At 43.1% G+C, this 576,716-nt stretch overlaps 3 protein-coding genes, 3 long non-coding RNA genes and 1 pseudogene across 21 annotated transcripts in view; 1 reads left to right on the top strand and 6 right to left on the bottom strand.

Annotated features, from left to right (window-relative positions):
* Positions 1 to 47,698: 47,698 nt before the first annotated feature.
* MDGA1 (MAM domain containing glycosylphosphatidylinositol anchor 1) lies at positions 47,699 to 110,056 on the bottom strand. Of its 2 annotated transcripts, none has more exons than XM_077904184.1 (17): positions 109,929 to 110,056; positions 77,542 to 77,681; positions 72,654 to 72,828; positions 70,813 to 71,009; positions 69,693 to 69,825; positions 69,184 to 69,453; positions 66,646 to 66,975; positions 63,974 to 64,270; positions 62,827 to 63,108; positions 60,970 to 61,121; positions 59,970 to 60,147; positions 59,691 to 59,714; positions 58,514 to 58,666; positions 58,080 to 58,214; positions 53,437 to 53,567; positions 53,132 to 53,240; positions 47,699 to 52,406 (listed from the first exon to the last, which is right to left on the bottom strand). In XM_077904184.1, exons 2-17 carry the CDS (start codon positions 77,578 to 77,580, stop codon positions 52,315 to 52,317), a joined length of 2,697 nt encoding a protein of 898 aa, XP_077760310.1. In that variant the 5' UTR covers positions 77,581 to 77,681; positions 109,929 to 110,056; the 3' UTR covers positions 47,699 to 52,314. The 2 variants fall into 2 exon arrangements, with proteins under 2 accessions (XP_077760310.1, XP_077760309.1); XM_077904183.1 differs by lacking the exon at positions 109,929 to 110,056 and adding an exon at positions 107,560 to 107,836.
* Positions 110,057 to 137,339: 27,283 nt separating this feature from the next.
* LOC144316896 (uncharacterized) lies at positions 137,340 to 179,706 on the bottom strand. The gene is made up of 3 exons (XR_013382727.1): positions 179,632 to 179,706; positions 148,155 to 148,223; positions 137,340 to 137,525 (listed from the first exon to the last, which is right to left on the bottom strand). It is a non-coding gene; the product is annotated as an uncharacterized LOC144316896 (long non-coding RNA).
* A 29,624-nt stretch (positions 179,707 to 209,330) lies between these two features.
* LOC144317582 (uncharacterized) lies at positions 209,331 to 211,178 on the bottom strand. The gene is made up of 2 exons (XR_013383588.1): positions 210,661 to 211,178; positions 209,331 to 210,136 (listed from the first exon to the last, which is right to left on the bottom strand). It is a non-coding gene; the product is annotated as an uncharacterized LOC144317582 (long non-coding RNA).
* On the top strand, positions 210,366 to 541,905 carry ZFAND3 (zinc finger AN1-type containing 3). Of its 10 annotated transcripts, none has more exons than XM_077904173.1 (7): positions 211,409 to 211,539; positions 320,837 to 320,877; positions 349,712 to 349,741; positions 460,070 to 460,252; positions 482,392 to 482,457; positions 509,994 to 510,161; positions 539,521 to 541,905. In XM_077904173.1, exons 1-7 carry the CDS (start codon positions 211,469 to 211,471, stop codon positions 539,673 to 539,675), a joined length of 714 nt encoding a protein of 237 aa, XP_077760299.1. In that variant the 5' UTR covers positions 211,409 to 211,468; the 3' UTR covers positions 539,676 to 541,905. The 10 variants fall into 10 exon arrangements, with proteins under 10 accessions (XP_077760307.1, XP_077760299.1, XP_077760302.1 ...); XM_077904172.1 differs by lacking the exon at positions 211,409 to 211,539 and adding an exon at positions 213,267 to 213,313; XM_077904178.1 differs by lacking the exon at positions 211,409 to 211,539 and adding an exon at positions 243,294 to 243,319.
* Positions 212,688 to 213,323, bottom strand: LOC144317583 (uncharacterized). The gene is made up of 2 exons (XR_013383589.1): positions 213,113 to 213,323; positions 212,688 to 212,899 (listed from the first exon to the last, which is right to left on the bottom strand). It is a non-coding gene; the product is annotated as an uncharacterized LOC144317583 (long non-coding RNA).
* Positions 310,127 to 317,562, bottom strand: LOC144317885 (large ribosomal subunit protein eL43 pseudogene; annotated as a pseudogene).
* A 12,154-nt stretch (positions 541,906 to 554,059) lies between the features above and the next one.
* BTBD9 (BTB domain containing 9) overlaps positions 554,060 to 576,716 on the bottom strand; it is a 416,334-nt gene continuing 393,677 nt past the window's right edge. For 4 of the 6 annotated variants that reach the window (XM_077904166.1, XM_077904171.1, XM_077904168.1 and 1 more), the window contains 3 exons: positions 574,829 to 574,907; positions 557,355 to 557,578; positions 554,060 to 556,798 (listed from right to left, as the gene is read on the bottom strand). In XM_077904166.1, coding sequence (XP_077760292.1) covers positions 557,384 to 557,578; positions 574,829 to 574,907 — 274 coding nt within the window. In that variant the 3' untranslated portion in view covers positions 554,060 to 556,798; positions 557,355 to 557,383. Of the gene's footprint in view, positions 556,799 to 557,354; positions 557,579 to 572,570; positions 572,703 to 574,828; positions 574,908 to 576,716 lie in introns of those variants that run through there. The other 2 variants (XM_077904169.1, XR_013383586.1) reach the window with 2 other exon arrangements.

Genomic DNA, 576,716 nt, shown 5'->3' with positions numbered 1-576,716 from the left:
GAAAATAAAAACACTAACTCAAAAAGGTATCTGCACTCCCATGTTCATTGCGGTATTATATACAATAGCCAAGACATGGAAACAACCTAAGTGTCCATTGATAAATGGATGGGTGGGTAGATGGATGGATAGATGAATAAAGGAAATGCAGTATATGTATACAATGGAATATTATTCAGGCACAAAAAAGAAGGAAATCTTGCCATTTGCAACAAGATGGACTTCAAAGACATTATGCTAAGTGAAATGTCAGAGGAAGACAAATACCTTATGATCTTACTTATATGTGGAGTCTAAAAAAACAAAGACACAAACCAAAAAAAACCCCACCAAACACCCTGAATTTATACAAATGAAGAACAGATTGGTGGCTGCCAGAGGTAGGTGGTGGGGAATAGGTGAGATGGAAGAAGGGGATCAAAAGGTACAAACTTCCAGTTCTAAAGTAAATAAGTCATGGGGGTTGTAATGTACTGCATGGTGACTGTAGCTAATAACACTGTATTGCATATTTGTAAGTTGTTAACAGAGTACATCTTAAAAGTTTTCATCACAAGAAAAATTTTTTCTATTTATTTCTAATTAGTTTTTCTAATTAAATTTTTTTCTAATTATTAAATTTTTTAGAAAAAAATTTCTCTTTTTTTCTAAAATGTTTTTTCACAAGTTTTCTAACTACGGTGACAGATGTTAACTAGACTTACTATAGCGATCATTTTGCAATATATACACATATTGAGTCATTATGCTGTACACCTGAAACTCATATAATGTTATATGCCAGTTAGACCTTGATAAAACTGTTTTTTTTTTTTAAATAGATATTCTTCATGGATTATAACTGTGTAAATTACGCATTGGTGCAGACAACATGAGTGAGTGGGAAACCACCAATAGCAGTGTGATGGGCTTTTCTCTGTAAACCGGTTTAGTTGTTCAATCAGTCAGGAGGAGGTGGGTGGTGCTGAGGTGACCAGTAACTCCTAAATCAGAAGGGCTGAAGCAATCACTTTAACTCTGACTTGCATTGCATGTCAGCAGGAAGCTCTGCTCATTGTAGTCCTGGGGGATCAGGCTGAAGCCAAGCTACGCCAGAGCTCTGGAGGGTTTTGCACCAGTGATTAAATGGCCAGGTCTATAGTGCACTTCCACTCCTGCTCACCCCTCATTGGCCAGGACCAGACCTGGGAACCCATGGACCCACCCACCCACTTACCCACAATGAAATCTGCAAGTGCCAATTCAGCCATAAGCCCAAAAGGCAGAGAGCTGGAAAAACTTGGCAAATCACATTAATGACTATCACAGATGCATAATGAAGAAACTTTAACAGAATAAACATTTGTGAAATAATTTTTAGAAGCTGTCCTTCCAGAAACAAAGATTCTGCATTTCTACAAGCCTTTGTATTCCCAATTGGTTAAACTCCTCGAGGATGAGCCTGTCCCTTCCTTCTTGCGGAGCTCCCACCTGCCTATCCCAGGGCTGGGCCCATCAGAAGCACAATAGCAAGAATTGTAATAATAATGCTGACAGCTGACAGGTTCACCATGTGCTAGGCACATTCTGTTCAAAGCACTTATTAATGCACCAGGAACATTCTCTGCAACCTATATGGATTAATGCATTGCATCCTCACAAAGAGACCTTTGAGGCGAGTACTATTATTATTCCCATTTTACAGATAAAGACACTGAGGCACAGAGAGGTTAAGTGACTTGCTCAGGATCACCACAAGGAAGAGGCAGAGCCAGGGGCCCTTGGGACTCTGTGCTCCTGTACCAACTCTGGAGGGCAGGAACAGCAGAAGGAAACGACAGTCTCAGAGGCCTCCATCTAGTGCTGCAGCAGGATTCCCTCTGTGGAACCCCAGGCTGAATGATGGTGCCCAAAGATGTCCATGTCCCAATCTCTGGAACCTGGCAGTGTGATCTTATTTGGCCAAAGGGACTTTGCAGGCATGATTAAATTTAGGATCTTGAGTGGGAGATTATCCTGCATTCCTAAGGTGGGCCCAGAGCAATCACAGGGTCCTCACAAATGAAAGAGGCAGGAGGGTGAGCAATGTGATGACAGAAGCAGAAGTGGGAGCAATGTGGCCACAAGCCAAGGAGTGTTGGCAGCCTCCAGAAGCTGCAGGAGGCAAGAACAGATTCTCCCCTGGAGCCTCTAGAAGGAAGCAGCCCTGCGGTCACCTCGATTTTAGTCTCTTAAGACTCATCTTGGACTCTTGACCTCCAGAACCATAAGAGAATAAATATGCTGTCTCAAGCCATTACGTCGTGGCCATTTGTTAAGCAGCAGCAAGAAAACCAATCACCCTGCCTAGAAACTCCTGCACTCACTCCACCCCGAAGCCCAGCCTCCTTTGTTTCCTTGAAGTGGAGGCTGAGAAAGAGCTGGGAAAGAGCTGGGAAGCGTTGTCCAATTCCAGTTACCCTGTTCCAAGGGGCCTGGGTGAACCCTGGCTGTGTCTCGAGAACAGTACTCTCCACCACAGCCTTCCCCACCACCCTTCCCCAGGTGCTGGCATGGCCTTTCCATGCACCCAGGCTGGGCGCTCCATCACACCCCAGGCTGGTGCACTGCCCAACCCCCTGGCCGAGTTGTCTCCACCGAACCATCCCGGGAAAGGGAAGGTGTGCTGAGCAGAAGGGCACAGCCATAGAGAGGCCTGTCAGACACCAGCCGAGAGGCAGGCAAAAGCAGGGAGCAAGGGACAGGAAATAGGGGAGGGCAAGGGCTCCTAGGGGGCTCAGTTCAGTTAAGCAGTGTCTGCCTTGGGTCCCAGAGTCCTAGGATCAAGCCCCACATCTGCGGGGAGCATCTGCAGGAGCATCTCCCCGCTCAGCGGGGAGTCTGCTTCTCCCTCTGCTCCATGCCCCCAGCTCATGCTCTCTCTCTCTCTCTCTCTCTCTCAAATAAATAGCTAACATCATTGTTTTGTAAGTGTCAACAATAGGGAGGGCAGAGTCTCCGAGCCAGAGGCTGGGGAGCTGAGACACGTGTCCAGCACGTCTGTTTCCTTCATCCACAGCAAAAACGGTGGCCCGGAGCAGGCGGAGATGAGCGGGGCGCCGGACCCAATTCCTGCTCCAATCGGCTGTGGCGATGCGAGCGCACCACGTCACAGTCACAGGGTAAAACCCACGCGCCTTCCTGCGCCCCCGGCAGCTCAGACCTCATCTCCTAGCTCCCAATCCGCGCCACCCCGACCCCGGGCTGCACCCCATCTCCAGCGGCGTCTGCAGCTTCTGGTCCCTGTGTCCGGCATGCCCTTCCCCAGGCGCCCCTGGCGCCCCGCCTTCTCCCACTCAGGTCTCTGCACAGGTCGGGCCTTGGAGGGGCCTTTCCTGACCCCCTTTCCAGAACAACGGGCCCACCGCACCACTCTGTAACTCCGTTTTTCTCCAGAGCGTTGACTGCAGCCTGACACTAGACCACAGAGGTATTTGTTTCCTGTCCCCCAGCTGGAACGCCTGTCGCCTGTCGCACGGCCTAATCCAGGAGCCCGGAGGCCCAGGTGGCTAGTTAACTTTACATCTACCTTAATTAAAATTCAATGGAAGCGAAAGCCCGGCTCCTCCATCTCAGTGGCCACTGTTTCCAGGGCTCAGGGGCTCCACGTGGCCAGTGGCAACCAGACTGAACGTGCAGGTACAGAGCATTTCCATCATCCTAACTTCGCATCGAGAATCCACCAACACAAAGCGGGTGGAAGCGCTGTGTCAGGTGCTGTGTCAACACCAGGTGGCTTCATCCAGAGCAGGTCTCATTGTGACTCTCTCTCCCCCTCCCCTCCTCCCCGTGCTCCTCTCTCTCCCTTCCTGCCCCCCACCACCCCTGCATCTTCCCGGGGCTCCCGTCTCTGCGCCCTGGGCGCCCTCAGTGTGGCAGGTGTCCCTCCTGGATGCCCCCACCCCCACCCCCACCCCTTACCTTCCCTGACTGCATTGACCGGATTCTAATTACTTCTCTGTGAGCCTTCCCACCAGCCAGGAGCTTCTGAGGAACTGGGAGGTGCCTTTTATCTCAATTGCTAGAGATGGCACAAAAGCCTCAGTAAATGTTGGCTCCCAGTGGGGTTTTCATCTTTGTCCATTCTCCATTGCTCTGGTGTCCTCGGTTTCAGATTCCCCATCTCCACACCAGGTCAGAGGAGCCTCACCCCCTCCCTGAGCGAGTGGAGCCAGGTGGCTAAGCCCTAGGGTTATGGGAGGGGGAAGTGGGAGCAGGCCAGGAAAAGGCTGGCCCCCTTTGACAATGGGCTTTGTGTCTCTGGGTCTTATTGTCACATAGTTTTCTCATGCAGTCTTAACAACATGACAAATCAACACGTAACCTTTAAAATTGCAGAAAAGGCTCTGCTTTTTTGGCGCATGTGTTCAGGGGAAGCCCTATGCTGCCCCATGGCACACTCCTCCACCTGTGCCATTTAGGACAGGACCCTGGGAGAGCCCTTACTGCCCCTCCCTCCCTCCTCCCTCCTTGGGATCCTGGCCCAGGTAGCAGGGTTCCAGGTTGCGCAGGGGAGCAGGGAGAGAGCAGGTCCCAGGGCCATGTGAAGGTAAGAGAGGGCACCAGGTGGGCTAGGTATCTCCCACACCCCCCACCTCTCCCACCCTACCCCCACCCTAGCCTGCTGTATGAGGATTCTAGGCCATCTGGTCCAGCCTCAGACTGTGCAGGAAGCCCCTCTGTAGCTGTTCCCCTTGCCTTTAACCTCTCTAGACACTTTCCATTCTGAGCTAGATGGGGGCTCCTACTCGCATATGATGCCAGAAGGGGAGCCAGTCCCTCATAAAGCTCAAGGGCTGGGGGAGGGGCGAGGAACTTGGATGCACACTCATGACGTCCAAGCTTGAGAACCCCCACCCTTCCCACTGCTCCATGCTTGAGCTTAGGCAGCTGGGAATAGGCTTTGTCTGGGGAGGGAGTAGTCCATGAGCCTTCAGCAAGCTCCTGATTGGAAACCAGGTATAATTGGTGGGGGTTAGCGTGGGCCACGGGAGCACTGCTGGGGGAGTCTTTGAGGGGGGCTGCCCTCCTTGATTCCCTGAGATACTGAGAATTGGAGGGTGTGAAGCCCAGCGCTAGGCTGTCCTAAGCTTCTTAATAAAGACCCTTCATTACCCTCCACTACCCTTGAATGCTGGATCTCAAGGGACACAGGCTCCTGGGAAAGGCACTGCAATCACCGCCCCCTCCCAGTCTCCTGGAGAAGCATCAGAGCACAGGCTCATAGAACAGGCGCTGGTGGGGGGAGGGTGTCTTCCCTTTTACTGGCCTCCTTCTTTGGCAGAAAAATGTGCCAACTCAGGTGGGACCTGGGTGGGGGCTGTTTCTCTATGACATGCATCATTCACTACACCCCACTGTCTTCCAGGACAGTGGCAGGGGAGGGGGCCACCCAGAAACACAGGCTTCCTAGGTCCAGTTCCATTAATTCTGGGGCCTGGTCACTCAGCATTCGAGAGCTGAGGAGAAATCTGCATTCTGCAGAGGAAGTAATTTAGCCTAGAGGGGAGAATAATTTATCCAAGATCATGCAGTAAGTGAGGGCCAAAGTCTCCTGCTGACCAAACTAGTGATCTGAGGGCTTACAAACAGGTGTCGAAGCCTGAGTGTGTGTCCTTGCTCTGACATTTGCATGCAGGGTGTGTGTGCTTGTTCCAGTGGGTGACTAGGTTCTCTCTCGTCCTTTGGTTCAGAAACTTGCTGTCTTCCCTCTTTCAGACCTGTGGCTCTGACTAAAGTGGGAGGCCCTTCTTGGTGGTCACATTCCCTCGGAAGCTTCCAAATGCCCAAATGGTCCTATGGGAAATGGGACATCTGTCCAACTGCTGGCTGCCCAAGCACCCAAATTCCCTATTTCTTCCTCCCAGTGTGTGACTCTGGCTGGGCAGCAAAACCCCAGTTCAGCCTGTTCTGGAAGCCATAGGGCTACAGACAGACCCCCTCTCCCGGCCCCAGCAGCTGGCCTGGGGGTGTACAAGCCACCTTTGTCAAAGAATTTTTAAATTTTAAGTTCAAATTAATTAACATATGGTATATTATGGGTTTTTTGAGTTGTTTCTTCTCTCTCTCTCTCTTTTTTAAGATTTTATTTATTTATTCATGAGAGACACAGAGAGAGAGAGAGAGAGAAAGAGGCAGAGACACAGGCAGAGGGAGAAGCAGGCTCCATGCAGGGAGCCTGATGTGGGACTCGATCCCAGGTCTCCAGGATCACGCCCTGGGCTGAAGGTGGTACTAAACCGCTGAGCCACCCGGCCTGCCCCACTCTCTCTCTCTGTTTTGTTTTTGTTTTACCTAGGATCTTGTTTGTCTATTGACAAACAGTAATACTCTTTTTTTTTTTTTTTTTGGTATAGTTTTCTGAATTTTAGTACACACATGGAGACCACCACAATCAGGATACTGAACTGTCCAATTATCCAAACAACTCCCTCATACTATCTGTTTGCCCGGGATCTTGACCTGGAGAGAGCAGTGAGGAGAAGTGGGGACCATTAAAATTGTTCACCGTGTGCCAGTGTCTACAGGTGTCCAGTGTCCAGAGGCAGCAGTGTCCCCTGCCCTGGCTGGGCTGTCTCTGGGTGAGACTCTGGCTGCCTCGCTTTACCAGCCTTTCCCATCCAGTGGTTTCCTGAGCCTGCCCCTCCAGGCTTCTCATCAATTCAAGGAGCTATACATTCCTTCCTTACTTGAGTTGGACAGAGTTTTGGCTTGTTGTTGTTGTTGTGGGTTTTTTTAAAATTTTGTTTTGTTTTATTTACAGTTTGCAATGTGATCCCTGATGAATTCACATGGGACTGGGATCCGGGAAAGGAAATTCCTTAGAGATGTGCAGAGCCAGAGAGAAATGGGATATTTTGGGATTTCTAGGGAAGGAGAGGTCCTCCTCTTGGGCCCTTCCCTGGGGACTAGTCCCCTGGCCAGTCATTTCGGGGGATGATGACAGAAGATAGAGCTTGCCCATGCCACCACGAACTCCCCACCCTCCAGCAACCCCACTTCTCTCTTGCCTGGGCCTTAGGGTCCCCCTAGCTCAGCCTGAGCCGGGAGACAAAACCAGCAGCCTTCCCTCACTGAAGAAGTGGAGCCCCTGCTGAGAAAATCTGGAGGAGGGGGATTATTTTCAACCTGGGGCCCCCCTGCAGGCTGGAGCAGGGGCGGTGTGGGGGTGATGGGGGCGGAGGCGGCTGCCCAGCTCCTCCTTCCTGAGGTTGGTGGGGAAGGTTTCCATGGAAACAGCAGCTCTGGTATCTCCAGAGATTTGGGGGAAAACTGGTTCTAAAAAATCACCATCTTCGTTTCTAGGGGGGGAGTCAGCACAGCTCGGTGATGGAGAAGAGAGGAGCTTCAGGGCAAACAGGTCCTGGAAAAAGAGTTTGTGTCCTCATGGGGCCCTTGGGGCACCCTGTCTGTACCCCTCCCCTAGTCCACCCCCCAGTCCACTCCCTCTGCATCTTCTGGCCCAGAGAGAGGTCAGCTCCTTCCCTACCTGCTGCCTCCTCACACCACCTCCCCATTACCTCTCCATGCTTTCTCCCTCCACCTCCTCACCTTCTGCTGGGGGAGCAGACCCTATTCCCCGCTCCACCCTGCTCCTCAGTGCCCCTCACTTGCAGTCCCCCTCCCCTCCCCACCATTGTGGAGATGTCCCTGCCCAGCCCCCAGCACCCTGCCCCCCATCACAGCCTTGGGCAGACAACAAGACACATGTGTGGGGACTCTTGCTGGGGAGTTAATCAAGTGTCCACAGCTACTCCTGTTCCTGTCCCCTCCCTGGGGAGAGTTGGGAGGTGGGGGCCAGTCTGAGTGTGGCCAATGGAGGGGCAGCATCAAACATGCCAGCCTCCAGACGTGTACAGACATGAAATCAACTGGAACACTCGCTTTTAAAATGACTTTTCCTGCGGTTTCCTCCCTGGGCAGGGTCCCTATCTCTGCCAAGAATCTCCCCCAATTCCTGGTGCTGCAATAGCCCTTGCAAACCTGTTCCTGGAAAAGAAACTCACCCCTGTCTTTTCCACATTCAGGCCCCATCCCACACAAATGGTCATTCATTCATTCATTCATTGGTGAGTAACTCTGCACTTATTTTGTGCTAGGCACTGTTATAGGTACAGAAGATACAGATAGGGGGATATGGGGAAGAGGGGGCAGGGGAAGAAACAGACAAAAAAACCCTAGTCCTTATGGAGCCTATACTTTGGGGAGGGAGAGAGGGTGAGAGAGAGAGAATAAACAAATAAGTAAGCACATTGTATGTCAAGCATGATGAAATGCTCTGGGAAAAAATAGAGCAGGAAGAGAAAGAATGTTTGTATCATGGTAATTTTGTGGGGGCAGGTGGCAATTTACAATAAGGTGCTCAGGGAGGGTCTTATTGAGAGCTCATAGTAGATAATGACCTGCAGAGGGTGAGAGGGATGCAGATTGCTGGGGAAAGAGTACTGCAAGCAGAAGGAGCAGCTTGCACAAAGGCCCTGGGGCAGTGTGTGCCGGGCATTTGCAGGGTGACCAGTGTGGCTGCAGTGGAGTCCGCACAGTGGGATGAGGTGAAATGTTATGAGGCAGGGTGGGTGGAACAGATATTCTGAGCTTTTCAGAGTACTTGTAGGGGCTTTTAGCTAAAGAATCAAAGACCCTCTACTGTGCAACCATATTTTGTGCATCTCATGGGACTCCCAGGTTCAGATGGGAAGGACTATAAAGCCAGTCTCGGCTTTCCCATGTTCTGATCATCCTAGAGGCAGCCACAGGGGCCAGCCCCCATGGTTAATTCCCTGTATCCCCCTCCCCATGTGGAATTGGACTCTGAAAGATTAACATGGGTATGTGTGTTGATGACAAGCAGAGAGGCCCAGGGGCTGCCGGTAGACCTCACAGCCAGGCCTCCTGCCCACTAGGGGCCTGTGCCCTCTGGTCTCTCCCTGCCCCCACTGGCACCTGGGGCCGCTGTGATGTCGGGTGCGGCAGCAGAGTCTGTATAATTACGGAGACGATTTCACAACACGCGGCTTTCCCTTCTCTTATCACCTCCCAGTGCGAAATAAACCGTTCAATAATTAATTGACAAAGATGAACTTGTTGTCCTCAGCCGGGCTGGGAGGGGTGGCCACAGCCTCCGCAGACAAATGATGTGAGAAGTAATTGCCCTAGGAGAGGAGGCGAGAGGTATTAAGATCAGATTTGCAAGGTCCCTTCCAAGAGCCTGTGGGCACCAGGCACCGGCAACTGCTGGGATTTACGTTGCTAATTCATCACTAATTAATGTTCCAAATTGCACCTGACAGGAGGGGGAATAAACGCCAAAGCATCTGCAGAGACAGAGAGACAGAGGCTGGGAACAGGGAGAGACAAAATGCGGTGGAGGAAAACACACAATAAAGCATTGGAGAGCTGGGGAGAGGTGTCGGAGCAGGGTGGGGAGACCTGACTCCAGGTCTGAGTTCCCCATCGTGGGTGGACCGAGCTGGGCCACCTGTCCTCTCTGGGCCTCACTTTTACAGTCTATAAAAGGGGGCTGGGCAGTGATCTCTGAAATTCCTTCTAGAAGTGATAATGCTGTCAGTCCCAGCTTCAGGATAGATCCAAAATGATTCAGAGTGTGAGAGCGTGTGCGTGTGCATCTGTGTGTGTGTGTGTGTGTGTGTGTGTGTGTACATGTGCTCCACTGCCACCACTCTGGTCCAGGGCCCCAGTATCTCTTGCCTGCATCCCTGCATCTTCTTCTACCCTGGTCCCCGCTATGGTCTTCTCTCCACATAGCAGCCGGACAGATCTTTTAAGACAAGCCAGTTCAAGCCCCTCGTCTGTGCCTTTTCATCTCACTTAGAGTAAAAGCTAAAGCCGTGAGGAAGGCCCAACTGTACCTTGTGGCCAGTGTTACCTCCTCACCCGCTCCAGCCACACCAGCCTCTTGTTTCCAGAACATGTCAGCATCTCCTGCTTCAGGACCTTGGCACTTACCTTTCTCGTGGCCTGGAAAGTTCTTCCTCCACACGTCCTCTTTGTTCAGGTGTCTGCCCATCTCCTCAGAGAGGTCTTCCTGGGCCACCCTGTGTGAATGATCAGCCCTTCTCCTCCCAGTCCCATAGTGCTTAGCACCCAGTGTGTCACTTCTCTGTTTCTTTTTTAAAAAGCCGTGATTTATTTATTTGAGAGAGAGAGAGAGGGATGAGCAGGGGGAGGTGGAGGGGCAGAGGGAGAGGGAGAAGCAGGCTCCCCACTGAGCAGGAACCCTCCCCCCACCCCCACCCCCCAGCACAGGGCTTGATCCCAGGACCCTGAGATTTGACCTGAGCTGAAGGCAGACCTTAACCCACTGAGCCAGCCAGGCGCCCGTCACGTCTCTGCTTGCCATCTGTCTCTCTGTGCTGCAGTGTCAGCTCGCGAGCTGGGATGTGGTCTCTCGTTGGCGGCTGAATGAATCCCCAGCACCTGGATCAGCTCTGGGCACCAGGTAGGTGCTCAGCAACCATGACAGAAAGAATGGCAGGATTCTGTTTCAGAGAAGGGTAGGAAGATGTAAGACATGGAAAGGACAAGAGAGTGGGGGCTTAGAGCAGGATGGGATGGCGGTGGGGGTGGGGGAGGAGGCCGCCTGGGAGCTCTGTGCTTTGTGGCCATGAAGGGCCAGCAAAGGTGAGCAGGGATTGAGGACAGGACTCCAGGGTAACTGGGGACAGGAGGATGCCCACTGAGCCTCAGAGAGGCCCCATCCCGTCTCCAAGCCTCTCCCCAGCTTGGTGGCTGCTGCTAGCATCACAGGAATGTTCTTCCTAGGGTGGCTCCTTCAGAAGGCACCACTGCCGAAGCTCGGGCATCCCTCCTAAACTAGGGGATGAGAGACCATCCAATTGCTACACAGTAGGGGCCAGTTAAGTAAAATGGAGCCTGTCAATCGAGTGGAAAATTAGGCCAGCATTTAGCAAGCTGAGATGAGAATTCTGTCGATACTTGAGGTGTGTATGAAATGTTGTCATGAGGCCCAAGGAGGCGCCGCATCAGAGCCACACGTGGGTTCACTCTTCCCACCGCATTTTCTGGAGCACCTGCTGCACCCTTGGAGCCCAGGTGACCAGGACTGGCCCAGGCAGGGCACACACAGCTGGGCCGGGAGGCAGATGTGCTCACTGGCGTGGAACAGGGATGTGGTGTCTATTTGTAGGAGACAGCAGGTCCTACATCAGATCCTGGGCCTGCATCTTACTGGCCAGGAGCCTGGGCAAGTGCCTGGGGCTACTGGAAGATTTCCTCCTCCCTCGTGGTACTTGGGAGCTATCAGCGCTGAGTCCACAGCCTGTGGTGCTACTGTGGGTCTTCCTTCAGTACTCTCACTGATAACCACTGCTATAAAATGGATAAACTAGTGGTTCAAAACACAGGCTCTGGAGGCAGACAGCCTGAGCCCCTCTCCTCACTCTGCCATTTAAATGAGGGTGATAGCATCCCAGGAATGCCTTAGCTCATCGTCACAAGAGCCCGGTGAGTGCGGTAGTGTCCTAGGGCTGCCATGACACCTGTACCACCATGCCACCAGCTGGGTGGCTTGAACAGCAGAAATGCACTGTCCCACAGTTCTAGGGGCTTGGAGTCAAGTGAAGGTATCAGCAGGATGAGTTCCTCCTGAGGGCTGTGAGGGAGATCCATTCCAGGCTTCTCTCTACTGGGGGTTTGCTGGCCATCTTTGGCTTTCCTCAGAGCCAGAATTTTCTTTTCTTTCTGTTTTGTTTAAAGACTTGGTTTTTAAGTAATCTCTACTCCCACTGTGGGCTCATAACTCTGAGATCAAGAGTCGAATGCTCTACTGACTGAGCCGGCCAGGCTCCTCTGTCGATGGTATTTTCACATCATCCTTCCTTTGTACATGTCTCTCTTCTCATGGCATCTTTAATAAGGACACTAGATACGCTGGATTTGGGGTCCATTTGTCCAGTGTTACCATATCTTTTAACTCTATCTGCCATGACCCTATTTCCAAATAAGGTCATATTCTCAGGTACTAGGATTAGGATTTCAACATGGGAATTTGGGGGAGACATGATTCAACCCACAGCACAGAGTGTCAGTGGTGGTTATGGAGGTCTGTGGGAGGGGGAGCACACACCCCCTGGGAAGGTAGGGACAGGCTTCCTAAGGGAGACAGTGTCCGGGGGCTGGAGAATGAGAAGGATGAATGAAGGTGGAAGAGTAGAGGAGATGGGAAGGGCATTCGGGGCTGAAGACACAGATCAAAATCCAGCTGTCAGGGTCCAGATGTAAGCCAGAGCTGTTGTAAATGGTTGTAAAGGTGATTTGAGTGCACGAAGTTATTTTTGTGCAATCTCAAACTCAGGCAGCCATTTGAGTAGTTTGGGGAGAGGTTGCACATGGCTCTCATGTTAGTCTGAATTAGTTTCTCTCAGGCATCTGACAGCTTACAGAGCTCAAGGGGCAGGGGAAGGTCAGGCGAGAAGAGGGAGGCAGAGTCACATCAGGCCATCTGGGCCATCAGAGAAGGGCAGGGCCCTAACTGAGAGGTCTTGCAAACTCTGCCTTCCTCAGCTGCACCTCTGTGATCCGTATTTGTCCTCCAGTCCCTGGGTGGAGCCAGCATCTCAGCGTCCCTATGTCGGGCACAAACCAGGATGACCCTGCCTCTTGCTGTGCCAGCTATGCCATCTGGGGCAAGCAGACTCCTTACAGCCCAGCCTCCTTACCTGCAAAGTGTCAGATTGTCCTGACTGCTGGAAAATCCTACCTGACCATCGACACATCTACCGTCTTCTCATCTGGGTCAGGTGGAAGGGACAGTTACTGCACGCCAGCTGCGTACATATTCTTTTGTTCTGTCCTTTGCAAATACATTGACATCTACCCAAATTACAAGCACATTGGTCCTTCTATTCCCTAACTCGGAATTTCTCCTGCAAACAGACTTTCTATCTTTGATTGGGTTTCCTGGAAACAGTCTCTGAGGCAGAGATTCACACACAGGACATTAGCTGGGGAAAGTTCTTGGGCACCACACCTGCAAGTGAGTGAGGAAGTCATTCACTGCTGATGGGCAGTGGAAGGAGTTGAACGGCCATGCAGATCCCATGGCAGCTATGGGAGCAGAGATGTCCCAAACTGAGGCAGAGAGGGTCCCTTGAGGACCAGGGAGTAGATGTTTGTGCCTCCCGGAGGGGTGTAGCCTTGGGTGAGGGCCAGCAGAGGGCTGTGCCCGAAGAGGTTGGTGAGCTGATGGCAGCCAATGCTCCAGCAGCTGGGGGAATTAGTGCCCCATCCTACAGGAGTCTGCAATGCATCGGAATATCCACTCCACTCACCCACAGGAGAATGACTTTGCATGGGGACGTTCCCAGCAGAAGATTAGACAATGTCCATGAAGAGGGACCTAGTTGGATAAGTAATGGTGGAATTGTGGACTATTATGGAATAATATGGAATCTTATGCGGCCATAAAGGAAGCAGAAGAAGTACTCTACTAATAGAGTACTGATGTGGAACAATCCCCAAGATGCAGTCTGAAGTGACGGAAGAGACAAAATAAGGCATAGAGCAGTAGGAGGAGTATGCTAGCGGGGCACCTGGGGGGCTCAGTCGGCTAAGCATCTGGCCTTCGGCTCAGGTCATGATCCCAGGGTCCTCCCGCCTGAGCGGGGAGCCTGCTTCTCCCTCTCCTCCTGCTCTTGCTCTCTCTCTATCTCCGTTGCCTTCTCTATCTCTGTCTTTTTCTCTCTCTCTCTCAAATAAATATACTCTTTAAAAAGAGAGAGAGTATGCTATCATTTCCATAAAAATGGGAGGTGGGAAAACCATGGAAACATATTTTTGTGTAAGGATAAAATATCTCTGGGGAGAATCATAAATACTGGTAACAGGGAGGATTTCCAGGTTGGGGAACTATGTGGTGGGGTCAGCAGAGAGCAAGACCCAAACTGTGTTCCCTTTCCTGTCATCTGAATATTGAAATATGGCAATTGTATTATCTGTTTGAAGAAATGTAATTATATTACCTAATTAGATATGCTCAATTAAATACTATAAAAGAAATCCACTGAAGAGATTTAGAAGAAGGAGGGATGGGGCCTTTCAGAACCCAGGAGCTGTTTTAGAGGCCAGTGGAGGTGTTTGGGGGTATTTAGGAGGCCAGCGGAAGCTCTGTGGGGGAACTTTCCCTTGCAGGGAAGTAGGTAGGTCAGGAGGCCCAGTAAGAAGAGGATGAGCGCCTCTCTCTAAATCTGTGAAGGGAGAGATGCCTACTGTGAAGGTTCTGACCAAAGCCAGCCCCTTACTGGCTGTGTGACCTTGGGCAAGATCATCTAGGCTCTCTGAGCCTCCAGTACCTCACCTGGGAAGTGGGGACACCATGGAATGCCAAACTGTGGTGAGAGACAACAGGCAGACACCAGGATGTTAAAAGTGTAGTGTTGGGGCGCCTGGGTGGCTCAGTTGGTTGGGCATTTGCCTTCAGCTCAGGTCACAATCCCAGGGTCCAGGGTCCCAGGATCAAGCTCTGCATTGGGCTCCCTGCTCAGTGGGGAGTCTGCTTCTCCTTCTGCTGCTTCCCCTGCTTGTGCTCTCTCTCCCTCTTCCTCTCTCTCTTTCAAATAAATAAAATGTTTCTTTTTTTTATTTTTAAGTGTACTGTTGAGTCGGGGAAAAAACCCAGAATTCAGGTCCACAGCACAATATCATTTATGGAAATTAGAAACACGCTCTCAGGAAAACCAACACTACATATTTAACAGGAATAGACATCCATATTCAAGGACACATATTAAGTGCATCAGAATGTGTGCAGGTGTCAGAGAGAGAATGAGGGTGGGGGTGTGGGGGTGAGACAAAAAGTACACTGTGAGCTATTGGGGGCAGGGTTGGTTTTCTCGTGTCTTGGCCCCGGAGGTCCCTCCTCAGATTTTGAACGCTTCACAGGGAAGTCACAAGGGCTCCCTGAGGGAATGTATGAGGAATATCTGAGCACAGGGTCAGAACTTTAGTAAATCTTTTATTTTATTTTTTATTTTTTATTTTTTTTAGTAAATCTTTTAAAAATCAGAATCCTCAGGCACCTGGGTGGCTCGGTGGTTGAGTGTCTGCCTTCGGCTCAGGGCATGATCCTGGGGTCCTGGGATCCAGTCGTGCGTGGGGCTCCCCACAGGGAGCCTGCTTCTCCTCTGCCTGTGTCTCTGCCACTCTCTCTCTCTCTCTCTCTCTCTCTGTCTCTGTCTCTCTCTCTCTCTGTCTCTCATGAATAAATAAAATCTTTAAAAGAAAATCAGAATCCTCACCTGGGTGTTTTTGTTATCTGGCTCCTCATTTTTTTGAACTTCAAGAGCGGTGCACAAGCCAATGACTTAGGCGTGTGTATCAGCCCCAGGAAGAGAAAAGTGAGGCAGTGAGTAGCCGAGCTAGAGTTTATCACGGGGCCACGTGACTCCAAAGCCAGGACTCTTCCCCCCCATATGCAGCACATCCCTCAGCCTTTTACCAACGAAAAACCGGAGACTCAGAGGTTAATAACGTATCTGAGGGCTCGCAGATGACAGAGGCTTGGGCCTTAGGGGGCTTCTATCTGTCTGGAGGGCTTGGACATGCTCATCTGCAGGGAACTGACATTAGAAGGGGGCCTAAGAGGAGATCTGTCTTTCTTCTCTGGCTGCTTTTAGAATATTTTTCTGTCTGATGTTCTGCACAGTGAGTTTCTCTTAATAGCCAAGACCCTTCTTCACGAAGCTAGTTAGGGCCTGCTGGGCCCCGAACCCACAAAATTCAGGCAGCCTGGCCAGGTGGTCTGGATGAAGCCTTTTTTTTTTTAATTTATTTATCCTGCTTCCTGTCTCTATGAGTTCACGTGTTTAATCAAAAATGGGAAATTTTCAGCCCTTATAGTTTCAAACATTTCCTTTGCTCCATTTCCTCTCTTCTTCCAAGACCCCAATTAGTCTTCTTTTCACACCTCGCAAGCACTCTCTCATCTGCCGTTTCTTTGACTTGCTGTGCTGCCATCAAAGCAAGGTTTCCAGTGCTAGTCCTCACTTCACAAATTCTTCCTTCAGCTACGTCTCATCTCCTCTTTGACCTATCCCCTGAGTTTGCTTCAGTATGAGGTCTATTCAGTCCTTTAAAAAAAAATCTGTCTTGTCATGGCTCAGACTTTCATTGCACAATTGTCTTTGCCTTTCTACTTTGTTTCTATAAACATTTTTTTAAGTTTATTTACTTTTCTTTTAGTAATCTCTACACCCAATGTGGGGCTCGAACTCACGACCCTGAGATCAAGAGTCACATGCTCTCCTGGCTGAGCCAGTCCAGTGCCCCTTTGCCATTCTATTTTTAATGCAAAATATTTTATGCATAGTTATTTTGTAGCCAATGTCTAATTATCCTAGTATCTGAATTCCTTGGCAATTTAAATCTATTGCTCATGATTTATGCTGGTTCTCACTCATGGTGGCTCATTTTCATAAGTGGTGAACTGTGACCATGAGGGTTTTGTTTTCTGTTTTTTGTTTTTCTCTTTTGCTTACCCCTAATCTTTGGGTATCTCAGGACTAAGTTGGGATGCTTTCCTCCAAAAAAGATTTGGAATAGCTTTTGCTGGAAGCCAGAGGACATTGTCTATCTGAGTCTCTGCTTAAAGCAAGAGGGTCAGGAGAGTTTCTCTGCCTTTCCTGCAGCAACTCTATCATAGAACTGCTACCAGCATGTGCCTCAGAGCAGTCTTGAAGATGCCCCTTACATATGGCTTCTTACAATTTGTCCCCCTAACATCTCCCAAACTCCATGTCATTATATATGGCTTATTACGATGTGGGTGTTTTATAGTCAGAGGGCCCTTTGGAGTGTCCAGTCTATCATGTTCCTGCATGTGATATTTCTAGACAAGAGGTCCGTGTCCAAGTACTACAGAGTTTCAGAACAGGACAGCTAGTTACCAAGGGCTAGGGCAGTGAAGCATGATAGAGTAGCGGTGGGGATTGTTAAATAAGCAAAGTTTCAGACATCGTCTCCCATCAGGGAGCCTGGTCCACTAGATCTGGGGCAGGGCCTATGAATCAGCATTTTAACTCTCCCACCTCCATCTCCCATACATTTCATGTGATCTGATGCTAATGAGTCCCCTTCAAGAAACTCTGGATACAGCAACCAAAGAAGTCTTTATGGAGGAAGCTGAATTTGACTAGTCTTAAAAGAGGCTCAGTTGAAGGAGGCAGAGACAAGGACAGGGAATAGCCTGGTTTGTCCAAAGTTTAGAGTCTTGTCAGTGAGGCAGGGATGCAGGAAGGGCTCAAATAGTGGAGGTCCCAAAATCACAGACTTAGGATTTGGGGCTTTATCTTATATAATCTTGGGAGGAGAGGCAAGTCCTTGGGGGAGGAGATGCAGTGACAAGAGCAAAGGGGGATTTCGGGAAACCCAGTCAGGCAGCAGGGAGCTGGATGAATTGTATTCCTACAGTTACCCACTTACTATGGAGAATAATTAACTAAATCATGCTGTTATTTTAATAGAGTTGTGTTTTTTTAGAAAGAGAAACAGTGACTAGCTAATGCTCAGTGTTCTGGGCTGTTAGCTCCTGGGGCATGGGGGAGGGGGCACGACAGGCAGATTGACATGGCTTCCACAGGCCCTGCATTTACCTGGCAGGGCTGCCTGAATTTTATGGGTATGGGGCCCAGCAGGTCCTAACTGGCTTCCTGAAGATGGGCTTTGGCTATTAAGAGGAATCCGTACATTAAGGTCCGTGTTCTGCCTTAGATTCCGCAAACCCAGAGGGTAGTAGGCTGTCCCATGCCACCGTGGGACCCAGGATGCTATCACCACAGTAAGGTGCAAGATAACAGTTAACTGGGGTAACAGTCCATTGTGCTTATGGAATGACTCACCATCTGCCAACTGCTTTCACCAATGGCATCACTACAACAATCCCAGGTGGTGGGCTCTCTTCTCTCTGTGATGGATGAGACTCAGAGAGGTTCGCTGACTTGCCAGAGGCCATGCAGCAAACCAGAACAGAGCTAGGACTGGAACCCAGGCCTCCTGGTGACAGCCAGAGTTCTGGACATTGTGCTAGTGGTGGTGGAGGAAAATGAAGAGGGGGCTTCCAGTTAGGGTGCTGTTGCAGTCTCTGGAGCTGCTGGAGCAGTGTTCCTGCCGAGGGAGCTCCTCCCAGGGCGTGAGAGGAGGTCTGTAGGTCTGTTCCTCTTGATCACCGGGGCAGGGTTTTTTGCAAGGCCGTGTTTACTTTCAAAGACAGGTCTATCCCAGAGTAAAGAAGCTTGGAAGGTGGCCATGGCCATGCCCATGTGTCCATGCTGGATGGTGCCTGAGCCTCAGAGGATAAGTGTTCAACCAGGAGAGAGACCTGCTGCATGGGTGACAGAGAGGATGCAGATCCCTCCCTGAACCAAAGCCCACCTGTGCTAGTGACTTCCTTTCCCGTGGATGGAAGGTCCTCCCTGCTGTCTGCCTGCCTCCAATTCTCCTGCTGTTTCAGTCTGTTGCCAGCAAAAGCAGAAATCAATGACTTCTCACTTGCTACAATAATCTCCATAGATTCTAGGTCTAGAATCAGAAATCTTTCGTATCCTAGCATCTTCTGTCCTTACTTTGTGCGGAACTGACAGGCAACCAAACAGGGAACTCTCAGACTAATAGCAAGAGCTGTGCCTCCTTGCTTGTACCAGGAACTCCCCAGTAGTAGGGGACTCTACTTCCCCACCTTAAACCAGTGACTCCTTGAGAGCAGGGGTAGTGCCTCCTCCCTCAGACTGAGGGCTCCTCAGCATTCTCTCTTCAGTCCAGTCCACAAGAGCTGGGCAGACCCCAAATGCACTTGGAGCAGAAAACCCTCTTGGTACTGTTCTCAGCCCTGGGGGCCTGGGCTCTGTGAGTTTTTCCTATCTAAGCATTTGGGTTGTGACAGGGAAGCTGGGACAAGAGTGAGTAGTGGGAGGTTGCTCTTGTCCACAGGAGGCTGCTGGATGGTTTACCTATGGAGGTGTGTGTGTGCCTGCAACAGGTGGGCTGGGACTGGGATGGGACAGGCCTGTGGGGGCCAAGAGGCCACTTCTAGGACATTTCATCCCTGACTCCCTGCCTCAGATGGGGGCTCCAGTCCTCTGTGCAGACAGATCTCCCTCTCCCTGGAGGCCAGGAAATGTTCCCCAGCCCCAGTAATCACCCACCATTGGTCTGCACAACCAGCAAGTGGTCGCCTGCATTCTCAGCTCTACTGTCCACGGGCACTCTCAGCCTGTCTTCCTTGGTGAGGGCAGCTGGAAGGGAGTGCGGTGCCTGGCCTGGACTGTGTAGAGTGGGGGGTCACAACAAAGGCCTATGTTGTGATTCCCTGTGATGGGCTTTGAGCTATCGATTTGCCTCCCTGGCAATGACTAAGGGAGGGAGGCTTTTCTCCCTTCTCCCCTCCTCCTCCCTAATATCTTCTCTTGAGTTCTTGATAAAGTGGCAGGATCTGGACTGGGAAAGTGAATGGGAAAGGAGCTATGGGGGCAAGGCAAGAGTTTTGAGAGAGACGGAGATTCCCAGGAAGTATGACAAATACATCTAAAAGCTCCTTCCAATGGAGACAGATGGGAAGTACAAATGCTTATTTCAGTTACACAGACAAGGCTTGGTGACTCATGATCATTGTTGTTTGTTGTTAGGTTATGATTCTTCCTCCCCAACCCTAAGAAACACAGACACACAGACACACAGACACACACACACACACACACACACACACACACACTATACTCAGCTTGAATTGTGAGCGACTACTTCATTATGGACTCTGGGAAAAAAGAATCCAGAACCAGGATTAAACCAAACTTCTTCTCCCTCGAGAAATTCCGAGCCATTTACACACAGAAACGTGTACAGGAAGGTTCCCAGTGACACTCGGAAAGCACAAAAACAAAACAAACAAAACAAAAACGATAGATGTCACAAATGTAAGAATGGATAAATCAATTGTGGCAGGATCCTACAGTAGAATACATGACAGTAAGGATGAATGAACAAGATCTATACTATAACATGGATGAGTTGCAGTACAATATTAAGAGAAGAGTAAGTAGCAGAATATAATGTAGCATCACATATAAAATTTTAAGACATTTATATAATGGTTTGGTATGCATGTATCTGTATTTCACTTATTAAGTGAAAGCATAAAAAAAAAGAGGGGCACCTGGGTGGCTCAGTCAGTTGGGCATCTGCCTTCGACTCAGGTCATGATCTCAAGGTGCTGGAGTCAGGCCCCATGTCTGGTTCCCTGCTCACCGGGGAGTCTGCTTCTTCCTCTCCCTCTGCCCCTCCCTCCCATTCATGTTCTCTCTCTCTCCCTCTCTCACCCAAATTAAAAAAAAATTCATCTTTAAAAGTGTGAAAGTATAAAGGAAAGCATAGGACAGATAAATTATACATTCAAGTTAGTGGTTACCTAGTGGTTACCAAAGTATTTTCCCTGTGTGTGTGTGGTGGGGGGGGGGTGGCTGTGTGAGATGAGTGGGAGAAGAGATACAGGAGGAACAGAGAACTTGCTAAGATTAATTATCTATTGCTGAGTTTCAAATTATCACAAAACTCAGCAGCTTAAAACAGTTTGATATAATCATGTGGATTTTCTTCTTTGGTCTGTTAATATGATGGATTACATTGATTGATTTTTGAGTATTGAACCAGTCTGGCATTCTTGGGATAAATTCCACTTGGTTATGATGTGTTATTCTTTTCATATCCATTGTTGTATTCAATTTTCTAGTGTCTTCTTTAAGATTTTTGTTTATATGTTCACGAGAACTATTGGTCAGTAGTTTTCTTTTATTCTGTCTTCATCTGGTTTGGACATTAGGGTAATGCTAGCCTCCTAAAATGAGTTGTCAAGTCTTCTCTTCTGTCCTCTGGAAGAGATTGTGTAGAATTGGTGTTATTTCTTCTCTCAGTGTTTATTAGCATTCACTAGAGAAATCATCCAGACCAGAAGACTTGTTTTTTCTTTCTCTTTTCTTTCTTTCTTTATCTTTAAAGATTTATTTATTTATTTGAGGGGGAGGAGAGCATACATATGCTCGAGCAGGAGGAGGGGGAGAGTGAGAGGGAGAGAGAATCCTCAGGTGGACTCCTCACTGAGCCCAGAGCCAGAAGTGGGGCTTGATAGGGGGCCCAATGCAGGGCTCTGTCCCAGGACTTTGAGATCATGACCTGAGCTGAAATCAAGAGTCTGTCACTTAACAAACTGAGCCACCCAGGTGCCCCCTCTTTTTTCTTTTCAACGGAAGAAAACCAAACAAAAGTTTAATAATATATATGTAATGTGTATATGGCTCTATGTGTGTGTGTGTGTGTGTGTGTGTGTGTGTGTGTGAGAGAGAGAGAGAGAGAGAGAGAGAGAGAGAGAGAGAGAGATATCTAGGAAAACTCAATAACTTCCAGCCAATTTTTTGTTTTGCAAGTTTTTAAATTACAAATTCAAGCTGTTTAATAGATAGGATAAATCTGGTTATCTTTATTGGGTACATTTTGGTAGTTTGTGACTTTTTTTTTTTTAAAGATTTTATTTAGGGATCCCTGGGTGGCGCAGCGGTTTGGTGCCTGCCTTTGGCCCAGGACGCGATCCTGGAGACCCGGGATCGAATCCCACGTCGGGCTCCCGGTGCATGGAGCCTGCTTCTCCCTCTGCCTATGTCTCTGCCTCTCTCTCTCTCTCTCTCTCTCTCTCTGTGACTATCATAAATCAATAAAAAATGTTTAAAAAGATTTTATTTATTTATTCATGAGAGAGACACACACACACAGAGGCAGAGACACAGGCAGAAGGAGAAGCAGGCTCCATGTGGGGAGCCCGACATGGGACTCGATCCCGGGTCTCCAGGATCAGGTCCTAGGCTGAAGGCGGCGCTAAACTGCTGAGCCACCCGGGCTGCCCTAGTTTGTGACTTTTAAGGGCTTTGTCTATTTCATGTCCAGGGTCATTAAACTTTTTTTTTTTTTTTTGTAAAGGAACAGATAGAAAACAATGTAGACTTTTGGGGCCACACAGTCGTTGTTACAACTATTCAACTTTGCCATTTTAGTGTAAAAGCAGCCATAGACAGTAAATGAACAAGTAGGCATGTCTGTTGTGTTAGTTTTCTGGGGCTGCCACAACAAAATAGCCAAATTGGGTGATTTAAAACAACAGAAATGTATTCTCTCACAGTTCAGGAGGCTAGAAGCGCAAGAGCAAAATGTTAGCAGGGCCTTGCTCCTTGTGAAGGCTCGAGGGCAGAACGCTCTCATGCTTCCTCTGACTCCAAGCATTCCTTGGCTTGTGGCACCATAACTCCAATCTGTAGCTCAGTTTTCACATGGCCTCTCCTGTCTCCATCTCTCTGTACACTAATCTTCCACTCCTTTCCTTATAAAGACAACAGTCACTTTTGATTTAGGGCCCATCCTAATCCAATATGACTCATCTTAACTAGTTACACCTGCAAAAAACCTATTTCCAAATAAGGTCGAATTCTGAGGTTCTAGACATGAATTTGGCAGGGGGGTTATGCAAACCAGTACAGCCATGATCCCCAAAAACATCAGTGACAAAAATGGGTGGTGGGCCAGATTTGGTTCATGGGTCATAATTTGCCAACCTTTGAATCTAAATTGTTAAATGTATGGACATAGAGATATTTGCAGTATTCCCTTATTATCTTAATATCTGCATGTTGGTAGTGACATTACCTCATTCATTCCTGATACTAGTAATGTGTGCCTTTTCTCTTTTTTTCTTTGTCAATCTGCCTATAAGTTTGTCAATTTTATGGATTTTTTTGCAATGAACCAGATTTTAATTCAATTGATTCTTTTTTTAAAAGATGTTATGTATTTATTCATGAGAGACAGAGAGAGAGAGGCAGAGACACAGACAGAGGGAGAAGCAGCCTCCACGTAGGGAGCCCAATGCAGGACTTGATCCCTGGATCCAGGATCACACCCTGAGCCAAAGGCAGACACTCAACTACTGAGCCACCCAGGAGTCCCTCAATTACTCCTCCTTTATGGTTTTCTTGGTTTCAATTGCATTGACTTCTGCTCTGATCTTTATTATTTACTTCTTCTGCCTACTTTGAGTTTATTCTGCACTGTTTTTCTTGTTCCTTAAAGAAGAAGCTTAGATTGTTCAATTTGAGAACTTTCTTCTTTTTAATATAAGCAATTAATATTATAAATTTTCCTCTAAGCACTGCTTTAACTGCACACCATACATTTTGCTATATTTTGTTTTCATTTTCATTCAGTTCCAAACATTTTCTCTTTGAAACTCCTCTTTGTCCATGAATTATTTAGAAGTGTGTTGTTCAATTTCCAAATGTTTGGAAGCTTTCCAATTATCTTCCCATTATGGACTTTTAGTGTAATTCACTGTGGTCAGAAAACATCCTTTGAATTCCATTTTTAAAAATTTGTTAGTGCAAATGTTCGACTTTTGGTATTGCCCCCACAGATCCCTGAATTTCTGTTCAACTTTTCTAAGAAATCTTTTTTCTGTCTGTTGTTCAAACTGAGTAACTATTAAGCATCCAAGTTCACTCACTTTTCACTTTTCCTCTGTTATCTTCACTCTGCTATTGAGCCCATCCAGTGAGTTTCTTTCTTTCTTCCTTTTTTTTTTTTTTTTAAGATTTTATTTATCTGAGGGAGAGAGCACAAGCAGGGGCAAAGGGAGAGGGAGAAGCAAGCTCCCTGCTGAACAGGGAGCCCAACTCCAGGCTCAATCCTAGCACTCTGAAATCATGATCTGAGCTGATGGCAGAGGCTTAACTGACTAAGCCACCCAGACACCCCCATCCAGTGAATTTCTAACTCAATCATTGTATTTCTCTAAATTTTTGTTTGCTTCTTCTTTATAGTTTTTATTTCTTTGCTGAGACTCTCTAACTTTCCGTTCATTTCAAGAGTGCTCACCCTAACTTCTTGAGGCATGGTTATAATAGCTGCTTTAAAGTCTCTGTCTGATAATCCAACACCTGTATTATCTTGGGGTTGGTATCTGTTGCCTTTATTTTTCTCTTGTGAGTTTAGAGTTTCTTCGTTCTTCACATACCAAGAAATTTTGGATTTTATCCCAGATATTTTGGGTCATGTTTCAATCTTAAGAAGTATATTTGAGTCTTTTTGTTAGCAGTAACCAATCAAGTTAGGTTTAGGTTGCAAGTTCTGATCTGCCTTCTATGGGTTGTGGGCCCAATGTCAGTTTAGTTTTCAAAGCATTTGTATTTCTTTGAGGGACAGTCCCATGTGTGTAACACCCAGTGGTCAGTCTGGGGCCTGGTGGCAATCTGTGCTATAGCTTAGTCCTTAAAGCCTGGGATAAGGGGGAATCCCTGGGTGGTGCAGCAGTTTGGCGCCTGCCTTTGGCCCAGGGCGCGATCCTGGAGACCTGGGATCGAATCCCACGTCGGGCTCCCGGTGCATGGAGCCTGCTTCTCCCTCTGCCTATGTCTCTGCCTCTCTCTCTCTCTCTGTGACTATCATAAATAACTAAAAAATAAAAAAAAATAAAAATAAAAAAGCCTGGGATAAGCTGTTTGGGATCAGATCCAGACATATGTAGCTCAGAGGTAAGGCCTGGAATCTACACATAACTTTATGGGATTACTCTCTTGACCTCCTTCTTCTCCATGATCCATCTGACAATTTCCAGATCCCTGGAGCCTCCCTTCTCAGACCTCCAGAGAAAAATTTGGGGTTTTAGCTTTCCCTTCGGCTGCATTCTTTCCTCTACTGCCTCTGTCCTGGACCAAGTAGTGGGAAGACAAAGAGAAAGAAAATAATAATGGGGATTCACCTTGTGCTCTTGAAATCACAGCTACTTTGGTAAAAGATGAGAATTTTTCTCTCTCAGAGATTTAGGCACCTGCACTGCTAACTAAATCTGCCATCACTGTGCAGCCATCATCCCTGCTACCACAGTAGTACCTGGGAGCTGGGGCCAGGAGAAAGGATGAAAATTTTTTTAAAGACCCAGGGAATTTCTGGATTTCTCCTACTTTTGATAACCCATAGGGGTCCCATTTTCCACTCCTTTGTCCAGAAATAGAAAGGTTCTCATGGAGCTCTTTCTGTCCACACCCAACATGCATTTCTGAGTTTTCAGCTGCCTTTAAGTCCAGGGCAGGCAATTAGAGATAAAATTTCCAATTCTTCTTTAATCCACTGGCTACCATTTATTTTTCAGAATCCTCTGGTACCTGCTTCCTGAATTCAGAATTGATCGTTTCATGCCATGGAAGAGACAAGGTAAGATATGCTTACTCCATCTCCTCAGGACCAGAACCCAGATTTCTATAAAGGAAGAAAAATACAACTTCTGCTGGTGTCTGAAATTGCACCCCTAGGGAACTGATCACAATGGCAACCATCTTGTCAGTCTACGTCTAAGGACCACGTTGCCTATAAACTCACCCGACAACTACTCAAGGCACAAGCTGCCACAAACACATGCTGATACAAACACTCATGCCTCTCCCCTTCCCCGCTCAGCCCCTTACTCATCTTCTCGTGTATTCAGAGGGAAAGTTTCCTTTTCCTTGAGACAGAAATGGAGAACTCTCCCCTGCTACTGATTCTCTATCAACCTGGATGATGGCTGGCAGGGCCCTAATGGCAGGAGTGGCGGATCCAAGTCAGCACCGTGGAGAGCTCCCAACACTCTCCTGGGGAGGAGGAAGCAGAGGGCGCTGTACACCTGGCTGAACCACCAGGGCAGGGCTTTCCACCTTGTCATGATTTTATCGCCTGTTAACCTGATTGTCTCTATGGCTGTGGAACTTCTTCAAAGGGGCCAGAGCCTTGTTCCCTGCTTATCTTGAGAGTCCAGCAATATATCTGGCATGTCAATAAAGGGATGATGAGTGGGTACAAGAGCAAATTAATGAATGAATTAAATTAATATCTAATTCTTTCCCCTTGGCCCTTCTTCCCCACTCCGTTCTTGTCTCTCAGGGGCTAAATTAATTTACCATTCATTGAGCATCCTCTATGTGTCAGACATTTAGCATTCAGTATCTCATTTAATCTCCCTATGGGGGAGGTAGTATCATTCCTCTTTAATTAAAAAACTGAGGTTAACAAACTTGACTAAATCAACATAGCTAGTAAAATGGGGAACCTAGGATTTGAACCCAGGACTATTCCATTTGTTCATCATTCTTGTGCATTTCCTTGTTTCTCAAATCTCAGCACCACCCCTGAGGCCTAGGCACCACCAACATCATGGCAAAGACTGTTAATTATATCCTCCAAATTCATTCTCTCCTTATATTCCCAATTTCAGCTGGCACCTGGGGCTATTAGAATAAAGATCAAATTTTCCAGTCTCCTTTACAGCTACATGTGATGAATATGTAAGTAGAATTGGTACATGCAACTTCTATGGAGTGTACTTAGAGGAAGGGGGCACTCCCTTCCTTGCCCCTTCCTGCTTCCTATTGAGTAGTAGGTGGATATGATTCACTGCTGTCATTCAAGGAGCCATCTGGGACAATGACACAGAAGCCACCTACTGAAGATGGCAGAGCGGCAAGGTGGAAGGGGCCTGGGCATCAGTCTTAGACTGATACACTCAGACTCCATTTATGTGAGAGAAGTAAATATTCACCACTGATTGAGCCACTGTTATTTGGGGTTTTCTGTCAAACTGAACTTAATCCTATTTGATAGCATCCCTTACTTGGATGAGCACAATAGCCTCTAAATGGCCTCTCTGCTTCTTTCACTGCAACATAAGCTATCCTAGAAACCACTTCCTCCATTTTGAAAAAAGATTTATTTATTTGTTTGAGAGAAAGAGAGAGAGAGTAGGGGGAAAGGAAGCAGACTCCATTGAGCATAGAGCCAGATGTGGGGCTTGATCCTAGGACTCTAAGATCTTGACCTCAGCTAAAATTAACAGTTGGCTGATTAACAGAGTTTGCCATTCAGGCCTTCCAAAACCACTTACCATTTATTTATTTATATTTATTTATTTATTTAATATATTTTTAAGACTTTATTTATTTATTCATGAGACACACACACACACACACACATACACACAGAGGCAGAGACACAGGCAGAAGGAGAAGCAGGCTCAGGGATCCCTGGGTGGCTCAGCGGTTTAGCGCCTGCCTTTGGCCCAGGGCGCAATCCTGGAGTCCCGTGGTCGAGTCCCGCTTCAGGCTCCCCGCATGGAACCTGCTTCTCCCTCTGCCTGTGTCTCTGCCTCTCTCTCTCTCTCTCTTTTTTTATTTTTTTTAAATTTATTTATGATAGTCACAGAGAGAGAAGCAGGCTCCCTGTAGGGAGCCCGATGCAGGACTCGATCCCAGGACTCCAGGATCACGACCTGAGCACAAGGCAGATGCTCAACCACCAGCCATCCAGGTGTTCCACCACTTCCCCTTTGAGCATTACTTTTTTCATGTCTTTCCTCAACTCATAATCCTTGAGTGGCTCCCTACTTCCTGCTAGAAATAATTCCAGATTCTTTAGCTTGACTATTAAGGCCCTACATAAACTGGATTTATCTTGTCTCATGTGTCTCTACATAACCCTGTGCTAATCAGACTGGTTTTCTTGACATCTCCATCACATAATATCTTAGTCATGGTATGGCAGCTGCTATAATAACCCCCAAATCTCAGTGGCTTATCATAACCAAGGTTAATTGCTCACTCATGTCACAATCTGATGTGATTGGCAGTGGGTGGGGGAGGGGGTCCTGCCCCACACAGTCGTTCAGGGACACAGGTTCTCCAACACCTTCAAATTGCAGTCTCCAATTGGAAGGAAAGAAGGCGATTTATGGGAAGCCTAGAAGCAGGGTTCCTTATTCTCATCCATATTCTGTTGGTCAGGGCTCAATCACAGGGCCCAATTGATCTGCAAGGGAGTCTGGGAAATGTAGTTTTTCTGTGACCCAAGAGAAATGACACAGCTTTGTGGAATACAGAGCATTGCCTCTGTCACACATTCTTTATTTTTTTCAGCTGTGAGCCTTTTCATATATTCTCCATCCTACCTTGATGCTTCCCTTCAGTCTCTGCCAAATCCTCCCCATTCCAGGAAGCCATTCTTGATCTCTTCCTTGAAGTCCTGCTTGATTGCTCCCTGCTCTGAATGAATAGACCATGGAATTGCCCCAAACATGCAATTTAGTGCAGGGTTGCCTTGGCCTCTGTTTTATGTGTGCAGGGCTGGGCAGCATTTGTGGGACACTCTGGAGTCAAAGGCCATGACTTATTAACATATGTTCAAAAATGTTGGAAGTGAACATCATTAGAAATGGTACATACTGAGTGAAACCTGATAGGTTTGATTTTTTTTCTTGTCAAAGATACATAACTTGAGTCTGATCATGCAGAAACAGAAAAATTGACACTGGCCTGTAATCTTTAATGCATTGAAGTTATAAAAGTCGAGGAAAGAGCAGAGAACAGTTTTAGAGCGAAGGAAGCTTCACATGTCCTTAGAGATGTGACAACTAAAGGCAATGCATGACTCTGGACTGCATCTTTTTTTTACTCTAAAAGACATTACAGGGACAGTTGTGAAAACTTGAATAGGGTCTGAGGATCAGATGGTAGTAAAGTATCAATTTTAACTTCGTGATTTTGGAATGCAGGAGAATGCCCTTGTGTACATCAAATACTCACTAAACTATGTAGAAGATAGGACATTAGGTCTGCAACTCATTCTCAAATAACTCAGAAAATAAATAGTTCTTTGTAGAATACTTCTGTGAGTTTGTTGTTTGAAAATGAAAAATAATGTGCTTGTTGAAGGAAAATGTTGATACATCTCCAAGTATAGGCAAAAAGGCACGTTTCATAGGCAAGCCTCCTGTAGTTCCCTGTGCCTGTCCTATGGTCTCAGCAATAATTATCACCACTGCGGCTCTGGCTGTTGGTGGCCCACCCTACAACCATTTCCCCTCCTCTTCTGCTCAGAGAATCCCAATTTTATTGGGGCTCAGTAGCATAACCCAGCCTCAAGGGATGAGTCGCTGGTCCAGGCCACATATAACACCCTCCTCCTCTTTGTCAGGCACTTCTGTTCCCATTCCAGGTAATGATATGCTAGGTCTTTCAGATTAACCCTCCTTCTAAAAACAACCACAAATACTGGGCAAATATATTTTAAGAGGGCAGCCCGGGTGGCTCAGCGATTTAGTGCCACCTTCATCCCAGGGCGTGATCCTAGAGATCCAGGATCGAGTCCCATGTCAGGCTCCTTGCATGGAGCCTGCTTCTCCCTCTGCCTGTGTCTCTGCCTCTCTCTCTCTCTCTTTCTCTATCTCTCTCTGTGTGTCTCTCATAAATAAATAAAATCTTTAATATATATATATATATATATATATATATATATATATATATATATATTTAAGAAATTCACTTAAAAACTTCAAAAAAGACCAAAAGGTAGCAGGAAATCCAAAGCTAATTTTGAGATGAAAGCTTATAACCAGAGAGGTAAACACCAAATCTGCTTATCCTGAGGTTATTTGCAGATACTGCTCACTTGAGCTTCAGTTCAGGGGATGCTTGAGATGAGGAGCACACAAGTCAAGGTCAAGATCTTCCGGGGGACTCTCCCCACATCAAGCTGGTGCCCCAAAGGGTAGACCCTTGGGGTAACAGTGCCGGGAACTGGCTTTGCCAGTGCAGCTGGGGGGACGCTATGATTCAGTTCTTGCCAATGAGACATAGGGAAAATCTGTTGGGCAGTTTCTGGGAAAGCTTTTTCTCCTCAAAGAAAGGAAAGAGAGTGTGAGGGGGAGTCCCTTCTCTTCCCTTTCATGAAGCTCCAGATGCTGTCTTGGGATGCTGTGATGTAGTGCTCTGGCAGTCATCTTGTGCCCATGAGATTATGAACATGTTGAAGATGGCAGAACAGGGGGATCTGTAAAGAGCCCAGTCATTGGCCAACTCAGGAAGTACCCACTTCAGACTTTTAGCTGGAAAACTATTTAAGGCCACTTTGAGTTTCATATTCTATTCCTTCTAGTGGCATTCTCTTAACCGAGAAAAACACATGGAAACCACAACTGTATGGTAGGGGATTTGCCTACTTTCACCTCTATCACTCACCCACCCTCAGAGTCACAGGGGCAGCCCCTGTGTGAATTCACTGGGTTCATAGGCAGAACAAGGAAGTCAGGGAAGAGTAAGACCCAAGCCCCTCACCCCTATGAGCTCAGAAAGTTCACAGCTGTTTATACCCCTCCCTCCCTTGTCTCCTCTGTCACAGGTTGATGACTTTCAGGGTTAAGAAGGGGATCCCAGTCCCAGTTTCTGTTCCACCTCCCTGCAGGATTTGAACACATCTCCGGGCTTGTTTGCTCTTCTCTAGTGGGGAGACTGATTCCTGTTATACCTGTGCTGACATTACAATTCACTGAGAAAACCCTTTATCTTGCTTAAGCCTCTTACCCCTTGTTGGTGTCTTACATACCTCATCACCTTACTTAAATCCTCAGAACACCCATCTCCCAGGAGAGTAAGAATACCCATTTTACAGACAATTTACAGGTGGCAACTCAGATCTGTCCAACTCCAAATGATTGCCTTTTCCAAAGCCCCCACCCTCACTATGATGGGCAACTTCAGGCCTGTAGAAGTACATTTGGGCAGGGGCAATCTGGGAAGACTTCCTGGAAGAGGGCTGGGGAGGAATTAGCGACAGATGGAGTTTCAAACACCCTAGAGGGAACGGAGCTTGGAAGAGAGGGATTGTCAGGGAGATTGGGGCTGAGGGTATAGATCAGAGGCCAGTGGGCATAGTTGTGAAGGAGAGAGAATATAGCCTGGGGTTAAGTGCCTAAAATCAAGAGCCAGAGGGCTGGATTGCCTCCCAGCCCTGCTACTTATCAGATGTATGACTCAGGGCAAGTTTTTTTTTTTTTTTTTTTTACTTCTCTGTGTCTTAGTTTTCCCATCTGTAAAATGGGTATGATAACAGCACATCTCCTATTGGTCTTAGCTATGACAAGGTCCAGTACTCAATGAATATTATGATCATAGCCTTCCTTCTTTGTAGCTCTCCTCCCACTCACACCCTGCCACCTGCAGATTTGTTTGGCCATGCTGGGGTGCCCCCGGAGAGCTCCTGGGCATGCCCTATCCTTCAAAGCCTTGATCTTTCTGCTCAAGGTGCCCATCGCCCCTAGAACTCCACCAACGTGGGCTCCCTCTAACACAACCCTCCTCTTCCCTCCCCTCTTCTGTGTGGGGGAATGAGAGAGATAAGAACCAGCGGCTTCAATTAAAACCGAGTCGCTTGAACAATAATGGAAAAGTAATTGAGCTAAATTGAAATGTAATTGGAAAAAAAAATCATGACTTAACATGGAGTTATAAACCAGGCTGGGGGGCAGGGGCGTCTCTATTCTCGAGCCTCCAGACCTCCTTATCTTTTCTCCATCCTTCAGGGGGCCATCACCTCTCAGTCAGGGTCCCTGAAAGCTCCTCCCTGCATTCCTCTGGCTCCTCCCCCACCCAAGGATTTCCTAGACAGAGCTTCTCAATGGGGGGCAATTTTGCACACACACACCACACACACACACACACACACAAACACCAAGGGACAGTTGATAATGTCTGGAAACATTTTTGGTTATCACAACTAGCAGGGTGGGGGGCTACTGGCATCTGGTGGGTTAGAGACCCCAGGGATGCAATGCCCAGGATAGCCCCCCACTGCAAAGGTTGTCTAGCCCAAAAATGTTAATAGTACTAAGGCTGAAAAAGTCTGCCCTGCCCTATCAGCCCTCCGCTAAGGGATCTCTAGTTCCCTCTCCCCTCCTCATCATCAGGGAGACATCCCCTTTTATGTGTGTCCCCTGTAAACTCCAAAATCTCAACACTCAGCAGAGAGAAGGGCAGATGTCCTTGCTTCCTGGAGGCCAGCTACCTGACCTCTACTGGGGGAATTCACCCTCACTTCGTTCCTCTCCTCCTCCTTTCCCCTCTCTTCCTCCTCTCTGCTCCCTCGCTCTCTCTCCCTTGCACAGACCCATTTGGAGGCCAAGGAGTGGATAGGATGGCCTTTCAAAGCTTCTTGCCATCCCCATCACCCCAAAAGTCCTCCCGAGCCAGTCCTTGGAGTGAGCCAACACATGTGAGGATGTAGAAGTGTCCTTAAAGATCATCTTGACAAGTAGAAACAGGCCAGAAAGGGGAGGGTGGGTTCCTGGCTGGTGGGCACAGGCCTAGGGCCACCCCAACCCCCAGGCTTCCAGCCCATGCCCCAGTCACTGTGCCACTTGAGAATTGGGAGGGAGGAGCTCCGTCTGCACCTGAGAGTGGACCTGCCGCCCACAGAAGCCAGGCCTGGCCCCCCTCCGCCTCTCTCTTCACTCCCATCTCCCCCCAGCCCTTGAGCCTGCCTTCCTGCTCGGTATGTGACTCCAGTGCGGGGGGTGCGGCTGGGGGCGCCCGGAGGTGAGCGGGAGGTGTCTGTTTGGGCTCCCGATAAACTCAGGAGTCAGCCGGCGTGAAATGAAGAAATATGGCTCCCGGTAAATATTTATTTTCTATCAGAAATTAGCAAACCAAATGTAATTAAAAACAACTCTGTGTGTGCCTTCTCCACTCCCACCCCCAACCCCAAGTCTGGAAAATGACATCTCGGAATAGTGAATCACGAGCACCGTGCCCTAATTAGCAGGCCGCCCCTGCTGCGGAGGCCGCCTCCTCAGACTCCCCAGGCCGAGGCTGGTTCCCCACAGGGGCCCAAGCCATTGAGGCCTCTGCGGATCCCCTGGCTGCTCTGGCCCCCACCGAGGTCTGGAGGACACCAGTCCTGAGCAAGAGGGAATGAGGGTAGAGGGGGAGTGAAACAAACCCCTCTGCAGAGAGTCTGAGAGGGAGACGGAAGCCTGCTCCCCCGCCCCCCTGGTGCCTGGCTACCGTCCATGTGTGTGCAGAGGCAGCTGGGATTGCCAGTGGAGAAAATGGCTTTGGGCAATCAGCAGAACTTGGTTGCCTCACTTTCTAGCCTCGGACAAGTCGCTTTAATTCTTGGAGCCTCAGTTTCCCCAATTGTAAAATGGTGATTGCGAGGCTTACCTTGTAGATTCCCCAGATTTGTGATGAGCCCCCAGTATGTGCAGGGCACTGATACAGGCTGTGGGGACGGTGTGGTAGCCCAAAGAGTCTGCTCTCAGGACTCACCTTCTGCAGGAGTCGTAGAGGCACTGGCACACAGCAGGTGATCTGTCCAGAGTGTTCTCTCCCACAGACTCCATCGGACATCCCCTGGTAGAGGAGCCTGGCAGTGTTGTCACTGCCTAGGCTAAACGACTAAGCACTTACCATGTGCCTGGCACTGTGTTAGATGCTACTCCTCCAGGGTGGCTCAGCCAGAGAGAAGCCTCACTCCAAGTGTAGGCCCCGTGCTGCCTGGGGATCAGGTGCAGGGAGGGCAGAGACCCCAACTCCCACTGCTTTGTCCCTCCTTTTAGCCCAGGCTGTGGGTTGCTGTGCTCCATAAACATTTGAGACCCACCTTCCAGAAAGATTCACAATGTCACACATGAAAAGATGCTCGACATCACTAATCATCAGGGAAATGCAAAGCAAGACCACTCTTAGAATGGCTGGTATCAAAAAAAGACAAGAAACAGCAAGTGTTGGTGAGGTTGTGGAGAAAAAGGAACCCTCGTGCACTATTGGTCGGAACGTAAGTTGGTGCAGCCGCTGTGGAAAACAGAAATAGAGGAAAATAGAGGTCCCTCAGAAAATTGAAAATAGAACTACCATATGATCCAGTAACTCCACTACTGGGTATTTACCCAAAGAAAATGAAACACTAATTCAAAAAGATACTGCACCCCTATGTTCATTGCAGCATAATCTACAACAGCCAAAATATGGGAGCAGCCCAAGTGTCCATCAGTAGATGAATGGATAAAGAAGATGTGGTGAACAACACACACACACACACACACACACACACACACACACTCTGGAATATTACTCAGCCATAAAGAGGATGAGATCTTGCCATTTGTGACAACATGGCTGGACCTAGAGGGTACTATGCTGAGTGAAATAAGGCAGATAGAGAAAGACAAATACCATATGATTTTGTTCGTATGTGGAATCTAAGAAACAAGGCAAGCAAGCAAACAAACAACAAAAAAAGCAGAAACAGACTCACACATACAGAAAACAGATTGTTGCCAGAGCAGGGGATGGGGCTGAGCAAATGGGGGAAGGGGAGTGGGAGGAAAAAGGCTTCCACTTATGAACTGAATGTCGCGGGAATAAAAGGCACAGCCCAGGGAATAGAGTCAAGGGTCTTGCAGCAGGGCTGTATGGTGACGGATAGTAGCCACGCTTGTGATGAGCCCAGTGTGACAGACTTGTGGCATTGCTGTGTTGTACACCTGAAACTAATGTAACATTGTGTGTCAACTATGCTTCAGTTAAAAATTTTTAAATGAAGGACATTTTAACCTGAAAAAAAAAACTCGAAATATTCTCCTGCCAGTCCTGCTCAGGGGGTTTCTGCATCCCACATTTTGACCTGAGCCCCACGACTTGGCCAGTGAAAGAGATGCTGTTGAGTCCACCCATGTCACCTCACTCTTACCCACTTCCAACTGCCAGCACCTGTGCCTCTGCCGGCACCTCTCTCTTCGGAACAGTCCAAACCATCCTATTTTGCCAGCAAATGCCACCTCCTCCAAGAAGCCTACCTTCATTGCCAGTGCCTTACCCTTCATTGCTCAGCGCTGCCCCCAAATCTCTGCCCTTCTTCAGCCCTGTGTAAACTCTGCTTTGGACACTTGGCACAGCCCGGCTGGTATTACATATGGTCTCTGCTTCACATGTCCAAGCTTTAGCTTATATGGATTGGATCTCCCTCCCTCCCCTACTTGTGCCACCAAAAGTTTTGAGTTCAAGTTCTGCCTCTTTCACTTCACAGCTATGTGACTCGAGGCAAATTACCTAACTTCTCCGAGCTTCAGTTTCCTCATCTGTATGTCATGGATGATAGTACTAGAGCCTTACCTTGTGCTTGTTTCAAGAAATCAAGGAGACAAGATAAACTATCTGATGAGATGCTGGGTGGGAGAGAGCTGTGTCCCCGTAACTGATAACCATTATATGGCCTTCTCAGCCCTCGGTCTCCTTCTGGGATTGGCAACCCCCTTCTGGGGAACTGCCCACACCTGCCCGGCTCTGTGATCCTAGTAGTGTTTATCATGCCCCCAGCCTCCTTGGCCATTGATGATCAGTTGAGGAATGAGTCTGTGCTGAAAGCTGGGCCAGAATTCTTCCCTGGGATTCTTCAAACTGGAGCTGGGAGAGAGGTTCCACTCCTCCTGGGGGAAATGCTATGGGACATGAGGGAGAGCCATGGTGCCTGTCATGTGGAGGAGACTCAAGGAGACTCTGGTCAATAGGCAGAGGAGTCGAGACCAGAGGAAACGAGAGAATTTGTGGCAGTGAGTTTGAATCCTAGGTTCCATTTGTGCCCAAGACTTTCATCTGCCTATCCTTTATTACAAGAGATATTCCACATCTCCATATCCTTCCCCAAATCCCCTCACTCTCTCTCTCTCTTTTTTTTTTTTTTTTTTTTGCCTTAGTTCAATCATTGAAGCTAGGTTTCTGTCATGTGCTCCCCATCAAGTCCTGGCCAATGCAGAAGTCCCAGGAAACCATCTATCCTCCATCTGCAGATGACAGAAGGCACCGGACCTCCTGGCTGGTGAAGGGGAGGTGGGGGGCTTTTGAGCCTCTCCTAAGGGTGCTTCCTGTTTTCTTTCCCCACAAAGAATATAATGAAAAGAAACTGCAGCCCCAATTAGTGATTAAGAACTCTCCAGTGCCAGGAGCGTGAAGCTCTTAGAAGCTGGGAGTGTTTATACCCACGATGTGTTAAGTTAGTTGAGCACTGCATGGGGGAGGGGTTGGTCATGATGCCCTCTGGAGCCCTGAGGCCTCAGGTGGGGCTCAAATGCCCCTTTTTACCCACTAGCTACACCCAGATGGCTGGGCTGAGGGGACTCCTAGGAGGTCAGAGGGCAGGCAGAGCCAGCAGAGGTATGGGGGCCCCTGGCTTCCTGTCTGGTTGGGTATCGTTTTACTCCATCCTTCAGACTGCTCCAGGAAAATTGCTTTCCTAATTGGCTCTTCTTCCAAATAAGCTGTAATGAGGCTAAGCTTCATTCCAAGGGTGCTTAGCCACCCTCTGGCATGACTGGATGCCATCTGCGGCTCCTGCCATAGTCACTGCCACATCACCGGGGGCTGGGAGGCAAGGGAGGGACAGCCAGGAGTCTTGCCCTCCCCTGGTCTCAGCTGCCCAGACAGCTGCTCTGAGTCTGAGAAAGTGCAGGGAACAGGAAGCCTTGCCTTCAGGAGGTCCCAGTCTGAGGCCCATGGCCTAAGCCCTTTAGAAACCTCCAGAATTATAAAGGAAATACAACTCCTTCCCAGGTTCATTCATCTAATCAACAAATACTTAGTGAGCATCTATTATGTCAGGCTCTGTTTCCAGCCCTGGACTTGAGGCATTAGTTGTGAACAGAGAGAATGGATAAAAATCCTTGCTCTCAGGGAGCTCACAGTCTAGGAGGAAGAAACCACTACCCATCTCCCCCCAGCTGCAGCTCCCAGCCCTAAGCTTCCAGTCTGGAGATGACTCATGGGTTGCCATGCAGGAGAGGCTGGCTATAGTGAAGGTAAAACTAAACTCCTATAACGGAGAATCCAAAGGGTAAGCAAGAGGATTATAATTCTAAATGAATTCTAGGGTGGCAAGCTGCTCTTGATGATGCAGAGACTGGTTCCTCTCATTCCCCTAGGGAGAAAGACAGCCCCACTGCCCTCCAGGCTCTGGCCTGGAGTGGCCTCCATCACATCTTCCTGCCTCCCATTGAAGAAGCTTAGTCATGTGGCATAACTTGAAGCAGGAGGCAGAGCAACAAGGTGCTGAGAGGCAGCCATGTGCTGCTGAGCCGCAATCCCATTCCGGTGATGAAGGGAGAATGGATTTGAGTCATCAACCAGCAGTCAACTGCGGTGTGAGACTTCATTTCTCCCGCAATTCAATGAGGCAATCAGCTCTTAGAGCCAAGAATTCTGTTTTCGCATCCATCCCCACACCTGGCATGGAGGCAGGCACCCCAAATACCTCTCATTTCCGTATGTTAATTCAGAAATGGAAAGTTGGCATTATCAGTTATCTATTGATAAAACAAGAACCATTTTATTCACCCCCAATCCTGGGGGTCAGTGTATTAGGCTGGGTTCTTGCCTGGGACCCCTCGTGTGGCTGTGGTCAGGATGGGTTAAGGTGAATTCACACACATGTCTGGAGGCCAGTGCCAGCTAATGGCTGGAGCTCACATCTCCAGTGTCTAGGAGGAGAGCTCATTCTTCCACATGGCAGTCTTGGGGCAGCAAGAACATGCCAAAGGAAGTTGCAACACCCTTGAGGCGTAGGCATGGCAACTGTACAATGTTACTTCCACTCTATTTTGCTGGTCAAAGCCAGCCCAGAATTGAGGGCTGGAGAAGTAGGCTCCATCTCTTGGTGGGAAGAGTTGCAAAGAATGTGTGACCATTTAAAATCTACCATATGGGCAGCCTGGGTGGCTTAGCGGTTTGGCGCCGCCTTCAGCCCAGGGTGTGATCCTGGAGACCCAGGATCGAGTCCCGTGTCAGGCTCCCTGCATGGAGCCTGCTTCTCCCTCTGCCTGTGTCTCTGCCTCTCTCTCTGCGTCTCTCATGAATAAATAAATAAAATCTTAAAAAATAAAATAAAATAAAATCTACCATATTGGTAAGGTGATCCATCACTACATAACAAACTACCCCAAAACTTAGTGGCTTAAAACAACGACAACCTATCTTTTGCTCATGAATAGGCAGGATTTGGTGGGAACAGGTCATCTCTACTAGCCTCCCAGCCACTACTGGGGTGGCTTGAAGGATGGGGGCTGAAATTACCGGAAGCTCACTCACTCATATGTCTGGGAGCTGATGTTGGCTATTGGCTGAGGCCTCATGTAGGGCCACCATCCAGAACACCTACATGTAGTCCATCCACATGGCCCATGCTTTCCCCAAGCATCGAGATGGGTTCCTTGGGTGAGCATCCAAAAGAGACAGGCAGACCCAGGCAGAGCTATATCACGTTGTATTGAAAGAGGTGGTCACAAAGCTACCTGATTTTCATAAGAGAGAAGGTAGACCGACCTTTTAATGAGGAATGGCCAGGTTCTGGAAGGGTTAATATAGGACCAGAAATAGTATTGAGGCCAATTTTAGAAAACACAATCTACCACACACTTCTTGATTCTTCATCCATTTATCAAACTCTTGTGGCATACGCACTGTGTTCCAGGTATAGAGTGGGAACCATTCACACAGATTCTCTGCTTCCCAAAGGAAATAAGCCACCTCACTTCCCTGAGGGTGGGAGACTGACAGCCTTTCTTCAGAGACATCAGCAGGGGGCCCCAGGGGAGATGCCGGTACTGATGCCCATCACTCCCAAGAACAACAAGATTGTACATTTCAGCAGGCAGGATTCTCATTAGAACAGAAGAAGGATTTTTCTAAGCAAAGATTTGTTTTGAGGGACATGTCCTCACTTGCCACTGTCACTGTTCTCCCTTCTTCCTATAGGCCTGGACTCAGAAGAAGTTGAGGGAAGAGGTGGCAGGTGGGCCAACTTGCGGTGCACCAAATGTAATGTCATTGGTGCTCTTTGTTTTTCAGTTTGGATGTATGTCTGGGCAGAGCAGGTGCTCCCAAAAGTTCATTGGATATGAATATGTGGACTTACATGATTCTCCCCCTAGACTGTGAGCAGCCTGAAATGTGGGGCCTTGGCCTCTGGCACAGTCCTTTCCACTTAGTATGCATTTATACATGTTTAATGAATGAGTGAGTGAGTAACAAAATCAATAAGACTGCCAATTGCACCCCACATCTGTTCTCACTTTCTTGTATTATATATATAATTATGTATATACATTTACATACATTTATATATGTATAAATTTATAGCTGGGCACATTGCAATCTAGAATAGAGGACGCATTTTCCAGCCTCTTCTGTGGCTGGGAGTGGCTCTATAACTAAAGTTCTGGCCAATAAGATATGAATAGAAGTATGGAACATGTAATCTCCAGATAACATCTTTAAAAGTGAGAACTGGGTCCTCTTTTGCCTATTCCCCTTCCCTCCTGCTGAAATGTGATGTGATGAGGACATCTTGGAACATGTGGAAAAGAGAACAGCCCAGGGGTGGTGAAGCAAAAAGCTAGAAGGATCCTGGGCCCCTGACACTTTGGCACTGCCATCCTAGCCCTTGACCACTTACTTATAGTCAGACTGTTATATGAGAAAGAAATACATTTCTATTTAATTTAGCTGCTCTTGGGGTGCCTGGGTGGAGCAGTCAGTTAAGCATCTGATTTTGGCTCAGGTCATGATCCCAAGGTCCTGGGATTGAGCCCTGCATCTGGTTCCCACGGGGGAGTCTGCTTCTCTCTCTCCCTCTGTCCCTCCCTCTTGCTAGTGTGTGTTCTCTCTCTCTCTCTCAACTGCTCTCTCAAATAAATAAATAAATAAATAAAATCTTTAATAAAAAAATTAGCAACTGTTATGTGGGGTTTCTGTTAGAACATCTGAGCTTCTATCAATACAGCAAGAAGTTGAATATATACATGCGTGAGTAACTTCATGAGTAAGTGAATGATCAGTTGAGTGAATGTCTAAATTGTTGCTGTTACGGTGACAGCAAAAATACCCCCATAATACCTCACCAATAAAGCTTGAACTGTTTGTATGAAATGTATTAACTTGATGAGAAGTGTGGAGGGATGGTCTCAGGCTCGGTTCAACAGTCATCTAGGACCCCGGATTCACTCTACCATTTTTGTTCCACCATCTTTCAGAGTGCTGGTTTTTATCCTTGGGCTTGGTGCCTCATGGTCACAAGATGGCCACCACCATTCCAGGCATCACAACCTCATGTAATCATGTCCATGGGCAGGAAGCAGGGCAAAGGGCAGAGTGGTGAGGAAGGATTATCCTCCTGAGTTTCCTTTCAACTGGGAGGAAAAGCTTTCCTGAAAGCCCTCAGCTGACTTCCTCTTATATCTTATTGCCCAAAACTGGGTCACCTGTGGCCAATTCTAGCTGCAAGAGAGGCTAAGAAATGAGTGCCTCAGTTTTCCAAGCTCTATAGTGGGAGAGGAGCAAAGAAGAAGGGAATGACTGTGGCTACAGTAACCAGTAGTGTCTGCCACAGTGACTAAGTAGGTGAACCAATCAATGGAGGAACAAACACTCTATAGTAAAAATACAACTTATCCTCTGCAGCTCTGGAAGTTGGGAGAACTCCTGGGGTCAGGATCCAGGAAGGGAGAGGCAGACAATGAAGGGAGAGGGATGGTGATTTTCCTGGGGTTTAGAGGCAAGGAGATCAGAGTTGCTGGGGCCAAGGTGGGTGGTGAGAGAGGATGGGCCCAGGATGGAGAGGGTACCCAGAAACTGGACAGGAGTGACTGACAGGGCAATAGCAGAGAAAGAGAAATCCACCTTGGCCTACAGAGGATGTGATTTTTGGAAAAGGGAATAGGGCTCAGTCAAACCTAAGAACCTAGACAGGGCCTGTGGGGACAGGCAAGTGTGCTGGTCCCTCGTGTAGGCCGTGGCCCTTGGAATAAGTGTGTGTTACAGGACTCCATCTTCGGCTAACCCAGAGATAAAAACAACAACAACAACAAACCACCCCCCTTTTAAAAACAGATTTTATTTTATTTAATTTTAATTTTTTTTTATGATAGGCACACAGTGAGAGAGAGAGGCAGAGACATAGGCAGAGGGAGAAGCAGGCTCCATGCACCGGGAGCCCGACATGGGATTCGATCCTGGGTCCCCAGGATCGCGCCCTGGGCCAAAGGCAGGCGCCAAACCACTGCGCCACCCAGGGATCCCTAAAAACAGATTTTATTTATTTATTCATGAGAGATACAGAGAGAGTCAGAGGGAGAAGTCAGCTCCCCACAGGAAGCCTGATGTGGGACTAAATCCCAGGACCCCAGGATCATGACCTGAGCCAAAGGCAGATGCTCAACCACTGAGCCAGCCACTCAGGTGCCCCGTCAAAAAACAACTTTTGACTATTAGTGATGGTGCTTTCTGACCAATCCTTTACCCTAATAGCATGTAAAACACACAACACTGAAAGTTGGAGGTGAAGGGCCCTAAGGAAATCATTCAACCCAACGTCCTTCCATTTTGCAGATGAGAAGATCCAAGCCCATACATAGAACAAAAGAAAGTCTGTGGCAGAGGCTGGACCAGAGCCCAGACTCAGAGACCTCAGTGTCTGCCCTTCCCACGGGACATTTACACTATTTCTCACAGTATAGCCAGGCCTCCATGGAGTGGCTCAAGGGAGACAGCCTAGAGTTCCCAGCCCATTCTGAAATGTTGAGGGCGCAGAACAGAGCCCCTCACTCCTTCTGCCACAGCCTGCCCCACCACAATCACGCAGAGGGTCGGGTGAGAGTAACAGCTGGCCAAGGAGGAATGACCTGCCTGCAAAGGGCAGAGTTCCTGGTCACTGGCACCACCCAGGGAGGCTGGGGGATGTTGTAGGAAGGATTCAGGCTGTTGGAGAGGGCCACTTGGTGTTGAAACCCTTGACAACACCTCCAGGCTGATCCAGGCTGAAGGGCCCGGGCCCTGCTCAGGTCTGGAAGCGACAGACACCTCTGCCAGTCCTGGAGGCTGTTCCCAGGATGACAGGTAGGTGAGAGAAAGGCAGGAAGACAGATGTATGGAGGCCTCTAAAGGTGTGGCCCTGTGCCAAGCAGGCCCCAGGGGAAGGGGGCAGTCGAAGCCGGCAGATGAGCAGCCAATTCCTCAGAGCCTGGCCTGCTCGCCGGAGGTTGGAGAATCTGAACTGAGAGAGGAGACCGGGGACCCCCAGCCCCACTGGGGTGCACTGTCACCATTCCACAGGCCAGAAGTCACTAGAAGGCAGCACACACCTCCCACCAGAGTCCCCAGGGGAATAGCATGCAGAAACCACCTGCTCTTCGCATGTTACACAAAGAAAAAGGCCTCAAATTCCCATCACGGAGGGAGAGGATGTGGGCACTTGCCATCCCCACTGCACCTCATCTTGTCCCCATCTCTGGACCCAGGGTAAGGGAGCAGAGGGACATGTCTGAGACCACTCTTCCCACTGCCTCTACCCTTCACTCCTGGAGAGGACTAACACACACTTAGTCCAGTGCCCCTCTGGGACCCTTCTGGATTTACTGGGCTGCCCCCCACCCCCAACCTGGGCCAGACTGAACAGGAACTTTTGTGATGCCTCTGGGAGCCGTGGAGAGCAGGACTCTCCTGCCATCCTAGTAGCTGCCATTGCCACCATCCAGATGCTCTTGAGCCCTCCCAGGACCATGCAACCTCGGCCCTGCAGACTCTCATCCCCGTCTTTGACTCACTTCCAGGGATCTTGGCATCCAGCTGACCCTGCCAAGACCCCTCTGCTCTCACAGGCCCGCCATCTCCTGGGGCTGGTCAGTGCTGCTGGCACTCTGCAGGCAGCCACCCCTCCCACTCCCCCCCCCCCAGTCCGGTGCTCCCTCCCTGCCAGGCGGTCCCTCAGCCCCCAGGCTCCGGCCAGGACTCCCCGGACACCACCGGGGCTCCTTCCTGCCACCTGCCCGCCTCTGGGCGGGGATGGGGCCCAGTTCAGGGACTGGGGTGTGGAGAGGCCACAGACTGACCGGCTTTGGCCTGGGCCTGAGTGAAGGGGCTGGGGAGGCAGTGCTGGGGAGGAGGACGGAGACAGGTGCTCAGTCCCACAGACACAAATAGGGCTCTGTCTCTGAGGTTTCCGTTTCTTATATGAAGACCCCCTTTCTCTGCATTGCTGAGGAGCACCTCACCCCCTCCTTTCATTGAATCCCAGAACTGGAAGAACCTTTGAGTTCAAACCTCCCACTCCTCCCCCATTTTCCAGGGAAACTGAAGTCCAGATGTCACTGCTTATTCGAGGCCACAAGCCAGATTTGGGGTCCACGTGCCCCTTTCTCTCCTTAGAGGGCTCTTTTCACTGTGCTCCATCTCTGTGTCTTCCTACCTCTCTTCAGCCCCTCTCTCTCTGCCTCTTGCCAGTGGAAGCAGGACCCCTTCTCTGACCCTAGTCTTGAGGCAGGGAACAGCAGAGGCCCGGATACTTCTAGTCAAGAGTCTGAGTTCCCAAGGGCGTTGTCTGCTTGCTGGGGGTTAGGGAGTGGTGGGCGCAGAGGAGCCTGGGAAGGGCCCAACCAGAGACCTTGCCCCATCCCCTCCAGGCCCTCACTTGGCTGTGGAAGACAGCCCTCCCTCCTGCTTCCCACTGTGTGTGTTTGCCCACACACTCCTCTTAGCTGGAGTGAGGTCTCCTCAAAATCGTGAGAGGGAGGGAGACACCAGCACTGCATAGGGGCTGCCAATGACATAGGTGACCCAAAGAGGAATGCTCAAACACACACACACACACACACACACACCCAAGCCTCCACGAAGGCTTGCATGCCCTTGCACATGCACGAGTGTCAGGTGTCAGGCATATTTCAAATGCTAGTCTTTGTTGCTGGGTAGTGTTATTCTTTCTGGGATTTCTCTTGCTCACAGTTTGGCTTGACATCCCCACCTCCTCATCCTCAGTCAACACAAACCAACACTTCTCCTTCTCCCAATTGTCCAAGTATTTTTATTTGAATAAATCAGCAGGACAAGATTTCAAGGCCTAAGTTCAAAGCCCTTTCCCCAGCTCTGTAATGTATGGTTATAAAAAATAAGGCTAAGAACAGAAAATGATCCTTTTTTAAAAAAAGATTTTATTTATTTGAGAGAGAGAGAGAGAGAGCAGGGGGCGAGGGAGAAGCAGACTCCCCACTGAGCAGGGAGCTGGATGGGGGGCTCACACCCAGGACCCCAGGACTATGACCGCAACCCAAGGCAGCTGCTTAACAGACTGAGCCACCCAGATGCCCCCAGAAAATGATCTTTACTTCTAATCTGTTGTCCTTAATGACTTCAGGCTTTTCCCAAGAAAATATATTTTTTCCTGGTTATTAAAAATAATACATGTTCATGTAAAAATATTCAGACAGTACAGAAAAAGTCTAAAATGTGAATCAGGAGCTTCTGAAATTTCATCACTGAGGTAACTACAGATAATCCAGTGAATATTCTTCTAGACTTAAAAAAATGCACCCACTTATACACACAGATATTTTTATAAAAGAAATGAAATTGTACTAGGCATACTTGTTTCTTATCTGCCCTTCTGTCTCTCAGCAATGCATTATGGACATCTTTAAATGGCAACAGAGACACCCACTGTGTGGACATTTGGGACTCTCGGCCTCTCTGACTCATGTTTTACTCTACTTCTCACTGCCTCGTGGAGGAGAGTCGATTGGTAGGTGGCTCCTGGAAGAGATGGGGGTACCAAGAGCAGGATTCTACTTAGGGCAGCACGTGGAGATGGAATGAGGTCTTGCAAAGTGCTGAGTCCACTCAGCAGAGCTTTGGCTGGTCTCATGGGGCCTGAAGGAAATGGAAGCCTGAAAACATTTTTAAAGACCAAAACTGCTAAAGAGACAGAGTGGTGAGTTCAGTGGTAGGATTTGCATTTGGGGGGCTTGCCAAGTTGACCTCAGAGCAGGGACACATGCTGGGTGCTGACAGGGCCGCATGCTCGGGCAAGATGAATTCAGGAGCAGGGGGTTTGGGAAGCAGGATGGAGAGATGCTTCCACTCGGGGTTGGGGTGACTTCAAGGAGAAGAGTTTCGACTTTTTTCTTGGATTTATTTATACCCAACCTCTTTCTGAAAAGGTGTTATAGTAGCTTTCCACAAAGGACATATGCAAAAAGGTCAGGCAGCTAGAAATAGAAAATCAGGACCAGGAACAATTTTCATCTGAAGTGGAGGGCTTCACAGAAAAGAGCCCAGCTTCTTCCAGCCCCTGGGGATGAGCTGGTGAGAAAAGCAGAATGACCCCCAAAGGGGAGGAAGAAGAGGAAAGGACCTGGCTGACATCACTGGACCCAGCACCCGAAATCAAACATCAAGATTTGTCTCCAGGTTCTTCCTCTTCCTAATTTTATGAGATCGAGTAACCACAGCACCTCTCTGAGTCTTAGCTTCCTTAACATGAAAATAAATCATAGAGTTGAATACGAGACACTGTTCCTCTAAGTTACCTGACCTATCTGTACAGTTTCCACTGGGATTTACCCTTGGATGGAGTCACTTTCACGGTTGTACACACAGCACAACTGTGCCCCTGAGAACAGATGATCACTAGAGAAGTGATGAAAGAGGGGAAGAACCAGGGAAGTAAATTTATGGTGCCTTCCAGCCACTGCCTCTCCAAAGTAGGCCTACTCACAGCCTTTCTAGAAACAGCAGGCCACAGGCAGCCATGTTTTGTATGTGTCACCCCTTCCTCCCACCCAGCTGTGTGATACCTGAGGACCCAAGGTTGGCCAGTCAACAGGTTACCCAATGATGCATCTATGATTAGGGACAAAGCGGCGGGCCAGTCCAATCAGCCCCTTCTCTAGAGAGGCTAAATCAGTGAATGGGAGTGAATGGGAGCTGCCATCAGAAAGTCACGAGGGAGAGTGGGAGCCAGGAAGGGGGCAGACACCATAAGTCAGGAGAGGAACTGTATGGGCAAAGAGAGAAGTGAAACAGGGAAAGTGGCTGAATCACTCCAAGGTTTTACCTATTGCTGTTGTAGCAAACTATCCCCAACCTCAGGGGCTTTAAATAATAATAACTTTATTACATCCCTTGATTTTGTGAGGAATTTGGGCAATGCTTGGCTGGGCAAGTCTTCTGTTGCATATGGCATTTGGCCAAGGTATCCAGCCAGTGGGTGGGCTGATCTGGACAGTCCAAGGCAGCTCTACTTCCATATCTGGTGCTTTGCGGGGAGGGAGGGATGGTTGGAAGTCTGAGCTCAGCTGAAGCAGTCCACTAGAGCCCTTCACATGGCCTCTCCAGTGTGTCGGTCTCAGAGCAGGTGGACATCCTACGCAGTAGTTCAGGGCTCCCAGAGAGAATGTCCCATGGAGCCTTAGCTGAAGCTTCAGGGCATCTTCATCTCAGAATGTCATATTCTACTGGCCAAATAAGTCACTAAGACTAATCCAGATTCAAGGAGAAGAAGGAATTAGATTTCCTTTCGATAGGTAGGATAACAAAGGATTTTTGGCCATTGTTTCAGGTGATGGACCATGAGCTCCTAGAGCTACCTTAAATCCAGAATGCTATCTGCTTCAAGAATCCCATCCCTGTTACACCTGTTTGGATTTCTGAGCGTGGCTGTCCCCATCACTACCTATATCCTTAGGATAATATTCCTGTATTTGAGTGAGTGAGTGGGTGAGCTTGGGTGGGTCTCTCTTCCTTGTACAAAATGAACGGACCTAACGAAGTGATGGTCCTAACCTCTTAGAAGAAAAACCCCAAGCATGGCAGCAAAAAGTTAGCCAAGATGTGAACTGATAAAACTGGGGTAGGAAACCCCTAGTCTTGTCACCTTCCTGAGCCTCAGCTTCACCATCTGGAGCACGGAAATGAAACTATCTGCTCTACCTACCTAAGTCATTGTAACCAAGTAATGTGAGACTCTTCCTGTCATTTGCTTGATCTCCCCCTAGTTTGCATCATGACACCCATGCCCTTGATTTGGGGTCACTGCACAAATGTGCACAGGAGGGTGAACTTTCCTCATTACTGCCCACCCCCATGATCTTGGCAAGCTGTTTCTTCTAAGGAAAACAGTAGTAGATGTTTGAAATAAGTGATCTTTACCTTGCAGCTCTGAAGCTCTAGGATTCTGGGAGGGTCTGGGAAAAAGTAAAACATTGGTACAAAATGATTTGAGGGTAAGTGGGCAGCTCATTGACAGTAAATGATGGAGGCAGCCCCAGTTGGAGTGCATAGTGAGGTTTATGGGGCCAGGAAGGAACCCAGAGCTCATAAGAGGAGTAGGGGAGTGGAGGAAGGATGGGAATCTGGGGGGCTGTGAAGGGAAAGGTCAAGTTGGTATGGTGGTTAACCAACTTTATTCCTCTGTCTTTGCCTTTCCCCCTTTCCTTGAGCCTTCTATGTTTTTTTGTCCCTTTAGGCCTTTGTATGTTCTGTTCCCTCTACTTGGAAGAGTCCCTCTGCCCTGGTAGGCTAACCCCAATTATCCTTTAGGTCTCTCCTAAATGCCTCTCCTTTAGACAAGTCATCCCTGAATCTCCAACTTAAATAGGAACCAGCTCTTACCTTCCTTCTCAGCCCTAATAGTATTCATAATGATGTGCTTCCTGTGTAATTATCAGCTTAGTGTCCACCTCTCCCACTAAAGCAGGAGCTTCCATAAAGGCAGTATTTGGCTAATATTTATTGAAGGAACAAATGAATGAGGACACCAGATTCATTGGGTTGGAGACCAGAACGCAGGTCCCCACTGCCTGGGAGGCAGAGCAGGACCTGTGATAGCAGGTGCCAAAAGAGAAGGGCTCTCCCCAGGGGCCTGAAAAGACCCCCACCCCAACCACAGACACTCACCCAGGCCCCCTTCTGGCCCACCTGGTGCCCACACACACAGCCGGACCCAGAGCACTAGAACACTGCAGCTTTATTGATTGAAACAACCGCGTCCGCAACTAGAGGTTACATTTGGGGGGGTCTTGGGGGTGAAAGAGGGACAAAGAGGGGACAGAGGCTGGGGTGGAGACAGAGAGCAAGGCAAAGGGGTGAGGATGGGGTCGTGTGACTAAAACAACCCCAATACCTTTCACCCATTAATGAGGGTCTCCTGTTGTGCTTTTACCTTGGTGGTGGGGTGGGCCTGGGCATGGAGGGGTTGGCTTTTCTCTCAAGTCTGTGAGGCCTCAGGGCTGGAGCTGTCCCCTCCTTCCCCTGCCCCGTCTCCTGGGTTGGGGATAAAGGCCTTGGTGAGCTGGCCACCTGGGGCAGGAAGGATGCTTGGAGACCACAGAGACAGAGTTGAGCTGAGATGATGATTATGGGGGTAGCTGGGAGGAGGTGAGGAGGTAATGGGAGGGAGGGCACTTCTAGTGGGGCCTCTGGGAAATGAATGCAGGTGACATGAAGGACGGGTGATGGTGGGCAAATGCCATCTCTCTGACCTCAGCTTTCTCACCTGTACAGTGAGGACACTGGATTAGATGGTCTCGAAAGTCCCTTCCAGCTCTAAGGGTCAAGGGATCCCTAGGAAGGGGTGGTCCTTCTGCCCCAGCACACACCCTCACACATGTACACACACCTCATACACACACACACACACACACACACACACACACACATACACAGAGATACACACCCCCACCCTTACCATCACAGACACACTCTCACACACAGCACTGATTCGACAGAGAGGGGCATGCTATCTTGCCTTTGGAAGTGGGCAGGGCTCCCCAGAACCCAGAACCTCAACCGGTGGCCCTACAGGGACCCTCCAGAGCAGATTCATCTATCCCATTCCTTGGGACAGACCTTGAAAATATCCCCAAGCCCTCTGAGTCCAGGGAGAGGAAAACACAAGACTTTGTACCCTCTCACCCCAGCCCTCTTGGTCCTTAGGGGGAAGCCCACCATGACACACTGACTTTCATTTCAAGCCCAGGCTCATATGAAGACAGACGGCCGAGGAGGCCAAACAGTCCCTTGTATCTGGGAGCCTGCACAGCAGCTAAAACCAGTGTGGGCAGGGGGAGGCAGCATCCACATGGCCCCCAGGCCTGATCTGGGGTGGGAGGAGTAGTGGCCTGGGATGAGAGGCCAGAATTTGGGGCAGGGAGACAGTACCTCTCCTAGAGCAGGTGCCCAGTAACATCTGTAACATCTGTGCCAGCGCCCAGAGACAGGGCAGTTTGACCAAGCTCCTCGTTGCTGCCAGGCAGGCGGCAGTGGCCAGCAATGTGACACCCTTGGGTGCTGTAGTATGGGGCTTCCAGGGCTGGCTCCATTCCAACTGGCTGTGTGACGTTGGGCCAATCCGTCCCCCCACCCCTGTGCCTTTCTCATTTACGGAAGGACCTCTGAGGCCCATCCTGGCAGTGAGAGCCTGAGCCAGGGGCTTCCACCAAGGGAGAAGGGAGAATGAATGGGAAAGAGGAGGCAGGGTATCCCAGAGAAGGCAAGCTGGGCGGAGCATCCCAGGGCTGAGGGGTGGCCTGCAGGCTTAGCTCGGCGCCCTAGGTGGCTGTCTCTGGTCCCAAGGGCAAGACAGCCAAGCTGAGACTCCCCCACTTCTACCTGTACAGCACCTGGCCCCAGAGGTCTCCCCAAGACATCAAACTGGGGGCGACAGGGGTGAACCAACCCCAACACCTTGAGAGCTGACCCCGGACTCCCTGTTTTAAGGCCACAAAATGCCTCAGCCACCCTGACCCAGAGGGCGAGACTGCCACGGGGGAGATGCACTGGATCCAGCCAGCCTGGTCTCCCCTGGGCTGGGGGGCGGGGGGGTCTTCACGAACCACCTACTAGCACACAGACACTGACACCCACGGGCACTGAAAGACACACACGGCATAGGTGACACTGAGACAGAGGTGCCAACTCACAGGCAGACACACAAATGCTGACCTACAGTCACCACCCAGGGACACAAGAAGACGCTCTGTCTTGCAGACCGCATCCTCCCACACGCAGACAGGCACACACTAGACACTCACATCACACACTGTTATGCTAATACCCACTGACACCCACACTCCCTGCACACCTGCCTGCACACACAGACACACGTGCACCACCCTTGCCCATCCACACGTGAGGACCGAGGACCTCAGTGCCACGGGGAGGAAGGGCTCGGTGCTATTCCTCTCTGGAATCTCTGGATCCACCCCTGCAAGGGCACAGAGGAAGCACCTGGCTGGTGATAGGCCAGTGGTTCTCGTTCCTGGGTTCTTCTGAGGAGCCGTTACACATTTCTGATGCCAGGCTGCACACCAGTCCAATTAAATCAGAACCTCTGGGCATAGGACCCAAGCATCAGTGCTTTCTAAGACCCTCCAGTGGTTCTCTTCTGCAGCCAGGGCCGGGAAGCACTGATTTATATAATCCATTCCACTGGGCAAAGCCTGCTGTGATTTCCATAACAGGCCCACTTGTGCTGGGCAGGAGGTTGGGGCGGGGCGGGGGAGAAGGTTGGAAGGCTCAGAGGAGGAGCTCACAGTCTAGTTGGGGCAACAGACCCTGCACAGATGGGACAATTAAGGAACAATACTCAGCAGACGTGATGGAAGCGTGTCCTGGGAACCTGGAGCCACTCAATTGGAGACGCCTTGGCTGGGCCAAGGAGGCAGCCAGGCTGGTCGGGGATCGGAGGCCCCACTCCAGGCCTGGCCCAGCCACCCACCAGCTGTTGGTGATGATGACAGCGTGGGCCTGGCAAAGCCACGACGTGGGCAGCCTCCGCTCTGGTTCCCTGCCTGCCTCTTGGCATTGCCGGTGCTCCCTCTTCCCAGCAGCTGTCCCCACCGAATGCTCCAGGCCAAGCCCTGTAACACGCCCCACCAAAGCTTTTTGCATTTCAATAGGGTCATCTGTAAGCTCTTTGTCATCCAGAGGGGATAAAACATAGAGAATCGGGCAGCTTGAAGCTACAGAACAGGGCTGCGAGGGGTATATTTGGCCGGCACCCCACAAACATTCATGTCACTCGCGAAGGTGGACACGCATGCCGAAGCCGCAGACCCGGCCTCACAGATATGTGTAATTGCACGTACAGACTCATAATCTGCACATACTCCTGCCCAGAGACGTGCCCACAGTGCTATACTAGCACAGACGGGCGTGCACACATGCACCTATGTGCACACACACACTCACACACACACACACACACCCACACACACGGCCACACGTACGACACATACACGAAGACTCACTCTGGAAGGGGCTGGGCCTCTCTCTCCCATGGATAGTGTGGGGGGGGGGATTTCAGGGGTGACATTGAAAAGGAAAGGCCTAGATCCCAATGTGCCCATCTAGGCGCCCAACCCAGAACCCAAGACCAGGGAGCCTCTTCACAGTTCTGGATGGGAGCATGGCTCCCAGGCAACACAGGAGGCCAGCAATGGCCCTCTGCCCAGCTCCACAAACCCCTGGGCAGGGAGGGGAAGAGCCAGCTAGACGGTGCTTTGCAGTGGAGGGGGAACAGGGGCACCCCCTTTATACACGCTCCCATCCAGGGCACCCCTTCATGCCAAGTATATAGAAAACGAAGGCTCTGCACTACTCAAGAAAACAGGCCTTCCCTTCTGCTCCTCTCAAAGGGAAGCCTCATCCCAGAAAATGGCTGGCCACTACCCCCCTCCTCCCACCCCCCACCTCCTACCCCTTTGAGACACAGGTGGGCGCTGAGGTTAGGCCAGCAGACTAGGTTGGAGATTGTGCTCTCAGGAATCCAGCTCCTTGTGGGGTGGGAGTGGGGTCAGATGGGGCAGGAAGGAAGGCGGCAATCTTCAGACTGCCCAGGCCCAAGACTCTGTGCTGGGTCCCTTCAAACGGGCATAGTGCGGGGAGGATATGATATCTGAGGAACAGGTCAAGGGATCAAGGTGACCTGGGGTCTCCCCACCTTCCAGCCCTTGCCCTGAAAACTGAGGGCATGCAGCAGGTGCCCCACCCCTGTCGCCACTGCCTGCAGAGGGACATTCACAGAGCTCACAAAGTACCCCCCCCCCGCCCGGCCTCCTTCGACCCAGGCCTCCCCTATCCTGGGGAGTCACAGAGTCCAGCCCAGGGTAGGGCTCCCGAGTCTGCTCCCCTTCTGGCTCCCCTCTGGTAAAGCCACTGGGCTGAGTTAGGAACGAGAGAAAGTCAGAAACACACCACAGGTGCAGCCAGGACAAGGCCCACGTGGTGCCGAGGTCCCTGGGGTGGCGGACACCATTCAGGTGAGTCCCTTGTCTCCGCAGAAAAGAAGGTGCTGGCAGGTCGGATAGAAACTTGTGCTTTAATATATCTCTGTGTGTGTGAGTGTGAGTGTGTGCGTGTGTCAAACGACCGTCTCCGGGGCCTCAGCGCCAGGCCTCTGTCCTCGTTCTCTGCTCATCCTCTGCTCATCCTCGCAGCCAATGTAGGCCCCCTCCCTGGCGGGCCGGCCCTGCCCCTGGGCACCCCGGCTGGCGGGGGTCAGTCTTTGGTACGATGCGGACACTTTGGTGTGCCGGGGGCGGGGTGGGGGGCCATGCAGTTCTCATCATCTCTGCAATGCCAAGAGGAAGATGGCCATGGGCCCCCAGAGCTGTGGGTGGGGCTGGCGGGGGGCTCCACTGCCCGGCATCACCACCACTGCGACAGGAGAGAGAAGGGACACAGGCCAGGGCTCTGGTCAGCTTGGCAGGGCCAGGGAAGAGCAAGGTGCCCCCTCTCTCCGGGGGATCTAAAGGCAGACACTGCCCTCACTGCGCAGACACACTCGTAAGCACAGATGTAAAGTCGGGTGGTGTGTGGGTTCACTTAAGCCTGCCAGGTCCAAATGCTGGCTCTGCAGCTTGTTAAGACACAGAGCAATCACCTGACCTCCATGTGCCTCAGTTTCCTCATCTGTAAAATGAGTCTAGTGGTAAGTGCTACCCTGGGGGGCTATGAGATCATGCATATACAGGGTTTTGTACCCTGGCTGGTTCGTGCAATCTACTCAGTAAATTCCAGCTGTTATGATTGCAAACACCTGGCCCTGGGGGGTGGGGCACATGTTCACATCTGGACACACACACACATACCCAGAGGCAGGCACAGGAGACACTCAAGTACTGTGATGACTCAGTAAGTTCATGGGAGCACACAGGTTAGTCTCGTTGCCCTACAAATGCCCTATCACCTGAGGCAGGGTGGGGCCCGAGGTGCATACCAGACACACCAGCACCTGCCCCCATAGTCACGGACACATGCATCCCTCCACCCAGTCGCTCTGAACCCCCATACAGACACAAACTCCTTCTCCTGACACAGACAGGTACCTACCTACGCAGCCCCCCACAGATTCGGCTCCTCCCTCCCTCCCCATCCTGCACCTTTATTGGGATCCATCTGCTTCCGGGGACATTCTCCCTTCTTCAGTGTGACGTCATCTATGGCGATATCCCCCAGGTAGCCAGAGCCTCGAACCCCCTCAAAAATAATCTGGGGCAGGGTCAGAGAGCAGAGAGCAGGGATGAGGGGTTCTGTTAGAGAGAGCCCCCCAACCCCTTCCCCTCAGTCCACTTGGAAGGCCCCAGACCCTGCCTGAGTTTCTCCCCAGCTCCCGGGAGAAAGCACTGGCCCGAGGGCTGCGGGAGCCTGGGAGGGGCCTCTGGACTCACCTGGAAGGTGCACTCACCTGGAAGGGCCCGCTGGGGTTGATGGGCACATGCGCCTGCTGCCACACGTTGCCTTTATTGCCACTGAGGGACCACGCGTGCGTGTCCAGGGCCCCTTTGTTCCGGGACCGCACCAGGAGGTTGAGGGAGCCTGTGGCGTGTATGGGGAGAGAGGGGGGGCAGTGAGGTCCAGGCAAGGGTGCCCTTACCCCTCCACATTCTCCAGGCCCCCCTCTTCTGTCGCTGCCCACAGCACTAGCCCAGACTGGCTCACAATCCCCTCATCCTGGGAAGGTGGGCTGTGGGGGGTGGCCCTCAACATGGGACAGAGATACAGCAGCCGGGCTTCAACCCATCAGGACAACTTGCAACTTTTCTTTCATTCCTTGCCTTCCTTTTTTTTTTTTTTAATTTTTAATTTTTTAAATTTTTTCCTTGCCTTCCTTTTTAATCAGCTTATCCCTCCACCTAACCACCCCCCAACACACACACACACACACCATCCTTCTGCCTCTAACCAGTGGAGTGGTCCCTGGCAGTGGGGCCAGTGACTGAGCACAGAGCAGAATTCCCAAAGCACACAGAGCATAGCCCTGCCATGGGATGATTTCTGGAGGCACAGCAATGGACTTTAAAATTTTTAATGCTTAGGGTGCCTGGGCGGCTTCGTCAGTTAAGCATCTGCCTTCAGCTCAGGTCGTAATCCCAGGGTCCTGGGGTCGAGTCCGCACCGGGCTCCCTGCTTAGCGGGGAGTCTGCTTCTCCCTCTCCTTCTGCCCTTCCCCCTTGCTCATGATCTCTCTCTCTCCCTCTCTTTCTCAAATGAATAAATAAAATCTTTTTTAAAAAGCTTAATACTTAGATGTATGTTTTAAGAAATGAATAAAGCTAGTCCTTCAAACTCATGATTTCTCTAATTGATGCTTAGGACAAAGCTAAGAGAAAAAGGGTGAGTTGCTTTAAAGACAGATGTTGGTATTTGTGCTGCATAGCCATGGTAAAGAAACAGCGAAAGTGAAATGTTGAGGGCATCTGCCTGTGGGTGCTGAGCTCATTTGCCCACAGCCATGGGAGCCTGGAAATCTGGAGGTGCTGGGGCCTCTGGAAAAGAGATAAGGGACCATGGCTTGGCTAAGGGCACCCAGTCAATGTCATGCCCTTTCCTGGCTATTCCAGCCCACCTCAAGCCCCCAGTGATGTGAAAGACCTGGCTCAGAGGGAAGGGGAATCAATCTTAGCGCCCGGCGGCTGGCATTTCCATGGCACTGCCATAGACAAAGCCACACCATCTGTGACACCAGATAGACAGACCCCCGATGGGGAAGAGCCACCAAATGTTACCTGCCTGAGATGAAAGGAGTTGGCCGGAAAGACACAAGGTCTGGGGACAGCTGGTGCCCAGAGCTGCCAGGCGGGCAAGGAGGGGAGGGGAGAGGAGGGAACAGGGCAGCAGGAAACACCCCCTTCCCCAGCAGCAGAGCTAGGCTGGGGTGGGGACCCTCCCAGCAGGTGGGCCTGTCGGAGGGCTGCAGCCAGCTCCCCGTGGGCCGGGAGGTGCACAGGCTACAGCAAACCCAAGCCACGATACCTTTCAGACCCCTCACTGGCCGCAAAGGGATCTTCTCTCTTCCCCCTCCTGGAGCTCTTGTCCTACTTCCTATCTCCCTCAATTCCCATCTTTTCTTCCTCTTCAACCACCCTCCCCCAAGAATACCAATGGGGGAACCCCTCCTTTTCACTGCTTAAACAAAAATTGAATTTCTGTTCACTTCCCTGAGTAACCCCTCAGCTCCAGGATCTCCCCTGCTCAGCGGCTTCCTGACTGCCTTTCACAGGGGTCGGCCAGGGCCCAACCTCCCTTAAGGGTGGGCCTGTTCTCCCCCACCTTCCTTGCCACCCTGCAAAGCCAAGGGGAACTGCATGCTGGAGCCTGGACACACACTCCAGCTTTCCAGCCTCTGGGCTTTCCCCACTGTTTGAGACTCCCTCCCCACCTCAACCACATTCCCCTTGCCAAAACCTTCTTGTGATTCGAGGCCTCTTGGAAACGTCATCATTCCCAAGAAGTCTTCCTATGGCTTAAGTTGGGAGTCCTCCATATGCTTCCTGTGAACCCCGAGTCCTGACACGGCACCCTCCAGGCTCAGACCATTCTCTGCTCTGTGGTGGGACAGTTCATGGTATTCACATCTTCTCCCCCTCATTTGACATTTTGAGGGAAGGTCTGTAGCAAATTGTTATTGGTTCTCAATAATTAAATGCTGAATGAAGAACTGTTTGCGATGGTCCTCACAACGGAAAAAGGACTTTCAGAGAACCTCATGGTTAGAAGTTACTTTGGGGTTCATGAGCCTTAGATCTCCTTACCAATCATCCGTTCAAATAATTGAGCACCGCTATGTGCCAGGCACTGCTCTGGACACTAGAGGTATGTCAGGAAATACGGCAAAGACCCCTGCCCTCCTGGAGCTTACCTTCTATTGGTGACAAGCATTATAAAGATAATAATGCAGGGAAAAGAATGAAGAGGTATTTTAGATGGGGCTGTCAGGGACCTCTCTGAGGAGACCTGAATGAGGGGAGGGGGAAGAATGTTCCAGGCCAAGAAACATCATGAGCAAAGTCCTCTAAGGCAGGAACCCACTTCAAGTATTTCAAGAAAAGCAAGGAGACCAGTGTGCTCTCGAGCTGAGCAGGAGCCAAGGGGCAAGCGGCAGAAAATGTGGTCCTAGAAGGAGGCAGGGACCAGACACTGGAGGCCTAGAGAAGACGGTGATGAAGGGGGCAGAGCAGGGGAGTAACATGACATGGGACGCGGGGCCCCTCCGCAGCATCCCTGCTGGAAAGCCGTCCTGTCCAGAGCTGATGATGCTCACAGGGTCTTCCTCGGGTCCAATTCAAATCTGCTTCTGGGAAGCTTTCAGTGCCTGGTGTTTGCTTACTTGCTAGGGAAGGCTGCGCAAGCTCTGGAGCACGGACTGCTTCCTCAGGGCTCTCTCTGCTCTCAAGTCCCCAGATATCCCAGCTCCTAAGGCCTTTCTGGGGCCCTCCTCGTGGCAGCTGGGTCCCCAGGGCCCCTCCGGAGCTGAGGATAAAGTGACCAACTGTTCTGGTTTGCCTGGGATGTGGGACTTTTAGTGTTACAACTGGGAAAGGTAAAGGCAAACCGGAACCGGTTTGAATTGGTTGCCCTAGGTGGGGAAGCCAAATGGAAATGACTGGCCTGGGCTAGGGCAGGGCCGTCCTGGTCACCCAACCCACCAGCTCCACAGGAACCTTTTCACCAGGGCCAGAGACCCAGCTGCAGGTGCGATGGTCTGGGTGGATGGTCTGGAAGGCCGAGTAGATGCAGAACCTTCCATCCCATCCCCATCCTGGTTCATGAGTTCAGCCTGACCCACGACTTGAGCAGTGGAGACTTGTTCCCAAAGAGCCATTAGGTCTACTCTTGCCTAATGTCACTTCCTCTATCATGCAGCTGAGGAAAACAATGCAGCTTCCTGTGGCCTGGTAAGTCAGGATCGCCAAGATGTACAGTTTAGAGGGAGAAGCAAGACACGAACAGCGTGTGTAAAATGGGATGGGACCAAATAGAATATACATGTACTGGCTTCCATATGCATAGTGTTTCTGGAAACTTGCTCCCAAATCTAGTGCCGTGGTTGCCTTTGGGGAAGGGCTCTAGCTGGCAGGAGGTGTGGGATGGGAGGGGGACTCTCATCATGTGCCTTTTGTGCCTTTCGACCCATGGCCTGTCCCATAAAGAAATAAACAAAGAAATAAATAAAAAATGTAAAACCTTGTTACTTCCTCAGCAGAGTCTCCCATAACCAAGCCCCCAGCGTTCGTCCCTGTTACTAGCTGTCTTGGCTTCTGTCCTGCTGTAGACACGTGTCACAAAGGTCACTCAATCTTATCTGGTGCAATTAGCTGTTTAAAATCTGTCTCTCAAAAAAAAAAAAAAATCCGTCTCTCTCACTTGACTGTAGGTGAGAGGAAGACAGGGAACTGCTCTGCCCTGTTTATTGCAGCACCTGGTGCCTGGCACAGAGCAGAAGCTCTGGAAGGCATGGCTGAATGACGAGTTCATTGATTAATGCAACTCTCCTGCCATCTGTTCCCAAAGGGCAAAGGGATGCCCACACTTAGGAAGCAGGACTTCCCCTCACTGCTCACCAAGCAGCACCCTCCCAACCCTGTGTTTAGGGCTTGGGAGGGTCAGACAACTTGGGCTGCTGTGTGATCTTGGGGAAAATGCTTAACCTCTCTGATATACATGGTGACACTTCCCTCGCCTGATGCATGTGAGAGATAATGAGATTACAGGTGCAGAGCGCTCAGGATGTCACCTGGCACCTGGCAGGTGCTCAACATGGGCACCCTCTTGGCTGTTTTCGCCCTCTCCTCCAAGGCTTCCATCTTGTCCTGCTAGAGCCATTTTCTCTGCAGACCCAGGAAGGCTTCATCATTTCAAAACCTCAGAGAAGCTGGCTCTGGCTTCCTCCCTCGCCCAGATACTGCCCACACCCCCTCCAAGGATGTGTGATCCAGCCAAGTCGGGAAGCCCAGGCTTCTCACCGGCCAGGGCCCAGCCTCCCGTGGCCTCCCTCTCTCCTCCCAGCCCTGACAATACTTGGGCAGACTGTCTGGTCCCCCAACTCACCGATGTGCTTCCCGTACATGTGGTAGAAAAAGGAGACGCAGTAGAACTTAGCGCTGGCATTGTACAAGGGACTCACCAAACGGGCTCGGTCCCCCAGCTCCCGGGGCCTTGATGTCTCAATGAACATGTAGTAGCCTGTTGGGGAGGGAGAGATGTACCAAGAGCCCCCCTCTCACCCCGCACAGGCCTATTGCCATCTGATTCCTCTGCTGCCTTAACTTCATCTGACCCCAGGTGCCTCCATCTCCCTGCCTAGGTCAGGAGTTCCCAGCTCTACCACAGCTTCTCTTCTTCGGGATCCCCATGACAACAGAATTATGTCTCCCCCTCAGACTGGGGCTCCCTGGGGGCAGGGCTGTGTCTCCCCTCACACTGGGGCTCCCTGATGCTAGGCCCCTCCCTGAAGCTATCCTTGCAGCAGGCCATGTCCTCACCCTCAGGGGTGCCGCTGATGTCAGTGGGGGGACCAGTGTTGGGGGAGCGCTTGGGATTCTGCGTGAGGGCATTCTGACGTGTCCAGTCAAAGTTGTCGGTCAGGTCCTGGGTGTAGCCACAGATTTTCTCATCTTCAAAATGGCAGGTGTTGTCTGCGTTGGGGCAGGGGTGGGGAGGAGACAAAGAGGGTCAGGCTCCTCAGGCCCCTGGTCCAGCTCCGCCCTCCCTGGCCACCCCAGGGCAAGTACTGTGCATCTGAGCAGTGGGCCTTGGATCTCAGGGCTTGAGAGACCAGGCAACGGGGCCCCTGACAAGTTTGTTCCTAGAACAGGACTTCCTAACCTTTGTGCACCACAGACACCTGATGTCTAGTGAAGTCTAAGGACACCATCTCAGAAAAATAATTTTAGATGCATAAAATGAAATACATAAGGTCACAAAGGAAATCAATTATATTGAGATACAGCTGTCAAAATATTTAAAAAACACATTTGTGATATAATAATATGAGGGCTTCCTTATTATTTAATTAAATAACAGGATCTAGTGTTAGCTCTAATAATCATGGTGACTTCGAAGTCCTGATGAACGTAGGTGATATTTAGGAATGGCTGCAACAATTTTCAGGTGATGTGCAAACCTCAGGTTGGTCCTGATGACAAAGTCACAGGTAGTGACACTACTGTGGTCTGCTGCCTACATTCGTCACTGAAGGAGATGTTTAACTTCTAGAAGTTAGGGGAAGATGAAGATGTGCGCCCTTCCATGTTCCACGTTCATGGACTCCCTGAATTCTATACACAGAGCCCCTGGGGCAGAGAGGGCCTCATGGATCTCAGATTAAGGACCCCTGCCGCAGAGAGCAGGGGATGTGGACTAGTCTGGTCTCTCTATTTTTCTTTTAGGGATGCTGATTTTAGGGACAGGATCAGGGTGCCAACTCAAGAGGAAAGGCCCTGAGTTACAGATGCCCCCCACCTCTGCCCCCCTTTTAAGCCCCAGAATAAATCTTGGATGCACACATCTCCAGGCCTAATTCTGCTGCCTTTGGATTTTCTTTCCAGCTGTGAGCTTCCATGCCATTTTCTCTCTGGGTATCTCTGGGGGGGTCCTCCCCACCCCCAGGGAGTCTTTGTGTCCCCAGAGGGAAGGGGAAGTGGGAGGGAGGTGTCTCACCTGACAGGTTGGGAGAGTTGATGGCTGAGAAAGCAAGCAGGAAAAGTAAGTCAGAACAGACAAAGTGTGGGACCATACACAGGGTGCCCAGGCTTGGGTTGGGACCAGGGGACAGGGCTCCGGAAACCAGGCTTGGGGACCAGAGGGGCCTAGCCGGCTGTAATAAAGTAGGACACTGCACATTGGGGAGCCCCAAGTTCTGGAACCCTGTGGGGAGGTTGGAGGGGTCTCCTGGGTAGGAGGTGAGCCCCCCTCCCCCCACCCGCCCCCACCACCTACGCTCTGTGTAGTGGATGATGCGGGAGGCCATGTCACCAGCCCCGAAGGTGGTGTAGGGCGTGAGGCGGACCTCGTAGCTGTGGGGCACACGGAGGTCGGTCAGGACGTACTCCAGCAGCTGCCCCTTCTCCACGCGCCGCACCGGGATGGCCTTCACCGTGGCGCTGTGCTGATTCAGCTGCGGATACAGGGCGGTCCCAGATGCCCAGCAGGCCACACCCTCCACCAGCCACCAGCCCGGGGCCCTGGCACAGCTCGGAGGGTGCGGTGCGGGGCAGTATCAGGGAGCAGGAAGAATAAAGGACTAGGAAATCTGCCCCTCAGTTTCCCCATCTGTGAGCTAGGGCAATCACCCCTACCATGCCTGCCTCCTAGGGCTGTCTTAATAAGTGACAGCAGTGCGTATCGAACACCGAATATGTGCTGGCTGCTGCTCAAAGTGATCTGCCATTATTAACTCATTTGATCCTCAAATAACAATCCTATGAGGTGGAACATTATAAAATGACTCCCATTTTACAGATCAAAGAAACTGAGGCCAAGCAGATGTAGTTTGCCATAGCTCACACAGACCTGGATTCTAGCCTAGGCAGTCTGCTCCAGAGCCACACTTTTACCCTCCACACCTACTGCCCCTTGGACAGAACCACACGGAGTTAGATTGGACACAAGACCAGCATAGCCCTGGCCTCGCATTCCAGAGACCCTGTGGATGAGACTCCCCCCCTACCCCCACCTTAAGCTCCTGACACACAAGTAGATTCTATGTTTTGTGAGCAGAGTGGACTCCGCCCCCTTCCCCAGAGCATGGGGCCAGAAGGGACAGGTCCCTAGAACCTCCCGGCTTCTGCTGCTATGTCCAGAACACTTTCTCTCCGGCTCTGGAGAGTGGTCTCTAAGGGGGTCAGTGTGCTCAAGCCCTGCCTCCAACCCCTTCCCATGGCTTGACAGACATTCCGAGGGTCAGCCTGCACCTGGGCCCCTGTCCCCCTTGGCCCACCTGGCGGACACTGAGTCTGTAGTTGAGCAGGGGGTCGACAGCATCGGGCTCCCTCTGTGTCCACTGCAGCACATAGGAGTAGTTCTTGGACAGCTTGTGGCTGCGGGTGGGGTTGGGGGTGTCGAAGTAAAACTCCGGGCTGTAGGCTTTGGCTGAGAGGACGGGGAGGGGGGCGTGGGGCCATGAAGGGTGGGGGATGGGGACAGACACAGAGAGAGGAGGCACGGGAGAGGGCGACAGAAGAGGATGTCGAGGAACAGAGACACAGTATGGAGAGACAAAGAGAAAGGGCATATGGTGAAGAGAGGAGATGGTGGGAGAGGAGGAGAATGGGGGAATGAGGGTGGAGTAGGAGGGGAGGAGGACGTGGAGAAAAGGAAGATTGGGAATTCCAAGACGTGGTATTTGTGAGGATAGAGAGGAAAGGCAGAGGAAAAGCCAGAGGGAAGAAAAATTTGGGAAGACAGAGGAGGAGGAATATTAGAAAGGACACAGGAAAGAGGATGGGGAAAAAGACGCAAAGAAGGGTCAAGGACATGGAGGAAGAAGGAAGAGAAAGGAGAGAGATAGGGAGGCAAAAAGGTGGGGAGACAGGGAAAGTGTGGGAGAACAGGGGAGGGGGGAAGGAGGTGGGAAATGTCACAGGGGCCTCTGGCTGCAGGGCTGGGTGGGGTGGGGAAGGGCTGGGGAGTGACCTGTGGTCCTGGCCCCCTGCTTCTGAGTGAGGAGATCCAAACAAGAGCTAAAAGGGCACCCTGTCAGTCGGGGGTTGTTGGGAGAGCTGCAGGTGCAGTAGATGGGGACAGGCACACCTGGGGCTCTCCTCCAGGGGCGCTGCCACCAGCTCCGATAGGGAACCAGCTCTCCCCTCAATGAAGGGGGAAGAGAAGGGATCAGCAACCCCCTTGGCCCCTAGGAGTTCCCCTCAGCCCTCACCATGACCTCCACCCCTTCCGGACTCACCCATGCCCGCCTGCAGCCCCTAATAGCCCACCCGGGAATGACTTGATGATGAGATGGGGGATTTCTGGGCACCAAGGGGCCTGGAGTGACAGCTCAGGAAAGGTATGCTGGCTGGCCCAGAGCCAGCCACGGCGTTCCAGAGAGGCTGTTGAGCCCAGGGTCCTCTTCGCTCCTCTTAGCTACAGCTCAGGCCCCTCACATTGGGCCTGCAAGTCAGGAAAAGAGGGGGTCCTCCATCCGTAGCCTCTGGGGCCAAGGACGAAAGAGGAGGGGCTTGAAATATGCCGGCTGAGATGGAGGGGGTGGGGCAGGGCTTGAGTGGGCGGTCTTGAACCTGGTGTGGGCGGGGCTGGAGTGCACCTGCTACGGAGGAAGAAGGAAACGGAGAGCTTCGGGATGGACTGAAGCTGCAAGGGCTAGAGCCTAGGCCTTGTAGTTGGGGCCTAGGTGAGGTGTGAATGGGAAGGGCCCACACCTGGCGCTCGCGGGGCTAAAGGGGCGAAGCCTAAGTCCGGGGAAGCAGGGGTGAAGCAGGGGTTTGAAAGAGGCAGGGCAGTCCGAGGCCAAGGGGAAGGAGGCTGAGCTAAAATGGGCAGGACCTCGGGCACGTATAAGCGGCCTTGAGAAGACAAGGTCTACACGGAGTGGGCGCGAGCGAAGGGGTGTAGCCCGCCTAGAGGGGACCAGGCTGTAAAAGACGTCTCATTTGGTCTGAGCGGCGGAGGCGGGGCTTGGACCTGGCAGGGGCAGGTCTCGGAGAGGCAGGGGCCTAAACCAGGGCAGGCGGGCTGGAAGGGGCGGGGCCAGGCCGGCCGTGGGCGGGGCGGGGGGCGGGGCGGGGGGCGGGGCCTGGCCCAGGTGGGCGCGGTCGCGCGGGACCCACTGGACGCTCACCCGAGACCTGAAAGAGGCAGGTGGCCGAGCCCACGTCGTTGGAGATGCTGCACTCGTAGCTGCCGCTGCTGTCGCGGGTGACGGCGTCCAGGCGCAGTTCCGAGTGGTCGGGGGCCTCGGCGGCGGGGACAGCGGGCGGCGGGGGCAGCAGCTGCCCTTTGAAGCGCCACACGGCCGCGGCGATGCGCTGGGGGCTGCCCCGCAGCAGCGAGCAGCGCAGCAGCACGGGCCGGCCCAGCGCCTGGCGCACGTCCTGGGAGCTGGGCTCCACCTCGGGCGGGACTGGGGGCGGGGGCGGGGGCGGCGGTCAGCGGGGCCGCGTGGGCTTTGAGGACCGGCCCGTCCGAGGCGACGCGCCCGACCCGGCTCCCGCACCCCCAGCCTGCAGAGATCTCCGAGGATTCAATAGCCACGCTCATACCTCCGTGACCGGCAGATACCCACCCCCCCGGCCGATTCCTCCAGCCAGGCTTCCCATGCTGGGCCTCCCGTCTCGCCTCAAACCGTCCCCACACCCTCCCCTCCCCCCCTCCCCCGCCGCCCCGTAGTGAAAAGCAGTGTAGCATCAGGGTTCAGAGCACGATCCGCGGAGCTAGACGCCTTGGGTTCAAATCCCAGCCCTACCTCAAACTAGCTGGTGAGGCCTTAGGCAAGTTACTTATCCTGTGACTCGGTTTCTCTATTTGTAATAATAAGGGAATAACAGAGTCTACCTATAGGGCTGCGAAGGGTTAAAGGAGGTCATGCATTAAGATGCTTTCTGAACAGTGCTTGGCACGAGGTCAGTTAACTCATCACTCTCATCGTTCTACCATCAGACACGACGTGTTCCCTTGAAGGTCTTTCAAACTAACCATTTCTACCTGTCAAAATCAATGATTTCTTTGCTCACTGGGTCCGCGGGAATGAGGATGGTGGGGGCGGGGCGGGGCGGCGCTTGACGGTGGAAATGTGGCAGGGGTCACAGACCTCGCCCCCTAGAACTGGGGCGGGGGGCGGGATGACAAGGTTTTAGGGCTATCAGCAGCAGTGCGGGGAGGGAGGAGGGTTGGTTGGCCGGGAGCGAAGGGGCGAAGAGGGGGCAGGTGAGGCTGAGAACCGGGAGGGACAGCTCAGAAGTCAGTCCAGGTGGGGCGATGAGACTCACACTGCACGTTCAGCTGCACCTGGGCCTCGCGAGGGCGCACGTTGAAGCCATTATACCGAGCCGTCTGGCAGCGGTAGGTCCCGCTCATGTCGCGGCTCACGTGCTCCAGCCGCAGCTTCCCGTCGGGGGTCTCCTCCAGGGGCAGCCCCGAAGGCAGCATCGCAGCCTCCTTGTCCACGCGGGACCAGAGCACCGGCGGCCGCGGCTTGCCTCGGACCTCACACTGCAGCTCGGCGGGCGAGCCCTCCCGCACGGTCACCACGGCCCTGCCCTTGGGCACGCTGATGGTGGGAGGCACTGCGGTGGGGAGGCGCAGGGGCAGGGTTAGAGCTCCCCGCCGGCCCCAGCTTTGGGGCTTCTGCTGCCCTTGCCCTAGGCTTCCCATCCCAGGTGTCCCAAAGGATCCCTCAGGGTCTCCAAAACACAACGCACCTCCCCCAGGTCTCTCCACCTCCCGGGGTCTCTATCTCAGGGTCTCCCAACTCAGAAAGAGACCTGAGGTCGTCCTGGCCTATGCCTTCTTTCCCTTTAGCCCAACAAAGGGAGTTCCACCTTTTAAACAGTTCTACGAAATGACCTCTTCCCTCAACCCCCTCTCTCCTGCCCACTGGATCCCATAGAGTTAAAGCTTCCATCTTGTGTTCTGGAGTGTGATCACAGATCAATAGTCTGTCCACCAACATCTTTAGCCTTTCTTCCAAAGTAATAGAATATCTGGAGTTCAGCACTGTCCACAGTGGGAATAACCACCCTGCCTTACGGCTGGCTACAGCTACGTAAATTCTGGCCAATGGGATGTGACAGGAAATAAAGGTCTTTAAAAGAAGAGGCTATGGCCCTCCTCTCCTCCTCCTTCCTGCAGGCTGGAATGCAGATTGATGGCTGCCCCTGGAACTGCCATTGTGGACAAGGTGGCACACACTATGGTTAAGGTTAACGGAAGAGCGAGACAAGATGGAGCCTGGGACCCTGAGGACTTGGTGGAACGGAGCCATTATTCCAGCCTGGACTGCTCACTTTTATGAGAAAAAGAAACATACATTTAGCTCATTTAAGTCACTAGTAGTATTTTGGGATTTTCTGTTATACACAGACAAACCTAATTCAACCCAACACATCGCCCAACTGGAGGGTCTTTTAAAGACTTCCATGGGTCCCATCCCACATCTCATCAAACAAATTAAAATGTCCTACATTAAATATAAACTGTAAATAACTCTGCAAGGCAAGCTGAGGTCCAGTTATCCAGTTAGAATAATTCATACTCTATAAACATTTATACATGTATTGGTTTTAATTTTACAGTTTTCTCTTTGTATTTTTGGAGCCAATTAATTTATTTTTCCAGGGCTAAATTATTTCTATAGGCCCTTAAAAAGCTTCCATGCCCTAGGCATCAGGCTAATGAGCCAAATAGAGGAAATGGCCCTGTGCCCTGTTGATTTCTCTGGTTCTAAAACATCCCAGCTCCCAACCCTCCTGTGCCCCCATAGGCTAAAGGGCTGTCCTTCCTTTGAAGCTGCCCTGCCTTCCGGTTAAAGCTCCAGATCCTTGGCTCCGCAAACAAGACCCTCGTGCTCCAGCCTCTGCCACTCCCCAGACTCATCTTCCCTCTCCTATCCTGTGTCCCAGCTATGGGATCCACTTGTGAGGGACACACTCCCTAGATGCAAAGTCTTCTCCCTGTGTAGAAGTTAGGATGGAAGGAGCCTCCGAAGCCATCTGGTTCAGTGTCTCACAGAGGAGAAACTGAGGCCCAGAGAGTTAAAGAGGCTTAGTCAAAGTCAGCCAGCTCCTTAGTGCAAGGGGCTAGGGGCTGGAGATGAGATTCGAGAGACTCTCTCCAAAATCCTCCTCTCCAAACTCCTGTCATTCTTAAAATATAAACCCTTCAGGGGTGGCTCTAAAGTCAGACTGCCTGGGTTTGAATACCAGGCTCCACCACTTGTTTGTTAACTTAGGTGAGTTTCTTAAACTCTCTGAGCCTGTTTCTTCATCTTTAAAAACTGGTGATAAACTATCTCATAAGGTAAACCATGAAGGTGAATGAGAGAAATATGAAATCATCAGAACACAGAGTAAGCACTCAATAAATGTTAGTCATTATTTCATTGTTATTTATTATTATTGGAATAAAGACCCAAGTCCCTGCATAATCTGGCCCCCGCTGACCCCTCTGCTCTCTTCCATCTCACTCCATTTTTCCAGCTGCACTTTCCTTCCTTCAGGGCTCTAGATGGCCCACGTGCTTACCTACCTCGGCCTTTGCATGTGCTGATTCTTTGGCCTCCCTTGCTCTCTTCCACCTTGCAAAATCCCGCCCCTCCTTCAGATCTCAGATCAAACATTCTATCTTAGGAGACTCTTTCCTGACTCTTGTGTATCAAAGTTTGCAGTGATATATTTATTTGTGAGACTATGTGAAAAATGTTTGCCTTCCTGCTTCGTTCCATGCCAGCAGAGCTTATTTTGCCCACCCCTCTGCCCCAGAGCCTACCACAATGCCTGACATTTAACAGGTGCTTAATAAATGTGTGCAGAACACCAAGTAAACACAAACGGTGTTCCCCTCACTCTGGCCTCCTTTCCCCAAGCTTCTGTGCCCACCTTCTCTCTGTGGGCCTCTCCAGATCCCTCACACACACACCCACGCCACTTATTTGGCTGCCCACCTGTCTCAGAGGAGATGTTGACTTCGACGCTCAGGTCAGGCACTGGTGCCCCTGGGAAGGAAGCCACGCACAGGTAGGTGCCATAGTCGCTGAAGTGCAGGTCAATGAGCTCTAGGCTGCTCGTGACGGCAGGCAATTCAGGGTCATTTCGGGTCACCAGCAGCCTCTTAGACATGCGTGCTGGCTTGCCATTCTTGAACCACTGGTAAGTCACCTTCTCTTGGGGCACTGCATCCACATGGCATGACAGCTTCAGGTCCTGGCCCAACTGTATGTTCTCACTCTCTTTGATCACATCTGGGGTGATCTGGAATGTAGCATTCTTCATGGCTATAGGTGGATGGGGAGGGAAGGGTGGCTAGGACTGGCCAAAAGCCAAGGGTCTGTGTCCTACCTCCATCCCAACCCAGCTTCTCTTCTTGAACTGACCTTCCTGGAGATTGGGGGCTACCACCCTACCCCACCCCCAAGAGAAACCATTGCTTTGCTTGGAAATTGCTCTGCTTACTTAGATGGATTTTTAAAAGTTCAAAAAAGCTGGCTGTAGAAAAGTGGGTTTAGTCATTGTTACAGCCACTGTTGACTGAACACCCACTACGTGAGAGGCACTGTTCCAAGCACTTTACATGGGTTTACTCATCTCACCCATCCCACAATCTTCGAGTGAGGCACTTTGCTGTCCCCGTTTTACAAAGGAGAGAACTGAGGCTCAGACAGTTTAAGTAACTTGCCCAAAGTAGCCAACCTTGAATTCAGACTCAGCCTGCGCTCTTAACAGCTGCACTGCTTTATTTTTATTCTTGTTTTAAACCTTGAATATGCAAAGTACACATTTTGGAAAGATGCACCAGAATGTGATAGTGCTTCTATCTAGAGAGTGGGGCTGAGGGGAAATTTTAATTTGCACATTTCATCTTTTTGTACTGTTTGCTTCTTCTCAACAAGTTTGTGTGATTTTTATAATAAAAGCCTAATACAATTATTTTATGTGAAATTACATAAAACACAGAGCTTAGAAAAAAAGGGTCTAGCCCTCTTTGAAAAATCTGAATATTGTCTGACATAACTGAGAGTTAGAATTCTTCTTCTTCTGCTGCTGCTGCTGCTTCTTCTTCCTTTTTTAAGTAGGCTCCACACCCACAGTGGAGCCTAATGCAAGGCTTGAACTCATGACCCTGAGATGAAGACCTGAGCTGAGATCAAGAGTCAGATGCTTAACAGACTGAGCCGCCCAGGCCCGTCTAGACAGAATGCTCAGTAGTGGGTTGTTAATTCGACCGGACCCTGGTGCAACAGCCATGAACCAGGACTGGGCTGGGCAAAGCAGGCTGTACATGACCCTAAGAGATGACTGTAAGTATTTGATGCAAACTGCAATCTCATGAACCCAGGTGTTTTGTGGGGTTTTTTGTTTTGTTTTGTTTTGTTTTTTGAACCCAGGTTTTAAAGGCCAAGTGGAATTAGGTGAAGAAGAATAATTTGACAGGAGAAGTACCATCAAAGGAAAAAGTCAGCAGTGACAATCTGGTGAATGTTTCTTGCTCTGATTAAGTAAAAAAATCCCAGAGAGCTAGCTTCTTTTTTGTGAGAAGAGTCAGAGAGAGACTGGTTGGTGAGGGAAGAACAAAATGGAGAATCCATTTCATCAGAAGATTCTCCATTTAATCAGAAGATTTGACAGGAGCTATACCTGACTTTCAAGGGAGAAAGAGCTGCAAACAAGCCTAGATCTTTAAAATTTTCAAATAAGTAAACAATAAACAAACAACAACCTAAAGTGACTTCCAAGTCAAAAGAATTTAAAGTTTTCTCCTTAGGGGCGCTGGACCACTTCAGTCAGAAGAGCATGCAACTCTTGATCTCAGGGTCATGAGTTTGAGCCCTATGGTGGGTGTAGAGATTACTTTAATAAGTAAAACTTTTAAAAAAAGTTTTCTTCTTAAAGCACAGTAGCAAAATCAAGATCATACTGAGCAGCTAATAAGGCGGAGGTTAGTAAGGAGAGTGTCAATACTTTTTGTGTCCCAACTTTTGTTATCATTTTTACATTTAGTAATTACCTTCAGACTCACTGACATTCTTTGCTAATAAAGATTTGCATTTGAGGTATGTGCAAATGTATGTTATTTTCATTTTAATTCTGTGAAAAATGTAGAAATTATTATATAGGAAGAGAGTCAGGAAATTTCTCTTGCAGACTGGAGTGTCCACATTTAGCTTTTAGCAGCCTCAGTTTTCAGATCTAAGAAAAATGCAGGTAATCAACACCCACCCTTCCCACTTGGTCCATTGTCAGGATGACCTTTGGAAATGTGGATTGTAAATAAAACTCTGTACAAATTGTAGTCCTGCCACCTGCAGGCAGACATCAGAATTGCAGGGAAATCGAAGTGCCTGGAACATGCCTTCTCAGCAAATCCCATTGACCAAGAGGAAGCAGACAGGCCTCTCTCTTGGTTCACGGGTGGTTTCTGGAGGACAGGAGCCACCAGGCCACCTCCCGGGTCCCCCCACCCCCACCCCTCCCGACCCACGTACATCGCACCAGCAGGTTGACGGTCTTCTTGGCAGGGTTGCCCACGTTGTTGGTGGCGGTGCAGTTGTAATAGCCAGAGTCCCGTGCCTGCACTGAAGGGATGCTGAGGGTGCCACTCTGGGCCAGAGCACCCAGGGGCAGCGGGCCCGGCCCGTGGGACCACTGAAGCTGGGGTAAGGGATCGCCGCCTGTCAGCAGACACTGTACGGTCACATTCTCCCCAGGATTTACCACCAGAGTTTCATTCACAGACAGCTTCAGGGCTGGTGGTGCTACGAGGACAAGGAGGTGGGGTCTTAGGGACCATGAGGCAGGGCTGGGGGAGTCAAGGGGGCAAGGGAAGCCAGGGGGTTGAGGGAGGCCTGGAGGGGAAAGGAAGGGGAGAGGCAGGGAGTAGGCAGGGAGCAGGCAGAGAGGAGGAGGGGAGATGCCTAGAGTCCTGTGTGGGCTGGGCCCTGTGTCCTAGCTGGGGAGCCAGCCCAGGAGGGCGATGGGCAGGGGAGTCCTGTACCCGTGGTGTTTGTGAGCCGGAAGGTGATGGCCTTGTCTGGGATGCCGCACACATTGCGGACAGACACCTGGCAGGTGTAGCTGGCATAGTCCTGTGGCCGCAGGTTCTTCAGCTTCAGGACCTTGGTCTCCCCCTAGGCAGCAGCAGATCACTGGGGTGAGGGGCCTGCTTGGGTCTCTAGGGATCCCACACACGTTCACCCAGCGCCAGAGGCTGAAGCCAATGGCTACTTTAATTTCTATCTTTCTGGAACGCCTGGGTGGCTCAGTGGTTGAGCATCTGTCTTTGGCTCAGGTCATGATCCTGGGGTCCCTGGATGGAGTCCCACATCAGGCTCCCCACAGGGAGCCTGCTTCTCCCTTTGCCCGCATCTCTGCCTCTCTGTCTCTCTCATGAATAAATAAAATCTTTAAAAAAAATTCCTATCTTTCCAACCTCCACAGTTTATCCTCAGGGAGCCTGCACCTGGGGTGGAGACTGCAGTCTCCATACCTTGAGCTTCAGATCTGATGTTGTCCTGGCACACACCAGCCAGGACCAGGCCTCGGTTTTCACACTCTGGGAAATGGAGGATTAGGAAGGAATCCTGCTCTATCTTACAACATATACAAACATGGGGCTGGCCCACAAGCCATGTCCACACATGGAGCTTTGGCCACCACCTGGGATAGCCACCTCTGAAAGACTTCCCTGGCAGGCAGCTTCATCACCACCTCCTGGGACTGTGGGGGACCTCAATCAATACCCCCGACTGCTGCTGTGCCTGCCCAAGAGTCCCCAATACTCTGCTAGCCAGCAGCACACAGGGGTGACATGCCTGCCCCTGGGGGATCCTTTCCTAACTAGCAATGTTCCTGAAGGACATGTTGCCTTGGGGACTCTCCCGTCCTCACCACTGCTCCCTGACTTTTCTGTCCTGATTTCATTTGGCCCAGGTTGTCTGAAGCCCAATCAGATTGCACGCTTCCAACATCAGAGCAGAATTATTGGCATCAGGGCAGCCCCTGGAACCCCTTAGATCATGGGGCCTCGTCTCCACGTCTCCCTCCCTTGTTGGGTGCAGAAGGAAGAGTGCAGGGCGAGCCATGAGGAGACCAGGCCGGCTGCTTTCTGTCCTGACCTGGGTATAGAGGGGCTCATAGATGTCGACCCCATTGTCCTGGCTGTGAGATAGGGTGTCGGAACCCCGCTTCCAGATGAAGCGGGCCGGTGGGTTGGAGTTGACAGTACAGCGCAGGAACACCGTCTTCTCCTGGTAGAAGTTGCCTCGAACATCGCTCACCGTCTGGTGGACCGTCAGCACGGGCTCGTCCAGGTCTGCAAGGACACAGCCCCAGGGGAGTCACGGCCAGGTGGGGGGCTTGGTCTTCTGGCAACCCCAAGGAAAGCTAAGCCACCCTCAAGGGATGCTTCCAGAAAGCCAGATGGTCTCCCAGCCCACAAACTCGACCAACCTGTTGGAGGCAGGAGAATGGACCTAATGGCTTCCCAACTGTTCCTCCCCCAGCCCTGCATGGGGGTGTCTGTCTTTATCCTCCCATCATGGGATGGAGGAAGCAGCTGCAGATTGGAAATCAGGACACTGGTTCAAATCCCAGGTTAGCTGTTAATTTGCAGTGTGACCTGCCTAAGTCACTTCTCTTTCTGGGCATTTTGTCATGGGTCATGCAAATACCACTTTCTTTTTAATACCAATGCCCAGCAGAGCTCACTGATGGCTTCAGAAGTCAGAATGATTGCCTCTAAGGAGATTATTGACTGGGAGGGAGCATGAAGGAACTTTCTGGGGTCCGGGAAATGCTCTTGAACTGGATGGTGTTTACACATGCATTGACATAAGAATTCACGGAACTGTACATTTAAGATTGGTGCACTCTACTGGATATAGGTTAATCCTCAACAACAAAAAAGAATTTAAGAAAAAATCCTGATGCTGGGTTCCATGCCCAATTACATCAGAATCTCTGGAAGTGGGACCCAGGCATCAATAGTTTCTTCTAAAGATCCCCTAGACCTTCTAATGAAGAGTTGGCATTGTGAAACAAAGGCACCAACATTCCACAGCCTAACATTCTATGGTGGTGTTCCAGCATCCCATCATTCTGTCCTCACACAGCCCACCTGGACAGAAGTCATATCAAAGACCATGATGGGTAGAGGTGGGGCACTGGTGACATCCAGGCCATGCCTGCCAGCCCCTTCCAGCACCAATAATGCAAGAAATGATCCTCAGCCCCAGGCTTTGGCAGGCCCTTAGGTGACTGATGGGGGACAGAAGGGTCTGAGGTTCCATTGCTCACCACTTGGGGGTCTCACTTGGTGGGGTGTGGGACATATTTAATGAATAGGTTCATTGTGGACATTAAGATGGTGCCAGACAGGCTGCTTGGCTTGGCCCTATGGCTTCTGGGTAACTAGTGTCAGCCTGAGTGGGCACAGAGGGAGGTGGCAAGCAGTGAAATAGCCTCTTGGGGTTAAGGGGGTACCTCCATGGCAGGCAGGTAGGGACTAGGGGCTTCCCATTCAACCAGCAGCCAGGGCTAAGGGGTGCTTGGTCCTGTAGGTGCCCCCTTGGTGGGGGCAGGGAAGTTGCAGAGCTCCCCCTCGGACAGAAGCAAGAGACATGAGAGACTGTGGGAAGGGCATGGGCCAGAGTCAAGAGAACCTTTGTGGGCAAACAAGTCACAGACCTCCCCCCACTTCCATTTCATCTGTGAAAGGAGTAGAGTATAGTCCAAACTATCCCGCCCTCTCTGATCACTTTGGAGAGCTGTGCAAGGTTCCTATGGGTTAGGGAGGGACACGTGTGAATGGTATCGGGGGACACACATCGGAGGAACAGTGGTCCGGGAGAGATGAGGTCTCTACTGCCTTCTTCCACCGAAGTGTCTCTTCTCCAGCCTCCTCCCCGACCCCCCGCCTTCCCAGCCCGGCCCCCGGGGCACCCGGGCCCGCACTCACACTGCACGTCCACGCGGATGGACTTGATGGCGGGCACGCCCACGCCGTTCTCTGCCTTGCAGTAGTAGCGGCCGCCCTGCGTGCGCGCGATGCGCTCGATGCGCAGCGTCTCGTTGAACACTGACGTCTCCTGGAACTTGTCCGAGGCGCTGCCCGCCGTCTTGGTCCAGCGCACCTGGGCCCGCAGGGCGGGGGAGGGTGAGCGGGGCACGGAGAGGAGCGTGCTCCGGGCTGAAGGTCATGCAACGGGGCCTCTTCCCCCCGCACCCCACTCTTCTCCGTGCGTGCCCGTGGGGCCCCCCCCAGCCTGGGAAACTAATTCCCCCCAGGGAAATGCACGGATAGGGTAGGAGGATGCTTCAGCAAAGAGCCTGGGAAATCTGGGGTCAGAGGAAGGAGGCTTTAAATCAGGCAGTGTAGTGCAGTGGTTAAGAGGATGGATTGGGGCGAGTTGCCCCACCTTTCCTGCCTCCCTTTCCGCATTGGGAAAACAGAGAATACTACCTGGCCTAGGGCTTCTGGGAGGATTAAATGTGCCTTAGTGCCTGTATGGCTAAGAATTTGATAAAAATTTTTAGTGGCCTTGGGTAGGCCACTCTCTCCCAGCTTTAGACTTGTCATCTGCGAAAGAGGTCTCCGTGGTAGCCAGCCTCCAAGATGGTCCCTAGCTTCTGGTCCTTTTCTGTGGTGCCCTCCCACTTTGTGCCACAGATGGGCTGTGTGCCCAATATAACACAGCGGGCATGATGGTATGCCACTGCCAAGATCAGGTTTTGAAGGACTGTGATTTCCACCTTGGGGAAAGCCATCCGGCTGTCATGAGCAGCCCTCCGGAGGGAGGGGTCCCCGGGGGAAGAATGGAAACCTCCAGGTCTACAGCCACAGGAGGTAGCCTGCAAGTGGTCCTCCCACCCCAGTCAGTTCTCAAATGGCTTCAGCCTCCTAAGAGACCTTGCACGAGCCAGAACCAGTCAACAAAGCTGCTCCTGGATTGTGGTTCCATAGGAACTATGAGACAATAAGTGTGTGTTGTTCCGAGTCTCTTGAGTTTTAGAGTATGTGTTATGCAGCACTAGATTAACTATAACTATTACATAGCACAATACTCGCTTTGCAAAGAGGTTTAGAAACAAAGTGTGTAAAGCACCTAAGTGTAGTCCCTGGTATGTATTAGTCACTCAACAAATTTCCATTATTATCAACACTGCCCTAGACTGTAGGAAATGATCAAGGATCACACAAGAAACTGGAGCTACTACTCAGAGTAGGAGAGGTTTAAGAAAAATTGATCATTTCCAGGTGATTAAGTCTTAAGGATTAGAGGACAGGGTAGGGAAGCTTCCATCTAAAAGTTGGGGGGTGGGGATTGCTTATCACTATGATGGGGCAAGGCCCCGATCCCAGTGAAGAGGTCAGGCCATAGTCCCTAAAAACAACAAGGCTGGGGAGAAGGATGGCGAGAGGATGATGGTAGCAACATTGTGGCCTGCAGTGGCCACTCTCTGCATGAGAAACTTGCCCTTCACCCACTTCAGAGAGAAACCAAGGCCATGAAAATATTTTTTCTTTTGTATTTGACATTTTGCAGGTTTCCTGTGATTTATCTAGATGGAGTGTGTTTATAAACTGCTTTGGATTTGTTTTACTTTATCCATCTGAGGGTTTGTACCTTTCTTCAATTCCACAAAATTCTCAGCTTTTATCTCTTTAGATGTTGCCTTCTCTCAGTTTTCTCTAGTCCATCCTAAGTTAATGTTGTAGCTTGTCATTCTATCCTCCATGTCTCCTAACTTTCTTTTCACATTTTCCAGTCTCTTTGTCTTCCCTGGACTGCATTGTAGCTGGTTTTCTCAGATCTGTCATCCAATTCGTTAATTTTCTCTTTAGCTATCTCTATGGTATGGAGGTCAAATTTTTCAAAAGACTGTTGGATTTTTATTTCTAGGATTGCTATTTGGTTTTCCCCCCATATCTGAAGGATCAGGTTGTATAATCTCCTGACTTGTGGACTGTATGCCTTTCATTATCTCTTTAAACATTTTAACTATACTTATTTTCAAGATCCTTTCAAATTGCTCTGTTATCAGGACACCTGGGTGGCTCACTGGTTGAGAGTCTGCCTTTGGCTCAGGTCATGATCCTGGGGTCCTGGGATCAAGTCCCACATCAGGCGCCTGCAGGGAGCCTACTTCTCCCTCTGCCTATGTCTCTGCCTCTCTCTGTGTGTCTATCATGAATGAATGAATGAATGAACAAACAAAAGAACAAATTGCTCTGTTATCTCTGTTTCCTTTTATGTGAGAGATTATTCAATTCAATTATTTGAGTGTCTGGGCTGGCCCTCTTGGCATTGTATTTTTAAATGTGTTTTAAAATTTTACTCCACAAGCTTATATTCTGTGGGACTTTTCTTCCACAGAAATTTCTGCGGGAAAAAAAAAAAAAAAAGAAATTTCTGTGGGCCCTCACAGGCCTGTCTGTGGTGTAGCTTTATGGTTGCCTATGCCCAAGACACAAGGGTTCACAGGTTCCAACTAGTTTTATATTAGTTTCTCAGCTTCAGGTTTCCTCACCACTGCGACAGTAAGACACAGCCTAAAGGTTGTGCTCCTTCATAGGTGACTGTTCATATGCTCATCCTGAAGTGGAGTCGGCCTCTGGCTATGACTCTCGGATGTGGAATGGAGAACTTCTGGTCCCCATCCACAGGGGACACTCTTGTGTTTCCTGCTTTAGGTAGAGTGTTTATGTCTAGCCTCCAACCACAGATGGACCTGTGGCCTCAACTCATACCCCCCACCCCGTGTGTGTATTAATACTACTATCCCTGAGGTGAGTATGTAGTTCAAGCCCCTCCAAGGACCAGGTCCTTCACCTTCTGCTCACTGCCATGGCTACAGATTCTTTCTTCATTCTGGCCCTCAAGAGTCCTTCGGTCTTGCTATTTGTTTAGAGTGGGGAATTCCATGCCTACGCAGTCCCCTATCCTGACCTCAAAGTGGACCATGAGATGCTGATTCCTTGTGACTCTGCTAGATTGGATGCTCTGTGACAACAGGAACTGTATCTTCAGGGCCCATCACGGGGCTGGGCTCACAACAGGTGCTCAAGAAATATTTGTTTAATGACATAAGCAAGGAGATAGACGGCATTCCAGGAGAGGTGAGCAGCAGTGGCTAATGCAGGAATGAACAGGGCGTACTCGGGCAAGTGTGACTGGAGCACAGGGTATGAGGAGGGTGGCAGTGGAGGTGAGACAAGGAAGGCAGGTGGGGCCAGACTGGGTGGGGGATGGAGGGCTCTTCACTTCTACCTCTAGCAGCCTGAACTGGGTCTGGTAGGTAATAGGTAAACCATCAAAGGATTTTGAGCAGGGGAATGATATGAGAGAGGAGGTTTGAAGATGATGATTTTGGGAGCAGGGTACAGAAGTGAATCAAGGGGGAGATATCAAACATAGGGGGCCAGTTAGTCTACTGCAGTGGTCCAAGGGATAGGTCTGAAGGTCTGACCCACAGTGGTAATGAGGAAGAGAAACAGAAGACCCATGCAAGAGACATAAAGACAGAAGCCTCAGAGGCTGGCTAGAGGTGGGGAATGAGATGGCACAGAGCCAAATTTTAGCCCAAGGGTTTGAGCCTAGGTAGCAGGAAGGATAATGAAATCGTGGATGCAAGTAGAAAAAAGAGTGTTGTGTGTGCACACGCTGACCCACAGCCACAAACAACTTATAAATGCGATGCACAAGGGGACACACACAGATGGCCAGTACAGCCTTAGGGAGAGATGGCCCAGCTGCCTCCCTGGTGTTAGGGAGGACCATCCTGATGTCACACCTGATGCATATAACAATGTGAAGATTGGCAGCATTGTCATCACTTTGAAACAAAACTCTGAGAAGAAGCAAGCAGTGATAATGGTTTTAGGTTGAGTCCTTAGTGACTTCCTTATCATTTGCTTATCTCCAGGCCAAACCTACCAAAGTCATCCTTGTGCCCAAAATTATCCCAAAAAACTATTTTGCATTTATTATCCTCCTTAGATCCAGTGAAAAATTTTCTGCTGCTCTTAAATGCCACAGCAGCTCACCAGCAAATTCCACCCATCCTTCCAGCCCACCTCCTGTCTCTTCTCCTCAGCTTCGGTGATAACTGGCCAACCCTTCTGACTGAACATATCCTTGATCTGTGACTAAATTTACCTGGCATTTCCAGATACTCATCTTCTGTGGCTTTCTAACTGCTCTCAGTCTTTAAACCTTGAGAATGTGGGGCTTGCCTACCTGAAGCCTCCTGAAGAGGAGATCGCATCATCCTACATTGTGGGTAACCCCTGGAGCCCTCAACCCAAAGACAGGCACACTGGGAGGAAGTGTGCAAAGCTACAGAGAACACTGGTTCTGGATTCAAAATCTGCCTCCACCCTCACAGGAGCTGTGTGATCGTGGGAGTTTACTCAGCCTCCCTGAGCCTTGATTTTCTCAGCTGTGACATGGAAGCTCTAATGTCTTCCCCACAGCATGGTCCTGAGGCTCCCAAGAGAAGACACTGGAGGGAGCACCTCGCACAGTGTCAGCTGCCCTCAAACGGAGGTTGAAGGTGCATCTGAGGAAGTGTCTGCCCAGCAGATACAACAGGATAAAGTGGAATTGAACAGCTGACATTTCATTTTTCCCCTCAGCCATCAATGTTTTCAGCTGAATAAGCTCACGGCCTCCAGCCCTTCCCCACAGAGTTCATTTTCCAGCTATTTCCCAGACACGGGCTTCAGTCTCGTGTTTACTTGCCCACTTCCTCTGCCTCTGGTCCCCGGCTCCTGCTGCCTCATCCGCAGCTCTGATCCCAGGGCAGGGCGGCGAGTGAGGAGGTGAAGCCACGGAGGGGCTTACCTGGGGCCGTGGGTGCCCGGTGACAAGGCACTGCAGCATGAGGGTGTCCCCCTCCCGGATGGTGTAGACACGCTCACTGATGTTATCCTCCTTCACGACACATGCCTGGCCTGCGTGGACAATCTGAGCCTGGGCGGGAGCTGGCCGGAGAGGGGGCAGGTTTAGGCAAGAGGCACCAAGGCCTGAGGGAGGTCTAGGGCATCCTCTTCTGAGTATGTTAGCAGGAGGCATCAGCCCAGACCTCCCCAGGCCATTCCTTAGAGGCCTCACCTGTTGAGCTCTGGAAAGGAGACTCCCAGGGCCCCAGGCCAGAGTCGAGGACTCAGGAAGGGGGCAATTCCAACTCATCCCACTCTCGTTGCAAGAGATCTGTGCTTTCAATGAGCTGATGAGTCTGAGGGGCTTGGGATCCATACAGACTGGTTATCATCACTGAGTAAGCATCGCTGCCTTCGCAGCCCCCAGAGTGGAAGCTGCTGGTGCTCCTCCCAGCTCCCCAGACACTCCAGGTGCATCCGTTCCCCAGCTGCTATGAGAGCTAGCTGCTAGGTGCACAGAGCTCACCTTGCCTGCGATTGCCTTTCGCCAATGGCAGCTGCCTGGGCCAGATATGCCCACAAGATCACCCCTCTGCCCAATACACACACACACACACACACACACACACACAGTCGGTGACTAACAACCCCTTCCCTGCCCCACCCCATCTCCTGGTGGGATGGCACGGCTAAAGCCACTGAGCCACATTTTTGCCTGGCTCCCTCCTCTTCCAGTTTCTCCCGAGAGCACTTTCTCAGCAAATCACTTGCCTAAATTGCACCCCCTCAACCATCCCAGGCTTTCCTTTTAGAGAGCTTGACAGAGGTTTCTCCCAGCCCCACAGACTGTTCATTCCCCTCACCCAAAGGCCTGCTACTCTTCCCTCATCGCTCCCTGAGCCTAGCCCAGCATCTTCAAGGGAAAGAGGCTCTTTTCCAGGGGCCTGGAAGCTCCTCCTGACCTTTCTCACAGTAACCGGGGCTGGGGGGCCAGAGTTAGTATGTGGCTGGGACACCCAATGGGAAAAGCATACAGCCCCTCCCTGAGTGCTTAGCCCCCAGCCCAGCAATGGTGGGGCTCTGGAGAGGATGACAAGGCCCCTGTCTGCTCCCAGCTGAGGGTGGAGAAAGTGGAGGTGGGAGGGCTAATCCAGGGCACCAGGGGCTCAAGAGAGTGAAAAGAGTCCTGCCCTAAAGAGATGCACAAAGGTGAGATAAAACCTGTACATAAAATGTGTAGCTTCCTCCAGGAAGCATCCCATGACTGGCCTGCGCCCTCCCTCCTTCTGTACCCGGTCACTCTCCCAGTGCGACAACAGAACATCAATCTGTGTGTCTGCCAGATTCGGGGTTCTTGTCTTTCTGTCTACCAAACCATAGGTTTCACCTTTTATCCCCAGCACAAGGCCTTTGAAATATAGTGGGCACTCAGTGAACCTAAATGAATGAATTTACAAGAATATCCTATAGTGATGTTGCTGAGTGTTGTAAAGAGGTATAGAAGGCCCTAGGAGGTCGAGAGAGGGAGAGAGAGCTCTGTCTGCCAGAGGAAGAATCACAGAAGGCTCCATGGAAGAGGCAGCTTTCTCACCAGGCCTCAGAGAATCGGGGAGCTTTGTGCTGGTTGACAGAGTGGAGTCCTACATAATACATATTACCTGGAATAAGCCATGAGTCGTCTTTGGACCTTTGTTTTCTCATCTCTAAAACAGAGAGCATGCTGCCAGCCCTGAGAATTCACGAGGGTGGGTGTGACAGTAACACAGGCTAACTGAGAAATGCTGATTAGACTCTAATGTGTTCTACAGTTGCCACAAGTAGCGCCTTAACAGAGTTTCTCCAACCCGCATTGATGGGACAGTTATGAACCAGTTATAGAGGTGAGTCCACAGAGGTAGCCAGGCTGTAAGTCAAAAAGCTGTGGGGCAGCAATTGAGGCCACACGGGCCCTGTTTAACCACGAGAGTCTCTACAAACAGCAGCAGGTTCTGCAAACAGTGGCAGCTTCCACCAGCCCGGAGTCTTGAGTATCCAGACAATCGTCCTGCCTGCCTGGCTGCCATAGAGGAGTAAACCTAGGCTAGCTGTCAGGAAACAAGCTATGCAACCTTGGGCAAGTCAGACCTCATGGGCCTTAATTTCCCCTCCTAAAGCAGAGGAGTAGATTAGATGACCTCTGAGATCCTTCTCAGCTCACACTTTCTATAAATTTTATAATCAGTGCATAGTGCACATATAAGATGCAACCTCGAATCTGGGAAATGGGTCTGAAACTGTCACCCCCTGCAATGAAAATGCATGAACATCACCACACCATGGAAGAGAGAGCCATCTGTGGCCAAGGGCCCCAAGAAATCTCATCAGGAAACAGCCCATCAATGCATGACATGCATGCCAGTTGCTGATAAGACCAGAAGGTCGCATGAATGTCTACAAGAGGCCTGGGGTGCCTCTCCACAAGGAAGACATTGATTTAACAGGCTCCAGTGGAAGATAAGCTGTAATCTTGGACACTGTGGCTTGTCTGTAGCCAGGCAGTGTTGTAACAGAAGGTTTGGTGACTGATAGGGAATACTGAAAAGGAGCTGGAGAGCTGGACTTTCTCAGGGTCTGGATAGCACAGGCCAGAAAACACAGAGCCTGGCCAGCAGACACAGGGCCTCTGGCCACCTGCCACGTTTCCACACTGGAGACGAGGCATCATGGATGATGATATCATTAAGATGACCTAACTCCCTTTGATGACATTAAGTATTAAGAATATCAAACTCTAAAATGATAGAACCACTTCGGAAGAGATTTTGGCAATACCTGCTCCAGCTAGACGAGGGTAAACCCCATGACATAGCAATTCCCCTCCTGGGTAGTACCCAACAGAAATGAGTGGTTAAAACAACCAAACAATAGGTCCAACAATATTCATAGCAGCTTTACTTATTACAGCTAAAAATGAGAAACCACCCCTATATCCATCAAGACTAGCATGGGTAGGGATCCCTGGGTGGCGCAGTGGTTTAGCACCTGCCTTTGGCCCAGGGCGCGATCCTGGAGACCCAGGATCGAATCCCACGTCGGGCTCCCAGTGCATGGAGCCTGCTTCTCCCTCTGCCTGTGTCTCTGCCTCTCTCTCTCACTGTCTGCCTATCATAAATAAATAATAATTTTTATAAAAAAAAAAAGACGCATGGGTAAATAAATTCTGGTATAATTGTACAATGGGATATTACACAAAAGTAAAAAAAAAAAAAAAATCCTGATAGACACAGTGACACTGTTGAATGTCACATGGACAATCTGAGTGGAAGAACCCAGACACGAAAGCACAAATAGCATATGATTTCATGTATCTGAAATTCAAAACTGGAAAAATCCAATTTAAAGTAACAGTGGTTGCCCTTGGGTGGAGACAGGGATTAATTACTGGGAAGGGCACACAAGAAGTTTCTGGAGAGAAGGCGGGATCCCATCTGGTGGGATGGAAATGCTTACATCTTAATCTGAGTGCTTATATGAGCGGACATGTATGTAAAAATGCATCGAGTTGTTTGCTTAAGCTTTTACTGTACCTAAGTTACATTTCAATTTTTAAAAAATTTCCCCTTAAGTTTTTCCAGTTTCTTTGGTTGACACTAACCTTTCCAACTACCCATTCCCTTTACTCTGATTCCTATTTGATGAGCTGCTTCCCATGGCTGACTTTTGTCGAGGTATAGATTTTCCCTCTGGAGCAAGTGGTACCCAGGCCCTCTTGGCCTTGGCATTTCCATTTGCTCGTGGTCTCCCCCTGAGCTTTGTTAACATGAATCACCCCCCCCCCCCCAATCTGCTCACTCCTGGAATGGGTTTTGGACCTTGACCCACGTCAAAGGCTCTGTCCCACTTAGCCTCGGCCTCTGGCTCACACACCCTTGGAAGGCACTGCCAGCAGCAGCATCTTCTGTTCCAGAGGCAATCAGGCCAGAGGCACCATGACATCATCATCCCTTCATTCAGTCTGTCAAACAACAAATGCTTTGAGCTGGCTGCTGTATGGGTGCTGGAGAGACTACCAGGAAAAGCAAACAATGAAGGAGAACTGTCATAGCGAACAAGGGAACAGAAATGAGCAGGATGGTTTCAGAGTGTTGTAAATGCTAAGACTACTCTAAAACAGGGGATGCGTCAAGGAACAGTGAGCAGAGGAGAGATATGCTCTAGAGAAATGGGAAAAGCGGACAATCTGGGACTAATTCCTGGCTCTGCTAGCTGGGTGGCATTAGGCAAATTACTTAACCTCCCTCTCTGAGCCTCAGGCTTTCCATTTGTAAAATGGGAACAGTAACGCCTTCTCCCAGGACTGGCATGAGGGTTTAATACATCTGTAAAACATCTGGCCAAACAAACAAAATGTGCTCTCTCAATAAATGACAATTCCTGGGCAGCCCAGGTGGCTCAGCGGTTTAGTGCTGCCTTCAGCTTGTGGTGTGATCCTGGAGACCTGGGATCGAGTCCCGTGTTGGGGTCCCTGCATGGAGCCTGCTTCTCCCTCTGCCTGTGTCTCTGCCTCTCTCTCTTTCTGTCATGAATAAATAAATAAATAATCTTTTAAAAAATGACAATTCCTGAAATGATTAAGTAGGAACACGAGAAGGAGACAGGAGAGCACGCTTTGGGGCCACCTCAAAATCCCAGGGTGGAGACCCTCAAAGCAGACATTAAGCCTGTAGGGATGTTTCCCAAATATGTTAAAATCCATGTTGAAGGCAGTGCAGGGCTTCAGGGGAGATGAAAACAGAGGGGAGGGATGGGCCCCTTCTGAGCATCCCCTTAGCATCCCAGCACACTCAGTTCTCTGCAAGTTACTTTGTGATTTTAGCAAGTTACTTAATTTTCTCACTTGTAAAATGGGCTTGTTGTGAGGAATACATAAGTAAACTCACGTCAAGTGCTGAAAACAGCATCTGGTACACCGTAAGCCATCTAAACATGTAGCTAGCTTTATTATTCTATAAATGATCCCGCGCTCCTCTCAAGAACCCACCTCCCTGGGGGCCTGCAAGCCCTTTGCATGAAAGGACCCTGCCTCATCTGCCACAGATGGTGAGGAGTGACACCTTCCTGGGGTCCACTGTATATATTTCCAAGCTCCTCACCTCATTCTGAGGGGCAGAAAGAGCAAGTCCTATTTAGCTTCTTTTGGCAGAGAAGACAGTGGAGGCCCAGAGAAGGAAATGCCCTGTCTACCTCACTCACTGACACAAGACAGAGGCAGGGCAGAGACTTGAATGCAGGCCTTTCACCTGCTAGCTTGGAACTGTGTTCACCATCCCAGCCCTTCACAGACTCCCCTACCTCTGCCTCTGTCACCAGGGAGGCTGTTGCGATGCAGACTCCAGGCTGTCAAGGTTTGTATTTGTAACAAGCTCCTTGAGATTCTGGTAGGCTGGCTTTGATCATCTCCGCTTGACACCACATTAGTGGATGGAAGATAGGACAGGAGTTTGGAACCAAGTATGTCTCCCTGACTCTGGTCTATGAGACTTTTCCTATTTCATTCTCCTGCGATCTATCAATGAACCCCCGTAGAAAAGAAAAACAGTAACGCCCAACCCATGTGCCATAAAGTGTTCATTGAGAGTCCTCTGCCAAGTCAGGATGCTGATGCTGCGTCTTGTCTCTCCTTCCCGAATGTCTGGGAATCCAAGTGTGTGTTATTAAAGGCTCTGAAAAGTCCTGCAGTAAACACACCTATGTATCTTGGTTTAAGCCAGTGCTTTCCAAATATATTTGACCATAAAGCCCTTTCTTCACAGAGGATCTCTTAGCATCTTGAGAGATAGAAGCGTTGTGTAAAGCAAGAGGAGATATGCTGATCCAAGCGCAATATAAAACTAATGGCTGTCGAGTCAAGCATCACGGCCCTCCCCGGTCCTCTGGCTGAGCAGAGCTAAGCACTTACATGAGAGATGTCACCCACAGGGCAGCATCAGAAGGAGGACAACTGACAGAAATAGTGGGTCCCTGGAAGAATGCTTCTGGCCTATCAGCTCACTCCTTTTCCTCCCCCCAAAAGTATACACCCATAATTATAGGTAGGGCATAGGGACAGCCAGCACCCCACAAGCCCAGTGAGGAAGCCACAAACTCTCAAGGAAGCCACAAACTCTCATGTTAAGGCAAAGTCCAACTCAGCCACTGTGCTTCAGTAGAGAATTCTCACTGGAATCCAGAGGGGAAATTTCATCAAAGACCCCCGTCCCTCATAAGAGAATTTCCTCCCTGGCACTAGCTAAGGTGTAGGAGGTGCCATTAAATGCACAAGGATGTGACAGCAATAGAGCCAACTAAGGCAGGCAGACAGCAAAATGGAAACCCTTAATTTAAAGCTCCATCAGCTTTCCTTCGGGTTTCTTCCTCACCCCACATTTAAAAAGGTTAATCATCATCAAGTGGGGGCTGTTGCCCTGCTTCCTGCTCCTGACTCTTTCAGGGAAAATGTGTGGATCTGCAGGCCTGGGGAACTTCCAGAGGAGGGGGTGAGGAGAGAAGAGAAGGGGGCTACAGACTTCCCCACCTGGAGTTCTATCCACCCCGTTAGCAGGTGGCAGGGCGAGTGCCACCATCCTAACAGCCTCTCACAAGCATCACTCAGTGTTTCTGGGCTGGGTAATATGGAATCAGGATCTATGTTCTGGTCCTGACTTCCATCAGTCAACACATCCTCGTGAGCATGAAGTGCTGGGCTCGGTGCTGGGGGATGCCAGGAAAGGGCACAGTTGGGAAGAGCTGGGATCAGGACAATGCCCATAAAGGCCTTTCTGAGTGACAGAAAGGAAGCAGGGAAGGATCGGCTGTGAGCTGGAGTTAAAGCTTAGGGGTTCCCCCACCGACCCCCCTACATACAATTAACAGTTCACTCTGTGTCAGCACCATGCCAAATGTTTTATATCTATTAGCTATGTATTGCTCATAAGAAGCCCATCGCTCCCATTTGTCAGATCAGGAAGCCGAGGTCAGCGAGGATGAGTAAGTTGCCCAGGGACACCCTGCTGACTTAGAATCACACTTTCTGATTTTTGCCAAGCCCCATGCATTTCCAGTTCCCGAGTGCCTGGCACAGTGTTGAGGACTCAGAGCTCAGGATGCAGGACATAGTCTCAGAGTCACTATTGGGCCAGTCCCATACAGCATCCTTAGAAACCATCTTACCCTTGCCTGCCTAGCTCCTGGTACACACATGTTTATCGATCTTTTATGCACGTAATGCAAATGGATGCTTAATAATTTAGCAGAGTTAACAGTGCTGAAATATTAACAGGCTTTTCTCTTTTAATTAGCTACGCAGAGAATGGCAGCCAGGGTCTGCTCTTATGGGCAGGCACCTGGCCAGTTCCACCTGGGCATCCTTCTGCCAGGGATGATGCTACGCACCTCTCCAACAAACCATGGGCCATCAGACGTGGACCTCTTGGGAAGATTAACCCTTCTGTGCTCTCTGCAGTAAGGCTTTTCCCTGCCTCCCCATTATCCCTGGCTCTCTGTGGAACTAGCTAACACCTGTCCTCTGTTTACTACCCAGGATGGACCAGGTGACTTCTCTAAGTCTAAAGGAGGCTCCAATTCAGGGCTGGGAAAACAAGTCTGAAATAGTCTCTCCCATCCCATCCCATCTCCTCCAGTCTCACCTTAATCCTGGTTATCTTGAGAGGTACCTGGTGGCTTAGTTGGTTGAGCATCTGACCCTTGGTTTGGGCTCAGGTCATGATCTCAGGGTCACGGGATTAAACCCCAGTGCCAGGCTCCTCACTCAGCAGGGAGTCTGCTTGGGATTCCCTCTCTCCCTCTGCCCCTCCCTGCACTCACATGCACACTCCCTCTCTCTCAAATAAATAAATAATTTTTTTTTTTTTTTTTAATGCTGCTCATCTTGAGGGGAAGCACCATCACACTCTGCCCTGTACACCTCTGGTCATTCTCTTGGGTCATTAGACTTCCATGCAAGCTGAGTCCCTCTCCATCCTCTCTCCCACTCCCAGCCTCCCAGCCCTTCAGAGGACACACACAATTGCCTGTTTATTTGCCACTGATTCATCGATTTGGTCTGCACAGTTCCTAAGCACCTACTGTGTGCAACGTCCTGCCCTCGGTGCCAAATGCAGAGCCTAGCAAGGCATAGCCATCCTCAGTGAAGAACCTCTGTCCTCACTTTGCTGCAGATCCCACTAGAGATTGCTCTCCACCCCAGGGTCTTTTTTTTTTTTTTTTCTCTCATCAATACCAAACTCTTATTCGGCCAACCTCGTCTTTGACCACAAAAATCTCTTCCCAACCCAAGTGTATAGGGTCTGTGACCTCAAAGTACAAGGGCTATCACTGAATGTGAGACCAGCCATAGCAGAAAGGCCCAGCGCACACAGGCTGCCACACTATCACCACAACTAAGGACAAAAAGCTCTGCTTCTGTGGTCAGAGGCAGGGCCTGCTACTGCTCATAGAGCCCGATACCACTTGCAGGAGCTGATACTGTTTGCAGGGCCTAGCTCTGTTTGCAGAGCCTGATGCTTTTGGCAGAGCCTGGCCCTCTTGACAAATTTCCTCTGCCCAAAGTGGTGGCCAGTCTATCTGTGCCCCGAGCCCAGGGAATGTCTGGCACCCTTGCACCCACATCCTGGCCTCATCAGAAGGCACACAGGTATTGAGAGTGCCACATGATATTCCTAGATGCTTTGTTGTCTGTGGATCAACAGAAGTCTAATGGGCACCCTACTTGTGGAACTCTGGGATGTCTAGACAGGCCACCGGGAGGGACTCCTACATGGGGACTCTGAGGTGCTCTGGGGAAAGCTGTAAGAAACTTTCTTCCTGAGTCTCGGAAGACCAGGATCAAAGCTCTCAACAGTGAGGGGCCCTCTGGCAGCTCTAACCAGTGTAGGTGGGACACTCAGGGAAGACAGGGGGAAGGTACATGCCCTAAATTGGGCACTGCTTGATCTGAGGCTATAAACATAAGCCTGAGGGGCTGCCCAGATGGTGTGGTATGAGGGGCAGGAGGCAGGAATCTACCTCTCATCTCCTTACTATCAGACATGTTATTCAGTCTCCTGAGGTCTCAGTTTCCTCAATCTGCAAATGGAGAAAATACATCTCAGACAGTCGTGGAAGTAACTTCTGGGTTGTGAGAATTAAAGGAGATAGCATGCACTGGGTACCTAACACAAGGACTAGTATCTCAGTAGATACTTAATAAATTCTAATCCATTTTCCATTTGATAATGTAGCCCAGGACCCTGTGGGAACCCATTCAAAGAACCTGCAAGAAGAAAATGTAACACCAGATGAGGAAGCCTACTTTGCGGGGAACGCCATGAGCCCAAATCTTGAAAGACCAGAACAGCAAGGTGGGCTACAGGAGGTAATTGCAGGAAGGAAAGATCTCCCCAAGAAAACATACAGGATGATGGCAGGATAAAGAGGCTGCCACCCATCAGGACAGAGAATGGCTTCTAGAACATGGCACCTGAGCCTGCCTGGCCCGGGGATGTGAGGTCTGCAGACATGGGGTCACTCATGTAAGTTTTCCTGCTTGGATCCCAGCTACCCAGCCCTGCCAAGCCCTGCCAGTCCTGGGGACCCCATCACTGCACTTCCCTTGGCCCTGCAAGCTGGCGGCAGCCCAGACACTAGATATGACCAAGCCCCCTCAACACTGAAGCGTCACTATTGACCCAAACCCATGAGAGGAGTAGATGTGGCGTAGACATGGCTTGGACATGGACACAGCTTATCCAGGCAGTTGCAGCAATGCTCTGTGGCCTGGGGCAAATCTTTTTTTTTTTTTTTTTAAGATTTTTATTTATTTATTCGTGAGAGACACAGAGAGAGACAGAGAGAGAGAGAGAGAGAGGCAGAGACACAGGCAGAGGGAGAAGCAGGCTCCATGCAGGGAGCCTGACGTAGGACTCGATCCCGGGTCTCCAAGATCCGGCCCTGGGCTGAAGGTGATGCTAAACTGCTGAGCCACCCGGGCTGCCCTGGGGCAAATCTTTTAAATCTCTAGTCTATAACCTCAGTTTCCTGTCAAATGGGCATAACTGTAATCTCTATTGTGAGGGTTAAATACAATAGGAACCGAATCTGCACAGCCTGTGCTTCCTAGTTAACACTCAAGAAGTAGAGTTAGAAGAGCGCAGAATAAAACCTGCTAGGTCTAGGCCCCCCGACCCAGTAGAGCTTGGGCCAGGCCCAGGCCAGGGAATGGAAGGTGTCATAGCTTCGCTGAAGCAAAGAACCCCCAAGGCTCCACCAAACCCCCAAACCCAGTGGCTTCCTCCAAGCCCCTCAGAGCTGAGACCCAACCTAGAAGCACAGGCACAAGCTGGCTATGGGAGCTCAGGGGAGGTGACAAGACCAGGGCACTGAATTTGGGCTGAAATGGGCATCTGGGGACCCTGGGCCCACAGAAAGAATGGCAGATGGGTTGGAATCCTTTCTAATCAAACCTGCAAAAATTGGTTGGAGGCCTCACCCCACCACTTACCGTGACTAAACTCCCATTTTGCCATATAAAACAAAGGCCAAAATACTGTACCCCCAGGGCCTAAGCGAGATGACTATCAGAAGGCTCCATGTAAACTGCCAAGTTCTGCCCAGGTCAGGTACCTGTTAGGCACTGAAAGGCCCAAACGTGGCTTCGTGAAGTGAAAATTGGAAGTTATGAAATAAGCCATTATGTACCTATTAAACCAGGGAAAATAAATTAGGATGATAAAAGCCATTGTGGCTGGGCTGTGTGCAAAGCTGGCTCAAACTTTTTGTAGCACAACCCAGCAGCACAAAATGAGAACCATAAAACTGTTCCTATCCTATGACCTATTAGGCAATCTTACTTTGGGGAATAGGCCCCAAGGAAATAATGTAAAAGGAAAAAGTAATTCACATAAGGATATTCACGGCAGAGCTATTTAGGAGAAGGGGGAGCTGGCACCTGCCCAAATGCTCCACGACGGAGAAACCGAGAAACAGTGACCAAACTCCCACACATCGATGCAGGGGGTGCCCTGCAGCCATTAAAGTGACAGGGCTGAGGGCTCAGTCAATACCAAGAGACGTGTGTGGGAGATAAAGTCAGCCGACAGAGCAGAACAGACGACTGTTTACCGCTATGTAAAAATGTATTGACAGGTGTGGGCAGGGAATTCAGAATGAACGGTTAATGTTTGATGGTCATCGGGCTCCTTCTTTTTTTCCTACGAGGTTGTTTAAGTGGGTAATAATAACAATACCACCCTGAAAGCAAAATCAATCCTGCGGCTTGAGAGCAGGTGCAGCCTTGGACCCCAGGCCAGAAGAGCAGGGGAGGGAAGGACAGTGTTCCTGCTGAGCCCACCACTGGGCAACCCTCCGATGTCCCCACCCCCAGGCCACAGTGGGTTTCGGGGCCTTATCCACCCAACTGTGGGGTGAAATTATGGGTGCCATGACCTAACTGCTTGAAACATCTCAAAGCTACCTTTCCACAGCTCTCCCAGACCGGTCTTCACCCCACCCAGCTCAGGAGGCGGTAGGAGGATTAGCTCTGAGTTTTATAAATCAGGGAGCAGAGCTATAAGGGCCTGATTCACTTTATGCCTCTCTCCACATTCAGTGACCTCAGGAGGACAGCACTTACTGCCTCCCAGCACCCCAAGGCCTTAGAGCCATTCCTCACCCCCACCCTCATTAGAGAAAACACACTATCCCCTGCTGTCACCTGGAAACAGTTCTCCATGACTTCTCTCCTTCTCCTACACCCCACACCCAATCCACCAGCAAGCCCTCCCAGCTTCCCTCAAAAGTGCTCCCCAATCCAACCCCTGCGATACCACCCTTGTTTTAGCCACCACCATCTTCTGCCTAGATTTCTACAACAGCCTCCTGATAGGTCTATTCTGCTTCTTCCCTGGCCCAGCACAGTCTGTTCTCCACAAGAAGCCAGAAGGATCCCTTTACAACGCTATGTCATTTTTTAAAAAATATATATTTATTTATTCATGAGAGATACACAGAGAGAGGCAGAAGGCAGAGACACAGGCAGAGGGAGAAGCAGGCTCTTTGCAGGGAGACTGATGGGACTTGATCCTGGGACTTCATCCCAGGACTTCAGGATCACGCCCTGAGCCAAAGGCAGACTCTCAACCGCAGAGCCACCCAGGCGTCCCATTCAGGTCCTGCCCTTCCTCTGCTCAAAACCCTCCCATCTCACATGGAGTCAAAGCCAACTATTTTTAAATAGGCTGCCACACCAGCTGTCATCTGCTCCCATCCCCACCTATGTTCTACTGCCCCCTGCACTGTGGTCACACTGTTCTCTCTGTCGTTCTTCAAGCAGGCCAAACCCACTGCCTATCTCAGGGCCTTTGCACTTGCAGCTCCTACTGCCCGATTGCTCTTCCCCAGATTTCCAGAGCTTGCTCCCTCACTTCCTTCAGTTGTGTTTTGAGAGAGGCCCTCCCTGACCATCCTATTTAAGACAGCATGCCTGCCCCACTTCCACCACTTTCAATCCCTTCCCCTGCTTTGTGTGTTCTTCATAACACTCATCAACACCCTGCATATTAAACAGTCACTTGTTCATTCTTTTTCTGTGTCCTCGTCAAAAGACAAACACTCCTGGGAGGAAAAGCATGTTAAATCCCTGAAAAGGATGAACAATCTTTTTTTCTTTTTCCAAGAGTCAATTCAGGAAGCATCAAGTTGGGGAACAGGTTTTCTTTAGCATTAGGTACATTTATAAATCAAGAAATGCAATACCTGCCCTCCTGTTAAGTATTCTCATTATTTTTTTTTTCCTCCATCACTGAAGGGTTTCACTCCTTTTTTGGCTAAAACTTTAGAAACCACATAAGTGGCATGCACTGTAGGATCTGATTATAATGCTGAGCTGCCGAACAACTTGTAAATGATTTGGAACCCAGTAGGTCGGGGGAGAAAAGTGAAGGACCTGGGGAGTGGGGAGGCCAATTGGACCAGAGTTCAATCACAGCCAGAGACAGAAAAGTCATTGCCATTAGGAAGCTCCTAGGGGCTGAGAAGGTGGTGGGGGGAGGGCTGCCTCTTACAAGGAAAATGAGGTCTGGGATAGGCAGTGGTGCCTAAAGGGCTAGGTGCAAAACACATCTGTCTCCCAACCTACAGAGTGGCTCAGAGGGAACGTTCTGGCTATAAATTTCCCCAAGAGAGAAATGAGAGGAGGGCTGAAATTTTGCCCTCCCTGGGCCACAGTCCCACTCTTGCTCCCTCTTTCCCCTAATGGTCTGTTGCATGTCTGTACACAGAACCTCACTGCCACTTCCCTGGTGGCAGCCTCTGCGACTCACTCAGGAGCTTCCCGAGCCAGGCCCAGGCACTGGTGTCAGTCCCGTAGCAGGATGGCCTCTGAACAGCCCCAGTCACTTACTCCCCCTGTGCCAGGCACTAGGCTAAGAATGGCTTTTCATGTGCTCCCACCTCCTCTTCACCACAGTCCCCTCAGGAAGGTGCTGTGAGTGCCCCTCTTGTGCACAGGGCGGCTTGGCAGGAGGCACAGAGCTTAACCTGCCCGAGATCACACAGCCAAGGGCGCCTGGGTGGCTCAATGGTTGAGCGTCTGCCTTTGGCTCAGGGCGTGACCCCAGGGTCCTGGATCGAGTCCTGCATTAGGCTTCCCACGGGGAGCCTGCTTCTCCCTCTGCCTGTGTCTCTGCCTCTGTGTCTCTCATGAATAAATAAATTAAATCTTAACAACAAAAAATCCACAGCCAGTGAGTGGCCGGGGCAGAACCTGAACCCAGATCCATTTCAGAAGCCTCTGCGCCCTCACACCACATACTCCCACCTGAGACAGATGATTATTCATCAACTTTGATATATTTAGTTGCTGGCTTCTGAAATTAGACCTTGGTGTCATGGAGCCTGGCAAATCATGTGCAACAGCTGACCTCAGAGCTGCTAGTCACTGACACCTGGGTGTGCAGAATGTCTCTAGTTACTCCCCTCCCTGCGGGCACCGCCACAAGAAAGGAGGAAACAGTGGAGGGGGTGGGTAGCCAGAGGACCACTTGGCTGACCCTTCCCAGAATCCTCTTCTCCCGTTGCCATGGCGTCACCTCTGCAGAGGCCTGGGCCCTGGCGGTGAGGGTGAGGTGGGGCCAAAGGAAGCTACCTGGGAAAAAAGAAAAAAGGAGCTAGCCTTTGGAGTCCCTCTGGAAAACGGGGCCGCAGAGGCGTCAGCCCTGAGAACTTCAGTCACCAGGGCCACCCTCGGGTGGAAGAGGGAAGAGATTCTCAGGAGGAAGGGAGAAGGACCAAGCAGAGGTGGGAGAAGGAGGTGACAGAGGGTTCTGGAAGGGTCGGGAAACCGAGGCACCCCAAGGAGGCCTAGATCCTGCAAGGCCTGGATACTTGAGGGCACGAGCCCCATGCCCAGCAAACAGTAGGTCCTTAATGAATGTCAGTCAGAGCTGTCATTATTCTAAGTGCTCAAAAGAGACTTCCTGGGTAGGAGAGCAGCGAGCCTGAGCACTGAGCAGGGCGCCAGGAAGATGCGTTCGGGGGCTCCTGCCCTCGGGCTCTCCCCACGCACCGCAGCTTGTCCCCCGTGTCAGTGCCCCTCGGAGCCCGAGCAGCTCTGCGCCCGCCAGGCTGGCCGGGGAGGGCTTCAGGGGAAGAATGGGCCCTCCTGCCCCTCAGCCCAGCTGGGGCCACCGTCCACGGGCCCGGCCCAGCCCCCATCCTGGCGCGGGCGCAGCGGGTGAGCGCACGCCTGGCACAGGCCCCAGGGCCCGAGAGGGAGGCTCCGAGCCGGCAGCTTTGTATTTTGTGAAAACCACATCCACAACTGAGCTCTCCAGCCAAGCCGGGCCTGCTGGGAAGGCAGGCGGGCCCCTCTTCCCGTCCCCCTGCTGGGGCCCGCCCTCCCTCCTCGGCCCCCACCCAGGGACCGCGGGGAGCGCCAGCTGCCACCCCGGCTGGCATGGGGGGCTGAGGGGGACGGGCCTGGGCCCAGCTCTGGCGAGCCCGGGTTCACCTCCCCCCCACCCCTACCCCCTTCCTGCCTAGAATAAATTGGAATACAAATCAGAGGGAAACGCTTTCCTCTGTTTGAACAAATTGCTATGGATTCCTCCTGTCTCAGGTCAGGGCTCGCAATGGGGGATATTTTCACTCGCCGACTGCTAATAGACTCAGGAGAAGCTGCTGGATCGATGGAGGCCGGGGAAAATTAGCCAGGAGCTCCGGGCCAGCCTCGGCCTGCCCTGGCCCCACTGCAGGTCTCCTAGAAGTGGGGGGAGGGGCAGCCGTAACCCGGGCTGGGCCAAGCACCGGGCTGCTGGCTGCTGCCCACGGTGTGGCCCTGCCCCGTGCCTGGGAAGCAAGGGCTGCCTGGAGGGGCAGTGGGATAGAGGTGGACCCAGAGAAGGTCCCCCAAATGCACACACCGGGCTCCCTGCACGCACGCGCACATTCTCAGATGCATCACCATGCATTCCCACACCTTCAGGACGTGTACACCCTCGAATATTTACTGGCACATAAACAAACACAAATGAAGTACATATGCCCAGGATAGAGAGCGGGGGCAGGGGGATGTATTTCAGCTCCTATCGAGGTACCGAGTGGGAGCAGTTTACCTCATGCCAATGGTCCTCCGCATACACACTGAGCACCAGCAGCCAGAGCTCCCCACCCAATCACCTCCTTTGGCCTCTCAGTCTAGCTCTCTAGAGCCACTCCTTACACCTGTCCCAACTCCAAAAGAATGAGGGAGAAGAGACTGGGAGGGATGCAGCCCAGCCCTGCCCCCGATAGCCTCGCAGCCCCCAACTCCTTCAGCTCCCGAGAAGGTGAAGGAGTGAGCCAGATGGGGGTGTTGATGCTTCAGGCATGTCAGGGCATCCCTCAGTACTGAACCCCCCTGGCATTGCCTGAGGCCGCAGTGGCAGTGGCAGTGCCAGGGGCCATGGCTGTATGGGGGAGCCAGTGGAGGCCAGAGGGGAGGAGAGAGCTCACTGCAGCCTCTGAATGCCCTGGAAGGAGGTGGGAAGGCTGGATCACCAGAAAGCCACTCATGTCTCCTGCAGGCTGCCGTAGCCTACACGAAGCCACACACAGATGCAGGCAGGCACGCGTGTGCACACACACACACACACACACACAAACTCCCCTCAGTAAATCAGAGCCCAGATCTGGTTTGGGAGAGATGTAGGAGAGAAGGGTGTGACTCTTGCCTCTGGCCACTGGTTTCTGCCTCTAAAACTGAGCAGGTAGGGACAGGTGACCTCTTAGCCCATTATCTTTCAGATTCCATGATTCCAAGCTGGGCTCCCGATTTGCCCCGTGTCTAAGGACTTCTCTGGCCCCTCCTCAGCCTCAGGTTTCTCTTCGGAGGAATGATTAGATTTGCCCTAAGATCCCTCCTTGGTTCTGATTCCACAAGCCTGTAATTCTAGATTGTCTCTTTGTCTCGCTCTCTGCTGTATCCTCAGCTCCTAGAACAGTGTCTGGCACATAGGAGGGGTACTCAATAAATATTTGATTAATTAATTAATCTTAGTCAGATAACGATCTGGCACAAAAATTCACAATAGGATGGAGGTGCTCCGATCTGGATCCATAAGGCCCAGGGATATTCAGGGGTGTGGGCGAGCCTCCCATCACCCGTGGGAGGAGGTGGGTTCCTGGAGCAGAAAGTGACGGAATGCAATCAACTTTATTACCCATATGGAAACCTGCCTGCGGAGAGGTAGTCTGAGATGGTCCCCACCTCTTTCTTAGTTTTGAATTCACCAGGTGGGGAGCTAAAGATCATGCCTCTCCTGGCAACGCCTCAAAGACCTGTAAACTCTGAGTTTGCCCTCAGTGATCCCCTAACCCTGCGTTCGTTCCCCAAGTGTGAGGCCCCCTCCATCCCTCTGGGAGAGCCTGGATTCTATTGGGAAGATCTTGGGGAAGTTGACTTGCTGGGGTCTGGTCACAGAATCCAAGGAAGTAAATGAGCAGCTCACAGGTCTGATAGCCGCAAGGGAGAGTTTTCAGCCTGGAGTCAGAGCTTATACGTGCATCCAGAAGACAAGACCTAAGAACAAAGAGCTCAGCCAAACAGGCTGGATCTGAAAAAGCAAGACGGATGGCTTAGGCAGGATGTAGTACAAGCTGTCAGCGCCTGCCCCTCTCCCCCGCCCCGCCCCGCCCCACACTCTCCTCTAACCATCTGATTGCACATTGGCCAGAACGCTTTTCTCTGCCTGAGGCTGTCTCTGGCCACTAGGGCTTACACTTCATGTGTACCGGGCTAGCTAGACGTACCAGAAAATTAATAGCCTTCGGAGCAGCCCCCAACCAAGGACAGATAGGAGCTGGTATACACATGCCCCAGCTCCCTCACCATGGCAGGAGTGACCCAGAGGTCCCCAGTGGGACACGGTGGTGACTGGCTTGACAATACACCTTTCCTCAGTTCTCTTTGCTTCCCTGTCTTATGTCCCCATTTCCCTACCAGAGTTCCCCAGGCTCATCTGCCAAATAAACTATCTCACTCAGCTTCTTATCTCAGGCTCTGCTCCTGGGGAACCCAAAGACCATGAGTCCAAGCCAATTCTGGTCCTCATGATGTCCACTATTAAATCTCTCACATGGGGGGATCCCTGCGTGGCTCTGCGGTTTGGCGCCTGCCTTTGGCCCAGGGCACGATCCTGGAGTCCCGGGATCGAGTCCCGCATCGGGCTCCCGGCATGGAGCCTGCTTCTCCCTCCTCCTGTGTCTCTGCCTCTCTCTCTCTATCATAAATAAATAAATAAATATTAAAAAAAAAAATCTCTCACATGGCCACGACCCAGAGCCCACATAATGCTTAACAATCACACCTACAAACATCACATAACCAACCATGCTCCCCAACCTGGACCCATGACTTCCTTGGAAACTTCCTTGCCCGAGCATCAACATTTCAACATCCAACTCATCTGATCAAATAACCTGGGCACTGGCAAAAGGCCTAAGGGCTTCCAAGTATTCCCAGAGCAACCTTCTGGTAACAGTGTCTGTGTTTCTGCTGGCTACCTTTTTAATAACTCTAAGGAGGGACTCAGGCAGTACGATGGAGATGTTGGATGTGGTACGGATTGGCAGCAACCTCCAGTTGCCAAGCCAGCTGCCTCCTCCACCCACACCAGGGGCCTCCTTGAGATTTCCACTAAGGGCTTCTTTTTTTGTTGTTGTTTTAAAGACTTTTATTTATTCATGAGACACAGAGAGAGACAGGCAGAGACATAAAAGAAGGCTCCCTGTGGGGAGCCTAATGCAGGACTCAATCCCCAGACCCAGGATCATGCCCTGAGCCAAAGGCAGATGCTCAACCGCTGAGCCACCCAGGCGTCCCTCCGCTAAGGGCTTCTAATATCTAAGCTGGAGTTCTGAACCCAGAGTGAGCCCCAGATCCTATAGTTCAGATGCAATGAGGCCTGGGAATAAGAAATAGGGTTCAGAGGGGTGAGGGGAGAATTATAAGGGTGTGGGCATAAAGAGCTTATAAATGCCATGCAGACATGTCCTGGCTTCTCCTGAACCTATAAGGAGATACTGGAGAATGAGCGAGATCTAGCTATAGAGTCCCTGGGCGTGGCTTTTAACTTTAGCCTTGGCACCTAACTGCTGTGTGATCTTGACAAGCCACTTACCTTCACTGGTCTCAGTTTCTTCCTACAGTGAATCTCACGGCTCTGCTTCTGGATCACTTAAGGCCACTGGCTGGCAGCTGAGCTCACTCCTTGCCACACCCTCTGGCCCCATCTCATGGCCTTCCCTCTGTCTACCCTATGGCCTTATTCCAGAATGGAGAGTAGAGCCCAGGCCTTGCCACCTCCAGCTTGCCTTGTGGGCTTTATGTATTTTACTGGGAGTTAAACTGACCTCCCCAAGGTCTCCCTGCATTTCACTGAAACCCCAGAACCAAACACAGATGAGGCCACCGGAACTCAGCTCCCTACCTCTACATCTTCCTGATGTCCTTCTCAGAGTTTCTTAAGAATTACACAGGGAGTCTCAGGGCCAAAGAGATGTTCAAGTGTAGCTCAGGGGCCTCAGCTCCTCAGTCTTTCTGATAAATTATGTTATGGCAAGTTGAAATAAGGTCAGACAAGGAGAAGTTCCCAGAAACAAAGACCAGAGACACTGAGCAAACACCAGTGCAGTAGCCTGGTCTCCAGTGGGCGTGGGCCTGACAGGGAGAAAGGGAAGCTAGATCATCACTTCTGCAGTACTCTCTGGTCCCTGGCTTCCAGTGTGAACCTTCCGTTTCTGGTCTAAAAATCAAGAGGGTTGGGACATCTGGGTGGCTCAGTGGGTGAGCGTCTGCATCTGCCTTTGGCTCAGGGCGTGATCCCGGGGTCCTGGGATCGAGTCCCACATTGGACTCCCCATGGGGAGCCTGCTTCTCCCTCTGCCCGTGTCTCTGCCTCTCTCTGTGTCTCTCATAAATAAATAAATAAAATCTTTTTAAAAAATATATCAGGAGGGTCCACAGAGCTCTCCTGTGCCTATGACTCAAGGAGCCACCAGCTAGTGGAAAGAGGTACCAACCAGCAGAAATGAACAATGTTGGGCAAATGAGAGTGGGGTGGGAGGAGGGAATGAGAGTGCTGGCCGATGGGAAGCAGAACCCCTCATGAACATCTGCAGGACCCCAAACCAGTCTCTTCCTGTGCTTCTCTGTCTTCCCTGAGGTTCCTTCTGGGCATCCACAACGCAGCCAGAGCCTCCCACCCCACCTGAGCTAGACTGGCAGGGAGGGCTGAGAGCAGCATTCACGTCCATCTAAATCCTTTCTCATTTCAAGAAATGCCAACTGGCCCTGAGGTGGTAAAGACTACTCATTACCTACCCAATATGCATTCTCCCCTTCTAACCGAACCTGATGTTTTCTTAGGTTGAGAATGTGCCCATCTCAAAGATTACACTTCTCAGCCTCCCTTACAGCTAAGAACAGCCAATGAGATGTAAGCAGAAGTCATTGGGAAGGGACTTCTGGAAAAGTTCTTTAACAGAAGCTGACTCTGCTGGTAGGTCCATCCTTTTAAATGTTCTTCCCTTTCTCCTGCCTGGAATGTGTCATGATGGCTGGGCCCCAGCAGCCCTTTGGCAACTTTGAGGCAAAAAGGCTCCATGGCTGGAGTTCTTTAAAAAATAAATTTATATGCTGATGCCTGCTTCTCACTCCCAGATATTCTGATTTAATTAGCATGAGGTATGACGTAGGCATTGGGATTTTTAAACACTTGCGAGGTAATTCTAACAGGCTGCAGAGTTTGAGAAGCACCATTGTAAGAAAGAGAACAGAGCAATAAGACAAAGGAGCCTGGATTTCTAGTGACATAGCGGTCATGGAGAGCCTACCTCTTGACTTAAGAAGGTCAACTTTAATTTGTTGGAGGCTCTGTAGTTGGATCTTTGTTTCTGGCAACAAAATGAGATGTGTATCTGTTATAGGACAGAGGGTCCTCAGGTTGCTCCTATCAGCCAACCCATCCCGCACAACACAGGCTGGGGAACAAAAAATGATCAGATACCACCCTCGGGAACCTCACATGTGGGGCAGGAGGCAGACTCCAGACTTGGCTTTAGGCGGGCTTGAGATCAAATCATTACTCCACCACCTGCTAATGGCACAGTCTTGGGCAAATCACTCAAGCTTCTCTATCTGGAAAATGAAGGCTTTGGAAGAGACTTCATTCTCCCATTTCACGGTGAGCTCCTTGGTGGCAGGTGCCCTTCACCTCTGCAGCCACAGCACCCAACACCCTTCCAGACACTTAGCAGATGCTCATTAAATATTTGCTTGGTTTACCCTGAATTGCTGTGACGCGGTCCAGCTCTGAAATTTTCATTTTCTCTAAACCAAAAAGAGAAAAGAATAAACAAAAGGGCAACATTTCAAAATGGTAACAGAATTTACCTACTGAAAATCAATGAAAACAGTTTCTGGGCAGTGTCTTTCAGGCTCTCTAGGTTCAGGACTGGAAAGCCCCTGGTTGGAAGCAGAAGGAGGGGTCGGTCTCCTGCACCGTGACCTGGACTTGCCAGTTAGAACTGTTAAACTAGAATGCTTCCCTGCTCATCATTTACAAAATAATAAGCGTGGGGTGTTCCATTGTTTTGTTTTGTTTTTTGTTTTTTAAAGACCCCAGGGTCCAGATGAGCTTGGCTGAAACAAAGCTTGTGCTGTGACCTGGAAAGCCCAGAAATGCCCTCAGAAAGCCCCAGGGAAGAAGACATCTGTTTGGGCCTGACTCACTCGGATGCACAGTCTACACCAGCTGTGCCCAAGAATCAAATGGAGAGCTCTTTACAGCCACAGCTGCCTTGATGCCACCTGCAGAGTTTCTGATTTGGGAGGTCTGGGGGTGGAGCCAGGCATCTGCCATTGGAAAAGCTCTCCAGGTGGTTCTGACTTGCCCTGGGGTTGAGAACCACTTCTCTACACAGCTTCCAACCCTCCAGATAATCAAAGTCTATTTCAGCGGAGTTTCTGGGACTGGAAAGGAACCAACAAGAGCCTGGGGTAGAACCTCCAAGGCAGGCCAAGCAGCGCCCTCCCGCCTGCTCAAGTCATTCCCCACGACCCACCCCTGCAGCCCCACTCGCCACAGGCAGAGGGCTGGGGAGCAGGAGCTGCTGTTGGGGCCCTCCCTGGCCTGCCATGTTTCTCAAAAGCGCAGCCTGCACCTCCTGCTTCCACACGCCACCCACTCCCGGGGCTCCCTACCATCTGCCTGCCACCCCCTCTGCTCTCATGAACAGAGTCCCCAGAGTTCGCCTGAGAGTTTACAAAGCATTATCACTGTCGGGCTTCTCTGTAATCCTAAGAGCTGGACATGCCTAAGCCAGCCTTCCAGAAAGGGAAACTGAGTTCCAGACGTGAGGCTCCTGGGCCAGAGCCCCTCACAGGCAGCAAGCCACCCACTTGGCCCTCCAAGCCAAGTCTGCCATTTGAGTCTAACGTCTTTCCTGTGTGTCCTTGGTATTCAAAGAGTGACGCAGACCAGCAACACGGCAGCACCCAGGAGTTTGTTAGAAATGCCAACCCCCCAGCCCGGACGGCGCTTGCGGTCTCCTTCACCTCAGATGGCCTTTCCTCCCACAAACTCTGTCCCTTCTCCAGGCTTTCCGGGCCCTGTCCCCCTTGGGCCTCCTCCTACCTCCCTGATGCCAGCTACTCTGTCTCTTCTCACCGTCCCCCACCCAGGGTGCTGGTCTCAGCCCAGTGCCCCTCTCTCGACTCTCTCTTCCCTGGCAGTTTAAGTCAATGCATGATTCAACCCCCATCGTTCTATGCACATAAATCCAGATGTGCAAATCTGCCCTTCAGAATCCTCCTTCTTCTGAGCATGAACGCTTATGTCCAGTTCCCCCCGCCTACACCTCTCCCGGACCTCCCACACCGGAATCCCATGAAGTTCAAAACTGCATTGGCACTGTCGTTAAAGTAAAATGATTTATTGAGGTTTTGCGGAGGGCCGAGCACAGTGCTCAGGGCTTCCCAGGCACTGTCTCAATGCACGCTTATCACAAACCCGAGCAGTGGCTTCGACTATCTCTGTCCTAGAAGCAGAAAAGCCATGTCTTAGAAAACTGAAGGAATTTCTCAGACTCTCATGGCTGGTGCAGGGCAGAGCTGGGGTTCAGATCTGGCTTCCTACCCAGAAATCTCAGCTCTTAACTACATCACTCCATTGCCCAGAACCCGTCTGACTTCCACGGGCTTTGCTCACTGCTGTTGTGTGCCAAACCTCAAAGCCATTCTCAGCCTTAACTCTTGCCTGCGCTCTTCCTGGAGCCCTTTTGGAACCTAATGATTGTACAGTCTCATTTCTTGCTTTTTCCAACCATCTCTAAGTGGACCCCTTTCCCTATGCCCAACCCCCTGCAGTCTGTTCTCTATAAGGCAGCCAGAGGGATTCCATTAAAAAGGTATCAGTTCATATCCCTCTCCTGCTCAAAATCCTCCCATGGCTCCCCACATCTCTCAGAATTCAAGCCAACATCCCTACATAGCCCTCAAGACTGTGAACAACCTGGCCCCACTAACTCTTTAACCCCACATCCTACTCCCGCCCCCCCCCCCCCCCCCCCCCCCGCCCATTGCTCACTCTGCTCCAGCCAAGCTGGGCACCTCCTTGTTGCTAAACGGGCCAGGCATGCTTCTGCTGCAGAGCCTTTGCACTGGCTAATCTCTTGCCTGGACTATACTTCCCGCAGATATCCACCAGGCCTCCTCACTCCTCCCTGAGCATCTTCGGATCTCTCTTCAGGTGGCCTTCAGATCTCTACACAAGGAGGCCTCCTAGCCACTGTATTTGAACTTGGACCACAATCTACCACTCCTTGTTCCCTTGGCTCCTTTACCCTTTTTCATCGACCCCATCACCATATGATGCATTACATACTTATTCATTGTTTATTGTTTGTTTACAGTTTGAATGCAAACTCTCAGAGAGTAAGAGCTTGTTTCTCTCACCAGATACCTCAAGCATTCCACACAGAGCCTTCCCTCACGTGTTTCTGGGATGACCGCAGTTCTTGTACCCACTCCCTCCAGTCCATTCTCACAGCCACCACCCTGGATCAAGTTATCCGCATGACTTCCCTGGACAACTGCAGGACCTCCTGCCCAGCCTCCCTCCCCCTGACTATATCCTCTTTACAACACATAGCTGCACAGCAGCCTGAATATGGCTCACATCAGCCCCCTTCTCCACCCCAGACCTTCCTGAAAGCTTCTCCCATACCCAGGACTCTGGTCTCCTCCACCCAAGCACAGGCTCTGTAATTAGATCCGGGTTCGAGCCTGGCTCCGTCACTTGGACAAGCAGACTTCATTTTTCTAAACCCCCCATTTACTTTTTGGTAAAATGGGCTGACAATGACTCACTGGGGTGGCTGGGGGCGGGGGGGGGGGGTGGCGTTGGTGAAGTAGTGAGGATTAAAGACAATATGCATTTGTGATCTCGGCCTAGGAAGGAAACATGAGCAACTGGTCTTATCATTCCTTTGCTGTTCCAGAGCGCCCATTCCATTTCAGCCTCTGCTCCCACCCCGACTGACTGACTCACTACTCTCCCCACGCACCAGGGTCTCTATCATCCACATGCCTTTGCTGCTAGGAGCTCTCTGCCTGTGATGGCCTTCTCATCCTTACTTCTGTTTGTCAAAAGCCAGTTCAAATGCCCCTTCACAAGGCCTTGCAAGCAACTTCTCACTCCTTTGAGTCCCCAGTCCTTTATCTGCCCTTGCCAAGGTCTTCAGGACCCACTTTGTACGTGACTCCCTTCCCCTTCTCTTTGAGGACAGAACTGCCACCTTTCCCACCCCCAAATCAGAAGGTCCCCTGGGATGGAGTCTCTCGGAGCCACCTCTTATCAGCTGGGTAACCTTGAACAGGTCACTTAAAATCTTGGAGCCTCCATTTCCTCTTCTCTTAAATGGGGACAAGAGGACCTGCTGTGCTGACCTCTCTGAACTTTACGGGAAACAAAGGAAGCAGAGGCATAGAAACAGTGAAGAAGGCGCAGGACACTTACATGCCTATAAGGGATTGTTGTTACAACCAATGATTTTCCTTGAAAGATTCATTCCTCTCTGCACAGAAGGCTGCCCGAAAGAATGAACCATCACCAAATGCATGGCGGGGTGTCAAGTGAGTGTTACTTTCTTCCTTATAATTTTACATATTCTCTGACTGTTATGTGTTACTCACTGGGGGAAAGAGAGATTTCGTTGTTTAAAAAATATTCCTCTGTGTTAAGCATTGCTCTTGCCTCCTGCATCAGCATTTACATTCAATAGGGCCCTTTAATACCTCATTCCTGCCATGGGCAGACATGTGCCTGCAAAGTGGTCTTCTGAGCAGGGGAGAAAGATGAAGAACAGGAACCACACCCCAGATTCCCAAAGGCAGCTCTAAAGGGCAACTGTCCCTCCTCTGCACACAGCCTCACCTGGGCAGGAGCCCACAGAGCTGAGCCCCACCAAAAAGCTCTCCAGTGGCCTAGGGTGCAGGAAGTGTGGCTTTGGCCACATGCAAGTGCCACGGGACACTGGGGCGAGCATGTGGGAGGTGGAGTGGGGGCCCAGAGCTTCAGAAGGCCCTAGGGAGCCCCCATGGGCCCCAGGCTGAGGAATTGTACTAACTCATCCCACCCAGAGGCTTGAGGCCCAGGGAGCCCTGGAAAGGCAATGTGGTGGCCAAGCCCTCCCCCTGCTGGCCACATCTGGAGTGGCAGTGCCAGCAGCAGAGGTCAGCGTCCCCAGGCAGCTACACACATTCCCTGCACCTGGGGCGGAGTCAGGCTCAAGGGTCCAGAGGCGGGGTAGGGGGCGGGGCATGGCTCTGCCAGGACTGAGAGACCCAAGGTCCCATCTCCCAGGCCCCCTATCTCTGTGGGGGCATCTCCCCACCCAATATGGAGATGGGAGACAGGTGGGGGTGGGGGGAGGCAGAGTAGTCCATGGGGGAAGGATGGGGGAGAGGAGGAGGTGACAGAGAGAGATTCTCCACAGTGCAGCCTGTCCCACTCCTCCCAAGCCCACCCATGTCTCCTGGGCAGCCGGAGAAGCCGGAGAAGCCGGAGAAGCCGGGGCTGCTCCCGCTGCTGGGATTTCCACTCCTACCCCCAGATAATGATTTCCTGCATCATTCATTTGCAGGGCCCTGGCGGCTGTGATTAGCTCCCTCCATTCTCCCTCCGGAGCACCCCCCACAACACACCCTCGCCTGTTCCTCCCTGTTCTAGCAAAGCAGAGCTAATACCAGGCTCTAAAGGAGGCTTTGCCACCCGGCCCCGGGAACTCACAGCCAAACCTGGCCAGTTACAAGTGGCCCCTTGGCGTGTCCCCAGCACACTCCCTCAAGGGTGCATTCCCAGCTAATAACATTCTCTCTAACCACTCCATTGCCAGGGCCGCCACCCAGCCAGGAAACAGATTCCCCGCCTACAGTGTAGGACGGGACATCATGCAGATCTTGACCCGAGTGGGGCTCTCCAGCCTGCTGCTGGGCCTAGGAAGCTTTCAGGCTGTCTTAAGGGCCGACCTCAACTTCCACTGGGAAAGGTAGAAGGGGGTTGGGGAGATAGTGCCAGCCAGCGAGGCATACAAACCGGCCTGCTTTGTGGGCACAAGGCCCCGTCTTCCCCTCAAGCAGTTTCTAAAACCGGGAAGAAAGAAGGAACCGAATTTTGAACCTTCTTGAGGACATTTAGAAAACCCTGAGCCTTCTGTGAGCCCTAGGGGACCAGAGTTATCTGATGCCACGCCTTCTCCAGGGGAATCTTTCATCGTTTAAAAAAAGATTCCTCCGTGTTAAGCATTGCTCTTAAGGCACATGGTAGAAACTCTAGTAAAAAATCCCAAGAGTGCCCACACCTAGATGATGATGCCTACCTACCACACCTAGATGATGGTACTGGGAGACACACTTCCTGAAATTCCTTCTCTGCACCCCTCAGAGGAGGGAAAAACCTGACTTGGTGATAATTCTGTAAGCTATGTTGCTCTTGTCAAATTATTCAACATCTGTCTTCATGTTCCCACAAAAATTAGCATAGGATAGTAGTTTCTGATGACACCTTTGGTGAAATATTTTGACTTCCACCAGTAAGTTGCAAACAACCTGTCTTAAGGATAATGTCAATTCCTACTCCTGCATATTAAATAACCCAGAGGTTTGTTGTGTTTTTGTAAGGGAGAGGAATCCCACCGACCTGCCCTGGCTGGAAGTCCTGCAGCTACAGGAGGAGAGGAAGCCAGGGTGGAGGAGAGGGTGTTTTCTGATGAATCCACACGCAGGATACTCTTCCTCCATCACTTGGCTACTGCCTTTGCCCCAGAAGTAGGCCTCTGGGGCCAGCACCCCACCACCACCAGAAAACAATTACGGATCCACTACGGAGCACAATAAACTGGGCCAGGAGAATGGGAGGCAGGGAGGGAAGAGGGGATCGGCTCCAAAGGGACCATCTGGTCCAGTACTCGGCCGCTATAGCATCTGCGCCCCAAAGAAGAAGGGAAGCCACCTGGCCAGACTGAGAGCACCTCCCCAGCCCTACCGCAGACAGCAGTCCTCAGGGCCAGCAAGAGGATCCTCAGAGGGAAGCAGAGGATAGAGCTCTGGTTACTTGCCTCCTACCAGCCTCAACAGAGGCCCAGGGCCCAGGCTAGATCCTGCCGGCTTCGCCTCCACGTCCTGCTCTTCCTCCCCCTCCTCAATTGAGCTTCCACATTAACCTGCCCCTCCTTCACCACACAGGCCTGGGGCAGAGGGGAATGGGCTGGGGTTCCCACCCCAGGACACAGTTTTCTTTTGTGCCTGGGCTTTCAGTCTCTTCTCTCTTCTCCTCCCCAAAGTCCCCTCTGGCCCCGGACCTAGGATCTGTGACTCACCCTAAGTAGAGACCCTTAGAGGGTGCCCCACCACCCTGCTGGAATACAACCTAGACAGACTCCTTGGGGGGGGGGGGGGGAAGAATCGCAAAAAGCATTTCCTCAACCTCCCCCTGACCATGGCCCTTCATTCCTGCAGCAAATATTTGCCGAGCTTCTGTGTGCCCGGCACCATGTTGGATGCCAGGATATAAGGATGGACACAAGTGACCATCCCTCACTCCTACTCTTTCTCAAGCTGCTTTCCCTGCTTTGGGAGGAAAGGGAAACTGGGGGGTGGGGTGGGGGGGAGACCTATAGTCCTACAATAGTCCCCCCTTCTGCTGTCTCTGGCCAAAGCTAGCATCACAGAGCATCACAGCAGCCTTTTGCCGTCCTCATACTAGATCTTCACACCTCTCTCTATCCACCTCAACGAAGATGAAGCCGCCCCACTCTGCAATGCCCCTGAGGCCCCAGCCTTCTCCGGAGCTGACGCCCCAAAGGCACTGTAGTCACTCCAGAGCCAGGGGGTTGGTCACCCAGCTCACCTTGATTTGTTCAAGTGTAGAGCAAGAAAAAGGGAGACCCAAGCATGAGAGGAGAAACTATAGAAAACAGGGGACAGAGAAGTCAATGGCCAAGTCCTGTCCCCAAGTCCTCTGAGATCAGGGTCTGTAGGCACCATGGTTCCTATCCATACCCCCACACCTCACCCTGCCCTCATTGCTGGGGTTTTCAAGCTAGGCTCGGGGGAGTGCCCTGACCATGGGCCCTGTGCAGCCCTGGAGAAGGCTGGAAATGCTGGGAGGCGATGGAGAAGAGGGATGGCCAGGAAACAGGTTTACCAGATCTCCCAAGGGCACTTGGTGGGAGGGGCAGGTAGAGGACAGCAGGGAGTAGGGAGAAGTCTGGTCACTCTCAGAGCCCCCGGGGTGTGATGAGCAGGAGGCAAAGACCTGGGGGGGGGGGGGAGACATCCCTCCTTAGGCTACCTCTTAAGGAGGCAGTGAAGCTGGGAGGAAACTTGGGAATAAAGAAGAGGATCCGAATCCCCCAGACCACCCAGTGTCTTCCTCTGTCCTGGGGAGGCATCTGGGGCGGGCTCAGTGGCCTCCCCCCACAACCCGCCCTCTCACAGTCCCCGCTGCCCTCCTCCTTCCCCTTCCCTCTTCTGGCCTCTGTAAAGGGCCAGGCAGTAAGAGACACACAAACTAATTAAGAAGCAGAGTTTGGCCAGATGCCTGGGCCAGCCTCCCCCGGGGAATTAAGCCCAAGCCAGCTAACTGTGTAGGGCGGGGAGCATGTCACCTCCCAGACGCCCCTCAGGACACCGGGCCTCTCCAAAGGCACAGCAAGACCAGCAGCCCCCAGAAGGGAGCATTTAGCATCTGCACCTGAGGCTGGCGGCTGTGCGCCCTGTACCATGTTGGGGGGCAGCTGGGGGGGGCGGGCACAATGCCTCTGTCTCCGCGCCAACAGAACAGGTCAAACTCTCTTCTGATCCAAACATGAATAATCGGGCCCTGGGTCCAGCCAAAAAGGGACAGGGACCTCTCCCCACCCCAACTACACATGATTACGAAGTGACCGACCCAGACCACCCTGCAGTCAGGAGAAGGCAAAGTAAGAGCCCCTGGGCCGCAAGACTTTTTGTGCTGTAAGGTCAGGGTGCTGGAGCCTCCTAGAACTCGGAGGGAGGGCCCCCGAGAGGAGGGAACTCGGGGTGATCCTAAACAGGTGATGCCTACTGTCGGGACCTTTCCGCGGGGAACACCCTCTGGAGAGTCAGGAGAAGGGACGACCAGCCAGTGTCCCCTCAGCGCCGGAGCTCGAGGCGTGGGGACGCAGGAGCAGAGCTGCGCGGCAGGAGGCAGAGTTCGAACACGTCGCCCGATGGGTGCGTGCCGCCTTTGCGTTTCCTGGGGCCGGCGGCTGAACGTGTCCGCGTGTGCGCTCGGGGAGAAGGAAGGTGGGGCTGGGGTTTCGCAGCCGGGAACCGGGGGCGCGAAGAACTGGCGCAGGCTGGATCGAACACGGATGCCGCGGATGGGGCGCCGACCCCGGGCTGCGGGCATCCGCTCTGGCAGCCGCGCAGCGAGCAGAAGCGGCGCGAAGCCGCAGCGCCAGCGGGGGAAGGCGAGCCCGCCGCCCGGCCGCGGGCCGCGCGCAACTCCGGGTCGTGCGGCGCCGCCTCTCCTCCCGAGGCCGACCAGGGCAGCGCTCGGTTTCCGTGCCCGGCGCTGCCCCGGGCCGGGGTCTGGGCTCTGCCGGGTCTGCCGAGCCGCCGGGGGCTCTCAAGGGTCCCGAGGCACTCCTGCCCCTGGCGAGGTTTGAGGAGGTGGGCACCTCCCCCTGGCATCCCCGGCTTCACGCCAGACCCTGCGACCCGTCTCCGTGCTCCGGAACAGCTGGCTCGGTCTCCTGGCGCCCTGAGAAGGGCGGGGACCCAGGCATCCACTCCGGAGTCCGAGCCGGGGTCCCCACCGAACCCCGGCAGCGCGCACTTGGCGCCTCCTGCAAAGTTTCCGCGCGGCACGACGCCGGCGTGGAGCGGGACGCGGGCTCTTACCGTAGACTCCTTGTCCCCGGCAGTGGAAGGGGATCAGCGCCAGAAGTAGAAGGCAGGTCACCTCCATCTTCACGGCCGGTGCTTCATCCCCGCGAGGCGGCGCAGCCCGAGAGGTGGCGGGGGGCGCATCCGCCGGGGCCCCGCGATGCCCCCTGCGTGCCCCCTTCCCCCGAGAGGCGGCGGAGGGGGCGGCGGCCGAGGCCAGGAGACCGAGGAGGCGGCGGCGGCGGCGGCGGCGGCGACCCGGGTTTCTCCTCCGGCGGGGCCGCTGCCCGCGTGGGGACGCAGGGGGCGCTGGCCCGGCCCCGGGTGCCTCGGCGCGCCCCGCGCAGCAGCCAGCGCCCCGGCGCGAGGAGCCCGGCCGCCGATCCGCCCCGGGTCCCCAGGGCTGTGTGCTCCGTGCGCGGGGCGCCAGGGACCCCTCTGCGGCCGAGGGCGCGCCGCGATCCAACAGGCCGCCGGCCACCGGCAAACTTGCCGTCTCCCCGCCGGGGGACGCCCCTCGGTGCAGCGGGGGCGGGAGGGCCCGGGCTACGCTCAGGTTAATCCGCCGTCTCCGGTCCTGCGGCAGGCGCCGGGGGCCGCGGAGCCCGACCCGAGGGGGCCGGGTTGGGCGCGCTCCCCGAGGCGGAGGAGCCCCGGCCGCGGCCCTCCCGAGCGGGGAGCAGCGCCGCCTGGGCTCGCTCGAGGGGCGAGAGCCGCGGGTCCCCGGTCCGCGAAGTTGACCGAGCCACCGAGGAGCCCCGGGGAGGAATCGCGCCCCGGCAGCCCCGCGGGAATCAGGAGAGCAATTCCAGCCAACGGAGACCCCAGAAGGCGGGGAAACGAGGAAAGTTTGAGTCGTTTGAAAAATATTCGCGCTCTCGGCAAGGCCGGGGCTGCGGCGCGGGCGCCGCTCGCCGCCTCCGCCCGCCGAGCTGGGCTCCCGCCGTCTGGCCGCGGCCGCCGCGCTCCCGGGCGCGCTGCTCTCCGGAGAGCCGGGCTGCGCCGCGCCCCAAGTTGGTCGTCCCCGCCCCCGCCCGGCGGCCTCGGCCTGCGGGGGCCCCCAGCGGGCGGGGCCGGGCCGGGCTCCCGGGCGCGGCGGCCGCTGGGCTGGGGCCGCGGGAGCGCTCGGCTCGCTCGGCAACTTGGGCTTCGCTGTGCTGCTTCCCCCCTCGGAGCTTTTCATTCCGCGCTCCCCCCGCCTCCCGCCTCCCGCCCCCCGCCCCCCTCCTCCCTCCTCCCGCCTCCCTCCTCCTCGCGTCTCCTCGTTCGGTCTCTCGCTCTCCCACCCTTTGTCGCTCGCTCTCCTGTTTGATTCCCCTCCAGTTAAAAAAAGGAGCCAATTAAAGGCAGCCCAGCTCGCCCGGCCCAGCCTCTGTCCAATTTCCTCGCCTCCCCCAGGACCAATTAGAGAAAACAAAACAGGGCTGGGGGAAGCAGACCGCCGGCTTCCTTCTCTCAGTCTCTCTGTCTCTCCCTCTTCCTTTCGGCCCCTCCCTCCCTCTCCCTCTCTCCGCCGCCCCCCCCCCCCAACCCCCGGCAGGAAAATGTCAGAAAGCAGAAATGCATCCATCTATCCCGAGGACAGTGGCGGAGGGACGTGGGTTTCGGCGCGGGCTCTGCAGCCGCGCGCTCGCCGCTCGCTCCCCGCCCGCCCTGCACGCCCAGGCCGCCGCCGAGCCGGTGCACCGACTCCGTACTCGCGGGGCAGGCACGGCCGTTCGCCCCGGGGACCGCAGCCTGCGGGGCACCGCGCACTTTGCGAGTGTTTTGCACTCTCGGGGGTCGGAACTAGAGCGGGGGTCGGAGGGAAAGGCCACCGGGCCCGCGTCTTTTGGGGCCCTGCAGGCGCGGGAGCTGCCGGTCTGCGGGGCTGTCTGCGCGGCCCCGGAGTCCCCCCGCCCCCGGCCGAGCCCCCGCCCCTTCCAGGCGGCCTCGGCCTCTCCCGGCGTAGGGCGTGGGGGCCACGGCCACCGGCGCTGCTGGGGCCCGGGCGGGGAGCGCGCGCTCCGAGCCTGCCCTGTCCTCGGCCCACAGGTTGCCAACCGGTCTGCCCGCAGGACCCCGCTGCCGGAGCTCCCCTGGGCCTCCGCATGCTCCCCGGCTCGCCCCGGTCTCGCCCCCATCCGGCCTCTCCTTAGGACCTCAGGCGCCCCCAAGCGCCCCAGGGGCGCACTCTCCTCCGGCAGCCCAGCCCGCGGCCGGCTCCAGCTGCGGGGCGCAGGCACTCGGGACCTCCGCGACCTCACCCCGGCCCCCGGCCCCCGGCCCCCGGCCCCCGGAGCGGGGCTGGGAAGCGTGCGCCTCCCAGACGCCGGCGGGGACGGGGCGTGGGCCTCCGCTGCGCCTCGGTTGGCGTGTCCCCACGCCGGTCCTGCTAATCTCACCTGCTCCACCTGTCGCCGTTATCTATCTCGGCTTGTGGGGACGGTCTTAGGGCGGCCCGCGGGAGCGCGGACTACCGCAGCAGCTAACAAGCGAGACTGTTAACCCTTCTTCCCCGAACTGTTCAGTTCATCTTGGCTGTGATGGTGGTTCCACGACTCTATGCGTTTGCCAAAACTCAGAGAACTTACACCAAAAAATACTTCATTTTTCAATATGTAATTAAAACACAAATTTCAAAAATAATGACAATAAAATCCACCCCATCTCAGACCCTCTTTCTGCTAGGTTCCCCCCCCCCCCCAATCCTCAAGGGACTGACTTCTCACGGGAGAACGTGCCGGGCAGCAGTGAGAGATGCTGGCAGAAATGCCAGGCCGCCGTGGGGGGTATGCCACCTTTCTGTCCATCCTGGGAAGTCTGAAAACATCTGAAGAATCTTATTCTCCAGCCCACTTCCAACTGATTAGCTCCTTCTTTATCCCCTCCCCCTTGGTCTCTCCACTTCCTTTCCTGTGGATCCAAGGCTGAATAAGGGGACCCGTCTTAGTGCTGGGCACCCAGCAGAATCCAGCAGGACACTTGTTAAATGAATGGATGAATGATGCCCATCATAGGCCAGATGCCACAGACCTAGGATATCCTCAATGCAGCCACCCTTTCTACTCCCCACCCCGCAACCATTACCTGGAGGAGAAAAACCCATTTTCTGCTCCATTGGGCTACAGAGCTATCAGGCCTCTTCCCACCTACCTCCCCTACCCAGTCTAAACAGGAAGTGGCACCAATTGAGGGTGTGCTGATGACTATTTTCTTTTATTGTCATCTTTCCCTTGTTCAAAAATTCCTAGAAACCTTCACCACCTCCAGGAAGCTCTCAGGGAGTGATCATGGTGATTTCTGCTCTCCTTGGCTTTGCCCATTCTGGGTTAAATGAGCATGTATCCACGCCAGAGGAGACTGCCTTCCTATTTTCCAACCATCTGGTCCAAACCCCAAGACAGCAGTTAGTTGCTCCTCTTTGGCCTTGGGATGTTTTACCGGGGGACAGGGATTCCCCACTGACCCAGCTGACAAACTCAGCTCTTGAGTTTGCCCTCTCTGAACACATATAGTGGCCTGAAGGACAGAGAAGACTCATGGTCAAGGAGAGACCAGGAGGAGGGGGGAGCAGGGCTGGGATTGAACATTTGCAGTAGCGAATTCACTTGTGAATATTCTGCAGCTAATTGTATGCAGTGTAAGTATCCTGACAGCCAGTTGGTGTGTGCCTGTGAGTTCAGCCATCTCCTCCCCCAAGTGGGCCTGGCTTGCTGCCTCTGACAGAGCCCTGTATCTGACAAGGGAAGGCAACCAGAGGGCACCTGGGTGGCTCAGTGGTTGAACGTCTGCCTTTGATTCACCTCATGATCCCAGGGTCCTGGGATCAAGCCCCGCATTGGGCTCCCTGCGTGGAGCCTGCTTCTCCCTTGCCTATGTCTCTGTCTCTCTCTGTGTGTCTCTCATGAATAAATCAATAAAATCTTTAAAAAGTGGGGGGGAGGCAACCAGGAGAAGGAAAAAGCACTAGACTTGGGAGCCATCAATCCAACGTTCCAGTTGTAACCTCCGTAAGCCTCGGATTCCCCAGCTATAAAGTGGGCAGATCCCTATCTCACAGAGTGGTTGTGAGATGTGAGTAATAACAGCTGATACCACAGGCCTTCATGTGGATAGCTATTTAATCCTCATAACAACTATGGGAGATAGGGCCATTATTCTCCTAGAATAACATAGAACGATTTAGTGACTTCACATAGCGGTTACGTGGCTTTGACCTAGGTAGCTTGGCCCTTCCACCTTGTTCTTTCCCACTGCTCTATACTGAAGGAATGAAAGGGCCTAGGTGCCTAGTAAATGTTTTCACAGGAGTGTTCCCTATTCTTGTCACACACAGAGAACAATTCACCGGGCCCTCAAAACGGGCTTTTGAGGGGTGGCACATGAGCTCTCGACCACTGGACCTGAGGCCAATTGAGGCTGGGCTTCCTGGAGACTCAGTGGTCAGCACTGACTGCCAACTCCTGGGTTCCACCCGAGACACTCTAAGAAAAACACTATTCTTTTGCCCAGAGAAAGCCCAGCCCTTGGGCTCCAGGAAGTTTCTGGAACTAGCTGCTGATTGACGGGGTGTATGATGTGTGACACGCCAGGGAACCAGGAAACCCAGACCTTGGCCAAGCAGGGCAGCTTTTGTTGTGAGAGCTCCTTTCTAGAAATCTCCCCCATCTCCTCCTGCCTGAGGGAACTCAGAGCCTGGGAGAAGAGAGGAGAGGGAGTAAGAGGGAGAGAGAGACACACACAGAGAGAGGAAGTCTGCGGGAATGGTGCCGCCACTTGCAAGGGAAATTGTCTCTGAAAATCATACAGTGGCAGATATCGATTCAATCTCAAGGCAAAACACTTTCTGGTCAGGTGAGGTGAAGGCTGGCTGGGGTGTGTGTGGGGAGGTGAAGACCGAGGAGAGTTATGACCCCGCTGAAAGACCAGTTTATTAATTCAGTCTCTAACAAATAGCCAATTAATGGTTCCAGCTGCTAATTAGTAAGCAGTTAACTCCTGTTATAAAATGTGCTGCTCCAGACTAGTGACAATGCAATCCCACAGTGACAGCCTTGGTGAGGAGGGGTCCCGGAGACTTCTGATGCTCAGGTTCTGTAGCAATCCCCCCTCACCGCCCCCCCCCCTTATTCCAAACTGCCAGCAGACCCTCAGTTCTGGAATGCAGGCTTCCTGACAGCAGGGACCCTGGCTGGTCAGCATGTATTCACTTAACAAGTTATATCCTACTATGTGTCAGGCTCTACTTGAGCCACTGCCAAGTCATTGTGAGTAAAACAGCTAAGAACCTCTGCCCTCAGGGAGCTTATATCCTAGGGAAGAGACAGACTATGTAAATAAGGAAAATAGATAATTTTTTTAGACAGCAAAGAAAATGCTAGACGAGGAGTAGGCAATGACAGAGCATCCAGACCAGATTCCATTCACCTTGGTGTCATGACCTTAAGGAAGAGAGAGGCCAACTCATGCCAGTCTCTGTGGGGTGAGCACTGAAGGGAGAGGGGGCGGCAAGTGTAAAGGCCCTAGGATGATGAGGAGGACTTGATGCAACTGAAGAGGTGATGGGAGCATAGTAGATGCTGAGATCAGAGAGGTTGAGGGGATAGGTCCTTTGGGCCTTGGGGTCATTGCAGGAGGTTGGGTTTTACTCCGAGTAAATGGGACCTATTTTGGGTAGGGTTTTGATCAGAAGAGGGAGAGAGGGGCACCTGGGTTCTTCAGTGGTTGAGCATCCACCTTTGGCTCAGGTCGTGATGCCAGGGTCCTGGGATTGGGTCCCACATGGGCTTCCTGTGAGGAGCCTGGTTCTCCCTCTGCCTGTGTCTCTGCCTCTCTGTATGTGTCTCTCATGAGTAAATAAATAAAATCTTAAAAAAAAAAAAAAGAAGAAGAAGAAGAAGAAGAGGGAGAGGATATGACTTTAATTTAGCAGGCTCTGTTAAGGAACTGATTGAAGGGAGTGCCACAGTATCCCTAGCACCTGCTAGGCCCTTAGTGGGTGATCAATAAATGCCTAGCATATGAATTGGCACCTAAATATGGATGGGGCTAGATTTGTGAGACAGGGAAACATACTCATTTTTGAATGTTCTATTTAAATGGATCATCTTGTAAATTATTTTACAACCACCAAGGGTCCTCTCAACATTTCACCTTTCCAAGGAATTCCACACCCACTACCCTGCTTGGTCCTTCAAATGTTCCTTTCAGTTATGACACCTCCACCATTTTACAGATGTGAACACTGAGCCAAAGAGACATTTGCCAACTGGCTTAACAATTACTTATTGAAAATACCAGTCCTAGAACGATGATGGTGGAGATACAAGAGACAGGAGTCCCTCCCCCTGTCTGGCCACCTTTCCACAAGGGTGTCATGTCTCCCTCTGTGATCTTCCCTCTCCAGGCTCCAGATTCTCATTTTCACAATAAGCAGATGTGCCTTGCCGGGCTCTGAGATGGCTCCCAGCCCAGACTCCAAAGGCTTGTGAGCCCTGTCCATGGCCTGTTATCTAGATGCCACCATTTCTCAAGTGAGGGCCACCTCAGCTGTCCCAAGCTCCCTTTGTCCACACTAATGTTGGAACAGGGGAGGTTTCGTTTAACTTTTTTGAGCTGATGGTTCATTGGATCAAAAGTAGTTTGGTTTTAACACCAGCTTGGAAAACACATGGTCTTCCCACTCTGAGTGGGTGTAAAGAGCACTGATTTACCCAGCTCTTCCCCACTGAGTGGGTCTGGGAAGGGGGTGAATGGGCTGGAAAAGTCAGATTCTCCTGGCTATTTATTAATTCAACAAATATTCATTGTGCCTTCATCATACTGGGTATTCTGCTGGAGACATCCAGCAAGTAAAGACAAGTCTTGGCCTCAGGGAGCCCCAGTCTGAGGGAGGAGATGCTACTATAGTTATGGATCCTGGTACAAAAATAGAGTCAGGCTATACATCTAGGAGCAGATACACTGTCACGGTAATAATCGCTATGTGGGTAAGGGCCAAGGAGATGGGGAACAAGGAAGACATCCTGCTGGTTACTCTGACTCCTTGGCTCTGACTCCAAGATTGTTTCCTCCTTTAAGCCTGGTTGCCTGCAGCCTTCCAAGTTTCAACCAAGCCCAAGGGAAGGAGCTTGGTGTTTTATTTGGGTATTTTCTCCTAATGCAAATGTCTCTCTGGGCTCCTGGGAACCAGGCCTGTTTGAAGGTGAGACTGTGAAGCTGGCATGTAGCAGTCAGCACCTGGAGGGAAGAAAACCCACCGTCTCAGGGACCAGGCCCCAGCCCAGCAACACACCCCTCTTCCCCACCTCAGTCCACTAGTCTCCAAGGGACACATCTGGCTAAGAGCTGGAGATGAGCAGCTGGAGATGAGCAGCTCTCCCAAGGCTCACCTGCTCGCTCTTGGGGATGTCACCCCGGGCCCCGGGCTCTGTTCCTACCTGTGCCGTGATCTCTAGGACAGGGTGGGGCGTCCTACTCCTACTGGGGCACTCCCGGCACCCGGGGCAAGGCTGAGCGCGGCAGCCACCTGATGTCTGCTCATTAAGACAGACTGATTTGGTCGAGGCTAACTCAAACAAAAATAGGCTCCAGGCAAACCCCGAATTACCAGGCTAAGGGAAGCCCAAACTATCCAGACAATATGTAGATTAGGGACAAATATAAATAATAAGTATATAAGAAGAGGTACAGGCTGAGGGGAGGCATATTCTTAGGGAAGGGGAGTAGGCCAGGGAGGGGCAGGAGGTTTTGGGAAACCCTGTGCAAACACGGGGCAGGGGAAGGGACCCCTCACACCTGCCTCATTCTGGGATGCTCTCTAGGAGGCCGGGGTGTGAGTCAGGTGCGCCTCCTGAAGGCCCGGTTCTCGGCCCTGCCAGGCTGCAGGGGGCTCTGTCCTCTGGCATCTGCCGGCCCCGCCCCGCCTCGGGCCTCACCTTCTCCAGGGCAGCTCTCCGAAACAGGATCCACTGCGCTCCAGCTTGAAGAGTCAGGCAGGGATCTGCGGGGCGGGGGGTGGGGGGGTGGGGGGGCCGGAGGGGGGCGAAGCTGAAGTCCTGTGAGGGAACCGGCCAGAGCTGGGCCCGAGGACAGAGCAGGGGTTTCTTCTTGCTTCCCTTCTGTTTAACTCCCCGCACCACCACCACCCCCCCCCCCCAGCAAATTCTTGTTCCTTTTGTCATCACCCTCTTTTTGATCCATGCAAAGGGTAAGAGTCAGGAAATCTGGAGTGGAATGATCATAGGCACACACGCACACACGCACACGCACGGACCAGACAGCTGCGTGGCACACACTCCAGGGGGCGCCATTTACATAGAATACGGCAGGAATGCGCCCACCTCCCACCTGGGTGTGCAAAGTGGTGGCCCTGCTGCAGCTCCCCCTGCTCGGAGCCAACCCCAGGATCAAGCTGGTGTCATCCCACCCTGTACCTCAATCCCCTCCTCTTCACATCCCCACCCACCTCTCCACCCCCCTCTGGCCCCTCACCCTCCAGGCCAAGCCAGGCCTAATGGCCCCACCCCCGCAGGACGCTGGGACCCCAGATGGTGTCCCGGGCCACCTGGCAGGCTTATTGTTCCACACACACGACAAGCCCTGGAGATTCGCTGCCTTTCTGATCAACCCTTGGCATTATCTGGTCCTCCTGGCTCTGCGCATGTTTGCTCTGAGTGCACCAATGGCAGCCCCATCTGGCCCTGGGTGAGGCAGGGGGTACCCAAGGGACCCTCCCACTCAGCCCCACTTCTCACCCTTTTGGTCCTCTAACCCAGGGCTTAACTGAAAGACTAGGTGTGTGATCACATAACAATAAAATGCCCTTCTGACCATGAAGGAGGCAAGGAGCTTCATCATCTTCGTTTTAGAGATGGGGGGTGAGGACTGAGGAACAGAGAGGTTTAGTCACTCCCCCAAGATCACACAGCTAGTAAGTGGTAAAACTGATGATCGAACTGGAGAGTCTGGCTCCAGAGCCTATAGAGTCCATACCCTTCACCATTCTTTGGTGCTGCCTCTGACACAGAAGGGGGGCCTACAGCTACCATCCTAGGGCTGCACCAACTGACACATGGCCACAAGCCACTAGTTGCTATTTGAGTTTAAATAAAGTAAAATTTAAAATTCAGTCACACTGGCCACTTTTCAAGGCCTTAATTGTCACACAGGACCAGTGGCTACCCTACTGGACAATACAGAGCTAGAATACCTCCCTCATCATAGGAGTTTAATTGAGAGCAGTGCTTAGGAGTCCTTAACTTTAACCCCGGCTCTCCTGCTTACTAGCTGAGCAAGTGTGGGCAAGTCACTTAACCTCTCTGTGTCTGTTTCTTGGTGGGTCAAAGGGTGGTAAGAATAGTGCCGACTCCCCAGAGCTATTAGGGGGGTCGAATGAGAAAATGCATACGAAGTGCTCAGTCCAGTGCTTGGCACATAGTAGGTGTTCTAGAAATTCTGAGTTTTCATATTAGGAAGCATAGTTCGGTCCTTCATTTAACTAAGTAGGTAGCTAAGACCAGAGAAACTAAGCAACTGGCTCAAAGCCACGCAGTACATCAAATGTCAAAAGCTGGAGCTCCGGCTTTTATTTTTCCTCTGCCACAGGGCCTAATGCTACCACTACAGCTGATAAAGGACTTCCACATTTGACCCTCCCCAAAACGCTGGGAGGCAGTTAAATGGAGTTTTATCAGACACACACCCCACCCCCCCATTTTACAGATTAGGAAACTAAGACACAGAAAGGGTGAAGGAGCTTCTTCTGAGGTGGTGATGCCGTTGAGTAGCAGGGTAGGTACATGTTAGTACTGGTCACTGTTCTTTCCCCTGGTCCATTCTCCACCGTCAGTGAAAATTAATGTGTGGGTGTTTGGGGGGGAGTGTTTGTGTGTGTTCTTCATTTGTTCACTGTGCAGAGTTCAGGGACCTGTTGTCCACTATAGATAGAATATAAATTGCATAAATAATATTAATATGGTCTCAGTTATGTAAAAAGCCGTATACAGAATAAAGATGAGAAGATAGATAATGCCATTTTAATGATTATCGTGGGCGATTGGATTATGGTGATTTGCATTTCTGTCTTCATATGTTTCTATTTTTCCCCAATTTCCTACAAGCAGTATGTATTAGTTTTACAATTAGAAGTAAACAAATGTGATTTTCAAATATATTTTTTAAAAATATTAAATTCCTCCAATGTTTCCCCTGTGGTCTCCTTGGCCCTCAAAACACTCAGGAGGCCTTCCCCAGGTTTGGCTTTGCCTGGCCAGGCCTGCCAGCAGACAGGAGGCCTGCATGTGCCTCTCATCCAGAGGCCCTCAGGTCCCTTTGCACTGGAGTGGGTTTGAATTTACTCAGCAACATCCACAAGCAATAAATGTCATACTGTTTTATTTTTTCAAGTCAAATAAATCCCGATCCCAAGTCTCCAATTGCCAGAGTGCAGAGAAATCGGCCTTAGTTATGTTTGGGAGGGGGAAGCCTCAGGTCACAGAAGAATCTGGGACCCAGGAGAAGAGGCCTGAGGCCTTGTGGTTGCCATGGTAATTGACTCCTGTCACCTTGGTTCCTGAACCCTGGGCCAGGCCTCTCTGGACAGCCTCTGAGGTCTCCACAGCAGCCCTCTCAATGACTACAAGTGGGCCTGGAACCCCCATGGGCCTCAGAGCTTATCATGCAGCTGCCACAAATATCCCCATCTGGCACACAGGCCAGAGAGACACAAGGCCCCAAACAAAGGCTCCCAAATCTCGGTCCTTCCCTGGCTGAGAGGCCTCTCTCCTTGCTCCCTCCTAGTCCAACCACTTTCCTCATTCCTTCTCCAATCCTCTCTCTCTTCAACCCTCCTCACGATACCTCCACCTCCCAAATATAACTGGGGGGAGAGGGGGCGGGAATCCCTGCTGCTTTGACCACAAAACACGAAGCTCTGGACGTAGACGCTGACCTCAGTTCCTTTCTTAGGATGGAGGAGGAGGAATGTCTGTCACTATTCCAAGTGAAGTGGGAAAAATACCAAATAATATCTCAGTATAGATCCTTCCTCTACAATTCATGCCTTGAGTGATGGCTTCTCAGCTCTTTCCTTGTGAGGTCAAATTGAGGCAGTCAAGCATTTATATGCCAAGGGATGTGGAATGGAGTCATGAAAGGCCCACCTCCCCCTTCCTAGGACTCAGGTGGGGGAAGGGGTGTCCGAAGGGGAAGCCCAGAAATTGGAGTCAGAGAGACTGAAGTTAGACCCAAAATTGGTGTTCATCAAATATCTTTTGTATGTGAGTCTAATCTTGGGCTCAGTCCTTCACATCTCGAAGCCTTACCATCTTTATCTGTAAAAAGGGCATCCATTCATTCAACTACTGTGTCATGATTACCACACACCGTTCCAGGCACAGAGGATATACCAGTGAACATGCCAACATCCTTGTCTACCATGTTAGTGGGTAAGATTGTTAAGGTTGTTATATCATATCAGGTCTAGTAGATGCTGTGGGTGCTCAGCCGCATCCTCTCATACTCACAACACTCTGACTTCTAAATGCAGCACCCAATTAGAGGGTGCCTTTGCTCAAGCCTTCTTTGCCTACCCACATAGCAACCAGAAGAGCCAGGGACTCCCAGCTCCCTGGGAGCAGCCCTCAGCCGGTGACTCACACAGCTGGTACATAAATACCCCGGTTCCCTCACCCCTCAGGCAGGATGTCTCTGAGGTGTGTGTCCCACACCAGCTCCCAGTTCCCCAGCAGGATTGGGCTCCAGTTCCCCACAGTCTCTGGATAAAAAAATGCATGTTATTGGCTGCCTTCCCTTCCCTATTATCACTTCCCCATTCTCTCGTGGGTGTTTCCTGGCATCACCCAATACTCCTTCCTCTCAGATACTTGTCTCGGGTCTGCTCTGGGGAAATCCAACCCAAGACATCAGATTATGGTTGGCGCTATTAGAACAAAATTAAAATGATACAAGGGGATGGAGAACGAGGAATGGTATCACTTTAGGCAGGATAGTCGGGGAAGGTCCCTCTGAAGAGATGTTCAGTTCAATCAAGGACCTGAGGGAAGCCAGCGAGGGAAACGAGTAGGTATCTGGAGGCAAGGGTGTTCCAGGCAGAGGGAACAGCAAGTACAAAGGCCCTGAGGTGGAAACACCTGAGAGCACTGTGATGATGGTAACACCTGCCCAACCAGCTTGTGGAAATGATTCCTTGAGGTAGTCTGTGTGAACTGGAAATCCCTGGACGCGGAGTAGCTATTAGGGCTTTTTAAATTCCCTTTCTAGAGCCCACAAGCTCTTTTCAGGGACGGCTCAGCTTCTGCCCTGCCTGAGCTGCTATGCTCTGCACCTCCCCCCTCTGTGCTCACCCAGCCTCTCTGGCCTGGAGCAGGGCTTGGTTTTTCCAATAACTCATTAGTGCAGCTTTTGTCATGATTGAAGAAACAAAAGACCCAACAAGAAAACTGCATTCAGCGACATTACAGATTATTTATGAGAAAATGCAAAGCAGCCTCAGCACTGGAGGAATCCCGGGGGAGGCAGGAAGGCCCTGGGGGGGCGAGGGTGGACTGGGATGACTTGGATCTGCCTGGTGCTGGCCACTCATGCCCCTGCCTGACACAGACACATCTCTTCTCTCCTCCCACCTCCCACTGCCAAAGCCAGCCATGAGTCATCGTTGCCCCAGCCACTTGATTTAATTTCACCCACTCATCCAGCCCTCCAGCTATTCATTTATTTATGTATTCACTGTTTCATTCATTCATTTAGACGTGTATTGAGGGCCTACTATGTGCCAGGCACTAGCTGATGTCACATTTATGGAGCGCAGACATGAGTCTGTCTCTTCCCAACCTCACCTGCAGGGGTATTACATTGGTAGCTTTAACATGGTGGCAGTATTTATGCTACAGAAATTGGCAAGGGGTCCAGAGCAGGGCCTTTCCCCCCAGAGACCTGGTTGTTAAACATTTACCAACACACCGCTGTACCAGGCCTTGGTGTCTCGGGCCACATAGAGCTGAACCCCAAGAATCAATGGCCTAATTCAGAGAAGGACATTGACTAAGTTTTTTTTTTTCCTAGAGACTTATTTAGACAGAGAAAGAGAGAGTGCAAGTGGAGGAGGAGCACTGGGAGAGAGACAGAGAGAGAATCTCAAGGCAGCCCCCTTCCCCTGCTGAGAGCAGAGCTGGACTGTGGGGCTCTGTCTCAAATCCTGAGATCATGACCTGAGCTGAAATCAACAGTCGGGTGCTTAACCGACTGAGCCACCCAGGTGCCCTGACATTGACCAAGTTGTTGGTTTTTTTTAAGATTTTATTTATTTGAGAGTGAGGGAGCACACGAGGGAGAAAGACAATGAGTGTGGGGGAAGGACAGAGAGAGAGGGAGAAACAGACTCCCTGCTGAGCAGGGAGCCTAGTGTGGGGCTCAATCCGAGAACCCAGAGATCATGACTTGAGCGGAAGGCAGATGCTTAACTGACTGAGCCACCCAGGTGCCCCAACCAAGGTTGTTTTTTTTTAAAGATTTTATTTATTTATTCATGAGAGACACACAGAGAGAGAGGCAGAGACAGGCAGAGGGAGAAGCAGGCTTCCTGAGGGAAGCCCAATGCAAGACTCAATCCTGGACCCCAGGGTCACGCCCTGAGCCCAAGGCAGATGCTCAACCGCTGAGCCACCCAGGTGTCCCAAGGACAGAGAATTTAATTCTATCAGGTGAGACCTAAGGAGGCATTATATGTAGGGTGCACTTGAGCTGAGACTTTAGGGATAGATGAGATGTCAGCCTGAACGGAGGGTGTTCTGGGTGGTGGGAGCGGTTATAGCAAAGCTCTAGAGGAGCACCAGGCAGAGTGTGGTGTGTTCACTCCACCCAGATAAAAATGCCGCAGCAGGAGCTTGCTCCCACCCACTACCTTCCCAATCACAGAGCAAATGTGCTCTGCCTTCTGGAGGAAAAAATTGATGTTGTAAGTGCTGGAACGTCCAGGAGAGACTGCTGGTTGGACAGTGGGTCCCGAGAGCCAAGGATGTGTCTCCTCCCTTCCCCTTCTCCCAACCTTCTCATCACCATTTCTTCTCAAGGAAAGTCCTGATCTATAGGGAAAATGTCTACAATGTGTGAAAGGGGCAGGCAAGAGGCCACCATCAACCCACCCTCAGCACCACCGACATCGTTACCACCAGTGTGAGCCATGGCATGTAGGCACCAGGCTGGCCTCGCCATCACCCCGCCCATCAGTTTTCCTTGTGTGGCTCACTGGTGCTGTTAAGCAGCTCATACAGACATGCACGCATATGCTTGGCTTCCAGATATCAGGACAGACACCAAAGAAACCTACATGCTCCAAGTGTTCCAATAATCTCTACTGCATATAAGAGGAGGCTTCTCAAAGATTTCATATTTGCCACCTCTTTACTCAAGGAAATAGTTGAGACTTCCCCACATGTGCACACCCACAGATGTATATACACGTGCGTGTAGAAGCAAGTGGATATCTAGTATGCAGCCCCTGAGTGCCAAGCCATTACACATGATCCAGCACGGGCAGGAGGGAAGCCACAGTCCATTTAGCCTCAACGATCCTGACCTGGTGAGCCAGTGGCAGCACACCTAACCCACATCTTCCCAGCCACCCTGCCAGCCTCACCCCACTTGTTTGAGAGGAACCGAGAACTTCCCACCAGGTCAAGGCAGCCTCCCCCTCACCTTCCCTGGTCTGTCACCAGCCCCCTCCAGGGAGGGGACATAGAGTGTGACAGTACATTGCATGTGTAGAACACCTCTTTGTCCTCAGAATACTGACTTGTATGCTCTCACTTCATCCTGGCAACCCTGTGGGTGGGGTTAGTGTCTCCAATCTGCAGATGAGGAAGCAGGCCGTGGGCAACACACCCGAAGGTGAAGCTAGAACCAGAACCCAGGTGCTCTGATCCAGACCTTTCATCCACATAGCTATGCACTAAGTCCTAGATGCTGTGCCGAACCCCAGAGATTCAATCCTGAGCACCAAGAGCAATACTACTAAGTGCCAATAATAATAATAATAATAATAATGACTCAGCTTGATGGAGTACGTGTCCAACATGATCTCGACCTTCACCACATCCCCCTGAGAGGTACTACATTTACCCCCACCTTTCAGCCAAGGACACTCAGCATACCACTTGTGCTGAAGGAGTTCACCATGAGCTCAGGGTCACTCAGGTGAGCCCAGGACCTCTACTCTTCCAGACGACTGAAGCGGAGGTTCTTGGGTGGGACGAAGGAGTATACTGGGAACATACTGTTTTAAAATGCTCTAGGGCAAAATAAATAAATAAATAAAATAAAATAAAATAAAATAAAATAAAATAAAATAAAATAAAATAAAATAAAAAGCTCTAGGGCTGGGCAGCCCGGGTGGCTCAGCGGTTTAGCGCTGCCTTCGGCCCAGGGCATGATCCTGGGGAACCGGGGATCGAGTCCCATGTCGGGCTCCCTGCATGGAGCCTGCTTCTCCCTCTGTCTGTGTCTCTGCCTCTCTCTCTCTCTCTCTCTCTGTCTCTTATGAATAAATAAAGTCTTTACAAAAATAAAATAAAAATAAAAACACTCCAGGGGTGAGCAGTGTGTACTTTAGAACACAGGCACCTGAGGGGTCCCAAGGGCACACTGAGGGTCTTTGGGGACAGCTTTAGCAGTATTCTCTGGGCCTCAGCTCTCAGGCCCTGCTTTTGTCCTTTTCATGCCTACCCCCCCCCCCATGTGAGCGCCTCTGCTCCATGGCTCTGATCACCACCCACACTCTGTGACAGACAGCAAGGTGTGAGGTCGGGCCAGTGCCCTAGAGTCAGGCTGCTGCTCCTTGCCTATGTGACCTGGGTGAGCTAACTCACCTCTCTGTGCCCCACCTCTTTGTAAACCAAGTCTAGTTATAGTGATAATACAGCAAATTCTTCCAGAGTGCTTACTTTCTGAGAGGCATTATTCTCAACACCTTACATGTATTAACTCACTTAATCTTTACCACATCCCTGTGAGGCTGGCTTTTAGCACAGGGCCTAGTGCACTGGGTGCACTTGGTAATTGTTAGCTGTTATGAGGTACACCATCAGCCCTGGGCTCCCTGAGGCTGCCCACCTCTGTGCTTAAAATTTAAAAGCTCCTGTGTTTATTGCAGTGAATGGCTCACCATTTCCCCCATGACCCAGGCAGATACCTGGGACCAAACCCTGAGCTCTAACTCTCCTCTTAGAATCCACATCCAAGTCCTGCAGGTTCTGCTTCCTCCACGTCTGTCATTTCCCTTCATCTCCGTCCCTTCTGTCCATTTCCTCCTCCCACCACTGTGGCTTCTTCCATGTGACTCTGCTGATTTCTCACCTGGATTATGCAAAGGCTTCCTAGAGCTCCCTGCTTCCAGCCCACACACCCTGCAAACCATCTTCTTGCTCTGCCAGAGATTTCCCAATCATAAATCCAGTGCAAATCCCTTTGTTGCTCTCCATAGCTTCCAGGATCAAGTTCAGATTCTTCAGCTTAGCACATGGCACTCTGAGAGATCTGGGCCCTGCCTTTCTTCCCTCGGCTCCCCCCACACACTGAAATATGGCCACTGCAGTCATGCCGGTTTATTCCTCTGGGCCTTTGGGCGTGTGTTTCCCAGTCTGAAGTGCCCTGCCCATCCCCCTTTGTCTAACCAATTCCCCACATCCTTCAGGATTCAGCTCAGGCTACATCTTTTCCCAGAAATCTTCCTGGAACTCTACTGATTACATTTCCTCCTTGCTCCTAGGGTAATATCCTTGACCCACTGAGATTATAGTGACAAATTCTAGGGGCACCTGGGTGGCTCAATCAGTTAAGCATCTGCCTGCAGCTCAGGTCATGATCTCATTGTCCTAGGATCAAGCCCCACAGATTCCCTGCTCAGCAGGAAATCTGCTTCTCCCTCTCCCTCTGCCCCTCCCCCTACTCCTGCTCTCTTTCTCAAATAAATAAATAAAATTTTCCAAAAAAATGACATTATTTGTGTGTTCTCCCACCAAACACAGATGTCACCTGGAGGCAGATGGCTAAAAGCACAGTCACTGCAGTCAAATGGCACCAGGTCCGCCATTTATTCATTAATTTCAGCTCCACCACTTAGTAGCTGTGTAATTTCGGACAAGTTACTTACCCTCTCTGAGTCTGTTTCCTTGTGTCCAGTATGAGGTTAATTACAGTACTTGCCACATAAAATAGGTGTAAGGATTGTGATATAGTAGGAAAAGTGCTTAGCACAGTGTCTGGTACAATCCAAGTACTCAAAAATGTTAGACATTAATTATGATACCTGGTACAAGGCGTTGTGGACAAATGAGCTCCACTGGCTTCTACTTAGGGGAAAGGCAGGCAAATAAGGTAAGGAGGTCCCAAATAAAGGAAGAAACTTTAAATAATGTAGGCAGACAAGAAGAATGACAAATGCCCACTACAATCTACCTCTTGCCTGCCTGACATCAACATACACCTTCTTCCATTCTTAAACTTACCCACCATAGGACCTCCACAATAACCTGCTTCTACCTAACATAATGTAATTTATTCCTCACAAATGAAAACTTATCCTTTTCCCCAAAGGGAGACAACCCAAAATCACATTGGTAGTTCCACCAGGATAACTGGCATACCCATTCTTCTTCCAATTCCATCATGATCTCATCTTGATATTCTGTAATCTATGCAACAAATTGTAATACAGTCATCAAAAACATCACTATATAAAAATAATAGGGGATGAGGATGGGAGAAAAAAGGAAATTTTATTAAAATAGATCAACATACCTGTCTCAAAGCAAGGAGAACAATGTGGGTGAATACTGTAGTTCTCATTCCTGCATCTAATCACAAGACCATAGCTGGTATTTGTCATTTTATCCCTTCTCCCATTTGCCTATCACAAGTACATCAGCTGGTCAGACTTCTTTACCTGGTAGGCCAATCTTACCCTCTGTTGGGAGAAAGCTGAGTCTTAGATGGCATTGCCTGTTTGTGTTGCTGTGGTCTTCTATTAACATTTACCACTTGACCTAGAAGTACTAAGAAATACCCCATCCACCTCCCTGCCCCATTGTTTCCCAGTGATAATTAGAGTTGCCCCAGCCAACACTGAAATCCCCCTTGTGCATAAGAAATAGAAAGGCCTGGTGACGAACTCAACTTCCAGTTCAGTGGAGTCATTTTGTCCCCCTGGTGGAAGCATTTCTGCCTTGGGTATTCTGACTTCTAAATCAGTAAATCCTAGGGATCCCTGGGTGGCGCAGCGGTTTAGCGCCTGCCTTTGGCCAAGGGCGCGATCCTGGAGACCCGGGATCGAATCCCACATCGGGCTCCGGGTGCATGGAGCCTGCTTCTCCCTCTGCCTGTGTCTCTGCCTCTCTCTCTCTGTGACTATCATAAATAAATAAAAATTTTTAAAAAATCAGTAAAGCCTAGAGTCATGTGGTTGGAAGCAAAAAACTTGCAAATGGATCTTTAGATAGAAAAGTGGGAGGGGTCTGGACTGGAGATGTGAATTTGGGTTCCATCATTACCTTGAAATGGGGTGCCCCAGAGAGCCTGAAGATGAAGACAAGAAGGGGGAGCTAAGAACAGATTCCTGGAGAACATTGCCTTGCAAGAGTTCAGTAGGAGAAAAAGGGCACTGGGGAGCCATGCAGGGTCGAGTGGTCTTTCTAGTAGAGTCCAACCCTCTCTTTAATGACCCTTCCAACCTCTAGGTAAAAGCATCCCATCCAGGGGTAGGCATGTCAAGACTTCATTCTCCTTGGATAGAGCTCACATCCCCTAAGCCACATGTAGACCCAGTGTTACAACATAATAATGTTTTCCCAGCATTTCTCAGAAATTCTTTCTTGAGTTCAAAATCCCAAGAAAAGTGAGTCAAGAAAACCAAAAAATGGAAAAAAAGTATTATAATTCCCCTGCAAGAATTAAAGCTTCATAATCAACAAAGAGATGTCATTGGTTGTAGGGTCAACTGATGTCAAATTGAAAACAAAAGCTATAAATAGCCCTACTCCATGGAATTGAAGGTTAAGATAAATATCTCTGGGAACTGGGACAGGAGCTCATAGGGGAGAAGCAGTCTTGCTTGTAGCTATTGGCATCATATCAACGTATGTTTGTAGTCCTTTGTACTGCCATGATGAGACAGTCTTACAAATTAAATAAATATTAAGAAGTTTATAGGCATAGTATACTTGATTCAAATCCTATTAGCAATATCCCAAGAAGTAAGTTTTGGAAGCAAAATAAGCCCTTAAATTGGCAATTTTGTTATGTAAAGTGCTGTTTGCCTTGCTTGGATCTGAATGTTACAGTCTTCAAATAGTAACCAGGCATGATCACTGACACTTGCCAGGGCTTGGATGCTCACTATGGAAGAAATGTAAAGAGAAGAAAATAGGAATGTTGTAGAATTCTTGGACATGAAATCAGAAACTGGTCTAAAATCTGAATAAGCAAAAGCAGTATCAATTTCAGTGGCAAAAAAAAAAATCAAGACAAGCACACAATGAATTTTCATTGTTTAAAAAATAAAGAGAGAGGTGTGTGTGGGTGGCACAATCTGGTAGGCTACTGACTCGGTTTCAGCTCAGATGGTGATCTCAGGGTCTTGAGATCGAGCCCCGTGTGAGGGAGGCTCTGTACTCTGTGTAGAGTCTACTGAAGATTCTCTCCCTCCCTCTGTCCCACCCGCCTGTGCTCTCTTTCTCTAAAATAAATAAATAAATCCTTTTTTTTTTAAGGGCTTGTATGAAGCACCATGTGCCCTAACACCCAAACTGAAGACACTTTTGAACATTTGCTTGATGATTCAAACAATGTCAACAAAAAAAGGTTTTCTTTTTCTATATCTGGAATATTTGTTGTCAAATAAAGATCAAGACTGTTGGGTAAATTAATGTTTAATGTGTTTAAAATTTTTCATTTAATATTTAATGAAAAAATTTTAATATTAAATATTTCTGTTATCTTATAATTTTCATTTGTCATTAATTTTGTGTTCATATTTCTTTATTTGATGTTTTCTCTTATCAAATGTCTATTTCAGGTAGGGAGCAATTTTACATGCTGTTGAAATACATAATCTTGTCATAATAATGATAAACCATACATTTAACCTTATGTCTTTTTTTAAACAAAAGATCTCTAAAACTTTTAGCATAATCCTATTACAGAAAAATGATTCACTGTTTATTATTTATTATCACTCATTTAAAATATGTAAATGCAATGTTATGGAAAATACAGAATAATTTATGATTTCAGGAATTTCCAAGAATTCTCAGGATTCCAATTTCTCATTGCCAAACATCCCCAAATTAGTAGCTGTCAGAAATCTGGAAACAAGGGCACCTAGGCGACTCCGTCGGTTAAGCATCCTACTGTTGGTTTCTGCCCAGGTCATGATCTCAGGGCCCTGGAATCGAGCCCTCTGTTAGGCTCTGCACTCAGCAGAGAGTCAGCTTCTCCCTCTCCCTCTGCTCCTTCCCCTGACTTGTGCTCTCTCTCTCTTTCTCTCTTTTATAAACAAACAGACAGATAAATAAATAAATAAATAAATAAATAAATAAATAAATAAATAAATAAATAAAATCTTAAAGAAAAAAAAAGGAAAGAAATCTGGAAACACTATGCAGATGTGTGGCATCACCCCTGGTTGGAGCCCTTGGGTATATCCAGCCACAGGGATACTGGAATAGGATGGAGAGGGCAATTTTGCCCCATACCAGTCCCAAGTAACTTCCATTTTATTAGGGTGAGTTCGTTCTTACTCTTTTTGCCTTTCCTCTTCATGTTGATTCATGTCACTCCCCACCATACACCCAGATTTGACAACACTCATTTAATAAGAATCCATTTCTTTCTTCTTATTTATTTATTTGAAAGAAAGAGAGAGCAGGAGCAGGGCTGGGGAGGGGCAGAGGGAGAGAGAGAAGCAGATTTCCAGCTGAGGAGGGAGCCCAACTCGGGGCTCAATCCCAGGACCCTGAGATCACAACCTGAGCGGAAGGCAGACACCCACCCAACTGAGCCACCCAGGCGCCCCGTAAGAATCCATTTCTTGTGCTCCCCAAAATCCTTACGCTCCGTGATACCATCTAATAACTATAACTACATCTAATAACTCCTCCTGGAGAGGAGGTGCCTCTCTGCTGGAGGCAATAGGATCTAAGGCTGACACACTCTAACTTCATCCTGATTATCTCCTCAGGCTGGAGAGGGCTGATATTAGCAAAATGCCTGCCCCAAACATCTGGTACCTCTGGGCACAGTGTAATGATAGCTGTGATCAGTGTCACTGTTCTTGGTAATCTGTTGCTTTGGTGCCCCCGATGCAGTCCGCCTCCATGCACCATGGCTTTGTGTACTCCCCTCCCACACTGATTCTGCACCAACCTGAGACCTGCCTTAACCAATAGAACATGGCGGAAGGGATGTTGGCTCAGTCCCTGGCTAAAATTCCTTAAGAAAGCCTGTAGCCCTGGTTTGTGCTAGCTTGCAAGGGCTGATTATTAAATTTTGAGGAATTTTATGAGTTGATCAACATCAAGTTGGTAGCTTGAAATTTGTCTTGCTGGTAGTATGGATATCACAGAAATTGGCAAATACTAAAAATCAAGGGCCTTCCCTCCATCATTCCCGTCCTTCCTTCCTTTTTCCTCCTTTTTTTTTTTTTTTTCTGTAAAGCCAGTTACCAGCACACCACTGCCTGATGGCTTCCACTTTGATCTCTTCTGAGCCCTGAACCACACATAAGTTCAGCCACCTTTCAGGAAAGACCACCAGGTGGAAAAGCCCCATGGGAAGGAAAAGACCCTAGGACTACATGAAGGAGAACCAAGGAAGCCAGATAAATGACCCAGTGAAGCCATTCCAACCAGCCTCCAGCCTTTTGAGCCCTCCTAGATGAAGTGAAGTGTCCCACCTACGGATGAAGAGGCCTTAGACATCCCAGTCTCGGGATCAGAGATGAGTTGCCCCTGGCATAACCTGTCTGAATTTCTGATCCACAGAACTGTGATCAAATCAAAGATTTAAACCATTAAGTTTTGGGGTACTTTAGGATGTCAATAGAAAAGACATCAATAGAAAGAACCACCATCAATCCTGAGGCAAGGGGCCAGATGGACCTGTGTCCCTTGTCACTGTCTCTTTATTAGCTGGCTTCTTATCTCTTTCCATATTACCTGGCTCCAGGAAGCACCCCAGCTCTCTATACCCCAAGGGGGGGTACCCTTTGGCCCTTGAGCCACTCCTATCCTCCAGGGATCCCAGAGGGCCCCCCTGCTCACATCCCTCCCCCATCCCGCTTAAGCAGACAGGGAGATGCAGAGTGAGGTTCTGCTAGGGAGGCCCATATGGAGCTGAGAGAGGAAAGGAGTCCCTTCCCCTCCCTGTTGACATTTGAAAAGGACAAAATTAGGAGGAAGGTAAATGTTACTGTTCTTTTCTCCCAGGGATGAGGGAAGAGAGAGGCTGACCTAGGGTTCTGATTGTTTCAGGTTTGGCAAGGGTGCTATGTTGGGCATGAGATCACTGTAGGATGAGGGGGGCATTGCTGGTGGGTTAGCATCCTGCTGTATTAATAATAGCATAGTGCTTGCCGTGTGCTAGGGACACCGATAAGGCTTTTACATATCTTGTCTCATTTAAACTTACAGTCCTACGTGGAGACTCCACGGTTACCTCTGTTTTCCCTCCAAGGAGACAGGGCTCAGAGAAGTCACCTGGTATGTTAAGTCTGCTCGGACTGTTGTGACAAAATTCCACAAACTGGGTTGTTTCGATGGCAGATATTTGTTTTCTCATAGTTTTAAAGTCTGGAAGCCCAGAATCAAGTCATTGGCGGGGTTGGTTCCTGGTGGGATCTCTCTCCTTGGCTTATATCATGCCTTCTCTCTGTGTCCTCACCTGACCTTCCCTCTGTGCACACATGAAAAGAGAGAGAGAGAGAGAGAGAGAGAGAGAGGGAGATTATGAGAAAGAGAGAGAGAGAGAGATCTGGTGTCTCTTCATCTTCTTATAAGGACATCAGTCCACGGGATCCCTGGGTGGCGCAGCGGTTTGGCGCCTGCCTTTGGCCCAGGGCGCGATCCTGGAGACCCAGGATCGAATCCCACATCAGGCTCCCGGTGCATGGAGCCTGCTTCTCCCTCTGCCTATGTCTCTGCCTCTCTCTCTCTCTCTGTGACTATCATAAATAAATAAAAATTAAAAAAAAAAAAAAAAAAAAGGACATCAGTCCTATCATATTAGGGCCCCACCCTATGGCCCCCTATAACCTCAATTACCTCCTTAAAGGTTCTATTCCCAAGAATCCATGGCACCGAACAGGTTAAGAATTGTGTTCAAAAGCCAGTAAAAGGCCATGCTCAGCAGATCTGTGTGACCTAGACCAGGTGATACTGGCTAAGGGAAGACAGGACCAGTTTCAATGAAATCCTGGGTGCAGTTGGTGGCCAGGGGACCTGTTTCCTGTCTTCAAGGCTGGTGGGGCCACCTGCATATCCAGGACTGTGAGGCTGACCTGCACCAAGTATTTTGACCTGCTGGCCCTGGTTAGTAAGTGGGAAGGACTGATTCTAAAGTCAAGCCAGTGTACCCTTAATTCCTCTGGCTTCCGTCTTGGCCTTCACACTGGCGCTCCACCCCTTTTCCCCAGCACGTGTGGGCAGGCTGGGCATCGCCGGGAGCCAGGTGCCTGCTGCACCCAGAGGCAATTTATGAACTGTGGGTATTTTGTCTGTTTACTTGAAAGCACAAAAATTTGTCACTTGTGTGGGTAATTTGCTGCTAATTACGAGCTTACAATCTGCAGATAGGAAAATCAGGGCCAACGTGCGCTTCTTGAGGAAGAGGAAAATTATCCCAAGTACTGTGTAATTATACACTTAGCGGGCACAGTGCTCCCAGCCCTCACCCTTCCCATGAAGGGCTGACAGTGCAGGGTGAGTTTGCACACATGCCCACTGAGGCTCCCCCCTGGGGAGGGGAGGCCTGCCTGCTGCCAAAGCCCTGAGACACGAGGCCGCTCAGCCTCATTCCTTCCCTCCTCTGCTGAACCCAGAACAGAGATGAGGAAAAAAACTGGGGTACCTCCCTCAGGGAGCATCTGGTCTGATGGAGAAGACACAGATCCTGTCCATAGGAGCACTGCTCTGACTGGGGGTACAGGAGGCCTGCCCTCCCCCAGCAATCCCTGATCTGACATCGGGCCAGATACCAGGTGAGAGCCATGGGGGAGCCCTGCCTCTGTCAGACAAGGACCCCCAAGTTTGGTGGGGAGGGAGTGCTCTTGCTTCAGGGAGCTCTCTGATGAGAAACGCATGGGTCCTTGGGAGACCCTAGTTTCATGGGGAGAGACACAAGCTCCTGCTTACAAAGGCTCCAATTCCTTTTTTTTTTTTTTTTTTTAAGTAGGCTCAGCATGGGGCCCAATGCAGGGCTTGAAATCACAACCCTGAGATCAAGACCTAAGCTGAGATCAAGAGTCGGATGCCAACCAACTGAGCCATCCAGGCGCCCCACAAGGGCTCCAATTCTGATAGAGGAGAAACAGCTGCTGCCCTCAGGAAGCACTTGGTCTGATGGGAGAGGCAAGCTCTTGCCTCGAGGAGTCCCTGGTCTGATGGTGGAGACAAATGCCTACTCTCCGAGTACAATTTGATGGGGAGACAGAGCCCCTGATTTACAGTTGTCTCTGAGCTTCTTTCTGTCCATCTCCATGAAAAAGGATCAATGTGACAGTGAGACTCAGGTTAGCACATTCATCACCCCACCCCACTCTGGAAGGTCTTTCCCAACCCCCAAAGCCTTGCTGTAGGTATACTCTGCACCGTCTCTTCCTAGACCCTCATACCTTTCAGATCTCTTCCAGCCATCCCTGGATGATGAGGCAGGTGATCCTAGAAAATCTCTCTCCTTTCTTTTCTTCTTGATCCCTTTTATTTGCTGCCCTAAATCATTCATGATTTTCAATAAAGGCCTCTGTGGTCCCCTCCCCCTCCCCCTGCAGAAAATACTATTTAACAGAAAGGTGACAGTTATGTAATTTAGTCTCGGTCTCCATTATTGATGAACTTGACCATGAAATATTTAGGCTCCTCCATGTTCCACCATTCAGGGTCTGACAGTAACAGTGTCACATTCCAGTTTATCCTTGTGGAAAACGTGTCAATCAGAAACACCCTGCCTCACCCTCTAAAGCTGCATACCCCTGCTCAGCACAAACCCCAGCTCTCTCACTTCAGGGATCAACCTAGGAGCCCTTCTGGATAGGAAGGGTTGTTTTGTCCCCAGAGATCCCATCTCACCTTCCTGCCAGCAAAGTGGCCAGAGCCATGGAGGAGCCTATGAATTCAAGACCGTATGAAATAGAAGGGAAAGAGAGGGAGGGAGGGTAGGTGGGAGGAAAGCATCAGGTCTTCAGTATCTGTAAGCGCTGGCATTGTGTTAACTCGTTTAAAAATTTCTCCCACCAACTCCATAAGGTAGGTATTGTTATAATCCATTTGCATTTGAGGAAACAGGGGCTCTGAGAGGTAAGACGCTTTCCTAAGGCCACTCAGCTAGCCGGTGGTAGAGCTGAAATGGAACACTGATGGAGCTCGCAAGCCTCTGTTGTTTCTACCCCATGGTGGGAACAGATCCTGCCAGAAGACACAGCTTGGTCAACATAACACTCATTCAGTGACTACCCGTCCCACGTTCTTTCTGTTCTGGATCTTATTTCTTGGCTGAGAATTCCAAGTGCAGTGAGAGGGAGACAGGAGAGGAAAGAGAAGACAAAGTACTTGTCCTCAAAGAGGACAGGGTTCTAGCCTAATGGGGGAGACTGTATCCTTGAGGTGTCAATGTTACTCTTCTCCCGAGTGGGAATGAGCTGCAACTGGGGAAACTGAGGCCTGAGTATAATCTTCCTGCCCTGGATGCCGGAAGGAAGAACTTTGGGCCTTTTAACATGGCACAACCTTTCAGGCTGTTCTGTAACCAACCCCCTGGCCATGCTGAGCCCCTAAAAGTCATTGAGAAGATCTCCTTCCTCCTAGCTTTGCAGGTCCACCGTCTGTGTGTCTGTCACTGGCTGCAGATGATTGATAAGCAGCTCTGGTGTGTGTGAAAATATGCACTAGGCTAATTGCATGCTAATTAAACAGATGAGGCCATTACGGCTGCTTGGGGCCCATCTGTGCTCTGGGCCATCCCAGGGTGGCTGGCAGGGCTGGGGTCTTTGAGATACTAAGGACCCCAGGCCGGCTGGGTGGGGTGGACAAGGTGACCCTCAGAGGGAGCTGAAATGTCAGGCTGAAGAGGACTGGCAAATGGAGTTTCCAGGCATTTGAATATAAGGAAGAGCTTTCTAACCATGAGTCACCAGCAGTTGACTAATGGTAATGAGCTCCCCGTTGTTGGAGCTAAGCAAGCAGATAAATGAGGATCCCTTCAGCATTTTGTAGAGAAAGGGGTGAATGAATTATGTCATTGCTTCCATTGCCAAGATTCTATGTTCCTATGATACCGGACTAGCGGCTCTCAGCTTTCCTGCCACCCCCTCAACCATCTCCTGCCCACACAGGGAACAGGGAGGAATCTGGAGATCTGCTTCTCCTCACCGAATGAGGACACATATGGGAGGTGCCCCGTGGGTCCCAGAGCTCAGGAAGGAGAGATGGGACCCCGTGAAGATGCCCCCGTGTCTCCTACCAGGAGAGAGGCTCCTACCAGGGTCTGGGAACGAGCTCATTTCATTTCACTGTCTGGCGCCTCATGTGTAAATATTTCATATCCCCATTGAATATTTTGGGATGATTATGAATTCTTGATGTGATAAGAACCTTGGTATGTATGAGATGCAGTCAGCCGCCGGGAGGGGAGGCTCAGGGGAGGGCAAATCAGATCAATCATTACATACCGTGAGCCCACAACAAACCAGCCAGCACCCGCACACCTCACTTCTTGGCCACCATGTATGTGCCAACTGCACGCCGCCCAATCTCCCACATACCACAGACATGCCAGCCACACACCAGCACACACCTAACTACATGTCACCACCCCACCCACGCACCACGAATGCAGCACCCACATGCCAAAGCATGTCACCCATACTCCATGCAATGACCCTCTGGTCCTGGCAGTCATCGCTGCTGTCATCACTGCCTGCCAACCACGTGGTATGCCATCATTCCCAGAGGACCTCCAGTGCCTGCGTCCTGTAGGTCAGGGCAGGGATCATGACCTTGCAGTAACTACAGCACAGAGAGGGGAAACCATTATCCCAAGAGCTCAAACTACTCTTGGGCAGTAAGTTCTCATTTCCTTGTGTAACAAAAGCAAACTATCATGTGATAATTAAAATGTCTAGCCCGTTAAGGGTAAGGAAAAAGAGCAGGAGTGCCAATGAAACCAGACTGGCTGAGTGCTGCTAATACCAAAACTGAGCAAGGATGCATGGCAGCCTGTTAGAGTATTCTCTTTACCTGGGGATGTATTCGAAATTTTCCACGATAAAGCTTGTGTGTTTTTTTAAGTGCAGTCCACATCTTGACAGAGAGGAACTTTATTACAATTTTTAAAAGATTTTATTTATTTATCTGTGAGAGACACACACAGAGAGAGGCAGAGACACAGGCAGAGGGAGAAGCAGGCTCCCTACAGGGAGCCTGATGTGGGACTCGATCCCAGGACCCTGGGATCGCGACCTGAGCCAAAGGCAGACGCTGAACCACTGAGCCACCCAGGCGCCCCACCTTCTTACAAATTTGAAGCGTCTTGCTGGCTGCCTGTCCCAGGTGGGGTCCAACTCTGCTGTGAAAAGAGGAGGGACAAGTTTCATTTATTTCTCTTCTGTTCCCCCAGAAGACCCCCCCGCCTTTACCTTCACTAATCTTCATCCACTTCTGTCCCTCTGGGTTTCAGGGTGGGGAGGTTTGGGACAGGAAAGATATTCCTTGCCTGGTTTGGTGGAGTATTCTAGTGGAAGTTTCCTGGGGCTCAGCATGTGTACAAAGCTGCCTGTCCTCTAGTGGGAACCCGTTGCTGGGCTTTCTCATCCATCATTGTTCCCTGATGTGGGGGTGGCACTCTCCAGCTGTCATTTCATCTGCCCTCCATCTCAGGGCATCTGTTGGCCCACCCCTTTGAAAAGAATGTAAATCAATCCCAGTTGGCCCCCCCGGATGCTCCATGGGAAGTCCTCAGCATCTTTGGCTCTAACAAACACTGACTCATCATCAAAACAGGTAGCTAGGAGCAGCCCCTGATCCTTTAGATTTTCCAGGCACAATTCCTAAACCCAGTCACCGTATCCTACACTTCACATATGGGAGATGAGGCTCAGTTCACTCCCTCAGCCTCCCCACCTCTCTGATGGCCTAGAGGTGAACAGTCAGCAGTGAGGGCCAGCTCTTGGCCACCTCCTTCGTAGGTTCTGCTGGGGTAGTCTTGCATCCCAATTTGGATTGGGGGCTAGTTGGCACCCTGTAACGTGGGGCCTCAACTGAGACAGAGTGCCACTAAGTTGGCATTATCCTATGATTACTGAGCAGGAAGTGATTCACGTCATTGGAGAGAGACAGGAAGTGCTCTAAGAGATCAAAGGAAGGAGATGGGTCTTCTGTACTTCCCCACTAGAAGTGTAGGTAGTGTTCTGATGTGTCCGGATAAGAGAGGCAGAGAAGGGAAGCCCACCAGGAAGAAGAGCATAGAAAAGGCTCGGAGGTGGGAAATAGAGGAACATATGCCTGACACAGTATGCAGTTCAATGATCTGCTATGCTTAGCACGCTGCTGCTATGCTGCACAGAACAAGGGAAGGAGGATGAGGAGAGTCAAGGTGGGAACATGAGTGCTCTGGGTCTAATCACGGACAGCCTTGAATGCCAAGTGAAGGAGTGTGGATTTTACTAAGGAATGCCGTTGCTCTACCAAGGATCATCTTAGGTGGGCTCCCTGAAAGCAGAGACCAGGATAGGTAACTCAATGATGTGATTACTCAGGGAAAACTCTCAGGAGAAAGCGAGGAGCAGCGGTTACAGTAGGGGAAGGGGCTAAGCAGGAATGTGGTCTCCGCCCAATGTCTGACTTTAGCCTGATCCCCCCAGAAGCTCTGGAGGATGAATTATACCACAGACTTAACCATGCTTTGAGGCAAGGGGGTTGGCCTTTTGTACACTGAATCAGTCAGTCTTTGGCTGTGGGCTGTCCTTGGTACTGAGGACATAACCTCCTAGAAAAGATGGCTCCCATTGGCCCAGAGCACTTCTCCAAAGAAGGAACAGTTGTGAGTTATCAGTCAATGCTCACAGCAGCTGGAGGATGAGCACATCTGCCAAATAAAGGGGATTTGCTGGGCCATCAGCAGGGTTCCCTACAAAGGAGGTTTGTTTAGGTTGTTAGCTAGGGAGCAGTGGGATATCACATGATAGCTGTGCAATGGAATTAATATCCTGTGTAAGATGGATTGGAGGCATGGGGTCATGAGATCCAGAATGAGGGTCTAAGCCAAGAAGGTGAGGAGGAGTGCCTGGGTGGCTCAGTTGGTTGATCATCCTACTCTTGATTTCGGCTCAGGTCATGATCTCAGGGTCATGGGATCAAGCCCTGTGTTGGGCTCTGTGCTTAGCGTGGAGTCTGCTTGTCCCTCTCCCTCTGCTCTTCCTCCACCCCTTTCTGTTTCTCTCTATATATCTCTCCCCCTCTAATAAACAAAATATTAAAAAAAACAACAACAACAACTAAGAAGGTAGGGGGCAGAGGGAAGAGAGGGACAAGTGAGTGAGACTAAAGAATAGAAGTTGGCACTGATTTGCCACAGAGTGGATGAGGATGAAGCTCCGACTTCAAGTCTGGATGAAGGGCACCTGCCAGAAGCATAGGCGTGAGAAGGAAGGTGATCATCTCTGTTTGGAACGTGTTGAGTTTGAGGTGCCAGTAGATCGCTGTATTGGTTTCCTAGGGCCGCTGTAACAAATTAACACAAACTTGGATAACCTAGAACAACAGAAATGTATTCTCTCACAGTTCTGGAGGCTAGAAGTTCAAAATTTAGGTGTAGCAGGGCCATATTCCCTCCATATGCTCTAAGAAAGAGAAGAGATCCCCCTTGCCTCTTCCTAGATTCTGAGGTTTACCAGCAATCCTTGGTGTTCCTTGGCTTGGAGACATATCACTCCAACCTCTGTCTCTTTTGACACATGGTGTTCTCCCTGCATCTGTGTCCACATTTCTCTCTTCTTAGGACACATCTGTCATTGGATTTAGGGCTTATATTTTTTAAAATATGATTTTATTTATTTATTTATTCATGAGAGACACAGAGAGAGAGGCAGAGACATAGGCAGAGGGAGAAGCAGGCTCTCTGGGGGGAGAGCCTGATGCGGGACTCCATCCCAGGACCCCAGGATCATGACTTAAGCTGAAGGCAGACACTCAACCACTGAGCCATCCGGGCACCCCTTAGGGTGCTCTGAGCTCTCTTAGGGCCTATCTTAATCTAGTAATGATTACATCTGCCAAACATACAATTTCCAAATAAGAACATATTCAACAGACAAAGGGAAATAGCGGTTTCCAGCTCTCACTGATCTCCGAGTCACCTCACCACGCCTTGTCTACTCTCTCGGTGCCTCCACCACTTGCATAACCAATGCCCTGTGTTAAGTTCCTCCTGTCTGAAACATCTGGAGTGGCTTCTGTTTTCCTGTTTGGACTCTCAGGGCCAGTCCTCTAGAGCCACCATGCTAGGGAAGGACAAAGGAGCCTTTTCACTCCAAAGCTCTCTCTATTTCTCTTCGGGCTCCCCTCCCATCACAGTTCATCCATCAGGCAGTCACTTCTCAGTTAGTGACTATTTGTTGAGTCCCTTCTATGTACAGGTTTATGATTCGTATGAGTCATGGTGCCCTGAGGCATCTCAGTGATCTCACAGAGGCACAGTGGGACGTTTTAAATATTTTACATTTTCTTTCTTTCTTTTTTTTTTTTAAGATTTTATTTATTTATTCACAGAGACTCACAGAGAGAGGCAGAGACACAGACAGAGGGAGAAGCAGGCTCCATGCAGGGAGCCCGACGCGGACTTGATCCCTGGTCTCCAGGATTATACCCCGGGCTGCAGGCGGCACTAAACCGCTGCACCACCGGGGCTGCCCACATTTTAAATTTTCGAAGATAACACAGCAACATCCGTTGTACACCATGCAGGCCTCTAGCTTGAGGTGGTTCACATTCACACCAAGTATTAGTTTCTGTTGCATTCCCTTTGGTGATGTTGCAGAGATAGATTTTCACCCACGTAAAAATCAACATAGAATGGGAAATCAGGATGAAGGTGTTGGCATCTGCTCTGATTCCAAGGTTTGAGAAGTTGTGCAGTGTCCAACAGCTGCACACTTCTTACAAGTAAATAAGTGCAGTTAAGAATAAAATAAACTGGGCAGCCCGGGTAGCTCAATGGTTTAGCACTGCCTTCAGCCCAGAGCCTGATCCTGGAGACCCAGAGTCAAGTCCACATCGGGCTCCCTGCATGGAGCCTGCTTCTCCCTCTGCCTGTGTCTCTGCCCCTCTCTCTCTGTGGGTCTCTCATGAATAAATAAATAAAATCCTTTAAAAAAAAGAATAAAATAAGCTATTTTTTCTTTTAATCTATGTGTATTATTTTTTGCAAATGGCTACTATGTTGTTAGAACACAAATATTTAAGTTGTTTGGATATAACTGCTGAATGAATGGAAGCGTTAGTATTTCTTTCAATCGAGGGACATCATGAGAAAAAATGAAGACACTAAGGATACTGTGAACCAAGAAAATTCAAGAATCTCAAGAACAAGGATAGCCACAATAGACAGACGACAAGGTCCCTGTCCCCAAGGATCTCACAGTTTAGAGGTGAAGGCAGATATATTAGTGAAGGCAGTCATCTTTTGCTGCGTAACAAATTACCACAAACTTAGAAGCTTAAAACAATACACATTCCTTACTTCACAGTTTCTGTGGACCCAGAGTCCAGCATGGCTTCTCTGTGTCCTCTACTCATAGTCCCACTAGGCTACATCGGGGCATCAGCTGGGCTGCATTCTCAGCAGAGGTTTGACTGGAGAAAGATCTACTTTCAGGTTCAAACCATAATAATATCCACGTAGAGGTGGAACTCCAGGTGACTTGCTTCTTTGAGTCCAACAGAAGTCCCTGACTTTAAGGAGGTCCCCCAGTCCCTTTTTAAGAAGATTGAACCAGATTAAGTAAGGCCAACCTAGAATAATCTCCGTTTTTATTAACCACAAATCAATGGATTTGGGACTGTGAAACCCTGTTGCCCTTGACATAGTCTATTGATTAGAAACAAATCACAGGTCCCACCTACACTCAAGAGGTGTGACTCAGGGAGAAGTCATCCTGGGGTGTGTCTGTCACAGCAGGAATTAAAGAGTTACAAAGGTGATGGTTGTTACAAAAGGAAAGGCGCCAGGTGCTATGAGATATAGAACCCAGTCTGAATGAGATAGGGATAGTCTCATGAGGCAGTGATGCTTGTGCTGAAACCTGAAGGTCAAACAGGAATTATATAGGCCATAATAATCGGAGGCAGAATGCTCCAGGAAGATAAAATGGCATGTGCAAAGGTCCTGGGGGCAGAGAAAGCTGGATGAGTTAAAATAACAAAGACTAGTATGACTCGGGCAGCCTCGGTGGCCCAGTGGTTTAGCGCCACTTTCAGCCCAGGGCCTGATCCTGGGGACCCAGGATCAAGTCCCGCGTCAGGTTCCCTGCATGGAGCCTGCTTCTCCCTCTGCCTGTGTCTCTGCCTCTCTCTCTCTCTCTCTCTCTCTCTCTCTCTCTCTGAGTCTCTCATGAATAAATAAATAAAATCTTAAAAAAAAAAAAGACTAGTATGATTGGCACACAGAGAGATGGGAGAAGATTTGGAGTGGACATAAATGCTTCCCAACCCCAGCTCCTACTTTCTTCACAGCCACCAAGCAGCCAGTTGTTGCTGAAGTTAATACAAGCACCAATAAACCACAGCCACCCAAAAAACCTGAACAGCAGTTACCTCTGCAAGGGCTCTTACTAGGGAGGAGCACAAGGGTGCCTTTAGAGGTGCCAGGAATGTTATAGCTCTTGCTCTGAGTGATGGTTGCATGAGTGTGTACATTTGTCAAAGGTCATTGACTTAGATTTAAGATTAGGGCACTTGAAGGTATATAAATTATACCTCAGTAAAGTGCCATTATGTAAAAGCAAACAAACTACAGCCACAGGGTTGGTCCACCAACGCACCAGCTCCAGGAGGCTACAATCCTAACAACAGCAAAGCACTTCCAAAACCATGCCGTCGGTCCCCAGGGGGGAAGGACCCAAGATGCTCAAGGGCTCAGTCTGGTCAACACGCACTCAAGTACCTGGTCTGCCACACCTGTGACTGGCCAGGGGGAGGCGCAGGGTTGTAGAAGACACTTCCCCTGCCTCCAGGGACTCACAGTCTAGGAGGGAAGATCAACTCCAGAACTGACTGCAATAGACAGCAGAGAGAATTTCTAGTAACTGCTATAGGCAAGGGCCCAGAAAGAAGTGGTTAATTCCATTTGGGGTTCTTAGAAGCACTTGAAGGGAGAGGCATTTAAATGGGTCTCTGTCTGGGGCACCTGGGTGACTCAGTTGGTTAAGTGGTTGACTCTTGATTTCAGCTCAGGTCATGATCTCAGGGTTCTGAGATCAAGCCCCATGTCAGGCTCTGCACTGGGTGTGAAGTCTGATTAATATTCTCTCTCTCTCTCTCTCCCCTTGCCCCTCCCCCCACCAGCTCTCTCTGTCTAAAAATAAATAAATAAATGGGTCTCTGTCAGGTGGTATCAGAGATTTCTAATTGTTTCCCGGTATCCTCTTTTCTTTTCTTCCATAGTATATTGTAAGACCTTAGGTCAGATTTTTAGGTACACAATTCAAAATAGACAAATTTTCCCACCCTCCCTTGCGGCTTGCTAATAGGATACAAGTGGAAAAACACTGTGGTACCTCTGGTAGCCTTCTTTTATTTTTATTTTTTTTATTTTAAGATTTTATTTATTTATTCATGATAGACATAGAGGGAGAAAGAGGCAGAGACACAGGCAGAGGGAGAAGCAGGCTCCATGCACCGGGACCCCGACATGGGATTCGATCCCAGGTCTCCAGGATCATGCCCTGGGCCAAAGGCAGGCGCCAAACCGCTGCGCCACCCAGGGATCCCCCCTAGCCTTCTTTTAAAGCAGTTACATGTGCCCTTTGTAGAGGCTGCTTTTAGGTGACAGGTTTGAGCAATGGAATGCTAATTAAGCCAGAAGGGCCCACAGTGACCACTGACCACCAAGCTGAATGCAAACAGCCTCATGAAGTGACCCACCTTGAAAGCTATAGGCCCTAACTAACCAGTGGGCTACTCACAAAAAAGGGGAAACTCCATATGTCCCCACACTGTCACTCTACCCTGTAACTGTGGCCCCACCACCACCACCACCACCACCTCAGAGCAGGCAGTCTCACCTCTGCCATCCTGCGCACTGCTCCCTTACAAAATATTCAACAAATTTCTATTTTGTTCTGTGTTGGGTGATTTCTTTTACCACCTGTACTGCTGACCCCCACCCGATCAGATTCCTATGCAACTTTTGCCCAATTTGCTACATAGAACACAGAGGTGATGGCTGGAGTTCTGGCTGTTGCCTTGGATCATGAGAATGGGAACCACACGCAAGGGATGACAAACCAGTAACTAGAATGAGTCTAGATCCCTGAGGACTTCATGAAGCAAAGCTCCATCTGCATTTCTACATAAAAGAGAAATAACATCTATCTTTAGTCACTATCATGGAGTCTATTATTTGCAGCTGTACTTGATGCTCACTAATAAAATGAGTAGGAATGGGATAGGTAGAAATCAAGGATGGGGCAAGGAAGAGTGAGGGACAAATGTATGAAAGTGCTTAGTGTATTCTTGAAAGTTGCCACACCCAGGGCGATGCTTAGGCAGAGGGTTCATGGTGAGGGAAGTGAACACAGGGAGACTCAGTGGAAGGAGTTGGTTGGGACCAATTCCAGTGAGTTCACAGGTGCCTTCCCGAGTAGTCTGGACTTTTTATTCGGGTTAGGGTTTGAAGGGTGGATGGGAGACAGAACACGATGAAAGGCAAAGAGTCCTTGTGAGAGGGCCAGGGGGCTGGCTGGTGGGGATAGAGAGGAGGAGGGAGAAAGAAGAGAGAATCAGGATAGAAGCCCCTGGACCCACATGATTATAGTGGGAGCTGGATGTGACTCCTAAGTTTCTGGATAAAGGGACTGAAAGGGCCAGTTGAGGGTTTATGGATTGCAGAAGGATAATCTAATTTGCAGAAGAATATTATGACAAATTGATAAAGACAAATTGAATTTGAGGTTCCGGCAGGAGAGCCTAGTGGAAGTGTCCAGTACACACAAGGGGAACTGCTGGCTGGTGTCCTTGGAGAAAGATCGGGACAAGGAATAGGGATTTATGTGGGACGCTTGCTTGGTGGCAACACAGAAGTTGAAGACAAGAGAATCAAAGAGATCACACAAGGGAGGCAGGTGGTACCAAAATTAAATTCTGCTGGGGATGGAGTCCCAGGCGGGCTGCCTGTATTTAATGGGAGGGGGGGATAGAGGGAGGAGTGAGCAAAGGAGAAGGGGAAAGAGGGGCCGTCAAAGAAGTAGGAGAAGTGAATGAATTCAGTGTCAGCAAAATGGAAGGAGTGAGAGGTTCAAGAAGGAAGTAGATGGAGACACCTGGGTGGCTCAGCGGTTGATCGTCTGCCTCCGGCTCAGAACATGATCTTGGAGTTTCGAGATCAAGTCCCACATCGGGCTCCCTGCATGGAGCCTGCTTCGCCCTCTGCCTGTGTCTCTGCCTTTCTCTGTGTCTCTCATGAATAAATAAATAAAACCTTGAAAAAAAAAAAAAAGGAAGGAGATGGATACAAAATGTCAATGTCATGCAAAGGGAGGAGCTCACAGGTAGGGCTGGGGAGAGGGCCACAGCCTCCTCTCCAGAAATAGACACCCCATCCCATACTTGATCCCTGAAGCTTATTTACCTTCACTCTTGTCCAACCTCTGCCATTGGCAGCCATCCAAGCATGGAAAACACCTTGATTCTTTCAACACAAAGTTCATTTTAAAAAACTTTTGTGGAGTTTTTTGTTTTGTTTTGGTTTGGTTTTTAATGCAGCCAGTCATACAGTCTTACCTATTTGACAGAGTAACATTTCTGTATCCACTTACTATTTCTCACCTGACAAAAGCTTCTCAGGGACAGGTGTTCCTTGACAATGTGCACGCAGAATGGTGCATTTGCAAGTCAGGAGTGTGCGTCCGAGAGTGTGCACGCGCACATGCATGTGCACACACGTGGACTTCCACACGCTCAGTGTCAGGGCCCCATCTCAGGCCAGGCCTGAGATCTGATTGGGGTGGCAACACGTCGCCATGTGACAGCTGTGTGTCTTGTAGATTATTGCTTAGCGCAGTGTGTTCCAACCAGGTCGTGGGCTCCTAATGGACAGGAATAGTGACTTCCACCTCCTCTTTCCCGTATCCCTCACTCTCCAGTGGTGCACTGGGCACAAACACAGCGGTACACTACCCCCAGCCCCCCTGCACAGAGAGTACTCAAGCGACTGCCCAGACTTCTCCTGACTGGATGCCATGAACCCCTCTTCTGTGAGAATTTGAACTAGTCCCCCAGCGCCCCTGACTCTTCAGGCTGCTAAGAGGAGACCTGGAGAGAGGCATGTACTTGATGCGCCAAAGGGAACACCCAGAGGCCATAGCTCAGCCGTAAGGCCACAGCGTCCCTTGCGATCACTAACTCAATTGCCATTTGCAGCGCCTCAGGTGACTCACGTGCGCAGGAAGTGTGGACAACAATCACGCCAGCCTCTCCTGCCCCGAACCCCAAGAGCTGTCTGAGCAACCCCTGCACAGCCCCTGGAGACTCTCACACCCCTGGCCCTGTCCGTTGCGTCTCCTCTAAACCTTACAGATTTAGATAAGATTTTAACACTCCCTGGCTTCTACATAGTAATAACCAATATCTATGGAGCGCATATGTGTCCTAAGACCTGCACATGCACAATCTCATTAAATCCTTCAACAACCCTGTGAGGACCATGCTCTTCCTACCTGCATCTCATTTTCCGGGTGACGTGATATGTCTGGCACTGGTTTGAAAATACTCAAACAAGCGCAAGAATGGAGGCTGGGAGAGATGAATCAAGATTAGAAAAACATTAATAAATTGTAGAAACTGGGTGGTGAGTACATAGGAGCTCATTATGACAATTCTGTGTATGCTTGAAATTTTCCGTAATAAAAAGTAAAATTATATATATATATATATATATATATATATATATATAATAAAAGTAAAATTATAAAATAAACTTATAAAATTATAAAAATAAAGAAACAGGACTGGCACATAGTATGTGCTCATTAAGTGTTTATTGTCATCTCATAAGGATGAAATAAGATCACGTATGTGAAGCTACTATAATTCCTGTACTCCAGGGTCGGGTGGTTGCCTTTTACTGCTGCTGCTGTTACTACCACTACTACTACCACTGCCACCACTGAGGGCGGGCCCCTCCTTCTGCCCTATTGCCCTGCCCTTTGCCAACAGCCTCCTCCTCCTGGACCAGCCTCCCGTCCTAGTCTCCACCCGCTAGCTCCCTTCCGGGATGCGCCCCAGTACCCTGCCACCTGCCCTTGAAATGACCACGTGGCTGGATGGTGTGAGTGAGGACGTGTTCCCCATCTCCCCGTGTGTCCGGGAGCTCCGGACAGCAGGTGCAATGGGGGCCCTCAGAGCATCTCTCCCCCATCCCGCAAGCATCTTTGCAGCCAGACGCTGTGGGAACCATGGCCCTCACCACCTCTGCCCGCCACCCACCCTGGGGCCTGGGGTGCTGCTGAGCCGTGGTGCTAACGGGAGACAGTGAGCCTGGGAAGCAGCCAGCGCGGCCTCGACCACTCAGGGCCCCGGGAGGCGGGGGAGGCCCGGAGGCAGAGAGACTGGGGGCAGGACCACACGGCCAGGACTGTGCCTGCCCCAGAGATTAGGCCGGGGCCACATGGCACGGGCTGGGGGCTCCCCTGGGGGCCCCTCCCAACATCCCAGACGCCCACAGCAGAGGGCGGCCTCCGCAGGCTCTAATTTTAACCCCACGGAAGGTGCCAATCGTTCATTTTCAAAGCTGTTTCAAAGTGACTCTGATAAGCAAATTGCTGGCAGCCCTGGCGGGTGATTATTCCTGCATTAATCAGGAGGAAATTATGCCAGTTACTGATTAACTAATTATAGCAATCAGATCGGCTGGGAGAACAGGGCAGGAGGGGGAGGCCAAGGTAAACACAACCTGTGAAAGGTGAAGGAGGCAATTTGGGGAGGGGGCAGAGGGCAGAGACAGGAGGTCTTCCTCCTGTCTCTCCTGGCCCAAACCACCCACCCCAGCTGGGTGCCCCTGGGGCCAGAGCTGGGTGCCCCAGCTGATGGTGGGAGGCAAGGTCCAGGCTCTGGGATTACTGCCTACTGGGGCAAGAGGAATCATTCCCTACTGCGGGAGGAACCAGGTCCCCGACCCTTTAGGAGACCCCTTTCTGGGAAAGGAGGCTGAGATTCCTACACCTAGCCCACCCCCACCTGGCCAGGGTGAGCCAGGACCTGGCCATTAAGACATCGGCTGAGGGGATCCCTGGGTGGCGCAGCGGTTTGGCGCCTGCCTTTGGCCCAGGGCGCGATCCTGGAGACCCGGGATCGAATCCCACGTCGGGCTCCCGGTGCATGGAGCCTGCTTCTCCCTCTGCCTGTGTCTCTGCCTCTCTCTCTCTCACTGTGTGCCTATCATAAATAAATAAAAAAATTTAAAAAAATAAAATAAAAAAAAAAAAAGACATCGGCTGAGAACAGGGAAACAAGTGACAAAAGAGGTGAGCATGGCAGCCAGGGCTTCAGAACACTGACCCCAGAAGTCACCTGGTCAGCCTGGTAAAAGGTCATCTATCTGCCTCTGCCCACTGGCTTGTCTCCCCCAGCCAGAAAGGAGAAAGAACCCTGATCGCCCTCCCAGCCTTCAGCCACACAGCCCACCATCCGCTTGGGAAGGCTTGTGGTAGATCCTTCCAGAATCCTCCGCGCTCATCACCTGACCTCCTGCCTCCCAAATGCTTCTGTTCATGTTTGTGCATGTGGGACACAGTTAGGGCCTGGTTCAGGTTGTCTGACTGCCACTTGGCTCAGTGCAGAAGGTATTACCAAATGAGATGCAGATTATGGACATTAAGAAGCCAGAGGACAAGGAGGGGCAGCCGTTCTTCTCTCCATGGCCTCTAACTGTGGGAAGAGGATAAATGGCTTGTGCTTTCTGACCACACAGGACTTGGGAGGAGCTGTGGGGTCCCCAGGGAGGCCACTGCTAGCCTCTGAGTGTGTGTGTGTCTGTGTGTGTGTGTGTGTGTGTTGGAGTCCAGTGTCCAGTTACGGTCATTTATAAGCTGGATTTATAGGGTTCCCATTATTAGGCTAGAATCTTGCTCCTCTGCATGGGAAGCCTGTCTGTGTTCCCTATGCAGAGTTCAGGATGATTTCTCTTCCTGGGGTGGCAGGACTCAGGGAATGGGTGCCAAAGGATGGGTGGGCAGGAGGATGGCTGCCCAGCCAGAAGCTGTACAGGCAGGCTGCCAAAGCAGGTATTGACTGGCAATGGGGTCATGGGGTAAGGGCCTCTCCCATTATTTGGCACCTGTTCTTTTCAGGGTCCTAGAAAACTACATCTGCCCATGTCCCTCTCCTACCCCACAAGGGTGATTCAAGGTCCTGCAGACAGAGAAAGTCCCTTCTGATCAATGAGAATGAGCCAGCAGCAAAGACACTGCCCAGATGGTGAGCTCCTAGAGGAGCCACAGAAGAACATGCTGGGGAAAGGGGATATCGCTTAAGGGACACCAAACTTCTGTCTCCTCCTTCTCCCCTTGTTCCTCCAGCTTCCACATTAGGGCTGGTGAGAGAATGGGCTCGGACTCGCCCGACCTGTCCTGGACTGGGTCACGGGGCTGGACAAAGGATTTGAGCAGCATTGACTCCACCTGAGTGGAGGAGAGTTAGGATGGAAGAGAAAAAGATCCCAGGCCCAGCCATCTGATAGTCAATAATTACTACCATTTATCGAGTGCCTACTGGGATGTCTGGGTGGCTCAGTGGTTGAGCATCTGCCTTCAGCTCAGGTTGTGAACCCGGGGGCCTGGGATGGAGTCCCGCATGGGGCTCCCCCACAGGGAGCTTGCTTCTCCCTCTGCCTATGTTTCTGCCTCTTTCTGTGTCTCTCATGAATAAATAAATAAAATATTTTTTAAAAAAGAGTCCTTATTGAGTACCTACTGTATGCTGACCCTTATCATGAGCTCTGATTTACAGATGGGGAAACACCAGAAAGCTAAGTAATTTACCCAAGTATTATTACTTGAACCCAGGCCTGCCTGGCTCCTTGTGCCACTTCACAATATTGCCACCCACTCTTGTAAAATGGAGAATGATGGTACTGACCTCACAGGTTGATGTGAGCACGAAATGAGATGTTGCTTGCAGGCAGTATCTGGCACATTCACTGAACACCTATAATGAAACAATTACTATCATAAGTGCTGGCGGATATAAACACATGAGTGTTCCAGGCCTACCCTTGCCCTTGAGGAGCTCCTGATCTACTGGGGAATGCATCTGGTGGATGCAGAAGAGATGAATCACCAGATGGCACAGCAGCAGAGGTACAAGGAGAGGGGTGATCACCCAGGGCAAAGAAGGAAGATTTCTCCCAGGAGATGACTTTTGAGTGGCATCTGTAAAGATAAAGTGAGGAGCAGAAAGGACATTTTAGGAAGAGGAACCAGAATATACTGAGTCATGGAGGCAGGAAGTTTGCAGGGAAAAGTGGATGGTTCACAACAGAAAAGTCCGGCCATGGCAAGGTGTACAGGAGAGGGAAGAAACTGCAAAGTGTGGCCCAGCCAAATCTGAGGGGGCTTTGAATGCCATGCTAAGAGATTATACTAGAATAAACAGCAATCCGGGGTTTTTTATTTTAAGATTTTATTTATTCATGAGAGACACAGAGAGGCAGAGACATAGGCAGAGGGAGAAGCAGCCTCCCTGCAGGGAGCCCGATGTGGGACTCGATCCCAGGACCCCGGGATCACTCCCTGAGCCAAAGGCAGATGCTCAACCACTGAGCCACCCAGGCATCCCAATCAGAGAGGGTTTTAAGAAATATGTTATTGGAGTCCTTTATAATGAAAGCAATAAAGTAATACCTTTTTTTAAAAGATTTATTTATTTATTCGAGAGAGAGAGAGAGAGCATGAGGAGCAGAGAGAGAGGGACAAGCAGATCTGCACTGAGCACAGACCAACGTGGGGCTTGATCCCATGACCCTGAGATCATGACCTGAGCAGAAAATTAAGAGTCAGACGTTTAACCGACTGGACCACCCAGGTGCCCCAATACATTTTTAATAATAATTTAGATAGATGAAGCATTAAGTGTAGGCTATAAAAAAATTGATATTTGACTCTTCCCAAACCTCTTGCCTAAAGTGATCAATATGAAGTTTCCTTCTCCAGGGCAAAGGCAATTAGTTGTCCCCTGTATCTATACTCTTTTTTCCTAAGACGTTCAGCTGAGTAGTTGGCCCCTTGGAATAAAGACTATATTTCCCAGCCTCCCTTGCATCTAAGTGTAGCTATGGGACTAGGTTCTGGTGAATGGCATGTAGTCAGAATTAATGTATGTGACTTTAAAGAACTGACCTTTTAAGCAAAGAAGACATGTTACTCTTGGTGCCTTCTTCCTTCCTGGTGGTTAGGATGTTGAAGCTAAAGCAGCCATCCCGGGCTATGGATGGCCTTGGGAATGGAAGCCAGTCATGGTGGATAGAAGAAACCTGGAGGACTTCCTGGAGTAGAGCTACCACACCAGCCCTGAACCACTTACCTCTAGAACTTTCAGTGAGAGAGAAGTAAACTTTATGTTGTTTTAAAAAGCTATTGTTTTGTGGTCTTTATGTTTCTGTTTTTCACAACTTAACCTGACCCTAATCTGACCTCTCCAAGTGCTTTAATTTACCTAACCCCCAATTACAAGTATATACAAATTTTTAAAAATGAAATCCAAATACACATTTTATTCCACAACTTGATTTTCTCGTGTGTGACTTTCCAAGTCAACCATTAAGCTTTCCTCCTTTTTAACAGTTGCATGATATTCCAAAATTGGACCACAATTTAGCCAACCATTCTCCTATTAATGGACATTCATTTTTCTAGGTTTTGTTTTGTTTTGTTTTGTTTTTTGCTATTACCAACAACATTGGATATCATATACAAGATTCTTGTGGCCTGTTTTTTTTCTGTTGGATTAACTCCTCAACAATAGGCTTGGTGCAGAGACTATCCACCAAGACCAAACCTGCTCCTGAATCCTGAGCCATGAAGGCAATAGGAGGTCTTATTTAGATGACTTCACTGGGCTAAGAAGGCTAAGAAGGAGCTCTTCTTTTCCCCCTGCTGCTCCTGTTCCTTCTCCTCTCTCTTAGAGGTTCTCCTTTGATCAATATACAAGTGGCTGTACTCCACAGGCAGAGAGAAGACTTGGCCACCTCCAGGAGTTGGCCACTCAGAGACCCTAAGAGGCAGAAGCTCCTGGAAGCAGGTCACTTCTCCAAAGCAAGTCCTGAGAGTGAAGGGGCCCTGGTCCTCTGAGGAGGGAGTGAAGGAGCCCTGAGACATAGGACAAGGAGTTCAGAAAAGAATACTTGGGATCCACAGACAAAACCTTAAGCAGAACCCCAAAAGACCAAAGCTCAAGGTTCCTGGCTCCTTCCGGCATCACATGCTGTGCAATCTTGGGCTAGCCTTCCAGTTCCCTCAGCCTCTGCGTCCTCACTTTAGATGGGGCACCATTTACTGTACCTTTAGCTCAGGGTAGGCCTGGCACAGATCTCCCTAGCACAGGGCTGTCTCCCATGCCACCCCCAGCCCACCCCCCACCACCTTGTTCTCCTACTGTCGTCTCTTTCATGTGGCCCAGAAGAGGGGGAGTGGTGTCCTCTCCCTCAGTTTCCTTCCAATTCAGGTTTGAGGCTGTCATCTTTGTTCCCTGGGCAGGTAGCAGGGATACACTGCTCCTCCAGAAAAATAGCTGCAAGTACAGTGAAAGGAGCCCCCGGTAGAGCTCAGGCATGCTGTCAGGGGGCGATTTAGGACGATTGCTTTCCGCCCAGCACATTGTTTCACTGCAGCAAATATTTCCTCAGCACTGCTACAAGACGTCCATTTGGGAAACCACAGCGGGCCTGCAGGCCCCGCTCTCAGCCAGAAAAGAGGTGGGCGGGCCCTGCTGATGACCGGAGTAAATCTGAGCTCACAATTAAAATCTCTTTAGAGATTGCAGCCAAGTGACTGATGGATAGGACCCCGGGTTCCATCCGTCCCCCACTATGCTCCTCCGCCAAGACAGATATCGACAGGGCATCATAAATAGCTTCAGATATCCAGGGCCTGGGAGGCTGGCAGGAGGCGTGGTGGAGCAATTCAAGGAAAGGGCTGAACTGGGGGCTCTGCTCTGCAGGGTCCAAGTTGGGGAGTCTGTGCAAATCATCTTGGATGGGTAGAACAGGTATTTTTGGAAGCTGAGGCCCAGGCCATGCAACGCCAGACTTTCTGGACTCGAACATCCTTTGCTCATGTTCACACCTAGCACCCGACCAGCATGCCCTTGCCTTCCCCCAACACGGATGGTAGCCCGACTGCACCACCATCCTCATCACTTCAGTGTACACCAGTCTGACAGCCTGACCCCCTATCCCCAGAACCCACCTCCTTTGCTAGAAGGCTCCCTCTGACCACCAGAGGTTGATTTGCGGTCTATGCAGCAGGCCGGGAGTGTGGGAAAAGTGATTTCCCAGGGTGGCCCTCACCAATGAATGATTGGTGGGAGGCAACGGGAGTATAAATACTCCAGCTCCCTCACCACTCAGTTGCCACCTCTCTGCGATGTGCTCTACACAGTCTCCCAGAGCCTCCCAGAAGGAGCGTGCTCCCCCCCCATCGCCCACCGCAGTGACCTGCTCTGTGAGGTGCCTGTATGGACTCCTCCCCTTCCTTCCAGGGCTCTCTTCCTCACTCCTCTACTTGGGATTCCCCCCACTTAGCTACCTTTACTCTTTCCCTTGTCTTCGGGTCTGCTTCTGGGAGAGCCCAAATCAAGACATCTCCTCACCTTTGAATTCTCAGCGCAGCTTGCTCCCCGCCCAGGAGGGATGCCTCTCCCACTCCCTGTGTGCGCCGCATCCAACCCTAGTACACACTGTCGCGGCACCTGTCAGTGCCCAAACCAGTTTCCCCAGCTAGAGACAGGAGTCACCTGTGGGCAGGAACATGGCTTTGTACCAGCCGTATGGCTACTGGGTCCTACTCAGGACACAGACGGGGCCCACTAGCAGTTTAATGAGTAATTAACTGAATGAATAAGCCAGTGAGTGTATTAAGTGTTCTTGTCAATTAAGGGAATGGCGATGAGGAACCTTTTCTTCCTGTGAAAAAAGAAATAAGCCAGGAAGAGTCGCACGAACAAAGGGCAGCTTCCCTGAGTTCTGTTTCGTTTGAAGCAAGGACCATAAAGCATTTTATCGATCTGCCTTGTAAATTAAGAACAGGAAACGTACAGCCATTCAATAAATAAAGCATAATAAAAACACTTCAGTTCCAAAGTATGGCTAATTAGGGGAGACAAACAGAGAGAACAAAGAGGGAACGAGAAGGGGAAATGAAAGACAGGCCCCAGAAGCCGGGCCGGGGCAGAGACGGTGAGACAGAGACCGCAAGGCAGAGACGGCGCAAAATCCCCCGGTGGCCTCCACGCAGGGAGGAGTCCGCGGTGAGGTCGCTCCGCAGCTGGGGCCACCCCAGAGGCCGGCTGCGGGGGAGGAGCGGGGCCAGAAGAAAGGCAGCTCTCTGCCACGTTTGGGGGCGGCGGATAAAGGTCTGCTGCACCAAAGATGCCCAGTTCAGACCTGGAAGGACGGTGCTCTTTCCTCTGAGCCCTTGAAAGGAGAACTCTTGGGGCAGGTCAACACCAAACAGGATATGAGATTCTTCATGGTTAGAGATGAGGCCAGGCTGGAACGCAGAAAGCCAGTCACGGGTGGCTGGACAGCTCCATTAGGTACTCTAATGCCTAAGGCCGACTAAGCACCTCCTGCCTGCCAGGCTCTATGGGCTCAGTGCTCTGTGTGCACACATGTATTTATTTATTTTAAAGATCCATGAGAGACACAGAAAGGCAGAGACCCAGGCAAAGGGAGAAGCAGGCTCCATGCAGGGAGCCCGATGCGGGATTCGATCCCAGGTCTCCAGGATCACACCCTGGATTCAAGACAGGTGCTCAACCGCTGAACCACCCAAGCGTCCCGCATACGTGTATTTAAATGCTGTAACAACTCTCATGAGACAGGTACTGTTATTATCCCTATTTCACACATTGGAAAACTGAGGCTCAGAGACATTAAGTAACTCACCAGATGTGTCACACGGAAAGGAAGTGATAGAATAAGCAAAATCTAATACCACGTCATCTGACTCCAGAACATGTGCCTGAAACCCTCCCTGCTGCAGCACTGAAGGGAGCGTAAAGGCAGCACAGGGAAGGGAGACGGCAGGTGTAGAGGGCACATGGAGAGACAAGTCTCTTACATACTGTGGCCTCTGAGACATCCAGCCCTACTCCCACTTCTTTCTCTATGACCATTTTGTATTTTTTTCTAACCTGTAATAAATTTAATTTGCCTACTGGGCCACAGAGGATCTAAAAAGCAAGGAAAGATGGGAGAAGGGAGGTTTACATTTTGCCCGAAGGCTTGACATTTGCCAGTTTGAGACTGTTGGAGGGAATGTGGGCTGGGAATCTAGAAAGATGAGGACAGCAGCTTCTATGGGTGCCATCCTTCCGTGTCATTTCCTGCCAGTTCATGTGTGCAACCAGGATGCTTACACCTGCCCAAAACAAGGTCATCGAGGACCTCCCCACCCCAGAGCCTTGGACTTGACTTTTATGAGCTCATACTCTCCCCCAGCATCACTCACACCCATGCAAATTTTCTCAGCTCTTCAGATCTTACTCTGGTTCTTTGGGGTGTACAGGCTGGAGTATCCCCCTTTCCTCTTCTTCTCTATTTCTGTCTAGCCCAGAACTAGTTGGTCTCGTGCCCGGGAGATCAGGGCTCAGGGCAGAAGGCCAAGAGCTCAAGATACTTCTGTCCTCTTAGGAAAGAAGTCAGGGAAGGACCTCCTATACCCAGCGAACCCCTATGGACCTCATATATTCCAATAGAAAGAGAACACTTCTTTTTTTTTTAAGATTTTATTTATTTATTCATGAGAGACAGAGAGAGAGAGGGAGAGAGGCAGAGACACAGGCAGAAGGAGAAGCAGGCTCCACGCAGGGAGCCTGATGTGGGACTCGATCCCGGGTCTCCAGGATCACACCCCGGGCTGAAGGCGGCGCTGAACCGCTACGCCACTGGGGCTGCCCAAAAAAGAACACTTCTAAATTGAAGAAGGGAATATAAGAAATTAAAAAGTTGGAAAAGATTTTATTATTATGTGTCTTAATCCCCAACCCCAAAATAACATCAGCCAAAAGTGAAAAACCCCTTACCTGCGCCTGCTTTGGCCCATTGCCCCCCCACCCCCCATGTGAGCTCCAACCTCAGCCTTCACCCAAGCTTGGTCCCACCTTTCATTCTTGGCCCAGACCAAACCAAGCTTCTGTAACCCTGAGGAACCTCACTGACTTCCCCAGTGAATTTTAATTGCCTGACAAAAGTAATACCAATATTTATAAGGAAACAAACACAGATACCATAAATAAATATATTACTGACTCATTGAATTAATTAGTGTTTAATTACTTGAAATTACCATCAGTTACTATCAATTACTTAAACAACAAATGCATTCTTTCTTCATTACAGATGGCAATTCCCAGGGTGAAATCCAGGGATCTCAGGCCCCATCAGATCTCACCTGGCCCTTCCCACAGTACTTCCTTCTTTTATTCATGCATTCACTTCTTCATCACACATTAATGAACTTTTTTGATATGCCAAGCTTGGTTCTAGGCATTGAGGATATAACAGAGGGCAAAAACAGGCAAAATCCTTGTCCTCCTGGATCTTACAATCCAATGGGTAAAGATAAACAAACACAAATTATATGATTTTAGAAGGTGATAAGTGGGATACAGAAAAAGAAGCAGAAAGAGGGATAGAGTGTGGGAAGCGGGGAGGTGGGAGTGATATTTAAGTAGTGCAGTCAGGAGTGATGACCTGACCATCTTCTTTTTGCCTCTCCAGATCTACTCTTCACCCTCTTTACCCTTCAGCCAGTTCTATGCCCCTGGAGGCTGACCCACATGGACCTCATCACCCTGCTCCCTGGCTTCTATTAAGTATGACCAATGGGAACTCCCACAGGAAATCAGAAGAAGTTGGAGAGTCCATAGGCTGGTTGTCTCCTTCCCATTCAACTGCTCCACTCAGTCGTCTGGCCTTGGGACAGGGTCAGCTCCTCACTGTGAATAGCCTAGGGCCCCTGCCCCATCCTTGCGGTTTCCAGACCCCCTGCCCACATCTCTGTAAGTCCTCCTCGAAGGATCTGAATTTGAATGTGCCATCTGTTTCCTGCAGGGACCTGATAGATAGTGATGGCTTCATTGATGAGGTGACATTTGAACAGAAGTCTGAAGGAGATGAAGGAACAAGCTGTGGGGATATCTGGGAGGAAGTTTTTCCAGGCACAGGGAACAGGTGAGTACAAAAGCCAGACACAGGACTGGGCTTGGCATCTTTGTGGCTGTTGCAGAGTGAGTGAGGAGAGAATAATAGAGACAAGGTCAGCGAGAAGGCAGGAGGCCAGGTCAGGTAGGATAGGCATCTAAGACTTCGGCTTTTATTCTGAGTGAATAGGAACCCACTGCAACATTTGAAGCAGAGAAATGACTTGGTCAGCTACACATTTAGAAGGGCCACTTTGGTGGCTATGTTGAGAATAGGCTATGGTGGAAGGGGACACCACTTAGGCGAGTATCATAGTCAGCCAGGCAAGAGACCAGTGGTGGCTTGGACACGGTTGGGAGTAGAGGAGGTGGTGAGAAACAGCCACAGTCTTGACACATCTTGAGTAGAGCCAACAAGATTTGCTAAAGGATTGGAGAGAGTTTCTGGCCCAAGCAAACCAAGCAAACCAAGCAAAGGATTCACAGGGATGGAGAAGGCATTGGGAGAAGCAGGTTTTGGGGGGAAGATCCAGAGCTTAAGTTGGGACATGTTTAGGAAGTGCTCAGCCTAAAATATTGGAGCACAGTGTCCTAGGTGCTGGGAAGCAGCTTGCCACCCCCACCCCAAGCACAGGCAGTTCCTGTCTCAGTCCCCAAGCTGGCCAAAGACATCCCCACGACCCCGTCCTGTCCCCTCTATCCCCTTCCCTATTGCTGGCTCTCCTTTCCTTCTGACTGAAATCCCAAAGCTGCCTGAACTCCCCTCTCTCCCTGGCCCAGCCCCTCATGCTCTCCATTCAGTGGCAGAGTGCCCACGTATGGTTGCCTTCTGGGGCACAGGCAGGGAAGGAATGAAGGAACTTAGGAGAAGATTCCTGCCCACTACAGTGGAGGAGGAGGGAGCTTGTTTTCCTCTCCCCGCACCTTAGGAAGCTTGTGCCAAAAAATAAATGTGGATCGAGAATAACCCCAATCTCAGTTGGGTCAGAGCAATCAAAATGTAATTGGGTTTGTGAATAACTAATGTTTACACTGATGTTGTCCTAATAGGACGTTGAGACCTGGAGATGTGACTGGTGCCTCTGCTTAGTGAGGAACTTGGGTTTTCACAGAAACTGGGTCAGGCAGCAGGAGGTAGAGAGGGAAGCCACTGTCCTGTACTAGGTGGCCAGGATGGGGAGGTCCAGGAGATGCTCTGGGCAGGCACAAGGAGCCCATCATTTGGAGAACTGAGTGTTTAGGAGAGCAGTTTCACCCTGGAATAATCATAATTATGATAATCATTTAATGTGCAATGTGTCGAGCATCTATGGTGGGCCAGACACTTTGTTATCCCTATAGCATCCCCACAGTTATTACCTACAGTGAGGTGAATTTTACTATCCCCTCTTTACAGATAAGGCTACTGAGGCACAGGGAAGCATCATACGGGCTCTGGGCCTCTCATGTGGTCAGTGATACAGCGAATTCAAGGTCAAGTGGGTCTAGAGCTAAGCTCCTCTCATGATCTCACTCTGTTTGTCTCGATAGAACCAGGGAAGCCAAACAAGAAGGACTACTTCCTCCAGGAGCCATGGAGGTCCCTTATGGCAGCCAAAGTCAGGAGCAGAGGTAGAAGCAGCCATACAAGTTCTGATTACCTTGTTTCTCTGAGCCAAACTAAAGTGGGTAATGAAGCCCGGCTGGTAATTACTTTCCTGTTGGTGATAATGTCAGCGATGGTGGTGATGGGGACACTGTCTGCCGCAGCATGAGGGTGATGTCACCGGTGATGATGTTAGTCTTATGTCTTATGGGTGGCAGCAGTGCCTGGGGTGGTGGGAGGGGCGATACCATGAGTGGGTGTTGGGGTGCTTAGTGATCCTGTTCGTGCCGGCTTAGCTGTGGCAGAACGAGTGGTGTGTCTGTCACTGTGGTCCCAGAGATGCTGCTGGAGCCCTCCTAGGAAGCTGGACTCGGGTTGGCATTGTTGCTAGCGCCTTGCCCCACCCCCCACCAGGAGAAGCCCCTCGGCCCCCTCCCACCCTCAGTGAAGGGGACAGGGCTCAGGGCCTCCTGTAGAACTGGCTTTATTGCGTTCCCTGTTCTGGACAGTGTAAGCAATGTCCCTGCCTCTCCAGACGGACAAATGTGATAAATAACCAGGGAGGACAAGTGGGAGGAGGCGGCCAAGCCACCAGAAGTAATAAGTCTCTGTCCACCCGTGTGGCAGGCTCATTACAGAAAGCTCTAGGGCTATCCCCACTGCCTGGCCCGGGGCTCAGAAGAGCCCTCATTGTGGACTCCCAGCCCTGATGGCTCTGCAGCACAGCACTCCTGGTCTCACCAGCCTCACCCTTGCAGCCTCTCTCTCTGCACACCAGGCCTAGCACATTCAATCCACCCCACAACTGCATCCAGAGGCTCAGGCCTCTCTTCCCCCAACCCCAAAAATCCAGGAAGGCATTTGATGAGGGCTTTCCAAATGTCTTTGGAGATAGGGTAGACAAATATGAGCTGGGTGGCAGACCAGTTAGATGCATTAGATTGCAACATACCCATAAAGACCTGGGTTCAAATTTCAGCACTGGTATTTAGGGGGCACGTGACTTTGGCTATTCACTTAACCTCTCCTCATCTATAAAACAGAGATGGTAATGTGCACTTTGCTTCTTTGGAATGAAAATCTGAGAGGATATATGTAAACTTGTTATAATAATAATAGTTAATATTTATGTGCCTTCTATGAGCCTGGTACTGGTACTGGTACAATGGTCATTCACACATTGATGCTGTGTGGTTAGGTACTAGCCTATCCCTCTTTGATAGATAAGGAAACTGAAGCACAAAGACGCTACTTAATTTGTCTAATGACACATTGCTAGTGATTGGTAGAACTGGTATTGGAACCCAAGTGGTCTGAGGTCAGCACCTCTTTACCATCAGATTGCCAACTTCGCATACATCAGGCACTCAACAATGCATATTCATGGAGCAGCTCCTATTTTAAGCCAGACTCATGGAGTCCTCCCAACTCTAAGACATACATAACATTTGCATGGAATACTGCATTTGATAAACTACTTTCTCCTTTTTTAAAAAGATTTTTATTTATTTATTCATTTATTTATTTATTTTAGAGACAGAGTGTGTGTGAGCAGGAGGGGCAGAGGGAGAGAATCTCAAGCAGACTCTATGCTGAGTGTGGCCCCGTGCTGGGCTCGATCTCACAACCCTGAGATTTCTACCCACACAGAAAACAAGAGTCAAATGCTGAACCAACTGTGCCACCCAGGTGCCCCAATAAATGCTTTCTCATTTAACCCTGTGAAATGGGTATTATCTATATTTCCTTGAGGAGAGAATAGATTCTCCCAAAAAGCTAAGTGACTTATCCAAGATAGCACATTCAGAAGCAGCAAGGCTAGTGCCCACACTTGGGGTTTCTGACAAGGACCCCCAGAGTCGCCCCAGCAAGACTATTGGGGTGGCCCCTTCTGCCCTGTTCCTGTCCACACATGTGGTTTCTGGATCGTCTCATCCCCCACACAGCCTCACCACTTTTCAAGAGCAACACTAGAAACAATGACAACAGGAATCAATGGCCCCTCAGCATGTGGCTCCTCACATCACCTAAAGGGACAACTCTTCCCTCCCAGTTGTCTCCGTGGATCAAATACAATCATCTGCAAAAATAATTAGCTGAAGTTAAGAGCAGAGTCGGTGCATATCCAGAATATAAAAAAGAAACGACTACAAATCAGTAAGAAAAAGGCAGACAACCCAATAGAAAAATGAGCAAACTATTTATACAGACACATCACAAAAGAGGCCATCCAAATGGCCAATAAGCACAAGAAAAGGTGCTCCATATCATTAGGCATTAGGGAAATGCAAATTCAAGGAGATACCGCATCACACCCACAGAAGGGATAAAATTAAAAAGATCGACAAACCAAATGTTGGTGGGAATGTTCATATATTTCTAGTGGGAGTATGAAATGATACAACTACTTTCCCAAACTGTTTGGCAAAATCTATAAAATGCATACATCATGACCCAGAGATTCTGCTCCTAGGGATAGATTCAAAATACGAGTGCATATGTGCACTAAATTATAAATAACAGAGTGTTCATAGCAGTGCTATTCATAATCACCTCAACTGGAAACAACTCTAATCATCAGCAGTAGAATGGATTAGTAAATTGTGCCGTACGTGTGTAATGGAATATTACGCATCCATGAGAATGAGCATCTACAACTATGCACGATATGGGTGAGTGTTGCGGGTGATGTTGGGTAAAAGAAACCAGACACAAAAGCACCTGTCCTCTGTGATTCATTTACACAAAGTCAAAAAGGAGAGAAGCTAAATCTAGGATGTGAGAAGTTATGAGGGGGTTACTCTTGGCAGGGGACAGTGACTAGGAAGATTGAGGGGGTCTCGGGGGGCCAGTATTGTTCCATTTCTTCAACTGGGGGATGTACATTTATGATCTGGGGCTGTTGCTAAATGCATGCTTCAGCAAAAAGTTGTGTGTTTGTGGGTTTAAGTGTGGTATCTGTGGCCGGAGAACAGAATGCACTCTTCTTTTCTTGATGGAATTGCCAGACTGACAGAGAGGAAACTGTGTCAGACACGGTGTCTGGGCTTCACTGAGGAATATGACAAGGCATCTTATGATGTCCTTATGAACGAGATGGACAAATACGGCTGGGTGATCATGTAATTAGGTGAATTGAACCACTGTCACCAAAGGGTGCTGACTAAGGAATATATGTCCAACTTCTCATGCCCCCGGGCTCTGTCCTTGTCCTGGGCAGTCGAACCCTGTTACCTAGGACTGCAATGAAGACATAACAGACAGGCTTATCACACTCAGGGACAACATGAAAGCCGGGAGGGAGAGAGAACAGCTCATGATAGAAGCAAGATCCAAAATGATTTTGGCAGAATGGCCAAGTGAAGCAAATCTAATAAGATGAAATTGAGTCAAAAAAAAAAAAAAAAGTTGAAATTGAGTCAAGGATCTGCACAAGGCATTGTATCTCAGACTCAAAGCTAACTTCGTGGGAACAAGATGGGGCAAGGGATCATAACTTTACAGCCACAGCTCTGTGAGTTCAGGGTATAAATTCCCCTAGAACAGGGACCCTCCTTTTGTGTCCCAGGATCCCCAGGCCCACCTCAGGCCCTGGCACAGACAAAGCACTCAGAAATAGTTGCTAAGTTAATCCTTTACTGGAAGGTGGAGCAGTGCCTGGTTGTGACACCCTGGCCCCAAGGTCATATGAGGGAACCAAAGGATGTGCAAACCTGGATGTCCTGCTCTGGCAGGTGGCCTCAGCAGCCTACCACTTGGTTCTGAACCCTTTTAAAGTGATGGAGACAAATGAATACTGGTTCAGATAAGAAGTTGGGACCTGTACTTGAGGAACCTTTGAAGGCACTGGCCATATTTAACCAGCAAAAGAGAAGTCTAGGGGTGGAAGGAGCAGGGATAATGATCAGAGTCCTCAAAAACCTGCTGGGCTTCCCTTCCCTTGGGACCTCCTAGCCCACAGACACAGATGAATTCACCATGGAGCTGATACAGCTTCTGCCTCAAGGCCCCTCACTTGAAATAGGCCCCTTCCAAGATTCTCAGAGTTGACAAAAACGTTCACATGGTCACACAGCTTTGTAAAATCTGCAAACACAGATATTTTAATCCTAACCAGTTAAGATCCCCTTCTCTTTCCACTTTGACTTGCCCTTCATCACACTATCCCTCATGTTGAATGGTGTCAGAGTGGCCATGGGCATCTATGGGATGGAGTTCAGGGGAAACTAGGGAAGGGAACCATTTGGGTTAGGTTTATTAGATATGTTTAGCTGATTCACCTCCATGTTATAGCTGCATTATTGCTGGCTGTCCTGGTGCAGGGATGACATTCAGGAGTACTCCTACCATCCGTTCAGCAATGGGATGCAACAGGGCAGAGTCAGAGGGCCAGAATCCATGTGAATATGCCTCGTAAACCTGACACTAGAACTGTGTGGCTTGTGGGGAAGAAATCAAGTATGAGATGTAGGAAGCCAAAACCAGAACACCAAACAAAGCCAAACCCCTCAGGGTGGTTCTGTGCAAGATGTCACTCATTCCCTATGGCCCTAAGGCCTGGAACAGAAACCAAAGGGCAGAGGTGTGGGCTGCATACAACTAGAGAGTTTCTGCGCAAAGAAGAACAGATCTTTTACTCTGTGCATGTCTGCATCTTCTCAGGATCCAGCATTATGTGGCATTACTACTTTTGTCTCAAGTGTGGATGGAGTGAGCACCTTGTCACCAGAAGATGTTAAGAAATGGGCTAGTAACCACCTACCAAGGATGTCGAAGGAAGGCGTTCAAGAACCAAATGGGGGGGATCCCTGGGTGGCGCAGAGGTTTGGCGCCTGCCTTTGGCCCAGGGCGTGATCCTGGAGACCCGGGATCGAATCCCACATCGGGCTCCCGGTGCATTGAGCCTGCTTCTCCCTCTGCCTGTGTCTCTGCGCCTCTCTCTCTCTCTCTGTGACTATCATAAATAAAAAAAAAAAAAAAAAAAGAACCAAATGGGGGGCACCTGGGTGGCTCAGTGGTTGAGCATCCCAGGGTCCTGGGATCGAGTCCTGCATCAGGCTCCATGCGGGGAGCCTGCTTCTCCCTCTGCCTGTGTCTCTGCCTCTCTCTGTGTCTCTCATGAATAAATAAATAAAAGCTAAAAAAAAAGTAACCAAATGGAAAGGCTTGCCTTCTTTGACCTCGAGTGTCCAAAGTTCCAGCCAGTTCATTCAGGGGGCCAATGCCTGGCTAGTACTTTCAAAGGACAAGCATTGATTGTGCAGTGACTCTTCACACCCTGGAACATCTCAAAGCAAACTTTTGAAAGATTTATTTTTTGACAGTTATAGTAAAACACACATAATAGAAAAATTTACCATTTTAACCCTTTCTAAGTGTATAGTTCAATAGTGTTAGGTATAGTCACATTATTCTAACAACCCTAGAACTTCCCCCTTAACAACTTCTAGAACTTCCTCATCTATAACCAAATCCCAACAACCACCCTTTCCCTCTGCCAACCACTGTTTACTTCCTGTCACTATGAATCTGACTGCTCCTGATTCCTCATATAAATGAAGTCATAGAGTGTTTTGGTTTTTTGCAACTATTCAGGGCTTTTATTTTTGCATTACTTAAAATGAGGCACAATTTACAAATAGTAAACTGCATAAATCTTAAGCATAAAGCTCAGGAACTTTTGACCTAGACAGACACGGGTGTTACCACCATCCAAATCAAGATATGGCCCATCTAGTGCCACAGAAGGCGCCTGAGAACCCCATCCCACTCCCATCTCCACCCCCACCCAAGGCAACCACTATTCTGACTTCTGCCAAAGTTGTTTATAGTAGGGATGCCTGGGTGGCTCAGTGGTTGAGTGTCTGCCTTCGGCTCAGGTCGTGATCCCAGGGTCCTGGGATCGAGTCCTGCATCAGGCTCCATGAGAGGAGCCTGCTTCTCCCTCCCTCCTCCAAGGAGCCTTCTTCTCTCCTTCTCCCTGTGTCTCTACCTCTCTCTGTGTGTGTCTCTCATGAATAAATAAATAAATAAAATCTTTAAAAAAAATAACAGGTTATTCTGAACCATGGTTTTCTCAGCTATAGAGTGGGGATGCTAATATCTACAACACAGGATGCTTTGGAAAGGGATCAAATAAAATAGCTTACGAGAGCAAGCCCAGAATAGACTCAGTATGTGCTGGTTGACTATGAGTGGCCTCCTCTTATAGTGGTGCCATGGAAGGATGATGCAGGAAGGATACTGTTCCTTGAGTATAAGGGGGGATCCCCAGTTATAGAGGACTCTGAGGACAAAGGTCTATGCGGGGATAATGGGGAGTAGCACCACTGCCGGGAAACTCTGGTCAAACCAGCTGAGTTACCAGCCATAGATCCTGGCCCACACACCCACAAGGAGACCCACACGTGCCTTGCTGCTCTAGCCACATGAGACTCTAAGTCCCATGAACAATGGGATGGTGACTGCATTGTTCACCATGTACCCTATAATTCAATGTTCTCCAAAGTAAGCAGGCATCAGAATTACCAGGTGGCTGATGAAAACAGAGTTTTCTAGGTTCTATCCCAAGTTTCTGATTTAGGGTCTCTAGTACCAGGCTTGACAATGTTCATTTCCCATAGTGCTGACACTGTTGGTCTAGAGCCCACACTCTGAGAGCCACTGGTATGGTAGAACCTGCTGATTCCTTGCCTATATCCCCTGTCCTAAGGCAGGCACACCATCTCTCAGCTATTGGGAACAGTGGCTGCTCAGGGCTCCCAGCTGTCCCCTTGCGGGAGTATCACCCTCTGCCGATGGGAAGCACCTTGTTTTCTGGAGGTCACCCATCCCCTATAGTCAGTCCATGGCCAGTGACCAATTGATGAGGGGGTAAAACGGCTGGCCCTCCTCTCAAAGAGGGAGACAATTTTGTGGTATGGCCTATGCTCCAGAGCCTCCCACAGATCAGGCCAAGGTTAGATGTTAGCAGAGATCCTTGCACAGCTCCTGCTACAGACAAAATAATTGTGTCCCCCTCAAAAATTCTTATGATGAAGTCCTAATTCCCAATCTAATGGTATTTGGAAGTAGAACTTTTGAGAGCTAATTAGGTTTGGACTAGTTCATGAGAGTGGGACTTTCATAATAGGATTTGGGCCTTTATAAGAAGAGGAAGAGAGAGACATTTCTCTCTCCAGGAGCGTGCACAGAAGAAAGGCCATGTCAATACACAGTGAGAAGGTGGGACACCTGCAAGCCAGGAAGACAGTTCTAATCAGATACCAAATCAGTCAGCATCTGATCTTGGACTTCTCAGCCTCCAGAAGTCCAAGAAGTCCAGAATTGTGTGAAATACATCTCTGCTGTTTAAGCCACCAGTCTTATGGTATTCTGTTATAGCAGCTCAGGCAAATGAAGACAGCCTCCTCCTCTACAAGGTGTTCCTAAAAAGCAAGCACTCCTTAATGAACCACGTGTGTCTGAATCCTTGGCTCAGGCTCTGCTTTCAGACCTGCTTAACATAGTTCATTGAATGAGTGAACAAGTATGAGACATACCAGGCTTGTGAAGATGACTCCCTGCCCCCACCACCCCAACCCTCTCAGACTGCAGGGACCCAGGGTCCATGTGGCTGAGGTTGGCAGGGCCTCCCAGGCTTTAACCCAGTTGGAGTTGCTGCAGTCTCTGTGAGATGCTGCCGATGACTGCCTTGGGCTTCTGGATGGATTAATTAATTACCGCCAGCACCAGCAAGAGAAAGCAGCCAGCCTGACAGCTCCAGGCAGGTGAGGTCTTCATTTCCCAGTACTTGGCAGAGTCAGGAGTGGGGGAATGGGTAGGACTGAATGCAGTGGGGGGCATAGTTAGGAGAAGGAGGTCACAGAGGAGAAAGACTGGAACACTGGCATTTCTTAGGCAACACCTCCTCCTCCCACCCCACCCCACCCAGGGTCTCTGTGGAGAAGTAATCCTGCTGTCCAGATAGTGGAACTGACATCTTGAGAGGCACAGAGATTTGCCTAGAGTCACTTGGGAGTGGGGGGTCCATAGGCCCTCTGCCTCCCAACCTGACTTATGGCCAACTTTGGAGTGTGCGTGGTAAGGGTAGAGGGACAGAATTTCTGGTAACTTCTCTCCCTCTTCTCCTCCTGCTATTAACCCTCCCTATCAGCAGATGCCTTCCCAGCCTGAGACAGACCAGGGAGAGGAGAGTTGCGAGTACTGAGAAATGTCCTGTGTATACTCCAGGAAGGGGCTGGGAATGTTGAGGTGCCCATGCCCACCTACAAGTTTCACTGCAGTTTCCCTCCCTCCATCCCATCATCTCCCACCCTGTGGCCTGGACTGAGCTGATAGTTGTGGGACTGATAGGAATGACAGCTGCACTCATGATTAATCCCTAGAACTACTCTTGGAGGAAAGGTGAATAGGGAGTGGGGGAAGCCAAACTGGGGGGCATCACTCTTCAGCTAAATGGGAGGGCCCCCAAGGCCAGCTCTGGGTGTGATGTTTCTAGGGGGCCATCCCTTCTGGGGTTTTCTTTGTTGCCCTGCACACAACTCTGCTACAGTAACAAGTCTGACATTGGTGTTCATTAGGCACCCTAAGGGGCTGTCCCTTAAAGGGGAAAGGAGAATTCACCTCTCTGTGCCTCAGATTTTCCATCTCTAAAGTGGGAACAGCAAGGATGCTGATCTCAGCCGTGGTTGGGAAGACCTAATGTGTGAACACATGCGGAGCAGTTAGAACAGTGCTGGGCACGCAGGAAGTACTGTCAGTGTAGCTACTACCAAACTTCATCAAATCTAAGCTGTCATGGTTCGGACACATCATGATTTCATGTACCTCTAAGAAAAATAAAACACTGCTGAAAATAACTAAAATTCACTGCTTGAAAGGCTTATCCTAATTTCATAAATGTTAAAGTTGGCGGGGGGAAGTGTTTCTAAGAAAGATGAAGTACAGCATTATTCTCATCCTTATCACTCCCTAACTGAGGCACTTAGCCACCCCCCAACACCAGCTGTGCACCAGGTGCTAAAGAAACATTTGTTGAGTGAATGAATGACTGGACAGCAACACGAGTATGAGGAAGGCAGGGGACCCAGCACCTCTGGGAAGGCCCCACTCACCATCCTTCTCCCCCACAGGCTCCCAACCCCTCCCTGTGGAGTTGGGCCTTACCCAAGGCCCTTTGAGCATCTGCCCAACCCCCTTCGTCCCAATCAGATGACCAAACGCCTTGCTTGACATGGCTCCCAACCAGTTAATTGGGTAGGCCGGCCAATGGTCCCTCACCCAACACCCACATAACCTGGCCCAAATAAAGCACACCTTCTCTGTTGGACCCTCAAAAGTGACCATTCACAGGAAAGTGCAATTAAAAGGACTTCCTGGGGACACCTGGGTGGCTCAGGGGTTGAGCATCTGCCTTCGGCTCAGGGTGTGATCCCCGAGTCCCGGGATCGAGTCCCATGTCCGGCTCCCAGCAGGGAAGCCTGCTTCTCCCTCTGCCTGTGCCTCTGCCTCTGTCTGTGTCTCTCATGAATAAGTAAATAAAATCTTGAAGAAAAAAAATGGATTTCCTGGCTCCTGAGTAATGCTGGGGCCACAGAGAAATGCTGGAGAGGAGGGGAGCACAGGAGGAAGGGAAACAGTGTCTCTCTCTCCCCCTTTTCTTCTCTCTAAAAGGAGATTCAAATCCTAGCTGGCATCAGCAGCATGACGTTGGCCATGTTACTGAACTTCTCAGAGGCTCAGTTTTCCTATCTGTAAAATGGGGTATAACAATAGTAGTTCCTTGCTGCCCTTGGTGAGGGGGCCAAAGAAAACAATGCATGGTGAGGGGGTGTCTGGCCCAGCGCCTCCCTTCTCTTCCTCTAACTTCCCCTTACTCCTCAACTTCCTCACTTGCTCCTTCCTCTCTCATCCTACCCCACCCTAGCCCTGCCCTAATACCTACTCAATGCCAAGGCAGATTCCTTTTCCTTCACCCCCTTAGATGTACTTTAAATCCTGCAGGGAGGGAGGGGGCGCCCACGGCTGGTGGAAGTCTGGAGCTGGGGGCAGCCGTAGCAGGAGGGAGCATCCTCACACTGGGAATCTGCACTCTGGCTATTCCCACAAAGATTTAATCTGTGTCTTAATGGGCCGCAGTCTCCTCCGTAAAAGCCCTGAAGTGCCTTTTTATTTTTTAAAAAAATAAAAGTTGCTGATTGTGTCTGGTGCTTCCTGGGGCATGGCAAGGGAAAAGGGAGAGGGGAAGAGAAGAGGAAGAGGTGGTGGGCCTTTGGGACTGTCAGATCCTGCTTCTCCCTCGGTTCCTATCTCCAGGACCAACATGGCCCTGGTGGGTGGTGAGGAGGTGGCCACCCCTGGCTGATCTGGAGAAAGCAGTTGTGGCCTGAAATACTGGACCCCGCACCGTGTCCCTGGATCCCATTCTCCTGGGAAAACAGAGATCATTGGAATGCAGCCATTCAACTCAATTTTACCAAGAGCCCCCACTGAGAAGAACTCCTCCACTGTGTCCCCTGGGGCTTTGGGGGAGCAGGAGAGGAATGTGAAGAGGAAAGGCTGAACACTTCACCAACACTGAGTTGGCCTCTACTGGAGAACGGCAACCCGGCAGCCCTTTCTGCTTCCCTCTCCCCTCCCTCCACCCCACACAGCACCTGCTCAGCATCCCCTTCAAAGCTCACCACAGAGCCCTGACCTAAGACCTTGGCCTCCACCACCACTGCATCTCTAGCTCCTCCCAGGATCCCTCTTTTTTTTTTTTTTAAGATTTTATTTATTCATGAGAGAGACACACACAGAGAGAGGCAGAGACACAGGCAGAGGGAGAAGCAGGCTCCATGCAGGGAGCCCGATGTGGGACTCGATACCGATACCGGGACTCCAGCATCACGCTCTGGGTTGAAGGCAGGTGCTAAACCGCTGAGCCACCCAGGGATCCTCCCAGGATCCCTCTTACTGCTCTTTGTGTCTTCCTAACTGAAAGATCCCTATGTCCCCCAATATTGAAAGTGGGGACTGCCACGGAGCCCAGAGTAGTGTGTTTGCGAGAAACACCAATTTGCAGAACTCCCAAACAATGACTCTTAGTATCAAGATCTCTCCTTCCAGGGGCACCTGGGTGGCTCAGTGGTTGAGTGTCTCTGCCTTTGGTTCAGGTCATGATCCCAGGCCGGGATTGAGTCCCACATCGGGCTCCCTGCATGGAGCCTGCTTCTCCCTCTGCCTGTGTCTCTGCCTCTCTTTCTGTGTCTCTCATGAATAAATAAAATCCAAAAACAAAACGTCTACTGATGATGATCTTAGGAAAAAAAACTCTTCTTCCAACAGATAATGTTCTGAGCCCAGGTGGCCCAGGTGGTTAGTTCCAATGGGGATAACAGATGCATATCTGAGCAATCAGTTCAGTGCTGATCAAGATTACTTGTAACACTGCAGATAAAAGTGAAAATAGTAAAGTACGGGATCCCTGGGTGGCGCAGCGGTTTGGCGCCTGCCTTTGGCCCAGGGCGCGATCCTGGAGACCCGGGATCGAATCCCACGTCGGGCTCCCGGTGTATGGAGCCTGCTTCTCCCTCTGCCTGTGTCTCTGCCTCTCTCTCTCTCTCTCTCTCTCTCTGTGTGTGTGACTATCATAGATAAGAATAAAATATTAAGAAAATAGTAAAGTTCCCAGTTTTCCTTCTGTTGAGGCTTTTAAGGTCTTATCTCACCATGCTCTCCTCACTCCACTGGGCATAGAAGATTGTGCCTATTAGCCAAATGGGGAAATTGAGGCAGGAGGCTATAAACCAAGGACCAGGTTATACACCCCAGGAATTAGATATTCAACCAAGCCAAGGTGAGTCATCATTAAGTTCCACTTCTCCTGCCCTAATCTTCTATCATTTTTTTCTATGTCTCCAGCCCAGTTTTAGGATCTTTTAAGTGGAGAGAATTAGAAGTTATCTTGCCAAATACCCCCCTCCCCCTTCACTGTGGTTCTCTGGAGATACTTTGAACCAGTGATAACAAATGTAGACGCCTACAGGAGGAAGCCAGGTGGGAAACATGAATGTGCAAAACAGACCAGGTGTAGCACTGCAGGGAGTAGTGAGGCCTATGGCCTTCTTTCTAGTAATCAAACTCAAACAATTAAAATTAAGAATATGAATCTTCTGATTAAACAAAGTAACTGAGTGTGCACATTTATTTCTGCTCCTTTCAAAAACGTTGCTAAATGATGATTAAAGTTTTTTTTGAAAGATTTATTTGTTTTACAAAGAGAGAGAGTGTGTGTGAGTTTGGGGGGTGGGCAGAGGCAGAGGGAGAGGGAGAGATTCTCAAGCAGTCTCCCCACTGAGCACAGAGTCTCACTCAAGTGGATCCCATGACCCTGAGATCATGACCTAAGCCGAAATCAAGAGTCGGACACTCAAGGGACACCTGGGTGGCTCAGCAGTTGAGCATCGGCCTTTGGCTCAGTGCCTGATCCCTTAATCTGGGATCAAGTGCCGCATTGGGCTCCTTGTGGGGAGCCTGCTTTTCCCTCTGCCTATGTCTCTGCCTCCCTCTCTCTCTGTCTCTCATGAATAAATAAATAAAATATTTTTTAAAAAAGAATTGGACATTCAACCTACCAAGCCACCCAAGCACCCCTTAAATATCTTTTTAAAGCAAAAAAAAAAAAAAATCACAAAAAGAAAATGGAAGAATTGATAGCAGATGAGAGGTATCATTGAAATTTTGGAAGTCAGAAAGCTGACAAACAGGTGGTAATGGATTTTTACTATAAAAAGCAGCGTGTGAAGCCCACAAGCTAGAGGAATTATGCCAACAAGCCAGACAATTCACATTATGGGAAGGCTGGAAGATCAGGTACTAATGAAGACAGGAATGAAGAGGAAGGCTGAAAACTGGAAGACTAATTTTAAAAGTCTCTAGTAGGAACAGTTGGGCCCTCAGGTCTCCTTCAGACTTACCAGGTACCCTATCCCCAAGTCAGCAGAAGCCTAGAGGTTTATTCCCAGGAGATGTTGAACCAAAGGGCCTCTGGTCTCAGGGATAACAGGCCAGCTGGAAGTAAGGTGCTATATAAGTTTCCTAGGGCTGCCATGACAAATGATCACAAATGGGTGGCTCGAAACAACAGAAATTTATTCTCTCACAGTTCTAGAGGTCTAAAGAATGAAATCAAGGTGTCAGCAGGGCTGTGCTCCCTCCAAAAGCTCTAGGGCAGGGATCCCTGGGTGGCGCAGTGGTTTAGCGCCTGGCTTTGGCCCAGGGCGCGATCCTGGAGACCCGGGATCGAATCCCACGTCGGGCTCCTGGTGCATGGAGCCTGCTTCTACTTCTGCCTATGTCTCTGCCTCTCTCTCTCTCTCTCTCTGTGTGACTATCATAAATAAAAATTAAAAAACAAAACAAAACAAAACAAAAAACCTCTAGGGCAGCATCCTCCCTTGTACCTTCTAACTTCCAGTGGATCCAAGGGTTCCTTGGCTTATGACTACGTAACTCCAAACTCTGCTTCTATCCTTACATGGATATTTCCTCTTCTCTGTGTGTCTTTTCTCTGGATGTCACTTATAGGACATCTATCATTGAATGTAGAGCCCACCTTGTTACTCCAGAATAACCTCCTCCCAAGATCCCTGCTTAATTACATCTAAAAAGATCTTCTTTCCAAGTATGTTCACATTGACAGGTTCAGGAAATTACAAGATGGACATCTTTTAGGGGGCCAAACAACTCACTGTAGGTTGTTTTACTGGGAGAGATGATAAGTGAAAGTCTGGACTCCAGCTCTGTTCTGCTCCGTTCTAAGCATGCTTAGAATCTCCTCCCTGGAGAAACCAACTATCTCAAGAGAAAAGTGTATGTATGCTGACAGTGGGCATCTGCCAATGAAAGAGCTACATCTCCACTGGATCACCTACCCATGAGGCTCACTGGTTGACAGCCTTTCCCACAGATCTGTCAAATGATTTCCTAGTAACTCACTTTTAAGTATGAACAGATAGCTGGGATCACTACAGGTGTGCAAAAAGTCTTCAATTTGAAAGATGAAAACCAAACAGAAAAATAGAAAAAAAAAGGAAATCTGACAAAGTGGAAACCATGCAGGAAGCAGATGAAAACTTTCAAACTAAAAAGCAATATAAAAATTATTTCCAAAGAAGGCCGCCTGGGTGACTCTTGATTTCAGCTCAGTTCATGATTTCAGGGTCATGAGATTGAGCCCAGGTCAGGCTCTGCATTCAGCAGGAAGTCTGCTTGAGATTCTTTCTCTCTGCCTCTCCCCCTGCTTGTGTTCTCTCTCTCTCTCTCCCTTGCTCTCTCTCTAAAATAAATAAATCTTTTAAAAAAAGATTTCCAGAGAGATGAGAATATGTTGTATTTATGTAATAAAAATAAAATACTATAAAAGGAAAAAAAATACTATAAAAGGAATCATTCAGAAAGCATGTGTTCTTAAAAATGAAAAATAAGGGCAGCCCCAGTGGCGCAGCCGTTTAGCGCCGCCTGCAGCCCGGGGGTGTGATCCTGGAGACCCGGAATCGAGTCCCTCATGGGGCTCCCTGCATGGAGCCTGCTTCTCCCTTTGTCTGTGTCTCTGCCTCTCTCTTCGCTCTCTCTGAATGAATAAATAAATAAATCTTTCATTGTTTTTTAATCTTTTAAAAAAATGAAAAATAATTGAGGCAGCTGGGTGGCTCAGTTGGTTAAGTGCCTCCAGCTCATGCCCTGATCTCAGGGTCCTGGAAGCAGGGAGCTTGCTTCTCCCTTTCCCACTGCCCCTCCCCCCACTTGTATTCTCTCACCCACTCACTCTCTCTCTCTTAAATCAATAAGATCTCTTAAAAAATGAAAAAGAAAAAAAAAGAAAAATAATGTAAAAAGATAGCTGCTTAACTTCAATATAAAAGTGTAGAAATAAATTTATGGAACTCTCCCACAAAGTACAACAAAAAGACAAAGAGTGGGAAAATAGGAGAGAAAAACTAAGAACACTCAAAGATCAGTTGAGGAGATCCAACATATGTCTTATACAAGTATCAGAAAAAGAAAAACAGAAAATATAGAAGGAGGAAAATAAGGAAAGAAGTAATACAAGATAAATTCCCAGTACTGAGACATGCTTGAGATCATCCAGAACTGTGAACAGAAAAGGACCTCTATAAAGCCATATAATTATAAAATTTCAAAACACTAGTGATAAAAAAAGAAACCCTAAAAGTGTCTAGAGATTTAAAAAAAAATAGGTCACCTGCAAAGAGAAAAGAATCAGAATGGACTCAGATTCTTCAAGCATAGTAGTAGGAGCTAGAAAGCAATGAATCAAACGCATTCTAAATTTGAGGGACATGGCTTTCTATCTAGAATTCCATACCCAGCAAACTACGAACCAACGTGATGAGAGAATAAAGACATTTCAGACATTCAAGATTGGAATATGTGTATCTATATACCCCTGCCAGGAGCCTAGAGTCTCCTGACCCTGTTTATTTAAAATGTTAATTTTGGCTCATTATTATATTGGTTTCCTATTGCTGCTGTACCAGATTACTGCAAGTGTGGTGACTCAAGACAATACAAATTTATCATTTTACATGACTGTAAGGACAGAGTCTGACATCAGTCTCACTGAGCAAAAACCCAGGTGTCAACAGGACTTCATTCACTTCTGGAGACTCAAAGGAAAAATCTACATTCTTGCTTTTCCCAGCCTTTATAGGCTGCCTGCATTCTGTGGCTCCTAGCCCCATTCCATCTTCAAAGCCAGAGTATCTTCATCATTTCACAGTACATCACATCATGTCACTCTAACTCTGCTCTTGCCTTTATATTTTCTTCCCTGATTCAGGCTCTTTTGCTTTTTTCTTCTACTTTTGAGGACCCTTGTGATGACAGTGGTCCCATCTGGACACCCCAGGTTCATCTCCCTAACTTAAGGTCAGCTAATTAATAATAGGAATTCCAACTGCAGCCCTAATTCCCCTTTACCATATAACTTAACCCATTCACAGGTTCTGGGGATTAAGACACAGACCTTGAGGGGTGGGGTGCATTATTCTTCCTACGACAATCATGGATTTTGTTTTGCATTAAATTGGATTTTTTAAAAAAGATTTTATTTATTTATTCATGAGAAACAGAGAGAGAGGCAGAGACATAGGCAGAGGGAGAAGCAGGCTCCCTGTGAGGAGCCCGATGAGGGACTCGATCTCAGGACCTCAGGATCATGACCTGAGCCAAAGGCAGGCACTCAACCACTGAGCTACTCAGGCATCCTTAACTTTGATTTTTTTAAATATTGCATGAAAATGTTATTTCTCTTAATTACTGGGCTGGGTTTTTTGGGTTGTTTTTGTATTTTGTTTTTGGTTTGGGGGATTTTTTTGTGTGTGTATGCTCCTTAAATTTGTTCCTGAGCTGAGTATCCTAATTCAGGTTCTATCTATTTTTCCTTCTTTGCCCACTCCTTCCAGCCTCAGGCCCAGCTCAGTGAAACATCTTGGGCCTCAGGCTGCCCAAACTCCAGACACATTCTGCAGGCCCTTTCTCAGCTATACATTTCTCTGCTCCAATTTGAAAGGTAGGTGCTCAGGTTGCCAAGTCAGAGAAGGGAGAAGAAGCTGTTCAATTCCTACCCGGGCCCCAGGGAGGAGACAGGACCCCACTTCTACACACCTGATCCCCCCTCAGGGCTGCAGAGATAGCCAGCCTTACAGCCTGGCAGCAAGCAGGGCAGATGGACGCTAGAGGTGGGGGGAGTGGATAGGAGAGATGAAAGAGGATCCTGACACTGCCTGAAGGTCAGGGGCAGCCAGTGGTGTCTGGGCCACCGCAGGGGTGGGGGGGCAGTGCTGGAAAGCTGATGCTGCCCGCACACTGGAGAGGCCCCTGGGAGGCAGGGATCTGATCCTCAGCCATTCCAGCAATGTCACAAAGGACGCCGCTGGGTGGGGGTTTGGAACAGAAGAGGAGGAAAAGACTGGGAAATGGGGGTCTCCATACCAGAGAAGGGGGGCAGAGGGAGAGGGGAGTGGCAGGAGACAGGGTGCCCTCTGTGTGTTCCCTCCATGCTGCCCTCAGAGGCACGGGTTACTGGCAGCTGTGGGTTTTCTAGATGGAGTGAGAGGATGGAGCAGGTCCTATTCCCACTCCTACCGTCACCACCAAGCCTGGCTCCACCCTCTGAACCCATTAGATGAGAACCAGATGCAAATGAAGGGGCTGAGTCACAAGGGCATTGAAGTTGGTAAGTTTTCTACCAAGAGCACTGAGGGAAGGTCACAGATAACTAGCAGGTGGAGAGAGGCAGGCAGGAGGTGGGGATATCCAGAGAATCAGGCACAGAAAGGAGACAGAGACTGAGTGGCTGGAGGGGAAGGGGCTGAGTGGGGGAGGGGAATTTGCACCGCCTGAAAGGGTTGGAGGGTAGGGGGAGTTGGAGCCTGGCATGGGCCCCTCAGGACTGGGGACTGCCCTGGGCTCTGGAGAGGGTGGGGCAGGTTGCAACTTGAACAGGACTTTCTCTGAGCCTCCAGCTGCCTGTACCCCTCACTTCTGGGCGGTGATGGGGAGAGGGGCCGGCTGGGAGGGTGCCAGGGTGGCTGGCAAGCCGAGGGGTCAGAAGTCCTGGTTGGGGTGACAGAGGTCACAGTGCCTGGCCCTCCCCTCGGGCTAATCAGAGGCTTTGAGCACAGAACTGTCAACTTATTACTCAAAGGACCCAAGCTGTTGACCCACAGCTAATCACTAATGGTTTGCATATTTTGCATATCATTTGCATTCTCCTGGGGGTCTCTGGAAACCTCTGCAATCACTCCCTAGAGGCCCCTGCCCCTATCTCGAAGGTCCCCTCCCGTGTCCCCCAGGCCCATTTCCCTGCTCTGCTGCCTCATCTGAGATCAGAAAGCGCAGGTCACGGGTGGGGGCATCTCTAAACACTATGGGCACAGCAGGGGCTGCAGGGCCAGCTGGGAGCAGCTGGGGGCACCTTGAAAGGGGGTGACCAAGACCTGTCTGGTGATTAATCCTCCGGCTAATGGAGGCTTCACTGTCACTGGGGCTTTTAAGGAAACTCAGGGAAGCCCTTTAGTGCCATCAGAGCTGTCTCTGAGGTCCTCAGCGAGCTCATTAGCAGCCCTCCACCTCCTAATTAGCAGCCCCTCCCCTGAATGGCTGCTGGAGGGGAAGAAAGCTTTGTGGGCCCTTTAAGGCCCAAGGCCCTGGGCAGAGCTGCAGCAGCCTCCACTGCTCCCCCACCCAGGACCACTCACCTATTCTCCAAAACGGAGCACAGCCGCCCCTGCCTCACTCCCAAAGCACACCTGCAGCTGGAATGAATTTGTACTCATCCAGGCCATCCTAGACAAGGAAAGCAGGGTCCAGGGAGGCCCCCAGAGGCCACTCAGGCCATGGGAGAAAGCCACCTTGGAGTCAGCTGTCCCAGCACTGTCCCCACAGCATCCCCAGCCTCCTGTCTCCTCTGCTTCCTCCCCACCCTGCCCAGCATTAGGGAAGGCAGCCCCTTCTCTAAGGGCTTTAGAGGGCAGGCAGGCCACTGACCTGGTTAGGACCTATCCCTGACCAGAGGCCAAATGTCACAATCCCTGGGAGTTTCCTATCAGCCCCAAACACTGGGGTTCTCCAATATTTTGGGGTAAGAGCAAATGAGGTGACCCAGTTCACTTTCAGAAGTATCTGTAAAGCTCCCCATTACCTGTTGCAAGGCAGTTTACAGCAAGGGAGGCCTCTCTAGGGGGAAAATCATGTGCAGAGAGTGGCAGTCATAATTCCCTGACAGAGGCTGCCCAGAAGGAAGGATTGAGCACAGGAGAGACTTCACATTCTATTTATTCCACAAATAGGAGCATCCACCCTGAGCCAGACCCTCTGCTGGGTATGAGAAGACTCAGAAGTAAGAGAGACATATCTTTACTCTCAGGCCAAATGAATGAATGATTTGGAGCAAATCTTTTAAAATTATTCTGTGACTCAGTTTCCCCAGGTGTAAAATGAAAACTATTCCTTTTTTTTTTTTTTTTTTTTAATGAAAACCATTCCTGATGCTCTAGGAAGCCTGAAAGGCCATAGAGAATTGGATCTCAGGAAGCAATTTTTTAAAAAATATTTTATTTATTTATTCATGAGAGACACAGAGAGGCAGGCTCCTCGCAGGGAGCCTGATGTGGGACTTGATCCCGGGACTCCAGGATCACGCCCTGGGCTGAAGGTAGGCGCTAAACCGCTGAGCCACCCAGGGATCCCCTCAGGAAGCAGTTATGGATGACGGTAGAAATGATAGTAAAAGTAACGCAATATCTGCCATGTGAATGCTCAATAAACGGTCATCAATATTATGATTATTTTGTTGTGGTGGTTGCTATTGAGAAGGCTTTCTGACCTCAGAATCCTGGCTGGCAATTATATACTGCAACCTCCTTTCCCAGCTCCCAACAGATTACAGATAGAGAAAATGGCATTTATTAAGCACCTACTGTGTACCAGGTGCTACATTGGTCTCTTTGCATGTGTTATCTCATTTGATCCTTGTGATCATCTAACAGGACAGTCAACAGTTCACATCTTCCCTCTCTCTCTTTTTAGAGATGAGGAAACTGGGGCTCAGAGAAGCTAAGTGCCTTGCTAAAAGATTCTGCACCCACAATTCCAATGTATGAGTAGAATGGTGGCAGGGCTGAGGCAGGGGAGGAGGGTGGCACATTCCTTACACACCACAAAGCAATTCTCCATGACACCAACTGGATACCTACAGTTCAACTCAATTCTGACACAGTCTACCTGGAGACAGCAGCAGACCCCCCAGGTTAAAGGCTCTGTCCCATAAGACTGCCCCCTACGCCCTAGCCCCCCACTTCAGATGCCAATCACAAGACAAAGTTGTTACCTATGCCTTTGGCCAGTTGGCTATAGACTGGAGGTTCCCACAACCCCATCTTTGGGTTTGATTAATTTGATAGAGTGGCTCACAGAACTCAGGAAACCTGTTTAAATCTCTCAATTACACATTTATTACAAAGAATACTCAAAAATATGAATTAACAGGCAGATGTAGAGACACATATGAACAAAGGAACTTCTGTCCTTTGGGACCCAGCATGGTGGCATGTGGGAGTTCTTGAACCTCCCCTTTTTGGGGTTTCTATGGAGTCTCCATTATATAGGCACGATTAATTAAATGATTGATTTGACCTCTAGCCCTTCTCTCCACCCAGGGAAATCAGGAGGTGGGACTGGAAAGTTCTGACCTTTTATTCAGGTTGGGTCCCCTGGCAACCAACCCCTGTCCTTCAAAGATTTCCAAAAGTCACCCCATTAACATAAACACAGGTGTGGTGGAAAGGGGCTTGTTACAAGACCCCCCACATCACCTTTGTGGCTCTGAAACTATTTGGAGCACTGAGGACAAGAATCTAAACATCATGACAAAAGATGCTCTTATTACTCAGGGAAATCCAAGCATTTTGGGAGCTGTGAGCCAGAAATCATGGACAAAGACAAAACATATTTCTTCCAAATCACAATATCGCACTTGCCTGAGGTAACACTGCTCTCAATGTGCAGAGAATAACAGATACAACAATGTTCATGGAGCTTTATTCATAATAGCCAAAACTTAAAACAACCCAGAAATGTGTCAAGGGAAGAATGGTTGAGGGGCACCTGGGTGGCCAGTCGGCTGTGTCAGACCCTCAGATTGTGATCTCGGGGTGGTGAGTTCAAGCCCTGCATGGTTGGGCCCCATGCTCCACAGGGAGTAGTCTGCTTATGATTTTTCTGTTCCTCTCCTTCTGCCCTTCCCACTTGTGTTCTCTTTCTCTCTCTCCAGAATAAATAAAACATTTAAAAAGAGAGAGAGAAGAATGGTTGAATGAGCCGTCATACAATGGAGTACCCGATAGCAATGAAAACCAGTGAGTTACTGCTACAAACAACAACTTGGATGAATCTCCCAGACATAATGCTGAGCAAAAGAAACCAGGTACAAAGGGGTATGTACTGTATGGGTTCTATTTACATGAAGTTCACTAACAAGCAAACCTAATCTGATAGATCTCAGAGTGGTAGTTACCTCCAGGCGGTAGGGGGTAGGGTGGGCATAGACTGGGACTGTGGCTCAAGGGGATGTTTGGGGTGCTGGAACTGTTTTCTATTGAGATCTAAGTGATTGATGGTTACAAGAGTATGTGTATGTATATAAAAGCTCTACAAACTCCACTGTAAAGGTTTTCCTCCACAAAAAGAAAAAAGAAAATGAATAAGTAAGTAAGTAAACAAATGTGTAATATGTTATCATTTAAAAAGAGGCGGGGCTAAGATTGGATAGCCAAGGAAACTCTGGCATTGCATCCCGGCAGGGAGCAGGGACGGAGAGGCAGACCCTGACCCCGTCTCCCTGAGCCTGGGCAGAGAGGGAGGGGTGTTGGCATCCTGTGCTCCTCCCCTCCCCTCGGGGAAGGCGCTGGCCAGGCCAGCTTCCCCTCCAGCCCAGGAAAGGAAGGCGAAGTGAAAGGGTGGAAGAAAGGGAAAGGAAAAAGGAGGGGGGGGGAGGGTGATTGGGGCCCAGGACCCGGGCCCAGGGGCACACCCCCTCTAAGCCTCCAGGGGGTGTGACTAGGGTGGGATCACATTCTCAGTCTCTCGGGGAGGAGGCAGGGTCCTGGTGGGAGCCTGGCCGGCCGGGGCAGACATCTCTGTGCATTCTGATGGGTCGTGCAGAGCATCCCCCTGAGTGCTGGATCCTATGCCGGCGCACGCCCCAGCTGGGGGGACGCGGGGACCGGGAGGCTGGCGCACGCGCCTCGCCCGGAGGGGGCTCCCCACGCAGCCTCCGCGCGAGGCAGGCAGCAGGCCGAGAGGCCCCCGCCCCAGCCGGCCCCCCGCCGCGGCCTCCCACCCCAGCACCCGCGCCCGACGTCCTGTCTCGGGGGGCCTCTGCTCTCGGGGCGCCCCTCTGCCCCGCTCCCCCGCGGTCGGTGCCCTCCGTCTCCCGCGCCCCGCGCCGCCGACCCCTGCGCCCCTCCCGCTCCCCGGCCTGCGGCTCCTCCCCCGCCCAGGGGAGATCGCGGAGACTAATCTGTCCGCCGGCACACGCAGCCCAGCCGGCGCAGCGGCGAGCCGAGGAGCAGAGCTGGTGAAATCATGGTTCTTGACTTAAGAAACCGCTCTTGTTATTCCGAAGGCCAATGGAGAGAAAGCAGCGCCCGGCCAGGCTGGGCTAACGGCCTCGCAGCGCCCGCGGCAGGAGCGCCTCCCACGCGCTCCCCAAGCCGCTCTCTGGAAGGCAAAGCAGGGACAGGCACTCGCTAGGTGGCCGAGGCACGCTTTGGGTTTGGGGACAGGATTGCTCATCAGGAGCACTCCCTTCGGGGACACCTGGGTGGCTCAGTGGTTGAGAGTCTGCCTTTGGCTCGGGTCGTGACCCCAGGGTCCTGGGAACCAGTCCCACATCGGGCTCCCTCTCGAGGAGGCTGCTTCTCCCTCTGCCTGTGTCTCTGCCTCTCTCTCTCTCTCTCTCTCTCTCTCTCTCTCTCTCTGTGTCTCTCATGAATAAATAAATAAAATCTTTAAAAAAAGGGGGGGGGGAGCACTCACCCAGGCCCCTGATTCTCTCCTGGGCCCAGACACCCCTCAGAGGGAATACTCTCCACCAGGTCAGGGGGAAGCAGGTGTGGAAAGGAAGCCACTACCCAACAGGGGAAAAAAACATAACATTCACCAAGATTCTAGAACACCCCAGGCACTCTGCTTAGACATGCAACTCAGGAGCATACATTGAATCCTCGCAGCCACCCTAGAAATGAAGTCCCATGATTATTCCCATTTGCCCAGAAAACTAAGAACATAAGCAACTTGCCCAGTATCTGAGAGAAGAATTGCCAGCGCCCCAAGGCAGATATGCAAACTTCCTCATCCTAGCAGGAGGCTGGAGGGGAGCGACCGGTGGGGGGATTTGAGGACTGCACCCATCAGTCATGGCAGGAAACACAGAGCACACTTAAAGGTTTAATTGAAGGCATAAATGAAGGAACTATTTGTGGAAGTGTGGGCAGCTTTAAAGAAATGAGTAAGAGGTGCTGAAGCACCCAGGCCTGGTGGAGAAAAACGGAGGGGGGATGGGAGGGAAGGGGAGGGAAGGGGCGAGAGCTGTAGCTACAGAGAACTGGCAGCCCAGTGGAGAAATGCAGCCTGGACCCAAACTGCCTGGCAAAAGGAGGGAGGGGGTCCCCTAAGTACCCTCGCCTTTCTCTTGTACTGCTCTCAGATCACTGCTAGTGTCTCCATTCTGCCCTGCCCATGTAGAAGCCAGAGAGCAGAGACCAGAAGATGCAGATATAGAGGTCTGCTTTCTGGGGCACAAAGCAAAGTGAATCTGAAGGGAAGCAAATAACCCAGTCTGAGATGGGAAGTTCTCTTGGGGCAGGGCGGGTAAGGGGGATAGATTTCTGAGAAAGGGCCAACCAGATCCAATAGAGAATGGGGATCGTAGAGGGGAGAGGAAGGGAGCACCCCCAGACAAGGGGAGGTACTAAGTTTGGGCATCCTTGGGCTTAGACATCAGCTGGGGAACCAGAGAAACCCCCATAGAGCTGGGAACACTCAAGAAATGGCTGAAAAACTAGACAGGAGAGAGTGAGTGGTTCTCTGGAGAATGGGAGTCTGCCTGCAAGTGTGGAGGAGGGAGAAGGAGTAGGAGCTAGCTGAGTGATTACCAGGCTCCAGGCACTGACATGCTTGCAAAGGGATGAGGGAGGGCAGAGCTGGGTGGCGGAGGGGGCACCCAGTGTGCATCAGAGCATCCAGGTAGGAAAAGGTGTGGGGAGGGGAGGAGGGGGATGGTGTCATCTAATCCACTGTCCCTCCCTGTGTTTTGGAGATGAAGGAATGTGGGCAGAAAAGGCTGTGATTGCCCTATGTCCACATGGTGATGCTGATGCTGAGCCAGTGAGCATGTGAGGCCTCAGGCCCGAAGGATAGATACCCAGCTTGCCTCTCTGATATTCCTGTGGTCCCTCATTTTATCCATCCTCCCTCCACACAGCAGCCACCGGGATCTCTCCAAAACACAGGCAGGATCATCTCAGTCACTCTTTTTTTTTTTTTTTTTTTTCTCAGTCACTCTTGAATCCCTTCCATGCTCCCCACTGCACGGCTCAAGTCCAAAGCCCTTTGCTCCTCCATGGCTGACAAGGCGAGCCCCCTCCGTGACCTCACCAGTGTCTTTCCCACCTCACCCCCATATGGAATCATGAAGTGCCCAGATTGTCTTCCCCCATACACACATTGTCCCCTCAGCTTAAAATTATCTTCCCTCCCTGCTGGTATCCCATCTGCCTAATGTCCACTTGGCCTCACTATAGACATCACTTCCTTCTGTAGCCTTTTCTGCCACTCCCTTGGCTTTCTATTTTAAAACATAGTTCCTCCATTACAAAACTTCTTATGCAACAAAAGTACTTGCCTATGTTCTTATCCTCAACTCACCTTGACTATAAACCCCATGAGGGCAGAAACCTTTGGACTGACTTGTGCACTGTTATAAGACACTGCCTAGTGAGGTACCCAGCACTGAGTAGGTGCTTTGGATATATGTTATAATCCACACAAGATAATAGTATACAGCTGTATAAAAATGAGGAAAACATGACAGGTACTCACGTAGAACCACCTCCAAGAAACCTATGAAGAGTTCAGGACAGCGTATGTTTGCGTAAAGCATAGGAAAATAGAATATATGTGCATCTATGGGTCTATACATATCTTCAGAAGGAGACTCAAGAAATGGATGAAGTGGGTTGTCCCTGAGAACTAGGTGGTTGGGGTTAGGAGTGGAACATGTTTGTGGCTTTGAGATTTGGGGACCTATTCATTAAAAATAAAATTAAAACAAACTGGGAAATATCTGATAATTAAATGGATGGCCCAGAAGCCCTGGAGTGTGGAATGTGGAATGCTCAGACCCAAGCCCTGGGTTTGGTTGGAGCAACTTGCCAGTGCCAGCCACTCCTCCAGATGTCCAGATCCTGGGCCCGCTGCCAGTCACCTGGTGGGGGTACCCTGGTTGTGCCAGGTGCCATCTTAGATCCAGAGGGGTTGATGCAGACAGGAAGCAGATGAATGGGTGAAGAGGATCTAAGAGGGATTTCTCAGGAGTTCAGGGGACAGGCAAGGAGGTCAGGTTGGAGTGAGTCTCTTTGCTCCCTGACCTCCTTTAGCCTCTCCATTTCCAATGAAGACAGAAGAAAAGGGTGGGGAATAAACTCTAATAGGAAGGATGGATGGGTGCCTGGGTGGTTTAGTTGGTTGAACGTCTTCCTTTGTCTCAAGTCATGATCCCAGGATCCTGGGATAAAGCCCCACCTTGGGTTCCCTGCTCATCAAGGAGCCTGCTTCTTCCTCTCTCCTCTGCCATTGCCCCATTTGTGTTCTCTGGTTCTCTCTCTCTCTGTCAAATAAATAAAATCTTAAAAAAGAAAAAAAAAGGCAGGATGGAAGTTAGAGTGCAGAGAGAACTTGCTGGAAGGAAAGGCTGAGTTGTTTCTCTGTCCTGCTGGGCTGGCTGGAGGGCAGGCGTTGTGTCTCTTCACCCTTTTCCCAGGCAGCAGATGGACCATAGATGTTGCTTCCCCACAAACGGGGTCAACCAGTTACCACCTACTCCCTCCACTGCTCACCAACAGAGCAGCCCCATCCTTTTCTCTGCACAGGGCTGCCTCCCAGGCCTGGTGTCTCCTGCCCTGGCTTCCACTCTCAGCTCTCCCAGGCCAACAAACACACACATCCTCTGAAAGCAAAAACCCGTATAATGAATTGAACGGAAAGGGTTCTGAACCACCACAGGTAGCAGGCAGAGGCCTAGAAGGAGGGCCGCGGGGAAGAGGGTGTCACAAAGACAGAAAAGCAGGAAAGCTTCCAGCTCTCTTCTCCCTCAGTGTGGGATGAAAGGAAAGTCAGAGCGGTCCGAGTACTCCCCCCTCAGGGGCCCAGTCACCACATACTGCTCCTCCTCACACATAGGTGCCCAGGCCAAGGGGCCACAGCCCACCCTTCTCTGAGAGACGCCCTGGAGCAGATGTCCCCAGACTCCAGCATCCTACTCCGGCCCCTGGGCGCCCTCATTGGGATGGGAGACGCTGGGCTTCTGGCCAACTGCCCACTAACTTACCGGGAGACCTTCCACAGGCAGCTCGATTCTCAGGGCTTCTTTCCTCAGCAGTAAAATCCAATAAACCTTGGAGGTCTGAACAAGGTAAAGCACCTACAAGGGCTTTGAACACTGTCTCTTCTTTAACAGAAGATGGCAGATCTTTATTTGGATTTGCTGATTGTTAATGCTGTTTGTTTTGCACGGTGTGTCAGGAGAGAACCCCAGGATACAACCCCACAAACCGGGGATAATATTCCTTCAAGGTGATTTAGGAGATGGCTAAGGGAAGGAGGTGCTCATCTGCTCCTAGAACAACAGGCAAGAGACTGAGAAAGTGGGTGCCCGTCCTGCCCTCTCACCTGGGAGAGTGGAGAGCCCCAGATTCTCCCCACCTGCTTAGGCACCCCCCACCTCCCCCTTGGGCAAAGCTTCCATTTATCCATTCTGCTTCAGGTGGCCATTAGGAGCAGTGAGTGCTGAGGGAATTCGGGGGAGTGGTGGGTAAATATTACAATTATTATTTTAATTGAGATATAACATCTATGCAGCAAAGTATATGAATCTTAAGAGTGCGGCTCAATGAAGATTTTTTAAAAAGAATTTTCAATGTATATATTAGACAGAGAGAGAAAACGAGAGAGTCAGAGCACGAGCCAGGGGAGGGGCAGAGGGAGAGGGAGGAGCAGGCTCTCCGCTGAGCAGGGAGCCCAATGCAGGGCTCAGGGCTTGATCCCAGGACCCTGGGATCATGACTGGACCCAAAGACAGATATTTAACCAACTGATCCATCCAGGCGCCCCTCAATGAATCTTTACATATGTATATGTATATAACCACTGCCTACATCAAAATATAGAATATTTCCACATTTCCAGAACCTTGGGAGGTATATGCCCCTTCCGAGGCAACAGCCCTCCAAAGGTAGCCACTAATGTGATTTCTACTCCCATAAGTTAATTTTGCCTCTTATTGAACTTTATATAAGTTGAATCATACACTGCATGATGTTTTTGCACCTGGCTTCTTTCACTCAACATTATATCTGTGAGATCCATCCATGTTGTTGCATGTGGTCATCGGAATTCTTTTTCATTACTGAGCAGTATTTTATTGCATGAATGTAAATATACATGATATCTAAATAATCATAATCCATTCAACTTCACATTAGTGGATATTTATGTTGCTTTCAGTTGTTGGCTATTATGAATGAAGCTGCTCTGAACATGCTTGTGGTTGTCTTTTGATGAATCCATTAACATTATTTTGAGACACACACTTGACTTTTAAAATAAGCAACAACATACCACTTTCCACTTCTTCCCACTGAGCTGTGCCATGCTGGGATGAGATTATCAGAGCTCTGCACTGTGGATGTATCTGTGGGAGGAGAGGGCAGCCACCTGGACAGACCCAACAAGCCTCCAACCACAACCGTGAATCTTCATGCCACCCCTGGCACAGCTGAGCCCCTGGCCAAGGTCCGTACCCATTACCTAAGGGCAAGAATAGCAGAAAAGGTTCTTAAAACCTGCTTGCGTGTGTCTAGCATGGGTTTTACGGGACAGATACTATTTCACAGATGAGGATACAGAGATCTGGGGAGGCTGAATGACCTGGGTTCTAATGTTGGCTCTGCCAACCGCTAACTTTGTGGTTGTGGATGGGTTTATTTAAGTTCTCTGAGCCTCCATTTTCTCACCTAGAAAAATAGGAATAATGATATTTACCTCATAGGGTTGTCAAGTGAATTAAATAACAGATGTAAATCACCTCTCATAGTACTTGGCATTTATAATAATGATTTTTTTCTTGTTTACTTTCTGCTCAAGGTCACACAGCGTGTAAGCAGGGAAAAAATGAGAATCAGAGCTCTTAAAGGGAAGGGAGAAGAGTGGAAAAGAACATTTTCAAATGCCAAATTAGAGACCTTGGTCATGCTTTGTGTATTCTTTCTGTATTCTCAGGACCCAGCATAATACCTAGCATAGTATTGGCCCTCAATAAATGCTTATTGCGTCACTGAACAGAAGAGCAAACAAATAGACCCACGCATTCACATGAATATTGCTTTTAAGCCTTGTTTTAGACGGGTTACCAACCGGGATTTATTGGAATGGAGAAATTGGCTGAATGGGACCACAGGGTTGTCCCTGGCAGACTTTCACCTCAGCCAGGAAGGGTTTCTTGGCCCACTAGATAAGGCTGGGTTAGAGAATATATGTCAGGAAGCAGGGAGAAGGGGGCTGTAGAGAAGAGGAAGAGGCACTGGGAGAAGGGAAACCATACGGACAGTGAATGGACATGTTTCACCGGGACGTGTTAGGTATGGAGGCTTTGGGGGACTCAGCATACAGGTGTCTGGGGCAAGAGGTCAGCCAGGGCGCCTGGGAGATAAAGTTGCCGGCTTTGCCCTCTAGAAGCCTGGGGCCGGGCAAGCAGGTTTGCAAAGAATGTGCAGCAAGGCCCGGGAAGACAGTCAGGGATTCCTGCCCCCACCTCACAGAGGTGGGGAATGTTCTCTTGCTCATTCATCCTTTGGGATGACTCATGGCTGAGCTATCAAGAGTGCAGAAGGTTCCGGGGAGGAGGGCTGCTGCCTCGCCCATCTGTGCACAGGCAGTCCTGGCAGCCTCGCAGCGCGAGTGTTCCCAGGCTGGCCACAGGGGGGCGAGAGGGAGCCAGGCCTGACGCTCCGGCCACCTGGGCGATTGCAGCTCCAGGAGGAGCACTGGACTGGGAGTCTGGGGCCTGGGTGCTAGTCCTTCCTGGGCCTCCTACATACTGGCCACCCTGGGCAAGTGACTTTCTCCCTCTGCACCTCAGTTAACTCCCTCTGCACCTCAGTGATGGTACCCTTCCTGCCTAAAACCAGGATGTCTCATTTGTTATTTGGGTTTATGCCTCAGGTTGCATAAGTCAGGGAAGTCTTCCTGGGTGATATATGTAGTTAATCATACCTCCAGTCTGATTCCCCGGAAAGACTAAGGGAAACTGCTTTCCTTGAGGTCATGTCTCACAAATCCATCGGGATGCAAAAAGGGAATGAGAAGAACGTGATGGCACCAGGCAGACTGTGCTAAATGCTTTGCTTTCAGCCTCTCTGTGCATCCTCAAAACTACCCTTAAGGCTAGACTTAAAGATGATGGGCATCTTTTCTGATTTTTTGCTTTTGTGCTGAGCTACACCTTATATGCAATAAAGTACCCTAACCTTACATGCGCATACAGCTTCATGGATCTCTACCTATGTATACTCCTGTGTAACCACCCAGATCAAGATGCAGAGCATTCTTCTAGTGCCCCAAAAGGCTCCTACATGCTTCATTCCAGTCAGTACCCACCAAAGGTAACCTTTATTCTGACTTCAAAATACTATTTTTGCCCATTACACAGATGAGGATGCTTGAGGCTCAGCAATACGAAGTGACTTGCCCTAGCTATTCGTGGCTAGAAATAGCACTACTGATGCTTTTGGAGCCATTGAGTGTGTGGAGAATTTGAACGAGGTTGCCAGTGCTAGAGCCTTGCGGCACCATTCAGCAGCTGTCCAGCCTGCTCCTACCTACCCTCCACATGGCAGCCAGTATCAGGCAGGGAACATCTTGGTTTCCACTGGTTGAGGCTGTGTCCTCCCTCCACCCCTCCTGTTCATCCGGGCTGGTGCCAGAGTGCCTCACCTTGACCAGAAGGCTCCCCCCGCCACCCCACCGCCCCCCCACAAAGTCAATTCCAGAGGGCTTAAGCTTGCAAGCCTTTACTTAAGAAGTGATTGAGACTTCAAACTAGGAGTGAAATCCAGCAATTTCCTATTAGTAGCTGGTGATCTCTCTTCATGGCCCAGCACTAGGCCACTTTGGGTGCTCGAGACTGTCATGAGGAAATCTTGCTTCTTCCGGGTCCTCTCTGGCACCCTGTCTGGGCTTAGGCTATAAGACTGTGGCCCTTGGAGCTATCACTCAGGAAGTGACCCCAGTCTTTCCAGGAGCCTTGGCTCAACCTCCTTCTCTGAGAAGATGCTCTGGCCAATAGCATCACAGGTATTTGCTAGTCCCTCATGTGGAGGTTGTCCATCCCTGTGAGGACAACCCAGAACCTGTGTTTTAATGCACACATTTGTATTGATCTTGATCTCAGAACTCTCCTTATCACCAACCCCTAACAGGCTTTGCTCCTTTAAAATTTTGTAATCACCTTGCCCTGTGCTCCTGATTATAGGAAAGAGCATGATCTACCAAAAGGAACACTGGCCCCAGTGTTTATGGAAATGAGCTTGAGTTTTAGCTCTGGCAATTTCTCTGCTGTGTAACACTGAGTAGATTACTTATCCTTTCTGCTGCAAAGACTGCTAGTGTTGCCTCTCTTCTTCTACAGAAACAGAACTTCCAAATTTTAGCTTGACACATAGCCACTCAGAAGACATTTCCCAGGTTCTCTTGTATCTAGGTGGTCATGTGACTAAGTTCTAGATATAAGCAGATATGTCATGTGGCAGCCTGGGGAAGCTTCCTTCAAAATCAAGCGTCCTGGGGTAGCCCCAGTGGCACAGAGGTTTAGCTCCACCTGCAGCCCAGGGCGTGATCCTGGAGACCCTGGATTGAGTCCCACGTCAGGCCCTCTGCATGGAGCCTGCTTCTCCCTCTGCCTGTGTCTCTGCCTCTCTCTCTGTCTCTGTGAATAAATAAATAAAATCTTAAAAAAAAAATCAATCGTCCTTTGCCCTCTTCTTCATATGTCTTTCATCTCTCTCCTACCTGGAACAAAGATGTGATGGCTGGAGCTCTAGCTACCATCTTGGGCCATGATAACTAGGGCTACGCTCTAGGAATGGTAGAGCAGTAAACTCTGAGGATTTGATGCAGCAGAGCTGCCTTACCAGCCTGAACAGCTCACCTCTGGACTTTCACATAAGCAAGAAGTAACCTCTCATGGGGTCTTTCTTACTTGCAACAGAACCTATTCCTAACTAGTATATACTCTAAGCCTCAGATCCCTGACCTATAAAATGGAGATAACGATGCATGCCTTAAAGGCTACTCTGAGAAAAATGAAGGAGGGTAACATACCAAAAGAACCTGGTGTGCATAGTAAATACTCATAAAATCTGCCCACATACCCCATCCGATGTCTACATTCAGGTCAGAACTGAGCATCCCCCTTCACTTGGCACTGGAGATTTAGAAATAGAAGATACAGTCACTATCCTCAGGGACTCTCAGTCCATGGAAATCAGATAAGTAAAACAGACAGGGTTGCCAATGCTCAGTTGGTAGAACTGTCATCAAAGCACAGAGGAGGAGTGCCAGAGAGAAGAGTAGGTTTAGTGCAGACCGAATCGAATGGATAGGGCCAGGGGAGGCTTTGCAGAGGAAGTGATGCTGGAGCCAAGTCTCAAAAGTGGAGGAGGAGTCAGCTGAGAGGGAAGGCATCCTGGTAGAGGACACCAAATGTGTGAAGGCATGGGGGCGTGGCTGTGTGAGCTGTACATGGAACTTCAGGAAGCCATTAGGACTGAAGCCCAAGTGGGAGGAAGCAGCTGCAAGATTTGAAGGCCTTGCCTGCCATAAACTATCTCTTTTTTGGCCACAGGAGCCAGAGTACCTGCTTGACCTCGATTAATGACGGGTGACTGAAGCAGGAGAGGGTGTGTGTGTGTGTGTGTGTGTGTGTGTGTGTGCGTTAGAGAGGGAACATATATACAAGCATACACATACACAGAGAATAAGATTATATACATATCTTAGAGTGTGTTTGTAGTTCTCTGGTTGCAAGCAACAAAAACTAATCTAAGGAAGAAAGGGGAAATATATTAAAGACAGAGGAATGTCTATGAAATCCATAGTTACCATCACAGCTGGGCCCTAACGTGCCAGATCTGTGCCCAAAAGGGGTCAGATTATAGGACTAGCCTGAAGTCAGGTCTGACTCAGACTCTTTAGGACTCTCTTTCTCTCTCCCATTTTTTTTTTAAAGATTTATTAGAGAGAGTACACTAGAGTGGGGGAGGAGCAGAATCCCTGAGAGAGAATCCCTAAGCAGACTCCATGCTGAGTGAGGAGTGCGCCCCAAGGGGCTCCATCCCAGGACCCTGAGATCCTGACCTGGCCAAAATCAAGAGTTGGCTGTTTGATAGACTGGGCCAGCCAGGTGCCGCTCTTTCTCCCAATTTCAGATGCCTAGGCAGAGCTTCCAATTGTTGAAGCACAGAGTGGGTGCCATCCTTGATCCAATCCCAGAGGCCAATGGACAGGGCCATAGCAAACCACGCTGGCCCTGGAGACCATCCCTGTGAAAGGTTTGGGGAGTAATGAAGGCTTGGGTATCCAGCCCCCCAGGATTGTGGGACATAAGAAAGAGGAGTCTCAGAATCCAAGATGAGATCAAGGTGTACACATTCCCAATTCAGTGTCTTATAACGTATAACAATGATGTCATAATACTAAAGAATAAGCAAATAATAATGTAATAGTATGAACCATGTCATACCAAAGACTTATTCTACTGCTGGGTGCTATTATAAACATTTTAAGTGTATTAACTCATTTATTTGTTTGTTTGTTTGTTTGTTTGTTTAGAGAGAGAGAGCTTGCACATGGGTGAGCCAGAGGAGGGTGGTGCAAGGAAGAGAGAGAGAGAGAGAGAGAGAATCTCAAGCAGACTCTACCCAGCACAGAGCCTGAAGCAGAGCTCCATCTCATGACCCTGAGATCATGACCTGAGCTTAAATCAAGAGTCAAAAGCTCAACTGACTGAGTCACCCAGGTGCCCCTTTAACTCATTTATTCTTCAAAACAGCCCCAGGGTAGGTATTATCACACTCACTTTACAGATGAGGACACTGAGGCTCAGAGTGCTTTATTTACTTAGTAAAGTTTACAAAAGCAGAAGCTGGAGGTTGAATCCAGGTGGCAGGGGGCCAGACCATGCTTTTGTAAGCATGGCCCTTTATTTCCCTACCCTGACAATGCTATGAAGATTCTCCTGTGTGTGCCGGCATGTGCATTTGAGCCTTGGCCCCCAACCCACATGCTTATGCACACACACACCCACACACACGGCATGACTTGACTTGGGTGTGTACCATTCTCTCTTTGGCTCCCAGCCCAGGCTCAATTACAGAAAAGTGCCTGGGATAAAATGCTTGGCCTGGCTGCTTGGAGTCTATATCAGTTCTCACATCAGTGCCAATTGTCCCTAGGCCAAATTGTCCCAAACCTTTATGCTTTCTCTTTTCTCCTCTGTCATCAAACCTGTTCCCATGGAAATATTTGGAACTCATTTTCACAAACATGCAAATGACTGAAAAGAATTTAAGATACTTACCCTAGACTTAATGGTCCTTTAAAAGCCAATGCCATGCTCTTTCTCTAACATCATCCATGGCTCCCCATTTATTTCTGAACAAAACCCAAGCTCTAGCTTAGCATTCAAGCCCCTCCAGCATGGAGTCTGAAGCTTCTTTTCAGCCTTATCTTCCTTCATATCACCAGCTATACCATTATTGCTCCCTTTTTTATGAATGAGGAAACTAAGGCACAAGGAAGTAATAAACTCATTTCCTCTGGCTCCTCTGGGTCAGTACAGGCCCCTATTGGTTCCCCCCCCCCCCTTTTTTAATTCATGAGAGACACAGAGAGAGGCAGAGACACAGGCAAAGGGAGAAGCAAGCTCCCTGAGAGGAGCCAGATGTGGGACTTGATCGCAGGACCCTGGGATCACGACCTGAGCCAAAGGCAGATGCTCAACCACTGAGCCACTCAGGCATCCCCCTGTTGGTCCCATTTTGATTCTCTCCCCCCAACTTTTTGTTCCTTGGCCAACTTTTGAACATAGGCCTCTCCTTCTGCCTCCCAGTCCTGTCCTATCTTTCAGTTTCTGTCGGTCTCTTCTTCCCTCTTCTGTTTAGCGAACACTCGTGTGCATACACACTTCTCACTCCAATCACTCATCATCTATCAAAGTCGAAAGGGGGAACTGGCATTGTGACCCAACTGCTGTGCCATCAGCAAAGTGCTAATGCCTCATTCTGGAGGCAGCTGTGGGGAGGAGACTGGGGGTGTGAACACCTGGGGTTGGGTTGGGGGGAGACAGGGTCAAGGGCCGTGTCCTGGTGGGCAGAACCTCCATGAATCCTATGTGTCCTGAATGGGCTTTAGAGTGATAGAGGCATGGATTTAAGCTCAGCTCTCCAGGAAGGGTGTGGAGGGTGACCTGGATTCCTTGCAGTCCACTTCTAATTTCCAGCTGCCTCCTAGAACTTGATAGGAAGCCATGGGGTCCATGAGATTCCCATGTAGGCCAGGCCCAGGCCCTCATCCCTGAAGATGAGGCTCCATCCAGAGCTGGGAGGCAGGGACAGCCCAAGGAGGCTGCAGCCAGAGGGAGCAGACAGTCAGAGGCCAGGGCAACCCTGAGTCTCATCCAAAGAGGAACTCTGTAGAGGAGCTGGAGGGGCCAGAGCAACTGTGGTCCTTCCCACTGTGCTGTAAACCCACCGCTTTCCCCCTGTCCTCAAGAGGGCGATGCACAGGGTCTTCCAGCACGGAGTGATCAAGGCTGCTGTTCTGCACACCTGGCAGGGGCAGAGGCTATACTCAGAAGTCACTGCCATGCTGATGGACTGATGCAAAGATACACGCAGTGCTCACCCTTCAATCTGCCAGTGGATTCTCCATCATCTGCATCGGGGTCTCCATGGCAAGATTAGCAGGGAAAAAAGTCAAATAAGCCCAAAGACTCAGCACAAATGCATTTGGGTCCAGATCAGCACATTTTGAGAAGTTAGTGAACCTAACAGTCATGAGTCAAATAAACAACCTATGAACATAAAGCTGGTCGATGGACGTTCCCCAGGTTATGAATGCACTTTTGGACTCTAGAAATCAGAAATTCTGCCAGGAACAGACTTTGGCAAGAGGTAGATAGAAATATAGCAAACACATAGACACAAATCAGATTATGATGGAATCCAAGGATGGGAGGTGGGATTTTAATTCTTTTTATGATAATGAATTTGCAGGGAGGTGGGAGCCTCTCCGGCTCCTGGACTTCCGGGCTCACTCTTTGTGTTGCAACTGTAAATCATTTTATTTGATTTTTTTCTGCGTAAGCTGGAATGCTCTGGTGAGACCTTCTTCAGGAGCTCACGAAAGCTTTAAGAGATTTATAAATAGAGTTAAAATCCCAGATTGTTTCCTCACAGTTTGGTTCCGTAAATTGAAATAGCTGAAGGGAGAAGTGGAAGGCCATGTTGGAGTGGAGACTCGCCTCCTCCAGCCCCTCTCCCAGAGCAAATTCATTGCTATTGCCTTTGCTATCAGAACTTCTGAATGCTGCAAGTTAATGCTTCTTTCCCTTCCTGGCTTTCTCCTGACCGAGGCCCAAGTGGGCAGTGCCGTGGGAGGGTCTGGGCCCAGCCTCCAACCTACCTGGGTGCTATGGCCTTGAGTACAAGGAAGATAATGAAGAATTCTGATATCACAGTCTGTAAAAAGTGCTGGGGGCCTGGTTCTATTGGAAAATTGCCTCCTTTTTGGACTTTCCTTCTTTTGGGAATCTTCTCTTGGAAAGAAATTTGTCCCTCCTTGGAGAATCCCAATCTATTGAGAACTCCTTCACCTGGGGGCATCCTTACCAATGGAGAAATCTTTCTGGGTTTCTGGTTGGGCCAGGTAAACTAGAGGACTAGTGTGGGAGAGTGTGGAGGGAGGCTTCTGGATGAAAGAGATCAGGGTTTCTCTGGTCCTGATCCCAGGGTCCTGGGATTGAGCCCTGCATGGGGCTCCCTGCTTGGTGAGGAGCCTGCTTCTTCCTCTCCCTCTGCAGCTCCCCGACTTGTGCTCTCTCACTCTCTCTCTGTCAAATAAAAAAAATAAAATCAAAAAAAAAAAAAAAAAAGAAAAGAAAAGAAAAAAGAAAAGAAAAGAAACCATATTGGGAGATAGCGTGGGTGAGACTGGCAAGAGTGAAGGACACATGTGTACCAGAGGACTTCGTAGTCCACTCCTCCATTAGACTACCCTCTTTCTCCGGTCCCCCACTCTCTTTTAGGAGAACTTCCAGCTACAGGTGATGTTCCCCCACTGGAGACATTTGACAACATCTGGTGACATTTCTAGCTAACACAACTGGGGGAGTGGATGCTAATAGCATCTAGTGGTGGACACTAGGGATTCTATTAAACATTCTACAATGCTGTCCCCCACAACAAAGATTTATCCAGCTCAGAATGATAATAACTTTGAGGCTGAGAAACCCTATTCTGGGGCAACGGAGCCCTTTCTGTGGAAGGGTGAGTGGACCCAGAGATCAAGTCCTGGTGAAGGAGCCATCTGTGGCTCTTGGCTTGGTGGGCAAAGAAAAAGCCATTCTGCCCTGTTCTGAAGCTTCAAAAATTTGAGAGTGATGGGGGCAGTGTCTCCATCTATGGGGGCAGTATCTCCAGCAATTAGGTGGTCCAGGTTGGCTTGGTCTGAGATGGAAGAAGAAAGAGTAGAAGTGACACGATTCCACCCCACCCCACTCCACCCCGCCACATAGATCAATCGGGACAATGCCTCCTTGTCCTTCCAGAGCAGGAGTTGGGGGATGTGGGTGAGGGGGGCACAAAGCTGGCCACACTGCTATTGTCTGGGCTTCTTTCTCCACAGCTGATCTCAGGGGCAGCATTACCGCAGCCCATTACGGCCCTAACCAGAGACAAATACAGTAGCATTAATTTAATTTTATTTACATTTCAGAGTCATTTAGAGGGAATAAATTGAACCGAAGTTGATTGAAAGTGTCCTACAGGGTAGGCCCTGAGCTTCCTCAGGCTGCCAGGCCTTGATGAATGATGGCAGCAGCTTTTGCCCAGAGCACCAGTCTCCCTGGGAGGCTCTGCAGGAAGCAAGAAGCAGTGAGGGGGCAGCTTGTTCCCAGAAGTGGCGGAAGGGGCCCAGCCCCTTTTCACATCATTCCCCTCCACCAAATCTTTAAACAATTTGTCCTATCTTCCCTCCAGTTTCCCTCATAGGCCTAGGATGCCTTCCTCCCGCAAATCCATCCTTTAATTCCATTCAACTACACCTTGCATGAGTGCAGCCCTGACACGTTCTAAGTTCTGGGGATATAGAAATGGACAAGCCACCTTCATGGACTTTGGAGTCCAGGCTCAATATCCAGGTTCACTAATTAAGTGTTTTTTGATCAGGACAATTTATTTAAATTCTCTGATTCTCACTTTCTTCATCTTTATATTTTTCTTTTCTTTCTTTCTTTCTTTCTTTCTTTTTTTTTTTTTTTTTTTTTGGATATTTTTCTTTTAAGATTTTTATTTGTTTATTTTGGAGAGAGCACAGAGGCAGAGGGAGAAGCAGGCTCCTCGCCAAGCAGGGAGCCCCATGCAGGGCTCAATCCCAGGACCCTGGGATCAGGACCAGAGCCAAAGGCAGATGCTTAACCAACTGAGCCACCCACGTGTGCCCCTTCCCCCAGTATAGTTCCTTAAAACATATTGACACTGTTCTAACATAAGTAAGGAATGACCATCCAACCTTTGCACTAAACACCAGGAACCCTGATCTCTTTCATCCAGAAGCCTCCCTCCACACTCTCCCACACTAGTCCTCTAGTTTACCTGGCCCAACCAGAAACCCAGAAAGATTTCTCCATTGGTAAGGATGCCCCCAGGTGAAGGAGTTCTCAATAGATTGGGATTCTCCAAGGAGGGACAAATTTCTTTCCAAGAGAAGATTCCCAAAAGAAGGAAAGTCCAAAAAGGAGGCAATTTTCCAATAGAACCAGGCCCCCAGCACTTTTTACAGACTGGGCTATCTCCCTCTGAGCAGGCAGCCTGATATGGGGCTGGACCCCAGGACCCCAAGACCCTCATATCACAACTTGAGATGAAGGCAGATGCTCAACCAACTGAGCCTCCCCCACTCCTCAGTTTGTCTTTAAAATGAGACTACAGCAGGCAAAACAAAAGTGCTATTTTTAAAAAGCTGAGATTCTCTTCTGCCTCTTAAGTAGGTGGTTCTTTAATTTGGGAAGACACCTTGAGGAGTCTCAGTAGGTGATTTTGGTGGGAAAGAGGAGGTGCCCTGGGTTCAGCCTGGTTGGGGAGCCAGAGGCTAATGGAAATGAATTGCTTTGCATAACAAAGTAGGGGGAGTAGGAGGCCCAGAAAGAGGGAAAGATAGAAAGGCCAGGAGGATCTGAAGCTGAGTGTGCGCAGTGGCTGCATGCCGGTCACTTTTATTAAAAACATGCTACTGGGCAGCCAGGGTGGCTCAGTGGTTTAGCGCTGATTTTGGCCCAGGGCGTGATCCTGGAGATGCAGGATCAAGTCCCATGTCAGGCTCCGTGCATGTTTCTCCCTCTGCCTCTCTCTGTCTCTCATGAATAAATAAATAAAATATTTTTAAAAAAATAAATTAAAATAAATAAATAAAAACATAGTACTCCTGTGTTATCAACTTGAGGTGGGAGCTGAATGCTGCCACCTTCATTCTCCCTTATATACCCAGGTGTATATACGTGCTCATGCTCATGTGTAAATTAAATTGCACATTTAAATTTTGCACACTTTACTTGCTATATATGTTATACTTCCATAAAAACAAACAAAAGATAGGGAACAACAGGACTTTAGAAAATTTCAGAACTATGAGACCTTCACCACAATCCCTGTGCCCATCTGCCCTCATTCTCAGCCTGCCCCTGGCAGCCACAAATTTACTTTCTGTCTTTATGGATTTGCCTTCTATGGGCATTTCATATTAATGGAGTCGTAAAATGTATGGACTTTTGCATCTTTCACCAAGCATAATGTTTTTAAGGTTCATTCATGTTGGAGCATGTAACAGTGCTTCTTTCCTCTTACTGCTGAATAGAATTCCTATGTAGGGGTATACTGTTCATTAGTTAATGAATATTTGAGATGTTATCACTTTTTGGCTATTTTTTATTTTTTTAAAGATTTTTATTTATTCATGATATATATATATATATATATATATATAGAGAGAGAGAGAGAGAGAGAGAGAGAAGCAGAGACACAGGCAGAGGGAGAAGCAGGCTCCATGCAGGGAGCCTGATGTGGGACTCAATCCCAGGACTCCAGGATCACGCCCTGGGCCAGAGGCAGGTGCTAAACCGCTGAGCAACCCAGGGATCCCTTTTGGCTATTTTTTAATACACTTTTTGGCTATTATGAATAATGTTGCTATGAACATTTGTCTACAAGTCTTTCTGCACTCATACGTATATTTTAATTTCTCTTGGTGGGTAGATACCTAGAAGTGGACTTTGTTGGGTTATACAGTAGACTTACGGTGAGTCTATTAAGAAACTGCCAAACTACTTTCCAGAGTGGCCATGCCATTTTGCATGCCTACCAGCCATACGCATGGGTATGGTTCTCCTACCTCGTCACTGAGATTTGTTATCATCTGTCTTTTTGGTTATAGTATTAGTGTATGTGAAGTTGTGTCGCATTTTGGTTTTGATTTGCATTTCCCTAATGACTAATGGTGTCAAGCATTGTTCTACATGCTTGTTAGCTAATTCAGATATCTTCTTTGGTGAAATGTGTATTTTAAATCTTTTTTCATTTTCAAACTAGATTATTGGTCTTCTTCTTATTTTTTAAATATTTTATTTATTTATTTATTTGAGAGAGTGAGCAAGAACATGAGCAGGAAGAGGGAGAGGGAGAAGCAGACTCCTCCCGCTGAGAAGGGAGCCTGACACCAAGACCTTGGGATCATGACCTGAGCTGAAGGCAGATGCTTAATGGCTGAGCTACTCAGGTGTCTGTCTTTTGATTATTGAATTTCAAGAATTATTCCTATTTTTGGGATACCAATCCTTTGTTAAATGTATGATTTGCAAATATTTTCTACCAGTCTATGACTTGTCTTTTCATTTTTTTTATGGTACCCTTTAAAGCACACATTTTTATGGACTTCTCTTATATGGAACCAAAATAAACTGTTATTGTGGTTAGGCCACTGTCATTTGGATGTTAGGTTCTAAGCAGAAAAATAACTGATGCAAGACTCTTTCCCTTTTCTAGGCAAGATGTCCCATGGGCCATGCAGTGAGAACAGCATGCTACAGGAGCATGAAGGGAAAATACAGAATTCTCAGGGACACTGGGGAATGAAGCTTCTTGGGGTAGTTGGCAGTCAAGTTAGGAGACATTTCTTCCTTTTTTTTTTTTTTTTAAAGGTTTTATCTATTCATTCATGAGAGACACAGAGAGAGAGGCAGAGACACAGCAGAGGGAGAAGCAGGCTCCCCATAGGGGTCCCAATGCGGGACTCAATCCCTGAACCAGGATCACACCCAGAGCCAAAGGCAGATGCTCAACCGCTGAGCCACCCAGGCGTCCCAACAATTCTTCCTTTAGAATCTCATCTGTCTTTAGCAGGCTGATGCTCGCTCAGTCTGGCCAAACTTGGTCCCTTCACCAGTTTTTTTTTTTTTTTTTAAGATTATATTTATTTATTCATGAGAGATACAGAGAGAGAGAGAGAGAGAGGCAGAGACACAGGCAGAGGGAGAAGCAGGCTCCACGCAGGAAGCCCAATGTGGGACTCAATCCCGGGACTCCAGGATCACGCCCTGTGCTGAAGGTGGGTGCCAAACCACTGAGTCACCCAGGGATCCTCCCTTCACCAGTTTTTAGAACAAAATCTATCAGTCTCTGTATTTTGTGCAAAAAATTTCAGGGGTAGACTCCAAATGCTTTCCTAGGGGAAGAACTCCCACTCACAGCATACAGCTTCATAAGCCCTCCATTGAATCAGACTCTTCCTCAAAATTGCTCTCTGGCTTGGTTGCCAACCTGGAAACTTCTCCTTGCTGTCCTAAAGCCTGGCTCCCTTTCTGGGGGGCTCACTTTCTGGGATCTCTCCTACTTTGGTTGCAGAGCCCACAGTTAGCCCCAGGTGCCACTATTAACTTTGCCCTTTCCCACCCATTACATCAAGGTCCTACTGCATGGGTAGTAAGTCAGTTTGTTCTGGCCACAGCTATCCAAAATGAGTGTGAGGGATCTTCCACTGGCCAATTCCTCTGATATTTGAGAGATCTCAGATTCTTGAGTATCTTTTCTTCTACATTCCAAATATACCTTTATTGAGTGCCAACCATGTGGCATGCTCTGTGCCAAGTGTTTTAACTCTGTCATGCCATTTAATCCTCATAGTAGTCATTGGTATCAGTGAGCCATTGCACAAGGGAGATAACCAAGACTCTGAAAGGATAAATGGCTCATCAGGTCCCACAGCTGATGGAGAATGAAGCCAGGTTAACCCAGGTCTGTCGGGCTTCAAAAGTTACCATCTTGTTCTGGCCACTACACATTGACCACCTTTGGATACTTCTCTTCTGTCAGTCTTTAGACTCGGTACTATTGGTAACTCCTCTAGACTCCTATCATTTCTTTGTCAGTGCGCTGCCCACCCCCCACTCCCCCACCCTCGCCCCACTGGAGCATTAGCTTGAACAAGCCTCTAACTTCAATACCCATCCCCACTCCATAGCCTGGAAACTTCCTGAGATTGAGATTATATCTCAGATTACCTGATATTATATTTTAGAGTATCACCAGATTAGGAGGCCTCTCCCACCACCATCACTAAAGGCAGGCTCTATGATGCTTCCTTTCTCTGAATCCCACACCACCTCTGGCAAATTTTTTTTTTTTTTTTGGACTTTTTTTGAGGCAAGACAATCATAAGGAAAAGAGCACAAGTCATATATCCACAGTTAATAAATTCACTCAAACTGAATGCATCTGTGTAGCCAGCACCAAAATCAAGAAATAGGATAGTATCCATCACTACCCCCTCAGGGGTCCCTCCAAGACCCCCCCCCCTTCCAGTCACTCCCTATGCCCTGCCCTGCAAGAGTGACCATTCTCCTTTCAACAGCAGAGGCTAGTTATGCCTGTTCCTGAATTTGATATAAATGGAATCGTGTAGTAGGTAGGTTCTGCTCAACATAAATTTTATATTAATTATTCCTATTGTTGTGTGTAGGAGTACTTTGTTCGTTCTCATTCCGGGAAAACTTGGGAGGAGATGGAAATTAAATATCATGCACTTTGGAATCAGAGATATGGTCTCAAATCCTGGCTCTACCACTTGAAAATAAGTCCCTGGGCAGCTCATTTAGACACAAGAACTTTGGTTTCTTCATCTAAAGGATAAGGAAGATATTTTTCTTGCATTGTAGCTGTAAGATTTATATTAACTACAGTAACCAACATGTATAAAGCACCTACTACCGTTACTGGCATACGGCAAACATACTGGTAAAAAGTAGCATTATTATTTTTCCATGACTTATTTGCTAAATGCCCTTTGAGAAGGAAATAGAACCACAATGGTTTTGAACTCCCAATGTTCACATCCACACCTGTGCATACACATGTGCACACACACAGTTTCACACCTGTGTGTACCAGCTTGTACCTGTGTGTATATGCATACACTGCTATCAGCATGAGCAGTATGCAGATTTTTCATTCCAGCAGCTCTTTCAAGAAAGACACACCAGATGGGATTGGGTCTGCTACATGACTGAACAGCCTCCACATCAGAAAGTCATAATCACTGAATCCATCATGTGGTACAGCTCTGGCGAGGGCACGGCTCCTCATCCTGCCCGATGGGCCATGGAGGAATGCATCCTCCTCCAGAACAGAGAACAGACATGGACAGGCAGTTGCCAGTCAGTGAAGCCAAGAGAACAGATGGCAGCTGCACAGCCTCCTCCTAGGCCCACTCCCTGGCTGCTGGGGGAGAAGCCCAGGTGGCAAAGATCCTGTGGATACCTCCCTCTCTTCACCAGGCTATCCCTGCACTCTGCCTCTTAATGGGCTTTGGAGTAAAATAGACCATGCTGTAATCCTGCCCCGGCTCACCACCTATTAGCTGTGTAAAATCAGGCAGGATGAGTAGCCTCTCTGACTGCCCTGAACAGAACCCTAACCTTCTTTTTTTTTTAATTTTTAAAGATTTTATTTACTTATTCATAGAGACAGAGAGAGAGAGAGGCAGAGGAGAAGCAGGCATCATACAGAGAGAGCCTGATGTGGGACTCAATCCAGGGTCTCCAGGATCACACCCTGGGCTGCAGGCGGCGCTAAACCGCTGCGCCACCAGGGCTGCCTGAACCCTAACCTTCTTTTTAAAATTTTTTTTTTTTAATTTTTATTTATTTATGATAGTCACAGAGAGAGAGAGAGAGGCAGAGACAAAGGCAGAGGGAGAAGCAGGCTCCATGCACCGGGAGCCCAATGTGGGATTCGATCCCGGGTCTCCAGGATCGCGCCCTGGGCCAAAGGCAGGCGCCAAACCGCTGCGCCACCCAGGGATCCCTGAACCCTAACCTTCTAATCCCAGTTGTAACCTTATCTCTGTTCCCTAGCTCCTAATTGAAAGGCATCTAGCCTTCCTCGATTAATCAAAGACTTTGGAAGAAATCCCTGTATAATTTTACCAAATATCATAATATATCCCCCATCCAAACTGTCTCCAGCTACAGCAGACTCTGTAGATGACTCATCCATGTCCTCTGGACCTTAACGCTTTCGAGTTAAGTGATCCCACTAATTTCCAATGGCCAGTCCTTTCACCTCTTTGCCTGAGGGCTTTCTCTGAAACCAGGGAAGTCTGCTCTGCCAGAAAAAGGTGGGTTGAAGTGATGTGAGCAGCTGTCAACTATGAACAGAAGTGGGTGTATGATACCCAGTCCCCTGAGCCTTCAGCTGGGATTTGGGATTACTACAAGGTCTGATTTTGCACAGTATTCATAGGACTGATTACTGAGCTCTGGTCACTCCCAGCTATAGCTGGCTTGACAACACACCCCTTTATTGTCCACACTGCCATCCCTAGAAGTGTTCTCTGTGCTCCCTGATCTCTGTCTCAGAGTCAAGTTTTGGTGGAGGATCCAGACTAAGACACTAGCCTTAGCCTTTCAGCCCTATCCTAGACAGCTAAGCCTCTTTCCCTGACACAAGCATTTCCCCGAGCTACCAACTCTGCATACTCCGACTCCCTCACCTGATCCCTCCAACTCTGCCTCCTTCCCAAATGTCATCCTACATATGAATTCTAACCTTTGTTTCCCTAATCACTCCCACTTGGTTCTTCTCATTGGGTCAGTTCTCAAAGCCCAACCTGCCACTTGCAGTACCAGTCACTGGAAATTACCTAGGTGAACTTGAACAAGCAACTTGATGAGAAATTCAGGCCAGTCCCTGGGGGCTGACAGAGGTACAGGGCCACGGTCTCTGGTTCCTTTCTACCTCTAGACAGAAAATCGGGAAGGCTGAGACATATGTCCTGGATGATTCACCCAAAGGAGCTCAGGGCTGGTTCAGGGGCTGACCTATGTCATTTGCCTCATAGATGTGCCTGCCCGAGATGAGATGGGGTTGGGCAGGTGGAGAACGTGGGGTTCTCTCACTTTTGCGCCCTCATCTCCTGTGATTTCCTATCTTTTCCACCCTTTCTCTCCTTATCTTCTTTTTTTAACCTATAAGTAGCAACTAGAGGCTTTAGGAAAAGTGCCATGTTGGCAATTCAAACATTAGCCAAGGTTAATTCACATAGTTCCCTTGGATTTTAGACTCTTCAAAGTCAAAAGCCTAGATATACCTGAGAAACAAAGAAATAATTTGCAGTCCACATGACAAAAGGTTAATATTCTTAATATTGACATTAATACCTTAACCTAAATAAGAAAAAATATTTGTAGAAAAACAGACCAAAGACATAAACAGATAATACAAATGGATAACACACACAAAAATAAATCCAAATTCAAATTTGAAAGTCATATATATATATATATGAAAAAATAAAATAAGTTGAACCTCATTAATAACCAAAAATGCAAATTAAAACATCCATTAGGTACTATTTTTTTACCTTTTACATTGGCAATGATTAAAAAAAGTAATGATATCCTAAGGCTACTGAGGTATGGGGAAATTAGCCTTCTTATTCACTGCTGAAGGGAGTATAAATTGGTACAACTTTTTCTGGAGGAAAATTTGGCCATACATAACAAATGTTAAATGGTATTGCAGTTCTTTTTCTAAAAAATTTATCTGAGACACTAAAAGGACAAACAAGCAAATGTTCACTGTAAAACTTTTTATAAATGCAGGGGGCACCTGGGTGGCTCAGGCAGTTAAGCGTCTACCTTCTGCTCAGATCATGATTGCAGTGATGTCAGGGTCCTGGGATCAACAAGAAGTCTGCTTCTCCTCCTTCTGCTCCTCCCCAACAATCCCCATACCCCACCTTGTTCTCTCTGTCTCAAATTAATTAATTAATTAATTAATCATTTTTAAACATTTTATTAAAGACATTATTAAGACATTCAGAAAAACTTTTTTTTTAAATTTTTAAAAAATTTTTATTTATTTATGATAGTCACCGAGAGAGAGAGAGAGAGAGGCAGAGACACAGGCAGAGGAAGAAGCAGGCTCCATGCACCGGGAGCCCGATGTGGGATTCGATCCCAGGTCTCCAGGATCATGCCCTGGGCCAAAGGCAGGCGCCAAACCGCTGCGCCACCCAGGGATCCCCAGAAAAACTTTTTAAAAAGGATTTTATTTATTTGAGGGACAGAGAGAGAGTGCACAAGCAGGAAGAGGAGCAGAAGGAGAGGGACAAGCAAACTCTATGTGGGGATCGATCTCATGACCCTTAGATCATGACAGAAGCTGAAACCAGAGTCAGAGGTCCACCAGACCAAGCCACCCAGATGTCCCTCAGAAAAGCTTAATTGGGACACCTAGGTGGCTTAGTGGCTGAGTGTCTGCCTTCGGCTCAGGTTCTGATCCCAGGATCTGGTATCAAGTCCCACACTGAGCTCCCTGCAAAGGAGCCTGCTTCTCCCTCTGCCCGTGTCTCTGCCTCTGTGTCTCTCAATGAATAAATAAATCTTAAAAAAAAACACACATGAAACTTTTTAATTGCCTGCTTCCACCAGTAGAGGATAAGCACCCCTAGAGTAGGGAAACTTTATGTCTCATTCAGCACTGTATCCTTAATGCCTAAAACAGTGCCTAACACATAGTAGGTGCTCAGAAAGTATCTGCTGAATGAATAAATGAATGAATAAGATAAATGAATCAAAAAGCGATACATTAAATGGTTTATCCATATAATAGAGAGGTCAGCAACCATTAAAAATAAATGGATAATAATAATAGTGAATGTTTATTGAGCTTGCACTGTATGCCACATACTATGCTTAGATTGACTTCATGGATTATATAATTTAACCCTCATAGTAAACTTATGACATAGGTAGATACTATTATGCATACTCAGGACTTTTCTCACTGAAGTGTACTAAAACCTAACCCAAATTAGCTTAGGAAAAAAAAAAACAGGAATTTATTGGTCCATATTACTAAAAAGTCCAGACAGTAGTTATGGCTTCAGACTTTTTGGATTCAAGGACTCAAAATAATGCTTTGATGACTTAGTCTTTCTCTTTCCATCTCTTGTCTTTCTTCTATGTTGGCTTGATTTCCAGCCTGCCTCCACATGGTCACATGGTGAGTCCCTCAGTAGTTTTGGACATATATGTTCCTAAGGACACTTGATCTCAGAAGGTGAGGCTAGTGAGTTAGCTCACAGAGAGCCCTGGTGTCCCCAAAGCCAATATGAATTTCTGTGGCCAGAAGGATGGGGGGTCCCTAACTAAATCTTTTATGCAGATATCTCTGAGAAGGCTTGAGAACAGAAGTAGGACCACCAAAGAGAAGCTGGGCAGATGAAAAGCATAGCTCACTATAGATGCCTCCTGTAACAGCTGAAGAAACTGAGGCACAAGCAGGCTAAGTAACTTCCCTAGAGTCTCAGAACTGGTAGGTGGAAAAAAAGAAAAAAAAAAAAAAGAACTGGTAGGTGGTAGAAACAGGCATCTTGACTTTGGAGCCCATGATTTTAGTGTGATGGGTTAATAGTATGTGCCAACTTGATTGGGCCATGGGAGTGCCCAGGTATGGAGTTAAACATTTTAGGTGTGTCTGGGAGGTTTTTTCTGGATGAAATTAACATTTGAATCCGTGGATTGAGTAAAGCAGATTTCCCTCCCAATGTGGGCTGGCCCTATTCAACTTGTTAAAGGCCTGAGTAGATCAAAAGGCTGAGCAAGAACTTACTCTCTGCCTGATGGTCTTTAGTGGAACATCAATCTTCTTTTCAGACTCATACTGGAATTTCTACCATTGGCTCTCCTGGTTTTTAAGCCTCCAGACTGCAGATCTAGGGACTTCTCAGCCTCCATATTTGCATGGACCAATTCCTTACAATGAATTTCATATATATATATATATATATATATATATATATATATATATATACATACACACATATATATGTATAAATATGTGTGTGTCCGTGTATGTGTATATATATATATATATGCATACATATAATGTAAATAAAGAAATTAAAATAAGCCTCATATATATGGTTATGCAGCTATGCAGCTGATCCTTGAAAAATGGGGGGGGGGGTGTGGAGATTAGGAACACTGACCTCTCCCTATAGTCAAAAATTTGCATTTAACTTTTGACTTCCCCAAAACTTAACTACTCATAGCTTACTATTGACTTACCAATAACATAAACAGTCAATTAACACGTATTTTGTATATCATATGCTGTATCCTTAAAATAAAGTAAGCTGGAGAAAAGAAAATGCTGTTATGAAAATCATAAGGAAGAGAAAATACATTTATAGTACTGTACTGCATAAAAAAAAATCCTCATATAAATGGACCTGAATAGTTAAAACCTGTGTCATTCAGGGTCAACCATACTTTATAAAATACATATATATACATATGCTGTATACATATATACATATACATACACACACACACACACATATATATATATATAGTTTCATATATATCTTTTTTTTTAAATGTAGGCTCCATGCCCAGTACGCAGGGCTTGAATTATGGACCCTGAGCTTAAGACCTGAGCCAAGATCAAGACCTGAGCTGAGACCAAGAGCTGAACACTTAACCAACTGAGCCACCCAGGTGCCCCTGCTTTCATATATATCTTAATAGAATATACATATATATCCTATATATCTCCAGAGAACCCTAATAATTTAGCTACAGACAATACTGCAAAGCCAAATGCATGGATGTGGAAGATGTCCATGACATATTTCTAAGTTAAAAATCAGCAGAATATGGGAACCCTGGGTGGCGCAGCGGTTTACCGCCTGCCTTTGGCCCAGGGCGCGATCCTGGAGACCTGGGATCGAGTCCCACGTCGGGCTCCCGGTGCATGGAGCCTGCTTCTCCCTCTGCCTGTGTCTCTGCCTCTCTTTCTCTCTCTGTGTGACTATCACGAATAAATAAAAATTTAAAAAAAATCAGCAGAATATACTCTGTGTTACGTGACCCATTTATATAAGAGTATACAAATGAAAAGCCTGGAAGGCTATATAACAAACTGCTAACAAAGAGTCTCTCTAGGGAGTGGTATTAGGGAGGACTTTTGCTTTCTCATTATTTCAATTTTTTTTTTCCCCACAAAGGTCAAGTATTTCTGGGAAAAACAGTATTTCCATTCTTGAAAAGAAATTTAAAAGTCAGTAAAATCAAATTTCACACCAAGATGGGTGTGAGCAGCAGGGAAATCAGCAATTGCTTCACGAACATGGGAACATGAGACGTGAAATGGCAGCATTCTCTCCTCCCCTCCCCTCTCCTCTCCATTGCACTCTTCATTTTATTTAATTTATTTTTAGTTTCCTGAGAAGGTCTGGAGATGGTATGCTTGGTTGCTCTTCTTTTCCCTTGGCTCTGAGAGTTTATCCATGCCAAGTGGACCGTAAGTGACTAAAAGAATCAACTGCACATCAGAAAACTGGAGGGCCAGAAGTAACCTTAGGGGGGTCTAGTTCAGTGACTTAAAAAAATTCTTTTTTTTTTTTTTTTTTTCCCTTTGGAAAAGCAAGTGCAGAAAGAGAGCAGAAACCAGAATTCTTGCTCTCTGAGAACGTGGTTTGAAAGACACTCATCTAATCTAATCCTATCATTTTCAGAAAGATTTCAGATTTTCTGCTCTTGGCCAGCTATATCATACATTCCTAAGTCTATACAGGTGACTTGGATTGCATCTTTTCTGGACTTTAAGAGGCTGAACAATTCCTGAATTAGGTAAACAGGACATGTTGTGACTGGGCAAAGTCACCGCTTTCTTTGCAGGTGAGAGATGCCCCATTTTCTCTTTCCTAGCAGCCCAAGGCCCTTTTTCTTTTTTAGGGTTACTAAACCTGGCTCCCATTCTCCCCAGGGGTCCAGAGTGTTGTATGATTCTCTGTTCCCAGGAGAGGGAACATAAGGAACATAAGAAAGAGGAACTGAGGAAAATAACTTAATGGCAAGGCAAGGAGGCTTTGTTAAACTCATAGAATTAGGGTTGGGATTAGGTCTGGAATTTAGGATTACCTTTTACAGATAATGTTAGGATTAGGATGAAGATGGAGGCTAGGGTTTAGATTGGACATTGGGGCTAATACCAAGGTAGAATGAATGATGATGATGGAAGGTTTGAACTGGGAGTTAAAGCTGTTGGGTAAGAATTAGAGTGTGAGTTGGAGGACCATCTGTGCTTTCTCTCAGGTCTCCACAAGTGTCTCCTTTTGGCCATCTCTTGCAGTGCTAAGGTATTTGGACTCAGTAGTACCAAGAAAGCAGCCCTTGTGAGCCCCTGCCCGTGAATACCATAGCTCTTTCCCACACAACCTCACTTGCTCCTTCAAGAGCTCTGCCTGCTGAAGCATTAATGTTATCCTTTATTAGACCCTACTGAGCACATAGATGGCTCCTTTCAGGCCAATGGTGATTGCAAAGTACCCCCAAGAGTCACATCACAGGTTCATCTGGAATGTAATCGACGCTAGGAAATAGTCCAGACAATTATAACAAAAGCACTTCTGTCAATTACCCTATACTTTGGTACCCTACTTTGATGATGCCCTGAAATGTTATGTCTTCTCTGAGCTTTCAGCCAACTAAGTGGGCATGTTCAGGAACTGGTTCAAGGACTCTTCTGATAGAAACCTTGGGAACTAAGAGTGAAAAGTTAGCCAAGGAAGTAAGAGGAAGTAAATGAACACTGGTTCTCATTTATACAACTCAGTGTGAGGAGAAGGTTCACAGTGAGTTTCAATGTCTTCTAGGGAAGGTGAGAGTGATTAGACAATCTCCCGGGATAGTCCGAATAGGGTGCCAATTCACATATGGGGTTCACGTTGATTTTTTTTTTAATTCACCAAATATTTATTAATGTCTACCAAATGTGTCCTGGGCGTTGTATGCAGTGAGCAAACCAGACATGATCTTTGGAGAGAAAACACACAAATAAATATTTAATTATAAATCATGATAGGTTCTGCAAAGAAGAATAAAATGGGGCAACATAATTTTGGGGCTGGGGATCAAGCAAGCTTATTTGAGGGAATGCCGTTTGATTTTTAGGCCTGAAATACTTTAAGTAGGAGTTAATTTGATGGAAAATTTTTGAACATGTCCACTGTTCTTTATACTTTTTGATTTCAGGCTGCAATTTACTCTTTTTTTTGGTGTGTGGTAGACACCTTTTGGAATCTTTGCCAAGAACACAACTGACCTTCTTTGTGAACCAAAGGCTACAAGAATGAGCCTCTGGCAGTCATGTTTGCATTATAAAACAAAGAGACTTGACTGGCCCAAAGCAACTTTATCAAGAATAGACAACCTGACATAAATTGGGACTCATAGATAACTGATTAATTTCTGCTGGTTCTTGAAGTGAAGCCAGGGAAGCTTGAACAGTCACGTTCCACTGTGTTCCCCGAAAAGCAGTGAAAACACATCTGTAGAGTGACACAGAGACGGGAGAACATGTGACCAGAAAGAAAAAGAGATAATGAGAAACTAGGCTACTTGGCTTCTGTATTTTATTTATTTTATTTTTATTTATGATAGTCACACACACACACACAGAGAGAGAGAGAGAGAGAGAGAGAGAGGCAGAGACAGAAGCAGGCTCCATGTACCGGGAACCCAACGTGGGATTCGATCCCGGGTCTCCAGGATCACACCCTGGGCCAAAGGCAGGCACTAAACCTCTGCACCACCCAGGGATCCTAGCTTCTGTATTTTATATCCCTCTTCCAGTCCTTCATGAGATCTATTTGCTCTCTGTGTCCTTGGGTTCTTTAAGATTATTTCCTTCAATAAATTACTAATTAATGATTTTTTGCATGAAGTTTCAGTGGTTTCTGTTCTTTGCAGATGAAAGAGGTTTGACTAAGAAGGACTTCTTATCAGATTAGCTCTTCCATTTAGCAAACATAGGCTGAGTTGGCTTCCATCCCACAGAGACTTGTGGATCCCACAGGCACACACATAATGCACAAACATAATAGTATATATAGAAATAAAATACCATTTGGTAATAAAATTAATCTAGGTAATAGCCTCCGAAGGTCTTGTATCCCCACTGGGTTGAGGGTACTCAGCAGCTATTTCTAAGAGCCAAATCTTTTGGAGCTAGGTTTTGTGATATCTTATCTTATATCTTTATATACATAAACATGTATATTTCTTGGTCCTATAACAGAGATTATGTGGGTAGAGGAAGGTAGGACCAATTTTGCCTTGTCAGAGGTACGGAAGGTACTGAAGAGAAAACAGGCCTGAAGGGGCAGTAGGAGTGTGCTGGGCAAGAGAGGGAAAGAGCAGTGAGGCAGAGGAGAATATGGGGCACAAGGCCTTAGAAAACCTTGTGCACATATTGAGTACTCGGAAAATGCTTGTTAAAATAAATAACTGGCAGACAGACAGGTAGGCAAGCAGTTTGGAATTTGACAAACAATCACAGTTTATACTGCATCTTCCTTTTGGTTTTCGGATTTTCTTTTCCATATATAAAAGATCATCAAGATGCCAATAGAGAAAGAGTCCCACTTGATCTTCATCTGTTAAACTCAAAGGCTGTAAGTCTTTCATGACTGTGGCAATTTTATGTCAGCTTAAGTGAAGATTTAAGGGCTGTGTGAGCCCAGTGGAAGCTAGGTGTGTTGTACGGTCTCATCCATTCTATGGATTCTTGACAAAAATATTTATTGAAGGCTTGTGAAAAATCACAAAGTTGAAACTCAGTATTACGAAAACCAGCACTCTCATTTTGGGGTGTGCTGGCTGTAATGACTTGACTTCTGCAATCAAGTAGCAGCATCTCTAAGAGGATGCTAAGCTGTGATCTTTGCTCTTTAGAGGCCAAAGGAGGTGACACATACGTTAACAAGTCCACACATCATGCACAAACATAACTGTAGCTATAGAAATAAAATAGCAACATTTGGTAATAACATTGATCTAGGTAATACCCCCTCTGAGGTCTCATATTCCCGCCGAGTTGGGGGTATACAGCAGCTTTTTCTAAGAGCCAGGAAAGCTTCCTGCAAGCAGCTGGCACCTGGACTTTCGCCCACAAGGGTCTCAGCTGTGGGTCGCTTCTCCAGGAGATCATGGTACAAGTTTCCCCCGCGTTGAGATTGGTCATTCACAATCTCCTTCTGCTCACGAACGGCTGGAGCTCAGCACGGGTTCAAGATCAAAGACACAGAGTGCTAAACGCTTATTTTTTAGTGGCTCGAACTTCTTTTGGTTACATCAGTTTTCATCACGGATTCGGCCACAGCGCTCCCCCCAGAAACCAAACCCGTCCGCTCTAGAAAAAGAGGCTTTCGGGCGCCCGGGGGGCTCAGCGGTTGAGCATCTGCCTTCGGCTCAGGGCGTGATCCCGGGGTCCTGGGATCGAGTCCCGCATCGGGTTCCCTGCGTGGAGCCTGCTGCTCCCTCTGCCTGGGTCTCTGCCTCTCAGTGTGTCTCATGAATAAACAAATGAACCTTTAAAAAAAAAAAAAAAAAGAGGCTTTCCCTGCCAAGGCACAGGTTGTGGACTTGCGTCTCCGAGGCTGCGGGCACCGACGAGAGAGGAGGGGCGCGGAACGTGACGGAGACGCTGCCCTCCCGCCCTTCCTGGGGCGGGGGAGGAGGGGGGAGGGGAGGAGGGGGGGAGGGACGTTTCCCAGAAGTTCCTTCCAGCCAAGAGGAGACCAGTCGTCTGGGTGGAACTGAAGAGTGGGTCGGGTGCCGGGCCACTGGGAAGAGAGAGACTCCTAGGGGACTGGCAGTTAGCGGAGAAGAGGCCCCGCAGCAGCCAGTTCCGGGCCCTCCCTGCAGGCGAGGACCCCCACGGCCCTGCAAAACGCGAGGGCCACTTCCGGGTTTGGAAGCGCTCCCTCCTGGCCCCTCCCACACCCGGTTACGGGGTCTCCGGGCGCATGCGCAGCACTCGTCCGCCGCTCCGGGACCGGCCCGACTTACCCTAAACAACTAATCTGCTCCTCCCCCTCCCGCTTGGGCCGTACCATTCGTGTTTGGGGGGGAGGCAACGCGCCTCAGAGTAGTCAGAAGCCTGCTCCCCTTCTTCCGACGGGGAGAAGGTAAGTTTGCCTCAGATTTTAAAAGTCCCGAGAATACGGGAGCCTCAGAGGCCCGTCGCCGAGTGATAGCCCGACGCGCTCGGCTCAGCGCAGAGCCCAGTAGCCTTCCTTTGAGGAGCGGAACAAAGTGGCACGCCCGGATCCCAGCTGATCAGCTGCTGGGCTTTGGCGGCGGCTCCCCCGGGCGAGACCATTGTGACTCCTTGGGAGGGGTGCGTGAGGAGGGGAGGGGGCGGAGCGGCCATTGTCCGGTCAGCGCAGCCTCCGGGGGAGGGGAGAGTGACGGAGCGAGCGGGTCCCAGGGCTTCCCAGCGGCCGCTGCTACGCCAGAGCCGGCGGGGGCCTCAGGTGCGTCCCGGCGCCGCCGCACGGGACACCGCTCTGGCTGCGAGCGGCGGTGGGAGCCGCCGAGGGCGCCGGGTCTCCCCTCGTCCCCCGCACGCCCCTCCTCCTCGGCTCCCCTCCCTCTGCTCTCCGCGCCTCCCCCGGCCCCCCCGTCTCTGCAGGCCGAGTGGTGCGGCCCGCCTCCAGCTGACCGGCCTGGAATCCCGGCTCGGAGCCCCGGACTCGCGCCCGCCCGCGCGCCCGCTCCCTCCCCCTCCCCCCGCCCCGAGCCCCCCGCCGCCGCCGCCGCCGCCGCCGCCGCCTCCGCCGCCGCCTCCTTCGAGCGGGGCCCGGGCCCAGCCGCCGCCGCCGCCGCCGCCGCCGCCGAGCTCCGCCGCCGCCGAGCACCATGGGAGACGCCGGGAGCGAGCGCAGCAAAGCGCCCAGCCTGCCGCCTCGCTGTCCCTGCGGCTTCTGGGGGTAAGTGTCCGGCCGGGTGGGGGCGGGGGCGGGGGCCGGGGGCGCGAGCGCGGGCGCGGGGGCTGCCGGCCAGGCCTCGGGGCGGCGGGAGGCCGGAACCCTGGGGGCTGGGCCCGAGCCGGGCCTGCTGGGAGGGGGCAGGGGCCGCGTCTCGGGGAGGGGCGCTGGGTGGGGAGCCGGAGGTGGGCAGAGGAGGCCCTGCCCGGGGTGCACTGCCACCCTCCGGGACCCTCCTACCTGGGGTTTGGGGCCGCCGGGGCCGCCCGGGCCGCCCGGGCCGCGGGGGAGGGGGGCAGGGCAGCAGGAAGGGATGAGGGGGCGGTGTTGGCACCTCCGGGTGGAGCTGGGGTGCCCCTCTCCCTTGGCATGTGGAGGCGGCCAGCCCTCCCCCCCGCCTTGGTAGGAGTTGGTGCCCAGGCACCAGGAGGGTATTTCCTCTGACTTTTTCACCTCCTCCCCCTCCCGGTCCCCCAGAGACTTGCATCATCACTTCCTAAATTATATCCCAGTGCCCTATTTGCTTTTAGGAAGCTGTTCACACGTCACCCATTAAAAAAAAAAAAAAAAAAAAAAAAATCCAGCCCGGAACCCAGGCTGGGGTAAAGTTACAAGATTGTGGAGGTCTCACCTTTATTTCAAACACGTTTCAGAAGATTTGTAAAATTTCCTTGTCAAAACCCCCCCCCCCAAAAAAAACAAAAAATAAAACTCAAGGCAGCCTGGCTTGGGAACGTGAGAGCCAGTTTGCTCAATTGGCTCAGATTCCTCTCTCTCCCTCCTTTTTTTTTTTTTCTTTTTTCTTTTTTTTTTTTTTTTGATGATAAAAATATTCACATTGGTCAGCCTGCATTATTACTTAGCCATCTTGTGTTAGAGTGAAAGAATATGAGGTGGGAAATCAACTTTTCCACCACCTATAGTTATATTTTAAATTCTCCTCGTAGGGCTTGAGTTTCATGAATTACCACCCCTTTTACCTAACAGGTGCCTCCTCCATCTTACCTCACAATTCTAATTGTATCATAAGGAAACCAGAGACTTTAAAGGAATTTTGTGATTGAGCCCCCTTTTTAAAAAATTTTTCCAAAGACCTAGTATATTTCAAGGTACATATAGGCAGTAAGGAAATGATTATTTCTGAGAACATCTTGGGAAAATGTATTGAACTATTTTATTTTTGCTACTTCTCAGATGTTAAGAATGGCCCAGGTACAGATTAAGTCTGATTTTGGGGAGTGCAGAGAAAGATTAGAAAGTGGATCTTAATGTAGTTTTCTGTGGAATTTGCCCGATTCAAGGTGGTGACAAAGAAATAGATGGTCATTTTCTCATCTTTCTGCCTTTTCTTTCTCAAGAATTCCTGGTGGAAAGATGTTAGTCAAAAATAAGTTATGGTATTACCAAAGTTCTGAAGATGTGAAAATATTTTAGGTTTTATAGCCTTCCTAATAAGTGGACTGTCAGCTAAGCACTTTCAGGGACAGTCTCATTCCCACAGAATTTTAGATCCATTATCTCTTTATGGATGAGGAAGTTGAGGCTTAAGAGGGTGGATAGCTTGCCCCTTGCTTACTGGGAGCTTAGGGTGGAGCTGGTGAGCTCTTCAGAGTGCTTAGTACCATCACGTTTATGACATCAATCTGCTGCTCTGGAAAAATCTGGAGTCACAAGCCTCTGATTGTAACTCATAAGAAGACATGTGGCTCAAAGAAAGTAGCTGCCAGTGGCAACTAATGCCCAGGATGTATCAGAGGCTTGTTTCCTGGCAACCTGTGTATGTCCTTGGGACTATTATTGTGCGTGGAACCCTTATTGAAAGACTTAGAGCAAGATGTAGAAACTAAGGAAACGGAATAGCCTTTTACTTTTAGCTAGCAGAGTTCTGAATGATGCCAAGAAAGTTTGATACGTGCAGGGAGGCATAGTTAAATCCATACCATACTCGACCCATAAGCAATCAGGCCTGCTTCTTTGATGGTCTCAGGCCCTTTTTATGAACTGCAGTTTGCCAAATAGGAGTTGTGAGCACAAAACTAATATTTTTATGTTGAGAAGTGTTCTTCTTTTTTTTAATGTGTAACGCTTTAACCTTTTCAAAAGCAGTTTGTGGGTAGCTGTGTAATTTGCATTTTATACCAAAGTGTCACGATATTGCTGCCTAGTTTTATCATAACTGGCTTTGAGCATGTGTGTTCCTTAGTGTATGGGTCACTTCCATACTATGTTCATTAAGTAAACTTGAATATATTCAATAGATAATTGAATGCCTGTGATATAATGGTGGACAAGGGGGCACTGGCCCCATCTGGGGACAGAGGGCATATGGAAGTAAAGTGACAGAATAATGTGTGTTAGCATTGGTACAGGGTACTCTGGGAGGAGCACTTAGCCTAGTTGACGTGGAGGTACAGGAAAGTATCCTGGAGGAAGTGACACTAGCCTACACCTGCCGGAAGGATAGGAGAGAATGGAAATAGAAGAGTTTCTTCCAGGCGGAGGGAAGAGCATGGGTGAAGGCCTGGAAAAGAGAAAGAGCACTCTACATTTCAGGAACCAAAAATTCATTGGGGTGGATTGGTAGATTGTGAGGGGGGATCGGCTAGAGATGGTGAGAGCAATTGGTAATGGAGGGCTCTGTAGGTAAGGCCTAGGTCTTTGGACTTTTATCTTGAGTTCTTTTACTAAGAACTATGGAAGAACCTTGAGCAGATAGTGATGGGACTTTCTTTAATGTAGAAGATCGGATAGTGTTGAGAGTGGGTATGATTGTATCAGTGTGATGTTTTTTATGTTCATGTGGTGTTGCCAGAGGTACAGAAGTCTTGTCTGGAAGAGTAACCCAAAATAGGGATGATTATGTGTAGTAGCCAGGGAGAATGGAAAGACCTAGGTACATGTGAAAGCAATTCAGGAGCTATCTTTTGCCTTTTCCTTTGATGAAAATGAAGGTGAGTGTGTTACCTGAAAACTTTAGTCAGCATTGCAGTCTGTGGAAGCCGTAGGTCTCTAAAATCAGCTAGCCACGGCCCACACCCAGATCTTTGCAGAGGAGCCTCTCGGCAGAATGTTCTGGCATTATAGTAGACTAAAGGCAGTTCCTTAGGATTGCTCTTCTCTCTAATGACTTGGGCTGCTGGACTTGCTGCCTGGCATTGTCCAGTCAGGACACCAGGGGCTTGGTTAAATAGAACTGTGAGGTCTTGCTTGTTGGAATGCAATTAGAAAGTGGAATGACAGGAGCATACAGTGCAAATGTGAGAGTGCTTGAACAAGTAAAGTTTCTACTTCTCCTCTCTCCTCCTCTTGGTTTATATTGTATAATTGTGTGCAGGTCATTAAGTTACTATTTTATAGAGACCATCTCTCCACTGGGAAATGTTGCTACCTTGGAAATTGTTGAAGATTTACCTCTTTATAAAAGTTGGAAGGTGTTTGCATGGTGTATACAATGTTTTTATAGTTAATGATCATAAACAGTTTTTTTTTTTTCCTCAGATACGTACTTACAACTTTTAGTGAAATGGGAGCATTTTCTTGGCTCATTTTTAGGCATTCTGTAATCATGGGAAAAACATACTAGTTTGTAATAGTCAACTCTGGAGTACAATAGTATTTAAGTTGCAATGTATTCATACACAAAAGCCCTTTTAAACTACACAGATATTATTAGTTGAAGTTACATTTTACATTATTTAGACATTTAAAATGTACTGATACATGTAAATTCACAGATATTTTCAAAAGTTGTTGAAAGAGCAGACAATATTCCAAAAAAGAGAGAAAGAAGACTAAGACACTAATATGCTGAATATATTGCGGGATAAATAAAAAAGGATAATTAGGGGAAAGATGGATTTCTTAAAAAATCTATATTAAGTATAAAAATCCAATCATTGATATTTAGCTCTTATAATTGGAGACAGTCTCTATTGTAATATATGGAAACTTTGGAAACTACTATTTCTTTATTTTTTAAAAAATATTTTATTTTTATTTATTCATGAGAGACACAGAGACACAGAAACATAGGCAGAGGGAGAAGCAGGCTTCCTGCAGGGAGCCCGAAATGGGACTCGATCTTGGGACCCCCTGGATCACGACCTGAGCTAAATACAGATGCTCAACCACTGAGCCATCCAGGTGCTCCTGGAAACTACTATTTCTTTCATAAATTATTTTATTTTTTATTTTTTTTAAGATTTTATTTATTCTTAAGAGAGAGAGAGAGAGAGAGAGAGGCAGAGACACAGGCAGAGGAAGAAGCAGGCTCCATGCAGGGACCCGATATGGGACTTGATCCTGGGACTCCAGGATCACACCCTGGGCTGAAGGCAGGCACTAAACTGCTGAGCCATCCAGGATCCCACTTTCATAAATAATTTTAAAGTATAGTTGACATAAATGTTTAGTCTCATATTTAGGGCATAATGGAGTATTTAAATATGGAATTTATTTGGTAAACTATTCATTGTTTTTGATAAAAAATAAGCTCTTGTGTCATAAATATATGGATACAGTTTTTTAGAGATATAGATAATATCAAAGGTATTTTATCTTTGGTCTATTCTGTTGAAGCATTTTATTCACTAACTATATCTGCTAGATAAAAATAAATAAATTTTTAAAAATGGGGCTAGGCAGAGATCAAGAGTAATGTCACTAACTGTATTCCATTCCTAAAGATGTTACTAGTAGAAAGTTGATTGAAAATATAAGATGATTTGTTTTATTCCATTTTACTTTTGGGAATCACAAAGTATTGACTAGTTAACTTAAATAGAATCACTATTTATTTTTTTCCTCCCTCTGAGCCCAGGCCTTTGGAATTGATGTAGAACTCTGTTTCTGTCACTTTGTGAGTTATCTGGCTAGTGTGCTTGGCTCCGAACAGTGTGTGGCCCTGGATTCTTCGGTCTCAGACTCCCAATTAGAACATGTTGCCACACTTTAACCAACTTAACCTGGGCTTTCAAGTTCAAGTGAACACAGCATGAATTACTAGTTAATCAGTAGAATGTTTATTCCAGTGATGTCACTAATTATCCCTTGATTATAAAGTCCCCTTAAACAGTCCCTTAAAAACAGAACCGCTCATTTGTGCAGTTTTACTTTGCGTCTTTGAGTATTGTGCACACCTGAAGATGCGACATGATGTAATAAAGTGTTCACCGTCTGTATGTTTATCTACTTGCCCCATTTTCCTGATTACATTTGGGTATTCAGAAAACATAAAATTTGTCCCATTGATGTGATGGAACACAGGGAGATAATTTTTAAAAAAAGATTTTATTTATTTGGGAGAGAGCATATGAGCACAAACAGTTTTTGGGGGTGAGGAGGCAGAGGGAGAAGCAGACCCCCTCTCCCCCACACTGAGCAGGGAGCAGGATGCAGGGCTCAATCCTAGGACTCTGGGATCATGACATGAGCCAAAGGCAGATACTTAACTACTGAGCCACCTAGGCCCCATTTTCTTTCTTTTCTTCTTTCTTTCTTTCTTTCTCTCTCTCTCTTTCTTTCTTTCTTTCTTTCTTTCCTTCCTTCCTTCCTTCCTTCCTTCCTTCCTTCCTTCCTTCCTTCCTTCCTTCTTTTCCTTCTTTTCCTTCTTTTCCTTCTTTCTTCCTAAGAAATCATGGTCTTTGTTTTATACTGGTTTGAGGCGATAGCTTTTTAGCGTCAGATCCAGTTAACTAACATACAGGACATATAACTCTTGGTATTATTCTTTTCTCCCATTCACCCTGCTTCTGCCTAAAAAGGAGAACTCAGTACTGAAAAGTTTTGACTAAAAATCTCTTCTTAATCCTTAATGGTATTAAACTTAACGTTAGTTTTCATCGACTAACCTTTCCTAGACACAGAAATCAGAGGGCTCTCTTTTTTTTTTTTTTTTTAGATTTATTTATTTAGAGAGAACACAAGAGCTTGAGCATGAGCATGAGTGGGAGGGGCAGAGGAAGAGGGAGAAAGAATTTCAAGCAGACTCTGCCCTGTGCATGGAGGTGGAGCCCGGCACAGGGCCCTATCTCATGACCCTGAGATCCCAACCTGAGCTGAAAACAAGAGTTAACTTGCTTAACTGACTGCACCACTCAGGTGCCCTGGACTAAGAATCTTTTGAAATGAGTAAAGTTATTAAAAAAACAAAACAAAACAACCCAGCATGTTAGATATTATTTACCAAGAACAGAGTACTAAGACTGTGAGAACTAATATAATTTGGATTTTTATTAGATCATAAAAGGGTTGTGTGTGTGCAAATTGATTCAGAGTTTCAGAATCCTATAATCATAAATAAAGATTGAGGTTAAACATTCTTTTTTTCTTTTTGAAGGAAGGTAAAGCTTGGTATCTCAACAAAGCCATGCATAGGAGGTGACTGGTCACAACCCAATACTTGTATAATTTTAATGAAACTCTTGAAAAATTGTCTAGACTGAAGCTTGTTGGGTGTTGTGGGACTTGTGTCATAGCGGTTTGTAAAACACTCCAGCTGGGTGGGTGACACTAATATCACTCAGTTCTGTAGAGACTCTGACATCCAGACTGATCATGTTCTGGACTCGGTTTCTGTATAACAGGATTAGGTTGGTGAATGAGATATTTTAGAAGAAGAAATTTACTGTGTGTGTTAAATGCAGTAGAGACGTTAGCAACTTTGTTTTAAAAACCAAAATCCAAGAACATATTCTAGAATTGTGCTTGGCCGTATGGTAGCCACTAGCTACGTATAGCAATTTAAATTCATACTAATTAAAATAAAAAATTCATTTCTTCATTTATGCTATCTACATGTTAAGTACTACTAGCTCAGTAGTTAACCTTTTAAGGAACACAGGTATAGAATAGTTTCTCCTCCCAGAAGGTTCTTCTGGACAGTGTTGACAGAAGAACACTGTTGAAGAACCTGTTGACCTGATAGACAACCAGGATTTTCAAGGCAATTTTTTTTGTTGTTGAGATCTAATTGACATTCAAGCTTATTTTCTTTTTTTTTTTTTTTTAAATTTATTTATTTATGATAGTCACAGAGAGAGAGAGAGAGAGAGAGAGGCGGAGACATAGGCAGAGGGAGAAGCAGGCTCCATGCACCAGGAGCCCGATGTGGGATTCGATCCCGGGTCTCCAGGATCACACACTGGGCCAAAGGCAGGCGCTAAACCGCTGCGCCACCCAGGGATCCCTCAAGCCTATTTTCTTATGAGTTCTGCAGACCCCTGTTTTCTTGTCTTTTGAAAATGAGAGACTTGTTTAATTTAGCTCTAAGTTTCTCTCCAGCTCTAACATTTTATTTCCATTGGGGGAAGCAATGCTGTTGTTAGTTCAGATTACTGGAACGTGTTCCTTTGATCAGTTTTGAGAATTAAGGTGTCACTACCAGTTAGTCCATAGTTTGTTTCCATATATTATTTTTCATCTTACCTTTTTTTTTTTTTTTTTTTTTTAAAGATTTTATTTATTCTTAGAGCGAGAGAGAGAGGCAGAGACACAGGCAGAGGGAGAAGCAGGCACCATGCAGGGAGACTGATGTGGGACTTGATCCCAGGTCTTGATGTGGGACTTGATCCCAGGTCTCCAGGATCACACCGTGGGCTGCAGGCGGCGCTAAACTGCTGCGCCACCGGGACTGCCCAGTGAGAGACTTTTTGAAAGATATTCACCGTTGGACTATGACTTTTGTGGAGGAATAATATTTGTTTTTTACAAATGTAAGTCTCATATGGCAGCTTTTGGCACGTGATTGGGGATATGTGCATTGGATTTTCCAATAAATTCAAGTTCCTGTGTACAGAAGAAAGTGGAATGTATTGGAATATCCAGCAGCAGTGGACAGAACAACTGTGATGCACCAGGCTGAGGGAATGGTACAAGTTGAATGAAAATGCCGTGTCATCCTTGAGACCAGGGTGCAGAGCTACAAACAGTGCTGGACATCTGAAGTTGTGGCTGCAGCTGTTGACCAGAGGAAGAGAGAATGCAGTAGGAAGGTGCAGTACTAGATTATTGCATCTATTCATTCAGCATACCAGATGTCTAGTATCATAGGCAGGTGTGATTAGGGCAGAAGAGTGTCCTGGGAGAGGTTATTGATGCAGCTTCCTATCACCATGGCTGTGGGTGGTTGGTAGGAATGGGAGCAGACCACACCATACCATTTTGTGTTTTTAATTTGTAGACAGGCTCTATTTAGACTCACTGCTGCCTCAGTAATGACCTGGCAAAGAGTGAGGTTGGTGATGTACTTGGGACCTTTTGGGGAGTGCCTTTTCTCATTTCTTTTTGCTAAAGTGGAATGGTATGGAGTAACAGCTGTCTTGTCATGTCTTGGACTCTTAACAGACTGGTAAGTTGAAGTGCATTTATATAAATCACACTCTCAGCCACACTTCCTGGAAGGAGAAGTATTCTGACCATTCAAAAATATCACAAATACTCTTCCCACAGTCAGGTTCTTGTGCCAGACATTTGATTTTCTCTTGTGTGTGTATGTTGGTAGAATTTCTGAACACAGAATGAGGTTTCTGTAGTTTATGGTAGCTGGAAGAATGGGGGCAAGAATTTGGAGAACATAGATTGGGTGGAGGGCTTTGCTGAGCATGTCTGTGCTTTCAAAGTCTGCCTATTTCAGGTCATTGTTTTTCAGTTTTCAACCCTTTCTAGAGTACCTTATATAAATACATGTGGTGGCAAGTTATGGCCTGAAACATGTTTTTTAAATGTAACGAATGAGATACAAAGTAGATTAAACAATACAGTCATTTTTTAGACTGGCCAGAAATATATTAACCAGCAAAAGATAATAAAAAATAAGCTGGAGATGGGAAAAGGTGTGATATATTTCAGTGTAAATTGTTTCTAGATTTACGATTTCTAGGTTTTTGTGCTTGGGGAGACTTGGATGGTTGGTATTACTTGTTTTCTTCAGTTGCCACTGAAATCCAGAAAACCAGGTTTTTCAAGTGTTTGTGTTTGCCTATGAAACTTTGTACGTGTATGTAAAATCTTCACAGTATATGACTTTACATGGTTTTATGTAGTTTGCTTTTCCTTTTCTCTTTTAATATAACAAAGCTGTGCTATTCACTTTTAAAAATAAAGGAGTGTTCTTGATGTTGATCTTAGAAAGTTTGCTTAGGGGAACTTTTGTTGATTGGGGTACATGCTTATGTAATCTTTGAGGCTTGTATTCCTTGTTTCTGTGGATAAGTCACTGTTAATTAGCTCTCTATGTCATCCATGTCACCTTCTCCCTATCCCCCCCACTCCACTGCCAGTGAGAGGTGCTCAAACCATGCATTTTATTTGTAAGGCTAATCTTTTTTTTCAGTGCATATTGGGTAGGATCTAATTAAGGCATGGTTGCTGTGACATAAATGATACAATCTTGAGTAAAGGTATGGAGATTGCATGGTATATATGTGAATCTCTTGGATTCATGGATTAATTTAGAAAATGATAGGCACAGTAAAACGTGTTCTGTGGAAGTGTGTGTCCACATTTTCTTACTCTTGATTTTAAACTGGATAGTGACTACGTATTCTAATCTCTTAGTTGAAAGCCCTTAGATTTATATGAATAGTTTTCATTACTTACATTGTATGTTGTTTTGATTGGAGCTAGAAACTAGGAAGAATGGACTGTGTTGGTTTTGTGTTTATTTTATTTTTTTATTTTTTTTATTTTTTAAATTTTTATTTATTTATGATAGTCACAGAGAGAGAGAGAGAGAGGCAGAGACATAGGCAGAGGGAGGAGCAGGCTCCATGCAGGGAGCCCGATGTGGGACTCGATCCTGGGTCTCCAGGATCACGCCCCAGGCCAAAGGCAGGCACCAAACCACTGCGCCACCCAGGGATCCCTGGTTTTGTGTTTAAATTTGGGGTGCAAAAAGTCACCAGACAGATCTGTATCACACTAGATTTGGGGGTGAGTTGGAAGAGGAAGGACACAGAAGGTGGTCAAGGGGAAGATGAGTGAGGGGGATGAAGAAAGGGAAATGTGGATGGAAGTGGAGTGGTGGTAGTTAGGAGTGAAGATGCATTGCGGTCACTAGTTTCTAGTCAAAATATGAGAGGTGGCTGCATCTGTAAAGAAACTAATGTGAACAGGTGGGGGCTGGGATTAAAGAAAACATGCTGTCTTCTCTTGAAGTGCAGGGTGTGAGTCCCCTAGGTTCTTGCAGGGTAGTGCAAAAGATCATAGGATACGAGCTGTGGTGCACATTATAAGCTAAAGTTTAGTGGAAATGTAGCAGCTCTCAGCAAATTGGTGTTCTATCTGTTAGAACCCCTTGGGCTCTTTCTAAGCTCAGAGACACCTTTTCAGCCAGTTGAAGGATGGTGCTTCATGGTGTCTTTTTGCAGCGGGCCTCAGAGACTCCATCTACTTTCTTTCCTTTATTGGTATTGCTACATTCTGTGAGATGAATTTTTCTTCTCCCTTCGCAATCCCTGAGTCCGATAGAGAGTTCAGCAAAGTTTCACCCATCTTTACTTGCTGTTCACTAGCTTTACTTGCTGTTCTTGGAAAAACAACTCTCATAAGCCCTTCTCTTTTGAAAGATTTTGCAACTAATACTTACTGGGAGGTTACGTTAAATGTTAAAGAATTTAATAATAGTGCTGCCTGGGGAATAAGACCTTTCTTGTTTGCTGAGTGGCTAATGAAAGGTCCCCTCTCATCCAATCCAGAGTCTTCCAGTGAAATGCTAATCTCTTCTCTCCAGAAAACCAACTGAGTTTGGTGGCTAGGCATGGGCTTTGGAATCAGAATCCTGAATTTAAAACCTGATTTTAGGTAGTTTACCTCCCTGTCTCTTTATCTTAAAAAAAAAAAAAAATAAATAAAAAAAAATCTTAGGGTTGCTTTGAAGTTTAGTGAGCTCTAATGCCTGTCAAGTTGTTGGCACAGTGCCTGACCATGGTAAATTACATTTATTAAAGGCTAACTTCTCAGCCTTGAATGAAGGAACATTGGTGGTAGATTAATAGATGCAGAACTATCTTAACTGGGCAATTTGCATTAATGGCAGTCTACATATCAGTTCCATATAGTAAGTTGATGAGGTTTCTGACTAGTCTTTGGCTAGTTTGCCTTTTTCCAAGGCTTGTCTCTTGTTAGTAAGCATTTGTTGAGGACTCTGTTGTGGTCTTGAGCTCTGTTAGACATGATATATACCCTGCTCTGGCTTTTGCCCTAAGAAAGCTCATAGTCTAGAAGGGGAGGCATATCAATAAACTGGCTAAACACCATGAGGAAAGTGCTTTGGGGGATCATCACAGAGTGATGTGAGCACTAACAGGGCATCTCACTGAGACTGGGAGTGGAGGATGGCCAGGAGGGCTTCTATGAGGAGATGGTGCTTAAGCTAGGTATAAAAAGCAGGGGGAACAGCTTGTGCAAAGGCAGAGAGGAGTGAGAAAGCATAATGAATTTAGGGGATTGCAGATACAGCTCAGTATGTTAGCTGTAGTATATGGCAAGAGGCAAGATGAAACTGAGGGGATGAGGAGGGGCCAGTTATGAACATACTTGATTGCCATGCTGTTGAGTTGATTTTTATCCTGGTTGCATTGGGACCATTTAAGGATTTTAAGGATGGATGACAGATGATATTTATGTTTCAAAAAATAACTGGCAGCAATGTGGAGGAGAATTGGAGGTTATAAGCATGGAAACAGAGTCTAGCTAGATCATTTAAAAGCTTTTTTGGGGGCAGCCCCAGTGGTGTAGCGGTTTAGCGCCGCCTGCAGCCCAGGGTGTGATCCTGGAGACCCGGGATCGAGTCCCACATCGGGCTCCTTGCAGGGAGCCTGCTTCTCCCTTTGCCTGTGTCTCTGCCTCTCTCTCTCTCTCTCTCTGTGTCTCTCATGAATAAGTAAATAAAATCTTTAAAAAAAACAAAAACAAAAAACCTTTTTTGGGCCATGGATCCCTTTGACAATTTGATGAAGACCATAGACCTCTCTCAGGATAATGCATAAAATAAAAATGCTTAGGATTATGAAGGAAACCACTTAGATCTTAATGCATTTGTAGTATAGACTGTAGGTTTTTTGGACCCAAGGTAGAGCAACTCTGAGTAAATCCTCTAGTAGGAAAGCTAAGAATGAATATAAGCTGAAATATGGGTATTTTGGTCTATTCAGGCTGTTAAAATACCACAGACTTGGGTGGCTTATAAACAGCAAAAATTTATTTTTCATAGTTCTGATGGCTGGAAATCCAAGATCAAGGCACTGACAGATTGTGATTCTGATGAGTCTGATGTGAGTCTTTCTCATTGATAATGCTATGTTCTCATTATAACCTCATGTGGTGGAAGGGATAAGGGATCTCTCCAGCCTGTTTTATAAGGGCACTAATCCCATTCATTAGGGCAGTGCTCTCCCATGGTCTAATCACCTCCAAAAGGCCTCAACTCCAAACAGCATCACACTGGGCCTTAGGATTCAATGTGTGAATTTTGGGGGGACACAAACATTTCAAATGATAGCACTGGGTCAGTGAGGTCTGAAGAGGGGGCTTGAATATAAGAGCAGAGACGGATTGAATGGGGAGGTGGGAAGGTGGAATGGGGAAGAGAGGCAGTAAGATTTCTGACCTGTGCAACTGGGTGAAAGATGGTGTCAGTTGTATATATGGTGGGTATAGAAGTTCTACTTAGAAGCTGGCTAGGTTTTGAAAAGTTGTTTGTGAATGCATGTATTCCTAAATCAAAAGTAAAATTATAGATACAATGATTAATGTAATTTGTCAGTGATGCGCAGAGTTTTGTCTTCTAGAAAAACGTTTATACTTTGGAATTTCTTATGTTGAAGTGGTTCTGTCTGAAAGATGAGGGACTTGTGGGAAAGAGAAGATTAGTTGTAGACAGATTGAACATGTTTTTTGGTGAATTAGATGGCATGTCAATGTACTTTTATTGTACCTTTTTAAAATGTAAACTTCTTTTTTTAAAGATTTTTTATTTATTTATTCATAGAGACAGAGAGAGAGAGGCAGAGACACAGGCAGAGGGAGAAGCAGGCATCATACAGAGACCCTGATGTGGGACTCGATCCAGGGTCTCTAGGATCACGCCCTGGGCTGCAGGTGGTGCTAAATCGCTGCGCCACGGGGCTGCCCAAAATGTAAACTTTTTTTTTTTTTTTTTAAATGTAAACTTTTTAATTGAAGTATAATACAGAGTGAAAATGTATACATCTTAAGTATTGAGTGAAATGAATTTTCACAAAATGAAAATTTATCATCATAGTATCATGCAGAATGGTTTCACTGTCCTAAAAATTCTCCATGCTATGCCTATTCATATCCCCACCCCCACACAATCACTGATATTTTTACTGTCTCCATAGTTTTGCCTTCTCCAGAATGTCGTATGGTTGGAATTCTACAGTATGTAGCCTTTTCAGATTGGCTTTTTTCACTTAGTAATATGCATTTAAGTTTACTCCATGACTTTTCATGACCTGATAATAGCTCACTTCTGTTTAGCACCAAATGATACTCCATTATTTGGATGTTCCACAGTTTGTTTATTCATTCACCTACTTAAGGACGTCTTGGTTGCTTCCAAATTTTAGCAATTATGAATAAGGCTGCCCTAAACACTCATGTTCAGGTTTTTGTGTGGACATAGTTTTCAGTTTGGTAATAACCAAGTAATATGATTGGATTATGATAAGACTGTGTTTAGTTTTGTAAGAAACTACCATACTATTTTCCAAAGTGATTATACATTTTGCATTTCCACTAGCAGCAATGAATGTTTGTTTCTCCATGGGCTTACCAGCATTTGGTGGTGTCAATGTTTTGAATTTTGGCCATTCTAATAGATATGTAGCGATATCTCATTTTAATGTGAAATTCCTTTTTTTTTTTTTTTATAAATTTTTATTTATTTATGATAGTCACAGAGAGAGAGAGAGGGAGAAGCAGGCTCCATGCACCGGGAGCCCGATGTGGGATTCGATCCTGGGTCTTCAGGATCGTGCCCCGGGCCAAAGGCAGGCGCCAAACCGCTGCACCACCCAGGGATCCCTAATGTGAAATTCCTTAATGAAAAATGATGTTGAGCATCTTTTCAGATGATTATTTGTCATCTGTACATCTTCTTTGGTGAAGTGTCTAGGTCTTTTGCCTATTGTGTGTGATTTCTCATTGTGTTTTAAGAGTTCTTTGTGTAATTGGGTAATGATCTGATTATCTGATATGTCTTTTGGAAAAATATTCTGCCAGTCTTTGACTTGTATTACCATTTTCTTATTTTGATGACTTTTTATGTATAACTTGATGATTCTTTTCACATGTATATAAATACATAACCACCACCTACCCATGTTGACAGATAATACATTTCCAATATCCCAGCAGGAGTCTCCTTGTTCCCTACCCGAGGTAATACCCCCAACCTTTTATGACTTTTATCAACATAGATTGGTTTTGCCTGCTTTTGAATTTTGCATGGGAATTATACAGTATTTCTCTTTTATATGTGACTTTTACTCCTCAGCATTATAAGATTTGTCTACATTTGTATAGAGAGGTAATGATTTTTCATTGGTTTGTGGTATTCTATTATGATAGCATAATTCATCCATTCTACTTTTTGGTGCATTTGGTGCTTTTTGGTTTGGGGATATTATGAATACTATGGCTATGAACATTTTTGCGTGTTTCTTTTAGTGGACCTAAGCACTCTTTTCTCTTTGGTATATACCCAGCAGTAGAATTGTTGGGTTATAAAGTGTATGTATATATGTTTAGATTTAGTAGTTTTCTAGAGTGGGTTTATCAACTTACACTCCCGCTCAATATATGAGTTCTGGTTATTCTGTGTCTTTGTCACTACTTAATATTGACTGTCTTTCATTTTAGTTGTGTGTGCTTTGCGGTTTTAATTTGCATTTCCTTGATGACTAATGAAGTTGAGCAATTTTCTTTGTTGGCAGTTTGGCTAAACTTTGTTGTGAAGTTTTTGTTCAAACATTTTGCTTATTTTTCTTTTGGGTTGTCTTTTTAAAACATTCATTTGTAGAGAAGTTCTTTATATATTCTGGATACAAGTCCTTTTTCAGATAGCATTTAAATTTTCCTATACAGTTTTACAGTATTTTTTAATTTTTTCTTTTTTTAAATTACAAAAGGAAAGCATTCATATGATAGAAAATTCAAACAACACAGTGAAAGAGATATCTCCCTTCTATACCATACCCAGAGTTCAATCTAGTGAGAATCATATCTAAGTTTCTTGAGTATCCTTCCAGAAGTTTTCTGTGCATATGCTGCATTTATACTTTTTTCTAACACAGGTATAGCATACTACAGCCTATTTTGTACTTTGCTTTTTTTTAAACTGTATTTTACAGTTCTTTTCAATAACTTGAAAAGATACTTATACATTTCTGCGTTTTTATTTTGTTATATTTAATTCATTTAAATTACATATAGTATATTATTAGTTTCAAAGGTAGAATTTAGTGATTCATCAGTTGTATATAACACCCAGTGCTCATTCTGAGTGCCCTCCTTAATGCTCATCACCCAGTTATGCCATTCCTTCCATGCCCCCCCCCCCTTGCAACCCTCAGTTTTTTCCTATGGTTAAGAGTCTCTCATGATTTGTCTGTTTTTGTCTTATTTTTCCTTCCTTCCCCTGTGTTCATCTGCTTTGTTTCTTGAATTACACATAGGAGTGAAATCATATGATACTTGTCTTTCTCTGACTGACTTCTTTCACTTAGCATAATACCTTCTAGTTCTATCCATGTTGTTGTGAATGGCAAGATTTCATTCTTTTTGATGGATGAATAATATTTCAGTGTGTGTGTATGTACACCACATCTTTATCCATTCATCTGTTTTTTTTTAAAGAATTATATATTTATTTATGATAGAGAGAGGGAGGAGGAGAGAGAGAGAGAGAGAGGGTGGGGGGAGACACAGGAGGAGGGAGAAGTAGGCTCCATGCCGGGAGCCTGACGTGGGACTCGATCCCGGGACTCCAGGATCGTGCCCTGGGCCAAAGGCAGGCGCTAAACCGCTGAGCCACCCAGGGATCCCCCTCCATTCATCTGTTGATGGACATCTGGCATCTGGGTTCTTTCCATATTTTGGCTATTGTGGACATGGTTGCTATAAACATTGGGGTGAATGTGTCCCTACGGGTCACTGTGTTTGTATCCTTTGGATAAATACTGAATAGTGCAATTGCTGGATTGTAGTGTAGCTCTATTTTTGACTTTTTGAGGAACCTCCTTACTTTCTTCAAGAGTAGCTGCACTCTACCTTCCTTTAAATGACAGCACAGTATTCCAGTAGGTGCATATACTAAATTTAATTTAATCAGGTTTTCTAGTTACTTCTTGATGGTGGTGGTTTGTTTTATTACTGTTCTACAAAAATGGTGTCAGGTATATTGAATTGTAGGGCCATGGACCATCTGATGGTGGAGTAACTTAGATATCTGTATGTTAGAAGGAAGGGTGAGCCACAGTTGTACCATTTACGGTGACATGGATGCATAGATCAAAGCTGAAGCCAGTGGAGCAGGTAGGATTACACAGAAAGTACTGTTAGGCCATTGGTTCCCTCTGGAGTAGAGGTGGGATGTAAGAATCACTTTGGTAACCTTTTCTGAAAAACACATTAATGCTGCTTCCCCCAGTTTCAATTTAGTGTGTCCACGGTGGGATCTGGGCAATTTATTCTTGCCTTTTTTTCTTCTATCCCTTGGCCAACTACCTCTGTGTGTAACTTCCTTTTGAGATCCAGTTGTATTTGTGAGAAGATAGCTGAAGATGGAATCCTATTAAACACAAATAGAATAAGAGGAGTTTAAGATGGAGATGGATGGACAGAGATAGGAGAAATCAGGTGTGGGTAGGGTCATCAAAACCAAGAGGGGATAGTTTACTGAGGAAGTGGCAGTAGGGTCATGCTGAAGGAGTGGTCAAGTAGGATGATTGGGATTTCTCTGCCACTTAAAAGTACTAGAAAAATTTAAATAATGCTTTTTTAGACATGTTCTGGCTCAGTGTGGTACCAAAATACCTTTTGTGAAAAATCACCATAATTACATTTCATGACTACTGAAAATTAACTTCTGTTAATGATCCAAGAATCTGATAATCAGGCATTAGGAAACTTTTCTTGACTCTATAATTTTAGTTTCTGTTGATTCTTTTCCAGTAATAAATTAAGATTTTATATTAGATTTAAAAACAAACTTGAACTACCAGTTTAGATTTGAAGAGCTATTTTGTTCTTATACTCTGTAGGTTCTGGTGGACAGGATTGTACTCACTTCATCTGTCTTGGTATTTTGCTTAATTTTATAGATTTAATACTTTTGTGTAAGCTGTTATTCAGTTTGGACTTTTCAGCCCCATAAGTATTCAGATATCTTTTCCAGAGTTTTTCAATTGAGGGTGATGTATTTTTGAAATATGTCTATTTCTCTGAAAATATACTAAATATTCTTCCTATTTTCCTCACTCACTCTTTTTTTCAAGGGGGTGTAGTTTAGGATAGAGTAAAAAGGAACCAATCATTTGGGAGGTGATGAAATTTATTTATTTAGTAGGTGCTATGCCCAATGTGGGGCTTGAACTCACAACCCTGAGATCAAAAGTCCCATACTCTAGTGACTGAGCTAGCCAGGCACTCCTGAAATAATAAATAAGTAAGTAAGTAAATAAATAAATCATTTCTTCCTCCCCTCTCTTTCCTTCCCCTCTTTTTCCCTCCCTCCCCCCTCCCTTCCTCTCTCCTTCTCCCTCCTTTCTTTCTGATTTTATTTATTTATTTGAGAGAAAGTGCACACACTCCAGAGAGAGGGTATGAATTGAATAGGGGCTAGGGAAGGGGCAGAAAAAGGAGAGGCAGACTCGCTGTGGAGCAGGGAGACCAATGTAATGGGGCTCTATCCCAGGACCCTGGGATAAGTGACCTGAGCCAAAGGCAAATGTGTAACAGACTGAGCCACTCAGGTGCCCCTGAAATTTATTTCTTAAAAATTAAGCTAATATATATTTAGAAAAAAATTGATGAGATATGAAGTGAGATGGAGGGGTAAGCTTCCTGGCTGATATTGATTTATACCATTTCATTCATAATTATGGGTTGTAGGTGTAAGTATGACACAAGAAGAAAGGACCTATTAGTCCCCACATAGTATGATTGGAGAGGTAAGGTCAGATTGCATTTTTCCTATGTTATGAACATAATATTTTGCTGCATGTTATTTTCTACAAACAGGCTTAGTTTAACTATATGATTACTAGATTATGACTTAAGGAATTTTAAGCATTTGAACATTTAAACTGATGAAAAGTAGTTGGATCATTTGAATTTATAGATGAGTTTTTATTAAAGTACAGTCATGTATATCATTATGTTAATGGTAAATAGGTTTTTGTTAAATATGTGTTAATGATAAACAAACATTTTAAACTTGTTTAAAATATATTACTACAGTTCAGTAGTCTTAAGTGTACTGAAAACTTGCTGTTGATTCATTTTAAAATATGCCAGGTCAGGAGGGTGAGGGTGATGTTTTTTTGACTCCTTGGTGCTTAGAGCACGGAAATAGAAAGGAGGGCCCGGGGCTGCAATGTGGGAAGGGCTGAATCTGCAAACAAGGACCACTTGCTGTATTTTAATCCAAAAAGATTAGAAAGTTGGTGCTTGGGCTCCTGGCTCAGAATTAGATCATCTTTGAAGTGCTAGTGCTGATACTTGTTTTAGCTGAAACCTCGGAATTGAGAATAATGGGATATGGTCTAAAGTACAACATGATTGAATGGAGAAAGTCCTCATCAGTTTTTTTTCTTTTTAAAAAATTGGGACACAGTTCACACACCATTAAGTTCATTCCTTTAAAATGTACAATTTAGTGATTTTTAGTATACTCAAAAAGTTGTGCAACTGTCACTACCATCTACACTTGATCTTAGCCAGTCCCAGGCCTCTAGGATCATGCCCTGGACTAAAGGTAGATGCTCAACCACCAAGCCACCCAGGCATCCTGTGTCCATTTCCTTCTACTTAGCATAATGTTTTCAAGGTTCACCTATGTTGTAGCATGTACTAGTGTTTAATTTCTTTTTATGGCTGAATAATATTCCGTTGTATGGATATATCATATTTTGTTCATCTCTTCATTAGTCGATGCATATCTGGGTTGTTTCCATTTGTTGGCTATTAGGAATAACACTGAATACTTGTATACAAATTTTTGTTTGAATACAGGTTTTTGGTCCTCTTGGATACATACCTAGGAAGGAGGTTGCTGGGTCACATGGTAACTCCTTGTTTAACTTTTTGAGTAACTGCACCATTATAATTTCTGCCAGGAATATGTGAGAGTTCCAGTCTCTCTGCATCCTTGCCTAGCACTTGTTATTGCTCATCTTTTTTTTTTTTTTTTAAAGATTTTATTTATTTATTCATAACAGACACAGAGAGAGAGAGAGAGAGAGAGAGAGAGGCAGAGACACAGGCAGAGAGAGAAGCAGGCTCCATACAGGGAACCCGATGTGGGACTTGATCCTGGGTCTCCAGAATCACACCCTGGGCTCAAGGCGGTGCTAAACCACTGAGCCACCAGGGCTACCCTCATCTTTTTGATTATAGCCATCCTAGTGGGTGTGAAGTAGTATTTCATGCTGCGTTTGATTTGCATTTGCTAATGATTAATAATGATCATTTTTTCGTGTATCTATTGGTCATTTGTGTATGTTTTTCGGAGGAATGGCTATTCAGATCCTTCGTCCACGATTAAGTTGGGTTATATGACTCGCACTAGGCAATGCCATTCCAATGCATTACTAAATGACATCCATAGTTCCTAGCTCCTCTTAGGAAAACACAATTTGTGGCCTTCTGTTAAATACTAAGCCTTGCTAGTGTTCTGAGCTTTCCAGTAATCATGGCTTACTGCTCTTTCAGGGATTTCTTAGTCGCCACAATCATACAGTGATAATGTTTAAGCAATTATTTTGGGGCTCTGTTTTTATTAAATACTAACAGTGGTTGCAATTTGGGAAAGAGGTTAGCTGAGGTTTGGTATCATCTTTGTAACATTTGCAAATTATACTATTTCCTGTTTGTGACCTAAAGATAAGTGTTTTCTATAAAATACAAACCAGTGTGCCTAAAGAAACTTAATTATGGGAAGGTAATTCAGAATTTAAATGTCACTGAATACCTAGAGTAAATGTTTAGATATATAAGTATCCTATTAACCTTAATAAAGTGAGGAAGTATCAAAGAAAAAAAATAAGTTGGGATATATGTCCTTTTGAGTTGTAAAAGTTTTTTGTATATTTATGTTCTGGATATCTAATCCCTTATTAGATACATGATTTGCAAATATTGTTTCCCATTCTGTAGATTTTTTTCTTGTTTTTTGGGATAGTGTCCTTTGAAGTACAAAAGTTTTTAATTTTTATGAAGTCCAGTTTACTTATTTTTTAAAGATTTTATTTATTTATTTATTCATGAGAGAGAGAGAGAGAGGCAGAGGGGCAGAGACACAGACAGAGGGAGAAGCAGGCTCCATGCAGGGAGCCCGATGTGGGACTCGATCCCAGGACTCCAGGATCACGCCCTGAGCTGAAGGCAGGCACTAAACCGCTTAGCCACTCAGGGATCCCCTGAAGTCCAGGTTATATGTTTGTGTTGGTTGCTTGTGTTTTTTGGTGTCATAGCTAAGAAATTGTTGCCTAATTCAAGATCATGAAGATTTATACCTGTTTTTTCCCAAATGGCCTTAGTAGTTTTAGCTCTTCTTTTTTTTTTTTTAATTTTTTTATTTATTTATGATAGTCACAGAGAGAGAGAGAGAGGCAGAGACATAGGCAGAAGGAGAAGCAGGCTCCATGCAGGCTCCATGCACAAGGAGCCTGACGTGGGACTCGATCCCGGGTCTCCAGGATCGCGCCCTGGGCCAAAGGCAGGCGCTAAACCGCTGCGCCACAATCCCTAGCTAGGGATCCTTAGCTCTTCTCTTAATGATTAAATTGTTGATTCATTTTGGGGTCATTGTATATGGTGTGAGATGGGGTTTCAATTCATATTTTTGCATGTGGATATTTAGTTGTCCCCACACCGTTTGTTGAAAAAAACTATTCTTTCCCTCAATGAATTATTTAGACACCCTTGTTGGAAATCAGTTAAGTATAAGTTTATTTCGGGATTCCCAAGTTTTATTCTGTTGATCTGTAATGCCTATCTTTATGCCAGACATAATGAGTATTTACTTTGTAGTAAGTCTTAAAATCAGGAAGTGTGAGTCCTCCAAGTTTGTTCTTCTTTATCAAGGTTGTTTTGGCTATTTTGTGTCCTTTTCATTTCAATATGACTTTTATTTTTTAATTTAAAATTTTTTTTTCAATATGACTTCTAGGGTCAGCTTGTCACTTTTTGCAAATAACCCAGCTAGGAATTTGATATGGGACTGCATTGTATCTGTAGGTTAATTATGGAGTGTTGCCATGTTTAACAATATTTAGTCCTATCCCTGAACATTGGGATATCTTTCCATTTATGTCTTCAATTTTTTCAACAGTGTGTTATAGCTTTCCTGTACAAGTCTTGTACTTAACGTTTATAACCATTTTGTTTTGATGCTACTTTATTTGTAATTCTTTTTTTTAAAGATTTATTTATTTATGAGAGAGCATGAGTGAGCATACATGTGTACATGCAAAAGGGATGGGTAGAGGGAGAGGGACATACAGATACATCCTAGCCTGAATTCATCACCTGAGCCCATACCAAAAGTCATATCCTCAACTGATTGAGCCACCCAGGTGCTGCCTCAAGTGTAATTATTTTCCTATATTTATTTTCAAATTGGTTATCCATAGTGTATAGAGATACAGTTGATTTTTGTGTATCGATCTTATATCCTGCAACCTTGCTGAACTTACTAAAGCTCCAGTGGTTTTTTAGTGAATTAGAGTTTTTCTACATACAAGATCATATCATATGTAAATAGTGATAGTTTTACTTTTCTAATCTAGATGCTTTTTATTTTTTATTCTTCTTGCTTGTGATTGTTTAATTGGATCCTGGAACCTCCAAATGAATAGAAATGACAAAAGCAGACATCCTTGTCTTGTTTGAGATCTTAGGTGGAAAGCTTTCTGTCTTTAACCATTACATTAAGTAATGAAGTTAACTGTAGTAACAATGTTAGTTTTTGTAAATATTTTTATCAGGTTGAAGAAATTTATTTTTACTCTTAGTTTGTTGAGCTTTTTGTTTAGTTTTCATGAAGGGGTGGAGTTGGTCAAATGCTTTTTCTGTGTTGAGATTGTCATGTGGTTTTTGTGCTTTAATCTATCAATGTATGATCTATTACTTGGATTTTTCAGATGCTAAACCAACTTTGCATTCCTGGGATAAATGCCTCTTGGTTTTAGTGTATAATGCTTTTTGTTTGTTGCTGGATTTGGTTTGCTAGAATTTTATTTTATTTCTTATTTTTTAAAGATTTTATTTATTCATTCATAGAGATGCAGAGAGAGAGAGAGAGGCAGAGACACAGGCAGAGGGAGAAGCAGGCTGCATGCAGAGACGCCGACGTGGGACTCGATCCAGGGTCTCCAGGATCATGCCCTGGGCTGCAGTCGGCGTCAAACTGCTGCGCCACCGGGGCTGCCCTGCTAGAATTTTATTAAGGATTTTTGTGTCTATTTTGGTTTCTAGTTTTCTTTTGTGATGTCTTTGGTTTTGGTGTCAGGGTGATGCTGACCTCCTAGATTGAGCTTAGGATGTGTTCCTTCCTCTTGCATTTTGGGGAAAGAGTTTGTGAAGAATTGGTGTTAATTCTTTAAATATTTGATAATATTTATCAGTGAAACCATTTATATCTGGGCTTTTTTGGGTGGGGGGAGTTTTTCAATTACCAACTTTCTGTTTCTCGAATATTTTTCTATATATCATTGCTTTCTGCTTAAGTCTTCCTTCTGTTTGCTTTAGGTTTAGTTTGCTTTTTTTCTCATATGTTAAGGTATATTGATTTGAGGTTTTTATTCTTCTTAATATAGGCATTTTACATGTATAAATTTTCCTCTAAGCACTGGTTTAACTGGATCCTACAAGTGGTTTCTTCTTTGCTTGCCCTCCTCCCCCCCCCCTTTTTTGGTATTAGCTCAAATATGAGTTAATACTGGAGGCATTAATAATTGTTACTATTTACCAGATGCCACTCATTTGATTTGTGTTATTTTCCTAATCCTCCTAGGAGTTGTGTGGTTGGCAAAACAGTGGTTTCCTCTTTTACATATAAGAAAACTGAGGCTTAGTGTTTTACACAAGTCAGTGGCGTGTATTCCTCTTCATGCTGCACTTTTATTCTAAACTACTTGGAAATGGTGGGGATTCCTTTAAATAGAAGATTAAATATATTTTCATAACATCCAGGCAGTAGTGTGGGGGGCTGATCCTCATTTAATACTTGGAATGTTCTTCTGTTCACTCATGGGATGCCATACTTTTCCATTTAAACATTTGAGATTTAGATGCTCCCCACTCCCAAATGTTACAAGGACTTTGGTTGTGCTTGGCTTTGAAATGTGTTTTGTGGGAGTCCTACAGAATCAAGAAACTGCTTTAGATGATACTTCATTTTTAGAATCTGATGTGAAAGATAACTTGTATTCACATAAAGTTTAGCAAATTGTTAAATCTTGTCTGAGATGGGCCATTGCTATGTTGAAGAGCAAGTGTTTTAAATAGTTTCATGTTTTTAATTTTTCTGTATACTTGAATTGCTTGTGGAAAAAAGAAGAGCCTCTGTTGACCCATTGAAGAATTGGCCAAAGGATTAGCGTGCACTTCATACTTCTTAACAAATCCCTGTTATAGGGTCATACAAAGGATACATTTTTGTTAAAGTTATGCTGAGTCTGTTGAGTAGCTGTAGGGGTTGAGGAGAAATGTATTTTCCAAACTGCAATGAGGTTTTGATGTAAAGCCTTAGGTGTTGCTAATGATCTTCATGGGAATCTATCTGATATGGGCAAGATAATAAACTTGATGGTAACTGCTTCAGCAGGGGTTTTTAAATTGCTTAGTAGTGTTACAAACCTTGAGTTTGTAAGAGGAATTTAGTAGTACTCTCACAAGTATGCCACTAAGACATTATATTATGCTTAACAGTGTCTGTGTCCTTTATATTCTTTTTTTTTTTTTTAAAGATCTTTTTTATTCATGATAGACACAGAGAAAGAGAGAGTCAGAGACACAGGCAGAGGGAGAAGCAGGCACCATGCAAGGAGCCCGACATGAGACTTGATCCCAGGTCTCCAGGATCATACCCCAGGTCGAAGGCAGGCACTAAACCGCTGAGCACCTGGGCTGCCCTATATTCTTTGTGTAATGGAATATGGATGAGACAAAAAGTCCTGGGTAAATTGGGAGTTGTAGTTCTTGACTCACACAGATGTCCATATAAGTGAATACTAATCATTGTGGCTGAAGTGTTTATACTGGAAAGTTCTTATTTTATTTTATTTTATTTTATTTTATTTTATTTTATTTTATTTTATTTTATTTTATTATTTTATTTTACTTTATTTTATTTTTTATGATAGTCACAGAGAGAGAGAGAGAGAGAGGCAGAGACACAGGCAGAGGGAGAAGCAGGCTCCATGCACCGGGAGCCCGATGTGGGATTCGATCCCAGGTCTCCAGGATCGCGCCCTGGGCCAAAGGCAGGCGCCAAACTGCTGCGCCACCCAGGGATCCCTATACTGGAAAGTTCTATTAAGTGATGTTATAACTCTGTGTTAGAAATCTTCTTAAGGGATCCCTGGGTGGCGCAGCGGTTTGGCGCCTGCCTTTGGCCCGGGGCGCGATCCTGGAGACCCGGGATCGAATCCCACATCGGGCTCCCGGTGCATGGAGCCTGCTTCTCCCTCTGCGTATGTCTCTGCCTCTCTCTCTCTCTCTCTCTGTGTGACTATCATAAATAAATAAAAATTAAAAAAAAAAAAAAAAAAAAAAAAAGAAATCTTCTTAAATAATTTTTCCCTGATTTGTCCAGTAACACAGGTAGTTTCAAGAAGTCATTAGTAACGGCATGGAATCCTAATATATTACATTTGGGAGTTCATTTTCTTTCTTTTTTTAATTTAAATTTTACTTAGTTAACATAACAGTGTAATATTGATTACGTTTGAGAGTTCATTTTCTTTTCTTTCTTTTTTTAATTCAAATTTTACTTAGTTAACATACAGTGTAATATTGATTACATTTGGGAGTTCATTTCTTTTTTTTTAATTTAAATTTTACTTAGTTAACACACAGTGTAATATTGATTTCTGGAGTAGAATTCAGTGATTGATCACTTACATACAATACCCAGCGCCCATCAAACAAGTGCCCTTTTTAATACCCATTACCAATTCAGCCCCTACCCACCTCCCTCTATCAACCCTCAGTTTGTCTCTATCCTTGAGGGTCTCTTTTTTTTTTTTTTTTAATTTTTTTAAATTTATTTATGATAGTCACAGAGAGAGAGAGAGAGAGAGAGAGAGAGAGAGAGAGGCAGAGACACAGGCAGAGGGAGAAGCAGGCTCCATGCACCGGGAGCCCGACATGGGATTCGATCCTGGGTCTCCAGGATCGCGCCCTGGGCCAAAGGCAGGCGCCAAACCACTGCGCCACCCAGGGATCCCTCCTTGAGGGTCTCTTATGATTTGTTCCCTCCTCCCCCCGCACCCATTCACATATGTTCATTGTTTTCTTTCTTAAATTCTACATGTGAGGGAGATCATATAATATTTGTTCTACTCTAATTTATTTCACTTAGCATAATATACTCTGGCTCCATCCATGTCGTTGCAAATGGCAAGATTTCATTCTTTTTGTTGGTTGAGTAATATTCCACTGTATACATATACAAAGTCTTCTTTATCAATTCATCAGTTGGGCATTTGTGCTCTCTCCATAGTTTGGCGGTTGTTGTTAATAGGACTTTATTTTTAGAATGCTTTCTTTCTTTCTTTCTTTCTTTTTTTTAAAAGGTCTTATTTATTTATTCATGAGAGAGAGAGAGAGAGAGAGAGAGAGAGAGAAACAGGCAGGCAAAGACACAGGCAGAAGGAGAAGGAGGCTCCATGCAGGGAGCCTGACGTTGGACTCAATTTCGAGTCTCCAGGATCAGGCCCTGGGCTGAAGGCGGTGCTAACTGCTGAGCCACCTGGCTGCCCTAAAATGCTTTTATGTATGTTATCTCATTTAACCTAACAAACCTGTTATGGGCAGGACAGATGTTATTTGAATTTTATAGATGATAAAACAAGCTGGTTGCTTCAGACATGGCTGCCTTCACAGAGTTGGTGTTATTTTTTTTCTCAGATAAATAAATCCTTTATTATATAAACTGTGTACCACATTATAATCTAGTGATCCAGAAAGTTAAGGACCTGAATCAATGATCTTAGAGTTGGTGTTATTTTTTGCAACATTGCTGTACAGTGTATGGTCCTTTGCTTCCAAAGCAGAAACTCTTACTGAAGGATCCCTCAGAATTTGGGGGAGATGATTATGTCAACCAAACTCAGATTAGTTGTTTAGAAAAACCAGAGATAAAAGGAAGATTAATATTATAATACAGCACAGAACCAATGGATTAAAAACTTTTTAGGTTATACTTTGTGACTATAAGGCTTTATAGCATTTGCCTCATTGCATAGTGTCCCTTTGCAATTTTAAGATACTTGAGAAACCATCAGTTAGAAGATTGTTGGGTGATAGAAGAATCAGCACACAGGGAATTGGGTGATCTTAAGTAAATATTTTATTTCAGTAATGAAAGAGTAATGGTAGTCCCTATTCTAAAGAGGAGACTCCAGATGAGTCTTAATTCTTTGAGTAATGGTTTAGTAGAAAGAGACTGTGTTTTCCCTCATATCTAATTTTCTTTTTTCTCCTATCTCCTTACATTTTGTGATTTTCATTTGTTATGAAAAACAGAAAACTTGAGTTGTGCAGATTGCATATCCATTACCTTCACCTATATTCTGTAACATTTTGCTTTATTACTTTCTATCCCTGTATTAATCCATCTTATTTTTTTATTTTCCAAGTGAATTGTGGACATCAGTACATTTTATTTTCAAACGCTTCGATAAGCATATTATTAACTAGTGTTTAATTTTTTAAAAAATTTTGAAGCACACTGTGCATACAGTGGAAAATATAAATCTTAAGTATACTAATATGAATTTTTTAAAAAAGATTTTATTTATTTATTCATGAGAGACACAGAGAGTAGAGACACACATATACACACACACACACACAGGCAGAGGGAGAAGCACACTCCATGCAGGAAGTGTGACGTGGGACTTGATCATGGGTTTCCAAGATCACGCCCTGGGCTGAAGGTGGTGCTTAAACCGCTAAGCCACCCGGGCTTCCCACTAATATGAATTTTGACAAGTGAATATACCTGTGTAACCTAAGCCTGTCAGGATATATACTATATTGTAACTATACTATACCATATTATATGTTGCTTAGACTTTAGAAAGTTCCCTCATGTCCCTTCCTAGTCAGTCTGTCCCCCCCATCTCTTTTTCCTTCCCCAGGCAACCACTGTTCTAATTTTTTTCCCCATTGTGGATTAGTTTTGCTTGTTTTTCAAGTCATGTAAATGGAATCATATGGTATGTACTACTTTTGCTAAGTGTAAACACTCGGTGTAGTGTTTGTGATATTTGTCAGTGTTGTATGTAGCAGTAGTTTGTTCTTTTTATTATTGCGTACCTTTAAATAGTATTCCATTGTGTGATTATACCACTGTCTTGTCTATTCTGTATATAGACACTCTAATTTGCCTTTCAAATAATAATGGTAATTCAAAAATCAATTACCTGGACATCATGGAAATAGATGGGAAAAGATTTTAAGTTTCTTAGATAACTTTATATTTCAGCCTTGCTTTTTCTAGTTCCTTTGATTTGATTTTAGGTATGATTTTGGAGATGCCTCATGAGCACTGCAGTTCCAAACCACCTCATCCATTATGTATTGATTTCTACTAGGAGATCACTGTGCCCTATTAAGGTGATTTTTTTTTCTTTTAAAGCTAAATTGTGCCTTTTCTTACTTGTGATCCAGTTTCATAAAATTGTGCCCTTCTACCTGAAGCTGAAGGCAGTACTGAGAACTAATATGAGAGATTTGTTTTGGGAACTATGTGGCCCACTGTATTCCTGTTCAGAGACCAGTATTAGCTTCATGACTTGACGTTTGAGCTTATTTTTGCAATTAATCAGCATTTTCCTTGTTAAAAACCTTTATTGTTCCCCACTGTCAGTGGTAAATGAGACTTCTTTTACTGTTCTTTTCTGGATCAGACATCCTCTGTTCCTTTAACATTTCCAAACCTCTGATGATTTTTCTACCATCAGTGTTTCACCCCCTCCCCCAAAAGTGATTGGAACATATACTAAAAATTAAAAGATATCTAACTAATACTTAATATAATATGATTATTTCTTAACTTTGCATGTATTATGCTGCTTTAAAAGTAATTCCCTCTTCTCCTCCTGCTCTACAAGGTACTCTTTATTATTGATGTATTCAGCATGTGACACAAAGGGTGATTCTTTGGTTATTTTTCACTAATCTGTTTCATGTGTTATTTCTAAACTTACTAATCTGTACTTCTATTTTTCTATACCTAGTTTTTATAGAACTCCTATTTATCATTTCATTTCATTTTGTATCTTGATTTGTATATCTGTATTTTCCTGTGAGGGATGGAAGCTAAATTGGAGTATTGGGATTTAGTAAAGAGAAAAACTTGAATCTGAGATCATAGGACTCTAGTAAATAATATTTTGGAATAAACATTAGCAGTTAAACTTGATGAACGTTTCTGCCCTTTTAGGAAATCTGTTCATAAACTGAGAGATGGGAAGGACTCTGGAAGTGCTTGTAGATAACATTGAGTTCTCAATACAAAATTAAACAAAACCCTGTAATATTTTCAGAATCTTGTAGTTTTCCGTGTGGTTTTTCCTTTCCACTTTGGTACTTAATGTTGATTACCAGAAGCAGAACAGAGTATTCTGAATTTCATCTTTTCCTTATCTGTCTCATAATGGAATTTTTTAGGAGGAAGAATTCGTCTAAAGAGAAGAGGCTAGAGATACGGTTAATTTATGAAAATGTAAAGATATTCAAGGGAGAAATTATTGTCTTTCTTTTCTGTCCTGCATCTTTGTGGACACAGTTGGACACTGTGCTAACCCTGGGAGTGCTATACTATGCAGGTGTGAGGCTAGTGGGATGAAAAAGAGATACAAGGTAGAGTGAAGGGTAGGCTGAACTCATTGTTAAAAATAGGTGCCCAAATAGGGACTGACACCGTCCTTCATTCTCTGAAAGCATGGCTAAGAATGGCATTTGCTGTCATTCTTAATGTATCAAAAAGACATTTAAAAGTTTTTAGGGATACATGGTTTGCTTTTTTCCCCAAAAGAAATATCTTTTTTAAAATTTAAAAAGTATTACATGCTTATTTCCAGCAGTTCACAATTGTACAAAGCATAAAGTTCCCCTCCTCCACAATTACTACTTTCCAGAGATGACTACTTCTTGATAGGTAACCTCCAGACCAGAGGGTTTTCTTTGGTGTAAAGAATAAATGCATCACTTTGGTATACTCAGGGGGTTTTATTTTATAACCTTTTCTTATGGAACCTGACATTTTTTGGCAGTTTGCATCTCTTAGGAGGCATTAAGGACACTGGTCTTCTTTTTTATGCTCTGATAATTGTCAATGTATTCTATCCCCCAAATTGCTTAAAGTCTTGAAAGCTGGTACTGTGATCTGCTGGCTGTTCTAGTTACCTGTTGCTTCTTAAGGAACCACTCCAAAACTTGGAGTCTTAAAAAACAGTTTCGTATCATTTCTGACAGTTAGTTGACAGGCTCAGCTGGAAACATGGCATAGCACATGTCGTGTTCTGTGGGTCAGAGCAGTTACAGAACCTGTCCAGATTGAAGGGGAGAGGAGAAGCAGTTTCAGGGCATCTTTAATCTTCCCCTGGTGCAGTGGGAGTCTTGGGAGGGAAGGGTAACTGAATTACAGAACACCTTTCTTATCTTCTTCTGGATTAAAATTCATCATGCCCAGGCAGAGTTCCAAGGTAAACATATTTTGTTTTAAAGGTTTTTAATGATGTAGGCAAGAAAATAAACTCTAGAAGAATAACAGGTTTCCTAGTCCTTCTCCTCCCATGGAAGGAGAACTAGCTTGTTACATTGTTTTTTCATACCCAGAACTGTGATAACTTGCAGATTTAAGAAATTGGTATTTGAAGTAGGTTGATGAATTGCACGAGTCATCAGGAGAGCCGTGTATGTCAGTCTCCACTCCATGAGAGGCTTGCTAGGCCAGACTTGTCCCTTCCCCAGTAACTCAGTTCCCTCTAAACATACCCTTTTAGATAAAGTCCATAAAGTGCTTTGGGAAAAGATGAAATAGGTTGAAACCATTTGGATAGATGCAGCATGGTTCATGATTTTCTTAATTCTTTAGCTTAAAATTCTTTACTAGCTTCTCTTTTAAGATGCTTAACTTTCAGAGGTTTATTTATTTATTTATTTTTTTTTAAATTTTTATTTATTTATGATAGTCACACAGAGAGAGAGAGAGGCAGAGACATAGGCAGAGGGAGAAGCAGGCTCCATGCCCTGGGAGCCTGACGTGGGATTCGATCCCGGGTCTCCAGGATCGCGCCCTGGGCCAAAGGCAGGCGCCAAACCGCTGCGCCACCCAGGGATCCCCACTTTCAGAGGTTTAAAAGAGTAAGTTTTTGTTTTGTTTTGCTGGTTAGATTTTAAAAGTGAAACTTTCCTTTTAGGAATTTGTTTTAGAACTTGAACTCTCCTGCAATCTGTGGTATGTGGAGTGTTCTCTCACCTTTTGCAATTTCTCTGATAGTATGCCTCCCATTACATACTCAGACCCTTATTAAATAAATTACCTGTGAAACTTTTGTACTTCCACAGGACATTCATGTTGGTTGTCAGTTGTTTCTTTTACAGCACCGACTTCACTTGTACATGTCTTAGTTTTCTTTTTTTTTTTTTTAAAGATTTTATTTATTTATTCATAGATACAGAGAGGCAGAGACACAGGCAGAGGGAGAAGCAGGCATCATACAGAGAGCCTGACGTGGGACTCGATCCAGGGTCTCCAGGATCACGCCCTGGGTTGCATGCAGGCGGCGCTAAACCGCTGCGCCACCGGGGCTGCCCATGTCTTAGTTTTCTGTAAGCTGAGTGTTTGCCCATCTCTGTCATCTTCATTTCCTCCACAGTGCCTCACCTTATGCTTTGCTTCAATTTGGTGGAATATACTCCTAGGTGCCCTAGGTGCACTATATTCCACCTGTCAGGTATGAAAAAGTGGAAAATGATAATATGAAGAAGGCTTATCAAGCACTTAATAATGGCAGCTGCTATTTCTTTAGCGCTGTACAGTGTATACACTCTTTCACCTGAGCATGCTGGGGGTACACTACTGACTACCATTGGAGGGTCGCACTTATTTCCTTTCCTGAACAGATGAGTTAAGAGTCTGGAACTTGCTTAAATATCTAGAAAGAGGTAGAGCTGTAGTTCAAATCTAGTATGTAAGTGTCTGAGGCAATCCTGAAATTTATATTTGTGATTTTTTATTCAGGTAAGTTCTGCTTTCAGAAGCAACAGTATCTGAAGATACAAAATACATGGAAAGATGGTAATTGGATTCTTGATTTTACTATAAGAATTTCTTTACTATTTCTGGTGATAAAATTTGAAACACCTTGATTTATATTCATTGGCAATATATTGGATATGAAAATTCCTTTTTATATTTTTAAAAATATTTTGAAGCTTAAAAATAGCTTGTGTAGCCTCTTGTGCAAGTTAACAAGTGCTAATAAAATCTCACTGGTTAGCTTTATACTAGACAGTATTTTGTTAGAGTACTGTAGACACAAAATGATTTGAGTGACTATTTTCTCAATTTTCTGTAGTGTAATACATAATTAGTACCATTCTGGATGCATAGGGAGAGAAGTTAATCTATTACACCCAAAGGATGCCTTAGGGAATAGATAAGCCTGTAAACTTCTGCCCAGAACAAGATCTAGCCAAAGTACTTAAGATTTTTTTTTTTTTAATAAGAACGGTTTTACGTTTTTAAATTGTTGAAAAAAGAGTATTTGTGTGAAAATTATATGAAATTCAAATTTCAGGGACGCCTGGGTGGCTCAGTGATTGAGCATCTACCTTTTACCCAGGGTGTGATCCTGGAGACCCAGGATCGAGTCCCATGTCAGGCTCCCTGCGTGGAGCCTGCTTTTCCCTCTGCCTGTGTCTCTACCTCTCTCTCTCTCTCTCTCTCTCTCTCTCTCTGTGTGTGTGTGTCTCATGAATAAGTAAATAAAATCTTAAAAAAAAATTCAAATTTCAGTGTCCTTAAATAGTTTCATTTGCAAACACAGCCACTCTCATTCATTTACTTAACTGTTGAGACAGCTGCTTTGGAGCTCCAGTGGCAGGATCCAGTAGTTTGTGACAGAGACCACATGGTCTGAAAAGCCTGAAATATTTACAGAAAAGATTTGCCATCTTCTGCCTTAGGGCTTTAGTATTTAATTCTCTCCTGTGGAACCTTGATTGAGAAAGGCTAAGACTTCCCAGGAGATACTTGTTAGACCACCGCAGTATTCGTTGTATTTGAGGGGACTGTGTATCACAACGGTTTGAGAATTTGATCCTTTCTTTGCTCTGGAATGATGTTCTTTGTCACTTGGCTTTGACAGTTGAAGCCTGAAATGGGCACCCAGGTTTTATTTTGTTCTAACGTGCTGAGTTTGACTAATCCATTGTATTTGACACTTTGAAAACCCCCTTTTTTTAATGGCTTACATTGAGATTTGCTTTTGAGAAGCTACTAATTGGCATACCAAACTGGACAGATTGAGGCCAGGTAAAGCCTGTAGGTGCCTGTCAGGCAGCAGTGAAATTCAGAATCACTTGCTGTCAACACTAGGGAGTTTTATTACCATTTTCATTTTTGAGTAGATGAAGAATCATTGGATTCCTGGAGTCGCAGCTCTGAATGGGGAGACTGGATAGTCTGCCTCTGTGGAATATTCCCTTTGTCTCTGTGGCCTCATCATAAATTACTCTCTGCTAACCTCTTTCTGGCTTTTGTTAAAAATCCCTTCTCTGGTAAGTTTTTAATTAGGCAATGCAGAAATAGAACTTCTTGGGTTGTCATAACTTAAACTAGCCATGGAACTTTTAAACTGGAGAGGGAGCTGTGTTGCTTAGAAAGTAATAGTTTTATCAATGAAGACTTGCTGAGAAAACGGGAGGTGTGTGTTTTCTGCCTTAATGCTGGTAGTTTTATATGCTATGAAGCTGAAGACAATTATAGATAGGAAGAAGAGAACTGTTGAAGAGAAAGCTGTCTTTTTCCTTTAAATTTGTAATCTTTACACCCAGTGTGGGGCTAGAACTCACAGCCTAGAGATCTAGAGCCGCATGCTCTTCTAGCTGAGCCAGGCACCCCTGCAGAGCTGTCCTTTTAGAGTTGCTTTGTGCTATTTCTTTTTTCTTTTTGTCTCCCCACCTTACCTTCTCTGGGGCAGTGGGGTGATAAGTAATTTATAAAGACCTATTTTCCTCAGATGATTTGCCTCATTTAATAGTTTGTGCTTGTGCCATTACTATTTTGATTTTTTTAAAAAGATTTTATTTATTTGTTTATGAGAGACACACACAGGAGGCAGCGACACAGGCAGAGGGAGAAGCAGGCTCCATGCGGGGAGCCCGATGTGGGACTCGATCCCGGGACCCCAGGATCATGCCCTGAGCTGAAGGCAGACGCTCAACCGCTGAGCCACCCAGGCATCCCACTATTTTGATTTTTGTTTAAAACTTACTGTTTAAGATGGAAGAGAGTTGTAATAATAACAGGAGAATGTCCTGAAGGACGGTTTAGGGACTTATAACTTAATTTAAGTACCGTCTGGGAGACATTATTATTATTATTTTTTTTAAAGATTTTATTTATTTATTCATGATAGTCACAGAGAGAGAGAGAGAGGCAGAGACACAGGCAGAGGGAGAAGCAGGCTCCATGCACCGGGAGCCTGATGTGGGATTCGATCCCGGGTCTCCAGGATCGCGCCCTGGGCCAAAGGCAGGCGCCAAACCGCTGCGCCACCCAGGGATCCCTGGGAGACATTATGATGGTCCTGAGTGAGTAAAGAATGAGTGAGGCTTTGTGGGTTTGGCTACCCTCCTCCCTCCTTTCCCGTAGTCTTATCTAGGTGGTCTCTTTCTCTGTCATATCCCTTTCTCCCTGCTCCTTCTGTTTCCCCTTGCTGCTGCCACTTTGCCTGCTAAGGTACTTGTAAATTGGCTGTGTTGTATCTAGCCATGTTGTTGAGCAATGGGTCTTTAGAACATTGGATTCACCCTGGGCACAACTTCAGGTAGGTTTTACTACCTCAGTAGGGGCTTGTTTCTACCCCTTGGGTAGCTTATCTAAAACAAGATAGACAGGAATAAAACATAGATGACTGAAACAGAGTCAATGATAGTTGAACATATAAGTGTTAACAGAAGAAAGATGGTTTTCTTTCAGTTGAAGCTCTTTGGAGCCAGTCAGGAGAGGCCTTTTTTTTTTTTTTTGGTAAGAGATGAAGTTTTCAGTCTGAGGAAGGATAGACTGAGATTAATAGATACTGTAAACTGGGATTAGGGGGGTACCTTGGGGTTGGGGCTCAGTCTTTTAAGTGTCCAGCTCTCGATTTCAGCTCAGGTTTTTTTTTTTTTTTTTCTTTTAAATTCATGAGAGACACAAAGAGGCAGAGACATAGGCAGAGGGAGAGCAGGCTCTCCTCACAGGGAGACCAATGTGGGATTCGACCCTGGAACTCCGGGATCACGCCCTGGGCCGAAGGCAGACGCTCAACTGCTGAGCCACCTAGGTGTCCCAATAAATAAAATCTTAAAAAAAAAAAAAAAAAAAAAAAAACCCAGAAAACCAAAATCTAGCTCATTATCTTTTTCCTTGGAAATGAAGTTCTCTTACTGTTTTTCCAGTATTAATTATATCTACTCAGCTAGAAGCCTGTGTCATCTTTGGCTCTCTGTACCCACTGTTTCCCACCTTTCATTCACCAGATTGGTTTCTAGCTGTTTTTTATATTTTCTCTCTTCCTCTTTGCCATGACTGCCACTGTAGTTCAGGCAGCCTCTGCCTCTTGCTTGGCCTGTTACCTCTAAATGGAGCTTCTTGCTACATTCCACCTTGTCCCTTCTCCATTCTGTTCATTTGTGATCTTTGGAAGACAGACCTGTTCATGTCATTTACCTTCCCAGTTTACACTCCTTGGTCTGGCTCCAAACTACATTATTTCATCTGATCTTTCACTTTTTTCCATACATACTCTCTTTGAGCCCACAAAGCTAATGTTGTTCCCTACTTATAATGTTCTCTGAAGATCTTCCAAGTATTGTAGTCATTGTGAATGGATTTCCTAATAACCCTAAATTTTAAAATAGAATTTAAATTATCTTTAATATTCTTGCTAAGAGGGCAAGGCAGTACATTAAAATAACTTTATCTGGGCACCTGGGTGTCTTAGTCGGTTGGGCATCTGCCTTTGGCTTGGGTTGTGATCCCAGAGTCCTGGGATCAAATCCTTCGTGGGTGTTCCTGCTCAGTGTGGAGCTTGCTTTTCCCTCACCCATTCTCCCTGCCTGTTCTATCTCTCTGTCAAATAGATAAATAAAATTATTAATAAAATAAAATGGAATAAAAAATAACTTTATCTGCCCAAGAGTTAAAATTGGGGAGGGGGGAACTTGTTATTTATGAGGACAGATTTTAAGCTATTATGAAAAATTGGCTTTTTACAACACTCAGGTGCTTAGGGATCTGACCAGTTAATGTTTTAGTGTAATTGTACATTGTTTGGTGTGTTCCTTTGGTAGCTTAATATATTTTTTGTTTTGTTTGGGTTTTTTTGGTTAATGATTGATTCTGTAAAGCAGTATAGAAACAATAGGTATTATAGCATATACAGTATATGTTGCAGGTAAAATGTCCAGTTTCAGCAAAAAAATTATTTTTGTGATGACTTCTAAAGAATCATTAGAAGCCATTCCAAACATAATTTAGGAAGATCACACAAACAACTTATGTAAAACGCATCTTGGGGATTGGTTGTGACCTTAGCAAGTTATGTGACTCCCCTGGGACTCAGTTTCCTTACCTCATTAAGGGACTTGGAGTAGATAAGTGGGTATGGGAAGATTGAATTTGTCCCCTAGAGAATATATGACAATGTTGGAGATATTTTTAGTTGTCACCATTGATAGAAAGAGGTGTTAATGGGCATTCAGTTGTTAGAAGTCAAGGTCCTGCTAAATATCCTACAACGTACCGTATATTCTTCACAACAGTGAATTACCTGGGAGTGGCTTTTTTTTTTTTTTTTTTAATCTGTTCAAATCTCAACTATACCTGTTTGCTTGAAGGCTTTTTTCTGCTTGGTCCCATATACCTCCCGATTAAAACCATGCCCCTTCTTTTATCCCAGTGTGATGTCTTTTTTTTTTTTAATATTTTTTTCAATTTTTATTTATTTATGATAGTCACAGAGAGAGAGAGAGGCAGAGACACAGGCAGAGGGAGAAGCAGGCTCCATGCACCGGGAGCCCGATGTGGGATTCGATCCCGGGTCTCCAGGATCGCGCCCTGGGCCAAAGGCAGGCGCCAAACCGCTGCGCCACCCAGGGATCCCCCCAGTGTGATGTCTTTATCACTTCATGCACATATCTTGCTTTCCCCAGACTCCTTGCCTTCTTTTCTTTCTTTCTAGAATACCTTCTGCCTCCTTCTCATATAATGTTTCTTAAGGCATAATTTTTGTTCCCTTAACACTTGGTGTTAATTTAAATAATCATAGTTCTTTAATCTCACAAGTTCTTATGTTTATTTCCTTTTAAGTTTCTCAAAGGTATCCATTCTCTGACTGTAAACTTTTTTGCTGTAAATATCATTGAGGGTTTTGGTACTTTTTGAAGCCTAGTGGGCTTAGAAAAGACTTGTGAGAAGTTGATTGTGATGGGTGCCCTTCTAGGTCAGTAATATCTAAGTTAGTAATATCAATTTTGACGTGGCCTGAATATTTCACCTTATTTATATGACTTACATTCACTTTTATTGATATGATTAGAAATGCTCCAGGTTAGAATTAAGGGGTTTGATATGAGTTGATTCATTCATTGAGTCTGTATATAAAACTTAAATGTGATCAGTTACATTGGTGGGATGGGTGGGAAAAGATTGGGGTAAGATTGTGTCATGGACACTGGGCTTGGGTGGAGTTCCATAATAGGTGGACACAAGGGACAACATATGAGAGCCCCGGTGGGGCGGGGCACAAACTAGAGGGCATTCAGAAGATACCAAGAGAGCAGCTCTTTCTGCCTGTGGGTCTTGTCCCTGTACTTTATTTATTTTTTTGTCCCTGTACTTTAATAAAACTTTTTGCACCAAAAAAGAAAAAGACACCAAGACAACTTGCCTGCTTAAAAATTTTGCCAAGGGCTATTCCTGAGCTTCAAAAAAGGAGTTGGACTTTTTAAACTTCTCATTCTTGCTATTGTATGGCTTGATCCTGGAATTTTAGAATCTAGTTCAATAATTCTTAAGAATAGAATTCAGTAATAGTAATAGAATTCAGTAATAATCTTTTTGGGTTAATGTGGGAACTTTAACCATACTTAGAACATTGAGGGAAAATGAGGCCTGAGTTCCAAACAATTTAATTACAAACAGATTGTATTCTAAAAGGGAACTCCTGGTATATTAAAATTTACTTACATAATATGGTTAAGTAAATTTGTCTTGTTTCCAAGTCGTAGTTCATGAGCAGTGTTAACAGCTATAAGAAGTAGGAAGAAAATACTGAAACCTTTAAGAATTTAAACTATTTTCTTAGGCACTTTAAAAAATAAATTGCATAAGAATTCTTGACTGCCAAAATAAATTATTGAGGGAAAGACTAATCTTATAATATCTATGGCGTTTTTTAAGAAAGATTTTATTTACTTATTAATGAGAGACACACAGAGAGAGGTAGAGACATAGACGGAGGGAGAAGCAGGCTTCGTGTAGGGAGCCTCATGTGAGACTGGATCCTGGGACTCCGGGATCACCCTGAGCTGAAGGCAGATACTTAACCATTGAGCCACCCAGGTGTCCCTCTGTTGCATTTCCTGATTACAACAGAAGTAACATGGTCAAGACAGAAAACTCAAACACATAAAGTAAGGCCTTTGTCTTAATTTTGTAGTGGGCTAGTCCATTGTTAGTCACCAGGCAGAGAGAAAACAACAGATAAAACATTTTCCAGGGGAACCCTGGGTGGTGGCTCAGCGGTTTAGCACCTGCCTTTGGCCCAGGGTGTGATCCTGGAGTTCCGGGATCGAGTCCCAAATCGGGCTCCTTGCATGGAGCCTGCTTCTCCCTCTGCCTGTGTCTCTGCCTCTCTCTCTCTCTCTCTCTCTCTCTCTCTCTCTCTGTGTCTCTCATGAATAAATAAATAAAACCTTTAAAAAACAAAAGAAAAAACGTTTTCCTGATTATGCCATATTTAGGGAGGCATGAGTTCAGGTACGATGCATATTCTTGATGTAGTCCTGTGTCTCTGCCTCTCTCCCTCTCTCTGTCTCTCTCATGAGTAAATAAATCAAATCTTTAAAAAACAAAAGAAAGAAAAAAAAAAACGTTTTCCTGATTATGCTGTCTTTAGGGAGGCATGAGTTCAGGTAAGAAGCATATTCTTGATTTAGTTTTAAAATGTAATGGAGGATATATAAGACATGGTTATAAAATCTTAGGTACCTCTACTTTTTTGAGGTTCTTAGAGGAGGAAATGGAGGTCCCTAGGTTATGATAATGAAGTTTAAAGCCTAGAGCAACATTAATAGTGTTTAAAACATTTACTGGACTTTTTCTGTTTGTTAGGCTTCAAATGGTAGTACATGCCATTGTTTCCTTTCAGCCGTAATTGCTCTATCTATATTTTATAGATGAGGAAGCAGTCTCAGATTTAAGTTATTTGCCCAAGTTGGCACAGAGTTGTACCCAGGTGTGTTTGATTCCAGAACTTTCTTAATTAATATATTCTCTTACTAGGGATACACCTGCTTCAAGTGTTAGGCTTTGAAGAGAGGAGAGTGCAAGTTCACGAGCTGATTTTCTTAGTCAAATGAAAAGCAACACCTTTTCTTTCATTTTTGGGTGGCTGCAGTGACTTAATGAATGTGAAATCTGGGTTCCTTTTAGAAATGAGACACGTGTAAAATGTTATGTAATATGAATGTACACAGTTAATGTATTTTGTAATTATTATTGCCTTCCTCTTTGAGGAATAACTAGAAAGACTTTTCTTTCTGAATAAAAACTTTGTAAAATAATGACATTGTTCATATCCAGGCATAATACTCCATTATAGTCTTCTGAACTCTTTTTTTTTTTTTTTTTTAATATTTTTTCTTTATTTATTTATGATAGTCACAGAGAGAGAGAGAGAGAGAGAGAGAGGCAGAGACATAGGCAGAGGGAGAAGCAGGCTCCATGCACCGGGAGCCCGACGTGGGATTCGATCCCGGCTCTCCAGGATCAGGCCCTGGGCCAAAGGCAGGCGCCAAACCGCTGCGCCACCCAGGGATCCCTCTTCTGAACTCTTGAAATTGCACACAGAATGGTCCATAACCCTCTATCTTTTCCTTTCTTCCTCTTTTACAGGTAGTACTTTCCTGTGTAAACCTTGGTATTTGTTCCATTTCTTTTCCTTTTTGTTTTTTGTTTTTGTTTTTTCCTGTTAACTCCCTTGTATGGCTCCACATGGAAGCATTCTTTTGGATCCATGTTACCCTTCTTTCTCTGCACTTGATATTCCATTTCTAGCTATGCCAGATATCTGCTGCTTTCAATTTTCAACATATTTAATAGTATTTTCTTTCTGCTTTAGATCACACTCAGAACTCCACCTGTTCAGTGAAGCAAGTGTTGCTTGCTTTCACTTTCCCTTCTGTCATTTTAGTCAGGGACATCCTTGACCCTCACATGCACACTATTTGTACTTAGATTGTCTGCTCTGAATTCCTTAGGGCACAATGTGATTTTGTTCTTTTGACGGTTGTGCATTATGTTCACCCCTAATGCTTTTGTGCTTTGCCAGTAATGAAATATACATATTTTAAATTTCTTTATATGCAAAATTTTTGTAAGGATATATTTATTAATACGGTGAATATCTGAAATGCAACCCATGGTTATAACTGTCCTTTTTACATGTTTATACAACTGTATTAGAAAATCTAGAATAATGGAGTAATAAAAGTAGTCCATTTTTAAATGTCCTTCAAAATAATCTGATAAGGATAAGTACTGTGTTTATTAACAAAATTGTTCACTTATTAAGGGTAAAACCCTGCTGGGTTTTTTGGAAATGTGTAAAAGAATAGTCATGATAAAAAATTTAGTTCCTGTATTGGGAGACAAATACTTTGTACAAGTGAATCTGAAGAACACTGTGGAAATAGTGTAAATAAATATTCAAACTATGTGAGAATAGAGGTCTTTAAAAAAAAATTGTAGGCCAGCAACTTTCAAATAATGTTTAGCTTGAGGTAAATTTCTGTGTTACAATAGGTTGGACTGAATCTCAAAAGTTCATTGAAATGATGTGAGATTTATAGAACAAACTATAAATATATTGAGTGGTCACGGAGTAATTTAATGTCATTTGGGTCAGTTGGAGAATGTTCTTGAAGGAGATGAGTTGTCAAGCAGCTCAGTATTATGGATTATTGTGATGAGAGAGAATTTTAGGTAATGGGAACGGTTTGTTCTCAACTTTAGCTGCCCCTCCTGCCAGAGGAGTGTAGGGTAGTGTTGATGTGGTTTGTGTAAACACGGCTGTCCAGTGACCAGGTCCATGTGTATGATGAGTGAACGTGTTGGTGTGTCTAAAGTAGATTGGTTGTGTTAGTTAGACTTTTTTTTTTAGGTTCCTACAGAAGAGCTACACCTTCGGATATGGGGCTTTACTAGGAGGGGTGTACCGTAGTACACACTTGTTTATTTGCATTAAGTCAGAATCTTAGTACATTCCAGGCTAGAGGATGTGAAGTAATCCTCATGGAGAGCTTAGTATCACTAGGATACTGCCTAAACACTGGTAACCTGCCTTCTTTGTGCCCCAGTATATATAGGAGGGTCTGTTTGGATAGATTTGTCATCATTACAGATATTTACCCCTGTTGGGTGAGGTTTGACCAGGTGTCCACTTACCTCATGGCTGCCTTAGGCTGGAATGCCAATTCCTGATTTAGTCTGGCACAACTAGAGTAACAGGATCATCTTTTTTTTTTTCAGGATCATCTTTACTGATAGACACAGGCAACTTTATGCCGAAAGAACCTCTTGGGGCACTTTTCTTGGAGAGAGGGTGGTAGGTTGTAGATCCTGAGGGCTGTCAGGACTTCTCATAGGAGTACCAAGATGTGAGAGGAAGAGTTCGATTTGAGATGCACAAAGGTTTGAATAAGATTTGAAACAAAGCAAACCTTAGTGTTAGTGCTTTGGAATCTGTCCTTCGGGCAGCCTGGGTGGCTCAGTGGTTTAGTGCTGCCTTCAGCCCAGGGCCTGATCCTGGAGACCTGGGATCAAGTCCCACGTCAGGCTCCCTGCATGGAGCCTGCTTCTCCCTCTGCCTGTGTCTCTGCCTCTCTCTCTCTCTCTCTCTCTCTCTCTCTCTGTGTGTCTCTCATGAATAAATAAATAAAATCTTAAAAAAAAAAATTCTCTCTCTCTCTCCCTCTGCTCCTCCCTACCCTCTCTCTCCCTCTCTAATAAACAAATTAGTTGATCAATTAATTTAATAGAAAAATAAAAGTGGGCATTTAAAAAAAAAGAAAATCTGTCCTTCTGGCTAATGAAAGAGGAAGGAGTAGTCTTTTCTTAAATTTTAATTTGCAAATATATAGTAAAAACCTATATTCCCACTTATTTGACTGAAAAGTGAAGGCAATGATTATAAAACATATCCTGTTATATATTTGTTGATTTGAACTTTAATGTTACATATTGCTGTCCAAATTTTCTAACATTGTATATTATATACAATATTTTTATTATATATTATTTTTATAATGTATATTTATTATATGTAATATATTTATTGTATATTTGGCTATTTACCTTAGCATAATGCCCTCAGGGTCCATCCATGTTGTTGCAAATGACAAAATTTCCTTTTCTTAAGGCTGAATAATAATGCATTTTACATGTATGCCTTATCTTTATCCATTTGTTCATTGATGGACATTTAGGTTGTTTCCATATTTTGACTATTGTGGATAATACTACAGTGAACATGGGATTGCAGGTATATCTTTGATAATCCTGTTTTCATTTCATTTGGATATATATCCAGAAATGGGATTCCTGGATCATAAGGTAGTTCTGTTTTTAGTTTTTGAGGAAAAACTAAAAACTCCATACTATTGTCAATAGTGGCTGTACCAATTAACATTCCCATCAGTAGTGCCTAAGGGTTCCATTTTCTCCATATCCTGGCCAAAACTTATTATCTCTTGTCTTTTTGATGATAGCTATTCTAACAATTGTGAGGTGATACCTCATTGAGGTTTTGATTTGCATTTGCAGTTTTGCTTTGCAAATATTTTCTTCCAATTATAATTTGCCTTTTCATTTTGTTAATGGTTTTCTTTGTTGTGCGGCTTTTTGGTTTGATGTAGTCTTCTAGGTTGTCCAACTTGTTGGAATATAATTGTTTTTATACCTATGGAAAAAATTTCTGTGCCTTTGGGAGCAAATGGGCCACATTTCCAGTACACACATTCTAGTCCTTGTTTCACAAAGACCTGTTGGGATGCAGAGCTTTGACTTTGGAGCCAGAAAGCCCAGGTTAACATCTTGTTCCTATCGTTTGTTAGCTTTGTTATCTTGAATAAGGCAACCTCTCTGCATTTCAGTTCTCTTAACTTTAAAATGGGCTTGTTACCTGTTTTTCAGAAGGGTTGTGTTAAGGTTAAATATGATAATGTATACAGAAGTACTTTTTAAATAGAACAGAGAAAATTTGGCATTAGATTTAGGTTCTCTCCATTAGTTCCTTTTATTAAAGACTGACAGTCATGACTCACTTCTGTTTAATTTATCTGAGTATTCTATGGTTTGGCAATTAGAATTTGCTATTGTTTTTTATTTATTTATTTATTTATTTATTTATTTATTTATTTATTTTTTATTTTTTTTATTGGTGTTCAATTTACTAACATACAGAATAACACCCAGTGCCCGTCACCCATTCACTCCCACCCCCCGCCCTCCTCCCCTTCTACCACCCCTAGTTCGTTTCCCAGAGTTAGCAGTCTTTACGTTCTGTCTCCCTTTCTGATATTTCCCACACATTTCTTCTCCCTTCCCTTATTTTCCCTTTCACTATTATTTATATTCCCCAAATGAATGAGAACATATAATGTTTGTCCTTCTCCGACTGACTTACTTCACTCAGCATAATACCCTCCAGTTCCATCCACGTTGAAGCAAATGGTGGGTATTTGTCATTTCTAATAGCTGAGTAATATTCCATTGTATACATAAACCACATCTTCTTTATCCATTCATCTTTCGTTGGACACCGAGGCTCCTTCCACAGTTTGGCTATCGTGGCCATTGCTGCTAGAAACATCGGGGTGCAGGTGTCCCGGCGTTTCATTGCATTTGTATCTTTGGGGTAAATCCCCAACAGTGCAATTGCTGGGTCGTAGGGCAGGTATATTTTTAACTGTTTGAGGAACCTCCACACAGTTTTCCAGAGTGGCTGCACCAGTTCACATTCCCACCAACAGTGTAAGAGGGTTCCCTTTTCTCCGCATCCTCTCCAACATTTGTTGTTTCCTGCCTTGTTAATTTTCCCCATTCTCACTGGTGTGAGGTGGTATCTCATTGTAGTTTTGATTTGTATTTCCCTGATGGCAAGTGATGCAGAGCATTTTCTCATATGCATGTTGGCCATGTCTATGTCTTCCTCTGTGAGATTTCTGTTCATGTCTTTTGCCCATTTCATGATTGGATTGTTTGTTTCTTTGGTGTTGAGTTTAATAAGTTCTTTATAGATCTTGGAAACTAGCCCTTTATCTGATATGTCATTTGCAAATATCTTCTCCCATTCTGTAGGTTGTCTTTGAGTTTTGTTGACTGTATCCTTTGCTGTGCAAAAGCTTCTTATCTTGATGAAGTCCCAATAGTTCATTTTTGCTTTTGTTTCTTTTGCCTTCGTGGATGTATCTTGCAAGAAGTTACTATGGCCGAGTTCAAAAAGGGTGTTGCCTGTGTTCTTCTCTAGGATTTTGATGGAATCTTGTCTCACATTTAGATCTTTCATCCATTTTGAGTTTATCTTTGTGTATGGTGAAAGAGAGTGGTCTAGTTTCATTCTTCTGCATGTGGATGTCCAATTTTCCCAGCACCATTTATTGAAGAGACTGTCTTTCTTCCAGTGGATAGTCTTTCCTCCTTTATCGAATATTAGTTGCCCATAAAGTTCAGGGTCCACTTCTGGATTCTCTATTCTGTTCCACTGATCTATGTGTCTGTTTTTGTGCCAGTACCACACTGTCTTGATGACCACAGCTTTGTAGTACAACCTGAAATCTGGCATTGTGATGCCCCCAGATATGGTTTTCTTTTTTAAAATTCCCCTGGCTATTCGGGGTCTTTTCTGATTCCACACAAATCTTAAAATAATTTGTTCTAACTCTCTGAAGAAAGTCCATGGTATTTTGATAGGGATTGCATTAAACGTGTATATTGCCCTGGGTAACATTGACATTTTCACAATATTAATTCTGCCAATCCATGAGCATGGAATATTTTTCCATCTCTTTGTGTTTTCCTCAATTTCTTTCAGAAGTGTTCTATAGTTTTGAGGGTATAGATCCTTTACATCTTTGGTGAGGTTTATTCCTAGGTATCTTATGCTTTTGGGTGCAATTGTAAATGGGATTGACTCCTTAATTTCTCTTTCTTCAGTCTCATTGTTAGTGTATAGAAATGCCACTGACTTCTGGGCATTGATTTTGTATCCTGCCACGCTACCGAATTGCTGTATGAGTTCTAGCAATCTTGGGGTGGAGACTTTTGGGTTTTCTATGTAGAGTATCATGTCATCGGCGAAGAGGGAGAGTTTGACTTCTTCTTTGCCAATTTGAATGCCTTTAATGTCTTTTTGTTGTCTGATTGCTGAGGCTAGGACTTCCAGTACTATGTTGAATAGCAGTGGTGAGAGTGGACATCCCTGTCTTGTTCCTGATCTTAGGGGAAAGGCTCCCAGTGCTTCCCCATTGAGAATGATATTTGCTGTGGGCTTTTCATAGATGGCTTTTAAGATGTCGAGGAATGTTCCCTCTATCCCTACACTCTGAAGAGTTTTGATCAGGAATGGATGCTGTATTTTGTCAAATGCTTTCTCTGCATCCAATGAGAGGATCATATGGTTCTTGGTTTTTCTCTTGCTGATATGATGAATCACATTGATTGTTTTACGGGTGTTGAACCAGCCTTGAGTCCCAGGGATAAATCCTACTTGGTCATGGTGAATAATTTTCTTAATGTACTGTTGGATCCTATTGGCCAGTATCTTGTTGAGAATTTTTGCATCCATGTTCATCAGGGATATTGGTCTGTAATTCTCCTTTTTGGCGGGGTCTTTGTCTGGCTTTGGAATTAAGGTGATGCTGGCTTCATAGAACGAATTTGGAAGTACTCCATCTCTTTCTATCTTTCCAAACAGCTTTAGGAGAATAGGTATGATTTCTTCTTTAAACGTTTGATAAAATTCTCCTGGGAAGCCATCTGGCCCTGGACTCTTGTGTCTTGGGAGGTTTTTGATGACTGCTTCAATTTCCTCCCTGGTTATTGGCCTGTTCAGGTTTTCTATTTCTTCCTGTTCCAGTTTTGGTAGTTTGTGGCTTTCCAGGAATGCGTCCATTTCGTCTAGATTGCCTAATTTATTGGCGTATAGCTGTTCATATAGCGTATAGCTGTTTTTAAAATCGTTTGTATTTCCTTGGTGTTGGTAGTGATCTCTCCTTTCTCATTCATGATTTTATTAATTTGAGTCTTCTCTCTCTTCTTTTTAATAAGGCTGGCTAATGGTTTATCTATCTTATTAATTCTTTCAAAGAACCAACTCCTGGTTCTGTTGATCTGTTCCACAGTTCTTCTGGTCTCGATTTCGTTGAGTTCTGCTCGAATCTTTATTAGCTCCCTTCTTCTCTTGGGTGTAGGATCTATTTGCTGTTTTTTCTCTAGCTCCTTTATGTGTAAGGTTAGCTTTTGTATTTGAGTTCTTTCCAGTTTTTGAATGGATGCTTGTATTGCGATGTATTTCCCCCTTAGGACTGCTTTTGCTGCATCCCAAAGATTTTGAACGGTTGTATCTTCATTCTCATTAGTTTCCATGAATCTTTTTAATTCTTCCTTAATTTCCTGGTTGACCCTTTTATCTTTTAGCAGGATGGTCCTTAACCTCCATGTGTTTGAGGTCCTTCCAAACTTCTTGTTGTGATTTAGTTCTAATTTCAAGGCATTATGGTCCGAGAATATGCAGGGGACAATCCCAATCTTTTGGTATCGGTTCAGACCCGATTTGTGACCCAATATGTGGTCTATTCTGGAGAAAGTTCCATGTGCGCTTGAGAAGAATGTGTATTCAGTTGAGTTTGGATGTAAAGTTCTGTAGATATCTGTGAAATCCATCTGGTCCAGTGTATCATTTAAAGCTCTCGTTTCTTTGGAGATGTTTTGCTTAGAAGACCTATCGAGTATAGAAAGAGCTAGATTGAAGTCACCAAGTATAAGTGTATTATTATCTAAGTATTTCTTCACTTTGGTTAATAATTGATTTATATATTTGGCAGCTCCCACATTCGGAGCATATATATTGAGGATTGTTAAGTCCTCTTGTTGAATAGATCCTTTAAGTATGATATAGTGTCCCTCTTCATCTCTCACTACAGTCTTTGGGGTAAATTTTAGTTTATCTGATATAAGGATGGCTACCCCTGCTTTCTTTTGAGGACCATTCGAATGGTAAATGGTTCTCCAACCTTTTATTTTCAGGCTGTAGGTGTCCTTCTGTCTAAAATGAGTCTCTTGTAGACAGCAAATAGATGGGTCCTGCTTTTTTATCCAGTCTGAAACCCTGCGCCTTTTGATGGGGTCATTAAGCCCGTTCACATTCAGAGTTACTATTGAGAGATATGAGTTTAGTGTCATCATGATATCTATTCAGTCTTTGTTTTTGTGGACTGTTCCACTGAACTTCTTCTTAAAGGGGAATTTTAAGAGTCCCCCTTAAAATTTCTTGCAGAGCTGGTTTGGAGGTCACATATTCTTTTAGTTGCTGCCTGTCTTGGAAGCTCTTTATCTCTCCTTCCATTTTGAATGAGAGCCTTGCTGGATAAAGTATTCTTGGTTGCATGTTCTTCTCATTTAGGACCCTGAATATATCCTGCCAGCCCTTTCTGGCCTGCCAGGTCTCTGTGGAGAGGTCTGCTGTTACCCTAATACTCCTCCCCATAAAAGTCAGGGATTTCTTGTCTCTTGCTGCTTTAAGGATCTTCTCCTTATCTTTGGAATTTGCAAGCTTCACAATTAAATGTCGAGGTGTTGAACGGTTTTTATTGATTTTAGGGGGGGATCTCTCTATTTCCTGGATCTGAATGCCTGTTTCCCTTCCCAGATTAGGAAAGTTTTCAGCTAGAATTTGTTCAAATACATATTCTGGCCCTCTGTCCCTTTCGGCGCCCTCGGGAACCCCAATTAAACGTAGGTTTTTCTTCCTCAGGCTGTCGTTTATTTCCCTTAATCTATCTTCATGGTCTTTTAATTGTTTGTCTCTTTTTTCCTCAGTTTCCCTCTTTGCTATCAACTTGTCTTCTAGGTCACTCACTCGTTCTTCCACCTCGTTAACCCTCGTCGTTAGGACTTCTAGTTTGGATTGCATCTCATTCAATTGATTTTTAATTTCTGCCTGATTAGCTCTAAATTCTGCAGTCATGAAGTCTCTTGAGTCCTTTATACTTTTTTCTAGAGCCACCAGTAGCTGTATAATAGTGCTTCTGAATTGGCTTTCTGACATTGAATTGTAATCCAGATTTTGTAACTCTGTGGGAGAGAGGACTGTTTCTGATTCTTTCTTTTGAGGTGAGGTTTTCTTTCTAGTCATTTTGCTCAGTGCAGAGTGGCCAAAAGCAAGTTGTATTGGGAAAAAGAGAAAAAGAGAGGAGAGAAAGAAGGAAAGAAAAGAGAAAGAGAAAAAAAAAAGGGAAGAAAAAGAAAAAAAAAACGAAAAAAAAAAAAGAAGAAGAAAAAGAAAGAAAAAGAAAGGAGAAAAAAAAGGGGGTGGGGGAAGGAAACAAATCAAAAAGCAAAACAAATCAAAAACAAAAACAAAAACAAAAACAAACAAACAAAAAAAGAACCACCGGGGAGTATCTTCTGATTCTGTGTACTTTAAGTCCCTTGGCTTCTCCTGGAAGTTGTCCGTCTAGCTGGTGTTCTGGGGGAGGGGCCTGTTGTGCTGATTTTCAGGTGTTAGCAGTTGGGGGAGCTGCTGTGCCCCTGCCTGGTGCAGGGCTCGGTGGGGGTTGTTTACCCCGTGAGGCCGCAGGAGGAACAGCCCCAGTGGCGGGGCAGCTCTGGAAACCTGGATTCAGCTCCGGCAGGAACTCCGTCTGCAGGGCCTGGAGGCTCCGGGGCGGGGCCGCTGATCTGCTCAGCTGGGGCAGGAGCGTCCTTGCTGTCCTGGGCCCTCCCGGCCTCTGCCTGTCCCGGGGGAGGCGGGATCCTGGGCTGTGTCCCGGCGCCCGGTGCTCCGGAGCCTGCGCTGTTGGATTCGCGCTCCCGGGCCGCGCAGCCCCCTCCGCGGAGCCGCCGCCCGAGCCCCTTCAGCTGCTCCGGGTCCCGCCGGGTCCCGCCGTGCGCGCTGCAGCCCTTAGGGAGCTCGGCGCACTCTCCTGGGCGCGCAGTTGCTCTGTTACTGTCCCCGGGAGCCCGAGGGCATCCCCGCCCTCCTGGGTCCTGCTCCAACTCCCTGCGAGCCCCTTTCCCCCGGGAAGGTCGGTGCAGCTCCTGCTCCTCCGGGACGGGGCTCTCCTGTCCTGGGGACACTCGCCCCGGCCTCAGCCCGGCTCCTCGCGGGGCCCCTCCCCCTTGGAGGCCTTTGTTTCTTTACTTCTTTTTCCCCGTCTTCCTACCTTGATAGAAGCGCGAACTCTTCTCACTGTAGCATTCCAGCTGGTCTCTCTTTAAATCTCAGGCCGAATTCATAGATTTTCAGGATAATTTGAAGGTTTTCTAGGTAGTTTGGTGGAGACAGGTGATTTGGAGACCCTACTCTTCCGCCATCTTCCCTATTTTATCAGAATTTGCTATTGTTGATCTTCCTGTTATACCCACCTACTTCCATACCATTTGTAGCCATTCTTATCTGTGGTTGTCAATCGAGAATACTGCTACTGAAATTCTATCTCAGAAATACATGTAATTTCCAGGGCCTTAATTATTTTCTGATAAATCTGATTAAAAATGAGACTTGTTTACTGGGGAGGATCATGACAGCATCAGCCTGGAGACCAGCAGATGAGGCTTTGGGATGAACAATAGATGAAGACTGAATTGATGAGTGGGTGCTGGGCCCATAGACCACCTTGTTCTTTAGTTTGGGTAATAGTTTAGAAAGTGGCAGCTTTTCTCCATTGTCACTTGAATTTTGATTAATATTGATTTTTCTGTCTGTAAAAGGGATGTATAAATTTAAGTTTTTAAAATATATCTGTATTAAAAAGAACTCAGGGATCCCTGGGTGGCGCAGCGGTTTGGCGCCTGCCTTTGACCCAGGGCGCAATCCTGGAGACCCGGGATCGAATCCCACGTCGGGCTTCCGATGCATGGAGCCTGCTTCTCTCTCTGCCTGTGTCTCTGCCCCTCTCTCTCTCTCTGTGACTCTCATGAATAAATAAATAAAATCTTTAAAAAAAAAAAAAAAAAAAAGGAACTCAAAAAGAATAGTTTTGGGATGTCTGGGTGGCTCAGTTGGTTAAGCATCTGCCTTCAGTTTAAGGTCATGATCCCGGGCTCCCTGTCCAGCAGGGAGACTGCTTCTCTCTCTCTGCCATTTCCCCTGCTTATACTCTCTGACTCTCTCTCTGTCAAATAAATAATAAAATCTTAAAAAAAAAAGTGACAGTTTTGTGGAGTATTTATATGATGTAGAAATAATATTATAAAATATAGCTTATAAACATATTAACTCCACTAATATTTAGGAGCTTAATTTAAAAAAATGCCTGAATTTCAAAAATATTTTAGCCTTAAGTATTTTGTGATTTAGTGTAAATGAGCTTGAACTCCCCCTGCTGCTGACTCTTTAGAAATAGAACTGAATTAGAGAAAAGAACCCTAATTTTGAGCTGAGAATATCTGTCAAAATTTATATTTTCTGTAGAAGTGGGTAATGTTATAGGAGGTGTCATTTTGAGTAAGGAATTGATTGCATTATGCCTTTTGTTGTTTGTAACTTGTTTTCAGTGATATTTAATGCACAGAGGGTATTCATTTAGCTTTTTACGTTTTTTTAAAGGTAAACTAGATTTTAGTTGTATCATGTATAATACATTACTCTTCCAGGTTCTTAAGAGCCACCTCGTGAGCTGCCTTTTTCACCCAGTCATTTTCCCTACAGAACAGCTTGTAATTTCTGTACCTTTATTTGGTCATTCACTCTTAGGACATTTATTTACTGAATGTTGTTTTAGTTTCTGTAAAGGACTGATGAGTGTTGAAGTAGATATGGAAGGGTGGGGTGATACTCAATGAAGCTTTTGAGTTTCTTCTCTCGAAATCTGTACTAAATGGTAATGAAACATTAATACCATTAATATTAATGGTAATGAAATGGTAATATTAAATATTATATTTAACAAATGCCTTGTTAAATAGCATGATGAATGTTATAGGTAGTAAATAGTTGGATATTAAAGCTGACAAAGTATGTTATAGATAAGGCAGGAGGTATCAAGAATGACTTGAAAAGGGATCCCTGGGTGGCGCAGCGGTTCAGCGCCTGCCTTTGGCCCAGGGCGCGATCCTGGAGACCCGGGATCGAATCTCACGTCGGGCTCCCGGTGCATGGAGCCTGCTTCTCCCTCTGCCTATGTCTCTGCCTCTCTCTCTCTCTCTCTCTCTCTCTGTGTGTGACTATCATAAATAAATAAAAAAATTAAAAAAAAAAAGAATGACTTGAAAAAGACTCAAGAAAAAAGACTGAAGAACGGAAGTGGTTTGGATAGGCAGAAGGGGAGAGGAGAAGGACAGGAATTCTAGGCAGAGGGGACATCATGACAAAAGGCATGAGTGGATAGTAGTGGTATTTAGGGTACAGTGAAAAGCACTGTGTCAGGAACTTTACATACTTATTTGATTAAATCTTTACTTATTTGATTAAATCTTTATGTTAATTTTCTGGTATAGTGGGACTGTACATTTCAAAGATGAGTAAGATTTATAGGGATTAAAACTATTAGCCTTTACATTCATGAGTTAGGGAAGTTCTAGGGTTTTTATCTTGTGTATAAATGGAGGGGATGTCTTTGCTTCTCTGGCTGTAACTAAAGATCTCTTAGTGAGAGGGCCATAGAACATAAGTATTATACTGTGTGATTTTCAGCCTCCAACATTTATTTAGAAATGTTTCTTAATAGGCATTAGGTATGAGTAACTGGAGTTTTATTCTAATATTTCACTGTTTTAGAGTTTGTTAAAGGTTTATTGAAATATTGGTAGAGGGGATAGAAAACATGTTGTATATGTTCTGCTTCTGAACACCCTCTCTCCCCACCAGTGTCACTGGTAGAAATAGGATATTTGACCATTGGCACTCTTATTGAGTCTGGAACTGGTTCCAGAGTAATTAAAAAAAAAAAAAAATGCAGTCAAGGGACTGACATAAGAAAATTTTGTATGATTTTAATTTTATCCTTTAAATCTTTGATTTGTAATGATGATCTTATTTTGGGGTTGTTGTTGAAAAGTTTTATCTTTCACAGGTTTTTTCCATCAAGTTTAACCAAAATTATTTCTCAGACATATTTTCAAATGGGTAAGCCCTCACAGCTTTGATTATAATAACTGCCTAGTTAGAACGAGGCATTAATCCAACAATCCATTAGATTGATGACATACACTAAACTCACTGAAGGCAGGGGATTCTCTAGATTACCAAGGACTGAGTTAGAGGGTCTTAAACTTTCCCAGTTGATTAAAGATAAATACAAGGTTTGTGATGTTGATGAAACATATTTTGGGGATGCCTGGGTGGCTCATTGGTTAAGCATCTGCCTTAGGCTCAGGGCATGATCTTAGAGTCCCAGGATCAAGTCCCACATTGGGCTCCCTGCATGGAGCCTGCTTCTCCCTCTGCCTATGTCTCTGCCTCTCTCTCTATGTCTCATGAATAAATAAAATAAAAATCCTTAAAAACAAAAAAACAAAAAAACCTACTTTGGTCAATTTTAAAATCAGTGACAATTTAAAAGTTCTTTTGAATTTAAATAAAAAAATTAATAGGGTTTTGCATGATTTCTTTTTGCATTCACATATATAGACATTTTACTTTAATGTTATTACCAGACAATATTTTCCATAATAGTAGATTTTCTGGGCATCTAAGATAAGCAAAATGATGGCTTCTTAATATGAGAACTGTTTAGTAGCTACGTAATTTTATATGGGAAGGATCATAGATTTTCCTGCAAGACTTTTTCTTATGGGACACGATGAGGAATGATTGAGAGAAGAGATATAGAAGATTGTCAAGTGTATCATGTCTTTGTTCAACAGTCCTTTAAGAAACTTAATTGAAATATAATCGACATATAAATTGTATTTGTTTTAGATGTGTGACATAATGATTTGATATATGTACATTGTGAAGTTATTACAATAAGTTTACCATCTATCACCACACATAGTTCCAATTTTTTTTGTGTTGACAACTTTTTTTTTTAAGATTTTACTTATTTATTCATGAGAGGCCAAGAGAGAGGCAGAAGCATAGGCCGAGGGAGAAGGAGGCTCCCTCTGAGGAGCCTCTTGTGGGACTCAATCCCAGGACCCCATGATCATTACTTGAGCCAAAGGCTGTTGCTCAACCACTGAGCCACCCAGGAGCCCCTTGTATTGACAACTTTTGAGCTCTACTTTCTTAGCAGCTTTCAAATACACAATACACCATTGTTAACTATAGTCACCATGCTGTACTCTATATCTCCAGGACTTAGTGATCTTAAACTGGAAGTTTGTACCTTTTGTTCCCCTTCATCCATTTTCCCCATCCTCCCTACCCTCTGGCAACCACCAATCTGTTCTCTGTAGTTATGAATTTTTTTTTTTCTCTTCTTTAAATTCCACACATAGGTAACATCATATATAGTATTTAGCTTCCTCTGTGTGGCCTCTTTCAATTAGCATACTGCCTTCAAGGTCCATCTGTGTTGTCTTCTTTCTCAGGCTGAATAATAATAAATATTAAAAATAACACATTTTCTGTATCTGTTTATCCAATGATAGACACTTGGGTCATTTCCATGTCTTGGCCATTGGTAAGTAATGCAGTGAACTTGGGGGTGCTGATTTCTTTTCAAGATAGTGATTTTGTTTCCTTCAGATAAATAGTCAGAAGTGGAATTGCTGATCTTATGGTAGTTTTATTTTTAATGTTCTGAGGACCCTCCATACTGTTTTCCAGAGTGGCTGCCCCAATTTACGTTTCTACCAACAGTACACAAAGGTTGACAGCCTTTTTCGTATAAAGACCAATTCAAGAAAATTACACACATTGAGTTTTTTGTTTGTTTTTTAAGATTTTATTTATTTATTTATTCATGAGACACACAAAGAGGCAGAGACCCAGGCAGAGGGAGAAGTAGACTCCCTGTAGGGAGCCTGATGTGGGACCCGATCTCAGGACTCCAGAATTGTGAACTGAACCAAAGGCAGATGTTCAACCACTGAGACACCCAGGCATCCCCACATATATAGTTTTAATAAGGTTTGCCAACATTTCACATATTTATAATTTTTTTCTCTCGAAGAGAGGAAGAAAAGGAGAGTATCTTAAGCAGGGCTCTATCTCACAACCCTGAGATCATGACCTAAGCGGAAATCAAGAGTTGGACGCTTACCTGACTGAGCTAGTGAGGCGACCTGAAATTATGCTTTTTAAAGTCAAGATAAAATAATACCTGTAATTGCAAATAAAGCATTCTCTTAGCCTTGTTTTAACTAAGGATTTTTCCTTTTGCTGAACATTTAGAAGCTGCATATTTCACATGCATGTAATATTTATAATGCTGTATCTTTAAACAAATTTTATGTGAAATGTGACTATAGGTTGGAGATATGATTTGAGCAGTTTGAGTGGAGGAAGTAAATTGGCTTGCAGTTCAGCTGGGACACAAAGGATAATTTCCTAGAGTACATAGTGCTGAGGAAGCAAGAGGAAAAGATGCTACCATTGTGGGAATGTAGAGCTGGGTTGCATAGGACTGGGTCACAGAGAATGTGGTCCATAGACAGATTTGGGAGTAGAATAGTTGGTGCAGAGGTTTCTTCTTTGCTCATGTTATGAAACTGGGAGTGGGACTTTCATCTTTCAGTATTCCTGAATCTGGCTGATTTACTTAATTTCTGGTCTGTGTGCCTCAGTGTCACGTCTCTTGTGGCAACTTCTGTCTGTTTTAAGGTGGCACCTCCTAACTTTATCCTTGAGATAGCAGCTGTGCCAGCCCTAGGCTGATGGTGAGATGGTTGGCTGGAATCATTCAGGTAGAAGCAAACTTTACCAAAAAAAAAAAAAAAAAAAAAGTGTGTCAGAAAATGATTGGTTGAGCTTAGCATTCTTTGAACATTTTAAATTTCTTCCTGTAATTAGACTCGAGGGTGATACTGTGAAGTTAGAAATTTTGCTCTCTTGTTTGCTTAACATTGTACGTGATGTGGTACTTGAGGGAATTCTAAATTACCTTGTTAAGTCCCGTTTTTGCTTCAGTGATTAATAAGGAAATAATTAAATTTTAAAAAAGGGCTTCTTATTTTTAAAGATATCATCTAAACATTTTTGAATTCTTGGAATTAAAGAGAAGTTTGAAGTTAAACTATTGGCTTATCCATAAAATAGTCATGAGAAAGCTGTTTATCTGAGATACTGTTGCATCTCCTTCGTAGTGTATTAACCAGTGAACTTTGAGTTTTCTGTGTCACTTGAAGAAAAGAGGTCCTTATTTTTACTTCAGTCACTGTAAATGTCAGTGAGAGATACCTTTGTGGTTGACTTTCAACAGTAGTAAGGTCAGATAAAAAATTCACCAAGCCTTTTAGGAACTTGTGTATAAAGGGCACTGTGTTATCATGGAACATAGGGGTTCCTGTATAAGAACTTGGGGTGCTCATGCTATAGACAACTGTATTTATGAAGAAGACTTACTTTATCTTGGTTGTTTAATGTTTTGTCTTGGATAAATGATGACTCAGAGTTAAATGTTCACCTTTAAGGAACATAGAAACACAAAAGAGGATGCATAGAAATGACTGGCCTTCTAGGCAAGGCAGCTGGTTGGCAAAGCTACTTTAAAGAAAAATCTTTTTATTTTTTATTTTTTGGTAGTTCTGTTGATAGATTATTTCAAGAGAGTTGATTTCCCTGTGTGCTTTGAAGTGAAGTGCATGTTATGCAGTAAAGAAGCAAATTCAGCCTCATTGTGGAACTTGCTGGCTGTAAGTGTAGTACAGATGGAAAGGTGTTAAGACAGTAGCCATGTTTTCCTGCATGAAAAATTTATGAGTCAGAAACTGAGAAGTGGCCATGTCACTCTGGTTTCTCTCTGTTAAGCTGCTCAATTAACAGGATTGACAGGTAGTGGATTGGAGATACAAATTTAAATAAGGCCTTGAATTATCTGTTTATCTGCTGCATTTTAGATCTGTAAAGGGAAAGACTACAGACCAGTGGTTGTGCTCTTTCCTGTTTGCTATATCCATTTTGAAGCAGGGGGATTTGAAGTTGTTTTTAATGTGGGTTTTAGAATTATTTATTCCACATTAGTGTTACTTGTCCTATTTTATTTTATCAACTAATGAAGTATAATCATTGAGTATTTTACTATTTGCTATAATTATCTAAACCAATGGGATTGCTAGAAAACTTTAAGAATTGACACATCAGGGACCAGCAGCACTCAGTCTTTGACAAAGGATACCAAAGGTTGGTTTGTAGTAGAGACGAGTTGTTTATTGTGAAATGAGCCTGATGGTAAGAGACTGCATACTCTTAGTGGAAAAGTAGTTTAGGTCAAAGACTGGATTCTAGTACTGACTGACCGACCTAGGTATACAATTTAATATTTCTGATGCAGAGCTGGTCTTAAACCGATTGGAACAATACAATAGTTCCTACCTTTTTTCTTTCTTTTTTTTTTTAAAACAAGGCCATTATGAGTACCAGTAAGACATGTCTTACTTATGCAAGTAGCACAGGTTAGTGCTGCTTGGAAGTTAAATATGTTAGTTGTAGATTTTTCTTAGATGACTTTGTTAGTTTGAAGAAATTTATTTTAAATTCTTAATTTGCTGTGAGTTTTTTCCTTCAAAAATATATGTTGACTTTTGGCAAATGATTTTTCTGCATCTATTGAAATGATAGGATTTTTCTTTTTTATTCTGTTAATATGGTAAAAACATCTGGTCCCTGTCCTATAGGGAGTGATCATTGAATAGAGAGAAAAATAAAGAAATAATGGTGATATCTACATAATTGAGGGTTACAAAAGATGCATTGGGAATGTAGAGAGAATAACAAAATCAACCTGACAGAGTCAGGAAGGCTTTCAGAGGAACTCTGCTCAGGTAGAGATTTGGAATTTGTGAATTGGAAGGAAGGAGGGGAGTGCCGTATCTTAGGTGCAGGGCGTACCCATTGTGTAGCAAGTTTATGGATTGCATATTGGAGGTTGGTAGTCAGAGATGTGGATGCTGTGCAAGGGTAGGGTTATGAAAGGATCTTTCTGTGCCATATTAAAGTTACTGTCTCTTATGTAGGTATGGGAAGCCACCAAAGAATTTGAGAAAATGAAGGACATTATTGAATTTTTGTAATGAAGAGATCTCTTCTTCAGTGATGTAGTATGACTGATGATAAGTTATCAGCTTAATTTTAAAACAACCTTATATTCCTGGGATAAACCTTGTTAGGTGGTGACATATCATAATTTTCATATATAATTGGCTTTCATTTGTTAGCATGTTAAAGATTTTTGCTTACCTGCTCATGAACAATGTTAGTCTTTAGCTTTCTTTGTCAGGTTTTGCTTTGAGGATTATGTTGGCCTCAAAGTGAGTTTGTAAATATTTTTTCTTTTTTCTAGGAAAGTTTGTATTTATCTGGCATTTGTTATTCCTTAAATGTTTGAGGGAATTAGCCAGTGAGACCATCTTGGCCTGTGATTTTCTTTGTGAGATTTCATTTGATGAAGATTTCAATTTTTTAAATAGAGTTTGGGTTACTAGGATATTTTAGTCTGTGTTATGTCAGTTTCTTACAATTGTATTTCTCATAGAATTTGTCCCTGTCATCAAGTTGTTGAATTTATTGGCATAAAATTGTTCATTATATTCACGTAACACATGTAGGATCTGTAGTGATACTGCCTGCTTTTGATATTGTTAATAGATATTTGTCAATTTTGTTAATCTTTTAAAAAACCCCAACTTTTTCCTTTATTCATTTTCTTTGTCTACTTTTCTGTTACGCTGATTTTTGCTCCTATTTTAATTTTTAAAAACTAATCTTTATGCCCAATGTGGGGCTTGAACTCATGACCCCAAGATCGAGTCGTATGCTCCGGGGGCACCTGGATGGGCTCAGTCAGTTAAGCATCTGGCGTTCAACTCCAGTCATGAACTCAGTGTGCTGAGATCAAGCCCAGTGGTCATTCTCCCTGCTCAGCGGGGAATCTGCTTCTCCCTCTTCCCTCTGCTCTCCTCCCCATGCTTGATCTCTCTCCAATAAATAAATAAAATCTTAAAAAAAAAAAAAAGTCACATGTTCCACCTGGCTGAACCAGCTAGGTGCTCCTGCTCCTGTTTTTATTTCCTTCTTTCTAATCTGGGTTTTTTGTTTGTATATTTATTTTGCTTTGTTCTTTTCCTAGCTTCTTGGGGGCAGACTCTTAGGACATTAGATACCTTTCTTTTCAAATATTGTCATTTAAAAGCATACATTTTTCTTTCAGTACTACTTTAGCTATATTCCACAAATTTGGGTATACTGTATTTTTATTTTGATTGAGTTCAAAGCTTTTTCTAATTTCATCTGTGATTTTTTTCTTTATAGGTTATTTAGATGTGTGTTGGTCTTGATGAAAGGAATGTGTATTCTATAGTTGTTGAGTGTAGAGTTCTTGTAAGTGTCAGTTCAAGGTGATTGGTAAGTAGTGTTTTGAACCTTCTATATTGTTATTGATTTTGTAAATCTAGTTTTATCATTTGCTAAGAGGAGTATTAAAATCTTCAATTATGTGGATTTGTCTTTCTGTCATTATAATTCTGGAAATTTTTGCTTTATGTTTTTTGAAGCCTTAACATTAGGCTGTATACATTTATTATTGTTATTTTTCCTGATGTATTGAGTCTTTAATCATTATGAAATGTTCCTCTTTTCTCTCTAATAGAGTCTGCTTCCTCTGATATGAATATAGCCACTCTAGTCTTTTTATGCTTCTTACTGCTTGCTTGGCATGTCCTTTTGCATTTTTCATTTTCAACCTTTCTGATTCTTTAAAGTATGTCTCTTGTAGAGAGTGTGCAGTTATTTATTTTTTATTTATTTATTTTTTTATTTATTTTTTATTTTTTAAAATTCATTCTGACAATGTCTGCCTTTTAACTGGAGTGCTTAATTTAGTCCATTAATATTTAATGTAATTATTGTTATGGTTGGATTTAGATCTATTATTTTATTATTTGTTCTGTTTATCCCAGCACTTTTTTGTTCCTTTCTTCATTGGTTTTCTGTTTATTTTTGGAAGGTAATTGAACTTTTTTTTTTTTTAAAGATTAAAAAAGTTTTTTTTAAGTTTATACTTAACTACTTTTTGTTGCAGAATATTGCATGATATATCATGCAATCATATATATATGATTATACTATGTTTTATCATATATCAGTTGATTGTTTTGGATGTTTTCAGTAATGTTGTTATGAACATTTGTATACAAGTATTTATGTGGATGTATGTTTTCACTTCTTGTGCAGATATATGTAGGAATGGAATTGCTGGGTTATTAAAACAATTCTGTTCTTAACCTTTAGAGGAACTGCCATACAATTTTCCAAAGTAGCTGCATCATTTTCCATTTCAAACAGCAGTGGTGTTTTTTTTTAAAATATATTTTATTTATTTACGTTAGAGAAAGAGTGAGTGAGAGCATGCTTGTGTGCAAGTTGGGGGAGGGGCAGGGGGAAGAGAGAGAGAGAGAGAATCTCAAGCAGACTTCATGCTAAGTGCGGAACTGGATACCAGGACCCTGATATCACGCCTGAGCCGATATCAAGAGTTGGCAGCTTAACTGACTGAGCCACCGAGGCATCCCTCCAACCAGCAGAGTATGATGATTCCAGTTTCTCTACATCCTCACTAGCCCTTGTTACTATTTATCATTGTAATCGTAGCCATCCTGGTAGGTGTGTAATGGTATCTCACTATGGTTTTGATTTGCATTAATGGCGAATAATGTTGAATACTTTTCAAATGCTTCTCGGCCACTTGTGTATTCTAGTGTATATTTTTGTATTTTTAGGAATGTCTATTCAGATTTTTTATCCTATTTTATTATTATTATTTTTTATTAATTTATTTATTTTTGGTGTTGAAACCCAGGAACGACTTTATCCATTTTTAAATTGAATTATTTGTCTTGTTATGGAGTTGTAAGAGTGTATATATATTCTGGATACTACAAGTCCCTTAGCAGATACATGATTTCTAAATATTTTTCTCAAACTGTGGGTTGTCTTTTTACTATATTGATGGTATATAGCATTAAAGTTTTAAATTTTAATGTAGTTGAATTTAACTTTTGTCATTTTTTTTTAAAGATTTCATTTATTTATTCATGAGAGACACAGAGAGAGAGAGAGAGAGAGGCAGAGACATAGGCAGAGGGAGAAGCAGGCTCCCTGGGTGGAGCCCAATATGGGACTCAATCCAGGACCCTGGGATCACGCCTTGAGCCGAAGGCAGATGCTCAACCACTGAGCCACCCAGAGGCCCCTTCATTTGTGGTTTTTTGATGTCATATCTAAGAACCCATTGCCTTATCCAAGGTCATAAGGATTTATACTTACGTTTTCATTTAAGAGTTTTATTGCCCTTTAATCTTCTTCTTTTTTTTTTAATTTTTATTTATTTATGATAGTTACACAGAGAGAGAGAGAGGCAGAGACATAGGCAGAGGGAGAAGCAGGCTCCATGCACCGGCAGCCTGACATGGGATTCAATCCCGGGTCTCCAGGATCACGCCCCGGGCCAAAGGCAGGCGCTAAACTGCTGTGCCACCTTGGGATCCCGCCCTTTAATCTTCTGTATATGTAGGTCTGTGATTAATTTTGTGAGGAGTGTGTGTGTGTAGGGGTGAGGGTCCAGCTTTATTTTTTGTATATGAATATCCGCTTATCCCGGTGCCTTTTTGTTGAAAAGACTACTTATTCCCCATTGAATTGTCTTGACACTCTAGTCAGAGATTAATTGAACATGAATGAGCAGGTTTAGTTTTGGATTCTCCATTCTGTTCCATTGATTGTATATGTATCTGCTACTACCATACTGTCTTAATTATTGTAGGTTTATGATATGTTTTGAAATCAGGAGGTGTGAATCATCCAGTTTTGTTACTATTTTTTTTTTTCAAGATTGTTTTTGCTGTCTGAATCCCTTGAATCTCTAAATGAGTTTTAGGATCTGGGGTGCCTGGATGGCTTAGTTGGTTAAGGTGCTGTCCCTCCTTTAGTATTTCTTATTGTGTAGGTTTGCTGGTGATGAGTTCTCCTAGCTTTTGTTTTGCTGAAAATATTTTTATCTTGTCTTCATTCTTGAAGGATATTTTTGCTGAATATAGAATTCTGAGTTGTCAAGAGTTTTTTTTTTTTTTTTTCTTTTTGCACTTAAAAAATGCCCTTCTCCTGTCTTTTGGCCTCCATTATTTTTTATAAGAAGCCACCAGTAATTCATATTGTTGTTTTCTTATTATTTTATTTTATTTTATTTTATTTTTTTTAATTTATGATAGTCACAGAGAGAGAGAGAGAGAGGCAGAGACACAGGCAGAGGGAGAAGCAGGCTCCGTGCACCGGGAGCCCAATGTGGGATTCGATCCCGGGTCTCCAGGATCACGCCCTGGGCCAAAGGCAGGCGCCAAACCGCTGCGCCACCCAGGGATCCCATATTGTTGTTTTCTTATACGTGATTTGTCATTTTTTCCTGGTGTTTTAATAATTTTCTTTTTATTTTTGGTTGTTGACAGTTTGTGTTGTGCTTAGTTATTTTCTGTTTGTCCTGCTTTTGGTTCACTAAGCTTCCAGAATCTGCACATTTCCATCTTGTACTACATTTGAGAAATTTTCAGGCATTATTTCTTTGAAATTTTTTTCTGTTCCATCCTCTCTGACTTCTGATTATGGAACTCCAATTATACTTACTAATATGTTTAGATCTTTGATTTTGTACCACATAATTACATATCACTGTACAGTTTTCTGATTGTTGTTTTTCCTCTCTTGTTCAGATTGGATAATTGCCATTGATCTTCAAGTGTATTGACTCTGTGAGCAAGCCCTCTTGCTAAATTATAGACCCCAGAAGTTAAAACCAGAAATAGACAAAACTGTTTAACTCACACTCTAAGTAAAAACCATTTTGCTTATTTTCTTACTGCACTTTTTTTGAGGCACTGAAGATGTTTTGCAATGACTGAGAACATCACACCCGTCAGACCAGAAAAGCCCTCATAGCAATAGAATGCCCAGAAGACCACATCCCATGTGTCCCCTTCCTTACCTGTGATATGCATATTGACCCGAGCCATGCTCGCTCACCCACCCTCCATCTGCTCTTTTACATGAAGCCCCTTGAACCTCTCCTGTAAACCTCTAGGTGTCCATTTTGTAGGCAGAGAAGTCAGTTGTTAAAGCTTGGGCCTGCCTACTTCCTTTTGCTGCCAGCATCCAAAATGCATTTCTCCTTTTCTCTTTTTGAAACCTTTCTCTCTTGCATTATAAACTTCTTGGAATGAGTTTATTTGGGTTTGTTCCACAGCATTGTTGGCAATTGGAGCCAGGAGCTATGCTATCAATTCCTCAAGTCCCCTCGGGATTCCCTGGGATAGAGCAGTTAGTTGCTGAGGCAGTGTGCTAGGGCTCACCTGTTTGTTTCCTGAGTTATCAACTGTGATAGGTCATTTGGTAACAACACTTCTGCCATTGGTAGTCTGCATTCGGTGGATTTTTTTAAAATAGATTTTATTTATTTCAGAGAGAGAGAGAGAGAGAGAATGAGCAGGGTAAGGGGCAGAGGGAGAAGCAGATTCCCTTCCTCCTGAGGAGCACCAGGCAAGGCTTGGTCCCCAGGACTCCTGGGATCATGACCTGAACTGAAGGCAGATGCTTAACCTAAGTGATTGAGCCACCCAGGCACCCCTCAGTGGATGTTTTTGTTTTGGTATTATGTTTATCAATCTAGAATTTCCATTTGGTTCTTTTTTTTGTTGTTTCTACTTCTCTGCTTATATTTCCATTTTCAATCCTTGAGCATGGTTAGAAGCAGCAGCTTTTAAAATTCTTGTCTGTAAATACCGAGGAATTCTATCTCAGTTTGGAGGAGACTAACAATACATGACAACTAAATGCAGTGTGGGATCTTGGATTAAAAGTTGGACCAGAAAAAGGGTATTAGTGGATTGATTGACAGAATTTACATAAAGTTTGTAAAAATAGTTAATAGTATTTTCTCATTAATTTCCTGGTTTCTATAGCTCTATAAGAGTTATGTAAGATGTTAACAATAGGGAAATCTTGGTGAAGGTTAAAAAATCTTCTTCTAGTAATAACATCCAGATTGTCTTGGTGTTGGTTTTTTTTTTTTTTTTTTTTTTTTTTTTTGTTGTTGTTGTTGTTGTCTTTTCTGTGGGCCACATTTTCCTGTTTCTTTGAATGTTAGTAATTTGAAATTGCATCTTGGACATTACGTACAATTTATTATAAAGATTTTGGATCTCTTGTATACTTCCGAAGAATATTGATGTTTGTTTTAGTAGGATAGCCTCAAGCTCCAAATCATTTTTCCCTATGGTCAGCAGCTTAAATCTGAATTCAGTTTTTAGTCTTATCTGGAATGCTTGTTGTTACACATGCCTATTTCTGGGAATAGCTAGATATTTGGGGCCAAATTTACATGTAGACTTTGGACTTTCCCTTTGTGGCTGTTTTCTTTGATTTTATCCCTCAATTTCCATCTGGTGAGGTCAATCAGAACTCTGTCCTCTGGTTCTTCATGCCAGTAAGAGTGTGGTTTCTGTTCAAATTCTGTTACCTAATAGTGCTTAAATGGGCCTACTCTTCCTTTTTCCAGTAAATGCCCTATAGTGTCTTCTCTGCTTTGATTGCTTTCTCTTGTCTTCAGATAGTTACTTTTTAATTTTGTCCAGAGTTTACAGTTATCTTGGGACAGTTGGTCCAGAAAGAGCACATTACTTTCCATTTCCAGTAATCTTAGGAAGCAGCTCCTAGAAGTGGAACTTAATATTTTGTTTAACCATTTTACTGGAATATGATGTATCATACACATACACACACACACGTACACCAGTTGTAACTCTATAGCTCAGGATGCTATTACAAATTGAATGTGACTTAGAGTGAGAAATTGAACATTACCAGCACCTCAGAAGCCCCTTTCATATCCTTAACCAATCACTACTCCCAGCTGCTTCTCTAAAATAGTCTCCTGTCATCTCGTGCCATAGATGAATTTTGCCTGTTATTGAACTTTGTATAACTGATATTATTCATGTATCTTGCTTTTTGTCTAGTGTATATGCTTGTGAGATTATTTCATGTTGTGTGTAGGAGTAGTTTGTTCATTCTTATTGCTGAAAAGCATTTCATTTTGTGAATTTATTATAATTCCTTTATCATTTCTACTGTAAATGGGTATGGATTATTTCCATTTTGGGCCTATTTAAAAAAGTGCTGCTTGAACATTCTTCTACAAGTCTTTTGGTGTACATGTGTATGCACTTACATTGGGTATTTATTGAGTAATTGAATTACTGGGTCTTAGGGTATGACCCTTTTGTTCAGCTGTCGTAAATAGTGCTAAATAATTGACCAAAGTAATGGGATCTATTTTTTTTTTAGTGAACAAATATTAGGAGGCTTTACCTTTTAGGAAATGTAAATCCAAGAGTCATTGCAAAAAATTTATCATTCTTGCTATGTTAGCCCCTCAGTGTTTGATTGACAAATTGGTACTTTGATAATAAAAGGTAAACACAGCCTTAATTCATATATGACACTTGTTTGTTTGCTCAGGCTTATTGAATTTTAGTGGAATCATATATATGGTTGTAAATTCTTGGATTTGTCATTGACAGCTATATCAGGTATTTTATTTAGTTTTATCAGTTATGTAAGTTCTGCTAACATTGGTGGGCTTATCAGGTTCATGATCCAGGAGTATATAAGTTGTTGGCCTTAGAATTGTTTGTTACAACTTATTTATGTTCTCTGTGGGTGGTATTTCATAATTTTTATGTTTATTATATTTTGTAGCTTAATGAGGCATTTATATTTAGCACTTGATGTACACACAGTAATATTGGAAAGTAGATATGACATAGCTCATTTTCAGAAGAAAAGCAGGGGTACTGAAGAACAGCTAAAAGAAAGTGGTAACAGAAAATATAAGAGATTGACCTTGGAGTTCATCTTCACCATGTGGTGTGATGCTTTGTGACAAAATAATTGTTCTCAAATTAGGAAACTTCTCTGTAAAGAGCTATACAGTAAATATTTTAGGGACTTCAGTTGCACGTACTCAGTTCTGCCATTGCAGCACAAAAGCAGTCATAGACAATACATGGATGAGTAATTATTATTACATAGTACAACACTGAAATGTGAATTCATATAATTTTAACATGTTACAAAATAGTATCTTTCTTTTTTTAAAATAGTATCTTTTAATTTTTCTTTCTTTCACTTGAAAATGTAAAAACCACCTGGATTGGTCTGCTAGGGCTGCTGTAAGAAAGTACCACAAATTGAGTGGCTTAAATAACACATTTATTTTGTAAGGCTAGAAGTCAGAAATTGGCAGGGTTAGTTCCTTCTTAGTAAGAGAAGGGTCTATTCCAGCCTTTCTTATTGGCTTGTAGGTGGCTGTCTTTCTGTCTCTGCATTGTCTTCTTTGTGTATGTCTCTGTCCTTGTGTATAAATTTCCCAGTCATACTGGAATAGTCCCCACTGTCACTACCTCATTTGAACTTGGTTCAAAAAAAAGTCTTTAAAATATATTACTGAACACTTATACAGAACTCTCCAGTCCTCTTTTACATGCATAAAGTGCTTGCATAAATATACAAACATTAAAACCTAGGATCCATGTGTCATTCAAGAAAATGATAGCTGCAGGCCCAGAATTAATTAATACATTTCTACATGATACATTCTACATGAATTTGGTTGCCTCTGTAAACGACCCTGTATCCAAATTAGATCACATTCTGAGATATTAGGAGTTAGGACTTCAAAATGTTTTTTTGTTTGGGGGTGCAAATGCATAATATCATTCTTAGCTTTTGATCATTAAAAATCAGGTGTGGTAGCCTGGACTTGGCCAGCTGGTTGCACTTTGTTGCACTTGACTTATGTGACTGGGGCAGAGATGATACCTGCAGGATTATTTACAGCCCCCCCAAATTTGCTAGGTACATCTTTAGGTGACATGGCTAATCTTTTGGACTCTGTAGATTGATTAGAAGAACCATCATCAGTTTCATCTTTGAATATGGGGGACAGCAGTCTATACTGATTTACCAGACATATTTAGATTTCAGGTTCAAATAACAATTGCTCTGTTTTTTATTTTAGAAAGAATAGACCTCCCTCCTCTCACCCCAGCCTCATTGGAGATGTTCCTGGGAGTTGGATTAGACTTATGATGATTAATGTAGTAAGAACTGGCTTAGAATAGTATTTGAAATAGTTGTTCAGTGTTCTGTGAAGGTGCTTTTAAGGCTTTCATAAACATTTATTAAGAATTTTATTTTAGGGACCTGGCTAGCCCAGTTGGGAGGAGCTTGTGACTCTTGATCTCCAGGTTGTGAGTTTGAGCCCCACTTTGGGTGTAGAGATTACTTAAAAAATAATCTTTTAAAATAATTTCATTTTAAAAGTAAAGTCAATTTTAATATACCAGCACCTCCTAATGCATTAATTGCTGCTATTATAGTAAACCATTTTGTGGAGATCTTAAAATGTTTTTTTCTTTTTGCCATCTGTTTGAAGAGCATCCCAAGGCTCTGAGGTAACTTGTTTAAAATAAAAATCAGTCTGTTACTTAAGCAATGTATATGTGTGAATCAGAATTTTCTTTTTTTTTTTTTTTAGATTTTTATTTATTTATTCCTGAGAGACACAGAGAGAGAGAAAGAGAGAGAGAGAGAGAGAGAGGCAGGCAGAGACACAGGCAGAGGGAGAAGCAGGCTTCTTGCAGGGAGCCTGGTGTGGGACTTGATCCTGGGTCTCCAGGGTCACACCCTGGGCTGAAGGTGGCTCTAAACTGCTGAGCCACCCGGGCTGCCCCAACAATAAGAATTTTTTTGATTTCCATCTATATGTCAGTTCCTTTTTGTATATTTACTTTGCATGTATGATTCTTATTCATAACCTTTGATTTCAGTATATGTTAATTAAATCAACCTTGTAATTTTTGGTAATTGACTTTATAATATGTGAAGGCTTTATATTTGAATTTTGAAAATATACTTACCATAGAACTCTTATTTTCAATTTATATTCATGTTATTTGTAAGGCTTCATTTGAGAGGAAGTTTTTTACTACTTGAAATTTTGGGAAATTGCTCCTTTAGCATAGGTCAACTAATTGGAAGAGGGGAGAAGGAGATAAAGGATATTGGTTTTTTAAAAATTGTGTTGGTATACTGATGGGTATGCACAGCAGAAATGAAATCAGTTAAAGTTACTGGTTATCTCAGTTTTGTTTATTTCCCTGGCAACTTTAAGAATCCTGGGTGTGCTTTGTTCTACCTTCAACTTCAGTAGATACACCATTCTTTATTATTTCTTGGTATAAGCTAAGTCGAGTTACTAGTAGCTCCTGAAGAGGTGAAAGAACTTTTTGTCTATGTGTTGGTGGTAAAAGAGGGCATCTCTGTCAGCATTACAGCAAAACAAGTAAGTCTAGAAAGGGTTCAAAATAGACACTTCTTGACTGTGCTAATGTATGGAAGAAAATGCAGAAAAGGAAGGGTCTTGTCCCTATTGTATATTAATAGCTATATTTTTGGAGAATATTCTCTGTGCAGCAGTTTTTATATTTGTTCATGTAGTTGAAATGATCTTTGGTTCTTTTGAGGATGTAATGAGATATAGTCAGTTTTATTTTATTTATTTTATTTTTTATTTTTTATAGTCAGTTTTAATCCTAGCAAGTCATACCAACCCCTAAAGGTCTGTAAAGAACAACAGTCAGTTATGGTGATGTGTCTTAAATGTTGTTTAGTGTAGAGGCAGAGGGCATTTTGCAGTGTGGCAGAAAGAGCAGTGAACCTTTATGCACATACTTAGGCGAGGATATTATTTTGTAGAGCTGTGTTGCTTTTGACTTGGAGTGAGATGGTCATTGCATTCTCTTTTTGTCTTGTTTCTGAGATTAAAATATATACACATATAAATTGGCTTATTAAAATTAGTTATTTTAGATGTTTAGTTATTTTTTAATGCATATTGTTAAATTCCTTTGCTTTGAAAGTATTCCTACTCCGTTGTGGAAACTCTAGAAATGTATTAATTAATTCTGGGCCTGCAGCTATCATTTTCTTGAATGACACATGGATCCTAGGTTTTAATGTTTGTATATTTATGCAAGCACTTTATGCATGTAAAAGAGGACTGGAGAGTTCTGTATAAGTGTTCAGTAATATATTTTAAAGACTTTTTTAAAGTTTATTTTTAAATTTATTTTTAGTAATTTCTATACGCTGTGTGGAACTTGAACTCCCCACCCTGAGTTCAAAAGTTCCATGCTTTTCCAACTGTGCCCTCTGGGTTTTGAGTGGGTATAAATAAAGTGGTGGCTTTCATTATGTATCCTGAGGATGGGCAGATCATACTACTGCTCATTTGGAATCATTTTTTCCTTTGGTATTTTCTTTATGTTTGTGAGGGGAAAATTTCTCAGTATTCTCCTTTCTTACTCTGTAGATATTTAATATGGATCTCAGATTACCATGGAAATTCATTATTTCCTTGGTTTCTGGTTGTGTATATTTTCTTTGAAACTGGAGAAATAGAGAAAGCAACTTCAGGCTTTTAGGTTTGGGAATTAGTTTATTTTCTGAAAAGGATTTGTACTGATCTGATTAGTCAGATTTCTCAGAGTGGCAAGGAAGAGACACTTGATAATCACAGAGATGGAGTGAGAGGTATAAAGGGAAATTTGTTTCATTCACTGCATAGGTAGTACTCAGTCTCCAATTTTCCTGATGAGGTTCTTAAATAGCTAAGAAACTGTCTCACTTTTTGCTTCAGGACCGCTAACTGTTCCAGATAACCCCTTAGCACTTTCCACTAATCCTACAGGCAGGGTTTGATTGGATTGATTTAGCATTGTGCCTAGAGCAGGCATACTTGTTGGTCACAGTTGGGAGTTAGGAACTTCAGAGGGAAACCCATCATGCTCAGCCCATGTGTGGTTGACTGCCAGCCTGGGTTTCTTCATTCAAACCCCTGAGGCCTTTTTGTTCCTAACAAAGTATACCTTGGTGGAATTACAGGAGGAAGTGTGATAAGATGGCAAAGAGAGAACAGGTTGGGGCCACTTTGCTCAAATTTATCTTTGTGTGTGGTAGGATGTTTCATAGATCTTAGGTGGAGCAGAAGCCTGTTTTCTGCTAATTTTCATTCCAAATATAGAAGAGGCTTTTTTGGGGGAGATGCAGATTGGTTTTAGAAAGTGAGAGGATTGAATGGAACCACCTTTATTATCTTTGATACCCTAATAGATTTGCATATTAGGGATGGTGATTTCTTGTGGGTGTAATTAACAAATATATAGGTATATCTATGTTCCAGAACCCAACCAAATAAATTAACTGTATAATCAAGGGTACTTAAGCATGTGGGTCCGAAGCTTTGTTTTGCCCGTTTTTAGTGAATATTTTAAGAGTATTCAAATAATGTATTCAAATGAATAAAGTGGATGAATGAACATGCTTTTTATCTTAATATGGATGATAATAAATTCATTATTGGTAGAACACATTATTTTGAATGGTATATAGATCCTTTAAGAATGTGAGTTTGGGTATGAAAAGCTAAAAAGCGTATAAAATCAGATATCTTTGATATGTAATTCTTTTGAACTAAATATTGTATTATTTTTAGGGTAGCTGAAAGTTGTCAGTTTAGAACTTTTTGAGGGGCTTGTGTAACAGACTATGCATGGAGACAGACCATTAGTGCTAGTTGCCTGGCTGTATTTTAAGGATTACAAGCAAAGTCTTTGCATGTGATGTTTTGTATATTGGACTTAAAAAAAAATTCACAAGCTTTTAGAGGTTGTGAAGATATGGGTCTTTTTTGTTCAGATAAGAGTAAGTTAGGTCAATAAAGCATTTACTAACATGAAATGTTTTTCTTTTCCTCTTTTTTTGGTATTAAAAGAAAGGTGAATGGACAAAATAGCCATTAAAGTATTTAATTTAAAAAAATGCAGCAACAAAAACCACACACTCTGGCTGTCCATGTTACTTTAAGCTTCATGTTTCAAAACTATATTCACAGCTTTAGAAATAAACTCTATAGTAGCTGAATGGTATTAACTGGTGCTTTTCTTCTTTGCTTTATCCTATTGTGTCAGCAGGGATGCTGCAGCAATGCTTTTTGATCTAAAAACAACTTTGTTGTGGACTGAAAAAGAAAAATGTTCTAATCTCCTGCTAAAATTTTACCTGACAGTGAGGTCAGTCAGACAATGGAATAACTTGCCAAAGGAGTTCAGTGAGAATCTTTTCACTAGAGATGTTCCTGAGTTGACTTGAATGAGCTACTTGCAATTGAAGATCAAGCTGGAAAAATTCTCCAAGATGAGATAGCTCCTCTGAACTAAACATTTTTAAAGGAATTAAAAAGTCTGTATTACAAGTTTTGAGAAAATATTGCCTAAAATCATTGATTCAGAATTTAGTTTTTCAGGTTTATTTTCTTATTTTCTTTTTAAACATCTTCCACAAAGGATGTATTTAATAATGTAAAGTGTTTTTATTTTTTTAAAGCTGTATAGTTCTAGATCATAAATTAATGTTCTGTCATACATGTTTTGAAATGTTCGTTATTAGATACCCCACTGTTGTCTGCTAGCGCATCATAGAAGAGTCTATAAGGGAGGGCGGGGGTTATGATGGCTTTTATTTATTTATTTATTTTTATGATGGCTTTTAAATTAAAGAGCTTGTGGGTGGTTGGCCAGACTGTCAGGGCCATTATTAATTTCCTATAAAGTGATGCCAGAGATCTAGATTTGATTGCTTAGGCCAGTGAGAGATAGGATTTCTGGTAGAGGGAGGCTGTTAGCTCTGGGGCAAGGCTAAATCTTTAATCCCTCCACAGGTTCCCTTTTCAATAATTAGAAAAGAAGACAGCCGGGTGGCTGGGGCTTCGTTGTTTTCAGATCTCCTTAGTTAAAAGGTACCGCTATACAGGGTTTTGAACATGGCAATAGACCACAAAGTGGTAAAAACAAGAATTTTAAGTCTTTGGAACCTTTATAGAGATTTTTGTTCTTAGCTGCTTAGGGTGTGAATAGAAAGATATGTTGAGAAAGCAAGATGGCAGGGATGGGGGTTGAGGCAGGAGCGGAGTTGAATTGAAGACTGTTTGTATTTAGAATTTCAACAAATGTACTTAAAAAAAATTACTCTTGAATGTTAGTATGTGGTTAAGAAGTACAAGAAGTTCAAAAAGATCCCCATATTATCACATGAGGACTACAGGTCACTGGGATACAAGGCTTAGGGAAGTGGTTTAAACCAGGACAGTTTTGTTCTTTTTACTTCCTAATAGCCAATTTCATTTCACTGGTGTTGCAGCAGAATGTCTCCAGTGTTGAATTTTCCATTTCTGTAAAGGACGGTCAGTGTAGAGATGGCTGTGACATTAGGGTGCTTTTCAGTGAGAAGGCAGTCAAGTGGTAAGGCCCTTGAGTATGTGATGGGGGTGGGGGCTTACTTTAGTGCCAGTGTTAACAGAAAAATTACTCTGTGTGTCTGTCATTAAAGTAATCCAACTGCTTCTGAATTAGAAAGGAACAACAGTGGCCTTGGGTTTAATAATGCTGAACTAAGTAAAAATGTTGAAAGTTGTTCAGACTAGCAGTAGTTTCTTATTTCCTCTCTTACTTAGTATGGGTGGCCAGTAAGCACTTAACCTTAGGCTCTCCAGATTCTGTTTATTGGTGAGGTGAGAGGGGGTGGTGGTGGTAGACAATGATCAAACCAAAAGCATGATGAAGACTTTCCCTTTGCCCAAGGATGGGATGGATACTTGAAAAGGTCAGGACTCCCAGGCCTAGGGTTCCTCTGATGCCTGAATGAGCGTTGCATTCCAAGGTATGTTTTCTAGTCTTAGGGGTTGCTCCCTGTTGCTCTACTTGTCCACTGGAGGAGGAATGTAGAAATGAGCGGGACTCCTGTGTTAATCCAGAGATCCCAAACATTACTGGTCTGTACACCATCCCCATCCCCATTTGTTTAGAGTTTGGATCTTTATCCTCCTTTTGACATTAGAGATGAGGGCCAGGACTACATCAGCCCAGTTCTTGGGCTGGACCTTATTCAATGATGAACAGGAGAGGGGCCTGACTGGCTCAATTGGTAGAGCGTGCAGCCACAGGACTTGCCTGACCTTGGTTTCCTTATTTCTTTTTTTTTTTTTTTTTATAAAGTGTTGTTATATCTCTACTTTTTTCCCCCAATAGGTTTTTTTTTTTTTTAATTTTTATTTATTTATGATAGTCACACACAGAGAGAGAGAGAGAGAGAGGCAGAGACACAGGCAGAGGGAGAAGCAGGCTCCATGCACCGGGAGCCCGACGTGGGATTCGATCCCGGGTCTCCAGCATCGCGCCCTGGGCCAAAGGCAGGCGCTAAACCGCTGCGCCACCCAGGGATCCCTCCTTATTTCTAAAACTAAGAGCATATCCACCCTACAGAATTGGTATGAGGGATAAGTGAAAAGTCTCAGTGCCTGGTTTGCAGTTGGTCTTCACATACGTTGATTCCTTTTTATAGTTTATAAATGTAGATCTGAAGACAGTTTTGAAGAATGCTTATATTGCCTTCAAATAACAGCTTTAGTGTTTGGAACAACTTCCTTGAGGCTACTTTTTGAAAAGATAGCACTTAATTAATTAAAAACAAGAAAAAGGAGTAAAAGTATATAATTCTGAGCAGAAGCAACTGAGCAAATGTTTTGCTTTTGTTTTGCTTTTTTTTTTTTTTTTTTAAGGCTTAATTTTTTTAGAGCAGCTTTATGCTCAGCACACCTTTGGTCAGGAAAACCATTATCTTAAAAAAACTTAAGATGTCTCATTATATGTACATACAATACGCATGTATATGTTACAAGTAAGAATTCCATGTTATGGATGTTACAATCAAGAAGCTCTTGGTTGTACATCATGCTTCTGTTCTTTAATCTGGTGACTTAATGAAAACTATAAAGTATAGGAGTGTTCTAATTAGTTAGAAAGTGTGGTGATATGGTGAAACAAGCTCCTTTTTAAAAAATGTCATTCTAGGTATAAATTTTGTTCTTGGATTTGGAAGCAGTGAAATTGCAGAATAGTGGAAGTATTTCTCTCATAAAAGTACACATATGTAAGAATTTTATAGTAAATATGTAATCTTCATAAGTGTCTTCTTTAAAATAAAAATAATTTGTACTTTGTTCCAACTAAAGCATTTGCTTTATATCAGGATTTAAAAAAATATTTATCTTTTAAATATGTTCAGTAACCCTAATGTATATTATGAGAAAAGACATAATCAAATTGGGACTTCTGGTAGTGGGAATAAACTTGTGGTAAAAAGAAAAAAACTCACCTTAAATTGTATTTCCTGATGAAAGAATTTTCTTTGTGGCACATTTCAAGTCCAAGGCAATTTAAATATAAAATTTTGAGTTTTGATTCTATTTAGATTGGAGGACTTTGGTGTAAGATGCAGGTTTTATAAGTATACCATATGTGCATTTTTTGCCCCCCCCCAATAGGGTTTACCTTGTTTAATAGTTAAACTTTTAATCAGTGAGAGTGCATCTTATTAGGCAGTTAAGTTGTTAACTATACCCATAATTTCAGGACAAGCTCTTTTAGCTACTGATTACAGAATGTGGATTATTCCTTGAGAAATCGATGTATAGCCTTTTGAAAAATAAAGGGCATTTGCAGACGTTTGTAAAGTTATGCTATCTCAGGTGCAATTGGGCTTTTCATTGTGTTGAGATTTCTCTTTGTATGTCTCATCTATCATTTTTGACTGACCTAAGAAGGCATTCATAGACTCTTTTTCCTAAGTACTTTCCTAATTTACTAAATAGAAAAACAAAACCCCATGAGGTGGAACCATAAATTAGGTCTTTTCTTGTGTTACATCTTCCTAGTAATTACTAAGTCTATGACTTTATATTTCTGGATATTGTGTTTAGAAGAAGAGTTTTAGTAGATGGGTTAAAAAACAGTTTTGCATAATGCATTGCTTAATTTTATATAAAGCCAGCCTCACAAGTTTGAATGTCACATCGCTCAGTCTGATGCTGTAATGGATCAGCTCAACTGAGCTCTGAACTAGTTTAATGAAGTTAGATAATGTTATATTCTAAAGAGAATTAATGTCTGAAATGTAGTTGTATAATTATGGCATCAGGAATGCATAATGATTTTATCATCTGTGCTTTATTCCTTTAGAGCTTAATTTTTTCATATCATTTGGATTGTATGTGCATTGAATTTTTTTACACATCTTCCCCTTTTCCTTTTCCATAGTGTTCTGGGATCCTTACAAATAAATGATTACACGAGAGACCAGAATGCCATCCCCCAAATGATACTCATTTCTATTTTTATTTAATTTCACCTGGTATGTTATTTGCAGAAAGGTTACCCTTAAAATGGGTGAGGCTGTGAGAGGACTTGCATATACTGCTTTCTCTTGGATGTTGCTGAGTCCCTGGATGTTTTTTGTTGCAAGTAACTTATTACCCAACTTATTACCCAATTGGCCTAAACAAATGCTTTTCCACCATGTGGTGAAGAACCAGTTTTGTTGTTGTTGTTGTTGTTATTTTACTTTTAATTCCTTGCAGAGTTTTATTTTGTAAAATACAGTAAAAATGTGGGAATATAAAATTGCTATAAAGTTTCTGAATGCCTGCTGTCAGGCATTATTGTTGTGGACTGGTAACACACACTTTGCAGACTAGCAGTAGTCCATGGGCCAACCTTTGAGTAGTTTGGGCTTAAACGGCACAGACATTTAGTATTTCACTTAACAAAAAGTCTGGAATCTCTGGTTCCAGGGTGGGTTCAACAGCTGTGCAGTTCCCTTCCATTTTGGTTATAAAATGACAACAGCAGCTCCAGCTATCCCCCTTCATATGAGGACATCTGAAGCAAAGAGGAAGGAGAAGGGGAAAAAAAGGAACTTCTTTTTGCTCTGTCTCCTGTATTATTAGGGAATAAAACTTTTCCTGATAACTCTTCTGCTACCTTGTATCTCCAGAAACCTCCCTTCATATTTCATTTGCCAGAGCTGAGTCATGTAGCCCCATTTGTGTCAGTTGTTGGCAGAGAGGAACAATGGATGCCATACTGGCAGACCAATCTTGATCTCTCCCCTAGTACTATGCTCAGGGTCACCAAAAGAAAATGGGGGTTTTGTAAGTAAAGAGGAAAGATTGGGTATGTAACCAACAATATCTGCCTCACCAAGAAGAGAGGTCAGTCTGAGAGGCTCAGGCATTGAATTTAATAACTCTTTCCTGTGTTACAGTTAAGAAAGGCAAAGGAAGGTGAGAAGAAAATAATAAATGCCTTTGAGATCCATTGTCCTTGATATTGGACTATGGGCCCTTCTTAGTGAATCTGGAATTATTTACCACAGGGCATTACTCATATAAATAATACTTGCCTACTGGCTAGAGTATTTGATTCGAACCATCATTCAGTAACCAGCTAGACCTGAAAAAATAAAAAATGTATTATTTGTTGATATAACCTTTATTGTATAATACATTTTTTTACTATTTCAAACCTATGGTTCATTTTTTAGAAGCTACACAGTATATTTTAAGCAATGGTTTGATTTTTTTTCCTGATTACTTTTGTAGCTCAGTTAGAAAAGTGAAATGATTTGGCATGTTAAGACATGTTCCATTCATCATCTTTAGGGTACTTTTCACGATACTTCATTTGAGCAACTAAGCCTTGTAGTTTGTTATATTACTGCTTGCATTTGGTACTCAGTTTTTAGTTTTAGATAGGATAAAAACAGGAATTTAGAAAGTATATGAAGCTGCTCATAGTAGCAAGAATGATTTTAGTTCCTTTTGTATTCATATTCCAGCTGACAACACATATAAGCATTGCTTTGCTGGAATCAGTGTGGAATTAGTAATTTTTTTTTTAAAGATTTTATTTATTTATTTGAGAGAGTGACAGAGCAAGCATGAACAAGGTGGTGGGGGGGATGGGCAGAGGGAGAGGGAGAAGCAGACTCCCCTCTGAGCAGGGAGCTGATTCAGGGCTTGATCCCAGGACCCTGAGATCATGACCTGAGCCGAAGGCAGATGCTTAACCACCTGAGCCACCCAGGCGCCCCGGAATTAGTAATTTTGAATAAGAATGTACACATGGACATTTATTAATCCTTTCCCTGTTAACAGCTAATGAATATGTGTTTTTTTTGCTTTTAAGATAAATAACACTTCATTTGGAGTCCCTAACAGTGTTAACTGTTACTGAATTTGAGATATTTATATGTGTAACCTCTGATTGTTCATATTTGGACTTTTGGGCATCCATAGGGGAAGGGTGCAGGTTGAATGGAAGACCATGAGCTTCCAATGGTTTTTTTTTGACCGTGTTATCCTCTGTGTGGTGTAAAGAGGAATGCCCTTCTAAGACACAGTTGCCTTTTTTGTCCTACCTCATTGGTTGTTGTCCGGAATGAATTAGATTATGAATACCTTAAAAGATTTCACAAATACAATTGACATGTATTATTATGACTAATAGTAAGTTTCAGGAAGTAATCAGATAATAGAAGTTACACAGAGCACAGTATCATGGCTAAATTAGTACTTTGAGATTAGTTCAATTTTTGCTGATTCACAAAGACATTGTTTTATCAGTTTACTTCCTTTTAAGAGAAGAAGAGTCCTGGTATTCTTGGAGTTCTTCTTGATCCGAGAATTTGAGCATCAACATATAGAATAGCAGAAGTTATTCTAAGTTCACTTTTTATTTTGTATTTTTTTATTTTTATTTTTTTATTTTTTTAATTTTTATTTATTTATGATAGTCACAGAGAGAGAGAGAGAGAGAGGGAGAAGCAGGCTCCATGCACCGGGAGCCCAACGTGGGATTCGATCCCGGGTCTCCAGGATCGCGCCCTGGGCCAAAGGCAGGCGCCAAACCGTGGCGCCACCCAGGGATCCTCACTTTTTATTTTGAAACAGCTTAAACTTTCTTGATAGTTTCTCCCAGCTTAATATCTTAAAAGTAAACCCAAGAGTGATTTCAGCGCAAATGATGGAGACAGGCAATGCCAAACACTTGTCTCTACAGACACATTGAAAAACAAGCAAGAAATTGTCAGAACTAACTTTGTCAGAATTCTGGAAAACAGTTAAAGCGTTACAGCAGCCAAGCAAATGTTTGCTATGAGATGCTTTAGATTGTTTGCTATGTATGCTTTAGATCTCATTCCCTACCAGTTCATCTTTTCTCCTTCCCTGCAGTCCTTGGCACCCATGAATCTGCCTTTTCTACAGATTCTTCAGGAAACTCATTAGAAGGATTCATAGAAATGAATCACAGTATCTGTTCTTTTTGGGATGGGCTTCTTTAACCTAGTATACTGTTTATAAGGTTCGTCTGTGTTGTAGCATGCATGATGCTTACTTTCTTTTTATGGCCAGATACTCTGTTGTGTGATTATGCTACATTTTGTTTATCCACTTAGGAGTTGTTGGGTGTTTCTGTTATTTCCACATAATAGAGAACTAAAATATATGAAGCAAAACTGACAGGAAGGGAGAAATAGACAACTCAACGATAATAATTGGAAAACTTTAAAACCTCACTTTCACTGATGTTTAGAACAGTTAGAAAACAAGGAAACAGAAGACTTGAACAACACTATACACTAATTAGACCTACCTACCAGACATCTATAGAATACCTCACCAAATAGAATATACATTATTCTCAAGTGCACATGGGCTTCTCTAGCATAGAATTTATGCTAGGTGGTAAAACAAACCCCAGTAAGTTTAAAAGGCTAGAAATAATATAAATATATATTTTCTAGCATGTAGAATGATGTTAGAGGTCAATGGTAGGAAGAAATTTGGAAAATTCACCACCATATGGAAATTAACAGCATACTCTGAATAACCCATGGATCAAAGAGGAAATTAAAAAGGAAATCAGAAAATACTTTGAGATGAATGAAAATGAAGATACAACATGTCAGAATGTATGGGGTGCAGCTGAAATAGTGCTTACAGGGAAATTTATAGCTTGTAAATGGCTGTACTAAGAACAGAGATCTCAAGTCAGTACTTTAGTCTTCCCACTTAAGACAGTGGTAAAAGAAGAACAAACTAAACCTAAAGCAAACAGAAGGAAGGAAACAATAAAGATTAGAGCAGAAGTTAATGAAATAGATAATAGAAAATAGTAGAGAAAATCAATGAAACCAAAAGCTGGTTCTTTGAAAGGATCAGTAGAATTGATAAACATTTATCTAATGAAGAATTAAAGAAAAATTAAATAATGCCAATTCTTTACAAATCCTTAAAAAAAAAAAAAAAAGAATAGGAAGGAGCACTTCCCAACTCTTTTTTTATGAGGCCACTATTTTACCTGATGTAAAACCAAAGATAGTTCTATTTCTTTGGAATGTGGGTATAAAAATCAACTAAATACTAGTAACATGTAAAAAGAATTATAGAACAACCAGGTGAGATTATGTCAGGAATGTAATACTATTTCAACATCTGAAATTAAGTAATGTATCAGTAGAATAAGAAACAATTACATGATCATCTCAGTAGAGTCAGAAAAAGCATTTGATAAAATCCAGCACCCTTTAATGATTAAAAATACTCTAAGCTAGTGGAGGGGAACTTTCTCAACTTGATAAAAGGCAGCCAGGTATAATTTTTTAATGTTATTTTAGTGGTTATTTTTATCCTATGGTAGTCTGCCGTAAAGTGGTACTATAAACTTCATGTGTGGTGTAAGCACCTTCTGCTGTTCAGCTTTTGAACTTAAGTTATTGTTACCATGTGGAAACATGGTGAAGCACGTATGTACTGTGCTAGAGGCATGGACATGCTTCCTCTGAGAGAATATCTTAAAATCTAATTTCAAGCATATTTATGGGATATATTTTTGAAGCTCCTGGGTGGCTTAGTTAAGTGGCCAATCTTGGGTTGGGCTCAGGTCATGATCTCAGGGTCCTGGGATCCTGGGATCCTTACTTCTCCATATGTTATAAAATTGATAGTATGTTGTTATTTGTGCTTTAAAAATTTTTTAAAGAGGTATGTGTAATTAAAAAAAAGTTTATTAAAAAAAAGTTTATTCATATAGTCATTGTTTCCGTGTTCTTTAGTCTTTTGTGTAGGTCCATATTTCCATTTGATGTCATTTTCTTACTCCTTGAAATACTGCAAAAAATTTTTTTTTTAAAAAGATTTTACTTATTTATTCATGAGAGACACAGAGACCTAGGCAGAAGGTTTGTTGCGGGGAGTCTCATGTGGGACTTGATCTCAGGGCCCCGAGGCAGGCACTCAACCACGGAGCCACCCAGGCATCCCATCTTTAACATTTTTTTGAGTGTAGGTCTTCTGGTGTGGAATTCCTCCATTTTTTTTTTTTGTATGTCTGAAAAGATCTGTTTCTCTTTCATTTTAGAAATATATTTTTGTTAAATATTGAATTCTAGGTTGACAGTTTTTTCTTTTAGTGCTCTAGAGATATTGCTTCACTGCCCTTTAGCTTGTGTTGTTTCCAATGAGAAATCTGTTGTTTGTATCTTTCTCCTGGGTCTTTTTTCTGGTTACTTCTAAGTTTTTTGTTTTTGTTTTTGTTTTGTTTTTTTGTCATCACTGGTTTCAAGCAATTTTGTTACTATATACTTCAGTGTAGTTTTCTTTATATTATTTCAGTTTGGTTATTTGAGCTTTTTAGTTCAATAGGTTTATAGTTTTAATAAAATTTTAAAATGCTCCTGCTCTTCTTTCTTCAAATATATTTGTTTCCCTCCTATCCTTTCATAGACTCTAGTTATATGTATATTAGGCCTTTTGAAGTTTTCTTACTTGTATCTTGTTCTTTTCCTTTCTTCATCCCCCCCCTTCTTTCTTTGTATTTATTATTGCTATGTCTTCAGGATTATTTATCTTTTCTTCTGCAGTGTCTACTCTGCTATAAAAGACCCAGTGTATTTTTCATCTTGAGACATTGTAGTTTACTACATTCAATTTGATTCATCTTTGTATCTTCTAAGTCCCTACTTTTTTTACTATAACAGAATATAGTTACAATAATTGTTTTAATTTTTGTTTTTAATGACATGGGTCTTGAACTCATGACGCTGAGATCAAGAGTTGAACACTCAACCAATGAGCCACCCAGGCGCCCCATAGAATGCAGTGTAATAATTGTTTTAATGTTGTCAGCTACTGATTCTATCGTCTGTATCAATTCTGGATTGGTTTTGACTGCTTTAATTTTTCCTGTTTTGGGGTCATATTTTCCTGTTCTTTGCATGCTAATTGTAATTTTTGTTATATATCAGACACTATTAATTTTACCTGGTTGGATGATAAGGTATTTTTTATTCTTAGAAATATTCTTTTTTTAAAAAAGATTTTATTTATTCATGAGAGAGAGAGAGAGAGGCAGATTCTTGAGCTTTGCTTTGAATGCAGTTCAGTTTCTTTGAAAGTTTGATCCTTTCACATCTCTTAAACTGTTTTTTAGGCTGTACCAAATCAGCATTAAGGTTCACTTACTCCACTACTGATCCAAAGCTTTTCTAAGTACTCTATCCAATGTCCTAGGAATTACAAGGTTTCCATTCTGACTAATGGGAACAGAAAACACACTGTTCCAGGCTCCATGAGAGCAGTAGCTGTTGTTGCCACTAATCCTTTTGTGGTTCTTATCTCTTTCTCATGTGAACACGTGATGAACACACTGATAAATACTCAGCTAAATATTCACAGAGGACCCTCTGCAGACCTTCACAGTTCTCTTTGTAGCCGTCTTCTTTCTTGTTACTGCTCTGAAAACTCTAGCTGCATTTGTCCTCTTAGGTTCTTGAGTCCTTGGCTGTGGCCTGAATATACTCTCAGTAAAAAGGGGAAATCAGAAGCTCATTTTATTTATTTATAGTCTCTGAGTGATTCGTGACCTTCATTTTCTGATATGACTTTTCATTTCTGATGACCTTCATTTTCTTGAGAACCTTTGTTCCACATGTTTTATGTTTGTTTTTGTTGTTGAGGTAGGAGTATGGTAAATTTGGTTCTTGTTCCTCTGTCTCGGTCTTCACCTTTTTTCATTTCTTTTGTGTGAAATCATATATATATAATTATATATATATACACACACGTACATATATAACGTGTGTATATATAGCAAATATGTGTATATATGCACATATATATGTATATATATTCTGTGTGTATATATATATACATACACACACACAGAAAATTGTACACTACTGATGTGAACTGTACACTATCTCAGTGAACTGTCACAAATTGAATTCTTGTGTAACCACGCCCAGAACACAAAATAGATCATTGGTTGTATCCCAGAAACCTATTATGTACCCTCTCAAGTCTGACTTCTTACAGTTTTTAAGATTTTATTTATTTATTCATGAGAGACACAGAGAGAGGGAGGCAGAGACACAGGCAGAGGGAGAAGCAGGGCTCCCTGGGAGCCCGATGTGGGACTTGATCCTGGATCCCGGGATCATGCCCTGACCGAAGGCATACACATAACCGCTGAGCCATCCAGATGTCCCAGTTCTTTTTGATATTATTCTCTTGATAGTGTCATATTATATTATGGTTTTATTTTACATTTCCCTGATTACTGCGTTATTTTTCAAAAATTAAAAATATCCTCTTTGAAGTATTTGTTTAAGGTCTTATTAGCCCCTTTTTCTTTTGGCTTGTCAGTTTTACACATTTTGTGTTGTGTTGTGTGTGCTATAGTTTTTCTTAATCTGTAGTTTGCTGTTTGTACTCTGTCAATGAAGAGCTGTTCTATGGATGAAAGATAATTTTGATGTATTCCAGCATAGTGATTCTTTATGGCTAGTATTTTATGACTTATAAGAAATCTTTCTCTAGAGCACATGAGGGCATTTTTCTTCTGTTACCATTTTTGAGCTCTGTTGTTTTGTCTTTCACACTTAGATCTGTAATCCACCTGGAACTAATTAGTTTATATGATGTGAGGTAAGGACCAAGATTCATTCTATTCCATATAGATATTTAATGGGCCTACATCATTTGTTTACTGAAAAAAAAAAAATCCTCTTTCTGTGACTGTTGTGCAGTAACGCCTTCCTTATAAAGCAAATGTCCATGCATGTGGTCTTGTTCTGGATTTTCTATTCAAATGTATTACTTTATTTGTCTATACTTGTTCACTCTTGATATCTGATAGAGTAAGTCTTCCAACTTTGTTTTTCCTCATGATTGATTTGGCTGTTTTGAGTCATTTGAATTTCCATATAGATTTTAGAATCAGGGCAGCCTGGGTAGCTCAGTGGTTTAGCACCGCCTTCAGCCCAGGGCCTGATCCTGGAGACCTGGGATTGAGTCCCTGCGTAGAGCCTGCTTCTCTCTGCCTCTCTCTGTCTCTCATGAATAAATAAATAAAATCTTAAAAAAAAATTTTAGAATCATCTTGTTAATTTTCTTATAAAAATTGTTTGGAATTTTGGTTGCGATTACATTGGTAATTTTAGATTTGGGAAGAACGGTTTTTATTGCATCTTTCAACCATAAACATGGTATCTTCATTTATTTAGGTTTTCCTAAATTTTTGTCAGCTATATTATAGCTTGCAGAATAGTTTTTTTGTACATATTTTCTACTTATATAGTCATTTACTCTATGGATTAATTTATTTCTATCTTTTAAATTCTTATACCTTTTATTTGGTTCTCTCTTTTGCACTGACTGGACTGTCTTGTATATTTGAACAGATGTATAAATGTTGTGATAACAATTTTACTTGTATTCTGAAACAGAAAGCTTTCAGTGTTTCACCATTGTATGATATTCCTTGCTGGTTTTATCTGAAGAATTTTTTTTTTTAATAAAGATTCCATCTGTTTATTCATGAGAGACACACACAGAGAGAGAGAGAGGGAGGCAGAGAGACACAGGCAGAGTGAGAAGCAGGCTCCATGCAGGGAGCCCGATGTGGGACTTGATCCCAGGTCCCCAGGATCAGGCCCTGGGCTGAAGGCAGCACTAAACCACTGAGCCACCAAGGGCTGCCCAAGAATTTTTTTATAGTACCCTTTTTCTGATTAAGAAAGATCACTTCTATTCTTAAATGAATTTTGAAAAATCATGGATGTGTGTCAATTTTTACCTAATTTTTCTTCATTTGCTGGGATGCTCTTTTTCTCTTCTATTTTCTTAATGTGGTATATTATATTGACATTTGGGTATTAAACCAACCTGAGGTTCCCAGAATAAACCCAGTTTATTGTGCTGTAATGTTCTTTTGTTGCTTATTTTGGCTCACCAATTTTTACTTACATTTATTGCATCCCTGTTCATGAATGAGGCTGCTCTGTTTATCTGTCTATCTATCATCTGTAATGCATTTGTTTGGTTTTTGGCATTAAGATTATGCTAGTGTCATCAAAGGAATAGACCAGTGTTTTTCTCTTTCCATTCTCTGCTGAGTGTTTATTACTGACTTATTAACTTGGCATAGATTGCCACACAGTAAAGCAATCTGGGTTTGAAGGTTTCTTTATTGGAAGAATTTAAATTATGGATTTATTTCTTTATTAGTTACAGGATTTAGTTAGATTTTCTAGTTATTCTCAGTTTTGGTAAGTTTTTTTCCACCCTAGAAATTTATCTACGTTTCAAATGTATTGCCAGAATACTATTCATAATATATCCTCTTTTAAAATTTAGGTATGACTTACCTGTGGTAAGGTATATGATGTTAAATTTACAAGTCAGTGAATTTTCACAGTCTGTGTTTGTATCTGTATATCATTGAAATCACCACCTAAATCCAGATAACATTTCTGGTGCCCCTGTAGACTCTCTGCCCTGTCCTAGGCAAAGCTACCTCTGTAGGTATCTACTATTTAAATTTCTGTCATCATAGATTCAGTTTTACATTTATTTATTTATTTATTTATTTATTTATTTATTTATTTATTTATATTTTATTTATTCATTCATGAGAGAGAGGCAGAGGGAGAAGCAGGCTCCATGCAGGGAGCCTGACGTGGGACTCGATCTCGGGTCCCCAGGATCAGGCCTTGGGCTCAAGGCAGCGCTAAACTGCTGAGCCACCGGGGGCTGCCCAGTTTTACCTGTTTTATACATCAAAAAGTAGAATAAGTTCTTTGTTTCTAGTTTCTTTTCCTCAGAATTTTGTCTGAAAGGTTCATCTTTGTGGTTGCTTATGGTAGCAGTTCTCATTCCATTCTGTGAAAATAGAACAGCTTATATATTTGTTCTCCTGTGGGTGGACATTTGAGCTATTCTCAATCTTTGTTATGGATTACACTGTTAATGAACATTGCTTCACATGTTTCTTGGTAGAAATCAGTCTCAATTCTTTTGGGTATATACATAGGGGAGAATTGGTGAGTCATAGATTATGTATGCTTAGCTCTTTCCATGGTTGACTATACCAGTTTACCAGCAACAATGTATTAGAATTCCAGTCTACACCTTTCTGAACATTTGGATCTTTTCAGCCTTTTTAATTTTTGCCATTCTGTTGGTATTATATTGTGATTTTAATTTGCATTCTCTATTGTCTGATGTTGAGCAGTTCTACATTTGCTTATTGACCACATACGTATCCACATTTTTAAAGTGCCTCTTCAGGTGTTTGTCCATTTTAAATCTGGATATCAGTTGTCTTACTGATTTATAGGAATTCTTTATATATTTTACATATGCATACACACACACACACACACACACTTACAAACACTTATTATATGAACTGCAGCTATCTTCTTCCAATCTGTTGTTTACTTTTCATTTTCTTAGTGTTTCGAAGAACAGAAGTTCTTAATTTTAATGAATTACAGTTTATCATTGTTTTATGTGATAATTGCTTTTTTTGTTTAAGAAATTTTTGCCTACCTGTGTTTAAGAAATTTTTGTCTTTCTGTGTTTAAGAAATTTTTGCATTGCCTGACTGGCTCAGTTGAAAGAGCATGGGACTCTGGATCTCAGAACTCTTTATTCATTTGTCCAATTTAGATGTATATTCGAATTTAAATTGTATATATAAGGTAATAGTTGAAATAAGAGATTAATGAGATTGATCTAACTTTAGCTCTTATGCCTAATGATACCAGAGATGTCCATTATCTTTCCATATTTCAAGTAAGATTTCCTTATTCTGTAATTTCCCCCTCTATTTTGAAAAAACAGCATTCATATGGCAAAAATTCAAGCAGTTCCAAGTTATTTACAGTGAAAAGTAAATGTTTTTAACCTCAATTCAAGGTTCCATTACCCTGCAGCAATCTCTTACCAGGTATTTTTTGATGGGGGTTATCTTTCCATGTTATATTGTGCTTAACAGTTATACATTAATTTTCAAAATAATTAATTGTAATCCCCATTCCCAGGTTAAGCTCAGACTCACAACCCTGAGATCAAGAGTCTCAAGCTCTACTGACTGAGCCAGTCAGGCACCCCAAATTTTAATTTTTTTAATTGAATGATAGTTTGGGTATACATCACAGGGATTTGACAACTCTATACTTTATGCTCTAGACACCACAAGTGTGGCTACCATTGGTCACCATACAATGCTATTACAGTACCACAAAGTATATTCCCTATGCTATAACTTTCATCTCTGAATTATTCATTCCATAAACAGATATTTAAGTAATATACATTTGGGTATGTACTGTATATACTGTTCAACTTCTTGTGATCTATATCTCCTAGATTATTCCATATTAGCATGAGTGGAATTACATCATTCTTTTGGATAGCTTAATATTGTACTCCATAGATAATAGCATACTTCTAGAGATATTCATGTTTTTGCCACTCTTGTTTTAACTATTATTTACTTAACTATTTGAAACAGTGTTGTAGAAAGTCTGTAATACATGTCTCTTCATATGTGTGAAGATTTCTTCCCATACTTATTTTTTTTAAAGATTTTATTCATTTTGCTTATTTGAGAGAGGGAGAGAGTGTACACATACACACACACACACACACACACACGGGAGCAAGAGAAGGAGCAGAGGGGGAGAGAGCAAAAGAGGGAGAGAATCTCAAGCAGACTCCATGCTGAGCAGAGCCTGTAGTGGGGCTCAGTCTCAGGACCCTGAGATCATGTTATGAACTGAAACATGAGTTAGATGCCCAACCAATTGAGTGACCCAGGCATCCCTCTTCCTATACTTATTAATGTTTTTATTTATAATGTACTTATACTTTATTCTGAAAAGAAATACGTAGCAAACTATCTTTTCAGTGTTCCTGAGATTGTACTTTACCATTTAAGATTTTACTCCCTTAGGTAGACTTGCAGAGGACATCTCATTTTTGAGAAAATCTCAAGGGAAAGTAATCATAAAAGTGGTGTTTAAGTAGACTTCCTTTTATGTACAAAGCCAGTGTAAAATTTATAATCTTAAAAAACGGGCAATATTGAATGTTTGCAACTTTAGATATTCTTAAGCTGACTTAGCTCCCTAAGCAGAGTTCACTGTGTGTTCTATAGTTTTTTTTTTGCTTTTTTGGAAAAGCATCAGTATTTTGTAAAGAATAGATAACTTGCTTGTTACTAGTATTTGTAATGATGAGGTTATTAACTCATTCAGCACATACTTGTCAGGATTCTATTATGTTCTACTCATTGTTCCATGCTCTGGAAATATCTCTTTTATTCTTGTTGTGGGGTAGAAATGGGGCAAGAATAAAGTAATTAAGTATATAATAGTAAATAACAGATAATATTAGAAAAATAAAGCATACAGACAGGCTAGGGAATACTGAGGTTTGGAGGACAGGAGATATATTTTAAAATAGGATACCTCTGGAAAGAATCTACAATAACCTGGTACTAGTGGCTGCTTCTAATAGGATCTGGGCATCTGGCAGACAGGGGTAGGAATGAGACATATTTTCACTAATACTCTTTATTTAGTGCCTTTTGAATTTTTTATCATGTGATACATTTATAAGAATAATTTTTTTGAAAGAGGGTGCTATATTTTGTTAGAGATGAGGGGGAGCAGGGAGCTACCCTCTTTTCCACAGTCCATTCTGGTCCTTTCTCTGTGGTCAGGACCTTCTTATTAAAAAAATGACATGTGGTTCTTTAATTGTAATTCCTACTAATAGGGATCCCTGGGTGGCGCAGCGGTTTGGCGCCTGCCTTTGGCCCAGGGCGCGATCCTGGAGACCCGGGATCGAATCCCACATCAGGCTCCCAGTGCATGGAGCCTGCTTCTCCCTCTGCCTATGTCTCTGCCTCTCTCTCTCTGTCTCTCTGTGACTATCATAAATAAATAAAAATTAAAAAAAAATGTAATTCCTACTAATATATTAAGGAAAAGGACTTCCTGAGAAAGCAAGGGAATTTTGAGTGGCAAGTGGGTAGGAGATTAAAAGTTATCAAACTTTTATGGTAAAACTCATTGTTGTTATTTTTAAAAATTTTTGAGGTGTAATTGACATACACGAATTACAGGTATATAACAGTGATTTGACATTTGTATGTTGTGAAATGCTCATGACAGTAAGTCTAGTTACCATCTGTCATGTTACAAAGTCAGTGTCATATTTTCTATTATAACCTGCGTACATTACGTTCTCATGACTTATAACTGGAATTTTGTGCTTCTTAATTTTCTTCACCCATTTCATTAACCATTCACCTCTTCTGTGGCAACTACCAATTTGTTCTCTGTGTCTCTGAGTCTGGGTTTTGTTTTGGTTTTGTTTTTTAGATTCACAAATAAGTGAATCATGTGGTTTTGTCTTTCTCTGTCTGACTTCAGTTAGCATAATATCCTAAAGGTCCTCCATGTTGTAACAAATGATAAGATTTCTTTTTTCATTCTTTTTACTAAATGGCTGAATATGTACATCTTATCTTCTTTTTCCATTCATCCATCAGTGGATATTTAGGTTGTTTCCATGTCTTGGCTATTATAAATTATGCTGTGTTGAAGATATAGGTGCATTTATCTTTTTAGATTCGTGTTTTCATTTTGTTTGGATATATATCCAGTAGTGGAATTGCTGGATTGTATGGTAGCTCTCTCTTGATTTTTTTGAGGAACCTCCATACAGTGTTTTCCATAGTGGCTCCACCAATTTATAGTCCTGCCACTAGTGTACAAGGGTTCCCTTTCCTCTACATCCTCACCAACACTTATTATCTTTTGTCTTTTTGATGATATCCATTATGACAGATGTGAGGTGATACCTTGTTGTGATTTTAATTTGTATTTTCCTGATGATTAGTGATATTGAGCATCTTTTCATTTGCCTGTTAGCCATCTATATGTTTTCTTTGGAAAAATGTTTATTCAGATTCTCTGCCCATTTTTAAAAATGGGATTGTGTGTGTGTGTGTGTGTTTGTGTGTGTGTGTGTTTTAATTGTATGAGTTCTTTATGTATTTTGGATATAAACTCCTTATAAAATACATGACTTGGAAACATTTCTCACCAGTCAGCAGGTTGCCTTTTCATTTTGTTGATGATGTCCTTGACTGTGTGAAGCATTTTAGTTTTATATAGCCCCATTTGTTTATTTTAGCTTTTGTTTCCCTTGCCTTTGGAATTAGATTAAAAAAGAATTGCTGGTCCTGATGTCATGGAGCTTATGGCGATTTTTAAATTTACAACAAAGAAAGCAAGAATAAACAACAGGGAAAGGTCAGTCCTTTTGATAAATGGTATTAGGAAAATTGGACAGCCACTTGTAAAAGAATGAACTAGACCACCTCTTACACTCTATAAAAATTCACTCAAAATGGATTAAAGACTTGAATATAAGACCTGAAACCATAAAACTCCTGGAAGAAAATATAGGTGATAAAGCTCCTATGCTTTTATTTACAATCCTGCTTACTGCTTAATAAGGCTGTGTTTGTGTTTGTCTTTCTAACATGGAAATGAAATCATCAATGACTAACTGCCACTTGTTTCTGTTAAGCCTTTTAAAGAAACTTCAGTGCCTTGAAAAAGAGCATTGAGGCTGGGTGAAGGTGTGATGGCCAACACCATTTGCTAGGTTGCTGCCTCCATTATTACATTGGAACCGGCCACTGCAGGCTTTCTTGAGGTTTCTCTTAAAATACCAAAAGGATTCACAGGTCCTTGGGTTAACTACCGGAGGGACCATCTAGCCGGGGCCACTAACTAACACTTTGTGCAAAAGATAAAAGTAACTTAATTTTTTACCTAGATGTCAGATTCTGTCAATCCAGTTAACTTATAACACTGGCATTACTGAGGGTTAATCTTCAGTATTCTATTGTTTTTCCTTGGTAAATAACTTTTTTTGGCTTTAGTTTTTATACTTGTAAATTTGGCAGATTTGATTAATGCCTGGCAAAGGTAGAGGTGGGATTAATTTGGAATCTGAATATAAAATGTTATGAAAAGACTGTAACATCAGTAAAAATCATAATATTTTGTCTGTATCTTTTACTGTTTTTTTACACCCTTCCCCCTGGTCTAATGCATTCGTGCCCATATTTCCATTAGTGATAATCATGAATTGGATCCCGTTTATCTGCCATCTGACAAACATTATTCTGTGTTATTTTGTGTGGAAATGGTTTCATATTATATTAATAATTTGAGATTATAGTTGTCTTCAGTAATATAAAGTTGGAAAACTGGCAAAATATATTAAGCTGTATCAGTAGTAATTTAGGATGAATCTTTACACTTCTCTAAAATGTATATATACATTTTTAAAAGGTTGATCACTGATCTCTAGTTTTAGAGGTTCTTTATTTGTACGTAGTAAAAGTTTTTAAGCTTAGAAAACCATTTTTATAACTACTCTATTCATCGTGTAGAGTTGTGTGAAAATTATAATTATTTGTATAATTGAATACCCTTGTAATTTAAAGTGTAAATATTGGAGCTTTCAAGGTAGATTCAGTAACAAGAAACCAAAAGACTGAAATAGTTGATTTCTTCTTTGTTTGAAACACGAAATATTCTGGCAAGCTTTTAGACTAATAGAAAAGTTACCAGAGATTGAATAAAATTGTTTATCACTAATGTACCAATCTTCTAATGTACCAATCTTCTAGGTTACCATAGTTGTTTTCTGTGCACTTTGTCATTCAGGGGATGATCCTTGTTTTCTGAATTTTCTAAGTTACCTTCAGAGTTTCTCTATCACTGTATAAATCTTTCTTGCTACCTAGCTTTTACTTACAGCATTTATTCCTTTTAACTAGTAGGGCGGGAGAGAATTGAGAGTATGTAAAATTCACACTAGGTCACTAGTAGCTATTATGTTTCTTGGAAGATAAAAGGTTTAATAATAGATGAGAATTTTAAAGTCACCCATTGATTTTAATATCAGTGGTAGTATATTCTAATAGTGTGAATAATTTAAGTAGATAGAATTGATGAAAACGTTTTTAAACTTGAAATTTGTTCATCAAAAATATGCTTGCTTTTTAAAAATAATTCCATAAATAAGTTGGAATCTATGTGCTCTGTACCTTCAACTTGCTAGCTCCTATTACCCAACAATAGTCGCTTTGTGAGGTGTTGAAGTTTTGTTCTGTGGATATTCCCAAAGGGCTATATGAGGAAATTCTGAAATAAAGGGATAGATTAACTTAAAAAAAAACAAACTACTTGGCCTACTTGGAAGGGAATAAACAACTACAGGCTACAGTTTTTGCTTTTCTGGAATGCCAAATTTCAGCTCAGAGCAAATTCTTCAGCAGAGCAATAAACCTTTGAAAATTGCTTTATAATGGAAATGCTGACAGACCATTAACTATAGTGGTGCAAATGCACGCTCTGACATACATATGGTTTTCCCAAGTTGCTAAATACAGTAAACCATGTTGGGCAAGGTACATCCTTTGGTAGCCTATAAGGGTGTATACAGTTTGTTGTGTTATGCCACCTAATTATTAATGGAGAAGCTCAAACATAGCACCTTTGACATACAGGAAAAGTATCATTTTAAGAAGGAAAGAGTGGTTTAGGCTCTGCTGATGCTGATAGGTCATTTTATGTTTGCCACACTGGAAAAGGCCCAGGGTAAATTTAACATGATGCATTTAATCACCATTCCAATTACAGTGCCACTGAAGCAGATCAATGTTTTCTTACTACCAATTCATTGGAACTTCTAGGTCATAAAGTATCATTATTAGGCATATTGGAAAGTCTCAGCCCAATGGAAATGGGGATTCTGGGATTTTTCCAATTGCTTTGAAATAGTAATGGAGGCTACGTGGATGTACATTTTCCCCATGTAAAATGAAAATTGGAATTTAAAGGGATATGACAAAGTGAGAATCCTATAATGCCCTAGGGAAGGATGAAGCAGAATGTTCACATCTAAAAGTAAAATGAGGGAAATGATGGAAAGGGGTGGATACTTCCACAGCAGCCTGCTTAATGACAGATATCCTTTCTGATAGTGTTGTGAGAGTATGTTTTGTTCCTGGCTTGTTCATAGCACCTAGCACAGTGCCTGGCACATAATGTGGGTGTCAGTAAATTTTAATAGAATTTATTTGTGTGCTTGTGTGTTTGAAAACATTTTGAGGCTAGATTGTCAGGCACCATGCTAAATTTTGTGTAAGGTTACTAATAAAATGTGTGTGTACATACACATACTTACATAATAATACATGTATATACATACACAGCTAGAATTTATAAGATTCTTAAAGGCATTATAGGTACAATTTGATAGGCCAAATATCATGAATTAATGCAAAGATTCAAGTGTATTTTGGTTAGAGACATGCCTTTTTTTTTTTTTTAAGATTTTATTTATTAATGAGACACAGGGGAGGGGGGCAGAGACACAGGCAGAGGGAGAAGCAGGCTCCATGCTGGGAGCCTGATGTGGGACTCCATTCTGGGTCTCCAGGATCAGGCCCTGGGCTGAAGGTGGCGCTAAACCGCTGAGCCACTCGGGCTGCCAAGACATGCCGTTTGAAATGAAAATAATATAGTTAAAAAATTACTGTAGTAAGTCTGATAACTGTACTCTAAAATTTAAAATCTGAGTGCTAATTGGACTAGGCTTACTTGTTCTGTTTGCCTAAAAATTTTTTTTCTCAATTGGCTATGGCAATTTCTTAAAAAAAAATTTTTTTTTAAAGATTTTATTTATTTATTCATGAGAGACAGAGAGAGGCAGAGACACAGGCAGAGGGAGAAGTAGGCTCCTCGCAGGCAGCCCGATGTGGGACTCAATCCTGGAACCGGGATCATGCCCTGATCCAAAGGCAGACGCTCAACCGCTGAGCCATCCAGGCGTCCCAGCTATGGTAACTTCTAAGTTTTCTGTTTCTGTTCATCTCAACGTTTTTTTTTTTTTTTTTTAAGATTCTATTTATTTATTTATTAAAAGATTTTATTTATTTAATATTTAAAATAAACATTTATTTATTATTTATTTTTATTTTATTAAGATTTATTTAAAAGTTTATTAATAAATTTAATATTTATTTATAAATATTATTATTTATTTATTATTTATTTATTCATGAGAGACATAGAGAGAGAGGCAGAGACATAGGCAGAGGAGAAGCAGGCTCCACGTGGGGAGCCCATTGTTGGGACTTGATCTCAGGGATCATGCCCTGAGCTGAAGGCAGACGCTCAACTGCTGAGCCACCCAGGCATCCCTGTTCACCTCAACTTTAAAAAAAAACCCTTAGGCATCAACCAAGATTTTGATTCACTAAGTCTAGGGAGACTTTTTTTTTATTCCGTTACTTGGGTGTTTATGTACAGCCACTCCTCCTGCCCTACTTCGTGATTTACTTTGAAATGAGTGGTGACAATTCTCTTGGACTTTTGGGTTCTCTGGAAGTAACCAGCATAGTAAGGAAAGAAATAGTTAGCATATGTCATATTGAAATTCTTTTTAGGACTAATGTTGACTCTCTGTCCATATTTCACCAGAGATCTTCTGTCAAGAAAGTTTGAGGAAAGATATGATTTTCTTTTTTTTTCTCGTGACATATTCACAGTGTTGTATTATTGCAAGGTGCCTTAGAAATCATTTGGTCTCTTCTCTTCTTATATTTGAGTTAACCTTAAAAATGTTTGTGTTTGAATCCTAGGTGTACCTCTTACTTGTTGCCTTATTTCTTTGGGCCTTGGTTTCCTATACATAAATTGGGGATGGGGTGCCTGGGTGGCTAAGCATCTGCCTTTGGCTCAGGTCACGATCCCAGGGTCCTGGGATTTGGCCCTGAGGGGTCTCCCTGCTCAGATGGGAGGCTGCTTCTCTGTCTCCCTCTGCTGCTTCCTCTGCTTGTTCTCTCCGTTTCTCTCTCTCTGTCAAATAAAATTTTTGAAAAGAAATATTTTGGGAATAACAATACCTACCTACTGTATAGGTTTTTTAGGATTAAAATGCACAAAAAATGCCTAGCATGTATCTTACATGTAGTAGGTACTCAATAAATGTTAGATTTTAAGGCATACCTATTATATGCTCTAAAATATACATAAAAGCCAAAATAAGTAGAAAAATTATAATAAATTCAAGGTAAGTATCGTGTGTGTGTGTATACATACATACACTCACAGGCAGTTTTTGTAAATTATGGTAAAAGACGTATAAAATCCACCATTTTAAACTATTTTGAAGTGTATAATTCAGTGGCATTTACTGTATTCACATTGTTGTGTGGTCATCACCACTTTCTAGTTTCAGAACATTTTCATCATCCCAAAAGGATGAAAGGGGGATCTGTATCCCTTCCTTAAACAGTCCGTCTCTATTCTCTGTACGCTCCCCAGACCCTGGCAGTCACTAATGTTTCTGTCTTTGTGGATTTGCTTATTTTGTATACTTCGTGCGAATGGAATTCTACAACCTGTGACCCTTGTGTCTGGTTTCTTTCATTTTGTATGTTTTTAAGGTCCCTTCTCTGGTGTAGCATGTATCAGTACTTCATTCCTTTTTATGGCTGGGTAGTAATCCATTGTATGCTTATATACCATAATTTGTTTAAGCATTCGTCAGTTGATGAACATTCGAGTTTTTTCCACCCTTTGGCTCTTATGACTAGTACTGCCACATACATGCATGTACAAATATTTGTTTGAACACTTGTTTTCAGTTCTTTGATTCATGTGGTAATTCTATATTTAATTTATTGAGGGAACTACCAATCTATTTTCCAGGGTAGATGTGCCCTCTTACATCCCACTAGCAATGTGTTGGCATACCCTGGCCAACACTATTTTTTATTATAGTCATCCAATTAGGTATGAAGTATATCTCATTTTACTTTAGATTTGCGTTTTGCTGATAACTAAACTAAAGACATTAGACATCTTTTCAATGGGCTTGCTGGCCATTTGTATATCTTCTTTGGAGAAATGTCTTTTCAGGTCGTTTGCCCATTTTTCAGTTGGGTTTTTTCTTTTTGTTGTTGAAAGCAGTATCTTTTAATTATAAAATTAATGTGCCATCTTTAGGGGGCTTGTTTGGGAATATAAAATATATTTGAATATAACAGTAAAGGATTGGAGTTCTTTACTTTGAAGTAACATTTGAATGAATGTTTTATTTTTATCTATTTTTTGTAGAAATGTAACTCCCTTTAATTGTATAGTGTAGCCTCATGCCTTACTCCCTGCCTCTAGTCTGCACTAGCAGATAACCACATTTCTTCCTTTACAGATTATCATTCTTTTATATTGATTCTTTTTTAATTCATAAGATGTACCTTTCTCAACTTTTTTGTTAACAAGTTTATTGAAGTATAATTTACATACCATAAAATGTACTCATTGTAACTATATAGTTTGATGATTTTTAGTAAATTTATAGTGTTGTACCACCATTACCAGATTCAGTTTTAGAACATTTATAGCACCTTGAAAAGTTTCCTCACCACTGTTTCTAGATTTGTCTTTTCTTGATATTTTTCACATAAATGTAGTCATAATATGTAGAAAGAAGATTAGCGTCTTTCACTGAGATTAATGTTTTCAAGGTTCATCATCCTTGTAGCATGTTTCCATAGTGTGTTCCTTTTTATTGCTTAATCTATGGATATTGTCACATTTCATTTTTCCATTAACCAGTTGATGGGTATTTGAATTGCTTCTAGTGGGCAGCCTGGGTGGCTCAGCGGTTTAGCGCCACCTTCGGCCTAGGGTGTGATCCTGGAGACCCAGGATCGAGTCCCACGTCGGGCTCCCTGCATGGAGCCTGCTTCTCCCTCTGCCTGTGTTTCTGCCTCTCTCTGTCTCTCATGAATAAATAAATAAAATCTCAAAAAAAAAATGAATTGCTTCTAGTTTCTGGCTATTATGAATGATGATGAATGTTTATGTACAAGTCTTTGTGTGGACATCCTGCCTCAGCTTTTTACTTAGAAAAGTTTCAAGTCTACAGACAGGTTGAGATAATAAATACAATGTATATTATTTTTTTATATATGTATAATGAATGTTTATATATGCCTTACCTAGATTCACTGATTGTTAACATTTGCTACCCATGCTTTACCTCTTGTTATGAATACATCTTTTTGTATTTAGCAAGTAGTTTGTGGGAGGAAACTTTGAGACCATATATTGTCTTGTTTTTCAGTAACTTTTTACTTAATAGCTTTAGTATCATTGCTAAAAGTAGTTACTATATGGAGGAGGGTGCATAGAATTCTTTTAAAAAATAACTTTATTAGTGGTAATAGCTTTAGTATCATTGCTAAAAGTAGTTACTATATGGAGGAGGGTGCATAGAATTCTTTTAAAAAATAACTTTATTAGTGGTGTAGTTGAAAAGGCATTTTCTGCTTTCTTAGGTTTCTATGCATGGATAAATATATTCCAGATGTCTCCTTGATGAGTTATATTTGTACTTACAGTTTCAGAGAGAAATTTATTATAGTAGCATGTAAGATGTGGAGATGGATTTTATGTTTTAGAAGTTGCTTTTGATATTTGATTGCAGTTTATAGTAGTCAACAGAGCAAGATAGTAGAGAAATTAATGGAATCTAGTAAGAAGGGACAACTTTATGAGTAAACATATATCAACTAATTTGCCAAAAAACCCCAAATATGTTTCTTAATATTAAGAATTTCATATATAGTTTACATTTTTTCTGCATGTTTGTTTTTTAAAGATTTTGGTAGAGTTGCTAATTTTGTTCTCTTGCATTCTGAAATTGCTAATATGCTGATTAATCATGGGTAGATTCTCAGAATGTTATATTTAAACCTGTAAATACTTTTCTTTCTTTTCTTGGGAAAGGAGAATATGGTATGTCAATAATCTCTGTAATTAATGTGAAACCATTGACTCTATCTTTGTGGTTTGTGGCTGGCTTGACCCACCACATGGCACATGTATACCAGTTGTCTCTTACTCTAGTAAGACTGATAGGTAAGTGAAAAAAAATGTATTAAAGCATGGAATGCTTAAAAAATAAATTAGACACTTTAGGTTAATTTAAAACACAGATGTATATAGTTTGTATTTTTTGCAGTAGGCTTAAGACCTTTTTTATGGCTATATAAGTCACACAAATAATACATCATTTGTGATGGTTAAATATATTAGGAATATGGCCTCTAGGACTAGCCTTTCTGGGCTAGAAGCCTCATTTGCCTCTTACTGAAATGTGAACTTAGGCAAGTTACTTACAACTTCTCTGTGCCTCAGTTTTCCTATGTGCAAAATGCCAATAATAGCATTGCGTTAATAGTTCTAAAACACATGCTAGCTTAAAATGGTTAACTCATTTAACCTTGTTGGTAACTAGCACATGGTACCTAAATAAGTATTTGTTAATTAATGTCCCAATTTGGTCTCATTAAGTGGAGTGAGACTTAATGAGTCTTCGCAAAAGACTTTTGCGAAGCAACCTGAGATCACTAGGTTTTTATGATTTGTTCTTCAGTCTTTAAAGTTGTCTTGCCTATGCCTAATATAACAGCATTCTTTTTTTTTTTTTTTTTAAGATTTTATTTATTTATTCATGAGAGACATAGAGAGAGAGGCAGAGACACAGAGGGAGAAGCAGGCCCCCAGGCAGGGAGCCCGACGTGGGACTCGATCCCAGGACTCCAGGATCACGCCCTGGGCCAAAGGCAGGCGCTAAACAACTGAGCCACCCAGGGATCCCCAGCATTCTTTTTTTAAAATAGCAACATGACTTTTATCTATTCAAAGTATTCAACATAGATTTCATAGAAATAATACTTTCTTTTTGCACTTAAAGGTTTAGGTAGTCAGCTCTGATCACAGCAACAAGTAAACTCGGCATAGTTATTAGGCATAGACAGATTTGGGAACAAAAAACAACTAGTTCTTCATGAGGCTTCAGCTTAACTGATAGGAGTGGAAATAAGCCACTGTATTGGATAAACGCTCTGCTGATTGGAAGAGCATCTGACAAGCTGTGGGCGTGTCTGTTTTATGGAGGGTCTCCAGCATTAGTTAATAGAGCCAATTGAATGCAGTTGTGCAAAGGAAACTACTGCTGTATTCTTTGAAGAAGATGCTGCTGCTGCAGACTCACCATTTTATTTTTATTTTTATTTATGATAGTCACAGAGAGAGAGAGAGAGAGAGAGAGGCAGAGACATAGGCAGGAGAAGCAGGCTCCATGCACCGGGAGCCCGACGTGGGATTTGATCCCAGGTCTCCAGGATCGCGCCCTGGGCCAAAGGCAGGCGCTAAACTGCTGCGCCACCCAGGGATGCCCAGACTCACCATTTTAAGGTGCCTAGTGTAGCTTATCTGCTATGGGTCTGTTTTTTGCCAGATGATATAGCCTTTCATAGTTTTCTTGTGTTGGTTAAGGTAGCTTTTATGTCTATGAAAAGTAGCAGGCTCTCTGGCCTGGAAAGTAAATGGATCTATGATTATTAAGCTCTTCTTAGACAATTTACCATGACTCTGCACCAGCCCTCAGTACTGGGGAGGGGGGCAATGCAATCTAAGTTGAATTCTATCAGATGTGTCCTGAGTTTTTTAATATTTTCACCAGAGTCTTAAATGGTGGCACACAGAAGATGCTCATTACGTTCATGAATGACTTCAAGTTTGTGTGGGATAGGTGATTCAATAGACAACTGGATTAAAATTTAAAATATCTGAGATTTAAAAAACGTTGCTGGATATATATAATAGGTATTCAGCAGGGTCAAGGCAAGATAATTTTCTTTTTAAAAATCAAAAAAATTTTTTATTATATAAATTAACCCATTTATTATAGGCTGCCAATGCAAATGGTGGAGCTTCTACTGGTCTTTCAACTCCTTCAGTCTTCTGCTGGCAGACTTTACTGTGATGGCAGAAGTGGTGTTGTATGTAGGTCCAGGTGCCACCTGCTATGGTCTTCATGCAGGAGCCACAGTGCCAGATGCCCGCTGCTCTCCTTTTCATCTTGGTTTTGCCACAGAAGTAGCAGGTGTACTTGGCGTGCTGGCTAATCTCAATCTTCTTCACCATCTTCCTGAGGGAGGCCCCATAACAGGTCTCGTGTTTACCCACGATTCCGACCTTCTTGGTGCGTTTGGCCGTGTTGCCGCCAACCAGGTCTGAGCCCAGAGAGGTGGCAAGATAATTTTCTTAAGGAAAGTAAATAGCTGTGGAAATTCAGTGTAGGAGTAGGATTGGGTTGGTAAAGTGGTAATACAAAGAATTCCAAAGTGATAAGAAAACCAGTTAAATAAGAGTCAGTGATACCTTTTAACATTTAAAACCGTTGAAAACAAGTCCTATAATTGGAATGGTTCTTAAAGAAATCACAGGCCATCCCTTTATGATATTTAGTATTAGACCATCACAGTGTATGCCTTCAACAAAGATCTCAGAAAAATGTTCCAGAGTGAGAAAACTAGAAAGTTAGGAAATAGTCTCCATCAGAAGGTTTTAGTAGGTAGTTAACCTAGAAATAATGGAGAGTTTAGTAGTTATCTTATTAGATCATATATGATTATATTACTGTGTGATCTTAGACTCCTAAAATGTCATAGGTCACTGGTCTAAGTAACCCACTTTATTTTAATGAAGGTAAGAACACCCAAATGGGAGGTCACACATTCAAGCCAGGCCTTTTCCTCCCAGGCCACTGCTCTTACAGTACCCATGTAGCAGCCTGTGTTTTTACACTGATGACAAGATTATAAAGGTGTTTACAACAGTAGGAAGGTTATAAAGTAAGACATTAGAAATTCAGAGATACTTGAGGCAGTCTTGAGGCAGAAAAGAAGTACTGTTGAGTTTTCTTCTAACTCTGTGTTTTTGTGCTGGGGTTGATTACAATTACATGGAGAGTTTTCTTTTGTGGACTTTACTCAGTTTTGTATTTTATTTTTAAAGATTTTGAGAGAGAGCGCGAGCGCATCTAAGCAGGGGGCAGGGACAGGGAGAAGCAGGCTTCTTGCTGTGCAGGGAGATGTTGTCCTATCCCAGGACCCCAGGATCATGACCTGAGCCAAAGGCAGATGTTTAACCAACTGAGCCAGTTTTGTATTTTATTTTTACTTATTTATTTTCTTTAAAGATTTTATTTATTTATTCATGAGAGACACGAGACAGAGAGGCAGAGACACAGGCAGAGGGAGAAGCAGGCTCCATGGCAGGAGTCTGATGTGGGAGTCACTCCCAGGACTCCAGGATCACGTCCTGGGCCAAAGGCAGGTGCTAAACCGCTGAGCCACATAGGGATCCCCCAATTTTGTATTTTATTTTATTTTATTTTATTTTATTTTATTTTATTTTATTTTTATTTTTATTTTTTTTTTTTCCAATTTTGTATTTTAAAGTGAGTGATTAAAAGAGCCAGGAAATGGAAATTTTGAACTTATTTCCTTTTCAGTGAGCTTTGGACTGGGAATAAGGAGAGCAGTTTCTCTTCTGCTATCACCTTTCAGGCCTTATCACACAAGGTAGATGTGATCCTGACCTTTTCACCTACCTTGAGACTATCCTATTAGACTGATAAAGCACATAAAGTGTTTAGAAATTGAACAAATGAAAGGTGCTATTGAAGTATAAAACATGTTCATTTCTTAAGGTCAGTGACATTACCTGCACATTTAAATTTTTCTTGTGTTTATATTGCGAGATACTGCTTTTTTCTCCTCCATATTTAATAGATGTCAGGTTGGTACTTGGATCTTACCTAAATGATATGCACTGAAATGTTGCATCTTGAAGTGTCTTTTTTACTTGGATGTTTTCCAGATGCTAGAAGTACCTTGTACTTTTCTTTTCTTCCTTGGCCTTACATTTAGCCTTGCTAGTCTGTTTCACCTTGTAGTTTGAATCCTTATAACTCTGTCATCTCCGAAGTTTATGTCTCATTTTCTGACAAAGAAAGATCTAATGCTTTAGGTTTACTTTTCATCTTTATTAAAAATTGTCTTGCATTTGATCTGAGTTTCCATAAATATGGATAAGTGAATGCCTCTCCTTATAAGCCTAAATTATCTTTGTGATAAGCGTAGATAAATGTATGCCTCATCAGGATGAAGCAGAAGTATTTGCCACTTGGGTAGGACAGGTACATATATAATTCTTTAGTAGTTTTTATATAATGATAATTGTAAAGATGAAGAAAAATGCAAAGCTCAGTATTTTGCCTTAGAAGAAGTGGTTCTTGAGTTTAATTATTAACCCAATTCATAGCCATTTAATTATGTTGACCAGTGTTCAGGAAAAAAACACCCTGACCTCCATAAATGTAGTGTCCTTTCCCTCTCCTCATTTGGGTGCAGGAGCATAGCTGGCAAGGAGAAAAATAAGGTCAGGGAATATCTCAGTATATCTCTCTTCGTTTTTTTGTTCTTAGATTTTTGCTCCTATGCTAAACAGTTGGGAAATACAAACTCACTGTACTATTTTCATAGCAACATGGAGAATACCTTTGTAATGGACCAGTAGTGGTATCTAATGTGTAGGATTTTAAAAATTTATTTTTTGTACCAATACCTTATTGAGCTATAATTTATATATAGTAAAATGCACAATCTTAAATATATGATGTAATACATTTTGATAAATGTATGCTGTGTATATACGTTAATCGTGATGATTTTCATCACTCCAGAAAGTGCCTTCCATTTCTGTAGAATTCTAAAAAACTATTTTTACAAAGTGGATGGGAATAGTTTAAGTGAGAAATGTAATAATCAACGTGTATGAAATTTCTTTAGGTAGCTGGATAGCAGTGAACTTAGTCTTTTTTTAAAGATTTTTTCTCTACTACAAAAGTGAATTCTGCTGAGCATTAGTTTTATTCTAACATAGAGTTTGAATTTTGTAAAATATCATACATTTGCAAATGAAGAGACCCAGATATGAGGCAGTCCTCAGTTTTCTCAATAAGAAAAACAAGTGTTTTGGTCAGCCTTGAATATGGAAAATTTTAGAGTATAGGTGAAATAATTAAATATCTAATTAAGTTGTTTATGCAGGTATATTTTGAAACTATCTTTTTGAGATAATTGCGGTTTTATATGCAGTTTTTTAAAAAATAAGATTTTTATTTATTCATTTTTCATTCATTTTATTCTTTATTCATTCGTATAACTTCACATGTATGTTTAAGGTCACAAGTTATATAAAATTATATGTTTGTATACATTCTTAATATACATTTTGAAATACTAGTTTTTTCACACTCCCTTAACACAATTTATTCAAGCTTTCTACATCTTCACAGGTATCAGTGCCTTTAATGTTTACTAAAACCATGTTTAAAGTTATTGACCTCAGTTTTTCAGTTATTCACTTCCTTATACGTTATATGAGGTAGAACACTTTAAAAATCGGTAAATGTTGCTCTCAATGGAAGTTTGATTTGAATCCACAAGAATCCATTCATAACACTAGGAGAATTGCCATCATTTTATTTTATTTTTATTTTTTTAATTGCTATCATTTTAATGTTATTTGTGATCTTCCTAACATTCCAAGGCTTTTATTGCATTGCTTTCTAAGTGATCTTCAAAAGTCTTTTTCAGTGTCAGCTACCTCTTGTAATTATGAGATCATACTTAATACTTAAGTATTAAATCTGTATTTAAAACTGTAGTTTTACTCCTTTTAAAACTTGTTTGTTGTAATAACCTTGACAAAGCATCCAACTGTTAGTGTTAGTGCTGTCTCGACGTCCTTACAGACTTAAGTGTTTCTGCCTGGTGATGAGAACTTCACTGTCACTCCCCCTTCACAGACTGGATAGATGCCCCTGGGAGTTTAATTCCATTGATATGGTCTTCCTCTTTTGAAATCCCACATGCCCTTTCTCTGGGCATGACTGCATGCCTGGGTTTTTCACTTTTAGGTTTCTTGGGAGCTTTTTCTTTCTCCTCTGTTGGTATTTAGGATAAAATTATTCATGTCAGCCTCGAAATTCCTTTTCTTTCTTCCTCTCCTCTCCCCTCCCCTTGTCTCCCTTTGTTTACCCTCATCTCCCCTCCCCTGTCTCTCCTCTCTCATCTCTCCTTTTGTTTTGGACAGATAATTTTAGGGAAGAAATCCATTCCTTATGTTTGGGCATATATACTAAGACAGCTGTAGCCACTGTATACCATTGTGTGTTAGAATTGGTAGTGTCATTAGTTTCTCCTGTGTGGAAAAATTATTTGGTATTTTTATTTAGTTCCTTGTATTTTTTCCTCCTTTCCTGTGCTGGCTTTTACATGTTTTAATTTTGTCTTCCTTTTTACTAGATATTTAGATAGTGCTGGATTAAGCTCTTAGTAATGTGTGCAGGGCCACAGATGATAAGGTGACTTGTTTTTTATTTATATATTGTTTAGTGCAGGGACTTCAAACACAAAACTATAGGGTGTGTTGTGTCCTTGCTGTCCTTGAATTTGGGTGTAAAATGTTAAGACACTATCCATTCCAGTACCCCAACTGGATCTAAGTTGTTAAATTGATATTATCTTTTAAAGTAGTACAACCTGTATTGCTACATTCTAGAAACTCATCCCCCTTATTAACAGTTCCATTTTTTCCTTTTTAATATTCCCTTAAAAAGAAAAGTTCGCAGACATTGTCTGAATGATTTAGAGTGATATGTAACAGTTCAAACAGGCTGGATGCACTGTTGAAAACCTCCTTCGTCATTCCCAGCTAGGATGTCATCTGTTTAAACTGGCCTTTTTCTTGTATGCCTGGGGTGAGCAAAGAGTGATGATTTAGTAGAACTGTTTCTTGGTTTCTAGCAGTTGTAGGAAGTTAGTTAGACTTTCTGGCTGTAAGTGTATGGGGTGGCACATAGATTGTTACTAGTCTTTAAACATCTAATTTTACTTCTAGGCAACTGGAATGGTTTTTAGAGTGGAGGAAGCATTGTTATTTAATTTTACCTTCTCTTTCTTCATGTCCTTCTCCCTCCCTTGCCTTCCAACTTCTTCTTGCCTTTCTTCTCTTTCCCTCTCCTCCTCTCCTTCTTTTAGATTATTAAAGAAGGAACTAGGAAATGTGACTAGTTGGTTCTAACAGATTAGTTCTCTTCATTAAGAAGGGGGATCCCTGGGTGGCGCAGTGGTTTGGTGCCTGCCTTTGGCCCAGGGCGCGATCCTGGAGACCCGGGATCGAATCCCACGTCGGGCTCCCGGTGCATGGAGCCTGCTTCTCCCTCTGCCTGTGTCTCTGCCTCTCTCTCTCTCTCTCTCTCTGTGACTATCATAAATAAATAAAAAAATTAAAAAAAAAAAAAAAAAGAAGGAAACCCCATTGGGGCACCTGGCTGGTTTAGTTGGTGGAGTGTGTGATTCTTGATTTTGGGATTGTGAGTTTGAGCCCCATGTTGGGTACAGGGGTTACTTAAAAAAAAAAAAAAAAAAAAAAAAGGAAACCCCTTTGTAGCCTAAATTCTTTTAGTACTGTATTTCTCTTTTGACTCTTAAATTTTTTCTGTGCCTTAGTTTATTCCTCATTGTTGGACTAAAAATATTTTTTTAAAAAAGATTTTATTTATTTATTCATGAGAGACACAGAGACAGAGAGGCAGAGACACAGGCAGAAAGAGATTCAGGCTCCATGCAGGGAGCCTGACATGGGACTCGATCATGGGTCTCCAGGATCATGCCCTGGGCTGAAGGCGGCGCTAAACCGCTGAGCCACCCGGGCTGCCCCCAAAAAGATATTGTTGAGGACCACTGATATGGTAACATGTTTTCTTATTTCCACATTTATATTAAAATACTTTGTGGGTGGAACCTAGCATGTTTGTGTTTTCCTGGGTGGTAAGAGATAGTAGTGTTGTATGGATGGCAAGAAAATATTATAAATAAAATGTTTCTAGAGTTTTCAGAAATTCGGAATATTATTTTAATTTCCCAAGATAAATTACTTAGAAATCAATTTATTCTTCATTAAAAAGTTAATATCTTTCAAAATTGGGAAACATTTATTTCAAAAGAAAACACATGATTAAAGTAAGATAGCCATTTCTCCCATCAAGCAAAATCTTGAAAGTAATAATAGTTAATGTTGGTGAGAGTTTATTGACAAAAAGTACTTTCAGATCCTTTTGATGACAGCATAAATTGTTAGAGATTATCTGGTAAGTAATTTGGCAGTACTTACCAAAATCATATTTTTTTTATCTAGTAATTCTCCTCAGAATCAGTTTTAATGAAAGTTATCCAAAGATTTATGTCTTCAAATGCTCATTATGGGAATATTTATAATAGGAAAAATCTGGGGCAAAGAATAAACATCCAACAGTAAACAAGTAACTAAATAAATTACAGTATTAGTATGTACTAGACTCTTAGCAACAAACATGTTTTTGAAGAATACTTACTGACATGGGAAATAGTAAATATAAAATAAATGAAATTTGCATTTTTAATATGAAATATTTATGCAAAGAAAATATGCTTATGTCATAAAGCATAATAAAATACACACTTGTGAACATATCACACAACTTTATCAACACTGTTAAGTATAATAAATTCTTAATTATGTATATCTAGCCATAGGATAAGAAGGAATTATGTCAGAATGTTAACAATTCTCATTTTGGGGGGTTGGATTAACAGTAATCTTTGATTTTCACTTAAATGCTTATGTTCTTTTTCTAAATTTATACAAGAGCCATGTGTTTTCAAAACTAGAAAATACCGTTAAACATTATTTATTGGAAAGAGAGAAAAATTGACGCTGGTTTCTTCCCAACTCCATTTCGTTGGAAAGAAACTTCTGAAAGTCTCTGCCACCTGTTATCTCCTCAGTGACAAATCATGGCTGGGTACACAGGGTGGCATTATCTACCAGTTGTGGGTAATACAGTATGATAGAGCTCCTGAGAAATGATAGGCTGGCAGTTACAGGAGTTGTGGATGCCCTTTCTTTCCCGATGGTGTTTGAATGACCTTTACAAAATAAATTTTTGAAATCTACTTAGGTTTTCACATTTCATGTTTCAGGAGAAGGGGATTCATTTCTTTATTTAACAAATATTGCATGCCTGTTATGTACTGAACAAGAGTGACCTAAAGGGTCATTTGCTAAAAGAAAACAAGAAAAGGGACTGATTTAAATTGGGGGGAGGGCAGATGAACGCTTTGGAGGAGGGGGTTTGAATCCAAGATATGAGTGACAAGAAAGAGCTATTCTTACTGTGATTTAAGGGTGGAGGAAACAGCATGGGCAAGAGCTCTACAGCACATTCTAGGAAAAGAAAAAAGGCCATTGTGGTTGGAATGTGGTAAATGAGGGGAGCAAAATGGTAAGAAGTGAAGAGAAGTGGAGGGAGGTAGGCAGAGTGAGACCATGAGGGCACTTCATAATTTTGGAAAGATGTTTGAATTTTGTTTTAAATGCAATAGGAAACTGTTAGGTAGCATTAAGCAAGAAATAGTACAATTTAATTTAATTTATATTAAAAAATGTTTTTGAGAGAGGGATAAAGAGAACAAGTGAGCATAAGCAGGGGCAAGGGCAGAGGGAGAGGCAGAAGAAGGCAGGAGTAAAGAGTTTCAAGAGAGATGCATCTGGATGAATGCTGTTCAGTAGGGGAGGGAGTGAGAGGAGATCAGAGACCTAATTCTGTGTATTTGTTTTGTGAGGCTGCTGTAACAAATTACCACAAATTGGATTAAAGCGACAGAGATTTATTAAGTTCTGGAGGCTGAAAGTCCCTAATCTGTCAGGGCTGCTTTGTTCTCTGTGGGGCTCTAGGGGAGAATCAATTCCCAGCCTCTTCCACCTTCTACTAGCTGTCCCAGCATTCCTGGGTTTGTGACCATATTCCCACAGTCCTTTCCTCCATCTTGATACCACTTTTTCTTTTGTGCATCTCTCCAAACTCCCTTTGCCCTTTCTCAGAAACGCTTATATCATTTAGGGCCAACTTCAATAATACAGGGTAAATTCACAATCTTTAATTTGTCTGCAAAGACCTTTTTTCTAGATAAGATAAATTCCAGGGATTAGGATTTGATCTCTTTGGGTGGCCATTATTTATCCTACTAATCCTCGGTTTTAGAAACCTGGTAGCCCTTGGAGATGTCAGAAAGAGCAGTTTCTTTGGAGCAATGGGACCTAAGAGAATCCTCTTTACCTTTCATGTTTGTTGTCAGAGAACTCTATTGTCTGTTTCAAGACTGCAAATTGATCACATTGCCTTTCTATGAGCAATCAGTAGTTGTATGCATGTTGTTAGCTTCAAGTTTTACATGTTGAACATGAGAAAGGAGAAAAGGTCTCAAAACCCTCTGCCAGTTCTTTCAAGTTGTGTGTTACAGAACTATATGATCCAAGTTGGCATTACCAGTGGCCATTATTTCCATAGCCAAAGCCCAGCATATTTTAGATTTCATACATCTCTGTTTTGATTAATAATATCAGTAGCTGTATTATTTCTTTCATAACCTGACTGATGAGCATGTTGCTGGAAAAGTCCTCTTCAGAAAGTGGAATGGATGTCATTTAGTAAGATCTAAGTATAGTGGGTATTAAATAAATTCTCTGAAGAGAGAGAAGGGGATGCAGAGAAAAAGGCTGTTTTGCCTTTTTTTTTTTTTTTTTTTTACCAGCTTTGTGAAACACAGATGGTAAAACTGCACGCTTGGTGCTGAGCTGTGTTCATGTGTTGGAAGGGAGGGCAGGGATTGGACTTCCTCCTGATGAAAAGATTTGCATTCTAGGGAGCTTACCTGACAATCATTAAATCTCTACTTATGGGACCATTTTTCCAAATTACCAGAGTACTGACTTGGGGGTTATGTGTACCCTTCAGCTTCTGTATTGGGGGCAGAGGCCCTAGTTTGGCATGGTGAAAAGAACACAGGCTTTGGGGTTAGGCAGATTAGGTTCATCCATTTACTTGTTCTGTAATCTTTGGAAAGTTACATAACCTGGAAGCCTCTCTTTCCTCTTTTGGTAAAGTGAGGTTGAAGGCATCCTGGTATGCTTACCACATAGTAGGCATGTAATAAATGTTAGATTCCACAATTAATGACATCTTTTTGTCTCTTTATTCATTTTTATTCATTTATTGTTACTCAAAATTTCCTTACTGCTTTTGATGTCTTTATATTAAGCCGAGTCCTAAAGAAAGACCCACCTGTTAACATAGCTTCTCTTTTGGGAAAGGGAAGTAATGGACCCCTGCCCCCTACCCCAGTTTTGTCACTGTATGACAATTACTTGCCCTGAGGTCTTGGGTTCCAGTACATTGGAAAACAACCACAGCTATCAGGGAATACTTCCTGAGGGAGACTTTAATTGTAGGATATACTAAGGAGGGCAGAAGAAAGTTGGCTTATTTTGTATAGGAACACCTCTGGGCAAAGACTAAAATATTGGGAGGGGAGTTGCTGACGAATGAGGCTGTAAATAGGTCAGCTTATCCAACATAGAGTATTCTAGGTTTGGGGAAGAAATCTTTATGAATGAGTGCACTTGGGAGAGAATCAGGAAGGGAAACAGCAATGAGAAGTACTTAATTGATTGCCCACCACGATGTGGCCTGGGCTGCTTTGTAGTGCCCTGTGATGTGTTATGCTGTGAACAAGGCCTGGTCTTTGGCAGTAGCTCAAACCCAAGGTCATATATTTCCTCTGTAGTTCCCTAGCTCTGTGACCTTGGGCAAGCTGCTTGCCTGTCAAATGGAGATGAGACTCCTTGATTTCCGAAGATCACTCAATTTAATAACACCTAAGAGGAGGTGGTAGGAACATTTCCTCATTAATTTAGTCATCATTTGTAACCAATTGTGATGTTTCCTGGTTGTAGAAATTTTAATGTGATTTTTCTAAAAGTGTATTTTGAAAGCAAAGCAAGATGGTAATACCCATCTCACGGATAGGGGGAAAATTAATAAAATAATGTATGTTAAGTGCCTGTCAAAGTTAGTATTCAGTGAATTGTAGCTATTATTAACAGATGAAAGGACATGAAAAATAATTTGGGAACATCTGAAGAAAGAATTTTAAACAACAGGGTCATAATGTGACCAGGATCTGAAATAGGACTAGAATCAAGGGAAAGAAAATGACAGAAAAATTCAAATAATGCTGTGGAGATAAGTGAGTGTGTATCTGAGTAGAAAGTTTTATTCCTTTACAGACAAAATTTTTGTTGTCTACAGTGATAACAGTACTTAGGTATGTTTCCAGTGTGAACAGAATATGGTAATCATGTGGGACAAATGATTCCTGTGTCATCTTCTAGACATGTTAGAGTAATTCTGAACTTTTCTGCTACATAATTTCTGAATTTTGCAAATTCCAAAAAATAAAGCATTGGTTAACACACTGATAACAAAGCGTGTGTTTTTGTTGTTTTATTTGTTTTCATTTCCTTGTGGGAGAGGGTGGCTGGTTAGGGACTTAGCATTAGTTTATTAGTTCAGTTGCATGGCCAGGAGATTCTTGCTTACATTTCAAACATCTTTATGTTTTCATTAGAGTAATACTGAATTTTTAGCTCTTCTTTCTTTTTTTTCTTTTTTTTTGCCCCAGGTCCAGCAAGACTATGAACCTCTGTTCCAAATGCTTTGCTGGTAAGTGCAGAAAAAGGGTTCTTAAATTTTTCTCCTTTTGATTTTAAGACTATCTACATAGTTTGACCTTCCTTTGTGTTTATGCATGGGGTTTTGCTTTCTTTGCTTGTATGTGAAAGTAATTTCTCCTTACCAAGGTGCTTCATATATTTGCCTAGGACTATTGAAACAGCCTTCCCCGAGTGAAATGAAATGGTCTGTGTACTTGAACCCAACAAACTTTGCATAGTGTACAGTTGTCAGCATAGAGTGGAACTGTAAAAACTTGTGTTGTAGTAGGGTAATACATGTTCATCTCTGATCTGGACTTGAAATTTAATGGTAAATATTCCTTTTACCAATGAGAATATAAGAGAAAGGATATTTTCATGTTGGAGTCAGGAAGAGAACCATATTGAATTAGTCCTAGAATCCAGTCCCTTCTTAAAATCATCTTGGGTAAATCACTTAATCTCTTTGGACCTTTAGAGTCATTATCTGTAACATGAAGGGCTTGGGCTTGATGTCTGCTAACAGCCCAAATGCTGATTGATTGACTCCTTAAATTATGACTCCTACATGAATTTAACCTTCATTTAAAAAAATAATTTTATATCTAATGATCTTATATAAAATAACTAAGTCTGTATTGAGCTATGTTTAACCTTTTCTATTTGTCAAAGATAAAGCTGTACACAAGTGCTAAGAACAGATTTTAATCAGTAATATATAACAATATGAAGAGTTCACTTTGAACTGAACACAACTTTGATTTGTGCAAAGGTAAATGGGCGTTTTAAGTGGAGAATGAGGGAGTAAGGAGGGTTGCTAGCTTAGCTCATAGAGTCAGGGAAGTAAAAAAAAAAATTAAAGGTTTGTCAGTGCAAATAATGACTAGGTAGGTTGATTGTGTCTTTAAGCTGACTATCCTGGAAGTTTGGATTTCCCTTCTCCTATTGAGACTGAGAAACTGAGGCCTTATCCTTCCTGATGGTTGCATTTTAAAGGAATGGCTTTCATGTCCTAGAGACAGGGACTCCTGAGATTTAGGAGATAAATATGCATTTCATAGGGACAGAGGAAGGATTTATAGTTGCAAACCCTTTTTACTAAATGGTCTAGTCAGAGGCCTGTAGACAGGTGTCTTACCTAGAAAACCTTAAATTCTTTTGACAGCCTTGAGCTTTCTCAGGCAGGCACTTTAAGAGGGGCTAGGGTCATCCTAGGGTTTTGGGGCCTTGAGTTGTTAGAAACTGTTAGTGTTTGTTTAAATATTTTAATGTTTGGGAAGTGGGGGATGAAACCAATTGTGTTAAGAGTCTGTAGTTTTTATAGGCCAAGATTGAGTCCTACTCGAGAAGTCTCGAAGAGCCTGGTTAGAGATTGATCAAGGAGAGAATCTTTGTCAGTTTTCACTTTCTATTCATTATGTTATTTGGGCAAGAAAGTAATCATACTTAAGGCTTTAGTTCTTTATATTTATGCCTAAACTAGGGGATAGGTGGGAGGGATTTTGGGGGGGTTGAGGAGGCTGGCAGTTTGTTAAAAGTTTGGAATTTCTCAAATACTTTAGATCTTTAAAAGGAAAAAAATATTGGTAAGTTTTATCCAACTTTTAACAATATCTCTGCCATTAAATGAATGTATTCTTTTTTGCTCTACATGTCTCAATTACAGATATGAAGAAATGCTTCCTTACTGGTCAGAGTTTAAATTTTACAGAAAAGATGAAAGTAGCAATGAGACAAAACATGTATTAGATTGATGACTGTCTCCATATAGAGATAGCTTCCCCTTCTAATTCAGTAAAGTGTGGCTTTGGGAGAAGGTCAGGCACCTTTGAGAAAAGGGGCACACATCAAAAGGCAAAGAACTATATTTGTCCCTAACTAAATATAAAATTTAAAAAATTACCAGTGAAGATAGTTCAGCTATGGTCTTTGCATTTCTTTGTACTTGCAGTTGGATTTTTTTATATTTATAATTAATTATTGTCTCTCTGTGATCTGTGTCCATTTACTCTCTACACAGCTTTGTCATTTTTGCTTTTTGCTTTTAAAAATATTAAGTATTTTCAAGTGTGTAAAGAAAATACTTTTTTTCTCTTTATTTTCATACCCATATTTTTAATTTCCTCAACATCATTTGAAAGGAATGACTAGTAACATCCTGCTTGTGGAGGTGGCATTTGGAATTCTTTTTGAAATACAGAAGAAAAGTCATTGAACTTTACAGACATATTTGTGGATTTCATTCCTGTATGAAATAGAGTATAGAAATACATTATTGCAGCAGAGGCATGAGATGTGTAGGACAACACACAAAGATTATTTTGGCCAAAGCTGCTGTGATTTTAAGTACTCTTTTTAAGAATATACCATAAAGTATACAATATGCTTTTAAAAGATGGAATAATCACTTTAAAAACAACTGTTGTGTCCCATTAGGTTAGTTATTTTTCAAGATTGCTTTTCAGAATATATGTGGTGAAAAAAATGAGTTGTAACTTGTTTATGTAAAATTGAAGTTAGTATAAACATGTTTAAAACCTTGTTGAGATAGTGGAGTATTAGGTGAGGAACTGTGGTTGCTAGTTTATAGTTAATTTGATGACTGTTTGCCTCTGATGAAATATTCTGCCAAATGGTGAGCGGATGTCCCAATAACTACTATCACTTCAGATTGTTATCCCTTTTCTTTATAAAACATCCCTGGGCAGTTTGAGATTAGAGAAAGGGAATCAGAAGGGAAAGGAAATGAGTATATGGGAAGTGAAAGTTGCTAAAAAACCTTGAATTATTAATTTTGCCGGTAAATGATATACAAAATAATAATGTTTCTCCATATTGTTAGAACAAGAAATGTCTGTATCAGCCATTTGCATGAACGTAGAAGAGTATCCAGCCTGGCTGGATTTGCTATTCTTAACAGCTTCCTGCTTAACCAAAATTCCTCTCTTTGAAATGGGAGGATATTGTTTTTATTTTTATTTTTTGGCATTTTGAATCTGGTTTGGCCTGGCTGAAATCATTTTAGGCCATTTGGAGGTCCCCCGCCACCCAGTTGTGCAATATGCTACTTTTAACCTTAAAGCGCCTTTGACCTGAAGACCCTTATCATCCAAGATTTTCTTATGCCATAATCAGAAGGATATTTAAAGGAAGTATTCTGGGGAGGCACCAAAAAATGACTGACTCTAGTGTTAGGATTTGAGGTACAGTGGATTGAAGATGCTCTTCTGGATTCTCGTTATCTGAGGCTACTATGTAGTCTTAAAAAAAAAAAAACAGGAAAAGTTAATTGTACTATAGTATATATTTCTCCATTACCATAAGTGTTTGCTATTTTCTACTTAATTGTCAGTCCCTCTTTTACATGTTTAGTATTTTCTTTCCTTGAATCACAATTCTCTGTAAGACTAAGGCTATCTGTAGAAACACTTTCAGTTTGGATAAGGAATATTCCCACCTTTGAGTTGATATATTATCCTTCCCAGTTGAGAGTGTTAATTATTTTTATATTACCTCTAAAGAAAGGATATAACTTAACAGATTTGTAATTCATTTGAAATTATGGAAAGAATGTCTAAACAATTGAAAAGGATGGTATTTAAGCATTCTTGAATGTAAATTATCAATTCATCTTGCCACAAACCTTTCTAATTTTTTTTTTAGCCTTTCTAATTTTTAAAGCTACATGAGCATCTTTTTTTGGTCCACTTAGCTTTTCTACCCTTTTGATAATACTCTAAATAATATTCTTTCGTATTATCCTTTTCTTTTATTAAACATTTTTATATCTGTAGGACTTTACTAAAAGAATCAGTAAATATCTATAATAGAAAGCCACAAAATTTCTTGACATGGTATAACACTTTTAGCATCTTTTTAAAAAAGATGTATTTATTTATTTTAGAGAAAGAGCGAGCATGAGCTGGGGGGAGGGGCAGAGGGAGATGGAAACTCCTCAAGCAGTCTCCCCACTGAGTGCGGAACCTGACATGGGGCTTGATCTCACCACCCATGAGATCATCACTTGAGCTGAAATGAAGAGGCAGGCGCGCTCAACTGACTGAGCCACCCAAGTGCCTCTTAATTGCGTTTTAAAAAATTGAGTAGGATAGAAAATAATCAGTGCAGTGCAAATATTAAGGGCAAGTATTGTTTTTGTGAAACCTTTGTGTTACATATATAAATGAAAATAATATATAATAGGTTGTGATGTAAGTATATATTACCAGGGTTATGATTTAAAAACCACTTGTGGTTTGAAAACCACCGAATTGCAGAAATTTACTGGAAAGTCATTGAGTTATTCAGGATCCCATTTTCTTTGGAAAATAGGACATATTTCTTTTCTGTCTTTAGACAAAGGACTAACGAGTTGATTTTTTGTGACCTTTGTTTATTTGGAACTCTTGAATAGTTTGTATGATTTTATGTGTCAAAGTATGAACTAATCTGATTATCTGCTGCTATGTTAAAAATACATATGAAAAGTCAAGCATAGCCTCTAAAGGGTAGTCGTCTTGCTTCTTAGGTAGAAATGATATTGGCTATGGTATTATTTTCTGTTTGCAAACTCAATTTAGATACTAACTAGTCTTCGATATTTTGGGACATTTAGCATCTCATTGACAAAGACCTCTTGTATTACCATATCAGCAGTGCTTTTCACAGAATGGTTTTGCTAAATAAAAGTATGATTGAGAGAAACATCAGATGGAATGATCATAAGTGGAAAGGCAGAAATTTTTAAAGAACTGACTGAAGTAACTCCTTTAGCAGTGTGGCATTATATCTGCCGCCCTTAGACATACTTGCTGTAGGGGATAGAGGACTGTGGTGACTAGGAAGTTTCTATCATGTATACACCATTTTATACTTTATGAGGGAGTCTGAAGATATGTCTGAAGGGCCAGAAGGTTGTCTGAGTAACACTGATGATAGCTACTTATCAGAAGACAAACTTAACATGTGCTCAGTGTAAAAAGAACCAGTTGGTCCTGTATGTATTTAATGTTTAATACTTTTCAGTAATTTCCTTTAAAAACTGACACTAAAATGTTTATTATTTGTAGACTGACAAAAGCACTTTATTGAGAAATCAAAGTAAGCAATTTATTTAAATTGTAGATGTGAATTGATTATACTGTTTCACTTAAGATGGCATAAATATGGAGAGATGATTATTTGCAGCACAAGAAATTTTTTTATTTGGTTAACATTAACATTACAGATTAGTTCTCTTGAAAGGGAATACTTTTAATAAAAAGCAGAAACAGACTTATAAATACAAAGAATAGACTGGTGGTTGCCAGAGTGGAGAGAGTAGGGGCAAAGGGGAGTGGGAGATACAGGCTTCCAGGTATGAGATGAATAAATTATGAGGACGATGAGTACTGCATAGGGAATGTAGTCAATGATACTGTGATAGTGCTGTATGTTTGACAGATGGTAGCTACACTAGGGGTGACCACAGCGTAACATACAGATTTGTCCAATCACTGTGTTGTATTGTACACCTGAAACCAATATAACGTTATGTGTCAGCTACACTTTTGTAAAAAAAAGAAAAGAAAAGAAAAGGAATACTTTAATGCACTTTTATGTTTTATAGAAAGGGACAAGAATAGAAGAACTATAGTATAAGAGATCTTTTGTCAGTTAAAGATGAACTAAAACTACAGACAAACATTTCTTAAATTATGAGCTAATTATTTAAATATGGTGCAGTTATTTAATTTTCTGAAAATTAGTTTCAGTGTCCTTTTCAAATATATGTATTTCTTAGTGGGAAGATAGTTAAGCAAGTTTATCTTTGTTTTCATGGTTACGTGTGTCCTGTGTCTCATTATTGGTAAAGAATATTACAATAAATAAAATGATACATGTTCTATAAGAAGCACATTCTAATAGACTCTAGAGCTAGGTGTGTACTTAGTTTTGTAGGAATCTGTTTTCGGGTACCTATTCAAAAGAGTAATCTTAGGGGTGCCTGGGTAGCTCACTTGATTAAGCGTCTGCCTTTGGCTCAGGTCATGATCCAGGAGTCCCAGGGTGGAGCTCCACATCAGGCTCACTGCCCCTCCCCCTGCTCTTTCTCCCTCTTTCTCCTTCTCTCCCAAATAAATAAAATCTTTAAAAACAAAAAGAGTAATCTTAGATGCTAGTTTCTGGTACTTTGGAGAAAATATTGTTATAATTAATGTATTTCTGTTACTAGCTTTTGTCAGCTGGGAGAAAATGATTCTGTACAGTATTTTCATGTTCACTTTTATTATTTCTTGATATTATCATACTGTTTTCAATTCAAAATGGACCTTGGGGAGGCTGTTAAGTGTTTGAAAAGGCCAATATTCAAACAGGATTTTGTTTTTCTCATTGCTGCATACTTTGTGTCCATCGGAAAATTATCAAGCTTGTTCATTGCTGTCATATTTTCTGCCTAAATAAAAAATTATTGAATGATAGAGTTCCTTAATTTATGCTCTTAACATGCCATTAGTTTGGGATTTTTGTTTTCCCTTTCAAAAATAACAGGCCATTAATTAAATGCTGATTGACAAGACTACAAAGCAGTATGTGTGGTATCCTGTTTTTAATTAGACACGACACATAATTTATTTTTATTCTTATTGAAGTATAGTTGATACAGTGTTATGTTAGTTTCAGGTGTACAGTGAAGTGATTTACAAGTCTATAGGTTATGCTGCACTCCCCACAAATAACTATCATCTCTCACATGCAATACTAGTACACCGTCACTGACTATATTCCCAATGCAGTACCTTTTATCTCCATGACTTATTCCATACCCAAAAGCCTATATGTTCCACTTTCCTTCACTCATTTTGCTCATACCCCTACCTTTCCTCTGGCAACCACCAGTGTGTTCTCTGCATTTATGGCTCTGTTTCTGCTTTTTTGTTTGTTTATTTTGCTTTTTATTTTTTTTTAAATTTTTATTTATTTATGATAGTCACACAGAGAGAGAGAGAGAGAGGCAGAGACACAGGCAGAGGGAGAAGCAGGCTCCATGCACTGGGAACCCGACATGGGATTCGATCCCTGGTCTCCAGGATCGCGCCCTGGGCCAAAGGCAGGCGCTAAACCACTGCGCCACCCAGGGATCCCTATTTTGCTTTTTAGATTCCACATATAAATGAAATCATGCTGTTTTTGTCTTTCTCTGACCTTTTTTTTTTTTTTAAAGAAAATGTACAAAACTATATATGTATTCTTATATATATAACAGCATGGCATATCTATGTACAAAATGGCTGGCACAGTTGAGGAAACTGTACAAGGATGTTCCACATTTTCCCCTTCTCACATGGACTTAATTTATTTTTATTTTTTTTCAAAGATTATTTATTTATTTATTTATTTATTTATTTATTCATTCATTCATTCATTCATCAGAGACACAAAGAGAGAGGCAGAGACACAGAGGGAGAAGCAGGCTCCTCACAGGGAGCCTAATGTGGGACTTAATCGCTGGACCCCGCAATCATGTTTTGAGCCAAAGGCAGATGCTCAACCACCTAGCCACCCAGGTATCCCTCACATGGACTTTATTTTATTTATTTTTTTAAAATACATTCTTTTTTTAAAGATTCTATTTATTTATTCATGAGAGACAGAGATAGAGAGGCAGAGACATAGGCTGAGGGAGAGGCAGGCTCCATGCAGGGAGCCCGATGTGGGATTCAATCCCAGAACTCCAGGATCACTCCCTGAGCCAAAGGCAGATGCCCAATCGCTGAGCGATTCAGGCGTCCCCCTCACGTGGACTTTAGATTAAGGAAGATAGCATGAGGAAATGGAGCAAGAAACATAAAAATTCTATACAAGTGTCAGTGAAGGAGTCTGGGGACCAAGGGAATTCAAGGGTCCTGCTCTCTCCATTCCTTCCTCACCAACTTTCTCCTATCCAATCTAAGTGATAACCTGAAAAGTGAATGTCCAGTCAGGAAAGAAATATTCCTACCTGCCATCACCCTGTATGCATATCAGTAAGTTAATGGTTGTTCTCATTGGGCCAAATGTTTTGCGTATCAGAATTTGTGAGGTGAGGGGCATCTGGCTGGCTCAGTGGTTGAGCATCTGCCTTCAGCTCAGGTTGTGATCCCAGCTGGAGTTCTGGGATCAAATCCCAAGCAGGCTCCCTGCTTGAACAGTTAGTTGTCACTCTGGCCCTCTCTGTCCTAACTAGCAGTACGATTCAGGCCAAGCTAGTGACTGAGGGTACTGGCCACCTGCACCTCTTTCCTCCACCTAGTCACAAATTCACATTGCTGTTTCTCCCCATCCCATAGGAGTCAAAGTTACTGAGCTCTAGGAAGGCAGAGATTTCCCAATGCTCCTTATCTCTCTCCTGACCACCCCCCCCCCCCCCCCCCCCCCACAAAGCTTCCTTTAAGGTGAATCATCTCCTAAGAAAACTGCTACTTTAGCCCTGCCATAGTACCAAGAACTGGAGGCTGGCTCAGTTTGTTCCTTTTCTTCTGGTCTCCTTAACAATACATCTGGCATTTGATTACATCTGAAATGTGGGGGGGCCTGTACCACATGTGTGTGACTGAGCATGTGTCTCAGGCCCGAAGCTTTTTAGCTGCAAAGGCCAGGAAAGTGGGCGGGGGCAAGATGCTTCCATAGAAGCTAGCTTCTTAGAACGTTTTTTCTTGACCCTTAAGACCATGTTACTTACGAGGCCCTCTTGCCTGAATTTATAGCCCCCAAATCTCAACTTCCTCCTTCCCTATGTGGCCTTAAAATGGTTCTTGTCTGTAGGCTCACCGATAGGCCTACCTCACTTAGTTTTACAATGAATACCAGAGAGTTTTTTTCAGCTGGCAGTTACAAAATTTTTAAATTAGAATCAGTCTTACCTATATTCAGCTCTTTTACAGATGAAGAACTAGAAATCCATCCATAGAGGTTAAATGACTTGACCAAGGTTACATATCAGTTCCGCTGAGACAGAGTGCAACTAGAACCCAGATATCTTGATTCCAAACCCAGTGTTCTGCTATCCCATGATACTTGTAGAAGCAACATGCTGGAAGAGAGAGAGGAGGTGCCCATTTTGTGTAAATGATGTTCTCCAATCTTTATTTAAGAGCCAGAGCAAACTATCAGAGACACTGAGTATAGGAGGTTAAGTGGGCATTGTAATTTTAGGCAAGCAAATCAGTTTTTCTTGTTGAGGATTATCTAAGCTTGCCATAATGGAAACATGAAGCAATAGCAGCTTAAGGGAAAAAACACAGAGAAGCACAGAAAACAGATCTCATTCAATCTATCTAACCTTTCCCAAGTATGTCAATTTAGCCTTTGGATGTAAACCAACCATATAAGTCCCAAGACTTAGCCTAACCAATTTGGGATATTCTCTTTCAAAAGGAGAAGTCCCATCTCCCCAATTTCTCATACAAAAGATAAAAGAGCATTTGCAGCCTTATCCAATTCTAGTCTTATTTCTAGCCCCTACCTGGGCTTACAGTGAGGGTGTAGAAATCTCAATTTAACCAAAGAAATGAACTCAGAACCTCTTTTCAACCCACATCACCTTCTTAGCAGCCCTCAGAAGAATTAGAGTCATTTCTGGCTAGTAAGGTGAGAAGAGCTAACTAGATGTTCATTCTGTCTCTACCCTTGATACATAAAAGTCCAGTGGGTGAGCAAGGGGAGACCACTGCCCCACAACTTGCTGGGGGCAGATCCTGAGGGATGGGGATGTGATCACCAGTCACCAGATTCTTGTCTGGTCCTGTACTTGGGAGCTGCTTATTCTTTGGGCATGTTGTAGTGTTTTGCTTCAGAGTATTTTTGCCCTTTCTGGAGTCTGTTCATGAGGAAGTCAGAGCCTCCAGGCTTTTGTCTTAGGCTTGGATATTTGGCCTTTAGTTTTGCCTCCTTGGCAATCTCAGGGAGAATGCCTTCTTTTCCCATGTGCCCTGCTTCCTCACACCGGTCTCCTCTGCAGGATTCTCCTCTTCTTGTTTCTGGGACATGTTAGGACCAGGACAGTGGAGTGTAAAAAGCTTGGGAAGTCAACTAGAGAAGAGAAGGAGGAAGGGAAACGGGGGACAGCCTGTGCTGCTTCTTTGGCTCCTGTCACTAGGATTACTTAGTCAAAATGACAGCCCTTGCCTCAGACTTACTTCACTTAGCACAGTGTACTTTAGGTCCACCCATGTTGTCACAGATGGCAAGATCTTGTTCTTTTTTTATGGCTGCTTAATCTTCCATTGTATATGTATCACAACTTCTTTATCCATTCATCTATGGCCAGACATCTAGGTTGTTGCCATATGTTGTTTATTGTAAATGTTGCGATAAAGATAGGGGTGCATATATATTTTTGAATTAGTAGTTTAGTTTTCTTGGGTAAATACCCATAACTACACATAATTTATATGTATATAGTTGCATGGGATAAAGCTCAAAGAAAGTAGTTGAAAAATTTAATTTTGGTAGTCTTAGCGTAGGAGTTTTTGGGGAGATTTTTTTTTAAGATTTTATTTATTTATTCATGAGAGACACACACAGAGAGGCAGAGACACAGGCAGAGGGAGAAGCAGGCTCCATGCTGGGAACCCGACTTGGGACTCCATTCCGGGTCTCCAGGGTCACGCCCTGGGCTGAAGGTGGTGCTAAACTGCTGAGCCATCCGGGCTGCCCTATTTGGGGTGATTTTAACTAATTTTAATTTTGTTTATCTTTTGGCTCAGACTTTTATTAATGTAATTACAAAAATATTTTTAGATGTTTCAGAAGAAAAGTGTGTTCTACTTAGACACATTTCAGAAGTGCAGAAGTGGTTAATTTCTCTCTGAAATGTGCAAAATCGAATTGGCTATAGCTTGCAACATAGGGAATCTAAATGTTGTCATCCAGGTTCAGTGATAGAACAATGCAGGGTATAGGGTGGAATGGTAGATAAATGAGAATGTAAATGTTTCTCTTCAAGGCGACTTGTTTTTCATGGTAATTTCCAGAATAGGGTAACAAATTCCTATTTCATAGCAAGTTAATGAAAACATTTCCTTATGAATTTGCAACTCTTAAGCTGTTTAGAGTTGCACTCTAATCTCCTGTCTGCTTCCCTTCTCTGTTAGAAGTCAGGGTGTAAATGGCCTGATATACCAGTCACTTCTGGAAGGGAAGAAGAGTTGTATGTTACAGTTGAATTTTGAGGGTCTGCAGTAAGAGGAACAGAGTGAATCTGAAAATTTTAAGCGCTTCTTGTTATGCATGATTTCTTCTAGAAATTGTGGGAACTCTGTACCCATCACTAAAACAGTATAAAACAAACTACCCTCTCCAGTGAGTCATTTTATAGCATGGTGAAGTTGGAGTAAGATGTTAGAATTTGTATGCTTGTCATACCTTGACTTTTCAAATCACCTTTTCTAGAAGAATGGCAGCTGCTGCACTTAAAATGAAGCATTTGAATAGGGTGTTTCTTTCCTTATAATTCTGTTGATTTGCTACTATCATACACTGATTTCTTGAAAAACTGATAGTTTAAGAAAGATTTCTCCAGTATAACACACACATTGATCATGCATTGGTTAATAAGAGATATAGTTCAGCTCATTGAATTCTCTCAGCTAGTATGTGTCCTTTGGTGGATATCTGGTGTGGGTATCTGAAATTCAGGATATTACAGAAAATAATATAATAAACATTCACAAGCCAAACCAGAGTTGACAAATATTAACATGTTTTCTTTTTGCTTTATAACATATTTTCTTTTTTAAAGATTTATTTATTTTTAGAGAGTGTGAATGTGGGGGTAAGGGACATAGGGAAAGAGAGAGAATCTCAAGCAGACCCCGAGATCATGACTTGAGCCAAAATCAAGAGGTTGGACGCTCAACCCATTGAGCCACCCTGGTGCCCCCTTTTATAATATATTTTAAAAGGGAACTACATCTCTTAGTTTTCTTCTATCCCAATCATCCTTTTTCTACCTCACAAAGAATCACTATTCTTATTTTTGTATTTATACTTTTTAATATGAATATATATAAACGATATTATTCTGTTTTAAAAATGTATGTGATATTGCATTAGTCATTCTACAGCTTGTATTTTTTAAATAATTTTTTAGAAATCTTGATACATGTTGCTGTAGGTCATTTTAACTGTTTATAATTTAGTATAATCAGTATCCTGACTTACCTGGAATAGTCTCAGTTTACAGTATTTATGACAGTGAAACTATTAATTATGACAGTGAAACTGATTTGCTTGCCTAAAACTACAATGCCCACTTAACTTCCCATACTTAGTGAGGAGGTTTCTGACTTTGTACTTGTCAGTGTCCCAAGTGGTTGATAAATTATTGATCGCCTCTATTAATACCATGCCCCAATTGATCTAGTCCCCTTTTGACAGAGACGTAAGTTTCTTTCACTCTTTTTATACCACAGTTGCAACCTTAAGTTTTCTCTATTTTTTAAACTTGTTTGAATATGTTAAGACTATTTCTGTGTTAAAGACCCTATTTTCTGTGGTATAACTTCCTTGCTCTCAAATGAAAGCAAGACAAAGGGCATCAGGTCCTTAACTGATTAGCAAAGCTGAACTCTCTGACAGCCCTTTATGACCTCTTAGTCCATGGCAGTTTGCTGTCTCACTAATAAGCATTCTTAAACTGTGTGGTTAATTATTATGCAAGTTAAATGAAGCAGTGTGTTGAAGATGTTGTCATGGAAATTATGTCAAAAATAATTGTTGCATTTGTAATAGGAAACAAAATTCTCAATGCTGTAAGTAGTAGACAGGTAGCTTCTTTTAAGCCTTGAGTAGAAAAATTGTCACCATGTGTCAGTTTTTGGGAGAAATGGAAGAAATGTAATAGCTACAGGATTTTTAGAATAGTTTGGCTCTGTCTTTTGGCTTTATTTCTGTCCATGTGTTGGCCTAAAACTGTTCTTCGTAAGATGCACAGGATTATCCATTGCATAGACAGAAAATGTTAGAATTTCTACTTACATACTTTTATCATATATATATATATATATATATTGCTGATTTTTGTGATGTACATAATCTTATTGGTGTTTTGTTATGACAGCCCTCATTTCCACAGACTGGGTGGATTAAAACAGAAATTTATTCTCTTTCAGTTCTAGAGGCCAGAAGTCTGAAATCAAGGTGTCAGAAGTCAGACATGTTTCCCTTTGGAGGCTCTGAGGGGAAATCCATTCCATGGTTCTCCTTGCTTCTGGTGCCTGCCAGCAATTCTTGGCATTCCTCTGCTTGTACATACATTAGTCCATTACTCCAGGGTCTGCCCTCATCTTGACATGGCTTTTTTTTTTTCCTGTGTGTGTCTGACTTTTGGATTTAGTGCCCCTACTTATGTAGGATGGTTTTATTTTGAAATTCGTTTTACTTTTATTTTTTAAAAGATTTTATTTATTTATTCATGAAAGACACAGAGAGAGAGAGAGAGAGAGGCAGAGAAATAGGCAGAGGATAAGTAAGCTCCATGCAGGGAGCCCGTTGTGGGACTTGATCCCAGGATCCCAGGATCCCAGGATCATGCCCTGGGCTGAAGGCAGACGTTAAACTGCTGAGCCACCCAGGGATCCCCTGAAATTCATCTAAAAAATTTATTTATTTGTTTGTTTGTTTGTTTGAGAGAGAGACAGAGAGAGAGAGAAGAACACTAGCAGGGGGAGGGGCCCAAGGAGTAGCAGACTCCTAGCTGAGCAGGGAGCCTGACTTGGGGCTCCATCCCAGGACCCCAGGATCATGACCTGAGGTGAAGGCCGATGCTTACCTGACTGAGCCACCCAGATGCCCCTATTTTGAAATTCTTAATTAATTTGCAAAGGTCTTTTTAATAAATACGATTATATATATATAGGTTTTAGAGAGATATATAATATATATATATATTTTTTGGTGAGGGATATGAGGAGGGGGCATACCATTCAGTCTACTGCAGGAAATATAACTATTTAAAAAAATAGACATGTAAGAGATATGTGCTCAAATTTTATACTGATGGTATACCTCTATCAAAAGAGGCTTGGAGAATCCCCTAGTTCTGAGATCTGCTTGGGTTAGATGTGTTTGGCCCCTTCGTGTAATACGGCAACAACCCTGGACGACCTACAAAGCTCCGTAAGAGTTAACTGCTCATATTGCCTATATGTTTCATGTTTCATGTTTCATGTTCTTAGTAGACTATGCAAACTACATGATCAGGTAGGTTTATGGGCTTCCTTTTTGGCTTGGCAGGAATATCAATAACTATCACATAGACACAGGAAAGTACCACGAGACTATTTTTGTGCTTCAGTGATCTTGACTCCACTATACCACAGATACTTAGAGTAATTCTTAATCTCAGTTTTTTTTTTGGCCTTGAATGAGAGGCTTAGGGTGCGGCTGCTTTTCACACTTTCTGGTTATAACCCCCATGCATTTAATTTTTAGTCACAATAGGGGTGGTGGTAAAATGATAAGGCAGGCCATTAATTATATACCTAAAATATGAATTTTAACAATACAAAATACTATATCATTTAGAGGCCCCATTACTCAGCTGATTCTAGTGTGTAAAGTAGAACTTTCTGTATGTTAACAATCTTAATTATTAACAAAGGTTTGTTTTAAATTTCTTAAATTACTTTTAAACTAAAAACTGATTAGAAAGAAGAAAAAGATACTTTAACTCAAGGCTTCTGGTTTGAAGAAAAATAACAAAGGTACGTACGTATTAAAGGGGGAATGCTTTTAAAAAAGATACTTAAAATGGAAGTAACACAAGGATTACTGTTGATGAAATAAAATGGAGAAAGGGCACGGACAGATAATGTTTCTAAGAAGTCAATAAAATCCTTAGATGAAGTCATTGCAATAATAAGATATCCGTAGCCCTTTTATATTATGAGGCCATTTTGCACAGTATCTGATTTGATCCTTACAACTTTGGTGATTTTGTATCTCCATATTACAGATAAGAAACTGCTGTTAAATGGATTAAATAATTTTCCCGATTAAATTAATTTTAAAACGAACTGAGATTTGATTTCAGGTATTTAGATGCGTTATAATCTTTTCCCACTGTTAAATTTTGTTCAGAGTGAAGGTGGTAGGTTTAGATGGGATTGTTCTGTAAAGACCTTGTGAGGAAGTAGCAGTAGTATTGTTTTGCATTTGTATGTAGGTTAAGGGTATACACTTTTCCTGTTCTCTTTTCTTCTGGTTCAATTGGAGTTTGCCTCTAGATCTCCAGGGAAAATCAGAGAAACTGTGCTGGAAGCTTCACAGAGTATCTAATTTGGGAAAAGGTGTGCATATGTGGCGGGAAGGGCGCGGGAGGGGGGGCGGTGCGGGGAGTTGTCTAATGCATTTTCTATTTTGGTGGTGAGATCTTCATTTTGTAACATCTTTCTTGTTTTGTTCATATAACTTAGCTCATTAACCTTGCTCTCTGTGCTGCATAGTGAAGCACCATTTCTAATTTAGTCTCTCCTGTGTTTAGCTTCTCAGAAGATTTTTTAAGAAAATGTTTGGAGGTGTGGTTTAATTGCAGGGCTGTTTGCACATTGTCAGTGTGAAAGCAAAGATGAGTTTCATATTTAAATAGTGCAGCCTGCAGGTTTCATTTCTTAAACGTTCTTGGTATTCCCATTCTCTCATACATGTGTGCATAATGGTGTTGAAAAAAAAAAAGTCTGGTTTTGTTGTATCCATAGTTCTAGTTAGTAATTTGGTTGAGTTATGGGAAAGCCTGTCTTCTGCCTTGTGTATTTGCTCATTTGGAAACCTTGTATAGTTTATAGAGACACTAGTGATTTGTTCCCCAGCCTCCCTGTGGGTTTTGTTCCATATTACAATCTCATTCCACCTCCCTGTCCCATACTCCTGTGCTGTTAATTTGTACATTTTGATGCAGTTTGTTTCATGGTGTGTTTTTGTAATCCAAACTGAATGTAACGAGCTATGTGCTTTAGGGACCTGGCTTTGCCTTGCCAATTAGAAGAAAGTGGTTACTGAGAAAGAGTATGTTTTAAATAAAACATGGCACCTCTGAGTAGGACTGACACTCATTTGGGAGTAAAAGAGATGGTTTTAACTCTTTGACTAACAAAGAAGAGTCATTACTAAAGAGCAGCACCTTTTTAGGGTGAGTAAAAATTTACCTCCATAAAATAGAGGTTTTATAAATTTTTCTCATAGGCTAAACAAAATTTAAAAGTTTGTCATTCCATATCCACTTTTTTCTTCATCATCAAGACATGTGTTAGCAAGATTCTCTGAATTCCTCAGTAATTATCCAGTGCCTGCTGCAGTTTCTGGATTTTGAACTGTTCATGTTTAGGAAGGTGAGTAAAACTGCAGCTAGGTTAGCCTCTTTATTTTTCTAATATATGAAGCCAAGTTTTCAGTGTAGTAGAGAACTGCCAAAAGATAGTTGAAAATGATGAGGAAAAGTATAAGATTTTGCCAAAGTGTGTGGATGTTAATAGAATTTTGAGCCACCAGTGACTTAAAACTATTTGGAATTTTAGTAGGACATCCAGATTTAAAGGACAGATGCTTTTGCATAGATAGTCATAGGCTGACAGTTTACTTGTTACACAGGGAGACACCCTTCCTAGGTGGGCTTCAGTATTGTATTTATAGCTATACTACAGATAATAGACTTCTCTTTTTAGCTGATCAGTCCAATAAACTCTAAAACTCAACATTGGTACAAGAAAGCATGAAGTTGCTTGTGTTTTCTTATTTCCTATAGGACTTACCTTGAAGAAAAAATAGGACTTTGTCAATAGCTTTGTAATAAAGATACCAGGAAGAAAGTTATATAAAGACTTGGGAATGGCTTTAGAAACATTATAACATTTATTAACATATATAAGCAAGAAAGAACAAGAGAATACATTTCCATGAACAAAGAGTTGGTGGGCGTGCCCTGTTGCAAACAAAAAGCTGTTGCTAGAGGAAGCTAATTTAATTGAACTAAATTAAACTCAAAGTACACATTTCTGTCACTGTCCAATGAAAGTCTTGAAATCTGTATTGATGATTTGAGGAGACCGTCATGACAATATTACTAAATGCCCCATACCTTATTTTTGAAGATAAATACCCATAGTGATAATATTTTAAGCTTGAACGATTTTCTGAGTTAAGATAATTAAGGGTTAAATTTACTCCTTTCTTCTCCTTAACACTTTTCTAACCAGTGGCCAAATAGGCCAAGACAGATAACTTTGAAAATCTTCAACATCTTCAAGGAATCCCTTAATTTGCCAGCTCTCCATAAAGTTGACTCATATGGTTTAAGATCCAGTAGCTATTAATTTCCATATTTGAATCAAAATTAATGTCAGAAAGGCTCTCTCAAAAAAGTTTTTAAACACAGGTTCTAGGCTTCTAGAGGCAATCAAAAGCTAAATTAGATGTTGATTTCTTCTGTGTCAATTCAGTTATACAGTGTACATCATAAGTATTCTATAACACTGTTTTTTAGAAAGTCTAGTAAGTGTTAAATCCCACATTAATCATGTGATATGAGGAAATGGTGATCATAGAATGTCTCATTGGAGGGAATCTTAGAGCCTTTTCTGAAACACTGGTGTTTATTCCAAATGTCTGCTGAATTAGTGAGTTTCAAAGTAAAACGATGTGGGAAGGGTAAAGTGGCTTGTTTTTTTCATTTTTTATGTCTTTCTTCAATCTCCGTTCCCTTTCTCCTTCCAGTGTAACTATGCTTTGTTAGTAATCTTGACTATAGGTCTAGAAAGAAAAAATCTATAACAAAGTGGCAATAACACTTTTTTTTTTTTGGCAGTAACACTTTTATTTGTGGATACTTCTTAGACATTATATGTATTTTTCTGTTCTACTCTGTTAATTCATTTGCTCATTTAGTTTTGCAAAGTTACTTAAATTTCTTCACTGTTCAGTAGAGTTGATATAGTTGACAACCTTATGCACATGTATCTTCTAAGATATTGATTAGAATTTTTTATTTTAAAAATTTTCTCAAAAGGCTTGTATTATAATATATTTTATTCCCGTATAGCAATGAAAGAATCACTAAAATGTATTAAAATGTTTTCTACATCATTAGTGCCTTAAAGAAATTCCCCTGAATGTGACAAAACATCCATATTATGGCCTTTTTTTTTGTGTGTGTGTGTTAACCCAAGATAAAGTGTTTAATTTACTAAGATATATACTTTTTGGGAATGGACCTTTTTTATGGTGTCATTCTAACAAAGTGGTCTGGTTGTGTAAGAAATCATAAACCAGACCAGATTTTCTCAAAATCCTTTTTTTTTCTTTTAAAGATTTTGTTTGTTAGAGAGAGAGAGAGAGTGTGCGAGTGCGCGCAAGCAGGGAGAGCATGAGGTAGAGGGAGAGGGAGAGGGAGAATGATGCAGGGCTCAATCCCAGGACCCTAGGATCATAATCTGAGCTGAAGGTAGAGGTACTTAATATTTTGTGTATTGAGACGCTTCATCAAACTATATAATATCTAGAAAAATAGCAAGTGAAGCAGATAATTTTGGACAATGGAAAATTTTCATTGAAATATCAACAGGCTTGCTTATTTATTTATTTATTTATTTATTTATTTATTTATTTATGAGAGAGAGAGAAAGAGAGAAAGGCACAGAGACACAGGAGGAGGGAGAAGCAGGCTCCATGCTGGGAACCCGACATGGGACCTGATCCTGGGCTCCAGGATCGTGCCCTGGGCCAAAGGCAGGCGCCAAACTGCTGAGCCACCCAGGGCTCCCCAACATAATCTTATTTTATTAGCAGTGGTAATCACTTACTCTTGGGCATGCCAGATGGTCTTTATAAAACAAAAATGTCTTGCCTAAAACACTTTTCAAAAAATACATTTGTCACATAAAATACCTGACTTTGTTTTAGGCAGACGTCTTTTCTTTTTCAGTGTTAATATTCTGAGCCTATGAAAACCACAGCTCTTGCTTAAGTGCTTGTCAGGTACCTGGACACTTGAAGCACTACTGGTTATCAGGCCTTGTTAGAATTTTGTGGATGACTCTAGTTGCATCATAAATCAAAATTCAGACAGTCAGGCTCACCTCAATATCAGAGTAATGTTTTTGATATCTCAAAGGTCTGGTGTGCTCTGTTTAGTGGCTCCATTGAAAGACTGGGGCAATAAGTTTCAGATGGAAATAAATGCAGATATTCAGGGCAAGAGATTCAGAGTGAGAGAATGGAAGAGAATGTAAAGGTACACAACAAGCTTGTTTTTTAAAACTGCAACCAAGAGAACCTTTTCTAAGTATATTCTAAAGGTCAAGTTTCATGTATTTCCTATTTGAGCTCTGTGTGACTGAATGGAGGCTATTTTGCTTCTGATTTATAAGATATTTACCATGACTCAATATTTTGTGAACACCTAATATTGTTAGTGATGTTGTCTTTTATGTGACCCTGCCCTTAAAATAGAAAACAAAGACCCAGTCTGCATTTACAGAAACCCTTCCTTATAGACCTTTGCTGTACAACACAAAAGAGCATCAACCTTAGAGGAAAAGTAATTGGATTTTTCACAAATGAAAGTAGTTTTTTTCTCCTTCCTTTGGGTACATTATAAAGTACCAAGATATCCTTTTTTAGTAGTAATTGTGACTTAATTCTTTTTGTTTTTTTTGTGCCCTGATCATGGTTAAGGGAGAAGGAAACAATCATTTTTCTTAAATTGTATCTCTTAAATTCACTGGTGCTTTAATTTCTCACAGCATTATCAAAGGATTGGTTTTCACTGCTTTGGAAGCTAGTTTTAAAAAGTTTTGCTTCAACATAGATAGACCTTGAGGACTGCAGCCATAATTGCTAAGTGAAATAAGCCAGCAACAAAGGGCAGTGAACTATGATACTACCTATTTAGAGTATCCAGAGTGATCAAATTAATAAAAACCGAAAGTATAATGGTGGTTGCCTGGCACTGGAGGGAAGAAAGAATGGAAGTCTGGAGATGGATGGTGGTGATAGTTGCTCAAAGATGTGAATGTACATAATGCCAGTGAACTGTTACTTAAAAATGGTTGAGAAGGTAAATTTAATGTTATGTGTATTTTACCACAATTAAAAATAATGATTAAGAGTACAGGTCTTTCTTTCCTTTTTTTTTTTTTAAAGAATACAGATCTTAAGTGTTTAATCTTGGATTTTGAACCGTTCGACCTCCACATTTGCCAAGAATCAACCCCTCTATTCAGATTTCTTTTAAAAATCTGTTATTAACAGGAGATTGTTATTAACAGGATTAAGATTAAGTGTTATTAACAGGAGATTAAGATTCCTTCTTGTTCTGTGCAACCAGTAAGCTTGTCATCTTCAGTAGAGGAGAATAAAAACTAAAAATATGTATAGAAATAATTCAAAATGAGAACTGAAAACAATTTGTCCCCCCCTCACCCGCTGTCTTTTGTTTGTTTAAATGATGCCATGACAGGTATTGTGTATATGATCATCAAAGAAAGTTGTAGTGGCTTTGACTTTGAGCAAGCTATGTAACCTGGAATATCAGTTAGCTCATCTGTCTGACGGGGATCATTACACCTCCCTCACCAGGAATCAGATGAGATGACGTAGATGAAATGTCTTTGACAAGTATGTCTTTGTCCAAGTACTTGTGTCTATAGCTTAAATAGAACAGGACACGTAACAAAATGCTCCACTTCTCCCAGCTCCCTCCAGGTTTTCTCAGAAACAGCTCTTTCTTCAGTTTCTTCTAAATTTATACTCTGCCTATTTATCCTCCTTTTTGATTTGTTATTTGAATGCATTTTTAAAAAAGATTTAAAAAATTTATTCATGAGAGACAGAGAGAGAGAGGCAGAGACACAGGCAGAGGGAGAAGCAGGCTCCATGTGGGGATCCTGATGTGGGACTTGATCCTGGGTCTCCAGGATCACACCCTGGGCCAAAGGCTGGCTGCTTGCTTGCTTGCTTATTTATTTATTTAACTTACAGTTATGATATGTGAAATGTTTGCTTTCTTATACTATCTGGTGCTGTCCTCCCCCCAGATATATTTATAATGCAATTTTTGGTTAGTTTTTGAGCATTTACAATATTATGAGTATATAAATATTATGACCTATGGGGCGTTTTAGTATGCGAAGGTATTTCATATTTCCTTTTCTCTTTTCCTTCTTTGGGTATTTTTCAGGGATATTTCTGTTAATGTTATTGTACTGAGAAAATATATTTTGTATGATATCCTTCCTTTCATACTTAATAAGACCTCTTTCATGCCCCAGAATATTGTCTTTGTAAATGTTTTGTGCACCTGAAAAGATTGTGCATTGGCTGCTGTTGAGTGGTATGTTCTGTAAATGTCGGTTAGGACAAGTTGGTTGGTAGTGTTGTTCAAATCCATGTCTTTGCTGATTTGGCACCTACTTCTGTCAGTTACTGGGAGGTTATTGAAAATCTGACTATAAATGTAGATTTTTTCTGTTGTTTTTCTTATAGTTCTGCATGTTTTGCTTCATGGGTTGAATCTCTGTTACTAGGTGCATTAGTGTTTAGGATTTTTTCATATTTTTTAATTGATTCCTTTATCGTTATGAAATGACTATCTGTATCCTAGGTGTAGTATTTGTTCTGAAACCTACTTTGAGATTAATTTAGCAACTTTCTTTAGGTCAGCATTAACATGGTATGTCTTTTTCCATTTGTTACTTTTAATCTATTTGTGTCTTTATATTTTAAATACTTTTCTTGTAGAAGCATATAATTGAGATCTTTTTAAAAAAACCAATTTAGGGCAGCCCCCGTGGCGCAGCGGTTTAGCACCGCCTGCAGCCCAGGGCTTGATCCTGGAGACCCTGGATTGAGTCCCACGTCAGGCTCTTTGTATGAGGCCTGCTTCTCCCTCTGCCTGTGTCTCTGCCTCTCTCTCTCTGTCTCTATGAATAAATAAATGAAATCTTTAAAAAAAATCAATTTACAGTCTCTAACTTTCAATTTGGAATGTTTAGGCCATTTATATTTGTTGTGATTATTGGTATGTTAGTTTAAATCTATCATTCAATCTATGAATTAAATATTTTGATACGTTTCCTATTTATCCTAATCTTCTTTTCATGTGTTCTTTTTTTTTTTAATTTTCATGTGTTCTTTTGGATTAATTGAGCTTTTTTTAATGATACCATCGTATCTTTTTTGTTGACTTATTTTTGTTATTTTAGTGTTTACCTTAGTGTGTATCATACACATTTTAAACTCATAGTCTGTGTTTATGTGGTATAGTATATTACTTGGTATTTTTTTTTTTTAAAGATTTATTTATTCATTCATTCAGAGAGAGCGAAGAGAGAGGCAGAGACACAGGTGGAGAGAAGCAGGCTCCATGCAGGGAGCCCGATGTGGGACTCGATCCCAGGTCTCCAGGATCACACCCCAGGCTGCAGGCGGCGCTAAACCGCTGCGCCACCGGGGCTGCCCCTTGGTATGTTTTATAAAAACCTTGTGATAGTGTGCTTTCATTTCTTTCTTCCCTACCTTTGTGCTATTGTCATATGTTTTACTTTTGCTTTTTTTTTTAGATTATTTATTTATTTATTCATGAGAGACACAGAGAGAGAGAGAGAGAGTCAAGACACAGGCAGAGGGAGAATCGGGCTCCATACAAGGAGCCTGACGTGGGACTCAATCCTGGGTCTCCGGGATCATGTCCTGGGCCGAAGGCAGTGCTAAACCACTGAGCCACCTGGGCTGCCCGTAGTTTTGCGTATTTTTATAACCTTTTCACTACATTGTTACTGTTTATGTTTCAGTCGCCAGTTGTTTTTTAAACAGACTTGATTAAAAAAAATCTTCTATGTTTACCAATGTGATAACTTACTACTGCCTTTGACATTCTTGTACATAGGTCCATATTTCCATATAGTATCCTTTTCATTCTGTCCAAAGGATGAACTTTAACATTTCTTACTGGTGATGAATTCTTTCAGGTTTTGGAACTTTGAAAAAAAATCTTTATTTAGTCTTTGTTTTAAAGATATTTTCACTGAGTATAGAATTCTAGGTTGGCTTTTTTCTTTCAAAGTTTTTTAAAGGTGTTATTCTACTGTCTTGTTAACCTGCATTGTTTTTTTTTTTTTTTTTTTTTTACTTGCATTGTTTTTAATGAAAATTCTGTGGTCCTCTGTATACTGTTGACCCTTGAACAACACATGTTTGAACTGCATGGGTTCACTTATATGCCACTTAAGAAAGAAAGATTTTATTTATTTATTCATGAGAGACGCACAGAGAGATTGAGAGAGACATACGCAGGGGGAGAAGTAGGCTCCCTATAGGGAGCTTCATGTGGGACTTGATCACAAGACCCCAGGATCACAATCTCAGCCAAAGGCAGATGCTCAACCACTGAGTCACCCAGGTGCCCCTTATATGCCAGTTTTTTACATTGCAATATTGTAAATATATTTTCCTTAAAATTTTCTTAACATTTTCTTTTCTCTAGCTTGTATCATTTAAGAATATAGTACAAATAATGTACAAAATGTGTTACACTTTATGCTATTAAGTCTTTTGGTTAACAGTAAGCTATTAGTAAAGTTTTTGAAGAGGAAAAAGTTATGCATGGATTTTTTTTTACTCTGTGTGGGGTTGGTATCCTTAACCCCCATGTTGTTCAGTGGTAAAATGTCTAGCTTGTGAGAGTTTGAACTCTGGGGGGAAGTTACCAATTATATTTGTGCAACAAATAAGGTAAAGTCCCAGATCTCATTGGTACTGTGGCAGTAGAGCAGAAGATAAATTCTGAATTATGCTGGGATAAAAGAATGCATGAGTTCTTGTTGAGATACATATGTAGAAAAAGAGGGAGAAATAAATGTGAATGGTAAATGCAACTAAACTGAATAGGAAAACTTTGTGTTCTGTGTGTGTGTGAAGGCAGGAGTATTGATGAATTTGGTCTTAGACCAAATTTAAAGTAATGCAGGGACTGCATATGTTCTATCAGCAACTCAGAAATTGGAAATGTCTGAAAGATCTAAAGTCAGTTTTGAGAAGCTGTCATATTAAGATGAAATTCTTGTATACAGCTGGTGTTCACTAAATATTTTAAAGACAAAACAGAATTGAAACTTATTGTATTTTGAACATGCAACTGGAGAGGTCTTTAAGGACACATATTGCAGCACCTCACCCTCTAGAGTTTCTGGTGTTGTGGGCATGGGATGGGGCTGGAGTCATTTGCATGTCTGACAAATTCCCAGGTCATTTTGCTGTTGCTCCTGGTTTGGAGATCACATTTTGACAACTACTAATTCAGGGGGGTGAATATAGAAAGCACAAAGGAATGCTTTGATTCTTAGGGGAGGAAGACGAAAAGAAGATGAATCACAGAGGTCACAATAGTAGTGACCATCAGTCACAGGATGACACTAGTGATATGGATTCTAGAAAAGAAAGACATATTTTAGGATTTCAGATTTGGTTAATAAGTGGCAGTAAGTGAGGGAGAGAGAAAAATGAATCACTGAGTAACGACTATCAAATTAAATGAATAGTGTTGCTATTTGTGGTCCTAGAGAGCAGTGTTTATTCTTTTGTAATCACAGACGTTTGAAGATTTGATGAAAATTGAGGATTCTTCTCTTAGACAAAGGTACATGTGCTCATAGTTTGGCACACATTTTTTAGCAGGTTCATAAATTTAATTGATAGAACCAGCATCCAAGTGAAGAATTCAGATTTAAAGTAGTCTCATTAAGTAGTAGGTGTGGATAAAACAGAAAGAATAGAGAGGTAGGAGGTAGTAATTGTGGATATGTACAGTTAGTCCTTCATGATTGTGAACATTGTTGGGAGTTGACTGATGATTGTGGAATTTCCCTTCGTTGACGTCCTTGATATAATAAACCTGTGGCAGTCTGCACAACTTTCTGAGTTCTCGGGATACTATGAAAGAAAATGTACTAATTTCAAGAAAATGAAATGGCTCAAGGCTTTCGTGACTTCCTTTTCTGGCCATTTGTTCCCTTGCTGCTTTTCTGCTCTAAAGGGGTTGGAAAAATTAACTGTTTGGGATGATTCAGTCTTAACAGTCTTTCAGTCACATATTAAGTAAGTTTCCTGTCTTTTAAGGAAAACACAAATTATCTTTTTTTCCTGGAAGAATATGAATTATTTTAATTTCAGTCAACAATTCTAGTAGAAACATTTCACTGTTTTTATATCCTTGATCAAATGCTCTGGACTTAACATCAAAAAATTTTTCATTGATACCTGGGTGGCTCAGTCGGTTAAGTGTTTTACTCTTGATTTGGCTTTGGTCATGATCTTGGGGTCATGAGATCGAGCCTCATTTCTGGCTTTATGCTGGCGTGGAACCTGTTTGAAATTTTCCCTCTCCCTCTGCCCTGCCCGCTTCCCCCAATGCCTGTGCTCACGCTCTTGAAAAAAATCCGTCTTTTTCATTGATTTCTAACTCCTTTTGTTCATTGTGTGACTTTGGACAAAGGTCAAGAGCTCAAACTTCTTTTAGTTTCAGCTTGCTCTTTTGCTTGGTGAGGATAATGATAACCTGCCTTACAGGGATTTTTAAGGATCAAATAAATTTGTAAGGTACTTAGTGAACTATACAAGTTCATAGACACTGGTCTTGGCAGTGGAGTTTTGGATGTGACACCAAAAGCACAGGCAATGAAAGCAAAAATAAGTTGGGACTATGACACTAGAATGCCTTACAAAGTGGAAAAACCATCAGTAAAATGGCAGTCTATAATGGAAGAAAATATTTGCAATTCATATATCTCTATGGTGCTAATATCAAAAATATGTAAGGAACTCATATAACTCAGTAGCAAAAACCCAAATTTAAAAACAGGTTAACATTTTTCTTAGAGAACATACAAATGGCCAACAGATACATGAAAAGATATTCAGTATCACTAATCATCAGGTCAGTGCTAATCAAAATGACAATGAAATACCCACCTCATACCTGTCAGATTGGCTATTATCAAAACAACAAAATATAACAAGTCTTGGTGAAAATGTGCAAGAAAGGGAACCCTTGTACAGTGTTGGTGGGAATGTAAATTTGTACAGTTATGATGGAACATATTTAAGAAGTTCATCAAAAGTTATAAAATAGGACTATATGATTCAGCAGTTCCACTACTGGATATATGAGCAAAAGACATAAACCAGTCTCAGATACCTTCACGCTCATGTTCATTGTAGTATTAGTCACTATAGCTAAGATATGGAAACAACCTAACGGTCTCTCAGTGGGTGAACAGATAAATAGTTCTGTCTCCCTCTCCTTCTCTCCTGCCTTGTGCGTGCTTGTGCATACACTTGTGCACACATACACCATGGAATATTGTTCAGTCATAAAAAAAGAACACCTTGTCCTTGTGACAACATGGATGAATCTAAAAGGACATTATGCTAAGTGAAATAAGCCAGACAGAATGCAAATACTGTATGATCTCACTTATATGTAGAGTATAAAAAGTTAAACTCACAGGAAGGGGGGAGTTGGGAGATGGAGGATATAGGAGTATTGGTCAAAGGGTACAAACTTTCAGTTATAAGAGGAATAAATTCTGGGTATCTAGTACAGCATGGTGTCTACAGTTAATACTGTATTGTACATTTGAAATTTGTCGAGAGGAGATCTTAAATGTTCTTAACATATACAAAAAATGGTAACTGTGAGATATTTTTTAATTAGCTTGATTGTGATCATTTCACAATATATACATATTTCAAACCATCACATTGTTAACACCTTTAATATGTACATTTTTTTTTGTCCATTATACCTTAATAAAACTGAAAAAAAAAAAAAACCTAATATAATGAAAAAAGAGATGTTGCTTAGTTTCTACCTTAAGTACTACGGTAGAATTTTACCTTTAGTTGTTGTCTAGGAAATGGGATCTATTCTAGGAAATTTGTCTTTGCTCTCATTTATTAGCTGCATTGCAGCCCTAGACTGAAATTATGAGGAAAGGCAGCATAAATTCTGGTAAATATTCCTAGTGGAGTAATTTATTCATATACCTTTGGAGAGAACCTGCATATGCTATGTATGTGACATATAGGATGTTTATATAGCCTGTGATTTGCTTCACTATATTTAGTCCAGAAATCTTGTACATAAATCAAATAGGAAGATTGGACTAGATCAATGTGATAGAAAACAGAATTACGTTTTGATTTTTTTTTCTGGAAGGAAGAATTTATGATATTGCTATGGACAGAAAATTAGCCATAAAATATTGTTTTGTTATTTGCCTTTATTCTTTGTTTTTGTCTCTTTGGATGTATACATTTTCAAAATAAAAATTAGATTAAAAATTGTTTTAGATCTGTTCTAAGCCATTGTATGTAAATGGTATTATTTTTATGATGCTAGACTGCTGTCATCACTAATTAATCCTAGAAGCTAAATATTTGTTTGCTCCAAGATGCTGAACCCTTGACTCGATGTTTATTTGTTTACTTAAAAACGTTTATTTTAGAGAGAGAGAGAAAACGAGAACATGTATATGAATGAGTGAGGGGAGAAGGGTCAGAGGGAGAGACTTTAAGCAGACTCCCCACTGAGTGTGGAGCTACAGTTCCAGGCTTGAAATCAGGACCCTGAGATTTCACCCCGAGCCAAAAGAGTTGGATATTTAACCGACTGAATCATCCAGGTGCCCCAGATTTTTATTTAGGAAGAGATTAAACTGACATTGTTCTAACCATAAACTTCTGGGTGAGTGTACATCAGATCAGCTCTTTTTCCACACTTAAGACTTGATAAGCCTTACCTGGCTTTTCAAGACCCGCCTAGTTGGGCAAATGTACCTTATGTTTACATTGCTTATATTTTGCAAAGATAAGTTTCAATAGAGGTTGGTGTAAATTAAGGTAAAAATTCTTTCCTAAGTTTGCTTCATGTCTTTTCCAAGCTTTAAGATGATTAGCCGTAATTAATTGCATCTGCAAGGCGAAGTCTGAGTCTTAGCTAAACTTACAAAAATGGTTAAAGGGCTAAAGGAGCCTAAACCTGCTGCAGGTTTTAGCATCCATTGTCTTCAGGTTCACTACCCATATATAGTATTGAGCAGATTACTGTCTGAAGAACTAAAGAGCTACATCTATGGTGAATAGAAATGGGATAGTGAATGCTGAGGTGTGGTATTCTCAGCAGCCCATTTCACTTTTGGATTTCTTTTAGATGCAGGGATTTTCTTCCTGCTGCAGTTTTAACCAAAGTAATGCAACATAACCTAACACAGCTCAGTGATCCATAAATCAGGCTTCAGTCTAGCTATGTGACATTAATGTGCAGCAACCAAAAATGTTTCAATGTTATTAGTGTAGTTTCTCCACAGTAGTGATGATTTCCTGAGAAGACATTTAGCTTGACTTCATCAAGATAGAAATGTTAGTGAATTCTGTCCTGCTACTGTTACATACATAATGTATGTAAAAACAGTATTTTGTTTTTATTAGTAAAACAGATTTTTACTTTAAAAAATAGTCTTAAGCCGTTAACACAACTGTGTATTTTCTGTCGGATATGGTGGGATTTCATCTGTGTTGTTTTACCATGTCTGTTTGAATAATATAGATGCACATTATGGATAGAAATTACAGTGATTTCACAGAAATTGTGAAGTATATAAATAGCTGAATATGTAGGAATTTGATGTGAATACTCTTGGAACTTACTAAAAGACCCTATCCTTGTGGTTCTTACTTTATTTATATAAATGAGCATTTTCTTGAGCTACTTCCTGGTTTTATCTTTACTTTGAAAATCTTTTCATTAAATTGGGATAAATTTTACTTTCCAGACCCAGAATTAAAATTGAAACCAAGTAAAGGTAAGTTCTTTAGGTTCTGATTTAAACTGTTTCCTTTTAAGGAGGAACTGTTAAATTCTGTTCTTCTGGGAACACTTAAAACCTGGGCCTCTGAAACTTGAAAAGAAGTGCTATATGGAAATAAATTATATTTATTCAAAAGATAATTTTCTTGAATATCTGCTATGTTTATTGCTTTAGATTATGCACTGTAGGCAGAAGTGTGTATGTAGTCCCTACTCTCAAAGTCTAATTGAAATAGTGGAATAGCAGACGCTTGAAACTTATGGGAGATATGTTCTGAAACCTTCAAGGTACCAGTGTAGTGTTATCTTTTTCTTAGCTATAGAATGTGGGTGATAATACCCTACCTTTACAAATTGTGAGAATTATTTTAGATCCTGTGTTAAATAATCATCATTTCTGAGTAAGTTGATCACTTTCCTTTACTACTTTGTATTATTTTCAATACCCTGGCTTAAGGAGTTAAGGACTTAAGTTCAGATGTCAGATATACATACTGTGATATTTAAGCAAATTGTACCAAGTTGTACGCAGCACTTTAGTTTTCTTATCTGGAAAATGAGGAGTAGGGATAGAACTTAGCTTGCTGTGAGGATTTAATAAAGTATTGTGTAAGGCAAATAGTACCTGGTATGTAGTAAGTGCTTAATAAATGTCAGTTTACTGTGTATCAACTTAGGATATAAAAATCTCAGAAATAATACTATACAGACTGGTGAAAAACCAGTTATTTTCTTCAACCTGTCACAATCCAGTGTTTTTGTAAAATACAAGTGAATTACTGGATTAAAAAATTCAACTATAAAGACAAAATAAGTTCTGTTTTTTTTTAAAGGTTTGTTTTTTTATTGGAGAGAGAGGGAGTGGGGAGGAGAGGAGAGAGAGAGAGAATCTGAAGCAGACTATGCTGAGTGCAGAACACGATGCAGTGCTCCATCTCACAACTCTGAGATCACGACTTGAGCTAAAATCAAGAGTTGGATGCTTCACCCACTGAGCCTCCCATGCACCCCTGAAGTTTTCTAAATTCTTACCCTTAACATTTCTACTGATCTCATTGTAGGCCATTAATATTTTGTACAGTGTCACTGGTCCATGACTGTACTTTGAGTAGCACACTGTCTTTTTTTTTTTTTTTTTTTTTTTTTTTTTTTATGATAGTCACACAGAGAGAGAGAGGCAGAGACACAGGCAGAGGGAGAAGCAGGCTCCATGCACCGGGAGCCCGACGTGGGATTCGATCCCGGGTCTCCAGGATCACGCCCTGGGCCAAAGGCAGGCGCTAAACCGCTGCGCCACCCAGGGATCCCTAGCACACTGTCTTAGTGTGTATGGAGTCTTAGAGAAGGCAGAATATGTGTGCACCAGTGTGTAGGTGAGGAGTGAAGCAGAATCATTCTTACAACATTTAGTAGCTAGCAGTTCAAGCCCATTTCTCGACCTGAACAGTATATGAGGGTCGTTTGAGGCTTCTGGAGTGCCTTCCTCTGATTGTTATTCCATCCCTTCCCAGATATTAGAATTGTTGCTCTTCTCCTTTCAGCTATGCAGTTCTCTAGTTGCTCTTAACTTTAGAGCTAGGAGAACTTTAGTCTCAGAAGGCCAGATAAGCATGCATAGTCTCAAATCAGCTCTACTAAGTGGATAAGAGTACGATGCTGAATACTATTACCTTGTGGGCTGAGGTGAAACAGTCATTGACAGTGACTTAAGGATCCCCTTAAAGATCTCCTTGAGGATTGATTGCAACCTCAAACCAGACTGTGTGCTTGTGGACAAATGGGGAACCATAGGTAGAGGAGCTTGGCATTTGTTTTCCTTCTGTGCAAAAGCAGCGACAGACCAAGTATTTTTTTGTACAGAATTGCAAACAGCAGGTTTTACAAATAGCAACTGTGGTTGACAACCGAAAGTCTACAAAATGCTAGATGCAGCCAGGATTGGAATTCTCTTCCAAGTATTTTAGAGGGAACCAAGCATTACCAGATTTTGTCTTCTGAGAAAGTATAAATTGTCAGTGAGCAGGTGCTAAGTGCCAGACACTGTGTTAAGGTATTTTATAAAGATATCTCAATTCTCACCACAAATTACAAGATTCTTATTTTTAAATGAGCAAACAAGGTTTACAAAGATCAAACAACTTGTCGAAAGCAGTTTAGTTTGTAAGTGGCAGAACTTGATTTTGAAACTAGATTTGCCAGACTCCTAAGTAAGTTTTCTTTATTTCACCTAAAGAGAAAATTACAAATAACTTTTTTTTTCCTAGACCCATTTGAGGGTAGGTCGCTAACCTGAGACTCCATCACTTCCAAATATTTTAGTGTTTATTTCCTGAAAACAAGAACATTTTGATACATTTATACATTGCTATTATCTAGTCTTCAGACCGCATTCAAGTTTGCCGCTTATCCCAGTGATGTCTTGTGTAGCATATATCCCTATAATTCTGTTTATTTCCTTCTGAAACAGTTCCTCAGTTTTTTTTTTTTTTTTTAAACTTTTGTGAACTTGGTACTTTTGGAGATTACAAGGCAGTTGTTTTGTATAATGTTTCTTGATTTGGTCCTATCTGTTGTTTTCTCTTGCTTTAGGTTATGGACTTTTGGAGGAATATCATCTAAGTGTGTGACCATTTCAGTTTGATCCATTAGTAATGATTACCACTTTGATTGCTTTATTGAGGTGTTGTCTGTTGGGCTTCATTGCTATAAAGTTACTCTTCTCACTTTTATAATTAACAAATGTTTTGTAGAAAGGTGCTTTAAAACTATGTAACTCTTCCATCCCTGTGACAGTTTATTTACTTATTCATTAAATTTGTTATCTGTATGGACTCATAGTTCTTGTTTTATTTAATTGGTTATGACCTGTTACTACTGTTATGCATTTTGATGTCCAGATTGTCCCAGATTTGGCCAGTAAGAGCTCCTTCAGGTTGATTTCTGTGCCTTTTTGACACATTCCTTGACAAAATACTCCAGAGATTTTTCTTGCTTTCTGGCACAAGGTGTTCCAGGCTCATTTTGCACCTTTCTGGCTCCAATCCTGGAATTAGTAATTTCTCCAAGGAACTTTCATTATTTTAGTGGAAAATAGTATTCAGAAGACAAGATCTGGGTCATTAGCATGCTTATTGCTATTGGAATGTTGTTGCTCCTATGTCGTCTTAGTGGATACATACACGTTTGCCTCTATATTTATTTATATCTTTAAGTATGTTGAGAATCATGAATTCATATAACTCTAATTCCAGTCTGATACCACAGGATTCATTCTCTTATTTTCTAATCTCCTTCTTTTATTGTGAGAAACTTGGCTTCCGTTGTCTTTAATACATATACTAAGTGACCAATATCTCTGTATCTTACTAGTCTCCCATCTCTATTGCTGCCTTTGGCCCTGAATGGATGCTCTGCTTTTCCTTCTTAGATTCTGACTCCCCATTCCAGACAGTTCCTCACTTTCCATCTCCCCATGTAGGATACGATTTTCCTTTAGCTTGGGCTCCCAAGTGAATTTTCTTCATGACCATATTATACTATCTCAGTCCTCTTATTTTGGTGTTTTTGCTACTCTATATAAACTGCAGCATTAAGAGTTCTCCAGAACAATTGTCCTGTTCATAGGAGAGCACCAACTAAAATGTCTGAGTGGGAGAAATTGAATGTGAGAGCTGAAAAATAACTTTTCCTGTGATCAGCCTCGGTTAGTAATTTGTATTCTGCAAATCATCACAGAACTAGAATTGTTCCTTTGACAAGAAATTGGACTTAATGGGTTGTCTCTAGAATTCTCATTAGAGATTAAAAAGAAAAACAAATTTTACTGTTATGCAGAGGATGTAGAATGAGGTAGGTTCCTGGGTGGGCAAGAGGGTTTAGAATGGGTAGGAAGAAAGAATCTACTCTGAAGGGACTAATTGGGTTGGGCCTGACCATTGGCAGGATATTCTGTATTCACCAAGCCAGACAGGATGGAGACTTACTTGAGTTGGGGCAAACTAGATGCAGAGACTCCTCCTTTGGAAGGGTGAAGGCTGACTGGCTGAGGATCAGTAGGAGGCATGAAGCTGGGCATGGGGTGACAGTTATATTTGGTCTGTGCTGTTCTATGGGAACAATAAGCAGGAAGGATGGCTAACAGTTACTGAGAGGGAGGTTTTAAATCTTTTAACAGTGAAAACTGGGACGGTGAATGACCAACATGGCATGTTACCCTAGAGTATGCTCATTCCCAGTACTGCGTACTGTCTTATATTTTCTCATCAGACTAAAGTGATACGAAAATTTATTTTAACCTTGTTTTTACCCCCAAAGGGTATCTAGTAATTTGGGGATATTGTGAAATCTCACCCTTAAAATATACTTAAAGGTATATTTCAGTGCAGCTAAACAAAATGTATGGTTTTGGAGTTTTGTTTGTTTTTTAGCAAGAGAAAGGTGTATCAGTGAATCAAATATACTGTAGTGGTCAGAGTAATGGATAATGTGCTCAGAATAACTTAAGATGTAGGGGGAGTTGGTCTAATAGTTACTGAAATTTACTCTGATTAATTCTTTTTTTTTTTTTTTTTCTATCTCTTCTCTATCTGAATTCAGTAATTTCAAAGTTACTCCCTAGTTGTCTGAGGAAAACTGTTTGATGGGAACCTTGGTTAGTAAGTTCTTGCTCAGTGTTTATCTTTAGGAAACCATCAAATTACTCTTAAGGTTATTGAATTGATTTAGTATCATTAAAGTGAGAGAAGTTAACAGGATTTATTAGAATGTAAAGTCATTTCCAGAAGGAAAAAACATAGGTCAGAAATTTTTTCAAAAAGCTTTCAGATTTTCCATGTTAAGAACATGTGAACATTTATGGATTGGGTAAAATGTATGTGGCAAGGATGCCTGGGTGGGTCAGTGGTTGGATGTCTGTCTTCAGCTTGGGGTGTGGTCCCTGGGTCCTGGGATTGGGTCCCACATTGGGCTCCTTGCATGGAGCCTGCTTCTGCTTCTGCCTGTGTCTCCCTCCCTCTCTGCCTCTCATGAATAAATGGATAAAATCTTAAAAAAATATGTGGCAATTCCTTGTACCATTGTTACAGTTTTATAATGTTATTTAATTATTTGTTATATAATTTTTATAGTAAAAATTAAAAGTAAAAAAAAAAAAAAATTCTGCCAAGGTTCCAGCCAGTTTCTTCTGGTGTAGTGAGAGGCCAGAGGAGCCATGCCAGTGACTTTGTTTGTATTGAAAGACTTTGGTTCTGTGGCAGGTATTACCTAGTTCCCCAGTACTGAGGACGAGTGATGGAAGCAGGCTGGGTCTGAGGACCCAGAAGGGGTTCCACAGGTCCAGCCAAGAGGGTCCTTGGCTTTGCACAGGACGGAAATCAAATGTACGAGAGCAGATTTTATCGAAAATAGCAGATAAAGACAATGTCTAGGAAACTCAAAGAAAATGGAAGATGAGTCTTATTTTTACTTGAGGTCTGGGATTTTTATTGAGGATAGTGGTCTGGTGTATATGTCCCCTCAGCCATCTAGGATTTGGTCAAATTTTGGTCAAAATTTGGGCGAGTGCTCAATTGCCTGCCAGAAGCCATGTATGCCCTGGAGCCACGGGTCTTGACATACATCAAGGTGTTTTGAGTCAGTGGTCTTGAAAAACATTCATGATGACCTCACACTGACCATTCCTTAGGTGTTATCTGTTATGCTGGAAGACTCCAAAGAAATCATTAGATTCTTTTTTTTTTTTTTTTTAAGATTTTATATATTTATGAGAGAGACACAAACACACACACACACACACACACACACACACAGAGGCAGAGACACAGGCAGAGGGAGAAGCAGGCTCCATGCAGGGACCCCAATGTGGGACTTGATCCCGGGTCTCTAGGATCACGCCCTGGGCTGAAGGTGGCGCTAAAACGTTGAGCCACCCTGGGATCCCCCAAATCATTAGCTTCTTGACCTTTACAAGTTGGACCTGTATTAAGGCATATGTAAGGTGGGGGTAGGGTGCAGATCCTAGCAAGAATAGAAGTAGGGAAAGAAGCAAAGGGAAAAAATACCATTTTCTTACACAGGGTTCCTTCAGTTTCTCTTATTTCACAGGACCCAAAAGGTCCAAGATCTTGACTCCGATATCAAGATGGTTGGAAATGGAAATGGCCAGTGATTAAAAAAATACTAACTATGCCTTGGCCTAGCTAGGACTCTCATTCATTCTTCCTCAGGCTTTCTGTATTGAAAATTTATACTGGTGATGTGGTTTGTGATTTTGATAAAGGTGTTTTGTTCACAGAGATCTGAATGGTGACACTTCCAGCCTGCATCAAGAATGCATTTTAGCTTTTATTTGAGTATAATTTTTAGTCTCTGCTCTTCTCACTATCAAATACTTAACATAAAACAGAGTACTTTTTCAGTCTTTGTTAGTGAAATCCAAGATGTAGGCCTTAAGTTCTGTGACTTTTTCTCAGCCATGCTACAGCCTAGCCTTTAGTTATTGTCATTAACAAGGCATCCTTGTTGTATACACTCAAGTGTGTTTTGTAAATGAAAGAGATGTTGTTCTGTGTATCTGTGTGAGAATGAGTTCCGGGTTGACCAGGTATCTCACTAATTGAATAGAGATTAATTTGCTTTAATTAAAATTTAATTAATTAATTAATTTGCTTTTGATACTTGTCTTTTTGCCTTCTGAGTAACATGATAAACACGTTCTAAATTTGTTGCTAATGGCTGGGTGAAGTTTTTGGGCACACTTCCTTGTGTTGCCAAGCTCTTCTAAAATGACTAAATCTATTCCTTATTCATTCTATTCAGCAGCCTCACACTTATTTCTAAGATTTACTTTAGATTTCCTCTTAAATGAACAATGTTTGCTTTCCATATTTCCATTATAGGAGAAATGACGGTTTCGTATTGCATTTGTATCACATTCCTTTAGCTGATGTTTCTTCTCCTTATTAAATAGTTGCTTTCCCAAATGATTTTTGGGTGCGTGGTGGGGGAAGGAAAAAAAATGGAAGACCAAAGTCATGTCATTTGAGGTTTTCTCCTGCTTGTTTCCTCTAGGATAAACAACCTCTCTTCTGTTTTTTAATCTGTTAGCAATTTACTAGGTTTGGTAGGACCTAGCTGTCACACCTTGCTCAGTATAGCACTTCTTCCTGTCTTTTTCTTTGTTTTTGTTTTCTTTCTTTTCTTTTTTCTTTTCTTCCCCTTCCTTCCTCCCTCCCTCTTTCTTTTCTTCCTTCCTCCCCCCCCCCCTTCTCTCTCTCTCTCTAATGCACATAAACCCCATTCTTGGACCATCAGTTCATCAGTTTGTCAGCCAGAGTCTTTGCTTGCTTCTGTAAGGCTTCAGAAATAATTGATGATTTTTCTGCCCATGACAATTTATATCCCTAGTTGTCTGATGCACATGAAATATGTTGTTGGAATAACACATGTGGCTGCCTTCCATTTCTTGGACTCTTGCAGGTATATGGAATTGTGAGGATGTTCATTTTGAAGATCCATAATGAGTTAGGACTTACAAAGTACGATTTGAAACATCAGAGCATAACTGTTAGTGTCACAACAGCTGTTATTTTATTCAAATGAGATTTTAGTATTAGTGGCTGGATAGTTGGGACCAGGTGCTGTGTTTGTGCCCTCCCTTCCCTTTGTAAGATTTTTGGCTTTATTAAGTTATATATAATTTTGGGGCAAGATTTAATTTTGACAGACGTGACTTAAGTAAAAGAGGTAGGTGAGTGATAGGTAATATTCATCTCCACTAACTGTAGTTTTGTTAGCAGTCAGCTGGAAGACAGGTGCTATGAAGTCAGTATTGTATGGCTTCACTGAAGGTTCCACTTAAATGAAAATGGACCTGAATTATTCATGCAATTTACCAACACTAATATCCATTAATAAAGTAATTGTTTATTTTGAAAAATCTTTACACTTACTAAGTTTTGTTGGCACTTCACTTCTCTGAGTTTGCTGATTTGTTGTCATGATTTTCTTCCTTGTCAGCCTTCAAATGTTCCAAAGGGGACAGAACAACTTTGAGTACTATAGATTATTATTGTTTTTTTTAGTATTTTTATTTATTTATGAGAGACAAACATAGGCAGAGGGAAAAGCAGGCTCCCTGCAGGGAGCCCAATGTGGGACTCAATCCCAGGACCCCCATATCACGCCCTGAGCCAAAGGCAGATGCTCAACCACTTGAGCCACCCAGACACCCTGAGTGCTATAGATTATCGATGGCACTTTGCAAGTAGTTAAATATACCCTAGGTAAAGAAAACTGTAGAATTAAAAAAAAAAAAAAAACTTGGGCTGCATTTTAGGTGAATGGTATCTAAAACTACTTTCACTCCATGGGTGACTTCAATATCTGGGCTTTAAAAAGCAAGGATTCATAAAATTGTATTTTTTTATGAAAATACCATTTTTGTAAAAACGAACCTCATTTATTAGTAAAGGACTAAAGAGCTTATGAAAAAGAGCTATTATGTTACTCTAAACTTGGTCATTCTGGAGTAGCATTGTTCAATAAAAATTTCTGTGATGGTGGAAATATTCTATATCTGTGTTATCCAGTATGATAGCCACTTGTGGTTGTTGAGCACTTGAAATGTGGCTAGTGTGACTAAGGAAATGCATTTTCCATTTTATTCAATTTAAGTAGTCACACATGACAGCACATTTCCTTGTTGATATACCTTGCTTGCATTAGCACAGTTCTGGAACATATGTAGAATCTGTAGCCCAACCTAGAGGTTTTGAAAGAAAGTGATTCCATTGGGATTTTCTTGAAGCTGAAGACCTAAATACCTCTTGAAATCACTATTCTTGATTTTTCCATGACATAAATTATGGAGTGTCTTGAACTATTCCCAGTTTTTACATTGGGGAAGTTCTGAAATGTTCTTTCTCATCCAGTTGTAGTGACCCGAGAGTTTATTATCTACTATCTGTAGAAAAATAATCAACTTTTGCTTTACTCAAAACTGCTGGACTGGGATCCCTGGGTGGCGCAGCGGTTTGGCGCCTGCCTTTGGCCCAGGGCGCGATCCTGGAGACCCAGGATCGAGTCCCACATTGGGCTCCCGGTGCATGGAACCTGCTTCTCCCTCTGCCTATGTCTCTGCCTCTCTCTCTCTCTCTCTCTCTCTGACTACCATAAATAAAAAAAATAAAAATAAAATAAAGTAAAAAAACTGCTGGACTCGGTAGTGGAAATAGCAGCTTTTGCTTTTTCATAGCAAATAACCTTCATTGCTTATTTTCTTTGAAAAATTTTCCACCTGCAAGTGTTCTTTGCTTTAAAAGTTCTTATATATAGGTAAATTTGGGAGTGATTGCTTGTATTAAAAAGTATTCTTGCTTTTCTAGGTAGTCTTTTACAGGTTCACCTATTTAGCACCTCTCAAATTTACCATTTGACTTTAACTTATTTATTAGGTCATCAACTGAAGATCAGTTGGAAGTAAACTTATGTTAATCAATGGGAAAGTAGATTGAATATATAAAAGATTATGAATTTTTGCTCATATGTTCGATGAAGTGAAGGATACTTGCCTCAAGAACCTGACCAGTTAGCTATGAGCTGGTGAGCTTGTCTCCTCACATTTCCATCTACTTCATTATAAACTACCTCAGTTTCCTTGCTTGTACTGTAGCAACAAGAAATCTGTTTTTGTGAAGATTAAGTAATGAAAAGAAGGAACTGTTCTCTGGGTGTTGTATGCAAGTGATGACCCACTGAATTCTACATCTGAAACTAATATTATTACACTGTATGTTAACTACAATTTAAATAAAAACTTGAGAAAAAGAAAAGAACAGTTTCAAGTTCTCTCTGTCAGTCAGAGAAGTGGTTCTTTGCAAGCACTGGGGAAGGCTAATTTGGCATTTTCATAAAGTTTCACTCAAAGCAGCCTTACTCTAAGCTTACTCCACATTAATCCACTGCTGATAAATATATTGGCTGTAGGAAGATCAGCTTGCTGGAATAACTTACTAGAAACATTTCATTAAGAATAAAAGCACTCCTACTTGTAATGCAGAAACTAGAGGGAAATTTTGAGGGATATTATTTTAGTTCGAGAAGTGCTTTTATTTAGTAGCATTGTAATTGCTGAAATAAAAAAAAATGGGGGCGTCTGGGTGGCTCAGTAGGTTAAGCATTTGCCTTTGGCTCAGGTGATGATCTCAGGGCCTGGGATTGAGCACTGTATTAAGCTCCCTGCTCACCAGGGAGTCAGCTTCTCCCTTTTTCTGCGTACCCCCCACCATGCTCGAGCACATGCGTGCTCACTCACTGTCTCTGTCTCAAATAAATAAATATATAAAATCTTTTTAAAAAAAGTATTAGTGGAGACAGGAGAGTGGTCTGAATTAGCTTATGTGGCTTAGTATATACCTGTGAAACCATCAGCACAATTTATGTAGTGAATACATCTGTCCACCCACAAGTGAGTTTTCTCTTGCCATTAGGAATCTCTTCCTCCCATCCCTACCTCATCTCAGACAACTACTGATAAGATTTCTGTCACAATAGATTGGCTTGCATAAATGGAATCATATGATACATACTCTTTTGGGGAGGGGATCTGGCTTCTTTCAGCATAGTTTTTGAGATTTATCTGTAGTGGTGTCTCTATCAACAGTTCTTTCCTTTCAGTTTGCTAAATAGTATTCTTTGTGTGGATATGTTATAAGTTGGTTATCCATTTATGTGTGGGTGGGCTTTTTTTTAAAAAATAGATTTTCACTATTAAAATCTGCTGTAAACATTCATGTACAAGTCTTTATATGGACATTTATTTCTTATATTTCTTTTCTTATGGGCAAATTCCTAGGAGTAAAATAGGTCATATGTAGGTGTGTGTTTAACTTGTTAAGAAACTGCCAAACTCTTCCAATGATTGATTATACCATTTAATACTCTTAGCAGCAGTTTATGGGGGGTACTAATTCTTTTGTATCCTCCTCACCACTTGATATGGTCAGTCTTTAGTTTTAACCATTCTAATCGGTTTATTTTGGTATCTTATTGTGCTTATAATTTCCATTGCTCTCATGACATTTTGCATATCTTTTCATGTGTTTATTTGCTACTCATGTATCTTTGGTTGAACTCTAGAAAATTTTTGCTCATTTTTAAATTGGTTGTTCATGAGTTTTGAGAATTCTTTATATATTCTGGATAGAAGTCCTTTTCTTTTCAAGATTTATGTATGTATGTATGTATGTATGTATGTATGTATCTATCTATCTATCTATCTATCTATCTATCTATCTATCTATCTATCTATCTATGATAGACATAGAGAGGCAGAGACACAAGAGGAGGGAGAAGCAGGCTCCATGCTGGGAGCCCGATGCAGGACTCTATCCCGGGACTCCAGTATCGCGCCCTGGGCCAAAGGCAGGCTCTAAACCACTGAGTCACCCAGGGATCCCCAGAAGTCCTTTTCTTAAATGCTTTGTAAAGATTTTCTCCTGCTGTGAGGCTTGTAATTTCATTTTTTAAAGTGATTTTTGAAGAGCAGATGTTTTAAATGTCAGTGAATTTCAGTTTATTCATTTGTTCTGTTATAGATGTTGCTTTTAAATATTTTTTCTGTATTCAAGAAATTTTATAGTTTTATGTATTATATTTAGATCTGTGATTTATTTTGTGTTAATATTTATATATGGTATGAGGTATAGATCCAAATTGTTCTTCACCCTCTGCCCCCTGCCCCCTTTCCTTTTTCTACTTCATTGCCTTTGGGCCTTTGTCAAAAATCAGTTGTTTATTAATATGTGTGGAGTGTTTTTGTTTTTGTTTTTTGACTCTATATTCTATTGCATTGACCTGTCTTTATCTTTATGCCAGTACCACTTTTGGGAAGAATTGACATTTTAACAATCTTAAGTCTTTTTATCCATGATCAGGCTGTTTCTCTCCATTCGTTGAAGTTATTACTTTCTCCCAATAATATTTTATAATTCCTATATATAGGTCATGCAGATCTCTTAACAGCTTTATCCTTAAGCAGTTATATTTTTGATGTTATTATAAATAATATTTAAAGTTTTTCCTATTTTTGATTGTTTATACATTGATTTTTGTATCCTGTCAGCTTGGCAAACTATTTAACATACTAGCTTTATTGTTGATTCCATTGGGTTTTCTACATAAACTTAATTATATTTTTTGTGAATGAAGGGAGTTTACTTCTTTTTCTCCAATCTGGATTCCTTTCATTTATTTTTCTTGCTTGATTGCACTGGCTAGACGTTCCAGTACAGTGTTGAAGTGGTGGGAGTGGATATCTGCTCTAAGAGGAAGAGTGTACAGTCTTTCACCATGAAGTATATATGAAGTTAGCTGTAAGTTTAAAAAAAATTTTTTTAAAAGATTTTATTTATTCATTTGAGGGAGAGAGAGTGAGCAAGTGAGAGAGACGGGGGAAGAGAGAGAGAAAGAGAGAGAGAGAACAAGTGCAAGGGAAGGAGGGTGAGGGAGAAGCAAACTCTGTGCTGAGCAGGGAGCCAGATGTGGGGCTCATCCTGGGATCATGACCCGGGTCAAAGGCAGACACCCAACGGACTGAGCTACCCCTGTGCCCCTGCTGTAGGTTTTTAAAATAGATGCTCTTGATTAGGTTGAGCAAGTTCCCCTTTGTTTCTAGTTTGCCAAGAGTTTTTATCAAGAATAAATGTTGGGTTTTGTAAAATGCTTTTTTCTGTGCCTATTGAGATGATCATATGGTTTTTCTCTTTTAGTTTAGTTTTGTGGGGGTTAATCTAGTGGATTAATTACATTGATTGGTTTTCAAGTCTAGTCCTGCATTTTTGAGATAAGCCTTGCTTCATGATGTATTACCTTTTAGTGCATAATGTGGATTCATTTTGATGAAATCTTATTTAGAATTTTTACATCTATATTAATAATGGATTTTAGTCTGTAGTTTTCCTATCATGTAATGTCCTTTTCTGGTTTTGTTATCAGAGCAAATTCTGATCTCAAAGACTGAGTTGGAATATATCCCTTTTGCTTCAATTGTCTAAGTTTGTTTAGAATTGGTATTATTTCTTGCTTAAATGTTTTGTATTTACCATTGGAGCCATTTATGTCTGGAATTTTCTCTGTGGAGGATTTTTAACTACAAGTACAGTTACTTTTAATAAAAATACAGGGCTGTTTATATTATCTGTTTCTTTCTCAGTGAACCGTAGTAGGCTTGTCTTTTCATGTTTTTTGTCCATTTCATGCAACTTATATTTATGGTATAAAGTTGTTTATCATATTCCATTGTGTTTTTAATATTTGTACAACTGATGACACTTCCTTGTTTTTGATATTGGTAATTGGTATCTTCTCACTCTATCCTAATCAGTTTCTGATTAGAGGTTTATCAATTTATTGATTGTCTCGAAAGACCTGATTTTGGTTTCATTTGTATTCTCTTTTTTTCTGTTTTCTTTTTTTAAAGATTTTATTTATGTGTTCATGAGAGAGAGAGAGAGAGAGTCAGAGACATAGACTTTTGTCTTTATTACTCCCTTTCTTCTGCATATTGAGTTTAATTTGTTCTTCATTTTCTAGTTTTGTAAGATAGAAGCTGGGTTTATTGATTTAAGATCTTCTTTGGTAATAAAGATTTTCACAGCTATAAATTTCCATGTAATTATTGCTTCAGGGGTAGCAATACAGATTCTGCTCTGTTGTTGTTTTAATGTTCTTATCTGCTGATTTTAAACATCTGTGTTACTTCTGGGTTGGTTGAATGCTTAGTCTTTTCAGGCTGCTATAACAAAATAACACAGACTGGAGTGGTTTATAAGCGAGACATTTATTTCTCACAGTTCTAGAGGGTAGAAGTCTAAGATCAGGGAGACAGTTTGGTCAAATGAGGGCTCTCTTCTGAATCATAGATACCTCACTGTACCCATCACTTGGTGGAAGGGGCTAGTTAGCTCTGTGGTATCTCTTTTTTTTTTTTTTTTTTGTGGTATCTCTTTTATGGAGCACTATTCCCATTCATGAGCTACTCTCATGACCTCATCTCCTCTCAAAGGCCTTTCCTAATACCATCACCTTTAGGGGTTAGGATTTCAACATATGGGGGGCGCCTGGGTGGCTCATTCAGTTAGGATCCCAGAGTCAGGATCCTGGGGTCTTGGAATTGAGCTGCTCATCGGGCTTCCTGCTCAGCAGGGAGTCTGCTTCTCTGTCTCTCTTCTGTCTCTCTTTCTCTCTCAAGTGAATAAATCTTAAAAAAAAAAAAAAAAAAAGATTTCAACGTATGAATGACCATAGCAGTTGTGAATGATTGGTTTTTTTCTTATTATGGATGGCATTTTCCTACTTCTTTGTTTACCTGATACTGTGAGATACTGTGAGTTTTACCTTGTTGGATGCTGTATATTTTTGTTTACCTGTAAACCTTTTTTTAAAGGTTTTTATTTATTTGAGAGAAAAAGCACAAGAAGGGGAGAGGGGCAGGAGAAGCAGGCTCCCCACTGAGCAGGGGGTGGGGAGAAAGGCCTGATGAGGGGCTCCATCCCAGGCCCTCAGGATCTTGACCTGAGCTGAAGGCAGATGCTCAACCAACTGAGCCACCCAGGTGTCTCTACCTATAAATCTTCTCGAGCTTTGTTCTGAGATGCAGTTAAGTTATTTGGAAACAGTTTGATCTTTTGGAGTTGTGCTTTTAGAAGGTCACATATATATATATATATATATATGGATTTGAAGTCATGCTCAGTCTAGGATTGTTTTCCCTTTGCAAGGCAAGATCTTTTTGAGTACTTTACCCATTGCCCTAAATTTTGAGTTTTCTTCACCTAACCTTTGGGAACAGGCACTATTATCAGCATTCTGTGCATAATAGGTACTATTCCTCCTCCTTTTTTTTTTTTTGGTACTATTCCTCCTAATCCTTTTGGATAAATCTTTCCTTGGTGTTGGACAGTTTATTTAAATATACATTTACTGATCTGTATGCTTGTTCTGTTCTTTGAACTCTAGCTGCATTGGTCTCTGCAGAGTCTTAGCTAATTTGCTTAGTTCAGAACATCTGCCAGGAAGGACTAGCTATACAATTTGCAGGGCCCAGTGTAAAATGAAAATGTAGGCCATTCGGAAATGTTTTTGAATTTCAAAATGGCAACAGCAGAGCGTTAAAGCTTGCACGGGTTCTTTCTGAGCTTCAACTGCACAGGTTGTAAAACCTATGAAGCCAGGGCTACCATGAGGTTTTATCCCACTTTCCTTTCCCTGTTCCATGGCCTGGAAGATGAAGCAGTCCTAGGACTTTTCTCCTTTTGTTTCCCATCTCTTAGGAATCATTGTTGTCCTTTTTTGTCAGATGTTGAGTTTTGGAAACTATAGTCTCATGTATTTTTCTGGGTGGGTTTTTGTTTTTGTTTTTGTGGTTTTTAGACAAGAGGATAAGTTCATTTCCTGTTAGTCTATCTTGGTTCTGGAAGCAGAAGTTATTTTTGGTGTAAAGATCTGCTTTTTGCTTGTTTGTTAATTCATTTAAGGACCTGGTAGCAAAAAAAAAACAAAAAAAAAAACAAAAAAAAAAAAAAACAAAACAAAACAAAAAAAAAAAAAAAAAAAAAGGACCTGGTAGCTTCTTTTTTGTTATACTAGGTTTCCCATGTTTCGTCTGTTGGCTTGGCATCTTTAGATAGCTGTTTTGGGTAAAAATTTTCTTGTATCATTGGCTGATCTGTTTTCTACTCTTAATTCCTTGGCTAGAGGGTCTTGAAGTGGAAGCAAATTTCCTGGTAACCATCAACTAATTTTCTGAATTGTACTACTTGATTTCAAGCAAACGTTAGCTTCCTGCTTGAAATCACTCTGCCCTTATTTTTCTTCTATGTTGTATTTAAATGCAAGCTGCAGATGGGTGAGGACAATTTTCTTTTCTCCCATCTCCTACAGAATGCATCCCCTTGTAGTGAAATTTGATCGGCATATATGCAGTAAGGTATTAACAGCCTTTCAGATATGCCCTGCCCTATTAGCAAGAATATACAGTGATACAAAAATGAATTTGTCAAGAGTTTTATGGCTCCATGATCTATTGTACAATATTAATCCTGCTGCAGTGTTATTAAGTCATTTTTCATCTCCCCTCAAATTAATGTTGACGTTCTATTACTGGATTTGTTCTTGTCCCCAGATTAAAACATAAAGGAAAAAAATCTTCTCTGCTACAATATTAAAATTAATTGTAGGGTAAGCAGTATCTTGCTTGGTGAAGTAGAATCCTTCTGGAAAAATTATAACATGAATTTATTTCTGTGCTTTCTACTTGTTCTTGTATACACACACAAAAAAAGCACAATTGGAATATACGTTTAAGGGCACAAGGAGAACAGAGAAAGGGAAGAGGGCAAATTTAAAGTACATAAGGTTTTCCAAAAAGAAAAATAACAAAACCGGGGTCTTAAAGGGAACGCCATCTGGGGGAACCACATCTAGAGGGTGCTTCCATCCTAAAGGCTGGTAGAAATGCTGGTGGTATTATGTATAGGTAGAGGAATTTGGGCTGACTTGGGGTTTTATATTACATTCATAGGAATAACATGTTTCTTCTGAGAAATTAGGGGTAATTAAAAATCTTGTGATAGGGTCAACACTTAAAAGGGTAGTGCCATAATTAGGAGTCAGAAATAAGAGAGCTGTTATTACTTAAAACTTAAGACTAAGTGATGCTTTTCAGTGTGTGTGTCTGTGCTTAAATCATTTTTTGTCCATATGGGAGCAGATGTGAGTCTCATGTCTCTGACCTCTGTATAATGAGATCTCAGGGTATTTTAGTGACTTCTGGTCATGGTTACATAGGTGATTTGGAATGCTAATTGTTACAGGAGGAATCCTTTATTTATTTATTCATTTATTCATTTATTTATTTATTACAGGAGGAATCCTAAAGTAATTATTTAAACCAAAGGGTAAACTTTAATTTACCTTAAAATGCTTACTTATATTTTTGAAAGGAAGAAGCAAGCTGAAATACTGTTACAGTATTTTAGTTTTGTAAAATAAAGATATATACAAAAAATATATAACATATACAATATAAATTACATATACCTTGTATTTAAATACAACATATAAATAAGATGAATATTTTTTCTTTGTAGAAAGAGTCATGAGTTGTATAATAAAAATTTAGCCAATTATACATTTCTGTATCTGTAAATGATGTAAGCAGTGTAGCACCCTTTAAGAGAACAGGGGGTAGGAAGAGGACATTTGATATTTAATCTCTGTTAGATTGGAAAAATAAGCACTTTCTCATCTGGGAATAGTGGATATTCATATTTTTATTCTTAGATCATTTTTATGAAAATATGCAGAAGCAAGAAAAATAATGAAAAGCTTTTAGGAATTTTATTTAGAAGTTAAATGCAGCAGACTTCTTTATATCAAGTAAATTTAGCTGTGTAAACATCATAAAATGAGAGAATATGATCACATGTACTTTTAGCAGAATGGGGTGATCTATATTCCTATTGCAAAATATCATGTGACAAAGTCCTTCTTAATAAATGACTAACTAGATGAGAATACCATATTTACTTTTTAGTGTTAGAAGAACATTCTTAAAGTCTAGAGTGCTGCTGTTTGCATTCCTCTGACTTGGTGTCTAATAATTTGGAACCATCTTCCTCTGTTAATTTTCTTTGCCCTCATGGGCAGAAAATGAAAAATTCTGAATTCTCAGGTATATTGATTAGAAGGTAAAAGCAGGCTATAGAGATGGTGTCTCCCAAGTTTTTTATTCTTGGAAGATGATGCAAATACTTTGCACAGTGCAATGAGAAAATGGAAGGAAATGATTTATTTCATTGTTACATCATCCTTCAATGTAGACAATTCTGTTTTCTCTTTTTCTTATTATTGTAGTCTTTTTTAAAGCATAGTGGATATAATTGATAATGATAAGTAATGATGAAATAACTCTCAGGATGATGAAATCACAAAATGTTTCAAGATAAGGGAAAATAAGATCACTAAACTTGCATAATGTGTTAGATTTATAAAATGGATCCATTGGACCAATATGGTGATTTTAAGATAGAGCGTATAATTTCTTTCAGTGACTCTTAAGAAGTAGAGGTTGATAAATCTCAATCCTTACAGTCAGAACAATTGAAAAAGAAACTGGAAACTAAATTGGATCTGATGAACTGAAGGTTAAGAGCTTTTAAGGGAGGCTATCTAGGTTTCCCATTGTACATATGAGAAGTTGAAGTAGATTATCAGTGGTAGAACCATCCATGGGTTGGAATGGAGGATCAGACATACCCAATGCAATCTTAGTTTCCATGTTCCCAGTTGATGTTGGAGAGCAAACTAAAAATTTGAACACCAGTCACCTTATAGTCTCTTCTTTAGTTCATGGTAGGATGTAGAAATTGTACTTTCTGGCAACCTTTAAATTGTATTTGATTACATAATTTGAACAGAGCATGTTATCTTTGATACAGTGCTGATGGTGAGTTGTTGGCAGAAACTTTGGCTTAAAGAATGCTTTGCTTCAAACTTCTTTTGAAGCCTGATGGACTCCTACATCCATGCATCCAGTTTTCCAGCATGACTCCAGTCTATGAGAGTGAGCTGTGCTTGTAGAGGTTAAGAGGGTCTAGCCTACACCTGTCTAACACAGTGAGCCAGTTGTAGTCGCTATCAGTGCATCTCCCTTTTGAGCATGTGAAAGCCTGGGATTTAGTCTGTTAGCTTTCAGAGAGGATATATGTTGTATGTTCATGGGGTTGCTGCAGCACTTGTACTTTTCTTTTCACATAGTTTTAATAGTTGAATGTGAAAATTATCTGAAAAAATTTAAAAGGGGTGTTTCATTAGTAATTGTTCCATTGTGTAAGACTTTTAGTAAGCTTAGTAAATAAAGATCTGTAAGCTAGTCAATGACTATTTATTGAGCACCAGGTTTTTTAGAGACACTGGAAGAATGTGATACTCAAGGGAGTCCTTTTGTGAAATACAATTCAAAAAATTTTTTGTGATGACATTCAGTTTAAGAAACAGTTCTTTGTTAAGAACTTAGATGAGGCCAGGAAGAGGGAAGGGGTACTTGGAAGATACATAAATGTAACAGTCCTGCCCCTCCAAAACCTTGGAATTTATTTGAAATCCTTATCCTAACACTGTAGTTTTCAAAATTAAAAAACAAAACAAAACAACAAATCAGTGAAGTTTAGGTTGGTATTACCATTTAGGTCATTAGAGGCACCAACAGAACAAAGCATAAACAATTATAGAAAAGAAAAAGGGAAACAAATAAAGGTGTGTTAAGATGTATGAGAAGGGGATCCCTGGGTGGCTCAGCGGTTTGGTATCTGCCTTTGGCCCAGGGCGTGATCCTGGAGTCCTGGGATCGAGTCCCACGTTGGGCTCCCTGCGTGGAGCCTGTGTCCTCTGCCTCTCTCTGTGTGTCTTTCATGAATAAATAAATAAAATCTTAAAATATATATATATATATATATATGAAGAGGTCAAGAGGACAGGAGAAGCAGATCTGTGTGAAATTGTGAAGCAATGTGAGATTTGCTTTGTATTCTTCTAGTCTCTTTTAACACCTAAATTATTTTATAATGTAATCCAAAAAAATCCATCCAAAAAGTCTTTATTGAGTACTTGCTGTGCGCTAAAGTCATTGTGCAGATATCCTTAGGCTGAAATTGATAACCCACTTTTTCAGGGGCATTTGTATTTTAACAGGAAACACAATGTAGATTGTAGATGTTTTCAGTTTGGCCTTCATTGTTTGCTTGCTCTTTTCTTTTTTCTCTCTCTTTATTTTATTTACTTATTAGAGAGAGAGGCAGAGACACAGGCAGAGGGAGAAGCAGGTTTCCTGTGCAGAACCTGATGCAGGACTCGATCCCAGGACTCCGGGATCACAACCTGAGCCAAAGGCAGATGCTCAACCACTGAGCCACCCAGGTGTCCCAGCCTTCAATGTTTTAAACCTAGGGGAGCTTTTACATAAATTTTGAATGTTTGGCTTCTCTCTACAAAATGTATAAAAATACATTTTAATTTCTGTGTGACTTCAGTCTTCTGGAGTTGAATAGATGTTGCTTCTTTAGACTGAGAAGCATTCCTGAGTTTAATATACACTCAAAATTTGCTATTATTCTGAACCTAGCTCACTTTCCTCATTTATGTTACCCAGTTACTATAGACATTTGAGTTTATAACCTGTGCCCTTAAATGACTGAACTTTGATGGGGATTCATCAGCTATTACTTATGAGAGGATGTAAACAGATTATGAGCATGGTGGCATTGGTTGGATGTCATTATAGGATAGGCACCCAAAATCTCGCTTATATAAGTTGCTTTCAGTACCACCTGTGCATAAGAAGTGCCTCCTTTGGGAAGTGGAGACATAACCACCAATTTCTTTAAATACATATAGTGGCTAGGCTCCTGTTGCAGTTTTTTTTTTTAATACCATTAGTGAATAAAAATAAATGTTTTGAATTAGTAAAAACTCTTGAATCTTTTGTCCCAACTTTATACTGACCCATCTTTTTTTTTTTTTTTAAAGCGTTTTGGCAAATCATTTACTTTTATGTTTTTAAATTATTATTATTAAAGGCTAATCATTATAGCAAGAGATGATAAATCTTTGAAGAAAGCAGGAATGTTATTTTTAACCATCCATACTTCCCCAGAAAGGTACTTTTCCCTTGTTATTTATTTCTTTATTACATGGGTAAAGGCAAACTTTATTTCATATTCACCATGTAATTAAGAAGCCTAAGTCAAAACTTTGTGCAAAAAATTTTCAGACTGTTTACTAAATCTTCCAAGCATGGGGAACACAAAGATGATTAACATATGATCTCATTCAGATAAGCTATGACTTATCAGTTTTAAAACTTACTCCTGAATGTAGGCCAGTGATTTATCTTGGAGATCAGTGACCTTGGAAAAATTCCTGAAACATTAGACTAGGGTTTTACTTTGAATCAGATTATGTTACCTGCTGATAAAGTTTAAAATTTAACCCCAATTCTAGGAGATAATGTAAATACTCAGAATAAAGGTAGGGAGTCAAACGAGATAGGCAGCATATCTTCAAGCACGGGAGAAATTAATTTCTGTGATATGAGGAGTCAGAGGTTACGGATGATGATGTTCAGAGAGATTAGTTTCTAGGTTTTGAAAAAATGGTTCAGAGTTTCGAATTTGTTCTAGAAGTCCTCCCAGTAACAGTATTTAGGATTCCTTTAATTGGTAACACTATTGCCAAGAAGCTTACAGTCAAATAGAAATTAAGAGGAAAAGCAGAATTCACTTATATGTAGATTTAAAATATCCTGGAATACCTTATTCTGAGAAAAATGAGGATACCTGTATTTGTCTGTAGTATTGGGACTATAAACCTAAACCTATACAACCTAAAAAAAATCATAAGCATTCTCAAGGCAGTAATTGTTTTCTCTCAAATAGTTCAGTCACCTGCACAACTTTTGTAAACTCTACATACTTTAGGTCTGCCTCATACTTACTAAACCTAATTATTTTTAAAGATTTTATTTATTTACAAAAAACAAAAACAAAAAACAAACAAACAAACAAAAAAAGTTTTATTTATTTATTCATGAGAGACACACCGGAGAGAGGCAGAGACCTAGGCAAAGAGAGAAGCAGGCTCCCTGTGGGGAGCCTGATTCAGGATTCGATTCCGGAACCCTGGGATTACCCCCTGAAGGCAGATGCTCAACCACTGAGCCACACAGGTGCCCTCAATCTAACTCTTAACCCCTGTGTAAATACTACTGTCCTGATGCAGAACTTCTGAAATCATTTACTTGCAATTTGTTGGATCAGAGTTAAGAGGATAGAAGAGAGGAGCAAGAGCCAGATAGGTTACCTAATTTCAACTCTTCTCACTGGAAACTGCTGATCCTAGGTTATGATTTCCTTGGTCTCAACTACTATTTCTTTAAAAGAAAGTGTTATTACTGTTGGACATGCCTTCAAAATGAAACTTCTTTAAAATGTCTTTATTTATTAAGGATTTTATTTATTTATTCACGAGAGACAGAGAGAGGCAGAGACACAGGCAGAGGGAGAAGCAGGCTCCATGCAGGGAGCCCGACACGGGACTCGATCCCGGGACTCCAGGATCATGCCCTGGGCTGAAGGCAGTCTCTAAACCGCTGAGCCACCCAGGGATCCCTAAAATGTCTCTTAATAGATTTAGTATTTTCTGTGAAGAAATGCTGAGTTTCTCAGGCAAGTCTTAGAACTGTTATGATTACTTTTTAAATTATTTTTTATTTTTTATTTTCCATTACGGCAACACATTTTAAAAAACTATTGGGGCACCTGGGTGGCTCAGTAGTTGAGCGTCTGCCTTTGGCTCAGATCCTGATCTCAAGGTCCTGGGATTGAGTCCCACATCGGGCTCCCTATGGGGAGCCGGCTTCTCCCTCTGCCTGTGTTGTGTCTCTGCCCCTCTCTCTGTCTCTCATAAATAAATAAAATCTTTGGTGGGGGGGAACCTACTGATTGCTAGGGTTATTGGAGTGGAGTGACAATACCTATAGAAGTTAGTTTTTTTTTTGTTGTTGTTGTTGTTTTTTGTTTTTTTGGTAAAATTTTTAGTGCTACATTAGAAGTAAAATGCAAATTTTGCCAATAAGTTGGGGAAAAGAAAGTAGCAAAGTTCCCATAGTAACGTTATCTTTGCCCTCACACAACTGTCTTATTATCCCATTGGACTGTGTGATTAATGCTTCTTACTGATAACTGTAGAGGCACATAGGATTCTTTCTGTATCACTGGATATGAACTTTAATGCTGCTTTCCCAGTAAGCTGTGTAAATATGTGGTCTCAATATGTATCTCCAGTTTGACCTTTATACATTTTCTTCCTGCCAAACTTTGTCCTTGGAGTGGTATCTTGGTGCATCCGTTGCAAACTCTTTCCCATTCCCCTACTCACTGCCAGAAATGTCACTGATTTGAAATTTGTTTATTTTGTCATCTTGTCTCTCTGTTCCTGATATTCTGCATTATTTGTCCCAGTGTATTTCAAGATGTTGGCATTATCTCAGTACGGTTTCTAACTGTAAGCTTACTGTTTTTTTTGTTTTGTTTTGTTTTGTTTTGTTTTTTTTTGTCCTACAGAATTAAAATATACTATTAAAAGCTTTTCTTAGATTCATGTCTCCATTGAAGCCAGCTGTTATTTGGAAACAAAATAAATTTTTGACATTGATTTGTTTTCATCTTTCTTCTAATAACTCCTCTGTTGTTCTTGCTCATTAAAGGATGTGGCCTTAATGTAGATTGTTGGTTAGCTCTTCTTTCCTTCCCTCCCTTTCTCCAGCATTTACTGAGTATGCTCTGCATTGAGGACTCTTGTAGGCTCCAGAAATAGAGCAATGAGAAGCTTTTAAAGTGTCTAGTTTTATTCATTCTGCAGGTACTGAAAACTAATCTAGTGCTCAAATATACCAGAAAATGAAATTGGCAGTCTCTACATTTAAGGATCTTTTTTTTTTTTTTTTACATTTAAGGATCTTATATTCTTGTAGGAAGAACAACAAATATATAAGTATGTAGTATGTCAGATGGCTATGAGTGCTGTGGAAAAAAATAAATACAAGTATGTGTAGATTTCTTATTTATGTAGGGCAGTTAAATAGTTAAAAGACAGAGTTGTGTGGTTATCTGGAAATAAAGTATCCAGGCAACAGTGCTAGCTGATACAAAGCCCCTGAGGTTGGAGAGTGTTCAAGATGAGTTCTAGGAGCAGCAAAATGCTACTGTTGTTGGCTATTATAGAGTGAACAACTAAGAGACTGGTGAATGTGGAGTCAAAACTAATAAAGAGACTTGAGTCATCAAGGCCTTTTTGTTGGCTTTAGTAAGAACTTAAGTAAACTAAATAAACTTAGTAAAAATACTTTGGATGAGATGGGAAGCAAGTGTAGAATATGGTTTGATCAAATCCAAGGAATGATGTGATCAGACAATTTTAAAGGGGTTACTTGGGTAAACATGGGGGCAGAGGAGGATGCAGAAAGTCCTTTTAGGAGATTATTACAGTAAATTAAATTTGAGATCCTGATGATGTGGACCAGAGCTATGGTGTCAGGAGGAACTATTAGGATTTGGATGTACTTTAAAGGTAGATCTAACAATTTTTTGTTATAATATCTATAAGATATTTGATCTAAGCCAACTGGAAGAATGGAATTACTTTTTAGTGAGATGAGATAGGAAGTCAGAGAAGCCGTTCTGATGGGAAAATGAATTGGGTTTTGGCATGTTAAGTTTGAGATGCTATTAGACTGGAAAAAGGCACCTAAATAATTTTGATAATTTTGATAATATTTGGAGTTAGGTGTGTGCTTTATTAAAAAACAAATGAAAAAATAGAGATCTATTTAGATATAACCATGACTTTAACTCATGTTTGCTTACAGTTCTTTCTTACATTTTACATATCCCTAATGCTGAGGATCACTTTTTTGCTGGAGAACATGCTCTGGTTTTGTTATCTATGTACAAATTTGACAGCCACATTGAAAAATGTTAGTGTTTTGCTCTTTTGGTATGAATGCTATATGTCTGGGTAGAAAGGCCTAAATTCAAAATGATTTTCCCTCAGAAACTTTGTCTAATAGGAGTTCCAAAAAGGGAAAGCAGAAAAAAAAATATGGGAGGAGGGCAGCCTGGCTAGCTCAGCAGTTTGGCACCGCCTTCAGCCCCAGGCCTGACCCTGGAGACCCAGGTTCGAGTCCCATGTCAGGCTTTCCTGTATGGAGCCTGCTGTTTCCCTCTGCCTGTGTCTCTGCCTCTCTCTGTGTCTCGAATAAATACATAAAATCTTTTAAAAAAACATATGGGAGGAGGGTCCAAATAATAATGAGAGTGTTAGCGACTGAAATCTTCAAAATCTGTGGACCCACACCAAATAATAAGATCACAACCTGATAAGATTTTATAACTCAAGAGACTAAAAAAATGCTTTTAAAAGAATTTTCACCCGAGGTGCCCTAGTTAAGGAGAGAATCCAATTGTCAGACTTCGTTAGCACTATTGGATGTTATGAATCACTGGGGGATGCCTTCAAAGCAGTATATGAGATAACAGGATTGGAGTAAAATTTTAGATACAGTGGCCAGAGAAGGTCACAGTAAAAAAATCTGAAGGATGTCAGAGAGCTAGCCACATAGATATCTAGAAGAGGAGCATTCCAGGCAGAGGAACACAAGTGCAGAGATCCAGAGGCAGAAGTTTTCTTGATGTTTAAGAACAGCAAGAGAATGCTGTGATGGCAGCAGAGAGAGCAAAGGGTGAGGAGGAGTAGATAAAGTCAAGGGGTCAGGGGTTCAGATCATATAAGGGCTTTTCTATCATGGTAAACACTTTTTAGCTTTTACTGAATGAGATGAAAATCCATTGAAGGCGTTTTTTTTTTTTTTTTTTTTTTTTCATTGAAGGGTTTTGAGTAGAGTGATGATATAATCTGCTGTGCTTTTAGCAGCTAGAGCTGTTCTTTTGTGTTAAGAAATGACTGGGGGACAAGGGCAAAGGCAGTTAGGAGGTTACTATAATAATCCAGGGGAGAGTTCACAATATCGTGGAACATAGTGATGACAGGACAGGTGATGAAAAGTAGTTGAATTTATAATCTTTGTTGAAGGTGGAGTTGGTAGAGTTGCTGGCCCATCAGATGTGGGGGAGGGTGAAAAGAGGGAGAAAGAAGAGACAGCAGTGATCAAATCAAGTATGATGTTAAGATTTTTGATCTGAGCAATTCCTGAATGGATCACCACAAACTGATTATCAAATGACATGGGGGTGGGAGCAAAAATATCAGAAGCTTACCTTTAGACATATTTTCAAACCCTTTGATTTTTGCCAGTCTGAAAAATGAAAAAATAAAAACCCACCTCATTTAATTTTATTTTTTTTAATTTTTTTTAATTTATGATAGAGAGAGAGGCAGAGACATAGGCAAAGGGAGAAGCAGGCTCCATGCACCGGGAGCCCGACGTGGGATTCGATCCCAGGTCTCCAGGATCACGCCCTGGGCCAAAGGCAGGTGCTAAACCACTGCGCCACCCAGGGATCCCCAAAAACCCACCTCATTTTAATTTGTATTTCTTTTACTATGAGTGAAACCGATTATTTGCATTTCCTTTATTGCAACCCATTTATTTTAGTTAGTTAATTTAGAGAGGCATTTTCCTCTTGAGTGGTTCTTTTTCTTTTGATTTGTAGGGATCCTTTTTATAAATTAAGGAATTAGTTCTTTGTGATATTTGTTGTAAAAATCTCCCTGTCCCAGTTGTTCTTTTTAATTTTAAACCTTGCTTCTGGTGGTTTTGTGCAATTCAGGATTTTTTAAAAGATATTATTGAATCAATCAGTTTTAAAAAAAATAATGTCAGGGTTTGGTTCATACTTAGGTCTTTACCCTAATGTTATTAAAAAACTATATATTTTTTGTGAGTACTTTTGTGATTTTATCTGTGTTCTCATTTTTAATCCATATGGATTTTTAAAAAGATTTTATTTATTTATTCATAAGAGACATAGAGAAAGATAAAGAGAGAGAGAAAGAGAGAAAGGGGCAGGCAGCAACACAGGCAGAGGGAGAAGCAGGCTCCATGTAGGGAGCCGGATGTGGGACTCTATCCCGGGTCTCCAGGTTCAGGCCATGGACTGAAGGCGGTGGTGCTAAACCGCTGAGCCACCCAGGCTGCCCCAGTCCATATGGATCTTAAATGAAATACTGCAGTAGATGAGTTTGTTGAAGGGATGCTCTGGAAAGTCAGGATGCAACTGCAGAGTCTTAGTGCTTACTGGAGAGAGCAGGTTTCTAGAAGAGCTTCAACACACGATACGATAACAAAGACTAGGCTTTATTCAGACTTCTCAAGTTATACACCTTTGAGAGGATTTATTTGATTGTTATCTATATAACAAATAGGGAAAGGTTTCTCATAATTTTTGGTTGGATCAATTCAGCATGATCTGGAGGACTTGTTAAAATACAAACTGCTAAACTCCATCTCCAGAGTTTGATTCTCTGGGCGTGGTGAATAGTCCTAGAATTTCTGCTCTTAAGTTCTCAGATGACAATGATAGTCTTGGGACAGCACTTTGGGAACTGCTGGCCTGGGGGTTCTGGGGCTTAGGCTCTGGAAGTCGGAAGGTTTGAGTTCAAATCCGTGTTGTGGTATTTATTAGTTCTGTGATTTGGGGCAGGTTTTTTGCTTGTTGGATTTTTGTCTCCCATTCTACCCCCTCAAGTTATATTTTCTTTTCCCTGAACCAGAGTATATATTTTTTAAAGGTGCTGTGTGAGGAATAAAAGAAATACTGTTATTTAAAATAGCATATACTTGAAACATGGTAAGTGCCCATAATAAATATAAATTGCTATTCCTTTTAACAAGCCCTTTTTGTTCATAGTATCAGTGCTGTTTAAAAAGACTATATGGGGGATCCCTGGGTGGCTCAGCGGTTGAGCGCCTGCCTTTGGCCCAGGGTGCGATCCTGGAGTCCTGGGATCAAGTCCCACGTCGGGCTCCCGGCATGGAGCCTGCTTCTCCCTCCTCCTGTGTCTCTGCCCCTCTCTCTCTCTCTCTTTCTCATAAATAAATAAATCTAAAAAAAAAAAAAAAAAGACTATATGAGCAGCATGTAATTAAAAATTTCTAGTAGCCACATTAAAAAAGTAGGCAAGGGATCCCTGGGTGGCGCAGCGGTTTGGCGCCTGCCTTTGGCCCAGGGCGCGATCCTGGAGGCCCGGGATCGAATCCCACATCAGGCTCCCGGTGCTTGGAGCCTGCTTCTCCCTCTGCCTGTGTCTCTGCGTCTCTCTCTCTCTCCGTGTGACTATCATGAATAAATAAATTAAAAAAAAAAAAGTAGGCAAAACAGATTTAGAAAGGTAAAATTAACTTCAACCATTTTAACCCAAATATATGAAATTTTATTTTACTATATAATCAGTATAAAGTTACTAATAAGGTATTTTACATTCTTTTTTTCATAATAAGTTTTTGAAATTTGGCCTGTATTTTATACATACAGCACATCTTAGTTCAGAATAATCAGATTTCAAGTGAATTATAACCAGATGTGACTAGTGACAACTGTTGTAGATAATGCCAGTCCAGTCACTCCTCTTCACCTTACATTCTTGGACATTTCTATTATGTCTAGCCTTGCTTCAGGTACTGATTCTTGGTGTAATTAGTTACAGACATATAAGTGAAACTTTTTTACTTATGCAGAAAGAATGACAATGGACATGGCAGGCATCCTTGAGCTGCATATAGGCTTTTCTGATTCTTAAGAGATCAGCCAGGAACAAGGAGTTGATATTTCTGGGAGTCAGTTTCCATCAAGGATATTGTGCCATCTTAGAACCCCATGTTGTCTGAAAGATCTCTTGTCAGTTCTGCAAGCTTGAGTATTTCTAACCTCCAGAGGTTGTAAAGAATAGCTCTGATTCTTAAAAGCGTATATTCTTTGTTTCTAGAACTTAGCCTTTTGATTCATGGGAGAGGCACTTCCCATCTGTGTGTCTGTGGAGGTTTTTTCTAGTGAAGGAGGATTCCCTTAGGACCTGTGATTAGTTTTTCATAGAGTAAATACACTTTCTGAAAGTGCCACTCTATCTATCTATCTATCTATCTATCTATCTATCTATCTATCTATCTATCATCTATCTATCTATCTATCTATCTATCTATCTATCTATCTATCTATCATCTATCTTTTGCAAGGGTATACCATGTATATCCGATAGTTGCAATGTCACAATCTTAATTAGGGAAAAAATTTTTTTACATGCCCCTGTTTTGATGGATGGTAGCATATTTTAAAGGCATATGGTATACTTTTGTCTTCTGTAAGTATTCATTTAGCAGATATTTGCATACCCACTGTGCGTTTGGTACAATTTTCTTATTCATTATAGATCTTCTTTTGGAGTTCCGTATTGTTCAAAAATTGTTCACAGTCTTTTCACTTTTACATATAGTAAGGAGTATGATGAAATCTTGCTAGGAAAAAGATTTCTGGTTATTAAACTTTTTATATTCAGTATTCTTTTCACACTTAACCCATTTGAAGATAAACAAATGAAATGTTAAGATTTTCTTGCCCATAGTGATAAATCATGTTTGATAAAACCTTTAAATTTATAAATGGGCAATATGATTTGCATTGTTTGAAAACATTTTACTACTACTGCTGACTGGCTTTCCTTAAATTGATTGATGCTTTTCTTTTAACTTCTGTAATAAGGTTTGGGAACTGTGTTTTTTCCTAGACGAGACTTTTAAATTCATTCACCCTTGAAGGGCTCTCTTCTGAATTTGTTTTTCTAGGCAGCTTTTACTGTACTTGGAAAAAGAATTTTATATCTGTCTTGCCCATCATGCATCAGCATTTAATTTATCTTCTTTTGCTGCTGGGAGAAAAGTAATAATGATTTGGGTGTTATTTGGAGATACAGGCCAAAAGCACAGTACGTCAGGTGAATGAAAACATTGATGTCTTCACATCCATTTTTTTCTCCCACTGCCAACTTTATTGTTTAAAAATGTTCAAACCTACAGAATTAAATGACTAGAACAATGAATATCTGTATCCTTCACTTAGACTAACCAGTTATTAATATTTTTTAACATTTGCTTTCCTTCTCTTCTTCTCCCACTATTTCTTTGCTGCTTTGCTGCCTGTGGGCTCAGACATCCTGACATTTCACCCCTAAATTCTTCAGCATGCACTTTTAAGATTAAGAATATTCTTCTGCATTACCACAATATCATTATCATTCCTAAGAAAAATTCAATAATTCCATAACACTGGCCCTACTTAAATTTCCCTAATTGTCCCCAAAATGTTTTTTATAGTGCTTAAAATTTTGTCTTTAATCTAGGACCAGCCAAAGTTTAAGCCTTTGATTATGTCTTACTGAATTGTATTATAGTATACAGTGGTTTCGGTACCATTTTTCGTTTCCTTGTTTTTCCTAACACCCCCCCCCCCCCGTTTTTTCCCCAAAGAACTGAAACCTTGATCAATGCCTTAAGTTTAGACTATGTCCAACATTCTAAATTTATCTAATTAGTTTCCTGTGACTAGATTCAGCTTAAACATTTTTTTTTTTTTCCAAGAGTGCTTTATAGATGACATGATGGGCTCCTTATTTTATCACATGAAGTTCCAAGGAGTACTAGTACTCTTGGTACTAGTAGTTGCTAAGTTTGATCACTTGGTGAACACTGGATTGCTTTCTTATATATACATGTTTTTCAGCCCATAATTATTAAGTGATCTGTAGAATTCAAGCTCACTTTTGGAGTAATTATATGGTCAAAAATGTCTTATACAAACAAACAAACAAACAAACAAACAAACAAACAAACAAACAAGGTGCCTGGGTGGCTCAGTGGTTGAGCATCTGCCTTTGGCTCAGGGGGTGATCCCAGAGTCCCAGAATTGAGTCCTGTGTTGGGCTCCCTGCATGGAGCCTGCTTCTCCCTCTGCCTATGTCTCTGCCTCTCTTTCTCTGTGTCTCTCATGAATAAAAAAACAAACAAACAAAACCCCAAAAAACAAACAAAAAAAAACAGTCTTAGATATTTATTAGACCTAAGACGCACCTTTTTTTGGTCTCATTTTGTAACTCTAAGCATAATGAAACCGCAGAAATATAGCCTTTGCTAATTTCTGTTAACCTTTAAAAATGATTTTATTTTAGGCTTTTTTAAAAAAAAGATTTTATTTATTTGAGAGAAAAAAAGAGAGAGAGAGAGAGCACATGTGCACATGAGTAGGGGGAGGGTCTTAGGGAGAAGCAGACTCCCCACTCAGCAAGGAGCTCTTTCCAGGCCTCAGTCCTAGGACCCTGGGATTATGACCTGAGTGGAAGTCCACCACTTAACCAACTCAGTAACCCGAGTGCCCTAAAATTTATTTTATTTTATCTTTTTAAAATTATTTTATTTTTAAGACTATTTCTTTACCTAAATTATTGGTAACATGACTTGTTTATAGTCAACAAGTCAACATGACTTGTTTATAGTAACAATCTATCAATTTTCTTTAAAAGCTCAGGAATTTTAAATTTAAAAAACTGTCTTGTGAAATATTTAATAGCTCATTTTCAAACCTAACCAAATTGAAATTGTTATGCAGTAATGATTGGCTTAGTTATATTTACATTATAGAGCATAATATAATTGTGTTCTGTTTTATTTAGCATGTAATTCTGAACTCTTTTGGGGCTGATTGTGATATTTTCATTTTTGCAAAAATATAGAAATCCTCTGTTAATGAATATCACCATTAAAGGTAAGTCATTATTGAACTACCACTTAAACAGAGTATGCCACAGAACCAGTGAGATTTGATCCAACTTTTGACATTTGTACATAAACTCAACTAGAATTGTGTGTTTTGGGGATACCTGGACAGCTTAGGCAGATAAGCATCAGACTCTTGATTTTTGGCTCAGGTCCTGATCTCAGGGTCTTGGGATCCGGTTCTGTGCTTTGGGATTCTCTCTTTCCCTCTCCCCCTGCTCATATATGCATTCTTGTTTGGACTCTCTCTCTCAATAAATAGTCTTAAAAAAAAATTGTGTACTTGTAGTTCACAGAACAAGTTTATAGAGTGTGTGTATGTGTATGTGTTGGCTTCCTTTAGAAAAAAATGATAATTACATAACAATTATAATGTCATGATCCCAAAGATGGAGCAAAGAGGTTATTAAAGTCAGTAGGACAGAGTACCTGGGTTGAGCACCGCCTTCAGCCCCGGGCGTGAACCTGGAGACCCAGGATCGAGTCCCATGTCGGGCTCCCTGCAGGGAGCCTGCTTCTTCCTTTGCCTGTGTCTCTGCCTCTCTCTCTCTCTCATGAGTAAATAAATAAAATCTCTAAAAAAAAAAAAAAAAAAAAAAAAAAAAGTCGGTGAGAGAACAAATCCTAAAGTGTCTTCAGAGGACAGGCAGCTTATATTCTATAGTGGACCAGGGAAATGGGAAACACTTATTCTTTCTCTGATTTTATTTTTCTTACATTGCCTTCTACTTAGAATCTGTTAGATTAGGTGGACCACCTGGTGTCTGTCCCTGAGTGAGTGGGAATATTTATGAGCAGGCTGAAGCATTTCTTAAGTGTCCACTTCTTCGATAGAGAGACTGCTTATTCCAAGCTTAGACATTACTTTTCTCACAGAAATTGCCTGCCATCACCTTCCCAGCAGAATGACTAATTATGAGCTGGAGTCTTAACATTTTTCAGTGTTTTGACATTATGTGCTTGGTAGGGTGTAGGGTACTTCTTTACTTCTTCAGGGTGTCTCTATTTATCAAATACAATGTAGATGCCTTTATAATATTAAATTTGTGATTTGTAACTCTTAGCTTTCAATTTCCATCAGTAAAGCATAGCTACTTAGTTACAAATCAGGCTGGATTAAACAGTTTGTTATACCTCGTGGCTCACCAGAGTGATTTGAAACAAAGATTTATCAAGAGTATATGGCCCAATTTTTGGAGGTACTTTTCTGTGGCTTGTTAGCATTCATTTTTAGTAAGCACACTTCAGGCAGGTGTTCTGCAAGGAGACTGATATTCAGACAATAGGGCCAGCCCTGAAGTTTCTTATCTCAGGGGTGGGGGATGATCCTAATGAAAGTGTTCTAGAATGCTGGCTCTGGTTGATCCAGTGGTTCTACCTTTGCTGCTGGCAGTGGTACATCAGTTTAAAAACTCCTTTGAATGTGACAGTAAAATGAATGAGAGAGTAAAAGAGCAAGGGTAAAAAGGGAAAGGTAAGGTAATATTGAAGACACCTCATGGATACTAGTTCTAGTGATACAGTGTGCTGTGTCAAAGAGAGAAAGGCAGCTGTTGACTCCTGTCAGATCTTACTGATCAGATTTTTTTCTCTTTTTTAGGGGATTTACTTAGAAATTGATTTCTCTCAGATTTCTTATTCTTAAGGTGAGAGAAACTTAGGTCTTGGGTATCAATTTCATTGGCAATTAATAGGGGCAAGCATTTTAGAACTTAACTGTCTTCAAGCATTGCTGAATTCTTGTTCTGAATTGCCTTTAGCAACCCAGAGTATATACTAATGCAATGAATGCAAGATAGTCACACTCGATTCCCTATGCACATTTTTTCTGGGTTTCTTTTAATGGATAAAATTCTAGAATAAAATAGGAATTTCATTTTGGAAAATTGTATCAGGAATGTGCAGTGATAACTACTCCTTAACCAGATTGTTGCATCATTTAATTCTGTAGTGGTGAAAAAAATATTTAAAGAATTCAGTTGATACTTACTGAATGTTGATTATATATGTTGTATACTCTGCCTGATGCTAGGGAGCTACAAAAATGAATAAAGCAGAGCCTTTTTCTTAAATTAAAATTTATTTGTTAAGGGGCACCTGGGCAGCTTCCTTGGTTAAGCTCCCAATTCTTGATTTGGGTTCAGGTCATGACTCAGGGCTGTGTGATTGAGCCTCTGCACCCCACCCAAGCTCCGGCTCAGCCCTGGGTCAGCTTGTATTCTCCCTCTCCCCTTACCCCTCCTCCCACCCACTCATGCATGCAGTCTCTCTCTAAAATAAATCCATAAGGTATATAAAATATTTACTTGGTAAAAAGCCTTGTAATGAGTATAAAAAGTAAAACATACTTAAATGGGTAAAAATGTGTTTGAAATACCAGTAAGTCAGTAGGTAATTCTTTAGGAAGATACTAGCAAATAAATTATTCTAAGTAAAAAACATTTAAGCAATAGGGCTCTTATCTTACAGAAAAAAAAATTTAAGAGATTTTTCAAAAGTTGTACCCTCATCAACACCAAATATGGGTTTAAGATTATATTGATAACTTTTCACAGTATTTCCAATATTATCTGATCGACACATATATGAATGGAATAATGACTTATCATTAGGTATGACTTATCATACACTTTTTATACACTTTATTCCTTTTTGTTTGTTTTTAATCACAGAACGATGGAAGTCAATTTTATAAGAAGACCTTTTGAGATTAGTAACTGTCCCACAGTTCCAGAGCCAATGGCCAGTAGAGCCTGGATTTAAGCATGGCAGTCAGTCACATGTTTTAGCTCCTAACTTGGGCTCAGTTAATCCCTTCAGCTCCCATTCTTGGTTTTGTTTTTTTCTTTTTCAGTATGATTTGGAAGAATCAGCAGGATTCAATATAGAGAAATACAGTAACTTTTCCCCCTCAAACTTGTAAGAGAAAAATTTAAAGGGAAAATGTGGCTAATTTCATTACCTAAGTCATTTTTCTATATAATTTCTTTCAGTTTCTCCATATATACATATTTTTGCAATGTGTAAATATATTTATGTTATATTTTACTGTTTCTTTGTCATTCTGTTGGATATTTTGTATACTTTATTTTTTTCAAATTATTTTCAAATGTTACATATTATGCCACTGACCTAATTGATTCACATTTGCTCATCCATTTTCCTGTGTTGAGATTGTTCTCAACAATCTGGTTTTCGGGTTTTTATTATTACACATAATGTAGCAATGAACACTTTTCTGCATAGAATATTTTTCTTCTGTTGAAGTATTTTTATAGGAAAAATTTCCAGAATTGGGTCAGACACACTCTTGAACCTCATATGTTAGTGTGTGCCTAATGATAGATATCTTTATGAAGTTAATTAGGTAGGGAGTAATAGATTTGTAGAATAAAATGTGTTATATTACTTATAAAGTCATTTTGCCTTATCCAGTCATTTTGCGTATAAGCAATATAAAGAAGTTGAGTTATTTGTATTATTTTCTTATTTCCACTGGGAAAAGTAAGAATTGCAGAGATATAGACATTATTAAATTAGAAGTGCTATAGTTTAGTCTTATTCTTGGCATGGTCTTTTCATTTTTACATTTTCAAGAGTATAACTGGTATGTGATTCCAAGCTCTGTCAGGAAAATAGGGGAAGAGAAGAAATGGCATAGCATTGATAGAAGAATATTCAAGAATGCCTATTGACTATGATGACAGTGAGTTTATGTCATTCCTGCAAGACAGCTAGGAATTTAGCCAGCTCAGATACACAGTGGCAGAAGAAAAGAGGCTCAAATAAAAACATACAGGCAGTTGATATACCTAGAGAGCCCCAAGCTAGCTCCCAGCCAGTATTGGGAGAGGTAGCTGCTGAGGCAAGCTTGGATGCCCTTGGAATTCTTTGTGATGTTTTGTGCTCTGGGTGAAGTGCTTTACTTCCCTCATTGAGGGCCAAGACCACTCTTTAATCCTTTGAATTTTAGTACAGCCCTTAGTGAATGTATACTCAACTGAGTTAAATTCATGGGTGAGTTTTGAAAAGAATGGCTAGCAGATAGGAAGTGAAAATTCTACTAGATAACTTGAGGCTGTTTGGGCAGATACACCCAGGTTGATGGGAAGAGATTTTGGTGGATAGTTAACAGAATTAGAAGGTTCCTTAGGAAGAAGAATTAATGTCAATTCCAATACTGAAGCTTCTTATGTAATTAGTTAATTAATTTTAAATGCCTTTTGACCCCCTTCAACTATTTCTCCTAAGCCCTGTCTTTGGCATCCACCAGTCTGTTCTCTGTATCTATGAGCTTGCTTTGTTTTTGTTTTTAGAGTGCACAGGTAAAAGAGATCAAATGGTATTGTCTTTCTCTGTTTGACTTATTTCGCTTAGCATAATGCCCTCAAGGTCCATCCATGTTGTCACAAATGGCAAGATTTCATTCCCTTTTTATGCCTAAATACTATTCCATTTGCATGTGTACACACATATACACCCCATATCATCTTTTTTTTAAAGATTTTATTTTTTATTTTTTTAATTTTTATTTATTTATGATAGTCACAGAGAGAGAGAGAGAGAGAGAGAGAGAGAGGCAGAGACACAGGCCGAGGGAGAAGCAGGCTCCATGCACTGGGAGCCCGACGTGGGACTCCATCCCGGGTCTCCAGGATCGCGCCCTGGGCCAAAGGCAGGCGCCAAACTGCTGCGCCACCCAGGGATCCCCACCACATATCATCTTTAACCATCCATCCATTGATGGATGGTTAGGTTGTTTCCATATCTTGGCTATTATAAATAATGCTGCAGTGAACATGGGGAGGTGTACATAATCTTTTTGAGTTAATGTTTTTGTTTTCTTCAGATAAATACCCAGAAGTGGATTGCTGGTTCATGTGGTCGTTTTATTTTTAATTTTTTGAAGAACCTCCATACTGGTTTCCATAGTGGTTATACTATTTTACATTCCAGTAACAGTGCAGAAGGATTCTCTTTTTTCTACATACTTGCCAACACTTACTATTTCTTGACTTTTTAATGACAGCCATTCAAAAAAGTATGAGGTGATATCTCATTGTGGTTATAATTTGCATTTTCCAGGTGATTAGTGATATTGAGCATCTTTTCATGTTCCTATTGGTCACCTGTATGCCTTCTTTGAAAAAAAAGTCTGTTCAGATCTTCTGCTGATAATCAGTTGTCTTTTGCTATTGAGTTATAGGAATTCTTTATATGTTTTGGGTATTAGGCCCTTACCCAGTAGATGTATTATTTGTAGTTATTTTCTCCCATTCAGCTAGGTTGCCTTTCATTTTGTTGGTGATTTCCTTTGTTTGCTGTGTAGAAGCTTTTTATTTCATTTTTACCTTTTTTTTTTTAAAAAAAAGATTTTTGTTTGAGAGAGTGAGCGAGTATGCCCATACAAGTAGGAGGAGTGGCAGAGGGAAAGAGAGCAGCAGGGAGCCTTATGCAGGCCTCACATGACCGAGCTGAAAGCAGATACGTAACCAACAGAGCCATCCAGGCACCCCTCTGCAGAAGCTTTTTAGTATGATATAGTCTTACTTGTTTATTTTTACTTTTATTGCTTTCACTTTTTTATTGTTGGTGGTGCTTTCACTTTTGGTGTAAGATTCAGAAATCATTGCCAAGATCTCTATGTGTTTTCTTCTTGTAGTTTTTTGGCTTCCCAACTTATGTTCAAGTTTTCAGTCCATTTTGAGTTAATTTTTGTGCATGGTGTAAGACACTGGTCAAGTTGATTTTGTAAAAATTGGCTGTCCAATTTTACCAATACCATTTGTGAAAGAGATTATCCTGTCCCCTTATATTTTTGGTGCTTTTGTAGTAAATTAATTGAGCATATATGTTTGGGTTTATTTCTGAGCTATTTTACTTTATTGATCTGTGTCTGCCTTTTCATGCCAATACCATACTGTTTTGATTACTATAGCTTTTTGTAATGTAGTTTGAAATCCGAGAGTGTGATACCTCCAGCTTTTTTCTTTCTCAAGATTGCTTTGGTTATTCAGGGTTTTTGTGGTTTCATGAACATTTTAGAATTATTTATTTTATTTCTTTAAAAAATGCCATTGGAATTTAGATTGCTTTGAGTAGTTAAGGACATTTTAACAATATTGATGCTTCCAGTCCATGAGTACAGAATATCTTTCCACTTATTTGTGTCATCTTAAACTCCCTTATTAATATCTTGTAGTTGTCACCTACAAGGAGGTCTTTCACTTCCTTGGTTAAATTTATTACTAGGTATTATATTCCTTTTGATGAAATTATAAATGGTATTGTTTTCTTTATTTCTCTTTGTGATGGTTTATTATTAGAGTATAGAAATGGGGCAGCCTAGGTGGCTTACTGGTTTAGTGCCACCTTTGGCCTGGCGCGGGATCCTGGAGACCCGGTACTGAGTCCCATGTCGGGCTCCTTGCATGGAGCCTGCTTCTCTCTTTCTGCCTTTCTCTCTGTCTCTCAATGAATAAATAAAATCTTAAAAAAAAAAAAAAAAAAGAAATGCAATCAATTTTTTTGTGCATTGATTTTATATCCTGCAACTTGACTGAATTCATTTATCCTAATAGTTTTTTTGGTTCTTTAGGGCTATATATATATATATATATATATATATATATATATAGTCATCTACAGATAGTGATGGTTTTGTTTTCTTCCTTCCCAATTTGTATGATTTTATTTCTTTTTCTTGCCTAATTGCTGTGGCCAGGATGTAAAAGACGATGTTGAACAACAGGGATGGATATGGGCATACTTGTCTAGTTCTTGATCTTAGAGGAAAGGCTTTTGGCTTTTTACTGTTGAGTATAATGTTAGCTGTGGCTTGTCATAAATGACCTTTATTTATGTTGAGGTATGATCCCTCTACACCCACTTTGTTGAGAATTTCTATCATCAGAAAACCTTCTTTGAAAACTTAAAACCATACCAAAACCTGCACATGAGTGTTAATAACAGCTTTATCATAATCTTCAAACACTAGAAACAGCCAAGATATCTTTTAGTAGATGAATGAATAAACAAACCATGGTACATTTATACAATAGAGTATTATTCAGAGATAAAAAGAAATTAGCTCTCAAGCCATAAGAAAACCTGGGTAAATCTTAACTGCCTCTTGCTGAAAGAAGCTGGTCTGAAAGGACTATGCTCTATGATTTCAGTCATAGGATGTTCTGGAAAATGGAAAACTGAAGTGGGGGTACAGAGGTCAGTGGTTGCTGGGGTTTGAGAGGAGAGGAGAAGGACTGACTGGGTGAAGCGTGTGGGGAAATGTAGGGCAGTGAAATTATTCTGTATGATACTAGAATGGTGGGCACATTGTCCTATGCATTTATTAAAACACACAAAGCTTTACCGCACAGAGTGAACTTTTACATACAATTTAGAAATGCAAGATTGCATGTGTATCCTTTTGCAAGGGAGAATTTTTAATCTCCAAAATAAACTCTGAGCTTTTGTATGGGAAGCATTCTGATGCATCTTTATTCATTCTGCTTAATTATATCATACTCTCTTGACCTGGAGAGGATAGAATCAACTTCCAGGTTGAATAATATCCTTAGTCTTCTAAAATCAAAGTTCAGCTATTTTTGAATATAATATATTGCAAATTAAAAAAATTATTTAGGGGATTGGGAGATCCCAGGGTGGAAGACTAAGTGTGACAAAATAGACTTACTGTATTACAAATATAAGAAACAGTTTCATTGAAGGAGGTAGGAGAAAAACATGCTGAATTAAGTAGTTTTGGAAATAAATGGAGTCTGCAAGACTAAAGGCAAAAGAGCTGCACATAAGTACTACACTCCAGTTGATAAAGTTGTTTTTCCCACAAGGTACAGGTTAAGAATTCTGCTAACTGCTATACACGTATACTGAAATTGAACAGTAAAGTAAATAGTAGATGGTTGCTGGTTGAAGCCAGATTTCTTCTCATTTTTGGAGTTTGCAGATAAGTGAGGTAGTGGTGGTGGTTAGAATGATTTCAGTGCTCATGGGTTAGATTTGGAGATATCAGTAAGAACTCATGTAGCTTATTATAGGTGGTTGCATATAGAAATGCTTATAGATATGTATACACACCGGCACATATACACTTATATTTTCTTGTTCTGTTAGCTGAGAGGGCCTAAGAAGTAATGACATCCTAGTAGTGACAAGTATACCTAGCACCCAGATCTTGGTTTTTAATATCATTCTCCGGTAACAGGAACCAGGGCTCTTGGAGCAACAGCATTCCAGCACTAAGGCAGGAAACATACAAGATAAGCATGGAGCATATTGTAATGCCAGAAAGTAAAGGAAGTACTTAAAGAAAAAACAAAACCCAAAACATGCAATGATGGGACCAAATCAAAGGATCAGAAGAACTAATAACTGAAAGAGCTCGTAATAGCCAAAGCTCAAGCAGTTTGAGCAACAAAATAAATAACGTAGTAATAGATTATACCCCAAAGTATAAAACTCCATGAGTCTATACTGCTGCAATTAGTAGTTGATTAAATAAATAAAAGTGGCTGAAGAGACCAATTTACTGTACATAGATTTAAAATTATTTATGGTAGATTTTTACTTCCTCAAGGAGGGTGAGCCCAAGTCTCCACCCCTTAAGTGTGAGCTGTGAGCAGTGACTTCCCAACAACACAATATGGAAAGAGGGAAGGGGGGAGTAAAATGGAGAAACTTTACAGATATTCCCTCAGCCACATGATCAAGATTAACATCAACAGTGATAATTCATGGTGATAGCAGTTACCTTTAATATGATGTAATGAGAATGACACTCTATTTCTGTAGTCTTTGGCCCCCAAGCCCATAATCCCAGTCTAACTATCAGAAAAACATCATACAAACCCAAACAGATGGACATTCTACAAAATACTTGATAAGTACTCTTCCTAAGTGTCAAGGTCATCAAAAGTATGCTGAGAAATTATTATTGTTTAGAGGGCCCTAAGGACACATGACAACCAAATGTAATGTGATTAAATGTAATATCATCCTGGATGGGGGTCCTAGAACAGGAAAAGAAATTAGTAAAAGTTAAGGAAATATATAAATGAAGTATGGACTTAATACTGTATCAATAGTGGCTCATTAATTCTAACAGATATACCAAACTAGCATAAGATAAATGTAATGATAGGGGAAATTGGGCTCCATGTGTATAGAAACTTTCCATCTCTATACCATCTTAGCAATTTTTTATATATCTGGAAATGTTCTAAAAAATCTTATAAAATGTATTTGAGTGGCACACAGCTAGAATGGCTTATACTTTTCCCCGATGGAATTAAAAAAAAATTTTTTTTTAATCAAATTCAGGTAACAAACCAAAAGGTTCCTGTGATGATCCTAGAGGTTCCATTATGAGAACTATGCTCATTCTCATATTTATTGCTTGTAAGACCCAAGCAGCTTATTTTAATGAATTATAAATTTTTATTCTCATTCTGAAATTGATAAATAGAAACAGGTTTCACATGCCCATACAAGTTCATGAAAGAGTAAAAATTGCACAGACCTTGACTCTGTCTTGCTATTTTGTGCTTAATAATTCTTTATTTACATATATCGGTGGAAGTATTCATAAGTGAAAAATTGTAGATGCTGAATCTTCCTTTGATGCACTGAATAAAGCTAAAAGTTTGCTCTAATTACACTTGAAAGAGAACAGGAAGAATGCAGGGTAATTTAGAAATGCAAGATTGTGTGTGTATCCTTTTGCAAGGGAGAATTTTTAATCTCCAAAATAAACTCTGAGCTTTTGTATGGGAAGCGTTCTGATGCATCTTTATTTATTCTGCTTAATTGTATCATACTCTCTTGACCTGGAGAGGATAGAATCAACTTCCAGGTTGAATAATATCCTTAGTCCTCTAAAATCAAAGTTCAGCTATTTTTGAAGCGGTTCACTGTTCCCATCTTCACAAGTCCATTTCTACTAGCCTCTGACCTGGAAGGTAGAGTGCCCTGAAACTGTAGCTAGGTCTGAAAACTGAAGGGCTTGTTTGATGCAAATGCATCTGGTGAGACTGTGTTGCTATAAACAGTCTCCATCCTGGTGTTCTTTCCTGCTCAATTTATTTTGTTTCTGGGATCTTTCCACAGAGCGGAGCAACATAAACTATATTGGAATCTTATCTTTTAGTGGGCTTTTGGCCAGAGGTGCTGAGCTCCACATTTATAGAGTATAACATTACTTTCTATGCTATAAAATTGAGGCTTGTTATTAGCACTTGTTCTTTTTTTTTTTTAGCCAGTAATTCATCCCATGGTCATAAGTAAATATCCTAAAATCGTATGATATAATACAAATTCGTGTAGTGAGATATCTGGAATTCTTTTTCAGAGCACAGAGAAACATGTATTTGTACATTTTCACAGCTCCCAACCATGTCTGTAGAGAAAGAGTAAAAGTAAAAGGCAACTGGGTACCTGGGTGGCACAATGAGTTAAGCATCTCACCCTTGGTTTTGGCTCAGGTTATGATCTCAAGGTGCTGAGATCGAGCCCCACATCTGGCTCCATAATTGGTGCGGAGTGTGCTTGAGACTTTCTCTCCCTTTCCCTCTACCCCTTCCTCTCTCTTTCTCTGTCTCTCTCTCTAAAATAATAAATAAATCTTTAAAAAAAAAAGTGAAAGGTAACTTCTTGTGTCCAAATTAGTTGTCACACAAAAGAATAGTGGCTTGTTGGCCTAAGTTCTTTTCTTTTAGTCTAAATATTGGTATATTATATAAATGCAGAGTTTAATAATCATGTGCTGCCTTTATGCTTGATTCTCTGGTTATTATTTATGTTGTGGATTCCCAATTATTTGAAATATAGATAAAAATAGTTCCCAAACTCCATGAAACTAGAACTCAGGATTTTAGATTTGATTTAAAGTGACTAAAATTCTACTGGGCTTCTGATATTTCTATTTTTAAATAGTTGATATACTGAAGGGAAAATAAAACTAATTCAGATCAATTATCAATGATAGTTTGGTTATTTTGACTGATTAGCTAGATTTTTAATATCCTTGAAGGTAAGAGACTATATAATATCCGACCCAGTGCTTAACAAGTAATATAGTGGTTTTTCAGGAAAAAGTACCCTTTCTTCCTTTATGATCAGGATCTTTGCTCTCTAATTATCAGATACAGAAAAATTTAACTAACTTGTTGTATTACCTGGTGGATGTGTTTTTACCAGTGAAAATACAGTCACATGTGAACACTTTAAGTAAAGGCAGCCCTAAAACTTTTGTTCAATTTATTTGTTATTAATATTATTTTTAGAGTTTTATTTATTAATGAGAGTCAGAGAGAGACAGACAGACAGACATAGGCAGAGGGAGAAGCAGGCTCACTGCAGGGAGCCTGATGTAGGAGCAGATCCCAAGACCCCAGGATCATGCCCTCAGCCAAAGGCATACCTCAACCACTGAGCCACCCAGGTATCCCAGTTTTGTTCAACTTAATGAGAGCCTGAGTTACAGAATACTCAGATCTGATTTTCTTTAAAATAACAAAATATAATACTGTAAGTGTTCATGTGCTCTATAAGCCTGTAGAATTACAAACTAGTCTTAGTTCAACAATAAACACTTGCCAATCTCAGTGAAGACATTATGACTTCAAATATGATACCGTCAGGAAACTTTTAGAGTCTAGTTCTGAATTATACCACTGTATTTTAACTTAATTTATAATTATTAAAGCAATTAATGACACGAGTAAATGTACATATACACTTTAAAAGTCATACAGAATCTTTTTTTTTTTTTTAAGATTTTATTTATTTATTCATGAGACACAGAGAGGCAGAGACACAGGCAGAGGGAGAAGCAGGCTCCATGCACGGAGCCTGATGTGGGACTCCATCCCGGGATTCTGGGATCACGACCTGAGCCAAGGGCAGGTCATGCTCAACTGCCCAGCCACCCAGGCATCCCAAAGTCATGCAGAATCTTGACCTTCCCATCTATATCTCTTTTCCTTTTGCCTTCAGGGCACCCCTCAATCACTGTTTATTACTGTGGTTTTCTATAACCCAGTCACATCTTCTGTATTCTGAATGAAAACATTTTTTTTTGAAGACTGATTTTATTTATGAGAGACACAGAAAGAGAGGAAGAGAGCAGAGACATAGGCAGAAGGAGAAGCAGGCTCCATGCAAAGAGCCTGATGTGGGACTCCATCCTGGATTCTGGGATCATGCCCTGAGCCGAAGGCAGAAGCTCAAATGCAGAGCCACCCAGGCATCCCTGAAAACTCTTAATTTAATTTTTCCTTGGGACTCTAATATTGTATGGCAACTAACTTTCTCTTCCTCTCAACTTTCCTTTTAATTTTGTTATATTAGACCATACGATGACTAGGGCTTATCATTCATCTTTCCAGGGTCAGGTTTTACAGTGGTCCCTTGGAGGAATTTTTGAGTACTATATTCTTAAAAAATTTCGTAACGTGTTGGGTGTAGAATATGGGAGAAGATTATGGCAGGGGCTTCAAAATAGTATCCTAGAACTTGAGTAATATTCAGTTTGGGATCTTGTGGTTATATAAAAGTATTACAAAGTTGATTTCTGATAGCAGATACTTGGTAGGATCTTAGCAAAGGAAGAATCTGATTTCCAACACAGTAGCTATTAGCATCACATTGCCTGCCTTAGAGATGTGATTGGTGTTCTTCCTCTGTGGGATTTCTTTCCTTTCCTTTCCTTTCCTTTCCCTTTCCCTTTCCCTTTCCCTTTCCCTTTCCCTTTCCCTTTCCCTTTCCCTTTCCCTTTCCCTTTCCCTTTCCCTTTCCCTTTCCCTTTCCCTTTCCCTTTCCCTTTCCCTTTCCCTTTCCCTTTCCCTTTCCCTTTCCCTTTCCCTTTCCCTTTCCCTTTCCCTTTCCCTTTCCTTTCCTTTCTCTTTCCTTTCTCTTTCCTTTCTTTCTCTTTCCTTCTATTTATTTATTTGTTTTTGAGGTATTTGTTAGGGTTATTTTAGGACAGCAGTATCCTGTTAAAGGCAACATACTATTATAGATGCAAAATCTTTATCTGTTTTTGACAATAGAAGCTACTCATTCACATGGAAGAGAACAATACTAAATGTAACAAATTTCTCATTTGTAATATTGATCCTTTAATTTCTAAATTTTGAATATTTGAATGTGCATCTACAGATTCATAACTCTTAAGCTTGACTTTTTAGTCCAACATGTGATGTTACTGTAGAATAGGAATGATATGAAAAAAAAAGATCCAGGGATAATTCTCAGTCTTTGCTTTTAACCCTTTAAAGTTAAAACTTTGGTCCCTTCCATTAAACACGTAGCTGTGAAACAGTTTAACATTCTTTGGTATGTCAGACTGGAAAACACAGTGACAGTTCTTTTGGTTGGCTCAGTCAGTAATCAGCCAGGGCTTACCTAAAGTCTATAAAACACAGGTCTCAAACTAGAAAATCATTGTAATCCTTCTAACTCTGCAAGTTGGTTGTTTTCTTGGCATCACAAATTAACAGCAGTATATGTGGATAGTGAAATGCTCAACTCTGGCAAGAAGAAATGGACAGTCTTTATCAAGGTAATCAGCTTTTGAAAGAGTAGTGGCTTTGAAGTTTTTATATGAGCAAGAATGAAAATGAGAGTCTGCTCAGCAGATTTGTAGAATCTCTGATAAATTTCTTTAGTGTCATTTCAAATCCCAGGAGCTCCATGTGAGATAGTTTTTATTTGGAGTTCTGTTATGGACATAGTCTATATATCTACTCTCACTGGACAGATCTGTCTAAGCATTTTTTGAAAAAGAATACTTTGAAGTCTCAAAGATGAGGTTTAATATCTTTACCAAAAGATGGCAGACATTGACAGATGGTTTCTAAGGATAATTCCTTGCAATCAAACCTTAATTTCTTTATAGTGCCAGTATATAAAATAAGTATCGGTATGTTATTATTACATTGCCAATAAGAAGTAGCAGTTGACTACCAAAAATAGACTTTTAAAGCACCAAACTTTTCTAGATCAGAATCCTGTAGCATGGTAGAACGAGCTCTTTTTTTTTCTTTTTTAAGATTTTATTTATTCATGAGAGAGACAGAGAGAGGCAGAGACACAGGCAGAGGGAGAAGCAGGCTCCATGGAGGACTGGAGACTCGACGTGGAACTTGATCCCGGGACTCCAGGACCACACCCTGGGCCAAAGGCAGGCTCTAAACCACTGAGCCACCCAGGCTGCGCCCCCCCCCCCTTTTTTAAGATTTTATTTATTTGAGGGAGGAAGGGCAGAGAGGGGTGGGGGGAGAGAGAAAAGCAGACTCCTCAACTGAGCAGGGAGCCTGACTGACATGGACTCAATCCCAGGATCTAGAGATTATGACCTGAGCCAAAGGCAGAGATGTTTAACCCACTGAGCCACCCAGGCACCTCAGTAGAACAAGCTCTTAAACAAGACTGACAGGTCTCCATCCTTTTCTCAGTTTTGGGTTCTTGGGCAAGTCACATAACTGTTCTGAGAGGCAGTTTACTTATTTGTAGAATGATAATACTACCTGTTCCGTGTGTCATAGAATTCTTGTGAGAATAAAATAAAAGGTTTATTAAAGCATTTTGAAAATAGTGTTTAAAGGATTCATGGCCATGACACTGTTTACACGCCTGTAATTATGATTGGGAAGGGAAAAAAATCCAGTAGTTTAAAATTCTTTATGAAATCAGTTTCTACACACTTTTATATTAGAACTAATGAAACTAAGATCTGGCTCACATAGCTAGTAACTTGACAGTTCTCAGGACTCTAACTTATGTCTCCTGAACAATTCAGTTACTCTTTTCCTACACACTATACTCTAACCCCCGCACTTTAGACTCAAAATTAGTCTTGCACTTCTCATGATCTTTCTCTTAAAGGAAGAGGTAAAACCTGGTTTTGCATCCTAATGGTATTTTTAGACAAAAGCATTTAAGATTGATTCTGAAAGGATAATTATAACTAAGTTGCTGAAGTCAAAGGTGTATTCTAGATTTTAATAGGCAAGTACCAGTATGATTAAGTATGATCCTCTTTGGAATCCTGCTTGCAGTCGGTGGACATTTCTTAAGGCCAGAATCATTTTAGGGTTCTATATAGAATGTAGTAAGAACTGTGTGATATTTTCACTGATTCTAAGTAAGTCATGATTGTTTATATTTTCAGCTATATAGTGGAATTATTTCAGAAGTAGAAAACACTGTTGACAGAAGCTGCCTTTCTCAAAACACCATTGAAATCAGAGTAATTTTGCTTCCTTTGCCAGTTATGACAAATAGCTTTCCATTTATAGAATGTCCTACAAGAATCTGAACATATTAAATCAAATAATCACTTTTCTTATAATGATGGATTTTTTTAAAAAATCTTAATTATTATCCAGTTATTACATTCTACATCATTAATAATGTGTGACTTGCCAAGAGCAGAATATTACAGCTGAAAAATCTTAATTTGATCAGATTTCTAGAACATTTAAAAAAAATAGGATTCAGAATATTACTTGTGCTTTTATACTTCTTTGCTATGTATGAGGTAGACTACTCGAGAGTTACCAATCTACATGAGACTAAACAATTCAGGGGGACATGAATTCATATGTGGACATTTGGCACATGTATTAAACCCCTAAGTCTGGTCCTTTGGAATCCCTTTAAAAAGTTATTAATTAAGTAGTCACAGATCATTGAACCAGAAGAGTCTTCTCCATGGTGTGCTAAATGAACTCAGATGAAGGTAGAGCCAGCAACTCTCCCTGCATGGTGTAGCTCTGTGGCTCGCATTGAAGATGTGCAATATAGATTACTTTCACTTCACTTTTGCTGTACCATCAGCTTCAGTATGCATCAGATGCCCAGTATATGTCACACAGTATACAATTTCTATATCTGTATAGTCTTTTGTGGGGGAGAAACTGAGTTTAATGATCTTGAGGTATTGTTTAATAACAGAATATGTAAGTTAAGTTGACCAGCTGTTGTGTGTGTGTGTGTGTGTGTACATCTAATGTAGAAGAGTGTGGGGTAGTGAGAAATTTCACACTAATTTTATTTCACACTAAGTAATTCTAATTGTTTTTTATACAGAACATGTGAAATTTGCCTAAGAGGCTGGCTTTTCTAAGTTAAATGTAAATTTGGCTTTCTTCAGAAACTGCTGCTATGAGTGCTTTGTCCTCATTCAGTGTTATTAATGCAAAATAATCTGCTTGCACCTAGCTAAAACACAGCTTCTTTGCCTTATGAATAGCACAGATACAAAACTCATCCACGTATTTCTCTTCAGGAGGAAACAAAACTTTTCCATAGTACTGGTGTTTGCTCAGCCTACAGGGCAGAGAATGAGATTTTTTTGCTTTTGATTGATTTTTTAAAAAAAGATTTTATTTATTTATATGAAAGAGCATGAACATGAGCAGGAGTAGGGTCAAGGGAAGAGGGAGTAGCAGATACCCTGCTGAGTCCAAACCCCAACATGGGGCTACATATCTGGATATCTTACCATACAACCGACTCCTGCCAAATCCAGACTTGAGTCAGCATGGCTCCATTGGTAAATAAAGCCACAACTTGGGAATTAGAGGGGAAGATTTAAAAAAAATAAAAAGGGCCACAAGTTAAAAAGAAAAGCCACAAGTGGTACTGATTGCTCCTGTGCATTAATAAGCATGCGCACCTGCCCCTATCCACTCCTATTGAGAGTCTAGCATTCCTGCAGATAAACACACCCTGTTGAGAGTCTAGCATGCCCAGTCCCCAGAGAACAGAGGGGTATGGAGAAGGTATTGAATTTGGTAGTACTGAGACTTCAGATTGCATTAAGTTGTTAAAATAAAAAGAGAGAAGGGAAAGTGACCAATACAGGCTTGCCAACTTTTATTTTAATCAGTTGGATGTTTAGAATCCCCAAAAGAAGTACAAATAAGTAAATTATAAGGAACATAAAATGTAACAGTGTAGATAGAATACATTTAGCCTTTTGAAAAACTGATAACTGTTTTTACTCTCCTCATTTAAGTATGAAAAATTTCGTCATCTGGCCCAGGATTTATGAATTTCTGATCAAGTGATCATAATTAACTTGAACAATAATGTAACAGCTTAAAATGAAAAACTATAATGTTGCAGCTCAACGTTAATTCTTGCCTGATGGTAAGCATTGCTGCAGAATAGTATTTTTAATTAATTTCAAGTTCATCAACTAAAGAGGCTTATAGAAAATTTGAACGCAACTGAGAAAACAATTCATAACAATCTCAGTAGGTTCTCACAAAGATGAGTGGTATACATTGCTGCATTGAATTAACTCAGATAAAATTCTCATGAGATTGTAGTATGAATACCTTGAGATCTTGAAGATGATTTAGGGCCTTGCTATTCAAAGTTTAATCCTAGGACTAGTTACATTAGCATTACTGGGAACCAATGAAAATGTAGAATTCAGGCCCTATCCATGACCTGCTGACTCATAATCTGCATTTTAACAAGATCCCCAGGTGATTGATTCACATGTGTAGCAGAATTAGATCCTGATTTAGGGCCTTTCTGAAAGCAGAGGTTTCAGTAGGTAATTTTCACATGGCCTTTGCCTTAACTAATTAACGAGTGTTCCAAAATGAAGATTATTAGAAGAAATAGGTTATTTAGAATAGCAACTAAAGACCAGCCTAAAAATGTGGTAGACAGAGCCCTTAAGGTAAAAGACATAATTGCTTATCAGTTAGATATAAATTTATATAAAGGAATTAGAAACTGTTCTTAAGGTTTATCTTTTCAGGCTTGCTTTTGTACTTAGGAAAACCTAGGGAAAATAGCAAATAGAGGAACTTTTTTTTTTTTTTTTTTAAGATTTTACTTATTTGAGAGAGCAGAGAGCACCAGCAGGGAGGAGGAGGAGGAGGGATAGAGGGAGAGGGAGAAGCAGACTCTACTGAGCAGGGAGCCCAACACAGAGCTTGATTCCAGGACCCAGATCATGTTCTGGGTGGAAGACAGAAGGTCAGTCAACCAACTAAGCCATCCAGGTGCTCTCAAGAGGAACATTTCTTAAGCTGGAAGAGATTCACGACACAATTTTTGGACTAAATTGTAACATGCAGTGGGATTTTGAAATAAATAGGAACACAAAATTGGAAACAACGGCCTTTGACTTTCTACTCCAGCCCCACCAGTTTAGGGCTCTGTTTACACTGAACATTGTAAACATGAGGATTCCTCTCTATTTTGACTTCTGTAACAGTGTTACATTTCGCCCATTCTCCCTCTACTCCACTCCCATCCCAGATAGTTTGTTAGCTTAAATTTGAGCTTCTTGAGGACAGTCCTGAACTTCTTGAGAACTTTGTCTAATATTGCTTACACAAAGACTGCTCACTCTTGAAGGCTAGTTTGAAGGGCATAGGTTTTTAGACACTGCTGTGTGTGATATGATCTGTAAAATTACAGTGCAATTTCTGGTAAAAGATATTTGAATATATAACTATCCCTTTTATGCTTGAATGTGGGGTTCAGAGTTTTTAAGTACCCTGTAATAATTAATTACCTCGAAGGTTTTCCTTCCAGGATGCTTACCTGAAAGCAAGCATATTGTTCAAAGATTGCCTGTCTTACTCTTATACTAGAGTTTGGTTCTCTTGTGTTATCAGTAAGTAGTAAAGTACCTGAATTGCCTCCTGTAGAGTAATGGAATGATCGAAGGACCTGAGCAGAGGGAGTCTTCATTGTGTATCTTCTTGTTCTTTTGGATTTTAAGCCCTTTGACTATATTATTAATCAAATAAATGGTCACATAAAATTTCAATTTAAAGAAAAAAATTCTAGACTTCACTAAGATTGTGAAATTTCTGATGCCAGCCAGTTTTGTGTGGAAAGGGAGAAAAGACAAGGCTTATATGAAATCTTGACCAGGATAAATGGTTTTGGCCTCCCTTCCCACTAACACCCTACATTTTTGATGGGGGATGCCTTCTCTTTCTCCCACAGCAGCAAGTAACTTCCAAAACACTGCTGGATATCAGGTTATCAAAGAGCCAGTGTTTATCTCTCACCCTATAGTCTTCAGTGTAAATATCCAAAAATAGTGATATTGGGAGAGACTAAGCCCTCTTCCAAATCTCTTTTATACATCTGTTAGTTTGCAGGAACCGGCCAAAATTGCATTCAGAACTCTTATAGGACCCTGCCACAACCTACAGTATGTAGCCCCATACTGTTTTTGTTTTTTTGTTTGTTTGTTTGTTTTTTTGTTTTTCCCCCAAAAGGGGTTGGTTTAGTTACTTTTGGAGGGTTTTTTTTTTCCAAAAATCCTGGGCCAGATTAGATCTCCTCCTTCCAGCTGTCTTCATACACCAACATAGACCTCTCTTTGCTTTATCTGGATACATTTTAAGGGAGCAGATACTATGACTGGTAGTTACCACTTCCTTTTAAGTTACAGCGTATGTAATCAGTCAGCAGAGTAACAGTAAGTTAGAGTTACATTACTGTCTGTGAAATTTAAAGTTTGTGTCTTAAATATTTTGATCTTCCCGATGAAATGAGAATTTTGGTGGGAGGGTGGGGCGGAGGTGAGGTTGTGGGAAAACAGTGTTTCCTTTGTTCTGTTTCTATCAGATAACTGGCCAGAAGGATACAGGCTGTTTGGGAACCCAAAGCCTCAGTACAGGGCTATAACTGGATTTTGAAAGTTTATATATAATACAATACATAATATAATCATTTTGATTAGATTAATTCAGGTTCAGTGGTATGCCTTTTACTTTCATCTGCAGCTGTTAGTCTTTTCATGCCTTTGTTAGAGCTTCAGTGGGAATGGAGTAATGACAGATTGTGAAAAACTAACTTTTCTGTTTTAGTCTGTTAATTTAGCTGAATTTTTCTCTAAATACTTTGTATGCAGAATATGAAAGATAGCTGGCGAATGCTTAATTGCAAGGTCACATTTGAAGATAGATATGTTCCCATAGGGCTATGCCTTACATATCTAATAGTTTGTGATTTTCTCAGAGCCCTGAAAAGAATATGAGCTTATATATTATAGCTGCATTCCAGTAAAATCTGCAACTTGATAGTGAAGCCTTCCTTTACCAATTGTGAGTGGTAGCACTAGGATATTAGGTGTGCCTATGATCATATTTGGCTATTTTATAGTTCTTTTGGGGTGGATTGAAAAACCATTTTCTATATGTTTAAAGAATTGTATATGTATGCATATGATTACATGATTTTAAGAAGTAACATTCTTTGTGCAATTCTAAGATAGGTGATGTATGCTGGTATGTAAAATCAGTACTGGATTAGAAATCTTTTCTAATCTTTACTCCATTTTTAGCTGATAACCTTGGGCAAACCACTTTTTCTGTGCTCAATTTCCTCCTGTAAAAAATAGGAAAGCAGCCAATATGTTATTTAAGATTTCTTAATATTCTGTGATTATTCATCTAATTTTACATAGTTAGGGAAGTTTTATAGATGAAGTAAATTGGCTCAGATGATTTAGTATGTGATTGAGAAAAAAGTAGATAATCATGAAAGGTTGGAAAGAGGAGAAGAGAAAAACACTAATGTTAGTAATAGTTGGTAGAAAAGCAGCAGATCGGGACACCTGGGCAGCTCAGTGGTTGAGCATCTGCCTTGGGCTCAGAGCATGATCGTGTGATCCTGGGGTTCCAGGATCGAGTCCCACATCGGGCTCCCCTCAGGGAGTCTGCTTCTCCGTCTACCTATGTCTCTGCTTCTCTCTCTATTCTCTCAAGAATAAAGAAATAAAATCCTTAAAAAAAAAAACCAAAAAAACAGATTTGTATTAGGGACAATGGATGTTCAGGACCAGCCCTGGAGTGCCTTTAAATATCCTTTCAGAAAGCATCCTTCCTGCGGCTCACTGTCCCGACCCCAAGCCAATGCTTGCTCTCTCCTTTCTGCTCTTCCATGTTCCTCTCCCACTAGTCATTGTGGCTCCTTCAGAGAACTGTCTTTCCCCCCGATTATTAACTCATGCCTACATGCTGCATTAAAAATTTTCTGGTTCCGGGATGCCTGGGTGGCTCAGTGGTTGAGTCTCTTCCTTTGGCTCAGGGCGTGATCCTGGTCTAGGGATTGAGTCCCACATCGGGCTCGCTGTGGGGAGCCTGCATCCTCCCTCTGCCTGTGTCTCTGCCTCTCTCTCTGTGTTTCTAATGAATAAATAAAATCTTAACAAAATTTTTTTTTTCTGGTTCCAGTGTGGCATTCTAAACTAACATGGTAAACTATGTGGATTTTTTTTTAAAGCAGCTTTATTGAGATACAATTCACATTCCATAAAATTTACTCATTTAAAGTTTACAGTTCAGTAGTTTTTAGTATATTCACAGAGCTGTGTAGCTATTACCATAATCTAATTATGGAATATTTTCATCTTTCTGAAAATAAATTTTGTACCCATAGACTAAATTGATTTGATCATACTTAATGTGGATTTCTTAATCACATATTTTGTACTATAGTTGTGGACCTCCCAAACACCATTTTATAACTCAGAGAGTGACTCCAGTGGTAGAGATTTTAGACACTGTGATAAGAATGTAGGAAACAGGTTGTTTTGGTGCTTGCCATGCTTTGCTTCTCTACCTAGTAATTAGGGCAGGCCCTAAAGATGGAATGAATGGGTTACCCCATTCATATTTTATTAAGGGTTAAGACGCAGAGTTTTGGGAAAGCTGGGCTTACATCTTGAGGGTTCTGTGGCTGGCCAGTAGCAATCACCGTGTACCAGTGATAAGGAGGCATGTTCCAGACTTACTGTGGTAAGCAGTAGTTGACTGAATGCCTCTCCACGTTGTGAATAGTAACCACCATCTATAACATGGATGTTTTGCATGTGTAGATCTTTACATGTAGGAATCTGTTCTTTAAAGATCCAAAGGAGAATTATTCTCCTATATGAATGTCTTCATTTTGATCATCTCTTTTCATTTTTCTTCTAACTCATTAAGTCTTGACCTATTATTAAGTGTTAGAATCAGTTTATTTTGTAGGTATTTTCTTTTTAAGTGAGAGAGAGATCAAGGGAGGGGCAGAGGGAGAGGGGGAGAGAGAATTTCAAGCAGACCTAAACCCAGTGTGGAGCCTGATGCAAGGCTTGATCTCACAACCCTGAGCCAAAATCTAGAGTCAGATGCTCAGCTGACTGAGTCACCCAGATGCCCCTGTTTTGTAGGTTTTTAAGTGAAATTTTAAATCAGATTTTTTGAGGTATAATTTTTTTGAGTAAAATAATTGATTTTAAGAGTATAATTGGATGAGTTTTGACATATGTATACAGTTGTGTAATCATCACCACAGTCATGGTATATGGAGCGTTTCCATCACCCCAGAGTTTGTTCATACCTTCTTTTAGTCATCATTTTCCTTCACCCCGATCCCAGACACCACTGACCTGCTTTCTGTAACTATCATTTTTTCTTTTCTAAAAAATTAGTGTCCATGGAAGTGTATAATATTCAGTCTTTGTGTCTGGCTTCTTTAACTTAACACAGTGTTTTGGGGACTTATTTATGTTGTAGCATATTTTGGTAGTTTTTTCCTTTTCATTGCTTTCCGTTTTTTAAGTTGATGGACATTTAGTTGGCTTCCAGTTTAACTCAATATTGAGTTAAAGTTATATGAACATTTGAGTATAGGTCTTTGTATTGACATAGGCTTTCATTTGAATAAATCCAAAGAGTGGCATTTCTGGATTATATGTATGATAAAGTATAGCAAGTGTATGCTTATCTATATAAGGAACTGCCAAATTGATTTCCGAAATGGCTGTACCATTTTGCATTCCCACCAGTAATATGAGAGTTCCAGTTGCTCCATGTCCTTGTCAACACTTGATATTGTCAATCTTTTCTGAGTTTAGCCATTTCAGTGAATGGATAGTAATATCTTATTATGATTTTAATTTGTATTTCCTTAAGGCTTGTTTTTAATGGTTGTCAATGTTTGTGGTTACTTGTGTTAAAAGCTCCAAATAGGAATAAGTTTTGTGGAGGTGGTTGTTTCTTTTTCAATTTTTGTTAGTATTTTGCTTTGTAACCTTTATGTTCTCAGAACATAATTTGATTCTCCACAATCAGCAGCAAATTTATTTATATTAATTGGCTTCCTAGTTGTCTAGAAATTGGTTGTACTTAAAATGTGATCATAAAGTAAATATGTTCTGTTTCTACACAGGAAATGATTGTATCATTAAGGTAATTCTTGGTGATGGTACCTTATCAATTAGGATTCTGGGGAAATAAAACCTAATGTAAACCTTCAAAATGGTTTTTCCTCAACTAATGAAAGGGTTCATAGCTGTATTTCAGAAGTCTTTTTTTTTTTTTTTTTTTTTTTGGTGAAGCTATAATATGAAAATTTTAAATCCAAAAGGTACACTCATTGACATTTGATAGTTGGGATGTATATAAAAGCACTATATATAGATACAGTACTTTGAGGCAAATTCTGTAGAAGTATTCAGATTTGAGATTTTAGCCTAATATGCTTCAGTACATCAAATGGTGAGGGTTCAGGCAAGTAGGAAATGGAATTCTGCTGCATGCTGTGTAATATAAATATTCCCCAACCCTGTTGGAGAAATTCCATCTTGTTCCCAAGAAGTAGAGGGAGACATTTGGTGAAATATCTGACCAGCCAAACTTGATATCCTGTTAATGCTTAATTTCCCTGAAAGAGTTTCTCTTTCTCTTTGAAACTAATTTTTAATCTTTATGTAACACAGTGTTAGGGTACAGAAATCTTAACTTGAACAAAGTATGGGAAGTTGATGGATACATCAGACTTGGCCACCCTCTAGTGGTTGTTATGGCCATATTGCAACTTCAACCCTCTCTTTTCCTGTACATCAGGAAGGATAAGGACTGAAGGGCTTATTGTTTCTAAAGAATTCTTTTTCATATTACAGAGTGAAATATCTGGACTGACAACTTTAGTAAGGATTTACTTAAAATACCAGCATTGGTTATCTGGGTAGTATGATTGTGGATGAATTCATTTTTATAATTATACTTGTCAGTATTTTCTGAATTTTATTCATGTAGTTTTTTGTTTAAATGAATAAACAAAATAAGGGAGACTCAGAGGTGAGAAATCTCCCCTTACTGATCACCTCTATGTGCTAAATACATACATTATCCCTAATCATTAAAATACAAAGGTGGGTTACCTTGATTCCTGTATACTTGGTTTATGTTCTGTGACCTATATTTCATTCAACCCTGTTTGGGGTTTTAATGGAACACTGATCATTCTCTAACATTTTTGTGAAACAGTTCTTATTGATGCTGTTCCTCAAAAATGCTCTTTTACTTCAGTCTTGCTCAGTAAAGTCCTCTTTATCCTTTAATGGCTATCTCAAGTGTAACTTAACTTCTGTACAACTCACCATTTCTGTGAACCATCCCATCAAGTAAATATATTGTGTTCCTCCTCGTCTTAAAATATTTAAATATAGTACTTATTACTTTCTGCTGTAGTTATTATTTGTGTTACCTATTTCCTGGCTTTGCCTTTTTATATCCTATAGCCCCAGAACAGTACATAGAAAGCACACCATAAGTAATTGCCTAAAAAACCCCTTATGTTGAGAGCTTCCGCCTACCTCAGTTGGCACTTTGATTGTATTTACTGGTTTATTGTCATGAGTTGCTTTGAACTGTAACGTGTTTTCCTAGAACCAGTATTTCAAGTGGTGTGTAGATCCCTAGTCCCTAAAACTGGTTTCAAAACTTTGAGGCACATTTTAAAAACTCCTAGAGTTTTTTAAAAGCCCAACATCTACATCACACCTAATACCAATTAAATCAAAGTATTTGATGGGATCCAAGCATCAGTATTTTTTTGTTGTTGTTAAAGATTCCCACATGATACTAATATCAAGTAAAATTTATGAACCATTGCCCTATTTAACCTATAATACATAGGTGCTAAAGTTAAAATTCCTTCCATTTTAAAACATTGTTTTTTAATTTGAAAATACATTTCCCAAGCCAAGTGCAAAGATTTTTGATGGCTTAAGACCTATAAATAATACCCAGATATTTTTATATCCAGTTTTAATATCCAGATATTTACTGTAAAGTAGGTATTCCGTTTATTCTCTGTGTGTGTGTGTGTGTGTTTTTAAATTTTATTTATTTATTCATGATAGAGAGAGAGAGAGGCAGAGACACAGGCAGAGGGAGAAGCGGGCCCCATGCAGGGAGCCCGACGTGGGACTCGATCCCAGGACTCCAGGATCAGGCCCTGGGCTGAAGGCAGGCGCTAAACTGCTGAGCAACCCAGGGATCCCCTATTCAGTTTATTCTCAAGTTACTCCAAAAATATTCAAAAATGAATGATAAACCAAATTGGACAAAAGGTAAACAATTGGTGAATCTCGTAAAGGTTATAAGGAGTTCCTGGTATTAGTCATGTAACTTTTCTGTAGACGTTTATAAAACTTCATAAAACTAAGCTCTGTAAAAAAGAAAAGTTTACTCAGATCAGTAATTGGTAGAGAGATTTTTGTTTTTCATTTTTAAAAACACTGGGGATGTACAGAGTACATCTAGCTTCAGTCATCTCTTTTCATTCATTTTGTCATTTATCTGAAATCCTCTTCTTCCTGGGGCCCTATTTTCTAAAGGGAGAAAGCATTTCCTTTTATTTTCTAGGATATGGAGAAGATGGTATCTAATTAAATATCAATCCACTTTTCTTTCTGTCTCTTTTTTCTGCTTCATAGGCACAAAATTCTCTTATAGGGTGCCTCAAGATGCTGCAGGTATAATTTTGCAAGTTCAGAAAATAATTTTTAAGGTCTAAACACAAAGCAATTTGTTGATTGCTGTCTTTGATTCATTAATTCATCTGTCCATTCATTCATTCATATATGACATTATATGCCATTGTTCTCCCACAGTGGCATTTGATTGTATTTTGAATTACATTTTTAGTTGGGAAATACCTTTGATTGTTTAACCTGCTTTTTACTAGTAAATGACTAGACGGGTGGATGAAAACTTACACTTTTATTTAAGGCCTCAGGGGAGGAGGAGTACATATTTTACTTTTTCTCTTACTTTTTTTTTTTTTAAGATTTTATTTATTCATAAGAGACCCACAGAGAGAGGCAGAGACACAGGCAGAGGGAGAAGCAGACTCCATGCAGGGAGCCCGACATGGAATTTGATCCTGGGTCTCCAGGATCAGGCCCTGGGCTGAAGGCAGCACCAAACCTCTGAGCAACCGGGGCTGCCCACTTTTTCTCTTATTATGTGGAATTCAACATTGAATATTTACCTTTAGGAAAAACTTTACATCCATTTTCTATTACATTTGTGCCCTTGACAATTATTTAAGTGTGCTATTGTCCTTTTTAAATTAAAAAAAAAATGTGGCTAGTAACTATGCAAACATCCTCAGTCTCATACTAATCAGGGGAACACAAAGTTTTCTGAAAATGAGATAATTTCACACCTATCATATTGGTAGAAATGTAAATGTTTGGCAATACCAAGTGTTGGTAAGGACGATGTGTGGGTTTTGCTATTGGTAGAAATATGAATTGAATATTACTTTCATGAGGAATTTGGCAAGATTTAGTAATGGTAGCATTCCTCTTGGCCTGGCATTTCTACTTCTAAGTCTGTTACCTGGAAATGCTGTAATGCTTGTGTGAAGGAGACAGGTACAGTAAGGCTTTTGTATTAGTGGAAAAATGAGAAACAAGAACTGCCCAGCATTAGGTGTGTAGATTGATTGAGGTTTGTTCATATACTTGAACACTGCATCTGCCTCTATGGAAGATACTTAAAAAATAAGTAGAAAAGCAAGTTTCTAAATGTTGTATACTTATGACACTATTATATAAAGTCTAAAACATGCAAAAATCATGCTTTTATGGTTTTTATTTGTAGAAATAGTATAAAGACATGGAATGCAAATCTTGAGCCAAATTTAGGATAGTGGTTACCTCTTAGAAAGAGAAGGGAATGCGATTGGGGAAGGATTACACAGAGACTCTCAATCTGACTTGCAGTGTTTTATTTCTTCTTTAAGACCATAAGGCAAATATAGTGAAATGTTAAGATTAGACAAAACTAGGTAGTTCATCAGCTTATTTTCTATAACTTTTTGTATATTTATAACTCTTGTGATTAGATATATTCATAGTAGTACCATGAATGCAGTCATCAGTAGTAATGGAGAATAGCAGACCACCCCTTGAAGGTAATCCTGAAGGGGCTAAAGCCAGCAGTCCAGAATTTAGGTTTTGGAGTCAAGTATATCTGGGTTGGAATCCCAGTTTATCCATTTAGCTGTTTTGACTGAGCTTTAGTATGATCATCTGTGAAGTGTAGCAACCAAATTTACCTCCTAGGGGGATGGGTTGTGATATTTAAAAAATAAAATAAAATAATAAAATAATAAAATACAAAAAATAAGTAAAAATTAAAAATATAATAATAAAATAAAATAAAATAAAATAAAATAAAATAAAATGTAGGTGACTGGTAGTAACTGTTACTCAGTATCTGATAGTTAATTAGCCTTTAGCCACCTACATTAAATAAATCTAGTTTCAAGGAGCCATTCTTCAGTAGAGAGTCATGGCGATGTGGGGAAAATGTGTTACATACACAGCATTACTTGTTTTCTCTATGACTAGTGTAATTAAAAGTTTCTAGAATACACAATTTATGTCAAAACCTAGACACCACATTAAAGTTATATTTCTGTACCGAGTCCTACCTACAAACTTAATTAGGAATTGTCATCAAGGTTAATTTTGTTACTGTGCTTTCCTCTTTGGTAACCTTGCATTTTAAAAAGGAAAAGCTCCCTAAAGATAGGTCAGTTACTTGTAATTTTCAACAACTGAAATTTCCATCCTTATTGATTTTGTTTAGCAAAAATTGTAAGAAAACTAGGCATGATTATATTAAAAACAGATACAGGTATAACACATGAAAATGTATTTAATGGGTCAAAAAAATCCTTTTTGTCAAGGATATTGTTTTTTTTTTTTAATTTTTATTTATTTATGATAGTCACACGGCGGGGGGGGCGGGGGGGCGGGCAGAGACACAGGCAGAGGGAGAAGCAGGCTCCATGCTGGGAGCCTGACGTGGGATTCGATCCAGGGTCTCCAGGATCACGCCCTGGGCCAAAGGCAGGCGCCAAACCGCTGCGCCACCCAGGGATCCCGGATATTGTTGTTTTTTAAAAAAATTAAGGGGCGTCTAGGTGGTGCAATCAGTTAAGTGTCCAACTCTTGGTTTTGGCTCAGGTTGTGATCTCTTAGGGTCTTGAGATAGAGTCTTGCATTGGGCTCCATGCTTAGCATGGAGTCTGTTTGGGATTCTCTCTGCCATCCTGCTGTGCTCAATCTCTCTATCAAATAAATAAATCTCAATTAAAAAATAGGATTACTGTTACCATAGTTTTAAACAGTCTTTTGAGAACTGGCTTTAGGGATCTTTAGAAACACTGTATTCGTAAGTCTAACTCAGACATCTGGTGGGGGCAGCGGGCATTCTTTACTGTGTGTAGAAGAGAAGGAGATAAACTTTACTTGGATTTTAAAAAAAAATTTATTTATTCATGAGAGAGAGAGAGAGGCAGAGACACAGGCAGAGGGAGAAGCAGGTTCCATGCAGGGAGCGTGATGTGGGACTCGATCCTGGGACTCCATGATCACACCCTGGACCAAAGGCAGGTGCTAAACTGCTGAGCCACCCAGGGATCCCCTCTTGTTTTGTTTTAAGCTGTCTTAAACTTTCCTAACCTGGCATTGCTTGCCTTCACAATCATCAAATTGAGGATGTGTGTGTACACTAATACCTGAGAAGGTTTCATTTTTAAAAGACTCCTAGTGCCAGGATTATAGGCATTTTAAAGTTATGGGTGTATGAGCAGATGCCCTAAGCCACAGCAAATTGGGGCAGGGCCTTTTGAGTCCAGCCATATGGTGGAAATGGATCAGCTTACTCACCCAACTTCTCCCAGTAGGTTGATCACTTCTAGAAACACTTTCCCAAAAGTAACTCACAATTCACAGAGAGGCAGGAAGCTTTTTGGTAAGCACCTAAGAACCCCTGTGGGGGAGATCTGGACAGGGGACTGGTTGGCATTCAGTTAGAAATATTGCCTTTGCATTCCACAATGACTTCAACTGGTATTTGAAGCTAGTTATTAGTGTGCCCAGTGAGCCGTGAATTCCTGAGGTAGCTCAGTGTTTCTGAAATACAGTCTGAAAGTTGGATCTGCTTAATTCCACTAAACTACTGCTCATATTTTTTCAGAAGGCACTTTAGCAGAGCCTGTCTTTTCATTTTGTGAATACTAAACTGCAAAGTAAATGATGCCTGCAAAGTGTATACACATTTTAGAATTTCTGTATTTGATACTTGAAAAGTTGAGTGGGGGAAGACATGGTGTTATTTGTGGCTCACCAAAAAGGAGGGATACTCCTATACTCCTAAAAAGGAACCATACATTTCTAGATGTATGTTTGTCTGACTTCCAGGAAACTTCCTTCATCTTTACTTTTCTAGCCAAAGATAGGGTGGGCCTGTTTGTTTTTTCCATCTGTGCTGTTTCTTTATGGAAATAGGTGTTAACTAAGTATATTTCCTCAAATGACAGAAAGTAACAGTCATGTTAGCATTCTTGGATCCCTCATTTTGAGTTTTGTTGTCTCCCTTACCCCAGGTCTCTATCCCTTTATGCTCAAAAGTGTGCATTTCTGGGATGCCTGAGTGGCTCAGTGGTTGAGCATCTGACTTCGGCTCAGGGTGTGATCCCGAGTCCTGGGATTGAGTCCTGCTTTGGGCTCCCTACAGGGAGCCTGCTTCTCCCTCTGCGCATGTCTCTGCTTCTCTGTGTCTCTTATGAATGAATGAATGAATTGATTAATTAATTTTTAAAGTGCATTTCCTAGTTTCCTGAAAAACTAATTATAATTATCTCCATCCCCATTCTCCTCTTTCACAGAATTTTAGGGTCAGCTCCCTTTAATAGTTCTTAGCCAGTTATCTTAATAGAATATGAATTTGCCATGTTTATATGTGGCTTTCAAAATAAGATGGGTTAGGTAATGTCACCTGTAACCTATCTCCTAAATAATTAAAGCATAGTCTGTAAGGTGGTTCTTAGCCTAGTCATCCATAATCTTCATTGTAAAAGACATCATTTATCCTTTAGTATCTCCTCATGAGTAAATGAAGAAAACATTTTAGTTTGCATAGAGTTTTAAAATGTAATATAGATAGAGTTTTAAAATGTAATATCTTGCTAAGTGAAATAAGACAGAGAAAAATAAATAATGTCTAATATCACTCATATGTGGAATCTAAAAAAGCCAAACTCAGACACAGAATAGGGTGGTGGTTACTAGAGACTGGAGTATGGGGGAAATGGAGAGATATTCGTCAAAGGGAACAAACTTCTGGCTCTAAGATTAACAAATTCTGGGGATCTAATGTACAGCATGGTGATTAAATCTAATAATAATGTATTATATACTTAAATGTTGCTAAGAGAGTACATCTTTTTTTTTCTTTTTTTTCTTTTTTTAAGATTTTATTAATTTATTCATGAGACACACAGGGAGAGAGAGAGAAGGGCAGAGGGAGAAGCAGACTCCATGCAGGGAGCCTGACTTGGGACTTGATCCTGGGTCTCCAGGATCACACCCTGGGCTGAAGGTGGCGCTAAACCGCTGAGCCACCCGGGCTGCCCCAAGAGTACATCTTTTTTAAATGTTTTTAAAAATGTAAATACTAATTTATTTTTTGAATAGAAATTCTTGTTTCTTTTTAATATCTTTATGATTTGGCTTTTTATATTTAAATAGCCTTATGCTTGTCAATGAAAGACCTCTCAAACATTAACATTGAAACACTATCTTTGGTTTTCTCATCGTGGTTTTTGGCCTGTATGGCATAGGCTCCATTACCAAACTGCTCTATGAAGTGAGAAGATTCATGTGTCTAAGTCTCTGTTTTTCTCAAATGTCGAATAAAGATAATTGTACCTACCTCTAGGGTAATTGTGAAAACTGGAAGGTAATGTATAATATGCTTAGAGCAGTTTATAATCTTACACATACTAGCTTTCTTTCTCTGATCTGAATGTCACAGTGCTGGGGGGTGCGATTAAAAAGGTAGAATCTGTTGATGATATAACATTTCAGATTATCTCATAAAATACTATGCTTTAGTAACACTTTGATACCACCAAAAAAAATCTCTGATATATTCTGTCCATTGCATCATTTATAATTCGTAGCATTTGCTTTCCAAAGAGGGAATAATTGCAGGATTGTATGTTTTGGTTTTTAAAGATTTATTTGTTTATTCATGAGAGACGCAAATAGAAAGGCAGAGACATAGGCCAAGGGGAGAAGCAGACTCCCTGCAGGGAGCCCGATGTGGGACTCAATCCTGGGACTCTGGGATCAGGCCCTGAGCCAAAGGCAGCTGATCAGCTGCAGGTCCCGGCAGGATCATATGTTAAAGCAAGGAAACTACAAAGTAGCGTGTGAAAAAAAAATTGTTTATGCTTTTTTCATAAGAGGAGTTTAGAAAACACATCTTCTTATTTTACCCCTTTCCCCATTACACAGTCTCATATTGTCCAGATTGCTGTGGGTCTTCTCACCAAATGAGTTTTGTATCTCTAAGTTAATTTTCTGCCAGAATCACTTCAGGCTGATGACTGTGGTGTTTGTGTATCCATTAAGCACACTGCCAGGATACGTCCACTACTTTCCATCTCTCCCATTAAATGGCTGTCAGCAGGTTTACAGTGCTACTCCCTTGTTTTGCATTAATTGTATGAAGAGCTACAGGATGCATTGTAGAAGGGTCCATAAAGTAGTTACATAGAGCTGGTTTAGGTATTGCAGAAGTTACACATAAACCGTGTCATCATTTTAGTCCAATTTATTAGTGTTTTATACTTAATAAAATGAATAAAAAAGATAAGGAAGTGAGTTTCAGTTTTTAAATTCTGTTTCTTGGTTAACCTTTTCCTTATTTCATTCAGCAACCCCTACCAGTAGAATTCAACAGTTCTGAACAGGCACATATTGCAGGAGTCTTGGATAAGAAGCTCTCATTAAAGTTGTATATAGCACCCTGCTGAGCTTTACAATTGGTTTTGAAATGAAAATCTGTTAGATTAGAGCAAACATTATCCTAGCTGCAGTGATAAGTAATGTGGAGAAGATTAATGAATTGTCTGTGAAAGCCAGTGAGCATTAAGTCTGCTACTATGCCCTTTTCTAAAAGCTGGAGTGAGAGAGGTGGCAAGGAAGAAGGAGGGACCATGCTTTTCATAGCTCTGTATACTTATTTTTATATGGATTAATGGTTCCCTAGCTCTTTCTCCCTTGGTAAAACCAAGGAGGCTTTAAATTTCAAGTGTAGCCCCAAGGACTAGAATTTTTCATTGACTGTAGAAAGTAGGGTAGAACCTGGAAAGAGGAGGAGTTAGAGGAAAACACTTCCCTTATAAATTTTAAAGTTCTCACCTCTCTTTTCCCTGGGTAAGTTGTGGTATTATGAATTCTCCTCTTGGGACAGATGTCTAAAGGTGAGTGGGTGAAAAATTAGTGGTGGTAGAGGTGTAATACATCTCCTCTTTACCCATTGCACGCATCATTAAAAGTAAAATTGAGTTAATACTTTAGATTCCAATTCAGAAGGGCTGCCCAAGACAGTCCCTGCTTCTTTCTTCAGTCACAAGTATTTGTTTTCTGAGACGTTCAGTGTGAGGCTGAGAGAGTGGCACCAGGATCATTGTGAAATAGTATGTATGCTGGCAGAGAAAGACTGGCTTAGAGGAGTACCTAAGAAACTTTGAGTTTCTTAAACACAGATCTATAGATCAAAGCAAACTTATAATGGTCTTTTTTTTTTTTTAAACTTATAATGGTCTTAACACCATTTAGTCTTATGATTTGGAAATCAAGTATCTGGTATCAGGACCAAGGTTAGGTTTCCTTTGTTGTTGTTGTTGTTGTTTGAATGTGGTATCTGTAAACTGTTGGTATTCAAAATATGATCTCAGGGCAGCCTGGGTGGCTCAGCGGTTTAGTGCCTGCCTTCCGCCTGTGGTGTGATCCTGGAGATCGGGGATCGAGTCCTGAGTCGGGCTCCTTGTCTGGAGCCTGTTTCTCCCTCTTGCTTGTGTCTCTGCCCCCCCCACCCGTGTGTCTTTCATGAATGGATGAATAAAATCTTTAAAAAAATTATATATATATATATAAAATATCTCCAGATCATCAGCTTTCTCATCAGCTGGAAGCTTATAAGAAATGCAGAATCTCAGGCACTGCCCCAGACCTACCATACTAAATCAGAATCTGCCTTTTAACAAGACCCTCAAGTTATTTGAATGTACATTAACCTTTGAGAAGCTCTGCTGTGAACCATAGCCTGATTTTCTAAAATCAGCATCTACTATGTTTTTCCTTTGTTCAAAGTAGGCAAGAAGCTTTAAAAAGAGAAAGAAATGCCTTTTATTTTATCAGCAGTAAGGCTGATTGTGATTTTAGTGTCATTTTGGTGCTGTGTTGTTTGGTGCTGTTTCTTCTGCATCTTCTTGGAGATGCTATTTATAAATGGAGTTATTTCTACCTAATCTCTAACAGGAATAAGTCAGCTCTTCGTTTTGCAGCTCTTTTAATAACAAAAACAACCATTTATTAAGAGTTTGCTGTTACAGGCACTATACTAAGTTTATATAAAGTTTTCTCTGATTTAATCCTTACATTATAACATCCTCTCCTTCCCTATTTTTTTTTTTTTTTTTTGTAAATGAAGACAAAGGCCCAGAGAATTCTAATGTGTCTTGGTCAGGCCATACATTTCTTAAGTATTAAGGCTAAGGTTCAGACCTTAATTTGTCAGAGCCCTTAGCCCTTTAGCCACTGTGCTTTTCTGTCCCTGTCCCATTTGGTCAGAAATTATCTAAGAACAGATAGATAAATTGTGTAATTTTTACTGATTCAGACTATTTGGCAAGAATTATCATTCTTTTGATCTTATAGGGCACAATACAAGTTGTGTTGGAATACCTGTAAACTGGAATTCAGGGGATCAGGGTTCTAGTACATTTCTGCCACTTAACTCACAGCTTACTCAGTGACTCTTTGGTGGCCTTGTGTTTTTCCTGGTAAACTTAGGGAGCAGGTATATGTGTGTGGGGAGATAGCTTTATTTTTTTGGGGGGGATATAGCTTTAAAGACAAAGAATCTGTGTATCCCTTTCAAATAAGTAAAATTAAAAATTTTCTACTCGAATGTAATTATCCTTCTTGAGATTTTCAATTTGTAATGTACTGGGGGAAAAATATTTGGTAATACCTATCTAGCAAATCTATAAGATTAGAAGGGACTTTTCAGAGGTGAGTGAGCCAAATGCTCTGAATTAAGGAAGATTTCATCTTTCTGGTAGTCAGAAAAACTCTCCAGAGAAGGAGGCTCTGCATGTGTGTATAAATGTATTTTAAGGTAGACAGTTCCCTTTTCATTGAACATTAGTTTGTCTGATTGAGGTATTATTGCAACAATGAAAACATTTTAATAAAAGCAGTGTGGAAGTTTTTGTATTTTAAAAGAAGAATCCAGAGTGTGCTGTCTCTAAGCTGCTTATAATCTGACTTTTTGGCGTAGGCAAGTAGGAAGCATTTCATTTTGGCAAGAGGAAAATATCCAAATGTAAGAGCAGTTTCATACACCCACATGAAAAATGTCATTACTTGTCTGGAAAAATCAGAAATTATTCAAGGAAAGAATAGCTTTTAAAAAAAGTTTTCAAGTAATTTAAGTGGTATTTCTACTTGCTTATTCAGTTTGGTCTCTGATATTTTGTATCAGTGTTTTTTAAAGTGCTCTATTATTAGGAAATCATCAGATTAATGATATTGGCCCAATGTAGAAATCACTGTTTGTAATTAGTATTCCGTTATTCAGCCTAGCAATTCTACTACTAAGTATATATACCTCAGAGAACTGAAAACAGGTATTCAAACAAGTGAGTACATGTACATTCATCTTTATAGAAGCAGTATTCACAATAGCCAAGAGGTAGAAACTGCCCGCTTCTCTTACCATTAGATGAATAGATAAAACTGTGGCATAGCTATAGAGTGAAATATTATTCGGATATAGAAGAGAACCAAGGACCCATGCATGCTGCAATGAGGATGAACCTCAAAAACATTTATGCTAAGTGAAAAAATAAAACAGACATTAGAGATCACACGTTCTGTAAAGACAAGACTCAGATTGCTGGTTACCAGGGGCAGTAGGGAGGGGGATTAGAGAGCAACAGCTTAATATAGGACATGATGAAAATGTAACTGTGAATAGAATTGGTGGTCACAGAACATAAGTATACTAAATGCTACTGAATTGTTCACTTTAAAACAGTTAATTTTATGTAAATTTCACCTCAATAAAAACATATTATTCATTATTTCTTCTTTGGTTTTAATGTATCTGTGTTTATTCACATGTCACAGAATTGAGAGATGTTCTTTTCACATTTCAAAGTTGAGTTTAGTATATTTTATTACATCGTTTTCCTATGGAAATAAATTTCGTTTTTTAACTCAGGTGTTGCTATAAACATGACTTTTTTTTTTTTTTTTTTTTTTTTTTAAGTTTTTCCCTCCCAGGAATTCACAAGCCACATACTTTAAGAAGTAGGCATTACTAAAGAGAGGCAGAGGTCTTCCTTTGATTATAACAGTACATTTTTTTCATTACTTAGGATGCCTTCACTTCATAATTAGAAGTGGTGCTTTATTTTCATTCCCTTTTTAGTAGGCAAAATATCCGAGTCATAGAAGAAAAAGGGCATATCATGCACATCGAATGAGGGAGAGAACTACTCTGAATATATTTTTAAAAATTTTAGACATTTATATTGCAATCAGATTACTAAAAGTATACATGAAAATATTATTGCATTATCCTTGTGAAAACATTTTTTGTCTATTTTCTTTTTATGAGATGCTTAATTATGCTGAATTTGTGATATTCATGACTATCAAACATTAGCCTTTAAAGAGAGGAGGAGTCTGACAGGGGTGCCTGGGTGGCTCATTCAGTTCCGCATCCAACTCTTGATTTCGGCTTAGGTTATGATTTCAGTGTTGTGAGATCAAGCCCTTTATCAGGCTCAAGAATGGGCATGGAGCCTGCTTAAGATCCCCCGCCCCCCAACTTGTGTGCTCGGGTGTGTGTATGCGCTCTCAAAAAAGGAGGAGTCTGGCATAACTTGATTGATTATTCGTCTTTTAGCCAGTCTTATCCCTACAGAGAATATTTATTCAGCCACATCATGTTATAATGTTACTGAGCTTTGAAAACACTATGGTACATGAAAGAAGTAAGTCACAGTAGAACATTTATTGTATGATTCCGTTTTTCTGAAATGTCTAGAGTAGGCAAATCTACAGAAATAGAAAGTATATTGGTGGTTGCTGGGGAGGCTGGAGGGAATTGGAAGGAGGGTGGTCACTGCTAGCAGATACTGAGTTTCATTTTGGGGCAATGAAAATGTCCTGAAATTGGTTGTGATGGTTGCACAAGTCTGTGAATATACTTTGAGCCATTGAATTGTATTCTTTAATATATTGTGTGGTATGTGAATTTTATCTCAGTAAAACTATTACAAAAGAACTTATTATTTAAAGTATAAATTATTGACAAATCCTTTTCCAGATCCACTTCAAAATCCTGTTCTTCAAGGAAATCTCTTTCCCTAAACATTCATTAATCCAGTTTATACTGGATCATTTTATACTTGGTACATTGTTTTTATAACTGTTCTGTTTGAATTCTACTTCTCTAGTCCTAAATCATAGGACAGTTTCTTTTTGCACCTTGTTTTAGCACTGTGATCAGTGCTTTGTTACCCACAGATGGCATTAGGAAATGCTTCATAACAATATAAGGACTTGGAGTATTCTTACTCAGCCATGAATGCACCACATTTTGTATTGTGTAAGCATTTATTATTTGTATTACTTTAGGATCTCTTTAGGTGAGCTTAAAATGCTTTTTATAATCTGACAGTAGCAGGATGCCTGGGTGGCCCAGCGGTTGAGCGTCTGCCTTCTGCTCAGGGCATGACCCCGGAATCCCAGGATTGAGTCCCACATTGGGCTCCCTGCATGGAGACTGCTTCTCTGTCTCGCCTGTGTCTCTGCCTCTTTCTTTATCTGTGCCTCTCATGAATAAATAAATAAAATATTCAAAAAAAATAAAATCTGACAGTGGATACCTTCTCTCTTCCATGTGTGGTAGATAGTACGGCTTTTTATAGTTTGGTAAAATAATCTGATTTCATGTATGTGTGTGTGTATAGTATAAAACAAGGCATTGCTTTCAAAGTATAGGTGTTGCATTTGGAAAGCAAATTTAATTTGTTCCTGCTTGCACATTAGTTTGTTTGTTAACAGTTAGTTTGTTTGCTCTCTTATAGATGAAATTCCAGGTCCAAATTTTTGTATTGATTAATTTTTATTAAATAAGGAGTGTATTTACTAACTTCCTACCTTTGGCACTAAATAAATTCCTATCCCATTTCATACATATTTCCCTTAGTTCCCCGTCCAGAAAGAGAAACCTTCCAGAGCCCATAGGGCTGTAAGGACATGGGCTGTAGCGGTGGATAAAGAACAATGAGCACAAACAAACTGGTGTTATGTGGATACAAACATTTGTTAATTTCTCAAACTAAGGGATAGTTAAGAGAACAAATTATAGTGATTTCCTTCCGTGGCCTTTTACCTCCTGCTTTTAAAATATTTCTCCTAAATATAAATTCAGCAAACCTTTTAAAATGCTTCATTGTTTACAAGTGGCTGGTGCTCATTCAGTCCTCATTCAGAAACCCTGTGCTGAATTTTCACGGAATCTTTAAGGTTCTTCTCAAAAGAACCAGGGAGCTTTGAATAGCATATGGAGATACCTTTTTTCAAGGTTAACTTTTCCTTTTGAAAGTATATTTTAAAGCAGCAGCTTGCCCTTCTAAAGGTATCTCATTTTTTAATAGAGCATTTTTAATAGAATATATTGTTTAGCTGCCTTGGAATTAAATCTATAAAATATTAATGAATGTACTAAGGCTTGAAAAACCCAGCGGTGTGTGTGTGTGTAACTTATCTAGCTTTCAGTAGCTCAGAGAGAGTAGCAAGGAATCAAAGCAAAATTTTGAAGAAAAACTGTTCTTCACGGCTGGCTGCCTTGGTAGATATAAAATATTAATATTTGTACAAAAAGCTGATGTTCTCAGCAGAGGCTTTGAAACCAATCTGGATATCTTAGGAGGGTGGAAGGTATGGGTAACCAGGAGACTGACTCAGCAGAACATTTCAGGGAGCCCAGTCCTCAGCCACAGCCCAAGATAGGAGCATAGCTGATGTCATCAGAGCTGCGCTGGCCAATGGAGCCTTGCTTTTGTTTTCTCTAAATTAGTGCAGGCCTCCTCTTGCAGGGACTGGGAAGACCCTGCTTTTCAGGTTTAAAGGTGGGTGAGGAACATTCCCCAGGGTATTGTTTGCTCTCCCCAAGTTGTTTAGTTGTTTAGAAGGGCATATTTGCTATCAGGGTGTTTGGAAACGTCTTCAGGTCCTTAATTTGTAGAGATGTGTAAAGCTGCCTTTTAGCCAATATCCCAGAAATACCATTAAGCCCAGGAACAGATTGAATCTTTCTTTCCTTTTCTCTCTTCAATGGTTTGTGCTTCTTACTAAATATCAACAAATAATATAGCATACTTTTACAAGATACCAGTGTGTGTGAATAAGAAAACATAGGTCTGTAGCCTCTATTATAAATATTGGGTAGGGTTTGTAGGACCTAAATTTCTGTGTGGTTTATTATTAAGAGTTTTAGGTAAATATTGCACAATATTTTCTGTGCTGTCTTAGAATTAAAAAAAAAAATCCTTTCTTCTACTTTATCTTAAAAAAATATATCTCATCCCTGAGTAGCCTTAATAACTGCAATTTGAATATACAGTGGTCTATATACCATCCTTTATTGTCTGGTCAATATGTCCTTTTTCTAACTTAATTTCTTCAGACAACTGCAGATCTACTTGGTTAGGTTTAGAAGGTGATGTCTCATTGTAAGTAAAGCTTGTCTGACCGAATATGGGACTATGGCAGTAAAGAATCTACTTACTGACCTCTCTCCTCAACTGTATGGCAACAAAATAGGGTCAAAGTTAACGTGCTGGAGAGTATATTCCAAATTGTAGCTTTTTACCTTGCTTTGAAGTGATACTGTGGGATCTTGGTCTGACTTCTGAAGTTTTATCAAGGATAGATTTCATATATTTTATGCAGAATTCTGTTATACAACATAACGAGGTGACCTGGCTTTTTCTTTTCTGTGTGAAGAAAGGATGGAGCAGAATAGCCCACTCTAATCAAGCTTCTGTTTTCTGCTGGTAAGGAATTATTTTAATGACCTCTGATTAGATGTGTTTTCAGTGAGGTTTACCTTGACTCTTATCACAGATGTGTTTCTCTTGACCATCTTGATGAAGCCTTACCTAATACCTAGTAGAGGAACTGGCAAGACAGTAGGATTCAAATCTTCCATCTTGGGCCTGCCTAGCTCTTTCAGTTTTATTTGATTTCCTGCCTTGAGAAAATTTGGTTTATAGAAAAAGCCATTAAGGTTCCATTAGACCTTTTTATTCATCTTCTTTAAACATAACAGTTTTTTTTTTTTTAAAAGATTTATTTATTTGAGAGAGTGAGTAGAAAGAGAGGAGAGAGGGAGTCTCAAGCAGATTCCAAGCTGAGTGTGGAGCCTGATAGAAAGCTCTATCTCACTACTCTGAGATCATGACCTGAGCCAAAAACAAGAGTTGGAATGCTTAACTGACTGAGCCACTCAGGTACCTCTAAGCAGTACATTTTTTTTTTTAAATAACTATTTTTTGCAACGTTTCCATCAAGATATATCCACAAACTATTGCATGTTGGTGGCCCTCTTTCTCACTCCTGACCTAAGGTTGTCTAGCCTGACAATCATCCTATACACTATACAGATTTTGAGCCTCTGGATCTCAGAAAGGGTAGGAATTCTGACTTTGTCCTTTGCTTTTACTTCTACTTTAACCAGTTCCTTTGTTATTGAATATCAACAATTAAAACACTTTAATTATGTGACTGTAATAAAATGTCTTCCTAGTGATTTCTTACCTGATTCTTACAGTATTTATTTGGTAATACTTCTGAAACAGCACAGTACTTAGTTATCATTGGTTGTAATCTCCAGCAATGTGACTAAAGTAAGGACTCATATCTTGTTTACATAAACAATACCTACATACTACTTTTTAAAAAGGGCACCAGAATTGGTCATTCAGTTAATAAGCATCTGATTTTGGCTCAGGTCGTGATCTTTGGGTCCTGGGATCAAGCCCTGTGTTGGACTCTGTGCTTAGCAGGGCATCTGCTTGCCCCTCCCTCAGCTTGTGCACATGCATACATTCTCTCTCTCTCTCTCTCTCTCTCCCTCTCCCCCCTCTCTCAAATCTTAAAAAAAGACACCCCCCTTTAAAAAAAAACAACCTTGCAGATAAATAGGCAAACACTGGTCACTTTACAAAAGGAGATATTCAACTGGTCAGTAAACATATGAAACATAACTTTTTTTAAAACATTTTTTAAAGAGTTTATTTACTCATGAGAGAGAGAGACAGAGACAGAGACAGAGGGAGAAGCAGGCTCCCTGCTGGGAGCCCAATGTGGGACTTGATCCCGGGACCCCAGGATCACGCCCTGAGCCAAAGGCAGATGCTTAACCGCTGAGCCACCCAGGAAGTCCAAAGAAAGTGTGAAGTGTTGGTGAGGATATACAGCTACAAAAATCCTTCCATGTTTCCAGTAAGAGGGTGAATTGTCATATCTTTTTCTTGTACATAGGCTATAAACACACAATACTTCGCTATGTTTTTGCTTTAAGCAGTCGTCTATCTACTAGAACAAATACAATAAGGAAAACATTAAGATTGTTTTTAGTGTTTATCATTTCTATGTGAAGATCCAGGTTTCTAGCTGGTATCAGATTCTTTCTGCCTGCAGAGCTTGCTTTAACATTTCTTGTCATATAAGTCTGCTGGCAATAAATCTTTAATCCTTTGTGTGTGTGTGTGTGTATGAGAAGATCTTTGCTCACTCTTTATAAATATTTTAAATTCTATGTATTTTTAAAATATATTTTAGATATATCTACACCCACATGTTTTTTGCAGCATTATTTACAATATCCAATGTATGGAAACAACCCAAGTATTCATCAGTAGATGAAGAAAATGTGGTTTGTATTTATACATAGAGGAATATTATATACAATGAAATATTATTCAGCCATAGAAAAGAAAGAATGCCTCTATTTGTGACAACATGGGTGGCCCTTGAGGGTGTTATACTAAGTGAAATAAGTCAGAGAAAGTCAAATATTGTATGGTTTTACATATATGTAGAATCTTTAAAACAAACAAAACAAGCTCATAGATATAGAAAAGAAATCAGAGGTAGGGATGAGGGATAGATGAAATGAGTGAACAAGGTCAAAACAGGTACAAACTCCAATTATAAATAAGTTATGGGGATATAAGGTAGAGCATGATGACTATAGTTAATACTGTATTGCATATTTGAAAGTTGCTAGGAGAATAGGTTTTAGGGCAGCCTGGGTGGCTCAGCAGTTTGGTGCCGCCTTCAGCCCAGGGTATGATCCTGGAGACCCAGGATCAAGTCCCATGTTGGCCTCCCTACATGGAGCCTGCTTCTCCCTCTGCCTGTGTCTCTGCCCCCCCCCCTCTCTGTTTGTGTGTGTGTGTCTCTCTCATGAATAAATAAATAAAATCTTAAAAAAACAAAAAGAGAATAGGTTTTAGAAGCTCTCACCAGGAAATAATTTTTTTTTGTTAAGTATGTATGGTGACATGTTAACTAGACTTACTATAGTGATCGTTTCACAGTATAGTGAGTCATCATGTTGTACAACTGAAACTAATGTATGTCAGTTATACCTCATTTTTTTTTAAAGGTAGAGGATAAACGTAAGGAACTCATTTTCTAAACTTCCATGAGAAAAACTGTTCTAAATTCAATACTGAAAAAAGAAACTAATAAGAAAAAGACTGAAGAATATGACAACATAAATATTTGTGAATGCTTGAAGAGAAACTCGTGCCATAAAAATATTTCAAGAGTAAATGTCAAATTGGAAAGAAATACTAGCAACATATATGGCAAAGGTTTACTCTTGTTAATATATAATAAGCTTTCTCACCTGGAAATAAAAGTTCAAAAGAAACCTGGATAGGAATAGTTCAAAAAACATGCAATTTGCATAATATAAGAAAACATTCAGTATCATGAATAATAAAAGAAATTAGGTAATATTATTAATCACTATTGAATTAGTAGGTTTGATTTGCAATGATGTAGTATTTATAAGAGTTTGTACTTACATATCACCCTTGAGAGAGTATTACATTCTTTCTAAGAAGTGATGGTTATCAAAATAATTTAAAAAATACAGCTGTTCACCTAGTAATTCCTTCTAAGTAATAATATTGTGAAAAAATAATCAGAGATTCTTATAAAGATTTTGGAATAAGGACATTCATTATAGCTTTATTTATAAAAATGGGGTGGGGAAGCCAAAACATATTCTCTCTGGGTATAAAATTATTGGTTGACCATTTGTTTTCTCTTTAAAGCACTTTTGGTTGCTCTGTTTTCTTCTGGCTTTCAAAGTTTCGGATGTGAGGTCGGCTGTAATTCTTCTCTCTCTTCAGCAGGCCTTTTTTATTTAACTATCTTCAAGATTTTATCTTTATTCTGGTTTTCAACACTTTGAATAGGGTGTACCTAGGGTGTGTGGTAGTAATGGTGATAGTGAATTATCTTTATATTTTCAGACCTTATTGTATTGGGATTTGGTGTTAGTCATTTTGGATAATTTTTAGCCATAATTTTTTTCAAATATTTTTGCTTCATTTTCTCTCTTATTCTTCTAGTATTAGAATTACAGATAGTAAGACTGTTTGTTCAACTACCCCTTGGATACTCTGTTCTTTATTTTTTGTGCTTTGTTTTCAATTGTATTCAAATTTGTGTAATTTCTGTTTAGCTCTATCATGAAAACTTTGAATACAGAGACATTATACCAGTGCTTATCATAGTAAAACTGATTCTGTGGCAGCATAGAGATTGGGTGACAACTACTAAAACTACTGAAAACAGAAGTATTTGGAGAAAAGGACACATTTCATTGAAAGTAGCAATACGAAGACCAGCAGAAATAAATTCAGAAGGCAATGGGATGACATCTTGAGAAAGTCTATAAGAAAATAGTTGTTAAATTATAATTCAAACACTGGGAAAATATCTTTCAAAAATAAAAGAACACATTTTCATGAAAACAAAAACAAAGGAGTCTGTCACTTATATATCCGCATTAAAAGAAATGCGGAAATAAAAGTTGAAATAAAGTTGATTTCATTTAAATGTGACTGTGAAAACTAACTTCCGGTGTCTCTAGAGTTTAAAATAGGTGTTGAACCGAAATGGATGACAACAATGATATAAAGGAAGAAGGGTAGGTAATAAAGGGAATAAAAACCTGCTGAAGTTCTAGTAGGATCTAAGATAAGGTAAAAATAATAATTTGATTAAGAATGTGATAGATTAAGAATGCAACCAAAGGTTATATAACCAGGATAGAACTCAGGCCTTTCTATATCCAAGTTGCTGCTTTTTTTTTCGGGGGGGGGGGGGGGGGCGGCGGCTATGTAATGCTTTTGTTGCATTGCTTTTGCTTTTGTTTCTTCTCCAATCTTGGTGCTACCACCTATTTGATTCCCTGTTTGTGCCCTTTTTCCTTAAAATGATGCATAGTTACTCAGTAATCCTATACTTAGATTTTACTGCAGCTTTTATTCACTGCCTACCTCAGTACTTCCTAGTTTCAGGTTCATCTTCCTTAAGTACTACTCTTCTGTTCTTTGTGGATTTGTGTTTTATGCCTCAAACCTAAATTTACATTTAGTGACCCCACTCTTCTCAGCCCTACCTTTTCTTACTTGCCTTTCTGGAAATGACAAATTCCCCTTAGCATGTTCAGTCCTTTCCTCAGTTCAAAGGCCTAGTTGTAAACCTTTCTCAATTCTGACATTTTCCCTTGGTGCATAGAGGAAGTTCTCAGATTTGGGAGTCCAGTAGATCTGATGAGTACTTGTATCCTGATTCTGCCACTTTCTACCTCTGTGACTGAGCAAATTTCTTAACCTCCATGAGCCTTGGTTTCTCTAACTGTAAATGAAGCTAATTATAACTACCTTAAAAAGTTGTTAATTCAGCTAACAGATAATTGCCCAACAGAGTTTCTCCCTAGGCATTTTAATACATTTTAATCTATCTCCTTTGTTTTATATATCTTTTTTTTTTTTTTACATAACTGGAATTCTACTTAGTTTTCTTTACTGCATTTTTTATGACCTATCTATGTTAATATGATGTTAAGAATTCTGTTGTAGATATTATTATATATTCAACATATTATATGATATATCAATACAAAAAGAAAATAATCTTTGGAAATGTTTGTAATGGTGGTCTAATAATCCAGGCTACATGAACATGCTATACTTTAATCATTTTTTTCATTGAGTATATTTACTATTTGAGAGTTTCACCAATAGAAATAACCTTGTAGGGGCACCTGGGAAGCTCAGTGGTTGTGTCTGCCTTCAGCTCAGGTTGTGATCCCTGGGTTCTGGGCTTGAGTTTTGCATTGGGCTCCTTGCAGGGAACCAGCTTCTCCCTCTAACCATGTCTCTGCCTCTCTCTGTGTGTCTCTCATAAATAAATAAATAAATAAATAAATAAATAAATAAATAAATAAATAAATAAATAAAATCTTAAAAAAACAAACAAACAAAACTTCGCAGAGAGCATCTTTGTCAAAGTCTTTGAGACCATTAGTGTCATTTGGACTATGCTCAGTGGCTGTGGAGGTATGATAGTAAGGGCTGTAAGTGAAAGAGCAAAGTTGTAGGGAGACATTGTACTTGGAACAAAACTCTGAGCATCCATTGCCTTTAAAATGTACTAAGAAACTACTGGGAAAGGCAGAATTCTGGATCTCTTTCAAAAGGTGTTTGATAAATACCTTGCATCCCTTTAAAAAGAATGAAAGACTACTGAAGAGAAGTTGCTTATCTAATAATTTTGGAGGAGAGTGATGACCAGGAGTCCATGGATGTTTGTTCAGCTCAATGGTACCTGCAAAGTAGGAGCGATGTTTTATCTTAGCTAGAGACTAGCAAATTTCATTGCTTACCATCAGCATTTGATTTGTAAGATGTGTTCTGAATTGATTTATTATTATTTATTCAAATCTAAGACTAGAAAATAAAGATCAGACCTGGTTTTGTGACTGAATTTACAATGCAGAGCTCCTGTTACTACTCTGTGTGGGACCCAAGTCTTGGTTTTCTTCTCAAAATGTGAATATAAAACCTGTTTATAGTTTGCTGGGAAAGACATACGTACTTTTGGTATAAAACTAATGAGAAGCTTATTGAAAAGACCTGGAAGTGTGCTAGCTGAAAACTTTAAACACCTTAGCCAAAATGGCTACAAAAAAACCCTTATCCAAGAGCTAGATTCCTGAGATCTATGTTTGAAATAACTTATTTAATTCTAATAGAAGATAGGTAAGGACTTAGCATGGCTTTAGTTTACTCTTCATAGAAACTAAACTTCATATAATATAGACTCTGATTAGAAAATATCAATCCGGGGGCACCTGGGTGGCCCAGTTGGTTCAATGTCCAACTCTTGGTTTTGGCTCAGGTCCTGATCTCAAGCCCCTCATGAAGCTCCATGCTCAGCCCAGAGTCTGCTTGAGATTCTTTGTCCTTCTGGCCTCTCTTCCCTCTTCGTGTTCTCTCTCTCGTGCTCTCTTGCTCTCTTTCTCTAAAATAAATAAATCTTTTTTTTTTCTTTTAAAGAAAATACCAATCAAACTTTGCCAATATTCATATTGCATGTTTTTTTTAAGGTGTGAATTTTGCTTTCTTGAGTGTAAATCAAGTTGATATGTTTTTCTAGCTAGAGTTGATGTCATTGCACCAGCTGCCTATTTGATCTAGTTAATGGAACTTGTATTTATTGCAGTGTTCCCCTCCTTACCTCATTGTGAGACCAAGCTTGTCATTTGTAGGAGGCTCATGGGAATAGTATGCAGGCTGCTTTAACCAGGTAATTAGAACAGCATGTGGGTGACAGCCAGTAGTTTAAAGCAGTAATTCAGCTCTGTCTGGAAGGATTATTTACCCTTCCATTTACTCACATTTCTCTGTACTGAATTTTACATGCCAATCCACAGTTTTCCATGGTAATGTACTGTACTTATTACACAATTAGCAACTATGCCTTGAGTTGCAAGTTCTTTTGTTTTCTATTTTAGGGATAGTCGAGAAGTGGGTAAATTTTCATGTTCTCCCTAGAAGCCTTTCCAGGATAACTTAGTCAATCACAGGACATCTGTGTAATAATTCTCATGACATTCATCTAATGATATTTGGCAAAACAATTAAAATTAATAGCTTTAGATCTTTAAGCAAGCAGAGTTAAAGCTTTTGTTTAAATACCCTAGTTCTAGATACTATTTGAAAATAAATTTTATTTCACAAATGGCTGAAAACTCTAGGAATTAAAAAATATAATCTAATGGAAGAATATTTTCTAGATGGTGCATTGGTTTTCTAACCTTCCATTCCCTTTGGGATCTGAAAAGACATTAATACTAATGTTCTCTTTTTAACTTCCACAGCTTTTTAAAACAGATTTGAGTTTACTGGTTATGTTTTACATTTAATTTCAGCCTTTGTGTGAACTCAAATGAGCCAAACTGCCTGCTGCAATGTAGTTTTTTTGGGGGGCGGGGGGATGTGTATGAAGTAAACTAGTCCTTCCCCTATCTCTTTGTATGAAGTTTTACCTTCCCTATCTCTACTCCAGCCCATGTGAGAAATGGAGATGTTAAAATACAAGAAAATAATCCAGATTAAGAAAGGGGAAAATCCATTGAAATTGGCCTCACAGACATTTACTAAATATACTTTGATGAAAGGCCACCCCATACATTATAATGGGATTTGCCACCTTTCTTTAGTTAATTTTATTAGAAAAAAATATTTTGCATTTCTTCTTCAAGAAGCCAGCAGAGGGAGCACATCCTGTGCCTGCTGAGTTATCTTGAAAACCACACAGTGTTATTTTGAAGATTATTGACCAAGGTAATTAAAAATAAGATCATTTTTTTTTTCAGTGTGGGGCCAAAATTCACATTAAATAAAACCAGAAGAAAAAATTTAAGAGATACTCTGTTAAAAGCTGATAATGGCTTTTCTGCCCAGAGACTTAAGGTATCTGGAAAACTATCAGTTCTAAAGAATGGTTCTCAAAATAGATTGAAGTTAGTAAGCACTTTAAAAAGTTGACCTAGGTAATTGTTAACAAGAATTAAATTGAACAACCAATGAGAAAGGTCTTTTATTTACTGAGTTATTTTACAATTAAAACATGTAATTTGATAAATACAATTTTTTTATACTATTTCCTAAAAAGAATTTAAAAAAATATACTATAAGGAACTGTGCTGAACTTGTGGATTTAATATTCAAACTGTTTTAGGCGTAAAGATCAAATTAACAAGGCCGATTATAATTTAGAGTCTTGTATTCCTCAAGGAAAATAACTGCAGGAGTAAAACTTCATATTTATTTCTAGACTGACTTGAAGTCAAGTCTTGTATGTTAAGCATGACCATGACTGATAGAAGGTTTGCTTCTCTTCACCAGTATTACCAAGTCAGTTTCTCACATCATGGAATTTTAACTCTCTGGGGACCATATGTATGAATGATTTAAGGAAATCGCTTGACAATAGTATACTTTTTTGACGTATGTCCTGTTTGTTTCTACTCTTTATTAGCTATACAGCTAAAGACAAATGACTTAATCTCTGTGAGCCTCAGTCCTTCATCTCTATGAGCCCCTACTTCCTTAAAACAGGGTAAAGTCACTAGCCATTATGTCTGACAATCTGCGAATAAACAATGGCTTTTGAATAGGTGGTGGTTTTGAGTTGTTAAGAGTTGTTAATCCTTTTAGTATAAATATTACTTCTCTGATGTTATTATTACTGTGTGTACCTCTTCTGAAGGTTAAAGCAAGCAAGAATCTAAATCTTGAGAATCTTTTTGTTCTAGACCTTATTTTTTTAGAGAAGTTTTTAGGTCCACAGGAAAATTGAATGGAAAGTACAGAGATTTCCCATATATCCTCCTGCCTTTGCCCATGTACAATCTCCCCATTATCGACATCCACCAGCAGAGTGTTATATTTGTTTCAGTTGTCGCACCTACGTTGATTACATCATCATCACCTAAAGCCTATAAAGCCTATAAGGCTCATTCTTAGTGCTCTATATTCTTTGGGTTTGGACAAGTATATAATAATATATATCCAGCAGTATCATAGCTCTGCTGCCCTAAAAATCCTCTGCCTATTCATTCCTCCTTCCCTGTAACCCCTGGCAATTACTCATCTTTTTTTTATAGTCACTGTAGCTTGGCCTTTTGCACAGTGCCATGTAGTTGAAATCATACCATGGGTAGCCTTTTCAAAAACTTTTTAACTTAGTAATATGCATTTCAGTTTCCTCCATGTCTTTTCATGGTTTTATAGCATTCTCTCTCTCTCTCTCTCTCTCTCTCTTTCTCTTTCTCTCTCTCTCTCTCTCTAAGCACTGAATAATATTCCATTGTCTGGATATACCACAGTTTATCCATGTACTTACTGAAGGGCATTTTGGTTGTTTCCATGTTTTGGCAATTATGAATAAAGCTCCTATAAAACATATATCTGTGTACAGATTTTTGTGTGGAGGTAAGTTTTCAGTTCCTTTGCTTGTAAATACCAGTTAAGAGCATGATTGCTGGATCATATGGTAAGAGTACGTTTAGTTTTGTAAGACACCACCAAATTGTCTCTGAGAGTGGCTGTGCCATTTTTGGATTCCCACCAGCAATGAATGAGTGTTCCTGTTGCTCTATATCTTCACCAGCATTTGACATTATTAGTCTTGTGAATTTGGCCATTCTAATAGATGTATAATGGTATCTTGTTTTTAATTTGCATTTCCCTGATGACATGATGTGGAACATCTTTTCATAAACTTATTTGTCATCTGTATATCCTGTTTTGTGAGATGTCTCTTAAAGCTTTGGTCCATTTTTTAATTGGATTGTGTCCTTACTATTGAGTTTTAAGAATTCTTTGTATATTTTGGTTAACAGTCCTTTATCAGATAAGTCTTTTGGAAATAGTTCCTCCCAGTCTACAGCTTGTCTTCTCATTCTCTTCACAGTGTCTTTTGAAGAGCAGAGATTTTTAATTTTAATGATGTTCAATTTATCAGTCTTTTGTGAGTTGTACTTTTGCTGTTAACACCTAAAAAGTCATTGGCAAATCTAAAGTCATCTAGATTTTTCTATCTTGAGAATCTTGAATTAGAAAGGAAAAAGAATTATGTTTATGGGGTTAAGGATCAAAAGAGCTTTTATTTTTTATTTTTTTTATTTTTAAAAAAGATTTTATTTATTTTAGAGAGAACACACGTGCACGTGTACAGGGGAGGGACTAAAGGAGAGGGAGAAAGTCTCAAGCAGACTCTGCACTAAGCGTGGAGCCTGATGCAGGGCTTGTTCTCATGACCATGAGATCATGACCTGAGCTGAAACCCAGAGTCAAACGCTTAACTGGGCCACCCAGGTACCCCTTTTTGTTTGTTTTGTTTTGTTTTTAGCATTTATCACGGGAACAGCATGTTTATATGCAGATAGATGATAAGGAACTAGCACATAAAGGGAGTTGTGGGGTGGGGAGGAGGAGGCTAGTTGGCTTGAAGTGGCCCTAGTCTACCCAGTTGCATAAATCATTCTAGCAGAATTTGGCAGTCTAGATTAGGAGCAGATTGTGGAACTGATTCAGGGTAGGGTCTTGTTTGCTGGGCCTATAGAACAAATGACAAGACCTCAAGGGAGTTAAAGGTTGGGAACAGTACAAATAATGGATCATAAGAAAATTTGGGTTGAGTTGGATAAGGATGTAAGTCTGGCAAGAAACTGATCACTTAAGAACTGTGAAGAATAGTAGGAATAAAGGAAAGGGGTACAGACTGTGGAAGGAAAGGAGATTGAAGTTAGAGTATGTGATGGTAAGTTTCAAATTTTCTGAAATAGACCATTTGGGGTCAGGAGGGTCAGGTTATTGCCTTAGGAATGGTTAGTTGAAGTGGAATGGAGATAAATGTCATTAGAAACGAGGGGAAGGCCCTTGATGAATTCTGTGTTGGGGAGTTTGTCTACAAGATAAGGATTGAGGATAACAGTTTCAATTTATTAGGTACCATTCTGTATGCCTCACATGTATTGACAAAGTCAGATTGGACCCTAAATAAAACTTCACTAGCCCTAGAATTAGGCTGAATATAGGAGAATAGGAAATATTTCACTTCTCAGGAATATGTCATCTTGTGTTTTAAGAAATCATGAAGAACTATTAGGTGGAGATCAGGTTGTATGCAGACAAGAAGCATAAGAGTCCCTCTGCTGACTTTTATTTTATTCACTTATTTTTTAAAGATTTTATTTATTCATGAGAGACAGAGAGAGAGAGGCAGAGGGAGAAGCAGGCTCCATGCAGGGAGCCTGACGCGGGACCCGATCCCAGGTCTCCAGGATCACACCCCTGGGTCCAAGGCAGGTGCCAAACCGCTGAGCCACCCCGGGATCCCCTCTCCACTGACTTTTAGAACAAAAAGGAGGAACCATTACCCTTTTTGGGTGGTGTAGCCTTTCCTTATTTTATTTGATCTCTGTACAGTTAGGAAAATAAGCACCATTTGCAAATAGTGTAAGTCTCCTGAGATTTGTAGCTCACAAATGAACCATAAAAGTATATAAGAGAGACTCTGCCCAAGAAGTTTTGAATTTTAGATGATGTTTCATACTGCTTTTAGAGTAATTTTCCTGTCCACCATACGAAATGCTAATTATTGGCAACTTTAAAAATCATGTTATTCCTCCTTTAAAAAAGAATAGAACATTCCTTGCTTGCTTGAGAAATTGCTTTAGCCACTTGCTCTTCCAATGTATTTTATTTTTATTCTTTGTTTCAGAAGAAGTTGAGTACTTAAATTCAGACACAGGTGTATCTTCTAAGAAAGTAATGATCCATAGTGAATACTAACAATTAGAATTTAAATTTGTTTGATTATTAAAGATAGTTTTTTGTTTACATACAATGGAATATAACTTGTGATGGATATTTTTTCTTAAGATTTTATTTATTTATTCATGAGAGACACACAGAGAGAGGCAGAGACATAGATGGAGGAGAGAAGCAGGCTCCCTGTGGGGAGCCTGATGCTGGACTCAATCCTAGGACCCTGGGATCACACCCTGAGCTGAAGGCAGGTGCTCAATGACTGAACCAGTCAGTCCCTGTGATGGATATTTCATAGATGATGTAAAGCAGAACCAATCTAAATAAATGTTTTCTATCTATGGGACCAGAAGCACTACATTCTTGGCAGGTTTTCTTCTGTTGTCTTTAATATAATCAAGTTTTTAATTGCGTGTTAAATGCATAGAGTTGTTGGTGAGTTGCCTTTCATCTGATTCATGCTATTAAATAGAATGAGTGGAAATTAAATTTTTACACCTCCTGAATCTGGTATAAAGTTGATTTCACATTGTCCTTTGGGGTTCATAAATATAGGTCAGCTTTTCTTTCTTCATGTTTTTTTGACACTTTGATGCATGGCGTTATGGAAATTTTATACATGCATTAAAAGTTCTTTTTCCTTGGTGAAGTACAACTGAGTTAAAGTATGTAACTCAAGAGTAGTAAGGATTAAAGTGCTTTGGAGAAGATATCTTCACATGTGACATCCTAAACCTTCATTATGTTTGTTTATCTTTCAGTCTCATTTTCAAAATACATAATTACAGCCAAAGCATTTTCCTCTGAACATCTTTTTAACAAAGAATTCTTTCCATCTGCTGTTCTAATTTTGCTTATTCAGGCTATGCCTTATGATTTCTAAGCAACCAAGATGATACATGGCTAGGTATGTATATCCAGCATTTAAGTGGTGGTGTATTTTACCTTTGAAACCTTTAAATATATCCTCAAAAAGGGGGAACATGGTCCATTTTCTAATGTACCCACATTCTAAGATTTCAATAATATTTATCTTTAGGCACAGATGAAACAATAAACTTACATTGCTTAATTAATATATGAGAGTTCCTCGTTAGCATCATTGTAATTGTAAAGATTTCTCCATTTTATTTTTCTGTAACATAAACCATTATATGAAGTGTTGAGTCATTCAAAAACAGAACAAACACATACCACTAATTCTAGGAAAGGTGAAGACTATCTATAATCTATCCATATTTCAATTAATCTATCCATATTTCTGGAATGGCTGTATAAGAATGTTGGTGGACCCTCTCTCCCAGTGAAACAACAATCTAGCAAAAATTATTTTGTTAGAAAATTAAATTTCTGGATGTTGTCCTAAGGGTGCACAGTAAATGGAGAAACACTGAATCTTGTAAGAACAGCAAGAGCCTATGGCATCTGAGTCACAGCCTCATCCTGTCCACTACCTTTCATAGCTCCATGTTATAGAAGGTCTACTCCAGGCAAGTGTGGCTAAGGCAGGTACAGAGCTTTTTCTTCCTTCATCTGCAAGTCTGGGGATATAGTTTTCACCCTATGAGGTGAAACAGCTAGCATCTTTTATGTGCTTCCAACCTCAAATTGTAGAAGCATTGTTGTGGGCAGGAGTGGCTAAGAGCCCTGGGGCTTCCTTCTCCAACCCTGCTGCCATTCACAGGGCAAGGACTCCACTTCAGATGTAACAAGACAGAGGCACTGGAACTTTGATTACCTTTGCCCCCGCTTTGCTCATAGGACAGTTTCTCTACTAAGGGCCAGCCAAGATGAATCAGGGTTTCACTCTGGGAGAAGTGAACTTCTCAACCTCGGCACCTGTGCAGTGGTATAGGTTCTATAATGGCAAAGTGGGGATGGGGTGGGGTAGGGTGAGGGGATAGATACTGACTTTATTTGGCACAAAGCCTAGAAAAGTTCATAACTAAGGGCATGGTTGGTGACAATGGCATAATTTAGAGGACAAAGGTAACTCTCTGATAGTAGTAGCAATAAACAAAAAGGCAAACCAGCCAGAAATTTAACAGGACCATGGAAAAAGTCACAAGAGCTCTCCTAGGATAACAGCTATTTCTTGGAAGTCTGGAAGGCTGTGCACATACAGTAGGCTATATCCATTTAGGAGCAATTTGAACAGGGTGTGGGGTGGACCTGAAAGCATTCCTCAAGTCACACACAGATTTGTCAATGAAATGTGGTGTCTTCCTGGCTCAAGGGGCTTAAGAACAATCTGTGAACAAACACTGACTAAACAATAACTTAATCTGATCCAGAAGGGATACCTAGAAAGCCAGGCTTAAAAATGGAATCAACATTCCACATTCATTGCTGATAGAGTAAAAGACTGAGCATACCTAAAGCTGCACCTCCTTAGTAGTGACCAGACAGAGAATTCCCATCCCCAGTTCCCCTCCCCAAGCTATATGCAGGACAAAAAAACCCATAAATTCCTTGAAAAGTGAAAGCAAGCTCCAAGCCACACACATATTCAGCAGTAAAGGGTGAAAATCTAACTGGCTTTTGAGGCTCAGGCACAAACTTTGATCAGTAAGTGATCTATGTGGACCCAGGAGTGATCCCTAGAAATCTAGGCTAAAAGATAAAAACAAGGGAAAGTCTGAGCAGGATCATCAGAGTATATACACTGCAGGGTAAATGGGTTTCACAGAGTTAGCCCTCCCAAAGCACTTAAACAAATAATCACCCAACCCAACCAACCAAATAACCACCTAACCAAACAATAAGCCCCACAAAAATGGGGAGAGTACCTAATCAGAGTTGGTACAATATATAATCCCAAACACCCATTTAAAAGAAGTTTTCTTTAATTAAAAAGTCAAGTTTTTGACAAAAAGTTACAAAACATGCAGAGAAGGGGAATGCCTGGATGGCTCAGTTGGTTAGGCATCCAACTCTTGATTTCGGCTCAGGTCATGATCTCAGCGTTGTGAGATCAAGCCTCATGTCAGGCTTCTTGCTGGATGTGGAGCCCGTTTGAGATTTTCTCTCTCCCTCCGTGTCCTACCAACCCCCATCCTGTCATCTCACTCCCCTATTCACATGCATGCTCTCTTAAAAAAAGTAGAGAAAACGGAAGTGTGACATTATACAAAAAAAAAAAAAAAAAAAGCAGATAATAAAAACTGTCTTTCAGGTGGTCCAGATGTTGGACTTAGAACAAAGACTTCAAATTATATTTTTAAATTATATAATTATAAATATGTTTAAAGGAAAGTGTAATTATAATGATTCATCAAATAGAGAATAGATAGAAATCATAAAAAAAAAACAAATAGAAATAGAGATTCAGGGACGCCTGAGTGGCTTAGTGGTTCAGCATATGCCTTTGGCTCAGGATGTGATCCCAGGCAGGGGTCCTGGGATTGAGTCCTACATCAGGGTCCCCACAGGGAGTCTGCTTCTCCCTCGCCTATGTCTCTGCCTTTCTGTCTCTGTCTCTCATGAATAAATAAATAAAAGCTTCAAAAAAGTAGAGACTTCAGAAGCTAGGTTGATAAGCAAACTTTAATGTGTAATAGTAAATTTATGAATATATATATATATGTATTTTAAGATTCTGCCCATTTATTCATGAGAGGCAGAGAGAGAGAGAGAGAGGCAGAGAGAGAGAGAGAGAGGCAGAGACACAGACAGAGGGAAAAGCAGGCTTCATGCAGGGAGCCCAACATGGGACTCGATCCAGGGTCTCCCAGGATCACGCCCTGGGCTGAAGGTGATGCTAAAACGCTGAGCCACCTGGGCTGCCCTATGAATATATTTTAAAAGATAAATTCTCTGATGAGATTTCTAGAAACTATAAAATCAGAGTTCATTTTCCATATAAGGTGTACTTTTCTCACATGGACAGTTTTTCATTCAATTCTGCTTATTTGATAACATACCAAGTTACTTCAGAATTTGTGTAGAACACAATATAGGTTTTGCCCTAGAAGCAGGATCTCAATTCTAGTCATATGATATCTTGCTAACTCAACATTGTTTTTTCTTTGAGCTACTCGAACAGAGAATAGGTATCTATCTTCCAAAGGCCATTTCTAGCTTCGCACCCCTTTACAGGATTGTAGAAGGTAGTGGGTAAGCATATGTAACATAAAATGTCAAGAAATGAATAGAAAATGTTCTTAGTGTTATATGAATGATTGCCAGGCTTTGGTATAGCACTCCTGTTGTGGTCTACCTGATGTCTGATGCAGCTAGCTATATGGAGTTCAGCAGAATAGAATTTCTGTCCTGAGTAGCTGAGGGAACTTCACCTATCAGGATATCAGTAAACATCCGTTATTTGCCCCATTCTCATCTCAGATTTTTCAAATCATGAAGTATAACATTCTGATCAGGATAAGCATGGTTGGAATATTCTAGCTAGGCATATCCATAATGCAGGAATTCATTGTAAATAAGAGTTGGAAATCTTTTTCCCCCCCTGTGTCCTGGTGTGTCAGACATTTTCATCCTTAAATAAATATAGTTACTTATATTTTCCTTTAAGCTGACCCAGTATTCATTTCTCTCCAGGAAAAATTTAGATTATGTCATAGTTCAAACTTTTTGTTCTCAAAGAAGTGATAGTGCCTGTTTAACAAGGATTATAACTGCCAACCCATCACTATTTTAGGGGTAAATGCTTCAATAATGCTTACTAATGAAAAGTTTCCTACCAGCCAGGTTGTCCATACATTTAGGTGATGATGACAATATGATGAATTGAAAGGCATCAGCTGGGAGGTATATGCTTTAATGTAGATAAAGGAAACAAGCTATCCATACCCAGAGCAGGGGCCTCAGTAGCACATCTGTTGGGAAGGAGCCACACAAGGGCCCTAGTCACTGCCAGTGCTACTTAATCAGGATAAGGATTCTTTGGGTCCTTTAAGTTCACCTTTGCCATTCTCCTGAGGGACGGGTGTAAAGATTGTGCTCTCTTGTCCCTTCCCATCTATTCTGGAGACCAGCCAAGTATCTGCCTGTTGACTAAGTGTAAATAATTGATAGCAAACCCAGTGTATTCCTGATTGTGTACTGCAAAATTGAGTGAATCAAAGATTAATTTCCCAGACTGCACATCCTTAATCTTTTCTTGTAGGGAGTCACCTTTTCTTCACGTGATCGTAATACATGAAGGTGTTGTGTGGAAGGATGAGCTAATTAATACAAGTGGCAAAGAACAGAGGGGATAGAGAGTTAAAAGCAGAGTAAAGGGCCACACTTGGCTCCTTTATGGTAGTCTACATATGGAGAAGGGGGCTTTCCAGCGCTGCTGTGTAGCCTAGCCAAACAGGACTTCAGGGATTAATCAACAGGTTCAAAATCTCTGGTTGCAGGCATCTCATCCTTTTTCTCTGCTATTGCTGTATTAAGGACCCTAAGAATAGAAGTAGCTCTGCTACAAAGCTCTTTTACTCTCTAGCCTATTGATAACACACTTTGTTTTCTCCTGTATGGTAAAAGTAGAGGTGATATGTAGTATAGCCCTTTGCTTGCAGTCCAAATAGGAGATTCTGCTTAGCATGTTGGTCCATTAGCTCTTTATGAAAGGGCTCATGACTTTTTATTTCATAAAGATATATTTTTTAAAGATTTTATTTATTTATTCATGAGAGACAGAGAAGACAGGCAGAGATACAAGCAGAGGGAGAAGCCGGCCCCATGCAGGGAGCCCAGTGCGGGACTCGATCTGGGACTCCAGGATCACACCTGGGCTGAAGGCAGACGCTTAACCGCTGAGCCACCCAGGTGTCCCTGATACAGATATTTTTAAATGTGTGAACTTTAAATGAATCTTACCAACTAAAACTTGAGCAAATGTACCATATTAATTGGGTTTGGGAAGGATGTACAAGAGAAAGTATTTATAAAATGGGGTATTTTAAAATGGCAAGGTTTATCCTAGGCCTACAGGAAGCATTCTGAGCAGGGTCTCCAAAGATATTCCTATAGGAAAAGTCAGATGAAAGTCATTTCCTCCTACTTATACTTTAATTTTTTAAAGAGAGAAAATAAAGTGTTTCTGGCATAATATAGTAGATTCAGAATTGTCACCTGTACCTTTTCAGTGTCAGGGGACCTTCGCAGTCATTTGTCTTTGCCAAATGACATTAGTCTCAGATGTTTAGAGTCATTCAAGATGCAGAAGTTTGAAAGCAAGGCATACCAGAAAGTAGCTGAATCAGTTTTGGGGCATCACTATCTCTTGAAGCTGTTGGATTATACCCTGAAAACTGCTTGGTTTGAAGCTCCTACTAACTATGATCTGGCTGTTTTTTTTGGTTTTGAGGTAGAAATAAGACCACAGATAATAAAGTGAACAGGTTTAGGGCTTTTGTTTTGCTTTTAATATAAAATTAGAGATAAAAATATAGATCAGATTTTTTAAAATATTTTTTTCTTTATTTATTTATGATAGAGAGAGAGAGGCAGAGACACAGGCAGAGGGAGAAGCAGGCTCCATGCACCGGGAACCTGACGTGGGATTTGATCCCTGGTCTCCAGGATCGCGCCCTGGGCCAAAGGCAGGCGCCAAACCACTGCGCCACCCAGGGATCCCGTAGATCAGATTTTTCAGTTTGGGATCAATAGGTTATATTGTCTATGTTCCAAAATTTCACAAGTTTGAGAAACCCTGCTCTAAAGGAGTTTACTAGTTGTCTCTTAAGAATTTTCTTGTATTTTTTTTTAGTAAATAAAAAAGGTGTGGGGTCTTGTTTCTACAAGTTAGTATCTTATCCCACTTAAAATTTCCTTCCTTACCAAAGGACAATAATTCTTAGAAAACTAAAGATTATTTAGGAGGAAAGAGAAGATCTAAGAGTATAGAGAATCTCAGAATTTTACCTGTCTTGCTTGGGTCAATGATTCTTAGCAACTTGAAGGTTAAAATTGTCCATAATCAGCTTTCAAACATATATGGAAGAGCTAATTGGCCACACTTCTCTCTTTAACATTTTCTATTTTTTTTTATTCTAGCTTTGTTAAGGATTTGTACAATTTTCCCAGGACTTGTCTCAGAAGTAGGGAGGAGGAAATTATATTCATAAGATGAAGAGTATTTAGAAGTTAAAATGAAAAAATTAGATGCGTGTGTGTCAGCATGAATATATGCCAAACTAACATTGAGGAAAAGCTCTTAACCATATGAGACATGCAGTGTAATACTATTTATGTAAATTTATTTTTCATTTTTGGTGGGGGGGCAGAGGGAGAGGAGAGAGAGAATCTCAAGAAGGCTCCATGCTCAGTGCAGATTCCAACATGTGGTTTGAGATCATGACCTGAACCAAAACCAAGAGACAGACATAACTGAGCCACCCAAGCACCCCACCATTTATGTAAAGTTTTAAAACCAATACTAATACTATATATTGCATGAATAATATAAGTGAATACATGATTCACTTTGGAATACATTCCAAATCCATGGTAATGGTTGGAAGCAGAGTAGCACTAGGGTAGGGAATCACAACTTTACCAGTAATACTTTTTTAAAGTTTACACGCACACAAAATGTAAATACAACAAATTATTAAAATTAGTAATTTAATTAAAATTCTCGGTGGTGAGAATGCAGGTATTTGTCATGTTTTCTATGTTTTAAATATTTTAAAAAATATGTAGGTTTTTTAAAAGCCAATTATGACATAATTATAGAAAATAGTATTTTCCTTCTTAATTCTACCACTTGGATATTACCACTCCTAAATTATGTTGCATCTCTATTGACTTTTTGGGGAGAAGTGGATAAAAGAGCTAAAAAAGAAATATAAATTTTAATTGTTACATACAGGTAGCATACTAAACATACTATTTTATAAACAGATTTTTCACTTTCCCCTTGACTCTGCCTGTTAGATACAAATCTGTTTCATCTCCTCTTAAAGGACATTTTGCTGGTTAACCCTGTTATCAGAAGAGGTTGTAGTGGCTATTATATACATATCTTTTAAAAATCCATTATATTTAGAATTTTATTCTAATTTTTATTTAGGTTTATTTTTTAAATTTTATTTATTTTTAAAGATTTTATTTATTTGAGAGAAAGAGTATACATGAGGGAGCCAGCAGAAGGCAAGGAGAAGCAGGGAGCCTGACCCGGGACTCTGTCCCAGGACCCTGGGATCATGACCTGAGCCAAAGGCAGATACTTAACTGACTGAGCTACCCAGGCACTCCAATTTAGAATTTTTAAATTGTACATTCATATATCATAACAATTTTTCATCTTAATGAAGATCTTAACTACTTTTAAGTGTAAAGTTCAGTAATGTTAAGTACACTCACATTGTTGTGCAGCCAATTTCCAAAACTCTTTTCACCTTGCAAAACGGAGACTCGATGCCTGTCAGACAGCTGTCCCATTTCCTCTTCTTCCCAGTTCTCTGTCAATCACCACTCTACCATCTGTCTCTGAATTTGACTACTCTAGGTACCTCATGTAAGTGGAATCATACAATATCTTTTTGTGACTGGCTGGTTTCATTTAACATAGTGTCAGAGTTCACCCACAGGTAGCATGTAACAGAATTCCCTTCCCTTTTAAGGCTGAATGATATTTTACCAGATATATATACCACATTTTGTTTGTCCATTCAATCATCAGTGGACAGTTGGGCTGCTTCCCAAGTGCATACCTTTTAAATACTTTCAATTTTGATACAATTTCATATTTTCTTTATGCAGATTCAGCATTTGTTTACATTCTGCTTCGTTTATTTTGTCATTCTGTATAAGTATGTAGGGGGCCACACATGCGCACATCTTTTTCTGAACCATTTGAGCATAAGTTGGAGACATTGTGCTTTGTTATCCTTAAATACTTCAATATGTATTTCTTTAGGGACAAGGATATTCTTTTATATAACCAGCATTATCAAAATCAGGAAATCTAATATTGTTACTGTTTTATTATCTAATCCATAGTCTGTATTCACATTTCATCACTTGTTTCAGTAATACCCTTAATAGCAAATTTTCCCCCTTCATTAGAGTCTAAATCATTGCATTTAGTTGTCATGTCTCTTCTTGGCTTCTTTAGGTTGGAATTGTCCCTTAGCCAGTTTTAGTTGACCTTGACCTTGGTGAGGAAGGAAGTCCATTATTTTGTCCCTTAATTTGTATTTTTCTGTTTTTTTTCCCCACGATTAGAGTCAAATTATGCATTTTTGAGAGATATCTCACAAAAGTGATTGCTGTATCCTCATTGCACCCTATCCAGAGGTATGTGATTAAGGTGGTGCTCCCAGATCTCTCTACTATAAAATTATTGTTTCCTTTCTAATTAATAAGGAATTTGTGGGGAGATGCTTTGAGACTATATAAATATCCTGTTCCTTATCAAAATTTCACCCACTAGTTTCAGCATCCATTGATGATTTTTATTAAACACCTTATTTCTTCTGTATTTATTAGCTTGCTTTCTTCTATAACAAAGAGTTTTTCCCTTCTCTTCCATTTTTAATTATATCAGTATGAATCCATGTATTCCAGTTTTATTCAATAAGTAATAATTCATTACTATTCTTTTTTTTAAAATGCTCAGTTGTCCCAGTTTAGCCACTATGAATACCGCCAAGTTGATTTTTGTTATTATTATTTTCTTAATACATACCTTTTTTTTGCACTTGTTTTTGTTTTCCAAATAAATTTATTTTCCTTAAATAAATTTTCTTAAAGCAGAATTGCTGGATTGAAAAGTATGCACATTTCAAATAATATATGGACTGAGGAAATCACACTTGTGGCCAGTTTAAGGTTGGGGAAAGTACACTCATTTAAACCTTTGATATGTTTTTTTGAGCTATTTTTTAAGAAACATAAAAAAAAGCATAATGAGTTTTTTGTCATTTCTAGTTTTCAGCTAAAAAAACATCTGCAAGAAAGAGAGGCAGGGAATGGTTTATCTTTCAGTGCCAATCAAGACAACTTTTTGAATGACTGAACCAGACTTTTAGGGTCTATTTTAGAGTAGATAATTGACAATAAATAATTTATATTAAGTGACTTCGGAAAGTTATGGATTAACATCCATAGTGGTAGGTGCATTTCCCACAGGACATGATGGTTTCTGCTCTGTGCCTCACTTTCCTTGTTTATAAAATTAAGATGTATTAGATCATTGGTTTTGTAATTGTCTTTTTACTACATCCTACAATAAGTTCATTTTACGTTGTTATCCAATATACATGTATGTACATGCATGATATGTGTATATATGTATATATATGTATATATATATTTATGTGTATATATGTGTATGTATGTACATATATACACACACAACAAAGTCAAAAGTTTTATAAAGTGGGGTGCCTGGATGGCTCAGTCTGTTAAGTGTCTGCCTTTGGCTCAGGTCATGATCTCAGGGTCCTGGAATCAAGCGCTGTGTTGGGCTCCTCACCAAGTGGGGAGTCTGCTTTTCCCTCTCTCTCTCTCTTCCTCTCTGCCATTTATGCTCTCTCTTGCTTTCACACTCTTTATTTCTCCCAAATAAAATACTAAAAAAAAAGTTTTATGAAGCAAAATTTAACCTTACTTACCTGCAGTGCCCTCTGTTTCTGTTGTTTCTTTAAAATGCTGATAGTACCTTTGAAATTGTTTTTAGATTAAAAACCTGTAGATTATTTCTAAAAGCTCTTCAGCTTGAAAATCGCATGAGTGTATTCTATGAAATTATTTTAAAGTGACAAGGTGAAAAATACAGATTTTGCTGGGCATAGTCATGAGAGTAGTCACAAAGAACAGCTTTCTTGTATAAATAGTTATAGTCAATTCAGCAAACACCAATCTAATAAAAATCTCGTCCAGGGTCTTTACTCTGTCTCTGCAATTAAAACCATTGCTAGTATAAACTAGTTCTACTCCTCTACTCCCTGTTAAACTGACCCTCTTCTAGTCTCTTCTTTTTTTGCATCCATAGCAATATACCACCATTAACCTTTGAACAATGTGGATATTTGGGTGCCATTCCCCCATGCATTCAAAATTCTGCATGTAATTTTTTAATTAAGATTTTATTGATTTAAAAAAAAGATTTTATTGATTCATAGACACAAATAGAGAGGCAGAGACAGGGAGAAAGAAGCAGGCTCCTCGCAGGGAGCCCAGTGTAGGACGCGACCCCTGACACTCAACCGCTGAGCCACCCAGGTGTCCCTGCACGTAATTATTGACTCCGGAAAAATTTAACTATTAATAGCCTATTGTTGACTGGAAGTTTTATCGATAACAAATGGTTGATTAACACATATTTCGTTACATAGTGTATTCCTATGGTAAAGTAAGCTAGAGAAAAGAAAATATTATTAAAATCATAAGGAAGAGAAAATAGACTATATACTATGTTTATCGAAAAAAAATATGAGTGTAAGTGGACCTGTGCAGTTGAAACCTGTGTTATTCAAGGGTCACTGTAATTATTACCTATGCTGTATTTATTTGTATCCGTGACTGAAATGGTTAAATGGAAGAGATTGATTAAAAACAATGACAAACATTGCTGGATTTGCATTTGGTTGAAGGTAAGGCCAGTCCTCTTAATGTTTAAAAGATTTGTGGAAAAATGTTATCTATGCAAATAAGTTGGTAACTGTAATGTTTACACCATCTGAGATGAATAAAATGGAAACAAAAGCTCATCCTTTGGCCATCTTGCAAAAGAATTCGAGCTCCTGAGCTCTAGAGCCACAGTTTACTCTTGGGTAGGCATGCCAGCGTCTCTGATGCCTCAGCAAGAACTTGACTGTAGAGAATGTAATTTTCCTTGTCACTCTCAGTTTTAGTTTTTAGGAAAAAAAGATGAATGGAATTTAACATCAATCAAGTTGATAAGCACAATATTAAAAGAGAAATTGGGAATGTGCTGCAGTCTTCCTTGATACGCTAGCCTTGCCCCTTGAGTTTATTCTACAGTGTTCTTCTCACAGAGAGCCAAGTGAAATGGTAAATCAATTTCATGAAATGGGAGCTTTGGGGCTGGTTGTGTTGGGGAGATGTGTTTGCTCTTGATAAAGTACGTTTGAAGATGCAAAAGTAATTACTCTTTTCAGAGCATATCTTTTTAGGTTTTTATGATTTGTGCTGAGACAATTGAAGTGTAAACTGCAAGGAAAATTGTTGTACTGCTTTGGCAATGTTGTACCCAGCCTCCTATGCATCCACTGCTCATTTTTGTTTGTCCATTACTTTTCAGCTTCTCACCATTTTAGATATATTACTTAGATTTGGCATGTCTTGCCTTAAAACCTGTTCAGTTCTAGTAAGTTCATATTTCCTTTGCATGCATTCTTTGCCCTGAAAGGTAAGATGGAAAAAAAAATACATAACTATGATCTACTCTTAACACAAATTCTAATGTAATTCATGTAGAATTTTATTCCAAATTTGATATACTCACATATTTTCTAGTAATTTTCTTCCCTTTTGGTTTTATTAGTAGCCTTCATTTAAATGTGGATACAGACCTCAATATGTATTATTTACAAATGCTTATCTTTATGAAATAACCACATAAAAATGAGACTGTGAGATTTAGTTTTATTTATTGCTACTTCTTTCAAAAAATGGTAGTTTCATTAAAAAATAACATATAGAATACAATCAGTCTTTTCTTTTTAAATGAAGGACTCAGGATAAAAGGAAAATTCAGATTGATTAGTAAAATGAAAACAAGAGGAATTTGTACACAAACTCACACTGTAAGCATCCATATTGATGAAGTTTTGGAATATAGGTGAGGTCCGGAGCCAATGACCAAGAAGGAATTCTTGTGATGTCTTTGGTGCAAAATGGTGGTTTTATTAAAGCATGGGGACAGGACCTATGGGCAGGAAGAGCTCCCACCCACGGCCTGTGAGGGGTGGCTGATTATATACCTGGGAGTTGGGAGAGGTTTGAAGATAGCGTACTCTCTAAGGAATTTTGGAAGCAAGGTTTCCAGGACCTTGGGGCTAGCTATTGTTGGGAAAAGGTCACTTATTATTGTCTAATAAAACCTGAGTCATGAGACCCTTCAGATGTATATCGGTGGGCCATGTGCTTGGGGGATGATTGCTAGCGTGTATCTTGGGGGTTTGGAGATAAAGGAGATTTCTGAAGGAATTTTTATATGTTAAAGTAGGCTTACAGGATCCTGGGGGTCTGGCTAAAATTGCCTTTTGCCCTTAGCAAAGCATGGACATTGAGGCAGTTGAGTCTGTCAAGGAATGTCACTCTCCCTGTTTCAAGGACTTGTCAGTGTGCTTTGTCCTCAGCTAGTCCTCTGTTCCCCTATCACAGATAACTGTTAAAGACAGAGTTTAGATTGTAATCTGAGCTTCCTAGGAGTCAGAACAGAAATGGAAATGCAAACCATTCAAAGATCACCATCCTATGAGCTCTAAAGTGGATTGTGAGAACAGTAGTGAACACTGTTCTCAATAGCAGCCCTTCAAAAAATACTGTTTTACATGGTTCTTAGAGCATCCCTTGTTAGAAGCTAAGGGCATTTTCTCTGAAAGATGAGTACCAGAAGTGACAGTTAAAATATATCTCATTTTCCTTTTTTTCATTGGTCACAAGTAATTGTAAACAGTCTCTCTTACTAGTAAGTAAGTCTCTCTTACTAATGGAACATCTAAGCCCAGTTAATTGCCTACATTAAAAGAAATTATAAAATACTCGATTTACAAGACCTCTTGTTGGGGTACCTGCAAGAGTAAGGGGCAATTAGAGCCGTATCTACATAGAACATCATCACTTAATTTGTTTAGTAGTAATATAACCTTAAAAGGAGGACCTTGCCTGTATTACATACCACTGAATGTTTGAAAGATAATTTTAAAATAGATAATCTGCTCCTCTTCCTCATCCTATTCAAAACACACTTACTCTAAACACTTGTAAGTGAAATAAAAAACCTATTCCCAAATGAAAAATAAATTTTTTTAAACCTGTCTTAAACAAATTCTATGCAAAATCAGACTGGATTATTTAGCTAGTATAAGTCAGTTCCTAAGAAGGACTTTCTAATAACTTGTCTTTTCTGTTTGAAAAGGAGCTGTAAATATTTTCATCCATTTAGTAGCCTTTGTCCATTTGAAAATCAGGAATCATGCCTAAGTTGGCAATCATTAATAAATATAATAAACATAGCATGACCGTGTTAACCTAAACCTTGCAAAATTTTGAATTAGGATCACACTATCTTGTGATTCATAAAGGGTTTTCAGTTGCCTGGAAATCAGTTTTTTCAGGTAAGACGTTATTTTCAATAATCCAGTATCAGCCGAGTACAGTTTTACTGCAATTTGTATCTCAGATTTTCATTAGGCAATACTAGAATTTAATACTGTCTAGGAGAAAGTTTACATTATTTCTCTAGCCCATGCTGTCCAGTAACCAGCAGCTGGGAAAATCAGAATTAGGACTATTGTACGAATCTATTATAAAATCAGTAGTAATGGTTACTGTGTTTGAGACCTGACTTTTTTCAAACCCAGTCTGATTTATTTGAGGCCATTTTGGCCTGTGATACTTTTCAGAACATAATGCTCTGTTTGCTGAGGGGATTAATGAGCCTGTATGCATACACAGTAATTATGCATATGATTTCATAAGATTAACCCAGAATTAAAATTTTTTCTGGGCACATGTATTATAAATTTCAGATTATATTATTGTTTTCATGTATTTACTGCTTCTTCTGGTGAGAGGATTAAACTTCCCTGTCCTCATCATCAGGCTTGGCCATGTGATACCTTTTAACAAATAAAATTTAAATGAAAAAATTCACTTGTGAACAGAAACTTTGTCAGGGTGTAGTTCCATCTCTCTTTTCCCTCTGCCACAAGATCAGTAGTGTTCCAGTTAGAGCCACTCTTTCATTCTGGATTCCTGGAATGCAGACACAATTGAACAAAACCATCAAACTATTTTTGCTGTAAAGCCTCTAGATTTTCGGGTCCTTTGTTATCACAGCCAAAATTAGCCTACGCTGACTCACTATAAAAGAACCCTAGCTAGGTTAAGAATCTCTGTTCTAGACCTACTTTCATTCATTTGTTATTCATTTAAAAATTTATTCAGTACCTCTGTTTTATGAACGATACCTACATTCTTGCTATCCTCACAAAAATCCTGGAAGACAGGATTTTAACATTTTTGCAGATCAGGAAATAAGCATGGACTTTCTTATGAACACAGTTTCTGAGTAGCTTAGCCAAGATTCAAACATATGTCTGTCTGATTCTCTTGTATCTCTGTACTTTCCTATTTGCTCTTTATATCAATTTAGCACATATCGGATGAATCCTTTCTTTACCAATATGTGGAATTAATAATACAGTATATAAACTTTTGTATAATAAATATTTTGTCTCTATTTAAAGCAGGAATCTTAAACTGTTGATTTTCATGGCACAAATATATTATATTTAGAGGGTTTTTATTTTTGTTTTTCAGTCTGAAATCACATGCCTTTAGGTGGGGCTTACATTTACCAGTTAGCCACAGTAACCACCCTCCCTACTAGTTTAGGTCAGTTGACTTTGTACATTTATAACTACCTAGTCCCTGAAAACTTCTTTGTTACTCCAAGATTGTTTATTTTAGTGTACATTGTTAATGAAAATAAGGTATAATTCCCATCTGGTCATTTTTAACTGGCGTCAGAAAAAATATTTTTCATTGCCCTTCTCACACTAGCAGATTTTTAAATTGTGTACAAAGAGGCAGAAAGGAATAATAAAAAATCAAAGTTAATTTGAGACTTTACCATGTGCCAGGGATTGTTCTAAGACTTTAGCGTGTATTATCTAATATAATCCACACAATAATTACTTTATAAAGTAGATACAATTATTATTTGCAATTTATGGAAGAAAACTGAAGCAAGAGAAGTTAAATAACTTGCCCAAGGTGACAAGGCAGTTCAGAGGCTGAGCCAGGAGGCTCCTAGGTAGCTTGTGATTTTGCCGCAGGTCATAATCTCCTGGGATGGGGCCCCATGTTGCCTTGGGCTCTGTGCTTGGCAGAGGGTCGGCTTGGAATTCTCTCTTCCTCTGTCTCCCCCAGCTTGGGCATGTGTGTATACTCACACACACTCTCTCTCTCTCTCAAATAAATATATCTTTTTTTAAAAAAAAAGAAGGCTGAGTCAGGGTTTGAACTTAGTTTGATTCCACACTCCTAACCACTATGACAGGGTGTATGGTAGATAACTGCATGAGCACTTTTCTCGGGAGTGGAGAAATCACTTAGATCTTTCACTGATAACTTGTATGTGAAGGATAAGATTTTCTTTATATTCTATAGCTTTTTCATAACCAGCCATAATATTCTTCAGAAAGAACACTTATTCTATTAGTAGAGAGATAATTCTGAATCATACAAACATCATATATTCTTTTGCTACCCTAGTTTCATTGGATAAAAATTAGTTAGCCCTGATCTTTGGATCATGTGAAAATCATGATCTTTTCTGAGCATCCCCTGATATGTTTTAATACGTGTAATGAGAAAATGTTTAGTAAACCTATCACTTCATCCTTTAAAACGTTTTAGCAGTTTAAAACAGTGTATAGTCTGTTACTCTTTGGAAAAGAGATTGACATTCTTAAAATACACCTTAGTACAATGTTTGAAAAATAATTATTTGTGTTGAACATTCTGCAGATTTTATCTTAAGGGAAAGCGTTTCTCAGAAATTAACACCACCACCCTGAGTTTAATTTCCTGAAGCAAATGTAGTGGTCAAGTTGGCAGTGGGACTTAAATCTGGGAAATAGAGGGTATGTGACCTGGTATAAGATGGTGAGGCTGGGAACTGAGTGGAAATGAAGTATCAGGGGTGGGAATAGCTCACTAAAGGTAACAGGTGCTCTTCTGGGTGGAGGGAAGCAAGGACTAGAGGACCAAGTTGTAGGAATCATCAATGGCAGAATCATGAACACTATTCCTCTCCCACTTTGCAAAAAGGGACATGCTAGTGGGAGGTGGTTTGTTTGCTTGCTTACTTGCTTGTCTTTTCTCCTATTCTACATGGTGAAATGAAGGGCTGGTATTTTGAAGACTGTGAATACAATTATAAAAACAATCAGGAATCTTTAAAAAGGGGGTAACCTGACTTTTTGTAATTTATTCCCAAAATTTTTTAAAATTTTTATTTATTTATTTGAGAGTGAGTGAGAGCACAAATTGGGAGAAGGGAGGAGTGGTGCAGAGGGAGAAGGAGAGAGAGAAGCAGACGCCCCACTGAACAGGGAACCTATGGGAGCTCCATCACAGGACCTGGAGGTTACAACCTGAGCCAGAAGCAGATGCTTTAATTGACTAAGCCACCCAGATGCATCCCCTGCCCCAAATGCTTTTCTAATTCTTTGTTCCATTGTTTTTTGAGTCTTATGGGCATTTGAAACCTTAAATGTGAGCTGAAAAAAATCTAGACTGTAACCTCTCTAGCAGTTATTATGTTCATTCCACACCCATGCTATTGGAGTGTTTCAGGAAAGACAGTAAGAACTGATGGCCTGAGGAGAAGTCTTTAACTGGGACCAAGGATCAGCTATAAACAGGTCAGAGGTTATTGTTTTGTTTTTAGGCTCTAATTTGCCTATTTTATTTTGTCAGCTTTTCTTAATATTTCCATGATTTGCCTAGCCCTATCTGTAATTTTGATGGTTGATATGTACGTACACACACACACACACACACACACACACGCACACACACACATTGTCCAATGCTCATTTTGTTGGAACTAGATTAATGTCACAATATTTATAAAACTCCCTATGTTCTCGATTTTCAAAAAAAATTTTGACACATTTTGTGGTTAGAGCAAAATGAAGTAAATGTGTCTCTAGTGCATGTTATTGTAGTACTAATGGATTTTTAGTTATTTGCTGTTATGTTAACATGTTAATTTATGCCCTATAAATGAATAGGAGACACTCTTACTGGGAAAACTGTAGAGTCTGCACAATAAATGCTGTATAAGAAACAAGACTTTCTCCAAATAACCTTTTTCCTAGTTCACACTTCTGAGCAGTAGGCTGAATAGCTGCGAAGAATCTAGGTACTGTGTAATTTGTGATAAACCAGATTATAAAATAAGCTTAATTACAGATAAGAGTTTTCTTTGTAAGCCGTGGCAACTTCATATATTCTCTTATTGACTGGTTTTTGCAAGAAGTTCTTGAAGACATACTTTTGGGAGCCAATGCAATGTTATTTCTTTTTTCTTTTTTTTTTAATTTTTTTTTATTTATTTATGATAGTCACAGAGAGAGAGAGAGAGAGAGGCAGAGACACAGGCAGAGGGAGAAGCAGGCTCCATGCACCGGGAGCCCGATGTGGGATTCAATCCCGGGTCTCCAGGATCACGCCCTGGGCCAAAGGCAGGCGCCAAACCGCTGCGCCACCCAGGGATCCCCTGTTATTTCTATTCTCAAATAAAGGCTTACAGCTCTTGTGGTCTGGATCCAAGCAAATAGGACTTGAGAGACCTTTTGAGTCCAATCAAAACTAGTTACCTGTGGTGAGTAGTAAGGAAGAGAATTTTATATGTGCAAGGATAATTTGTAAAATGTAAATATCTGGTAATTGACAGGGTATTTAGTATTTTTATTGTATAAAGAAACATTCACTTCCTATAAATATATTTTATAGCAATTTAAAGTCCATTGAGGTTTGGGAGTACTAATGGTTTTAAACTTCGTATGTTCACTGGATCAAATAAGTTAGTATTCAACAAATCTATATTGTATATTATGTGGCAGACTTATTGGGTTTTTTTTGTTTGTTTGTTTTGGTTTTTTGCTTGGGGCTAGGGTATATAGTGAATAAGACATTCATTATTTTTCATCCAACAAATATGTATTAAGTTCCTCTGTGGATATACTCTCAGGGGCTTCCCTGAGGAGATGGTGCTTATGTTACAGTTCAAGGATGAGTAGGAGTTACCAAAACAAATAGCAAAACAAAGAAAAATAGTCATGTGCCATCATCAGAGTACTTCAGGTTGGGAGAAAGCATGGGGAATTTGAAAAACTAAATGGACCCTAGAATGAAGTAGGAAGAAGGAAAGGAAGAAGAGAAGCAATGGCTTAGGGTGAGCCTTAAGAGGTAACCAAAAGCCAGTTCTTAGAGAGGCTTCTAACTTGTAAACCATGTTTATGACTGGATTTTTTTTTTGTTTTGTTTTTGTTTTTTTGAGATGCAGAAATAAGGACAGGAGAATGTGAAGTCTGAGATGATTCCTAGGCTTCCATAGGTTTCTTGCTTCAGCTTCCAAGAGAATGTTGATATCATTCCCTGAGACAGGGAGAAGGGCAGAAGACAAGGTCTACTTTAATTTTTGTACCTCAAGTGTGGGTAGATTCATGGGGACACGGGACGGGAGTCATTTACCATCAATAGGATATATGTGGTGGGTGTGTAATGTATATATTTTAAACTTACCTAAAAATATCAATGAGTATCAAACCAGTATCAGTCTGTCTTTTCTGAGATTAGTGAAGACAGTCTGAGTTTTAAAGACAAGGGCTCATTATGAGAATGTAGGTGAAAATCCTGTAAAATTTTGTTAAGCTTAAAGAGATTAGTAGTGAAAGGAAGTTTAAATGAACTTAGCCACATTGAGTAGATCACAGTTTTCCCCATAAGATAGGATCCAAAATGAGTATATTTTAAGGTTTTTAATAGTAATCAGTCTTTGGTTCTTGTAATTTTTGTTCAGACCAGTTTGTTTTTGCTGAGGCTTTTAACCCAGGTTAACATCCAACTAGTAGAGTATTTATTAAGATTTTAATCAGAAAGCTAAAACTGGTTTATAAATTGGCTGACTACTGCTAATGGCTTTGTAGCTTTTAAAAATGAGGTATCTAAGGTTTATGATTGGGGTGGGGGTAGGAACATGTAGCTTTGAAAACCTAGCAATGTACTTGTAAATAGAAGTTCTAACCTATTTAGGGCATAAATTGGGGAAAGGGATGAAGAGGAGGAAAAAGAACCCTATTCTTTTATGGAAGGCCTTTATACAATGCATTACATGAACTAAACTTCTAGGATAATCGAATTGAGTTTTTATTTCCGACATTTCCATTTTACTTTAATTGGCTACTTATGAAACATAAAGCATTTAATGGTGTGAATTGCTAAAATAAAGATTCTAGTGGGACATGGTGTTGTAACCTGTGATGTAGAGTCAGGTGGAATTGGAGACTGGGAATGTGAATGTGGGAACTGGAAAGGTAACCCCTGCAGGCTACAAACTGTTGCATTTTGGTAAGCTGGGCCATGGTTGCTTCAGTGATGCATGCTATAGTGGGAAGAATGTGCTCATCAGACTCATGTAAACCTGGGTCTCAAAACCCTCACTCCAGCACTTTTTAGGATGGGAGCAGATTGCCCATCCTTGCCATGCCCTGCTGTCCTCTGCTAAAGTGTAGGGATGACATCTGCTCACTTTATTTTGAAGTTTAAGTGAGGTAATGAACATAAGGCCTCTCTGGCAGAATGCCTTGCTCATAGTAGGCACTTAAATCTTAGTTCCTCTTTCACCTCCAGTTTTATTTTCTTTATACCCAGCTTTAGTGTCTATAATAATGATGTAGAAGCCTTATTAGTGGTCATATAAACTTAGCGAGTTAGAACAAATGCAGTTGAATTTCTCATTTCTACCAATTAATTATGAAAATAGAAATTCACAGGTACTTCATCTTTTGAAAATGCTAATCCAAGTGATGCTAGGAGTGCCCTTGAAGGCACACAAGATAGTGAAAGGCTTAAAATGACAACAGATAAATAATTTTACACATTATCTAATGATGGGCTTTCTACAGGAAAACATTTGGCCATTTATTCATTCAGTTAACATTTATTGTGCACCGTTTTTATACTCGGCCTGTATATTGTGGGAGACTGACAAGTGCACAGATGATTCTTACACACCACAGTAGGTCTTATGCTATGGGAAATCACAGGGTATTGTGCCAAGAGAATTAGTATGTACCAAATGCTTTAAAAATGGATATCCTGGGGGCACCTGGATGGCTTAGTGGTTGAGCGTCTGTCTTTGGCTCAGGTCGTGATCCCGGGGTCCTGGGATCGAGTTCCACATCAAGCTCCCTGTGAGGAGCCCACTTCTCCTTCTGCCTATGTCTCTGCCTCTCTCTGTGTGTCTCTCATGAATAGATAAATGAAATCTTTTTTTTTTTAAATGTGTATCTTCTCTTACTCAGTTCTACTTCTAGCAGTATAACTTGAGGAAGTTCAATGGAATCTTGCTTATAATAGTGAAAAATTGGCAATTGCACAGACATAACAATAAATTGGTTAAATTGCTGTATTATAAATGGACATATTGCATACCTACAAATGATCACACATGTCTGTGACAAAGAAAAAAATATTCGTGATATATTGCTAAGAGCAAAAAGTAGTTATGAAGAATGTTTACAAAAAGGAATTAATTTTCAAAGTAAGTTTAGTGAAATCCTTTTTAACAGTTTTTTGTAGTCTCTGCCTTGAAGAAATCATTCAAAAAGACATTGTCACAGTCTGGAAGTGGGGTGCGAGTTAAATGAGCTAAGCATCTTGCCAAACCTATATTGTATATCTGAGAGATAAACACTTGGGCCATATACAAACCAGGTTAAATTTTGAGTAATGACTAGATAAGGTATAGTCCCAGTGAGGCTGCCCAGGTGAATGGGCTCGTCAGCAGAGCAGGGCAAGGTGGTTTTTTAAGGCTCTCAGTCTTTTGAGGTACACGTTATAGTAAGATTGGCTTGTGAGAAAAATCATTCTGAAAATAATAGAGAAAAACATGTCCAGTGAGTACATGGGGAGCTAGCTGCAGGTATTTTACTGGCCATTTTGGCTCAGCTGGTACCATTACATCATTTTCTCTGTCTTGTGGCAACATCCCATTTCTAGATACTTAAGGTTCCAAGAGTACCTTAGCTGATAATAAGTTGCCAAGATCTTGGCTTCTGTTCACTTTTGCGCAGCAGTCCCATTAATAAAATTCAAAGGTTTTTACTCAGGTTTTACAAATAACTATTTTGAAAAGCTTATTTACATTTACCAAGTGGACAACTTTGTATATACGATTAACTCTACCAATTTACAATAATAATTAACCAGTTTTTTTTTCTCATGGATGTTGAGAAGCTTGGAGATTTTTATTTTTCCCATTTATATGAGAACTTTTCAACAAGTACAGTTGTACATTACTTTGATCAGTTTTTGAGAGCCACATTTACATGACTTCATTTAATGTAGCCACAGTAAAGGCTGCATTAAATGAAGTGACTATTTCTGCACCTTTCCCTTACTGCTTTCCAGAATTAAGTGATGAGAGGCAGTCTCTTTGGCTGTTTTGTTCACATTTTTACATGTGATGTACATTTGCTCCCCTTTGACCTTGGAGTAGACTTCTGGGACTTTTTTTTCTTTATGTATATTTGTGTCCTGTCCACCCCCCTTCCCCTCACACCATCCATCAGAAGTTGGATACAAAATGATTCAGAAAGAAAGGAACAAGAGAGTAGGAACTATAAAGCAAATGTTAAGGCTAAAAGGAAGAAGAAAATTCATGGCCCTTTATATAAACTGGGAAAATGCATTTTATTTTTAATGGCTATCATTTGTTGAGTACCCATGTGCCAGATACTTTAAGTACCTTGTCTCATTTAATCCACATTATCATGAGAGGTAGAAATAATTCCCTCCTTTTGTTTTATAGACAAGACCCCCAAAGATTAAGCAGTTTGCTTTTAGCCATATGTCCGGTAAAAAATCCAGTAAAAATAGCAAAGTTAGGATTTGAATTCAGGTCCAACTTTAAAGCTCTTTTTGTGGGTGACGGGTACTGGGGGTTATTCTGTATGTTAGTAAATTGAACACCAATAAAAAATAAATTAAAAAAAATAATAAAGCTCTTTTTGGTGTATAAGTGTGTGTGTGTGTGTGTGTGTGTGTGTCTAAGTTTCTAATGTTGGCCTAAGAGTTAGAAAACTCTTAGGATTAACTCCATGAATTTCTGGTGAGTTGCATTAACTTTCATGGCTCTTGTTTTCTTTATCTGTAAGACGAAAAGATTGAGCTGGATCTTTAAAGTTAATTCTGACTATAAAATTCTGTATTTCTTGGACTCTTAATTTAATTCAAGCAGAGAGTGTGTAGAGCTTCTGCTAGTTCTTGTGTGTGCAACCAGTTTGGTTTGTAATGGATACCATTAGTCTGATGTTTGTTTTTTTTTTTTCATCTCATCATCCTGTGGAGGTACAAAAAAAGTCATCATGAGAGTATGGGTTAAAAGAAGGTACTGTGCTTCAACTGAAAATTCATAAAAGAAAACTTAAAGAACAATACTTGAGTATGAAAGAGCATGGCAAGCATGGGCTGGAAGTTTGTGGGGGTTGGACTTGGTTATTGTCTGTAGACACCAATGCCATTTACCCTTAAATATTATTGTGCCTGAACGAGTGAGTTTGTGTGTTTCCAGGCATTGGAGATTGTGCTAGATGGTATAATGATGATTCAGTTGCAGTTCTTTTAGGGCCTTGTAACATTTCCAGTTAAATGGTAGAGATAGTTTTAAGAGGGGCACAATAATTATTGACAAAAGAACTAATGAGATGACATGACAAAAAAAGCATCATTACTACATTATTACAGTATTTTTATCCCATTTATATAGTACCTTTTCCTCTAAAGGTGCTGTACAAATAACATCGAGATAATAAGCCATTTTAAAATGTCAAAACACTAAAGAATGAGAAAGCTAGGAGAAATAAATACACAGAAAAGAAGCAATAGAGGCTTTACATCACTGAGCAGCACAAAGGTTACTGACTCTTTGGCTAAATCCATTGCACTCACCATTGGATCTGTAAATCAGTGGGAGCTTGACATAGAGAGGTCTTTTTCTTGAGCCAAACTAATGCTCACTATTTTATATCCTCTGGTTGTGTTTGAAGACCATGGGTTTTGGTGTCAGATGGACCTGTGTTTAAATCCTGATCTTCCAACTTACTATTAACTTGGAACAAATTGCCTAAACTTTCACAGCCTCAGTTTCTTCATCAGTGAAGTGTGGAATGTGACTACATAATTATACTTCCTTTGTTAGGTTGTCTTGAGGATTGAAGTGAATGAGCTATACGCATAAAACATGTAGTTTAGTGCCTGGCACATGGTAAGTGCAACGTAAATAATAGCTCAGTGTATATGTAAAAGAGTGATTCTGGGGGTGCTTGGGTGGCTCAGTCAATTAAGCATTTGCCTTCAGTTCAGGTCATGATACCAGGGTACTAGGATGAAGACCCACATCAGACTCCCTGCTCAGCTCCAAGTCTACTTCTCCCCGTCTCTCTACCTCTCCACCTGCTTGTATTCTCTCTGTGTCTGTCTCTTTCAAATAAAATCTTAAAAAAAAAAAAAATACACAGTGATTCTGATGAGGTGATAGAGCATAATAGCAGCTTCTCTGGTTTAAAAGTTAAATCAGTGTGGAGTTTCAGGATCTTCTTTTCCTTCTCTGAATTGAGAATAGTAAAGCATAATCTGTACTTTTTAGACTAGCATTAGATTTTTAAATGAAACATACAGAGACTGTACATATTTTAAAGTTTATGACTTAGAATTGAAGATCCCTGTTCCTCCCTGCCTCCCCCCCCCCCCCGCAACATAACCATTGTCCCGAATTTGGTGTATTGTTTCCACACGTCATTATGTTGTAATTATGTATATATCCTTCCATAGCTTTTCTCACTCAGCATTGTTTTTGAGATGTTTTTGTTGTATATGTAGTACTATTCATTAATTTTAACTGCCATACAGCATTCCCTTATATGAATGAATTTTAATTCATTTTAATCTGTCCTGTCAGTGTACATTACCTATAATTTTAATATTTCTGGGTACCTGTCACCTTTACTCTTCTTCAACCTAAGAGGCAACCACTAACCTTGATTGTATGTATTAATTATTTTTCAATGGTTTAAACATACATATTCCTAAATAATATATTGAGTTTTGCCTTTTTTTAAGGTCTATATAGCTACAATCTTACTCACTTCTTAGTGACTTTTTCAGTGTGATGATTTGAGATTCATTCATGTTGATGTGTGTAGTAAAAGTTGTCTTCACAGTACACATTATTTCATTATATGAATATAGTATTATTTATGGACCTTCAGATTGTGTCTGACTTTTTACTGTTGCAAACAGTATACAATTAACATTCTGTACATGTGTGTTGATATTCTCTCACAAATATTGATAAGTAGCAATTTCATTATCATTTATTTTCTAATTTCTGATTTGACCCATGAGTTTACTTTAAATTTTTTAAATTTATTTTTTAAATATTTTTTAAATTTCCAAATATATAGAGTATTTTTGTTATCAATATTTAATTACCTTGCTCTGTGGTCAGCTGTTTTTATCTTACTAATTCTTTGGCATCTGTTAAGATTTTTGCTTTATAGGTTAAACTCTGGTCAAGATTTAGCTGGGTTTTAGTCAGTTTTTATAAGTACTCTGTGTATGTTTGAAAATAATTTATCTTATTATTGGGTACATGAGTCTATACTAATTGATCTTCTCTAATTTTACTAATCATTTTGGCTGAGATAGGTATGTTAAAATCTTCCCATTATAATAGTAAATTTGTCAGTTTCCATTTACTATTAATAGTAAATGATTAATATCATTTTTGCGGCTAATATTTAATATATTTGTGACTTTGTTTTCAGGTGCATGTAGGTTTAAAATTGTTTTATCTTCTTGGTAAATTCTTTGTTTTTAATTTAGTTTTTTTTTTTAAACTATTATACAATGATCCTCTTTTTTTCCAATAGAGCTTTTCACCTTAGTCTCCGTTTCCTGATAGTACTGAAGCTATTACTGACTGCCTTTTTTGTTTTTTGTGGTTTTTTTTAAGATTTATTTATTATTTGAGAGAGAGAGAGAGAGAGATGGAGGATAGGGGCAGAGGGAGGGAAAGAATTTCAAGCGGACTCTCCACTGAGCACAGAGCCTGAAATAGGGCTCAATCCCACAAACCTGACATCATGACCTGAGCTGAAATCAGGAGTCAGACATTTAACCAACTGAACCACCTAGATGCCCCACTGTTACTGATTTTTTTAATTATATATCTTTGTTGGTATTTTTTTTAAGATTTTATTTGAGAGAGTGTGTAAATGAGAGAATGAGAGAGAGCTTGAGCAAGGGGGAGGGGCAGAGGCAAAAGCAGACACCCCACTAAGCAGAGAACCCAATGTGGGGCTCGATCCCAGGACTGTGAGACCGTGACCTGAGCTGAAGGCACATGCTTACCTGACTGAGCTACCCAGGCACCCCTGCTGGTATTTTTTTAATATACTTAAAAAACTTTATCTTCATGTTCATGTTTTTAGTTAAGTCTCATAAACTTCATAAAATGGGACCTCATTTATTGAATTGAACATTCTTTTTTAACTGCTGAGTTTAGTCAGATTACAATTATTACCATTACTAATATATCTGTACTTATTTCCTCAGTCTTATGTGTTTTCTCTTTACCCTGCTTTTTTCTGTGCTATTTTTTGTCTATCTTACCTGCCCTCTGTTGAATAGCTTTTCTTTATTCCTTTTATCCTTCTACTGACCATCCCTAACATTTTAATTGTATTTGGTTTTGTAAAATTTGACATTAAATTGGTATGTATAAACATAGTGATTCCAACACCCCAGTGTTTATAGAAGCAGTGTCCACAATAGCTAAAATGTGGAAAGAGCACAGAAGCCCATTGACAGATGAGTGGATAAAGAAGATGTGGTGTATATATATACACACAATGGAATGAATGTATACACACACATAAACAGTGGAATACTCAGCCATCAAAAAGAATGAAACCTTGTCATTTGCAACAACATGGATGGAACTAGAAAGTATTATGCTAAGCAAAATAAGTCAATCAGAGAAAGATAAATATCATGATTTCATTCACCTGGAATTTAAGAAACAAAAGAGATGAACATGGGGAACTGAAAGAAAAATAAGTTGAAAACAGAGAGGGAGACAAACCATAAGAGACTGTTAACTATAGGGAACAAACAGAGGGTTGCAGAAGGGGAGATGGGGGGCGGTAACTGGGTGATGGGCATTAAGAAGGGCACTTGATGAATTTGAGCACTAGTTGTTATATGCAACTGATGAATCACTAAATTCTACCTCTGAAACTAATAATATATGTTAATTAAATTGAATTTAAAGAAAAAATTGGTATGTCTGTCGTATTTCTGAACAATACAAGGACCGTGGAAAGTTTTAATTCCAGTTACTCTTCACCAATGGAAGGTATATATGATATGTTTTTGACCAGTATTTTACTCATTTTTCTATCACTCAGAGTAGTCTTTATTATTGCTGATATTACATTTAATTTTTAATTTTATACTTTTATTATTTTCTAATTTCCAAAGAAATTATGAACTCCCTAATTAAGCTGGTTATATTACTCTTTTCAGATTTTCAAAAGAAACAACCAGATGATGATTCCGCTCCAAGTACAAGTAACAGCCAATCAGATTTGTTTTCTGAAGAGACCACCAGTGACAACAACAATACCTCGATAACCACGCCAACTCTTAGTCCCAGCCAGCAGCCGCTTCCGACAGAATTGAATGTAACTTCACCGAGTAAAGAGGAGTGTAAGTGCCCAGGTCTTTGAAATGCTAGAGAAAGTAGCCCAAGAATCATATCATGAGCTTCTTCGTAATGCCTTGTCTCAGGGAAAAAAAAAAAAAAAAGATAGCCGCTCTTCTAAATCAAGATTAAGTGCTGACATGTAGGCCCAAGTCAGCAAGTTAGGGAATAAATTTTAGCCATTCCATAAAGCTTAAGGTCCTCTTAAAAGATAGTTCTTTTCTGTTAACTGTCAAGGTATGAGATTTTGAACCAGTCTAGGTCAGTGGTTCTCAGTCCTGCTGCAAAATAGAATCCACTAGAGATTTTTTTTTTTTTTTTTTAATTTCAATCTTCAGCACCATTCTCTGAGTCTAATTTTATTGACCTGGAGGGAGGCCCAGGGATTTTTTTTTTTTTTTTTTTTAAACTCTGCAGAGGATTCTAATCAGTGCTAATGATGAGAACCACTGGTCTAGAGAACTTACTCCTAATTCAGAAACCTTGGATTAAATCCTTACCTCTGTCACTCACTGGACCAAATGTTTTTAGGCAATTAACTAAGATAATAACACTATGTGCTTCATACAACGTAGGGTATTTGAAGAGAGGAGGAAACTGTTTCTCTTATTCTTCTCCAAGTCCTCAGTGATAGACTTCCATATCACATACATAATAATAATATTCTATTGTCCACTTAACTTTTTTAATAATGCTGTCGCCAACTTCTTTAGGGCACAACTACAACTATAATAGTGCTGAAAATTTTAGGCACATTTTAACATAGCAGTTTTTGCTTTTTAGAAACTTTAAATTAGGGACACCTGGGTGGCTCAGCGGTTAAGTGTCTGCCTTCAGCTCAGGTTGTGATCCCAGGATCTGGGATCGAGTCCCACATCAGGCTCCTTACGGGGCACCTGCTTATCCCTCTGCTTGTGTCTCTGCCTCTCTCTCTGTGTCATAAGTAAACAAACAAACAAAATCTTAAAAAAACACTTTAAATTAATAGGCTGAAATTTGATGTTTCAGATTTAATGAACATCTAGAAATCTTTGGAATATGGTAGGTTAGAATGTTCTGCGTATAAATTTGGAAAGATTAGCAGAGAACAAATTAATTACCATAAACCAGTGTACTAGGTGACTTAGAGTCTGTGTCCTCAAAGAATTTACTCTTTAATGGGGGAAATTAAATATATTTGTTACAATATATCAGTGGTTCTCAATCAGCAGTGATTTTGCATGCTCCATGCTGCTAAACATTTTACACTGCATAGGATAGCCTTCCACAACAAGGAATTATCCGGCATGACATGTCAGTAATGCCAGGGTTGAGAAACCCTGATACATGGTTATATGAACCCATTTTAATGATTCTTCTTATGTATTAAAGACAATGACTGTTGAAGAGGGTGTTGCTTTACTGGAGAATGTTGTGTTGAAGACAGATACAAGGTGGTGAAAAGACATTCTAGATAGAGTAGAATGAGCTGTGGAGGAAAGCTACATGAAGCTCTGCACTTTAGGTCCTTTTATAGAGGACAGAACTGGAAAGGTAGATGATGGTTAAGTCAGAGAGGTTTAAATGCTCAGCTAAGATATTTAGATGTTAGACAGTAGTCATGCTTTTGAGCAAAGAAAGTAAAATTATTACAGTTCTTTTGGAGAAGTGACCTGGCAGTAATGAAAATGGGAAGGATTTACACTACAATAATATTGCAGAGAAGAATTTTTTAAATATTGTAACCTATTGAATAGAGACCTAGGGGAAGGTATAGAAATCATTTAAGAGGAGGGAGAAAGAAAAGATGAAAATGGTAGTGATAATGTTAGGGTAATAGGTCTTGTTTTTAAAAATCTATTTGGAGTCATGTACTTATTGAGGAACAGATAAAAGGTATGATCTGTTGTCACAGAAAATACACACCATTCACTTATACTCAGTTTTGAATAAGATGTTTGTAAGCTCAGTATAGCCTTTAGGTGAGAACTCCTGGTTTAAGGGAAAGATTGGCACTTGTCAGAATCTAATCTGATTGGATCCGTATATACCAGAATCTGGCCACAACAAACCAACCTGAGTAGCCAAGTTGTGTGTAAGACTGAGATAACAATAGCTACCATTTATGAGCACTTTGTGTGCAAGACATTGTTCTATATGTTTTGCATATTTTCTCTTGGGTGCCTCATGATAACACAGTGCAGTAGATACTATCATTATCCCCATTTTAGAGCCAAGGTAGTAGGCACAAAGAGGTCAAGTAATTTGCCTGTGGTCACAAACTACTAGATATCAGAACCAGGATTCAAATTTAGGCATTTGGCCTCAGAAACCATGCTTTTAATCAGTGAATTCACAATGGGAAATCTAATTTCCACAGAGAATAGAAATTTTCATGTTGCCAAGATCAACACTTCCTCTCTCTGTAATTAAGGTATGTGGAAACTAAAATCATAACCAAAAGCTTTATTTTACTAATTCATCATGAAAATCCTGTAAGAGGAATTGGAAATAAAAATTATCCATACGACTAAAACATTTTCTCTGGAGGCAGACCCTTGGGAAGCCAACCCATACATATAGCAAATGGCAAAGTATGGACTCAACCAAGTGGACTCACCAAAGGAATTAAAATGAAGTGAATTTTTAATTGAGGTAGGCTGATTGTAAGGTGTGCTCTAAGGGAAGATCTTGAGCTCAATGCAAGATTCCATCTTCATACCTTCTCCCTCCTCTGCCTGGACTTAGACCTGCCCTGAGCTTTGGAGCCCCTGGGACATACTTCTGTGTTTCCATAACTTGCCCGTCTAGACCATTGTACATGGCTATGTTTTTTCTTTTTATAAATAAATACAGGTATTTATCAGGATGTCTACTACTACTACTAACTTCAGATCCATTCTTTCTCTGATGACCTCACTGCTTTAAACCATTGTGTGTTTATGTTAAGTTAAACTCTCTGAAACTAATCTTATTTCCTAATCCTTATAAGATTCACTATTGTAATCCTCAGATTTTCACAGATCTGAGGAATTGAGATTTGCTAATTTGAGATATGATGATGACTTCCATGTTTGAATGGAGCAGTTTGAGTTGGAGCTCAGGAGAGGAAGTGCAGTTCATGCACTTGAAAGATGATAGTTGAAGTCTTAACTGGTTAAATGAGATTGGCAAGTATGAGAGCAAGAAAAAGCAGTAAGAAAAGAACCTTGAGATTGAAATCAAAACAGAGGAAAGCAACTAAAGAAATTGGAGAAAAGGAGAATGATAGTAGGCAAGGTCATAGAGGCCAAGGAATAAATTTCAGCTTATGATGTGCTCTTTCATAATAATAATGAAAATGAAGCTCACATTTATGAAGTGTTTGCTATATTCTAAGCACTTTCCTAAGCTCTTTACATGTAGTAACATTTAATTTTCACAGGGTCTTATGAGGTAAATGCTTTGTTATCCTCATTTTTACAGATGAGGGAAAAAAAGCATAGGGAAGTTCAGTGACTTCAGTCCAAAGTTCCAGAACTTCTGCTTCTCAGTATAGTTCATGTTCAACCCACTAATTTGCCTCCAAAGCCTATGCTTGCAATTACTATTGTATATTGCCTCATCATTGTTAAACTGCTGCAGAGACTATAAACTGACGAGACATTTGGATTTGATGATCATGAGATTGATTACCTAAATATAAGCTATTTAATACTCTGTTGCAAAAAAAAAATACTCTGTTGCAGTGGTTTGCATATTCATTTAGTGGTCTTTGCTGAGAGCCTACTATATGTTAGGCACTAAGTTCATTGCTGGGTACAGAAGTGCATGAGATTAGGTCTCTGCCCAAAAGGAGGTCACCTTCTCAAATATATATGCCTTTCCCTGAGATTCTGACTTGTTTTCCAAAACAGGTACTGAAGAATTCTGGGGTATAAGGAGGTGGCAGCCAGAGCAATGGTCAACAGGCATGTCATTTGCAAAAGCTTTCTCAGGCAGGTTTGCTACCTCGTTGCAGTGTTATCGAGGTTGAATACTGTGTGTGCCTGATTTGTGGATGAGGTATATAGGGATGAGAAAAATAGGGAAGTCTGTTAAAGCATTAGGACAGTTGCGTTGTAAGTCAACATGAGATAATTATAGTGATTGCCAAGAAACAGTGAAGAGCCAGGTGAGAGTAGACAGCCTGATCCATAGGCACCTGGCAAATTTCTTCAGCTGTGATATACCTAGTAGAAGCAGGGTAGGGGAAGACGAGGCAGGGGATTGCTTACATTGATCTTTCAGCATCCTCAAGAGACCAGAATTTCATCTGTTGGTCCTTAATAGCTTCTTTATATAGAGGTATGGAGATGTAGAGTGTGGGAGTTGCTGGGAAATGGGCTTGGGATTGCAACTCCAAGTACTACATAATTTTGTTAACTATAGAGTAATTATTGATCTATTGTAATTGTGTAGAACTGGAAGTGCTGTGTGTTCTTTAGGACTTGTGAAAAAAGTTTTACTTTTTCTGTAATAATCAAGAGGATGAGTGTATCTGTTTTTTACTTCTCACTGTCAAATTGATATATAAAAAGAAAGGGATGGTCTGGGTACATCAATGCTATTTTGAAAAGACTGCAGGTAGAATAAGAACTACTGTCAAAAGTGTGTAAAGGAAAGAATCAGGACATATTTTTATCAAAAGGAATTCTTAAAACACCTGACTGAAGGTTAAATAAAACAGATATCCAGAAGCTCCAAAAATATTTTTTGTCTGAACACAGTTACCTACCTCTTCCTTTCCCATTGTGTCTACAGAAGAGTCTGTGGAACTTCAGCCATTAGAAACAATAAATCAGTCAATCAATCAATCAATCAATCAATCAGTGTAAACAAAATTCAAATAGTGACCAAAGGACTTGTCATAGCATTTAAATGCTGTAATAATGGTAGCAGCTAGCACTAGAGTACTCAAGTACTGGCACTGTTTGAAATACTTTATCTGTATTAGCCTACTTTATCTTCATAATTGCCCTGTATGTTGGAGACTGTTACCATATCTGTTTCACAGATGTTCAGATGGAGGCACACATGATTGTCATACCCAAGGTTGCAAAGCAGCCTGGATTTTGGCATCATACCATAGCTTCCTGTCTCTGTAGTGATTTAGAGTGTAAAGAATATTGCATGTAAATGTAAACTACCGGAAAAAGGAGAACAAAAATAACAAAAAAAAACTTTTTCCCCCTGCTTTTGTTGCTGTTCATTATCCTCCCAATTTCCACGGTTTTCATAGAGGAGATAAACTTTGATTTGTATTTACGTTTCTTGACCCAACTTGTAATGAGAGAAAGGATAACGTCAGATTGTAGATAGAACACTGGAACCAATTGTTCTTTTATTTTTAAATGAGGGACATACTGACTGGTCACTTTAAGTTAGAGTCTTATCAGATTGGACTTAAAAGATGAAAAAATGCCCTTTCTCGCTTCTGTAAATCAGCTTTCATATTACCCTGAACATCCTGACTTATGACACATTTGGGAGACTTCTGATGTGCATGCCCACCTAGGTTTTGTGCTTTGTGTTTTGTTTCTTCCCGTAGTTCCACTACACCATTGGATAGAAATTGAGATGTTGCAGGAGAGTTGGCTGGTCTGTTTCTTTCTAGGCAGGAAAGGAAGAGAACTGACACTTAGTTGACATCCATACCTGCTACTAGGGAAGAGTAATGACAAGAAATGTGCTTGTTTTCACATATTCTCACAATCGGATCTAGCATTTAGAGAGGGCCCACCTCATGTAGAATACTTCCCTAAGCTTTGTAGAGGCATATAGTAAATAAATAGTAGCCAACACATATATAAAACTATATAGTTTGCAAGAGGAATTGGCAAAATATAGCCCATGAGCCACATCCAGACCATCACTTGTTTTCCTATGGTCTACAAGCTAAAAATGATTTTAGACAATTGAAAAGTATTTTGTGACATTTAAAAATTTTATGAAATTTAAATTTCAATGTTCATAAGATTTTATTGGAATACAGTTATGCTCATTCATTTATGTATTGTGTCTGTGGCTTCTGCAACAGCCAAATTGGGTAGTTGCTGCAGAGATGCAGTGGTTCTTTTCAGAAAAAGTTTGCTAATCTCTGTTTATCAAAGCACTTTAACAAACATTTTCCTGGGATCATCCTGACAGTGTGCAATGTAGGCATGGCAGATATTCTCCTTATTATTCTACAGATGAGAAAAAGGTTTGTAAGGTAATTTGTTTTGAGTCACATGACAGGACTAGCTCTCAGCTCTGGGCCATTTTCATCCATAATACTCAAGATTTTTCATATTTTTCTCGACTGCATCTACCCAAGAGATACTTTTGTTATACCCAAAAGAAAGGATGCAGAAAAAGTGAGAACCATACTAACTGGAATGTTAATAAAGATTGTTAATGATTAAAGCTTCATTTCTAAGTGCTGGCTGGATTTTATTTTAATTATGACAGTGATTCCCAAAATAGAAATTCAAGAACATTCTTTATCTGTGATTAAATTAATTTGGTTGAATAAGGAGATTTTCATTGTTTCCTTGGAAACTGGTTCCTGGTGATACCCTGGCTCCCCCAGGCATTTAAAAAACAAAATAAAATACTACTGCATTTTCACAGATGTCCTTGCTAGACTGCCTTGGGTCTTTTAACGTGCGTTGGGCTTCACTGGCTACTAAGTCTTCATTCCTGTCTGACAAGTCCTTATCTGTCCCCTGGAAAATTAATACCACAGCCACCAAGTAGCTAGACTGTTTGTTTTTACCACTTAAATTTCTAAAAATCTTTCAGTGAAACTAGTTTCCCCTTTTTTGGACTATGCCTCCCTCAGAAGACTGGATTGATATACTGGGCAAAACAGGCTGGCTTATTCTAGTAGAACATTTAGAAAATATTACCTATTAAAAAAAATACTCTATGACTTCCTGCCAGGCTAGTTTTAAATGAAACATGGTGGGGAGATTTATTTACAGTTCTCTCTCTATGTGTCTTTCTCTTCCCTTTTCTCTAATGAAGCTCAAAGCATCAGGCCATTTATTAGAGATAATTACACAACAGATGGAGCTTTTCTGATATATAATAGTCTCAAAGTGGAAGATTCTTTCCCATAATGAAGAATGCCCAAACTTTAAATGTCTCTTTTGATTTTAATTTAAAGGTATTGTTTTTCAGTGCATTTATTTATCCTGGAGCTGATTCTGTAAAGCATGCTGCTTTTATTAGAGCTGTGTACTAAAGAGATTGATACTGTGCAGTACGGTATATATGCAGTGCAGCATATAATGTATAGTTATATGCTATATTGAATTGAATGGCTATAATTTACCAGTAATCAATATACGGGATCATTAAATTAATCACTGTCAAAAAGCAGAAGGACTTGAGCAGTTTAGCAGTGTTTTCTTAAGGAAATTATTTCTGTTCCATAATGTTAGCTGGGTTGAAACTAGTTGAGGCACTTACATATCATCTGGCCTTCAACTTGTAGTCAAAATAAAAACCAAAGTAAAGCAAAACTATGATTTTTAAATTACTCATTTGCTGGCTTTTCTTTTCCTTAAAAGAGTTTTAATCCTATTTTCTAAGTGTACAAGGAAAACAAAGACATACAGGCCTATATAAAATCAAAGATGAAGATACTTCTTTCATACCTCTATCCCTAAACCTCCATTAAATTCCCATTCTTTCCAGAGTTAACCATGTTAATTCATTTTGAGTCATACTTTTTAAATGCAGTTCTATATATGTTTGCATACATAAAGATTTTCTTCATTTTTATACAAATGAGAACATATTCCATGTACTGTTTGTAGTTTGCTCTTTTAATTTAACAGTATATTTTTTAAAGCTTAATTTACTTATTTTAGAGAGAGCACGAATGGGAGGGGTGGAGGGAGAAGGAGAAAGAATCTTAAGCAGACTTTTTTGCACCGCATTTTCTGCACTGTTAAAGAGAGCCCGACTTGGGGCTCGATCTCAAAATGCTCAAATCAACCTGAGCCAAAACCAAAAGCCAGACACTTAACCAACTGCACCACCCAGGTATCCCAACAGTGCATTTTAGAAATCTTTCCATATTGACACATAAAGACCTTTGTAATTCTTTTTCAAATGCATAATATTTCTTCTTCTTCTTCTTCTTCTTCTTCTTCTTCTTATTATTATTATTATTATCATTATTATCTCTTTTGAGGCTGTTTCTAATATTCCACTACTATATATCATGTGAAATAGACATTTTTGTATATGACTAATGGCACATGTACCATTAGGAGAAACAAGGAGTCACAGAAGAGTATATTTTAACTTTTGATGTACATGGCCAAACTAATTTCCAAAATGACATTACCATTTTATACCCCTAAGAATAGTGTTTAAGAGATTTGCCATGCTTTTAGCAATGTTAGGTGTTCTGGGGGAAGGGAGGCAATAGGTAAAAGAAGGGCTCATTTTAACTTACATTCCCTTGACATCTCCTGGTAGGAAGATTGAGCACTGCTGCATATGTTTATCAACTGTTTGTCTCCAGTGGTTTGCCTATCTCTGTTCTTATTTATTTTTAAAGATTTTATTTATTTATTCATGAGAGAGACACACAGAGGGAGGTAGAGACATAGGCAGAAGGAGAAGCAGGCTCCCTGTGGGGAGCCCGATTCAGGACTCGATCTCAGGACCCCAGGATCACAACCTGAACTGAAGGCAGATGCTCAACCACTGAGCCACCCTGGCGTCCCTCTTATTTATTTTTTAATTGTCTTTTTCTTACTGATTTGTAGGAACTCATAAGTCCTTGTTACATATTTTACAAATGTTTTCTGCTGGTATGTCACTTGGCTTTTTTTTTTTTTTTTTTAATTTTTATTTATTTATGATAGTCACAGAGAGAGAGAGATAGAGGCAGAGACATAGGCAGAGGGAGAAGCAGGCTCCATGCACCGGGAGCCTGATGTGGGATTCGATCCCGGGTCTCCAGGATCGCGCCCTGGGCCAAAGGCAGGCGCCAAACTGCTGCGCCACCCAGGGATCCCTGTCACTTGGCTTTTAATTTTGATTTGGGTGCCTTGTATTTTATTAGAAAATTTACAGAATTTTTAAAAGTCAAGTCTGTGGGTCTTTTGTCTTCTAGGTTTATATCTTTCTTAGAAGGCTTTCTCTACCACAGGGTTATAAAAGTATATTCTTATATACTTTAATACTTTTATAGTTTATTTTTTTCTATATTTAGCTCTTGAATCCATCTGGAATTTATTTTGTATATGATATGAGGAAAGTGATTTACCTTTATAATTTTTCTGAATGGAGAACCAATTATCTTAAAACCATTTATTAAACAGGCCTGGTTTGTGGGGTGCCTGGGTGGCTCAGTTGGTTACGCATCCAACTCTTGGTTTTGGCTCAGGTCATGATCTCACGGTTGTGAGATCGAGCCCCATGTTGGGCTCTGTGCTGAGCATGGAATCTGTTTGGGATTATTTACCTCTCCCTGACCCTTCCCTTCTGTTCCTCCCCCTGCTGTAGTGCATTCTCTCTCTAAAATAAATTTTTAAAACCTTTAAATAGGCCTGGTTTGAAATACCATTATTATTGAATAAACATGTATCTGTTTGGGGGCTCTTTTATTTTGTTCCATTGGTCTATTTATATTTTCCTAAGACTGAAATATAGCTTTGTGGCATGTATTGGTATCTGATAGAGCTGGTCCCCTTAGTTTATTTTTTTCTAAATTTCATTAGCTGCTATTTTGTATTTTCTCTTCTTGATGAATTTATATTTAGCTTGTCAAACTATATTAATAGTTACAGTGTGATTTTGATTGGGATTATTGAATCCATAGATTGATTTGGGACATTTTAGTACACTATTGGGCCTTCTCATATAGGAATATTGTTTGCTTTCATTTATTCAAACTTTATATATTTTTTGAATAAACACCTCAATTTCTTTTTTTCCATCTTTCATTTTCTTCATGTAACTCTTGTACATTTGTTACCAGAATTTCTCCTTTTCAGCCTTATTTTTTTTTCTTATTTTCATTTCTAACTCTAATGTGACTATTTCTAGTAGTATTTCACAAATACAGTATTTGTTATAGGGTTTTCTTTTGTAGATATTTATCAGTTTAGGAAAATTCTTCCATTTGTAGCTTGTTTATTTTTTTTTTTTTTTAAGTCAGAGGAGTGTTGAATTTTATAAAATCCTTTTTAGCATCTGTGGAGGTGATCATTTGGATTTCTCCTTTAATATGTAATCTCTTAATTTGATGGACTTTCAGGGTTAAACAATCTTTGCATTCCTTGAATTAAACCCTACGAGTTCTTTTAGTATACTGCTGGCTTCAAAATGCTGATTTTATTTTAAATTTTACACGTTTTTAATAAGTGAGTTGTGTGTGTGTGTGTGTGTGTGTGTATGTTTATATATGATAGGCATGCTATTCCTGTTTAGTTTTGGCATCAGTTACATTAATCTCATAGAAATCTTTTTATCTTTTCCTGTGCTGTAACACAAATTTTTGTCTTATGCTCTCACATTATGTAACGTATCTATTCTTTGAAAGCTTGAAGAACTTACTCATAAAACTGATTGGCCTGATACTGGGCTATTCATATTTTCTACCTCATTTAATGTCAATTTTGAAATCAGTATTACTAAAAATGTCAGTTTCATCTAGAGTTCTGAATTTATTGGAATATATAACTTTCATTTATTAACTTTATATATTGTACCAAGTACACAAACTAAATCTTATTCTTAATTACCCTGATATTGGCTATAGTTCCTAATGTGTTTTTGTTCATGATCCTCTAGTTAACTCGATAGAGAAATATCAAAGGTCTGGGAAGTTGTCACTGCCACCATTGTGTTTTTGTAGCATTTACAGCCATATCTTGCCTCCAGTCTTGTCCTAGTCCATAAATTTGTCAAATGAGTCTCCCATTCAAATCATGTTAGACAAGAAAGAAAAATCTTTGATGGCCTTATCATCACCTGTCTGGTCATTCAGATTCTTAATTGTGTATCACACATCCTCCCCTATAATCTGGACCTTTATTGTATCTGACCTGCTTACCCATTTCAGCAGTGATTCTCAGCTCTGAGCCAAGCTAGACCCTTATTTTCTCAGGAGACACTTTGGCACTTGTCTTACTATTTTTATTCATGTTCTTGGAAACTGTCTCAAACCTATTTTATCCACACTAATTGCTACATCCGAGGAATTTCTATACTTCTTACTATAACATTTAATCCCATATTGTTTTGGTTACCTCTTTGACCTAATAATATCATCTCCTTGTACCAGCTTAGAGAGTAAACCCACAATTTGCAGAGACTTTATTATATGTTGTTTTGCTGTTTCCCAGAGTGCCCAGTACAGTGTTGGCAAACAGTACTCAGTGTAAATGCTTACTGATTTAAATACTTAGAAAGTTTTCTAACTCTTTTTTACTTTTGGAAACCTACTTCATGTGTTTTGGTACATTAAGGAGAGATTTGTTATTGCTTGAACCTGATTTGGAGCAACTTAGTATTCGTTTATTATTTTCTGTGACTGTGCCATTCAGTATCCCCAAGATGAAACAACTCAAAAAGGCAGTTCCCCCACCAAAGTTTGAAATTCAGTTGCCTTGTTGTGGTAACAGTTAATCTCTTTTAACCACCAGAGATTTTGGAATAAGGGGAGACAGGCCCCCCAACCCATCTCCTTCCCTCCCTCCCTTCTTTTTTTGACTGTGCAAATAGCACAGTCAAAAAAAGAAATAGTATTTCTTTTGTCACCTGAATTTCCCCCTTTGGGATTCCCCTTTGTCAGACAGAAGACTAGCAGACTTTAAATACTCATGTTTAAGGCTCCCTTAAGAAGTCTGCAAATCTGAAAGGCTTGTTTCCCATAAAGATTTCCTCAGGCACCTAGGAGATTAGATTATAAAGTTACTGATACTCAAGACTAGATTTTGAAGCAGCGTTATCACTGCCCCCATCTCTGCAAATGCAGATTTTGTTTTATGTTCTTATTAAATGAAGTGCTCTGTACTGCTGTGAAAATAAAGGTCACAGTGAACAACTACATTTCACACAGCTTTAGCCCTTTGCAGTTGTCATATTTTTATTTTGTGTAGATACAGGTAATGGGTGACACTGTGCTGATTCTAAACTGAATCTAAGTCTTACTATGACAGAAGTATTGGCTGAAAAAAATCATATTATAATAGGACCATCTATTTGAGTGTGTTAGAAGTAGTTATTTTAACCTTATATTTTAATTGTGTTTGTGAACTTCTCCTAAAATTCATAGCTGCCAGAGCCAAAGCAACTACATAAACTTCCATTTTCTATTCACGTGTTCTGTCATTTCATAAACCATCTCACTTTTTAATCTGTCAAAAGGACAGTTTTTTAGATTTAATAAAAACCATAGGATGCCATCTTTGTAAGGAAGTTTTTTAATTCCAAAATAGCAGTATAAAACCGCTTTACTACATAATTCAAATTGTGGCATTTTTAGCTATTATTTTTGCAAAGAGAGGTCCCATTAGCAAGACTTTCTAGTGTTTACTTCTGTAAAAAGAAGTTTGAACGCAGGTTACCTTTCATTCAGCATCACTGGACACTTTGCCAGACGTGGCACAGCAACTTATGGGAGAGGCTCAGCCAAGAACCAGGGAGGAAGGGACCTGTGTTCAGAATTCTTTTTAAATGTCCACAGGGAAATACCTATGGCCTAAATAGAAGTCTTTTTCCATTTTCTGTGAAGCTTCTTATGAAGAACATGCACAAGTCACCTCTCTTTTAGAGGAAGGCATTGCAGCCTTTTGGTTGCTGACACGGGCCAAGATTTATAAGAATGCTCTTAGTAGCTGAACTATGTCAAAAATAAAAGCTCTTCTAATGCTGAGTGGTTTCTCCATTAATGTGTTATGAGATTCATGCTCATGTTATTTTTTTTTTTTTTTATTCATGCTCATGTTGATGGTAAAATGCAAATATAGAAATCTGTGTTGGGCGTTAGTTATGCCTGTAAATAGTCAGAACTGAAGCCTAAATTGAAGAAGTGACAGCTCCTGATTTCATATCCATATTAAATATGCTTTATCACGGAGAGAAACAAGTATCTAAAAATAGAAGTATTAGCCAGGTGATATTTTGACCCCTCAAAAAAGGAGTCTAATTTTGATCCCTAAGGTGGTAGTGTCTTGGAATTTCAGTGTTATTTGCTATTGGACTTTATTCACATTTTGCAATCTTGATATTGGGTGTTTTGTTAGTTTCTTAATATATTGGAAGCTCTGTTTTGGTTATTAGGGTTCTGGGTGAGAGATCACATCTGAAAAACTGAAATCAAACACTTAGCGGCTCAGAATCTTTTTTAATTCCTTGAAACATGTTTTTATTCTCTACATAGGTAGCAGAAACAGAATGTCCTAGGTTGAAATTATGACTGTAGAGTTGATTCCATTATCTCTTGCCTTTATTTACTTAAATATTTAACATTTCGTTGAGAATGTGCTAAGTGTCTTACTGATACTAATAGTAGTGCAAGGTCTCTGCCAGACCAGAATAAGCCAGTTGGCACATGAGAAAAGTATGGAGAAATTGGAAATTATATTAACCTTTATTAGGGTCATTGTTTTGTTCTATACCAGTGGTTCTCAAAGTATGGTCTAAGAACCTTTAGAGGTCTCAGAGACCCATTTGGAGTCCTTCCTTTTCCGGTTGTGTATCTGTGGAAGGGTGAATTTTATTGATAGCCCTCATTAAAAATTGAATGCACATGCAGATGTGAAAATTCAGAAGTCTGTTAAGACAGATAGCTTTCATAATTTTCAAAAAACTGCATGGGTTTTTTTTAAGATCTTATTTATTTATTCATGATAGACATAGAAAGAGAGAGAGAGAGAGAGGAGAGAGAGGTAGAGACACAGGCAGAGGGAGAAGCAGGCTCCATGCCAGGAGCCTGACGCGGGACTCGATCCTGGGACTCCAGGATCGCGCCCTGGGCCAAAGGCAGGCACCAAACCTCTGAGCCACCCAGGGATCCCCAAATGCATGGTTTCTTTTTCTAAAGCAGTATGTTTTTATGTTGACCTGTAGTTATTTTTATGAATTTTAAATGAAGTTATATTTTTAAATTTTTTCAGCTTTAATTTTATTTTTTATTTTTATTTTTTTAGATTTTATTTATTCATGACAGAAAGAGAGGCAGAGAGAGAAGCAGTTCAGCTTTAATTTTAGATCAGGTACATATCAGTAGATATATCCCACATAAGCAGAAGGTCTTTAGTGTCCTTAATAATTTTTAAGTATAAAAAGATCCCAAAGGGGTGCCTGGGTGGCTCAGTTGGTTAAGCATCTGACTCTTGATTTTGGCTCAAGTCATGATCTCAGGGTTCTGAGATCGAGTTCCATGTGGGGCTTGCCTCTGAGTATGGAGTCTGCTAATCCCTCTCTCTCTGTTCCCACCCCACCCCACTCCCTTGGTCTCTCTCTCCATCTCTAAAATAAATTAATAAAATCTTTAAGAAAAGGGGGTGGGCCCCAAGACCAAAATTTTTGAGAACTGCTATGCTAGATCAACATGTAAATATGGCAAAAATCCATTATATTTATAATAGTTCCATATCCCTTCTGAATAGTTATGTATGTTCAGTAATTGCTTTTGGCGTGGATCATTTTCATTCAGCAGTAAAAACTATTTTTGAACACCAAACATACTAGATTACTAAAACAAGTACGACTTTGCTCTTGCCCTTGAGGCTCGTTCCATATAAGGCCATTGCTGGGTCATGAGAGACTATTTCTTCAACATACATCCCCTGCACCCAGCAGGATGTCCACTTTAACTCCTATAGAAGAGTCCATCGGTACTAGGCAAATGGAAAACATTCCTGATTTCATTTTGCTTGTAGTGTTGTTCCCAGGGGAAGGTGGTGTGGGAGAATTACAAATTTTATTTCTATTGAGCCAAATAGGCTAATAAGCATACTCACATACAAACATACACTAACATTTGCAGAGCTGCCCAACACTATAATTATTTTGGGGAGCAGGATAGAATGGTAATGAAATTTTGAGAAGCCCTTTATGAACAAAATAGATAGCTACCAATAGCAACTTCTGACTCACTTTGAAAATCCCCTTCTCATGAATTTAGCTCTAAATGATGTGAGAGATCACACAATAAATTAGGATTAGAACTTCTGAGAGATTAACACTTAGATTCTGTAACAAGCTTTGTAAATGGTTTAATTTGGAGGTTTCATTTGGAGAAATGGGAGGGCTATTATCTGTGCTGAAGATTTTCTGTAAACTTAGATTCTCACTCATTATATCTTTATGTATCCTTGTTTTTAATCGATGGTGCTTTTCAAACTCAATTATGTAGACAGATTAGGTGTGTTCTTTCTGATTAAAATAATTCATGAATTGTAGGTTTAAGGTGAGGTTGGAGGATCACCTTTTCTGAGGGAGATGACTTATTTTCTTGTGCTTTTTTATCTGCCCCTGATATTCATTTCTTACTGTTTGTTTCTTACCATTTACTACTTTAAGTCTCTCCATGTGTCTATTGTAGGCTTTTAAAGAAGGAATATTTTGCTAGTGAAGAAATATAGATTCTTTGAATATTTTTAAAAGACAGTTTTACATTCATAATATGGCCAAATCAGGAGACAAGTAGAGTTCATTTTACTAAGCCTGTTGTATAGGATTTTGGGGTTTTTGGAGGGCTTGGGTTTTACTTTTTTTTTTGAGTTGCCTCATCAAAAATTATTGATAAGATATTATAAATCTCTTGAGAGGGAGGAGAATTGTAGCTCTTGAATCACCTTTTGAACACTGAGCCTAGAAAAGTGAGAATCCTGCACAGTAAACAATGTGCAGATTATGAGAGAGTGGAATTGACAAGCCGGTTAAAAAAAAAAAAAAAAAAAAAAAGGATGATGCATTTCTAATTAGCCCATAGCGTCTTTAGTTGGAAATTAATTAGATACTGTTATGTAAATGTCTTGTTAATTAAGAATATTGAAGTGTTATAAATCTGCAAAAGGAATGGCTATTTTGTGTATTAATTTTTTGTAGATACCATGAAAGAGCTAAGAGTAGAATATTTGATTATTGAGGTTTTGGCAATTTTTAGCTGACTGACTCCTTGACAGTCCATTTTTCCTAATTGATGTACTTTACCACATGGTATAACTGCAGCCAATGAGGGCTATGGATCCAGGAGCCAAAAATAACCAGTCAGCACAGCTGTTTTAACAAAACCTTTCTGAGTAAATTGTTGATCTCTATTATTTTCAAGGTTAAGGAGAAATACTATTTTTCTATATTTACTCAGCCTTAGATCTGGAGTGCCTAAGATGATTGCCATCCTAAATGCAGCTGCCTCCAACCCTGTGTACTTTGTTTCCTCCCTGAGACATAGTCTCCAACCCCTAGTCTGTTGGGTTGACTACTACATGGGTACGCTCTGAGGTATTTTTTTACATGCTCAGTAACTCTACAGGAGACTGACAGAAAATTCAAGAATTCTGCAACTTCAGCTTGAAATATGAGTGTTGATAATTAATGGAATACCTTTATTCACTCCTGGTTTTGCAGATTATAGTGAACTTAGTATGCAGATTTGACCCCTGTCTTCAACTGTACAGGGCTGAAATTAGTACTGTTTCTCCAAGAAAATCCACTACCCTATTAGAAATGCTATAAAGAGTTCTTGTTGGGAATATAGCTGAAGAATTTTATTTCATGCCTTTCATGTGGAATTGCAAATGCAATCCATAGTGCTACATTATGTATCACACGTTTAATACAAGAAGAGAACATCCCTAGAAGACAAAATAGTGTATTCAGATTTCTGCTCACAAACCACAAACTTGCAAATTCCAGATTATAAATTGTTAAAACTTAGGAAAAAGTCTTCTGAATGTAATATCAAATGCAAAATTATAATCTGTCAATAAATATCTTCAGATAGTGAAGAAATTTGAAAAAATCAGATATTTAATATGCTTTAGCAAAAGAAAGCAAAAAGTACTCCTAGTGGTTGGCTAAATGGTAGTTCAGGTTGGTTAATCCTGATACCATTTGGTTCAGAATCTCCAGAGACCCTGTCATTAAACAAAGAACTTTTGTGTTGTTGTTTTTTAATATTCAAAAACCCAAAAGTTGCCACTACTGTAGGCTAGAGAGTAATGGTGTGAATCATTCTGAAAATGTAAAGAAATACATTTCTTTTCCTAACTATGATCACACTGAACACATAACACAGATGCACATACACATAAATCACATTCGTTTATAAAACCCAATTATAAAGAGGCTTCCTCACCTTGCTCTTTAGTTATTAGCTCTGTCTACCCTGCTGCTTGGGAAGAAGAGGATATAGGGCCAAAAGTAGGAGCAGGGTTTACAGTGACTTATTGGACCATATGCCACCCTTCTCGGGCATTAGAAAGCTCAATAAAGAAAAGTCCACTCCCTTCCTTGATGGAGCAGGTGCCCTGACTTTGATCCTTACTATCAACTCTCAAAATTATTTTGTTTGCTTTAACCACATGGCACCCATGTTGTATTTTTTGTTGTTGTTGTTGTTCTTGTTGTGGACAAAAACTTGAAAAGGTTTCCTTTGAATGGTCTTAATTTTCTGTATTCATTTTACCAGAGTTGATTTGGAATTACAGATGGTCCCTGACCTAACAGTGGTTCAACTTAGGATCTTTATAATGGTGTGAAAGCCATATACGTTCAGTAGAAACCATACTTGAATTTTGAATTGGGATCTTTTCCCAGGCTAACAGTATATGGCACGGTATCCTCTCGTGCTGGGCAGCAGCAGGGAGAACAGCTCCCAGTCAGCCTTACCTTCACAAGGGTAAACACACTTAGAACCATTCTGTACCCATACAACCATTCTGTTTTTCCCCTTAGGACACTACTCAATAAATTACATGAGATATTCAAACTTAATTTAAAATAGGCTTTATGTTAGATGATCTTGCCCACCTATAGGTTAATGCAGGTGTTCTGAGGAGACTTAAGGTAAGCTGGGCTAACTATAGTATTTGGTAGATTAGATGTATTAAGTGCATTTCTAACTTTGGATTTTCACCATTTCTTACTTAGGATTTTCAGGCTTTATCAGGACATAACTCCATTGTAAGTTGAGGAAGACCTATAACTGTGTACTGGTAGATATAATGTCCTATGACTACTCCTTTTGAGCGTATAGGAATTTTGTTTGACAGCACAATTAGTGTAGAATATATGTGCAGTGCTCATATGCATCTGTTTTGGATTTTAAAGAGTTTCATAGGTTATAGTCTACCAGACCAAACTTAATTCCAAGCTCTCTGTTTATAATACTGTCCAATTATCAAAGCTGGGTTATATTATCACTGATACTCATGCTGTCAGTTTGTTTTGGCTCAACTATGGTTCTATTTGTACTTTACTATAATGTAGTGAATACATTGGATTGGGTTGTTATTTTAACAAGCTCTCTGGAGAACACTTTCATGATGATGCATGTTGAGATATGCTAGGTAGCCTTAAAGTTTTTGCATATTTGCCAAAACCCATAGAAATTCATTCATTAGAAATTTTAAAAAAGGACCAACTCTCAACCCACAGATTGAGGTAAAGATTACATTTGTGAATATGGGAGTGTTAAGTCATGAATCCCAGCTAAATTTCTCTAGGGATTTTGAATTGGCCAGTTTCTCCCTTCTCTCATAATTTTACTGGATGAATTCTTTTATGTCCTTTGAAAAAAGTATTCTGGAAGTTATGCTGTTATTGAATCTTGTGTTCCGTGCAGTTCACCATTTAGTGGGTACTCAGTGATGTTGGCCAGATGTTGAGCTGGGAGTTAAAGAAAATGTTACCAGAGATTGGAACTGACTGGGCTGTTAATATTTACATTGTGTTCAGCTGGTTTTAAAATGTGCACTAAGATCACTTCCTATGCCCAGCCTTACCCATTGTTGCATCAAAATTTCCATAGTCTGGGTTTGGGAATCTCTATTTTGAAAATGCTCCTTTGAACTTTCTAGATTCTGGAAATATTCTAATGTTTTTATCTGATGGTTGCTACATAAGAGTGTGTGTGGGGGATCCCTGGGTGGCTCAGTAGTTTAGTGCTGCCTTTGGCCCGGGGTGTGATCCTGGAGACCCGGGATCCAGTCCCACGTCGGGCTCCCTTCATGGAGCCTGCTTCTCCCTCTGCCTGTGTCTCTGCCTGTGTCTCTGCCTCTCTCTCTCTCTCTCTCTCTCTCTCTCTCTGTGTGTGTGTGTGTCTCATGAATAAATAAATAAAATTTTTTAAAAAAGTGTGTGTGTGTATCTGTTAAAACCTTTCAGTGCATGTGGTCTATATATACAATGGAATATTACTCAGCCATTAGAAACAACAAATAACCACCATTTGCTTCAAGGTGGATAGAACTGGAGGGTGTTATGCTGAGTGAAGTCAATCAGAGAAGGACAGACATATGGTTTCATTCCTTGGGGGAATTTTAAAAAATAGTGAAAGGGATGAATGGGGAAAGGAGAGGAAATGAGTGGGAAATATCAGAGAGGGTGATAGAACATGAGAGAGATCTAACTCTGGGAAATGAACAAGGGGTAGTGGAAGGGGAAGTGGGCGGGGGGATGGGGTGCCTGGGTGACGGGCACTGAGAGGGGCACTTGATGGGATGAGCACTGGATGTTATATGTTGGCAAATCGAACTCCAATAAAAAAATATACAAAAAAAAACTTTCAGTGTGTCTTAAATAAGATTGACACACTTAATTCCAGTATTTAATTCTTACTGTAATGTTTCAATTAAAAAAAAAAGGTTTTTTAAAAAAATGCACATTACTCTCCTGATTTCATCAAGCAGCTTCCAGTGGTTACTTAATAAACACTATTAATTGCTCACTGTTCACATAGTCATGACCCAAGAGTAGATGACATAGTGGGTCTTGGCTCCTGGAGCATAAAGTCTGGTGATAGAAAAAGTGATATATAATATAAAGCTTTATAGTTTATAAGTCTTTTTGTACAGATGATCTCATCAACACTGTGGCTTATAGGCAATTTACTATGCCTACTTTTCTGTTAAACTTATCCAGGATTACTCAGCAAGTAGGGAGTAGTTGCAGGACTTTAAGTCTTCTCTAACAGCCTTTAATTCCCCCAGAAATAAGAATGCTTCAGACAACAACAGCAAAAACCAAAATCAAAAACCTCACATGGAGGCAAAAGCTAAAGTGTTTTTATGAAGCTGTAGAAGCCATTGTCCAAAGGGTTCTGATATGGGATTTGTGTCAGATTTTCCTGCAGCTCATTGTCACTCCATGTTGCCTATTTTTCATGGCACGGTTGCCCATTTGGACTCTGGATTTTTGTATGTGAAGCTTTCTCTAATGATAATGATGTTTGTAGGAAAATTTTTCAACTTAAACGCTCTTTTTGCCTTTCTAACTTTCAGTTTATTCTTTGTCTCATTTTCAAATTCTTGAGAAGTATTTCCAGGTGATACTGGCAAATGGTGAATATCATTCTTCTGATTACATTTAGCATTTATTACTTGTTCCATATTCTTTGGCAGGCACTTGGTCATTTCCCATTCAGCTCTTTATTGCTGTCATGTATTGTTCCTTATGTACATAAATTTTGTCTTCCTAAAAAGATTTATAAACTCCCTTTGCATGAGACTAACCCATGGAGTGGCACATTGTAGGATTTTCTAAGTGCTCTTTGGCGTTAACAATACACTTGCTTGGTTTTTCCTCCCTTTTCCTGTTTACTCTCTGTGTCTTCATATACCTACTAAAGTTTGCTGCTGTTATGGCCTTCGTATATGGCTTTGGAAAGAGTGTACTAATGATTAACTTCTTAGGTGGGATCTCTAGGTCTCTAAACCAATGGATGTTGGTAACATAAACTCTGGAATAGGGCTCAGAGCTCTTTCATCCTCCCTTTCTTTTTAATGGGTAACTTCAGTGATAAGTTTTGTCATAGTTCGCATACAGCTATGCCAGGAAACCATGTTTTCCTTTGCTAGTCATCATCACCCAAGAAGCCTTTTCAAAATAATATAACATTTGCCTGTGTGTTGTATTCCTTCATGATCATCATCACTGCCCCTCCTTGGGCATGTTGAGAACCATTGATATTTTGTTATACAGTAACTTCAGAAGGTAGGGCATGGTCCCCAACATTGGGAGGGTTGGTGTATGTATCAATATCAACTTAAGAATTTGTTGGTGGTCCTGATTCTGCAGCATGAAATTACTGCTTTCCAAAACTTCACCCAGTAACTGACTGTATCTTGTGCATACTCTTGAATTATGCTTATCCACCAGATCTCTAGATCTCTGGGCTCACAAAGATTCCATAAAAGGCCTCTCTTCTTGTCATATTCTTATAGTTAAACTAAGTGTTCTTCCTTGTTCAGTAATGCTTTATTAGAATGATCCTTTTTTTTTTTTTGTAAAGCAGTGTTTTGTTCCTTATGGAATTCTCTTTATTTATTTATTTTTTTAAGATTTTATTTATTTATTCATGAGAACAGAAAGAGAGAGGCAGAGACACAGGCAGAGGGAGATGCAGGCTCCATGCAGGGAGCCTGACATGGGATTCGATCCTGCTTCTCCAGGATCGCGCCCTGGGCTGAAGGTGGTGCTAAATCACTGAGCCACCTAGGCTGCCCTGGAGTTCTCTTTAAAGAAGACTAGTTTTGCAATAAATTCAAAAGTGGGGTAACCACTGAGATCACTTTCAGAGGGAGTACTCCTGCTTATTACTCTGGTGAAAAACTCATCTCCCCAAACTTATTGGTAATTTCCTTGCATCCGGATTAGAATTCTAGTTAAAATTTTATCCTTAACTTATGAACAGTATGAAATTCCATTGTTTTTTATGAAAAGCACGTTATGATATAGAAAGAATATGGACCTATCGTCTAAATAGCTGGACTAAAATTAGGTCATTAGAATTAACTACCACCACTACCACTACCACCACCATCTCCAGCTTTGGAGATGCCCCTCTTCATGCATATTTGCAGGTTTATCCTTGCCTTTGAGGTTTCTCTTTATGCAAGATAGCAACTTTGGGCATGTAGAAGATATGTCCTGACTGATGTGCCTGCCTTTCTTTTTCTAGGTGGGCCATGCACAGACACAGCTCATGTCTCGTTAATCACACCAACCAAAAGATCCTGTGGTACAGGTACGTACATCATTCTTACCTGGATTCATTCTTACCTGGATTCTTCACAGAAATTAGCTACTGGTTTTAACATGGTGTCTTTACCAGGGTATTCTCTAATGTCTTTTATCAGTTGTCCAATGAAGTATGTGCTAAGTATTGGGAGTGGAGGTGGAGTGAACAGGAGTCAGAGTTGTGCTCTTTGAGGTCAAATTGAGTTAATGCTAGCAGCTAGGTTCTAAAGCTAGAACCAAGAAGATGGACATTAAAATCTACCTGCTTAAAAAAAAAAATCTACCTGCTTCCTAATGTTTGAAGAATATTATTAAGGCATGAAACATACAGGTAATTGCCTTGTTTCTGGCATGTGTCTAATTTGTCTAAGCCTTGGACCTACTGTAAAAACATTATTTAAATAATGGAGCTGGGAGGTGAAAGAAGTTGTACATATAGATAATCAGTGTTTTAACTTGACAATTATAACATTGTTTTAGAAAATTATTTTAGTTTTAGAAAATTATTTTCTCCCATTCATCTTAAAGCCATGGTGTATGCTGAAATCTTTCTTTTTAGATGCATGGAATCCTCAAAACATCTTTGTGCATCTGTGACATTTTTATTAAACATGAAGTCATGGATCTTGTAGATTTCTAAAGAGCAGTCATAATGCTCACTGCTCCCTTAGTCCATAGCTTAATTTATTTTAAGCAATATTTGCCTTTTCTAATAATGCTGCCTGCTATTTAAAATATCTTAAAGATTATATTTGGAAGAGTCAAAGTAACTATGTTGTTTTTCTAGAAGGTCACAGTCAGTCTTTTACATAACTTAAAAAGTCCTTTTAACTCCCCAGTAGAAATAGCACAAACTATTTCTGTGTACAACGTTAAACTGAAGCCTCAGTCCCTTTAAATGCTCATAGTTTAAACCCGAAACAGGCCTGTCCTTGCACAGTTTCAGAGTAACGTCCAGATATGAACTCTAAGGAATTTAATTTTACTTTTCTATACCAGTTTTGAGACAGGGTGTATGTAAGATAGTCCTGGCATGCGCTCATCTGTCTTTGTGCCCAGTACCCAAGGTCCCCTGGGTAGTTCCTGGTTGAGATAGAAGAGAGCTGTGCCCTGAGGTAAGGGCCATCCTACACCCACTCCACCCAGAAGCTTGAAAACACTCAGAGCCCTTTGATTTCACATCCAACACTTCACATGCACAGTATGCTTCAGTCTTTCTTTTTTCCTTTCAGTCTTGGCTCACAGGGCAGAATTTACCACTGGCCCTACTAACATGTTGAGGTAGTTAAGCAATGGGCCTCAAGTACGTTGGGTTATCCTGAGAGATTTAAAAAGGAGACTTATGTGCTCAGTGTAGACACTGAAACTAGTAGGAATCCTCCCTACTGAATATCATATACTTCTGTCCTTCATTTTCTGGGCATATCTCATTCCTCTCTTCTGCTCCCATTCTATTTTATATATCTAAAAATAGTAACAGCATTCATTGCATGCTTACTGCATTACCAGGCACCATTCAGTATGTTTTATACACATGCTCATTTAATCTTCAGGATGGTTCTGCAAGATAATTCTTCTTCTTTTATAGATGACAAAAATGGGCTATTCAGAAAGTTAAGTAAATTTCCTGGGGTGGTAATATTGCTAGTAGATAATAGAGTCACAACTTGAACACAGATTTTTCATTCTTTTATTAAGCTTTTAAATTTAGTTCCAATATAGTTAGCATACAATGTTATATTTGTTTCAAGTGTACAATATTTCAAGCGTTCAACAATTCTCTACTAACTCAGTGCCCATCACACTAAGTGCACTCTTAATCCCCATCACCTATTTCACCCATTCCCCTACCCATCCCCTCTGGTCACTGTCAGTTTTTTGGACACAGATCTTTCAGATACTAAAGCCTGTGGTATTTTCCACTACATAATACTACTGCCTATTTTATTTAATTACCTATACTTCCTGTCAGACAGTGGAAAAAGAATATCATTGGTGAAATGTGGAGAAAGAAAAACAAGATACTGAAACACCACATATTGTGAAGTAGTTTTAAAAATGTGAGTTCTAGAAGCAGATCGGATGTCAGATTCTAGCCTAGCCACTTACAAAGTGTGATTTTGAGCAAATAAGTTAACATCTCAAATTTTATTCATCTCTAAACTGGAATGACAAATCTATCTCATAGGTTTGAGATAAGAAATAATATACATAAAGCTCACATAATAGATGTTTAATAATGGTAGCTGCTATTATACTATAGTCATTAAAGATTATAGGTGGTGTTTATGTTGTTGATACCACATTAACATGTATTTTAGGCAGAAAGAAAAGTAAATTAGAAGTTAATGCATTGCCATATCTAGTTTCGTTAATTGATTTTATGTTGCTCACATTCTTTATTGCATGTCAGTACTAGGAGCTGAGGATAATATGCACATGATAAGGGAGACATTGAGCTCTCAGTCATACATTCCTAGACCTCCTTTTAGGTGAATACATTCTTCTTAATTAGAAAGAGATTGAGAATTTCTGGCTTGGAAGGAAATTAATGCAATGCGCAGATCATCTCCTGAAAAGCCCGAAGGAAAGTTGAGATTTCTTAGCGTGGACATTAAATAAAGGCCATCAAGTTCAGCCTGCTGCACCACTCTTTTCAAGAAGCCTGCCTATGCCCCCTCAGACTCCTTGAGCTAGCCGTATGCTTACACAATAGCCCTGACTCTAGAGGACAGAGCCTCCTGATGTTCAGAGGTAAATTAAATGATTTTCTTTGAGAATCACAGGCTGACTGTCTTTGTTTCCATCTTTCTGTCCTGGCATGAGCAGGTTGCCCATGTGGGGATTCTGGGCATTTTTCCTATGTATCACCACCACCTACTTACTATTATGTTGCTGGAATGTCTTGTACTGTACTCTTTATGTCTGGGTCTTTAAGAGAAGGACTCTTTGCCTGTAACATATGCCCTGTAGTGCTTCTACCCCAGTGGGTACAGCAATAGTAGTTCTAAAGAACTCTCAGACATAGGCTTCAGGCATAGATGATCACTAAATAATTACCTTATAACCACACATTTCTTATGAGCCATACACCAACTCTTCCCAGCCAATCTATCCATACAAGTTTGGACCTAAAGCAGCCTCTAGCATAATAATGACATAATAGGGACAACCTAGGTGGCTCAGTTGGTTAAGTGTCTGACTTGTGATTTTAGCTCAGATCATGATCTCAGGGTCATGAGATTGAGCCCTACTTTGGGCTCCGTGCTGGGCATATAGCCTGCTTCAGATTCTCCCTCTTCCTCTCCCACTCCTCCTTCCTCCTCCTTCTCTAAAAAATAATAAATGATGTTATATTAGAAAAAGGATACTTAGGCTGGAATACAGTGGTCCTTTAAGTCAATGATCTCTGAAGAAGGGATCCCTGGGTGGCGCAGCGGTTTGGCGCCTGCCTTTGGCCCAGGGCACAATCCTGGGGACCCGGGATCGAGTCCCACGTCGGGCTCCCGGTGCATGGAGCCTGCTTCTCCCTCTGCCTATGTCTCTGCCTCTCTCTCTCTCTCTCTCTCTGTCTCTCTGTGACTATCATAAATAAAAAATTAAAAAAAATGATCTCTGAAGAAGGACATACAATATATAGATTGTGAGTTGTGGGGAGAAAATAGTAAAAGCTTTTAAAAAAAAAAAAAAAGCTTTTCATCTCAGCCTTTTAACATTTCTATTTTCCAGATTCATTTCATAATTTTAAACCAGCAAGTACACATAGGAATATATATATGTATATATTTTATGTATATACTATATATATAATTGTATATATATATACAGTTTTTTGGAAAATATTAAAGGTACATAGCTGAGTATGTTAGAAACATGTGTACACTCAAAAAAGGTTAGTGACCTCTTCAGTAAAGTGGTCATTTTCTTTTTAGTACTTTGACAATTAGTATGAAGATTAGCATTAGACTTATTATTATATGGCTTTAATACGTTAAGGCCTGAATGTAAGCCTGAGTGGTTGCTTATGTCTCTTTTTTCAAGTGAGTACTTTTTGATCAGAGGGTATTGTAATCAGAGGGTGTAAAGTGGTTGGTCTGCAGCCATCAAAATGAGAGTGGGAACTCTTTTTAAGAAATTGCTTTGTTGAGAACTGTGAGTCTAAGAAGCAGATCCCGAAAAGAAGCAGTAGTGGCAAATGAAAGATCAGTTTGTATTTGTGAGCTAGGTGAGAAGGGCTTTTCTTTAGATGCTGGCTTTTAGCCACATAGCACTATTAACATTTAAACTCTTTGTAATCTTTAGATGGAAAAAAAAGAATGCACTGTAATCATTGTGGTATTTAAACAGAGAAAAATGAAGTACAGCTGTGGGTGGCTTTGTTGTGCAGAGTTGAAAAGTGCTGCCAAGTCCTAGGTTGCTTTTGGTTAGAATGTGAGAGTTAAAGCATTTCATACCTTCAGATTACTAGAGAGACCTTAAGTTTCTTCCAAGAGCTCAGAATGTCTTGTACATGTTCCCTTGTTAATTCTCACAACATTCTTACCAAGAATGAGTATATTGTGAAAGAAAAGAGTTCACTTTCCTTGGCAGCAGATCACCAGAAGATTTCCTTTTGTCCTTCATCTTTTCTATCAAGCTATACCTTAATCTGACCTATGGTCATCTCTTCGGACAATTTTATTTGGAAGGTATTTGGATATTTAGGTGAATATCTATGGGAGGTCATACTTTTATATTTAAAGTACCTTGTAGGACAAGAGGGAGGTTTGTTGCCTTTTCATAGGATTTCTTGTTTAAAGACTGGTAACTTTTTCTTTATAAGTTTTTACAGAGTTACAACTAAAGAAATAAGTTGTTTTGTGTTTCATTTATTGGAGCTGGCTATTGATGAACCTTAAATTTTAAGCTATAATCGACAGAACCATGTCCTCTCTGAAATGATTTTGGAAAACTAATATCTCTTCACTAGGATCCTAGAAAAGTAACTAACTCAAGGACCCTGATTCTTCTAAGTGGGGCCTTAACCAATTCTTTGCTCTAGGCCCTATACTGAATATATGAAGGGATAGACTTTTTAGCCTAGCAAAGGAAATTGCTCCTTTCCTTGTTCACCACTCTTTTGTGCCTTTGTCTTTCTTTTTAATTTTATATTCCCTTTATTTTTTAAAAAGATTTTATTTATGGGAAGCCTGGGTGGCTCAGCAGTTTAGCACCACATTCAGCCCGGGGTGTGATCCTGGAGACCTGGGATCGAGTCCCTGCATGGAGCCTGCTTCTCCCTCTGCCTGTGTCTCTGCCTCTCTCTCTCTGTGTGTCTCTCATGAATAAATAAAATCTCTTTTAAAAATTTATTTATTTGAGAGAGAGAAAGAGAGAGAGAGACTGAGCAGAAGCAGGGGGAGGGGCAAAGCAGACACCCTGCCCAGCAAGGAGCCCAACGCAGGGCTTCATCCCAGGACCCTGGAATCATGACCCAAGTCGGAGACAGATTCTTAACTGATGGAGCCACCCAAGTGTCTCATAGTCCCTTTATTTCAGAAATTAAAATAAGGAAAAAGTCATAGGGAAGCTTACAGACTTGATACTATCAAGAAGCCTTTTGGTTTACCATATCTATATTCACTTTTACTCTTCTTCCAGCAAGTATTTTGAATAAATAATACTTTTATAGAAGTGAAAAATGATGGTTTTTAAATGCTGAGTATATGTTAAAAATGTGATTATAGTTAGTAGAACAGCAAGTAAAACAACCATTTGTTGGGCCATAAGGGAGCTGTAGTATTGCCTGAGATGAAAGCAGGTGGGACTAGAAACTGTCCCATTTAAACATCAAGGCAGGATTTTTCAGAAAGTATCATCAGTTCCACTCTGTTATGAGAAGCATATTAGTTCCATTTAACTATTTATCCTTTGTCTGCTTTCTTTTAAAACTTTTCTTTTTTCTTCATTCTTTTTTTCCATTCCTTTCCGTTTTCCTTTTTCCTTTTGCTTTTCCTTTCTTTTTCCTTTCGAAAGCCCATGTTAATCCTTTGGGATTACCTATTTTTCTTTTAGTGTGATGAACAGTGACATGAACTAGATACCCTTGTATTGTTCATTGTTTCCTTTTTACCCCCAAACCTCCTCTGACTCACTTCTCTCAGACAAGCTGCTTGTGATATTATTGTCTGTTCTTACAAAGACAAGGGAAGAAACCCCCTTTCACCTGGGAGTTAGGAGAAGATTGATGTGCTGAACACTTACATATCAGTGTTCAGAAGCCAGTTAAAGGGGAATGTTTCATTGTTGTTATTACCAAGAGGTTTATATAAGATCTTCTAAATTGGTTCAGAAGCTAAAGGGTGGTAGTGTTAAATAAGAGGTGGCCCCATAAATCTGAGAAATACCTACAGTTGTGTGTTTTATCTCCTGGTACAATCTAAATATTCATGGAAACATCTCAACCAGCTGTATGGGTCAATATTATATACTATTAGGTGACTCTTCGATATAAGATGCTGTGGAGCTTTAAAGAGATGTGGCTTTGGGTATGAATTCAAGTGTAATTCAGTTCTCTCTTTCACTCTTTCTCCTTGGTCTTTCAGATATAGCTTTTCCCTCAGGTCTGCAGTATCAGCATTTGAGACAGAAAATTAGAAATTTGACCTACTTATGTAATATGCAAGTTCCCATCAGGAGACTATTAAGGAAGATATAAACCTTTCATTTTTTATTAGCATTTAATGTAACCATTGAAGAAAGATCAAAACAGTAAATCTGTCATGGCAAAGAAAAAAAGATTAAAAAAATGTTTTACTTTATGCACTCATCATCTTGGGTCCTAAAAAAGTTCATGTGATTTCTAGGGCAGAGGACAAAATGGATACCAAATATTTGGCAAGATTGCAAACATCTCTCTAGTCTAAAAGGTCTGCCTCCGTGTGTTTTACTATAGAAAACAAACCACAGATTATCATGGTATGCCTTAATTGCTGTTTACTGATACTGTGTGGTTTTTGGCAAGTAGGTGGATAACTGGGAAAGGAAATAACCTGCTACTTTCTCTTGTGTTGGATTTCCTCGGCCTGAGTTGTTGCTTATATTAAAAAAGAACAGAATGAAGTTGCAAAGCACTGTAAAAACAGATGATTTGATATAATTTGATAGTCAATTTGTAAATAATAGCAGGTGACTTTAAAAGCACCTCACATGATATATAGACTCCAGAACAGGTTAGCGAGAGCTTACCTGCACCTGTAAATGAGAGTTTGATCCCATTGCCACCAGTTGCTGTGGTTGCATCATAGGCCAGCTAGACATGTAACATGTAAGTTTGCTGGACTTGAAGCCAGAGGCTTGTTTTAGAGGACTTGTTTGAGTTTTGCTCATAAGAAGCAGTAGAACCTCCTCTGAAAAAAGACTGATCTCTTGAGTATCAAGCCAGAGCGCCAGTCTTGTCAAGAGGTATTTTTGTGCTTGGTGGATATAAATATACTCCAGTATTGAAAAGAAAAGAAAGTGTGATGAGATGTGCTGCTGTTTTGGATGTGTATATATGAGAAGCCTAGGCTTTGGTGCTGAGCTACTTGTGGTCCACATGCTTTGTGCAAATTCAGTTTGCTCACATCCTTGAATGTCGTTACAACTGGTGGGGAGGAGTGGTTTTGGTGGGGTTTTTTTTTTTTTGCATTTATGGTCATTTATTTTATCATAGCTTACACTCTTACCAAGGAGAAAAGCCTTGAACTTCTATTAATTTAGCTGTTCTATTGTTCCACTGGGGCAAAATGCCTAAGCCAACAGTATTTGAAAAGGGTATCAGGGAAATTTATTAATACCCCTCTCCTCCTTTTAAACTTTTGGATTTGGAGAGGGTAGATCTGGGGGTGCCTTTCAGGTGCTGCTTCATAGCACATGTGTGCCTGTTAGAGGGCAGCATGTTAGAACCTAGCTTTCCCGAAACAGTCTTACCAGAAGGAGCGTGATAGAGCAGCCACAGAACTGCATTATAAATCATCCAAGCCTTGCTATGATACTGCCCATTAAGGAGACTTTTTTTTTCTACCCTACTCAGTTCCTGGCTGTACTAATAGAACAGCGCATCAAGCAAGGCTGTAAATAAAAGTTATTACCTAATAGGTGGGTACTGAAATGGAACGGACGGAGCTGAGGCATGGAGGCCTTATTACTGCTCATCAGCAATTATAAACAGGATAAAGTGTCTGGGACTTGCGCTGATGCAGCGAGGCTAATAGAGGCTGGGAATGACACTAGCTGTGATAGGATGATGTATGCTGATGGTTTTTTACTGCCTCATCGTGATGCTTGCTTCCAAGACAAGTCGTGTTATCCGTTTTCCTGCTTGCTCATCTATCTGAAGAGACGGTCCCATTGCCTGTTCTGCCAGCAGGTGGACTGGCATTTATTCCTCATACCTGTGTCTGCTTCTAAGGCACTCCCCTTGTGAAGAGTCTTAAGTATTTCATAATAATGGCTGATTAAAGCTGTAATCTTATTGTATTGCCTGTTGTCATGGTTATATATCACACCTTCAGAAGTGTTTGCTTATGTTTAATATAGGACCAGCTGAGACACTGTAATCAGTCAGCCAGTCCAGTACTTTATTAAAAGACTACTGTGACAGAGTCCTGTAGTAAATTCTATAGGAACATACTAAAGAACTGATAAGAATGCATGTTGCCCCTGGCAGCTTATGCCATAAAGAGACAGAAAAAGTCTAGAAACATAAACATACAACTAATTCCAGCTTTAGAAAGCAAGAAACGTAGCTAATGTTTATCTTTTTAAGTGAGGACAGGGAGGGGATCCCTGGGTGGCGCAGCAGTTTAGCGCTTGCCTTTGGCCCAGGGCGCGATCCTGGAGACCTGGGATCGAATCCCATGTTGGGCTCCCGGTGCATGGAGCCTGCTTCTCCCTCTGCCTATGTCTCTGCCTCTCTCTCTCTCTCTCTGTGTGACTATCATAAATAAATAAAAATTAAAAAAAAATGAGGACAGGGAGGATAAATTATGCTAATTATTACAAGTAAATATAATACTAATGTAGCCTTTAAAAAAAAAAAAGTATCTTCCTGATGAAATGCTTAAAATTTAGTTCCTTTGAGTCAGTAGGAATGATAAGGGGACCCTGGAATGTGGAGCCAAAGTCTAGCAGTAGGACTTTGCTTTCTAGTAAATGGAAAACTGCAAATATGACTTGGCAATGCTTTTGTATAGCAGATAAACACTTAATACTTGGGAAAATTGAGACACAGCTCTGTTCAACTTTGATCACTCAGCTTCACTAAATCATAGTAATTAGACCTTTGAGATAGGAGAAGTCTGTAGCACAGTCACAGAGGAATGCTTTGAAAAGGGCTTACCAGTTTGATCCAGGAGTTTATGAGCATTTGGTAGTTGAGTTGTCATTTGTGTCTTTAAATGAATACACCCCTTTATGCATTACCTTCAAACTAACTTATCAGGAGACTTCCTGCTGTTGGAAAAATTGTGGTTTTTCTATGGAGTTCTTTGATGCCTTAAGTTATGCATAGGTGTGCCTCATTTTAAAGAAGCTTTAATATAATCTCAGTATTACAAACCAGATGAACTAAGAATTAATGTTAAAGGAGAGTCCTTCAGTCTGTAAAATGTCATTGTGCTAATATGGATAGGTGTTTCCTTTTGCATATAAAGCAGTAATTTGACTTGCCAATTCCTGCTTATCCCATTTTTTTTTCAGAGTGTTTTGTGGATAATGGCCAGTGGAATAGAAGGAGAGAGATAAATTTGAGAAAAAATGTTTTAAAATAATAATAGGATTTAATGGCTGATTAGAGGTGGCTGAAGAAAGAATATGAAGTTGAAAAACTGGGGAACTGAGAGAAGAAAAAATATGGCTGATGGCAGGGGAAAGAGTGGGAAGATAAACTGGTTGAAACTATTTTCAGTTTTTGATGAGCTAAATTTTAGGTTGTCGTAGACACTCCTATAGAAAATTATAAATATAGGTCTAGTTTGGAAATCACTAATCACTAATCTAGAAGCAGTGATTAAGGGTATGAAAGTGGATAAGGGAATGAATACAGAACAACAAGGGGCTACTAAGGGCTCTACTTGGGGGGCTAGGAGAGAGAAAAAGAAACCAGTGAGTTAAGGAAGCTAAAGAAAGGAGAAAGTTATATACAGGATTATGAAAGTGGCAAGAGAATAAGGGCCAGGAGGTACAAGGACGGAGGAAATTGTTGCCTATGGCTATGAGAATATCATCAGGAAACCTGAAAGAAGTTCGTGTGACTTCTTTTGGTGGGAAACCAAAGCCTATGAGAGGTCACTAAAGAGGGACTTTATAACCAGGAAATAAGAGCAGGAGACAAAAGTCATTCAGTTAAGGAGTTAGATGAGACATTAAAAACCAGTAAGTAGTGGTGGTTGGAGGAGAAACGGAGTGAGACATTTGTTGACATAGAGGTGTTTAAGATAGGGAAATATTTTGCCCTTAAGATACAAAGGAAAGGAGAGCCAGCCATCTCACCACTGGGTATTTTCCAAGGAATATAAGAACACTGATTCAAAGGGTCAGTAAACCCCTATGTTTATTGCAGCATTGTTTACAATAGCCAAATATGGAAGCAACCGACATGTCCATTGATTGATGAATGGATAAAGGGGTGTGTGTGTGTGTGTACACACACACACACACACATAATGAAATATTACTCATCCATAAAAAAGAAAGAAATCTTGCCGTTTGCAGTGGCATAGATGGAGCTACAGGGTCTAATGCTAAGTGAAATACATTAGAGGGAGTCACATGCTATATGATTTCACTCGTACATGGGATTTAAGAAACAAAATGACCAAACAAAGGGGAAAAAATGAGAGAAAGAGAGAGAGACAAAGACAAACCAAGAAACAGACTCTTAACTCTAGAGAACAAACTAATGGTTACCAGAGGGGAGTGGGGGTGGTGATGGGGTTTAAGGAGTGTACTTGTCATGATGAACACGCGATATATGAAACTTTTGAATCACTATATTGTACACCTGAAACTAATATAACACTGTGTGTTAACTAACTGGAATTAAAATAAAAACTCAAAGACACAAAGGGAAAGATACATGGAAAGGGAAAAGACTAGAAAATATTACAGGAGAAATAGAAGAGATACACAAGTAAGATGATTTAGCAGTAGAAACCCAGAAGCATTAGTTGTCTCCAAAAGTATAATGAAAGAGATACAGATATAGATAAATAGATTTTTAGTGGACAGACAGCTTGGGTGTACTCTTATCCCCTAGATTTCCTAAGAACCACAATTTTGTCTTTAAAGCTACTCTTTCCTTTTGTCTTCTGCTGGTGACTAAATCATAAATCACAGTCCTGACTTTGTTTCAGAAAACCTTTAGTTCAAGAGGGCTAAACACTTTTTCTTACCCCTCCCCCAGACCCAACTGAAATAAAAGCACAAAAATCGCATGGAGACTGAACCCCCTAAAATAATTATAATCGTCTGTGTTTAACATAACCAACACAAGATTTTCATTTTTTCAAAAGATTTTAAACAAATTTCTAGACATTGTAATGGGAATGGTTTGAGGCTGAAACTTGGTGACTGCAGGGATGGCAGCCACTATGTGCAAAGAAAGTCATAAGAGAAGCAGGATGAGAAGCAGAACAGAAAACAGGGAGCCACTGAAGATATATTTGTAGAATGAGGAAAGGTTAGAGGTTGGCCATTGAGAATGGTGGGCTCTACTAGCAGACTATGTGGGTTCCCCTTCCAGTTTCCCCTTTCAGTCTGGCTGGAAAAATATATGGAATCAGAAACTGGTGATGAGGCCCCCAGGCCAAGCAGATTGGTGAAGTCAAGGGAAATGGAGAGAGCTGTTAGCGACACTTGTTTGAATGCATGAAGGCTGTGAATGACAGGAAGCCCAGAAAACTCATTCTTAAGAAAATTGGACTTTAGAACTGGGAAAAATCAAACTTTTTTTGCTTTTTGTTTCTGGGCTTAGTTTTAAAAGTAAAAATTTTACTTTTGTGTGTATTGATAGAAAGAGATTTCATAAGCTTGACTTCCAAAAAAACAAACAAAACTCATATCCTGAATTCTTCTCTAAGCTTTTATATTATAATTGAGAACTCCTCTTCTTTCTGGGGCAAATCACAATTTAGGAGCCACCAAAGGTTGATAGTTTTCTTGTGGTTAAAATCTTGATAAAAAGGCTGGTTATTGTGTTCAGACCAACAACATGAGAGAACGTTAGCCAATATAAATTCAGTTCTTTATGATTAAAAATCAGACAGTTTAACCTTGGAAACATTTTTGTCATGGGGGGCTTCAAATTGTGATTAGCTATCTGAACAACCAAGTGCCTCTGTGGGCTCAGTTAACCAGCCTCCCACTACATATGTATAATTATTTTTAGTACATACAGACTGCTATAAAAGCTTATTTGGCCTTATGCTCCCTGCCGCTCTGAATTCTCTGTTTCATTACCAGTATCCACCCACAGAGTTTCGGAAAGCCATTCCCAAATAGCAGAACCACAACTCTGAATTTTAAATAAACCTCATCTCTATTAGCTCAGTGGACAGGGTAATTAGTTACATGCTATGCGTTGTCCACATCCATCTACCCCATCAAAACTTATTAAAAATGTATACATATATAAGCAAGAAAATGGGGCATTTAACTCAGACTGAGTTAATTTTTCTGTTACTTTAGCATGGAATAAAGAAAGAGAATACAGAAGAGAGCCTTTTAAGATTTTTATCTTAAATGTGGGCCAGTATTTACTTGAAAAAATATATTGGGTACTGCTACCTTTTTTTTTTTTTTTTTTTTAAGAAAATGTTGAACAACTCTTTCCCAAAGATGTTATTATATTATAGCTTGAATTCTATGTCCAAATACACAGGATGCTTTTAAAAGAAAGCTGGGCTGGGGAGGGAATTTGTGTGGCACTGATTTGAATGGGAGGTGTTAGCTGCAGCAAAATCTGTTTTTCTGCTTGGCATTAATTGGTGGTTCCTGTAACTGACAAGGACTCAGATCGGCTTTTTCTTTGGCCTCCTGTTGATAAATCCATTTCTAGAAGATTAAAATCACATCTTAAGGTCTTGGTCATCATCCTTCCTGGAAGAGCAGTTGCAGTAATTGATGGAATTAAAAATGGGCCCTTATTGGGATTGGAAAAACTATAGACTTAAGAAAGTGACATGTAAAAGTCTGTGTGACTAATCATTAAAGTGTACTTAAAGAGAAGTGTTGACTTCACTACAAACCGGGAGAAGCATGAGCATAGACCTTACTGTTGATTACTTGCTACAGCCATCTTGTCATGCGCTTTCCCATCAGACCTAAGTAATGTCAACATTTCTGGGAAAGAATTCAGCAAGCACTATAGCCAATCATCTGCAAGTGTGGCTTCCATGGAATATAATTTTTTAAACATAATTTCAGGTTTACAGAAAAGTTATAAGAAGATTACATCAAATTCTCACTTTACTCCCCCTCACCACACCCTGTTCCTCAGATGTTAACATTTTACCATTTTGGTTTTTTCTACTACCTGCCCGCCCCCGCCCCAAGCTCCCTACCGACCTTGCGTGCATGCATGAGTGTGTGTGTGTTTGTGTGTGTGTGTGAGAAATCCATCTCCCTAGCGTAAGAAATCCATCTCCCTAGCCATTTCAGTAAGTTGCCTGTATAATACTAAAAATTTCAGTGTGTAATTCTTAAAGTCAAGGTATTATCTTAGATAGCCACAATACAGTTTGCAAAGTTGTGAAGGAAACATTGTTGTAACATATAGTTGATTTTCTGGTATGGGGGTTCACAGCATGGACATGGTAAATAATCATTCTTTTAATGAAGAGTGCTGATGAACTAAGTCCATTGAATTGAGATTAAAATGTTAGACACTTGATCCTCTCATGTCTCAAATATGGGCTAATGACAAATTTCATAGTAATTTTATGCAGAATTCTTTGCCTCTGATTTTCCAGCTGTTTGTTTTACAAATGGGATTATTTCTCTTTCCTTCATAAGCATTTTTCTTAAGTCACGTCTCTTCAACCCTCTGCTTACCTGGTAGTACCTGCATCAGCCCTGATACAGCCCTCAGTAATGAATACCTAATTGTACTTATTCAGGAAAATCAGTAAATAGGTAGACAGACAAAACTTTGGGCAAGCTTGATCATCACATGTTAAGTTCTAACTTTAGGTTCGTTTAGCCTCATATGAAGAAGAGTAACAATAAGGCACGGAAGTCTTTATTCATAAAGCTGGAGGATTCACCCTGGGAATAATGAGTCAAAAGACTAGATCTTACGTGGAAGAAACTAAGCAATAGGTAGAGAGAGGAACTGAATTAAGCTAATGCTAAATTAGTAACAAAGATGGTTTAAAAACAACTCAGCTATTTAATTTTAGCATCTACTTAGTTATGCATTCAAGATAATTTTTTTAAATAACAAAATATAAATGTTCAAACCATTTTTTTCCTTATATTAGAACTGGGCCACAGCCAACAAGATGACAGTCTCTCATCACAAGATTACCACCATTAAGGACTTATTCCCTGTTACAGAGATACTCGTTGTTGTTGTTGAGCACCAGTGGAGTATTAAATACAGTCCATTCTGCCCTGGCAGCCTTGTGTTATTAGCCAGATAGGCAAAACAGCTGGACATTAAGAACACTCATAGGGAGGGTAGTTAGTTGAGCTTCATAGGAGTGAGTTGATGAGTGTAGGAATATTTGTGTTAACAAAAAAAACCCCAAAAAACTGAATTAGTATCTCATTCTTCTTTACCCATTTTCCTGCCCTACCCGTATACTCAGTGTTGTTTTTTTGTTTGTTTTCATAAAGAACAGCCATTTTCATTCTTCCTGGCAAAAGACTCATGACCAGATCAGGTTTAACCCTTAGGCAAGTCATTCATGCTTTGGAGACCAAGTATGGGGTGGGGGAGATCCATTATTATTGTAAGACTTCTGGCCTGTTCCTTCCCTCTAGGCTTCTTCAGATATAATCATCAGTAGAAAGAAATGGCTGTAGTCACATGTACTGTCCAGTTGCTCAGAACAGTTGTATACAGTTGACCCTTAAAAAACACAGGGGTTAGGGGCACTCCCCCCACCACACACAGTTGAAAATCCACATGTAACATTTGAATCCCCAAAAACTTTACTAATAGCCTACTGTTGACCAGAAGAAGCCTTACCAATAACGTAAACAGTCGGTTGATAACATATTTTGCATGTTACATATATTACATAGTATATTTTATGATAAAGCAAGCTAGAGAAAAAGAAAATTTCGTTAACAAAAATCACAGTTCTGTGTATCCAAAAAAAATCTGTGCATAAGTGGACCCTTTTAAATCTGTGTTAAGGGTCAACTGTAGTTTTATAAGGTATAATTTGAAAACCTCTAGGCTTCACGTAACTGCTAAGTAGAAGACTTAATCCATATTTTTAAGCAGTTTAATTTCTAAATGAGTGTTATAAGAAACAATGAAAATAGGATGCCTATCTTACACATAGTTACAGAAAAATATAGATAATTCATGAATTCTCTCAAATTTTCCTTTCTTTGTATAAATGAAAATAAACTGTGTCTGATCTTAGTTTTCTGGAAATACTAGAAAAGATCATAGAACGGAAGTTCACGACCAGCTTTACCACTTTGAGAGTCTTAAAATTTGGTCATGGACTAAGTGTTGTGGTCAAGGAACAGAAATTAGCAGCCTTAGGCATGTGACTTTTGAGGAAGTATACCTTTTGGGTTTCTTTTTTTTTTTTTAAGATTTTATTTATTATTCATTAGAGACACAGAGAGAGGCAGAGACATAGGCAGAGGAAGAAGCAGGCTCCCTATGGAGAGGCCAGTGCGGGACTCAATCCCGGGACCCTGGGATTATGACCTGAGCCGAAGGCAGACACTCAACCACTGAGCCACCCAGGCACCCCTCTCTTGGGTTGCTTAATCTTGCTTCTCTGTCTCATCTTAATAGTGTTACCTTATTCTATACTGATGCTATAAATGTTATATTTTTTAAAAATCAATGCATTGTAATGTTCATGTTGAACTCGCAAATACCTGAGCAGGCTATAAAAAGGAAAGATTATTCTATCGAGGGTAATTTGTCAGTTACAATGAGTAACTGAAAAAAGCTGTGGGGGAGAAGTAATTTGGTTTAGTTGGGTAGGCAGGAGAGGTCTTGCTGATGGAGAAACTAAAACAAGGAATTGGTACCAGATCACTAGCTACAAAGGAAAACTACTGGGTTGCTGGTGTGATAGGTTCTGCTGACCAAGCAGCACCTCTATAGGATGGAGCTCCTGGTGATACCCTGTAAGTAAATAGTGCAGTAGGAAGGGTATTTAACCAACCAGGATGATAGCTCCAGTTTTTCAGATGAACACAGAGTGGTTTATGGGCTATCAACCTTCATCCTGTGCCTTTTTAAAGAGACCTGGTATATGAACTGTAGGGAGCATCAAGGTAGTTGAGAAGAGGAAGCTTTGACTTCTGTCTGTGGGATTCATAAAAAGGCAAGAAAGCATGTTTTACTTTTTCTGACATTAAAAGAAATAAAATTTCATATGAAAATAACTGGCTTTCCTTTTGCTATTGGGGAGAAAATACTTTTTTATATCATCCTATAATAATCAGCAAAGAAACTTTTTTGGACAGTTTCTAAAAATATCATGAGAGGAAATTAAAAATAAAGTTGATTTTATATAAATTAAGAGAACAGTCCACAGAAATTTAGAGTTTGCAGGAATGGGAAGAAAATGGTAGGAGGATTAAGTCTCATAACTCATATTCTAAGAGCAGAGGACAAGTAGGATTATCTACAGAGATGTATCCAGAGAAATAGCACCGTTTTATTTAGATAAGATGCTTTTTTTTTTAAATGATTCTATTTACTTATTCATAAAGACACACACAGAGAGGGAGAGGCAGAGACACAGAGGGAGAAGCAGGCTCCATGCAGGGAGCCCGATGTGGGACTCAATCCAGGGTCTCCAGGATCATGCCCAGGGCTGCAGGCAGCGCTAAACCGCTGAGCCACCGAGGCTGCCCCTAGATAAGATTCTAAGTAGAACAGAAAAGGGCATTTGTTTCCATTCGCATACTTGGCCTAGGAACTGCTCCCCTTCCACCAAGGGGAAGGTCCCCTCTGAGGCAGCTGGGTCTTTGTATACATAAGAGGTAGCAGAAACTAGTCTTTGTGGTAAGGTACTTTCATGGAAGAGCAGAAGCAGAGTCTTGAGTAATAACCATTGGAGACAGGATAGCAAAGTGGTTAAGAGCAAGGACTCTAGGCCACACACCTTGGGTTCAAATTCTAACTCTTCTTTTTACTAGCTTTGTGTAACCTTTGGCAGTTCACTTAATTTGTGCCTCAGTTTCCACATTTTATAAGATGGGTAATAATAGTACCCCCCAAGCCTTGTTATAAAAGCTGAAAGAGTTAATAATACATGTACAGTAGTCTGCCCACAGCCTCCTTTCCACTGATTCCCTTTAAGCAGTTTTGGTTACCTGCAGTCAGCTGCAGTCTAGAACCAGACAATTCTACTTTTGACATATCAGCAGAAAGTTACTAGTAGTCTGAGGCTACGTCGTAACGTCTACATCGTTCATCTCACTTTACTTCATCATGTAGGCATTTTCCGTGTCACATTATCACAAGAAGAAAAGGACAGTATAATTTTAAGAGAGCAAAGGAGACCACATAACTTCTCTTAGAGTATATTATTATAATTGTTTTATTATTAGTTATTGTTGTTAATCTCTTAATCTGCCTAATTTATAAATTAAACTTTATCATAGGCATATATGTATAGGGAAAAACGTCATATATATATAGGGTTTGGTACTATTTCAGTTTCAGACGTCCACTGGGGGTCTTAGAATGTATCTCCTGCAGATAAGAAGGAACTTCTGTAAAAGCATTCAGAAGGTGCTGGTACAAAATATGTGCTTTGTGTTAGTATTTACTATTGCACTTATGACTGAAGCTTAACTTAAGGAATCTTTTCATCATGTCCACCCTACTGTGATGGTTGCCTTAAAAATGAGCTTGGACAAAAGGTTAGTATGATTGTTTGTATGTCCATACATTTGACCTTCTGGAAATGGCAATATTATAGAAGTGGAGGGCAGATTAGTGTTTGCTGAGGGTTGCCAGGGAGCAAGGGGGGAAAGAAGGAGGTAGGCCTGGCTATAAAAGGACAACCAGAGAGATCCTGTGATGTGTGATGGATATAGTTTGACTATATCCATATGCTATAGATAGCTTGACTGTATCAATATCCGTGTTCTATTTGTGATACTGTACTAAAGTTTTGTAAGATGTTAACCATTGGAGAAAACTGAGTGAAGGAGACATGAGATTTCTTTGCATTATTTTTTATAACTACATGTGAACCAATATATCTCAAAACAATTAATGATAAAATGGGCTTGGAAGATTCCTGATAGAAATTGGCAATTAAAGCCCTGTATGTGTCTGAGAGGACAGAGACCAATATTAAGGTTAATAAACATGATGAAAGGAAAAATTTGAATTAGTTGGAATTGAAGAGAGGGGAATGACAAACAACAGCTTTGTTTCCCTAAAAACCCATCACTGGTGGGTATTAGTTGCCAAGTGCCTTTGCTCTTGAGACTGTGAAAGGGTCTATAGTTAAATATGAATTTTGGTAAAGAGAAGAGGGTAGATGAACAAGTTATATGCAGAATGTATTGTAAAAAACAGGCCCTACAGAAGAGAATGTGGGGATGACAAAAGTAAGCCAAAAAAATCATCTGTCTGCATATATACAATGTAATTCTTAAATTCAAGGGGTACCTTTTCTGACCTTTCTCTGTTCTCTTCTACTTCTTAATCACCCACCAACAGATTATTTATCACTTCCACATTTTGTGTTCATAGCATTCTGTTCATATATTAATGTGCCACTTACTCTCTGCTATACGTTTATTTGTATATATATCTTTCCTTCTGGTTTGCGGTCTCCTTGAGGGAAGAGATCACTACCATAAGCAGATCTCATTTGCCAGTTCAAAGCCCAGTGCCTGGTACACCCTAGGCAATAGTGGCTGTTGTGGCTCTAAATGGTCATTAATCTAAAGCGTAAATAAAGTAGATCAAGTAAACTGGAAATATTACTGTACTTAATGAGATTGTGATTATTTTTGCAAATGAATTTCCTGGGCTTTTGTTTTATGTTTTTTAATCTGATTTAAAATAACAATTGTAAAGAGTTGAGTGACTTAGCAGTGAAGAGATGTCTTATAGCAATAATTAGCAATAGTATAGTCAGTCAGGAGAGGAAGGGCAATCAAAAAAAGGCCACGAAGCCTTGGGAAAGGAAACAATTGGAGAAATGATTTGTGACCTCTGGGACCAACTTTAGCTACAGAGAATGCCATCAGACTGTAAGAAATCATGGGCTAAAACACTTGGAACTAGCTCATCTCTTAATGTTTGCGTAAGCATCCATTCCTTGCACTGGCACAGATGAACTATATCCTGATGTCCAGTATGTGGCAGGGATGATTACACAGTACTAGCCCTTCTTTACCTGCTCTCACTTGTGCCAGCCCTGCAACCATGGGGCTGTGTCAAGGTGCTTACTTAAAGTTTTATTTTTTGGTCCTGAATATGTAACAGAGGAGATAGATGTACAATTAAAAATCTCCTTTCTTGGGGATTCCTGGGTGGCGCAGCGGTTTGGCGCCTGCCTTTTGGCCCAGGGCGCAATCCTGGAGACCTGGGATCGAGTCCCATGTCGGGCTCCCGGTGCATGGAGCCTGCTTCTCCCTCTGCCTGTGTCTCTGCCTCTCTCTCTCTCTCTCTGTGTGACTATCATAAATAAAAATAAATTTTAAAAAATAAAAAATAAAAAATCTCCTTTCTTGTAAGTTAAATTGTGGCATTAAAAAAAAACAGATAAATAGATAAAAAATATAGTAATATGGTATATTTCACAGGAAAACTAACCAGGAATGTTCAAGCTAGGTCATGTGAAGACAGGAACAAATAAATTGAAGGACATAATGTCTTTGATTAAAAGAGACTTAGACATAAGATCCAAATGTAACACATGAAACTTGACTGGACATGCCTTTGAGAACAATGGGGATATTTTAGATATGGATTGAATATTAGATGACATTGGGGGATTATTCTTAATTTTCTTAGGTGTAATATTTTGGTCATAGCAGGAAATGCCTTTATTGTATTAGATATGTGTGTATTAAGTATTTTGATGTGTGCAAATTATTTTCAGATGGTTTAGAGGGGAGCATAAATATGGAGAGGAGAGATAAAACAATGTAAGATTAACAATTGTTGAATCTGAATGGACTGTGCACAGGTGTTTATTGTACTATTTGAATTTTTCTATGTGTATACAATTTTTCAAAATGAAAAGCTATGTGAGAGCTGAATACTTTCCTCCTAAAGTTGGAAACAAGGCAAACATGTCCTTTTCACTACTCCTATTTAGATTTTGCCAGAAGGCCTAGCCAGCACAATAGGCAAGAAAAATAAATGAGTCAGAGTAGAAAGAAGAGTTGAAGAACTCCTTCCTTTGGAACTGTTGGATTCTGATGCCATGATTTTATGTGATTGTTATGTGATTGTTTTATGTAATGGAGAGCTGCTCTCCCCACAGCCCATTAACGTTTCCTACCTGATTCATTGATGAATTCATAATCACTTCTTTCTGGTGTCAAGATGTGCCACCAAAATCAGCTTCCAGCTTTCTCTCCAGCAGGAATCAGATGGGAAAAAGGGCCTTGGGGAAGTGAGAAAACTGATTCTAGTCTTTAAAACATCCCTTTGGGACTTGTGGGTACTCCTCTCCCACATGGGTGCTAATTATCATGACTCATGATTTCCATGTTCTGCTGCTCTTTAAGCTGTCTTCTAACCAAAAAAGTCCCTACAGAAAGCAGCTTTTGCATTCCTGATTTTGACAATCAAAACCAAACCGTTAGATGATACAATTCCCCTCCAAGATTTCTGATGCCTTATGTCTTCTGAGCATATTGATAACAGAGAACCCAAAAGTTCAGATGTACTCCCACAATAGTCAGCTCTACTCATCAGCCACCTCAGGTCTCCAAGACTTTTATTCCCAGCAGGGAGGATGCATCAGGAGGTCGGTTTTCTGTTTGAGGTTATGATAGTGAAGGAGACCACACAAGGTATCTCTAATAGCAAAGGAGAGAGCCAGAGAAAGGGGGATAGGAGTGGAGCTGGATGGAGAATAGGGGAATTAATGCTTAAGAATAGTATACTTCCTGGCAGTTTGAGAACAGCTGACCTTTAAAATGGTTATTATAAGACATAGTATCGTAGGTGTATTTCAAGCTAGATTGATCTCCATGTCACATATCAAGTATATATGAAGGTATTCTTCACAAAATTGTAATAATCAGCCCCTTCCAAAGACTTGAACTTCTTTCTTTGTCCATGTAATAGCTTTTTAACAGCATGTCATTCCAAAATTGTTCCAGAGCCATTAGGAAAGTAAGAAAGGGGTGGGGGGATGCCAGTTCAACAAAGTGGGGAAACAGTATATAATGAGTAATGAGGAGTTTTTCTCTCCTGAAGTGTTTCAGGAGGGAGTGAATTTAATCTCTGCATACACAAAACAAAGCAGAGAAACAGAGAGAAAGTACCTATAAAACAGATTTTGGGGGTCTCTTTTAAAATACATTTTTTCCAGTGAGAGTGAGGTGTTTTTCATGGACAGAGATTTTAGCAGCTTAAGCTCCTTTTAAATGGTTGAAGGAGAGACAGCAGTGATGTGTGAGGGTTCATTAATTATTGCTCTTACTGATGTTTGCACAGGCTGTTGGGATCATAAATGTCAATCTGTCAAGAGACTGTGATAGGTTCTAAAAAAACTGATTGAGTGCCTCAAAAGCTGTCATACAGCCTGAGATTAAACAGATTCATCTTTCTTTCATACAAGTGAGGGAAGGTGTGGGTGAAGCGAATGAGGAAGGCTTCCCTCTCTTTGTTGCCACTTTGTTTCTCCCACTCTCTTATACTAATTGTGAGTGTTGGCTTATACAGAAGGCTAAGAGCCTGCCTGAGGTGTCAGAAGGCCACAGTCTTGGTTAGCAGCCCTGAGAGTGTGCATGCTTCCAGCTGCACAGTGACGGGAGATTAAGAGAGATTGGGATTCAACTCTGACAGACCTGACACAATTTATTTGGAGAATTTCAGGAGAGAACATGAGTAATAAAGACAAGAACAGTGACAGTAAGGAACAAATGTGAATTTCTGTCAGAGACAAAACAGAATTTTAAAAGCAGTATCTCTGTTTGTTGTCTCTAGTCAAGCTTTCCAGTTAAACTGTGTTCCTAAATTGAAAGTCTTACCACTGCTTTCTGCGATTGGCTAGGAAGGTACAATTAGAAGAATTTCTTTCCTCAGAAGATACATTTTTTAAAAATCTCTACTTGTTTCTCTGTCACAAATTAAACAGTAGTTACCTTCAAACTTAAGGAATTGATAGGTGTACTTGGTCTTAGGATTTTCCTTTCTCATGTAATCACATTATGATTCTTGATCAAATTTGCCTTTGATTTAGAAGATCTGATGTGGGCAGCCCTGATGGCGCAGCGGTTTAGCGCCGCCTGTAGCCCGGGGTGTGATCCTGGAGACCCGGGATCGAGTCCCACATCGGGCTTCCTGCATGGAGCCTGCTTCTCCCTCTGCCTGTGTCTCTGCCTCTCTCTCGCTCTCTCTGAATGAATAAATAAATAAATCTTAAAAAAAAAAAGAAGAAGAAGAAGATCTGATGTATCTTTCTCATTCTATTAAACATAGGCAGAGGAAGAGGGGATTTGGTGAATACCGAGAACTGTGAACCCAGCATGGGAGTGTGGCAGCTCTTGCGTGGGTATATGCAGACTAGATTTATGTTCTCAAGAAAAAGCATACTGGAAAAAATGTGCTTTGTTGGCCATTTATGAAGGACTTTAATTAGAAGTCACTCTTAACTCCTGGGGTGGAGACAGTTTCTAGCTTGCTACTACAGCTCCTCCTGCTGCTAATGAGCATGCTCCTTGCAGGGACGCGTTTCTTCTGACAGTTAAAGCTGCATGTAAGAGTTATTTCTGTTCACCTTTCTCTCTGTTTAACCCTTACTGCCCAAGTTCAGACTATACAAGTAGCCTGTTGGGTGTTTTCTGTTATTGTTAAGGAAGTTAAAAATGCATCAGGGTGACAGGAATGATGTTTGTAGGCCAAAAGTAAGTGAGCAAATATGGACAGTAGATGAAGGTTCTTTTAGTGTTGACTGTGTTTGGATCTTTTCTTTCTGATAGTTCTTTTTAAATCCACATAAAATTTATAATTGTGTAGTTGAATTATTTAGTTCATTATGAAGCAATTAGAATCCCTGTCCTGGACATCTGTTTCTCTTATTTAGGTAACTCACTCTATGGCACAAAGTTTCATTAAGTAATTAGCAGAGGAGATGTAAATTTCTTATGCAGACATGATGATGATTGTGTAGACTATTTATTTCATTCGCTACTAATTAAAACACCAAGTTGAATTGTGAAAAAAATGTCAAAGAATGGTTTGCTTCCCCAAAAGGTTATATATAATAGTCACCTTCCTGAGTGGCAGCATGTAGAAGGTGGTAAACAGTTTAGGGAGTTTTCCCCCCTCCCTCTTTGTGGCAGGGAGCATTAGAGGGCACAGGGATTGCTTTCCGTTTAATAGAGTGAAGATTAAATGGGCATGTATTTCAGAGCATAAAAGTTATGGATCTCTTAATGTCTAGGAACAGTTCCTTGATTCTAAAAAAAATAACACATTCTGACAAACTTTTCATATGTGTTGGTTTAGAATCATTGAGGGCTGCTTCTCATGGTTCAGACTTTGTATACATGGATGCTTTGGTCTTAGACTTGTCTGGATGCCTAGACATTGACTCTTCGAGGACTGACTAGGCTAGGGCTGAGTGGTCTTTTAGGAAGGCCACAGCAGTGCAGCTGTTGGCAGCATCAGAAAACTCCCTTAGGACCCACAATTTCTGGAATGTCCTCTACCTCCTGAGTACCAGAACAAATAACTGGGTAGTCTTCATATGAAATGTGCAACGGGGAAAGGGAATTTCAACATGAGATCAGGCAAACTGTTCCTTAGTTTTGTTATTGAATATCTATTGGTTAGACAGTGTAGGGAATTAGAGGAAAAGGCAGGCCTCCTCTAACCTTGCGGGAGTGTCCCATCAAGTGGCTTGTTTGATAATGACCAATGATGATTATGATTATAAAAATATGAATTCTATTTCCTGATTTTAGAAATCCTACATTGAAAATATTTTATGTCGCTTGCTTGCTTATTTGAAAATAGCAATGGATACCATTGCCATGCTAAAAGGAAAATGGTCTTCTCCTTGTAGCAAAGGTTTGCTTTAGAAATGGAGATGGAGGGCAGCCCGGGTGGCTCAGCAGTTTAGTGCCGCCTTCAGCCCAGGGCCTGATCCTGGAGACCCGGGATCTAGTCCCACGTCAGGCTCCCTCCGTGGAGCCTGCTTCTCCCTCTGCCTGTTTCTGTCTCTCTCTCTCTCTCTGTCTCTCTCATGAATAAATAAAATCTTTAAAAAAAAAAAAAAAAAAAAAAAAGAAATGGAGATGGATGCAGGCAGATAGCATGTTTGACAGTTCGGGACAGAGTCGTGGAAAACAGCTTTGAAGGTGAACTCTGTATTTCTAGACGCATGCTCAGTTCTGTCAGCAGTGTAAATGAAAGAGGCGTAGGTCCGAGTGGTCCTTTTTTTACATGAGAGGCATGCTGGAATCATGTCAAAGCCGTCTGGATTTTAACAATATTAATAATACAAAGGCTTCCTCCCCTTCCTGTATGGACTCCTCTCTATCTCTTTACCCACCCCATACCCCAGGGTTGGGAGATAATTTCTCCACATTTAGGACCTTGTCTCAGAACAGACAGCAATTTTTTTTGTTATGGTTCTTCCTCTAGAATTTTCTCTTCTTGTTACAAAAAAAAAAAAAAAGATATGTCTAAATAGAGTTATTAATACAAATTGAGCCATTGCTGGTTTGTGAAAAAGGACCTCCCCCGGAGAGCACTGTGGCTCATACAAGGTGAATTCCTTTTGGCTGGCTGCTTTGTAATGATTTACATTTAGATTGTTGCTTGTTGCTGTCGTAGGGGAATGAGCCCTGTCTGTGGCTACCTCAGTCATCACACCGATTGGGTTTGGACAGCTTCGCTCAGCAGAGCTGGGAAATAGGCTGAACTTGGCTTTCAATTGTTTTCATCAAAGGCCTTGTTTAGTTGGTTTGTATTGGGGGAAAATGTCATGTAGGACTAGAGGAACTAAATGAAATGAAAAATGCAGTTTACAGTTGCTAAGAATGGTGCACACCTTCCATAAGCCAGTGTGCAGTGTGGGGGGCAGGGGTGGGGTGGGGCAGTGAGTGCTCTCTGGTGACATGCAGTGTCTTCACACGGAGGGGGGCTGGGGAGAGAGGTTCACAGCCTCTGCTGAAATACATCCAACAGTCTGCTGCTTCCCACTAGGGCCACTTTAAATAGAAAATCAGAACTGCCTAGAAGATTCATTCATCTAAGAAATATTTATTTATTGAGTTGTAGGCATTGTAGGCAGATTATGAACAAAACAGGTGAAACTTCCTGCCCTGCAGGAGTTTATATCCTCCGTGAGGATAATGTTAAAAGGTACAATGCTGTGGAGGAATAAAAGGCAGGCAGGAATTGGAAGGAGGGGAAGTGCTAGGGAAGGGGAACAAGAGTGGTCTAGATAGGATGAGCCGAGAAGATGCTGTTGAAATGTAACTTTAAAACACTTAAAAGAGATGAGTTCCACGTAGATCTGGGTGAAGAAATCTAGACAACGGGAACTGATGAGTACAAAGGCCCTGAGGTAGGAGCCAGTCAGGAGACTAGTGTGGATGGAGTAAAGGGAGAGAGCAGCAGCAGATGAGGTAAGAGAGGAGGGCAAATCATGAAGGGCCTTGTGAGCACTGTAGTAAATATTTGAGCTTTTACTCTGGAAAGGGGAGCTATTAAAGGGTTTTGAACAGAAAAGTGGAGTGATTCTAAGCTTGATTTTTGACAGAATCACTTGGCTTTGGAGAACAAGCAGTAGGGGCAGGGGGGGTGGGCAGGGAGACTGATTAAAAGGCTGTATTATACTAGGCTGGATGTGAGATGGTGATTACTCTGACCAGCGTGGTGGTGGTGGTAGTGGGGGGGTAAGAAGTAATGGGATCTGGATCTGTTTTGAAGAAAATCATTTAGGAGACTCCCTTCTGGAGAGGGTTTAGCACAACCCCCTTTGGAACCTTGGCAAGAGGTGCATCTTCAGTATGCAGTGGCAGCAAGTCCAAGAATACAGAGACCCCAGGTGTTTTTTGTTTGTTTGTTTGTTTGCTTGTTTTTTTGTTTTGTTTTGTTTTGTTTGTTTGTTTGTTTGTTTTTTTAAGGCAAGAGTTATTTGCAGCTTGCCTATGTCAGGAACTTTATCGCATTTTAGTTACTTTATTAAGGTTCTACAAAACACAAGTCGTCACACATTGCACCTCCTCTACCTGCCAATTTGGCACCAGTGTTAGGTTGTGGTACAGAGAGCTGCTTCTGGAACACTCCACAATAGAGGTCACGAGATAGCTTGCTTGTGAATAAGCAGGGATGTTCCTTTACTCTGAGTAAAGTTGAAATAATTTTCAACTTTGGAATCTGATTCTGGGATGCCTGGGTGGCTCAGCAGTTAAGCGTCTGCCCTAAGTGCAAGGCGTGATTCTGGAGTCTAGGGATGTAGTCCCACGTAGGGCTCCCTGCATGGAGCCTGCTTCTCCCTCTGCCTGTGTCTCTGCCTCTCTCTCTCTCTCTCTCTCTCTCTCTCTCTCTCGGTCTCTCATGAGTAAATAAATAAAATCTTAAAAAATCTGATTCTGAAGCGTTTTGTTACATTAAGGAGTAGAAACATGAATATTTTTACTAGAACATATTATGGAACACCCTTCAAACACTGCATTGGATACAGAATTGTGCTAAGCATGGTGATAAAAAGAAATATTAGACTTAATCCTTCTTCTAAAGAATTACAGTCTACTTGAGGACAAGCAAATATCTAAGAAGTGGTAAATAACCAGCACAAAGAGTAAGCAGCTAGGGCCCAAAAAAGGGGTACAGACAAAGGGAGGATCCTAGTTCCAGTGTGAATGGTCTCAAAGAAACAGCTCTTTGTAGAAACAGCAACATAGAACTGATTTTTGTTGAATCGCCCCCACCCTCCTTTCCCTGCTCAGGCCTAGCTCATTAGAAGTCTGCCCTGAAGGTGCGTGCTTGTCACAATCTGTGCGGTATAAACCAGGCCAGACAGAACTGTCTGTTGCTCACACAGGTCCAGTTCCTGGAAGAGGGCAGTAGAATGCCTGGCAGTACATTAATTAGCTGTGCTTGCCAGGCCAAGTACTAACCCTGACCCCCAAATGTGTTGTTTTGGTCAGATTCACAGTCTGAGAATGAGGCCTCGCCAGTGAAACGGGCACGACTACTGGAGAACACCGAACAACCTGAGGAAACCAGCCGATCGAAACAGAAGAGTCGACGTCGGTGCTTCCAGTGCCAAACCAAACTGGAGCTGGTGCAGCAGGAACTGGGATCATGCCGCTGCGGTAAGCATCTCCAACAGTGGCATGACGGAGATTGTGTCCTTGACACCCTGGCATAGCTTTGGAGATTATTCCTCATAGGCTGAAGTCCTTCGTTCTTTTCCTGAGTGCCTCCCTGCAAGCAATGGGCTTGAAGCTTATGAATGCAAGAGTAGAGGAGTCTCCCTTCTAAATGCCCTTTATTTCTTCTCACACAGAAAAACAAAAAACATCCCCATTTATCTTACATTTACTTCTTTAGAGTTGCATCGTCACTGCTCACTGCTTTCATCTTCTCCCCACTGCATATTACTGTGGTTCCTACTCATTGATGACTTAGAAATTAACCAAACCAGTGAAATTCTGAGAGATGTACCATAAAATTCAGATATTAAATTAATTTTGAATGAGCATCTTACTAGGTATAATAAATGAAAACTCTTCCCCCCCCATATCCCTTTTAAATTAAAGTTTGATTGGAAAATTTTCTTTGAACCATAATTCATTGTCATTTAAACCCTTAAAATAGCTTTAAAGTAACATTTTCTTCTATATTATCCAGTGTAATACTGGCTCTCAAAATTGCTGCACAGGGATGTATTTTTAAAAACTTTATGCCTACCCACGGTGGAACAAAGCTTAGACCAATTCTTTCTCTCTCTTTGACCACTACATACATCGTGTCACAAAGAAGCAAAATTATGTAGCTGCATTATTTAGGCTGACTTACAGTTTTCCTGTTTTTATTTCCTAATTTAAAGCTTAGTATTATAAAATTGTTCTGTGGGACAGAGCTTTCATCAGGCAGACCTGGAGGCCTGGCTCTCACCTCTGAGAAGCCTACATCCTTTGTCCTTAGGAGTGAGCTTTAGAAGCCTCCTTTTCCCCCTGGGACAGCCATAGATACCCTACAAGTACTGTGCTGGCAGGTAGGACTAGATGGTTCGCTCAGCAGTTAGAGAATTACAGTTACTCAGAGTCCCTCATCTTCTGAAGAGGCAGCTGTTGCTTCTTCTGTGCCTCAGTTATTTACTCTGTTGGAAATGAGAAGGAAAGGAGGATGTACCGGCTTCTCATGGAAACAAAGTGGGAACTCTTATTCCTGTCGAGACCAGAAATCTGTTTGTTGCACACTCTGGTGTGTGGTACTCAACAAGATTGGAAGTATATATTCAACTGCAAAAACAGACAGCAGCACGGGGAGTCCAGGTGTCACCAGACCAGTTTTAATTTTTTTTAGCTTGGCATTTAGTTATCCTGTTAATTGCTTGTATTAAAGTATAAAGAAGAGAGGTAGGATAAGAGGTGGGAGGAGAGGCTGTCAGCAACTCTAGTTGTGTTCATGGGTGTGGCATGGCCCAGGAGAGCCCAGAATCTTATTCTTCAATTGTGTTTTAATCAACCCTGCCAGGTAATTTTAAACTTTTGGTGAAATAGGGAAGAAATTCTGGGGCATGGTGGCTAACCAGCTTTGCCTGTATTGAAGGGTTTGTCTCCTCTTTTTTAGTCTGCAAATTCTTGCTTGGGTCTTTGCGTGAACTATTGGGGGAGGGGGGCGTTTCAGTATTCAGTCTGTTATCAGTGCCTTGAAGTGCACCTGCCAATCTGCCTGTTGCTATTATAACACATGCCCTTGGTTGTTCCTAAATTAGAATCATGGGATTTTCCTATATCTTACATTCTTGTTTCTTTCTTGAAAGTAACTGAATCCTGGGTATCACACAGGATTTGCCCTAGTGGATCAAGCAATTGATCCATACAGTGTGTTGTCTTGCCCCTGGCTATGGCTGATACCCTTCTGTCCTTGTCAGGCAAGCAGCGAGAATTCACAGTTTAGCACTGAGCTCTTGTAACCAGGTATGCCAGTTGATGCTTCAGCTTTAATGCAAACCACCAAATTTCCTTTGGTCTTAAGCACTCAGCAGGAAAAAAATCTAGAAATACATGTTAGATGATTTCACATGCTCCTAAGTGAAGCCTAATTGACTGTCTCTGGTAAGTTCAGATTATCTACTGTGTTCTTCACCTCTTGGGCAAGAGGCTGGATTTCTAAAGTGCTTGTTGGATTTACCACAGACATGCATTCTTTTCAAATGATCTAACATACAGTTCCTTGGCTTATGCCCAATTGTGATGGTATACTTACAGAGAGATTTGATTTTATTTTTTTATTTTTATTTTTTTTTTAATTTATTTATGATAGTCACACACAGAGAGAGAGAGAGAGAGAGAGAGAGAGAGAGAGGCAGAGACATAGGCAGAGGGAGAAGCAGGCTCCATGCACCGGGAGCCTGACATGGGATTCGATCCCGGGTCTCCAGGATCGCGCCCTGGGCCAAAGGCAGGCGCTAAACCGCTGCGCCACCCAGGGATCCCGAGATTTTATTTTAATGCTGGGAAAGAAAGCCCTGAGCTTTCTGCAGTCTCTCCGATGTAGCCTTCCTAGAGAGACTGGGGAGGAGTTCAGTTTGGCCCACAGAGTGTTACATTTAGGTGCCCAGAAAAATGACGGAGACTACAGCCACATTTTAAAAGATGAAGGACAGCAATGGGAACATACACCTCTGGGACTGTCTTTGACAGATAGCTCTTGTATTCCTTCTGCCTGTCTGCTTGGATCTCTCTAGGAAAGGGTGAGTTGTGTAGTATTTCTTTGAGAATGCATGGACTGTTGAAGAGATGTTGAACTGCCCGGAATGGTTTGGGGCGTGGGGAGGGAGCCTCGGTAATTTACTACTGGAAGTGAACGCTGAGGAAGGTAGTTTGAACTCAAACAGAACACTTCTCCACTGCAGAAAATCTTTTTCTTAATACATATATTCACAATCTTTTTTCCATTCCCCTTCCACTCTGTACAGGTTATTAACTGCTGACAAGAAATTCACATCTCATAAATAATGCTTAAGAGCCATTGCTATATAAATTGAATGTGTTATGAATTGTGATGGGCCTTTTTGTAGCATTCGATGCCTGGAGCAGGAAGAACAGAGGATGTCATTTTCATTAATTTCTAATGAGGTGCCAATTAAAGACAGGGAAGATGCTCCAAAGGGAAGAGTGGCCAAGCTCCCCTGAATCCTCCGCCCCGGGGCTGTCATCCAAACACTGCCAGCAAGCCTCCTCTAGAAATTCCATTAAATTACAGTCTCATCGAGAGCACACACAGACACATTCAGCTTCCCTTTGATCTTCAAAAGAGCAATTTGTAAGGCGAGTTCTGAGCCTTCTCACATAGGGAACAGCCAAAGGTGATAGGAATTGTTAATTGCCAAGATACTCCATGGGCTTTCAATAAGGAGGTGAATTTTGAAGATGAATTCTCCTCTGCCTTGCTGTGATTAGATAACCTTTAAATCAACAATACCAAAGTAACACCCTTTTCCTGTGAAATCTTTCAGGGTGCCAATTAGAAAAGGCATGTGGTGAGGCTGGGAAGATATCTTGCATCCCACAGTATCTTCAACAGTTTTAACTTCTCAAGATAGAAAAAAATTGCATAAAAATGGATTTATTTGTTTCATTTTTTTACTCAGTAGGCAAATTGATCAGCTCATTCTCATTACAGGAGTCTTGTCTCTCCAAATGCCACCTAGAAGATGTTATGAAATCTGGCCATCCTCATAAGCTCTGGGCCACATCACAGCCATGTGAATGCTGTGTTCTCTAAGTGAATCTTGCGTGATGCACACCGCATTGCTTTGTAATCTCTGTGCCTTGCTTCCCAGAACCACAGAATTAATATTTAAATACTAGTCTAAGAGCTTGCATAAGTTACCACCTGTTTTCAGTTGACTATGACTTAAACTGTAAGCTGATATGCTCCCTTTTGGGACAGCAGTGCTTTTACTAACCTGAGTAATGTGGCTTCCTTTCATGCTTTCAAAATAAATTTTATATTCACTTTAGAAACTCAAAGTGATGCTTTAGCCCTTTAGAGTAGTTTGTCATCTCTAGGTGCCTCAGTAGTCATTTTCTGTGTTATCATTCACTGTCAGACTAAATTCCACAAGCATTTATTGAGATGTGACTATGCATGAAGCATTTTGCTAGTTTTTGTGGGGAATATAGGATCTAGAAATACATAATGTAGGAATTCATAGTCTAGGTCAGTGGTTTTTCAAATTGGAGTGGGTGGCACTCCATGCATGGAAGATGTGGCAAAACAGATTCCTGCCCATTCACCACCACCAGAGGTTCTGATTCAGGAAGCCCATGCGTGTTCAACAAATTCCTGAGTGGTAGTGATGCTCCTGGTTTGAGGAAGCAAGCTTTGAGAACTGCTCTAGGCAGTTCTCAATCCTGGAAAGCTTTTAAAAATACAGTGTCTGGGCCTCACTCTAATTAAGTAAGAAAAGATTACCAGCTATTGTTTTAGCTTTTTATTTGGAAATTTAAAGTGTTTTTCTGGACCATTTGAGAGTAAGTTGCAAACATTATGGCCTTTTGTCTTTATAAACTTCAATGAATGTTCTTTAAGAATAGGGATATTATTTTATAGCCACAGCACAGTTACCAACTTTAGTAAATGGATACTGATTCAGTACTTTAGTTAGATTTGCCCATATTCCAGCTACCCATATTCCAGTTTTATTAGTTGATCCAAAACTTTTATATAAAGCATTGTTCCCTTTCAGGACCGAATCTGGTCCAGGATCAGGTGTTGTGTTTAGCTGTCACATCTCTTTAGACTCTTTTTGCCTGCAACATTTTTATGGTCTTTCTTTGTTTTTATTAATATTGACCTTTTTGAAGACTACCTACACCCACTACCCCCTTTTTTAAAAAGAATGCTTCTCATTTTGTGTTTGTGTTTGTCTGATGTTTCTTCATGATTAAATTCAGATTTATTCCTAGCCAGACTCTTACTAAGTGATGTTGTGTCCTTTCTCAGGATTTGACATTGGGAGGCACAGATGTCTATCATCCTCTCATTGTAGATGTTAATTTTAATTCACTCACCTAATTAAAGTGTTGTCTAATTTCTCCACTCTATTGGTTATTATTTTTGACCATGCAACTAGTAAGCAGTCTGTGGGAAAACACGTTATGACCATGTCAATATCCTGCTCATCATCAAAAATGTCTCCTAGATTTAGCATCCATTGATGATTCTTGCCTGAACCACTTATGGTGGTTGCAAAATGATGATTTTTCTAACTTCAAATCTCCTTTCTACATTTCTCATTTGATACTCAGTGTTTTTCTGTGAGAACCCTTCTCCCTCATGTATTTATCTATTATTATTATGGGCTCAAGGGCTTTTATATTTTTTCAGCGGTTTGTAATTCATTACTATATTTAATTATTTTGGTAGTGCAATTGTCCCCAAAGTGTTTCCTTACTTTCTGGCATAATAAGATGTGTTCTGGGGGCACCTGGGTGGCATAGTTGATTAAGCATCTGACTCTTGATTTTGGCTCAGGTGGTGATCGCAGGGTGGTAAGATTGAGCCCTGACTCTGCACTCAGTGCAAAGTCTGCTTAAGATTCTCCCTCTCTTTCTCTCTCTCTCTCTAAAATAAATAAATTAAAAAAAAAAAAAAAGTGTTCTGGATACATCTGGTACTTACCTTTGCCCACTGGTAGAATCAATAAATTTTCTAGGGAGGATCCCCAAGGTGATTTTAATATGCATTCAAAGTAAGGATTTACTGGGCCTCTGAGGAAGGCAGACACATGCATGAAACAGTTGGCATTCAGTGCAGCCTACCATAAGAGTTTTAACTGAGGTATAAGTTATGTGTTATAGGACAGTGGGGAGGGAGAGATTAATTCAAACTAGAAGACTCTGGGTAGGCTGCAGTAATTGGGGCCTTAAAAGAAGAGTGGGATTTAGATGTGTGTGGAAAGAGAGAATTCCCAGACAAAGCTCGTGTTCCGAAGGTGACCTCTGTGTAGCTGGATTAGGGTTAAGTGAAGAGAGACTACTAGAAAGGGTAGGAATTCTAGGCTCCAGGCTGTTGGGTTTGGATGTTGGTTTGCAGTGAGGAGCTGTCAGTGGTTTTGAATATGGTCAACACAATCTAATTTTTACTTTTTTTTTTTTTTTTTTTTTTTTAATTAAGCACATAGGAAAGCCCAGGAGGCTGTTGAATCTTTTTTAGAGGAATGATCTAGGACAAATGTGAACTAAGTCAGTAACTGAAAAGGAGATGTGCCTGTGTCACAGCCATCTCTGTCACTGCAGGGGACCGCACAGTGAGTGAATAGTGATACCCTATGGTCCAGAGTGACTGGGGCAAAGAGCTGCAGTGACTATGAGGCATGTTGGTGACATGAAATTACTAGGCCAGTTCATTTCACCAGCACTGTAGATCACCACAGATAAATCCATATATCTGTACTTCTGCTTTAACTCTTATCCACAAGTGGTTTGAACCTCTCAAGAACATTTGGCATTCTATCCTTTGTCTCTAAAAGAAAATATGTCAGTATATGTTTTTATAAGGCTTTATAAGTTCTAGCCTGGATCCATCAAAAAACCCCTGCTATCCAGGGAGACGCCTGAGATCTTTTATCTTGACCAAATTGGCTTGGCTGGTTCAGTATTATCATTACTGCCACTGAGTGGTGAGTCCATGCTCTGCCATGTGTTATAGAGAGATATGTGGTTACCAAGACCCCAGCCCTTTGGGATCCCGTTCTTATGCTGAATCTGGCAATGAGAGGCTAAAGTTTCTCCATTATTTATAAGACCACAGCTAGGTATGTGTTACCTATGGCTTAAGAGAAAGAAGTGTCCTGTCCATACTCCCAAAAACAAAAAAGCCCTTTGGTGGGAGTTACTATATATGTGAGAGCTAAGGATAATTGGAAATCTTGAGGCAAATTCTGAGAAATTTTCTCCCTTTGCTGCCCTCTTCCCTTCATTCTCACTATACTTTTACCTGAACAGGAGTATGCTGTCTGAATTCCCCATTTAATCTTTAATGTATAAGAGTTCTAGTCTAAAACCAAACAGATTAGTCTCTCTGTTGCTCCTTTATAAATTGCACATTGAGATGCTAGAGCAAAACAAATCAGACCTTTTACTGAACTCTAACTCCATGTATTTAGCCTGTTTGTTGAGCACTGTCTCAGAGATCCAGCCTACCATATGTCCTTTGACAAGACTATAGAGAGAAATGAGAAACATGAAGAACTCTCCTCCCCCGCAAAGGAACATCAAAGACTGAGCTTTTAAAAGACACAATGTGCAGAGCATATCTGCTGAAGCCTGTGTCACATTCTCACCCTCTGACAGGTGAGCCAGGAGACCTTTATCCCATGGAGTGAAATATTTTCTGTCTAGATAGCAAATTTGCAACTACTTTTGTAGTCTAATGTTAGGGGCTATAACGGCACAATAATTTTATCAAAGCTATCTGGATAGGTTACCCTGCTTAGAATACTTCTTTTGGATCATTGCAAAAGGAAATGAATGATTGATGTCTTTTGTTTTAATTCCAAGAGTAAGTGGTTTTAGTTAATTCTTTGTCCAGCAAAGTGTGCGTGGTGTTCTTTTTAACAAAATTTTTGGGATAGAATGTGTGTACCATAATATTCACCTGTTTTAGAGTTCAGGGAGTTTTGTTAAATTTAGGTGGTACAGCCATCACCAAATTCAAATTTCAGAATGTTTTTAATCACCTTTGTGCCCCTTTCTAGTCAGAGCCCCTGCACTCCCCTTCCCAGCCCCCAGGCAACTATTGATGATCTGTTTTCTGTTGGTATAATTTTGCCTTTTCCAGAATTTTCATATCTGTGGATTCATACAGTATGATATACAGTCTTGTCTATCTACATAGTGTATTTTTTGTGTGTGTATTGTTTTTGAGATTGATCCACATTGTTACACATTAGTAGTTCATTCCTCTTTAATTTTGGATAGTATTTTATTGTATGGATATCATATTAAGTTTATCCATTTACCAGGGGACATATATTTAGATTATTGACAGTTTGGGGATATTTTAAATGAAACTGCTATAAATATTCATGCAGAAGTTTTTTTTTTTTTAATTTTTTTTAATTTTTATTTATTTATGATAGTCACAGAGAGAGAAAGAGAGAGAGGCAGAGACATAGGCAGAGGGAGAAGCAGGCTCCATGCACCGGAAGCCCGATGTGGGATTCGATCCCAGGTCTCCAGGATCACGCCCTGGGCCAAAGGCAGGCGCCAAACCGCTGCGCCACCCAGGGATCCCCATGCAGAAGTTTTTATGTGGATATATGTTTTTAATTCCTCTTAGGTAGATATAGAGGTATAGAGGTGGAATTGCCAGGTTGAATGACCACTGTATATTTTGCTTTTTAAGAAAATTCTATTGGCAGTGTACTAGGGCTCTAATTTACCCATAATTTGTCAGTATTTAATATTGTCCCTTTTTTTTTGTTTGTTTTTTAACTTTAACTGTTCTAATGAGTGTGTGGTCCCATCTCGCTGTAGAATATTAATTTCCCATCAGGCATTTCCCAGATGACTAGTGATGTTAAGTAGATCTTTTCATCAGTTTTTTTTGCCATTTGTATCTTCTTTTATGAAGAGTCTGTACTTCAAGTGTATTCACCTTTTTTTTTTTTTTTTTAAGAGAGAGAAAGTAGGAGGGGAGGAATAGAGAGGCTCCAAACTGAGTGTGAAGCCCGACACAGGGCTCCATCTCGTGACCCTAAGATCCTGACCTGAGCTGAAATCAAGAGTCAGACGCTTAACCGACTAATCCCCCCAGGCTCCCAGTATCATCACCATTCTTTTTTTAAAAGATTTTATTTATGTATTCATGAGAGACACAGAGAGAGGAGGCAGAGAGGCAGAGACCTAGGCAGAGGGAAGAGAAGCAGGCTCCATGCATTCTGAAGCAAGCTCCATTCGGAACTTGGTCCCGGAACTCTGGGATCACATCTTGAGTTGAAAGCAGATGCTCAACCGCTGAGCCACCCAGGCATCCCTATCTTCATCATTTTAAAAAGATTTATAGAATTGCCATTTAATAATATTCCAGCCCATGAACCTATCTATTTGAATCGTCTTTAGTTTCTCAGTAATATTTTGTATTTCTCAGTATACATTTGTTAAAATTATTCCCAAGTATTTTAATTTTTTGCTATTATCAACAGAATTTTTAAAATTTATTTTCAGATTATTCTTTGCTGTCACTTCAAAACAATTTTTGCATATGATTTTTTATTCTGCAACTTACTTATTTTAGATTCCTTAGGATTTTCTACATCCATGATCATGTCATTGCAAATAAAGGCCAATTAACTCCTTTTCAATCTTTGTCTATAATTTATTTTTCTTGTATTTTTGCACTGGGTAGGACCTTTCCCATTAATGAAAAATGTTGAGAGTGGATCTCCTTGCTTTTTCTCTTATTTAGGTAAAATTCCATCTTGTACAACTAAGTATAATTTAGCTGTATATATATTTTTAAGATTTTATTTATTTATTCATGAGAGAGAGAGAGGCAGAGACATAGGCATAGGGAGAAGCAGGCTCCCCATGGAGAGCCCAGTGCAGGACTCAATCCCAGGATCCCGGGATTACAACCTGAGCCAAAGGCAGACAAGACACTCAATCACTGAGCCACCCAAGTGCCCCAGCTGTAGATTTTTTAAGGTTTTGGGTGTTTTGTTTTGTTTTGTTTTGTTTTAAGTAATCTCTACACCTAGCATGGGGCTCAGACTCAACCCTGAGATCAAGAGTTACATGCTCTTCCAACTAAGCCAGCTAGGCACCCCATCTGCTATAGATTTTTGTAGCCGACCCCTACCACTGCCCCTTACCCTGACAAATGGCTAATGATTATAGCTGCTGATGCATTCTAGGAAGACAGGAAATGTTTAAATACATTCCCCCAAATGGATGATATAATGTATGGTGAACTTACGTGGCCTAAAAAAGATTAGCAAAACTGTGTTTTTAAAGTTTCACATCCGGGCAGCCCGGGTGGCTCAGTGGTTTAGCACCGCCTTCAGCCCAAGGCGTGATCCTGGAGACCCGGGATCGAGTCCCACATCAGGCTCCCTCCATGGAGCCTGCTTCTCCCTCTGCCTGTGTCTCTGCCTCTGTGTGTGTGTGTGTGTGTGTGTGTGTGTCTCATGAATAAATAAATAAAATCTTTTTAAAAAATAAATAAAATTTCACATCCCATGAATTCATTTCTGTTTGCAGTTGAAGCATATTCCCTTTGCTTTCAGTTGTATGTAACGTGTCTGTACATCTATAAGGGGGAAAGCCTATGACCTGAGAGTGTTCCTCTTTTCATCAAACTAGTGTCATAGCAGACATCTAAGATGCTATTTCTAGGTTACTCTCACTTGAGGTAATATAAGCAAACCACTCTGAGAGATGCTTGGAAATGCTTTGCTTGAATTAAATGCTTTTACCACAAGACACAATCACAGAAATTTGTGTGTAGATATTAGCGTCATATACCACCAGGATTAGAAGGAGCTTTAGCAGTCATTTCATCCAACCCCACTTTTTTCTATGAACGAGGAAACTGAGGTCAGAAAGGTTGCCACTAGCCTTAGATCATACCTGTGTGCAAAATACTGGTATTTCATGCAGCCTTTGATGTAAAGCTCAGGGAATGAAGAGTGTCTGCCCAATGTGAGTGTCCCTCCCATCTCAGAGGTCTTGGGTCCTCCTAACTACATCTCCTCATCATGCATCTTGGATGTCTGCTTGTCTCCACAGAATTTCACTTGTGTCTAATGAAGTACCCAGAAGATTTCTTGGGTTTTTCTTCAAGTTAATACTCTTGTTTTTGCCTCCTCTTGTCTTGGCCTCCAAAACCTCGCTCAGGACTCAGGACTCTTCTAAGGACCCTTTGCAGCAAAATGTCACCAAATTGGAACATTAGTAGTAAAAATAAAGTAGTGTTTAGTCAAAATAATAGGATTAAAATTTTTTTTCCTTCAAATTGACAACAAATTGTTCCCAGAGTTTCGCTAAAAAATGTCCTTTCCAGGGCTTTTAATGTATGTAAACTAATTTGTGTTCATTACACTGTATGCAATTATATGCTACTAGACACTCCCAGTCTTCTGAATGGATTCTTACTCTGATTTCCTCATGAGCAGAACTTCTTTGAAACATGTGGGCCTTAGACCAGCTCTTCAGAGTCCCTGGATAGAAGGGGATGCTTCTTTAAAAAGTAAAAGTGTAGTTGCTCAGGTAATTCTAATATACCCCAGTGTTTGATATACTGTCTGTACACTTCATAGCTCTTTTTTTTTTCCATAGGAAATGCAAAGGTAATTTCAGATAGAGTATAATTACTGGATATTTCAAGTAAGGTGATGCACATCATAGAGGTTTTATATCAGATCTAATCAACTCCATTCTTTTTTGCTTAGAGATTTACATCTTCTGAGTGCTTAACATATGCCTTCCTCTACTGATCTCCTTTCCCCTGCTTAGATTCTAAAATCCTCAGGGGTTAGGATCACATGTTATTCTGTAGCTTTTCACTGCCCATATTAGAATATATGGTCTGTGGTAGTACCCAGACAGTATGTACTAATAATGTACAAGAAAAACTGGAAGTCACAGAAATGTGGTGTCCAGGTGAGCCTGCTGGTATCTTTAGGGAAAAGTCCGTTTTGTAGTAGTATTTGAAGACAGGCCCAAGCCAGTGAATGAAAGAATGTCTGGACCAGTCTCCATGTATATTCTTGAAGCCAGGGTACATGTGCAACCTGAGGTCTTCCTAGTGGAATATTTGGCTGAAGGAATAAGGTATAGATGGGGAACTTTAGCATTTTTTTATTGTTACATTACTTTTATCTGCCTTGGATTTTTATTGGTAGGGGATGGAAAGCAGACAGCATATATATACTAAGAGATAGGGTAGCATTGCTTGCTTGGTCTAATTAAAAATATTTGATAAGCTTATGGTTTAATTAAATACTCAGCTTTGGGGATGAGTGTGTTTGCATAAACAAAACCTGTGATTCATCTTGCACATGAATAAGATGAGCCCTTTGGAGGTCATAGAGATAAAGACCTACTGTATACAAACATACCAGTCTCTCATTCCTGCCTAACTTGTCACTGGCATAGAATATAAATACTTAAGTGACTTAGAAGTTACCCAGGGATCCCTGGGTGGCTCAGCAGTTTGGTGCCTACCTTCAGCCCAGGGCATAATCTGGAGTCCCGGGATTGAGTCTCACATCGGGCTCCCTGCATGGAGCCTGCTTCACCCTCCACCTGTGTCTCTGCCCCTCTCTCTCTCTGTCTCTCATGAATAAATAAATAAAATCTTAAAAAAAAAAATAAAGAAGTTACCCATCTGATGCCAGTCGAGCTCCCTGAACTGATACAGAAACCACGTCAGCAGTTCCCTGACAGCTGATCCAGCTGCCATGCACATCTTCAGCCTTGAGGGAATACAACAGGTCTTATTATTGCCAGGCAGCTTAGATTGGCTAGGTGCTTCCTCTACTGAACTAAAACTAGCCTCCTTATAAAACATGTCATTATTCCTCTTCACTCTGCCCTCCACAGTGACCTGTCACAAATCAGCTTCCTCCTTGGCAAGCCTCTTCTTCAGATATTTGGCCACAGGGTCTTCGGCTTTCCAGCACCCCATTCCTCCAGTAGCAAGTTTGTTCACAGGGACTAAAGAACTAGTGTGGGGAAATCAGGGACTAGAGTGGGCTCACCATTTCCACGGTATTCCTCATCAGAGGCCCTCGCAAAATCTAGGTGTCTTTTTAAACAAAAACCCTTCTTTATCTGCTAATCTCCTGAGACTGCTGAAAAGTCTTCTCTCTTATGGAGTCCATAAAGAAATACTGCTGTACTTCTTAGATACTGAAATCGTCTATCCTTCCTTCCAGACCCTAAGCACTGGAGGACAGAGACCAATCATATAGTGTTTTTTGGTGGTTTCTACTGTAGAAGTGCAGTGATGCCTAGTAAATATTTGAGTTGAATGAGTGAACTCTGTACCATTGCAGCTGTGATCCTCTGAGCAAAGGAAAAAAGAACAGGGTTGTTTTTTTGTTTTTTTGTTTTTTGTTTTTCCGCTTAAGATTTTATTTGGGAGAGAATGAGCATCAGCAAGGGCCGGGGGGGTGGGGGGGGTGCGGCAGAGGGAGAGGGAGAAGCAGGTTCTCCACTGAGCTAGGAGCCTGACATGGGACTCTGTCTCAGGACCCTGAGATCCTGACCTGAGCCAAAGGCAGATGTTTAACCAAGCGCCCCAGAAAAAGCCACCCAAGCGCCCCCAAAATAGAACGACTTTATTGAGTAAAGTGTAAACACTATTACACCGAATGCCTGCTCCTATGTTAAATCACTTGACCCTGATAAAAGCATTGTAAAATGGCACCACTCAAGCTTTGAGGCTGAATAACTCAGAAATATTAAGGGAGCATCTAACATGTGAGCTTAGATTTGCTGAGCTCGCAGAATCCTGCACTGTTCATGTCCCCCTGCTGGCCCATGGGTGTCCTAGGCAGTGAGGAGATACCTGCAGCATGAGTTATCTTTATTTTCAGCCATATAGATCTTAGCCCATTTGTTAAGCACTTCCTCAATTCAGAGATTGAACACTTTTTATTGAACACTTATTGAACACATTGAAAATATATGCAACCTACTGTGTGAGAGTCTCTTGAGGTGGTGGTAATGAGTCATCCCAGTGCACTGTTTTCTGTTGTGCTCCATGCATCTCTTGTCACTCCATCTAGATTAGATGCCTCTGGAGGACAGGGTCCATAGTGTTGCCATCTTTTTTTCTCCCACTGTGCCTGGGTAATATGAGACACAGTGGCACTTAATTTTTATTGATGTGGACGTTCCATTTTTCTCCTGAGTGCTAATTCATGTCCTCATTTTCTTTGGAAACTTACCTCTTCCAGGATACCTTATGCAGTTGACCTCTCCTTGATGCCCCCGATTTATTGCACATAGCTGTGTTGTATTGATTTTATTTGCAGTTGATTTCTTGCTTTGCTTCTTGTGTCCTTCAGCAGTTTTCTTCTCTGTGCATCTCCAGCTGTTCTTAAAGGCATGCATTTGTGACTTCTTTCTTTTCTTTTTCTTCCACCCAGCCCCTAGAATAGAGCTCTGTAAACAGTGTACAAATGACCAGTAAATACTTTTGACTGCTTGAGCCTGATAGCTTCTTTTCCATGCTGGACTGGTAGCCCAACACTGGAGCCTGAATCCTTTATTTATTAGATGAGATTTCTATAGCACCTTTCCTCTGAAGAGATCAATATCAATGAAGTTTGTTTCTCCTTCTGGAAAGTGCTTTTACCTAAGCAAACCAAGGCTCTGATAAGATCATGTGATGGTCCTTATTCCTCAGCTGTTGGGCCCTTGAGATACAGACTTTAAGAAAAGCCTCACCACTTCAAATTTTGCTACCTTGTTGCTAGCAGTGAGCCTGAATAAGACTGTGACAAACAGCAACACAAGCTCTGCAGCATTAGTTGATATTGTAGCCAATGTTATAAAAAGAGAATCTGCATTTGGGGGGCACTGCTATCATTTGGAAGGCAGATATAGAGAAGGCCATCTTAGTACTCAGTACATCTGTCCACTCACCAGAGCCCCATCAAAATGTTTGTGGGTTGTAGGCTCTCAGACAGTGTTTGGTGTCACCAGAACTGTTCGGTCTCTGAAACTCGGTGCCCTAAGGGAGAGCATCCCTGGACCAGGACCCGTGAAGCACATGAGACCCAGAGACTCAAAACATGCAAGTGCTGGATAGGCAGGGAATAAGTACGGAGAGATGGTGCTGTCAAGCTGGTGGGAAGAGGATCTATCATACTGCAGATTTGAATAGTCAAGACTCTCTGTGAAGTATTGGAACAGAGTTCAGAGGCCAAAGACTGAAAAACGTGGATGAGTCAGCCCTATAGTTCATTGAAGAAGTGCCTAAAATAATTAGGTCAGCTGGCTTCTCTAGGAAATTGCTCACCTTTCCTTGTTTGAACAGACATGATTCCTATCCCTCTTCAGAGTTAGGCAGAATTGAGGAGGAGATGAAGTCATCTCCTGTATGTTTTCCAGACAGATGAGAGGTACACACATAGAAGCCGCATGGTGTGGATACTTGCCACCACCCCAAAATTTGGTGTGCCCTTGAGCCTGCAATCCAGAAAATACCCTGTGCTGTCAGAGCAGATGTCAGGGCAACCATAGTTACTGGGGCACCTAGAGAAACAAAAAAGCAGGGAGAAATGTGTTGGAGAGAAAGAGGAAGAAAACAAAGTAGAGAAGGACTAGAAATGTAAGGAAACGGGAAGAGGGCAGAAATGGAGGTGTGGTGGGTGTGGTAGGTCCGCTGACATTTATTCACGAGGTAGTGTGAGCTTGGGAGGGTGCCCCTGCTTATTTCTTCCTGAGATTTGAAGGATATTCTATTCTCTGTTGTTGCCTGTGGAGTCAAGTGGTTGAGCCACCTGTACTGTCTGTCTGGTTTATTCTCAACCCACAACATGGTGCCTGGAACATGGGTGGAAGGAGGGGATGACAAGGAGTGTCCCTCTTTGCTCTGGGTACCTCCTTGTACATGATCACCGGGCCTCACCAGCTGTTGTGTGTGCTAAAATGTGCAGTATCGTGGTGGATGAGGGGAGACAGCTGGCACTAGCCTGTGGGGAGTTCTGTCCTGTGGCTCTCTTCTATAGCAGACAGCCAGACCCACTTCACTCATTCATTCATTCATTCATTTTTAAAGATTTTATTTATTTATTCATGAGAAACACACAGAGAGAGGCAGAGACACAGGCAGAGGGAGAAGCAGGCTCCATGCAGGGAGCCCAACGTGGGACTCAATCCTGGGACTCCAGGATCACACCCCGGGCTGAAGACAGGCTAAACCACTGAGCCACCCAGGGATCCCCAGCCCACTTCATTTGAATGGACAAGTTCTCCACAACAGTACAGTGGGACTGCAGAGGAAGGATGCCATGCAGCTGTTAGATGCTCTCCATGACCAAAATTTTCTAAATATCAATCAAGATATTGCTTTGATACTGATGGGCTGTTCTTAGGCCATAAGGTGGGAGGTGGCAGGCAGTGGCTATTGCTCTTGAAGACCTTTCCTCTGGGTAATGGAGGCCTAATGTTCTGGCAGCCCACTCGTGCCTTGAGGAGTAGAGCAGGTCTTTTCCTAACTGGATTATGTTGTCTAGCAGCAGGCCTCTTCACGCACTCACATGGTCTTCTTCTTGAACCATGTCAGCCTGGTGGCCCCTGGGACATGGAAGCTCTGAGTCAGCACACGATGGGGTTTATGCATCCTAGTGATTAAAACAGGATGATATGTGCTCTATAGAGGTGTGCACTGAAGTGTTACAGAGGCACCTGGGAAGAGGAAAGTTTCCAGACTTACAAATTAAAGGCCCAGGTTTATGTTAATATTCTTGTATCAATTAAATTGCTCTTCTTTTGAACTGGAGTGTTATCTCAGGATTAATTTTCCATGGAATCTGGAGTAACTGACCAGAATACTTGGGTAGAGTAGGAAATGAATATCCGGGAATTGGGTGATGATATTCAGTTCATTATCTATACTCAGCCTTCATTATCATTATCTATACTCAGTTTTGTGTTTTTTTGTTTGTTTGTTTAGGATTTTATTTCTTTATTCATGAGAAACAAAGTGAGAGGGGCAGAGACATAGGCAGAAGGAGAATCAGGCTTCCTGCGGGGAGCCCAATGCAGGACTCGATCCCAGGACCCTGGGATCACTACCTGAGCTGAAGGCAATATGCTCAAGCACTGAGCCACCCAGGCATCCCTATACTCAGCTCATTTATGGTTGTGAGTGTTACAGCAGAGTTTTAATTCCAGGAGAGCATCTGATTGATGCCATCTTAGACATTTCTGGGTTGCCTTTCAGAGTGAGCTCAGAATATAGGCTCATAGTAATAATGGCCATAGAAAAGCACAATTAGGAAAGTAAACCTGCTGCTGCAAACAATGGAATATATCCAAAGCCAGACAGCAATAGGTTTTAGATTGTCCTCACTGTGCTACTGTTCACCCGGGTAATTGGAAGTAGACTGTGTGATGGTGTTCCTCTCCAGAAGTGGTGGGGGGGGGGGGGGGGGAACACACAGTACAGCATTAAACATTCTTTTATTGCTAGAAGTAATTTTCTTCTATTTTTAAACAGTTGGATGTTGACTCTAAGTAATTATTTATCCAGTCTACCTACTTGAGTTCCAGAGGAGCAACAAGGAATAGAACTGACAAAGTCCCTGACTGCATGGTGCTTTTATTCTTTGGGAGAGAGATGCAGTAAACATGGGAACAGATAAATGAGATCCTTTGTGATAGGAGTAAGTGCTGTGGTGTAATAGAATGACAGAGAAGGAGAAGGGCATTGGGAGGCACTGCAAGTAGGGGTGGGAGTCTAGCATCTGGAGGAGGTGAAAGCTGAACTGAGACATAAAACCTGGGAGAGCCAGCCATTCACAGGTTAGGGGAAGAGTGTCCCAGATCAAGGGAGCAATAGCAACGTGGCCCTGAGGCAGAAACAACTTGGCAGATCGGGATGAGAGAGGTGGCCCGTGTGTTTGGAGCCCAGTGCGTGAGGAGAAGCAGGTGGGACCGGATGGGGGGATAGTAGGCCTTTGCAAAGAGTTAGTATCTTATTCTAAAAGTCGTGGGAAAGCATTGAAGGGTTTTAGGCGAAGGAATGGTGTGATCTGATTTACATTTTATATTACATTTCCATCCCTCTGGGAGATAGACATAAATGCTTGTGCATAGACTACCAAGAATACATAACAACAACTGGTAGTAGTGGTGTGGTTGCTTTGCCTCTGGGGAGGGTAACTGAGAGAATGGGATGGGAGACATACTTTTTGCTGAATATTATTTTATGCAAATTCAATTTCTGTTATATTCATGTATTATCTATTCAAACAGGAATTAATTAACAAATATTTAAAAAGTACATCTTGAGTCAATTACCAAGAACGAAAAGAAAAATCATTCTAACGCTGTGAGAGAGACTTTGAGGGGACAGCAAAGGCAGAAGAGGGCAACTCATTGTGGGCTCTAACTAGCCACGGCGGAGGCTTTGGCTTCACAGCATCCCAGCCCTGCCAGCCTTTGTTCTATCCCATCAGCATGCTGTACTCATTCCTGCCCCAGGACTTTTGCGTGAGATGATGGAGAAAGCAGGGCAGATTCAGAACTTCATTTAAAGATAAACCCAACAAGACTACTAATAAAGTTGGTGTGAAGAGTAAGGGAATGAGGAATCAGGGAGTCTTGGCTTTGGCTTGAGCAGCTGTATGGATATAGAATCATTCACAGAAGCAGGGAAGTTTAGGAGACTAGCCAATACAGGAGTCAAGAGGATTAAGAGTTCTGTTTTGAACATGTTACAGTTGAAATTCCTATTAACCAACCTAGTTGGGTATGTTTGTCAAGTGGTAAGTTGGATACAGGCGTTTAAGGGAAGAAATTGTGGGTGGAAATATAAATTCCAGGTGCATCAATATTTAGACTGCAATGTTGAAATATTGAAAGTTTGGGTCTGGATGAGATTTACTTGAAGGAATATATGAAAGTTTAAGAGTACTGCTTTCTGTGGTGGTTTCAGAAAGGAAGCTAGTTAAGGATTCCAAGAAGCTACAACCAGTGAGGTGGGAAGAAGATCTGAAATATCACAGAACACCACAGGAGCCAGGGCAGCGGTGGTATACTACAAGGGAGGGAGAGAAGACAGATACTGCTGAGAGATGAGGGTGAGCAGATTGGATCTGGCCACCTGAGCTCTTGACTGGCTTTTACTTTTCCTCAGAGGTTCAGAGAACATAGTCTGTAACTAATCTCTCCTCAATTCAGTCAAAATATTGAGTGAACCACCCCCTGTTCTAGGCATTAAATTTCAGAAGCACGGCCCTTTCTTTCATGAAATCTAGTCAAGAAAACGAGTTAAATGAAAAAATTACACAAACTACCCCTACAATTATAATTGTGACCAGTGCTTCAAGAAAAAGTCCAGAATGCCATGAAAAGCGTATAATGGGGCCCTAGGCTAGTCCGAAGGTCTAGGATGGTCTTCCTGAGTAAAAGCCATTGAAACTGAGGCCTAAAGAAGCAAGAATTTGATTAGGTCAGTGTATCTAGAACATAGAGTCCAGGGGGCGAGGCTGGATGACATGAGAGAGTTAAGGTGGTGAAATTGTCATTCTTAGGAAACCATTAAAGGGTTTAAGTAAGAATGAGATTATCAGAGATGGTTGTGTGGACTCACTGTGGCTGTTGAGAGCAGGATGGATTTGAAGTCAGCAATCACCCAGAGAAGGGTATTGTAGTAGCCTTGGCAAGAGGTACTGGTGGCTTTGATGGGGTGATGGCAGTAGAGATGGAAGGAAGGAGAAGAAATTTAAATTTTGGAACTAGGGGCGGCCCTGGTGGCACAAAGGTTTAGTGCTGCCTGCAGCCCGGGTTGTGATCCTGGAGGTCCAGGATCGAGCCCTGCATGGGGCTCCTTGCGTGGAGCCGGCTTCTCCCTCTGCCTGTGTCTCTGCTCTCTTCTCTCTCTCTCTCTCTGTCTCTGTCTCTGTGTGTGTGTGTGTCTCTGTGAATATATAAATAAATAAATCTCTAAAAAAAATTTTGGAACTAGGATCCACAGGACTCAGTAGTTGAATATGAAGAATGCAGAAGATGCCAGTGATGAACCAGGTTTCTGTCATGAGCCACTGGCAGCAGGGTGAGCTTGTTCTTTTAGAGTGGGGGACACTAAGGGAGAGGCAAGTTTGAGAAGAAGGAGTCAGTGTTCCATTTTGGGCACCTGAAGTCTAAGATATCCAAGGCATCTGGTAGATAATTGGATCCAGAGGCATAGAGCTCCAGAGAGAGATCTGGGGCAGAGAGAGAAATTTCAGAGTTGTTTGCATGTATGGTTAGAGTTTTAAACCTTGGGGCAAGGGTGGGGTGAAACAAAAAAGAGAGTCCAGCATGGGGGTAATTCTAATACTTAAAGGACAGTAGATGAGGAGCTACCAGTGCAAGAGAATGAAAACAAAGAAAGTAGTATGTGCCTGTGGGAGTAGTTAACCGTTCCAGACACTATCAAGGAGAACTGGAAGGGCCCACTGGATTTAGCAATGTAACAGGCTCCATTCGTGGCTTTTTTTTTTTTTTTTTTTAAATACCCAGACTGTAACCATATCTGAGCCCCCCCACCCCCACCCCTCACCAAGTGAAAGGGAATTGGGCTGTGAGGTCAGGTAAGAAGTCTCTAGAATCCTGGGGTGGGATCTCCATTCAGTGGGGGTTTTAACAGACTATAGTCCCTAGTCTGTTTTCAAATCTGAACTCATGTCTACAACTAAAACATTCTTCTGCCACCGAATAAGCCTCTTGCCCTTCAGGGGAGGAGGGTGTATTTAAATAAACTAACTTTAAAAATGGAGACTTAGGAAGCCAGCTTCTCTGCCCTCCCCTCTACATACACATCAAAGAGTGGACAGCACTTTAAGGCTTAAATTTTGTGAAAATAGAGGAGAGCATGCTTATACTCTTGAGGTCCTCAGAATGACCTTTTTGAGTTAATGTGAAAACAAGAGGCATGCAGAGAGACTTTTCATTCTTAGAAGAAGCACAAACCAAATGCACGTGACACTGGCACCGTTTGGATTAAAAGTGTAATTGTTTTCCGAGTGTCTAGAGCCTGTTCCTTTCTCTCCTTCCTTCCTTTCACTGCAGCTCCCAGCCCGACAGTCTCAGGGAAATAGACATGTGCTCTTCAGCACACAGTCAGTACGTGAGCAAACTTGGAAACACACATGCTCTGCCTCTGCTTGTGAGAGAGGCTTGCGGAATTCACAGCCATACCTGTGGAGAAGCCCCCACAGGAGCAGAGTAGCTGTTCTGCACTGTCCTTGGAAAGTTTCCAGGTCCCTTTCATGGTGTCCCTAACCAGTGAGTGCTTTCTAGGCTGCCCCGTGTAGTCTTCATATATTTTAACAAGTTTCTCTAAAATTTGCATTATCTTCAACAGAAATTCTTCACTGAGCTTATCACTTACTGTGCATTTATACTCTGTACAAAGAGGTTTGTGGAAAGGGGCAGAGGAAACTGTGCATCGCATGTTCAGAGGAAGATTTCACACTCATTCTCCTTTGTCAGTAGCAGTTTCTCCTAGGAGAAGGAACCAGAGAGCAGGCTGAGAGGGAGCAGGGAGGAGGAGGAAGGAGCGGGGAAGGGGACTCCCAGCCCCCAGTGCCTTAGTCTTACTGTGTAAGGTGAGGGGATGACAAAAGCTGGAAGAGCCATCCCAGCCGCAGCCAGCCTGCCTTGAGCTGGGGGCTTCACACACACTTGCTGTATTAATGTCCAGAACCCCTTTTTATGGGAGGTACTGCCGAGGCTCTGGAAGGTTAAATGGCTAAGTCACCTCACACAACTGTCGGCAGTGCAGCTGGAACTTGAATCCAGTACTTTGGCCCCAAAGCACAGGCTCTTCACTGGGTTTTCCAGGAAGAGAACTCAGGGTTACCCTGTTTATGGGACTTGCCATAGGTCTCCCCGAGGCCCATCTGGCATTTTTGTACTCTCCTGAGATCTCACCATGTGAGTTGGAAGGCCAACAGAGAAGAATGGGGAAAGTATTCCTTTCTTTTCCAAGTGTTGTTCTGGAGAGAGACACGTGGCATTTACAACCTAAGGCCACCTGAAACTGTGACTTGCCCATGTAGCCTCAGGGATGACTCAACAGGCCAGAGTTCTCTGGCAAGCACACTGAGTTGCTCCTGTGTGCCCACGCTGGGCCCTTGGTGGCTCTTGGGAGTACTGGTAGGGCCCTTCCTCAGGTCTCCACTGCAGCTTTGGAGCTGGCTCCAATTGAGCAAGTGATCTTTTAAAGGACAAGGTAATGCTGAGAGAGAAAGCCAAACAAATGTTGAGTGTGCTGAGAGGAGGATAAAGTCACCCAAGAACTAGAAGTTTCCTGCTAGTACCTTACGTCCTCCAGAGACCCTGAGAGGCTGGAGGTGTGGGGGCAGAGGGTGGGGAGGAAGCCGGGAGTACAGGCACCGCCTAGGGTTTTTCTGATCCTTAAAACTGCCCAAGATACCAAGAGGCAAATACTGCCTGCTCTCAGCTACTGAAATAAATGATGTTTGAAAGAACAGGTCATCATTCCTGTAGCAAAAACCGCCTTGAGCCATTTTCTGTTAGTTTTTAAATGTATGTTCATCTGCAGGTAAAACAGCCAAGCGGACTGAGCCTTCAGCCAGCCCCCTTCTCTCTGTGCCAAGGCGTTGCCGGGCTTGCTTGGAGGAGGGTTCTCACAAGTTAGGGTGGATGGCCTAGGACCCTCTGTGGTTGTAGCTGCCCTGTCCCACCGCCCACCCCCTGTGGCAAAGAATAGGACTAGGTTCTTCCTGGGGGGAGGCAGGAATGAACAGAAACAGGATTTGTCTGAATGTCAGGTAAAGGGAGGCTGCCTGAGTTTGGTGACAGGAGACACTACTGGGACAGGGTATGCATTCCCCCCAGAGAAGAGGAAAGAGGTCATTAGAGTTCTTGCAAGAATGGAGCTGTCTGGAGAGCAATAAAAGATACCAAGAGTGGTGAATGTTTTACACTTTTAAAATGACATGTTTGCAAACTGTGTCAGGAGCTTCATTACGCTGGACTGTGGCATGGTTTTCTCTCCACTGCTGCTGACTGTTCTCTCAGAGCCATGTGCCAAGTGTGCACAGCGCCTGAGGAGCTCATTGCACAAGGGCTCCCATATCTTTGCCTTCTGTCACACCGTGGCTTGTTCTAGCATTTAGCTTCCGTCTAACTGGTATCTTAATTGATTTGGGGGAAAACAGATGATTGCTTCTGCTTTAGAATTGTCTCAGTACATTTTAATGGTTTTTATTAAATTGTTGAGTAGAATTAGGCTCTTCCAAATCGCAAGTTCTCTTTTCATCTGAAAGACAGACTGATACCCTGCTTGGTGATCTGTGGCTTTGGTTCCAGCACCCTGGGCAGCTGACCCATTCTCTCCCCCAGCCCAGTTAAGCACCGTCTGCCAACTCAGCCAGGATATCCAGTTCTGTTTCTTGGAGTGGATGCTTTTCCTTCCACCATGCAAAGCCAGAGATGGTGGAGAATGTAAAGCAGACACATTTCATTCCTGAAATACCTCCAGCTGCTTTGCCCATACCATGTCTGATGAAATAAAAATACATTAAGATCCTTTAATACGTTTCTGTGCTACAAATTCTGCCTTGGGTATTGGGTCAGTGGATGTGGTGTAATACGGGTTTGCTGCTGGTAGGAGTATAAATGGCTAATGCTTTCCAACAAGCTTTCCTGTAGCCACCTGCTGTTCTCAGCATGTACTTACAAATGAGCTATGAGGTCAGTTTGCTGTCCTGAGCTTTAGGAAACTTTTACCTTGCTAGAAAAAAATGTGATTTCTTTTTTCTAACCAGCTTTCCTGGTCATTTCAGACACATGGGTCAGGCATATTTGTCACTTATTCTTTAAATAGACACATAGATCACAAGTGGTGCCTATCAATGAGTTGGGGATTGGATTGTCTGTTACCTAGGTTTCTCAGGAAGCTTTGGGAGGTCTTGGGTAGGTTCTGTTTGCCTGAGCTCATGCTCGTGTGTAGGAGCAGTCTCTGATTTTCCTCCTAACTGGACACACCTACGTAGGCCTCGCCACCACGCTGCAGTCAGCACAGGCTGGGGAGCCGGTGGGCAGGCAGCATGCACACGTGCACTGCCACCCCAGGCTGCACACCGGTGGATCATTTTACAGTGCCTCAGTCCCCAAGGCTTGTCAGTATTTTTAGTTTCTTCTTGAACCTTTGGCAGTTTGAAATTCAAATGAGCAAGAAAGTATAAAATATTTCTTATAAATGAGGTAAAAAATACCCAAACAGCAGGAGCTAAGGCCTGGCCTGCTCTTTGGTTTTACTAAAACTGCCACTGTGGATGAGCCTTCAAGGGCTGGGGGTGGGGAACGGGTTCTGCAAGAAAACAAATATTTAATTAATTAAAAGCCAAAAGTATACAGAGCTCCCCAGCTTTGCCAACTTTAAGTAGTGCTTTCTACTCCAAGATAAAGCTGATAGGCAGCATTTCTGTCTGACAAGGATTGAATAAAAATGTCAAGGGCTCAGACTTTGAATGTGGATTTTGGCATCACTTTCTTTATCTCCCTTAGGAAATTCCATGAAAAAAGTTCCAAACACTGCTTAATTCTTAGAGTTTGGAGGGAAGTGCTGAAGTGCTGGAAGAGGTGGAGTGTGGGGGTGATACAGGGCCTCAGCCAAGGGTAGGCACTGCATTGCTTGCAGGATGTAAGGCTGCCTCCTTCCCCTACCCCTCCTCCACCCACCTTCCCCATCCCCCAGTACAGGAGCCATTTCCCCTGGCCTGTGAGTGGGGAGCAGTGGAAGGACAGAACTGGCAGGTGGGACAGTCACCTGGTGCAGGGCCTTGCCGGCCAGCACCACCAAAAGGACACACACCCTTTCTCCTCAGGTCTTGGGTAAGGCTTCTTCCCAGGGTTCCTCTTAGGCAGTGATTGTTGTGGACTTCTGTAAACAAGTTAGGGAAACAGGAAACAGTGTTACAACTTTCACAGCACTTAGAACAAGGTGTTGGGTGTCATCTTTGATGATGGCATGTGTATAAATTGCTCAGTCCTGTGTGTTTAGTCTCAAAATACCTAAATCCCACCCTTTGTAAGCAGATGTGAGGTTTAACTGTGGATGAGGGTACCAGAATGTATAGTATGACTTCCAGATGTTAGCTTTAAATGCTGAATGGTGGGATCCCTGGGTGGCACAGCAGTTTGGCGCCTGCCTTTGGCCCAGGGCGCGATCCTGGAGACCCGGGATCGAATCCCACGTCGGGCTCCCGGTGCATGGAGCCTGCTTCTCCCTCTGCCTGTGTCTCTGCCTCTCTCTCTCTCTCTCTCTCTCTCTCTCTCTGTGACTATCATAAATAAATAAAAATTTTAAAAAAAAAAAGCTGAATGGTCAGGTCAGAAGTTTGGTCCCCACCAGATGAGCATTTTTAGAAACCTGCACTTCTAAGTGAATCTTGGAGGAATGAGCCTCAGTTCTGTTTTGTGCTGGGAATGTTTTTTCAGGGCCACTGGGTATTGGGCATCTTCAGGTTGATGTGGCATATGGCTCACTGATGCCACAGGCCCCAGGTCCACATCAGGAGGGCCGAGTCTGGAGGAGTGGTTTCCATTAACGTGCCTGTTGTCCCATGAGAATGCCCCTAGGCTTCTCTGTTGAGAGCGAGTGACCTGAATGCTGACTTCTGTATTTCTCATGCCATGTAAGGAAGAAACCCTTTCTGGACCGAGGGTTAGATAGCCACTAAATTATGTTTTCTTGGTTTATGCCATAATCCTGAGTCTCTGATAGTGACAGAGTTAGGGAAGCTTCTGACATATCCCCCATCTCTTGCTGTCCACAGCCACAGGCTTGGGCAGGGCCCAAGCCCTGGATAGGTCAGCCACTGTGGCCATCTAGGCAAGCATCCTCTTCTCTTCTGATGCTGCTTGCTTCATTGGAGAATTTTTTTTTTTTTTTTTTCAGAGTGAGAGCATAGCTGCTGGAGACATTCCAGCTCAGTTCACAGGGAGGGGCTGACTGGTATCACCTGCTGTGGTTGGCCTCCTGTCCCTCTTCCTACATGCAGGATGGCCTGTCTGAAGCCAGGGAGTGGCTGTCAGAGAGAAGGGTAGTGTGCGTGGAGGGAGGGTAGGCCATGGAACAGAGTGCTCATAGAGGCTTCTTCACCCTCCTTTGTAAATCAAGGGCTCATCCCAAATTGCTCTTCATTGCCAAAAAAAAAAAAAAAAGAGACACCCACCCACGTTTTTGAGTGTTTTGTGCAGATTTATTGAAAACAACACCAGCTACCTTATATTATAGGAGCTCTGTCGCTTCCTCCTAGGCTAGCATGTCATGGAGAAGCAGTAATTCGAGGCCCTAAGGAGCAGGGTGGCCAGTCATGGAACGTGGCAAGGAAAGGGCTGAGGTTAAACCACATTTAGCAGACAGATCATATTTTCAAAACTTTTGCTTTGAGTGTTTTCCTTTTCTTTTTGGGGATCAGCATCCTTTTAATCATATTCTCCTATTCCTTGATCCCTCCTCCTCTCTCTAAAATACTATGTGGCATGTAGCTATTGTAGGCAAAAGTAAATTGAAATTATTTTTCAAACTACATGATGCTGGACTGTGGGGCCATAAGGAGATAGATGGATATAGATTATATGTATGCAAGTGAATGAATTCAGTTTTGATGTAAACTTTTTTAAATCAGGGAAAGAAGAATTGCGTGGTACCCCAGGTGATGATACCAATTCAATTCATTGTCATCCTTTCAGACACTGCCTTGGTTGACCCTCTCTGGAAAGGCCTTAGTCGGTTTCTAATGCATGGTGTGGAGGAGGATGGCCTGGTCCAGACAGAGGCTATAAATCCCCTTGCGCTTTAAAACAGTGTTCATCACTGAAATTAAGAACAATCATCTTCCCTAGCAGCCTGAACTCATTTCTCCATTTCCAGCTTGGTCTAAAGAATCCAATTAGAGAGTAAATGAAAGTTCATGATACTTGCAGTGGTTTCTGGAAACAGATCTATGGGTACCAAGAAAAGAGGACAGAGATTGTGTCCCACCCACCAGTCATTCACGCTCTCCCCTGTATCCAGAACAGCTCACTCCCCACCACTCACTTCATTTAGCTGATTGGCTGCTGTCAGTAGATAATGCCTACTCAGCATTTAGGACAAATTCCAGCATATAACTTCCTTTTGGTGAGTGACCCTGACAAGAGAGGGGATTGAGCTTAATTTATGCCAGCTAAAACCTCAGTGCAACAATTTGGGTAGCTAGCCTTCCAGATTTTCCCCAGACGTTTCCCCAGTGATAAAGCTTTACATTCTAATTGTTACACATACCACTCCAAGTGTAGCTGCTGTGGTTTTCACCTTTCAGAAATCATAGCTAGGTGTCAAGTTGTGTCTTAACAGCGGACATACACAGAACTCAGATGGAGAAATGAGATGTTGCTGGTGGCTGGAGAATCTTGGGTAGGTAGGGACTGTATCAGGCAGCTGCTGAGGTTGTCACAGCCTGTTTCCTTTTACCAAGGGAGCCTGGAGTTTTTAGACCCCCTGAGGTGGCTGCGCTCTAGCCAGGGGAAGGCAAGCTGAATAAAGTTGGGGTGTGTAGTAAGGACAAGACCAGAGCCTCACCCCTCCACCCCAGTCGGCCTTTGACTAATGAGATGGTGGGCTGAGCCCGGGGCCAAGTTAATTTCAGAGGTAATCCATCTCCTGCTACTTTGATTCTGATCACATCATTCTTCAGAAGTGGAGAAGAGCCAGCCCCTGGGATCTTCACCTACATCATTCCAGTATCTTGGGAAAAAAAAAAAGGAAGGGAAGGGGCAGCAGGGGTAATGCTGAAGTTAGAGAAGTATGTCAGGACTCGGTGACAGGAACATCTACATACACATCATGCCACCGTACTGCTGTTGCCCTGCCTCAAGCCCTTGACCTAGCAGCAGCTTCTCCCCTGCCAGGTAGGCTTTGCTCCCAAAAGACAGTTCTGTTTGTTAGATGGAGGATGCATGCTGAGCCTGTCCACATTTATGCTGGGAAGTCCTTTAGGACAAAGATAACTGCTATCCAATATCTTCAAGTAATAAACTTATCAGTAAATATGAGCTCATTAATCTTAACTTTGCTTTTGGACCAAGTGGGAGCTCAGCTTCTCTGGAGACAAAAATTTCATCTCTGTTCTTTTCCTTAAACCCAGTCCCAATTTAGAGTCAAACATATTGCCCTGCTCTGCCTGGGAAGCAGTTAATAATGTGTTTTTTTCTCACAGTGGATAGTCCAGGCTCAACCTGGTCACTCAGGCCCCCAGGCCATTTGCATGTGCTCTGTACACAGCAAGAGCTCAAGACCTAGGAGCAGGAGTATCAGCTGAGGAATGTTCTCTAGATGAAGGGAATCTTACAAGTTTGGCTGTTGAACTGTTGCCTGTCCTGGCTACTCAGTCTTTGCTTCAGCTACTAATGTTGTTCTTCTAAAATCACTGCCTCCACCCTTCATGTCTGGAAAAAAAAGAAATTTAGGATGTAGAGATTCACACATCACCATTTACAAGGGGTGGCTGTTTATTCACTCTAGGCAGTGGGATCTAGGCATAAAAGAAGTCTCAAGGAAAAGTCTTTGAGAAGAGGTGTTGTTTGTGAGGAGAGCTTTGGCCTAGAAGGGCTGCTATGGGATGCCTGCCCATGCGCACAGAGAGAGGTGGACCTGGTCTGGCTAGGCCTGTGGGGCCTGGAAGTATGGCCACATAGGGCGGCAGCATAAGCCAGCCCAGCCTGGATCTCTCCCTCCCCTCGTTGACCAGACAGACCTAGGAGACATTAGCTGTCTGTCCCCCACACACCTACCAGCAGTTCTAGGAATTGAGCAGAATGGGGAAGGAAAGGGTCACATCCTTGGCAGCTCTGTGTCTCCTTTGTCCCTGAGCTTCCCACTGACTCCTCAAGGGCCTCCTCTTACCGTTTCCTCCCTGAGGAACTTCACCTATACCATTTCCTTGCTCTGTTGGCCTCTCCTCAGTCCTTTGTTTTGCCCCATGAGTGTCTCCCTTGACTTCTCTGTTCCAGAGAGGAGCAGCCTCCTGACCTTCCAAGTGGAGTTAGAAGTATCTGGGTCCTTTGAGATGACTGGCGATTAGAGCACAACATTTCTATTCTTTCCCGTATTTATATGTGATACCTCTTCCAGCACTGGAAATAATCCATTTTCCTTTGAGAGCCTCCACTCACTTGTGGGCTATGGTCTGATCACACCCACCGTCCCCCTGAGCCCTCATGTTCAGGAAATAGAATGTAATTTAAGCCATAATCATTTCTGCTCCCTCTCTGCCTCCTAGGAGTGGTGGGTATCCTATGGTGTGTATTACAGTTTGCTCAAGCTGGGAAAGTGCTGAGTTGGCAGCTCTCTGCTCTCCTGCCTATTTGGTAGGGAGGGAGGGGGCTCAGAACGCACTCATCTCCCAGGGAAGGGGGCATGTCTCACCATAGCAGTGGGGTTCCACCTTCAGGGCTCAAGCAGGAGCAGCAGTGAATGCAGAGTCAGCTTCTGAGCGGCACCCTTGGACATTCTGAGGCCCTCAGGCTGACTCAAGGAGGAGCTGGGAGCTGCAAAGGTGCAGCCCCCTTCATTGCAGGTGGCAACCGTGATCAACTCTCTTCAGCAGCAGGAGCACCTGCTATGACCACGGTCCACTCCTTCAGATGCCCCTCACATCCTCCAGATCAGAATGAGAGCTGGGCTTTGGGCATTTGGAGGCCACCTTAACGGTCTTAACATCTGTTTTCTCTGCTTCTCCCACCATTGCAGGTTATGTGTTCTGTATGTTACATCGCCTTCCCGAGCAGCATGACTGTACGTTTGACCACATGGGCCGAGGCCGAGAGGAAGCCATCATGAAAATGGTGAAACTGGACCGGAAAGTGGGGCGCTCCTGCCAGCGCATCGGGGAGGGGTGCTCCTGAAGGCCAGGCACGGCCGCCACATGACGCTGTTCTTAGTTCACTAATGTTAGCCTTATTTAGGACAAAGTCAGCCAGACACCTTGTACTGGGCACGCGTCAGACTACAGCCAGTCCGTTTCCTTTCTTTAGCCAGCCATCCTGGTACTGTAGTTTAGGGGTTGATGGTGGTTGAAATTGATTTCTGGCTGGTTACTAAGGTGCCTGCTAGCCATTGTATAAAATTAAAACATGAAGAATATTTTTTTTTGAGCATGGCTAGTGGATTTAAAACAACACATACCTGTCACTGCTGGAGTCAAACTTATAAAAAGCCTTAAGCGGAAAGTGTTCCAGATGGAGACTCTGAGTTAATAGAGGAGTAGAAGCTGGTGTTAAAGTTCCCATGACGCACATGGCTTTGCCAGAAACTCTGGTTAACGTTCGGCCTTTCACCTCTTCACTTATCCTTAGTCCCAGTAGCCAGGATCCCTGATGGCCCCGCGTGCCTTGGCCACAGGAGGCTGTTGAGATTGGCTGCGTGGCTGGGCTGGGCGGTGGCTTCGCCTTCCCACAGAGCTGGAAAATGGGGGTGGGGGGGCAGGTTCTTAGGAAAATTTTTTTACCTGACTTGCTATGAAAAAACTCTCTCATCACACGAGAAGAGAAACGATAACCTCACTTTGAAAATTAGCTCCACCCAAGACTAGTCCATGTATGAGACCCATCTTTTCTACACAGGACCCAACAGTCAGGAGAAGCAACCAGGGGCGCACCCTGACCCCACTGGCTCTGGTTTGCCACTTGCCAAGTGCAGGGGTCTGGCAGTTGATCAAATAAGGCTAATTACAGCACAGCAGCTGCGGCTGGGATCTACAGACTGGCCTCTGCAGCTAGATTTCTATATCAGGAGTTTTTAAAAAGACATTTCCTAGCCAACGGGGATCAGCAGAAGGGCTGGGGAGCCCCTGGGAAGCTGTGGCCCGCAGCCTCTGCCCCCCCAGCGGGTGCCCGCCCAGCCCTCTGCGGGCCAAGAGGAGACTGCCGTGGCCCAGCCCCTTGGGTCTGAGCCGCTCTGCAGTCCAGGGACAGCCTCTACCACATAGCAGGTGTAGGGAGGGGAGGCCGCACCGCACGTGCCACAGGGGCCGTGGGCTGATCTGTCTAGAACAGTGATTCATGGCCATGGCCCAGCTCTGAGAGAGACGTTTGCTCTGGCGGTGGGGATGGGAGGGCGTATTTCCCAGCCTGTGCCTCCTTGGTGCAGGCGGAGAGGAGTCCGTAGCCGAAGCGGCTCAGGCCAGGTGGGGAGGGTGTATATGGGCCTGTTCACCCAAGGTAGGGAATCCTCACCCATCAGGTGGGGAGGGGAGGGTGGACAGGATTAAGATTCTCTTGAAAGCCTGAACAGGGTTGAGTGGGCCGGAGACCCCATCCGGTCCAGTCTGGTGCGAGTCGGAGGCTCCTGCAGAGGCGGTTCGGATCTGCCCACACACAGGCTACTGGAATAGTTTAACCCAGCAAACTTTCCCTTTTATATCGCAACAAACAGTTCGACTCTGTCTGCAGTTCACAGCTAAACACCTGCAACTACAAATGTTTTTTGATCCGGAATACTGAAATAGGAAATCATGCTCTTCCCAACCTCTTCCTCCCATCCTGCCCCCACCAGAGTGGAATCCGCTGCAAAATCTCCAGCCTTATTCTTGCTTCAGGACCCAGACCGGTGTCTTGCTCTAGGGCAGCCCAGGGCAGAGGGGCCAGGTCTGCCCGCGTTTACCACTGTTGTCAAGCCACGGCCCTCTGGCCAGTACACGGCCATCCTCAGTGAGGCGGCCCGCCTAGGCCCCCCGCCAAGCTCTGATCCCGAAGAGGCCCCCCACGCGCCCTCCCAGCCCTCCTCAGGCCCCACCCTCTGCTTTGAGGCAGGGATGGGAAGCAGGCTCCTCGGGGAGCCCAGTGGCACACCGGGCTCGTAGCCCATGTTCACGTCCTGATGGTAGAGCTGGGGGTGGGGGGAGGGCTTGTTCCCCTGCAGTATCTGTTCTGTGAAGTTTGTTAAATGTAAGGAAAGCTTAAATTCTTGTATCTTTAAAAGAGAAGATCTTATTTAACCCTTTTGTGTTTTAGATTTACTTACACACATAGCCTAGAGCTCAGTTTTAGTTTTAACATTGTGAAAATATTAAAAGAATCTTGTAACTTTATTCTTTTTTCTCCTGCTGAAAAAAAAAATTAAACCAATCGTATGAAAGTTTGGGTTTCTCTGTTTTGCCAGTTCTCCTAAGTGCTACCTGTATAGCCAGGAAAATGGTAAAATGTCTCCCTGGCCAGAGTTGGAAGAGATGGGGGAGCAGTGGCTCTTGTGCACAGAGTCCCTCTCCATTCTCTGGGGTCATGTTCCAGGCCAGAGAGCTGCTCCCCTGGTTTCTGTGGGGTGGTTGTGCCTTGGGAGGCCACAGGGCCTGGCCCTGGGTAAGGGTGTGTGCACCAGGCCAGGCCTTTGCTGGCAGCGAGGAGGTTACACATGTGGGGGATGGGAAGAAATGGGCAACAGCCCTGAGGGAGGGCCCCTCTGCGTGTATGGTTTGGGTGTGTCTGGGGCCTGGGAGGGGCAGCATTTGGAGAGCCAGATGCCCCCAAGGGAAGATGAGCGTGATGTGTATCTGTGTGAACTCTGGTATAGAGAACGCATTTAATACGTCCTAAGGTGTTTAAAGACACTTGGGGGAAAAAAAAATTGGGGGTGGGGGTGGGGGAGTAGTAGCATCCCACCTTGTCACCTTTAGGGCAGAGTATTGACCACACAGTTGTCATTGAAAATGATGGAAAATCCTCAGAGGAAATGAGAAGGGCACGGTGGAGGCAAACAGGCAGATGGGCAAAGGAGCACAGGAGTCTGGTGGCCTTGGAACACGCCAGGCCCGCAGTGCACCCCCTCATCCCTCCTGCTGGTCTTGGAGGCTTGGTTTCTGCCAGCAGAAGTGGACAGCAAGAAGAGGGTGGGAAGAAGCCGTGAGGAGCAGAAAGCCCGCTGGGGTGAGGGTGGGTCGGCAGGGCAGACCGAGAGCCCTCTTGCTCCAAAGGGGTGTACCGAGAGGAAGCACCGCAGCAGGTGCCAGAGCAGTGGGGACACCCAGGAGAAGTTGCAGCAGCCTCACCAATGTATCTCCTTTGCAGCCATTCTCAAAGCTGCCCGAAGGAGGGCTCCGGGAGGAGAGAATAAGCAGAGGCAAATTGGAGGCCTGCAAACAGAGGAGTGCCGCGAAGGGTCTGCTCCCGGAGCCAGGTGTGAGGCCTGGCCAGCGTCCGGCAGCGCTGAGTAGCTCCACACTCGATCCATGCCCTGTCCCGGGGTTTGGGCAGGAGGCTGAGGTAGACAGAAAATTAAGCAAGTAACAGACCATTTATTAATGCCACACAAACAGTATTAATTAAGAGGAACCATAGGCCTTATGTGACTCAGCTGTGATTATTACAAACAAACCGACATGCCTGGTGTACGCGCCTGGTGTGATGGGGCTACGTCCTTCCTGTCCATAGTAGGAAGTGACAGTGTATAAAACTGAAAATTCCAAAGAGCAATATAAGCATGTTACCTAGAATGTGGAGGTAGATGCAGAAGAAAAAGCTAAAAGTTTGGTGGGTTTCTTTGGGAGTGGAGGATGGGAATGCAGCCAGCCTCATACTTACTACTTCTGTGACCATACACGTGTATAATGACTTTTTAAGTTTCAAAAATGACAGAAGGGACCACCTCTCCCAGGCAGTCAGGATTTCAAGAAGCTTAGGACCCCGAGGTGCAGAGTGGGACACTGCTTTCCTGGTCAGATGCTTCCAAAGATGCAGGTGGCTGGTGCGTTGCAACGCAGGACTTTTTACCACAGAGCCTTTTCATTGTCACCACACCTTGGGACAAGTTACCCCACTTCATTGAGCCCCTCCTGTATGCTGAGCACTTGAGGAAAAACCTGGAGATTACTTCTAGCCCGGCCAACCTGGAGCTTCCAGTTGATACGGACCTATGGTTGTGCTGTCCCAGGGGCCCATAACCTGAAACACCCGGCAGACCCCAGGGACTTGACATTGCCCATCAGCTGCATCCTGTTGCCCGGGTTCACGTATGAAGGTGTTTCTAATCAGTTACTGGACAGCAAGCCAGGAGCAAGGGGGTGAGGACCCTGGGGGGCTTCAGCAAACCGCCTACGAAATCAACCCGATAGCACGCCCTCGGATTGCGGGAGGGCCAGGCTGGAAGGGGCAAGCAGCCCGTGGGCTCACATGAAGCCGCTGGGCCTGGGGCCTCGTCTCGTGGGTTTGGGGGCAATGCAGCGTTGGCAAGTGACATGTGCCCCAAACCGGGGACTCAGGTTTCATGCCCGTGGGTAATGGGGTTCATGCACGACCCCTTGTGGGGTCCACCGACTCGGGAGGCCAAGCTGGGCCACTGGTTCCTAGAGCTCCGCTCCCAGCCTGCCATTGTCTGGCAGCCCGTGCTGTCCTCCCAGGGGCGGGAGGCAGGTGGACGTGCCGGGGGGCCAGGGCTGCGGCAGGCTCTGGAAGCAGGAAGGCCACGGGTCAGGCAGGAGGCGGTGGGGGACCCGGCCCAGGAGGACTCCGCGGGACCCCAGGCCCAGAAGGAAAGGGGAAGTCACCAGAAACGGGGCCCAAAGGCGGATGCTCCTGACACGCACCTCGGGAGCCCTGGCCGTGGGGGCTCCTCCGGCAACACCGGGGCCCCGCTGGACGCAGTGCTGTCCGGAAGTACTGCCCGTGGCGGGCGGCCTAAGGGAATGAACGTGTGATCCAAGAGCGCAGGGGAGGTGTCTGAGACGTGGGCTCCTCTCTGAGGTGCCTTGGGGACCGTGGTCGGCCGTGGGCCTCGGAGGGAGGGAGCGGCGGCAGGTGGCGGTGGCGGTGGCGGTGGCGAAGGGCTGGGCCAGCGGTCAGGCTGGGCTTCACTGAGGCGGGGCCGCGGGGGGCCGCTTGGGCCCCACGGAAGGATGGACGTGCGGTTGAGGTGGGCCGGGTGGGGCCACGCGGCGGCCGGCTCCGTGGACTCAGCTGAGGTGTGCGCCGGCCTCCGGGGGACAAGGGGGGACGCGGGACCCGCGGCTCTGGCACGGCCGGGAGGCCCTGGCTGGAGGTCGTCGGCACGCGGCGGTCACGGAGGGAGGGGGCACGGGGCACGGGGGGCTCCTGCCGGCGGGGGCCAGCAGCAGCAGGCCAGGGGGGTCCTGCCCCGGTCGTCGGGGGAAGGGGCCGGAGCCGGCCACTGGGGGCCCGGAAGCCGGGGAGGGTGGAGGAAGGGAGAGAGGAGCGAGGCGCGGTCGCCCGATCGCCCGATCGCCCGCGGCAGAAGCACCTGCGGGGAAACGGGTTCGTAGCCCGAGGCCCCTCACTCACCCAGGCCGTCCGACCTTATGAAACTTGCCAGAGTTGAGCTACCTGAAGCCCGCGGCTAAAGCGCCCGTCACGCCGCCTCCCGCTGGGCCACACCGAGGCGACCGGCAGGTTGGGGATGCCGAGGTGCAGTGGACTTGGGGGGATTCAGCTTGGGGGAGTGGGACAGCGTCGCGTGTGTGCCGTCGCCTCGGAGCTGGGTGGTCTTGGTCGCTCCCTGCTGCCCGCCCGACGACCGCCCGCGTCGCGGCTCGAAGCCCGGAGGCCTGGAGGGGAGGCGGCCCTCGAAGGGTCTGCAGCGAGCGCAGCGGCGGGTGTGCAAGCCCAGGGGAAGACGCTTCTCCCGCCTGCGCCCGCGGGAGGCCTGCTCTTGCGGAAGGTCCCCGGCGGCGCCCAGGTGCAGATGCCACCGTGCGAGGCGGGGGAGTTCCGGAGGCTCCTGGAATCCTCCCGCTGCCCCAGGAAACACCCCGGACTGTAGTTTCCCCACACGTGGCAGTAGTTCTAAAAACTTACGCCCCTGCCAGGGTGAGTTGTGAAGATGAAGGAAACTTCTCCAACGTACCAGTAATTGGAAGCTTGGCCGGCCGTGCTAGAGGAAGGAGGCGTCCTTCTGTTCTGACGCGGAGTCCGCAAACGGCTCTCCCCAGGAGGGTGACGAGTGCGCAGCCTGGCGGTGCAGGACCCAGGCCTCACAGACGCGTCCCACAGTTGCTGAAATGTTTGTGCTGGTTTTCCAGCGTTTTCGATGTCTGGGTGTGTGTCAACTTTGAGAAGTGGATGATTTGCTGTGATTTCTAATTCTTCATCTTTGAACCTAATTTTGTAGTCATATTTTTTATGCTTTTTCCTAAAGGGGGCCTCATAAAAGGAGGGCAAGAGTTGAAGGCCTTAAATGGTCAGTCAGTTCCCAGCATGAGCGGCAGGGGAGGGGGGCAGCAGGATGCCCGGGTGCCCACAGCCTTTCCCTGTGTCACGTGTGTCACAGGCTGAGATGAGGAGCTCAAGTCTGAAGGTAAGTCGGTTAAGTAGCTAAGCACACACTTGGGCCAGCTGACAGACCTCATGAGGGGGCCGTGTGCTGGTTCCTGCTCCTCTATCCTGGCACAGACTGGCACTTTGAGAGGCACCGGATGAGAAGTGTCATGACGATACTGTGACTTCAAATGGGTCCCTGAATTCTTTGGCACGCCTCCCATCAAAAAGCAGAGCCCTTCCCCTTGAGCGTGTGCTGGCTTTGGCGACTTGCTTCTCTAATGCTTAGCATACGGCAGGAGCCATCCCTGGCTCCAGGTGAGCTCTGAATGGCACAGGATAGGACGTCAGTCGGGCTCGCTCTCGCACCTGTGCTCCAGGAGCCTGGGCTGACACGGGAGTCACGTCACCAGGACAGTGATGATCAAAAAATGGAAAGTAGGGCAGCCCCGGTGGCACAGCGGTTTGGCGCCGCCTGCAGCCTGGGGTGTGGTCCTGGGGACCTGGGATCGAGTCCTGCATCGGGCTCCCCACATGGAGCCTGCTTCTCCCTCTGCCTCTCTCTCTCTGTCTCTATGAATAAATAAATAAAATCTTAAAAAAAAAAAAGGAAAGTAAGTGTTGGCAACTGTGGAAAGGATGGGGCCTCCTGCACATTGCCGGTGGGAATGTACAGCAAGGTGGCCACTGTAGAAAACTGTGCGGCAGCTTCTCAAAAATTTCCAAGGGATTACCATATGCCAGCAATTCTGCTCCTTGGAATCCACTGAAAAGACTTGAACGTAGGTCTTCAAGTGTATGCACACATACGTGTTCACTGCGGCTCTGCTCAGAATAGCCAAAAGGTGGATGCAGCCCGGGTGGCCACCAGGGGATGAGTGGATAAACACAATGCGGTGGAGTCCTACAGTTTGGCCACAAAAAGAAAGCAAATGCACATGCCAGGCTATGGACAAACTTCAGAAACATTATGCCGAGCGCAACAATCCAGTCACAGAAGATGACATGTTATAGGATTCCATTTAAGGGAAGTGTCAGGATGGGCAAATCCAGACGGTGGTCAGTAGGGTCATGGGGAGAATGGGGGCTGATGGCTTAGTGGGTGTGCATCTTTTGGGGTAATAACAAATGTTCTGGACCCAGACAGAGGTGCTGTTTGCACAACACTGGAAACACACTCAGTGCCACTGAATTATTTAAAATGGTGTATTTCATGTTATATGAATCTCACCTCAATTGAAAAAAAAAAAAAAGATCTGGCTACTCTGGAGCCTCGTACTGGAGAGAGCACATGGAGAGCCCATACTGAGAGAGAAGCCAGGGGGCCCAGCTGTCTGGGTCCCCAGGGCACTTGCCGGGTTTGTGGGGAGTGAGCGGGCTCTTCGGATGACCTGCCACAGCTTCCGTGCTAACCCACATGACACCAGGTGGAGCGGAGATGGCTCTCACCACTGAGCCCTGGCCAAACTGCAGATCTGTGTGCAAAATAAATGTCGTTTTCGGTCCACTAGGTCCTGGGATGGTTGGTCTGCAGTAATGTGATGTGAACAGGCGATGTCCGATGACTGCAGGGAGCTCCCGGCCCCCAAGGCATCACGACTGCCAGTGGGTTCAGCCAGCCAGGTTCTTGGAGGGTGGCACTAGGCCTCAGAGGTGGCTGTGCTGGGCAAGGATGGTGGAGGGCACTGGACCGGAGAGCTGTTGGGGGTTAGGGTGGCAGGATGCCCGGTGTAGTCAGGAGCAGAGTGTGTGATGCCAGCGGCCCTGGTGGCCTCGGGGACCCCTCCACCGGCTCAGCCCCGGCCGCAGCGTATGGCAGCCCTGGTCCGACAGGCAGGACACGGTTCTTCTGTGGCTGGGCCTCTGCCAACGCACCGCCTCCCTCTGGCCCCTCCTTCGCTGGGGAATGTGGAAAATTTTTCCATCCCACACACTCGCCCAGTAGGCCTCAGACATAGCTCCTTTAGAATCTTCTGTGGAGCTTTTAAAAAATCCCCACGCCCAGGTCAACCAGGATGTCACAGATGGGCACGGTCATGAGTGTTCGTCAGAGCTCCTGAGGCTGTCACAGGGCGCAGCTGGGTTGAGCCACCGCCACAACGCACAGCATCCTGCCCCGCTGCAGGAAGGCTCAAGGACACCGTCTGGGTGTACAACGGGGCATTGGCCTCGACGCGGATGGACCTGGGCGGGGGGGTTATGCTGAGTGAAGGGAGTCAGTCCGAGAAGGACAAACATTATGTGGTCTCATTCATTCGGGGAATATAAACAGAGGGATTATAGGGGAAAGGAGAGGAAATGAGTGGGAAATATCAGAGAGGACGACAGAACAGGAGAGACTCCTGACTCTGGGAAACCAACAAGGGGTGGTGGAAGGGGAGGTGGGTGGGGGGTTGGGGTGACTGGGTGACCGGCGCTGAGGGGGGCACTTGACGGGATGAGCACTGGGTGATATGCTGTATGTTGGCAAATATAACTCCAATAAAATAATATACATTAAAAAAAGGCACAAAGAATGAATGTTTCTAACCATCGAGCACTAATTTTCAAAACTGGCTGTGCCCCAGCTAATAACATCTTTCAATTTGCAAATTAAAAAGGGGCGCCTGGCTGGGTTGGTGGAACATGCAACGCTTTATTCACGGGCTTGTGAGTTCGAGCCCCACACAGGGTGTAGAGACAACTTTAAAATAGTGGGTGGATTTCCCCACAAACATCTTGCCCTTTAAACTTTGGAACCTATAGACGTTGAGCAACAGTATGTGACAGATGACCAAGTGCGCTTTTCTTCATGGGCATCTGGTAGATTCCACAGAGACCACTTGCGAGCACCTCCTCCTCCTCGGGGGTGTGACTCTTTGGGGGGTGTGCGGGGGTACCCCCGGCAAACCGCTGAACTTGAGCGGCCGTCGGGGGGAACCCCAGGTAAACCTGCTGAGGACACCTGGCTTTCGGGTGTTGGTGTAGCAGCCCCTTGCCGGGGTGGTCCCTTTGATGGGGACGGAGGGACACACCGTTTAATAATGCTCCAGATGCCAACCCGGCCCTGGTCAGATGCCCCAGCGCCTGTGAGGTGGGGATGACAGCGACTTAGGAGCGACGAGGTGGGCGACATAGGTAGGGAGGCGTGTACCCCATGATGCCTCGAGGTCGCTGGCAGCGTGTCAGCGAACCCAGCCCCTTCCTGGGTAGCAGAGCACTGTCGTGGGGGAGATGCAGGACACAAGACAGGAGCTGCGCCTCCCTGGAGGCCCGAGCAGGTGGAGGACCCGGACGTGGGGGGCCAGGGCCCCAGGACAGACGAGCTCGTCCTTTTAGAGCTGCTTGTGGTGAGGAAAGGGCTGGAAGGGCACTAACCAGGGTTAGAGACAACCAGGTTTCAAAAAGTAAGAGAAAGGTGACTCCGTGGCCAGAGCCTGTCACTGGGGAAAGCGTGGGTAAGGATGGGACACTGAACTCTGCAGGAGTCCTGTTAAGGAAGGAAAGGGCAACAGGTCTGGAGCGCTGTTGACCGGGTCTCCCAGTCCCACAAAGGGCCGCCGAGCTGGGGGTCCTATCCCCAAGTTCACCTGCTGCGGTTTCCCACCACGGCCGCCCAAAGTCAGCGGTTTGCCCCAGGGCCCACGCACCCCACGAAGGATCGCATCCCCAGGAGGAGGAGCTCACGAGCCACCGCGGCTCAAGGTGCCCTGAAGAGCCCCCCCTCCAGGGGGCACCGGGAGGCATGACCACGAGTGCCAGGGACAGCAGCGGCCTGAGGGGCCGAGGCTTGGGGCAGATGCGCCTGATGACCATGTGGCCTTAACAACTCTTTCTGGAGCGAGAAAACTGCAGACAGGGCCCCGGGAAGGGCCCCTGCTCCAGGCCAGTCGGATGGCGGGGACACCAGAGCAGCGGCCGTCGCTGCACCTGCTGCACCGGGGCCCGTCCCAGGGCCTGTCGCCCGCAGAGTTCATCCTCTGGGCGCTGTGGACACCGGCAGCTCCCCTGTTGGGTGGGGACCCTGCTGCCCTGGGGAGGAGAGCTGGGTGCTGGGTGGGTCCGGGGGGAGGGGGCCCCCAGGATGCGCGGGCAGAGATGCAGCCACTCTCTGAAGCACCGAATGTGTCTGAGGACACTCGTGTGCTCCGCGTGTCCCACATTGTGTTTGTGTGTAAAGGCCAAGTCGCTGTGGCTTTAGGCAACCAACCCCTCTGTTGCTCCCCTTTCCCCATTTCCTGGGTGTCTTGGCACCGCCTCCTTACTTTCCACTCTGGATATTTTTGTTGCAAACTCTCTTTTGGGTCAACGGTCACAGCTGAGAGGGAGGGAGGGAGGGAGGGAGGGGGGGGGCAGCGTGTGCTCCTTGCCCGTCACTGCACGTGCGGACGGACCGCTGGCCGCGCTCGACTCCCGTCTGCGCTCTGAGTCCCAAGGGCGAGAGTGTTGCCACCCAAATAGATGAAACAAGAAGAATATGCTGGAACGTTGGCGGTCCCAGCGGGTGGAGGGCCTGAGGACGCGGACCACTTCGGAGGGGCTGGCCCTCCGAGTCGGGGCAGGTGTGTCCTGGGCACAGGTCCCGGGGGGCAGCCGATGGTCGCGGGCGGGAAAATCTTGTCCAAGGGCGAACAGCCCGCAGGGGCTGCGGCCGGCGAAGGCTGCTCCAAGCCCGGGCCGACGCTCAGGGAGACGCAGGAAGAGTGTGGGGAGGGCTGGAAACATGGGCAAAGGCAGCTGGGGATCCCAGGAGCCCCACATGAGCTCACAGCCGGCCTCGGGGACAGTCTCCGAGACGGGCAGCCCCCACGCCAGACCCCACCTGGACCGGGTGCCCCGAGTCCCCTCACACCTCAGCCCGCGGCTCTTCTTGAACCCTCAGGGCACCTGACACACTGACCCGCCGTCCCCCAGGCCTGTCCCCACCAGGCCTTCGGGGCTCCTCTGCTGCCCCTTCGTGCCCCCCAGGCTCTACCCGCTGGGGGCTCCGGGGCCATCCCTCCTGGCCGGTCACTCGTGCCAGTTACAGGAACACCGTGATGACACCCAACCGCCCCCCCCATCCTGCCCACACACCCCTAGGCCGTCTGCTGCCGCAGCACCGCGCCCCCCCACTGGCCTGCTCCCCATGGAGGCCTCCGGTCGGGCAGCTGCAGCTGGGCGGTGAAGCGCATGCAGACCAGCCCCGCCTCCCCAGGACCTTGCACCGGCCCCGCCTCCCACCCCCCCAGGCCATCACCCCCACCCCTGCCCCTCACCTGTCTGCAGGTGCCAGCCCAGCTGCAAGGCAGGGCCCTCCCATGCAGGGGCCGCCAGCTGAACGAGAGCAAGCTGCGGGCGGGGGGCCAGGGCACCCACAGTCTTGCCATTGAGCTGCGGGGAGACAGAGAATGGGGTGCAACCCCCAAGGTGGAGGAGGTCCATGCTCTCTGGGGACTTGGCCACAGTAGCTCGGGGTCAAGCCCCACAGCAGCCCCGAGGTGCCCGTCCCCCACTCTGCACACTGCTCGCAGGCTGAGCCCAAGGCCCTCCTCACCTTGAGCTTTCCCGGGTGCTGGAGCAGGGGTGGCCTCAGGACCTTGGCTATGGGGAGATGTCTGAGGGCTGTGCGGAGTGGCCGCTGCCTCTCAGAGGGGGCTCTAGCAGCTGAGCTGCACTGTGGGGGAGCGAGGCGAGGAGAGGCTGGGCCCGCAGGCTGCACAGATGTGGCCGACAGCACCTAGCCCAGCCATGGTGGAGCACTGAAGATGAGGTGCCCCCCCACCCCGGCCTGGGGGCTGGTCTTGGAGGAAAGAGCTTGGAGGCCCAGGTACGAGGTGTGGGTGCAGGGTAACCCGGACCCTGGGGCCGGAGCTGCCACGCGAGGACCAGCTTGCCCCTAAGGCCCCGGGCAGATGTGTGGCCACTGTGGCCAGGCTGGGCCCATCTGTACCCGAGTGGGCCACACACCCCGGTGCTCCTCTGACAGGACGAGCATATTTGGGGATGGAGGGATGGACCGTACCAGGGGGCCCAGGGGGCCGGGGCATCCGTGGAGACCCAAGCCGTGGAGCGCAGGCCCCCTCTGCGCCCTCTGCTCAGGGTCGCACCACCTTCCGCACAGAGCGGGCACCTCTCACCTGGACGGGATGGAGCCACTGCCCCGGGCTCCGGGGGTGGCACTCTTCAGCTGCCCCAGCCGAGCAGGAGACGATGGTGGAGGCAGGTGGAGGCCTCCTCCTCCCCCGCTCCCGGCCCAGAGCTATAAATACTCGGGATGCAAATGGTAAATGCTCGAGACATTTATCATAAATTATAGGTGGATGATTGTGAATCTTTAGGCTGTGAAGCCCCTTGGGGAATATTTTAACTCTTAAAAAAAAAAAAAACTAACCTGATGAGACAGGAGGGCCCCCCTCACAGTCTGGCTTTTGCCAGGGAGAGGCCAGGGTGTTGGGAAGGAGGGCTGAGGGGCGGGGGAGCAGGGGACTGACTTTCCTGTCCCAGCGGAAACGACCTGGCCCCGGGTCAAGGGGGACTCAGGCCAGATGACGGGGAGGGCACCTCTGTCCTTTCTGCTAGATTGGAATGTTCTTCCATGGGCATGATTACTAATATTTTTTATTTTTTATTTATTTTATTTTATTTTTTTTTAATTTTTATTTATTTATGATAGTCACAGAGAGAGAGAGAGGGGCAGAGACACAGGCAGAGGGAGAAGCAGGCTCCATGCACAGGGAGCCTGATGTGGGATTCGATCCCGGGTCTCCAGGATCGCGCCCTGGGCCAAAGGCAGGCGCCAAACCGCTGGGCCACCCAGGGATCCCTGATTACTAATATTTTTTAACAAGTAATTTAAGAGACCAGTGGTATCCCAAGCGTGTGGCGGAGGGAGCTTGTCCGTGCACCTGCTCCAGCCCTGCGATGGAGCAGGTCCCAGCTCACTTCCATCCATGGGAAGCCCTGCCTGGAGGGACGTGGGGTGGTTGCTGGGGGGTCCAAGGTCATTGGGCAGCTGCCCACGTCCGCAGAGGCACGAGGTGCACGGCCCCTCCGGCCAGTCGGATGGAAACCAGCAGAGGCACAGTCCTGCCTGCTCCCCAGGACACTGCCCAGGGGTAGCAGGGCTGAGGACAGGGGAACGGGTCTATCCTCCAACCGCGCGTCCCCCCGCCCTGCCCACAGGCTTTCTCTCACACCACCGGGGCTCCGGAATCCTGCCCAGCCATTAGGCTGACCTCGAGGGGCAGAAACAGGGCGCCCTGGTTGCCCCACATGCTGTCTAACCATTCCCTTCCTCTTTTCCAGAAACTCCTGAGCAAACAGCAGGCACCGGGACGACTTCTAATTTAATATTATAAAAACCAGGGTGGCACAGAGCCAGGAGCTGCATCTTAAATTCCTAGGGCCACTAATGAGCCTGAACTCCCGCTGGAGCTGTCGTCGGGCCAGACACACAAGCCATGGCTGTGGCGGCAGAAATACATGGAGCTCGGCCTACGCCCGCCACAGCCACGGCCCACGGCGGCCACGGCCACCCCGCGCCGCGGCTCCCCGACTCGGCCGCGTCCGCAGGAACCCGCCACCTGCACAGGAGGCAGGATTCAGTGGTAATGCCACAGAGTGCGCGAACGAGGAGAAACTCCTGGAAGGAGACACACTTAGTTTTTTCCTCTTTTGACACCTTTCTTCCTCGTCCAAAGGAAGTCTCTTAATTGAAGCCTGCAATGGGGTATGCTCCCTCTATCACCAAGTGACCTTGGCACACAGGACGCTCCGCTTTTTATTACAGATTATACTTTTTTTTCTTCTGAGTCTCTAGAAAAAATAAGTGATTACAATTTTGTTATCTTCTTGGGGAAAAAAAGGTGAAGTTGACTGGGTTGGCGCTGTCTGCACAGTGATTTGACAATTGGAGTGACAGCGTAACTACTGAGCAATTTTTTGCACAATTCAAAAACTCATTTTTTTGGGGGGGGGGGACCAAGGAATCAGTCTAACAAACACATCCCACTCTTGCTGAAAATAATTTCTTTTCCCAACTCTTCTAGGAATAAAACACTTTTAATGTATTTGTCAGGAATCGACACTTCATTTAATAAGATTAAAAAGTGACAATTTAAAGAGCAATTGAGAAGAGTCCCACATTCATCACGGGCTCGTAGTTCTAACTAAAGTCAGAAGTAAAACAGAAAAAGCACTGAGAATACGGGTAAACAAGCATCTGTGTACGGGTGGGGTGCACGTTGTCATCCAATTACCCGTTTCAGATCCAAAGTGCTCGGCGGCAACCCCGTCTTTGAGACCGCCATGCCCCAGCCCCGCCAGCCCCGGGCACACATGCACTGGACACAGGCCCACCTGGTGCGCTCGGGGTCACCCCAACTGGCCCACCCAGCAGCTGCCAGAGGCGGAGGCTCTCCCCACAAGCCCCAGTGCCGTTTATTTTCACTCTCCCCCAAATCACGATCTGCAGTGAAGGGCGGGGGGCGGTTCTGGCAGCATCCTATTTCTTGACCTGGGCGATGGTCACAAAGGTGTCGTTTCAGGGTAACTGGGGAGCATCACAGTCAAGGGCCTCGGGCCACGAGCTCCCCGTCTGTCCCCACGGAGGCCAGACCTCAGCTGACCTCTCCTCACACCAGTAGCACCCAGGCTGCACCTCAGAGGGCGGAGTCCCTCATCTGCCCTGGCCCCCTCATGACTTGGCCGTGTGTCCTTCCCCACACTTCGCAGCGGCGTCAGCCCCCACCCTCCGCTGGGACGAGGACTCCGTGGGCATCGGGGACTCCTTCTGGCTGCAGGCCAGGCCTCTCACCTGCACTCCCATTTAGCTCCATTGGCCTCTTCCAGGTTTGGGGCCATTCTGGCCTGGTCGGCTGCAGGGAGGCGTCCTCCACAGGGCCAGCCAGGGTTGCGGGGATGCCAGGCCACTTGGCGGCCCACTCATCCCTCGCTCCTGGAGACCCATGCTTCGCTCTGCCTATGTCAGTATCTGCGGGGCCACCCAGCAGCCCTGGCCCCTCACCCCCCTTCAGAAGGCGCACACAGAGGGCGGAGCCCGCCGGCCTGGGAACAGGAGGTAGACCAGAGCGGCTTCTGCTGAGTCGAGCTTCGTCGACGTCTGCCTGGGGCCCAGAGGGGCTTCCACGGGGCAAGGCCTCTGCTCAGGGCCAGGAGACCTGGGGGCGGCCAGCCGAGGGGCGCTGGGGGCGGGGTGGGGAGGGGAAGGAGGCGCTGCCCCAGCCTCCCTGCCGCCCTGTGCTGGCAGCTCTGCCCCCTCTCCCCCTTCCTTCCCTTGTCTGCGGAGCCAGACCTGGGGCATGCGTGGAAGGTGCAGATGCTGAAGGAGATCTGCGGGGGGGGCAGCAGGCTGCTGGCCAGGCAGCACCCAGGGGTGGGCGTGTGCCTCTTCGGGGGGACGCCGAGCTGCTGCCAAACCCGTGGCCCAAGGCGATGTGCGCTGTGGGGGTGCGGGCCCCCCAGTCTGGAGATGGAGCGTGGGAACCATCCGGGTCCCCACCAGCCCGCTGTCTCTTCCCAAGCCAGCAGCGACCGCCTCCGAGCCCCAGGACTCCTCTCTGGATGCGGGGCTCCGAGGTCTAGGAAGCAAGCCTTCTAGCGAGTGGATACGCGGCGAACGCCTGAGCTCAGGCCCCGCTGGCTCCCTGGCACCTGCTGCTCCCCACCAGGTAGTGCCAATGCCGCCCAAAGAAGTGCGTGCGAGGGGACAGCGATTCTCCACGCTGACCTACCACCGGAGACTGGTGCTGTCACCAGCGTCACACGGGGTTGTGGGAGCCACCCTCCTCCTGTGACATGCCTGGTACCCCTCAGGGGCTCCAGGGACTCCCCACAAGGTGGGGAAGGGGCAGCTGGCTCTGTGGCTCCTCTTCCCCAACCCCCCCTGTCCCTCCACGCCGTGTTCAAACAGACTGTTTAGTCAGGTGGACCGATGCCCCCTACCCTTCCCATATCGATAGATCACTCGAGACCAGGTCACACTGGGGAAAGCATTTAGTAAGTCGACCCAGTGACTCTGTGTCTGCCCACAACCAGTGTGTGTTCAAGACCCCAAGACGGAAGTCCGGGTAAGTCCACCCTCCTCCAAGGGGATCACAGGGTGTGCAGAGGCCCCGGGCCTGCATCTGGGGGCCCCGAGGTCCGCGGTGCCCAGCCAGGCCACTGGGTGGGCCCCAGGGTGAGGAGAGGACAAGCAGGCAGAGGCTGAGCGGGTTACGCAGGGTGGTCGGCGCCCAACTGGAAACCACTGTGTAGGAGGCGCGACAGGGCTGGCTCGGCCACCGCAGTCGGGAGGCCCACTCCGTTGAGGACGAGGACAAAAGCTTCCGAGAACTGCTTTTTGTTCTAAACCCCGGGTGTGCAGTACGTCCTGCGGGGGAGGCACAGCAGCGCCACCCAACAGCCTCAACCTGCCGCAAAGGCGCAGTTCCCTGTCCCCAACCCCGACCCCCGCTCGGCCACCGCGCTGACTCCTCACACTTATATACACATTTACATACTTCGGACCATGAAATTAGCAGGTGGCTTAGCAACTCCTTCTTTGTCAGCCTCCCAAGCTCAAAGGCTGGATGCGTCTCAGGAATGACAGGTTAATAACTCAGGAATTCGAGCGATCATTAACTCCAGTGTCATTGGATTGATTTGCTCATTGTGTATTTTGCTGAACTTCCTCGGAGGATTTTCCCTGTCAGACCAGGGGCCGTGATGAGCTGCGTCTGTGCTTCACTCGGGAGACGGGAGACGTGGGCAGTGCTTCTCTGCTCCACCCCAGGCTTAACCGCTCAAAACTAAGGAGGGAAATTACAGCATCAAGAGGGAGGAAAACAAGGGATGTGCTGTTTGAGCAGTGCAAAAGACGATCTGGAACACCTATGATTCAGCAAATGGACAAGAACTAAAAGAAATTTTTAAAAAATCAGTTCCCACGGCAATGTGTTCCAGGAAAGTCAGCACTCTACAGAAACCCACTGCCTTCGGGTGCCTCCGGGGAGCAGAGGCCACCCCCTGCCCTGCACGCGCCCCTGCTGCGCTGTGCTTTGTAGGAATTCCGACACCACCCATCTACCGCTTCCCTCTGTCCCCCTTGCCCCAGTGACATTAGAGAGGTAGGGTGTTAATGGTGGACTTGATGAAGTTTGAAGACCCATTTTCTCCCCCTGGAGACCAGCCTGATTTGAACAAATTGAGGAGAACAAAGCAGCCCCCTTTCTGTCCTTGGGAGAACGCCTGTTGTGTGTCCCTTTTTGCAGCGGGCTCTGCTCCTCCCTGGAGGGGTCAGGGGCAGTCAACAGAGATCCCTCCTGGCCGGGGGGTGGGGGGGTGGGGGTGGGCACCAGTCCTTGCCTCTGCCCTCAATGGGGCCTGGGGGCCCTTTACTGGTGCTGCCGGTTGGGGGAGCGAGAGGCGGAGCCGGGGCTGGAAGGCAGGGAGCTGCCGCTGGGGGCCTGCAGGGCGTGGGGGTCGAGCTGCGGACCCGGGCCAGGCTCCCCTGGCCCCGACTCCTCGCTGCTGTCCTCCTTATGGCTGCTCTGCTGCTCCGGACACTCAAAGTGGACACAGTGGAACACCTGGCGAGAGAGAGCAAAGGCCCGTGAGCGATGGCGGGTGTCCTTCTGGGCCGGCGGCCCCGGGGCGGCGGCGAGAGGCTGGTGCACCTGTCTCAGTTGGGACAGAGGCAAATGGGCTGAGGGTCTGTGGGTTACAGGCAGTAACACGGCCTCCTAGAAAATGTCCTCTCTGGATTACTCCATTTCGGGTTCCTTTTGTCACAGGAGCGCTCTTGTAATTAATTGATGAATCCCTGCCTCTGGCAGTCGGGTTAAGAGTCACCAGGGCTTGACTGGGGTGACAGCTGCACATAAAAACCCCTGCGTCTACGCTGCAAATGGGTGAGTTGTTCGGGCTGTGGGTTAGATTTCACTAAAGTCGGTACTTAAACATAAAGTGAGCAGGGCGTCAACCCCCTGGGGGAGGACCAGGGCCCATCTCCCAGGGTCAGATCGAGTCCCCCTGTCAGGCGTCTCCTGTGCCCTGGGGGAGGGAACAGCTCCGACAGGCTGGGGCCAGTGTGGAAGGAAGGCCCTCCGCGGAGGGTGGAGGCCGGCCGCAGGAGCCAGGCGGAGCTGGCTAAGCCTGGGTGCTCTGTGCTCAGCAAACCAGGGGGAGGCCTGCCTGGCCCTGAGAATTCACAGCATGCGGTGTGTGCGGGTGTGAGCCTGACACGCGGCTGTGAAACAGGTCACCGCTGGTGTGTGAGCGACGGCCAGGAAGTCTGTGGGAGGCGGGCCTCTAGGGCAGCCGCCCTACCCTCCCTGGTACACCCGGATATTCCTTTCTCTACCAACACCGCCTGCCCCGAACTCTAAAGGGGAAGAACCCCATCCTCTGCACCGTGGTTTTTGGTGTGGGTACGCAGATCCACTTTCCAAGGGTGTGCTGGCGGTTTTCAGGGAATGAATTTCCAGATCCTCAACCCCTATATTTCCTAAAACTGCCTGCACACATGACTGAATTCACAACACCCTCCCCACCCCCACGGAAGGAGAGCACAGCAGTCACCTGGCCTCAGCGAGGGGCCCTCGCACCTCCTGGGCCCCATGAGAGCGGGGCTCCGCCCGTCAGATGTTCAGAATTCAGAACTGATGGGTAATCGGGACTCAGGTGATTTTTTAAACATAATTGAGACTTTTCCAGAATTTAAACATTTTCAAGATACACTGGCTAAAGCCCATGAGTAAAAGTCTTGCACGATGACTACAGATTTGCTGTGCCTTATTCAGGGAGTTGGTTAAAATCTATTTTAGTGAATCGTGTCATTAAATATTTACTTCTAGTAATTGGTTCCTCATCTTCCATCCTATGTTTTTTTTTACCTCCTATTTATAAAAATAATTGTATTTCAACTTAATATTTTCCTTTTCAACCTTACATGTTCAAAGGGTTATTGTACTTTTTCCCAAAGTTCTTTTAGGAGATAAGCAAAAAAAAATGTTTGAAGGCCCCTGCTGCTGTCTGTCCTCAGAGGAGATTCTAAGCCCTCAAGAGAGTGCTTTTAAAAGTTAACAGGCAGGGCCTGGAGGACAGAGGGGCATTTGGGGGTTAGAAGTGTTTCGGGCAAGTGGAGTAACACTGCTGAAGACCCTCAGGAAGAGAAGGCCCAGTGTTGAAGGAAAGACCCGGGTTGGTGAGGCTGGCGAGGTGTCTGGGGAGAACATTCCATGACCTGCTCGTCCCATGAACACCGCTTCCCACAGGGCTGGGCTTGTACGTCAGATCCAACAACAAAGGCCCTCCAAAGTGTGCGCGCTGGTGATGAGGTGCCAGGTGTTTGGACAGACTGGTCTGGTCACCAGGGGCAGGGTGGCCCGGAGATGGAGGAGAGTGGGGTCAACTCAGGGCCAACGGTGTTGTCCAGGGCAAGGGCTGAGCGCTCTGGGCCGCAGGTCACAGAGGCCTGTGAGGAGGAAGGGAGGGGCTGTAGTCCAGGAGGAGTTGATGCCTCACGGCATCAACCTTGGCTACCTGTTGGAGGTGAAGTTCAGCAAAGTGGGACAAATCCAGGAGGGGGCCCAGACTGAGATGAGCTGGCACAGGAGCTGGAGCCCAGGTGGAGGTGGGGGGAGAGGCAGCGCAGGAAGGGCTGCACAGACTCACTGGGGAAACTGAGGGGTCCGAGGAGGGCTGGATCCAAGCAGGAGGCAGTGGCAGCCAGCGGCAGACAGAGGGTCAGCTGGAATGGGGCATAGGGGTGAGTTCTACTTTCTGAGGGGCCCCATGGCGCAATGGTCCTACACACACTGGGGTACTGGGCTGGTGATGTGCCAGGGGATTTTCGGGGGGAGGCCAGAGTCCCAACAAACACCTGCGAGGGCCCTGGCTCCCCTAACAGTACGACCTCCTCCCCAGGCTCTCTCCCTGTTGTCCCCAGCCTTCTGCTAAAGAAGTAAGATGGCGAGACCTGTAAGGGTGTCACTAAACTTGGGTACGGACATGGAGTGCATGCCTGGAGCCCATGCAACAGCCACGAAGGACAGGCCGGGTGACACGGGGGCATGGCATGCTCCCAGCCCACAAGGGTGGGACACACTGCTGGCTCTTCCCTGGCCACCCAGTGCTTCCAGGAGAATGACAGCGCCCCCACCCCTCCTGCTCCCTCGTGGTAGGGTTCCACCCTTTCTTTCCGTGGACCTGTTGGCTGGACCGGAGCCACTCAGCATCTGGTGTGCCCACGTCTGGGGAGTCTCTTCCGGATAAGGGCCTGTGTGCAGTGGCTAAGGCGCTGACACTCCAGGGGTGGGCAGGACGCAGGGCAGGGCTGGTGGGCCCCTGCTACTCTTCCCAAGGGAGAGCTGGGGCGGGGAGGGGGTGGGCAGGGAACAGTCCCTCCTTCATCCGAGGGCTCGATGTCCTCCACGGCTGAGCACGTGCGTGTACATGCACTGTGCACACATACACACGTGCGTGCACACACATGACCTACTGCAGAATCAGGTGCACAGAGAAGACAAGTATCAACTGCAAGATTATAGTCAAAATATAAATTCTGTGCTTACCTTCCTGCATCACTATTTTCTCCATGTTCCCACTTAATTCATTTATCCACTGCTGTTTCAAATTTCACATCTCAAACTCTAATACGAACACTAATGGAGGCCATGCGTCTCCAGGTCCGCCCTGTTCACAGGGGCAGAGCTGGTCTCTTAGAGGGAGCAGCTCTCTCTCTTCACAGCTCAGACTGGGCCTGCTCTCGCCATGGTGCTCCTGGGGGCCTCGCAGCATCTGTCCCTCCTTCCTTTTCCTTTCTTCTCATCCTCCCTGCCAGTTAGAGTAAATCCCCCTGTTTGGGCCCATCTGCAGGTACTCACCTGTCCACAGCCCTATGGGAGGGCCTTTTATGATTTTAAACGGTCTGGGCCATCAGCTCTGACTTGTACCATACAGGGCAAATCCAAACGGCCTCTAAGTGGCAGCTATTAATCCATTCTCCACCAGTTTAACATTCTTTAAGTTTTTCAAGGTTTTAAGTTTTTCCAGCTGCCAGCTGCCTGATGGCACTGCCCTGTGGCCCCGGGGTGGGCATACAGGTGACCAGACAGGAGAGACGGGCCCCCTCCGAGCTGAGCTTCAGTCTGGGACCCAAGGGTGTCACTGAAGGACCAATGAACTTTATTTTTATTTATTTATTTTTTTACCAATGAACTTTAATGTGGGTTCCCTGAGCATCTCCAGAGAGCCGAGCAGGCTCTGCCAGAATCAAAGGCAACACACAGGAAACAGCTAATTTTATTAAGTCACAAACAGTGTGGTGATGATTCTAAGTGGAAAAGCAGTTTTACAAATGGAAAAATGGGTAAGGCCTGGAGTCAACAAACACGTAAAATGTGTAGTGGGAGTTAGAACGAGCAGGCAAAGAGTGGGCAGCAGTAGGGAAAGGAAGGGTGCTTCCATGTGCCAGGCACAGAGGGCAGAGGGACCCCACAGCCGTAGGAGGAGTAGCCAGAGGAACTGGGTTACTGGCGTTTGGAGGTCAGGAGGTCTGCATGTATTCATTCATTTCTTCATTCACTCCACAACTTTATGAGGCACCCCTGCACGCTCACCATGTGGGTCCTGGTTCCTCAGAGGATGCACCACCCAGTAAGGACAGCTCACACACTGGTGGACGAGTAAGTGGTTCTGGGCCTATAGGAGGCCGTGAGGGTATAGAGGGGTCACAGGCCAACTGGAGCAGTTGGAGAAGCTTGTTGGGGGAGGAGATACCTGAGCTGAGTCGGGAAGCTTGAGGCAGCCAAGCAGGAAAGGCCAGAGGAGGGAGCCCTTGATGCAGCAGGAGAGGGGAGGCTACTGTAGCTCTCCAGCCCAGGGTGATGATGGAGGGGAGGGTACACGGTGGGTGGCAGTGGGGACATGGCTCAGGACAACACTATGAGGATCTGGCCAGACCTGGGCAGGGGGCCAGAGGCTCCGGATCGGGGTGACTCTTAACAAAGGATTAAATTAAAAATACTCCAAAGGAATACATCTTTATAGTGACAAATAAAACTGTCTAAAGGGGGGAAAAGAGTCTAAAGGAAGAAGGTAGGGAAAGAAACCCTTAATCCTTGAAACACCTGATGTAGACTTCAGCAGCAGTTTGGGATACACAGGAAAGAATCATTTTTAAAGGAAGGTAAGAACTTGAAAACAGACGCAGTGAGACCTGCACAGGAAAGAAAAGTGGCTCCAAGGGTTCTCTGGGAGGCCTGCTAGGAAGGTGGTGGCCGCAGGGTCCCAGGGGGCTCCAGCCTCAGCCAACCTCTGAGGGCCTATCCTCACCTTCAGATCTTTCTCCTGTTTCCGTTTTTTTAACTTTCAAGTGCCACTGAGCACAGACATTGACCAGGTGCTGAGCAGGGTGGTGGTGGTGGCGGGGGGGGGGGGGGCGGGGGGAGATAGCAGGGGCTCCCCTGTCTATATGAATTTACTTTTCTGCAAAGGAGGCCACAGTGTGCCCAGGGTCCCACAGGTGGCAGGATTCTACCTTGGGGCTGAGCAGTTCCGAGCCCGCTCACCCCTCTGTGGAACAGCCTGCTGGCTCTACTGTAGGTGGTAACACCACTTGCCGCATGAACTGGTCACCATGCAAGGTCCTGGGCTCTTGCACCACTGGCTTATGCCAGGCTGGGAGCCTGGTCACCCAGAGAGGAAGCCGGGGCAGAAAGGGAGCCTGTTGTGAGGAACTGGGGCCCACACGGTTGGGGCAGGGCCCAAAGTGGCCTCCTACCCCTTGAAGAAGTGCCCACGGGAAGAGAGGCTTCAGGCCTCCGCCCTGCTCACACGGAAAGCAGGGGAGGTACCCAGGGGCTCAGGGAGACCTCACTCCAGCCATGGGGCGCAGGGTGCCCCCTGAAGTGTGCGCCTGCTGGCATCACCACTAAGCTCCTCTGCCTCCCTCTAGGGGGATCATCCAGGTCCTGCCGGAGTTTCTCTTTGCGCAGAAGCTGTGAAATTCCATTTCTTTCCCGCACACCTTCCCAACACTGCAATACCCCTCAGAAAGGATGTGACCAAAAGTGAATGAGGCATACAGGGCAGAGTCGCACTACTGATTTATGCAAAACCATTACCACCGCCGCCGCATCATTTTCCCGTCCCCTTCTCGGCAATCATGTATCCCATTAGCCTGTTTGATTGCCGCTGCTCACAAAGGGGCACCTTCGCTGAACCAGCGTCAATGGCCTCTGGATCTATCCCCCGAGAGGAACTGGCTAATTTGGAATGTAGTCGTGTGTAGGGATCCGACACAGCCTTAGTCACTATCCGGGTGTCCTTTTTTGTAGCTGCTGTTTATTATCACTTTGCCTTTCCTCTCTGGGAGCCATAATTCTTGACATATTTGAGATAGTCTGGGGTGTTCTTTCCTTCGTGAGCCACCTGGAAAGGATGTGTACGGATGCGCCAACCTCTTCTGGGTGACCAGGCTAGCCCCACAGCTGGCTGCTGGCCGTGCTGCCTTTCATTACAGGGTCTCCCCAAGCACGGTATGCTTGACAGATCTGCAAGAGTCTTAGAAGCAGAGAAGCCTCTGCTAATTTTCCCAGGTTGCACTAAGAGTCCACCGTGAACTGTAGTAGAAATTGGGAAAATTTAATACATGTTGATCCATGGCTCTACTTTGCTTTTCTGGTTTCTCCTGAGTAATTTTCACAGACTGCTTTCATGCCAGCCAATACAAATAGGATTCCTGACCCAAGCTTTCGACTTGCATTTCCAAGGTGACATATCTTTATAAAATAGATACCACCTCTCAGTGATATCTGCCCATAAGTCAGACACAAAGACACGGATTCTGAGTAATACCACCCAGAAGACTGCCTGTTCCACTTTCACGGCATCTGCTGTGGTGGCACCCTGCACCCACTCCACGGTCAATATGTGCTAACGGGTCCTGATGCTGGTGACAATGAACATCTTTCTTACACTCACCTCAGGAGCAGAGGTTAAGAGTCCCTCTGCAGACTGCAGGGATGTTTTCCTTTAAAAATGAGGCCCACACCAAAGATACAGATGCAATGAAACGCCGGGACACCTGCACCCCAATGTTTCTAACAGCAATGTCCACAATAGCCAAACCGTGGAAGGAGCCTCGGTGTTCATCGAAAGGTGAATGGATAAAGAGGATGTGGTCTATGTATACAATGGAATATTCCTCAGCCATTAGAAATGACAAATACCCACCATTTGCTTCAACGTGGATGGAACTGGAGGGTATTATGCTGAGTGAAGTAAGTCAATCGGAGAAGGACAAACATTATATGGTCTCATTCATTTGGGGAATATAAAAAAGAATAGTGAAAGGGAATAAAGGGGAAAGGAGAAAAAATAAGTAGGAAATATCAGAAAGGGAGACAGAACATGAAAGACTCCTAAACCTGGGAAACGAACTAGCGGTGGTGGAAGAGGAGGTGGGCGGGAGGTGGGGGTGACTGGGTGGTGGGCACTTGACGGGATGAGCCCTGGGTGTTATTCTGTATGTTGACAAACTGAACACCAATAAAAAATAAAATTTTAAAAAAATAAATAAAAATAAAAACGAGGCCCAAGTGTCTCCAGCAAAACACCCCTTTTTATAAGCAGAAGTTCTGTTATGTGTTCATTTGAATAGCCCAGAACGTTGTTTTAAGACACCCTTTTTAGAGGGAGACATTTTCATTTTATTTTAATTTTTTTAAAATTTTTATTTATTTACGATAGTCACAGAGAGAGAGAGAGAGAGAGAGAGGCAGAGACACAGGCAGAGGGAAAAGCAGGCTCCATGCACCAGGAGCCCAACGTGGGATTCGATCCCGGGTCTCCAGGATCACGCCCTGAGCCAAAGGCAGGCGCTAAACCGCTGCGCCACCCAGGGATCCCATAGAGGGAGACATTTTCAGATTGTGAACAATACTTTTTCAGTATTGCTTAGGGGTAACAGGATGCCCAGACCATTTTGCATAACTACTTAATTCTAATAGGTACAAGAGTATACTTCTTGGTGACACTGCTTACGTATGGCAAGTTTTTAAGCTTTCCAATGCTACTTTCCCATATTCGTATAGGCCAGGGCTCCCACAGATCCCTGGAACTTTACAGCTTGGAAGGTTCTGGAAAAAGAGTTTTTTTTTTTTTTTTTTTTTTTAAAGATTTTATTTATTTATTTAATTTATTTATTTATAAATATTTTATTTATTTATGAGAGACACACACACAGAGAGGCAGAGACACAGGCAGAAGGAGAAGCAGGCTCCATGCAGGGAGCCTGATGTGGGACTTGATCCTGGGTCTCCAGGATCACGCCCTGAGCCTAGCCTTTCTAATACATATCATTCCAGGTAGCCCTGCAATCCCTAGTTACTTTTTTTTTTAAACATGTGCACACTCCAGAGTTCCAGGAGAACCATTTACTCTCTCATCATACTTAATTTGGCCCTGGAGTGTTAGAGGTATCTTTGTTTTTTGAAAAAACAAAAAAACCTAAGAAAAAAAAAAAGGGGGAAACATTCCAGTTCCCAGGTAGAACCTGGTAGGTGTGGCCTCACCAAGGCCCCCTTCCCACTGGAGGGTATCAAGGAAAGCTTGTCTGTGCCGCCCCCCTCCCCCCAGAAGGTCAGCATGTGTCACCCCAGCTGTGTGGGGCAGGTCTTCACCTCATCCAGGTGACATGTGTCTATTCTGTCCAGAAGCTCCAACTGCACGGAGATTGTGGGCCCAGCTCCTAACTGTTGGCTTGGCAGTGGGACATGGCTAGAGATGATCCTCATAAGCCAGATGTCTCCCTTTGTCTCCCTGTGGAGCGGCTCCTGGGCCTCACTTGCTCAGGTTCTGTGGGCACCTCCTCCTGGGCCAGTAGTTTGGTGTAAAGTACTTGCTGCTCCACTACAATATGCAGAAGGTCTGTGGAGTGTTTGGAACAATGGCATTTGCTCCCCCTTTCTCTGCCTAAGCAAATCTTTTATAATAGACATTTAAAAATAAAGATGCCTATAATAGGTCTTTTTTCTTTTCTTTTAAAGATTTGTTTATTTATTTATTCATGATAGACATGGAGAAAGAGAGAGGCAGAGACACAGGAGGAGGGAGAAGCAGGCTCCATGCTGGGAGCCCAATATGGGCCCCGATCCCGGGACTCCAGGATCGCGCACTGGGCCAAAGGCAGGTGCTAAACCGCTGCGCCACCCAGGGATCCCCAGGTCTTCTTTTATAATTATGCTACAAATGAAATATTTTCCTGCTTTTTTGTCTCAGTGGGAAGGAACCCTTAAGACTGAATTCACTCTCCTTATTTTAAAGGCAAGTGTCCTGAGAGCCAGGGAGTGAAGTGACTTGTTGAGGATCACAGGGCTGTTTGGGGGTGAGGCTGGCACCAGTGCTGGGGTCTCCTGGACCATACTCCATGAAGCTTTCCCTTCCTTCCATTCTCCCCTCTCTCCTCCTCTGCTCATTCCCTACTTTCCTTCTCTTCTTCCTTACTCATCAGATGGAGATTGTCACAAGTGATTCCTGAAAGCTTATTTCCCTCACAACCCTGCACAAAAGCCCTGGCTCTCAGTATGATTTATGGAGGGGCTCCTGTGTGGGGGACACAGGGCTGGATGCTGGGACACACAAGATACCAAGACACCATCTCTACCTTCAAGAAGGGCAGTGAAGCAGGGACCTGAGCAAAGCCTCTGTAGTAGTATTGGGCAAACTCACAGGTGCCAGGCTGGTTTACCTGTCCCGTGCTCAGGCCCTGCTATTCCTGTGCTTCCCTTGTCTTTGGCCCATACCCAGTCCTGCCCCTGCGAATACCACCCCTGCCTTGCATATATCCCACAGGGCATCCAGGTGCCACCTGAAGCCTGGTTTGTGTTGGTTATTTCTACTCCTGAACACGTTTTATTTATGGGCATCGAGGCTCACTGTCCATTTGCTCTGTTATCTCTCTGAGTCTTCAGTTCTGGTGCTGACCGACCAGGAATCCTGGCCTTGAGAGCCAGCCTATGACTGCTCTGAGGTACACCTCCTCTGGGGGCTTAGAGCACAGCCCCTGGAGGATGTTGGAAGGGGAAATCCCAGGGGAGACGGGGATGGTGTGACCAGACCCAGTGGGGGCGGGGGGAAATGTCTGGGAAATAACTACCACCAGGCCAGGAGTGAGTGAGTTTTTTGTTTTAAATCCAAAAAAAAAAACAACAAAAAAAAAGAGTCCCTTTCCTTGTTTTTGTGTTTTTTTCCCCCTTCACTTGAGCCACATGTTGCTATGGGAACGAGATGGCACTGTGGCACTGGGACCCACGGTCACTCACTGGCCTGACAGAAGCCCGTAAATAAACTCTGCCTCCCTCCAGGCTTGGCGATGAGTGGTCCTGGAGGGCAGCTCAGGAGGCCACGTGTGGACTTTCTGTGCTGCTGCCGGCTCGGCAGCTCACTGCTCTCCCCGCACAGCAGCACGGGGTGTGCACAGGAGTCTGCCCCCTCCCCCCACACCCGGCCACAGTCCCCACGACACAATTGTGTTCCGTCTCTCTGGTCCCCGGGGCCAGGATCCTTTGACCCACTCGGCAGATGCGGCCCCTGCACTGCCCACCTCAGCTGAGCTGCTGGGGCTCACCGTCCTGCACGTCGGTCTCCACCACGACTGTCTCTCCACAGGGTCGCTGGAGCCGGTCCTGTGGCTGACCTCTACCAGGCACAAAGCTGCGACGTCCCTAAGCCTGGGCCCTGCCTTGGTTTCTCTCCTAGATGTGGGTGGGCTGGTGGATGAAGTGTGCCCAAAGGAGCCTTCTGCTCACCGAGTCTGTGCCAGGGCAGAGCTGGCTCATTTCTGTGGCTTCACTTATGTGTTCTGTCTTTTTGGGAGACAGAGGAACCTGGATGTTTTAAGGGACCAATTGCCTGGATTCTAATCCTGTCACTCACCAGGGAGGTGACCTTGGGCAAATCACTTAGCATCGCTCAGCTCTAGTTTCCTTATCAAACCTTGCTTTTTGCTTAAAACATTTGTACTGTGAAAACCATGCACTAAAGAGTGCATGAAATGCAAATATACAGCTTGTTGAATAACTACATAGTGAATGCCACGTAAACTCCACCAGGGTCAAGGACCCAGAACATTGCTGGTGTTCCTTGGTCCCTCTACGTGGCCGGCCCTCCCTGAGCCAAGCCTCTGCACCCCGAGGGAACCACAATTCCAGCTGTTCTTTTTTTTTAATTTTTTTTAAAAATTTTTATTTATTTATGATAGTCACAGAGAGAGAGAGAGAGGCAGAGACACAGGCAGAGGGAGAAGCAGGCTCCATGCACCCGGAGCCCGATGTGGGATTCGATCCCGGGTCTCCAGGATCGCGCCCTGGGCCAAAGGCAGGTGCCAAACCGCTGCGCCACCCAGGGATCCCCAATTCCAGCTTTAATAATAATTATTCCTTTGCTTTCTTGTTTTTTTTTTTTTTTTTAAGTTTTACTACCTGTATCCACATCCTTATATGTGATAGCTTACTTTTGCCTGTTTCTGATGTTATATGAATATAATGTTGGCTTCTTTCCTTTGACATGTGTGGTACTCATCCCGTGGACCACAGCTCCTTGGAAGATGTACTATGCTTGGCTTATCCATTGTCCCTGGATGGACGACTGGGGGGTGTCCCGCTTGGGACTGGTATGAACAGTGCTGCTGTAAGCATTTTTATTCTTGTATCTGGAACATGTGTAAGAGCTTCCTTAGAGAATGCACACAGGTGTGAGATGCTTAGTCTTAGGGTAGATGTGCACATGTACAAGTTTATTGGATCTTCCCAAAACTGTTGTCTTCAGCGACTACCACAGTTTACATTCCCACGAAGCAGGATGCAAACTCCCTGCTGTTCCTCATCCTTGCCACCACTTGGTAATGAGTTACCTCATTTTTAAAAAGTGGGTAAGAGTAGGATCTACTTCACCTATGCCAATTAGATAGTGTAATTAGCCTAATGGGCGTGGAATAGGGCCTGGCACATAGTAAGTGCTCAGTAAATTCAAGCTGCTATAACAATTTACATTAAGAATAATCATTATAATAAGGGTCTTAAACTAGGACATGCTGAGGGATGTGGCATATTTACCTTTCCACTTACAAAAGTGTCTGGTTTTAGAACCTCTTCAGTGCAACTACAGAGAGTCTGCCACAGGCTCTCAATGGTGAGAGGTTGTAATACTAAATCCTTTCCTTTACATGTCTGGCTGATGCGCGAGGGAGAGATGGACGGACAGACTGAAGGGTTCATTCCCTCACCAGCCAACAAGCACTCTATGCTTACATGCACGGGGCCCGTGTGAGGTGCCAGGGATACAAAGATAAAAGAGACACAGCCTCTTCCCTCAGCTACATAAATTCAGTGAGTGAAAGGGAGCCCTGAGAGCAGCCGACAGACTGGCAATTCCATCCTCAACTTCTGTTACTGACTTGGCAAAGGCTCTCGCATGGGTTCTAGTGAGCAGGACCCCAGCCTTTCTATATTGCAGACAGTTCATTTTCCCCACAACCGTTTCGTTCTCCCAGGGGCTGCCTGTCCCCCTCAGCTCTCTGCCTACTGTAAATCACTCCAGAACTTGCTCTCAAACCCAGGCTTCCATAAAAGCCATAAAGAGAAACAGGTATAACTTCTGCTCCCTTTAATACACTGGCTGCTTTTCAGAGATCCCCTGACAGATCCCCTGTGGACCCAGTCTGATCTCTGAGGGTGGAAGTATGCGCCTCCGTGGCTCTGCTATGACCATTAATAAAACGGGAGTGAAGGGTCCCACCCAGCCCGGCTCTGCCACGGTGACTGGGGTTGTGGCTTCGGATCTGCCATGAAGTGCCGTCCACAGGGCCCGGGTTCTACCCTTTTTCAGACAAGAGAGGATCAGTGAGGAAGCAAGGTCTGCCTCCTAGGCACTCAGAGGTGATAAGCAGTTGGAGCAGATGGGCAACCACACTTGAATGACCACGTGACCACCAGACTGGCAAGGAAGACAGGCAGACCATGCCTGAGGGAAGAGCCGAGGAGGACTATCCGGCTGCCGGCCCCAGGGAGAGTCAGACACATGGAAGCAACCGAAGGAGAGCAGGACGAGAGGGCAGCTGTGCTGTAAGACATGTGTCTGCCATCTAGCGCTAGGCGTGACAGGAAGACAAAGAAGACACTGCGAGTGCGCAAAGAGGTGTGAGAAAGGTGTCCGAGGGTGAAGGCGAGGCACATGAGTCGTGTGAGAAGCCCACCAGGTGCAGGGGACATTACAGAGGAGGGTGACAGAGCACACACTGGAGGGGAATGAAAGGAAAATGTTCTCAGAAGCTGAGATAAATGACAAGGATGATGCGAAGTACACAAGGGGCAGGAGGTCACGGAAGGAAGTGGTGGAGTCTGTTAGGTAAGCATTAGGGACATTTACTGACAGAAGTCGCCAACGTAGCTAAGAAATGAAATGAATTCCTTGCTGCGGTGCTCACAAAGGAAGATGAGAGATAGATGCCCGCAGTAGACAGACACTTCCCAGAGGATAGGGATGAAATGCCGCAGGCAATCAGAAGCGTGCCAAAACAGGTGATCAAGAAATCTGAACCTCCCGGTGGCTGGGGCTGCTGTCACCTGGGAGCCCGATGGCAGGAAGCTTGGAAATTAACACGTGGCTGCTGCCCGGGGCCCTTGCACCAGGAAGGGCTGGCCGTGGGGGCAGGACACACACGTCTACACTGGGCAAGCTGCAATCTGTGTTAGCCCGGGAGGCCTTTGCTATTCCAGCAGCAGGCGGGATTTGGAGGTCGGGGTAGTTTCCAGCACCACCTCTGCCTGGCTGCCAGTAGCAACCCCCTACCCTCCAACACTGACACACTGTGCAGCCGCTTTCGGCCTTCTGCCTACGCAGCCCAACCACCACCCCTCCGAATGCTCTTCAAGTCACAGGCTACGCTCTCCTTGCCATCCCTGCCATCCGCTGTCTGACCTCCTCCCAGTGGGGCCGTGCCTGCAGCAGTCTTCCATGGAGGATGCAGCCAAGTTATTTATCCACATTTCTCTGTTATCCACACATGCCAACAACCAATTCCATTTGCGATTCTTGAAATTACCAAAAGCCTTTGGTAACACTCACTCTGACTAAATGGAGACCACTGATGTCACATGGCAAACGATGACAAGGCTGAGGAGAACCTGCCTCTCCCTATACTACCCTCAACTGCGAGAAAGAGGCATCCTGAGCCCAATATTCTGATTGATGGCAGGGTTCTGGCTTCCATAGGACTAGTGATTGGGCTTGTCCTGGACCCCCCTGAGTGTGCCCCCCGCCTCCTTTCCCTGGCTGTCTGTGCCACCTCAGCTCTCCTCCAGAGCTGCCTCCCCCAGGAGTCCTGCTCCACCAGACTTCGTCATCCCCCTTCCCCTAAAGCAACCTTGTCTCTCACATCTCTGATCGCCATCACACTGACTTACACACATTCCCGCTGTTCTCTAAGACAGTTGCTACTCTGTCCAAAATGATGCCCCAGAAAAGAAATTTCTCTTTGATAGTTTGCTATATATATATATATATATATATATATATATATATATATATATATATATTTTTTTTTTTTTTTTTTTTTTTTTTTTATGATAGTTTGCTATATTGATACCCAGGGAGATTCAGCACTTTCGTGTCTTCTAATGTGTTTGGAGAAAGACCAGTTTGTGGGTCTTGTCTTATGATCCCGTTCATTATTTATTTTATGATTAAGATGTTCCCCCGTGGGAAACACCACATTGAGGATTTCTTCCCCAAACAGTAAGGGAACTCAGTAAGGCAGCTGAGCAAGTTGCTCATCAACCAAAAGCAACGGATCACCGGTTAATTAGTGACCTACTGGTCAATGTGTTCAAATGGGCTGGTTGATGTGGTTGGAGCTCCCTGCACAGATGGTTCAGGAAACTCACCCAGGAAGAGAAATTCTTGCATTCCAACTCTAGGGTTCTGTCATGGGAAATTATTCTTCACGTGGTCACTGCGGTGATAGTGTTGGGGCTAAACCCTGAGAGACCCTCATCACACTCACTCCAGTGCTCCTTGGCCTTCTCAGACTAGAATTCCTTCTGCTGGAAAACCTAACTGCAGAGTCCCATGGAGGAATTAAAGGCAGAATTGTTTTTTTTTTTTTTTTTTTTTTTTTTTTTTTTAAGATATTACATAAGAAATAAGTGACTGCAAATGAAAAATATTACCTTGATCTAGTATTATGTAAAGATAAATTTAAATTGTTTTCTGATTTGATACATAATCAACATATGGCTTAATGTAAGTTTAAGTTGCAAGAAAAACTCGGACTTATTGGCAGAATTTTAAAAATATGCTGAGTAATGTAGGAACTGTTGAATCACTATATTGTATACGTAAAACTAATATAAGACTGTATATTAACTGTACTAGAATTTAAAATTTTTAAAAAGAAAAGATATGATATTTGGTTTGGGGCTCAAATATATATTAAGTACAGATTCAAATTTATTTTTGTTACCTTATCCAAAAAGAGGTGCTTTTTTGACCTGATGTTTAGAGTTCTTTAATTTTGTGTTAAAAAATATCAATTTATTTACTTCTATAATTTTCAGGTTTGTTTAGAAGAGGTAAGAGAGAAAGTTTCAGGCTTCTGTTTATGAGCTCTTCTCTGCAAGAAACACATTGTAGGCATGTATCATTTTTGTTCTAAATGAATAAAAAGGTGAAATGAATATAAATTATAATAATATTTTCACTTTTTAAAATGCGCTTTGTGTTTCTCCAGAAACACCTTGACGTGCTCTGGAGAATTTTGATTTGACAAACACAATACATGAATCCAGGGCCAGCTATGTAATATGCGGGGCTCAGCACAAAATAAAAATATAGAGCCTCTTATTCAAAAAGCAGGAAAAAAGCTTTTTCTTTCCTCTCATGATTTCTCTCCTGACACAACACAAAGTTTTCCTTTGTTACTAAATGTTATAATCCTGTGGGCAGGGGAACTCCTGAGGCCAGGGCGGACCGTCCTAGGCACCTGGGGCCTATCCTGTGACTCAGGTGGGATTCACACTAGACCCTGACCCTCCTTGCAAACAGTGAAAGGTAGCAGTAGTCATGGGACAGGCTAAGACGGGGGAGGCTGGCCAGGTCCAGGCACGGGGGGGTAAGGGAGTGGGTGGCTGAGAATCTGTTCTGGAAAGGCCAGAGGGGGCAGAGGCCGGCTTGTGTGAGAGCCGAGGCTCCCAGCGCCTGGTGGATGTTTCATTGTCCCATGGGGCTCCCCTTATAAAAACAATTCATAGGTAAAATTTTGAAGAATTCAAGATGGTGCCTGTGAGCATTAAACCTCAAGCATAGAGCCCCCTTCTGGGTGTAGAGCCCCACACAACTGCCCCAGTCACATGCCCAGGAAGCCAGTCCCAGACAAATCTGAGAAAGATCATGTTAAGGTGAAACTGTAGAATGGTTGGTTACCCTTGGGTTTCAGCATTACTGATTCCTATGACTCCTGTCTTGAACCAGCAGTCCTTCAGAGGTTCACACTAAACACACACGACTGCATAAAAAGCAAGGGCGTGATAAGCAGATGAAGTCAAAAGGGTGGCCATATGATTGACACAGCATCTCGCCACTAGTGCTCACTCAATACCCACTCAAAGAGCAGAGAAGGTAAGTAATTAACTGATGTTGATTGACTCTAGTCTCACCTTAAAAATGGTGTGAGTGAATGCCCATGTGCCTCTGTAAGCCCACTAGGCATCCATATTGTCGAGGGGATGACAGTCCAGGTGTGTCTGGCTCAGTCCTGGTTTACACTTGCTATCCTGGTATAATTAGTAATAGTGCCCTTCCTCACACTCAAGTGTCTTGGTTTCTCTATTCACTAAGGGCACTTTTCTTTAAAAAAATTTTTTTTTAATTTTTAAAAAAGATTTAATTTATTTATTTGAGAGAGAGAAAGCATGCATGCATGAGTGCAAGTGAGCAGAAGGGCAGAGGGAGAGGGAGAGAGAGAATCTGAAGCAGGCTTCACACCCAGTATGGACAGAGCTGGACCCGGGCTTGACCCCATGACCCTGAGATCATAACCTGAGCAGAAATCAAGTGCTGAACACTTAACAGACTGAGCCATCAGGGGTCCCCTGTCTTCTGATCTAGAGGAACCCCATGCATTTCTCAGGGGCCATTTACATTCCAGAGAAAATAGCATGGCCACGTGGCTCAGGCCCTTCACCTGGCTGCTGCCCTGTGGGTGCCCAGAATGGGGGGAACAACACACCCACTCTTCTGTCATTAAATCCAGAAGTGAAGGAACACCTACAAATGGCATGGTCCACTGGAATGATCTAGGCCTGGGCACCAGGGGAGGAACAGGCCCATTTGTAAACACTGATGTGTTTGCCTAGCAAAGGATGAAACAGACAGTCAGACAAAACCAGCAATCGTCTGCCATGGTGGCTCCCGTGGAGGTTCCTTAAACACCATGTTCAGAGGGCCAAGGGGCCTCTAAAATAGCTGTTGTCTCGGAGGGCAGAAGACTCTGAGGACAGGGTGTGTGACCTCTCAAGGGCTCTGTGGTTGCCAATTCCACAGGGAGGCTGGTGGGAGTAAGCAAAGCCATAGGAGTTGGCTTTCATTTCCTAGTCAAGAGACATCTAGAAATGATAATGATATCCCCACTGTGCAGGAGCAGGACTTTCTTCTGTAGCAAGCTGTCTGAACAACAGGCCATTAGCAGGGAGAACAAACAGTTCCACTTAACTTGAGATGTAACATTTACCTGTACATCGTGAAATAACACAGTGTCTCTCATGAACGGAGACCCTTACCTCATTTGCTGTGTTGTGTGTTCCAACGATTCGGATGAAGGAGGCAGGCTGTCTTTCAAAAGTTACAGATTGCCAGGACCTGCGAAAGGAAGCACAACCATTTGTCTGGTCAGACGGGACAGTGAACCAGGCCAACAGCACAAAGCAGGAGGAGCTCTATGATGAGGAGGGAGTGCTCCTGTCCTCCATCCTCAGGAGGTCCGTGATGGTTGACCGAAGGGGGAAGGGAATGGGCCTCCACCTCCTGTGTGCCTGAGGGAGGCAGTCTGTACCTAGTGTTCCCATTCAGAGTGCTCCTACCTTCTATGAAGGCAACTGGAATTTTTATGAGGCTTCCCCCTAAACAGACACAAAGCACAGTCAAAGTTCATATTGGGACAAGAGCACAGCCAAAGAGAAAAGTGATCAAGGTTGGTGGGGGTTCATAAAATACATTTCCTCATCTGTGAAACGGACCTACCTCAGGGGGCTATGCTGGATGGGCTCAGCTCTGAGAGGCGTGGTGGGTTCTGGGAGGAGAGTTTTGAACCAGGGCAGGAGTGTGGGTGGGGAGGGGGAAGGCAAGGAGAGGGAGAAGTAGGGGGCCACTTGCTGCTTTGTGAACCCTAGGTTCTTCTGTCTGAACCCTGCCCCCACGCAAGCGATGGCACCTGGGGAAGAAGGGGCGATTTCTCCACAGGCCTCTACCTCTACCCCTTTCCTGCTTCCATATACATCCCTACCAAGGGCTTATTTCTCAGGACCAGCCAGTCTCTGGGTGGACTCAAGAGCCAGTTCATTTAAAGCCCAGCCAAGCAGGCCCTACACAAACCCAGAGAGGAGGGGCTCTGCTCCTGGTTTAGCACTCACAGCTCATCAGAATGCACTGGAGGAGAGCACGGCACCCACGACTGTAAACTCCAATAATATTTTCTGTAATAAATGTGAGGAGTTCACAGTTGTTGCCATCCCTCCTCCGCTCACACAGTGGAAATGCCAGCTGCTGGGAAGCTGTTTCCTGTAATTGTCTAATTACCAAGTAATGCTACCAAAGAAAATATATGTATTTGTGGTTTGTTTTTTCCCCCTTTGGTTTCAGGTGTTCCATCTTCTCTCTCACTATGAGCCTCCCACTGAGATTGATTCACTGCTGCCTGGACACCCAGGCCCCTTAAGGTCATTAAAAAGTCATTACCATCCTGTGTGCAAAGTCTGTGCCTCTGAAAGCAGTTTTCTGGAAACAGCACAAGAAAAATCACTCTCGTTGTAAAAATGCTATTATTCATACATGAAGGTGATGCCATCTGACCATCCCCAGAGCCTGTGCTCCCGGTTCATTTTCTCAGTGGAAGATGGTTTTGCTCCCAGACCTGCATGGCTCCCTTGGGGAATCTGCTGGGTGGGATGCAGCCTGTGGGCTGGAGGAGGCCTACAAAGGAGGGCCTGTGGGGCTTCAACCCTGGGCCTGGGCTCCCACTGGCCTACCTGTCACTTCTGAGCTAAGCTGTGTGACTGACAGACTGGCATGCTTCCTCCCACAGGTCAAGGGAGGCAAAGGGCCCACGCTGCATGGGGCAGCAGAAGCCCATCCCTGCTCTGAAGGGAAGCTACACACATACCAGGGTTGGGCCACCGCCTGCTTCTCAGACCAGCCCTCTAGGAAAGGGAGACACAGCCAGGACAAGTGATAGCAGCCATTGACAACTATTATGTTCAAGTCAGTTTCACAGAAAGGACTGGGGTGCAGAGGGGCTGGGAGTGGAAGAGGTGAAGATTTTCTTCTTAGATTTCTAGCTTCATGCCTATCAATAAAAAACTTCAAGTGCTTCTGGATGTGGAGGTAAAACTTGGCACTTGTAAGCTCATGATCCTCAACAACATGCTCATGGCTCTGAGAGTGGAGGCAGAT

This window comes from Canis aureus, chromosome 7 (assembly GCF_053574225.1).
Source record: "Canis aureus isolate CA01 chromosome 7, VMU_Caureus_v.1.0, whole genome shotgun sequence".
NCBI classification, from domain to species: domain Eukaryota; kingdom Metazoa; phylum Chordata; class Mammalia; order Carnivora; family Canidae; genus Canis; species Canis aureus.
The sequence above is the reverse complement of the archived record's forward strand: the minus strand, read 5'-3'. Positions and strand labels throughout refer to the sequence as shown.

Excerpts from the sequence above, each read along its gene's own strand:
- MDGA1 (XM_077904183.1), bottom strand. The coding sequence starts at position 107,626 with ATGGAGGTGACCTGCCTTCTACTTCTGGCGCTGATCCCCTTCCACTGC. Across the intron at positions 72,829-77,541 it reads CCGGGCACCCACGGCCCCAG|GTGCGCTGGACCAAGACGGC; the intron begins GTAAGCCCCTCC and ends CTGCGGGCCCAG. Across the intron at positions 64,271-66,645 it reads CAACATCTCCTCTGAGACAG|TGCCTCCCACCATCAGCGTG; the intron begins GTGGGCAGCCAA and ends TCCCCACCGCAG.
- ZFAND3 (XM_077904173.1), top strand. The coding sequence starts at position 211,469 with ATGGGAGACGCCGGGAGCGAGCGCAGCAAAGCGCCCAGCCTGCCGCCT. Across the intron at positions 211,540-320,836 it reads TGTCCCTGCGGCTTCTGGGG|GTCCAGCAAGACTATGAACC; the intron begins GTAAGTGTCCGG and ends TTTTTGCCCCAG. Across the intron at positions 460,253-482,391 it reads TTCACCGAGTAAAGAGGAGT|GTGGGCCATGCACAGACACA; the intron begins GTAAGTGCCCAG and ends TTCTTTTTCTAG.